Here is a 522,872-nt window from a genome sequence, read left to right as displayed (position 1 = left end):
GGGGAAACCGACGCTGCGCCATCATGGGAGCCGGAGAGGAGAGCGCTAACTGTGCGGAGCCCCTACAGACTGCTCAGATCAGTGTTTCCTAACCTTCTCCAGTCAATGACAGAATCTGCGAATTTGCTGCGGAGGTCGACGGGAGAGCAATGCAGGCAGTGTGGGCCAGTGGAAAAAACCCAGGCCTTGTGGAGTCAGACCTGGGACGGAAGACCTGATTGATTGCTTTGTCTTGTGCCATTAGGGGAGTTGGTGAATAACTTGACCCTCGGTTCCCTTGTCTGTAAAGCAGGGGTCCTAACATCTCCCTCATCAAGTTGCTATGCGGGTTAAATAAAAGCAGGAACAAAGTTCTTGGCACGGAGTCAGTCTTCCCTCTCAGTGCTTGGAAGGTTCTCAGCAACTGTTGCTTCCCACTGGGTGGAGGCAAATGTGCATTATATTAAAACAGAGAAGGAACAAAAAACTAGGATTGTGTACCTTTTCACCAGCTACTTGTCTAACCGCTTCTCTTTTCTGGGCCCCTCCCCACAGCAGTTGCTATCTCTTTTATCTCCTTCCAACCTTCTAGCGCCAAACCAATCAATCGGCCAATCAATCAATTATAAAAAAAAAAAAAAAAAAGGAGGAAACTAAAGAACAACCTGGGAACTCGTCCACTATTGGAGCTTACCCAGTGCTGGTAGGTTTCACTGGAAAACTTGCCTTTTTAAAATTATTTTTAAGGCAGAGAGACAGAGAGTGAGTAGAAACCAACGTCTTAGTGGCCTTCCTTCTGTTTCTTCTTTCCTTCCTCATTGTTGCCGCCCTCCGCCCTCCTTGCAGTAGACTTTGCTCCCTTCTTCCTTCCCCCTGTCTCCCCAGATTGTGGAGGGAAGCCAGAGGTCACTACCTAGAGGTCCAGCAGAAGAAAATGGCTCCAACCTCAGAAGACATTGTTTCTGGGGTCCAGTGCTGCTAACAGTTGGGGCAGGAGTTTCTGGAACTCCCTCTGGTCCTCCTCCCAGTGAAGGACAGGGGGGATGTCAGGGTTGAAATGGTGGGTGGCATGGGAATGAGGTCTGGAAAGCCAGGAAGATCTATTTATGTCCTTCCCACTGTCCTGTGCCCCTCTCACTCCATTTGACTTTGGTTTGTCTGTAGGTGGGCCGTGGGGCCCCTCCACCACTGCTCACCTGGGATGCTAGGCTAGAGGACACCAGGGCTGAGGGTGCCACCGAGGTACCCGACCGAGGCAGAGCTCTGGCCTCTCTCCTTTTTAGGTCTCAGTCGAAAGAGCTGGGTTCCAATCGTGGCACTGCTGCTCCCCGTGTGACGGTGACTTCGGGCAAGTCACTTAGCCCTTCTGAGCTGCATTGAGTTCCAGCACAGGGTCTGGAGCCTGATAGATCCTTGAAAGTGTGCTTGAGTGAGTGAATGAATGAACAAATGAATGGTTTCCCTGACTACGGTAGGGATACTCGTACTTGCTCCAAGGATGTTTTGGGGGTGCAGAACCCAAAGAAGGTGCTGGTTGTGGCAGAACTTTGTAAACGCAAGCCTTCTGCAGTTACACAAAATAAAGATGCCGGGCGGAAGAAAATGGCTATGGAGCTGCTGGGGCTGGGCTTCCCGCCTGAGGAGAGCAGAGCCCAAGACTGTGGACTCAGGAGAGGAACGGCAGCGGGGAGGGTGACTGGTCTAGTCTCTGCTTGCTGAGGAATTCTGCAGGAAATGCCGGGTTGTTCTTCAAACCCCCTCCTCGGTGCTTTATTTCAATCCCAAACATGCTCGGGATTATCTCTTGAATAGTAAACACAAAGACAGTTGGATCCTGGGCTTTATCACCCGCTTCCCTTGGCTCCTGCCAGGTGAGGTGAACCGGCCCTGCTCTATCTCAGCAGCAGAGGGTCACGGCCCCCCTGCCCTGCTGGAATTCATCCCTTCTTCCGGCCTGGCCCCCTGCTGGGAACCACGTTCCCCTGCCCTGGCATATATGTCACTTTGGCTCCTCGGGGCTTCCAGCCCCTTAAAGGTATAACTCAAGGGCCGATGGGCTTGTGTTACCACTTCTGCCGCAGCCCTGAGCTGACTCAGCGCCGGCAGGGTCTCCCTTTTCAGGCTGGGAAAGCGTGGGCTCAGTGCCTGGCTCACCTCAGTGAGCATGCATGAGCCTCGGCTCCTGGTTTCCGGGTCCAGCCACACTGCCGGGGCCCCTGAGGTGAGAGCAAGAGGCAGCCAGCTTAATCCCAGAAAGTTTCCAACCGAAATCCTAAGAAGGCAAAGCTGGTCTTCGGCCACCCTGCCCCATCCCTAACTTTCCTACTTTTGGTTGTGAGAGAAGAAAAACGGGCCGTGGGAGACAAGCCAGAAGAGTAGGAGGGGTCGGGTAATCTGAACTGCAGGCAGGTAGAGGGTACCAGAATGTTCCACGGTCCTGCTGCAGTCCAGCCCTGTTTCTCCTGGCCTTCTCCAATGCCGCGTGTTCTCAAGGTTGGAGCTGTTTATTCCTTCCCTTTTGATTATTGATCGACACACCTACTGTGGCTTTTTGAAAAGAGCCACTTTGAATACCTGTAAAAGTCAAAAAGGTCAAATTTAGGAAAGTCTCAAAGAAGGACTTAGTTCCCCCATGCAGTTGTCTTATAATTAATAACTATGTTATAATATTATTATAATAGAGTTGATTATAGTTGTTATATAATAATATTAATGAAGTTAATTAATATTATAATTAATGTCAGTGGAAGATAGATGACAGATACTTGTGGCTCAACTGACACACACCTTGCCAGGCCTCTAAGGGGTTACTTTAAGGCATAAAGGACCTGAACGTACTTTACTGTCGTGTTGAGAATAGAGCTTTCAGGTATAATCAAGATTTCTTATATATGAGAACCCAGTGACCCGTAGGCAATGTCTGCCTTAAAAAAAAAAAAAAAAAAAGAACCGAGTGTGCCTCCATTGTTAACTGACACTGAAAAATAGCTCCTTCAGCCCACAACTGAGGCAGGAGATGGCATGGGACAGCAGCCGGGGACCTGGATGGGACTCCTGGAGACCCCAGGCCGGCCCCAACTCATCCCACTCATTGGCCATGTGAGTTTGGAAAGTCATTCAACCTTTTTGGCCGTTTGTAAAATAAGGAGGTTGAAGTACAAGGCCTTGGAAGCCCTGATCGTTGGGTCTGTGGGTCCAAGAAGAGTTGCAGTGGGAGAGAAGGCGCCTCCCAAGACTTCAACTCTTGCCGCCTTAAAACTTTGATGGTGGAAACACTTATGACAGTAGAGAGAATGGTATAATCCTCCATATGTTCATCATGTAGACGTAACTATTATTAATATTTTTTTTCTATTTGCTCTCTCGATCTTTTCCAAAGATTTTGCTTATCCATATATTTCTTATATTTTATATTATTTTTATTTTTTTAATTTATTAAAAAAAATTTTTTTTATGTTTGTTTATTTTTTTTTAATTTTTTTTTTTTCAACGTTTTTTATTTATTTTTGGGACAGAGAGAGACAGAGCATGAACGGGGGAGGGGCAGAGAGAGAGGGAGACACAGAATCGGAAACAGGCTCCAGGCTCCGAGCCATCAGCCCAGAGCCCGACGCGGGGCTCGAACTCACAGACCGCGAGATCGTGACCTGGCTGAAGTCGGACGCTTAACCGACTGCGCCACCCAGGCGCCCCATGTTTGTTTATTTTTGAGACGGAAACAGCACAAGCCGGGGAGGGGCAGAGAGCGAGGGAGACACAGAATCCGAAGCAGGCTCCAGGCTCCGAGCGGTCGGCACAGAGCTCAACGCGGGGCTCAAACCCACCAATGTGAGATCATAACCTGAGCCCAAGCCGGACGCCCAACTGACCGAACCACCCAGGCGCCCCTATTTTTTTAATTTTTTAATGTTTATTCATTTTTGAGAGACAGAGACAGAGTGCGAGCGGGGGAGAGGCAGAGAGAGAGGGAGACACAGAATACAGAATACACAGAAGCAGGCTCCAGGCTCTGAGCTGTCAGCACAGAGCCCGATATGGGGCTTGAACTCATGAACCGTGAGATCATGACCTGAGCTGAAGTCAGATGCTTAACCGACTGAGCCACCTAGGTGCCCAAGTTTTCTATTTTATTTTGAGAGAGAGAGAGAGAGAGCACATGTGAGTGGGGGAGAGGGGCAGAGGGGGAGAGAGAGAGAGAGAGAGAGAGAGAGAGAGAGAATCCCAAGCAGGCTCCATGCTCCGCAGTGGAGCCCGATGTGGGGCTTGATCCCACAACCCTGGGATCATGACCTGAGCCAAAATCAAGAGTCTGAGCCACCCAGGCGCCCCATCTATATTTTAAAGCAAGTCCAGACATAACCTCTCTCACTCAAGGCTTCAGCTTGCTTCTCTGAAAAATGAGACCTTTTCTTACATCAAGACCATTACCATTATGAAGCCCGACAAAATGGTAATTAACAGTAATTTTGTAATGTTACCTAATCGTCAGTCCATATTCAAATTTCCTCACAGTGCCCTGAACAGGCTCTCTGCCTCCTCCTACCTCAGCCTGTCCCTGGGGCCAACCAGGGTTAACTATTTTCAGTTTGGGTGCTTCTGGTGATTATCTTCGCACGTCAGTTTATACCCCCTACTGCAGCCAGTGTGTCCTCGCTTTCTGCCATGATGGAGGAAGGTGAGGCGAGTTAGATTCTCTCTTCCTTCCACTGTGGTATTTCCCCCCTTTAGTTCCTCTGTTATTCACACCTATTAAGGTTCTGTTTGGAGTTGAACTGTGTACTCCCTTCCCCCTCAAAAAGATACGTTGAAGTCCAAGCTGCTGATACCTGCGAGTGTGACCTTATTTGGCATTAGGGTCTTTGCAGATGTAATCGAGTAAAGATGAGGTCGTGGTGGAGTAGAGCAGGCCCTAAACCCAGTGACTGGCATCCTTGTAAGGAGAGAGAGCTTTGGAAACAGACACTCACAAAGCGGGAAGACAGCCTTGTGGAGACGAAGACAGAGATTGGAGTGGTGCAGCCACGAGCCAAGGAGGACGGGGGGTTGCTAGCCACGATTTTGGGGGAGGGGGGAGCTGGGAGAGCGAGGCAGGAATCTCTCTGGAGCCTCCAGAGGGAGCACGGCCCTGCTGACATCTTGATTTCAGACTCCTGACCTCCAGACTGTGCGAGAGAAATTACTGTTGTGTTAAGCCACTCCATTTGTGGCGATTAGTTCTGGCAACCCCCGGAAACTAACACGGTTCCTCTACTTTTGGAACATTTCCGTAAGGGAAAACTTGGTTTTCCACCTTCCTGTGCAGGGAAAACCCTCCTCCCTACTGTGTTCCTTCCCATGACCCTCCTTTACCACCCACATAAAACACTTTATTTCTGATCACCAAATGTGGCGGGGCGAGGGTGGGGGCAGGTGTTGTCCCCTCAACAAGCAATTGTCTGCTACACCAGCTTGGTGGCTTACAATTTCCTTTCATTCTAACACTACCCAGACGTGGTGTCAGATCCCACAGGTTAAGGGCTCAATCCCACAAAACTGCCCCTCAACCCACATACACACACACACACACATGCACACGCACTTCTGATGCCAGTTGAAAGTCTAGGTTATCACCTACACTTCTCACCAACCGGCTACCGATTGCATGTTCCAACGACCTTCTCCTTGGGTTCGATTGATTTGTTAGAGCAGCTGCATCAGGGAAACACATTTACCAGTTTATTAAAGGATAGGACGCTGGACACAGCTGAATGTCCACACGGAAGAGATGCATGGGACAGGTATGGGGGAAGGGGTGCGGAGCCCCGATGCCCTTGCCCCCTCTGGTTGCGCCACGTTCCCAGCGCCTCCCTCCACGTGTCCACCAACCTGGAGGCTCTCAGAACCCTGTGCTTTTGGGATTTTAAGGAGGCTTCATCACGCAGGCGTGATTGATCACTGACGCCACTTCTCAAGAGAATGGGAGGCAGGGCTGAAAATTCCAAGCTTCTAATTTCGGCTTGGGCTTTCCAGCGACCAGCCCTCATCCAGGAGCCACGCAGAGTCACCTCATTAGAACAAAAGACACTCCTGTCCACGCAGGAAATTACAAGGGTTTCAGGAGCTCTGTGTTAGGAGCTGGGGGCAGAGACCAGTATGCACGTCTTTTTACAAATCACAATATTATAATCACGTAAAGTACTTACGCTTCTATTTCTTGTTCCATCTACTACCTCTTGACTCCCTACTTTGTACGATGAGGGTAAAAACCAAAGGTTTAAACACAGCTGGATGGACCCAGGGTGTGAGAAGTCAGAGTGATCGCCAGCAACACTAGGCAAAGGGTGGATGCCTTCTGGTCCCGGGGCCGGGACCTTCTCAGCCTGCAGAGACGCTGGCCGCCTGGATGCCGTGTCCACAGCAACGTGTCCCAGCAAGAGGAGCAGACGTTTGAGGGAGAGAACTGCCCAGAGTTGAGGTTATTTCCTTCCCCTCCAGGGGGATGCCTTCTAGGGTCTGCCTGCTTCCCTGCTGCTTCACCCAGGCCTGTTGCTCTGGAAATGTCCCAGACGCTGGCAATAGAGAGGGGCCCTCATACGGCAGCTCTTTCTGAGTCTCGCCCTCACGTGAAGCCATTGGCATGCGTTGGGGGACGCTAGAAAATGGCTGTGTGATGCCCCTTCCTCCCCTTTTATTTCTGTAGGAATGTTGTTACTAATCATCTTTTCCACTGTGGTGACGCATGGACGAAATTCCTGTTACATCTTGATTCAGAGGAACCCCGTGTTGCTTCTGAACTACGGGGGTAGTTTATTGCCGTGGTCTCTGCCAATCTGGCACCTTAGGGTCCCTCCTAGTTCTGGCTGTGAGTCAATTCAGAGCTGAATTGACGGTCACATGCAGCTCACAGTCGCATAGGAACTTATGATGACTGTGTTTTGATAATTATGAAATAGATCAGGCGTACAAAAATGACAGGGAATACGTGACAAATGTCCCGCCACCCAGCTTCAGACGTAGAACTTAGCAAAGACAAACGCAGGCCTCTGAGCACCTGGTCCTGACCCCGTTCCCCCTCCTCCCAGCCCTGTGGGAGGGCTCTTCCTGGACTTGCTTTTTCCTTTCCTCTTTAAGAAAGAATAATTTTTCTCCAAACATATGCCTCTGTAACAAACATATGGTATTGTTTTCCATATTTAAAGACATTCTATAAGTGGTTTCATATTATATGTATTGCTCTGTAATTTTTTGTTTTACTCGAGGAGTATGCTTTTGTTTTTAAGGTTTTAATTTATTTTGAGAGAGAGAGAGTACGAGGGGAGGGGCAGACAGAGAGAGAGAGAGAGAGAGGAGAATCCCAAGCAGGCTCAGCGCTGTCAGAGCAGAGCCCAGTGTGGGGCTGGAACTCACAAACCATGAGATCACGGCCTGACCTGAAGTCACGAGTTGGACGCTTCACCCACAGAGGCAGCCAGGAGCCCCAAGGCTTATGTTTTGAAACTTACCTGTGCTGACACGTGTAGCTCTAGTCAATTCATTTTTCGCTACTGTGTAGTATTCCACCTGGAAGAGAAGACAAATGATTACCTGGTGTCTCAGAGCTTGGCCCCGGGACAGAATGCCAGGGTTCAAATCCTAGCTCTGCCACTTACTAGTTCTGCGACCTTCGGCAAATTAACCTCTCTATGCGTCAGTTCCCTCGGCTATAAAATGGGCAAATGATAGCACCTACCTCAGAGAATTGATGTGAAGATTACATGATATCACAGATGTGAAACATTTAAAACATGCCTGGCACACAGCATGCACTATGTAAGAGCTGGCTAGTACCGTTACATATTTCTTTTCCTATTGGTGGGCGTTTCCAGTTTTTTCCCTGTCTCCAGGGTGGTGCAGGGAACGTTGTTACATCGGTTCCTTTGTGCATGGGTGCAAGACAGAGTTCCTCTGAGCTGGGGCACACACCTGGGAGTGGATTGCTGGGCTGTAGGGTGTGCCCAGCTTTACTTTTCTGGGCAATGCCAGTGTGCTCCCCAGAATGGCTGTGCCAAATCTCACTTTTGCCTGAGTGTGTGAGTGTGCCCGTTGCTCGTTCCCGGCTCGTTCTCAGTGTCATTTTGGTGCACCATTTTTGCCTAAATTTTGCTAAATCTTTCTTTCCCTGAATGTCCCTATCTACATTTTTTTTTTAAGTTTATTTTGAGAGACACAGAGACAGTGCGAGTAGGGGAGGGGCAGAGAGAGGAAGATGGAGAATCCCAACGAGGCTCCGTGCTGTCAGCATAGAACCCAACGCGGGGCTTGAACTCATGAAACTATGAGATCAGGCCCTGAACTGAAACCAAGAGTCAGATGCTTAACCGAGCCGCCCAGGCACTCTCCCTCCACCCCATCTACTTATTTTTATCGTAGTATGTATTTCTGTAAGCATTCTCTTGCCCAAAGGGAAGAATTGGCCCTTTTTCTTTTGAGTGATGCGGGATATAAATACATACCAATGAAACAAGACCCCACAGAATGAAGAGCACAATACCCAGGGGCTGCCTGCTGCCCCAGCCTTGACCTACAGGCTTCCTGGCTCTCAGGATTCATTAAGGTTGCTACCAGTCGTGCTAATGTTGGCTGAGTGCTTCCTATGTCATAGGGCTCTGCATACATTATCCTGTTCAATCTCATAGCAACCCCATGAGTAGGACCAGAACCTTGACTCAGATGAGGCCGTCTGATGCCAGAATCTATGCTCTTAATCAGGACCTCCTACAGGGCGGTCGTGTGAGGTGGCTCGGGCTGCACATTGCACAACTCTAGGGGGCACCATTTGCACAGATTGCGATGTGAATGGCGCCCTTTGGATTTGTGTAGTGCAGTGGTCCTGGCCTTCCAAGTAAGAGCTTAAAGAAAATGCTTTCTACCTACTTGACAGGCTTAGAAGGGTAGCCCCCACTGCCCACTGAGGGGCTTTTCTGCTCAGGATTTATAAGACTTTCTTAAGGTCATGGTTCTTCATGTTTTAAAAACCTATCGGCACAAGAGCCCTCCCGCCTACATAAACATTTGTTGAGGAAGGGGGAGCCCAGCATGGGCCCCGCACGCTGACACCAACCATGTAAGGTCACGGACTTGGCCGCTGTTCGTGGCTTTCCCCCTTGGCTACCGCAGACTTATTGAGCAATATATTATGAGTGTGGCTCACTCTGATGATGTGTTATGGATAAATCATTAAGGAGGCAGCTCACCGCGGTGATGTATTGGTGTAATAGATCATCAGAGTGAAGTCTTCTGCCGACATACGGGCTGGCTCAAAGGGTGGTGTCATTCAGGGAAGAATTAGCCCAGCAGCAGATCTGGCTTAATTACAGGATAAAAGGTTTGTGAATGATAGGCTGAAGTCTGCGGCACTGGCATTTTGATTCTTGATGTAAAAATATAATTGGGCTTCCTGAGAGAATTTTTGATTATTTTCAAACAGCCTTCTGCTTTATCACAACAGCACAACCTGCCACGTGGTTGTAGGGGTACCTTTCATCGGGGGGTCTCCAGGCCCTTTCCACATCTGAATTATTGTCGTCCTTTCAATTTGTAGGTCACAGAATGAGTTAAGGGAGATAAAATCCAGGAGGCCTGCCTTTAAGGCCTCCAGAATGATGTCCTTAGCAACCAGACCGCTGGAATTGACTGATTTATTCAAATCATCATTAACTAAGGCAGTGGTTCTTGACTGGATCTACGTGCACGTGTGAGGAATATGGGGCAGCCCGGGGAGGGTGTGTGTGCGTGTGTGTCTGAGGGCATCAGCGTCTTAGGGATAATAATAATCATCATGTTTATCAGACACTTAACATTGTGCTAAAGGCTTTGCATGTATTATTTAATCTCGTTTAGTCCATACGACAACGTTGTCAGATAGACATTCTTCTTCTTCTTCTTCTCATTTTCCAGTTGAGAAAACCAGCTAAGACAGGCGCCACTGGCCAAGGTTGCACAGTGGCTCAGTGGCAGACCCAGTGAACCTGATGTTGTGGGGACTCCTACAGTCTTCCCTTCCCACCTCCAGACCCCCTTCCTTTGAGGACCCTAAACCAGTGCGGCTGTGAACTGCAGGCCTCAGTGAGCACAATTAAAGATGCTTTGTTGAAAATTTGATTATTTTGTTTTAAGACACACAAATCAAACCTCAGGTATTCATAGGGTCCCAAATTTGTTCTGAGTTGGTTATTTTGCTTTTATTATTTATTTATTATTATTATTGTTTTCAATGTTTATTTTTGAGACAGAGAGAGAGAGAGACAGAGCATGAGTGGGGGAGGGGTCGAGAGAGAGATGGAGACAGTATCTGAAGCAGGCTCCAGGCTCGGAGCTGTCAGCACAGAGACCGACACGGGGCTTGAACCCATGCACAGCAAGATCATGACCTGAGCTGAACTCAGTTGCCTAACCAACTGAGCCACCCAGGTGCTGACTTTTATTATTATTATTATTATTTTTTTTTTTTTTTTGAGAGAGAGAGAGACCACGCACGTGTGCTCATGTGCACAAGTAGGGGAGAGAACAGAGGGAGAAAGAGAATCTCAAGCAGGCTCCACGCCCAGCCCAGAGCCCAACACGGGGCTGGATCCCATGACCATGAGATCATGACCTGAGCTGAAATCAAGAGTTGGACGCTTAACTGACTGAGCCTCCCAGGCACGCTGAGTTGGTTATTTCTTGAGAAACTTGTGGGATGAACCTTCCTAGCAATGGCAAGGTAAATTACCTGGACCAACTCTCCCACTACATAAAATAACTTCTGAAATCTTCTTAAATAGTATTGCTGACAAACGGTAAGAAATGACTAGGTCAATAGACAGAAGAGTAGGAATAAAGAGGTGAGTGGGCACAGAGGCTGATTTTGCCCTGAGGGTTACTGATCCTGGGTGGCCTTGTAGCCTAATGGGAAGAGAGGGCCAGGAGATGGTCCAAGGAGGTGGGTGGATGAGGGAGATCTGGAAATGGAGCACCTGCCACACAGAATTACAACACAAGGTTCCAATTACCAGATTGTCCTGGCCCAGGAAATTTCAGGCCTTGCACTTGGTTTAATTTGGGCCCAGACTGGTATGGCTCTCATGCATTAGAGAAGCAGATTTTGGGGCATAGGTACTTTTCCATTATGTCTTATATTATTCCTATCAATTATTTTTAAGATATTGGACTGCAGTCAGTGACAACCAGACACACAAGGAAACATGACTCCATGAGTGAGAACCAGCAAAAAAAGACAATAGAAGCAGATTTATAAAGACTTTCAATATGAAGCCATCAGACTACAGACAATAAATGACTTTTCCTTCTTACTATGTTTAAACAAATAACGTAAGTTTGAAGATATCTTTGGAGAGCAGAGAAAAATAAAGAAGAAGTTGTTACAGAACAAATATGCAGCTATCTATCCACTGTTCTTCCTTCCCACTCCTCATGTCAGACATAGAACTTCCTTTTGGCCTTTATTTGTGACTTTAAAAAATTATAATTTGAAAAGTGTCATTAATATGGAAGCAAGAAACACCTATAGACGAATTGACTGAAAAATCTGGAAAACAGACAACAGACAATATACCACACCCTTATTTTGAAAAAAAAAAAAAAAGTATACAGCCTCACATTTTTAAATTGTCATAGAAAATATAATATTACATTTGATATGTAAGTGTTAAAATCTGAAATGTAAGCAGCATGATGCTATGGCTATGATGCTATACGACATTGCTAAACATCTGTAGGATATCAGACTAAAACATCACAGTTAAAAATACGGGCTCTACCTCAGGTGGGTTGGTTGGGGTTCCAGCTCTCCCATATACATTTCATAATCTTGGGCAAATTACTTAACTTCTCAGAGCCCCAGTTTGCTCATCAACAAAATGGGGATAATAATAGCATTGCACCTGATTCCAACGGTTGAAGGAGCCAAAAAAGATCCCGAATGGAAAAAGCTTTCATTGTGCTGACACATGAAACATGCCACAGTGACTTTGGCTCCTTAGAACCGCATTTCCACATCCAGGTGAAGTTGGCATTTGCATTTTGCTTGTATTTAAGTCCAGAAGGATTTACGTAAAAAAGATTGATTCCCTATGTGTAACTAGTCAGAAAAACTCTTTTACCGTGAAAAGGTGATGAGATTTGGCTCCTGGGGGTTGGCTCAGAGCTGCTCAGGCTTGGCCATTTACTGTGAACCTTTTGATAAAGAAGCCACTTATTCTGGCCTCTAAAATCAAGGGCATCTCCTTGCGAAAGTAGAAATCCAGGTAAGATAAGATTGATAATCCTGCATTGCAGAATTTATTAAAGATGTCCAGATTAAAAATTGGGTTGTCTGTCAATCAATCAGCCTGTTTTCTACGTTTTTCTCTGTCATTTACTAAAAATATTCCTGTATAACACTGAACCCCCTGTAGACATCATAATTGCTAATCTCTCTTCCCTTCCTTTCAGAAGGACAAGCTTGGTTGTGTTCCCTAGCAGATGTCCCTGGGTTCGTCCTTGTCTTGCTGAAGGCTTTACTATTAATACTTAAAGTTTTCTTGAGTCATATGATTCAAAGTGAGGAAAAAGGGCATGTGAGTGAAATTCACCAATGAAGTGTGGTTTAGGCTGCATTCTCCTTTCTTTGGGTAGTTTCCTTGAACCCCGGTGAGAGGGGACAGTTTGGGAACAGCCAACCTGAAAATTGATCTAAGGCTTAACTGTCGATCAATGGGTTGCTGTACAACTGTTGGGGTTCCTTGTGTCAGGGAACCAAGTCCGCATTGTTGGAGTTTCCTAATATCTCAGCTTGAGTCTGGGGATGTTTCTCTGGAAGCGGACTCTGAGATGAAAAGCCACATGTAAACCCTTAATTAGGGTTGTTCTCTGGAGATACACCTGGAAGGGGGCAGGGAAGGCAGGATCAGACAGAGGGAGAAGATGTCCCCCAGTGTGGTTGCCATGGAGACCTCAGCTAATTGTACAAAGACTCTGCAAGTGGGGTGGCCCTTCAAAGTTTTCCCCAGGTAATGGGGATGGGCCTTTGTATCCCCATCCCCCATCAATTAGTCATTGCTAGGGCCATCCCCGGGGCGGGGGTGCACCTCGGGTAAAGCAGTTTCCAGCATGAAGCTCTGAGCCATCAGTAGCCCATGTTTTCAACAACTTGAGGATGGATGGGTGGCCCTGAACAGGGGCAATCTCAGCAGACAGAACCCATGGCAGACTGTTCTTTGAGCTGTTCAGATTCACTTGCTTCATACAGTAAGTTAGCTCCATCTCTATGGAGATGTCCAAAGCGTGGACCTTGGAACCTCCAGGATCTGATGGGGCCTACCAGGCATTGTGCTGCCTTTTTTTCCCCCTTGCCACTGTGCTTCCTTCCTTCCTCCCTACCTCCCTCCCTTCCTTTCTTCTTTCTTTTATTTATTTTGAGAGAGAGAGAGAACAGGAGAGGGGCAGAGAGAGAGGGAGAGGGAGAGAGAGAGAATCCCAAGCAGGCTCCGCACTCACAGTGCGGCATCGTGCTTCTTGACTGGTGGCAGGAGCTGAGGTCCTGGCACTCTGGAGCTGGGACAGCTCTTCAGAACTCTTCCAATTGAGAAAAGGAGGCCATTGGGTGGCTCAATCAGTTAAGTGTCCGGCTTCGGCTCGGGTCATAATCTCACAGTTTGTGAGTTCAAGCCCCACACCGGGCTCTGCGCTGACAGTGCAGAGATTCTCTGCTTGGGATTCTCTCTCTCCCTCTCTCTCTGCCCCTCCCCTGCTCTCTCTGTCAAAATAAATAAATAAACCTAAAAAAAAAAAAAGGAGGCCGAGTGTTTGCACCCCCACCTTAGTCAGTCCTTGGCCATAGGCTGCCCCCTGGAAGGGGTGTGATTTGGGGCAAGGCAGTTCCCTGGGCTAGAGTGACCCCCAGTGAGGGATGTTAGCCACAAGCCATCATCAGCTGATAGTCTCAGTAGCTAGAACGGGTGCAGAGAGGGTCTGGACAGAGACCACAGTATCCACACAAAGGATCAAACTCCAGGGCTGGGCCAGAGTAAGTCCCAAACTCAAGGAGTCACTCATTCTCAAGGTCATACAAATGTACTTTTGGCACCTGCCTCACCTTAGTCCTGGCCCCGTCAGACACTCATGGGAATCTGATATCAAAAATGGTAGAAATTTCAGGTTGACCAGGATAAACATCCCAGTTACCATGAAGGCAGCCTCTTTCTGGAACTGGTGGAATCTTGGGCAACACAGTCTTAGAATATTTCCTTTCTATTTATTTCTCTTCAGGGAATGGAAAGGTGGACACCAGAGAAAGGTGTTACTTGTTACTACTGTTAAAAAAATTTTTTTAAATACTTTTCCTAACCAGCCACTTCTGTAACTTTGTCTAAGCACATGGTCATTTCCCCATGATCTCTGTGCTACGGCAATGAAGTCAGAGGAGGAAGTTTGAGCTAGAAGATTCATGTTTCCTCCTGCTACCATGACATTGAAGATATTGTCCAATCCTGACCCTACTGGCCAGCTTCGGTGGGTGAGACCACTCTCCTGCATGAGGGGGCATACTGGAGAATAGTCAGCCATGCCATGCTAGGAGAATAAGAGGCGTTTGAAAGGCCAGAGAAACACATAACTCATATGCAAGTAGGAATCAAAGTTGGAGCCCAATAGGAAGAAAACACAGGAACTGACTACTGAGCAGGCTGAGTGGAGGGTGACATTCCAGAACTGGATCGGGAGCAGGATCATTCCAGAACTGATTCGGAGCCTGTTGGATTCTGGCCATGGCATCCTGGGTAGGTGAGAAATCCATGCATAGTTTTTGTTTTTCCCTTTCACATAAAGAGTCTTGGACCATCCTTCCCAACTTAATATATACAGATAGGGCAATTCCAATCAGGTCCTATTGAGGTGTTCAATTTTTAACTTCACAAGTTGATAATAAAGTTCACCTGCAAGGAGAAATGCATGAGAATGGCTAATCAAATTTTGAAATATCAAAACATAGCATTAACTACTCACTGTCAAAGGTATTACAAAGCGACAATGATTAAGACAGCATGATATAGGTATAGGAACAGGCAGTTAGACCAGGGGAATACAACGAAGAATCTAGAAAAAAGTTGGTACATATATGGGCATTAAGTATATGACAAAGATAGCATTTCACATCAGTGAGAACAGGATAGGTTGTGAAATAAACTGTTGGGAATGGGTTGTGAATTGCAGGGAACATTTAAGTTTAATTCTCTATCTGGTACCATGCCCCAAATAAACCGCAAGTGAACTAAAGATCTAAAAACATAAAGTAGGGGTGCCTGGGTGGCTCAGTCGGTTAAGCATCTGACTTCAGCTCAGGTCGTGATCTCACAGTCTGTGACTGCGAGCCCCGTGTTGGGCTTGGTGCTGACAGCTGAGAGCCTGGAGCCTGCTTCGGATTCTGTGTCTCCCTCTCTCTCTGCCCCTCCTCCACTCGCGCTGTCTCTCTCTTTCTCTCTCTCTCAAAAATAAATAAACATTAAAAAAATTTTTTTAGAAAAGCTTAGATTCATTCTTTAAAAAATAAATAAAAATAAAAAGTAAAACTATGAAAGTACTAGAAGAAAATATAGGGCCTTTTTGAGCATGACACAAAATGCAGAAGATAGCAAGGAAAGAGTGACTACATGAACAAACAACAACTTCTGTATGATGACAAATACCACAAACAACACTTAAAGAATGGAAGAAAATGTGTTTTTTTAAGTTTATTTATTCATTTTGAGAGAAAGAGCGAGAGCAAGAGAGCGCAGAAGCAGGGGAGGGGCGGAAAGAAAGGGATAGAGAGGATTCCAAGCAGGCTCTGTGTTTTCAGCATGGAGTCCGACATGGGGTTCGAACCCATGAACTGAGATCATGACCTAAGCTGAAATCAAGAGTTGGGCACCTAACCAACTGAGTCACCCAGGCGCCCCTGGAAGAAAACATTTTAAACATATATACAAAAGACTAATGTTGATAACATACAGAGGGCTGCTACAAAGCAGTAAGAAAGAGAAATCCCATAGACAAATGAGCGAGGGTGATGAACAGGTAATTCGCTGAGGAAGAAACGCACATGGCAGACAAAGCATGAAAAGGTGAGCAAACTGAACAACAATTAAAACAACACACGTGAACACAAGGAGGGGTATTCTGCCTGTCAAAGCTGGCAAAGGTTAACCAGACTGGTACAATCTAGAGTTTGGAAGAATACAGATAAAAGCTATACGTAGTTGAAACTGAAACTTGCACTAATGTTTTTGAAGAATAATTCGGCAATACCAGTCAAATTTAAAACACATCTGCCCAAGGGGCGCCTGTGTGGCTCAGTCAGTTGAGTGACCAACTCTTGATATCGGCTCAGGTCACGATTCCAGGGTCATGGGATCGAGCCCTGCGTCAAGCTCCGTGCTGAGCATGGAGACTACTCAAAATTCTCTCTCTTTCCCTCTGCCCCTTGCCCCCACTCGTGCTCTCTTTTTCTAAAAAATAAAATATAAACAACAAAAAACCACATTTAAAACACATTCGCCCTTTGACCCAGAAATTGTACTTTTAGGAATTTATCATTTAGAAACCTACTGTCAAGAGAGAAGAGATGCACGGTTCCTGAGATCAAGCCCTGGGTTGGGATTCTCTCTCTCTGTCTCTCTCTGCCCCTCCCCTCCCCTCCCTCAAAATAAATAAATAAATATTTAAAAAAAAGAGAGCGAGAGAAGAGATGTATGCCCAAGTATATTTACTTAGCATCATTTGTTACAGCAAAACATTGCAAACAATCCATCAAGGTAAGAGAGGTTGGATAAATTATGGGATATCCATACAATAGAAAGCCATTAGAAAGGACAGGGCTGATCTATGTTGCACAGATTTGGAATAAGGTCCACAAGAAGCTGTTAGTTAAAGCAAAAAGCAAATTGACTATTACATGAAATATCTGAAGCAAATCCCAGATAACCTATCATTGTATCCATAAACGCTCAGGTCCACTTTCAGACTCAGAGGACGGTGCGGGAAGGGAAGCAAGGCCCAAGGAAATCACACCGAGTTGATGTCAGTGGTCATTGTAGGCAAATGGGATTGATGGGGGTCGATTTTTATTATAAACATTTCAGTATTATATGATTTGTTTTCGCACTATTTATTTTTGAAATAAGCTCAGTAAAGTTTTGAAGACAAAGAGAGAAACCTCAATCATCCCTTTTATCTCTACAGAACCTCTTTCTAAATTTTATTTTATTTTAATTTTTAAAATTATATATACAGAGAGAGCATGAGTGGGGGAGGGGGGCAGAGTGAGAGAGAGAGAGAGAGAGAGAGAGAGAGAGAGAGAGAGAATCTCAAGCAGGCTCCAGGCTCAGCACAGAGCTGGACACTAAGCCCAGTCCCATGACCTGAGCTGAAATCAAGAGTCAGACGCTGAACGGACTGAGCCACCCTGGTGCCCCCCACCTTCTAAATTAAAAAAATAAATAAATAAATAATTGTTACTTGATATTTTTTTACAGTAAACTCTAGGCCAAACGTGGGGCTTGAACTTACAATCCCAAGATCAAGCATGCTCTACCAACTGAGCCAGCCAGGCTCAATTACCTGATTTTTAAAAGCCACCTCAAATCGTTTATGAACTTGGCTTGGTATTAATGCATCAATAAAGATATTAAAGCTTGAGTACATGATTAATACTTATTATTAGTGGAATATCCAATTTAGGTCACATTTTTGATAGTTGAGTTGTAGCCCTTTTTGTGCTGTGTGTTTAGTGTGTATGTTATAATACAGAGAAGCTCTTTTATTTATTTTTTATTTTTTTTAATGTTTTTATTTATTTTTGAGACAGAGTGAGAAACAGAGTGTGGGTGGGGCAGGGGGAGAGAGAGAGGGAGACACAGAATCCCAAGCAGCCTCCAGGCGCTGAGCTGTCCGCACAGAGCCCGACCTGCGACTTGAACTCACGAGCAGTGAGATCATGACCCGTGCGGAAGTCAGGTGCTTAACTAACTGAGCCACCCAGGCGCCCCAGAGAAGCTCCTTTAAAATCAATGCTGCTGTGGACTGAAAGTTTGCGTACCTCGCACATTCATCTATCGAAATCCTAATCCCCAGTGAGATGGTACGTGGAGGTGGGGGCCTTTGGGAGCTGATTAGGTCATGAGGGTGGAGCCCTCATGAACCAGATTAGTGCCCTCATACAAGAGACCCCAGAGCACTGCCCTTTGTCCCATCCACCATGTGAGGACCTGGTGAGGACACAGCTGTCTATGAACAGGGAAGGGGTTCTCACCAGGCACTGAAATCTACAAGCACCTTGATCTTGGGCTTCCCAGACTTCCCAGACCAGCAGCCCGGTCTATGGTGTCCTGCTGGAGCAGCTCAAACAGATCGAGACACACGTGCACATTCACTACCGTGTTATGGAACTGCAGTCACTCCGTTGAAAAGTTCCCAGAGGGAGAATCTGATAGGCTCCCATTGGGTCAGCTGTCCCCTCCCGGCCCAGTCAGCTGTGAGGCGGGGAGGGTGGTGTGACCTCGGCGGACATTTTGCCTCAGCTGGGCCTGCTTCTCCGGTTCTCTCCCGTGTTTCCTTCCCTGTGTGTATTGACAAACTACCTCATCCAGCCAGGAAGAACATCACGGAGACAGGGGAAGTGGCTTTGAAGGCGGACGATCCGGGTTTGAACTGACTGTGATTTTGAGGAGGTCCCTCATCTCTGAGGCTGGTTCCTCACTTTAGTAAAGGGATGTGAGGAGAAGATCCCTTATGGACGAAGAGTACCAGATCTATGCCTGGCACGAAGTAGGCCTTCGATGCACCTTTATCGTGAAGCATGAGCCTGGGCTTCTCATTCGAGGATGTGCCCGCTCCCGGAACGTTCTGGTGTGGAGCCTTTGGAGTCGCCACAGCACGAGCCCTGTTCCCGCAGAAGCCATTGGCAAAGGCCTCCTCCCTTCCTTCCCAAGCTGCGCTGACAGGACCAGGCACGTCCCCAGCCCGTGAAGCACCGTCTTCACATCCAGGGGCTCCTTGGCTCTTCCCCCACGACCTTGGAGTTCAGCCCCCAGGGCATTTCCTCACAGGCCTGGTGTTCCCACTCAGGCCCATCTCCCTCGCCACAGGCCTCTCCACAAGCCCACTTGGCTATGCACTAATGCCATTATCTTCCCGAAATTAAAATCAAGCCTCAACCTATAATGTTTCACGGAGAGGGAATTGGGGTTATATATTCCTGCGTCGAGCGGTATTCTATTTCAGTCATAGCATTTAATTATGATTGGTATGTTAGTGCCCACCGGAGCATAACAAATTGTCATTATGTTATTCTGCTGAGTCTAATTTAATTGGCAAGTTGTCACAAAAGCAATTATCCATCATTTATTTTGTTGCCATAACCACATCTAGAAGAGCACCCGCTGTCTGTGAAGAGAAATGCGCCACAGTCTCTCAGCCCTGGATCCAGGCCACTTATCTGACACAAAGACATTGCTTCCCCTTCTGATTTAAAACTCTGTTCCTCATTTCCTGCTGCGGTCTCATGAATCCTCCTGGGGGAGCCTCGAAGTGCCAAAGGAAATTCACGGGCTGGGAAGTCGCCTGGGGCCCCACCGAGAGGCTGGAGGTCAGCCCTGCTCTGTCAGGGTGTGGGTGGGAGGCAGCAGGAAGAAACAGGCCCTGTGGAGGTCCGGGGCCTGACTGGGCTGGGCTGTGCTCTGTCAGCTGTTTCAGCTGCCACCTCGGTGATGGATTTATAAATATTTGTTGCTCTTTTCTCCCAAGGCACACTGTGTGCTCGCTCCCTGGGAAGCGAGATTGTTTGGCCATTTCACAGAGAGGGACCCTGAGGCCCTGGTGACTGGAGACTGAAAGTCATGAGGGAAGTCTGAGAAGGAGCAGGACAACAGTGAAGATCTCTAGAGTCCAAAGGCTTTTTTCCTTTTTCAGATCAGGCTCGCGCAGGCAAAACCAAGGTACCTTTGGGCCTGACGGAGTCCCAGAATGTGCCTCTGGTGCGGCAGGACATTCCTCTGGCCTCCTAAAGGCTAGGCTTCACTGGCTTTGTATCATATGGACATATTAGAGGTAGAGGCTGGCCGGTGGGAAAAGAACAGAGGCCAAAGAGAAAAGGGAGGGAAGAGCCAGCCGACTGCCTGCCCACTCAGAGAGCCTGAGACCCGAACTGCCCATTTTCCCCGGGAGCCTCTGATTCCCAACGCTTTGCAAGGTCCTGTTAGCCCCATCCCCGCCTGGTTGCCTCCCCATGCTTTGAACAGCATCCCCCATACCCAAGCACAGTAAGACTTTTGTGAGTGACAAAGTGATTTTTTTTCTCCTCAAGTGGGAAGACAGTCATTCCTAAGGGAAGATGAAGCCTGCAGGTCTGTGCCCTATGGGCTGAAAGCAGATGGAAAATGACTAAATATTGTTCTTGCTTCCATGATGCTCTTATTAGCATAGTAAACAAAAGATTCCATTAAAAACAAAAGCAAAACCAAAACAAACAAACAAACAAACCAAAACAAAACAAACCATCCCACCCACCGTGTTGCAAAGGGGAGAAAAGGATCAGACCTTTAAAGCAACCAGCTTTTCCCTCTGGGGCCAGTCAGCTCCAATTCTCAGGCCCCGTCTTTGGGGACACTGGAAAATTACCAGCTTCCTGAACATAGGCAGATCAGTTCTTGCAACTCTTAAAAAAAAAAAAGTCTCATTGTAATTGCTGACTAAAAATAAACTAGGGATCTGTCAGGTTCCTCCCTCCCAGACCAGCATTATCCCTAAGGAATGTTCCTCACGGCTGTGGAGAAGTCGCTCTTGCCACCAGGAAGGCCACCACAGCAAAATGTCCAGGGTGTCTGCTCAGGGTGGGAGGCCCCCAGTGAGTCCCGGGACCAAAGCTTGTACAGCTGATATCAAAGCAGAAAAAACTTTAATGTGCAGGGAGGAGGCTGTGCCTGAGGGCCCTGCTGGGCCCAGTGGTGGGTACACGGTGGTGCTTGATTACAAGCAAGGGCGCCGATTAGCTCTAACTCTCTGAAAAGTAAGTTGGGTTAAATGGGTCAAGAGCCGTAATAATTGTCCATCATCTTTGACCCAGGAAATCTGCTTAGGATAAGCAAATTGTTTCAAAAACAGAAGGATGATACTTGCTCTGATGTTATTTTATAATAGCAAAAACAAAATCTGTGCCGAGAGCAAACTGACCCGAAGCACGTGGCTCTACGCCCATGGATGTTGGTAGAGTTTGCTTGATGTTCTCGGGGAGGGATGTTGAGTCAGTGGTTCTTTACACAGTTGCATTAAGGAAGCATTTACTGAGCACCGGAATAGAGGCAGCTGAGTTATGTGTGGACGCAAATTCGACCGAGACATGGTCCGTCCTGTGTCCGTTTTCCTATTGCTGCTGTAACAAAGTACATCGAACTTAGTGGCTTAAACAATACATGTTTATTATCTTACAGTCCTGTACATCAGAAGTCTGAAACGGGTCTCCCTGGGGTAAAATCAATATGCCTGCATGGCTGTTTTCCTCTCCGGAGGCTTTAAGGGAGAATCTGTGTCCTTGCCCTTTCCAGCACTTAGAGCCTGCCCGTGATCCTAGGCTTGTTGGCTCCCTCCTTCACTCCCTCCTTCACTCCACAGCCAGCAACCGTGAGCTGAATCCTCCTCACATTGTGTCACTCTGACCTTCCCCAGCGGTCACAGCTCCCTCCGACTCACTCCCTTCTGCCTCTCTGTTCCATTTGTAAGGACCCATGTGATTATGTTGGACCACCCAGATAATCCAGGATAATCTGGTTTTAGGTCAGCTGACTAGCAGCCTTAATTCCCCTTTGCCACATAATGCAGAATAGTTACAGGTTCTGGAGATTCGGATACGGACATCTTTGTGTGTGTGTGTGTGTGTGTGTGTGTGTGTGTGTGTGTGTGTGTATGTGTGTGTATGTGTGGAGGACATTATTCTGCAACCCACACTCCAGACTAGGAGCTCACAACTTAGTGATAGAGACATGTGAACCTGTCTTTAGAGTATATGGCAGAGTGCCATAATCAGTCCACAAGATCTGGGGAGGCAGGACGCACATTCCTAAGTAATCCAGAAATTCCTTGCCGAAGCCAGATGCTGTCCAACACGGATTTCCTCCTCCTCCTTGGAAAAGCTCTCTGCTCCGGTCACTCGAACCTCCCTGCTGTCACATGAGGACCACATGCTCTTTCCCAGTCCCACACCTTTGCCCATTGCTGCCCCTACGTGGCTGCCCTGGTTTCTTCTGACTCCCCGCCCAAATCCTACCCACCCTCACAGTCCAGATCAAATTCCACGTCCTCCGTGACTTCCACGTACGCCCTCACCCAGGGCTTCTATCGCATTTGTATTCTCAATTACATGATATGCTCCTGAAGTGTAATTGCTCTCAGGCACAACTATCTCCATTTTAGCGTGTCATTATGCCTCAGCTAGATTTTAATCACTCTGATATCAGGGGTCATGTGTTATAATTCTTCCGTCACCCCCACGGCACCTGACATTGTGGTGCCAAGGAAAAGTTTGCCAAATTGGTTCAAGCTAGCTGAACAAACCGAGAACTCACGAAGGTGCTGAACCCTGGGAATGGACATGTGCTCCAAAGGGAGTCCTGCTCTATTTTTTTTTTCTTAATGTTTATTTATTTTTGACACATAGAGAGAGCATGAGCAAGGAAGGGGGAGAGAGAGAGAGGAAAACAGAAAATCCAAAGCAGGCTCTGCACTGTCAGTGTAGAGCCCAATGAGGTCTCAAACTCACGAACTACAAGATCATGACCTGAGCCGAAGTCAAGAGTCAGACGCTTAGCCCACTGAGCCCCCAGGCAGCCCTGGGAGTCCTGCTCTAATACTATCAGTCTGGAGGCGGGGGACTGACAAGCTGATGAGTGGGTTATGATATGATGTGACAAGAGCTAGAATAGAACTACACATAGGAGGGGCATCTAGGTCAGCTGGTGGGTGGATCAAGGAAGGCTTTTCAGAGGAGGTGATGTTTGAGGTGAGTTTTGAGAAATGAGTAGGAGTGAGCTAGATAAAGGATGTGGGAGAAGGACTCTATTCCAAGAGGGAATTAAAAACAGAACAAAGAGGGGCACCTCACCCGCCTGGCTCAGTTGGTAGCACATGCGACTCTTGATCTCAGGGTTGTAAGTTTGAGCCCCACATTGGGTACAGAGATTATTTAAAAATAAAATCTTAAAGAAAAGCAGAACAAAGAGATTGACTGAATTCTGGAAAAGCTACTCACCTCTCTCTGCCTGATATAAGATGCTAAATTCTGTTAATTTGGTTTTCCCATCCTCCTAGTTTTCCCAGCCATCCTGATTAAGGATCACTTGAACCTCCTCTCTGTTATGTTCTATAGTCATGGCATGATTTTCCCCAGACCTTCACCCTTGTCCATTAAACCTGGAAAAAACAGTGAAAGCTGGTATTCACAAGTGAAATCGACAGAAATGATGGAGTCCTACTGAGTCAAAAAACTAACAATGATAATACCTGTGACAGACAATAAATAATATTGTGAAAGTATAACCTGATAAGGAAAAGGCAAAACTTAAAAAAAATGGACAAAGGATATGAACAGGTATTCAACAGATGAGAGAATACAGATGATCCACCAGCATATGAAAAGACATGCAACTCTATTTGTAGTCAGGGAAACGCAAAACAAAACAACAATTAGTACCAGTTTCACTCATCAGATTGGCAGAAATTAAAGATTGATAACATTCTATGTTGTCAAGTGCGTGGGTAAACAGACTGCAATGTGAATTGTTAAACCTTTTTGAAAAAGTAATCTCAAGGTGACTTTTAGAAGTAAAAATGAGCACATCATTTGGCTCCAATTTTGAGAATGTATTTTACAGAAATAATAGCATCAGTGTGAAGAAATAAAAGATATATACAACATATAATAAGACATAAATATGTATATATACAATAAGATATATATACATGCACACAAAAGATTGACCCTATTTATAGTAGCAAAAGCTGTGTATAATCAGAATTGTCCATCAAACAGAGGCATCATTTACATGAATTAATTTCTCATGTCTTTTTTTGAATGCCATGATCATGATCGTAGAACAGTTGCAATATAGATACTGATTTATGTAAAAGAAAAAAAAAGTATTGTCCATCAATAGCAGAATGTTGGAGAAATTATTGTATTTATTTATTTATTTACTTACTTATTTACTTGAGAGAGAGAGGGCGCGAGTGAGCAAGGAGAAGAGAGAAAGGGAGAGAGAAAGAATCCCAGGCAGGCTCCATCCTGTCCTCATGGAGCCCGAAGCGGGACTTGGGCTTACGAACAGCAAGATCAAGACCTGAGCCCAAGTCGGATGCTTAACCAACTGAGCTACCCAGGCGCCCCTGTTTTATACTTTTTATCTCGGAGGGCAGACTCTCATGCAATTAGCTCAATGACCTCCAATCCCCTATTTGTTCACTTTGGTATTTTCCCTTTCCTGGTGAGGGAAGGAGGTGAATCTTGAAAGATGGGGTAGCAAACATGGAGAAAAATTAGATAAAATTATATCAACAATCATTACATAAGTTGTAGTACTTATAGACTATTATGGAGGCACTGAAGAGTTAATTAGATCCGTATATGTTGATGTGGAGAAATCTCCAGGATGCCATGAGATCACCTTAGTGAGAGCAATGCAGCAGCAGGTAGGCAGAGGGGGAGGCCATCACGGGGAGTGGTTATGCACGCTGAAGTGATCCCAAAGAAAGCTATGGAAGACTATATATACTCCTGGATGTTAACACTGATTACCTCCACTGACTGCAATCGGAGGGGAGACGGTAACTTACAATAAATTTTGTATTGACTTGTGACGGTGAGCACCAACTATTTTTATAATTGCAAACATTAATGACATTTTTTTAAAAAGTACTGTGGAAGGAGCTCAGCGGGGGGCCTACCAGTGAAGGGGGTGAGGAATGATTCGCCAGGGCAAGTTCCTGAGTTCAGGCCTTTTGTCCCTCCCTGGCCTCTCTTCTATTCAAATGAGCTAATTAAACAAATGTGAGATAGCTTTCATTTCCTTGGTTAAGTGCCTTAGATCCTGGGATAAAAACAGCGTCATTTACATTTGTAGTGACCCTCTCTTTATATCCGTGAACTCCAATAATAAATTAATTAGAGCCATTCAGCCCGAACCCGCCTCCCTGAGGAAGGCCTTTCTTTGCGTGCGGGCGTCTGCCTGAATGGGGCTCAGGGCGAGGTGTTTTGTTAACGCTTCTACTCGGGAGCAGCAGGGGGAGCCCCGTGTCAGCTCCCCCGCATCTGAAGTTGTTTGGGTACTTTGCTCAAGGCTCCGAGCCTAAACTAGTCGAATATCTGCCCATCTGCCCGATTGACCAAGGAGAATACCATTTCCATCTCGGTTCCCCGCTTCCAGGCCCCGCAGGCCGGAGGAAACCCTTTCTTCGGAGTCTGAGCTACTCCAGAGGTCAACGTCCCACGGTCACCATGGCAACTCCCTGCAGGGGATGAGGGAGGGAGCGGGGGAGAAGAGTCAGAAACTTACCAGGGGGCCCCTGGAGAAAGCCACTTTCCCCCCGCCGAGAGGGATTTCAAAGCCTCAATTATTGGGCTGCTATACAGGGCACTGCTTTATATAGGATAATTATTTCTGGAAAAGTTGCTCTGGGTCAAGTTTTTGGGTAACATTTTGTAATTTTATTTTGAGCGCGCAAGTGGAGTTCCCTGTATTTAGAACCCTATTGTGAAGTCTTTTGTAAGGTGAATAAAAACACCTATTATTCTTTTAGTGCAAGCATAGATGTTCAGATGTCAGGTTGTTTTGAAGTTAGACACACCACTTTCCTTGCATTTTTGGATCGTGTGGGTGAGAGTTGGGGAGAAGCCTCCTCTGATTGATGCCTCAGGTGGTGTTTGGATGCTGTCTTAAGGTGACGTTCTAGCAAAAGAAGAGCCTGGGTCAAAGATGCGGGTGCCAGTGATTTTAAGTCCACTGTCAGAAGAAATCTGTAGGGGAATGGGAGAGGCAGGATGGGGAAGAGAAGAAACCAAGCAAAGGTGAGATTTCCCATCCCAGACTCAGCCCGAGCTGTGGAGCGCAGATTACTCTTCAGAGCTTTACCACCTGGAATCAAAACTGCCAGGTGTTTATGCTCTCAAACCAGTCAGTTATTGGGTATAGGCTGCTGAGGGGAAAGTGTGAAATTCCCAGAGTGAAGCAGCTTTGGTGCCCAAGGTCAATTCTCTGAAAGTCATCAGTGGAAGCTGTTAGTAGCAGGTACCCAGAATGGGCAGTGGGCATGGGGAGCTGGTGAAAGGGATCCCAGAGGAGCCAGGAGGGGTTTCAATGGAGTGCATTGCAAATACGAAGTGTGGTGTACAAACGGCTCTCTAAGGGCTCAACCTTAACAAGAAATCAGGGAAATGAATTAGCTTCCCACAACAACGTATTTAGAATGGTGTTGGAGAGGAAAGATGATAGTACACTTAGGTGGACCAAAGTGTGTTGAACAAACATTTCAGGAGAACATGGAAAGGATGGCTGTTATTTGGAGGAATAGCTCCAGGGGCAGACCACAGGGCTCCACCTGGGGACTGTATTAGGAAAGGTTTACCCTAAACTGAGAGGAAAGGTACTAGAACACAGGGAAAAAGTTGAAAAGGAAGATTCCAATGAATGGATAGCTCTAAGATTAAAACTTAAAAAAGAGAAATGTAAATGTGATGTGAAGTTAATTTTATTATGGTTATTCATACAGTGGAATATTACATGGCCACTAAAAATAATGTTGAATAATAATAATGACATAAAAATGTTTGTGATTATTCGGTTATAAAAGGATGTTACAACATTCATGGAAAGCATTTTGAAAGATGCATGGAAAAAGCATGCAAAAGCATGGGAAGCTTTTGAAAGCATTCTACAATGGCGATGCTGCTTATCTCTCTAGAGGTAGCACTGTGCTTGATTTTTATTCTTCTGTTTTTGTTCATCTCTATTACTACTTATTTAAAAATTGGAATTTATGAAAAAAAGCAGTCACAGGTATTTTTGGTTGGTGTCTTTGGTTTTTTGCTTCAGCCATATGGGGTAAACATAGCTTAAATACAGATGGCATTAACAACTCTAAATCTGAATGCATCTAGTTAACAGAGTTCCGAAATACATGAATCAAAAACTTATAGAACTGATGAATGGCAATGATCAGTAGTTGATAGAAAAAACACAGAAAATCAGTAAGGCTCTAGAAATCTGAAGAACACCGGCAACCAAATCAACCTAATTGGTATTTGTAGAACATTATCCTGAACAATGGCAGAACAGATCTTCTTTTCAACTGCACAGGGATCTTCACAGAGATAGACCATATACTAAGCAATAAAACAAGAATCAATAACTAAAGGAATTGACATAATATAGAATATGTCCTCTGAGCACAGTAGGATTAACATAGATTTCGATAATAAGGAAGTATCTAAAATATCGCCCTAGGGGAGGCTGGCTGGCTCAATTCGTGGAGCGTGTGACTCTTGATCTCAGTGTTGTGACTTCAAGCCCCATGTTAGGTGTTGAGATTACTTAAAGAAGAAAAATCTTAAAATAAAGTAAAATAAAATAAAATATCATCCTAATGTCTGATAATTAAGCAAGAACGAACGATATAATCCTTGAGTCAAAGAAGAAATCACAAATATTTTGAAGTGGGTGATAATGAAAGCAACATATCAGACTATCAGAGATGCAGCTAAAACAAAGCTTAGAGAAACATTTAGAGCTTTAAATGCTTACATTAGAAAAGTAGAAAGATTTAAAATGAATGACTTAAGTCTCCACTTTAGGAAGAAACAGAAAAGTGAAATATACTCAAAATAATAAAAGGAAGAGATTATAAAGATTAGTGCAGAAATAAATGCAATAGAAAACAAACAGTAGAGAGAATTAGTGGAAACAAAAGCTGTTTTAAAAAATAATGAATAGGGGCGCCTGGGTGGCTCAGTCGGTTAAGCGGCCGACTTCGGCTCAGGTCACGATCTCGCGGTCCGTGAGTTCGAGCCCCGTGTCAGGGTCTGTGCTGCCAGCTCAGAGCCTGGAGCCTGTTTCAGATTCTGTGTCTCCCTCTCTCTGACCCTCCCCCATTCATGCTCTGTCTCCCTCTGTCTCAAAAATAAATAAACATTAAAAAAAAAATTTAAAAAAAAATGAATAAAAGTGACAAACCCATAGTTAGGATGATCAAGAAAAAAATGAAGAACCAAATTACCAATATCAAGAATAAAAGAGGAGATACCACTATATAGCCTGCAGACATTAAAGAAATATTAAGGAAATAATATAAACAACTTTATGCCAGTGAATTCAACAACTTAAGAGATTTACAAATATCCCCAGAGGCAAATTACCAGACCTGACTCAAAAAGAAATAGAAAACCCAAATAACCTTATTTTTATTCAAGAAGTTAAATTCATAATTTGAAAAGCCTTCTTATAAAGAAAACTCAAGGGGGTGCTTGGGTCACTCAGTCAGTTAAGTATCCAACTTTTGATTTCGTCTCAGGTCCTCAGGTCGTGATCTCATGGTCATTAATTAAGCCCCATATCAGGCTCTGCACTGAGCATGGGGCCTGATTGGTATTCTCTTTCCCCTCCCCTCTCAAAATAAATAAATAAACATTAAAAAAAAAAAAACAAAAAAAACCTCAAGGCCCACATGACATCATTGGTGAATTATATCAAACAGTAAGGAAGAAATAATGCCAATCTTACACAAATGGTTTCCAAAAATAGAGAAGACTTCACAACTCACTTTACGAAGACAGTATTACCTGATACCCAAACCAAAGACATTATAAGGAAAGAAAACCATAGAATAGCATTCCTCATGAACACAAATGCAAAAATTCTTAACAAAACTTTAAGAAATCAAATCCAGAAATATGTAAAAAGATAATGCCTCATGTCCTAGTGGGGCTAACTCCAGGAAAGCACGGTTGGTTTCATATTCAAAAATCAATCAGCATAATCAATTTTACAAATAGAGTGAAGAAAAAAAGCTACATGGTCATCTTAATAGAGAAATGTATTTGACAGAATTTCCCTCTTTATGATAGGTACTCTCAGGAGGAAATGAATAGAAGGAAACTTCCTCAGCTTGACCAAAGTCACCTAAGAAAAGCCTACAGCTGGGGCACCTGGATGGCTTAGTTGGTTAAGCGTCTGACTCTTGATTTCTGCTCAGGTCATGGTCTCATGGTGTGTGGGATGGAGCCCTGCCTTGAGCTCTTCACTGGAGGCACAGAGCTGGCTTGGGATTCTCTGTCTCCCTCTCTCTCTGCACCTCCCCAGCTTGCCCGCACACACTCTCTCACTCGCTCTCTGTCTCTAAATAAATAAATAAATCTTTAAAAAAAAAAGAAAGAAAAACCCAATAGCTAACACATTATTTAATGGTGAAATTTGAATATTTCTTCCCCAAGACTGGGGAAAAAAGGCAAGTGAATGCTCTCACCACATCACAACTGGAGATTCTAGCAGGCACAATAAGGCAAAACCAACCAACAAACAAAAGGAAAAACATGTAAACAGAAAAGTAGAAACAAAGCCATCTTTGTTCACGGATGACATGTTTTTTTTTTTAAGTAGAAAATCCTAAGGAAAGCTATGAGAACTGAGAAGTGTGTTTAGAAAAGTTTCAGGATACAAGGCCTATTATGACCAAAAATCAATTCTGTTTCTCTACACTAGCAATAAACAACTGGAAACTGAAATCCTTAAAAACATCACCAATAATAGCATTAAAATATTAAATATATGGAGGTATATTTGATGAAACCATGCAACACACAGAAAAGATTTTTAAATGGTTGAGATCAAAGAAGACTTAAATTATGGAAGGCATATGATGTTTGCTATGGACTGAATTGTGTACTTCACCCCCCACCCCCCATTCGTGTGTTGAAGCCCTAACTCTCAATGCGGCTGTATTTGTGGGTGGGGCCTCCTAGGAAGCAGCTAAAATTAAATGAGGTCAAGAGGGTGGAGACCTGATCTGATAGGATTAGTGTCCCTATGTGCAGAGACACCAGAGAGCTCTCTTTCTGTGTCTCCCTCTTACCTTCTCTCCTGTGTGCACACAAAGAAGTCACGTGAGCACAGGGAGACGTAGCAGCTTACAAGCTAAGAGAAGAAGCCTCAGAATGAAACCTGCTTTGCCGGCACCTTGATTTGGGGCTTTGCAGCCTCCAGAACTGTGAGAAATAAATTTCTGTTGTTTAAGCCACCCCATCTGTGGTATTTTGTTATGGCAGCCTGAGCACACTAACACAATGTTCATGGATCAGAAGACTCAATAGTGTTAAGATGTCAGTTTGGTGCGCCTGGCTGGCTCAGTCAGCAGAGCATGCGACTCTCGATTACCGGGTCGTAAGTTCAAGCCCCGTGTCGGGTGTGGAGCCTACTTAAAAAAAAAAAAAAAAAAAAGATGTCCGTTCAACCTAGACTGACCCAGAGATTCAACACAATTCCAATTAAAATACCAGAAGACATTTTTATTGAAACAAGCAAGCCATTTCTCAAATTTACATGAAAATCCAAATGACCTAGCAGAGCCAAAACAACAGGGGAAAAGAGCGAAATTGGAAAACTTATACTACCTGATTTCAAGACCTTATTAGACAGCTACAGTAATCAAGACAGTGTGGTACTGGTGTGAAGGTAACTATATAGATCAGTGGAACAAAAGAGAAAGCTCAGAACCAGACCAACACATATTGGACCAATTGATTCTCAGCGAAGCTGTCAAAGCATGTTAAGAATTAGCACTTTCTTTCCACTAACTGCCACTATCAAGAGAGTGTAAGTCAGAACCCAGTCAGGAGACAGAAATTATACCAATAATATGAGCAGGGACATTTAAGATAAAGAAATACAATATAAAGAAAAGGAAGGTGACTTAGTGTTTAAAAAGGTAAAGAAAAGTGCCAAGATATAATAAAGGTGGTAATTGCAGAAAAGTGAACAAGGAAGGAGCTTAAAAACCTAGGGGCACCAAGCTGGCCTAGTCAGGCCAGTGTGTGACTCTTGGTGTTGGGGTTGTGGGTTCAAGCCCTACACTGGGTATAGAGATTATTTAAAAATAAAGCCTCAAAAAAAAAAAACCCCACAAAACTTAGAAGGAGAGCCCTGTAAGGCTAAGATTCAGATCTCTGGAGGCGGGGGGCTGGGGGTGGGGTGGTGAGGCATGGCTGCTTCGAGAACACCCTGTCCGCTACTGCAGTAATGAAGGGAATGGCTGGAAAGTACTCGTCACTGTGGTAAACAAGCCAGGGCCTCTGCACGCTGCTCCCTTTGGCGTTCCATGCAAAACTGTAACAGCAGAAGAAAAAAAGCAACTCTTCGTCTTCCAGCCTTGCAGTGAGCCTCCGGTATCTCCTGCTGACAAACCATATCATTAAGCCAGCTGGCAAAGGAGAAATACCATCTTCAGAGTCCGGTTGCAGAATCACAAAGCAGAGCAAAGCAATCACAAAGGTAGTAAATTTACAACTGGAACAAAAGTGAAAAGGCAAGCCACAGACAGTGGAAGAGAGTATTTGTCATAGGTAAGCTGTCAAAGGAGTCATATACAGAATATATAAGGCACTCCTACAAATCAGTACAGGAAACGGGCAGACAACCCAATAGAAAAATAAGCAAAAGACTTGTACCGATACATTACAAAAGAAAATTGCAATAGTCACTAAGTATATTAAGATGTCGTCCTGGAAATATAAATTAAACTACAATGTGATATTGCTACACACCCACCAGAATGGCTAAAATGGAAGAGATCCTTTATTGACTATATAGCCAGCGACTTTGGTAAATTACTTATTCATGCTAATAGTTCTTCTCTACATGTTTGGGGTTTCTATGTACCCAATTATGTTGTCTGTCAATAATGGCAGGATGGTCTGTGTATCTTGAAGCTCTGTTGTTAGCTGTGCCACTATTTATGATTATGCATTTACCCCTTTATTATGATGAAATGCCCCTTACCCCTGGTAACATTCCTGCTCTAAAATTTGTCTGACATTTTAGAGCAACTCCCGCGTTCTTTTGCTTAGCGTTGCTAAGATATATCTTTTTCCATGCTTTTACTTCTGACCCATTTGTTCTTTAAAGAATGCTTAACGTTTATTTATTTTTGAGAGAGGGAGAGAGAGCACCAGTGGGGGAGGGGCACAGAGAGAGAGAGAGAGAGAGAGAGAGAGACAGAGGATCTGAAGTGGGCCCTGCGCTGACAGCAGAGAGCCCAATGCAAGGTTCAAACTCATGAAACGCGAGATCATGACCTGAGCTCAAGTCAGATGTTCAACCAACTGAGCCACCCAGGTGTGCTAACCCATTCGTTTTATTTATTTATTTATTTATTTATTTATTTATTTATTTAATTTTGAGAGAGGGAGAGCACACATGAGTGGGGGAGGGGCAGAGAGAGGGAGAGACAGAATCCCTGTGCAGCCAGCACAGAGCCCGACACGGGGCTCAAACTCACAAACCATGAGATCACAACCGGAGCCAAGATCAAGAGTTGGACGCTTAACCGACCAAGCCACCCAGGCATCCCATGTTCTTCACATTTAACGTGGATTCCTTGTAGAGAGCATTCTGCTGTGTCTTGCTTTCTTCTCCAATCTGACCATCTCTGCCTTTTGGTTGGGGTACCTATTCATGCGGTTAGATTTCAAACTACCATTTTGCTATTTGTTTTGTATTTGTGCCTTCTGTTCTTTGTTCCTTTGCCCCTCCTCTTTTTTCTTTTGTATTCTTTTTATGATTTCATTTTATCACCTTTATTTACTTATTAGCTGAACTTCTTTGTTCTTTTAGTGGTTGCGTTAGGATTTATAGTGTAGACATGTAACTTATCACAGTCTGTCTCCAAGAAATATTGTTCTACTTCACATATGGTGTGAGAACCTTATACCACAAGCCTTCCGTTTCTCCCCTCCTGGCCTTTGTGCTATTGTTGTCATACATTTTAACTTCTATACATTTACTTTAAACTATCAATTACATTTTAAGGAGATTTAAATAATTTAATAAGACTTTTATGTTTACCCATTTATTTACTATTTCTGGGGCTCTTCCTTTATGTAAATCCAAATTTTCTTTTCTTTTCTTTCTCTCTCTCTCTCTCTTTTTTTTAAAGTAGGCTTCATACCCAGCATGGAGCCCAAGATGGGGATTGAACTCACGACCCCGAAATCATGAGCTGAGCTGAGATCAAGAGTCAGATGCTTAACCAACTGAGCCACCAGCCACGCCTCCAAATTGTCTTTTGATGTAATTTTCATTCTGCCTGAAAAACCTACTTGAAGATTTCATCGTACAAGTGGTTTGCTGGTGATGACTTCTCTCAGCTTGCACGTGTCTGAAAGGGTCCTTATTTTGTTTTCATTTTTGAGAGAGATTCTCTCCATGTGTAGACATTTAGGCTGCTAGTTTTTTTCCCTAACAAAGATGCCACTCCACTATCTTCTCATTTGCATTGCTTACGATGAAAAGTCTGCTGTCATTCTTATCATCAGTCTTCTGTATGTAACATGTCTTTTTTTCCTCTGGCTGCTTTTAAGATTTTTCTTTATTGTTGGTTTTAAGTATTGTGATTATGCTATGGCCTAATGTAGTTTTCTTCAAGTTTCTTGTTCTTGGGTTTGTATCTTATCTGTGGATTTATAAGTTTCATCAAAATTTGGAAAAATCTTAACTATTATTTCTTCAAACCGTTTTGTCCCTCTCTTTCTCCTCGTCTTGAATTCCAGTTAAACATATGTTTGATGTTATGTCACAGAGCACCGAGACTGTTTTTGTTATTATATCATCAAGTTCACTTCTTTTCTTCTGCAGTAAGCCCACCCAGATTTATTTTTCATGTCTAGAAGTTCAGCTTGGGTTGAACTTGTCATGTCCATCCTTACCATGATCACATTTTCTTTTACCTTCTTGGACATATGAAGTGATAGTTATTTTAACACTCTGTCCACTAATTCTATCAGTTGTGTCATTTATGGATCTGTTTCTCGTAGTTGGTGTTTCTCTTGGTGATGGATCATATGTTCCTGCTTCTTTTCATATTTGGTTATTTTTGAGTTCTTCCCTCTACGATGCCCAAATTTGACTTCCCAACACCTCAACCTGTTGATGCTGATTCTGTTTCTTAGAGTTATGTAAACTCCATATTATTGCACTTCTCAACCTTTCAAATGCCACATTCATTTCTGTGATCATTTGATCAATGTCTGCCATCCTCACCAGACTCCCTCTATGATATAATCCCAGCCACCAGTATATCTCAGTGCAGAACACAGGCCTTGTGCACCAGAGGTCCTCAGTAAATATTTGTTGATGAATCAGTGAATGAATTCGTGGGTTTCATGACTGGCACCCGTTAAGACTGACACTCTGCTAACCTGCCGTAAATTTGGATTTTGTAAGTTTTAGAATTTAGCTCTTTGTCCTGAGACACGACAGTCAGTCACAAGTACAAGAACCTTATTTGGATCCTGATTCTAGTGAACAAACAAAAATTTATGAGATAATCTGGAAAAGTTAAACCTTGCCTGAATATTTGACCATACTGAGGAGTTATTATTAGCTTTTTTCACGTTGAGCATGGAATAGTGACAACGTTTTGTTTTGTTTTGCTTCTTTAGAGAGAGAGAGAGAGTGAGAGTGAGTGGGGGAAGGGTGGAGGGCGAGGGAGAGATGGTCTTAAGCAGGCTCCACACTCAGTGCAGACCACAGTATGAGGCTCAATCCCATGATTCTGGGATCATGATCTGAGCAGAAATTGAGAGTTGGATGCTTAAGCGACTGTGCCATCCAGGCCCCCTATAGTGACAATGATTTTAAAAGGATATATCATATATATATATCATATATTTTATCATACACACACACACACACACACACACACACACACACACACATATATACATGTGGGAGAAATTATGTAATGTTTGGATTTGCTCCATATAATTGATGGGGAAGGAGAAAATGATGGGAGTGCAGATGAAACAAGACTGGCCATGAGTTGATAGTTATTGAATCTAGGAAAAGGATATATAGGGTTTATTATACTCTAAAATGTTTCCTTATAAAAGTTTATTTAAAAAAATCCAGGGTTGCCTGAGTGGCTCAGTTGTTGAGCCAACTCTTGATTTTGGCTCAGGTCATGATCTCACGGTTGGTAGGATCCAGCTCCACAATGGGCTCTGTGTTGACATCGTGGGGCCTGCTTGGGATTCTCTCTCACTCTCTCTGTCCCTCCCTTGCTCACACTTGCTGTCTCTCTCAAAATAATAAATAAACTTAAAAAAAAATCCAGCTGTTTGATTGGCTGAACAAAAGGTGCATGGACAGAGGTGGGATGGGTATTCAGGATGGGAGGGCTTTGGGGTTGGGAGAAAGTCAGAGGGCTCAATGACCCAGGAACCTTCCAAGTCACCTAGAGGCTACCAAACCAGGGGTGTCTCTGACAAAGTGAGTGGCTTTTGAAGACAGCCCGCTTTCTGTTTGCTTCCTTATGTATTTGTTAACTAGTCCCTTTCATTTTCCCAAACAGAGCTGCCATACTTATAGGCCAACTCAAACAGGCTGCCAACAGGTGTCCTTTAGCAATAATCCTCACCGCCTGGGGCTTACTCACCCAGGCTCCCAGATGACTCGTGGATTCTTCTTTGACAGAGGGCGCCAGCAATTTGAAACAGGAGCTCAGAGCAGGCGCTCAGGTGGCACCATTGGAGCCTCTGGTCTCTTACCTAGTTACTCCCTGACAGTTTTTAGGATTCAAGATGTGAGCGCCAGTCCTTTCTGAGGGGTGTTTCTCCTTTTTGAAGGGGCTGCTGGGAGGAGACTTCTCAGGCCCCACCCAGGCCCCCCTCCCACCGAGGCCCCACCCAGGCCCCTCCCACTGAGGCCCCAGCCAGGCCTACTGTTCTCAGCTCATCGGCCTCTGAGGCAGACCTGGGAGAGTGATTTCTCAGGCTCAGACTCTCCCTCTTCTCTATTTCTGCAGTACCCACGTATCACTTTTCTGCGGGCTGCTGGCCCAGAGCACAGAAGGCCGGTGCTTCTGTAAGATCTGACCAGGACAACTCAGTGTTTTAGGCAAATGAGGTCATCCAGTGGAAAATTTTATCTTAACTTCCTCTGGGTCCTCCTGTGTAAACAGCAGTCTATATTTAGCTGTGGATATCATAATTGCTTCTGTTCCCCCCCACCCCTCCCCATAGCCTCCTTGTATGGAGGTGAAAGCTAAGAGAATGTGGGCATTTTGTGGGAGCAAAGATGTGTTAATATGCTTGGAGTAGCAGAATTTTAACACCACTAGACCAATGATACAATGAAATAAAATTCTGGAAAAATGATTTCCACGTAAAACTTTTCATGTAGATGTTAAAACAAAAACTCATGATGGGTTTTCTAATTTGAAGGCCAATAATTATTTTCCATTTTAAAAATGAAACACTCCATTTACAAACTCTTGGAAAATACACACACACACACACACACACACACAACCAAAAACCAAAAAACCTAGCCACGACGTTTTTAGATCCCATCAACCCAAACACAAGCATAAATACATTTTGTCTGTTTTATTCCACTAGTTTTTAAAGAAAAAATTTTTAATGTTTATTTATTTTTGAGAGAGAGAGAGAGAGACACGGAGCACAAGTGGGGGAGGGGCAGAGAGAGAGGGAGACACAGCATCCGAAGCAGGCTCCAGGCTCTGAGCTGTCAGCCAGAGCCCAATGTGGGGTTCGAACTCAGGAACCATGAGATCATGACTTGAGCGGAAGTCGGACAGTTAACTCACTCACTGAGCCACCCAGGAGCCCAATATTCCACTAGTTTTTTTAACTCACGGTCCTCATCGTCTTGTGCTGGTGGTTGAAAGCCTAGTGTATATACATTTCTATGTAACTACCATTTCCAGCCTTGTTGTAAATGCTTCCATGTTATCCTGTGCTCTTCGTAAGAGGCACACTGCCAGATGGGTCTTAGAAGATGTGCCTGATTGCTCTCTCTCGTCCCCTATAAATGGGCAGACGGGATGTCTCCATTTCACTGTTTTATTTTTGCTATTGTAAATAACACCACAGCAAACATCTTTTTCTGTATTTGGAGCAATTGTTTTAGGCTCCAACCCCAGAAGTGAGATTTCTGAGTCAAAGATGATGGATATTTTTATGGCTCTTGACTCACTGAGCCAATTTGCTTTTCAAAGATTTTGCATGAATTTACACTCCCACAGGAGTCCTGATTGAGTCTTTAAATTTTGAGTGACATTGTCCCATGCACCACACTTTCTAGAGTAAATATTTTCCTGCCCAGATATAAACTTTAAATGTTCTGACGCCTGCGACAATATCCCCTCTTATTTCAAACGTCCTGGTTCTTTCTGAAAGACGCAAAGCAGTAAATGTTTGCAGTCTGCCCTTGTTCTTCTCCCAATCTCATCTAAGGCCATCAGTTGTAATTCCTGCCTTTCTTCCTGGGGACCTGTCTAAAGGTCTTACAACAATTCAGAAACCAGCTGCCCATGTTGGTCCCCACTTTAGACTGTGGCCACATTCAAGTTCCTTCTAATGCTTGTCAGAGTCTGGTGGACCTGGGGGAATTAGCACTAAGGGGTTAAGAGCTCGCTCTAGTTCCCAGGGTGGCTAATTCACCATCCCTATCCCCCTAGGAGAGGAAATGAAGTTGTTTTCAGGTTTGGCCAAGTTCAACTCCACCTGGAAGGAGGAAAACACCCTCTCACCCACCCCCTGCTTCTTTTGATACTGAGAGAGAAAGAAAAAAGAGAGATTAAAATATTTACAAGTATCTGATCTTCCCTCTTCTCTGAGAGGCACATCATAGAGAAAAGGCACATCACAGACAGACATCTGTGAGCATTTAGGGACAGGAAAAAGAAACAAGCAGGTTTCAGCCGGAGCCCGTCAGGTGGTCGGCAGGAACCGAGGGGGATGGAGTTTCTGTCCTGATTGTATTGTGAGTTCTGGCCTCGGGAGAGGGACAGGGGCTGTGGATGCATTTCTGATGTGGGGCTGAGGGAGGGATCCTCAATTTTAATTCGATTTACTTTGAGAGTAAGTTAAAGTCTTGTGGCAAAAAGTTTTTCTGGGGCAGTAATGTGGGGTGGTCTTGAAAACAGTAGAAAAATGAAGCTGGGAAAGACAAGGGTGCACTCGGGCCTAGGGAAGGAGGCCCCACAACACAGCGATAGCTTCATGAGGTAGAAAGGAGCACAGTGGGCCAGGATAGGAGGCTGGGAAATAAATGACACTGATGATGACGATGGCAATGATAGCCGTGATGATAATGACCACGGCCAACATTTCTCGAGTGATTTTTATGTCCCGGACATCGTCCAAAATGCTTTATATGGATTACCTGTTTAGTCCTCACTATAGGCCTATGCAGAAATGACTACTTTTGCCCCAATTTATGGAAAACTGAGGCACAGAGAGAATATGTGATGAGGTTGATAGATTGGGTCTCTGAATAAACCGGGGGGGGGCGGTAAGGGGGGGCGCAATCAGATGAATCGGAGCCTGAAGGCATGGAAGAAAAAGAAGGAAGGGATGTGAGGATCTTTCTGGGCATCCAGTCATCCAGGCCTCAAATCTGGGAGTCTTCCTGGACCTCACCTCTCCTTCCCCTCCCATTATCCTTCGGATCTCCCTGCTGTCCAGTCCATCACATGGCAACATCCACCATCGCGCTACCTGTGTGTTGCCTGGATTGTTGCATTAACCTCCCCACTGAGGAGCCACCTTCAGATTACTTACACAGAGAGTGGTCAAGAAAGGGTCTGTCTTATCCAGAGTGGTCAGGAAAGACTTCTCTGCTAAGATAAGCCAAGGCAGACTGAAGTGAGGGTAAGAGCTCTGTGATGGCCTGGGGTCAGAGCACTCCAGGAAGGGAGAACAGTGAGTGCAAAGACCCTGGGGCCGTATCATGCTCAGTGCGCTGCAGCAATGGCAAGGAGGCCAGGTGGCCTGAGTGAAGTGAATGTGGGGGTAGGAGATAAAGTTGGAGGAGAAGCTTGGGGTAAGATTGTGTAAGGCCCTGTTGACCATTCTAGTCTATTCTGTTCTTTTTTTTAAGAGAAAAATCTTTTTTGAAATTAATTAATTAATTTTTGAGAGAGAGAGAGAGAGAGAGAGCAAACATGAGTGGAGGAGGGGCAGAGGGAGAGAGAGAGAATCTTAAGCAGGCTCCATGCTCAGCTCGGAGCCCGATGTTGGGCTTGATCTCACGACTGTGAGATCATGACCTGACCTGAAATCAAGAGTTGATCAACCCACTGAGCCACCCATGCACCCCTCATTGTATCCTAGTCTTAGTGAGGAGGGAAACCTTTGCAGGGTTTTCAGCAAAGGAGTGACATGATTTGGTTTTTGTTATAAAATATTCTCTCTGCTTCTTTGTGGAAATTTCTGCAGGGGAACATGGGTAGAAGCTGGGAGACCAGCCAGGGGGTGATCATGGCCTGGACTAGAGGTGCTAGTGGAGAATTCAAGAAGTGGCCAGATCCTGGATCTGGAAGGGAAAGCTGACTGGATCTGCTGATGGACTGATGTAGAGTGTGAAAGAAAGAGAGGCAAAGGCGTATAAAGTTTCCATTTATTTGATGAGAAAGAGGGAGAAGAGGAAAGCAGGGGCTCCATTCGGACATGTCAAGTTGGATGATGAGAGGATCTCCAAGTGGGGTCATTGAGGTGACTGCTGGATGTGCGAGTCTGGAGTTCAGGGAGAGGGGAGGTTGAGACAAACGTGGGCTTCATAAGTGGAGGGACAGCAGTGAAAGCGTGGGGCTGGCTGGAGTCACTTGGAGAGGAAGCAGAAAGAAAGAGGCCTGGACACAGAGCTTAGGATGTCCCGACATGCAGAGGCTGAGATGGGCATCCAGCCAAAGGTGACTGACAAGGACTGGCCAGAAAGGAAGGACGAGAACCAGGGCCAAGTGGAAGGAAGACCACAGTTCCAAGGGGCAAGGAGTACTCCATCAATGATGTCACCACTGCCAGTGAGCAGGGTCATGAGGCCTGAGAGAATGAAGCACTGTGTGGAGGCCACTGGCGACCAAGACAAGGGCAGTACGGTGGCCTAAGTTGTTGGCACAAACACCGAGTGAGTGGGTTCAAGAGATCACAGAAGCAGAGGAAGCAGAGTTGCTGAGCATAGTTAGAGAAATTTTAGGTGGGGGGCCATGTGGGGTCAAGTTGGCTTTTTCAAACAATTTTTTAAAATTTATTTATTTATTTTGAGAGAGAGAGAGAGAGAGAGAGAACAACACAAGGAGGGGAGGGGCAGAGAGAGGGAGAAAGAGAGAATCCCGAAGCTAGGCCTGAGCTCACCCAAAGCGGGGCATGATGTGGGCCCGATCCCACAAACTACAAGATTATGACCTGAGCTGAGATCAAGAGTTGGACGATTAACGGACTGAGCCACCCAGGCGCCCCTGGTTTTTTAAAATATATATGGGAGATGTTTCAGCATGTTTGTGGTTAATGGATATAATCCAGCAAAATGGTAAAAATTGATAATGCAGGTCAGACTCTCCCCAAACATAACTTTTCTCCCCCTTTCTTTATTGCACAGCTTGGAGCATTGATCGATGTGTTTAGTAATTGTTTGTGGTTGATGCTTCTGTGAATGTCTCTGGCATTTATTTCCCCTTTAGGCAAAGTTGTTTCCCTCAAATATGCCCATGGAACTAGATCAGATCCATTCCATTTAATGATGAAAAATGCTTTGAAAAAACAAATCCCTGACTTTGGTCCATGAAATCTTGCCTGCTGTTGTCTTATCCCTGACTTGTGGAGGTGTCTGCCAGATCAATAATAATAGTTACTATTATTGAAAGCTTACTGTGTGTTTTACACGAATTCTCTCCTTAAAGCATCCCTGTGATATACATAATGTCGATTATCTCAGTAAAGTGATGAGGGAACTGGAGCTGCAGAATTTAAACCCAAGCTGTATGCCCAGGGCATTGTGGAGCTGGGTTCTGAACCAGATCCCTATTCTTTTTTTTTTTTTTTTTTTTAAGATTTTACTTTAAGGTAATCTCTATACCAAGTGTGGGGCCCGAACTTACAACCGGGAGGTCAAGAGTCGCGTGCTCTACCTACTGAGCCAGACAAGCACCCCCAGATCCCATATTCTTAAACACAGCACCCTAGAGAACTGCCCTCCAAGACTGACTGGTCCAGGCCCCTGGCGGCCGGAGGCAGACGGCGGTACAGAGGGGTGGCATCCTCTTTCGTCCAGGCTGAGCCGCGAGGTGGGTCCCGCCAGGCGGCAGCGCGGCTCCCCTTGACCTGCTCGCCAGACGCAGCCCTTCTCCGTGCGGATGAGCTCCCAGCCTCGGGGCTGGGCGACACCGGCGCATCTCGGGCAGCAGGGGGCGCTCTCCTGTCACGAGAGGCAGACAGACCGGGCCACAGCTCCAGGCTGCGGGGGAAGCGGAGAGCAAAACAGGGCCCCCTCGCTCCAGCGCCCCCAAGCAGCAGGGCTTTCCCCCCTCCGGGGCTCATTCCTCATCAGAACTTACTGCTGCTGCTGTTGGCCAGGCTATTTCACAGGAGCAGAAAGAACCTCTCCTTGGAGATTCGTGAAAAACCTCTGCTCTGATGAATGGTCCTGGGTGGAGGTGGGATAGAGGTGGGAGGTAGCGGCCCTTGGCTAGGGGGTGTTGTGAAGATAGCGGGGGCAGAGCAGGGGGACCAGCAGGCTGTGGCCCTTAGGTCTGCCCCGGAGTCCAGTGATAGGTGTCTAGCCCAGCGCCTGGGACGGTCTGCATGTGACGCTTAGCAGGCCCTCAGCAAAGGCTGGCTTTCTTCCCCAAGTTCCTTTTTGAGATCCCAACCACCAGAACCGCTGAAATATGAATTCCCAGTTGGGCAAAACAGATTCCCTTATCTGCAGGGATGCGGCCAAGAAAGGGAAGCACCGTCCTGTGACTTTGAAATGAATGTCACAGGAAGAAGGGCTAGAGGGAGCAGGTGCTCACCATTGTCCCCTACCCCTTCTCCGAGGACCCCACCGGCCATGTGCTGCCCTGCTGGCAGGGGAGGAGCGCAGCCAGCCCAGGGGAGGGCCAGAATCAAAACGGAAGCCATGTGGTGGGCGCCTGAGCCCTGGCGCCACCACAGCTGTCAGCTGCTTGTGACGGCTCCCGCCCCTGCCCAGAGGCACCCCAGGCCCGCAGAGGGAGGGCTGGGGCACAGCTGCTCCCGCTGGGAGCAGGCACTTCTTAGTCCTGTCTGGGACCCACGGCCTCAGACCAAGGAGCAGAGATGAGAGGGAGGAGGGGAGGAACCGGATGCTCCCCTTTCTAAATGATTCCAGATTTGGCTTGGCCGTGCGTCCCCTTGGCTTCCATGCTCACTGATGAGGTCCGGCTTCTCCGGGACTCCCAGAAGCGGCTGTGGGTGGCAGGGAGCAACCAGTGTCCTGGCATTGCCCCAGACACACATCTAGCCCTTGGTCTGGCCGCAGGGGCTTTGCCTTCCCCGCCCCAATCTGCTCAGCATCAGAGGAGCCACACCCTGAGGGGTATAGAAAACCCCTCCTGCTGGAAATTCTTTGCCTTGCCCCTTTGGAACTAGCCCGTCCCAGAGCTCTTCTGATGTGTGCAGAGCTACAAGTATTCCACCCCTCACCGGCCAAGCATGGCTGTACTGTCTGTGGGCTAGACCTAAAGAAACACAAAAATCCAATGTGCGACAAGTAAGGATCAATCGCACACTGAAGAGAGAAATAGAGCAAGAAATAGAGGAAACAGCTTCCCCCTCCGGGGCCTTGTAATCTAGTTGAAGAGATGAGATGCAAACATGGGAAGTGCGGTGCCAGGGACCGTGTAACAGTTTCAACCACAGCAGAAGGGATGTCACAGGTCCCTACGTGACTAATTACCAAATGAATGGCTCCTACAGAAATTGCTCTCCTGGCCAGGGGAGAGAGGGGGTGCTCCAAGGCCCATGAGCTCAGGAAGGGTGTGGCCACTGGGGCGGGGTTGAGCGGGGAGGGGGTGACAAGTGGGGAGTGAAGGGGAGGGGCCTGGATCTGAGTTGCTTCTGGAAGGCTGACATCAGATAATATGAAAATGATTCGTAATTCTTGTTTGCTTTTTTCACTGTGGAAAAGGACTAACCATCCTTTCTAGATTCATGCCTGATTCCAGGGCACTGCCCCTCACATCTTCAGGGTCCCCAGGAAATGGAATTTGATAAATAAGGACCTTTTATGAGCACCTGCTATGTGCCAATCATTGCATGGGGCACAGTAACAAGTTATTTCTGATATTTATGACAATTATTGGAAGATCAACCCCTACCCTAATCTACAGATGAAGCAAATGGGGCTCAGAGAGTGTAGATATCGTGCCCAAGGTCAAGGAGCTAAGTGAGAATGCAGCCAGGATTTGAGGACTGTTCTGATTCCAAAGCCAAGGGGCTTTGGATTTGAAAGGACCTGGTCAGTAGCTGTTTCCTGAGCATTTTCCCATGAGTGTCTAATTGCCTGCCTTCAAGAAGATCCGATCTCTTGGAGCCGCCCTAAAACACTTCATGAATTGAGGATGAAACTTTGGTATTATTTTCTTGTCTTTTTTGGGGGGTAGGGGAAGAGAAGTCCAAACGGATATTGTTACTGCAAAGAGAAAACACAACACTGGGGAGGAGAGTGCCTAGAGGTTTCGGAACTGGGCAGAGGGTCTGAGCCAAGGGAAAACTTGCAGAGGGCAAGGATCTCTGTGACTCAGAAGCCCTCGAGGGAAAATGAATGGACTCACCCCACCCCCATCCCAGGCTTCTTGTCCATCGTTTATACTCTCTTCCCCCCCTTCCTGCTGATACCCACAGAGGTGATGCTGACGAGCTTGGCTCCAGCTCCTGGAGGAAACGGAAACCTCGGCCCTTTAAAGTGACCCCCCCCCCCCCCGCCCCACCCATCCCATCCCCAGTCTTTAGCAGCAGAAGATAGGGCAGGGGAAGGTGACGCTTGGTCCAGCTTCGTACACAGGGCATGCCCTGACCCGCTAGTTTGACGAGTAGTGTATAAATCTCTCCCTTCCCTCTGCTTTGCTCTCCTGACTCTACAGGAATGAAGTGAACTCCCGTCTCCTATGCCCTGCGGCCATGGAATCTGATCCACTTGGCTCTCGATGAACCTTCTCGAAACTTGTATGGTTTAAGATGATATCCATGTTTCCCATGATGAAAATAAAACCAACATGTTCCAGGAAAAAAACCCATATATATAGGCATGAATCATCCACTCCTCCAAAGGTAACACTGTGACATTTGGGTATGCCCAGGTGGTAATGTTAATTTTTTTTTTTTTAAATACAGCTTTGATGAAACAACACTCAACTTTGTTTATTCGTTCCCTTAAATTTTCTCCAAATTATTTATAAAGTTTTTTGAGCATCATTTTAATTACTATATAAGATTCTATCATATGGCTGTATCATAATTTATTTAGCTCTGATATGACTAACTATCTGAGCGGTTCTAGCTTTTCGCTACTATAAGTCATATCACAGTGGACGTATTTGTGCCTAAATATTTTTGACATTTTAGTTGATAGCCTTAGGATGAATTCCCAGAAGTGGAATTATGAGGCCAGGAGTACGAACATGTTTAAGGCTCTTGATATATTTTCCAAATTGCTTTCCAAAAGGGTCATATTAATTTACACTTTATTAGGAGTCTATAAAAGTCTTAAACATGTCACACTTTCCAGCAATCAATATACTCTGTTAAAAATTAGGTTTTAACCACCCAAGTCTTTTCTTGTAAAACCAAATGTTACAGAGAAGGCTAATATCCTGATCGTATCCTTGTCTGCTCTTCTCCTCATTTCCATGGAGGAACCCCGGGCTTTCTGTGGGCTGGAAGTTCTCCTGGGCCCTTTTCTGTATCTTTACACACACCGACTCAGTGTCCTATTGGATTATGTATACTTGTTGGTATCATCAAAAATACATTCCTTTTCACCACCTACAGTGGAGGTTGGCACACTTTTTCCGTAAAGGGCCACATAGTATTTTAGGCTTATGGGTCAGAGTGTGTCCGTTGTAGCTACTCTGCTTTGTCAAGAGCAGCCACAGACAATGTGTAAGCAAATGACTGTTGGCTCTGTGCCAATAAAACTGTTTACCTAAATAGCCAGTGGGCTGGATTTGTCTTGCAGGCTGTAGTTTGCTGACCCCTGTTCTAGACCATAAATTTCTTGGAGCAGGCGTCAAGTGGGTGCCCCGGGCCCCTGGAACGGGGTTATTAGGGGCTTGAGGATGACTAGGGGGAGGGCTGACATTTTCAACATTGAACTTAGGGCTGGAGAGGGTAGACAGGATGGGGATGCGTCATTCTGCATGACCTCCCCTGTACTCCCTGTGCCTTGGCCCTTCTTGGGGAAAGAGAGAGAGGAAAACGAAGGGACATTCTCAAGTGACTTGAGTTCCTTTGGCCCCGGGGACTGGGACATTACAGAGATGCCCTGCAACCTTTCTCCACCCTCTTCTCCCTCAGCTGGCACCAAGCCCGGTTCTCCCTCTATGGTCAGACGGGAAAGGTGCCTACCAGGCAGGGGTAATAGTTAGGGCATCAATAATGTGACTTTAGGCAGAAGAATAGCAACAACCAGCATTTGACAAGCATTTGCCATGCACAAGAGCACTGTAGATTCTCAGTAATCAAACAATAATAGTATTCAATGATGAGGTCAGTGCTATGGCTATTCCCATCATATAGATGAGAACGGAGAGAGATTAGGTAACTCGCCAAGCCTCTTCCAGATGGTGATGAGTGGAGCAAAGCATTTGAACCCATGCATCTGATGTCAGTGCCTCATTTAAAAAAAATTTTTTTTTTGAATGTTTATTTTTCAGAGAGAGAGAGAGAGAGAGAGGCAGAGCGTGAGCAGGGGAGGGACAGAGAGAGGGAGACACAGAATCCGATGCAGGCCCCAGACTCCGAGCTGTCAGCACAGAGCCCGACGTGGGGCTTGAACTCATGAACTGTGACATCATGAACTGAGCCGAAGTTGGGTGATCAACGACCTGAGCCACCCAGGCACCCCAGGGCTTCATCTTTTTTTTTTTTTTTTTTTTAAATTTTTTTTTTCAACATTTTTTTAAATTTATTTTTGGGACAGAGAGAGACAGAGCATGAACGGGGGAGGGGCAGAGAGAGAGAGGGAGACACAGAATCGGAAACAGGCTCCAGGCTCCGAGCCATCAGCCCAGAGCCTGACGCGGGGCTCGAACTCACGGACCGCGAGATCGTGACCTGGCTGAAGTCGGATGCTTAACCGACTGCGCCACCCAGGCGCCCCAGGGCTTCATCTTTTAACCATTGCTCTGACTGCCTCTGTGGAAGACCTTCCCATTTGCCTGTTCAATATCCATTCTATTCTTTTTGCCTTCGTGCCAGGACTGTGGTAACATGTCCAACTGACAAGCTAGTTTCCAGTCTCCCATGCAGCTGCATATGGTCAATGAGACGAAAGTGAAAGCTCTTTGGTTGTTTCTCTTTCCTGCTGCTTGGGAGGAGACGGGGGGGGAGGGGTGTGGGGGGGGGGTGTGGGGGGTACTGCAGCTCCAGCGGCCACAATGAAGGCACCCATGGGGGGAAGCCACATGCTGAGGGTGCTGGAACAGAAGCATGGAAGCAGCCTGGGAACTACCAGGTCAGCTCTGGGCTGCCTTATTCTGTCTTCTTCTTCTTCTTCTTCTTTCCCCCCTGTAGCATGAGAGAGATAAATCTCTATCTTGTTTAGGCTACATTGATCAGGTCTCTCTTACAGGAAGATAAATGCAATCCCTAAGTGTTAAAGCCTCCGAGAAGGTCTGTAGCTTGCAGGTCTTATAACACACAAGGGCTTTGCTAATCTCTCCATCTGGCAGGCTCCAGACACCAGTCTCTTACCCCAATTCCAGAGTCATCACATGCATTGGAACAAAAGGATAAAAATGTGTGTCAGGGATTGAGCGGTAATGGAACCCGGGGTAGGGAAGAAAAGGGGCGACGAGGAGAAGACAGAACCCGGAGGACGAGGGAAGGGTTTTCCTTCCCGGCTTTCAGGGGGTAGCCACACAAGGCCAAGAGTTGAGGTTGAAGGCCTTGTGTCCTTTGAGGAGCAGGAACCCAAATTATCTGTGGATGCTGAACAGATGTGATGAGACACCAGGACCCTGGGACAAAGGACCGTTGTTTATGTGTTCCCCGTCCATGTGGGTTGACTGACCATCAGAAAGACTGTTGAACAATGACCTGCCCCTCCCTCCCCTCCTGTCCAGTGCGTTAACAGTGAAGCTTCTGTCTGGTCCATCTGTCACCAAGCCTGGGAGCTTAGGGTTATTCAGTGAGGCCTGTGAGATCTAGTTCTCACCTTTAAACGCAATAGATTTGCATCTGTTTTCATCTCCGTGCTCTGGTCTGCACGAGGCAAGACAACACAGTCAAAGGAGAGACTCCCCGGTTCAAGATCCTCAGCATTCCAGAGAGTAAAGATAGAACTCTCCTCTCAAATTGTGGTTTTAGGATTCCACTGGCAGATATGGACTCATCTCCCATTAACCTGAAAATGGCATGTAGGTGTCGTAAGTAGGAAGTCTGGGGCTCAGGTACTCAGTGGTCAAGGCCATCTGAGGCCAGGCCGGGGTGGTGGGGGGTGAGGTTATTGGTAAACCCATCCCACAGGAAGATGAGGACACCATGGAAGGTTTGGTTCTCAGCACAAAGAGGAGAATCCTTACAAACGCCCGTGGAAGAGGCCGCCCTGTGTGGTTCACCTTGAAAGAAAGTTGCTGCTGAGGTCATACACTTCACCTTGTCCTCTGACGAGTGAGCACAGCCCTTCCCGGTTTTCCCTCAGACGTCTCCCTATCAAGACAATCTGTAGATTTCCCTCCAGTCGGCATATTGGCTGCAAAGATAATGTAGGTATTTTCAGTCAGCCCCGAGCAGGAAAGATAAGGGGGGAGAGCCGGGGAAAACTTGATTGAGTGACCGAGATAAATGGACTGTACCACAGGAAATCGAAATGCGAAAATAAGGATTGGGAGCGACTGAAATATTTAAAAAGATAGAGAAGGACGGGCATGTTAAAGGAGCGGCCTTACCCCTTCCTTGTGCCTGAGCTCCTAAATATTGCAAAAGATAATAGGGTGGAGAGAATCTCAGAATAGAAACTAGCCATTAAGGGAGACAGAATGACAGGGTTTGGCTTACAAATGGGATTATAATTAAGAAAGGAGGAGAAATAAGAGGGGCTTGGGGTTTGATTCCTTGCCTCTGGTCTCGCTTAGGTTACGTCTCAGAAAGAACGCTTCCCTGGGTTATGGTTGAGACTTCAAGCTGCCTTTCTCTGGCCCTCCTTCTCAGAAGGTTCTAGAAGGAAGTGAGTGCTGGGCGTTCTTGGTAGAGAGGCATGAGGAGTGTATGGGCAAGAGGTGAGGCTCTGTAGCCAAGAGGGCCAGTGGTACTTGAGTAGCTTATATAAAATAGGCATTTACTTCACTCTTACATCACAGTTCGAGGCGAGCCTTCCATGCAGTCAGAAGGACCCGGGTTCCTGCCACCGGGCCTTGGTTGTGTCCACAGCGGTGAGGCTGGGCTGCCACGGTTCCAGCCACAGGGAGAGGGAAAGGGAATATAGAGGAGGCACATCCACGTGTCCCAAGGCTCAGGCTGGGATGTGGCACCCCTCAAGAGCGGCTGGGTGCTGGTGGGCAGCGGTCTGGTGAAGGCAGACCATCGGCCTGGGGCCTGGACTTCCTCCCTCAGGCAGCCGTGCCTGGCTGGACAAGCTTAGTCTATTCCTCATTGGAACAAGCCAGGTCTGGCGGCACAGGCACCAGGTGAGGGTGTGGCAGCACCTTCCCCCGTCTCCTTGCAAACGATCAGCCCCCACCCACCCCATCCTTGCACCAGCCTGGGCTGCAGGAGGCCGGAACCCTCCTTTCCACTTATTGGGAGGGGGAAGCCTTTCTGCAGAGAGTCTCCCTCCTTTGTCCTCCAACACTGAGAGCGAAACCCAGCACTGAAGCGTGCCAGACTAGACCACGGGCACCGAATAGGGCGAGCTGTACCTCTGGACTGGGCTTTTCACAGAGCAGGGGAGTGAAGGCCACAGAGCGCGGACCGCCCCTTGCGGTCAGTGGTGAGGGGAGGCCTCTGGCACTGGCAGGAGGAGAGTGGCTGGGTGATTCCATCTGCCAGCCTGCTCTTCCTCAGGGCGGTCCCCTCAGGTTCCACGGGAGCCGATGGTCAGGCCCCGGCGGCTGCTGCAGAGCCGGGGGACCAGTCTTCCCAGTGTCTGTCCCCCAGCACTGCCACCTCGTCCATCAATACACGTACCGCTGGGCAAGCCAGATGTGGCTTTCAGCCCTCTCAAACGTAACCTAATTCCCGTCTCTGTTTTTAAGGCTAAAAATCGATGCATCAAATGCCTGAATGATTCGGAGGGCATGATATAGCTTATCTACTTTTTCCTTCATATCCTCCACTTGGCATGTCTCGAAACAATGAAACTGTTTTCTTTCTTTAGACATGTTTAGAAACACGGCCTCGGAGACCTCGCCTGGCAATCAGAAGATCCAGGGCTCCCTCGGGGTCTCCACAAAGAAGCATCCTGGCTGCCAACAGTTCTCTCCTCAAGGTGTTTCTCCTGTGCCACCTGGGAGCAGACTGAGCGTGCATTTCTCAGGAATCTGCGAGAAAGAATGGGTTTATGCTGATCTTGAATACTCTCACATTCTAAAGATGCCAGCTACCCTGATACGCACCTGGATCCCATGGTTCAGGTGGCACATGTATGCCCAGAGCCTGCCGCCTAACTTGTTTTTGCTGAAATCTGTAGTCTCATTTAGACACAAAGCCTTGAAGAAAACTACATCCCTGGTCCCAAGAATACACCTCATCTCCTTCCTCTCCTGGTCAGTCTAGGGTCTTGTCAGGACACTTTCTATCACTCTGAACACTTTGCAGTTCAGAGAACAATGCTCTTTTCTTTCTTTTTAAAAGATAGAGTTCATTTGCCATTCTGTACATAAATCGCACGGTTGAGTATAAAAAGGGGACAATGTGGAGTGACCGGCTGATTGAATGAGCTGGGCTTGGTAAGTAGGTGAGCAGAAAGCAATGTCCTTCCCACCGTTGAAACTGCACACTGGGTGAGGATTCATTTCCCCTTTCTCTTGCTTTGTGGATACCCCCAGGTGTTAATGAAGAGTGTCATCTCTTCAGGTAATAAAATGTCAACGCAGTCCTGTCTCTTGTCAGGCCCTTGTGCAATGCATCGCTTCTCCCCTCCGTGAGCTTGGCCTGTGGGTGTAGGGTGTGGTCAGCTCCTTCTCTGTTTTCTCCCTCCTCTTCCCTCCTTCCCCGACTTGGAGGGCTGCCTCTGTCTTGGCCAGTGTGGAAGAAGAACGGGCCAGAGGGTTAAGGGACTGGCCAGGTCTTGGTTGACTGGAACAGTTGTCACCTGGTGGCTTCTGGGTTGTGATTCTCTTTCAGGTTCTTTGGAGACACCAGCTCCCCAGAGACCAGAGTCTCAGAGCAGTTGTCAAACGATGCTAAGAAAGCACCCCAAGGGTCGAAGCTGGCAGTCGTGTGCAGGAATGATCATCCAAAAAGCAAGTCTTAGGGAGGGAGACAAGGTGATTGGCAAGTTACAGAAGGTGGAAACAGGCAAAGGAGCGGGGGCGTCTAGGTCAACATGGAAGATTGTTTCTGGTGAGCCTGGGTGAGAGGTGGGTTAAGTGGACAGCACAGTGTCTTTTTAAAGGAGCCAGGCTGGGAAGGATAGCATGTTGTCGATCTTGTCAAAGTCATTTCCTTCTTTGCTGCCAAGACTGTCATCATCAACAACAACCTAAGAGGTGGGGAAGGATGAGTTTCTTTGTGGGATTAGGAGACCCCTAGGGGGGCCACCAGGATTACATGCGACTATTTCTTAACCTCTTCCTCTACCTGCTAAGGAAAAGAACATTCTGGGACCCCACTACTCTGCAGTGTGTTCTCCTTAGAGGACCGTGTGGTAGGAGGCCTCTTTCCTGTTAGTCCCCAGGATGGGACTTACCTCATACCTCTTCTCCACCCCCTTCTCCCTGTAAACAAGGGAGAAAATCAACACACGAACTCAACATGGCATCCGTTGATGAACCTATGTCACATTTTGCTCGTTGTTGAAAAGGCGGGAATGCATCTCATATTGCATTGTCTTCTCGAAACTTCCAACTCCCTTGATCAAGTCTTTCAGGACTCTTCCCAAAGCTTTGAGCCTCGGATAGCAAGAAAACCCCAGCTTTCCAGAGATATTCACTGCTCTCAATTCAGATTTTTTTCTTTCTCTTTCTCACCCAAATTATCCAGGGGTGAGTTAGGAAAGAGAGAGATCAATCTAAAATGTTGAGGCTGATGGCTAATGGCCTTTAGATTGCAAAGATTGAGTAAACAGATTTAGCACACTGATTCAACATATTAATTGTTTGTTAACCTTTGCATAACCTTTAGGAAGCCTCTGAATGTGTGGATTTAAAACCCAGAGTACACCCGAAGTATTCCCGTGGCACAGCCCACTTTTGCAAGGTGTTAAAACTCATTAATTTTCTGTTGAAGCTGGACAGGAAAGGGGAGTTTGGAGGAACAAAGCATACCAAACAGAGAACTAATCAAGCAAATTAATGTATGCAGAAGGCTCTCTCCTCGGCTTGCAGAAATATCCATTTGTTACCTATATAAGCTATAATTACATAAAATGTGAGCCATCGCGAGATGGAGTGTGATTTAAGGGTTGAGAGAGCAAACATAATAACAATAGTGTAATACTAATAGCCCTCATTGCTCTAATGATGTCAGCCCTTGGCTACCGCCCCCGTTTAGGGCTCTCTGAGCATGTGGGCCACGTTCATTAATCCTCTCGCCGTAAGGGGCTGAGGGTTGCTCAGAAGCGTCACACCAGAGCTGGGAAGAGGTCGTGGAATCCCACCGCCCTGCCTCCTGCGCCCAGGCAAGCTCCCAGTTGGGAGGGACCTGCCAGCCCAGGGACAGGCCGTGCCGGGTTCTGTGATGCTAAGGAGGTGGTCTTCTAGTAACTGCATTGGTCAGCGGTTCCACACACACCCTTCAGGGTTGGAGAAACCCTAAGAGGCCCCCAGACCTAGCTCTTGGTCTGTATTCTCCAAACTTTCAATGAAGACAGTGGCCTGCCCTGTCCCTCAAGCCCTGGAGAAACACGCCTCTGATTGTTTGCGTCCTCTGGCCTCTTCAGTGTGATATCTGAGCCTGTCTTCGTTTCTAATCAAGTCCCACCAACTGCAACCTCATTTGGTCTCAGTCCCTCCTCCTCACTGACTTGGGCTGTAAGTCATTCGCCAGGAAAGGGTGTGGTGTTCACCCTGCATTTCCCCAAAGTTACCGGCTTATAGTCGGCAACTGTAGGATTGCTTTTATTGAAGGTGGTCCTTTGGGGTCTCCCAGGGTGACTGTCCCGTGTCAGATCTGCTCCATATCCCTCCGGCCGTCATTCATCCTGACGACAACCCAGCTTTTCTGAGCGAGCCAGGCAAGGGCTTGGGCCACTTCCTCTGTGCAGATGGCACGAGCGGGCCGTGCAGCCCCTTCCTCTGCAGAAGCATTTTCTTCCCACCCTTTCTGCCCTCGGCCTTGGGCCCAGCCCCACCCTGCATGCCCGTCCACCCACCATCCCCCACCTCCTGGAACCAGTTGCATATAACCTGGCTCAGTCACTCTTGGAGCATATTTCCTATCCTCTTCTTTTCAGTTTTTTTCTCCTGCAAAACAGAGTGTTTGGACAAGCTGACTTCCAAGGTGGCCTCCAGGACACAGATTAAGAGGGAAGATAACCCAAGGGCCCCACAAGGGTCTACCGTGGTGGCCTCACTCCCTGTGGCCTGCCTGCTCCCTGCCCTGGAAAAGGGGAGCTGGACAGGGTGGCACGAGGAGGCAGGGCTTCTGGACTCACACAGGGTCCTCCCCTTGGGGACCTGGGGTCATGAGCCCAGCCCCGCCCAGCGAGTATCCCACAGACATCCCGTCTTTCTCCCTCGCTCGCCACCTACCTGAGCCCCACCATCCTGTACCTCTTTGTACAGTCCTGGCTTTTGAGCTGCTCGGGCAGCACCCTCAGATCTCCTTCTACAGTCTGGGTCCTGCTGAGGATGACCTCGACCAACGGAAGTGATGGAGAGACATCAGCTTCTTAAAGCTCTGCCCTACCTCTTGTGAGAAGCAAAACACAAACAGCAACAACCAAGACTAAAAAAACCAAAGAGAAAGCAAAAGGAGTCCCACCTTTCACACTAAACAGAAACAGCATGGAAAGAGCAGGGGGGAGGAGTCACGAAGCCAGGTATGGGCTGTGGGACCTTGGGTAAGTCATCGGGCTCCCTTCTTCCTGTTTCTCAGTCAGATGACCGCAAAGGCTGCCTGCAGTCCCAAGGTCAAGTGAGATAATGCAGGAAATTGTGGATCGCCTGCGTGGAGCAGCCGTTAGGGGGAGACGTCCTGTGTGACGGGTACTTTGTGGAGGGCTTGGCATGCACCCCTTCGGCTCTGCTCCCAGCTGCCCTATGAGGTCGGCAGTAGTGTTGACATGACCGGCACCCTCAGTTTATAGCTAGGGAAGGGGAGGCCCAGAAAGTCACTTTCCCTGAGTACATGCTAGTAAGGGGTGGGGCAGGCAGGGATCTGTACCCAGGCTCCCTGATGCCAAAGCCCGAGCCGGTGGCCGGTTCCTAAATGCGGTTACATTTTGCATCACTGTCTCAAGCTTGCATTGTTCGCTCTGGCTTGGAATGAACAAATAAAGGCTGGTGCAGTGGGTGGTGGCCTAGACATAGGAAAAGCAGCAAATGCAGTGGTGTCCTTCTCTGGCAACCCGGACCTCGCAGGGTGGGGGCCTGCGATTTAAGGAAGAGGCCCTTCGCTGGTGTCTGGAAGCTGGGTGGGCTGGCCAGGCCAGGCCAGGCCTTCTTCAGGGCTCAGGCAGCTTCAACCCGCCCTGGGTTGTTTCTCTGCTCAGCCCCTGGGTTCTCTCCGTCCGGTGGTGGGGCTGCAGCTCTTAGTGGCTTATTTGCACCAGTTTCTAAAGCTGCAGCCACACCCCTTGGCCGGCCCGGCCTGCGGCTGGCGGCGGTTTGGGGATGCACCCTCCACACATCCAGTCACGGATTTCCTTTCAGGGCCCCCCCAAGCCACCCCAACACACGTGCACTGGGATTGCAGTCGGGCCCTTGGAGGAAACGGAGCTGACCCGAATTCTAGAGCTGCCCTGTCCAAGGTGGTAGCCTCCAGCCACTTAGCTACGGGGCACTTGCAGGGTGCCTAGTCCTGGGAGAGATGCACAGCGGACCTTTCAAGACTCGGTATGAAAAATAAGACTATAAAATATCACAATAATGAAAAAAGATTTTTTTAATTTAATTTTTAAAATCGAGATATCACTGACATAAAACCTGGTATTAGTTGTAGGTGTACAACCTAACGATTCAATATTCATATATATCGTGAAATGATGGCCACAATAAGTTCATTTAATGTCCGTCACCACACAGAGTTACAATTTTTTTTTTTCTGGTGATGGGAACTTTTAAGATCTACTCTCTTAGGGGAGCGCCTGGGTGGCTCAGTCAGTCAAGTGTCCAGCTCTTGGTTTTGGCTCGGGTCATGATCTCACGGTTTATGGGTTTGAGCCCTGCATCGGGCTCTGTGTTGGCAGTGTGGAGCCTGCTTGGGATTCTGTCTCTCCCTCTCTCTCTGCCCCTCCCCCGTGCGTGTGGGCGCTCTTTCTCTCTCTCAAAATAAATAAGATTTTTAAAAAGATTAAAACTTCCATTAAAAAAAAAAAAACTTTCTTAGCAACTTTCAAATATACCATACAGTATTGTTAACTAGAGTCACCATATATAGATAATATGTCGAAATAATATTTTAGATATATTGAGCTAAATAAAATATATTATTAGAACTAATTCCACCTGTATCATTTCCTTTTTTTTTTTTAAATATTTTTACTGATTTATTTTAAGATAGAGCACAAGTAGGGAAGGGGCAGAGAGAGAGAGGGAGAGAGAATCCCAAGTAGGCTCTGAGCTGTCAGCACAGAACCTGATGTGGGGATCGAACTCATGAGCCATGAGATCATTAGCTGAGTCGAAGTCTGACACTTAACTGACTGGGCCACCCAGGCACCCCTCATTTCTCTTTTTAAATTATTTTTTTTAAAGTTTGTTTTTGAGAGAGAGACAGAGACAGAGAGAGAGAGAGAGAGCGCGTGCGTGCACAAGTGGGGAAGGGGCAGAGAGAGAGGGAGACACAGAATCCGAAGCAGGCTCCAGGTTCTGAGCTGTCAGCACAGAGCCCTACCTGGGGCTTTGAACCAACGATCCATGAGATTATGACCTGAGCGGAAGTCCGACATAACTGACTGAGCCACCCAGGTGCCCCCTTTTTAAGTGATTTTAAATTACATACATGGTTCTCATTATACTTCTCTTGCACAGCCCTGGTCTAGAGACTCAGAATCATCTTCTTCCTGGGCTACCCACTTGCTGTGCATCTCTAGAAGAATGATTGCCTTTTCTGGGGTCAGTTTCCTCTGCACTGACAACATGGAGCCTGCTTGGGATTCTCTCTCCCTCTCTCTGCCCCTCCCCCACTCATGCTAGCTCGCTCTCTCTCTCTCTCAAAATAAATAAAAAACATTAAAAAAGCCTTTTAAAAACATTGACATTTGTCAAATGTATATTTAAAATTTTTAATTGTGTGATGCACAGGTATTTACATTATAAAATTAAACATAAAACGTTAATGGAGCACCTGGGTGGCTTGGTCAGTTAAGTGTCTGACTTTGGTTCAGGTTATGATCTCACGGTTCGTGGGTTCGAGCCCCACATCGGGCTGTGCTGACAGCTCGGAGCCTGGAGCCTGCTTCCGATTCTGTGTCTCCTTCTCTCTCTCTGCACCTCCCTAGCTCATGCTCACACTCTGTCTCTGTCAAAAATAAGTAAACTTAAAATAAACAAACATAAAACATTAAAGAGGTCCTTCACAACCTTTCCCCCCACTGTTCCTTTTGCCTAAACCCTCCAAAGGTAACCACTGTCGTGCGTTTATGTACATATATTTTCTCAGGCACCCATATAGAGGTATTTAGGTTTTTTTTTTTTTTTTTTTAACATACATGCTATCATGCTGTATGTATTGTTTTTGGACCAGTTATTATCTTTCCTCTTAATGATATGTCTTCAAAGTCTTTCCACATTAGTAGGTGTAGATTGCCCTCATTATTGTTTTAATAAGTGCAGAGTAGTCCATTGTGTGGATATACCACCGGTGTCCCTAATGATGGATATTTAAGATTGTTTCCTCTTTTTTTAGAATTGTGACCGGGTTGCTGTGAACACCCTGTGCCTGCTGCCTTGCCGGCATCCATCATACAGCCGTAGGGTGGATTTGTGGGCTTGCCGGGTCACAGGGTGTGGACACACTGTTTTTGAAAAAGCCTTTACTCCTCCTCTGTCCATGTGGGCGTATCTGTTTCCTTGCATCTTCACTAGAACTATGCACCTTCCAACTTTATCATTTCATCTCGCCCATGGGTTCTTGCTAATGGCCACTAACCCTCCTGCCCCATTTTCCTGCCTCAGAATCCTTAAAACGTCACACCTTAAATTGCCTGTTATGCAGCCATGGTGACCATGCCACGGTCCTACAATGGGAGCTGCTCCCTGGAGAAGTTGTCCTCTTCAATGAAATCTGGAGACATCACCTACATCCATTGTTTAATATTTATCGGGAGCCTGCGGTGTGCTGGGTCCACACAGCAACCAAGACTTTTGGAAAGAAAACATGCCGTGATTTGAAAGGCAGAGATTACTTAATAAAAATCGACAGCTCCATCAGAGGCCACAGAGGTGCCACTGTTTCCCTGGGCGTCTGCATGTTCCGGGTGAAGCAGGTGGGGGTGTGTCCCCCTCTGAGAAGACACATTAATACGGCATCTGGTCTCCTACAGGACGTCTGCACAGTATGACAGAGCTCATCACTTTCCCGTCTATGAGCAATTAAATTGCACCAGGAAGCCCTGTATCTTTATATCATCCCCTAATGACTTAGGGGGGTGGTGTGGATACAAAGAGCCCACACCGTGGTTAATTGGCAAAGTTATCACCTTTCTTCAGGGGCCAAATGTCCGGTGCATTTCCCATCCGTCTCCCCTTGCCAAGACCAGAAAACAACTGGCTTTGTCCCCGGAGTGCACCTCTGGAATTAAATGTCATCTGCAAAGCCTATAATTGCTCCAAGAGACAGTGGCTTCTTTTTGTCTTTCTCAGACTCGCTACCTTTAACGCTGCCCAATCCCACTCCTGCTCCCCCGCCCCGCAGACTTTTGTTTCCCGAGCCCCATCCCGGGGCCTGTCAGATTACATTTTTTATTGCATCGAGACAAAAAGCCATCTGGAGCTCCTGGTCTCCACTGTCAGTGGGCTGCCGTTCCCAGGGTCTCCTGCCAGGCCCCCCGATGAAGAGGCACCCCCCACCGGCCCTCTCTCTTTATTTTTCACCCCCTGCCTCCACCCCTCCTCAGCTCCTGTGCCTTTGTCCCTCTGCCCCCCTCACCCTATCACTGGGAGACGGCTACCTTGTCTTGGCAGAACAATGCGGGCTGTCAGCTTGTATTAAGCATGTGGGGGGCGGTGATGGGGGAAGCGCCACAATTTCAGGAGGCTGAACACTTACAGATTCTTCACTTGGTTCCATGAGCCCGGAGTTTCTCTCCTGGTCACTAATATATTTATTTTAGGCCACAGCTGGTCCTCTTTTCCTTTCTTCTTGGCCCCAAACCTGAGCAGCACGTAAAGGAAGAGCCTTTGCAAGGACACGGAAAGGCAGGAGAGGAAAGGACACGGCACAGAAGCAAATGGGAAGTGAACTTGGCTCTTCTTGGCTCTAACAGCCCAGCAGGGGGCAGATCTGGGCAGGTGTGTGGTGGCGGGATAGGAAGAGAGGCCACCACCCCTTCCTCTGATGGGGCAGGGCAGGGCACTGGGAATTACGCCTGTGCTTCAGGATGGGTATACCTGTGGGCAGTGCAGGGTTCAGACCGAGGCGCAGGTGACCTCTAACATCCCAATGTACGGAGAAGGGGTGCGGAGGCCTCTGCTTAGAGGGGTGTCTGTGCCAGGAAGAAGGTAGGTTTTGCCCTAAGATGGGACCCGGTGCAGGCATGACTCCTGACGCACCTGTCAGGGCACTGAAGGTATCCCATGTGCCTAGGGAAGCCGTGTAGCCACAGGTGAGGGTTGGGTGCCATGCTTTCACATCTGGGGCTCGCCTCGGGGGAGCCTTGGGCAAGAGGCCTAACTTCTCAATGTTCTCAGCCATGATGGTCATCGTTACTACCTCCTGAGACTGCTGTGGGATTGAAGAAGATGCTGATGTGACGCATTAAGCGTTGCGCTTAGCTCATAGTAAATGTTCGACACACGCTGGCTGTCCTGATTATCTCTCGTCCTGGCTGCAGACTCGAGGCCCATCCTATCTCGGTTCCTACGTGGCAGTGGAATCATTCATCTTCGTACTCCTTGGGTAGACAGTCGCTCGTGGGGGCCCTTCCTCAGAGCAGGAAGCACCTGGCTGCAGGTGACATCCCCTCCGGAATGCCCTAAGGGCCAGCACCTCCCCCTAGGCCAGGTGCTTACGGAGGCTCCTCATGCTCCTTCCGCTCTGCAGATTGCTCCTGGCTGGTGGAAGGTTGTAGAAAGGTCAACGCATTGGAAATAGCCTGCCCAACCCGAAACTCAACCAGGTCTCGAGCTTCAGATTCCAGATCAGCTCTGAGGAGGGTGTAAACTCTTATTTAAACCAGTCAACAAATGGCTTTTAGATCAGAAGCCTAAACAGAAGCATAAAGCATGAATGTGTCCATTGTTCCCTCCTCCCTTTGACATTAACCTGAATTTGGCTCCGGGCTGACTCATCCCAGCACTTAACAAGGGTCTCCGAATGAGAGTCACGAGTCACACAAGTGAACGCCTGTCCACGGATAACACCCGCCTTGTCTTCCTGTGAGCCGAGGTTTCTAGCTCTCAAGGGAATGCAGGGTGATGGAAGGGAGCTCACAGCTCCCGAGTGCACACATTTTCTGTTGGAGTCTCACAAAGTCCTGTGAAGTAGGTTTTATTTCCTTCGTTTCACACACGAGTGACTGGAGACTCACAGAGTTTAAGAAACTAGCTCACGGCCTTAGAGCCAAGTGAGAAGCCAAGATCTGATCTATCCAGCACCGACTCCATACCGGACCCCCCCACCCCCACCAGAAGTCTTTATGTAATCACCTAATAAAGACAGACAGATACCTGTTAAGTGTTGTCGACCGTTAACACGTGCATGTGGTCAATTGTCACAAAAGATGGACCGACTAGACCACAAGACCACAAAACTACAGCGTCTCTCCCTGAACACCAAAATTACTTTGAGGCTCAGCCTCCCCCTAATGATCACAAACCGCCCTGGAGAACAATCCTTTTTAAAAATGAAGCTGGTCACATACTTGCAGTGGACAAATGCGACCCCGAGTTGTCTCACAAATCTTTCCGTAACGAGCACTGGAGTGGAGACATCATGTGGTGTTGACTGGGCTGACGTTGATGAAATATTTGGGAGCCTGAAGGCTTGCATGGCTTTGCTTTAAACCCATTTATAGTAGAAAGTTTCTTATTTCCAATGAGGTCACAGTAGAAAAACAAAATGGTTGACACAGGCCTATGGACATGGTCAAAAAATGAACCGTGTCTGTAGGAATGCATAGGTTTTCGAATGAGCCCATTGCAGAAAATAAACTCTTTTCCATCTGTGTGCCACTGTTGTTTTCTAAGATTAGACAGTCGCACTAGAATGGTTTCTAAGTTTCCTTCCAGATGCAACATCCTATGATGTTGTGTCTCAATATCAGGCACCACTGATATTGAGGGTGAAATAAATTGTGATTACGTGTTATAACAACAACAACGATTTAGTGAGCACTTCTCATGTGGCAGCCTCCGTTCTGTGCCACTTTTAACCTTCACAACAATCTCCTGAGGCAGATATTATCATCATTTATTTGTTTTGATATTATTTATTTATTTTTAAATTTATTTATTTAGTTACGATATTATTTATTTAAAGTTTATGTATTTATTTTGAGAGAGACAAATAGAGCTGTGGCGGGGGGTGGGGGGGGAGGATCAGAGAGAGAGAGAGAGGAAGAATCCCAAGCAGAGCCTTACATGGGGCTCGAACCCACAAAACCATGAGATCATGACCTGAGCTGAAGTCAGGAGTTGGGTGCTTAACTGATTGAGCCACCCAGGAGCCCCCATTCCCATTTTTTAAAATGAGGAAACGGAGGGGCACCTGGCTGGCTCAGTCAGTAGAGCATGTGATTCTTGATCTCAGGGTTGTGAGTTCAAGCCCCATGTTGGGGGTAGAGTTTACTTTAAACAAACAAAAAAGGAACTTTAAAAAGTAAATAAATAAAACGATGAAACTGAGGACCAGAGAAATTGAGTTACTTGCCGGAGGTCACACAGCTAGTGAGCGGCAGAACCAGGATTTGAACTGGGTAGTTTGGCTCCCGAGCTCCAGCTTTGTGCTGCGGTCAAGGGGCTAATATCCCCACACGGTGCTTGTAGCTTTCCCTGGCCTCCTGCCCCAGACCTCTACAGCACCCACACAGAGAATCACTCAAAGCTAATTTGTCAGGTAAAAAAAAAAAAGTTTTAATGTTTATTTACATCTGAGAGAGAGAGAGAGAGAGAGAGAGAGAGAGAGAACACATGGGGGGAGGGGCAGAGAGAGAGGGAGACACAGAATCCGAAGCAGCTCCAGGCTCTGAGCTGTCAGCACAAAGTCCGACGCCGGACTCAAACCCATGAACAGGGAGATCATGATCTGAGCTGAAGTCAGACCCTTAACCAACTGAGCTACCCAGGTGCCCCCTGTCAGGTAGAAAAATTAAAAGAAGGCGATATAAAAGGTACGACAGTCACTTGAAACTTGTCTAACTCAGTCCCTTCTCTTATTTTAAGGCAAAGTTGTGGGATCTAGGCTCTCCTCTTAATCCTATCACTTTTATTGCACTTAGATGACTGTACCCAGGAACTGGTCACTTACATGTTCACGTACTCAGTTCTGGAGCAGAGAGCACTGGTCTGGGAGTCTGAAGAACCAGGGTCTCGAACGGGCTCTGCTTCTGACCTGCTGTGTTACCTCCTCAGCTTCCAGCCTCTCTGGGCCCCACAGTCCTTATTTGTACCAAGGCAGGTAGATTAGATCAGTTTCACAAATCCCAGGTGTGGGGGCCAAAGTGTACCCCCCGACAGGTTTTGCTTAGTATGCACAGTGATTTTCTTTTTGTTTCGGTAAATCACCAACACTTAAAATAGGGAGTGTTCCCATCAAAACCTGCGTCTCCCGAATCTCATGAAAACCTGGAAGATCTGATGGAATTGAACTCCCCTTCCCACAGCATGACCGTGAGTATAGGACCGGGCCTCACACCCTCTGGGCAGGCCTGCGTGCCCCGGGTTAACCTTGGATTCACACGAAGCCCACCTCCCTGTTCATCTTGCGGTTGGCCCCTCCAGGCCTCCCGCTTTGTAGACCCTGGGTTCCATGTCACCGAGGCGATTCCCATCTAACCGATTTAGGTGTCACACGTGCTCACCTGATCTCAGCGCTTCGAAAGAGCTGGAAAGTGCCCCCTTCCTGCATGACCCCATACAGCGGCCACTAGGGTGGGCTCGGAGGTTACCGGGGGACTGAGACTGTCACTGCACTGGGAGAGACGGGGGGCTGTGTGCTCTGTGTTGCCGTGTCCTGAGTGCTGCGTATTGTCTCATTGCTGCTGTTGTAGCCGGTAGGCATAAAGTCAGGAGAAAACATGCAGGACGTTCTTTCTCGTTCTTTTTCAGCACCAGGTCTCACCTTGACCCCGCTCTGGAAGAGGCAATGGATAGACTCCAGGGTGGGTCTCCACAATCCCTTCTGGACACATCTGCCTGTTTGTTTTTTCACAAAGCCCCTGCTTTTCAGAGATTAATTGTTGTCAAATGCAACTTACTTTCTAATCCTTTCAGGCCCCATTTAAAACCTTCTGCTTTATTTTACCTTTTTTGATAAAGTCGCTGAGGGTTTTTTTTTTTCTTCTTTATGGGTTTGCCAATGATTGTCCAGTTTGACAAATTGGATTCTTAAAGCTGATTCTTTGAAGAAAAGGAGGCCGTGTGACAAGACAAGAAACAGCTCATCCTCCAATCAGGAGGATAAATAAAAAAATAAAAGCAACCTCATTCTCTGGCTTCCCTGTGACTCAAAGGGTGTCTCAGTTGTCACTGATAATCTAATCTTCCTATGATAGGTGAGGAACAGGACAATGGCGACCCAGCCAGGCTGTGGGTGTGATAGGCCTCTGATTAATAGGACTGTCCAATGAGCCCCCAGCCCCCGGGAAGATGATTAATGATATTTGATGTGAACTCTGACCTTCCCCGGCAAGAACAGAGGGAGAAAAGGCTGCTGTTCAGACAGGATGTGCGTCCTGCAGAAGGTGATTGATTCCTGAAGGCTTTGTTACTCGGAGGGTGTGTGGGGGGCCCTCTCAGCCCATTTCTGGGCTCCAGCAAGCACTCTAGCCTAGCGGGGTTTTGTAGTTAGCACCTCTCCGAGGGAGCAGCCTTTTAAATTGTGCCCGGAACACTGTGTCTCAGAAGCAACTCCCTCTAAAGGCTTGGCCAACCTCTGCTGAGCTGTCTTCCCCAACCTGTGAGATCATCCTGACCCCGCCCCAACCCGAGTGCCATGAATCACATCAAAGGGGGTTTAAAAGCCAGGCCTGGAAGGCTTCTTCAGGGTTTTCTACTCTGTTCCCTGGACGGGCAGTGGGTGGCTTAGAGCTACCAGGCTTTTGGCAAAGAAGTGTTTCTGTAGCTGGTGGGGAGGGGAGCAGCTGAGATGCCCTGGGATAGCAAGCAGACAGAAAGGGGGCGCTGTAGGAAGGGGGCTTCTACTTCCTGTCAGTTGGCACAGGGTGTGGGAGGAGACAGCCTGCTTGACACGGAGGGCTTGGCTGCAAAGACAGCCTCAGATCTGGCGTTTGAGAGTCTTCTTTGCTTTAGCTGTGCAGGCTCACATTCCGAATCGTCTCCCCTTAGCAGGAGGGCCCTGAGATAGCCTGAAATGCTCCTTTCAGGGAGGCCATCGGCCTTTTCTGGCTTTCCCGCTTATGCCGACTGTCACGTCCTTAGTAGCAGCCATGTCATTGTCCTACTGAGACGGGCCATTGGGCATCCAGGTCTCGGTTGTAATAATGACCAATTACAGCCAATTGGTCAAAGACTGTTAATCGTGAGACCAGCTGAGGACGGGTCAGGCCAGTGGCCACTGTGAGATGGATGCGTGTCTGCTTGTGGGTGTGAACGGGACCCGAACGCCAATAGAGCCCCACTCTTCCCGGGAAGTGTCCTTAGTTGTTGGTAGCCTGAAAATGGTGGTTGGCTGGGGGCTGGGGGAGCCCGACACAAGAACAATGGGGGTGGGAGCCAGAGACACCAGGACCCATGACCAGAGACCAGCCAGGCGAGACTTGGCACATCCCTCACTTTCTGACCACACATTTCAGGACCACTGGATGCCTTCCACGTGCTGGATATAGTTCTTATTTTTATTTTTTAATTTCTTTTAAAGTTTATGTACTGGGAGAGAGAGAGAGAGTGAGAGAGCGAGCAGGGGAGGGGCAGAGACAGAGGGAGAGAGAGAATCCCAAGCAGGCTCCACACTGTCAACACAGAGCCTGACAGGGGGCTCGATCCCATGAGCCGTGACATCGTGACCGGAGCCGAGATCAGGAGTCAGACACTTAACCGACGGAGCCACCCAGGCGCCCCTGGTTTTGGTTTTTAGAACCTCAGTTGATGACTGCCGTTCTCGCCATCCCAGGGGGGCTGATGGCTGGCAGGTCAATGTCGGCAGCGCGGCCAGCCCAGCCCCTCCCGTGGAAGCGGTGCAAATGTTTACATATTTTATGGCATTTCAGCCTTATTTGGTAAATGTGAGCGGAAGCTGGACAAAAGGAAGCTACTGCTGTAGGACTCACACTTAACTCAACCGGGACGAAGATGAGCCTTGGGTAACATTGCTGGGCAGGTGGCTGTTCGACCTCAAGGGATAGTGCCTGAGAGGGCCCTGGGCCTGGCCCGCGGCAAGCACCAGATTAGTGGTAGGGATTATGATTTTTTTTATTCTTAGTAAATTGTCATTAATGACGTAATGCTTACAGGAGAATCATTCGACAGGGTACTCGGTCACGAAGAAGAATAACAAAATTCAGGAGCACACGTGAAATGCTGAGAAAAAAGCATTGTAATGAGGAAGTGCAATTAGGGATTTTCTCATTTCTTTTTTCACTGAGAATGGATTCCCCTCACAATGTGAAGTCTATTGATCAGTTTCTGCCTGTTGGGCTCTCGCTGGGGTTTGAGTAACTCATGATGTGGAGAAGTGGGGGACGCCCTGGTATATAGAAGGCCGGCTGAAGCAGGCCTCCCTGGGGAAGGAGGAGACTGTAGCACTGCTGGGCCACCCTTCCTCCTCACCTCCTGGGCCACCGCTGTGCAATGCCACGACTGATGAGTGGGCGTTCATGGTGGGTGGACACGCTCAGCTGGGATCGCGGGGTCAGGGACACTGACGGCCACTCTCCCTCAGGAAGCTGGGCCTACTGCGTTCACTCCCGCCCTGGCCGGCTCTGACCACAAAGACCTCCCTCCCACTCCTACCACCACATGGCTAATAACATAGGTCAGTAAATCTGAACCAAACCATTCAACTGGTGCAAGATTTTGGAGAAGGGACTAGGGAGGGAGGGGGAGGGGAAAAACCACAGAAAGCTCTTGAGAAGACACATGGCTTTATTTTACAAATAAGGAAGCAGGTGGGACCTGGGTTAAGTTTAAAAGCCTCGGCCAGGGGTGCCTGGGTGGCTCAGTCGGTTAAGCGTCCGACTTCAGCTCAGGTCACGATCTCGCGGTCCGTGAGTTTGAGCCCCGAGTCGGGCTCTGGGCTGATGGCTCGGAGCCTGGAGCCTGCTTCCGATTCTGTGTCTCCCTCTCTCTCTGCCCCTCCCCCGTTCATGCTCTGTCTCTCTCTGTCTCAAAAATAAATAAAACGTTAAAAAAAAAAAAATTAAAAAAAAAATAAATAAATAAAAGCCTCAGCCAGAAGTTTTGGGGGGGTCTAGTATTGTAGAGTCTCAGGTATCGATTAGCTCAATGATTTTTAAACTAGCAATTGTCAGAATCCTCTGGAGGCCTTGTTAAAAACACAGACTTCTGGGCCCCACCTCCCAGAGTGTCTGATTCTGAAGGTCTGGGTTGGGCCTGAGAATTTGCATTGCCAGCAAGCTCCCAGGTGCTGATAGAAAGACCACACTTTGAGAACCACTGGATTAACTAGATTGATGGAGAGCATCAGAATGATTTGGGGGCTCTTGTTAAAAACATTCATTTCGAGGCCCTCTGTAACAGTCATGATGTGTTTGGCTGCAACGAACACAATGCCAGATGACCGCTGTTTGAGCAAGACATTTAATCACATATCAACTAGACTGGAGGTAGACAATTTGAGGTTTGGTGTTTTATGTCATAAGAAATAGGGGGTCTTTCTTATCTACTTGCTCATCCTTAGGTTTGTTGTCTCCTGACTGCAAAATAGCTGCCACAGTTCCAGCCATCGTGTTCTCATACAACTTCATCCAAGGAAGAAAAAGGGGCAGGACCCCCTCCGCCACTCTCCGCGTCTCACTCTTTTACATCAGATATGATACTTTCTATAAGTCTTCTCTTTACAACTCATTGGTATGAAGTGGATCAGAGGCAGTAGCAAAGGGGAATGGAATTATTGAATGAGTCCTGGTTCACCACCTGGGGCTGAGTGATGGCTCACCTTCCCCGAGTATATGACTGCCTATCAAAATAAAATTCTGTGGGGGCATCTGGGTGGCTCAGTCGGTTAAGCGTCCGACTTCAGCTCAGGTCATGATCTCACAGTTTGTGGGTTTGAGCCCTGCAGCAGGCCTTCTGCTGTCAGTGCAGAGCCTGCTTCAGATCCTCTGTTCCTCCTCTCTCTGCCCCTCCCCCGCTCTTGTGCACTCTCTGTCTCTCTCTCGATAATTAAATTAAATTAAATTAAGAAATTAAATTAAAAATAAATAAAATTCTGTGACCCAAGGAACAAAGGAATGTTATTGGGCAGAGACTAACAGGGTCTGCCCCAGCTAGCATGATTTGTCTCAGATTTACTGGGACCATCCTGGTTTTATTATTATTATTATTTTATTTTTTAAGCTTTTTGAGTGTTTTTGAATTTTTATTTTATTGAGAGAGAGAGACAGAGACAGAGACAGAGACAGAGTGGAGGAGCAACAGAGAGAGGGGGAGACACAGAATCCGAAGCAGGCTCTAGGCTATGCACCATCAGCACAGAGCCCAACACAGGGCTCGAACCCACAAACCTCGAGATCGTGACCTGAGCCGAAGTTGGATGCTCAACTGACTGTGCCACCCAGGTGCCCTCCATCCTGGTTTTAAAATGGAAAGTCTTACAACCCAGGAACCCCCCCTGGCTCAGGGCAAATCAAATGGGTTGGTCATCCTAATTCTAGTCTCCCAAGACCTCCTGAATTAGAATTTCTTAAGGGTAAAATCCAGACCCAAAAAATGACTTTTAGCGCTTTCCCCCAAAGACTATACTGTATGCCAAAGTTTGAGAATCACTGGGCTTAAGTTTCTAAGTCAAAACAGAGGACTCATGGTTGACCTATTCCCTGCCAACCTCAGAACTGGAGGAAGTCCCAGTTGCAGGAATGTGGGTAAAACTTGGGGCTGGGGACTCTCACAGGATCAAACTGAACCCGAACCCTAGAGGGGCCTGGGATCTTCAAACTCCATCCTCAGCCGGCTCCTTGTCCCTAGGAGAAGGAGCAGTCTAACTTAGAGTCCCCTGCTCTTGGTGGTCTTGAGCCCTGAAGTCCCTCTGTCAGGCCCTTTGTCACCAAGCCTGTGATGCTGGATTTGCTAGGCCGCCTCCACGGCAGGTCCCAAGTTCTTTCAGGAAGAATCCCCATCTTAGCCATCTTCTGCCTGATCAGCTAGCACCTGCCTGGCTCATCTTAGTAAAGTGTGCTGAATATGTGAGTGAATGAATGAATGAATGAGGAGGCTGCCCTGTTTTTTGTTTTTTGTTTTTTGTTTTTTGTTTTTAGAGAGAGAGAGATTGAGGATGCAAGCAGGGGAGAGGAGGGCCAGAGGGAGAGAGAGAGAAAGAATCCCAAACAGGTTCCATGTTCAGCTCGAAGCCTGACGTGGGGCTCCATCCCACAACCGTGAGATCATGACCTGAGCCCAAATCAAGAGTGCTCAGCCGGGTGAGCCGCCCAGGTGCCACAAGGAGGCTGCACTCTTGACCTAAAGACAAACTCTGGCCCGAACCAAGCCTTGCGGCAGCCAAGTGCCCAGAGCCAGAAATACCCTGCCTCATCTGTGAGCTGGCAGGACCCTGGGTGGGGTGGGAGTGGGGTCCAACTCTTCCCCAGGACACAGAATGACTGCACCCTGTCTCTGTGGCCCAGGCTTCCACGGGAAGCGGTGTGTCCCCCCTCGCCCCCCGTATGGTATGCTGGGTAACTTTCCGATGGTTTGAGATCATTACTCATCATTAGGAGTCTTGGTGTCTGGAGTTTTCCAGGTGATCAAAGCTTCTCTGTCTGGAGCAGCCAGGCAGGCCTGGTGTCTGTCACCACTAATCCCCTGGCCTCGCCAGGCAGACAGTTAAGTAACCCAGGAAGGAGGGGATTTGGTTTTTAAGCTCATATAATTCAGCTTGGCATCCCAGCATGCAGGCAGTGACTGTAGCCCCTCATTGAGGACGTCAGGCTGGCTAGAGGGGTGTGGGCTGCAGGGAGCCTCAGCTCGGCTTAGTGCAGGGTTATTTTAGAGCCCCTGGGCCCCTCCCGCTCTGCTCTCCTCAGGAGGGCTGCAGGTGGGAAGGAGAATCTGCTGACACAACACCGTACCCCCATCACCCCTCCTGGGCATCCGTTGACCCTCCCCACAGACTCCCCTCCAGGCCCCATCCTGCCCCTTGCTTCCCCAGAACAGGAGCTCCCAGAGGGCCCGTTTTTGCTTGCTAGTCTCTCCGTCTGGGGTCAGGGTCCAATTTGCCTCCCCCAAGCCCTCAACATTCCCCACGATCTGTGTCATTGCACAGGAAACGTATTGCAATATTTGTGCAGGTTCTAACGTTTCAGTAACAATCGCAAATGCCTTCAGTGATGGGGGAAAGGAAGGATGCCTAACACAATGGTGTTTGCTCATTTTAAGAAAAGATTGGAATGAAACATTTTGGCCTATTATTTTCCGATTTGATCTTTATGCAAAAGAGCTTGCTCGTGCCTAAATCGCACAGCCCATGACTCCTGTCGACATAGAAGGCCATCTGAGTGAAGAGTAAACCCGAGGAGTTTATTAGTCTAGGAAATAGAAATGGCTTTGCTAAATAGTTTATATAAATGTCCAGGTACTGGCTTCGTGACGGGTCATTTAAGGAAATTCATGTTGAGGGCGGGGATAGGATATTTCAACTGGGGTGATATCAGGCCCTTCCTGGCATGCTCTCAGGGCCACCGTGCTGGCCTGCCGACTCTGCGGGACTCTCTTTCTCGAGGATGCTCTGTCCCAGCTGAGTTCTGTGCCCGGTGGAGCGGTGGACGGTGCGAGGCAGACGTTACCACACCCCAGCATGCTTTGGGAGCCCTCTTGGCGCAGGCCGAGGCCTCTGGGGCTGGAGAAGGGCCAGCTCCGCCAGGGTGCTGGGGGGGCGCCTGCATTTCTCCTGTCCAAGGACCACTCCTGCATCTTTAGATCCACTCCCACCAAGATGTTTTACATATTTTAATTAAAGTGCCGCCCTGGGCTGGCAGGACCTCTGATAGATGGCTCCGATCCGAGTTGCAGGGCGGCAGTGGTGTGAAACATGGCATCCCACCATACGCTGCTGCTCTAGAGAGTGCTTTTGGCTCCCACCCCTGGAGGCGGGTCCACTCAGGTTCCAGGAGGGGAAGGGAGCTCGGCGGGCGGTGGGCAGGTGGTAGGCGCCTGCGGGGGTGGCCGAGGCGGGGCTCAGGGATGGGAGAAGAGTTCAGGTAGGAAATGCCATGGGCAGTGTCTGAGGGCCAGCTGGCTGGTGGGCTGTGGGTGAGTCCGACTCTTGCAGACACACAGCCCCGTGGACACTCCTTATCAGTGTCAAATTATGACAAATGGCGATGGGTAACAGTTGCTGGGTGGCAGCTGCCACGTCTCAGAGGGAAGCAGGTATTTTTAGCACTGTGCCTTGGGGCTCTGGCTCCAGGTTAATTAATCATGGTGAACAGCCCTGAGTTTGGTTCTTGATCCTGGTCCCTGCCCCCATCCCAGCTTTGTCCCCATTCCTCAGACTGGAATACCAGCTCCCAGGCTGGAAGGCGCACACAGCCCACCCTCGATAGCCCTCACGCTGCATGGGGATACACTGGGGATACCACCCTATATGTCCCCACAGTGGGGGCCTTCCTTTCTCCTCCTCATTGTGCCCACTCACCTGGGCCTCTTAAGTTCCTCCAGCCCGTTCCTGCCTCAACGCCTTTCCACCCGTGCTTCCATTTTGACCATCCCTGGCAGGCATTCTCCCCGTCCTGCCTCACCCCACGTGCCCTCCCTCACAAAAGCCCTCCCTGAGCGCCCCCGCCCCAGGCCCTCTGTCACTTTGCCCTGTTTACTTCCTTCGGAGCACTTAGCACCAGCCCAAATCACCTTATTTATTGATTGCTTCACTTTATTGTCTGTCTCCTTCCATTGAAATGCCAGTGACTTGAGAACAGGGGTCTTCTCTATCTTATTTGTTGGCTTAGTGTACGTAGGACAGGTACTCAGCGAATGTCCCCGAATACGCGCCCAGGTGGCTGGATGAGTGGAAGGCTGGCCAGGTGGATGGCCACAGGGAAGAGCCTCTATGGGATTTTATGATCCACTGTGTTAAGATTATTATTCTCGGTAGGAGCGCATCTGGGGAGACACTGGCTGTGTAGCCCACATCCTCACCCAGGCCAGCAGCCACCAAGGGAGGCATAGGCCCAGGGAATTCTGGGAAAAGAATATTCTAGATAGGACCAACCGCTGTTCTCTCTGCTATAGAAATGTCCAACCACATGCTCTTTGGTATTTGTGAGAGATTGCTCTAATTCTGTTTTCTTTTTTTCATATTTTTTTTCTTGGGGTGGGGACAGATAGACCAGTTTTCAGGAACTCCTAGAACACTGTTTCTCCATTTTACCTGAAAGCTGACATGAGTAGTTCATTTGGGGGAATTATGCATGGTCCTTTCTCTGTTTTCTCTTCAGAAGTTGTATGTAAAAAACTTTTTTCTATAAATTTTTTTTAATGTTTATTTTTGAGAGAGAGCGAGAGAGAAAGAGAGCGAGCAGGGAAGGGGCAGAGAGAGAGGGAGAGGGACACAGAAACCAAAGCAGGCCCCAAGCTCTGAGCCATCAGCACAGAGCCTGACGCGGAGCTTGAACTCACAAACCGTGAGATCATGACCTGAGTTGAAGTCGGAGTCTTCACTGACTGAGCCACCCAGGTGCCCCTCACTGTTTTCTCTTCAAATATAAGCATTCTCTGTGGAAGCCACAGTTGGTCACCTATCTTCCCCATCCCACTGGGGAACAGAACCCCAATGTAGTCCTTGTATTGGGACACCCGTGCTTCAGGGAGGCCAGGCTCAGCCCCCACCCAGCAGGGGACCCGTGATTAGTCTGAGCCATCTGCAAGCACTCCATTCCCCAGCCAATGCTTGGGTTAGAAACAGGGCTGTGAATGTGACCCTAGCTGATGACTAATGGGGATGTGAGGAGCTTCAGAGGGTTCCCTCACTTTGAAGGGCGTACATGAAGGAGTGCACCTGTGTCGTGTCCCTTTTCCCAGTCTTCAAAAGGATCCAGGTTTAGGGGCATCTGGGTGGTTCGGTCGGCTGGACGGCCAACTCTCGATTGTGGCTCAGGGCACAACCTCACAGTTTGTGAGTTCTAGCCCCACATCGGGCTCTGCGCTAACAGTGAAAAGCCTGCTCTGGATTCTCTCTCTCCCTGTCTCTTCTCTGTTTATGCGCATGCATGCTCTTTCTCAAAAGAAATAAATAAACATGAAAAAAAGAGAGAATCGAGTTTATTTCACACGCAGAGGCAGAGGCATGGGGTGGGGACACATGGCAGAGGCTGGGGAAGGCTGATGGTCCATGAGATTTCCACTCTCAAGAGGCGGGCAGGGCCCAGCAGGAATGTGCTCTGACCCCGTGGTGCCCAACCCTGGACCTCTTGAAACACGCCCACTCCTGAGCCCCTACGCATTTGGGTTGTCTTATTCTCAGGGGATGGGTCTCTGTGGGGCTGATACCCCACCTGCCTGTCCTCCATTATTCTGAGACTTGGGAGCCTATGAACTGCAACAGACCAGGGGCAGGGAAACCCTCCTGACAGTGGTCAAGAAATGCCTTCCAGGAGATGCTAGAAGCCCTTGCCCTTGACATCTTGAAGGGAGCAGATAGATTTGCCTTCTTCCTTTCGTCTGACTGGAAGGAAACTCGTGAGGAAGGCACAGGCCTAGACCTTCGGGGAGGAGAACATTCAGAGCGTATGCACATCGACTCGTCCCTGCTGAGGATGCTCCGAAGGTTCAGGAGGCCACCAAGCCTGGGGTCTTCATTTGTCCTCAACCTCTGCTGAGGCTCATGTGAAGCAGTCCTCCCTGGTCGGTGCTGAGAAGCAATGAACTGAAAGCTCATTATAAAGCACCAGGGAAATCGAGAAATTGCCATGTCTTCTTAACTTTTGCTACTTTTCGTTCGTAGTTCTGGTTAGGGCTTCCACCATTCCCTGTGGGAGACAAAGATAAAGAGGCAGAGAATCAAAATCAGAGAGAGAGAGAGACAGGCACAAACAGGAAAAAAAAAAAAAAAAACCAAACCAGTAAAAAAATAACAAAAACAAGAAGACACACGTTCTTCCTTTTTTCTGATTACAAAAATTTTCATTGAGAACCTACTATGTGCCCGACCTGTGCACACACGCCTAATGAATACACCACAAGAGAGCAGCCTGTTTTTATCTCCCCAGCCCCCAGCTGGATTTTAGGTAGGGGAATAAAAGCATGCTGTTCCTGCGCAGGCCAGTAGGTGCCGCCATATCAGAGGGAAAGCTAGGGGAGTCGTGGGATTCCAAGGCCACCTCTGAACATAAATCCCATTTCATCTAGTTTTCTGAGTGCCATTATGTGCAGGGCACCAGGCGGGACATTTGAGGGTGTGTAGGATGAGAAATGCACGCTCCCGGTCCTCAGGGAATTCAGGGTGCCATTGGAGGCTGGAAGGACAAAGTCCTAGGTCACAAAAAAAGGGAGAAGGTGGTAAATGCCTCAGGACTGGCTTAAAGGAAAGGGCTGTGTGCCTCTGAGAACCAAAGACTGCAGAGGAGCACTTACTCACACTATCCCAGAGGGAACAGGCTCAGAGAAGGGAGGCAGGTGATTGCCCTGTGGTCACCCAGCAGTTTCAGACTCTGATCTCCTGACTGCTAACGATACGGTGCTCTTTTCACCAAATATTCTGTCTCAATAATTGTAGCTGCTGCCCTATCCTGAGGTCCAAAATTCTACCCTAGTGTAGCCATAAACCTCCCTGCAAAATGCCCTCTCCGGCACCTACGTCTTGGGGATGGCAGCCACCCCCAACATGGGTCCTGTGGTGCTCATGAGAGCTGACAGTGTGCACCTCTACCCAGCGAGATCGTGTTGGTAGCTGGAAAGCAGCCATCGTGGGAGTAGTCACACCATTGGCAACAGTTGTAAATCGGAGCCTCCCCTCCACTACCCCTCTGCCCAGGGAGCTGCACACTACTGAAGTGTATCCCTACTTTGTAGATAAGAAAAATGAGGTTCAGGGAAGTGAGGTCATCTGCCAAAGAGACACAGCTTATAGGTGGTGGCCCGCCAGAGGTCTGGCGGGTTCTAGGGTGCTCAGAGATGATAACGTCAAGAGGACCCAAAGCCACTTGGATGCGGAGGGGTCTAGTCTGATCCCTGGTTTCTCGTGTGGGTGCTACCCCATGGTGGTGTCATTAACTTGATGGCAGCCGAGCTTTGGACAGATTGGATCTGAGGCACGCTGCTGGAGACATGTTCTGACTTGGAGGCCAGGAGAGAAGTCTGGGAAAGACATCAAGATACACAGGATGGAGTCTGTTCTTGACCAAACTGGCACATGCTAGTTAGGAGCATTTTCCCTTCTTATAGGATTCAGGTAAGACGTGTGAGATTCACCCTTCTGTATGCGTTTTCTCATCTGTGTCAACGTTTCAGGCATCATCCGGCAGCGCAGGGAGTGGGGCCCCCCGGACTCTTCTCACACTTGTTCCCTGGTAAGCACTCAATAAGCACTTGTCAAATAAATGAATGAGTGACCCGATTTCACCCTGCACATAACTGAATCAGCACTGCTGTGGACCACACATCAAAACCTCTTAAGTACATGCCTCACAACTTTTAAGATTATCTAGAATTCTGGCATCGTTATAGCAGTATGGATTTGGGATCGGAAATTACTTTTTCTTTCTTTCTTTCTTTCTTTCTTTCTATTTATTTATTTTTAGCATTTTAGAGGTAGAAGTGGGCATATTTCTTACAACGTCTTTCTGGAATTTACTGTGCCATTGAGACCTGGAAGGACAAGGTGCTAGGTCAGAAAAAGAGGGTGAAGGTAGTGAGTGCCTCAGGAGAGGTTTAAAGGCAGGGCTGTGCAGATCTGAGAACCTTGGCGATGTCAGAGAAGCCGGTTTCCCTGCGAGGTACTGAAGTCCAGAGACCGATGTGTGGGAGGGAGAGAACCCATACCTGGCAGCCCCCCGGGGCCTGGCCTGGTCTGCCTGGCTCTGGCCTGTTTACTGCCCTGCTCTGGGCCTCGGTTTGTCCCTCGGGTACACGGAGAGATCGAGCTCAGGTTTTGGAAGGGTGATTGAAGAGTTGATGAAAATCCATGTAACAGGAAGACAATTTGGGTAGACGAGCAGACAAAGCCCTGGATAACCAACCAAGGAAGCTACAATATGCAAATGAATGGATCGTGGCTCTCCTCCTGGTTGGCTGGAGAGGCCCCGATGTCACAATGCATGGGGTTTCTCCACTCCAAATGATTGTGTCTCTAGCCCCCCAAAATTCCCTGACCAGACGGGTCTCTTAGCTCCCTCTCTTTGTCCCCACGGGAAGAGAGACCATGGAACCACTCTATCGGGCTGGGTCCATCCTCATGAAGGTGAACACTTTACAAGGGAAGAAGATGGTGGAGAGCGGCCTCCAGTCCGGAGACTTTTCCCTCCCTCAGTCGTGGCCTTCCTGCTTCCCGCCGCCAGCGGATCTGGAGATCCTGCAGCAGAAGGTGGCCGGGGTGCAGCGGGAGCTGGCGGACTTCAAGAAGGAGGCGCTGCAGGCCATCCGTGACCTGGAGGTCGCCTTCTGCGAGCTGAACGCGGCGCTGGCGCAGCAGGAGGAGCAGGCGGCCCGGGTGAAGCAGCGGCTCAGGGAGGAGGAGGACCGCGGCGTCGTGCGGAATAAGGTCCTCACCTTCCTGCTGCCCCGCGAGAAGCAGCTCCGGGAGCACTGCAGGCGGCTGGAGCGCATGCTGCTGGGCTCCAACCGCGACGCGCTGGCCAGTCCCAGGAAGATCCAGGCAAACTGAGGCCTCCTTGCGGCCGAGCGGCCAAGTGGAAGATTTTTTTTTCTTTTTTTTTTTTTTAATGGAGGGGCCAACCTAACTCCCTCTCCATTTGCTACCCTTTCCCCATTCCCATTGCTTTCCTTCCACCTCAATAACACCTTGCTGAGAGGCGAAAAGACCCCAGTATGTTCTTTAGGTGAAGCTCCCGTTCGCCCAGCATCACAGGAGGCACCCAATCCTCAGTCTTTCAGACACCTGTAACTTTCACCGTTAACTGTTTTCCTGTTTGTCATGGTAATATTGCTCAAATGTATAACATGATTTTTTTTTTTTTTTAATCTTCTTAAACCGATGTGTTGAACAGATTTACCTTTCTTTTAATGACTCAAGGCTCTCCTGGTCGTTACTTGCTGCATGGTCTACCGAGTGGGGTGGATCGTTCTCCCGTGCACTGATTGGCCTCCGATTACTTTTGTAGTTCTTATCCTCGTCCAGTGGGCTCTTCTGCCCGCTTTCCTCGTTAGACTGCCATAACTCGCTTTTCTTTGCTGCCTGTGCCCACCTGTCCCTCCTCTGCGCTTCCTCTGCCGTCTGGCCAATCAGATCGACAGAGCTTATTGGGCTCAAATGGGCGGGGTCCTAAGGGCTTAGTGCGCAGATGCACAAAGACGTGCTAAGACTCCACCCCCACGAAGTGGGTTATAAAGCAGTGCCGCTGGCTTTCACATTTGACCCACGGAGCAAGAATTGTTAAGGCCCCCCGGGCGCGTGTCAGGCGGTGTGCGCACCCCACCCCACCTACTTCTACAGGCACCCTTGGAAGCAAGTGTCACTTCCCCACTGTGCACAGGGGGAGGCGGAGCTCAGGAAGGGGAGTCCTTCACCCCAGGTCTCCATGCTAGCAAGGGGCAGGACTACAGTTCACCTCCTGTCGTCCGTGGCAGTCATCATCCCGCTCCCCTTTGGAACCACATCAGGCTCTTCATGAACCTGTTCTGGAGGATCCAGATTGTCACAGAGGTGACGTGGGGGTCCCTTAGCTGTCACCGTGCCTTTCGTTTCCAATGAGACTTTGTTTCAGTGAGTCACATAGGTTCTCTCTGGTCCCGCCCCCCCCCCCCCAAATGCTGCCATGCAATGGGGATTCTCCCCTATGCAGCGGAAGCCGGGTGCCTGGAGGCCAGAGTCAGCACCTGAGCGCAGCCAGGCCACTGTCCTCCTGGCTTGAGGCCCTGTCTGTCCTCCTGTGTCATAAAATCTCTCCCAACAAGATTTGCACATCTGCAACCCCCACTGCTGGATGGTCCATCTGTCACCGTCCACCCTGAAGGGCTGTACCCCTATTTTAGCTTCAGGCCGTTTCTCCCTTGGAAGGTTTAGCTGAAGTAATAATAATGTAAATACTACAAATAACGTAATGTAATAAAGTAAATAATAATGTAAATAATGTAAAAGCTACTGCCACTAGCTTACAGTTATCAAGAATATGATGTATTCCAGGCACCAGGCTGGGCCCTTTGAAGGCAAGTACTAACTATAACCTTCACTTTGGGATTCTGAGGAAACCGAAGCTCACAGAGGAGAAGTAGGCCAAGGTCACACAGCTGATTAGTGGTAGAGCTGAGATCTGAGCCTGGGGACATCTAACTTCAGAGGCTGTATTCATTTTTTTTTTTTAATGTTTTTAATAGTTATTTTTTTGAGACAGAGAGAGACAGAGCATGAGTGGGGGAGGGGCAGAGAGAAAAGGGAGACACAGAATCCAAAGCAGGCACCTGGCTCCGAGCTGTCAGCACAGAGCCCCATGTGGGGCTCGAACTCTCGAACCGTGAGATCATGACCCGAGCTGAAGTTGGACGCTTAATTGTTTGAGCCACCCAAGTGCCCCAAGGCTGTGCTCATTTTAAACAATTTGTAGTATATGAGGAGCTTTATGTGCTAAGGACTTGCTTCTTAAGTAGATGAAATGGGCATACTGAACTTGGTGAGGTGAGCTCTGTTTTGTGTGTGTGTGTGGGGGGGGCGACTCCTATGCCTTTAAATCTTCTGAGGGACGGCTGTTTGGGGGTGCGTACAAATGTATCTGAGAAGGACTTGATTGGCCAAATATAAGAAGAGTTTAAAAAATCAACTGCTGGGTCACCTGGCTGGCTCAGTCAGTAGAGTATGGGGCTCTTGATCTCTGGGTCGTGAGTCCAAGCCCCACACTGGGCGTAGAACCCACTTAAACAAAATCCACTGTTTTGTACAAGAAAACTGGCCCCGATGCTAACTCATGTGGAAAAGGTTTGCGTTTACTGCAGGTTCAGTGTGTTAATCGGGCTGCTCAGAAACGACGGCGTTCGTGTGAATTCTGAGAAGAGATGGGGAGATGCTGTCCTGTGATGGCACCCCCAAGTCCACGCGTGGAAGGCTCTGTGCTTAGTTCTGGCCCAGCACTTTTCAGAGGGTCCTGGGCAGCCTGGAGTGTGCAAGGCAGGGAATCCCTAGGAGGGGGCATGGTAAAGGGCCTGGGGACCTGGGTGGCAGATGTTTGAGGGGGACCTGGTCATGACCTTCTCAACGCTAGGTGTGGGGTTTGTGGAAGCTAATCAAGGTCACCCCTCTTTTCTCTGCCTCCATCAGGAACCAGTTGAGGGATTGACACAGGAGCACGGGCGAATGGAGACAGAATCACTTCTATCACTTTTTTTTTTTACTGATAAAGCTGATGGAGAAAGTGGTTTGGGGTCTGTGAGCCACATGGGCTTGCTAGGACCTCATCCCTGAACATGATGCTGCCTCCGAGCACAGGTGCTGGCAGGGACGGACAGCTGCTTGTGTGTGTGTCACTGTGTGACCTCTCCACAGAGGGACAGCTGGAGAGAGAGGGAGGGCTGAGCTGTCCAAAGCCACCAATTGGAAAGTCCCCGCCTTTCCTGGGGAGAGGAGTCAGGGAGGGGAAGAGCCCAGGAACGCCACTTGAGTGGTAGTCTTTCTGTAATGAAAGAGGAATGGGGAGTAAGGGTGCCCTCCAACTAGTAAGAGAAGGGTTGGAATGGAAAGTTCTCTGGGACAGTACTAGCCACCAAAGATAGATGCTAGTCTGAAGCTAGCTGGTTTCAGTCCCACATAAGAAAAAAACCACATTGGGTGCTGTTTGTGTGCCTGTGCAGTAAAGGGTGTCTCAGCAGGTGCGGGATGTTGAAATCTCTCATGTTAAAAGAAAGGTCTGGCCCCTGACCGGCTCCTGGCAGATAACCTCTAAGTCCTTGCAATATGCTGTCTGATAAGACTGTCTTTGTTTATCTGGGGCCTTGGGCCGAGTCAGATAGTTCACGCTAGCAAGATGATCCATGGCGGGGCCGCTGGGCCAGGCTGTATCAGCTTGACCTCTGGAGGGGCTAGAGACTCAGTGAGGTCAGCCATGGAGGTGCTCCGGGCCAGGTGATAAACCACCAGTAAAGACCCTGGGCACCAAGACTGGGGTGAACCTCCGTGGCTGACAGTCGTTCATATGTGTTGTCACACGTTGCTGCTGGACAATTGCGTTGTCCCTACAGCCCCACTGGGAGGAGACAACTGGAAGCTTATGCCTGGTCTCTCCTGGACTCTGCCCTGTGCTCCTTTTACCTCTGCCAGTCTTTAATTGCATCCAGTGGTTGTAATAAACTGTAATCATGTGTATAACGGCTTTCTTACTCTGCGAGTAGTTCTAGTGAATCACCGAACTTGAAGGTGGTCTCAGGGACCCATGACACCATGTCAGATGCACTTGACATTTCATCCACAATAACCTTGCAATCTAGGCACTATTATCCCTATGGCAGATGAAGAAACTGAGGCATAGAAAGGTTAAGTAACTAGTCTAGGATATAGAACAGGACTCTAGGGCTCCCTCTCTTGACCACCATCCCACACCAAAGGAAGGGACTTGCGGTGACAGGCTGGCCCCCTTTGCTGGAAGGTCCCATGGGGGTGGCCCCAAGGTCCTCCAGCTGCAAGATGAGTCATCCTGCAGTGATGATGAGGAAGAAGTGCTAGATAGAGGAAGAGGCAGGAAGCTCGTGAATTTCCTGTGTTGGAGAGCTCAGATGCACATACGTCCAGGTTAGGTTAAACAGGCATCCTGCCTGAAGACAGGGTGAAAGTCTAAATGTCCTCTCACAGTTTTCTCTGCTGCCGGGTTTCAAGCTTGCTTCTTTATCGGGAGCTTTCAGCTACAGGCCACGGGATGCCCGTTATGCTAACTTCTTTGAGGAGCCTATTTTTTCCCCTGTAACGAGACATCTGAAACAGATGATTGGTGTAGTAATTCGACCATGACAGGTCTGAGTTGGTATCTCTGTATCCTCTTTTCCTCCTTCCTCACCACCCACTCCCAGCCCATGGTCACGTGATGATGGCTGCAGGAGTCCCAGAATTGTGTCATCGCTCAATGGCTTCCAATGCAGGAAAGAAGAGGCAGAACTCTCCTCGCAAGCAAGCCTCCTGCTTATAAGAGAGGAAACCATTTTGCCGAATCCACCCCCTTTCCCCTCCACCCTCTGCAAATTTTCTCCACCATTTCGTTGGCCAGAGCTGGGTCGCTTGCCTATCCGAAACCAATTGCGGACAAGAAGCAAGAAGCAAGCAGTTGCCACTGGGGCTGGGCACCTCAGTTACCCAAGATCTGAGTTTCTTTTGGGGGCGGGGCTGTGGGATGGCCACCAGCCCCACCTGCCCCAACCTCAGTCTTCCCTTCTCTACTTACTAGATACCGAGGATCAGGAAGAAGAGTGCTCTGGGGAATGGCATGGCTGGGCAGAGCTGGGCGGTGGGAGTGGCTGTCACATGGCGGGAGAAGCATGGACTTAGGTGGTCCAGAGACTGAGGATATGGGCTACATGGAGGTGTGGAGCGACATTTCAATGCTGTGCATGTCAGTCCACTGCCTTCGCTTGCTTTGCCCTTTGCTTACCCCCTACCCAGCCTTCATCCTTGAAGCCAGAGGCTTGAGATGACCCAAAGGGCGCTAGGGAGGCTTTGCACTCTTCAGTCCTTAAAACAGGCAGTCACTCTTAGAAATGTAATCCATGCGTCACTATCTGTGGTGACTGGTCCTTATTTAACTGAAATTGTCTCTGGAAACCGGAAGTCCTATATGCCAGGAACCCTCTTAGTCCTGGGAAAATTGGAATGGTTGGTCAGCTTGCATTAGACAGAGACTGTGTTGGGATGGTCCAGGTGAGGCTGCGGGTAGCACCAGTCACAGGAGGCCAGCCAGGAAACAAGGGAGGTGGTGGCCGTCTCTGCCAGGTCAGTGCATCTTTGCTGTCATTAAAAAAAATTTTTTTAATGTTTATTTATTTTTGACAGAGAGAGAGAGACACAGAGCATGAGCAGGGGAGAGCAGAGAGAGAGAGGGAGACACAGAATCAGAAGTGGGCTCCAGGCTCCGAGCTGGCAGCACAGAGCCCGACACGGAGCTCGAACTCACAGACCGCGAGATCATGACCTGAGCCGAAGTCGGACGCTCAACCGACTGAGCCACCCAGGCGCCCCTCTTTGCTGTCATTTTTAACCACAGGTGGCAGGAGGGGCTTATCCTTGACTTCATTTCTCTTCCCCACTGTCAGACCTCAAGTTGGTAAGGAGATTTGAGAGCCAGGCCTTTTCTGAGTGACTTTTGAGATCTTTGTGTGGACAGTTGGGATTCCCGATTAGGCCACACGTCACCCCGGTCCCAAAAGGCAGAGGGCTCTGTGGTAGATGAAAGAGCCTGGAGTCTGAGTGGGGCCAAGAAGAGCCCGCTTTGTGCAGCTGTGGAAGATGGAGTTCTTCGCGCCAGCTCTTTTCCTCCGACCGTGGCAAGAAAGCTGAGCAGCCCCCTGCTACTTGCTTTGATATTCCAAAACGCGTAGAAGACAGATGGTTTCTTCCCTGCCAATAGCTACGGTTCTCAGAGGTTTTGTACGAGCTGCGATGCTCTGCTTGCTCCTCCTGGGCAGTCCTAGCTGTCAGGGCTGCCGAGATGTTAAGACACGTGGCTCCATCTTAGGAAGACCCGTGGCAGCCAAGGGAGCCCTCCTGGGACCCCCAGCCGTGTCTGCTGCAGGGTGGGAACTCGGGCGAGCGGCAAGATGGTTGAGTGCAGGAGAGCCAGACACGTGGCCCCACGCTTCACACGGGGAGGTAACGAACCTCAGTTGCCACAACTTCAGTCTCATCATTTCTACTAACCTGACAACCAGTCCCAGGATGAAGAGAGCTCTGAGGAACAGCAGGGCTGGGCAGAACTGGGGGTTGTGGGTGGGAAGCAAGGGCGTGGGTCCGGGCGAGGACGTCATTCCACACGCAGAATGTGGCCTCCTGATGGGATCCAATCCATTTAGTAAATCCTGGAGTGCTAAGAGCAGTAGGCCTGGGGCATCCTTCCTGCCCATTCGATGTTCATCAGGTATGGATCTTTCCTTGTTTGGCCGCGTCTCAACGTGTTGGACATAGAGTTATCATGTGACCCTACAATTCCACTCTGAGGTATGTACCCGGCAGAAATGAACACGTATGTCCACGCAAACCTTATATATGAATATTCATAGTATTAGTCATAAGCGCCCTAACATGGAACAACCCAAGTGTCTATGAACGGATAAACAAAACGTGGTATATCCGTATGCCGGAATATTATTTGGTAATAAAAAGAATGACCTACTAATCATGTTACAATATTGTGTTAAGTGAAAGAAGCCATATATTGTATGATAGCATTTATGTGAAATGTCTGCATGGGCAAATCTATAGAGACAGAAGGCAGATCAGTGGGTGCCTGGGGCTGGGGGGTTGGAGGCGTGGGAGAGTGACTGCTAATAGATGTGACATCATCGTGCACTTTAATAGGTGAATTGTATGGTGTGAGAATTTTATATCAATAAGGCTGTTTAAAAAATAAAGTGTAGGGGTGCCAGGGTGGCTCAGTCGGTTAAGCATCTGACCTTGGCTCAGGTCATGATCTCACAATCCGTGAGTTCTAGCCCTGCTTCAGGCTCCGCACTGACAGTGCAGAATTTTTGTGGGATTCTCTCTCTCTCTCCCTCTCTCTCTCCCCCTTTCTCTGTCCCTCACCCACTCATGCCCTCTCTCTCTCAAAAATAAATTTAACGGGGCGCCTGGGTGGCTCAGTCGGTTAGGCGTCCGGCTTCAGCTCAGGTCATGATCTCACAGTTTGTGAGTTCGAGCCCCGCATCGGGCTCTGTGCTGACAGCTCAGAGTCTGGAGCCCGCTTTGGATTCTGTGTCTCCCTCTCTCTCTGCCCTTCCCCCGCTCACGCTGTCTCTCTCTCTCTCTCAAAAATAAATAAACATTAAAAAAATTTTTAAGTAAATTTAACAGTCCCTATCAAAATAACACGATCATTCTTCACAGAGCTAGAACAAACAATCCTAAAATTTGTATGGAACCAGAAAGGACCCCAAATAGCCAAAGCAATTCTGAAAAAGAAAAACAAAGCAGGAGGCATCACAATCCCAGACTTCAAGATGTATTACAAAGGTGTAATCATCAAGACAGTATGGTACTGGCACAAGAACCCACACATAAATCAGTGGAACAGAACAGACAACCTAGAAGTGGACCCACAAACGTATAGCCAACTAATCCAATTGAAAGCAAGAAAGAATATCCAATTGAAAAAAGACAGTCTCTTCAGCAAATGGTGCTGGGACAACTGGACAGTGACATGCAGAAGAATAAACCTGGACCACTTTCGTACACCAGACACAAAAATAAACTCAATATGGATAAAAGACCTAAACGTAAGACAGGAAGCCATCAAAATCCTAGAGGAGGAAACACGCAACAACCTCTTTGACCTCGGCCACAGCAACATTTTGCCCAACACATCTCTGGAGGCAAAGGAAACAAAAGCAAAAATGAACTCTTGGGACCTCATCAAGATAAAAAAAGCTTCTGCGCAGCAAAGGAAACAATCAGCAAAACTAAAAAGCAACCGACGGAATGGGAGAAGATATTTGCAAACAACATATCAAGAAAGGGTTTGTATCCAACATCTAAAAAGAACTTCTCAAACTCAACATCCAAAAAACAAATAATCCAGTGAAGAAATGGGCAAATGACATGAATAGACAATTTTCCAAAGAAGACATCCAGATGGCTAACAGACACATGAAAAGATGCTCAACATCACTCATCACCAGGGAAATACGCATCAAAACCATAACAAGATACCACCTCACACCTGTCAGAATGGCTAACATTAACCACTCAGGCAACAACAGATGTTGGTGAAGGTGCGGAGAAAGGGGAACACTTTTGTACCACTGGTGGGAATGCAAACTGGTGCAGTCAGTCTGGAAAACAGCGTGGAGGTTCCTCAAAAAATGAAAAATAGAACTACCCTACGACCCAGCAATTGCACTAATAGGTATTTATCCAAGGGATACAGCTGTGCTGTTTCGAAGGGACGCATGCACCCCAATGTTTATAGCAGCACTATCCAAAGAGTCCAAATGTCCATTGACTGACAAATGGATAAAGAAGATGTCATATATATACACAATGGAATATTACTCAGCGATCAAAAAGAATGAAATCTTGCCATTTGCCACAATGTGTATGGAACTACAGTGTATTATGCTAGGTGAAATAAGTCAGTCAGAGAAAGACAAATATCATATGATTTCACTCATATGCGGAACTTAAGGTACAAAACAGATGAACATAAAGGAAGGGAAGCAAAAATAATATAAAAACAGAGAGACAAACCATAAGAGACTCTTAAATACAGAAACCAAACCAGGGGTTGCTGGTGGGGTGTTGGATGGAGGGGGAAAGGCTAAACGGGTGAGGGGCATTAAGGAGGACACTTGTTCAGATGAGTACTGGGTATTATAAGTGATGGTTCACTAAATTTTTTTTTAATGTTTATTTTTGAGAGAGAGAGAGAGAGACAGAGAGAGAGAGAGAGAGACAGAGCGCAAGTGAGGAAGGGGCAGAGAGGGAGACACAGAATCCAAAGCAGGCTCCAGGCTCTGAGCTGGCAGCACAGAGCTCGACGCGGGGCTCAAACCCATGAACTGCGAGATCATGACCTGAGCTGAAGTCAGACACTTAACTGACTAAGCCACCCAGGCGCCCATGAATCACTAAATTCTATTCCTGAAATCATTGCACTATATGTTAACTAACTTGGATTTAAATTTTTTTAAATAACAAAAATAAATAAATAAATTAATTAATTAAATTAAAAAATAAAGTGCAAGTACAAATACACAGTGAAAAAAATAGAAATCATGCCACGATGTACAATTCAAATCCCCTTTAATATTGAGAGACACAAATCAAGACTGGGATTATTTTCAATTGTTTTTACTTTATAGACATTCTGGAGCCACACAGGCTCCGGAATTTACTTGGATTGCATATGTGAAAAGTGCCTGATTCAGAGACTGGCACATAACAGGTGTCACAAATGATAATTGAATCAAAGCCGCAAGTAACAGGGCGCCTGGGTGGCTCAGTCGGTTAATCGTCTGACTTCAGCTCAGGTCATGATCTCATGGTTTGTGAGTTCGACTCTTGCATCAGGCTGTCTGCTGTCAGCACAGAGCCCACTTCAGATCCTCTGTCCCCCTCTCTCTCTGCTTCTCCCTCGCTCACGTTTTCTCTCTCTAGCTCAAAAATAAATAAGCATTAGAAAAAAAAAAAAAACTTGCAAGTAAGGCACAAAATGTTTTGATCAATGACCTTGATCGACCTTCACCATTTCCAAGAAATCTCAGGAGCGTGACAGTATGTATGTGTAAGACATTCTTTTGGGTCCAGCTGTGTACTTGACTCCCCTCCCCAGGGACATAAGAGATGGAAATGGAGATCAAGCCCCACCTCTCCCTTCAGCCCGGAAGATACCTTCGATGGGGAAAGACAGCATCAGGATCATGTTGCTCAAGCTATGTAGTGAGATCTCTTGGTTGACCTCTTGCTCATATCACCCTCCTTTGCACTTCCTTTCAACAGCAGGAAAGGGTACTGGATAGGCATTCCGGCTAAACAACAACCCTGCCCTCAGTTTCTGCACGGCATAGGGATGTTACTTCACCCCTGCAGTGCTGTCCGATAGCACTTACTGCCACGATGGAAATGTTCTATAATTCTGAGCTGTCATTATTGCCGTCACTAGCCACGTGCAGCTATCGAGCTCTTGAAACATGGCGAGTGAGATTTAGGAACTGAATTTTAAATTTTATTTAATTTTAACTAGCCATCTGTGGCTGGTGGCTGGAGCTTCAGAGCCTCGGTTTCCCCATATCTCCCAAGGGGATAACGATACTGCCTACCTAGCTGGGATGGTTGGGTGAATTAACAGAGGAAATACAGGTAGGGCAGGATCAGTGACTGAGATCCTAATTACAGTCTGATTCCCTCACCCACAGAAAGGCTGTGTTCCCTGCCGCAGGGACTCTTGTTTGTGGGGCCCCAAACAGATGTTTTGAGAAACCCAGAAGGGAATCTTGGCATTTGTGCTTGGAAGCGTAAGTTATGGAGAGAAATTATGCTGGATCAGCCCAGAGTGCAAGGTGATGGAAGCAGGTGTTCCGAGTGCAGAAGGTGGAGACCAGCTCCCAGGGAGAGGCCCGATCAGGGGGCTGGATCTTTGCAGCCGGCCTGGTGTGCCGGGCTGGCTGCACGCGAGCACGGGGCTCCTGTCCTCTGGCTGTGACAGGCCGAGTCTCCCTCTCTCTCTCTCTCTCTCTCTTCATTGGAGTCATACTACTAAGCACAAACAGGGGGTTCTTTTGGGAGATAGCCAGCGTGTTGTCATTTGGAAAGACAGTCAAGTCAAAGCTCATAGGGGCTGAGGTTTAAACCCAAGGTCCAAGTGGAAATGCCATCTTCCTGGGCCAGAATTGGGACTCGAGGGAGAGGGTGTTGAGTCTGAAGGTCAGAGCTTAGAGCAATAGTCCCAGAAACAGCACACTGGGAGCCAACAGAAGAGGTTTCTGCCACAGGCTGGCGGGGCTTGAGGCCCACCCGGCATGGGGAACCCAGCTGGCACAGAGTGGATGCCTTGACTCTCAGACTTCCATCCTCGTAGGAAAAGTTCTCAAAGACGCTCTGACACTCTGGGGTGCGAGAGAGACCAGGAAGGCAGGCCCTGCCCCTGACACTCAGAGACAGGAAAGAAGCTGGTTCCTGGTTCCGGTGTCCTTGGCTTGTCTGTCAACATCCTGAATGGTTATTGCTTCAGGAGGGGCATGGCCCCATTTCTGGGTTTGACAGTTCTGGTGAAGTCAAACCTGTCTCTACTAAATAAATTAGATCTCTCCAGGGCAGATCAATATTTAATGTGGGGTTTAAAAAGACCGACTCAGGAAATGAGTTTAAAAGTGGAAAATTTGCCTTAGGTAGCAATTTCTGAAATACAGTGGTATCAGGGGACAGATTATTCAAACCCAAGCCATGGATAATATAAAAACAGTTGAACAAGCCCAGTTCTGCTTCCTGTGCACCGGTGACTCTGAATCCCCAGGTCTCTGTGTGCTACTCGCAGAGCGTTCGTTGGCGTTACAGAAGAGGCCAGCTGCCACGAGTGTCTCCCCTAAGGATGGCGAACTCGCACACCGCTGCCCCCTCCCTCACCTGTGGCAGACATCACTAATCAACCCCGGCCTCTTTCCTCTGGAGTTGGAGGCAGACTCATTTTTTTTCAACACCACACTCCAGGCGGCCACCATCTATCAGGCAGCGTGCACGTGATGTGAAATTTATTTCCCATCCCCACCTGGTCCAGATTCCTCATTTAACAGAAGAGAAGCTCAAGGTTACAGAGTGAGTTAGTGACCTATCTAGGACCAGGGACCAAGTTTGCTTTTGAGCAGACTTTTCTGCCCCCGACATGAATTCATTAGAGGTTGGGGTTCCATCAGAGATCCTTTTACTGACCTCTCTGTGAGCAAGGCAGGGCTTTCCTGGAGGGCCATTGAGTACTTTGTTCTAGAGATAAAATGATAGAATCTCATAAGGAGAAAGCAGCTTAGTGATCATCTAATTCTACTTGTTCTATCATGGGAAAATTAAAAGTCAAGAGGTCAAGTGATTTGCCTAAAGACACATAGCTGGTTGCTCTCTTCTCTACATCAATAATATGCATTCTAATTCTACAGATCTCATTAAAAAAAAAAGTTTATTTATTTATTTGAGAGAGAGAGAGAGAGCTTGAGCAGGGGAGGGGCAGGGAGAGAGAGAGAGAGAGAGAGAGAGAGAGAATATCCCAAGCAGGCTCCGCACTGTCAGCGCAGAGTCCGATGTGGGGGCTCGAGCCAATGATCTCTGAGGTCATGACGTGAGCCGAAATCAAGACCCAGACGCTCAACCAACCGAGCCACCCAGGCGCCCCTAGAGCTCTCATTTTGAGGCCTTAGACAAATCACTCAAATGTTTGGACCTCCAACAGTTAGAATCTCAGTGCCTAAGAGTTGCAAAAGGTATGTGTATTAAGAAATGTATAGCATCCGGGGCACCTGGGGGGCTTAGTCGGTTAAGCCGACTTCGGCTCAGGTCATGATCTTGCAGTTTGTGAGTTCGAGCCCCCATCAGGCTCTGTGCGGACAGCTCGGAGCCTGGAACCTGCTTCAAGTTCTGTGTCTCCCTCTGTGTCTCTGCTCCTCCCCCGCTCATGCTCTGCGTGTGTGTCTCTCTCTCCCTCTCTCTCAAAAATAAATAAACATTAAAGAAATTAAAAAAAAAAGAAACGTACAGCATCTATTTTTGACATATTTTGATGTTTACATATACAGATTTAGCTTTCTAATAATATTCTGTTTGGCTGATGCAAAACTTGGTTTGTACTCTGTTAACAAGTAGTAACTGGGAACCCAGATTTGTGCCAGGCCATGGAGAGGTGTCTGTTTTGTGTCAACATCTCTTCAGTGATTTTTTTTTTTTTTTCGTATGCACGCATGAGCAGGAAAGGACAGTTCCTAAGAGAGAAAAGAAATGCTCTCGCCCCAGGGAGGGGCAGTGCTAGGTTCGGTGTGACTTTTGTGGCCTCTGTTTTCTCATCCATAAAATGGCAATGATACTTGCCCTCCCAACTTCAGAGGCGGGCTGTAAAGGTCAAATGGAATAACGTCTGGGAAGGAGTTCTGGAAAGTAAGGATTACCGTGACAGGCAAAGGGACAGAGCTGGCAGATTGAGGCGAGGTTCTCAGGAGTGAGGGGGCGGGCAGGGTAGAGGGGCATAAGATGTTGCCTTGGCATCAGAACACTGGCAAGAATTTCCATGCCCTCATTACCAGGGTGCTCCTGTCAGATTTAAACCAACTTCTGCTTTACTGCTCGAGACGCTGCGATATTTTAGGAATGGCAGCCCAAAGGAATGCCACGTTTGAAAAAGGTCGCTTTCCTGAATTTGCCACTGGGTATTATTTTTATGCCACTGTTTTGTTACCCAACTTCAAAATATACATCATATTTATATTGCCGCTGCTAAGCATATATTTTTATTTTATTGCTTACCATGTGGGTGACATTTGGTTATTGAATGTCTGGAGAATTGGACCCGGTTGTTGTTGTTTTTTTTATTCTTCCTTTCGTAAGTGCTTGCTCTGATGTATTAATCTTTACAAAAGCAATGAGACAGGGACACATAAGCATTCACGCTCACACACACACTAATCACATTGCCATTTTATCTCACTTTGCGGGTGTGTGGCTACATTTATAAGAGCCGACAGATCTGAAATAGGTGGTCTGAACTGATTCAGGTGGGGAGCGATGAAGCCAGCTGCCTCCTGGGGAATCGGCTAAGGGAGAGAGAGGGAAAGGGGGAGAGAGAGAGAGAGAGAGAGTGAGAGAGAGTGAGAGAGAGCGAGCACACACCTTTTGTCTTCCGTCTGTGAAGGACAAACCGGGCAAGAAGCAAGGATGAAGCCATTGTGTGTCTGGGCTGGAGGGGACCCTGGGGATATATTTATATGTCTATAAAAATATAGACATGTGTTTTATAGATATTTTATATCTTATATATTCATATATCTGTCCAGCACCTCACATAATTCCTGATCCTGGGCTCGATAAATGGCTATCGAATTAAGGAACAAAAGAATAGTTATATAAACTATTTACTGAGGTTGTACTCTGTGCCAGACATTTTACATGCACTCTCCCCAAGCCCTCCAGCATCCCCGCCAAGTAATTTCATTATCTCCATTTTAAAAAGGAAAGGAAACTAGGGTCCTTAAAAGGTGAACCGCTGAGTTGTCGGATAACCTGGCAGTTCTACTCCTTGTCAAAGGAACTGAAAGCAGGTACTCGAATACTTGTACGTGAACGCCACGGCAACAATACAACAAGCCAAAGGTGGAAACATCTCGTGTCCTTCAACAGACAAATGGCTAAGCAAATTGTGGTCTAGTCATACAACGGAATATTATCCGGTCATAAAAAAGAATGCATTGCTGATAACATGGATGAAACTTGAAAACATGTGAGTCAAAGAAGCCAGACATGAAAGGTCACGTAGTCCATTCGGACGAAATGTCCTGAATAGGGAAAGCCATGGAGAGAAAGCAGATTAGTGGCTGCTGGGGGCCGGGGGGGCAGGGGTGGCTTGGGAGTATCTCTTTAATGGATACGGGGTTTTATTTTGGGGTCATTAAAATGTCTGGAACTAGATAGGGCTGAGGGTTGCACAACACAGTGAATGTACTAAATGCCATGGAATTGTTCACTTTAAAATGGTTCGTTTTATTGTGTGAATTTCACCTTAGTTTCAAAAAGGGAAACTGAGTCTAGAGGGTGCAGTAGATTGATTACCCTGGCAGCCCGAACTACTCTCCTCCCTGTGTCCTCGCCATTTGCACTGTAATTTTATAGGCCCCTTCCGTTCTGACTCGGGACTCGGCCAAATGCCTCTCTCATCAATGGGACGGCAGCGGACTTAATGGAGAGGCTTGGAAAAGCCCACATGTGTTTCCACTCACTGTCCTGGACTTAAACACCGTCAGGAGAACAAGCCTGGGCTAGCCTTCTGGAGGGTAAGAGGCCACGTGGAGCAGAGCCAACTCATCCCAGCCAAGGCCATCCTGCACCAGCCGGCCCGCAGCTGACCTGCCCGCTGCCAGCTGATGCACCAGTGACCTCGGCCAGGATCAGCCAAGCCTGGCTCACATCAGCAGAAGTGCTCGGGCTACTGGTAGATTCACGAGAGATCATAACTGATTGTTGTTTTAAGCCATTAAGTCTGGAAGGGGCTGTTTTACAGCAATAGCTAACTGATAGGGAGAGGCTGCCGAACTTGCCTGGGGTCTCACATCTAGTAAGAAAAAGCAGAACTGGTTCCAAAGACTGGTTCCGAAGGCACTATTTTATTCAGTTGTCACCTTCAACTTTTATAGGGGAAGAAAATGAGATTCAGAAAGGTTGAGGGTGGGTGGAGAGAGTGGGAACAAGAGTATCACCCCGGAGCGGGGCGGAGGGGGGGGGTCAGTCATCCTCTGTGTCCCTGGAAATGAATGATGTCACATGCAAACCCTCCTTGCCCCCAGACCCCAACCCCACTTCACGGGAAGGTACTGAAACGCCAGTGTGGGTTTCCTACGTCAGTTTCAGGTGGGATCTCTCTGGCTTCCCATCAGGCTTTGGCAATAGCCCTGCCCCGCCCTGCCGGGGACACTGCCTTGCTGGCATAAAAGTAAGAAAGATAACTTGTCTACATACTACTCTTCTCTCCTAACGTATCACCTAGGTGTTACCATGGTTCTTTAGAAGGTTTAAATTTTGTGAAGTGGTGAGTTGCTAAGAGGGTTGTTGCCTGATCGGCTGTGGGAAGAGAGTCCCAAGGAGGACATGCAACTCACACAGGGCACTTTAGTGTGTCAGGATCAAGATGATTGAAGTGGTGCTATTTCCTGGCGTCCCTTTCTTATAAGGAGGGAGCTACAATGATCGGCTTACCCGTACCCCCTTGAAAAAAATGCTTCCTTCTCGTAGGAACAGAGGTCGCATTGATCCACATAATTCAGTAGGGCAGGGTGGGGAGTGCAGGGAGAAGGGAGGGGAGGCTTTCCAGGACCATGGGGTGAAGGGAGAGCTTTTTCAGGGGGTTGAGGAGAGGCACACCTGGGTTGCAGGGTAAGAAGGAAGTAGGTAGGAGAACAGATGGGATTTTGGTAAGTGCTGTTGGGGTCCACGGATGTGAGTCTCCTTTACTGAGTCGAGAAAGGCACTGGACTGTGCTCTTGGTCAGAAAGTGCCCTGAGACTGAGCCACAGGAACCCAAACTTTATAAGGGTTACCCTGGGCATGGGGCCGAGCCTATCGTGAACTGGAGGTGATAAGTGGGAATTCTCTCTCCAGTTCATATTCTGGCCCTCACCCTGGCCACCTGGACCTGGAAAGAGACTGAAGAATATGGGGTTTGGCACTCACAGTGAAGCCCGGCCCGTTCACAAGACTCTGTGGGGTGTCTCCTCACTGACATTCCTGAAGCCGAGATCCCAGGTCACAGGGCTCTGAGAAGCTCGGAAATCTGGGAGAGTCTGGCATTACCCCGATGGCTGCTGTGTCACTTCTAGGAGGGGGCTTCTCTGGCCCGAGTCTCTGAGCCTCACCAGCACGGGCAAAGGTTCACGCAGAAGCCAGGCCAGGCAGAGAGTTAGGACTGGGAACAGAAAGGGCTTCTCTTTCCCCACGATCATGTCACATATTGCCTACCTGTACCCAGCCCGGCGCTCACACGAGTCCCTACGTGTCACACCAGATCACCGTATCATTCTACATATCATATTATGGGCCACGCATGTACCATGTGCCACACAGATGCCACCAGTCATGGGCCACATCAAAGCACGAGCTATACAGACACACGACGCAACATGTATCAAATGCATATCACGTCCCTCACAAACCGCACACGCAGCACACCCTCACTTCAACACACTGCACACAAATCACCCCCATACGTGTACCACTGCGAGACCCACCCCCCACACCCCCGACACACATTGCAAGCCACGCACATACTCTTCACGCCTCCCACCCCGTGCCGCACACCCACACTCACGGATGTCCCCTCCGTGCCCCCATAGTGCACGTGCCCCACGCCACAGCCACCCACCCCACTTTCCTTCTCATCCTGGCCAGGGCAAAGGCATCAAGGCGTCTCTGTGATCGTCTTCAGGCAGGAAGCCCAGCAGATAAAGGGGAAAGGTGAGGGTGGGGTGAACGCCTGTAAGCAATTGCATGGTTTGGGCATCAAAGAGGCGCCTGGGTACAATGGAACATTTTATGAGCTGTTGGAGTTTTTGAAACTTGATTTAAATCAGGCGATCCTTCTTCCCTCCCTGAAAAGTAAGGCCATGGGTGTTGCCTTGAAGGGATGACAGGTGGACAGGTTATAACAAAGCCTTCCCCAAAGCTCTGGGGGCCCAGTGCTTGCCATGAGCATCAGTCTGGGCAGATCTGGGGGAGACCCGGGGGTCTGCAGACTAGCTCAGGGGCCTGGCTATAAAGACCGAGGGCACTGACAGATCGGCCGGCTAGGGAAGTGGCAGTCGAAGATGTGGGAGGTATGAGGTGGTGACAGACAGGTGGTCTCCATGACAGCTAAGAGCTCAGCTTCGGTGGCAGAGGGACCTGGGTGTGAGTCCTGGTCCTGCCTCTCGGTAGTGCTGGGGCCTCGGGCTTTCACTTAACCTCCCTGGGCTTCGGTTTCCTCATCTGAAAAGAGGGACAGTAACAGGCCTTACAGTAAAGGGCTGTTCTGAGGGTCAAATCTAAATGAGAACCCATATGGCTGGTACATATTAAGTAATCCATGAATACGAGTCGCTATTATTATGACTATTATTCTCACTTTCTTTGGGGTCTGATCCCCCAAGTGATGGGAGAAGATGAGACCCAAAGCTTAGCAGAGGGGTCAGCCTTGGAGAAGGACAGGACAAACAGGCAGGAGAAGAAAGCTGGGTGAGGACGGGGGCAGGTGAGGTGGAAGACAGGGAAGAGGCTGGAAGAAAACGGAACCTGAGGTGGCTGGTAGAGACTGGTGCTTCTCAGCCTTGGCTGCCTGTGGGTATGGCTTGGGGGACTTTAAAACAAATTTTTGTAAATTAACATTTATTTATTTTTTGAGAGTCAGAAAGAGACAGAGCACGAGCAGGGGAGGTGCAGAGAGAGAGAGAGAGGAGACACCGAATCTGAAGCAGGCTCCAGGCTCTGAGCTGTCAGTACAGAGCTCGACGCGGGGCTCGAACTCACAGACTGCGGGATCATGACCTGAGCCGAAGTCGGACACTCAACCGACCGAGCCACCCAGGCGCTCCATTGGGGGACTTTTTAATATACCCAGGCCCAGACCCCACCCTGAGAACCCATAACTGGTCTGGGGAGGGCCCAGGCATTGAGATTTGGGAGAGCAACCCTGATGACTATAGTGTGCACTCAGGGTCTAGAGTTCCTGGTGTAGACAAATGGCGCGAGCTGGTCAGCCCCATCAAGCCCCAGGTGGGCACCCTCCTTGCTATTTGTTTGGTCTAACGTTTGAGGGTGTCTGGCCCGCGCATCTCTCCACTGGATCCGATGGAACGGACGCAGCTGCAGACTCACCCCTCCCTGGGGGTCCCGTGTCCTCAAGTGAAGGGGACTTTGCAGTTGGTCTGGCTGCGGAGAGGTGGGTGGGAGCAGACAGCTATGTGGACACCGCCTCCTGGGCCTGAGGGTGACCCTGAGCAGGGCCACATGACAGCTCAAGCCCTGGGCCATTTTGGCAGCACGTGGCCAGGAAAGGACCAGAGAGGGCGGACCCAGTGGGTGCCACAGGCCCTGCTCAGCACCCAGCTTCGCCCAAGCTCCCCAGCCTCAGCCAGCCCACCTCCCGGCCTCGCCGTCTGGGCTTTGCACCCCCGAAGCCCCTCAGTTCCTCAGGCCCACCGTGCCGTTCCCTGCCTCTGTGCCTTTGCATGCTGCTTGCCCTGCCCAGCTGGGCTCCCCCGGCCCCTCTCACAGGTCACAGCCCTCCACCCACTTACTCCTACCTTCTCGGACTCGCTCTTGCGGGAGGCCCTCCCGGGCCACCTCTCCTCCCTGGCTCAGAGCTTCCATAACACCTTTGCTCCTGTGTGTCTCAGCCTTTTTGCAACACTGTATTGTGATCATCAGACTATAACTCCCGGGGAAGAAGTTTCTGGGTTATGTTTCTACCCTGGCATCCCTGGGCCAGGCCCGGCAGGCCCTCAGTTACATTTGTAAAGAGGCACACAAGCCACACACGACGGGATGGAAGATGGTGTCTGTGGCTGTCTCCTCTCCACCCTGTGCTTGCGTGTGTCCTGAGTGACGAAGGGGCCCGGCCCCAGGGGTGTCTCTGGGGGGTCTCGGGAGCAGCTATGGGGATCGCACGCGTCTGGGGCTGCTGGGTGCTGTGAGCCTCCCGCCTTCTGCTCGGGGCGGAGGAGACGCTGCAGCTCTGGGCCCCTGGGGACGCGCCCTGGAAAGCAGCGGGGCACGTCAGCGAGTCCAACCCTTCTAGCTCCACGCCGACTACAGAAATCTACCCTGCGTGCGCCACGTGAGAACGAGCCCGCTCCTCTATCCTCGCGGCCCTCCCCCGGCCCTCCCCTCCTCTTTCAAGCCCTGCAGTGTCCCTGTCTCCCAAACAGCAGTGGCCGGGTCTGGACCCACGCCACCCGAAACCCAGGCTTGACGCGAGGTGAGCTGAGAGGATGCGCTGTCAGAGGCCTCGGTCTCCCCAGGGTTGTTCCAGCTGCTCGTCCTGACAAGGGGACGATGTCTGTGTTCTCGCTGTCTGATGGCCAAGGACAGTGGCTGGTGCTTACCGCTCCCTCTTGCCAGCTTTCTTGGGGGTCAAGACGTGGGTTGGGTGTTGGCTCTCTTATTGTCATGTGTGCCTTCAGCAAGTCCCGTCTCCTTTGTCAAATGAAGGGATGGGACTCAGTGGCCTGCAATGCTGTGAGTGTCCCAGGAACCGGGATAAGCATAACCCCTCTCTCTGCAGGTGACATCGTGGCTGCCTGGCACAGGGTCTGAGCTCTACCCCTGCCGTGAGTCACATGGCAGAGGAACAGAGTGATGACACTCCATTCCCACACTGGGGACAGTCTTGATGCGGGGGGATGGGTGAGCCCCTCAGGTTGCCTCTCCCACACCACCCTCTGTCCCCCGGGATTCGCTCCGTTGCCTCTCGGGGTGGGAGGATTCTGCTCAGAGATGGACAAAGTTGCCCCCTTGCTTTGCCTCTGACCCTGAAGCCAGAGCAGCCCTGGTGAGCAGCCCCTGGTGAGCTGAATGCGCGTGGAAATTTCCCTGGGTCTCCCCTTCCCTCCGGACACTGATGGTTTCACACAACGGGCCACATCACTGTCCTAAGACCCCGGGCTCGGGCGACTGCTTTCCCAGCATTGTGACCCCCTCCCAGCCCCTCCCGGAGTCTCCTGATGCTCCTCGGAGAGCTCCTGTGTTGGGGAAAAAGAGCAGCAGTTCTCTTGGTCCCGCCGAGCCAAGGGTGGCCAGGCCGGGTCAGCCCCTTCCTGCCTCCCACAGATGCCATTAAGCCATCAGCCTTTTTCTTTTCTTTCCTTTCCTTTTCTTTTCTTTTCTTTTCTTTTCTTTTCTTTTCTTTTCTTTTCTTTTCTCTCTCTCTTTCTTTCTTTCTTTCTTGCTTCCTTTCTTTCTTAACCAACTCCCATGACAAATGGGTTTGTGAAGGAGGGCATTCTGCACTTCAGTCAGGACCACGGAAGGAGCTGGATTCTTGGAAGGATTGGAGCATATTCCCCAGTAGCTGGACGCTGCAGAGAGGGGCCCGCTGAGGCCTTCCCTCCGCTAGGGAGGGCCTACCCCTCACCCCGGGCACAGAGGGACTCGTCCCACAGCCTCCTCGTGCGGCCAGGAGCTCGGCTCATCGGGGGAGTTTGGGGGTGGCCGGGCTACAAGGGCGGGCAGCTGCACGCGGTCATTGTGGGAACACGTGGGCTTTGGCAAACCTTCGCCTCCAGCAGCTGTGCGGCCCAGCTTCTCTGGCCCTTAGCTTCCCTGTCCGGAGGAGGGAGTCTGTAACACCTCTCCTTCCGGGCCGTAAGGAATGAGCAAGATGAGGAACCAGAGCCTTTGAGGCGTGCGCCACGGAAGACGGAGTAAATTGGAGCCAACACATAGTACCAGGCTTTCTGCGCGCGTGGACTGAACAGGAGGTCGGCGGGGGCCCCTCCGTCCTAACGACAAGGGACGAAGTGAACAAACAGAAAATCCACAATCTTCTTTAGATCCCTGGCCAAACCGACGCCCCCCAAACTGGAAAGGGAGACAAGAGGATGCAAACAATCCCAACCTTCCTGAGCAGAAACCCCCAAGCGGACACCACCGCGGGGATCAGTGCTGGGGTAGGAAAACCGGAACGGTAATCGATGGGTTGCTGGATTGCCCGAGCTCGGCGTGGACAAACCAGACAGATAAAAACTCCAGAGGGACCCGGTCATCCGCAACGGTTGTGTGTTTTCCCTCCTGGAACGCTCCCAAGTTCTCATGGCAAAGACTGGAGAAAGATCCCGTCTTGTTTTCTGCACGGGGATGGGAAAGGGATCATTTTGAAATACTTTGGAACATACTGTTCCTGATATACCCTGCCCTCAGGAGCAACTAGGTGACCGGAGCCTAACCTGCTGGGGTTTTATTGGAGCCTGGCTGACCTGGGGGAAGGGAAAGGCCTGACCCTGGCCCCCTCGAGCCTTCCTGTCCCACTTAAGGGGAGCAGAAAAGCCAAGGAGCACTTGTGTCCAGGCTCACAGAACGAGGCCTAATCCCAGGGCTAGAGACTGCTCCTCCTCCCCCACCCCTCAGCACCACACCGTTGAGGGGCTAGGTGCACTATTGGCTCAGTCCTTGTCACCATCCTGAAGCAGGGGGCAGTCATCCCTGTGTACAGAGGAGGAAGCTGAGGCTCACGGCGGTTAAGGCACCTGGTAAGGACCCCGTAACTAGCAAAATGGGAGGCAAAAGTTGGATTAGCTCTTCTGAATCCTAGACTCTGGGCCAATGAGAACATCGCTGCAGTTCCCCTCCTCTTGCCCTGGGGGTGTCTTAGGGCTGAAACTCTGCTCTTTGCCCAAACCAGATGGACACCTTGGCCACACAGGTCATTCGAAGTGGCTTACCCCTGTGCTGCTCTGGGACACCTCCAGTGGGGAACCTAAGGGGCACGCTGGAAGAGGCTTGGGACGCAGGGCACAGCCTGTGCCCCTCCAGGTCGCTTCTGCCCCAGGGACCTGATGTCCCGTCCCAACCAAACCTCTTAAGGACCTAACCTTATTCTCAGCCCGAGCCCCAGAGGCTGAGGGATGTGAAGATACCCAGCGAGGGCACCAGGTCTCGGCTGAGCTGCCCAGAGCCCGGCCTGAGCCCGCAGCCCCCCTCCCTGCCTGCAGGACTTCATCTGGCCAACCTGGTGGGATGGATGCAAGGGCACCCCTTTCCCCGGGCCCTTTGGCTCACAGCTGACCCTGCTAGGTCTCAAGGACAGCCCGTCTCCATGCTGTGGGGGAATGCCCCTTGTTGAATGCTTCCAGAAACAATCTGTGTCTCCTGGCAGAGGCCTAGGGAAAGAACTCCAGGTCTTCCATGTCCTTATCCAGGGACAAGCTCAAGGAGAGAACATGGGGGTGAAGAGCTTAGGCTCTGCCGTTGGAAAGCCTGGTGTCGAGTCCTGGTTCCAGCTGTGTGACCTCGAACAAGCTCTCTAGCCTTGGTTTTTCCTTATGAACAGTGAAGGTAATTATAGGCAGTTTGTGGGGGCTGCCGTGAGGATTGTGGAGTGATTCGTACAGGGCCTTAGCTCCTGGCACCAGGCGGTGACAAACTGTTAGCATCGTTATGGCTGGGGGCCCTCCTTTCTGGGGCATCTTCAGAGAGACCAAGAGTCCGCCATAAAGCAATGCTCACAGGTCTCCCTGGCCCACCGACCCTCTGCTGGGTGACCTTGAGCCTGTCACTTTGCCTCACTGGGTCGAGTTTCTCGGTCTGTGAGCAGGAATGGCCTCTTGTGATGGGGGTCCCGCCCTGCCACAGGAATGAGCTCACGGCCACGGCCGGGGGGCCTGCAGGGGGCAGGGGAGCACGAGGAGCCCTCGGGAGGCGCCTCGCTGCCACAATCGCAGATACTATTGTTTGTGGGTTTGAAATTTCCTGACAGACAGAATGAGCCATCTGAAGCGAGAGTTTCATTTCCTTAGCCATCCGGCCGGCCATCTCCCGGGGAAGGCGCATGAGTGACAAGCTATAATTAAAGCCTCAGCTTAAGTCCGAGCCGGAGAAGGACGGTCTCTTAGTCAAGCACTCTGGTGAGGACAGACCTTTCCATCTGCGTGTCTTTGGGGGCCTTCTCCCCGGTTATTGTCTGTCTGCTGGAGCAGGCCGTCCCTGTCCCTGTGACCTTTACTGGCCTAGCAGGAGCTCCCATGCCTTCTCAGGCTCCGGTCCATCTGCCTGCTTCCCTGAGAACCCTGCTGTGTGGATGGGCCCCGGGGCCTGGCGGCCGTTGTGCTGGGGCCCCAGGAGGCCACCTGCCTGGGGGAGCCCCAGCAATTTGCAGTGGGGACGGTGAGGCCTGGGTCTGGGGACAGATTGCTCTCTCTGGTTCAGCCTGCCGGTTTCTCCAAGGTATGCCTGAGAAGGGTGGGGGTACCCACTGGACAGGGGGGGCCCTGGCTTCACAGAGAAGCCCCTGCAAACTGGGGCCTGCTGTGTGACCTGCCTCTGTCTACCCCTGGGTGATGTCTGTCCCCTCTGTCTATCCCTTCCTCAACCCTCTCCTCCCCCTCAGTGTTTCTCTCTCTCTCTCTCTCTCTTTCTCTCTCTCTGGGGTCTTACACTTTCATTTGTTCAACAAATATTTACGAGGGACCCGTGCTATGCCTCAGAAATACAGTGTGAACAAGACAGATGTTTCCCCTAGCTTCCAGAGCGGGAGTCAGCCGTTAGGGCACGGAGCAGGGCAGCTCAAGGCCCACACAGAAGCCCCGCACAAGCCCAGGCCTCCCCTGAGCCTGCTGGGTGAAGGGAGCAGCGTGGCCGCCTCCCCCACTGCTTCCTGCTCCACGCCCTACACACACACACACACACACACACACACACACACACACACAGAATTTTCTTCCTTCTCCAGCCTGGGCTGGACTGTCCAGGCCAACGGGTCCCAATCCCACCCATGTCTTCTTCCCCAGGCCTGTTTCTGACCTGCTGGAACCACAGCCTCCTATTTTATACTGGGGGCAACGGGGTATCAGCGGGGTCCCTGACCCCTGTGTGTTCAGCTAACTCCAAGCATGTGCTTCCCCGTGCACTTCTTTATGGCCTGTGTTAATACTCTTGCCATTTTTCATGCATTTATGGTCATCGTGAAGCCAGAGGGTCCCCAAAGAGCACAAGCAGTCCTTCCACTTCTTCAGGGACCCTTCCTGAGGGAGCACGTGGGTGGGAGGCAAGTGTCAGGGGAGGACTGGAGAGTTGTTCTTCCTGGTCCTCACCACACCTTCTGCCACCTTCTCTCAGACCCAGGGAGCTGATGGGGGCAAAAGTACAGCCCTGGTCTCCTGTCTGCCGGCTCCTCCCCAGGGGCTGAGGGGAGCCTGGAGGAAGGACGCTTGTCTGCCCGGCTCCTTCCTTGGGGGACAGTGAGGGGCAGTGGCTGGGTCACCGGTCCTGTCGGGCAGGCCCTATTCTGGGGGGTCCCGCCCTCCCCAGACTCCTATAACACGAACCCCTAGAGGCCTGGGGGTGGGGCAGTGTGGCCGACCTCAGGGAATTCCTTTCCCAGCGCTGCCATAACAAAACGGCACAAAGCAGGTGGCTTAGACAGCTGAAACGTATCCCCTCACAGTTCTGGGGGCTAGGAGGGCTGGCAGGGCCCTGCTCCCTCTTAGCCCTGCAGAGGAGAGCCCGTCCTTCCCTCCGGTGGTGTGCTGGGGGCCGTGGCGTTCCTCGCTGGCAGCACACCTCCTCAGTGTCTGCCTCCGTGGTCCCAGGGCGTGCTCCCCTCGCGTCTCTGTCTCTTCTCGTAAGGACACCGGTCATATTGGACACAGGCCCGCCCCCCCTCCAGCACGACGTTTTCTTTACTATTTACATCTGTGATGACCCCATTTCCAAATAAGGTCACATTCGGGAGTAGGGGCAGGGGGTGAGGGATTCAACATGTCATCTTTGGGGGGACACTCCTTAGCACACTTGGGGTGCTTCCTGGTTGTTTCCTCAGCCCCGCCCCTAGCTCTTTAAGGAATCCTTTCACGGAACCCTAATTATCCCCTTGAGTATGCTATTTGTTTCCAGCCCCGACATGGATCCCTGCTCTGACCCTTCTAGCTGTGTGACCTTGGGCGAGACACTTAGCCTCTCTGAGCCTTGGTTTCTTCACCTCTAAGGTGGAAATCATGTTCATACCTGCTCTACCTATGTTGCTGCTGCTGAAAGCTCTCTGTGAAGCAAAAAGGCCCATAGCACCGACTGGGGTCATTCTCCTCCTTTGCGTGCGTGCAAGGGTATAGTGGGAAAGGCCTGTGTCTACATTATTCTCTCTGATCTGAACTGAACCCAGCACCACAGGCCAATACATGCTGAATAAACTCTTCCTGACGTTGTTGATGACGTACCTCGTTCTTCTCGGCCCAGCCTTGGGAGGTTGAACCCCAAGCCGCTTTCGGAACACAACTCATCTGGGGCCGGTTTCTTAGGGTCCTTTTGGTTTGGACTTCGGCTGAACCCTGACATCACAGGCCACTCCATCACCAGTCCTGGGAGAAGCCAGCGTCCCCCCGAGTGGAGCCCTTACTTTTAGTGCGACAGCTATTTTATCTGGGCCGCAGGGAGACAGAGATATTTTAAGATGAGTGTGTCAGCTGGGGTCAGTTTCCGCTCAGCTATCACTCGCACTGTCAGGAGGAGAGAGGTTTCAGCTGTCCGACGGGAGCCCATCAATCACTCCCGGCAGCCCTTAATCAGACAAAGGGGCCCTCGCCATGGTGCTTCAGAGAGGGAGACTGTATTATTGTTCACACTCGACAAATAATTTTGGACAGGAGTTTTAAGCCCACAAATAAGATCCCTTGTATCTTTCAAGTGTTTAGATCCCTAAGGTAGCGGACGGCCTTCCCCTCAGGTTTGAGTGTCCTCCATCGCTCTTCCGGTACAACTCTCTTTCCCAAAGCTATTTTCATTCAGTCATTCAGCAAACATCCGCTGAGCCCCTGTGTATGTCAGGCCCTCTGCCAGGCGCTCGAGACAGTCCTGTAGAGCGGAGAGGCTTGTATGCGAAGAACGCCAGCGGCACGTGAGAAGCACTTGAGCGGAGGTAGGTACAAAGTGCCGGGGAGACCCAGAAGGAGGAGTGGCCAACTCTCCCAGGGGTAGGTGGGGGGCGGGGGGCGGGGCAAGGTTTCACAGGAGAAGCAGCCCAGCGGGGCTCCAAGGACTTCTGCAGGTGGACGAGGGACAGTAAGCACATTCCAGGAAGAGGTAGCAGCAAAGTCATAGAAGTCCGGAAGAACACTTGGGATTTTGAGTGGTTTCATAGGTGGGGAGTAGAAGGAAATGAGCCTGGGGAGGGAGGCTGGGGCTCGATGATAAAGAACCTTGTACACTCAGTAGAACAGAAGCTCCATGAAGGGCGAGCACCTTGCCTGCCTGCCTCACCGCCGTCTCCCTGCTCCTGGAACGGTGCCTGGACGAGGGAAGACATTCAATGAATATTCATTGAATGCATGTGCTTGCCTGGCAAGGAGGCCGATGCCCAACCCATCCCTCTGGCACTCGCCATTCTCCAGTGTAAACGTCTTCCAAGATTCCCATCAGCCACTCGGTAACATCTATTTTTCTCTGGCTGGTATTCAAGGCTTTACGGATCTATCTCCCATCACCTTCTCCAACTGTATGTCCTAAGTCAGAAGTTGGCAGACCACGGACAGCCGGCCAAATCTGGCCCACCAACTGCTTTCATAGATCATTTTTATGGGACCCCTGTCATGCCCCTTGGTCTAGATGTTGTCTGGGGTTGCTTTTCTATAGGGCAGAGCTGAGGCGTTGCAACAGAGACCTTAGGGCTTGCAAAGCTGAAAATAATTACTATTTGGCCCAGCTACAGAAAAGGTTTGCAGCCCCTGTGCTAAGTCTTTGGACGTAGCACCTTGAACATAGCAGACACTCAACCCGTAGCTGCTGAATGAATAAGTGAACTTCATGAGTGCACATACCCAGCACGGTGCTCCTGTCTTTGGCTCACACCCTGCCTTGCATGCTCTCCAGTCAGGCCAGGGCACAGCACCGCCTGGTGACCTGTCAGTAAGACAGAGCAGAAGAGCAGGGCTGAACACCCTTAGACACAGGGCCAGGACAGACAGAACCTGGAGACTCCATTTGGATGTGGCTGCTGATGGAAGGTTCTGGCACCGGGGCAGCTGTCAAGTGATGGAAAAGGCTAGGGTATGAGTCAGAGCTCTTTGGGGTTACAGAAACCCTAACAAACTGCAGAGGAAAACATGGGGTCTCACTGGGTGGGAAGCAGAGGCCAGTTTCCACTTCTGAGAAAGTGCAGGAAACCAGGCAAATGCAGGGACCAGAGTAGAGGAGGCCAGGTCCCCCTGTGGCCACGAGGCCTAATGCCAGCTCTCCTGTCTTGTGATCAAAGGAGCCAGGGCTCGCCAGCTAGAACAGACTTGGGGAAGGGCTCTGATCGGTATATCCAGTCTCTGAGCCGATCCCTGGAGTAAGGGGCTTGAGTACTCTGATTGCCCAGGCTTGGGTCACATGGTCACCGTTGACCTGTAGGTGGGGTCTATTACCCGAACACCGTGGGTGGGTCGGTGCAAGCAAGCTGGGGATCGGAACAAACGTCCGTCAGCAGGCAGCGCTGTCCCAGCTAAATGACACTGAGGCCCGCCTGCAGAGCTGAGGCCCCAAGGGAGCAAGGAAGTGTCTTCGGAACAACAGGAAGCCCTGCCAGCAAACTGGGGCACAGAGTCAGCATCATAGCAGCAGCACAGATGACATTGCTGAGTCCTAGAATCCAGAGTTAGGGCTACTCAAATTCCTCCTGCCTCCAGTGAAGACTGGTCCTGGGAATAGAGGTAGGTCTGACCCTGCAGGGCTGGAGGAATCAGCGAGCCCACCTGAATGCGCGTGTATGGGGACGTTGCAGGCGCTGGGAACAGCCGCATCCTGCCCAGTCACTAAGCCCTGCTCACATTGTTCCGAAGACACTTCCTTGCTCCCTTGGGGCCTCAGCTCTGCAGGCGGGCCTCAGCGTCATTTAGCTGGGACAGCGCTGCCTGCTGACGGACGTTTGTTCCGATCCCCAGCTTGCCTGCACCGACCCACCCACGGTGTTCCGGTAATAGACCCCACCTACAGGTCAACGGTGACCATGTGACCCAAGCCTGGCCAGAGTACTCAAGCTCACGTGTCTTTGCTCCAGACCTCCCTCTCTGACCTTTCCTCCTGGAAGGGCTCTCTCCACCTCTGACTTCTCACCGGACACTGGCTCTTTTTCCCTACTGGGCACTTACCACATCCCCTGCCCACAATTCTTCCCAGAACTGACTCTCAGTGGCAGGGTCTCACTCTAGCTGGAGAGAGGGAAGGTGGCAGACACTTGGTCTTCTACTTGATTCTTTGCCAGGAAGGCTCTAGTAGCATCCCATATGCCTAACACAGAATCCCAGAAACCTGGATTTGAAAACCACTTTCTGGTGTCCACTTTACTGCTATTGGGGCACCTCCGGCGATGCCAGACTCTCTCTTCTTTACCAGGCATGTATCCCGTGGAGGACAGCCCGATCCCGCGAAACCACTATCTGCTTCCTGGTAACCTCTTCTCAGTAGGTTCAGCTCTGCATCTGGAGGAGCTCAGAAAAAGTCGGGTCGCTCTTCTAAATTGCAGGCTTTTAAATATTTGAAGAATACCGTCATGGTATTTCCCTTCCATATCTTCTCTCCAGGCAAACTCCCCAAGTCATGGTAAGTGAGTGGTGGGTGGCCAGTGGGGGAGAGATGGAGTGGGGAATGGGGGCCGGGCTCCTCATCATCTCGGTCAGGTCTGACTTAGTTTGTAAGCATAGCCTCCAAATGTAATCTTGCCAAGGCCATTAAAGGGGGCTCCCTTGGCCTTGTGTGTTAGGATGCTTACAGGTAGAATACAATAGAAAACCCAAGCAAAAGGGGCTCAATTAGAAAAATGGCTTACCTCTCAAGGAGAAGTCTTAAGGTGGAGTGTGTGGGGTTAGTTCAGGGCCCCAATACAGCCGTCAATGACCTGGGGCATTTTCATTTGTCCACCCCATACACCCCTCACTTGGCTGGTCTGATCCTTCCAGATTCCTCAAGGTGCCCAGTTGGCTGCTGCAGTTCCAGACCTCACATGCTAACCAGGTGTAGAGGCCGAAGAGGGGCAGGGGCAGGTGTTTCTAGGCGTTCTTTTTAAGAAAGAAGAAAACTTTACCAAAAGCCCCCCAAGAGTCCCTGCTCCATGTCCCTTTGGCCAGAGTTGGACGGTGTGCGAAACTGTAAGTGGTGAGGAGAAAGGAATCATTGTGATTAGCTTCGATCAATCAAGATTTACCCGCTGAAGGAGGGGCACGATGAGCCCTGGAGACAAGACGACCTGAATTCAAATACTGTCTTCATCACTTTGTAGCTTAACTCCAATAGCTTGATGTGAATCACTAATAGTTCGATAGGAATCATTTAATCACTTAATGACAGTCACCGACCCTGTTTTCTCATCTGTGAAATGGGCTCAGCAATAGTGCCTGCCCATGGAAACGGGTTGCAATCACTTCAAGCATCCGGTACAGTTCCTGGTATACCTACTGAATGCCGTCTCTTCTTTCTTCCTTCCTCTGATCCGAGATGCTGAGCTCGCCATGCTGGCTCCTGCCTGCTTTCTTTTCTGCTTTAAACCCTGTTTCTCGCATCTGATGTTTATGAAACCTTTTTTTTTTTTTTTTTCTAAAACCTAAACGCGGGAATTTACATTTATCCCTTTTACCTGGTTTTGGCCCATTATTTCAACCTGTCAAGATATTTTTGAGTCTCGATCCTGCCATCCTTTCTATGAACAATCCCTCTGGCTTTGTGTCAACTCCAAATTTGATAAGCACGTCTTCTGTTCTGCTTCATCCAAGTCGTTGAGGAAAGGGTGGAGCAGACAAGGTCAAGGGCTGAGCCTCTGGTGGTGTTGGAGCTGCCTGCATTTGGGCCCCATCGCTGCTCCCCTGCCCCACCCCCACCCCCACCCCGTACCCGTGCCATTAGTCAGGCAACACTTTGCCTTCTTATTCAGGGCTCAGAGGCTTTGGGGAATGTGTTCCTTGAATCGTCACATCACCGCCCTTTGTCACAGGCACTCTCTTGTCCCTCCCGTTCTGGGTGTCCTTCAGGATAGGAATTCAGTCTGGCACGGCTCATCCTGGTGGACTCACGCTGCTCCCAGGGATTGTTGTTTCCTGTTCTGTAAGTCCTTAGACTCAGGAATTTGCCAAGGATTTTTATCAAAATTGCCAGGCTGCCCTTACTGGGATTTAATGTTTTGTTCTAAAACTCAGGACATAGGCTGTTAATAGTTCACCATTTCTGCATTCTCTGTAATCCCTCCAAGATGCCTGCCGACGCTTCTGTCCTGACCCCTGAGGTCTTGCCATGAGCTCCTCAAGAGACCAGAGTCACTCTATGTATGTTGAGTCTGATTTTCTCTCTTTCTTTTTCTTCTCTTCGTTTCCTTTCCCCTCTCCCTCCCTCTCTCTTTATTTCTCAAAATAAAAATGTTCAGATATTTTCCAATATAATAAATACATATTCTTTGTAGAAAGTTTGGAGAATACCCACCTTGAGACGTTACCCAATGACCATTCAGTGTACTGTCTTCCCATAGGCATGGCTCTCCCACAGGCAACAAACGGTTCCCGTGTTTGTTTTAAAACTTTTTAATGTTTACTTATTTTTGAGACAGAGACAGAGACAGAGTGGTGAGCAGGGGAGGGGCAGAGAGAGAGACACACACACACAGAATCTGAAACAGGCTCCAGGCTCCGAGCCGTCAGCACAGAGCCCGGCGCGGGGCTCGAACTCACGGACCGCGAGATCACGACCGGAGCCGAAGTCGGCTGCTTAACCGACTGAGTCACCCAGGTGCCCCAATTCTCTCTTTAATGTGTTTGTTTTAGTCCTTTGGGTTTGCATACGCTCCTCTTTGATGGAGACACACGGAGCAAAAGAAAGGGTTGAGGTGTTCTGCTTCGTCCCTACCAGCCAGACCCACGACACCATCTGCTCCAAGCCGTGCGTTCTTGCTCCCCACACAGCTCAGAGCCTGTTGAGCTGGGGACACGTGGTCAAGCATTCCCACCTTGAGTGTGGGTCCACCTTTGCCCTGCTGGTTTTATCCGAGAGCTGTCTTGTGAGGGCAGACTCCGTTCTTTCCCTGCTCGTTCTCAGAATCCCTTTGCCAAAGGAATGTCAAAGGAAATTTTCAAGGGAAAACAAAAATCTTGTGGAAGGAAACGAAGGAGATGAAAGAAAAAATTGGAGGCCTCTCCCGCCCTCTCTTCACTCACAGCGACCCTGTCACCTTAAGGTAACTGTATGCCTGTCTGTGACTCCAACTCCCTCCTCAGCTAGGCCCTGCCGTGGACAGCTTCACCAAGAAAGGAGTGAAGTTCTGCCGTTTCTATGACTTTGGCTTTTTTAGATTCTACATATGAGTGAGAGCATACGGTATTTGTCTTTCTTTGTCTGACTTAGCTCACTTAGCATAATGGCCTCAAGGTCCATCTATGTTGTCACAAAAATGGCAAGATTTCCTGCTTTCTCATGGCTGAATGATATTCCACTGTGTATAGAGCATATAACACATTTTCTTTATGGGGGGGTGGGGAACAGAGGGAGATGTTGGTCAAAAAATACAAACTTCAGTTGAAAGTTGAACACATTTTGGGGATCTAAGCATAGGGTGGTGATTATAGTTGACAATACTGTGCTGTATACTTGAAAGTTGCTGAGAGAGTAGGTCTTAAATCTCACTGCAAAAAAGAAATGGTAATTATGTGACGTTGGCTAACACTATGTGGGAATCATGTTGCAACATATAAGTGTCTCAAATCAATATACTATGTACCTTAAACCTTATATGATATGTTAATTATATCTCCATGAAGTGATGGGGGTGGGGTGGAAAGGGGGCTGAAATTATTTGCTTTTTAGACTCAGGGTAGAATTTTGGAATGGTGAAGAGTGGTGGGGAGAAGCCTTCTAAGCCGACCCAGAACCACCTTGACAGTGGGGAAGATGTGGCTCAGCTGGGGCACGTGCAGGTGGGGACAGAACAAGAGTTCTGACCGTAAGCCAGGACAACCTGTCTCAAATGCACTGGGCTCTCCCAGTGCTGACCTCCATCGGGGTTACGTTTGTGCTGTCCTCTGCCAGATGTCGGGTTCTGCCTGCCAGGCTGTTCTTCCTCTAATAGCACGTACGGTGGGCTTTGTCCTTCCAGCACTGGCTGCCTCCACGGGTCAGGTCCAGTCTATTCTCCGAAGGGTCCAAGCTCTGCTTCTGTTAGCTGTGCCAAGCTCATAGGTTCTAAGGAAAGGCACCTCCTAGACTGTCCCTTGTGAGGAGTGGTTGGGGGATTGGATGGGAAGAAGGGTGTTGGGGGGTCTCGAGTTAATTATTTGGAGAACTAGGGAGTCATCAAAGTTCCTGGACTTAGGTCAACATGTTGGTTGGCAAAGAGGGGACTCTTACCACGTACCCCTGTCTAAGGCAGTTTGGCATGGTGAAAGGAGCCCCCGGAAGCAGGCCCAAACATCTAGATGTTTGCCCTGAACTCAGCAGCTATGGTGACGTGAGGCAAATCACTTATTCTCCCTGGCCTTCAAAAAATGGACTTGGCCTAGATATGCGGCTCTCAGTCTTGCAGGGTTTCAACACTCCTAGTGATTACTCATTGTATTTTTATGATCTATTGCTTGAGACGAAATGACTGTGACTTTGGGAAGGTTATGCTGTGAGCTTTGCTGGAGGGTGTCATTCATGTCAATGCCCTAGAAGTATCTGAAGGAAAGAGTCAGCGTCCTAGGTCTGAGGGAACTCCAAAAAGCCTCTCCTCTCCTGCTTCCTTTTCCATTCTCTCCCAAAGGCCAAGAAAAGAGAATTGGGGGCTGAAGGAATAGGTGAAGATAGGGTTAGAAGGGTGAGGGGATGGGGATGGGGATGGGGGAAGGGATGGGGGAGGGGATGGGGATGAGAGATGGGGATGAGGGATGAGGGGGAGGGGATGGGGATGAGGGGGAGGGGAGGGGGATGAGGGATGGGGTAGGGATGAGGGGGAGGAGATGGGATGAGGGGGAAGGGATGAGGATGAGAGATAAGGGGAAGGGGTGGGAGATGGGGTGGGGATGAGGGGGAGGGGAGGGGGATGAGGGGAAGGGATGTGGATGAGGGGAGGGAATGGTGATGAGGGGGAGGGGATGGGGAAGAGGGATGGGGTAGGGATGAGGGAGAGGGGATGGGATGAGGGGGAAGGGATGAGGGGGAGGGGATGGAGAATGGGGGATGAGGACCTCAGCTCTGTATGTGGTAGAACGGTGTTGTCTGTCCTCATTACCCTCGTTAACCTCATGCCTGGGATGGGTTAGTTTTGGTCCAATCCATCAAAGGAATGCCATGTGAGTGGTCGGCGTTAGCACCAGAAAGGTGGCTGTCTTGTGGTTGCTCTTCTCTGAGGACGTGAGGGTCCCTGGAAGCCAGGAGAATATCTCCCCAGCTTCGACCTCAAGGAGCAAAGACCAGTTGGACTGTTTCCCCTGGGAAAGGCAGAAGAAAGAGAGGAAAGAGGGAAGGGGGAAGTGGAAAAGGCTCTCAGGCTCCCCGCGGGCCCCAGGGCTCAGGAAGCAGATCCTCTGCACCCTCCCGTCGACCCTCAGTGTGTGCATAGAGCTGTTACCAGTGAGACTGCCCATCCAGATGGGCTCCTGGGTGCGACAGAAGGGCGGCATTGCCTTGAAAAATGGAGAAGTGAGGAAGGCAAACAGGTCTCGGCGGGGCTGCGGTGTAGGGAAGAGGCAGGAAGGAGGGGCAGATTACAGGGAAGTGGGGGATACAGCAAAGGTCTGTGGTAGAAGGGAGTGGAAGGCCCCCGCCCGCGAGGACCGCCAGCAATGAGACAGTGGTGGTCGGGGAGCCACGGCTCCCATCTGATTTCTCACCTGGTTCTTCCAATCGCCCTCTGCGTGGCTTCAGGTACACCCTTCCTTTTCCCGAGCCTCAGTTTCCTCACCTGGGCAATGGGGTGGGGCCACGATGAGAGTGAAGTCTGCAAAGCTTCCTTCGGCTCCATTTTGGGGTCCTTACGCCTGACAACCCCCTCTCAGCCTGGTCCCTGGAGACGGCCTCCAGCCTCGCCAGGCCTGCGGTGGTAAGGTTGGGACAAGCGCCTCCTTCCCTAGAGGTAACTACCCATTACACGGAGCCGCTCTCTACCAAGCTGGGCCTCTGGCAGCTTTATTATAAGTTTATTACATGCTAATTCAAGCAAATAAATTTGCCCCAGCTGTGAAGCAGAGGAGATTAATAACCTCAAAGATTACTTTGCTGCTTTGATGAGTTTCTTGAGCAGAGTATATTTAGGAAGAGCAACTAGATTAGTCAAAAACCCCTTTAATTATTAGTGACACTGTGCAAACGACTCTATACGACTGGAATACCAACTACTTAACTCCCTGACCTTCTTATTCAAATAAACACATCTCATTATGGCAACGTGCCTTTCTGGTCCACACACCGTGGCAACTGCTGGCCTAGGACCTGGTAATGGGACAGCTGGCACGTGAACTCCGTGAAGGGTGGGACGACAGCCTTAAAGGCGTACGTCCCCCTTTCCCTGTCTTCACCCTTGGGTTGGATCAGGGCCCCAGGGAGGGCTCTGGATGTCCTAGAGTTAGAAGAAACAGTTCTCAAATGAGGGAAATGACTTGCCCAAAGTCATGCAGTGAATTAGCCATATGGTGTCTGTAGCCCTACCACCTAAATCTTCCACTCCAAAATCAGTTTTGCAGCAAGAGACTGGGGCTGTCCCCAGTGGAAACTGTGAAGGTGACCAAATCCAATTCCAGAACCACTCTTACTCCTCACTCCCAAGCAGGGATATGGGGCCTTTGCTTCCGTCCGTCTCAGAGCTCTTCTTCCGTGAAGACTTAGGCCGCTTGGAAAGGTCACCTCCCCGTGTTCAGAGAATGAAAGGTAGAGGAGTCACTCGAGCAGGAAGGTGGCATCTCCTGCCAGGGAAGGGAGAGAGTGCCCCTTACTGCCTCCTCTGCTGCACCACAAACCAAGCTTGAGGGCCCATCCCAGAAGTCCAGTAAGGAGCCCATGAAGGAGGCTCCACCCATTTGTTTTCTAGATGAAGAAACCAAGTCTTAGAGCATTTAAGCAACTTGCCCCGAAATGCCCTCCCCCCACTTGCCCACCTGGAAAATACCCCCTGGTCTTTTCTGCCTCAACGCAAGTGTTACCTCCATTGTGAAGCTTCTCTGCACGCTTTTCCTTCCACACTGTTCCCAGCACTGATCACACTCGGTGCTGATTTGCTCATGATTTGTCTGCCTTATTTGATTGAGCCTTAAGAGCAAGAACTGGGTCTCTTTATCTTCATGTCCTGTGATCCTGGCAGAGAGCCTGGTCTGTACTAAGTGCTCAACCAACTTTGACAAAGACTTGGAATTATTCTGGATGACAACCTTGGTCACATAGGCAATGTCTCACCCTACTGATTGGCAACTTGGAAAAAAATTGCTGTAGTTCCCAGACACCATTCAACAAAAAATTGCAGGTGTAAAAGAAAAAAAATAAATATATAGAAAAGAATTCTAGAAAAAAGGCAAACATGTATCTCAACTCAAGGGGAAAGTGTCTTTCTTGATGTAGAAACAAAGGCAGAATTCATAAAAGATAGATCTGACCATTTAAAAAGTCAGATTTTTTCCCCCATAGGTTAAATGTAGGTTCCTTTCCCATATTGTCTACATGTATTCCTGGTCAGCCACTTGATTTTATCCCAAATTTTAAAAAGTATCACCAGGATGAAAAATTTGCTGGTAGAAATGCTTGGACCAAATGATGCTTTGGCTTATTACCTGGAGAATGTAACTGAGACAGTTCCCCCAAGACTTTACTCCCTCCTTCCTTTTGTAAGGGAACCCCGAGATTTTAGTGGAGCAGCTGCATTCCAGCAAAATGTTACATTCCCTAGTTTTCCTTGCAGCTAGCTTGCCAATGAGATATCAATGGAAATTGTGTGTGCAACTTTCTGGGTTCTGCCCTTAAAGAGGATAGGCCTCCTTTTTCCCTTTGCTCTTCTTGCTGAGTCGTGCAAGATAGGATGTGGGGCAGCCACACAACAAGACGGAAGCTGTGTGCGGAGGGTAGCAGAGTGACAGACGAGGTGAAAGAGGGTTAGGTCCCCTGCACCATGATGCCATCACATCAGTCCTAGAGAGCTTACACTAGAAATGTTAGGTGAAAATTGTGTATTATTATTATTTTAGGTCTTTGTTTCCAGCATCAAATTTATATTCTAATTATAGGACATTCTGATACGAACAGCTGAGGACCGGCCAGCATGTTGGTACCGAAAAGTCTCAAGGCTGAGGCGTCTACACTGCTCTGAGCATGTTTAGGAGCTGCTCAAATTTTACTAGCTTGGAATTTGAAGACTTCTTTTAAAATACTTTGTTTTGAAGACATGACTTGAGAAACTTGTAAAACTTTTTACAACTCTAAAAAATTAAGAAAAACCCCATAAATCCATAGGGGTGCCTGGGTGGCTCAACCGGTTAAGTGTCTGACTCTTGACTTTGGCTCAGGTCATGATATTGGCTCGGTCTCTCAGGGTTGTGAGATCAAGCCCCACATCAGGCTCTGTGCTGGGCATAGAACCTGCTTAAGATTTTCTCTCTCCCTTTCCTTCTGCCTCTTCCTCACTCATGTGTGCACTCTCTCTCTCTCAAAAACAAACAAACAAACAAAACCCCACAACAACAGCAACAACAACAGAAAACAAACCCACAAAAAAATGAATCCATAAAAATTGAAAAAATGATCTAAATTGTGAACGCCAAATGAAGGAAAGAAACCCGTGTATTGAGTGGTATGGTAGCATAATTATACAGAAAGGAACTATTTCAAGTGACTTAATTAATTAAATCAGTTTGATTATCATCCCTACCCTAAATAAAATGGCTGCAGGGGTGCCAGGGTGGTTCAGTTGGTTAGGTGTCTGACTTTGGCTCAGGTCATGATCTCAAAGTCTGTGAGTTCGAGCTCCGCGTTGGGCTCTATGCCAACGGCTCGGAGCCTGGAGTCTGCTTTGGATTCTGTGTCTTCCTCTCTCTCTGCCCCTCCCCCACTCACACTCTGTCTTTCAAAAAAATAATAAAATAAAAACATTAAAAAAAGGCTGCAAAAATTTTTAACTGTTTATTGATATGCATATTATTAATGATAATGCTGGTATTGTTTATCTGAGACTGTTGGGTGTATACCGTGGGATAAGGAAGTGAGTAATTATGTTGGTTTTATTGGGAATTGGGATGTTCAATGTGAAAGAAAGGATTGTATGGATATAAGACTGATGAGGCTAAGTGAAAGCCCCAGAATCCTGAATCTGAATCAGAAGTGTCAATATGAATTTAGGAAGTACGTTGTTATTTTTAAAGCTCTGTCCATTTTCTATCCATTGCAAAAAACCTGGGAACAGTAGCCAACCCAGTACGTGTGAACACCCCTACAAACCAGATTATGGTCTCTAAATACTATTACTCAAAAAATGGGGATCGAAGTTTTTTTAAGAAATGATGGATTCCAGTTCTGGGCCACAAAATGTATATGATGACCTTGGGACATCTTATGTCAAAGATGGCAAATTGAGAAGTCTCCTACTGGCCAACGATGGGACAGTTTGATCATCAATAAAATAATAACTGCAATACATTGAAATATCATATTTGGTCACATGGACACTCTATGAAATGCCATCTGTCCCACATCTGACCTTACTTACTGGCAATTTGGAAACAATTTAAGATACTTTTCAATCCATGAGTTCATAATAAATTTTTTAAAGAAAAGAAAAAGGCCACTCAGTGATCACTTTTGGAGGATGTCATAGAACCTACTATTTAAAAAAAAAATTTTTTTAACGTTGGTTATTTTTGAGAAACAGAGACACAGCATGAGCAGGGGAGGGGTAGAGAGAGAGACACACACACACAGAATCCGAAGCAGGCTCCAGGCTCTTAGCTGTCAGCACAGAGCCCGATATGGGGCTCGAACCCACAAACTGTGAGAACATGACCTGAGCTGAAGTCAGATGCTTAACTGACTAAGCCACCCAGACACCCCAGAACCTACTATTTTGAAAACTGACAAGTGAAGAGAAGGAATCAAGCATTTACCGGCTTTTCCTACGTAAACCCCATAGAGTAAAGAAATGGTTGATAAGTAGCTCTTCATATGATGAGTGAGAAACAGAATTAGAATAACATCATTTTGCAATCCTTAATAAAATTGCGGACAACTCGATATCACGTGCTATGCGGCGGAAGAACACAGTACTATCTGTGAAGTGTTATTGTCAAAAAAACTGGACCTGAATTTTATCAAACCTCTACCAATTTCTTATGAAAGAGAAGGGAAAACATATTGAAAGACACTGGGGATGCAATCAGCGAATTCCCAGTTGTGAAAAGCCTATAGAACCACGATTCCAGTCTTGTCAATAAGCAATGTAGGTGTCTGGGTGGAGTTGGGGTCAATGCGTTGGTGGCATCAGTCCAGCACAGGATGTCAGAGGCAGGGTGGGTAAGGTGTCCCTGGGGCAGGCAGGGCAGGGGCCAGCAGCCCAGTGTGGGGTGTCAGAGCCTAATCAGGGTGAGAGAAAGTGTCCATGTAGAAGGGGCATCCTGGTGGGAGAGGTAGGTATGATGTATTGGAGCCTGAAGGCCCTGAAGAGGGCGTCTACATAGTGTGGGCAGAGGATGACAGTGGCCTCACGTGGGCTTTTAAAGCCAAAGCAGGGTAAGGAGGGTGCCTGTGTGGGTGTCCACAAAGGTGACGGGAGATTGGTTTCATTCAGTAAGAAAATATGTTGCGGGTAATAATGGGAGCCAGGTGTCTCACTGTCAGAAGGGAGTTACAAATATGGAAAAGGAGAACATGAGAATCACCTCTGTGGTATTGGATTGGAATTAGAGATGTTAGTGTGAATTCATGCTTTTCAATGTGTATCTAGATAGAGATGGATATAAATATAGACGTAAATGTGGGTATGAATGTATATAAATACATGTACATGTTGGGGTGTGTGTGTGTGTGTGTGTGTGTGTGTGTGTGTATTCTTTAGCTCTGTCCACTGAGAGGGCCTAAGAGAAGTGATATCATGATACCAGTGAGCAGACCCTTGTCCGTGGCACAGGAGCCAGAACTCCTTGGAGAAATGGGCGATTCTTGGGCTGGGGCAGAGACACTATAATAGGAGCTGAGAATATCTTGTGCCAGAAAATGAGAAAGTGCTCAAAAACTGATGAGGACGTGTCAAAGAGACACAGAAGCCAACACGAGGGGCTACCTACCCCTGGAGCTCAAATCAGGGAAATTAATACTCAAATCTTATGTTCAAAATTTTGAGTATAAAAATAAGCAATGATAATGATGAATTACAACGCTTTAAATAAGACTCTGTGAATCGGTACTGATATAAATAAATAAGTTTCCTTTAGAGTAAAATACCAACTAATAAATACGGAAGAAAAGGCGAGATTAGAAAATCACTATTTGGCTACCTTCGCAGTAATAATCACTTCAACCAGGAAGCGTTAGTTGATGTCAAGTTATGGAGTGGAAAGTTTGATGGGGAATGGGTACGTCCATAGTCTCAAACCAGCTTCCATCCAAAATACTGAGTAATTACAAAGAAAAATGAGTAAATTTACTGTGAAATATCCTGGCAGACCCAACTTAATCAAGTGATTAGAGCTAATATCACTGGTAATAGGACCAACAGAAATTGTGTACCACCTGATAGGATACAGAAGGACACAGAGCCGCTTAGTGTGACCCTCGTTAAAAGGCATCGCCTGAAACTAATCGTGAAGAAACGTTGGAAAACTCAAATGGAAGGACTCTGCAAAACAACTTGCCCATAATCTTCCTAAGTGTCAGGGTCACGAAAGTCAGCGTGAAGGACTGAGGAACTGTTCCAGTTTGAGGGGGACTAATGAGACGTGACAATTAAATGTAACGCATGATCCTAGATCGAAGCTTTTGTGATGAAGGACGTTATTGGGACAACCTAGATGTCCGGTAGGAATGAATCGATGCTAATTTCCCAACTGTGATGGTTGTATTGTGATTGTGTAGGAGGGTGTCACTGTTGTGGGAAATACACACTGAGGTATTGCCTGTATGTGTGTGTATACAGCGGGGCTGGTGGGGGTGCTGGGGCGTCAGTCAGCCAGTCATCCTTAGATGGCTGAATAAAAGAAGTTCTTCGTACTGCTCTTGCAAAGTGTTTTCGCGAGTTTGAAATTATTTTAAAATCAAAGTATCTTTAGCCTTCCAAAAAAAAAAAAAAAGCAAACTGCATATGCATGATTAACCAATGTATAAATCCCAGTGTAATCTTAATCTGGTAAAAATTTGCTTGGGGGAAAGAAATGAACCTTTTACCAAATTCCGTTAAATTCAACATGGATTTGGTGAGCACCGACTAAAAACTTCAAGTTTGAAAGGAAGCAAAGAGGGCCCAGGCTCTGTGCGAGGAGCCAGAGACTCAGGAATAGGACACGAGAGCGTCCATACCCCCCAGACGCTCAGACAGTAAGCAGTTCCACTACTGTTGGGTCACTGCTGTCACAGAAGAGGGCCCAGAGCCTGTGGGAGCCCAAGAGAGGGGCACTCCATCCATTCCTCCTGGAAGGCTTCCCTGGAGGCCGTGACCTAGAGCTGAGTGGGGCCAGCTGCGGAGGGGTGAGTCAGGTAGAAGAGCATAGTGCAGGGAAGGATACTGCAGGCAGAGGAAGCGACTCGAGCCGCAGGACAGAGAGGGCAGAAGCCACCTTGTGTGCAGAAAGACAACAACAGAAGGCCATTTGCGGCTTCCAGAAGGAGCAGGGAATCAGGCAATTGACAGTGCCCATTGGAGCAGGGGAGCAGAACACTGTCCCCTAGACTGTCTGTCCCTTTATGGGTTAACTGGTCCCCTGCTGGTCTCCCAGGCCCCGAGGCTTCTCTGTCACTATGGATCACTCCACAGAATTGGTCTCGCCAGCTCGGTTCCCTGGAGTCTGGCTGTCATTGGATTCCCCTGGAAGCCAGCTGCTGCGCGGGTGGGAGGGAGAGGGAGAGCAGGGTTGCAGGGACAGATCTCCTTTGTGCAGAGCTCACGTCTGCTCCCGGCTCCAGATGGAGGTGCCAGCCCCTCCCCGAACGGAAGACAAACTCCAAAGCTGTCGGGCCAAGTTGGCTCACCTTGGAGACTCCTGGGAGGCAGGAGGGGGAGAAGGGAAGCAAATAAAGGGCCCCTTTGATTCTTTGCACGAGCACGGCTCAAAGCGTCCTACATCGGGAGTGGGGACGGAGGCGAGGTGCGGCGGGGCAGGAGGGATTTGTATGTCGGGACCATTTAGGAGAAGATTGGGAAAAATGTTTGCCTGCCCCTGCCCCTTCCTCCTCACACCGAAGCCTGTGGTGCTACAGGAAACCTACCTCATCTCCAGCAGAGCTGGGGGCGTGATTCCCATTTCACAGAGGGAGCAGCTGAGGTGGCACACCGAGGCTAAGTAACCTGCCCAAGGTTGCAAAGCCGGCTCCCCAACCAGGAGCGGCTGGTTCCGAAGCCCGCCTGGCGCAGGATATAGAACAGGGCAGATGGGAAGACCCAAGCGACTCTGCAGAACCAAGAGGAGAGTCACAGGGATTCTGAAAGTCATCAGCAGACCCCAAAGGCCTCAGAAGGTGCTTCCGAGGGGTTGGGCCCGAGCTCCATCTCTAAAAGTAGCCAAATGGCCCATCTATCCATTCACTTCATACATTTTTGATTTAGCGCCTGTCATGGGCCAGGCACTATTCCCAGCTGAGTCACAGGCTTGCAGGGTTCCAGGTGCTGGGACACAAACACGAAGGAGTTGTGGCACTTGCCTGGAGGCTGGGCGGGAAACGGATGTGTAAGCCCCGAAACTCAGGGGTAGAGGTGAGCACCGCACTCCGTGAAAGGGTACGTGAGCGTGGGGCTTCCCCAGGGGGAGGCAGGCAGGCCCCTCCAGAGAGGCAGCTCGTTGACATCATCCAGGACTACCCCGGAGGCCAGATTAGAACAAGAAGGTTGCTCGGCACGTTTTCAATCAGAGCAAGGGGAGCTGGATGGAGCAAATGTGTAACTGCATCAATGAGAAAGGTTGATGCACCTGTCTCTCAGTAAGGAAGCTGTGGGCGTGGGACGAGAATACTAGAAATCCGTAGGCTCAGAGCCCAGCGTCCGCTGCTACCTTGCAGATGTCCTGCCCGTGGCTGCGACACTTGAAGTTTATTGCTTAAGACTTCCTCTTCCTACCAGAACTGTGGCCCCGAGACTCTCTTTGTTCTATGCTTTCATGCGTCTCTGTGCCCGTTTCGTTTCACTCCTCAAGAGAGATCCTGACTCCCTCACTTGCCGGCGCTTCAGGAAAGCCCTACGTGAGCTCATACCAACTCCCCCATAACCAATTCATCAAACGACCAACTTTGGCAAATTTCCTGAAGTTTCCCATTCACACACACCCCCTTGCTTCTGTCTTTACTGTAATTCTTGGTGACAGGAAATTGTTCCATACCTAGTCTCTGACGGACGGAGGACAGTTTTGCATGACATGATCTAAAGCCCCTTGGAGAAGCAGATAAATATCTGCTCAGCTTTCCCCGAGTCCATTCTTTCCCGTACCTGCTCTAACAGTGTGGCTTAGACACCTATCTGTTACCGGCTGTCCCCACCGCGGAAGAAATCTCCAACTGAATTTCACGGAAGGAGCTCCTTCGTCGCAACTTTGAAATAAAACTCTGACAAGTGGTTTCGACCAACTCACAGGTTCAAGAAATTGCTTTCTCATCCGACTGGGTGGATTAGCAGGTTCGGGAGGGCTGCGGGGAGCTGGGCTCCAGAGTCCTGGGTCCTTCAGACTCTTCTCTTGCCATCTTCTCCCCGCTCCCTTCCACAGCCTCCCCGCCGGCCCCCGCCGCCCCAGTCTGCCCTGGTTTGCCAATCTTCACCACGCTGGACCACCAGGCTGAGCTGAGCTGTCTTTCCCAGTCCAGCCCCCGCTGCCTGCCCAGCAACCCTCCATCAGTTGTTGCGGCAAGGTGGGTGACCACCCACGGAGGTCTTCTTCTTTTTTTTTTAAATTTTTTTTTTAACTTTTATTTATTTTTCAGACAGAGAGAGATACAGCATGAACAGGGGAGGGGCAGAGAGAGAGGGAAACACAGAATCGGAAGCAGGCTCCAGGCTCTGAGCCATCAGCCCAGAGCCCGACGCGGGGCTCAAACCCGCGGACCGTGAGATCGTGACCTGAGCCGAAGTCGGACGCTTAACCGACTGAGCCACCCAGGCGCCCCGATCCCACGGAGGTCTTCAAAGCTAATGAAATGGCTTCATTTGACCCAGATCTCTGAACACTCTCTAAGTAGTTAAGAGAAGCACATTTTTAGTAAATGTGTTAAACTCGGCAGACCGGACCCTTGGGCAATTGGACCTTCGGCATAGCGGTCTGCTTGCACACCGAGTTGATGAACCTGGGTGGACACAGGGAGTGGATGTGGGCAAGTGGGGGAGGCAGCCCAGAGCCGAAGGAGGAGGGGTTCCTCTATCCTGAGCACCGCCCTCCCCGCCCCCCGGGACTCAACCTGAAGGTGTCACTCTGGTATCACTCCGGTTGTAAGACAACTTGTTATTGAGAAGAGTTCAGGCACCAAACTGTATCACGTACATTAGACATCCCACACATTCAAGATCTTGCTGGATGGCACTGTCATTCACTCGTTCCCCCATCTGCTTTCCTGGGAGAACCGGCGGTGGAGTTACAGCTCCCAGGGAGGAGAGAGTCAGGTGTGTGGGTGCCTATCTGTCCTTCTGTAGTGGGTGCTATACGGGAGGCATAAGAAGAGGTGGGTACGGTGGCTTTGGGCAGTGTGGGATGGGGTGTCCAATCCGTTGCAGGCACAGCGAGTGGGACCCGTGCTGTTTCCGTGGCACTGTTTATGTTATGGTAACTGCAGTCCAGGGTCCCAGGCTGGAGGGATGGTAGGTGATGAGGCTGGAGCTGCAGAAATGGGTTGCATCAGAAGAGTCTAGAAGCCTTCCTGGGAGGTTTGAGTAGTAGCCTGTTTCTCAGCTCTATCAGGCCCAACCCTCCTTTCTGTAAAACCATGTTGTAATGTCCCCCTTTACTAGCCCCAAAGAAAATCTACAAACAATAGAACGTACTTCAGTACATAAAAACTTCAGTAGAATGCCCAGTCTATAATATAAAGGAGTAATATAATGTAAGTGATTTATAATAAAATACTATGTATCTGCGTCTGTAAACATCTGGGAATGGCTGTTTTCGAGGGCATAATGAAGGGGTCAGATGCTCCTGCTTGTTCAGTCACTGTGAATGTGACACTGTGGGTGCAGACTGGCCGAGGGCCATTGCCATCGATGACTTCATTCTCTGAATTAGTGAAGAACAGATAATGTTCTGAATGAAACAAAAGCATGTCCTTCTCTTCATTTACATGGTCGTTACACCCCCACATGAGTTATTACGTGTTGAAATTGTGCAAAAACTACTTTGAGTTGACTGTTAAATGAGACAAAAGGCCCAGATAAATATAAGCTGGTTTCATAATAATCTGTGTGAACATCATGTGGGACGTCTCAGGCCTCTTGGGACCCAGGATGAGTCGTCCTCATGCAAGATTGCCCCACACATCACAGCACCCACAGCTCTGGCCCCGTCTGCTAAGTGCCCACCTTGAGAACCCCTCTGTGGGTCTGGAGGGCCAATAGAGGTCTACGGGATAGTGACATGGTCAGGCTTGGGGTACGGCATGCCCACCCTGGCAGGTGCTGAGAGCCGGGTGGGGCCGGGGAGGGCATTGGCGGCTACTGGAGTAGTCCAGAGGAGAAGTCCACGGCGGAGGGCATTGGGGGCGGGTCCCCAACTGCAGCACAGTCTGGTACACACTGTGGGCTCAACTCCTCGGACACATGGACCATTGACAGGTATTGTGGGGGTCAGGCAGCAGGGGGAGCAGGGGTACGATTTGGGCTCCGGCAAAAACATGGCCAATTGCTTTTGTCTGCCAATCCACAGAGCCCTTCTTCTCCTGACCCTAGATCCCCACACTGGCTGTGTGTGTTACAGCCCTGATCTCGGCTTGCCCCCCCGTCCCATGTCTAGGCGCCCAGCTCCACTGCCCGGGCCTGGTTCCTGGGGAAGTAAATGCAGCTGCCTCTATAACTCAGACTCAGAGCACTTTGTTTTTTATTCCTTAGGGCTGCCGGAACTGCCCCATCGCCCTGTCCCTGCCCCAACCATTGAGTGCCTGTGTTTCCTCTAGGGCTGGGGTTAGTGAGGGGCGAGGGCAGAGGTGGTCCCAGGGGTTCTCCAGCCGACTTTCTGAGCACGTAGTGCTGGGTCCTGCTGCTGGGTATCATTTCCAGGGGGATGTAGAAGACGGTCTCTGGCCCTAAATGGCACTGTTATAAACCCTTACAAAGCCAGGCCTTCTTTCTCCTGACATTTTGCCCCTGTTTCCACGTGGCAGACAGCTGTAGCCAAAAGTTATTGAAAAGCAATTTAACTCTTTCCAAAAGTATTCCAAAAAATTCCAAATAGGGATTCTATTTTAATTTTCTTTTACCAGAAGGAGAGAGAGCATGGTGGGCTCCTGAGACTTTTAACGACTGAATGGGGGGGGGGGTTGTCCTCGTTTCACACATACATACGTGTGCAGAGACACACGCACACGTACACACACACCGCCCCATGCACACACTTCACGGTCATGGCAGTTGGCTCTGGACATTCCCTACGTTCCCCTTCGCTACCCAGCTCCTGAGGTGTCCTGCCTCTCTCCCGCCCTGCTCACCTAACATACCTGCTCATTTCTCTTTTTCCCAGTAAAGGGGATCCTGGTTTTGGACAGGACATTTCCTTCCCCCTGCCCCCGCCCCCCGCTCCAAATCTACATGACGGAGACCCAAACCAGGAAAGACCAAATTCTTCTTGGAAGGTGTGGGAGCAGAGGGGACCAGGGAGAAAGGCTGACTTTTTCACAGGTCATTCATTGAACATGGGGACATCAACATTAGCCCACGTTAGACTTCTTATCACACCATGGTTACATGTCCCCCCGCCCCCGCCCCCTCCCCACGCACATAGCTCTCACAGAAACAGCCACATGGGCTGTTTTCCATAATCCCCTCACCTAATTCTTTTATGGATACTCTCACACTTCTTCAATATCAAGTTCTGATATTCATAACCATGACTCTGATTAGTGCAAGACTTCAAAGCGCCTTCTGAATCATTAAAGAAAGATTAAATTACTTTCAGGATAGTTTCAGCATTAAGTGTAGCTGAGCTAATTCAGATTCTCTGAAAATTGGCAATATGATACATCGCAACTTCACACAAGCCAGAGTATTCGGATTAGACCCACCCAAAAGCTCAGCAGAGCTAGGCCATGAGTCCACAGGAACCCATAAATACACAGGCACATCTGGGCAGGAAGCAGAGCCTGAATCCCATCCAGCCAAATGCTGTCACTACCCTGTAAATCTTCCGGAAATTCAAACAGCCGTTAACGTTTGCCGACGTTGTAAGTGATGCTCTCATAATCACTGCCATCTATCTGGGCTTGGCCATGGACAGGGTCATTTGGTTAATGCAGGATTCCATCTTCATTGCTTTGTAACTAGTTTTTAATCAGCGATGATTGCTGAGCTGGGATGCTGTGGGCCAGCTCGCCTGCTCTTTCCTCAGAGAGTGCCCATAAATATGTCACAGCAATTAACCAGAGACCCGCGGGAGGGTGCCGAGGGCGGCAGGAGAGCCAGGCTGCTTGGTGCAGCCACCAGCCTCTTCCCCTCCTCAAGAGGGGCGCCCCGGCCCTCATCCACCTTTGGAGGGTTGGTGAAGGGTATCAGCAGACAAGGGATGCCCTCAAAGAAGCATCTACTCCAATTACTGCTTTTGACTTGCCCAACAGTTTAATTTCCCACAGGGTGGAGGAAATGACCAGTGGTCTGGCCACTCTGAAATCAATTCTGACCATGAAAGAAAAATGGACTGGCAAACTGGAAATGATAAGAATCCCGCGGGAAGCGTCTTTATAATATTGTAGGCTGTGCATAAAACGAGGCAGAGAAGGCTTAGCACGTGGAAGCATCCCTTAGAGTTGAGGGAGGCAGAGCACAAAACATTCAAAAAATAATACAAAGTCATTTCTTTATATTACATCCTCTAAAGGAGAGGATGATGTGAGAAGGTGGGAGAACGATTACAATTGCACTTCTGTTTGGGCAATGTCAAATGATCCTGATGAAGAAAAGATGGGGACTGTCCCTCAAGATCCAGTGATGGCTGCACAAGCTTTCCAAAAGCACCCAAACACCACATTTTTAGCAGCAATATATAAGCGCCCTTTGCTCAGCGCAACAGGTAATGCAGCTCTCTTCATTTTCTGCCAGACTGATGAATGCAGCTTTAATTTTTATTTCCTATTTTGTGATTTTGAGCATATTTTCGTATGTTGAGCCATTTGGATTGGCCCTTCCATAAATCACCTATTCCTGTCTTTTACCCATTTATCTATTGGGTTGCCTTTGCCTTGTCAATTCACAAGAGCTCTGTATACACCATGACCATCATCCTCTGCGTTACAAGTAATTTCCCCCCAAATCTATCATTGGTCCTACTTAAGTTTAAATTTTTTGCCATGTGAAAACTTTAAGTATTTTTTGTGTTAAAATATTTTTATAATGTTGGATTTTCTTTTTATGGCTTCTGGGTTTTTCATTTTAGCTTTTAAAAAGCTGCTAGATTGTACATGAAAGGTGTAGATTTTCTTGCAATAATTTTATTGTTTTACATTTAAATCCTTAATCCATCTGGGATTTATTTTTATGAATAACATAGGTTGAAAGTCAACTTTTATTTTAATCTAGTTGAAAAGCCAGCTTTGCATGTACCACATATTAAGTAATCCATCGTTTTCCCACAGAATTAAACTACTCATTACATTTATCAGACAGTATTAATTCTAATATATACCAGGATCTATTTCAAATCATTTATTCTACTCCACTGATCTATCTGACACTCTTTTTTGTTAAGTTTATTTATTTATTTTTAGTAATCTCTACACCCAACATGAGGTTCAAACTCATGCCCCCCAGATCAAGAGTCGCATGCTCTTCTGACTGAGCCAGCCAGGCACCCACTATTTGACTCTTTCTATATACTTCTGCTGCACTGAGGAGAGCAAAGTGACTTAGGGTAAGTCTTGAGATTTGGTAATACAGATACGCTTAATGATCCTCTTTAATACTTTTCTTGCTACTTTGGGAGCATTTATTCTTTTATATAACTTGAAGATTTATTTAAACAATTAAGAAAATCCATGAGAGTTTTTATTGGAATTGTGTTTCTATGTTCTGTATGTTTTACAGTGCGTATAAAATTTGGGAGCACTGACATTTTATGATTAGATCTTTCCATTCAAGAATGGGATCTTTTCTTTTTCTTCAGATCTTATTTTATGGTAATATATTTTTAGTAATATATTTTTTTAATGTTTAGTAATATATTTTTTTAATGTTTATTTATTTTTGAGAGAGACAGAGAAAGAGGACAAGTGGGGGAGGGACAGAGAGAGAGGGAGACAGAGGATCCAAAACCGGCTCTGTGCTGACAGTGGAGAGCCCAATGTGGGGCTTGAACCCATGAACCATGAGATCATGGCCTGAGCTGAAGTCAGATGCTTAATTGACTGAGCCACCCAGGCACCTTGGCCTTTAGTAATATTTTATAATTTGATTACTATAGATCCTATGCCTTTCTTATAAACTTATCCCTAAGTGTTTCCCCCCACCCCCCCCACCCAATTTCATTACTGGGTGTTTATCGCTGAATAGGAGGAGGTCTACTGGTTTGGGTATATTTATCTTATATCCGGCCACCTTATCAAAGTTTTATATCCATTCCAGTAGCAATTTTATGTATTTGTTTTTTGTTTTGTTTTACTGAAATCTCTTGAAATTTCTAGGACTATAATCCTATCTTTGTCTTTTCCTTTCAATGTTTATATTACTTCATTATCTTTTTGCTTTCTCTAACCTCTAAGACAATATTAAGTATCAAGTCATAGCAGCACCCCTACCCATTCCTTATTTTAATTGAAATAGATTTTGTGTTTCACCATTTAAGATAATTGCCATTGGATTTGGTAGATAGTCTTTATAATATTGTGCATAATTGCTGTCTGTTTGACAAATATTAGCAGATTATGTTGATAGATTTCTTGATATTGGAATATCTTACATTTTTGGAATAAGTCTGCTTGGTCATCATATGCTATACTCTTGATATATCAGTGGATTCTCTTTGCTACAGTTGTAGAATTGTAGAATTTTTGCATCTGAGCAAAGTCTGTGGATGTATTTTTGTTTTATTTCTGTATTGGGTTTTGACATCAAAGCTATGCTAGCATTATAAAATAGTGGAGCTTTCCATATTTTTCTATCATCTGGAATAGTTTAACTAGCATTGGAATTGTCAGTTAAATAAAACTCATTTGTAAACCCGTTTGTACCAAATCCATTTTTCAGTATTAGACCTTTAATTACCCTTTCAATAGCTGTTGTGGTAATAACTTTATTCTGTTTTTCTACTTCTGATCAGTTTTGGTAATTTATATTTGCTAGGAAATTTTTTGCTTTTTCTTAATTTTTAGATTTGTTGCTCTTGGTATTCTTTTCTCATTGCTATCTGGTTTTGTCTCTTTTCTTTCTCGTGGGATTGCATATTTTTGCTCTTTCTTTTTTTATTCAGGGTGACTTGCCTATTTTATAAAAATAGTCTTTGTAAAAATTCAGCTCTTAGATCCCTTCAATGACTTTGTTGTTTTCTATTTTATAGCTTTTAGCTTCTATCAACTTCTTATCTCTATTTTTTTTAGGTGCTGTTTACCACCTTAAGATGAATAATAGATTCCTTCACTGAAAAATATTTTTTCCCATTGAAGTCATCCCATTGAATTTTTGAGCAAAGCTTTTGCTGTATGTTACAGATTCAGATACAATGTGTGATTTTGTTGCTTTCTAACTTTCCTCTTTGATCCAAGGATGTCCAGAATTAGGTTTCTTAATTTCTGTGCAGTTATAATGGTTATGATCACATTTTAATTATTTCTAATTTTATTGGATTATGATCATGGAATGTGGACTACAAAACTGCCAGTTGTTTAAATAGATATTATTAATTTTATCGGGGCGCCTGGGTGGTTCTGTTGGTTAAGTGTCCAACTCTTGATTTGGTCATGATCTCACGGTTTGTGAGTTTGAGCCCCTTGTTGGGCTCTCTGTTGGCAGTGCAGAGCCTGCTTGGGATTCTCTCTTTCTCTGCCTCTCCCCTGCTTGTGCACGCTGTATCTCTCTCTCTCTCTCTCTCTCAAAATAAATAAAAACTTAAAAAATACTAATTTTAGCTATCATTTAATTATTAATTACATGATTAATATTTTATTAGTTAATAAGTAAAATAAAAATTAGTTAATAGTTAATTATTTATTAGTTAATAAGGAATTAATATTATTTTGCCACACAATGGGTTGATTTTTGTATATATTCCATGGATAAATGACAAAAAATATACATTATTTAAAGATTCTATAGTCTGATGATCATTTACTAACTGCATTATACAATTCCTCTGTCTTTGTTTTTGTCTATTATACATGTCTAGTTCTGAGAGAGGTGCATCAAAGTCTGTAATTGTATTTTAGGGTGCCTGGGTGGCTCAAGTCAGTTGAGCATCTGACTTCAGCTCAGGCCATGATCTCACAGCTCATGGGTTCGAGCCCCGCATCATCCGGCTCTGTGCTGACAGCTCATAGACTGGAGCCTGCTTCGGATTCTGTGTCTCCCTCTCTGCCCCTCCCCCACTCATGCTCTGTCTCTCTCTCTCTCTCTCTCAAAAATAAACATTACAAAAAATTTTAAGACATTGTATTTTAATTTTTATCAAGTTCTCTTTGCACTAGTAGTTTCTGATTTGTTTAGTTCTTCTGATAATTGAAGCATCGGGTTTATCACCTCTATATCCTCTTAATTGTGTCTTTTGTCATTACGAAATATCCTGTTGAGTGCTTTAAATTCCACCCTGACCCTATTTCAATTCTTGCCCTTTTTTGTTTGTGTTTGCCTGTCTTCTCTTGCCACCCCTTTATTTGCAGCCATGTTTATCATCTGTTTCTATAATAGCGGATAATTGGGTCTTGTTTTCCTAAACACACCTGTTTTGTAATGGTAGAAAATTCAATCCATTCATATTTAGATAATGATGGATTACCTTGCTAGCTTTCCCCCTGTCCTACTTATTATGCTTGCGTTGATCTTAACATTGTTGTTTCTTGGTTTTCCTTTTCCTGGTTTTTTGCTTTGTTTTCTACTTAGTGTTTCTCCCTGAAAGTTTAGTTTTCTCTAGATTCATATTTTTCCGCCTCTTTTTGGGCACGTTTAGGCCTTTAGGTTAGAGCTCTTTCCCCCAACCCCAACCAGGCACACAACACTGATGCTGACATCGGTCGGTCACCGGGCTTGAACCCAGCAGGAAGTCCCGGAGATGTCACCGCAATTCTGCCGCTGAGCACTCGTAGGACTACGGGCAAATTACGTACCCTCTCTGAACGTTAAAATGCAGTCACGCAACACGTGTGGGACTAACCAGACCATTGTGTGGCTCAGCTAGCATACAGTTGACGCCTCTATTCCCTCCTCTTTCCTTGGGCTTTTGGGATGGAGCTGAGGCATGAGGATGAAGACAAACTTTTCCATGTCAGAATTCCTAAAAGGAATTTCTCGACGGAGCTTCCAGTGGGCTTTCATTTCTGTGGGGCAGCAGGGCTTGTACTCTTCCGTCCGCAAACTTAAGATACTGCAGAGGGCTGACGCTTTGCCCGTGGACCTAAGAGGTGGGCCTGGAGCCTAATTCTCTTGTCTCTAGCCTCAGGAAGGGACACCTTCCATCTTCTCTTCTTGGCGCTTTGTCTACGTAGCAGCAACGTCCATAAAATAAAACTGGAATAAAGCAGGACACAGGAAATTGGAGGAGGGGCCCGAGAAGGCCATCCCCTGGGGACCAAGGTTTTACCCACGGCTCTGAGGAAGCAGTTACAGGAAGCTTCATCCCTGACAGACCTCTAGGCCTGGTTCTTTACCTCCAGAGCTTAAAGGCCAAGGAAACCCTCTGGTCAGGCCCTGTCTGGACTGCTACCACCAATCTTGGGACTTGCCCTCAACGAACCGTGTCTCAATTCTTTTCTCTTCTCTCCTCTGATAGCCAGAAGGCAGAAGTATCATAGATGATCTAGTTCTTTCTACACCTTGGATTCCCTTCATTAAGCAAGACTTCGAACTTGGGGGCAAAGGCCGGGCTTCCTAATACCCTTTCAGACTCCTACCGAGGGTCATGGAATTGGTCTTACACCCTCTCCTGTAAGTTGTTAACTAGCTGAGGCCTGCAACCCGGAGAGCCACTTAGCTCCTTTGACACACATCTAGCATCTGGGTCCTATGATCTCGCTGGACATTTGTGTTTGCTCCCCGCCCACCCAAGGGTCCCGAGGTGCTCTGCAATCTGCTCTTCCGCAGCAATGCTCTCTTGTCACTTCTTAAAAATAGTTCCACCAGCTCTCTGGGGCCGGGGGAAGGGCTTCTTCATGCTTCCCTTCTAGAGGGAAGGTGTGATTATGGTGCTACCCTTCTCCCCAAACCAAACAACAGCTCTCCCCCACCCCAGCTCTCTTCTGCAAGTGAAAGAACACCAAACAACTCTGTTCAAAACAGTTTATTGTATTTTATTATTTTTTTTTTTTTGTCAGACAAACACATTGATTTCTGGACCACAGTAGAGGATGGAAACCTTTCACAAACTTATTTATTTGAAAATACAAATATAAAATTATACTTTCCACATCTGTGATGTGAGAGACTGCCATCCACATAGTAATTTTTTACAACAGGGCTTTAAGAAAGCCACACACAAAGACCTGAAAGATGCTTGAGATATATATATATATAGATACATATATATGTATATATATAAAAAAAATACTCACTACCAAAGTTGTCATCAGTTTCATACTAAAGTATAAAAGTAAGGGTGAGGTCAGCCACAGTGCTAGGGAAAGTTTTATTTAGATACATTTATGTCCACATGAAACGCTTAGACTTGCATCCTATTACATATGGAATTCTGAGTTTACAATACACCATGAACGGCCGATCGGCTAGCCCACGCTACTCAAGAGGACACTCACAGATTCCACACAGGATGGTACAGTATGTACAGAATACAGCAGAGAGCCTTCTAGGGAGGCTCCGGAACGTCTGTCTCCCAGGCCCCCTCCCCCTCCCCCCTTGTGCCCCTGCCTCCCGGAAATGAAAGCCTGTCTGAGACAATACATTCTGATTATTTGATAGCCAAGTGTTTGAATTAAGCTTGCTTCCCCCAGAGGGGTGGGTTTTATTTATATGTTTTTGTTTGAGTTTACTTACTTTTTTTTTTTTTTTTGGTTTAAAAAAAAAAAAAAGAAAAGAAAACAAACATATTACAGTATTAAAGTATTGCTTAACGTACAGCGTCTCCTTGTGTAGTGTCTGTGCCCAGGACTGGGCTGAGCTGATGATTCTGCTTTTCTGTTTAGGGTGAGGGCAGGGGGAGCCCACCAGGGTCTCTCTTCAATGTGCTTGCCAGCCTCCGTCCCTCTGCTCACTCCTGCCCCAACCTCCTTGCTTTTGTCTTCCTTGGAAGACAGCCCGGCTGGTGAAGCACATTCAAGAAAGAAAATTCTCCCCTCCCTTCCCCGCCACCCCTTCCCCCCCAGTCTCCCTCTGTCCCTGTGTGCCACTCCCAACGGATAAAGAGAAGTATGAGTTAGTGTTTCTTTTGTAAACAATTTCATATGCAATATAATACAGAAAGCATGGCTGACCTTCAATAAAAAAATGTAGTAAACTATATTGCTTTATTCTTGATTATGCTGCAGTGAGTGAATGGCAGAATGAAACAGTGTGGTGGTGGTGGTGGCTAAGTCCCTAGCCCTCGTTTGCACTAAAGATCAAAATAGGTTTTGTTTTTCTATTTGGAACCAAAAAAAAAAAAAAAAAAAAAAGGCCACCCCGCCCCCCCCCCCAAAAAACAAAACAAAACAAAAAAACCCAAAATCAAAAACAACAAACTGAAAACAAAAACTGAACACCTTTCAGGTCATTAGAACCAACAATTACCCAATGATTTTTATACTAGTCTAGCAAGATGTGTGTAACATTCACTGGCTGTGAATTGCTGTGCAGCGAAACATCAGATTGACAGCAACAGAGCCATGCTACCTTAAAGTCCAAGCTACGAGTTCAAATTAAGATGAAGGGTATGAAGGATAGAAACGCAAAGGCCTGTCGGGGCTTCGTTCGAATCAAGCCAATGAGCGACTGGGATAGAACACAAGGCTGTTTGGTTTTCCCGATGGGTGTGAGGAAGGCCACAGACCAGGGCTGAGAAAGCTCCTGGGAAGGGGACCGAAGGCTTGGTCATCCCCGTCAGCCCCATGTCCAGGTAGAACCAGGAATGGGTCCGGGAGCTAATGCCACTCCCTCCCCTCTGCTTGGGAGGAGAGGAGCTCGGGGGTCCCAGGCAGATGGATCTGGAAGCCAGAAAGTCACCCGGTGGCTATTTTATGATTCCGGGGAAAAGCCATCAGCCAAGAGGGGTGCTCCCCCAGGGAAGGCGAAAGGTGGTTCCCATGTTCGCCATTGAGCTTAACGGAAACAAAGACAAGGCTGAACATCAGTGCTAAAATAATTTACAAAAATCTTCCAAAATGGACTTCTAGATGAGTGGGGGGACGAACGTGAACCTTAACCTAGGTAGCCACATTAAAACATATCAGATTTCCACGAGATTTGTGCTATGGGCTACTGGGTCTCTTCAAAAGGTATTATAAACATCTAAAACATATTCACACAGATTATCAATTTCTTCTGAGCATTCTTAAAAAAATATTTTTTTCTCTTAGTAAAATCATTTTAATATACCATGCCTCCCTCTTTTAAAAAATAAATTAAAAAAATCCAGTTTTGCATATCTAGCATTAGCATTTAAGGTAGTATGGCACACCCCTTCACAGTTGGGGGGGGGGTGGGTATCTACAAAACGCCGTAGAGTCTGCCGGCATTTGAACATCATGAGACCTTGGGTTCGTTGAAACCACATCAGATCAGCAAAAATAAAATAAAAAGTTGAAATTGGAAAAAAAAAATCGAAAGGAAAAAACTGCCCCAAAATTATTAGCATTTTTTTTTTCATAAATAAGAGAAAGTTCTATCCTTACTGGTCCTAAATCTGAGTAACTATGTCTAATTTTTTTTAAACCTTAATTACGTTATATCTATCAATATGTACTAGAAGAAAGAGAAGAAAAAAGGTCACTACACTAGTACCAGGACAGGACGTTTACAAGATAGCCATTTTTATACATTATTAACAGACAGTGATCAACAAAGAGTCTTCTATGAGGTGATGGGGGTTGCAGAGAAAGGAAGGGTAGTACAGTACATCACCAACATGGACAAAATAGTAATTAAATTCCCTAGTCTAGACACTGAATTTCTGGGAATTTATTGTCTTTTTTCTTGTGTGTGTGTGTGTGTGTGTGTGTGTGTTTTAATAAAACTTCTATTTTTTTTTTAATTTTATTACTTGAACAAGTTTTGATATTTTAAAAGCGCCCAGCATTTTACTTAACGTGGTTGTTTGGAAACAAAAAAAAGAAAGAAAGAAAAACAAAACCAAAACAAACCCTCACCAAACAACCTAACATTTAATTGGAGAAACAAGATTTTTTTTTTAAAAAAATGTCATTGCTGTTTAATTAGAATTGAAAAAGGCTTTTTTTCTTTCCTTCCGAGTTCGCATTTTGGAGCCTTTTGTTTGAGGATGCTTTTGCCCTACCATGTCTGTGAATGTCTACATTAGTCTACTTTGTTAGTAAAATTTATAAAAATAGGAGTGCAGCAGCTCTTTATAATAAACGTCGCATTCAGTGTCTCATACTGGCTGTGCCTTAAGTACCAAATTTATAAACGTAACAATTTAAAAAATATTAATAAAACGTCAATATCACATTTTAAAAAAGAAAAAAATATATATCCACACTACAATATGTTTTAATGCCATCTATTGAGTTGTACTTCTATAGTTGCTGTTGCCGACCTATTACCAATATTAAAAAAAAGTTAAATTAAAAAATATCCTTCATCATAAGTATCTTTCCCCAACCGAGGACCATATATTATAACAGCCAAATGTCAAACATGTGCAAACAGGAAACTGTCAGTTTTTCCCACCAGTCACAGTGCAGCGATGTTTATACTTTTTATTTTTAAAATTCTGTTTACATCTACAATAAATTAAAAAAAAAAATTCTTCCATAGCCTCTCTGGTGATACTTGCAGCACTGAGGTATTAAAAAAAAATATATAAACCAAAAGGTTGCTTTCCTAATTTGGAAATAGAAAGTGAATGGAGAAAAGGTTTCGTTAATGCAGGCTTCTCCGCTCCTGGCCCAGGGGGGTGGGGCCCCCCCAGAGCTGGGGGCCGGGGGGGGGGGGGGGGGGGGAAGGGAGGGGCAAAGAGAGGCAAAGTGTCCTAGGGACCTTTGGAGGTGCTGAAATGGTTGGACGATAGAAAATGATCAAATATTTAAAAATTAAGACTGAAAAAGAATGTCCCCCCACCCCTCCCCACCCAAGCCAAACAGGTGTGCTTTGAAACTTTAAATATGTTAAATATTAAAATTGTAGCTTTGTTTTTAAAAAACGTCTTGGGAAAAGCAGTTTTTCATATTTTAAATAAAAATCTAACTAGACGGTAACATTTGAAGCTGTGCACAGACGAGAGGTTAATATGCTGGTATGACACGAATACAGTTCTTAGGTCTATCACACAGACAGAAGGAGCTGAACAGTGTTCGAACTTTCCCCCGGGGTCGTCCCGGCAGCGGGGTGTCCTTCCGCCTCCGAACTGACTTGGTTACCATTCCTTCCCCTCCTTCCCACAGAGCATCGAACTGCCTGGGACCGACTCCCTCACAAAAATATTTTTGATTCTCTTTCTTAATAGTTTCTATGTAGTTAATGGAATTGTATTTACAACGTTTCTTTTTTTTTAGAATTCACAATTTCAAAAAACCTTATAATATCACCTCTTTCAACAGAAAAAAAGCACTTATAGAAAAGAAGGACACTCAAAACATCGTCGTCCTTACCTTATTGCCGAAAATAGATATACTTAGGTTAACAAAGAGACGTCACAAAAAAGAACCGCTAGAGAGTCTGTTAATTAGCTTACTACATCTCACTTCTTAGACAACGCAAAGTAGAAAGCTTATGCCCATCTCCTACTCCACACTTCACAACTTTGCTTCCGCCGGTGCACAAGCCGCACCAGAAAATCCATACAGTCTCAGAATTGGTACCAAAATATTGAGAGTCATATTACCATCTCAGCATCCTTTAAAAGTGAGAACAGAATCAAAACAAGCCAAAAAAAAATTTTTTTTAAGAAAAAATAATACCTTAATATAACAATTATACTATGGTTAGCTTTTAACTAGATATTAAAGCTATATGACTACCGGACTAAGTCAAAATCACTACCAAATGTGATTCAAAGAGATTTAAAAGGAGAACGGGGAAGAGGGAAGAGGAAGGGGGAAACCATCAAGAAAAACAAAACAAAACAAAACAAAACCAAAATCATGGGTTATATACACATTTAAAAGCTGTTGTCATATATTACAGCAGATTCGTGAGATGATGAGATGTAGTCAACCCTCGATCCGAAGTGAGCCATCTCTGGTTGCGATGGGGAGTGAGGCTGGTGGGGGTCCAGGTCTGATGACATCACCTAAACAAAGGGCCACTCAGAAACTTCGCCCAGTCTTGCCTGGACATCCAGGTATGCTCTGCAGGGTACGCAAGGTCGGGGGCGCCCAGAGGAGAACATGAAGTGGGAAGACAGAGAAGACGTGTCAGGCAAACGTACTGTTGACCCCGACTTTTTAACTAGAGCTTTCCAAGTATGACTACATTGGGCTACCAGGTAGGTTTGAAAATGTTTCAGGCTAACAGCTTCCCGGGGTCACAGCTTGGGAAATCTGACACCTTCGCCCCGCCTGACGCTGGCGAGCGGAAGGCTTTGCCACTCATGTTGCTGGTTTGCTATTTTGCCGATTTGATACGGCGCTGTTGCATTCTTGGGGTCATGGCAGGAAACGTGGTCAGCAAATGTGGCCGCGCCGGCTGGTCAGCTACACTGGTGAATTGCAAACTGACCAGTGATGCTTTTTTTTTTTTCCTGGTTAAACTTCTGGTTTTTCAAAGCTAAATGTTTAAACACCTGCAACTTTATTAGATACAGTCAGTGCCAACTAAAGATGCAAATTACAAAAAAAAAATCTTAAAAAAATTATATTTCATATCAAGGACTCGAGGTCAGGAAAAACACACACAACAAATACCCAGCTTTGGTTATAGGCCATAAAGACAGGCCCGGGACTCACAGACCTCCTGAGTCTCCCTGAACTGACTGTGAGCCTGGACCAGTCCTTTGCGGGTGGCACTCAAGGTCAGAGAACGAAACCTCCGTTAGGGACAAAGTGTGTGCTTTGGTTCAAACATGTGACTCAGTTGGCTGGCTTCATCCATTTCGGAGGGGGTGGGTTTTCCCTCCACTCTCCTGGCTATGTCATCCTTCTGTGGGAAGCGGGTCCCAGAGCCGGAGGAGGGGAGGATGGGCTAGAAGCCTTGCCCTCCCCCTATTCCGACAGAAGCTTAGAGGCCCCTGGAGGGCGGGCTGTGCTGGGAAGCCCTTTGCCACCCTCATTTCCAGGAGAGGGACAGGGCAGGGCAGCCCCAGTGTGTGACCTTGCAGGGACCTGCTGTGCCCGGGGAGGGGGGGTGGGGGTGGGTGGGGGGGGTGGTTTAACCCCTCTGTCACCTGACTCCACAAAGGGCGGGAGCCACCTCCAACCCCCAGGGTCCACTTTGCTCTCAGAGGAACCTTACTTCCCCTGGGCCCCCAAACCCAGCTTAATTAGTAGTGAGTAGCTCTCCTTCAAACTGTTAGTGGCCTCTGGCTCTGGCCAGCATTGGCCGGGTCAGTGCTGGAAGGGAAGTGGAGGGAGGGGCGGGGAGAATTCACACACGGGGTTTATTTGGTTAAGAGAGGCAGTTGCATTAGTTGAGGTGATTCCTTAGCAGCAACATTAGAGAAATCCAAAAGAGATCTGTGGAGCTCAACTCAACCTGGTCCCCCCACTGAGCCCACCCTAGAGGGTCCTGGCTGACTTGGGGGCCTAGAGGGACCCTTTCTACGAGAGAGGCGTCCTACTAACTGCAAACCCATCTCCAGCCTTGTTTCTCTTATGTCCCAACTTAAGAGGCACTCTTACCCCAGCTGGGACCCATCCCCGGCCTCAGCTGTCCCCCTCCCTCTTCCAGAGAGACAGACCCATGCTTCAAGCCCCCCAGCTAACATGCTAACACAGTACCCATTTAGCGCTCATAAGAGAACCCCTCTTCTTTCTCGGTGTCCTTCCCAAGAGCAACAGATACTCCCTTTCCAGTGAGACTGTGGCAAGAGGCTCCCTCACTGACTGCCCCAACCTCCCCTTCTCCTCCACTCCGCCCCTTCCATATCCCCATCAAAGTGATTTAAAAAATGTTTAATTAACTTGAGCTCAGTTTAAAAGGTTAGGAAACTGGCAGGGATCCAAATCCACGTTACGCAGGTGATGTCGTTAATTTAATTTGCTTTTCGTGCGGTAATCTGGATAATTACTCAGTAGTTACTGGCAAAAATGTTTTCTTTTCACTAAAAGATGGAGTCTGGCTGTTTTGACTGCAGGAACCCCATTGGCTGAAGCCAGCGAGCTCCGGGATACCGAAAGGGCCCAGGGACCTAAAAGGCCATCTCGCAGGACCCTGGAGGGGTGGGACCCTGGCCCACTGGCCCCCCGGGGGGCCTGGCCGAAGCCCAGGGTTCTCCTGCCTCTGTCCCCTTGGGACAGGCACAGCCCCAGATCACCTTCCAGTTTCCTACACTCTTGATCGTATTTCAAGACGGAGAAAGATGAGGGGTGGGGAAGATAAAGAAAAGGAACCGAAAGAACCAAATCAAGAAGAAAAAAAAAAAAAAGTAAAAAAAAAAAAAAAAAAAGGTGGGGGCCACGATTAAAGCTGGAGAAAGGGATGAGAGAGTAAAAGACTGGAGTTTTTGCCCCCACCCCCCTGAAAAGGGGTCGGGGAAGAGGAGAGAAAGGTGCGGGCGCGATGAGACCAGGCGCGCGCGTACTTGCACGCCCGTGCGCGTACACGTACGCCACGCCCGGCGGGGCGGAGACACATGGCAGGGAAGGTAATACCTCAGAGTGGGATGGCAACAGAAGCACCTGCTCAATGGTATCCATTTGTAAAGGCCGTTGCAATCAAAGGTCCCTAAAATTGCACAATTGTTAAGGTCATCAGCACGCTATACACGGGAACAGATTGTCATATTCGGGGAAAGGAAATTATCTCTAGGACTAGACTGTGGTTGCCAGCATGAATATGTAATTCTGAGACACCGCGCCACCAGGGGCCGGGAGGCCATCCTTCCCCGCTCCAAGCCCTCCGGCCCCCACTCCCCACCCCCAGCCTGTGTGCTCACCCCAGGGGGGAAATCGAGAGCCAGATTCACGGGGGCTGCGTGGGTGATGGGGAAGGGAAGTCTGTGCCCGAAATGACGGGCGCTGCTGCCCTGAACCCCAGAGAGCAAAGATAACAGTGTCTCTGCCCCGCGGTCCCAACAGCTCCAGCTGGGGAGAGAGCAAGCCCTGCGCAGACACAACGTGATGCCACACGTGGTTATTTCCGAGAAGCATCAACAGGACACAGGTCAAAAGACCCAGGTTTTCCAGAACAAATAGGGTCTGTGTTTCTGTGCGCTGAAAACGGAAATGAGTTGTGCTCTACACATGGTGGCAGGCGGTCTCCCGAATTGATGCGGCTCTACCCCGAATAATCATACTCGCGAGTTGGTGCCTGGGCTCATCCGGGGGGGCTGACCCTTGGGGCCGCTGACTTATGTGATACTGGCTTGGGAAGAAAGGGACAAGGACCCAAACTGCATGGGCCAGGGGTGGTGGCAAAGGGCGTGTGTGTGTGTGTGTGTGTGTGTGTGTGTGTATGTGAGACAGTATGTATGAGAGGAAGAGAGAGAGAAGGGCATGTGTGTGTGAGAGAGAGAATGTGACAGAGTATGTGTGAGGGTATGTGTAAGAGAGACAGAGGAAGAGAGAGTTTCTATGAGAGAGAGGAAGAGAGAGAGGGTGAGTGTGTGTGTGTGTGTGTGTGTGTGTGTGTGTGAGACAGAGTATGTGTAAAAGACAGTGAGAAAGAGAGAGTATGTATGAGAGAGAGAGAAAGAGAGAGAGACAGAGAGAGGGCGAGTATGTGTGTGAGAGAGAAAGAGAGAGGGGGGAGAGTGTGTGTGTGAGTGTGTGCATGGGAGAGAGAGGGAGAGGGAGTGTGTATGTGTGAGAGTGTGTGTGCATGTGTAAGACAGCTTGTGAGACGAAGTGTGTGTGTATGCATGCGTTAAGAGTGTGTGTGTGCACCCGGGCGTGTGCCCGTGTGTGTAGGTGTGTGTGGTTTCCAGTGCCGTGGTGGGATGCAGGGAACGGTGGTGACCTGGTGCCCCAGACTGTCTGCACTTGCTGTGTTCTCTCCAGCTCGGCCCTGAGGCTGGGTTCTCCTGACAGGGACAGGACCTGGCACAGCAGACACTCCCATCTTAGCCCCAAACCAAAATGCCTCCAAAATGCTGAAGTTGGCTAGGACGGAGGGTGGCCGAATTTCTGTTTCCCCAATGGAAGGGACAGCGAGCGAGTGGGCTCAGGCACATTCATGCTCACACACACCGGGAGGGGGAAGAACAATACAAATCTGAAAACAGCATGCAAATCTGTTAAGCAAATTTCCATTGCCTGGATTAGTTAGATTATAGAACCACAGAGCATTACAAATATCAAATGCATTTGGCCTTTGCGGGGCTGCAGCTAAGGAACGCAATTGGGAACTTACTTGGAACCTGGAAACTGTAAGAAACATTAGCCAAGGAGACCACCTGGGAGGGAGCCTGAACCCCACACTGTGTCCCAGGGCCAAGCGCTGCCTCTGGACCTCAGGCCCGGGGGACTCTGCCCACCAAGGCTGCTGTCCTGAGGTGGGGGGGGTGGTCCCCAAGCTCTGAAGTCCCACGGCCTTCATGGCAGTCTCCAGAAGGCAGGGATCAAGCAGGGGGCTGATACCGAGGACCTGTTATGTGCTAGCAGGTGACACATCCTATTTCCGTGAATTCTCACACAATCTTTTGAGGGAGGCGTACTTATTGTCATTTTGTAGCCAGGGACGTGAAGTTTATATATGGACTGGAGGTGACGGAGTGGGGATCTGAACCTGACCTTGCCCGTGTGCTCCTTCCGTGCCATCATCGCATGGCCGCATGCCGGCTGCTCAGGAAAAAGCTAAACGGAGGAGCTTCAGCCCTAGGTGGCTGGCGCAATGTGGACGGGACCCGCTGCCCTCTCCTCAGCCCCCAACCCTGGGCTCTTCTGGTACACTCTCCCATGGGAGACGGGTGGGAAGGAGGAGGCAGGAGGGCAGGGGAGGCGGGGTACTTACAGCTATGCCGTGGCCGAAGCCCGAGCCCGGCTGTGGGCTGGCCGCGCTTATGTAATTCCCCACTCCGGAGTCCTGGCTGGCAGGGCCGTACAGATCGGCGACAGGTCCTGGGCTGTTGGCCCCCGGGAAGCCTCCGGGCCGCGCGGGGTTGGAGCCTGCCGGGGAAGCGGGCGCGCCAAAATTCGGTTGAGCACTGTAGCTATTCAGGACTGGTGTGCAGAGAATAGAGCTGGGTATGAGGCCAGAAGCCAGGCATGCACCGGTCATTACAAGCCAAACACTCGAGAAAAACAGCTGAGGCCCAACTTCTAACACTCAACCAAGGCCATGCGAAAACATTAGCAGGGACTCAAGAATACTCAGCCCAGGCTACTACTAAGAAGCTCGGAGCTCCAAAAATAGAGAGAATAAAAAAACAATCATTCAACACACTACGGCAACCAACCCGAGGTGCTTCACTGCCCACCAAATTATCACAATAGAAATAGAGATATATATGGAAGAGAGAGAGGAAAAGAGAGAGAGAGATTTTTTTTTTTTTTTTCACATCTGAATTGGTGCTCATGCAGTCTTGTCTAGATCTGGGCACGTTGAGACAGCATTCACATCCCATGCAAACTACAAAGGAACTAGTTTTAGACTACACATTGTGTTAATATTGATATTAAAACGTGACAGGAAACAAAGCAATTTGTGTCCAGGAAAAAAAAAATCATTGGGGAAGGGATTTAAAATTTTTGTTTGTTTGTTTTACTTTTTCTTATTTGTTTGTTTTTGGATCCATTAAATGACAAATTTGTATTTTTTTTTTTTTAAAGACAAAAGAAGATCTCCATTCTCCAGCCCCCCCAACCACTTCCCCCCTCCCCACTGGCTACCTCCTCCCCCCCACCCCCCATTCATAGCCCGGTATGAAAGTCGTCAATACTGAACGTGGTCGGAGGATGGGGTATGTCATGGAAAATTTGGGCATCTTGACATAACCGTAATGATGGTGGCAGGGGTCCCCTTCGGGGGTGGAGAGCAGGGGATGGAGGGAGGGGGTGGGGTGGGGGGTGGCGAAATCTGGAGGCTGGGGCCGAAGCTGGGTGAATGCCAATGGTTCTACAGGACACCCACACACTCACCTCCTGCAGTAGAAGGAAAGGGGGGGTTTAAACTTTTTTTTCCTTTTGTTTAAAAAAAAAAAAAAGACAAAGAAGTATGAATGCAGAGCATACTGACTGAACCAATTCACAGCTAGAGCACATCGGACCGAAATGCCTGCTTTGTTCGTTATCCTCATATAAACTCAGACTGAGACCAAGAGCTAGGAATGCCCCTGTGCTACGGAGAGACTTCACAGCCATAGATCCTGACCATGGTGGTGAGGAGGGGCCGCGGGAGGAGACACTACTGGGCCCCGATCTTCAGCCCCGCCCCCCTCCCCCAATTCCATCATTCCTTCAGTGAGGGCCTGTCAACCAGGTTAATTTTGTCTCATTTTTTCATTTCCCCTTAGTAGCTTAAACTTTTTCTTTCCAAAACGGGGGGGAAAACCTTTTTTTTCAAATCGCCAAGAATAAGTTCTCATTGATTTTGAAAACTGAAGGTGAGTCTGGGGCCAGCCAGTTCTGGGCTACAGCTCACCCAGGTGGAAGAACCAGACGATCTGGACTGAACACATTTCCACGACTTTGGCTCCAAGGGGCTGCTTCTCACTACGATCTTCTCCCCTTGCTTCCCCTGGCATTTCCCTCTCTGCCCCATGACCAGCTGCCTTCAACCTCTGCAGCCCCACCTGGGCCGCAGCCTTGCCCCAGAGATGGGAAGACACTGACCACACGCCCAAGCCAGGCTGGCTGGAGATACAGCCAGATGGGCAGCCGAGATGGGGCACGAAGATACAAAGGAGATGCAACCAGCCGCGTCTGGCTCCTGACTGAGCGGAGAAAAGGGAAACTGATACCTCCAGGTGCCCTGAGGCCCCTTGGAAGCTGGAGCAGAGAAATGGGTAAACTGGCCAATGGAGAAAACAGGTTGAAGAGAAAAAAATCACGGAGGCTTAGAGTAAGTGAATGGCTGATTTGAGAACGCACCCACAGACAAAGGGGACAGGAATTTTGAATACATAAGTTTAAACTTGCAGATAACATTTGGCCTTTCTCACCCATGGAGGCAAATATCAAGCCCAGATATTTAAAGGCGGTATTATCTTGGTCTAACACTTTTTTTTTCCTCTGGGCTAAGGAAAATGGAGAGCTCAGACAGTGGACTCCTGGTTTACCCAGGCAGCTGACCCTTGCTATGTAAAATAACAAGCTAATTCTGTCTCGGGGTAAAGAGAGGCTAGGGGAGGGGGCCCGCAGTGAAAGATGGAAAGATTTTTTGGCTTCTTACTTCTCTGGCCAGAGGCAGATGTAGGAAGACTGTGGGCAGGACCACCTACCTAGGGGCTGAGGAGAAGGGGGGTTTTGGTCTCGTACCTCTCCATCAGGGAGAGCCACCCAGAGACTAATCCAATCAGCAGAAGCAGCCTCGGAGACAGGAAGTAGCATGCCCATGGAAGGATGCTGTCCAGAAACAGCCTCCTCCGTGCGCTTAGAAGATGAGAGGGCTAGTGGTAACCGCCCATCCCGCTACCTCTCCCAGTCCTGTGTGCCCAGGGGGACAATAGCTCACCAGCCGGCCTGAAGGGATTTCACAATACACAGCTCCTCTTAGCCAACAACACCCCTCCCGGCTCAGTCACCTGCCAGCGAATGACACTGTGAAGAAGGCACCCTATTAGAATGCAGCTCTAAACCTCAACTCCCATATCCTCATAGCGCCCGATCCCTGCTCAAAGTCACCTTGCGGCTCTCCTCCCAGCCAGGGGTGAGAGATCGGTCTGTGGGTCCCCGCCAGAGGGCGCAGCTGGCAGGCAGTAAGCACCCAGTTCTGGGCCTGTTCCTGTTCTCTAGGCTTCTGGGCTGGGGGGGGGGGGGGGGGGAGCGGTGGAGGAGCCACACCTCTGTGCTGTGTGGCCAACAATCTCTCCTTATCTCTCTGTAGGCAGAAGAACCAGGCTCCAGAGAGCAGGTTAAAGTCCCCAAACAAGCCATCCGGACACCCGTGCATCTCTGGGCAGGCTCCTAGCAAGCAAACGGCACTGCCTGCTCAGGAGGGAGTGGGGAGTGCCACTTTGCACTCAGACCTGCCAGCAGCTGCACCTGGGAAGGCATTAGGGACAAAATAGGGTTCTTCTTTTGGGACGTTCATACTGATCACTGGCTGGCTACATAGGAAGGGGAGTCATGTGAGGACGTCTCTCCCTCTGAGCTGTGACCTGAGAGGAGAGGCAGGCGGAGAAAGCAAGACGCTGAGTCCCTGACCCGAGGGTGCATCCTATGGCAATCAGCCTTCAGGCAATGCTCAATGACGTATCTTGGTGGAGGGAGCCTTTGCTCAGACGCTGAGCCTCATTTTGAGAGGCCAGAAACAGTCCCACAAGCCAGGCTGGGTCAGGAAGAGGGGATGGGACATCGCTCTCAATGGGCAAGGGTACCCCATCTACTGCTCAGCTATGGGGGCGTGTGTGTCCGTGTGTGTCGGGAGGGAGGGGTCTCAGTATGTGCTGCTGAATAAACACTGCTGAGTTTTATGAATTGGGACATTATGCCTCCTATCCCAGGAGAGGACACTGTCTTGCAAACACCTAGGCATTTTTGCAGCAGGAGCTATAAGTATTAAGTGGCATGGGGCGAGCCCTGCACCGGGCTGGCAGTTTGGGGGCTCACTGTGGGGAGCAGGGCTACTTCTCCATCAGCTGCTCTGGGCAGAATCCACAGCAGCAGTTTAATCCCAGACAGGTTCTTCCTCACCCCTCACCCTTCACCCCCAGTCCCAGCATCCTCTGGGCTTTCCGGGTCCAGGCAGCCCGTATGCTCAGGGAGGCAGCTGTGGTGTAAAGGAGCACTGGACTTGGAGTCAGAAGACCTGAGTGTGACCCTGGCCCTGACCTTAGGGCTGTATGCCTCGGGGTAAACACCTCACGGGCCTGAGTCCCCATCTGTACCGTGTGAGTGCCGCCTGCCTTAGTCTGCCTCTCAGTGGGCTGCGATGAGAAAGAAAATGGTTTGCAATCGGTCAAGTTGAAAACAAACTATTTTTAAAATGGTTGTGTATGCAGAGCCCAATAAGGCAGGTACCATAGGCAGATTTAGGAAAATCTGATATAGGAAAATACAATTCACTGGCCATACAAATCAGGAAGTGATTTACAACAGGGTCCGGTTCATCTACATTGGACCTGATGAAAGGACTCTGAGACAAGGGTCCGGTGGGGGGGGGGGGGAGGGAGGCGCGGGAGAAGCAAGGATGTGGAATCTCACTGAGGCCAGCAAGAGGTAACACATTTGACTTAAAGCTTAAAGTTGGACTTGGATAAAAGGAGGAACTTCTTGCCTATCAAGGGAATAAAACACCTTGATGGCTGACCCAGGAAACGCCAGGGATTCTTATTCCAGAGACCTTAGCAAAGGTCCATCCTGCAGGCTTAGATCCTCACCTGTAGGGGCTGGACGCAAAGCTCATGGGTACGTCAGGCTTTTAAAGCAAGCCCAGGGAGATGCCTGCCTTCCAGCGGGCACACAGTCTGCATGTGGCTCTGGCCAACCGTGGTCAGAAGGGGTTGGGTTGAGAGTGCAATTAGTCACTGGGGGTGGGGAAGTCGTAGGAGTGAGAATCAGAGCAGCCTCCTTGTAGGTCTAGGAAAAGTATGGAAGTCCAGCCATCCGCATGATTTCTAAGCATTGCCACTGGACCGGAGGCGGAAAGCAAGAGCCCAGAACTATGAGGGGGGAGCCCCTGGGAGGGCATCTCTGTCTGGCTCCAAGGCCTGAAAATTGGATTATTACTGATCCAGAGGAAGGAACTGTTGACAAAATCTTTTCTAGATGAGCTCAGCCCACATATCCAGGATAAGCCAGGCCTCCCCCCCATCCTCAGGTCCCCACATTAGACCTACGTTCTGGTTTAGTGGGTCTCACATTTTGCCCAAGGGCAGGGCCAGCCCTCAAGACATTTTCAATCATCTGCCTTGCAAATTATCTGCTGCTGCCAGGTTTCATCTCAGGGGGGAGGCCCTGGTGGCCCCTGGCACATTTCCAGAGCACGTGCTGCTTAGGGCCAGACGAACGCAATGGTGGGCCCATCCTCTCCTAGTCCAGTTCAGAAGGCAGCATGCTGCCGAAAGAGAACTCATGACACTATGCATTTCAGGGCCAAGGAGAAGGGAGTTTCACGGCTCTTGTTCCCAACCCCCAGCTCCTGACAGAATGGAGGGCTGGGGACAGAAGCCCCTGTGATATTCTTTGAGGGCAGGGCTGTGTTCATTCATTACACTGAGTTTTAGGGGTTTTGCTTGTTTTAAAGAATGTAAAGAAACTGAAAAAGGAATGAGTGGAGGGGCTGTGTTGCCAGGCGGATGCCGGAGAAGAGGTCGAGGTCGTTGCCCCTCCAGCTCTCCCCTCTCCTTCACCTCGTCCGTATTGTGCTTCTATCTGCCTTCATTAAAAACTCCATAGCAGCAGGGACTGTTTCCCACATTAGCGAGGGACTCCTTAAGGCGGGGTATGTGAACAGGTGGGGTGCCTTCAGGGTTCTCACGGGGCCCTATGTTCTCCAGAAGAAGAGAGACCTGCCTCTCTTCCCCTAGAACACTGGGTGCTCGGTGATGCCGGGTCCATAGTACCAACTGGCTGTCAACAGTGGAGACCTTCATGGGTCCCTCTTAACAGCCAGCCACTCCTTGCTCGTGGGCTCTGAAGAATGGCAGCTGGGCAGCCAAGGCCTTCCTGGGAACAGAGTTGAGGACCCCACTTCGAAGTCTCTGTGCCCCGCAGAAGTAGTGCCTGCTGTAAATTAAGGCCAATGGTCAAACGGGGAAGGTCCGCATGAAAAGATAATCCTGTTCCTGCTAACGGAAGGAGAAATACTCAGCTGTGAGTTATTACGGCATGTCTCCAGCAGAGCAAGGGGGGATTACAGTCCAGCAGTCTGCCGGGCCACTATGTCCCAGGGATCCTGGCTTAGACTTGCCTTCTAGAGCTTAGCCTAAAGGTGGGAGAGATAGATAGAGGGGACCAGCAATTACATCCAACCTGGGAAAACTGTATGACACAGTAAATTAGAATCAAATCAGTTCAGGGACCCAGATGCAGGGACAATCAATTTAATATACTATATATGTATATATATATACGTGTGTGTGTGTGTGTGTGTGTGTGTGTGTGTGTGTCTGTGTTTATGCTCTGCTAAAATTCAAGCTATTTCAGAAGGGAAGGAGAAAAAACACTTTAAAACTAGGGGAGGATTAAGAGAGTAACGTGATGATGTTTCCTTTTCCCTGGCTCAATATACAAACAAACATATTACCGGGAGGTACTAATTCAGCCTGATAGCAACAAGTCTGGACATATCCAGAGATGCCTGGCTCATCTTAAATACCACACAGGACCCATGGAGAGTGTCTGCTCATCCACCGGGGCTGACAGGAAAGTCAGTGTCACAAATACTCCAAATGTCGGTTACAGCAGTGCCACAGGCTTAGAAGATTGCTGTTTCTGCTTGATCTCTCAAAAGCGAACCTGCTTCAGACCAGGTGGATGCTGAGGCCTGCCGGTTAACGCTGGCATAGCTCAAGGAGGGAACAGACGGATGGGAGAACCGAGGACTTGGGACCGATACATTACGTAGAATGGTCTAGGCTTCAGGTCAAAGCACACCCCTCTTGAAGAGATAACTTCACTCCTTAGCTGGCTCTGAAGCCCTCACATCATGTGCTAGTCGTGAACCTGGAGATGGATTCTACCAATCAGATCATCCAAACACCCAGAATGAACCCATCTGAGAGCTTTGTGGCTAAAACTATGTACTTTATGTTGAGATACAATCTCGACAGAGAATAGCTCATTCACTCTCTATCTCGATGCTCTTATTACCAGCCCCGATTTGGGTCTATGGATGTGTCTCCTCCTCACAAAGGACCAGGCCAGGGTTAGTTGGGAAGGTGGGGGAGGGGAGGAGAGGGGTTAGTGGTTTATTGCCATCTGCTTATGGTGTAAATTCTGGGCATGGAGTAGCCTTGAGTGGGCCTGAGCCTGGTAGCCCAAGAAACCAGGCTTTGTCATGAGGGCAAATGGAGTCACTGTCAGGTTCCCGTTTCTCCCAGACCCTAAGGGTTCTGAGGGATAGACCTTGTTTGCATGTGTCTAAGGAAGAAAGGGGAGAGGGCTGTCAGGAAAGGAAAGGCCACGCCACGGGTCTCGGGCTTGCCCGGGGCTTGCTCTGCAACGGCTTCCCCACTGATGGGCCCTCAGCTAGCTGTCCCAGATCAGGACTCTGGTCTCAGATGCAAGGTGCGGTTCGTGATCTCTCTCCACAGCAAATGGCTGATTCAACAGTGCCTTGGCCCTGAACCTCGAAAGCACCTCGGAAAACAGGGGAAATCAACCTGAGAGACAGACGCTTATGGTTTGGCTGAAGCAAGCGGTTTTAACACTCACATCCTGCTGCCTCTTCTTTAAATTAACTAGTTCAGAATCCAGGCCCACATGGGTTAGAACTTGCAAGAGGCAAGATGGGGAGACGGTCCAGAAATCACCGGCACCCATGAAACACGGCACCGAGCCTGCCAGCCGCTGCGCACACGGCCCCGGGAAGACAGGCCGCGGCCTCCACGGCCACTTGGCTGGCCCCTGCTTCCCACCCAACCGTCCCTGACCTGAGCACTGAAAGGAAACAAAGACAGGGAGTATGGTGCCAGGAAGGACTCCCTCTCCATCTCTGTCGCATCTCTGTCTCTCTCCCCAACAGTCGGCTTGCTCCAAGCGTCTCCTAGTTTAATCCTGAGAATGTCCCTTGCTTTTGTTTTGAGCTGGGGACTGCATCCAGCGCTATCTTGTCAAAAGAGAAACCGGTCTGGCTTCTCCCCACGTGACCCCAGCCACCCTCGGTGCTGCTGGGCTGTGTGTGCTCACTCACTAATTCCCAGCCTGCCTGCCCTCAGCCAGAGGCGTCGGGTCCTAGCTTGTCTCTTGCAAGTGATTCCATTCACCGCAGGCTCAGTGTTCGCCCTCTGCGCGAGGCCCCAGAAATCCAAGGCCAGAACTACACTTGTAGCATCCTTAGTCATGATGAAAGCTTGGGAAGAATTTGATAACACCCTGGCCCAGTTGGGGAAGGTGCAGCAGGGGAAAACCTCATCCTATTGTGGGCACAATAGGGTCTGGAGGCATGAGGCACACAGTTCTAGAAGCTGTGGCTTCTGTGAGGCTGGAAAGGGAGCTAATATTTACTGAGCATCTGTGTGCCAGGTACACTGGTAGGTGCTTAGCACCATCGTTTTTCACGCTCCTAACAACTTCTAAGATCGGTCCTGTTAGCCTGGGCTACAGATGAGGAAACCGAGGGCTGGAGCAGTGAGGGAACGTGTCTCCGAAGCGTCTCTGACCAGACTAAACACAAGCTCGAACTTGGACATCCAGGCAACTCCCGGCAGCTCTTCAAACAGAATCTGCTGCTCAGCTGCCCTTCCCTGTAGTCTAAGACATCTTGTGTTTATTTGGATCTTTCTTTGCTTCAGACAGGCTGTAGGGACAAGGCTCCAGACCTCCCATGCTGGAGCTCCAGCTCCTGAAGAGTGTGGGCTCTGTTGCCCTTTCCAAATGGGAAGCTCCCTGGTGGCAGTGTCTCCCCCATCAGACTAGGGGCTGCCTGGGGTTGGGCCATGCCTGCCGTGTGAGGTAGGGGACTGCCTCTCTCCCCAAGGACTAGACCACCCTCCTCTGGGCCACACTGCGGAACAGGCTGGGCACAGAGCAGGCAGGCAGTATGGCTGCAGAATGCGTCACCAGAGGGCTGGTCGTCTCAGTCCCGGGAAGACCACGGAGCTCTGCTGAGGGCAGTCTTGTGGGGAGCTGGACTGCCCCAGGACCATCAGTATTTACTGCCCGGGGCTCCACAACCAGGGGGTAGGGTGGAGAGGATGCCCAAAGGGCAGCCCCTTGAGGACCTATACAAAAGGCTTTCCACTTGAGCAGCCTGTCTTTAATGATTATAAAGGCACAGGAGTTTAATCCATTTTTGATGTAAGCGCTAATAGCTCTGTGTCCTTGAAGTTCAAAGCGGGTGCATACATGTCACTAATTAGCCAAGCACGGAGCCATTCAGCTCCCTCTCATGTTTCTAATTAGGTCTTTAATAACAAACAAACTCCGACCTTACCAAAAGGCCCCCATTCATCAGACAGTCAAGGAGGGCGGCTGCTTCCGTGTTTATGGCTGTTCCGGGCCCTTGGTTCTATATGGACATGCTCTTAATCTCAGCCAGGACCGGCCTGTCCTAGAATGTGTTGCGGATGAAGACCCCTTCAGCCTGCCCTGGAGGGATGGACTTCCTGGCCCTGTTGGGAGGACCAGTGCCAGGCAGGACGGCCCTGGGCTCTAAGGCTGCATGCAGGCTGAGGATCCAGACCAGCTCTCCTGGTCATTAGAGGAGGTGGGGAGAGCTGCCTGGCGTGGCTCTTTGTATCCATTTCTGAGGTATGGATGCTGATAATAAAGTCACAGAGATGGTGTGAGACTCTACATCTGGCAAGAACCTGCTGGTACTTGAGTCCACGGTTATACATTGGACTTGACCAAGGGAGCTTTAATGGCCACTGAGGCCTGGGGTCGACGGTGGTAGCTTCTGATTTAATGGGCCTGCAGTGTGGCCTGGACCCCAGGACTTTCAAAAATTCTCCAGGTGATTCTAACATGCAGCAAAGTTCAAGAGCCACTGTGCCCCAGTCTTAGATTTGCTCACCGACCGTAGCTGTTAACAGGTTCACCTTTATTAATAAATGCCATCCGGACAGCCAAGACCTAAGAGTTTAACCAACCACGCCCAAGGATGGAAATCTGACAACAGATTTTTTCAGTGATACACAATTCTGGAAATATTTCTGTCCCTCTCACTTCAGGCCTTCACGCATGAAAAAAAAATGCAGTGCTGTTTTCAAATGCATTCTCATCACCTGGAAGCCCCTGGCTTTCTCTCCAGTCACTCTTCTCAGCTCTTAAGGCACTGTCACTGTCACCTCCCCATGACAAGGGATCGAGAGGTTTGGAAACTGTAGCAATATAGAGCTACAGAGTTGAAAGGTCCTTAATCACCCTCTAGTCTGAAACCCTTTGCCCCAAAATCACCTAGCCTATGGAAGCTAGACCAGAACCAAGATCCCATTCCACGCTCTGAACCTCTTAAAAAACAATTATCATTCTTATCTGATCAATCCACAAGGCAACCCCGTATCCTGGGAAGGTGAAGGGATAAAAGGGAAGCCTCTGAACTGTTTCTGTCCCCAAGGCCAGAGCACAGACTGCTGTGGGGCCAGTCCCTGGACACGATGTAACCCTCCAGCAAGTTATATCCAAGCCTGACTTGTTTCTCTTCAAGGCAGGTGATCTGGGAGACATTGAAATCTCAGGGCTGCCTCAGTGGGAGGTTTAAAGACTATTTCATGCACCTGGGGATAAACAATCTAGACCCAGAAAAGTCAAACAATGTGTCCAAGGATACACAGCAAAACCGGATCCTCCAACATCCCTCCACCTCTCCTGGTTTTGCTACTGTTTCTAGTCTTCTTCCCTGGGAGTGGGTTGACATTGCCAGACCTTTCCCTGGGTCAGTGCCTAACTGACCCCTGACTCCGGGGTATCCTGAGCATCCTGAGCGTGTCTGAAAGACAGCCTCTCTTTCCCCCAAGGCCCGGAAAGCCAACCCGCTGCAGGTTGCAGTCAGAAATAACTTCCAGAAAGAGAACGGAGAGTGGGGCTGGGCAGCCTTTGCCTCCCACAGTGCTCTACCACAGGCACACAGGTTTGCACTGATTGCTTACCACAGACCTGGACAGACCGTTTTATTAATATTAATAAGTAACCAGGAACAAAGGGCCCCTTTATTTTTAGCTTTCTCTAATTGCGTAGTAATTACTCATCTACAAAACAAATGAGCCCCTGCTCGCGGTTGCCATAGTACCGGGAGCCCAGCCTCACTGCAGGACGATTGGCCAAGGATCCTGCTGCTCCCGCCTCAGGCCCCGCCCCTCCACAGCATTGGCCCAAAGCAAAGCCCCAGCAACTGGTCGGCCAATCGTCGGCTTCCCAGCGACCTTCCAGATTCAGCCCTCACCGCTCACAGGAAGGGTTGTTGACTCATCCCAACGGAGAAAGAGAACGGGAGAAGGTCTGTCTGGCTCAAAGAGGCCCTCCCTTGCTCCATCGCCTAGTTTCTTTTGGGCAGTGGCTAACTTCCTTCAGGCTTGTTTTAGCTAAAGTCTCCTTTCAAATAATAACAATTACCTTCAGGCTGGCTCCCTCTTACCCGACCACGCCTCCTCTGGGCCTCCTTTGTCTGCCTGTGGTCTGAAAAGGATGCAGGGACTTGAAAGCCGGATCAGAAATGTCAGCCAAAGCCAGACAGAACCATGACCTTAAGTCTGCAACAGCAGAAGCTGCGGCATATATGCATTATATGTGCATATAATGTTTCCTGAGGCCTCTTATAAACGGGCTTGGGTTCTCTCTCCCCGCAAGGATACGGAGAATTAAGTTGATGGGCAGCGGCGGTTTTCCGTTGAGTATGTGTTAAGAATGCGGACCTCCACTCAGGAATCCAAGGGGCTGGGGCGACGGGGCATCTGCTGACATGGTTGAGAGCACAGATGTGATGAGACAGACCCAGGTTCCAAACCTGTCTCCACCACCTCTACAAGCTGTCTAAGCCACAGTTTTAAAATGTTCAAAACGGGAATGAGAATGATAGTGCCCTCTTCATAGGATTATGAGAATGAAATGGGGGTAGGGCAGGTGGGCCTAGCCCCGTGCTTGGCTCACTCATGCAGGAGTTATTATTAACATGTTCTATTAGCATCTCGTATTAAACTTGGCTGGGAAGTGACTCTAGCAGTCTATCAATCACCTGGAACATATCCCTCCCTTAAGGGACCTCCAGATGGGGGTGAACGTTGAGATGCTGGCTGGAACCCTCCTATCCATGCCACAGAGTGGATTTCATCGTGGCTCTCTCATCCTGACAGATCTAATTCCAACAGCCAGTCATAGCTGTTCAAAAGCATTATTTGCCCACCTCCTGTGCTGCAGGATCCCAAGCTGGCAAGGGGAGACCTTTTTATTAATATTAATAAGCATCCAGGAACAAAGGGCCCCTTTATTTTCTGCTTTCTCCGACTGCATAATAATTACTCATCTACACTAAGAATGAGGCTGACTTTGTCTCCTGGAGGCAAATATAAACTGATGGTTTATATTGTTGGAGAAGGCAGGCACCACTCTGGGATACATGCAAAACATGTTCCATAGAGTCAGAATCCCGGCTTTCATCCAGAAGACCTCACCAATCAGGAAGAAGGCTGAGGACACAGTAATGTGTTGAGGAGGGGCACCCCAGCTAGGGTTAATCAGGTGTGGCTTCCTGGCAGTCTGAGCCAATTGTAATGGAGGGAGCAGAGATAAGGACAGACAGAGGCTGCCATGAGGGCACAGGAGTGGGAACCAACAGTCCCAAGCAGGGAATGAATAATAACTTGTTGGCAGAAGCAAAGAAGAGTCACAGGAAACTAAGGCGGAGTACTGTGACCAAATGCTCCCCCCTCTCCCCGCCGTGTCTGCCTTGCTCCCCTAACCTGGCTCCAGATCACAAACCCAGCCCCAGCCAGGGGGATTAGGGAGGGGTCGAGCTGTGTTCTGTGGGACCGCTGCCAGGCTGATCTTCCTTAGCTGGTTCTGTCCTTACCAAGTTCCACCGCCATAAAGCGTATGAACCTCTCTCTCCCACCAGTAGGACTGTATCAATCTGGGTTTCAAGGTCTCCCAGAATCTAGCCTGCCTCTACTTCAGCAAGCCTGTACCCCCAGTGCCCATCAGGCAGCCTGCCACTGTCCCCCGGGGAACTGGCTGCTTATCCCATGCTCATCATGACCTTTTATCCAAGTTCTCCCACCTGAAATGTCCTCTTACCTCTCACTCCACACCCTTCAGTGTCTACTTTGAGTCTTGCCTCCTATCTGAGCTTCCCTGCCTGCTGAGTGCTCTCCGATCAGGCGGGAACGTAGGCTCACTGAAGACCAGCTCTTGTAACAACTGTGTGCTGTGTCCACCCCCAAAGACTGGGAGCTTGTTGAAGGCAAGGACCTGCCCTGAAATTCTGCATCCCACCCCAGACCCCAGTGTGATGCTGAGCCCAGAGTTAATCAGCTAATGGGTAAGAGCAAAAGACCCGAAGCCTCTCTTTTACTGGGCAGTGATAACATGAACATTCGTGGAGCGTTTACTCTCCATGATCTGTCACTCGTCCTCCTGCTTTTTTAGTCTCAAATCTAATCTAGCCTGCTGTCAAGGCTTGTCTGACATCCAGATCTGATGTCACTTCCTTGGTTCAGGCCTCTCCGAGGCTCCGAGGTGTGTGAATCCAGGCTCTTTAACATGTCACCAAAGGCCCTCTGCTCTGGCTATGCCAGCCCTCCGGCTTTATCGGCGGCTGCTTCCCATGCCCCATCCCCACCCTGCTGCATTTTATTCTCCAGCCAGAGTGAACCGTTTGCGGGGCTTCAGATTTACTCTACTGTTCTGGGCTCTGGTGGCTTTGCACATGCTGTTCCCCTGGCTCTTGGGGAGCTCCTGTTTGTCCTTTCAAAGTGGAGACACTCACTCCCCTGTGAAACCTTCCCTGACTTCCCAAAGCCAATCACTTCCTCCTCTGTGCCCCTTCTGTTGCCGGACTTATGGCATCATATTATAAGTACCTGTTAGCCTCCACACGAGGCTGGGAGATACCCGAGGGCAGAGACTGTGCTCTGCCTTCATCTAGGAGATTCCACGGCTGTGGTGGGCTTCATGCTTGACTACCCAGCCACACGCTCCCTTACCCTTTACCTTACCTTACCTTTATCCGCACCCAGACTGTCCTTTGGAAATCCATCCTTCTTGGGCTCCTCAGTTTGAGGGTGGGGGTATGGATCCCACTCTCAGCGATTGGCTCTCACCAGCCAGGCGTTAGTCAAACGGCACAAAGCTCTGGGGTCTGCTAGAATTTGGGACCATCTGACCCCCTCTTCTTCTAGACTGGTTGGTATGAAGCAGGAAACTGTTGTAGCCGTTTGGCACCACAGGAAAGCCAACATAAAGACGATATTGAAGCCAAAAGGAAGACCGAGCTAAGAGAAGTGCCGACTCCCCGGAGCAGTCTACACATGAAGCCCACTCTTCCATGGAGCTTCCAGAATGTTAGCTGGTAAAGTCCCTATAACACTTAACCAGGCTGAGTTGGGTTTTCTGATACGCCCCAAAGCCCCCCGACTCAAGGCCGAGGACAGTGCCTGCCACGTGTAATAATAATTACTGTTGTTACACACTTAATAAATATCTGCTGAATTCGACTCCGTGGCAGATGTGCCCTGGGCCCAGCTCAGCAATCTATACCTGAAAAGGTGAGACTGTGAGGTCCTGGGGCCTGAGTCCTCAGAGGACACAGCACCGGTTCCAAGGCTGCTGGGCTCTCCCAGCGCGTCCCGCATGTCGGGGACATCTGGGCAGCAGGTGAGTTCTTCAGAAACAAACATGGTTTTTCTGCAGGGCTCCTTAAAGGAGGTGAAGTTCAGGGTTCTTCACCCTTGACCAAAGCCTTGCTCTCCACGTGACTAGCTGTGTGACTTTGGGTAAGTCACACAGCCAATCTGCACATCAGCTTTCTCTTAAAAACAAACATGTAAAGCCAGGCCCAAACCTTCTGCCTTCCTGCCTGTCTCATGGGCTAGCTCTGGTCACGGCAGTCGAACCTCTGCAGAAACATGAGGGACCACGAGGCACCCTCGCCTGTGTTCTTTTGAGGATTCTCACCAACATATGGGGTCAGCAGCTTTTGGGGCTCCTCACACCCTGCAGTGGCCCCACCCAGCCCAGGGGGCAAATAAGGGGTCCCTCTGCCCATCTCCAGTGTGCTTTACACGCTCTTATGGAGCCTCCAAGGGCCCTGTCACACATTCGACCCCTCCTGCACACAGCAGGGCCTGGGCTCCCGAGCCAGCATGAGAGAGAGGGCCAACCAGCTCAGGGGACAGGCACGGATGTGTCACCCTCTGAAAATGATTCCACTGATTTAAAAGACCATTAACATTCCCCCACTCCATTCACTTCAGGATTAACTTATACTCAGGTCTGGGCTTCAAGGCTAGTCACTAATTGCACTAGAGTTGATTTATCAAGTGCATGGTGTTTCTATTACAAAATTATTGATTACAGCTGATGTATTTTATCCTCAACAGGGTTGGTCCCAAAGCCCTCGGAAAATGAATGAAGCTGAGGTCAGCAGCGGGCAGCTCAGCACATTATTATAAATTCACTGGGGTTACTGAAATCCAATGCTGGACTCTTTCTGGTGAAAGACCCGGCTCTCCCAGGAATGAAGATTTTAATGACAAACTGAGAAACGAGGTGCCCATGCCCAGAACGCAAGGCCATGGACTGGGAGGCATGTGTTCGGGCAGGGTCTTTTGGGTAAGTCTGGCTGGTTGCAGCAGCTGGTCATAACAGGTCACGGATTTGCTCTCCCTCTGGGCCAGTGTGCTGGCTCTATTCCATGGACGCAGATGTGGCTCTATCCCAGCGAGAGAGCGTCCCCAGGACCCTACCCCCAGCTTTGGCCATCTTGAGGCCCCAGAGGATGCTTGCCGCTAGCACAAGGGAGGCTGGGTGGGAAAGAAGAGATGATTGCCCTGCAGCCCCCTTTCCCGGACACTGGATCCTGCTGATGGAAGCGCAGGAAAGCCGACCTCAGAAATGGAGGCAGCACATTGATCCACTTTCCTTTTTTAAATGAAGCTGATGAGAAGTAATGCATCGTGGGAAATAAGGACTCTCAGCAGGAGGGATCTAGATTCTCAAACCACTGCAGGCAAGAAATGTTATCTGCCTTTATATTCCTTCCTGCCAGCCGTGGAGCAAACCTTCAAGGAACGCGTTGCTTGTTGAAAGCAACACCTGGGAACCCTAAAGCTTAAGACACAAATGACACAAACGATTCCCGGCTCCCTCCAGCGGCCGGAAGAGTGTGTGTGGGCCGCTACCGTTCACGCCCCTCAGCCCCGAACACAAATAAGGCGAAGGCTGCCACGGGGAAATGGAAAATACCCCGGGAGGGGTGGGACAGGCAAGCCTGCTTCATGAGCACCTGCACCTACCCTCCTCCCCAAAGCATTTTCTCTATGGTTCAAGTTCAACTAGTTCTTCTATGTCTTGACTTGAATTTTGCTTTTGTTCACTTTGCCTACTGGAACTGAAACTCTTAGGATGTCTGGTCACAGGCTAGCGAAGCCGTCTTCCTGGCAGAGCCAGACTTAGGATTTAGGCCACTAAGGGGGATTTTTGTCCTCTCTGCCTTCTGCCCCACCACCCCCTGCAGAACGGCTCTTCCCAGATTTGCCTTCCCGGACCTCGTTCCGTCCTGTGACTGACTGGCCTGCTCGCAGGCAATCCTTGTTCGTGCTGACGGTGCCACGGACTTCCACGGCGCCACTCCTCCCCGTTGAGCTGCCATTCTACTCTGTCACCTCGCGCTCTTTCGGGAACTTCATGAACTCTGTGACTTCCTGGGCTTCAGTCTCCCATAACAGATAACTTCTGCCCTGAAGGTTCAGATTCCACCGGCGTCTTCCCGTGGCATTAGTTCAGAGCCACCGACTGGCCCGACTTAAAGAGCAGGTCCCAGGTGGCAGCTGTGACTTCATGTGCCAGCAACTTGTAAAGATTAGGGCCATCTCCCAAAGCTCTAAGAGACCTCTGGCACTCCCTTACAGTGCGTCATCACAAATGTAGGGGAGATGGTGTGTCCAGAGACACTGACCGCACACGTCCCTGAGCCTCCGCAGAGACTGCAGGACTGCGAAGTCTTCTGGGAAGATGGAGGGAAACTGTGGTCTCCTCTTTGCACGTCACAGGGTCCCCTTCCCACCTGTCCCCTCCCTTCCTCCTCCCCACGAAGCTGTGCCAGTAGTCTCTATACTAGGAATGTTGCCACTCTGACCCTACTTGCCCCCACCCTGCCCCCTGGAGACCTCAGGTAAAGGCTTCTCCCTTAACTTCACCCACAGTGAGAAGAAACGCTAACCTTCACTAGGACCCAGTGCATTTCCTGTCTGCAGACCGAGCATCTTAAGATCTGAATCCCTTTCCCCGCAGCGTCTCACTTTCCCTCCACCCTGGGGACTAGACTGCACAGACAGGACTGCCACACGGACCTGTCTCCTTGAAGGGCCGGATGTGAGCTGGCAAAGGACTCAACGGAGAAAAGGGCTCGGGGGAGCCTTGATGGTAGGCCTTAAGAAATAAGAGAAGACCTGCTCTGTTCAAGAACCATACGAGGAAGACAAGAACAAGGAAGAACTTTCAGACTCCCTGCAATCCTGGTTCTGCTCTCTTTCGCAAGAGTCGGTCACTATCAACAGAGATCTCAGGAAGGCTAGAGCCGAGGGTGGTGACCCAGCGCTGGACCGGGGGAGCGGGGAGTGTGAGGGGAGGTGGTGGTGGCTGATGGCGAGAACATGGATCCGAGCCCCTTGGCAACGTTGACAATATGGAGCCCCCTCTCTTCCTGGTCCCCCACGCTATCCTTCAGACAGCCGTGCCGTGCCGGGCTGTCGCGGACCCTGTAATATCAACTCAACAATGCATGTTCTACAACTACGGCTACAGCTACCAGGACATCTACTACAGTGCATGCATTTAGTTCAGTCCCACAGATACATACACTCTAAGAACAGGCAGGGGAGGTGTGAAATGTTTTACTGGACAACAGGTGTGTTGGAGTTGTAACTAATAAAAAAAAAAATCGAAAACGAAAGTGTACAAAAAAAGACATTTCTTGAGAGTTGGATATGAGTTTGTTTCTTGAACTGTTTCATCTGAACAAGCAAAAACATGCAAACCAGCTGGTACTAACAGGAAGCTGGACACTGAGAGAGGATTAATAGGTGTGGACAAACCTTCCCGCTGAGCGTGCTCAGAAGAGTGTTTGAGAGGAGGTGTGCAGATCCTAGTGTAAGAGAGGCGGGAAAGTATGCCTCAGAGACACTCTCTCACCGCAGCCCCAACCAAGCAAGAGAAAAGACAACAGAAACATGACTCTCGCACTCACCACCACCGTCAGGAACTCATGTTACTAGATTGGAATAAAGCTGGCAAGTATAAAGTACAGTAAGGGGTCCTGGCTGGGGCCGGAGATGGGCTGGGGGTGGGCAGGGGGCTCAGAAGCTCTTCGGCTGATACACAGACCCACCCGTAATGTCACCCAGAAATAAAATAGCCTGAAAATCCAAACCACTGCCCTCACCTGTGTGTGTGTAGGGGGTGGGGTGGGGTCGTTTACCAAAGTGGATTCAGGTTTGGGTGGGACATGATGAGGCCATTGGAACTGAATGAATACGATCAAAATAAACAAACAAACTCTCGACTGAGCACAAGGAAAGATGACATTTCGGACTACCAGGTGAAGGTAAAAGAAAAGTGACCCACTGCTAGTGAAGTTATCTAGGAGTCGGCAGGGACCTCCCCTGGGGGGGTCACCTGAGCCCTGCTCACCTCAGACCCAGGGCGAATTAAGGCAAAGGCGGGCAGGCTGGCCCCGAGGAGTTGGCTGAGGTGGGTGCAGAGCTCACGGCCCCCCCGGACCTCCTACCCTGACACCATAGCCCTGACAGATGCGAGTTGCCAACCTGAGCAAAATCGAAGCTGTTTCCCACCCCCACGGCCCTCAGCAGGTGCTTCCGCCTCAGGAAGCTCCCCCAGTACGTCATAACATGGAAGGGAAAAAAGAAAAAACAAAGCTGTGAAGCTAGACCAAAATGAAAGGCAAAATAGGGCCTTCCATAGGATGCCTAATCCCTGGACCAAGCCTGACAGCCAGCCTCTGGGGAGCAGAGGCCTCGTTTCCTACCCTTTTCCAACCACCTGCCAGGGGCAGCAGAGTACCAAGCTCAAGGTCGGTACTCCGCAGACCCCCTGAGCCAGCTTCTTCCTATAAGAGAATGCGCCTGAACTTGTGACGCCCTCCAACAGCTGAGGCTGCTTGCTCGGGAGGCTGAAGGAGCATCCCTGTCCCGCTGGAAGGAGCTGGCATGGGTGGGGCAGGGTTGCAGGAGCAGGTGAAGGTAGAACAGGGCGGTCAGCCGTCCGTGATCATCTGCTGGCCTAGGCTGATGCGCAAACCCAGAAGAGTCTGGGCAGCCCCTTTCCCATATCTGCCAAAATGCCACCGAGGGCCACTACAACAGGTAAATAATTGGCCATCCCACCAGGCTCGGAGTCCAGATTATCTTCTAGGAGGAGGGAGGGGACAGTCCTTACAGGCCAAACCACACTGAAAGAAAGAGAGGTAGAGATCCTCCTTCCCCCATCTTGTAACCCTGCTCCAGGTCCAAAGGGGGGATGGAGGTGAGGGGCTGGGCTACCCTGTCTACACGGGGGCAGGTGTCTTCCAGCCCAGGTGGTGGTCTGACTTTAGCAGGCACGGGCTGGTCGTCGCCCTGGGGCTTACCCCAGGCCCCTGACCCCCAGGCAGCACTGTGGGGTGCCCTGTATCTTCCTGGCTGAGCCTGCACCCTTGGGGGCAGGCACCTCGGAGTTGAGGATTTACTCCTTGCACTAACCTAGGCTGGTGTGGGGCAGGTGGTCTGGGAGCACACTCCTGAATAGAATTCACTAACAGTGCAGCGATGAGCATGGCTGACCTCGAATGGCCCCTGGGAGACTTGGCTCCCGATGGAAATGGCTACAAATAAAACACCACTGATCCTGGAAAAAAAAGTGTGGTTGGAGATGGCTCTGGAATTTGGGGTTAGGAGTTAGGGGGAGGATGGATGGGACTCCTGCCTGGCTCTCGGGGGTGGGAGGGGGGGCGCGTGAGAGGGTGGGGGTGGCAGGGGGGGCAGAGACCATGGGGAGACCGCTCTCAGACTCACAAAGAACCCCATGCTGCCCTTTAAACTTGCCATGACGTCAAGGAGAATGGGGGTGGGGAGAGAGGCAGGGTTAATTTCGGGTTAAAGTTTAGTTTCATAATCCAAGTTATAATAAAGAAAGAAACTGAACGGAGAAAACAACCAACAACACTCAAAAATCTCGAGGTTTCTTTTTGTGGTTCCCCCCGCCCCCCACTAGGCACAGGTAGGACAGAGGCTCATTTGTAATGATACCAAAAAGCACTCAAGTTAAAAAACCAAACAGAACAGGGAGACGCGAGGCAGCGGCGCGCCCCGCCCCCAGGGCAGGGGGCACCAAGGAACGCGGGCCAGAGGGCAGGTGGGGCTGCTGGAGGCCCGCTAGGGCAGGCAGAGGCTGAGGACGGGCGCCCAGCTCTCCGGCTAACTGACCCTCAGCAGCCCCCAGACAATTCCCGGCCCCTCCAAACAAATCTCCAATGGGTGATTTCAGGGAGTGGATCCTTTGTAGCTCGAGGCAGTGCCAGTTTGCATGGAACGGATTTGTACTGATGTTCCTAAAGGGCCTCCATGTGCCAGTCTCTTATCACTGAGGGTTTGGGTTTTTGGCATTTGCCCTCTGGGCTTTTAACGCCCCACTTCCTGGCACCCCACCAGCACCTCCCTCCCCCCACCCTCCTCAGAGCCCGGTCAAATAATTGCTTCCCTGGGTGCTCCAGTGCCCTGTCCAAGGGGTGTTGGGCTGGGGGGTGGGGGTGGGGCCGCAAACCATGGCTACTGAGTCCAGGAGGAGCAAGGGCCTCTCAGTGGCTGGGGAGTGGAGGCCAGGAGGCCGAGGCCAGGAGGCCTTGCCCGGGGCCCAGCACACAGCAGAAGCCCCATGTGCTTAGGAAGGTGGGGGGGCATCTGGGGGAGAGGGCATCCTTGACACACCCCAGCTCCAGCCTGACCCACCGTGCTGCTGGGAAAACGTTCTCACCTCACTTGAGGGGCTCTAAGACCTCCTCAAAGTTTGGGCTTGGAGACTAAAGGACCGGGGCAATTTTATGCAAGAGACAATCCCATTGCCCTCGGCAGGTAGGGTCTAGGAGCTCTCTGGTCTCTGCTACGAGGAGAGTCCGGGATGCGATAGGGGGCTTCAGGAAATCGCTTCATTCCACTGAGGTCAGCCCCACTTCCAGGCTTCGGGGACTCGGGCTTTAGCCCAATCAAGCAAGGCCATCTGCCAGGTGCAGCAGGGGCCCCGAGGCCAGGAGCACGCCCGTGGGCCCTGAGCTTCCCTCTCACAAGCTAGAGCTTCTCTGGCGGGGTCAGAGGCTCCTGGAAGGGAGCCCCTGTGAAGCAGCAGTGAAAGCTGAGGAGGGAAATGACCAACAGGTGCCCTGAAGCCGGCTGTCAGGGGAACGGGCCGTCCAAAGTCAAAAAGAAGTTCACTGGTCTTTTTTCAAAGAGCAAATCACGGTCCACCTTTGGTGTGCAGTCCTGAGACTGACCCCCACGGGGAGCTGCCCTGGGTGGCAGGGCCTGGCCCGCGCCCCCCTGTCCCCACCCTCCGGGCTGTGGTGACAGTAGTGGACAGACGCAGCCACACAGATCCAACAGGGCCTTTACCTTCCCCCGCACACTGGGGCATGCCTGGGAGCGCCTGTCCCACACACCTCCCTACCTGATCCTCTTGCCGCTGCCACGGCCGCCGCCGCCACTGGTCCGTAAGCCGCTGCCGGGAAGCCTGGCGGGGAGAGAGGAGCCGGAGTAAAGGAGAGACCTCGGAAAGGGCCCTGCACAGACCGGGCTCACAGGCCGCGCTCACCCCCCCTTCCCGAAGACGGGAGTGCAAAGGGATCTCCTCGGGACAGCTCTCAGGAGGGACCCGGGTCAGTGGCTCTCGGGCTTCTGGCAGGCACAGTGCCTTTAGGTGTTTTTGATTCCTACACACTTGGCACCCCAGAAACCAGTTCTAAAAGGAACACGGAAATAATTGGAGAGGATTGGGAGGAACTTCTCTTGCGAGTGGGGTGGGGTCCCTGCTGCCCCCCGCACCGATCGAGGGGAGTCTCCCAGGGTGTGTCCAGAGCAGGGCCACGCATGGCCCGGGGATCCCGGGAGTGGTTGGGACCGAGCCTCTTGGCAGAACAGGCACCTGGGCCAGGAGGTCGCTGAACCCATCTGCTCTCCTAAGGCTCTGCCTGCCTGCTGGGCTTAGTTCCGGACTAGCTCACGCTAGCAGGCCAGGGGGCCAGGTGTGCTGGGAGTCCCAGCTGACTGTGTACACAGGAAGGCAGCTGTAGGAGGGAGTCGGGGGCTGCAGGGACCTACGTGGGGTGAGCCCTGCGGCTCTGTCTCTCAATTTCAACCTCCTGAGGCACATTATGGGGATTTCAATCCGGCTCTTCTGCCTGAGCTCTGTGTCCCGATCAAGTCAGCAGTGAAGGGTCTCCTCGGGAACTCCAACAAGTGTGTGAAGTGTGTGTGCAATCTAGTAACACCCCCGGGAGCAAGGGTGTCGCAGAATGGGACTAAAGGTGAGAAGGGACGAGGTGACCCAGTGGGGCCGCAGAAGGCCCAGGGGAAGGAAGAGGTGGGTGAGGCCCCTCCCCTGGGCCTCTCTTGGCCATGAGCACAGACACACACAGCCACACACGGGGACACACACAGATACACTTACGCGCACATGAAACAAACACCCTCTGCCGTCCAGGCAGACTTATGGAGGCCCCATTTCAACTTTTGGAGGCCTGATTTCAAGACCCACTGCCAATGATGGTGGTTTTAAATGATGCGCCAAGAGCCAGCAGCAAACAACACACAGCCCGACAGCGGCTCTGCTTTAGCCACAGCAGCTTCCAGACATGGAATCGCTACGGGACAGAGTGGGGGACACATGCACCACGGAGGGCGGGGAGCCGGGGAGGAAAGAAAGGAAAGAAACAGAGCCGTCCCCCAAACACAGCGAACTAGAAGCCCACTAAACTCTAAGACTATTGTCCTAGCTACACGGAACTACTGGGGAGGAAAGAAGTTCAAAAGGGAACAAGCTAGTCTAAAAAGGTCAGGCTAAGCTACTCAAAACGTCAATGAAAAAAGACATACTTGCATTTAAATATGGTAATAGGGCTGTTGAGGGGGGAAAAAGAAAGATCCAGGTGAAATAAAGGTACGAGGTCATCTGGAATGGGTCTGCTGGAATGGGTCTCCCAGCTCCCCTGAAGGCCACATGTGTGCCTGGAGGCTGCCCCCCACCCTCTGCCCACGGAGGGTGGCACTGACCCCTGCCACCTGAGACCAACGAAGGGACTCCCCCACCAAGTCCTCTCCCCATTTCTTCCAAGCAGGATCTAGATTTCTCGAAATGTGGGTGGTGGCGCAAAGTGCTGAGGGAAAATAAGGAAGAGGTCAAGTTATTTCTCCCTATCCCAACCTCCGCACACCAGGCCCTGGCTGCAGGCACACAGCAGGAGTCAGGGGACCCTGAAGGAGAAGGAAGCCGGCCGTGGAGAGAAGGAAGGTCAAGTTATTCTTTTGCACTCCTCACCCGTACTTGAAACGGAAGGTTTCCCTGGAAGCATGAAAAGGTGCGGTGGGGGGAAGGGCGGGGGACAGAACTGGGGGAGGCGAGTTTAGTCAATAAAAAGACATTTAACAAAAGGTCTATTTTCTGGAGTCGAGCGCATTTTTGACCAAAAAAAAAAAAAGACTCAGAGAAAAAGGAAGGAAAAAAAAAAACTTATCCAAGAAAGGAAATCCATTATCCTTAATCTCAGATAAAGGTTTCTGCTGGAGACTGAGCACCAGACACCGCTAAGGGCTGGAATTTAATCTCAACCATCAAACGGGGTAGGCAGACTGACAGGTGTGAGAAGAGGGGCAGGGGAGGAGAGCTGCCCAGGCCACCCCCCACTCCGGAGAGGCCTGCAGCTCTCACAGCACCCCCACCCCCACACGGCACCTGGGACCCCAGGGCCACAGCCCCACCACCCAGACCTGCCTCCTTGGGAATCTGTCCCGGACCACTTCCCCAGCTCCCTGCCATCCCCCTCCTGTCCTGTTAAGCTGTTCAGCCTCACTGGTCACCCCGAATATATTCTTCAGATGACCTGGCAGATAAGCCCCTGATGCTATTACCAGGGAACGGGGTACAACGGGCTCTCCTTGTGGCTGGGCTTTGTGGGGGATGGGCAAACACGGATCTAAGAAAAGGTGTGTGTGTGTGTGTTGGGATGGGGCTGCCCCAGCCAGGGGCCGTCAGAGGCCAAAGAAGCATGGGGACCCTGGCCTAAAGCTGTCCCTGTGGAGGACAGCCTGTCTCTAGACAGCAAGATGTGCCTGAGGACCAGGAGGCCGTAGCACGGACCCGGGTGGGAATGAGCTCTCCTGGGCTGGGCTTGGAAGAGCTGGGGGTGCAGGGCCTCGCAGACTTGCCTTGTGATCCTGTTTTCAGCATTTCCCCCAAGGCCCTGAGGAGCCAGAGGTCACCTGTGGCAGCCTACGTGCCTGGGAAACCTCTCATTTTATTTCTGAAGGGATAGGAGTTCTGTGCTGTCAAGCAGAGAACTGCTCCCGTGGCGGGTACTTGGGATAAGACCTTGGGGAATTAGGCAGCAGGTCTGACGGGGCTCAGGCTTCTTGGGGGGGCCGAGGCCCAAGCAAAGATATGGCACAGCCCCCGGTCCATGAGCGCCCATGGCTGCCCTAGCACCCCACTCACCGCCCAGAATGGGAGATGACCATCCCTTCTCTGCTGCTGGGAATGTGGGGAGGGGCTTCCTCCTCAGCAGAGCCTACCTGGCCAATGCACGAAGGGAGCAACCAGGCTTCTTGTGAAGCAGGTTAGCACAAGTCTTGGATTCAAATCCTGACTCAGCCATTTACTAGCGTAACCTCTTGGCAACCTTTGACTTTGGGCAAGTTGCTTAACCCTTCTGTGCCTTGATGTCCCCATCTGTAAAGGGGACGATGATGTCAGTGCAGGATTAACATACACAAAATGTTCAGATGAATGCCTGCAGGGAGTCAGTTCAAATGAATGTTAGCTGCCATGTTGCTGAGGCCTGTCCAGCCATCAGCCCTGCCTCTAAGGCAGACTGCCTCTCCCCCTGCCACCGCCCGGAGGGCTCTGCCACTTTCTCCATGACGAGCCACATGGTTAGATGGTCAGATGCACACAGGAGGCTGGAATTCTTCATACTGTCCCAGCTTCATAATGCCATTTCAGTGGAGCTAACCTTCCCTAGTTCAAAATCAGAGTATGCATTACTGTTCAGCTCTGACAAGGACTGGGCCAAAGAGGGCAGCCGGGACCCTCCTGCTCGAATACTTCCCACTTCTTAGTAGTGAATCAGGCAGAAAAGAGAAAAATGTTTTGTTGATAAAATCTCAGGGCCTGCGAGCTTAGGCGGCCCATCTGGGTGAACTTGGGTATCAGGAATGTGGTCTGCTCCTCCTGATGGTACAAAAGAATAAAATGTTAATGGTGGAACTCAGGGCTGGGCAGGTGCCACGCCTTAGTTAACGACAGTCACACCCAAAGACCCAAGGTTGCTAGTCTGGAGTTCCTCGGCCCCTCTAACGGGGTAACAGAAGGATCACGGTGCTTGGTGTCAACGCCTCCGACCCCCCCTGGCCTTGCCTTGCTGTTGTAACTTGGGGACGGTGCTTCACTTCTCTGGGCCCGAAGTAATCAATTCGTGTCTACTGCAAGGAGGGGAGACCAGAATGGCCTGTAACGTTCCCTCACCTCCGACCCCGCATGGACCTGTCTTCTGATGTAAGAGGATGACGAACCTGGAAAGCGGTGGCCCTGGGGCTGGCGCGAACACACCTCTGAGGTTACTAACTCATCTAAGTAAAAGCTGTCGCCATCCCGCTGACAGTGAACAAGACGCTTTTCTGGACGTTTCAGAGCCGTGAGAAACTTTATGGCAAATTAGAAGCGAATGGCGCTTCTGACTTTTTTTTGAGAATTATGTGACGCCACGCCGACTTTTTACTGCTTCTGTGGCACTTACCGGGTTCTGCCTTACCTAAGCAGTTATTTTTACGTGCACGCCCCATTTCTCTCGCTGGGTGACAAATTCTTCTAGGGTGGGAACTGAGTCACATGTCCCACTTAAGACCTAGCCCAGAGTCTGCCCCAGAGAAGGTTCTTGTGGAACAGCAGTTGCTGATGGTCAGGAAGGATGCTCTGAAGTGGTGAATGAGAGCCAGGGCTGGGAGTCACTGCCCTGGGGAAACTACAACCGCAAGGCAGTGCCACCTGAACATTTAGTGGCCTCTCCTCACGTGATCCTCCACCCCAGGGGTGGCTAACTCAGATGCCCACAGGAGTGGGGGCCAGGAGCAGAATTAACCAGCGGAAGGTGCCGGACTGCAGCCACCGGGAGAGAGGACCCTGCTCTCTCACGTGCGGACCCTCACCCCTGTTGCCCACTGGACCACCTGGGGAGCCTTAACAAATGCTGAGTCCCGGGCCCCACCTCCGGAGATTCTGATCTATCTGGTTTAGGGGTACAGCCCGGACAGTGGACCTTTAAGTGCTTCCCAGGTGATCCCAGTATACAGCCAAGGGCAAGAACCTTCCGTTTAAAGGCTTTCAAAAATTTCAAAAAGTGAGGGGTGCCTGGGTGGCTCAGTCGGTAGAGCATCTGACTCTTGATTTCAGCTCAGGCCATGATCCCAGGGTTGTGGGGTCGAGCCTCACGTCCGGCTCTGCGTGGAGACTGCTTAAGATCTTCTCTCTCTCTCTCTCTCTCTCTCTCTCTCTCTCTGTCTCTCTCCTGCCCTTCTCCCCTGCTCACGCTCTCTAAAATTAAAAAAAAACAAAAAAACAAAAAAGCAAAACTCCAAAAGTTAAATTGTGGTGCACATCTGCACAGTCCATCACTCCGCTTCCTTGTGGAAGGAAAGGTTCTCCTGACAATACAATGAATCTAACTCTTGTGACCCTCTCTTGTGAGACCCACCGCGGGGCCTCCATTCAGAGCAGTGGGGCTCTGGCCTGGCTGCGGGAGCCTGCACGACACGCGGAGAATCAGGTGCAACCCACATCTCTAGCCTTCCAGGGGCTTCCAGGGGCTTCTGACGCACGGGGGAGGCAGAGAATCCCTGATTTAGAGGAAGCCTTGGAGTGTCCTTGGCTTTTAGTAAACACTGAAAGGGGGCCGCTGTTGTCGGCCACAGGGTATCAGGGAATGCATGTCTTTCTTTGCATCCTCTCCCCTGCCCGGTACGAAAAGGTGCCAGCCTGGGTGTGGACTGCCGGCGATATGGTCCTGGCACAGTCACTCCTTATTTCTGTGACCTTGGATGAGTCAGTGGGCCTCTGTGCCTCTCACAGAAAGAGGAGCTGAGAAAATTCGGAGTTTCCTTATGGCTCCAACAGGCTGTGATTTCATGAAACACTCTCTTGCGATGCACATAGCCATCCCGAATTGTCCATCATGAGATGAATTTTCCCTGTGCTGTGTTGGCTTAAAGCACTCTCCACCCCTTCCCCAGCATGTCCTGTACCTCCAACCACCAGTATTTTCTAGAGATGGTTCAAACATTCCTGGCCAAACCCAGTGTTGCTTGATAGAATCCAAACACTCAAAAATAAGCAACCCAAAGAAGAAATTGTCACCCAGAATGTCGGAAACACGTCCTAAAACAGTTTAGAAAACCATCTGTCATCTGACTGGCCCAGGGCCCTCCCCACCTCCCGGGCAGGCCTGTCTGGTGAGTGACAGGGCTGGTTCATTTAAAGGAAATCCAGAGCTTTGTGCAGAGAGAGAGAGACAGAGTGGCGGCTGCGAGGGGGCGAGGGTGGAAAAGGGATGGAAAAAGGGTGGATGGTGTACTTTTGGAGGAGGACGACTCTGGGAATTCAGATCGGAACAGAGGGTCTGAAAAAGAGGGGGCAACTGATATCCAAAGGGACACATTTACATGATCAAACTGTAAAATTTTGCTTTGAAGAAAGCTTATGATACGTGTCCATTGAAAAACAGAAAAAAACAAAACCCCGAGTTCCTGGCATTTAAAATAGGAATCTGATTTCCACATACCTTTTTAGGAGCGAGACTGACATTCCCCAAGGACACCGACAGTGCCATTCTCCTGAGACAACCCCACCCCCCATGCCAGGAGAGGGGTGGAGTGCCTACTGGGGCAGAGGTGCTGGAGACGGTGTGGGGTCTCATCCTCAGTCAGGAAAATGACCGTCATTTGGGACCTGGCTAAGGTCCCTCTGGAGAGGAAGGCAGAGGGGCCGATGAGAAGGCCAGGCCTGCCTGCCTGGCTGTAGGGAGGGGAAGGGTGTGTGGCCTGGGCTCGGGCCTAAAGGAAGTGAAAGGCTCTGGGGTCGAGCCCCAAAGGCGTTGGCACCTATGGCAGGGGGTGGCACAAAAATAGTCCCAAATAACTTTTAATGCAACTGCTGTGTCGCTTAATTTTCTCTTTAGATGTTTCAACGCGGATGAAGGGGAGGAACGCTGCACGTCAAACCTTTACGAGGTTTTATGGTCTGGTTGTCAGAGAGCCTCTGTTTGGATGAAAGGGTTTGGGGAAGCATAAAAACTGAAGTCAGGGAGCATCCTTTGGAAACGACATGAAAATTCCCAGAAGAGGCAAGCACAGACCCGGGGCGCCCGGCCAGAAGGGAAAGGTAGTGTGCCTGCGGATTCCTTCCAAATCAGAGGCGCTCAGCGGGCAAAGCAGACAGCCCGCCGTCCTCATGCCCCTGAGAACCGGCAGTGGGGCGAGGCCTGCCCCCCACCCCCCCGTGGAGCTTTGTGGCTTCTGATCTCCTTGGTGACTGATAATGGGCCCTAGTCTCAACCAAGCTCCCAGCCTGGAGTGTGGGGTGGAGGACTGTGGGAGGAGAACTGAGAACATACTTCAGGTGCTGCTTCCTTGCTGGGAGCCAGGAAGCTGAGAGCTCTATGTGGGGACTCTGGCCCAGCATCCTTCTTCCTGGGCCCTCCTACCCTCCAACAGAGAGCTGGGGCCCACAGTACCCTCACTCACCCTGAACTTCTGCAGGCAGCTATGTTAGAGCCCTCCCAGTCTCCAGACGCTTACCCTCTCCGTAAATACTTACTGAGCACCTATTACATGCCAGAAACCGTTCTAAGCCCTGGGATCATAGCAGTGAACGAAACTCACGTGTTCTCTGCCCTCATGGAGCCTACAGTCACTAGCCTCTGACAAGAAAGGGGGGGGCGGGGCTCCATCTGTGGGACCACACTGCACACAAACCAGCTCCCTGGGAAGGAGAGGAAACTGGCCGATAATAAGCAGGGCCTTAGATAAAGGCTCACTCTGCCAGGGAGAAGGGAGGGATCTCTCATGGACCCGTCCAGTCTGCAGCCAGGCCCCTGTGTCCCCTTTAGGGTCTCCTCCTAGCTGAGCTCAAGCCCTGGGTGTGGCTACCCCAAATTCTGCTCGAAGAGGCGGGCAGCAATCAGAAGCGCTGGTCAGAGGCCTGCATCCAGAGTGGCTGACACATTCCACGTGCTCTGGTTCCTGGCCATACGAGGACACTCTGTTCAACATCAGCTTACGCTCTGGCGAGACCTCAAGAGCAAGGATGGCCGCAGGGAGTTCATGCCGAAAGCAGCCCTCGCTGCTCTGTGCCAGCAGCTTGTGGTCCTGGATAACCCAGGGCTCCCCGCTTGCCCACAGAAGGAACACCTGCCTGTCTCTCTCAGACCGAGACCAAGATCTTCAGGTGAAGGGATTCTGGACCGTGGCCTCTAAGGACACATCGGCAACTATTCTGAGTTTCTCCTTTCACGAGGGAGAGTTCTCTCTCCCCCCACTCCTTGTAAACACTGCAATTTCTGCTTAGGAGATGCTCCCCCACCTACCCCCAATGGGTGTCGGGACAAACCACTGGTCTCACTATTGATCCTTCTAGAGCTGGCTATTCAGATGGCTTTTCACACTTCTTCTTGTTCCCCAAATTTCAGATGCTGAGCCAAAAAAATCCTGCTTCCTCCCCACAGGGTCTCTCACTGATCCATTTATATCTAAATGGCCTGGAGTCTCTATGGGCCTCCTCACCACGTTTACCTTCCCCCGCCCTCCGCCTCCAGCTTCATTCTATATGGGCCTTTGCAATGGCTCTGCCACAGCACGGTTCCAAACACCCACGCCGATGGCACCCACCTCTCTGGACCAGGGCAGGAAACACTCAAGCCTTGAGCACCCCAAGACTTTGGGCTGGAAGACCCCAGGTCCCCATCCTGGCACCATCGGTTGCTCAGTGAGAGCACTAACATCTGTGATCTCAACTCCGCCTGCCCCCCCATGTAAAATGTAGACACCCCCCCCCGCCCCCCACTTTTTGGTCTCCTGAGATATGAGACTTTCTGCCATCAAGTGGCAGAGCACCGCTGCATCTGGCATCACTGATGGGCGGACCATGGACGGTCAGGGAGTCTTGGGGGAAAGCCAGGGTGGTGAGGGAGGCACTCCGGGGGGCTCAGGGCAGCTGTTATTTACCAACAGGTACAGAAATATTTCACATTTTTAACAGTCAGTATGGCCTACCACTGCATCCCAGCCCAACCCGCAAGGGCGAATGGCAGAACCTTCCCTCCGCCTGTTTCCTCGCCGATACGTGAGAGAGTCTGGTCTAAATGATGAGAAAGTAAGCGGAACACCAATGGCAAAACGGCAGCTACCACTGTAGCACTTTCCACGGCCAAGACCCCAGAAAGTCTCCCCTGGCCAGGCCCTTCCTAGAGGACCCGGGATCATCCCAATGAGCCTGACCCCCGCCCCCCTGCCAGGAAGACATCGCCAGCCCCATTTAACAGAGGAAGGGCTCCGGGGTCGGAGAGCTTAAAGGAAACCGTGCAGAGTGATCAAAGCAAGGTGGCAAAGTCCCATCTCCCACACTCACCGGTTGTGACCCAAGAAAAGTTTCCTAACTGCTGTCCCGGGTCCCTTCTGCTCTGCTGTCAAGGAGGCTAACGGTGCCTCCGTGCAGGGCCTGCTGGGAAATTCAGGGAGATGATGGCACTGGGTGCTCAGCACCGTCCTCCAGCATGTGGCAAGCCATCAGCAAGCGGAATAATAATAACTTTTATTTCTATTTTTATTATTATTGCCCAAGGTAATAACAGTAGCGGAGCTGAGAACTCCCTCTGGAACCTTCCTGTTCTAAAATCCTATTAATTTACATGACATTTCACATCCAAAGGGCTTTCATAGATAACATTTATAATTTGCTCGTGAGTGATAAAGGGGTGTTTTATCGGAAGCGTGAGCGCGAACTTTGGCGGGGTAATGTGGCGGCAGGAGGCAAAGGGCTCGCAGGGGCTTAGGGAGAGACGGGGCCCAGCGACGTCGTGACCACAGGTGTGGACGTGGATCCCAGAGCTCTGTTGCCCTTGTCATCAGCCGGACTGGCTGCCCTCTTGCCCTCGGGCTTGTCCAGCCCCTCCCACCTCCTCTAGGAAAGGTGGTCTAGAGGAGCCTCTCTGGGTCATTCCATCTGACTGGAACCCTGCCTGCTTCTCTGCCCCCAACAAGTGCCGTACAGAGGCAACAGCACGTCTCTCTGGTTCACCACCACGTCCCAGGCATCTAGGGCAGGGCCTGTGACTTGACATGTGTTAAGAGCTATGTGATGAATACGCAAAAGATGGGTAGGTGGAGGAGGGGCGGATAGGCGCAAGGGGGCTGGGGAAGGGCTGCTCCTAGCCCTGCCTGAACCCCAGCCTGTTCAAGACTGGTATCAGAGGTCAGAGGAAGAAAGCCTGGAGTGGCCTCAAACATGTACCATTAAGAGAGCTGCAAGGCTGGAAAACCAGGGCTGCCCTGGGGCCAGCGAGACACCTCCTGAGGCTCAGAGCAGGGCAGTGGGTGGAGGGGCGGAGGGGCGGGGGAAGCGGGAGGTGTTAGCAGGCTGTGTTCTCCTCAGAAGTAGCCAGCCCTAGTGTGCCCAGGCCCACTAGGTGGGTTCAACGGTACCCACAAAGGCCTTGACCGGGAACAGCCTCCTAAGACAAGGGCAGGGACTGCATCCCTGGCCCTCAAATTCATTCCCTGGATCTGGGAAGAAGTGGCATCAGCTTCCCAATGACAGTCTTTTGTCCAGCGGGCCTGGCCAGGTAATGGCACAGCCTCGACCCAGATGGGGCCCACAGAATGAACAGAGGCAGGAATGCAAGGAAGGAACACGTATGATGCTTTGGTGCCTTTACACCTGCTGGATGTGGAAAACCCTTCCCTCAGCTGCCTGCTGAAATTCTATTTGACTTCAAAACGCAGTTCAGATATCACCCCTTCCTGAGAGCCTCCAAGCCAAGCCAAGGACTCCGTCCCCTGTACTCACTCTGCACACCAGTCAGACTGCACTGGAACACACCTGGCCCCATGTGGGATGTCCTCCAGGCTTGGCCCTCCTTGCTCGCTTACTTAACATCCCTGTGCCCGGAGAGGACCCAGCCCGGGGCAGGCTCTGATGACCCTTTCCAGAACACTGCAGAAAACGTGCTCTTGTCCTGCCCTCACACCTGAAGGCACAGGGAGGAGAGGTAGTGACCCCATGGGCTGGGATCCCTCAGGGGCAGGGGATCCAGGTTGACCCGCATTCTGGGGAAACATCTCTGGGCAGGGCTCCCCTCCATTTCTTCGGCCTGGGGAGGAGGAGGGCATGGGGGCCACACTTCTGCCTTCTGGTCTGTCCTTGGCTGTCCTCGGGAGGACATGTACTGTCCATCCCTCAGGCCGGGCACTGCCACCTGCCAATAATTTCACACTCAATATTTTTTTTGTGCGGGCACCTGGGTGGCTCAGTCAGTTAAGTGTCCGACTTCAGCTCAGGTCATGGAGTCCGAGCCCTGCATTGGGGTCTGTGCTGACAGCTCAGAGCCTGGAGCCTGCTTCGGATTCTGTGACTCCCTCTCTCTCTGCCCCTCCCCTGCTCATGCTCTGTCTCTCTCTCTCAAAAGTATACATTAAATAAAATACTTTGTTGTTCTTTTGCAGGCTTTACACATGCTTTAGCTGATAGAAATTTAAGTGGCAGGCTTTCACATGCTTTAGCTGATAGAAATTAAAACCGAAGGGCTTGAAGAAAGGTGACTACGGTCCTGCTGACAGGCTGACCGGGGACTTTGTGAGCCTGGTGGTACAGGTGCTCCAGGAGGCGGGAGAGGGGAGCGAGGATGGCCATCGGGGGTAGATAGCATCAGATAGGCATGGCGCTCAACCCCCGGGAGGAGGAGGTCCGAAGCCACATCCGCAGCCTCCCTCACGCTGCCCCAGCCTCTGGCAGGGTCCCCTCCTTGGATATGACCCTACCCTCTTCCCAAGCGCTAGATCATGCCTGATCCCAGTGCCCCTCTTAGCAACTTGCGAGGAAAGGGAGCAGGGCAAGGATCAAGAGACCCATTTGACAGATGGGGAAACTGAGGCCGAGAGGAGGCCTTACTCTCCCAGCAGGCCTGGAGTGAGCACGGCGCCCCGGGCTTTCGCATGGGGAGCTCAGCGCTCGAGTAGTTGTATTTCCCTTCATTTATGCAGAAGAGCGTCAAGAGGAACGGAAAGCTGATCGAAAGTGAAACCCGCAATTCCCGTCAATTCAGATCGCTCCAATTCATTTCTGCAAACATTTATTAAGTGCCTATTAGGCACTGCGCTCTGCTTTCATCTGGGAATAGCGTCAGCAACCGGTTCTCCATGCGGAGGGCGGGGTGCGTGCCGGTAAGGCCCACACACGGCCCCGACGGCCCTCACGCCAGGATTTGGGGTGTGCGCTGGCACTTGACCTCTCCGTCTTTCAGAGCAGCAGACAGGCCTTCCTGACTACGCCTGCCCTCCACTGTCAAACAAGAGGGTAAGGGCCACGTGGTGCAGGAGGTGCTGGCTTGTGATTTAAGATGGGCCCGGGGATCCAGGCTGGGAAGGGGGGAATCCCTGGAGGCGATGCGTGAGGGCCGCAGGGCTGTGCAGATCGGGGTGGGTGATGAACAGACGTGCGCGGGCTGCTGTGTCAGGAGGGGCCTTCTTGACAAGGGAGCGTTTGTCTACAGAACTGCGGGTGCCCGGGTGCACGGGTCCGAGGTTACGTCCGCGTACCTGGGCGGCCAATCATCTCGTCTTAGCGTTTCAAGATCGGCTCCCAGCAGCGAGGAGCCAGCCGTGGCTCACCGGGTGGGCCCCGTTCTGGAACCCAACGGGAAGCCACGAGCCAGGCAGTGCTGGCGGAGCCTGGGGACCCACCAGATCGGGGGTCCACCAGGGTTCCCTTGCTGGGGGCACGAGAGCCTTACTGGGGCAGAGGTGTGAAGAGAGAGGCCCTGCCACACGTCAGTGGGAGAACAGCGCTGAGGTTTAAATGGACACCCAGGTGAGGGGTCCTCCGAGCCTCTGGTTCTACAATTCCAGCACAGCAAGCCAGGAGCTGCCTCCCCCCGCAAGGTGGCAGAGGCCGGGGAGGAGGGCCTTGCTCTTTCCCCTTGAAAAACCTGAACTCGGCAGAGACCAAGGCAGGATTGCAAGTGCAGGTTATCACCTCTCCCCAGTGGGGTCAGAAGGAAGGGGTGGACAGAAGGGAGCACTTGCTCCCCGCACTGGCCCAGGCTACCAATCGAGGCACGATCCTAGGCCTTTGACGGGGCAGCCACGGGCACTTCTGAACACTTGACGAAACGTCCTAAACCAGACAGAAGCGACAAGGTTGGGTGTGAGCCGCTTTAGGAAGCGGCCCGTTCCCCACGGTCAAGGCCCGCTCTCCTCAGTCATCCGGCTTATGGCAAACTCCTTCCCCTCCCGAGCACTTGGGCTCTCTTCACTCTGCTTTCTACCACCAGGCCACGCCCTTCCGGACAAGACAGACCACTCAGCCTTTGTCTTCGCTCAGACTAGCCAAACCTGACCGAAGCTTACCTGGCAGCTGCCCCTACTGACCGTGGGCTACAGAGGCTTGTCCTCCAGAAGGGACATGATGTCCTGGAGCTCCCGCACCTCTCCTCGGACCACACCCACCTCCCTCTGTGTGAAACAGAACAGCCATCTTCCAGAGTGACCGAAAATCACCCAGCACCCGAGAACCATCATTAGAGAAATAAGGAAGGCAAAATGCGTGGCGAGTGGGCATGGGTCCCAGATCCAGCAACCGCGCAGGCATCACTAATCAGTCATAGCCCCTCTTTCTTTCTGTTGAGCTAGGACTTGTCCTCAACATCACTCTTAGGCCGGTGTTCCAGGAGGCCGGTACCCATCAGTCAACATCGGCACGCGAGAGGAATCCTGTTTTCTGTTGCTGGAGAGATCCAAGCACAAGCTGGGACTTCCAGAACCAGAGTCCCAGGGTGACCCCATGCACTGCCTGGCTGCTCCCACTGAGCCTGGCCGGTCCTCCCCACCCCGCCCCCCCCCATTGCTGATGGACCCCTGCAGGGCCACCAGCCGGCCTGAGGCAGGGAAAGGAACGGAGCCAAGAGATAGTGAGGCAGAGGGGAGGAAAGAAGAGAGGAAGTGAAGGTGCAGGAGGAAGGGAACAGAACTGACCCTTGTGGTTTCTCCACGGGCCCCCCACCTCTCTGATTCACCTTGGAAATCTAATCACATTACTCCTCTACTTAAAATCCTGTAAGCGTTTTCACTTGCTTTCGGGATCAAATCTAAATTCCTGAATCTGACTCACAAACCTACCGTGACTCAATCCTGCCTCTCTCTTTAGTCTTGTCTCCCCTCCCCCACCCAAGATACCCCCTACAAGCTGCTCATACACCGAAATCTGTATAATCTGTGGGACCTGAACTGCTTCCTCTTTCAGGTTTGTGGCAGAGATTGCTAAGTATTCTGTATTATTCCATTATTATTATTATTATTATTATTATTATCCTGTATGTATTCCACTTTTCTTCCTCAGTACCCTGTTTTTAGCTGGCATGTGGTTACCTGAAATAAAGGCATTTCTGAGGTTCCCTTGCAGCTAAAACTAGTCATATGAATGAAATCTGATCAGTGGGATCTAAGCGGAGCGCCGCACTTAACTTCTGAGAAATATTAAAGGGAAGAGATGTGCTCTTCTGGGACAAGTATATAATGGCTGGAGCTTGGGCAACCTTCTTAGACTATGAGGTAGAGTTTTATGTTGAAGAGAATAGAACGTGAAGAGTGGCCTCTAATACTGTGAAGCCACATCCAGGCTTCTTTTACATGGGAGAAACAAATTCTTACTTTGTTTCGGTCATTATTACTTTGTGTTTTCATTCTTTCTTAAAACTACCTGGTTCAGTGTCTAAGCATGTCATTTCTCTGCCCGGGATATACTTCCTTTCCTTCTCTCCCTAGTGAATTTTGTGTGACTTTGTGAGACGACCCAGTTCGGACGTCATCTTCTCTAAAGGGCCTTTCCTGACAGTCCCCTAGGCTGGACAAGCAGCCACCCATTGTCTCCTTGTAGCAAAGAGAGATTCCCTCTTTATAGCTAAGCACCTGTGTCATGATGTCCAATGGCCCTGACGACTGGTTCTCTCTCCATCAGCGGGACTATGAGCATTTTCAAGGAGTGAGCCTCATTCACGTCCAGACCTGGTACCTAATCTAGTACCTGCCAATGTGCAGATGGGGAGGAACTGAAACTGCAGGGTTGGGGTGTGAGGGTGGGCAAGAAGTCCCAGAAATTCTCTGGCTTTACTCAGGGATCTTATATCATTTCTTTCACTGACAAGCAGATCCACCAATGGGCAGCTCCACTGAGGTTGACAAGGAAGACAAAACCACTCTGGAGAGTGACAAAAGAACACGATTTCTAAACCTTCTAACTGCACAGCATTTACCACTTTACAGGGCACGTTCCCAGATACACGTTATCCTACTTCATTCTAACAACCTAACTAGGCTCTGTTATCATCCCGGGGGCTTAAAGGGCTAAATCACTTGCTTAAGGTCACATGGCAACCACATGGCCAAGTAGGACCTGGAAATGAGGTCCCTGTAGCGTCACGTCTCCAACCCACACTGTCCAGGGGAGTTAGGAGAGCAAACCATGTGCAAAGCACACATAGGCCGGTGTGCACGAGCATGTGCACGAGCTTACACACACCTGGGGCACAGATGGGAGGGGCTCCAGATGTTCCAGTGACATTTTCTCTCGAGGGCAGGAGTGATGGCAGAGGAAGGGCCGCGGGGGCTAACCGTGCAGCTGCTGCATGCAGAGTGCGTGCACATGGTCTGCCACTCCGCTCAAGGACAGGACCGCCTCGAACAAATGCAGGGGACGTGGGGAAGCAGGGAGGGCTGGCGACAGGCAGCAGCCAGGGGGGAGTCCACATGCTCTCAGAAACTGCACTGGGCTGTCATTGGTACCAGTTATTCCGTGCATTCACCTCCCCCGGAGCGAGAACAGGACACTGTCAGGCTAAGAGACAGCAGCACACAGCACGTCCGTGATAAACAATTTATTTTTCTACCTCAGTTGCTTACAGGGGGAGAAAAATAAAACGTCATTAGGGAGAAGCACAGATGAACTATTTACAGAGATGAAGAAAATTCACAATGGCCGTAACGTCTGCGAGGCAAGCATACTAGGACAAGTTCACCAAAGCAAAGCAATTCATAGCAAAACAAAATAAGGGGGGGGGGGGGAGGGGGAGGAGCCGTACAGCTATGTTTAAAAAAAAAATAGCACTCGTGAAAAAGCCTGCAGGAAAATCAAAGGAGGCTAACCAATTATTACATCAAGCATCTTTAATGAGACGAGCAAAACCACACAGGTTGGGTCTCAAGGACAGTGACATTCAAACAGATGGATCTGCTCACATCAAAAACATCCAGTGGAAACACGTGGGTGGGTCACTTCTCACAAACTATGCGCATAAACAAAGGGGTGGCTCTTGAGGGTCCTGCTGCGCTGTACTTCATCAGTCCAAGAGAGTGGGGGCATTTTAGTTCAAATGCAGAGGTGGAGGGGATCAGGATCACAGGAAAAGCAAGCCCTTCTTGGTGGGGGGGGGTGACCATCAGGGGTGCCAGTCAGATCAGGGAGACCCTCTGTGTTCTGTCCCCACCTACATCAGTGGGCCAAAGGGCCGTGATGCCACCAGGGAATTCAAAGCCAGGGTGGGCAGGGAGGTGAGGGTGGGGGTGCTGGGGAAGGTCCCTCCTTCCTGTGCCCACGGTGCCCGAGACACGGCAGCGCCCAGGTGACTCTGCTGTCCCTTCTCAGGGACAGGTGTACTTATGTTATTGGCAATAGCCACTGATGGACTGGCCCCCAAAGACAAAAACAACCAGATAATGCTGGTTTTTCAGATACAGTTTTCCTTCCAGATTCAGTTTTCTACACATTAGTATTTACAGGAACAGGGTGTGTGTGTGTGTGTGTGTGTGTGTGTGTGTGTGCGCTCACTTTTGGCACTGTCCACTATAGGACATAGGTGCTCCAAGTCACATATCCCCAACTCCTGTGGGCCATCCGCACTAAAAGCCCACCCCGTGGAATGTCCCAAGAAGCCTATTTGGTCAATATTTAAAGTAATTTGATGCCTGTTTCCTGGACTCCCCTGAGGAGGCTCTACAAAGTTTGTGAGAAGCTTCCTTCTGGTCCCGTTACGTAAATTCCAGGTGAGGGTGGGAGGTTGGGGTAGGTGGGGAGAATGTTCACACTGGGTACAAGAAGCAAAATGCCAGGGGACCGCGCAAGAAAAAAAAATTTTCTTTTTAAACTGAGTGAGGCAGTGAGGACATGAGTCTTTTCCAAGAATTAAAAAAGAGAAAAAGAACATTGGTTCAAGCGGGCAGCTAGGACAGTCTCGGCAGGCACGGACCGTGGCTGGGCTGGCCCCGGCCGGGACTGTGTCCTCTGTCTAGTAATGGTAGCAAACCCCGCTTTGTTATGCCTCTCTTAAGAGCTAGTTGATAAAAATTATGTCTTGTGAAATCGGCAAATAGTCTGCAAAGTGAAATAAGAACAGAAATTAACAGATTACATGGAAACCAGAGTCCAGGGGGCGGGGGGAAAGAGAGGAAACGAGGGAGGTCGCCGATGAGGACCATCATTCTTTGAGCCCCAGTACTGATCCTCAGGGGACGGGGACGGGGTGCACGCGGTGGACACTGGGCCTGGGAAGAGGGAGCCGCTTCCACAGTGGTTGGTCACCACTTGATCTTTCTAGAGAACTCCTCCTCACTCTAACAATTACCCGTACGTGTCCAGCCCTCTTTGCCAGCATTTCACTCACTTTCACAGAATCCTGAGGGTGGGCAGAGGCAGGCGCCGCTCAACGCCAACCATGCGGCCCCGGACGGTGTGCTGCCACCCCAGGTCACAGAGGCAGAACGGGGCTCCGCTGAGGGACACGGGCAGCCAAGCACAGGACAGGAGGTGGGTATTCACAGACAGGGCCTGCCCAGGTGAAAAGCAGGGCCCTCTGTCCTGAGAGGGGACCCAGGGCACACGGTTGTGAACAACCTCAGGGGCTCTCTGGGACCTGGGTGTCCCTTCATCTCTCCTGGTAAGCCCTCGCACGGCCCCACAAGGATGGGTCCAGAAAGGGGCTCGGAAGGGTGCGGCGCCCCCACACATCGTGAGAGAGACTCGGGGCGGCAAACGGGGGAAGTGGCGCTTGGCAAGGACACGGACAAGAAAGATCACGAAGCAAAAACCTCAGGGCCGTCTGGTGGGGAGGGCAGTGCTGCTGTCACCGACTCACAGAGCCCCAGGGTGCGGGGAGGGGTCAACGGAGTCCACCGGAGAAGGGTGAGCGGAGGGCAGATTTGGGCTGCCCTCCTCCGGGCCGTCCCTCTGCACCCAGCCCACTCGCCAGGCCCAGTAGAACACTCCTCACAGGCACGGGGCAAGAGGCAGATGTCAGGGCATTCCAAAGCTCCCAACTCACAGACCCTGTCCCGGGGCAGAGGCTCCAGGAGGGGTCAAATTTGGTTCTCGAGGGGAGCCACCACAGGGGACTACCTAGGCTGCTGGGGAACAGCAGACGGGGCGTCTGCCCCGCGAGAGGCAGCGACTCCAGGGGGCGAGGGCAGCGGGGGCTGGACTCTGAAACCGGCCTGCCTCCTCCCAGGGTGATGTGGGCGGCCAGGCCCCGCCACGGGGTCATCTCGTCCCAGCCCGGGGCCACTCCACACACCGACCCTCCCTGACAGCAGGTGGCCTCACTCTTCATGGCCATCGGTGAGGGCACACAAGAGACTTCACACCCAGGTGTGAGCTGCAAGGGTGGGGACTGGAGAGTCTCATGGCTGGGAGACAAGAGGACAGCCAAGTCCCACGGGTCAGGGAGCCTCTGGCCAGACAGATTCCTGTCCTCATCAAGTCCAGCCAACTGGGTTAAGCTACAGGAACCAGTGACTGTGACACACAGACCCTGGACAGGGTCAGTCCTAGCCCACTCCAGGTCCCTCACACCTCTGCTCTGTTCCCGAAGCCTTGGCTTCCAGTGAAGGGCTGGGCAGCTGGAAGACTATGTCATCCTACCCAGCCTTGGTCGGTCACTCTCGCCTCTCTGTGTGGCATACATGTCCGTTGAGGGCAGATCCAAGGACACAAGTCCTTTAGACAGAGGTTTACCAGACTTTTCCTGGGATGGCTCGTGAGGCAAGGGCAAGCTCTTAGACGAGACAGGGCCCTTAGCATGGGATCCACGGTCACCCCCCAAATCATTCCATGTTAGGATCCCCCAACTCTGCCTGCCTGGGACTAGGACCTCACCGAGGGGCAATGGCAACCTGCGTATGAAGGGAGGCAGGCTGAGCTAGGTGTGCAGAGCGGCACGGTGCTCCCAGTGAGTCAGGATGGGAGCCTATATGTTCCCTGGTGAGGAAGCCAGGGGAGGGAGAGGGGCATGAAAGGCTTTCCTAAAACTGCCACCAGCTTCTGGGCTGAGGAGGATGGGCAAGCAGTGAATAGGGACGTTGACCCGCCAGCTCTCCCTGGGAGGGGCAGTGAGCACATGCACATACGTGTGTGGACCATGCACCCCCCACCTGTTTCTTTATGCTCCAGAATGGCGCCATCCAGCCCAACTTTCTACGTGCTGTGCTAACGGCAGCCACCAGCCACATGTGCCTGCTGAGTAACTGAAGTGTGGCCAGGGTGACTGAGAAACTGGAGTTTTCATTTTATTTCATTTTAATTTCAATCTAAATTACAGTAGCTGCGTGTGGTTAGTGCGATTGTACTGGACAGATGGACGCTAGAGAGAGTGTAATGCAGCAATTAAGACCCAGACCACTTGGGTCTAAATCCTAGCCCTGCTCCTTGCTGCTTATGACCCCTCTGAACAGGGTTTCCTGCCTCTCCAGGCCTCAGGGTCCCCATCTGTAGATGGGGAAAGTCTAATGGAGGTGCAGACTGGCTGTGGTGCCCACTGCCCCGCTTCAAGGGGCCCACAGGCACCCCAAAGCAGCCATCTGCTGTAGACGAGCGGGGGGGGTGGGGAGGCTTCCTTAGAGCCACCCTGTGGAGGGCCCCGGCCTGATGGCCCCAGGGGACACGCTCACGGGGAAGTCTCTCCTACTCATACTCTTCCATACGGAACTTCTGCCGCTGTGTCTGCCGCCCCTGCCCCTCTCAACCCTACAATCGGAAAGATGCACAGACCCCGGGGACTATCCTGCCCAAACTCCTTGTTTACAGAAGACAGAGATGAGGCCCAGAGATGTCAGGTGATCCGCCTGTGACCAGGCAAGAGCCTAGGGCTTCTGTCGCTGAGTGAGGATCTATTACCCGTAGGGCATGGCTCCAAGTGCCCCAAATGCTTCTTGACCTCCTCTGGAGCACCCTTCCCTGCTCCAAAGCTCACTCAGAGACGTGCAAATACTGGGTGAGACCCTCACGAACCTCTCCCCTGCCTTCCTCCCTGGCTTCCGGATGTGATCCTCTAAGGACTGTGTCCGAGCTCCCTGGGCCTCTCAGAGCTCTGGGTCCAGGCAGGATGATCAACCAGGAGTGAAACTGCTGGAAGCCCAGCCCCTGAGGGAGCCTCCCCCACCCTGGCAGAGGACCCAAGAAGACAAAGCTTGTTGTTAATGCCTTCTCTAGAAACTCTGGCTGTCCAGCTCTGCACACAGACACCCCAGGTGCCCCTATATACCGTCTGTACTCCAGGTCAGGGAAAGGCTGGCTCACCCCCTCAAGGGACAAGTAAAGCCCCATAAACACTGCTTCCTTCAGCACCCTTTCCCTCACCCCTGCAAGACCGTGCCTGTCCGGGCTGCCTGCCTCAGGTGGGGGTCCCAGGTCTCCCAGCTGCATGGGAGCTGGGGAACCCTGGGCACGTGAACGGGCACCACCGTGGGCTCTGCCTCGAGTCTCTGACACCCACATGCAGGGGAGGGACCATCTACACACCCCCACTCACGACAGCGAACCCAAACCCCAACGGCACACCACAGTTACACACAGAAGGGCACAGAAGTCAGGGTCGCCAGGAAAAGCTCAAGGAAGCGGGAGTGAGGAGGAATGGAGGGAGGAAGGAAGGAAGGAAGGACGGATGTGGGTGGGTGGGAGGGAGGGAGGAAGGAGATAGGAGAGGCAGAGGATGAGTCCAGTCCAGTGAGCGAGAACTTGTAACCGGCTCCAGACAAAAGAGAGTGGGTAGAGAGAGGGAGGGCTCCTGCCTCAGCTCTTTCCCCTTCCCCTAAAAGCTGTTGCTTTCAAATACCTGGCACCGAGGACACACTTTGGTTAATCAGACATCGAGCTGCATCCTGACCCTGGAGTTCAGAGCATTTGAACCTCAGCTCCTATAGGTCATTTCTTGAATGGACAGGTGTATGAGTTGTGTTCTCTCTAGGGATCCTCCCGCCTCCCCTCAAATGCAGCCCCCCCAAAGCTCTGGGAGACAAAGACACTCACCTGGGAACTGATAGCCATAGCTAGGAGCAAATCCAGGGTAGCCGCGCCCATAGGTTGCCACAAAGTTGGGATAGCCTTGAACACAGAGAGAAAGATCAGTCGTGTTAGTACAGCTGCCTCAGGTCTGGGGTGAAATCCCAGAAAGGGCCAGAATGAGGACAGCCTGAGTTATTTTCCTGCACAAAATGATTTGTCTCCCGTGAGGGTCTTTACCCAGCCAGGGCTTGGGTCACCTCTCTACTGTGGCTGGGGGCACCGCTGTCAGCCTGCTGGTAATTAACCTGTATTTGGGCAGAGAGACCCCCAAAGCCCACGCACTTTCTGGAACCTGCAGAGTAAATGCCACGCGTTAGCACCAAACACGGGGCCTACGCCTGGCTCTGACATTTGGAGAGCTTACCCTGAATGTACTTTACCTTAAAGCTATTGACAGTAGGAGATTAAAGTCCTTGTAATGCCTCCTCCCAAGGCAGCGGGCAGCAGTTCCAGCACCAGACAAAGCAGGAGTACTTGGGGGGTGAGAGTTTAGGGGCAAAACTCAGGGCTGACCCTGTGCCTCTGGAAAAACACTGGGCTTAAGAAGCCATGGCCCAAGGGAGGCAGGGTCCCAGGGGCTTATGTCCAGGCACGGACACTCCAAAGGGTGTCACAGCATCTTCCCAAGGCCCTCCGAGAACGGTGAGGTTCTGGCTGGGTTAAAACGTGCACCAGAAGCGTGGCCCGCACCCCGAAGCCTCGTGCCACATGTTTTCACGGGCATTTCACAGAAAGCGTATTTTCCACATGATCTTAGCAGGTCACCCCGGGGGTGGCCAGTAACCGTGGGGTGCTTGCTTGTGGAAACTGCTGCCAGGCTGGGTGTGGGGTGCAGAGGAAACTAATGGAACGTTCTGGTGTTGGTGTGGTCCTCTGTGATATATTATGAAACTCCCAGTGAGCAGCCACTCGGCTCTCGACCCTGCATCGTGCTTGCTCGGGCCACTTCACGGTTTATGTCCCTGCCTCTTGACCCAGGCTACAGAGAAGGCTGGTGTGTGGCCTGCTTGGACGGATTCTACCGGCCACCGGAGACCCGTGGCTACCCCCCTGTTCCCTTCCCGTCAGGCCCACTCTGCCTCCCTCCACTCAATGGATCGGACTCTTACTACACTCATGCTCTTCAGCAGTTGACTTTTGCTTTGACCTCTGAGGTGGGGGTCTATGATTGTTTTCGGCTGCCCAGCACCTGAACCCCATTTCTGTGTTTGAGTCTTAGAGAGAGGCCTGCCTCCCATCACAGAAGCAGAAAAGGGCCCTTGCTCTCTCTGAGCTAGGCAGCTGGGAAGTAGGTCATGAGCCTGTGCTCACCCAACGGAAGTCTTCCTTGGATCCATTTCTGGGGCTAGTGGGGCGGAGGAGGGGGCGGTAATGCAGAATTTATTCTGATGACATCAGCGTGAGCCCAGCACCCGGCGGCGGCAACGGTGGCCTCCTGACCAGGTCGTTCCTGGGTTGTGCCTGGGTTGTGGCTGTGGCTGACCGCCCAGCTCCCCGGTTCCTGTCTATTCTCCAGCCTTCCTGGCAATTCTGTGTGTTGATGAGCCCCTGCCAACAACCTCCTTTTTTTGCTTCCAGCAGCCAGAGTTGTTTCTGTTCCTTGCCACCAAAATGCTGGTAGGAAGTTGCTCTGATGGGTGGGGTTTATGATAGTCTCCATGCCCTCCAGCCACGAGGGCAGCAGTGTCTCTGCGGTTTTGTACAGCAACTTAAACACCCGCAGACACAGGCTCTGGGGTCTCACCATCCGTGTCCCAAGTGCATCTGGACACGTTACCAGCATCTTCTGACCTGCGGCGCAGGCTAAAGGAACAGGATCATTCCTGAGGTTTCATCTGGAGGGGACTCCGGCAGTGTTGAGTTACAGTCTGCTGGTCTTCCTGCTGCCTGTTCATAGAGCTTTGATGCCTTAGAGGTCCAGAGGTGGGACCCGCCCTTCCTCACGTCTCCATGCCTGCTGGTGTCATAACTCCTGCTCCACCAGAGGAACTGTCATCAGACCCAGAAGGGGGGCTCGCCCTTGTGGGCATCAGGACACTTGGGTTCCACGCTTGCCTCTGGTCCAAGGCCATGCCCTTGGCAGGGAGGGTCTTCCTTGTCCTCTGTCAGCTTGAGTCTTGCCAGCCGTACAAAGCTCTGCAGGACGGGCCCAAACTCTCAACTGAGGCCAGCCGTGGCTCCCTTCCCTTCCCTTATTTTAGCCAGAGCCTTTCCAAATTTGCAGTCGCAACTCACTGGCCAACTGACCTGTTTCCACCCCAAAAAGGGCCTCGTCGCCTGCTCTTTCCCTGGGTGTATATTGCTCGGCGCTCGGTGTCTCCCCGGCAGAAGGCTGCCCAGACAAGACAGGATGACCTGGCGGTTCTGCACCGACTGCTGAGGAGCAGGGTATCCAAGTGTAACGCTAAGCTCTGGCACCCGGTGCGGAAAGGAACACGGGGACAGAGAAGAAGGGATAGAGGCTAAGACTCGATGCCTTAAGCAGACGCACGCTCAGCGGCTTCTTCCCTGGTATTTATTTCATGGCTGGCCAGCTCAGTTCTCCTCCGAATTAATCACCTGCTATCAAATCAGATCTTTCATGACTAGATTTCTTAAACCATTATTTCAACAATATTGATAAACGGATTATATGCAAACAGCCAAATCACTGCTGCCTAGGGGCTTTCCTGGTGAAAAATGACTCCTTTGCCTCTAACTTCGTGGCACTAGGGGTCTGAAATATTTTAATCTGACAGCAGAAGTGTAGACCCATGTGTCATCTTCAAGACTCCTTCAGGGTGTGTGTGTGTGGGGTGACGGTGGGGGGGAGGGCGGCACGTCCAGCCCCTCCCTGACTCGGAAGGGAGTCAGATCTCCCAGATCTGCTTTCTTCCGGGCACATGTGACCGTCTTCAACAAGAAGGAAGACAAGCACGGTCAAGCTCACCCCAATTTTTGGCCTCACCCCAATCTTCCTGGACACGTCAATACTGTCTCCTGCACCACCAAGATGAGAATTTGGCACCTGCCAGAGTGGTGGGGGGAATCTTATCTCCGCCCCCCCATCGTGAACATCCTCTGGGTCAGGCAGATGAAATCATAAATTTATAATACAACATTACTTCAATTTTCCTCTTCATTTACTGCTGTGCAGCCCAGCTCTGCTCCAACGGCTCAGCGCCCCGGCCTCACGGGGAAATTGGCTGGCTGCATATGAACACCACATTAGAGCACACCGACGTGGACGCTCCATCAAGCCATATTATAGCGAGATGACCCGGCCACCCCTTCCATGAGTAGCGGGGCCCCTCCCGCACCGGCCACTGCACCATTTATTTGCTCAGTACTCTGGATGCCTGATCAATCCCGCAGTAATTATCTCTTGTCACTAAAGGAAAAACTAAGCCTGCTGCCTGGATGGCCACCTTTCTGGAGGACAGGCTCTCCATTGTGGGGAAAAACAAAAAAAAGAAAGCAAGTCAGAAATCAACAACAGCATTTGAATCTGCCAGTCAGATCACTTCAGGGCCTCCTTTCGGGGATGCCGGCAGAGTTCTCTGAACTGTGGTTCTCGATCTTTGCTCCAACTCTAGAAGATGTTCGCTCCAACCCTGGAATATGTTTGCATTCTAGGCTGGGCATATGACTCATCCTCTCCCGGGCTCTGTGACTCAGCTACTCAGTCACGGAAAATTGCTCCCATCAGGCCCCTGACTTGAAAGAGACAAGAAAAGGGCTGCTTATCCAGGGACCTGCCCGAGCATGACATATGTGCCAAGTGGGCTGCAGAGCACTGCCCAGGGCACCGCGTTGGCTCAGTGAGGTATGCATCCAGATGCAACACCTAGGGCCTGAGCCCTTCCCAGGCCAGGACGTGAAGGCCAAGGTCTACCGAGATGCCCAGACCCCGAAGCCCAGGAGCATCTTTAGGCCTACACTGTCCAATTCAAATTTAAGTCTAAATTATGATGAAAAACTCCAGCTTCTCGGTCGTAGGAGCCACATCTTCAATGCTCAGTAGCCACATAGGGCTAGCGGCTACCATCTTGGGCAGTGCAAATATAGGCCCTTTCCACCATCACAGAAAGTTCTGGTGCACTGTGTTGTGCTAGAAGGAAAAGGAAGGGCTAGATTTTGAGTTTCCTGCCCACCAGGAAACAGCTGAACAAATGGAGACCTCCTCGGGAAGCACCTCAGCAGATATTCTGGGGAAAGACAAATGGGTCTAGACAAGCGGCTCTAAATTCCAGCCAATCTCCTTTTGATCTGTGAGTGAACACCCGCGGATTACAGCTCGTCTCTTCTAGATGATGATTTTTTTTCCCCCTTTCATTTCAGAGGGGCTTAATGTCGGGGAACAATGGGTCAAGACTTCACAGGGACGTCTCAGGATGAGCATTGTTAAGAATGCCTTAGGCTTTCTTCAGCTGGTCTACAGGGTCTATTTCCGGGCCTGCAGATTGAAGCTTCTGCAAGGCCTCAGCAACGAGGTAGCACTCTACCAGTGGCATCACACATGTTAAATAGAGTGTGCCCAGCGAGGCCAAGATAGTTAAAGGCAGTAGGACTATATCGGCTGAGGGTAGAGAAGGCCAAAAAGAAAAAAATATATCAGCAATAATCATGTTTGCTTTTATGAAGTCGATTTTTGTTAAGAAAACCCAGAGGGGCGCCTGGGTGGCTCAGTCGGTTAAGCTTCCGGCTTCAGCTCAGGTCATGATCTCACGGTTCGTGGGTTCAAGCCCCGCATCGGGCTCTGTGCTGACAGCTCGGAGCCTGGAGCCTGCTTCCGATTCGGTGTCTCTCTTTCTCTCTGCCCCTCCCCTGCTTGCACTCTTGTCTCTCTTTCTCCTCTCAAAAATAAAAATAGACATTAAAAAAAATTTAAAAAGAAAAACCAGAGATTCCAGTGCACCGAGCTGGATAATTGTGGGCACCTCTTGGCCGCCGCAAGGCCATGGAACCAAGTCTGAAGGCTGCTAAAAGGCTTTTCCAAGGGCCTCAGTTGATTTTGGTTTTGTCCGGCTCAAAGGCAGGGAGAGCTGGCCTCAGAACGACCCCTCCACCGCTCTCCTGCATTCTTTTAAAGCAATTCCCATCGGGCTGATTATTCTAAGATTCTGTCAAAGGCTCTGAAAGCTAAAAACCAAAACAGCTGTAGGTTTCCTCCCAAGGACGTAGGCAGAGCCACATCAAGAGAGATCAAGAAAGAATGAAGTGCAACTACACGCTCATCAGCCTCCCTTTGATGCAATCTCCCCAAGCACGGAGGAAACCTTAAAGGGCGTTTAAAAATTAGCTTCACAGTTCCCGAGTCATTTACAGACCAGTGTATCTGTTGTCTCCCTAGAATGTCTGCTCCCTGATGCATTCTAAGCACCTAGAACAGTGCCTGCCCTTCGTAGGTGCTCAATAAATATTTGCTGAGCGAATGGATTTAAAAGCTTTCATGGTTTAATAGTCTCACTTCTAAAAATCTGTACAAGGGTTACAGATTTTTTCTGCTCTTCTAACAACAAAAATGTCAATCACTGAATCCTCATTTCATTAAAGAGCTCTTAAAAAATGTTTTTCTGTCTGCACCGAGTTCATCAGCCAAACTGTCATAGTGATGGCATTGACATGTTATGGGTGATGGTAGTGATTCCAAGGACAGATGAACGCCATGGGGGGTGGGAGGAGACCCAGGTGACTTGTGGGGACATGTCAGGCCATCCCACCTTAGCGAAGGATCAGACTCCGCCTGATGCCACCGTGGTAAGAGAGAAGAAGCGAAACAGCAGATGGCACTCTCCTTGCCCAGAGAGTCCAGAGGCCTGGGATGCCAGGCTATGCCAATGCGAGCGAAGGGCAGCTCCGGGAGTCTCCAGCAAGTGCATCAGAGGCTCGGCAGACACTCCAGCCTGGCCGAGGAGGCAAGAGGCCAACCAGGCCGTGAGACTGTGAGCGTGTTCCCTGGCACTGTGCGTGCTTCACCCCTTCCACCTGGACCTTGGGCTGAGCTGGTTCCTGGCTGGGGGAACATTCTGGCAGCTCTCAGGAAGCCCATCTCAGCGAATGTCTGGAGGCCTTCACCATAGTGGCTGGGGCCTCAGGAGGACTGGGGTCTGATGAGGCCTGGAGCCCTGTGCACGGATCTTTGTTGGGAGGCAGAAACTCAAAGATAATCCAACTCCTTGGGCTGAGGGTCTGAATGGAGCAGGAGACTACAGGTGCCACAGCACAAGTCACACCTGCTGCTTTGTGTTCCCAGTCACTGGCAGGAAGGGTGTTGGGCAATGTGGAAGGGTGCTGGGCACCTGCTTGGGTGGGAAGGCCTGGGGCTCCCCACTACTTTACTAATAACACCTACTGCTGTATTTTGTTGACTGGAAGACACGCATTTTTTTATCTTTTCACATTTTCACATCTCGGAAAGTAGGCTCTATCTCACGGTCATTGTGATAAGAAAGCATTGGTGCAGGTTAATTAACAGCATATTTATTTTTCTTTCTGAATGTTTGTACAAAGATGAATTTCACCACCTACGACACCTTGGATTTGATGAAATGTAGCACTGGCTGGACACGATATGGTTTCATTTATCATCAACAACCCTATGAAGTGAGAGTTTCCCATATTCCTATCTAAGGATGGGGTAAACCGAAGGACAGAGATGTTGTCACTTGTCCCAAGTCACACAGCTCATGGGGTGAGGAGTCCAGACTTCCTGGTTCTCAAGTCCAAGGCTCTCCCCACTGGCTTACCCAGCCCCCACGTCCCAATTGGTGGAGGCTAGGCTAACACCACCAATTCCATCCAAAGGGCTCTATGCTTGACTGGAGAAGGAGGAAAATCTCTGTGACAGGAGGTGGGGCTGGCTGAGGCCTGGGGGCTCTGCCTGGTAACAGCCTCAACAGACCTCCATGGGCAAAAGGCAAAAGCCTTAAGTGGCAGGGATGTCGATTGGTGGTGGTGGGGGGGGGGGGCCCGTGGGAGGTCATAACTCAAGGACGAATAGATTCAACCACGACAACATTTTTAACCAACAATTACTTCTTTACTGCAGCTCAGGGAAGGCATAACTTCAACCATGAGAGATGGGAAAATAAGTGGGGCAGGGGAGTGAGTTCCTGCCATTCATCACTCATCACACATCCCTCCCTCAAGAAGCAGAAGCCAATCACAGACCACGAGGGTTTGCCCATCACCAGCTGAGTCAAAGCTAATCCTGGAGGCACCGAGCCTGGCACTCCTCCTCGCACATGTCCCGCGTGGACGTGACCCCTCTGCCAGGCTAGTGGGCTCTCAGGTTTCCATACAGGGACCCTGACCTTCTAAGGCTATTCCTGTCTGGATCACCCTTCGCTTGCTCACCTTCTCAGCTCCGCTAACAGGTCACCTCCACAAGGAGGTATTCCCTGATTCCTCAGACTGATTTCCATTCTCTATTATGTGCTCCTAAAGCACCCCATAACTCTATGAGGATAACTATCTGTAGGATTAGCTGTTAACTGTTGTCATGTTCACCGGACCACGAGCTTCAGAGGGCAGGGACCACATCCACCTTGTTAATAAGCACTGTCTCCCAGCACCAGCCCGGGGCAAGGCACGCAGCAGGTGCTCAAAGCCTACTCGCCCCTGAACACCTCCCAGGTTCAACAAAGCCTCCCTGCCTTGGCTCCCATCTTTTTTTTTTTTTTTTTTTTTTAAATTTTTTTTTTAACGTTTATTTATTTTTGAGACAGGGAGAGACAGCATGAATGGGGGAGGGTCAGAGAGAGAGGGAGACACAGAATCCGAAACAGGATCCAGGCTCCGAGCTGTCAGCACAGAGCCCGACGTGGGGCTCGAACTCACGGACCGCAAGATCATGACCTAAGCCAAAGTCAGATGCTTAACCGACTGAGCCATCCAGGAGCCCCTTGGCTCCCATCTTAAAACCACTGGATGCCCTCTGTTCAGGGATCCGAGCTTGGGTGTCCATGGAGACATCGGTCCCCAGCCCTTGCCTACACAGTCTGGGGCGAACGTTGACCTTTGCACCTTTGCTCTGTGGCAACTGACAAGAGTGAGCTGGCTTCGCCTCACGCCTCTGCACCTGAAGAAAACAGTCCATTTTCCTCAGCATGTCAAGGGCATCAAGTTAGACTCAGAAAGATAGGGCACTTCTGAAGATCTGATCCTAAAAAGGTTTTATGCCCCAGGGCCTTTATACTCAACCTTTAAAATTCAAGACTCCCCATGCCAGCAGGCGGCAACTCTTTTAAGATGTGATTTTAAAATTTAAAACTATTAATCCATTCAGACCTTCTTTTGGTATACAACATAAAGTAAAAACCACATAAAAATGACTTTTTAAGCAAGAGCTAGCCAAGTGTCTCCTAGCCAACCAGGAGATAATTCCCACTGATTTTTAAAAGTCATTTCTGTATAATAATGATACTCATACACAGAAATACATTTAGTTCAGGTGCTTTAACTTTCTATCAACAGGCACGTCCCTATACACCACACCACTTAATTACCGTAGCTTTGTGCTATGTTCTGCTATTTGGTCAAACTGGCCTTTTCTCACTACTCTTTTGAAAACATTTCCTTATTCAGTCTCATGTGTTTCTTCTTCTAGATCAGCATTAGAATCGTTTGGCCAATTTTTAAAGAAGTACATAGGAATTTCCATCGAAACTTGGTTAAACCGAAAGAATTCCTTCCAGAAGAAGTACCATTGCAGCCAGTTTCAGGAATTCTCATGGCATCTCTTTCCATTTCTTAAAGTTCCACAAAATAACTTTACCTCCCCTTGTTATTTCCTCAGACAAGATAGATACAATTCTTTTTAAGAATTTATAACGCCAAGAAAAGTTTTATACATTTAAAATTGAGCCAGGAATGATTCAAAGAGCTGCAAATCTGAAAACACACAAAGAACCGATCAAACAATATAGAAGGAGGACTCAGCCAAACCAAATGAAAATCCATTAAAACTAGACAGATCCTGTGCCTGAATGGAATTTTACCATTAACTACCATTTATCCCATTTAATTAGTATTTTCCCGACACACAATAACTTGCACTAAAATACCGTTCTCTCGCCTTGAAATTTCTAATTATTGTTGCGACCCACACCATTACGCTCCTCCACTGCTTTCTCCATTTTTCATGCCATTTAAGCGGTAAGATTTTCAATTATCTGCGCGGGACGGACAGAGATACCTTTAAGGAAGGGGCATAATATGCAACTTAATTTCTCTAAAAGCCAGGAGAGATCATTTTTTGTCGGAACAAACACACTTTGTCTTTCATCTTTTTTTTTTTTTTTTTTGGCAAATAAAGAGTAAAACAGGCCATTTAAAACATCCATTTAAATGCAAATTCTGATATCCCAAGAGAAAAAATGTTAATCATTTAAATAGACAGGATTATAGCCCACCTTCATCACTCCCCCTCCTCTCCCAAGTTTTAGAAAATGTAGCCCCAGCTCACACAGGTGAAGCCGTGAGGCGTCCTTAGGTCTTTAAGAACGCCCAGTTAGTAGAGGAGTGAGGACCCGGGGGTGGCTCTTCTCCTTTTGAAAAGGGAGCGGAAAGGTGATAAAATAGTATCAAGCAGCTCTTATGAGCCAGGCATGGGACAAGATGATCTATCTATCTATCTATCATCTATCACCTATCTACCTACCTACTTCCCTATTTACCTATTATCCATCTATTGTCTATGTATCTATCTCTCTTCATTTAATGGTTACAAATGTCTTGCAAAGGGGCCTGTCACCTTTGTTTACAGATGAGGAAACTGAGGCTCAGAGAGGTAAGGCAGCTTGCCCAACTGGTAGATGACCCGGCTGGGTGTATAGTCCGTGATGGCTCTGCTGTGTCCCCAGGGTCCCGCCCAGACTCACCTAGCATTCCCATGCCAAGCATGAACGCGTCCATGGTGTAAGGCAGTCCCCGGGCCCGGCCTCTTGTCCCCGGTGGGAACATGACTTCCTTAGGCTGAGCTTTCTTACATTCTACCTGTTAAACAGAAAGGCGAACAAATGAGATGCAAATGAATTCCACGTAAATGTCAAATGCAGAACGGATCTGGTTACCAGCTAAGGTATTTTTAGCCTTGCTCCTTATTCACTGTAAAAATAGCCAAGCCGAGTAAATGGCCTGCAAAACAAATATTTAAGAAAACACGCCACTTGTTGCAAATCCTGCTTTGGAGAAACCTACAAGGATGAAATTGGGTTTGGAGGGGTGGCAGGGACGCGGGCTGAAGACACACGTGCTGGCGCCGAGTGCTCAGACTGGGACGTGTGCAGACGATGGCTGCTGGGTGTATCTGTGAAGAAAAACAATAGCAGTAGTAAAAGTCCCTCACGACTGTTTGGCCCTTCACATGCTTGCAAATTCCTTCAGGCCGGTGACCCTTCACATCAGGCCACCTGATTCTCTCTCTTATTAAAGACACAGGCCAGTTAGTTTCAGCTCCATTTCACAGATGACAAAACTGAACACCAGCAGGCTTGCGTGATGTGCCGTAAGCCATATCCTGGCAGGTGCAGGTCTGGAAGCTGGAGTTTTAAAATTTCTAGGTCAGCGATGCCACCGTCTCCATAAAACCTGCCCCAGCATGCTCCTGGGAGAAGTAATGACATTAAACACCGCTTCTGTCCATCTGGATTACCGGTTTCTCATTCTGCAGCTACGTCTTCGAGTGGTTGCTAATCTTTCCTATTTCCCTTCTGCCTCCAAAATTTCTTAATCCTATTCTGCTCACACAACACAGAAGTCACTTACTTAACCACCTTAATGATGTAGAATACAAACTCCAGGGGAGAGGTAAAACCGTTGCCTGCTGAAGTAGCTGCACTATTTTTAAGAGCATGTTTCAGATGCCTGCTCTGTGCTTACTTCTTTGAGTTTACAGACAAACTTAACAAACATCGTTAACTGGTAATCAGCCCCGTCACTGATGAAGATGGGATGCTGTAGGGCAGGGCTGTTATGGAAGCAAAAAGAATCAGCATGACAGTCTGATAGCGAGGGAGAGAAGAGAAGAATCAGGTACCATATTTAAAAGGGGGCCAGATGGCATAGGAGCCCAAACTCCACGTGGCTCAACAGCTGCTGAGGGTCTCACTATCACACAGAAAATTACTATCGTTGCCAGGGTATCTGAGATATAAAGAAGTTCCATTATGTGCCTTATACTTTGCTTTAAAGGGACCTATACGGGCTATCCACTTTGGAGATATGGATAGCTCTCAAATCTTCTCATCCCAAATATTTCAATTAAAAACATATTTCATTGGGGTGCCTGGGTGGCTCAGTCGGTTAAGAGTCTGACTCTTGATTTTGGCTCAGGTCATGATTTCACGGTCTGTGAGAATGAGCCTTGGGCCAGGCTCTGTGCTGACAGTGTGGAGCCTGCTTGGGATTCACTCTCTCCCTCATTCTCTGCCCGTCCCCTGCATGCTCTCTCTCTCTCTCTCAAAATAAATAAACATTAAGAAAATATTTTAGTGCTTAAGGCTTGGGGGAAGCTTTAATTACCTAAAATATTAACTGGTCTTTCAGAGATACCAGATAACAGGTATTACTCACTCTTGCTCTTTAAAGAGTGATAACCACACAGTCTTTAAAACCATGGACAAAATGGCTCAATACTCAGGCTCAATATGCCTGATAAGCTTCACGCAAAGAGTTTTTATAGATTAAAAAGAAAGAGATGAGCATCCCGAAATGGAAATGGGTGAACGACATGAACAAGCAATTCACAAATGACTAGTAATTAGACATATCTTTCATATCACACATCACAAATGATACTCCTAAACAAGATACCTTCTCATCTATCAGATTGGCTGCGATGACAGGATTCCTTGATGTCAGAGCCCCAGAGAGTATGGGGAGGAGGGGTAGGAATTAGCACGTATCTTTTTGGAGGGCAACAAGACAAAATATCGAAAGCCATACAAGTATGCGTTCTTTGACCTAATAATCCTACTTGCAGGATAAAATCCTACTTTATAAGAATAAACTTATATGGATAAGGCTACTGTGGTGACAAGCACTGATTATAATACTTTTCTAAAGGAAATACCCTAAATGTCCAAGAACAGGGAATCAGTTAGCCAATTTTGGTTCATCCAAGCTGACTGAAAGCTATGAAGCCACAGAAAAGTATGCTGATAATAACATGCAACAGTATTGGGAAACCCTCAGTCCAGGATGGTTGGTCACCCTAAATGTAAGGGGTGGGGGGAAGATAAGTAAGTGTAGATGCATATCATATATGGGGATAGGATCTTTGTGGAAGATAAATAAGTGTATATACGTATCCTATATGGGGAAAATATTACAAAGACATACCAAAGTTGCCTTAGAGCGACTTTGTTCTTTCACTTCCGCGGTGCATTTTGTTATTGCTGTTTATTTGCCAAGTTTTCTGCTTTGAGTGTTACTGTTGCAAGTAGTGGTAAGGAGAGGTGATTAAAACGAAATACATTCATCAGAATTGGTCTTTCAGATTTCTCTCATAAGCCCAGGGTGACAATTTGCTCCTACGCTCCATCCCTGGGACTCCGAAGCAGGCTGAGAAAGCTCATTTGCAAGAGTCTGCCCGAGCCCAGGAAGATGGGTGTGCTCTGCAGAGGCAGACAGATAATTACCTGACGCCAGCACCGGGATCCGGAATAATACCGCTAACCAGCTCACTTCCTAATGGCCCTATCGGTGACAATCTATTGCATTGTCTTATGAAAACCTGCTGCCTGTTCCTAGGCAACCTGATCAACGAAAATTTCAGGTTTATACAGTTTTCATTTAGGGAACATAAAGGTTAACTGACTGTAATGGGAGTATTTTAAACAAACCCACCTACTCTCCCTCTCACTGAATAGGGCTGGCAGCTCCATTTAATTCTGCTCTGTCTTTGCTGGTGCTGTTTTGGGCAGCGGCGGCTGTGTGGGTTCAGTCGACCACCCGCTATGTCAGCTGTGAGTGCTCCCCGAGGCCAGGAGCCATGGCACACGCACTCTCTGGGGGATCCCGGCACGTCCTGGGCACTTGAGTGACAGGGAAAGGTAGCTGCCGCACCAGGGAGCCTGGCCTGGCCTGCGCTGAAGGTTTCTCAAAAGATCTCTCTGGACCAGGAGGCCTGCCCACCCAGCCCCCAGCTCCTTTGAAAACATACAAGAGGAAAGAGGGAATAGCTATTCTCTGCCTGCATTCTGAGTCCCTGCAGTGTGGGTCAGGGGCTTGCTGAAGATGAAAACTATGTCCTTTCCCCATCGGACTGGCAGAAGCCTCACCTCCTCCATCAGACTGTGAGTTCTCAGGGAGCAGGGATCCAGGGTCTGCCCCTATTTCCCTGGTCCCTTGTGATGTCCTGTTCAGAGCACGCACTGACTCACATGCTCGTTAGGGTCATGGAAACCCAGTCCTCTCAATTCAACCACGCTGAGGGACTCAATGTGCCTGACAAGTGCTAGGCTGTGGGCGAAGCAGACATAAATAAGGCAGGCCTCCACCTTGAGAGCTCTCATTCTGTTGAAGAGAACAGGTTCTGACTGTCTTGTTCTCCTAACATTAAAGCAAATACTCATAGGTCAACCTGCCTCCCTGTCATTTTCGGGCCTGCCAGCCTCTGGAGCGTCTTGAGTTAGACCACATTTGGGTCACCCTCCCCCACCCCCACTACCCTCCCACTGGGCCCCGTGCAAGCTAGAGAACCGGGCACGAATACCCCGAGTTACAGTCAGAACCCAAGGGGGGAACACCAGCCTGTCTCCCCAGCTCCAGTCACACACTCAGGTCATCTGGCCACACACGACATCCCTGGGATCTACTGCTGTGTACCTAACAACTTCCAAACTTCGTGGCCTTGAGTAACAACCGAGTTAACAGTGGATCGTGCTTTCTTGTGGTTCTGTGAGCAGACTGGGCCCAGGGGGGCTCTTGCTGTCGTCTCTCATGTAGCTGTGGTCAGATGGTGGCTGGGGCTGGAGCCAAAGCCTGGACTCAGCTGGAGGTTCACTCAGGGGCTTCTTCACTCACACGGCAGGTGACGTCTAGGTTCGGCTGGGACCGTCCATGGGAGGCACCCACCTCTGGCTTCCCCGCGGCTCTCCATCTTCTCACAGCGTGGTGGCTGAGTCCCAGAGAGGGGCTGTCCTGGCATGAGAATCCCGAGAGACCAAGGCAGAGTCTGCAAGGCTTCTTATAACCTAGGCCTGAGAGCCACACTGCCACTTCCGTCATGTTCTTGGTTACACCTGGTCGGCCCAGATTGGTGTGGGAGGGGTCCACACAGGGTGTGCATACTGGGAGTTTAGACCACAGGGCTGTCTTCGGAGACTAACTACCACGCAAGATCCGTGAAGAGCAGAGAGCAGACGGGACAGCGGGAGGCCCTCCTCCCAGCCGTGGCTCTGTCTGGCTGGGTTCTTGGGCTAGTGGGTGCTGAGGCCCGCTTCCACCATGGGGCACGAGGCAGGCATGGGAGCTCCCGGAGGGGGCAGCCTGGAAGGAAGTGCCTGACCTCCCATGGTCAACAGAAGCAAGGGTCCTCGTGCTGACCAGGCCTCTCGTCCCAGCGATTTCAGCCCTGCCCCCAACAGAACCCCACTTATGGTACGTGCTTTCTCTGGGGTAGCCCTGGGCGGGGGCAGATTCTGTGGAAGGAACATCTATCTCCAAGTCTTGGTCCTCAGAACCCACTTCGGCAGCTTCTCACAACGGCTACAGCTCCAAAACACGACTGGAAAAAAGCAGTGTGGTCGGAGGGGCAAGAGATTTTGCAGGAAATTCTATTTGAATCCGTGCTTGTAAGGAGCCTCAGAGGCCACTTGTGACCGACAGCTCACATTAGCAAGACGAAGTCTCCGCTTTCCAGTTTCACGGCTGGTACAGCCACGAAGCAACCCTATGCCAGGGGCCGGATGCCAAGGGCATGCCAACCCCTCCAAAGGTAGGTGGGGTTTGCTTTAAATTTTCGATCTTCAAATAGGCTGCTTTGTTTGGCAAACTGGCCTTGGAGGAGTGGGTGTGGTCTGGACAGTTACCGGATAAGAAGAGTGATTTAGCTGATCTAGCTGGACCCTTTAACGACAGGACAGTTAGGGCAGCGGCAGGACAGTTAGGGCAGCGGCATGTTCCTCTAGAGGATGAATCAGAGGCCGGACGTGGGCCTGCGTGTGTGGTTTCTGACGTTCTGTGCCGGCTGCTTGCCAAGGTGGGGCGCCTCTGCCCATCGGGGCCCAACACAGCAAGGAGGTCTGTTTCTAACTCTATGTAGAAATAATTTCGCACTCGCAGAAGAAGTGTGAGGACAGTACAAAGGACAGTTGTAGGCGTGTCTCTACCCACATCTATACCTGTGAATGTCTTTCCCTGAACCTTACGAGAGTCAAGTGTGTACGTGATGATATGCGTTTCCTAAACGTAAACCTATGTTTTTACATAACCATGGTACAGTTACCCACCTCAGGACGGACACACGGACACGATGCTTCTATCTAATATAACTTCCATGGTCTTATTCTGTCCGGGGACCCCATGATGTCCTTTATAGGTATAAATGCATCTTACAGAACAGGAAGCTGAGGTCCAGGGACCTTAGACACCTCAGCTGTGGTTGCAGACCCAGACCACGTGTGGTAAGGCCGGGTTGGAAGCCAGGTCCGCCTGATGCCATGGCCCATGCCCAGGGAGCCGGTCCCATGCCACACCCTCTCCTCAGGGGGACCACTTAGCATCGGCTTTTGAAGAAGGTAGTGGGGCTTTCGTGGGGACGGCTTCCCTGTAGCTACTCTGAGTGGCCGCCTCGCCCAACTGGCCTGCAGCCCTTGCTGAGGCAAGCTCCCTGCCGGGCACCTTTTGGAAGAGGCTGGCAGTCTGAGGACGATGCCAAGGTCTGGGAAGTGAAAAGGTTTTTGTTTTTTCCCTGGTTTCTACATACACAGCCCCAGTCAGCACATGGCCCTGGGGCTGGGAGGGAAACCAGCCGGGGGCCTTGGTCTGGGGAAACCCGAGCCCTGTGGCTGTGGCCTTGATTTACTACCCAGGACAAGGCAACCCTGTGTGGCCTAGAGGCTAGTGTTTGCAGCTTCACTTCTCACCCCAAACTGGGCACGTCAGAAACGATGTACTCCTCCAGGGGGAGAGGAGCCCGTGTCAGAGGATAAAATTCACTAGTGTCCAGAGAGACCAACCTGGACTGACTGTGTGGTCGGTGGAAGGGAAGGGAACAAAGGGCAGGCCTTCCGGGCGGGTGAGTGCTTGGCAGGGGAGGGGGTGGTGGTACCCGTGCGCAGCACCTTCTGTGGAACTTCCTGAAAGACAGGGGCCTGACCTGCCAGCTTCTCCTCCAACTCAGGCTGCACCTCTCCAGTCAGGTTCCAGAGGATTCCAGCCCGACGCTGCTTCTCCGAAGCCCCAAGCTGACCACCTCTTCTGGGAGATAGGCCCCAAGCGTGTTCCAGGGAAGCACAGGGCAGGGGGGATGTCACTCCAGTGTAAAGATCTGGGGTCCTGCCTGGACCCCAGCTCTCTCTGGTGAGGCCGGAGGACTGAGCCGTACCCCCAGAGACCACACACGGTTCGGCGCACGGCCTGTGCTGTCCCATGGCCAGGCTTTCTCTGTCCTACCCACTGTTCTCTGTTGACCTCTCTGCCAGTCAGAAGCCTTTCTGGAGAGTGTAGGAGGGCAAGACCTTTCATGGGGCTTCTATAGATTCATAACCAAGATTCGGGGCAGGGGCGGGGGGTGCTGCTCTCAAGGAAACTACAGAACAAAGAAGACACAAGGTGAGAGACTCAGGCGAAGAACAGAGTCTCTACTGTCCTGCCCTCTGCACCGTACCGGGAGTTAGCCTCAAGAGCATGGCAGCGACGGAATGTGCTAGAAACTGTTCAGGTCACTAGGAAATGAAGAGGAGAGGCCCTTTGTTCAGTCATTACAGGAGCTGGTGGTGGCAGTAGTGAAACCGGCAAGGCCCTTCTGGACACAGGGTCTCGTAGCTGCTCAGGCCTCATATTCAGGAAGCTGGCCCTGCTCAAGGCAGCTGCCGAATGAGTTGTGGAAGGAGGCTGATGGTGTAGCAAGGTGCGAGCAACAAGCATAGAAAGGGCCCAGTGAGGAGGCGGGGAGGGCTTGGGAGGGCAGGCAGGGCCATGGTCCTCCTCAGTGTGGAGCTCGAGATGGACCCACTGGGCATCTCCCTCTGAGTGACCTTCAGAGAGTCAGGCTGCCTTGTCTGCTCCAGGGTTCCCATTCCCTCCAGCCGCTGTACTCGTCCATGGCTAGAGGCAGAATGGAGTCACGACCGGCAGGAGCGTGTGGCTGCATGAGGACGAGGCCCGAGACACCATCATGGGAAGTGCAGCAGTCACACCCAGAGATCCTGGCGGCTGCCCTGGGAAGACCCCGCCTGTGACTCCAGCAAGGGGAGGGTGCTTCTCTATCCTGCCATGCCTACCACCCCACCCCCCAGCGGACTCAGGGAAGCCTCTCAGCTGGGCACTTCCGGTAGCAGCAAGCGAGTTCTATGTTCTGTCCCCTCACTTCCCCCTCCCAGACATCTCCATCAGGCACTGTCCTTGTAGACGGGGCACAGCCTGTGGCCAAGTACCAGAGAACCCATATGTACAGGATGACTTGTCTTGCCCTACCGGAAGAGGGTCCTCCTGCCAAGAGACCCTCACGAAAGGGCCTACTGTGCAAACCAGACGGACGTGCCAGCTTAGACGGGTAAAAGCCTCGGGCAGAAACATCCACCTTACAAAGGGCACACGCTTGCTATGAACGACCCAGACCCATTTGTGAGAAGCCCTGAGAGGCCCACAGGACATGAGATCTGGACTCTATCTCCCCGGTCAGTCAGCAGGATTACTGTAGGGAGGAAGGAACACATTGTTTACGGAGCACTCTTTATATGCTCGGCCCGGCCACGAGATCCTCGTGAGCGTGCACGTGTGTGTATACACACATCATCTCACGTACAGCATGCACACAGAGTGACAGGAACACGTAACACATACAAGGCACAGTGCAGGGCACACACGTTCTCAGAGAACACCCACTGTTCTCAGTACCCTCGTTGATCAACTCATTTCCTCTGAGTTGGCTTTATCAGCCCGAAGTGACAACAGAAAAGGAAACTGAGGCCCTGAGGAATGGATTTGCCCAAGGTGATGAGGCTGGGAATGACACAGCTACGACTCGATCCTAGGTGCCCGACTTCCAAACCCGTCCCCACCTCTGGGCCACCGGCTACCCAGGCCCTGCCCGCACAGCCCTTCCCTACCACCCTCTAGCCAGCCTTCAAGGCCCGTTTGCACGCGACTCCTTCTACAAGGCCAACCCCCGTCCTCGTTCCAGAATTAATTTCATCCACTGTTTCCTCTGTTTTATTAAACTCAGCGATGACAAAGCCAAGGAGGTTATAAACCAATACTATTAACACCTCCCATTTAGCAGGCAGGGGCCGGGGGTGGACACAGAAATGAATTCAGTAGGATGTGGCTCACAAGGGCTCAGAGTCTGGGCAGGGAGAGGAGCGGGTCCCCAGCACCCTCGGGGACACACACCCCTGTGACTGCAACCTCCGCTCCATCTGGACCTGAGGGCGGGGGCCTGTCCTTTCCACCAGTCTAGTTTAGAGGCTTAGGCTCCTGGCTCTAAATCTCTGCTCTGTTCGAGAGCTCTGAGCAGGAACCAGCTGCCTGACATCTCTGTGCCTCAATTTTCTCATCTATAAAACAGAGTAACAGTAGTGCCCACTGCCCCACAGGGCTGCAGTGAGCGAAGAAATTAAAGCAGCTAATCCTGTAAGTGTTGGCGCCGGATCAAGGTTGGGGCATGCCTTAATCTCCGCCACGGGAGCCTAGGTGAGCATCTCTGAAGGTGATAAAGCCAGTTCACATCTGTGCTGAAGTCGCAAAGCCCAGGGAGCAGAGAGGCAGAAAGTGGCCGTCGCCCCCCAGCCCGGCAGGCTCTTGGCACCCCGCCATCGATTTTCTCCCTACCTTCCCCCCCCCGCCCCCCTACTGGCCAGGTAGGGCCCGGTCTTCCTGCTTTCGTCAGCAAGGTGTGCAAAAGGCGCTTCACAGACTGCACTATTTGGGGAAAAAGCTGATGGTGGCAGCAGCAGCTGTTGTTTTTATTTCTGGGAACCTGCAAGGGCATTTCAAAGTGACAAGACACCTCTGCCTCCAGCAGGTGCCCAAAGGCAGCCGCGAGGCTGGCTGCGCGCCCCCAGCCCTTGGGGGGCGTTGCCAGAGACCCTGCAAAAGCCTTAATTTCTATATTTATAGGATTCAAAAAAATTTTTTTTTCTTAATGTTTATTCTTGAGAGACCGAGAGAGAGAGAGAGAGACAGGGTGTGAGCAGGGGAGGGACAGAGAGAGAAGGAGACACAGAATCCAAAGCAGGCTTCAGGCTGAGCTGTCAGCACAGAGCCCGATGTGGGGCTCGAACTCACAAACTGTGAGATCATGACCTGAGCCGAAGTTGGATGCTTAACTGACTGAGCCACCCAGGCGACCCTAATTTCTCTATTTGAGAGAGAGAGAGAGAGAGAGAGAGAGAGAGAGAGAGAGAGAGAGAGAGAGAGGTGGCTGAGCATTAGCTTGCACCTGCCTGGGAAGTTGGGCAGAGCAGCTGGGTGAAGTGAAAAGAAGAGCAGGCCCCAGAGAAGGGGTGCAGGGAAAGGGAAACAGCTTTTCCCAGTGGTCTCCATGCCCCCTGCTGACCCCACACGCTGTGGATGGTGTGCAGAGAGCAGCACACGTGGGAAAGTCCAGAGGGGCTGGGCCACCAAGAGAGGCAGAAGGACCCCACCTTCCCCAGGCCCCCTGCAGTGACCTTCCCAGACGACGGGTGAAGGAGCCAGAACTTGGGTGACTGGGAGGCCGCCTCCCCGCAGGCCCAATTGCTTCTGCCTGAAGAGCAGCAAACATTTACCACCCCGGCCTCCCCACCCTCTCCTCCCTCAACAGGCAAACCCCTCCACCCGCAGGGACAGAGCCGGTACACAAACATGTGCTTGCGTGATGTGGGGGTGGGGGGGCACAGGACCTCCCTCTCGCTCGTAAACACGAGGTTCATTTATTAAGTGCCTCTCTGGCATTTCCTGTTTTTGCCTTCATCCTGCTTGTTTAATATTGCATTTGACATTCTCATTTTATAAATGGTAACAGAAGCAGAATGGATGGCTAAAATTAGCTTACGAGCGAGGAGGATGCGGCCAATAGGGTGGTGAACACACAAGCCTAGTTAATTCCACCCACATTACCCGCCCCGCCCCCCACTCTGGGGCTGGTTCCCGATCAGCTCTGTGGTGGCAGTGTTCGGGCAGAGGAGGAGTGGCCTCAGGGAAGGGATGGGTGCCCACTCACCGGGACACCCCATCCAGGTGGCAGCGCCCCCAGGCCAACCCTAGCTGGCTTCTGTGGACCACCTGGCCCGGCACTACACCCCGAGAGGCCCAGCCAGGACTGTCCTGCTCTCTGGTCCTCTTGCCCACCCCAAGTGTGCCCTGGGCTGAAGGTGGCAGGCGTGAGAGCTCGCCAGGCTTTGTTTTTGAAGTGGGGTTTTCGGAACCTCCCCCAACAGAAGATTCAGCGGAAGGGCCTGAATGGGCCTCCCTGGGACCTAAGAAATCCCTGCAGTGGCCCCTTCTCTTCTGCAGGATGTACACCTTCTCTCTTCAGGACCGCCTCCCAGCCAAGGCGAGGCGAGTACCTGCCTCACACCCTCCTCCCTGCCCAGGTCTGCACCTCTGTCTGGGACCACCTTACTTTATGATTATACGTTCGTTCAGTACTATGATTCTAAGAACAATGATAGTGATGATGAGGCCTACTGGGTTGATAAGAGCATGCTACGGCCGATAAAGCCCAGTCACAAAGCCCAGCAATCTCTGGAGGGGGGTGCCATCCCGGTCTTACCGAGGCGGGATCAAAACACAGACCACGAGTAACTGGCCCAAGGTCACAAAGTCTAGCAATGAGTAGTGAACTGTACTGTGGGGCATTCAGCAGTGGGGGATTTGTGGCACTTTCTTCTGGAAAGGCCTCTTGGATTGACAGAACCCTGTTCTGACTGTTCCTCTACTCCCCACCTATTCAGTGCTTGGGGTCCCCCTAAGAATGAAGGCACTGATGCTTTCTGTAGGCTACTATCCCAAACCCCAGCATCTGTTTGGGGCACCTCTGACCCTCTGCCTTGGGCTAGTGGACCAGGGTGACTTCTTGGCTAAAAGCCCTTCCTTGGCCCCTTTGAGATAAGCAGACTTTACCTGCTCTGAGCTACATTAGTAGAGGCCGGAGCTGAAACTATGGCCCACAGGGCAAATCCAGCTGCTGCTTGTTTTTATAAATAACATTTTATGTGAACACAGCTGTGCCCACTCACATATCATCAGTGGCTGCATTCTACTCTACGATGGCAGAGTAGCTGTGACAGAGACCTAGGGCCTCAAAAGCCTAAAATATGACCTGGCCCTTTACAAAGCTTTTTGGCCCTTGGTTTAGGCCAAACGGAAGAAACTTGCAGTTACCGATGGAATTTTCGGGAAGGTGATTCCTTCAAGGTTATCAGATTCTAGACCCTACAACAGTCCAAGAGCTCCCAGGGCCAGGAACCAAACGGGGCCTTCAATAAGCTGCAAAGGGCAGTGGTCGCCATCCTTCCCTTCTTAGAGGAGGAAACAGGTGCAGACAGGTGGGGTGTCCGCTTGGTCACAGGACAACCAGCAGTGGATATGGGATTCAGGCTCAGGCCCACGTGTTCTAAAGCCCTGAGTGCCTCTAAGTGACCCAGGAGGTCCTGTCTTGGGCACCAGGACATGTGCATGCTACTTGGGAGGATCCAACCCATCACCCCAGAGGATGTGCCTCAAACATCTATGTTCCAAGACCCTTGTCAAGAGGGGAGGGATGCCAGCACCGGGGGTCTGGCGGGGGGGTGGTCCCGGGCATGGACAGCTTTCCGTGGCAGGAGTGCAGGAGGGGAGACCTGGTGTCCGTGCACACAAAGAGAGTGTGGGGCGGTGCTGAGAGCGGCAGACTGGCCTGGGGATCCCACGCCAGGCTGGCTCATCCAGCTCCGTGCTCCAGGGGCCTCAGCCCTCACTCCGGGTCCCTTCCTTCTGACACACACTATCTCCTTAGCAGCGATCCTCGCCTGGGCCTTCTCAGACTTTAAATGTGCACACACATCACTAGGCACTTGTCAAAATGCAGATTCTGATTCACTAGCTCTGGGGGTGGGGCCCGGTAGGTCTGTATTCCTACTGAGGTTACAAACTACTCAGCAAATTTCAAAAATCAGATCACCTTCAAGGAACAAGGAAGAGAACTATTTAAAGGAATCCTGTAGGAACCCTTGTACAAAGCAAATAACTCTTCCTCATTTTCACCAGTCTAACCAACCCAGATTTTTCAATTAATGAGGTTTTGCCTATGTTGGCAGGGGGAAGGACACAGGGCTGGAGCCAGAGGACAACACTGGTTCAAATGCTAGCCCTGCAGCTTAGAACCACAGGCTATTTCGGTGGGGGGGGGGGGGGGGGGGCGGTGCACCTGGGTGGCTTAGTCGGTTAAGTGTCCGACTTTGGCTCAGGTCATGATCTCACGGTTCGTGGGTTTGAGCCCCGCATCTGGCTCTGTGCTGACAGCTTGGAGCCTGGAGCCTGCTTTGGATTCTGGGCCTCTCTCTCTCTCTCTCTCACTCCCTCCCCTGTTAGCGCTCTGTATCTCTGTCTCTCAAAAATGAATAAAAGTATTTTAAAAAATTAAAAAAAAAAAAAAAAAAAAAAGAACCATGAGTTATTGGAAGTCCCTTCACTACCCTGAGCTCTATCTAGTGTCCGGTCTGTAAAACGGGACAGTGACCAAGTGTGCGTAAAATGCTGTTACAGTGCCCAGCAGATGCCAATGTGCTGCTGTTGAATCAGGTGTCAGAAGAGGAGCCCTTGCATCCCTCATACTGGACCCCACGTTCTCACCCAGCGAGGCCCTCTTGACCCCTCTGGGGTGGGATTGAGCCGGGCCTCCAGGGAAGCCTGGAGCAGGTCTCTGTCAACCCCTGCCTCCTTCCCCACGGCTGAGGCACTCGCCAGGAGGCCTCTGGGAGGCTGTGCTGGCTGGTGACCAATCGAGCAAGTGTCCCTGCTGCTGGGGGGGGGGGGCTGCTTCAATCAGGGGCACGTGGCGGGAAGCACTGTTAGCTGTACCCGCGCTGGGGCTCGGCGGAGCGGCCAGAGAGGAAGCCCTCTCCGGAGGGTCACCAGGTGGCTCCGCAGGTGCATGTGTGTGTTTATTGATAAAGAGCCATGTTTGCGCTTCGCTCTGATCCGTGCCAAGAGGGGGAAGGGGCTGAGTCTTGGCTTTCCTAGGCTGGGCCTTGAGCTCAGGTGGCGGCCAGCTGCCTCCCCCCCGCACCATGCCGCCACCAGACCCGTGGCTCACCTGCCTCTGGGGCACTGGGGGAAGAGGCGTGGAAATCTGTCGTGGTCGACAGGGACCCCTCATGCCCAAGCCTGGTCCTTCACCCCAGACAGGAATCTGGCCCTGGGTGAGCCCATCATCTTCGCCCTTCTCTTAGAAGAACATGGGAGTCCCGTGGGCTATGACCCGGCTGACTGGGAGGGGTGGTCAGGGGTCTTGGAAGGCTGTAACCCAGCTAGAGGGCCTTTAAAGTCCCATTATGCCTGGAAGGGGTACTAGCCTACTGGGTGCAAATGTGAGCTTTGGACTTTAGCTCTCTGGGTTTGAACTCTGGTGCCGCCACTTGCTGGGTGTTTGGCGCTGGGAAAATCGCTCACCTTTTCTCTTTGCCTCACTGCTCACTTACAGTAAAATGGGGATAATAATCAGTACCTATAGCAGAATGCATGTGAGAGAAGAGGTGCCTAAAGCAAGCTCTCAGCAGAGTGTGTATGTAGGTAGCACTAAAAAATGTTGGCTGTTTGCGGGATCTCAGTGCAGGAGGGTCGTGCCCTGCCACCACCACCATGGAGGTGACCTCCTTAAGGGAGGGTCTCTCCGGGAATGGGGGCAAATTCCTGTGATCCCAGCTTCCCGATGGCTGGCTCTCAGATGCCAGGGAAGGGCCCTCATTTTTTAAAAATGCCCAAGAGACTCGCCAACCAAATCAGATGGGAAATGGCTTTGGGAATTATGCCGTGCCTCCCTGTCACATGGTTCCTCTTGTAATCCTTTCTTCATTCCACAATTACTGACACAGGGCCCACTGAGTGCCAGCCATAGGGGTATTGGGTTAAGAAGGAGCAGATGGGGACTCAAGTCCTATCTCTGTGACTCATCCGAGGTGAGACCTTTCTTATCTGTGAACATGAGAAAATGGTAGCTCCAGGCACACTCTGGGTTGGCGTGGTAACCTGTCCCTGCAGAATTCACAGAGACGGCCAGGGTTCCAGGAGCTGGGTCTTTACAGCGTCACACACAGTCCGGCTGACAAAACACTCCTGTGGACCTTCTAACAACTGTCTGCGTCTCTGCTTGGCAGTCTGAGCTCTCAGGGTCTTTCCAGTCCGTCATCTGAATTCTGTCCATAGCACGGTTTACATTCATTTCCTTTTCCGTGGGCCTCAGGAGTAGAAACCGGTATCACGGAACCCAGAGCAATTCAGGATTCAGGCTTCTTCAGAGAAGGACGGCTTGCTGGAGAGGTCCTTTCAGCGACTAGCACGTGGCTGGTGGCAAGAGCTCAAGTTTATCAAGCCCGAGCCTGTGCGGCACCGTGCTCGGACCTCTCCCAGGCCCGGAGACCCCACCAGGCGGTCACCACAGGCCCCGTTGCCCTGGAGCTCGGCGAGGCCTCCTGATCTATCAAAGCCTCCTCCAGCACCTCAAAATCCCCCCTGAGAGCCGGTGACTGGTGTGGAGCAGGGCTGGGCAACTGCAGGGACACCTCCAAGCCTGTGTGTGACCCTCACCACTCGCACCCACCCCCTCCTCTTATCTACTTCCGTTTTTGCTTATCCCCGTAAAGAATGAGTACGAGCCCCAGATTCAAGAGAAAACAGAAACCCTCACACAATGAACACAACTCCCTGTACCTACCACAGTCAGCCTCTAGCTGGGTGGAAAAGAGGGTGACAGATGCAAAACGACTGGGGACAATGGCCACAAACATCTCCTGCTTCAAGCCAGGCCAGGGGTTATCTCGCTGGGACTGAAACTCTACCTTCTGACCATCCCCCTGTGTCATCTGGGACTTTGTCCTCACACCCCCAAGCTCAAAACAACTATCTGTGTAGTTCATCTGGCAGCCAGTAAGCTCAAGACCTATGCTCCTTTACTGCCTGGGGAGCCCTGGGGCAGATCCCCCGGCCCTCATTCTCCCCACTGGAACAGTGAGGAGAATAAATCCCTTTCTCACTTGTGTTTCAGGCTTGTTTCAAAAGTAATCTATAGGGAAGGGCCTCACATATGCATTCAAGGCAGCACATAGCAGAGTCTCTCGCCAGTCTACACTGGGCCTTCCCGATGCGCCGTTAAATCCTGGCAGGATGGGAAGGTGCCTGCCAGTGCTCTCGGATGCCTCTTTCGCTCTCCGCTGCCCAAGCAGCCCTCGGCAGAGCCTGTCAACAGTGAGCCTGACTAGGAGAAACGAGGCCTCTGGGTACCAGAGTTAGGTTTCCTTTTAAGCCCCGTCTCTGTAGTTTTAAAAACAGCAAGTAGCAACCTACCAAAAGAGAGAGGTACCAACTGGAAGGCGCCGAGTTTGCGGGGAGGGGGTACAGAGAACATCTATGAAGGGTCCTGTGTTATTCCTACACACTTATCTCCCCAGTACCATTTTAATGCCTGAGCTGACACCTCCAACCTACAGTATGCAAAAAAACCCAGTGTTTTCATTTCAGATGCATACGATGGCTAGGAACAATATGAACAATATTATTTTAGTGCCCTGGGAAAAAATTAGCAAGTCAAATATTGAATCAGGCCTGTAGCACCACATGCTAAGCAGACTGCTTTGATCTTATCCCCACTAAAAGCTCTATTATTGAATTTAAAGTCAGCGAACACATATCAGACCAATATACAATGCATATCTGAATGCATGTTTCAGAAGCAAGGAATGTTTTGACTAAAGGAAGAAAATATCAAAGTCACAGCTGCAAGTGAAACAAATTTGCCCTCCCTCTTCTCTTGGGGCTGGAGGCTTTGCTGGCCAACCAAAATATTTTGGCTCCAAAGGTCCTGCTGATGGCTCCAGAAACACCTGCTGAGCTCCCAGATTTCTGGAACCAACAACAAGGGGGGTTCGCACCCACCTACTCGATTTGAAGGAATTTGAGACTTGGAGCCAGCCAATGTGCACATTCAGTACATGGTATGGCACCCTCTGGTGGCCATTCCTCTTGGAGGCCTATCAGGCTCCCCAAACTCAGCCATGGTTGTCACCTCCTCCCTGCTGAGGGTGCCTTCCCAGGAAAAGAAGCTTTAAAGGGCCAAATGGAGGTATGGAAGAAGGCACTCATGAGGGTAAAACCAGCCAGTTGATCAGAAAGGGAGAATGTTAATTGCCCAGCAGGGCCCAAAGAGAGAACAAATTTGGGTGGTAAACTTCCTACCCAGGATACGCCCCCTCAAAAAGCCACGCCAAACAGCCAACACATATCCTAAGCCACGAGTTGGCAAATTATAACGTACAGGCCAAATGTGGTCCCCCACCCACCCACCGCGGGCTTTTGTACAGCCCAAGAGTCGAGAATGGTTTTGTACTTTTAAATGGTGAAAATATAATCACATAACTAAATATTTTGTGACACGTGAGAACTGCATGAGATTTTAGTGTCGGTGTCCAGAAACAAAGCTTTACTGATACACAGCCTTATTCATGCGGTACTGTCTGCACACGCTTTTGCGTTTCAACAGTGGACCTGAGAGGCTGTGGCAGTCAGCCGCGTGGCCTGCAAAGCTGAAAATATTTATCCCTCGGCCCTTCGCTGAAAGTTCGCCAACTCTTGCCGTTCCCAGAGCTGAGCCGTCAGAGTCTTAGAAGGTGCCCGCCCTGCCCACCCTCCAGCACGATGATGTGGGCTACAGGAGCGTGCAAGACAAAGGTGTGTACGTGGGGGAAAGGGGGACATCGCATGCATGGTAGCCTCACCCCTGCAAACTTACCATTTTATTATTGATTTCATGGAAATGGATCTCACAGACTTTCTCCACAACATCTTCATTCTCAAACGTGACAAAGCCAAACCCTAAAGGAAAAAGGAAAAACAAAAACACAAAAACAGAGGGGGTGGTGAGTTCAGTTCTGGCCGGCTACATGTTTTCCTTTGATGTCCTGTAGCAGTGACAGGCTCCTGATCTGAGGGTAGGGGGCCGGATCCCTGGGAAGGGCCTCCAGGTTGAGGAAATGACTTCTCATTTGTAGCGAGCACCCTTCTGACAGTGAGGAAAAGTTAATGATTTCACCCCCGTGCGGCGGGCGCTGTGTGGTTTACATTTGCCCGGAAGCAAACAAGAAATTTACTCGTCTGTTATTTACAAGGGTCAGAGCCCCTGTGGCTCTGTGCGTGTGGAGGCGGGTGGGTGGGCTACCCAGAGTGGGGGCGGGGCCACGCTTGCCCTTTCCGTGCTGGAATGGCCAGCCCTCGGGTCGGCCTCCAGACGGAGGTGGTTATTTGTCCTTTTCTTCCTGAATTACTTCCTCTAATACCTCATCAGGACATCCTGAGGCCTGGAAGAAACTATTAAAAGTTTCAGGCCTCTGTTCTGCGCAGGCATCCTTTTTCTACCGCTGCTTCCAAAGCGCTGCGGATCTGGGGCAGTTTAAGACTGTTTGATGCCTGCTGTCAGCCCGTCAGCTATCCACTGTATTTACTCGGCTGGAGACCGGCTTTGCTAGACAAGCTGTACTGAAGAATTTTGGCAGGCGACCGCTGCTCAGCATCCTGAGTCGCTCTCGACTGCCCCTCCCGCCCTTCCAGCACGCTGCCCCATCTGTGACCCCACTCGGAAAGCACTGCTTTAACACATGGACCCACTCACAGGATGGCGCCCCGCCTCAGATGAAACGCGGCTATAGTGTGAGCACTAACACTGGGGGGAATGCATGCAACAGGTGTAGACATCCTAATGCGGGGGGCGGGGGGTCGCAGCAGACCTGACCTTGCACGTATGAACTTATGTGTCATCCCGGGAAGCCCCTTCCCCACTCTGCGCCTTGAGCTTTGCGCACCTGCAGATGAAGGTGGTGAGACCGACCACCCCTCAGGTCACAGCCCCCACGCCCATCAGGATTTGCAAGGCTCTCTGCTATGGACTGAAGGTTGTGCCCGCCCCCCCCCCCCCCCCCCAATTCATGTGTTGAAATCCTAACCCAAGGTGACGGTGTTAGGAGGCAGGGCCTCTGGGAGGCACGTAGGTCATGAGGGTGGAGGCCTCACGAATGGGATTAGTGCCCCCATAAACGATGTGAGAGACCCTGCTTTATCTGTCTGCTTTCTGCTGTGTGAGGACAGTGAAAAGACAGCCGTTCTATACCGGGAAGGGGGACTTCACCAAAACCCTGCTCATGCTGGCTCCCTGATCTCAGACCTCCAGCCTCCAGAATGGTGAGAAATACATTTCTGTTGTTTATAAGCCTCCCAGGCTATTGTACTTTGCAATAGCAGCTCAAATTGGCCAAGACACTGCCATCCCCAAAGATAGGAGCCTGGCCAAACACAAACCTGGACCCACCAACCAGGAACATGAAAATCAAAATGGCTACTTTTATATCAGGACTGTGTTTCCTTTTCAAGCTTGTGTGTTGACTTTGGGTCCTGGAAACCCAGGGTGGAGAGGGAATCTCTCCGGTCCTTTCTATGTCTCTCCTCTCCGGCTCCATCACCACATTCTCTAAGGAACAGCAGAGGACAGGCAGATGAAACACTGAGCTCCTACATCATTGCTGTAGGATCTAGAAAATTCCTAGGGAGAGGAATGGAAACAGCCACTGTCTACTCTGAAACAATTTCCAGCAAAACAGGGAGCTGGGACTACCACACAAATGGCAGTCACAGTCTTCATTAGGATATATATTTTATTACTATGCACCGAATACCAGGCCAGTGTTTCCACAGCACACATCCCAGCCTGTTGTAGACACGAATGGCTGAGGGTCAGATGTACCATCAGGGGGACATAAGTATGTGCTGCAGAGGCTCAAAGTTGGCACGTTTTCCCCAGCATCATCCTGGAGAGGCTGGGTCCTCAGGCACAATGACGTTTTGTTGGAAATGAGGCCCAACAAAAAAACCTTTCACCAGGTGTACAACCCTGAGCCCCAAACCAGGTCCCCGTAGAGACAGGGACAACGCCGTTCTCTGGGTTCCCTCATTTGGGCGTCTCCTCCTCTCTGGCCCCTGGGGTCCATCTGTTGTTCACAGAGCAGGATGAGAGCCACGCCCAGAGGCAGCCTTCACGTAATTTCTCTTCAGGCTTTGGTGTGTTGGCTCCCTATGCCCCCTTCAAAGGAGTGTGAAAACCATCAGGTAAGCCTGTCACCCAGGCAGGGACCCCTTCAGCACACGGGGGACCGGCATCATTTTGGTTAACCCCCTCTCTTCTGCCCACCCTCCTAGACCCAGATGCTAGGGGCCTCTCAAGAAGGGTTAAGATACAGTGCCCTTCAAAAGGTGCTCAGGGGAGGGAAGGGTGCACGGCAGAGGATGGGGGAATCTGCTAGCGGGGCTTCAAGAACGATGACGGGGCTGGGGCTTCATTCACTCTGGGTCCCTGGGACACACGGAGCCCCTCACACGCAGAGTGCTGAGGAGCTGGTGGCTGGATGAACGAACCATTTCTGCATCACTGCCTCCCTTCGAGACGGACTCAGCCCTTCCTTCTGCATTTGCAGGCTCCCACCTGTGCTCCATAGTGGAGTATGCAGAGGTCAGCAAGGCAACGTCCTTCTTCTACAGCAATTTGTTCCCTAAGTGACACAAGTCTGAGGTTCCCACTCAAGGAGAACGTCTCTGCCGAACGGATCTTGCCCCTCCCTCACGACCCTCACTTGTAGCCTGCGGGTCACCTCAACATTCATGTGTCTCTGAAGGTCACCTCTCTAGCCTGTATCTAAACCCCGCCAACACGTGAATGCCTACGCAAGCCAGGACGGGCTGGTACTCAGGGGAAACCTCCCTGCAAATGAGGATGAACGTAATGGTTTGAACAGTGACTCCCAGAAGATGAGTCCCCGTCTTAACCCCTGGAACCTATGAATGGGACCTTGTTTGGAAGAAAGGATTTTGCAAACATAACTAAGTTAAGGATCTCAAGAATGAAGGCAGGCCCTAACCCAGTGACAGGTGTTCTTAGGAGAGAAAGGAGGGGGGGAATTTGAGACCTAGAAGGCAGAGAGGGGAGAAACCCATGTGAAGACGGAGGCAGACACTGGAGTGATGCAGTCACTAGTCAAGGAACACCTGAGCCACCAGAAGCTGCGAGTGACAAGGGAAGTGTCCCTGAGAGCCTTCAGAGGGAGCGTGGCCCTGCTGACACCTCATATTTGGACATCCGGCCTCCAGAACTGTGAGAGCACAAGTTTCTGTCGCTGTAAGCCACCCAGTTTTTGGAAATTTGTAACAGCAGCCTCAAGAAGCTAGTACAGCCAGGTTACAGGTTTCGCCGCCCCCACACAGGTGGGTCACATGTGACCTCCCCCTGCAGGGCCAAGCATGTGCTCTGGATAGAAGGTAACAGAGTGTGGACAAATGAACCGAACCCATCCATGCCACTGGGAAATAACACGAAGCCAGTGCCAGTCAAGGGCACCCCTCCACAAGCCAGAGGACAGCCTGCTTTGCAGCCAGACTGCTGCTGAGCACAGGTACTTGATCCTGGAACAGTGCCCAGGGTAAGTCAAGTCACCGTTGGGGTGATGATGGCGAGATGACCACCACTGAAGCTGCTTTTCTGCTGCAACCCATGCCTTCCTGGTCCGCTGTGCAAACCACGGTCTGAACTCCAGGCCCAGTATCATTCGGGGCTGCCTGTATCGCCAGTCTCCCACTCTGTGCCACCACTCAAGAGCCGGGGAGAGGTGTGACAGAGGTAGGAGACAGGAATTAAAATGCAGACTGCATCAGGAAGGGTGGGGGCAGGACTCACTGCATCATTTCAAATTCTGACTCTGATATTCTCCCTGCTGGTCCCTTCCCTAACCCCACAGGACTCAAAACTCGAGTATCACAAAAATGATTTTCCTGATCAAAGGAGAGAGTCTGGATTTCAAGCCTATGTACCTTGGATGCATAACAATTCAGTGATGTCAAGACTCATTTGCAGTATTTTAAAGATCTATATCGTTTCGACAACCTTGTTTGGCCCGGATAGAGAAAACAAAGTTGATTGTGTCTAAAATATTTATTTATTCCATTTGAGAAAGCAGAGAAACCAGTAAACACTTAATTATCAATAAATGTTATTCCTTAACATATAATCATTTTTTTTCTCAGAGGTGCATTACCATTTACGATGAATTAGTAACTCAGTGGAGAACAGCCCCCAAATAAATTAAACAGAGTGAAAAGACAGCAGGGTTAGAAATTTGGGAAGGATCGGGTGGTGGGTGGGAAAAATCCTTTTTTTGACATCCAAGACTTTTTCTTTCTTGAAATCAAATTTTTTTATTGGGTAAAAATTTACATAATATATAATTCACCATTGTAACCATTTTTTAAGTGTATGCTACGGTGGCCGTAAGTATATCCATGATGTTGTGCAACTGTCACAACTATCCATTTCCAGAACGTTTTTTTTTTTAACCATCCTGAGCTGAGACTCTGTACCCAGCAAGCAATAGCTCCCCATTTGTCCCTCCCCCAGTCCCTGGCAACCTCATTCTCCTCTAGGTACCTCTGTAAGTAGAATCATACAGTATTTGTCCTTTTGTGTCTGGTTTATTTCACTCAGCATAAATATTTTCAAGGCATCATAGTCTTTTGAACAGTCTGTCAGATGTACAGATCCTACCTGAAACTCAGGAAGTCTGATTCTTCCTGAGAAGGGGCAGGAAGGACTGATTACTTTCCTCCCATTTTTTCCAAAAGAGAGCCCCACAGAGAATCAGAAATGGTGGCTCATGAAAGCCTACCAGGTAGAGGCAAAACAGCCAGGTAAAGGAGACACGGAATTATCCTTGCTCAAAAAAGGAAGGACCAAATAATGAGCTGTGTATTCCTGGAGAGTCCCTTCACCTCTCTGGGCTTCTAAAAGAAGCAGACAGATGCATGGGGTGGGGTGGGGGGAGGGCACAGGGCATCTTACTCTGGTCCCAGCCAAGGCAAGGACTTTGATCCATGGTGAGTCTACGAGGGCTCACACTCCATCAGGGCCCTCTGGGGATGTCCCTGTGATCCCCCCTGCTCGGTTTCCCATCTCCCTTGATCCTAAGGGGAGGCACCACCCTGAAGCCAGAGAAGTCTGTAGGTATTTAAAGTCACTCAAGCTGCCATTCAGAACAAAGAGGAACCGTAGGGATTGACAACCGTGTGGGGGACAGTGTCGAAGCGTCAAAATTTGGGGGACAGCAGGCTAGTTCACCAAAGGGACCCTCTCACCTGTCATCAGCAAAATGACACCTGCCCAACCTCTCACGAAGCACCCCCATATCTGAGGGCCCCCAGGAGTCAGCAAAACTGGCACGAAGAAAGGGTCGGGAGGATGAAACTCCAAACAAAAAGGGTTTAAAATGGACATAAATAGGGTAGGAGTCGACAGGGCGCATTTGAAAATGAAATTCTCCAGCATTCTCCTGAATGAAGCTATTATTGGAAAGTAACAAGTAAAGCTCTATTTAAGAGATAAGCATTTAACAGTCAAACCTTTTTTCCCCCTCTCTTATTCAAATGAACAAAACTGAATATTCATTTGAATAATACAAAGCTATAGCACACACACACACACACACACACACACACACACACACACAGAAAGAGAGAATAGAAATCTGAAAACGAGATACCTCACAATGAAAATGACCTGCTACAGATGGGGGTACTGGGGAACATCTGACAGTTAACCTACAAAGAATTCCTTTTTAGGTCAGGGAGGGAAAGATGGGACTGGCCTCCTCCTCGCCCCCAAAATAATTTTCTTCTCTTATCAGATAGGTCAATGAACACTAATAGGCAATCGTGTGGTGCCTAATGCATCTTCAGCGGAAATCAATGCAAGTCTCGAGTTAACGCACTTGGTTAATGGGGAAAAAAATGAGGGAGGAAAAAAAAAAACCCAGACTGTCAAATTTATTCAGAATATCCCATGAGGAATTTGAGGTATGTGTACGCAAGTATATTTATAACTCACGCAACCTCCCTCTCTCGCTAATAACCTGGTGTTGGAGGAAGTGGCAGGACCCGTGGGCTGCTTTCAGTATAAATACAAGTCTCTTGGGTTTGGGCGTGGGGAGCACTTTCTGGTTTCAAAATGCTTCTCATACATCATCCTACCTGGTCTCCATGGCAACCCCGCAAGAGGTGGGGCACGCTCTGCCATCGTCATTTTGCTCAACTGCTTGGCATTGTTTTAAATGACCCATCCCTGGTGACACGTGGCTACTAAGCCAGAGCAGGACGTCAGGGACTTCCTTGGGTCAGTAAGTGTTCAAGAGGGATTTGGTGGCCCTAGGGCTCGAGAGGGCAAGAGCCTAGGCTACGAGGCATGGTGCCTCACATGCTCTGTGGGTCAACCACCACTTAGCTATGTGTCAGTTAGCGACCTGTCATCTCGGGCTGTGCTCCCCATCCCCAGCTCAGAACATTTCTAGGTCACCAGAAGAGCATGGGCTACAGCAGGTTTGGCAAATCAGTTTCATCTGCCTCCAGGGGTTTTCCCGGAACCCTGGATGGAGAAAGTCTGAGCCCCCCTCCCCACGCGTCCATCGGGCAAGAGGAGCAGAGATGAGCTGCCGTGGCAGGGTGGGTGGCTTCACGTGCCCTGGCTTCGCCCTGGAAACATAGAACTTGGAAGATGGATCTGTTCCAAGAGAAAAACAAGCTGCCTTTCCAAAAGAAGCGCCTTGTTTCCGACTGCCACTCTGGGACACTGGCTGCACGTTACCCGGATGTTAGAGAAATCCACTCGGAGTTGTCATTAGAGTTTCCTGAGCGTTTCAGACATGAGGTATTTGGCAAAAGGTGGGGTGACAGTACCAGCTGCGTCCGCTCTCACACCCGAGCGGTAATCTGGACTTTTGTAACATAAGAATGTCATTTCCCACCAAGCCAGGGATGGGACTCGTTCAATTATTAACGTCTGGTATCCCAAAGGTGGTTACTTATTTCCAGCCCATACTCTTCATGATAATTTGAGAAAGAGAAAGCTTGCCTGCGTTTATTGGGTGGCCGTTAACTCAGTCCTCACAGCTCCCTCCTGTGAGACAGGAACGTCCCTACTTTACAGATGAAGGACTTCCTCGTATGAAGGCGGGCCCGCTCTACATCAGGAGTCTGACCTTGTCCCGCAACCTGGCTCTTAGGAGCCTGCCCTGTCACACTTCCCTGCAAGAACGTCTACCCAATGGGCAACGGCACCTCATCCTAACAACCCAGCAGAAGGAGCCTAAGGGGGGAGGCGGGGAAGATGTGCTCGTCCATTCCAGTTACCTGCCTGCTTCCTCTGCTGCCTGAGCCGGCTGCAGCCGTCAACAGAAAGGCAGGGAAGGGAAAACTGAGGTTTTTCAGATGCACACGACGAAGGTGACTCTTATACAGACAACTCGGCGTGCTCCTAAGCCAGTGTAGGATGGACACAGGGTGAGTGACTTCTCTGAACGTTTCCAGCCCCTGCCCACAGACCTGCCTGAAACAGGGTTTGGTTGTCAGGCTGGAGACTTCGTGCAGCAAACTGCCTCCCTAATGAGTCAGCCGCCCTGGAGGGATAAACAGCGTGGCACTCCCTTCTCTGGACTGATTAAGAACAAAGAACAGGGGCAGGCACACTGACCCGTGATGGAGGCAGGATGCAGCCTTGGGGCTGGTCAGAACAAAGACTTTCAGGGCCAAAAGGCCACCGGAGGCAGATGGCTGAATTCAAGAGGTCTGCTGACGTCCCTCTCACCTGCCCCGTACCCTTCTTCCTCCACACAAGCCAACAGGCTGCCTCTCTGGGGCCCTTTCTAAGCCGGCCTTTCCTTCCCGCCATGTCCCCTTCAGGGTGGCACCACAGCCCTTCCGCTGTGGCATCATTCGTGCACCTGCTTCCTCGTTTACACCAGTAGTTTGGCAGCTGGTTGCTGTAAACTATAATAAAATGCCTTTCCAAAAAATGAAGGAATGTGACCAGACACGCCAGACATCATGATATTAAAGCCGTGTCAATTAATTTCTCCCCCTGCTTGATAAACGAGCCCCATTCCATCTCTTAATAATGAGGAGAGAAACAAGAAAAGTTGACACTTAGTTTAATTTATTTTCTCAACTTGCCTGGTCATATTTCTTTCTGCCTTGCAGAGCCTGGCTGGGGCTGTGGGGAATTACAAGTGGCTCGAGCGCGGGCAAGGCATAGATCGGTGAGAATCGACACGGGCCTCCAGTATTCCCACACACCACTTAATCAGGAGGGGAAAGGGACCTGGAGAGCCAGCTCGCACCTGCGCCTCTCCAGCCACCTTTGGGGGCTGGGGGCAGGGGAACTCGGGGCCGGCGAGGGAAGCGATCTCAGGTGTGTGGGAAGTCAGATGACAAAAACGGCACTATCAGGTTTCCAATCTACTGCGCAGAAACTGCACACGACTGAATTCCCTAAATTAATATTAAGCTAGGTCGGTGGCATTTGCCAGAGGGGAGCCAATTTCTCCATTGGAAAGGTACTTTCCTTTCCTTTTCAGCCCAAGGGTGTCGGAGCCAACACCCGACCTTGAAATGTGAGCGTCAACTTTCTAAAATTCAGATGCCAACCATGAACCAGCACGCATCTCACGAAGGCTTTAGTTACAAGTAACCTCAGGACTGTTTATGGAGGCCTCCAGACCATAAACCAAGCCAGTAGTGAAAAGTGACGTGCTCTCCCACACCAGTGTTTGCTGATGTGGTCCTATGCCGGCCTTCTGATGGGCGAGGGGCTTATTAAAAATGCGGCCTCCGGGGCTCTCCTGCCTCCTAAATGTGGGCTTTGTGGACATGGCCCAGGAATCTGCATTTTAACCAGTTCTCTGGTGATTCTGATAGCCACCCAAGCCCGACTCTGCTCCATGTTTCCCAATTCAGGATGAGTCGAGTAGGGATCACTTGGTAAAAAAAGAATCCAGAACTTTTCAAAAGAAGAGAGAATCTCTAGGCTTCCCTCTAACATAAAGGGAGAGACAAAAGCTGTTTTAAGAAGTCTCTGACATCCCTTTCATGGAGAGCTGGACCTCTAAGCCCCATGGCCAGCCCTTATCCAAGGTAGGGGGAGATTGGGGCAAAGAAGCAGCATCTGTGTCGCAGACTCAAGAAGGGATGGAGACCAGTTCATACTAGAGTGTAAATGACTGATCTTGCTCCTACCCCCAGGGGTGTTAGCGGTTTACCAAATCCTTATACAAAAGCAACTAAGTTCTACGTTAGAATTCCAAACGGGTACTCAGGGGGTGGGAGGTACATATATCTATATATCTACTTTACTGATGGGGAGCACCTCCTGGAGTCTGGGAAATTATATGCATGTCTAGAGAACGTTACAATGGGGTGGTGGTGAGGTGAAAAAACACCCTGGAAGGAAGAGAGGGAGGGGAGGGGAGATAAAATGGGGTGGAGGGAGAGAGACCCCTCCCACCATCCCTAAACCATTTTTCTTCGAGAGAACCTGCCGTGAGTACTGATCGTGTGGTCTGAAAGTGCCTGCGGCTGCAGGGGAGGGGTGCCTCGTCCCAGACTCTTGTTAACCCAGGGGGAAAATGCACCTGTGATCCAGGCCAGACAACCCCCACCTCATTTCATTCTGAGTGCGCTCCGTAGCAGTGATTCTGTGAATGACACTTGTCAGGACAGCAGATTAGTTCACAAACCTATTTTTTTGTGCGTGGTGTTCCATCTTGGTTGGGAAAATAGTCAGTTCTTGGCGAGAGAGACACATATTACTGCTGTTAAGTGCCAATATAAACTCTGGGACGCAGTGGTAAATTCACCAAATTAAATTGCGAGACAACTGGCTCGGATCAGGACCCCGGCAGAAGGTGCCAGGGCTGCAGGGCGCGCCCAGCGGGGTGGAGGAGGCTGAGGTCGTGCGCGCAGCTGGAGCAAGGGCACGAGGACGCGCTGCCTCCGCGTCTGTTCTGGAAACTGCAGAGCCTCGGGTGGCTTCGATGGGCTACCCGTAAGAACGTGTCCTTCAAGGCTTCTGAGTCCCTGGGCTTTCTGAGCTCAGGAGAGATGGGGCACCGGCTGGAAGCTCTTCTCCACGGAGGCATTTCGGTTGCTAGCCCCAGGCTCTCCCCAAAAGAGTGGGTTTCAAACCTGTCACCTTTCCTGATACCCTGTGGCCCCACCCATGCAGTGAGCTCACTGGAAGGTAAGGTGAGTTTCAACTACCTTCATGTGCCCCCTGAGGAGGGTGGGTGTGTGTGTGTAAATGGGCTTGGTCTTTGGATCTAGGTAGATTTGGGCTCAAATCCTGGCTCCAGCAATAACTGGCTGTGTGAGTTTGAGCAGGTTAGTTAACCACTCTGACCCTCAGTATCCTTCGTGAGACAAATAATAAATCTACCTCACCAGCCAGGAGGATTGCTTGGAAACACTTGTGAGAGGTTAGCTGTCCTCACCCGCCAATCAAACGAGACTTCTTACGGCTTCTTCCCTATCCCAGCCTCTGTCTCCATGTGTATTTACTGGCCCTCTGCCTTGAGCCTCATTTATTAAAATTCATCTGAGAGGGGTGTCAGAGAGACGTCCGTGGTGCTTCACGAACTCTCACAGTGGGAACAGAGATTCAGGACAGAGGGAGGTCAAACAAATCATGTGACAAATTCCCAGTCTTCTTACTTAAGAAGACCCTACAGTGCATCCTTTTGGGTAAAAACAAAAATCACGTCCTGAGTGTGATGACGCTGGCCCTCGCCCTGACCGCTGCTCCTGCCTTTGCTCTAAGAGGGAGCCTGCAGTCTGGCTGCTGTGGAACAAGCAGAGGGGGCTTCTCTGGTGTCCTCTGAAGAGGGAGCATGAAGGAGACGAGGGGAAGGTGGGGCGGACCCAGACCACAACACCTGCTCTGAAAAAGGAAGGGTCGGAGGTAGCCCTGCCCCAACTCACCCCACTAGGGACGCAGGGCCCCTCAGAAAAGCCTCAGCCTCCCCAGGGGCCTCCCCAAGATGCCCACCTGCCTCCCTTCCGACACGTCCTCGGGGAATGGTCACTGGCCTCAGAGAAGGTTCCAGAACTCCATCAAAACACCACCACTTGGAAGCAGGTTTTCAATGCCACCACAAATTATAGGACTTTTATTATGAGGTATGGTTTCAGAATAGTCCCAACTGACAGAGAGCCCTGGCTCGGCGCCCGCCGTGCCACCCCTCTGCTCCCCCTGCAGTGTGTGTGGGGGGGGGTCATCTCTGCCCGAATCTCCATGACTCCAGCTGGTCGTGCCACCGGCAAGCCTGCCTGCAGTTTGGGGGCGGGCAGCTGCCCATCACGGTGCCTCTGCACGAGACACACGCGCTTATTCACCGTGGAGCAGGGGCTGGCCTAGTTTATTTTTTTGGCCGTTAAAAGAACTGTTCTTAACATCTGGAGGCCAGATCTCTCCGAGAAGCTGAGAGCAGCCATCCAGGCGGCCTGGCTGGGGCGGCAGATCTGCTCCTCGGCTGTCCAGACAACGGTCCCGGGTGGGCGGAGGGGGGAAGGGGGCCGAGAAGCAGGGGGCAGGGGGCGGCTATCCACGGTGACCCACACCAACCAGCGGCATCGGCGCCTGCGAACTTGCCGGAAATGCAGTCTCAGACCCCACCCTGGACCTCCTAAACCTGAACCTGCATTTTAACAAATTCTCCAGGTGACTTTTATGCAAATTAAAATCTGAGAGGCACTGGCCTGGAACAATGACTCTCAGCTGTGATTCCTGATTCCTACATCAGAACCTCTTAGGAGAATTTTAAAAAATAACTGCTGCCTGGGCCCCTCCCTCAGAATTGAGTTAGGTCTGGGGTAGCCCCCGAGCATCTGTGTGTTTTTAAGTTGCCCCAGGTGATTCAGATGTCCAGTTAGGGTCCAGAGACATTGGGAAAAGGGAAAAAGCACAGTGCCTAATCTTTATTTTTCATCTAAAAATAATTTCAGCTTGGGGCGCCTGGGTGGCTCAGTCAATTAAGCGGCTGACTTCATCTCAGGTCAAGATCTTGTGGTTCGTGAATTCGAGCCCCGCATCAGGCTCTGTGCTGACAGCTCAGAGCCTGGAGCCCGCTTTGGGTTCTGTGTCTCCCTCTCTCTCTGCCCCTCCCCTACTTGTGCTCCGTTTCTCTCTCTCTCTCTCTCTCTCTCTCTCTCTCTCTCTCTCTCTCTCTCTCTCTCTCCCCCTCTCTCTCTCTCTCAAAAATAGACATTAAAAAAATTAAAAATACTTTCATCCTCACTGATTTTAGTAAATGGACACAATCAATGGTCTTAGTGCCCATGGAGCCACGCAGCCATGTATCACAGACTTGGGTCTTGGTATTTTACAGAGCACCGAATATACTTGGTATACTACGGTATATCCAAATACTTGGACGGTATTTTACAGAGCACTGAAGGAAAAAGAAAATGCTTCGAAGGGGGTGAGGTCAGAGTGGCGCTTCATTTACTCACCTGCTGTAGGCATGGCTGGCACCTGATGCCCCTCAGGTGTGCCCAGTCAAGGGCTGTATAGATGGTGAGATCTGGCTTTCAGGAGCAAAATAGGCACTGCACACACACCCCGACTGTAGGGAATGCCGAGAACACAAGCACATGCCACGGACAGAAAGTGGCGAGCTGACCCTTCTCTGCCAGCAAGACTCCTCAGCAGCCACACCAAGCCCCCAAAGGCGTTCTGATCAGATGGGACAAGGGGCAGCCCAGCGGGTGAGAAGGAACCTGCCTGTCAACAGAAACTTGTGCTGTAGAGAAAGCACCAGGAAAACAAATGTTTGCAAACTATTTGTATCCTTCTGTGATTTCGTTGCTAAAAAGGATATAACTGGGTCAGCCTACGAAGGCTCTCATCCTCCAGAGGCTTTTAAAACTTGGAAACAGAAATGTAAAACTGTTTTTTTTTTTTAATGAAGATTTTAGTGGATTTTGAACCCATTTCTTAAAAATATAAAAAATGCAACACTTGATTAGCGTGCGTGAAAAACTGATTGACATCAGGGAAGATGGAAATTTACAAGCTGAATTTCAACAAAATCCTTTGCATAATTGGAGGATGGGATTGAAAAATTAGTATCATGATTTAGTCAGCACAGCAAATGTACTTCTTCCACTGGGATCTGTTTATCTTGTGGGGTGTATTTTTCAGTTATGACAGGCATTAAGTCCAAGTACCAAAATAAGCTACCCTTAGAATTCTTCCTTTAGAGCTGGATCACAGTGTTAAAGCAAGAATTTTTTAAAAAAGAAAACACCTATTCAATCACATTACTCTGAAAATATCTTAATAATAAACTTCTAGGCAGGACTTATTTCAAATATATCCTATCATATTATTTTCACATAGGTTTGTAACACACATATTAACATAGTAGTACATGTAAAGAAATTAAAAATTAAGTAAGATATACCGGGGGTGTGTGCTAATTTTTTTTTCTGCACGATTAGAAAATTTTGAAGACATCTGTTCTAGAAGGAAAGGTGGGGACCCATATCCTGAACTCTGGTTCTGAAGCCATCCCTTGGTTTCAGAAGGACTAAAAGTCAGAGGATGGGGTGGAGGTAAGTAAGTACCTCCCATGACTGCCAGCCGGTGTGGACCCTCAAGGATGGCCTTCAGGTGAGATATTTATGGGAGTCAAGAACCAGCCAATTCCAGGATCCCCTGAGTCCTCCTGGCTCAGCCCACAGAGCGCTCAGAAGGCACTGGGTTGGGGGTGGGAGTGGGGGTTCACCCTTCAAACCGAGACCCCTGCTCCCCACACGTTAATGGCAGCAATACCTGAACTCTTCTCGATACATTTTTCATAGCATCGTATCTTCATTAAAATTTTATTCTATTAGCATTCTGAATCCAAACCACTAAGTACATAATTGCTAAAACATGTGTTAAGCGATGACTTAGGAAATGCTGGTTTTATCATATTGTTAATTAACAGAAAGTAGGATTAATACATTCACAGATCATTAGGAGCCTTCAGTACAGTCTCGCCCGCTCTGCAGTGGGTAGGGTGGGTGTGGGTGGGAACCCTGGGCAGTACAGCAAGGGCATCTCCTCGTCGTTCGCCCTCGGCCCCTCTGCAGGTTCTGCGAGGGTGTCGGGGAGAAACTCAAGAAACAGAGACTCACGGTCTCTCTTGCCCAAAGGAAACTCTTCTGAGATCTGGGGGTGGCTGGCTCACGGTAGCCTACTCAAAAGGCCGGACATGGAAGGATTTGGGTGAGAGGAAGGGAAAGAGAAACACGTCCTCGTAAGTCAGCCCAGTGAGGCTCCGTGGACCGCGGGGAAGTTTCCAGTCCTGAAGCAGAGGATGTGGCTGAAATCCTGGCCGTGCTGCATTACTGGCTGGGCAAGCCATTAACCTGCCTGACCCCGTGTCTCCACCTGTAAAGCAGGAATAAAGATGCCGACCTCACAGGGCTGGCCTGTGGACTGAATGAGAGCACGCACACTGCTGCCATCATCCCTGTACAAGCTTGTAGTTTTTATGTAAGGATATCCTCACCCAATACTGCTTGGAATAAGTGGGCCACCAGCTGAGACCTGAAAATTATTTAGCTATCCATAAATGTGGACTGCATAAATGTGGGATCGGCTCTACTGCGGTCTATCCCGAGGTGCCAAAACCAAGAGATTTGGAGGTGGATTTGAACTCGCCTTGTGGTCACCTCCAGTGGAAATCGGGGCCTAAGATCTCTGGGCCCAAGGGGTTTATTCAAACCTCTGCCCGCCCCGTCTTGGGAGTTAGAGAGGTATTCAGGCAAGAAATAGACTAAATGTCTTCTCCTTCCCCAGCCACCCAAAATTCTTCAGACCGGCCCAATGGTGGGACTCCCAATTCTTCACGTTTAATAATGAAACAGTCTGCCTGGCCGGGCAGCACACAAGACCAGTACTGGAAGGTAGGACTGGAAAAGTCCCCATAGACGCAGGAGTAGGAAGGGGCCAGGTATGGTGGTGAGGCCCCCACCTAGGGTTTCCTGGAAGCTGGGGGTCAAGGTAAGTCCTGAAGTCAGAAGCTGGGGTCAAGGTGAAGCCCTGGGTCAGAAATATGAAAAGAGTTAGGAAAAGCAAACAAACTCTGCCTCAACCTTCATCAATAAGCTTTAGCTGGGACAGGAGCCCTTCCCAGAGGAAGACAACGGCAGGGCCAAGGCCACCTGCTAGGGTGATGATGAATTACCTCACCTAGCTGGAGCCTGGATGCAAAAATCAAAGCTAAGGTAAAATTAAAAAAAAAAAAAAAATGCAGACCAGCTTCTGCCAGACACAAGTGGGAACAGAGAAATCACCTGGTTGCACTTTTTTTTTTTTTCCTGGAACATTCTTTCAAATGTTTCCTTTCAAAGGAAAGAGGTCCCTTATTTGTAGGAAAGGTTAAGAGTGGAAAGAGCCTCCTCCTTATTTGTGGGTTGTACGTGAGTGGAGTCTGGGCTGTGGGTTCAGACATGGGCTGTAATCCTAGTTCCACAATCAGCTGTGTGAGCTCTCTCTCCGTGCCTCAGTGTGCTCATCTCGTAAAATGGGGATATTAGTATTTTAGGGTAGGGGAGCATTTAAACAGGACAATACCCATGAAGCTTAGCACAGTTCCTTGTCCTGGTCAAACGCTGGAGTACTTGAGCCCCTCTGCAGATCTGGTTTCCTTACTTATATTGACTCGCTCTATCGACTTAGTAACGTGACCCTGTGGGGTGTGGGCTCCTGCAAGTGGCTGCCTCTGAGAAGAAGCTGCACAGGACCTCTTGTGCTTGGACCATCACCTTCCCCATTGACCAAGAGGAGGCAGAGGGAGCTGGAGACTGGCTTTGACTCTCCCAGGGGAGAAGGAGCCTCTTGACAGTTGGGTCTGAGACGCCTGGTACAATGCCACACTTGATCAGGGATGGACCTTCCAGTGCCCTGCAGGCCAGGGGAGAAGGCAAGGCCTCAGTCTCCACCAGAAGCCACCACCTGCTCCTGTCATCAAACCCAGGAGCCAGAACCTCCGTATTCTCCAGAGAAGGCAACTGAGAGACAGCGGAGCAGTACCTGACTTGAAAATCATGGCACACCCAGAGCCATGTTGTGGCCATCCTGCTGCCTGGCTGCAGAGACCAGGAACTTCAATTTATTTGTGTCTGGGGCCTTAAAGAACCTCAGCTGTCATCCCTTCCTTAGTTTATTACCAAATTTCTAAAATATTACATTCTTTATTATATCCAAATTCACTTTATTGCACTTGACAATACAGATAATCACATACCATATGCTCTAATGTTTTGAAACCAATGCATGTTGACAGCGGTTTTTATTCATGATGCATAATTCCATCCCGAGCTCACAATGAGGCCTCTGAGCACCCAGCCTGGTGTTAAGACTTTTGCCTAATAACAGATTAACAATACAGCGAGTTGCAGCGACACAACCCGTCCCTTGCCATTCCCTATTTACAACGGGAAAAAATGTACCTGAGCTGAAAAGATGGATTTATTGGAGAGAAGGCAGGGAGGGGGGGGGGGATCCCTACCACCACCCACCCATCATTCCCAGAGGGTTCATAATGATTTGTTATTGTTCCACGCTTATGAAACTTGATATTGAAAAGAGGGATTGGTCTTGCGCCAAGTATCAAGGCAACTAATCACACCAACCCACACTGCTGGCCCCTGAGAACCGCCAGCACAAAAATGCCCCAAAGCTCTCATTAGCCATCTCTCTTGTTTCCACTCTTGTTTTGCTACAAGCAAATATTTGTCACTCCTCTACCTTGGTGAGACCCTCCCCCTCCCTCTCATCCCCTCTCCTCCTCCCCTGGGCATCCCTTCTGTTCCCAATTAGCCCCAAGCTTCCTGGCAAAATGAACACAGCCGGGGAGGATCCGTACCCCCAGCCTCCTGTCACCTCTCAGGCAGAAAAGGCCCGCACGGCGGGAACAGTCTTCATGGCTCCTTCGGCAGAGAGCCCCCTCGTCCTAGGGTGGCTGAAGCAGAGGGTGGGTAATTTGAAGATGATCCTCCAGCTTGGCGGTGGTGCCCGGAACAAACAATGCCATTTCACGCCTCCCCTAACTAAGCGCTTGCTTTCATTTGCGCCGGAGAAGCACTCAAACCGCTGTAAACCCATTAGATCACGTCAAGCCGTCGTGGCAAAGAGTTCGGGCTGTCACCAGCAGAGAATCAACTCAGATTTATAGATCCTTAAAGCCTGAATATATAGATATTCGTCTTCCCCCTGCAGATAGACAAGGGGACCGGGGTGGCAGCAGAGGAGGGGAACGGCAGTCCACAGCTCGGCTGCAGACAGATTGGAGTTTTACAATCATTCTCCCGGATAATGGGATTTCTCAACAAGGGGAGGAGTGGGGAGGAAGGAAGGAGAGCCAGGCCTGTACTCTGCCGAACACTTGGCTGTTTGTCCAAAGCTTTGCTGGGAGACGGGGGGTGGCAGGAAAGAGAGGTTACCAGCAACGATGCCTCTGGGGGACCCAGTGACCTGCCGCAAGCAGAAGCCATACTACAGACCAAGGAAGGGACCGGAGTTGGAAGACGCAGACTCACTTACTTAGCCACCTACCAGAGAGGCCAAATGAATTAAGAGGCATCTATCTTACCCCACGTAATTGCTGTGCTCCTGAACAGCCTAAGTTAGAACTCTTTTCCATAAATAAAAACCTACCTTCTCTTTCGGCTTACAGCACAACCCCAAGAAGGCTTTCTTTTTGTTTCTTTCTTTGTCATCTTTAGCACAGGCCGGGGCTCCTCCTACCATCTCAAAGAGCGTGGGGGTGTTCCTTGTTTTGTCCCTTTTCCCTTGCTCATCTAGCAAGTAGGGGAGTTAACTGGTCACCAAACCAATACCTCCTATAGAGACCAGAGCGTAAAGACCTAGTTTCCTGACCTATTATCGGTTGATCTCTGAGGGTCTGGTAGGGAGAGGTTTTGGACCATTTCATAATTGAGCAACATCCACGAGTGATTTGCAACGTACGGAACACACTGGTGTCTGGGCTCTTCATGCCCCCCATTAATTCTCTTTTCTGTTTGAACACTGGCGGGGAGAGGACATCACCCCTCACCACTTCATAAAGATGGCTTGTTTAAGAGGGGATCTTGAGGGACTGCTAAGTTCTTCATCCTAAGGATCAACATTTCACCTGGGAGCTTCAAGCATACCGTCTATAGGCGGGGAGTCAGCCCATCCCAGTTCAAGGCCTTCGGATCCAACACAGCCACCTGTTCCTTCCTACGCTCGTCTCCTCTGGTTTCTCTGAAATTTCTCTCACGATACTGTGTTCAGTCCCCATCAGACCCCCTCAGACATGGTCTACCTTGTCCACGTCTCTCCTACAACAGGAGGTGAACGGAACACAATACTCCCCACTGTGGGAAGCATACTGGAAAGCACCAACCCCTGCACTGAACTCGTCTTTTCGCAGCTTCTCGTGGCTTCCATAGCGGTTCCATCATCCCACTAGCTAAAAAAAAAAAAAAAAAGCCCTTACGTGGTCAATGAAAACCCAGGGCTTCCTATAAACCTTTATCAAAATCCCCTCCTTCCCACCTCCAATTTGCTTTCCTTTCCTTGGGCTCTAAACTTTGTTACCTTCTGATTATACAAGTATTATACATCTTTGAGTCTTAGAAAATACAGAAAGCGCTTATTCCTCCAATAAACATTACCCAGACACCTCCTACACGGAGGAATCTTAGCTGAGCCTTTAGGATACTGTGGAGAGTAAGCCCCAGGCTTTGCCTTAAGGTTGGAAGAGGCACCCAACTCATGTCGTGCAAAGAATGCAGTTATTCGGGCTGGAGCTCCAGGACTAATATCGGTCTCACTCACCCCTATGCCCCTATCCCCTTGACGAGTGACCACTGCAGAGTGTGTGCTTAGCAAATTAACTGGGACATGGTGAGTGGCTCTGGAAGACGGCCCTCCAGCTGATCAGCCTGTACATACGGATGCTTTTTTTCCCCAAAGACCGAATCTGTTATGGCCAGATGCGGTCAGTACCGGGTGAAATTTTAGGATAAGGGATCTCGGACCCCTGCCTCAATCCATCAGAGCTGCCTCTACCAGTTTCCACCCAGAGCCTAGTCCCGAGAGCAGAGCCTGCTTAGCTGAAGGTTTCAGGTGCGGGTCAATCCCAGGCCCCCCCCCCCCCCCCCCCCCGGCCCTGGCCAGACAAAGCCATCTCCCTTCTCCGAGAAGCGCAATTGCAAAGGCTTAGGTAAAAGTTCACATTTGTCCGGGCGGCTGCGAAGAACTGTGCGGTGATTGAAAGATGCGTCTGGAGAGGTCTAGCCTGCTCTGTTCCTGATGATTCACCACACGGAGCCAACTCAAAGTCAGTTATGCCGCTTCTGCCAGGACCAGATGTTTAAGCATCTGGGGTCAGTGGTGCCACAGAGACCACAAGCCAGACAAAACCCTGGACCGTATCCTCCAGTCACTGTCTGCCACGAGATGAGCTGCCATGGAGGCGAGGGCACCGGCCAGCAGGCAGCCAGGACAGAAATCTATTCCTGTTGGGATTTTTTTTTTTTTTTTTAATGCAGCATTTCTCTCTCTTTGAAGGCCGGGAGAGCTGTCGGTCCCGCTACCCCAAGACGGATCAACCAGAAGTTCTGCTATACTTGGTAGAAGACAGAAGGCAGGAGCTAGGACAGGCCCCATGTTCAGAGAGAGACCCTCACCCTGCCCAGTGTCCTCTGTCACCGCTGCACCTAGAACCCTGTGCCCTACACGGTGCATCCAGCCTTTCCTTCCACGAGGGCAGCCTTCCAGGAGAGGCTGGGGATGGCGACCGGAGGCTCAAGTGTGGAGGAGAGGCCCCGGAACAGCCTCCTCCACCTGCGATCTGTGGATTAGTCCACTGGCTGGCCTCTCTGCCCTGCCCCAGCCCAAAGCCAGCACCCCTTTCCCCACTCCCATCCCTCTGAAGGACGACGGTCCCTACCCAACTACTGTGCTGCGGACTCACGAGGTCCCTGCTTTCTGGTTCTTCGTTCCTGGTTTCCTGCCTGCCAGAAGGTATAATGGACTCGCTTATTTTGTTTCATTGGCTTGTAAAGTAACATAACCGAATCATGATGGGGAAAGAAGCTGGCGGTGGCGGAGGCCTCAGCAAAGGCTGGAGAGAGGCCAGTAGTTAAGTAATGCCTTGGCCATTCACTCTCCCTGAGGACCAGCAGCACCACTGGGCAGGGATGGAGGCTATGAGGGCAGAGACTGGAGATACACTTCCCAACCTGGGACCGAAAGATCCTGGCCCACTGAGGCAAGGGCAGAGCTACCTCTGGACTTGTTCTCTTCCAGGATTAGCTGCATTCCTTGGGTGGTCCTCATTATCATCACGACCATCACTATTCAGCACATAAGTGTTACTCAACCCTTTGAAACATACTCTTCTCTAATCCTTCCAACCTGCCCTCAAGGCAGGTAATGTTATCCCAATTTGACAGATGAGAAATCTGATGCTCAATGAAGTCACTTGCCATGGTTTCTCCGTGAGTAGCTGAGCTGGGATGCAAGCACAGGTCCGACGGTCCCCTAAGCCTGGGCTTTCCTCTCCATCGGCCCCTGGGAGGGCAAGCAGAATAAATAGAAGGTCTAGCACTGACACAGCCTTAGATAAGCCACCGAACTACGGAGGCCAAATGCTCGATCAGTTATCCTTGCTGATAAGTACAGTGGCCTGGGATGCCCAGGGGATCTGCGGTGATGGGGGACGGATCTGCAGCCCCACCCTCATGGCCTGTGTCGCCCCGAGCAACTCACATGACCTACAGGCTCAGCTCTCTCATCGAGGCCTGAGATTTCTCTCAGTCTGTGTTGGTCAGCACCAAATTTCCTGTGCTTAGAACTCACACTCGATAAAGATTTATCTAGTGAATGAATAAATCTGAAAAAAAAAAAAAAAAAAAAAAAAGAAAGAAATCCCAGGAACATCCTCCCTACTTGTCTTATTAATTACATAAACACAGAGTATTTTGCACAGAGCACGACACATACCCAGGGATCAACAAGCAGAAGTTTCTGGTTGTTATTAACATTATTATTACATACTCTTATCATGCCATTACTGCTTCTGAAGGTTATTAGAAGGATCAATGCATCTGTGAATGATAAATGCGTGCCAGTATTTCTACAATAAAACCAGTAACCAACACTGGACGATAAAGGCAGACCCTGACAAGTGTCATGGGTAACACAGTAGAGGCCAGCACACCGGTGTCCCCGGAGGCTGCGTGCATTGGGGGCGCCCAGTGGGGGAAGCTCCCGCCCTGCTCTGTCCCAGGGCACGGAGCCGAGCTTCCGGGCACGTCCACATTTGCACGGCGATGCCATGGACTCCACCTCCTGTCACCATTGTGCAGGTAACCTAATGCTCGTACATCACAGGCACCCCGGCCAGGTCTCTGCTCAGCTCTGTTAAAAATAGAGTTTACAACAGAAACCTGAATCCAGACTCCTCTAAATCAGGGCGGCGGCGGAGCAGGTGCTACCCGCATGTGGCGCCCTGCTGACTTGCAGAGGAAGGCAGCCTCCATGGCGGAGGCGCCTGCTCTGGGGGAAGGAGGGCTCCTCACCCAGAAGGTACCGCACTCCCTCCAAAGCGCCAGCCAACTTTGGTCCAGTCAGGATCGGTCCAGCACCCACTTATGGGCCAGGAGGGACTGGAGGTTGAATCAGCCACGGCCCAATGGTGACAAAATGGGACGGGGACTCGCGAGTACAGAAGAACTCTAGTTCAGGAGATTTTCTTCAGGAAAAAGGGGAGCAGGTTGGCCTTTTAAAAGACAGCTCCTCCAAAGCTAGAGTTCTGAGACCGTGCCCCACAAAAACCGCTGGTAGCCTGCCTTGGGCTCCGGAGCTCTGGAAATTCCTCTAATCCTGGAGGCTTCGATGGCAAGTCCTTACGCTTTTCCAGGTTGCTGGTGCCAAATACCATCTTGCTTAGCAAACCCAACATTTCCAGAACAGGGTGAAGCTCAAAATAATTCTCACAGTTAGGCTCACTGGGACCTAAATAGCTTTGCTGATTAAACCTCGGAGTCCTTACCCGAACCTGTGACATTCCTCCTCAGTGATGCCAAGTGCTTTACGGAGCCCCGGCAAGCGGAGGCCCCAGGGTTCGATTCTGCCGCATGCCTGTTCGAGTCGCCTGCCCTTCACCAGTCATGATCTTTGCAATGGCTGATCAGCTTTCCACCTCCCCCCACTGCACCCAGCAAAGCAGAAAGGGCCAGTTAGTTGCCCTGCTTCATATAGCACCCTTCTTTCAGGATCTGGAAAATAGGAGCAGTTGTGGATAGGCTGAGATGATACAGGGAAAACGGGGGGGACCCTCTCCTGATTTCGGGGTGGGGGGACTATGGTCCCACGGTTGGCTGTAGGAGGTACTGACTCTCCCATCTGGTGTGAGTGGCTCACCTGCCCAGCTGGAAACAGAAACAAAAAGAACTGACAAGTGTCTGAATCTGCTCTTGATGTGTCATTGTTATAATTACTGTTATTTTACCACTGTCTTTTTAAAACCATTCCCATAGGTTATTTCAATTTATCCTCACACTCATCCAATGAGGTTATCTCGAAAGAATTGTTATCCCCATTTGGACCCACGAAGAAGCCAAGGCATAAACTGGGGGGACCCTTGATCTTGGCCACACCGTGAGATCAAATGACCAGGGCAAGAGGAGGTGTCCCTGGTCTGGCCTCTGGCCACATAGCCGGAGGAACCTAAGGTAAAACACATAGGCCTCCTGGACAAGGCAGGCCGCAGAGGCAGGCTGTGGGGTCCTGGGTGGCAGGGCCCCATCCCCTCTGGGCGGGAGCACTCTTTTCCTCAACCTGTGTTCTCTTCTCTCCAGTATGGAGGTCAGGCCCCTGGGCCTGTAATCCGAAGGGGAAGATTTAACAAGCCACAAAAGCTAGTGGCAGATTGATTCTCCTGTTGCCGGGGCGGCCTGTCCCTCCTCCTCAACAGTGACAGGCAGTAAAAGGTTAGTGGCGCACTCCCTGTGCTGGTTCCTTGGAGCTAAATGATAAAATGATGTCAGGCCTGGGCAAAAGCTCGATTCCTAGTTAGAACCACCACCGCTCCAGAAATGAAACACTGTTCAACATTCTGTCCTGCTCAAAGGCTCTGAGGCAGACCCGATAACGTCAATGAGGCAGCCAATTACTGCTGATTGCATGCTCCTGCCCTGGTCTTCGCCAGCGTGACAGCAGACACAGCCACCGGCCACGGCAGGTCAAAGGCCCCGAACCTACCCCGCGGCTCGTGCTTCACCCCAACGTGCAGGGGAGAGGCTGTGATCGCTGCCCTGACGGCCTGTCCCACGCTGGTCCTTCTCCCAGAAGCCCCGGGGAGCTGAGCCAGGCAAGCTTCAGCCACCTGCCCCCCGCACCAGGTTGTGGGAACCCCCACCTTACACAGAGCTTGCACCCCAAGCTGCCCCACTGTGGTGACCTGGGCACGTCCATCTGAGTGAAGGCAGTGAGACCATGCTGGGATTTCTCCCCTTGCCTCAAACAGGTTCGCTTAAACATTCTGAACAGGGGAGTGGGGGGCAGAGTGGGTGCCTGGGGGGCTCAGTTAGTTAAGCGTCCATCTCCGGATCTCGGCTCAGGTCACGATCTCACAGTTTGTGAGATTGAGTCCCAAGTTGGGCTCTGCTCGGAGCCTGCTTGGGATTCTCTCTCTCTCTCTCTCTCTCTCTCTCTCTCTCTGCCCCTCCCCCCAGGTGCTTGCTTGCTGTCTTCCTCTCTGTCAAAATTAATAAATAAACTAAAAGAAAAAAAAAAAACCCAACCCATTCTGAATAGGCATTATGGCCTCATCACAGACCACCAAAAGAAATGCCCAAATGCCTGGTGACAGAAGGGGGGGAAGGGGGTTGCAGAGAGAGGATGGGTCTCCGGCACTATTCACTTCTCCAGCTGGCAAGGGCCTCCCTTTCCTTCAGGGCTACCAAGCTGCCTGCAAAACCTTGGAAAATGCAGAAATGATTAAGGCACAGACTCAGAACCCACCCACCCACAACTCTTCTCCACCAGGGAAACCACTGGTAACGGTTTGGAGAAGCTCCCTCCTTTCCCCAAATACTGCTCTACCAAAGCGATCCTCAGCCAAGGCAGCGAACAACTCTGATGGGCTTGGTCCGAGGTGGAGCCTGGAAAGTGGGATGCTCTCAGATCTCCCCAGCTGACTCGAATTCTAGCCCGATTCACGGCATATATGTATTTTATAGCTTTTTGTGCAATATTATGTCATTCCACACGTCATCTAAAAATTCCCTGTAAACATTGCTTTAACGGGCGTGTGATAATCCATCACATAATTTCCTTTCAGTTTGCTTTTGTAAGTGCTCTCCTGAGAATGTGAAGGAAATAGCTTGGGTCCCGACGGAAGAGCCCCCCCCCCCCCTCCCCAGCCACTTCTTCTTGCAAGGCAGGGCCATTTCACTACCCACTCCCCGCCTGGCTCTGGCCCCCCAGAGAGAGGCCGGTCAGCCTGGCCGCTGGCACATACACTCAGGGAGAGGGGCCAGCCTCCTGCACTGCCATCTTGGGATCCCGTACCACACCCCAGAATTCTTTCCCAACCGGCAGCTGGTTGTCTCTGCCAGGAGGGTCCTCTCGGTTCCGTGGGGGAAGATATGCCCAGAAGGCCCTGGATGAAGGTCTGCAGGGCAGCCCCCTTCAAAGGCATTTTGAATCTTTCCGTTTTGGCCCAGAAATTAGGTCAGGAACGGATTCTTCATCTCCCTACACCCGTTTCTCTCGCTTTTTCCTCTGAGCAACTTGGAAAACCTGTATCTCTCCAGAAATAGGCAGCTTGCTGACCCAGGCACGCAAGATGCCTCGTTCTGGGGTCTCAGAAGTGTGAACCTTAAGGTGGATCAGGTCCTGTGCAAGGAGGGGTCATTTCAGAGGATTCTCACAGCTCTTTATAGCCAGAATGTCCAGCTTTCAGAGGCTCCCCCAGAGCGACAGCTGACCCCAAGGGTCCAGGCCGGGGCGGAGAGGCCTCCACCATCCCCCCTCCAGATGTTCTGCGAAGGAGAAACACCTGGCAAGCAAACTGGGGCCCATTTCTAATTCCAAGCTACTTGCTCCCCATCAGGGAGCTCTCAGGGAAGGCACCCTCCACTTCCCGCTCCGGGAACATCTGGCAAGTAGATGATTAGAAGCACATGCTAGCAGTTACTAACATGCTTCCCGGCGAAACCGAAGCTTGGTCTCAGGAGCCCTATCTTCCCTCCTCTCTCTAATCCACCGCCCCACCCCGTTCACCTCCCCATCCTGGCTTTGCCGAGCTGTTCTGCAAAACACATGTTGCACCTGACCCAAGATCTCCCAGGCACGTGGCCAAAAATGGTTTAGAAAGAGGCTGCAACATGAAGCGGTCTTCCCAAGTCTGGGATGGCTCAGAAAATATCGCCCCCTGCCCCCTTCTGCCTCCAGGAAGGGCCAGGCCCCAGTTGGGTTCCCCTCTAGCTCCCAACCTCTCTCTGCTCTTGGCCTCCCTTCTCAGAAGGCATCACGCTCACTGGGACACAGGCACTGCCCTTCAGTTCCATGTCTATGTCAAGTTTCACAGGAAGAAATATGCTGAAAAAGACCTTCCAGGAGTTTAACATCACTTGTTCCCAGTAACCCAGGGTTAGTTCCAAGGCCTCCACCAGGGCCAAGAATTGACAGGGAAGAGAGACTAGAGCCTGGAGCTAGGTGTTAACTGTTAAGAGGTGAGCCATTAAAAGCCTCTAAGAAACTTTTAGAATTAGAATGGTTTAAGCACCTCCTGCTGTGAGGCCCCTGGGAACCTGCTTCCTCTCCTGAGTCACCAAAGGCAAGGGAATCTTCCCTACTGAGGGGGCAAGATTTGGAAAAGGTCCTTGTGGACGGACACACTGCATTATCCCAACACTGGGTCACCATCAGGGATTCCATACCCCCGTTACAGCTCACTCCGACACACTCAAAACTCCTAAGGAGTAGGAAAGTGGTTAGTGAACTGGTGGGGGCTGAGGGGAATCTAGCACATGCTTTTCCACACCACGTCCATCCCTCTGTGAACTCACAGACATCCTCCCAGAATAAGAGAGCAGGGACCTCACACCACACTCTTGCGCCCAGCACCCATACCAGCTTCCCCGCCTTTATTTCAGTTTGTCCTCCAGGCGCAGAAACGCTGAAAGGGCACAGGCTTTGGTGTTAGTTAAACGCAGGTCCTAACCCCAGAGCTTCTGCTCACCGGAAGCTCTAGAATCTCATCATGCCTCACTCAGCACCTTCATCAACGAAGCCGGGGCGATACATCTCTCCCGGGGCCCTCGTCAGGATTCAGTAAAGGTATGTGTTGTAACGCTAGGCACACAGCAAGGTGTCCAAGACTTCTATCTCCTGCCCCTCCCCTCCCACAGGCTAACTGTTGACAGAGATGACCAGAGCCACACAAAACAAAGAGAGACAAATTCACCCCACCCTGTCCTGGGCACAGGTAAGCAGATCATCGCAGAGGCATCGGTCTCCTCCATCGGGAAGGCACCTGACTGTCCAATGCCTCAATAAGCCTCAAGAGGAGCCCCATCATTCTGCCATCTCCGTGGCACGGCCCTGTCGCAGGAGGCACGCACGCACACCCCGCTCGAGAGAGGGGACTGGCGGTTGCTGGTTAACTGCCGGTTAAGGCAGCTGCACCTTACAGTAACCCAGCATGGACAATATTATGAATGACACTCGCAAGCTGCCAGCCTGGGGACTCATTACAGTCAAGGTACAACGCGGCAGCCTGCCAAGCCCCCGGCTTTCACACTCGCTATGCCAGAACATCCACACACAATTTAATTGCATTATAATTTCAAAAGTGCTTTTCAAACTGGAAAAAGGCATTCACTGATTAACCAGCGAAGAGCAAAATTGTTTATGAAATTGAATACAAAAAGCTACAGAAATGTAATTGGGTCGTTCTAGCACCTAATTTTCAAGCCATTTTCCCCACTTATTTAATCACGAGATACAAAAGGAGCGACTGAATTGACTTCATACTAATTAGATTACTCCCTGCGATCCTCCGGGCCTATATTCCAACTGGTTGATAGCAATGTTTTAAATGGAAACAAAAATGCGGCAGCAGCTTGTCGGCGGGACAGAACGGATCGTGTTCGAACAGACCCTTCCGGCATTCGAGCCCCCAAATCTCCCCTAGCTCCCTGCTCCGCCTAAGTGTCCTCGGAGGAACATCGCCCTCCAGGGTGTCGGCAGGAAGAATCCTCAGGAAGAATCCAGCGCTCCCTGGAAGAATGGGTTCGAGCATGTCCCTTCTATTAGACCCCGCCACCTCCCCGGCAGGGCGCGGCTGCCGCCGAGCCAGGCGGAGAGACCCGCACAGCGACTCTCCTAATTGGCTGTACGATGCCCTTGGTGTGCCTCTGAACACTTCTCCCCTCATTGCTTCGTAAACCGACTGGTGCCCCCCTCCCCCCGGCCCCCGATCGGCAAGCCCAGTTCTGCCGAGTTATTTTCACACTTCTGCCCTGAGCTTCCAGCGCTGGGCCAAATCTTCACTGCCTCAATTACCGAGTGAATGAAACCACTTTCCTCTTGGAAAGCAATACCGTGCTTTATCTTCCATGCGCGCCTGCCCTCTGAAAACACAGGTGCAGTGAAGGACGCTGACTTTTGTACAGGTGAACACGGGGGCTACCCTGCTGGTCGCCCCAGACACGGACATCTGGCTCACAGAGGACAGGGCCTCCTTATGCTGCTTTGGAGACCTTCTTTTGATATACGGCCCAGCCCTCTCATGGCTTTCTAGCTCCTTTTACATTTTATTAGGAGCAACGTAATTGATTATATAATCAAATGTAAAACGTACATTATCAAGATATCTCAGCACTTCACAGGCCATTTAATCAAGCTATCTGGGGCCGGGCCAAAAAAAAATTAATTTACATGAAGCCTCCAGTACGTATGATTCTGCTCTCAGTTTCCACACTGAAGACGGGAGGAGCGGGAGTTCATCCTTCCAGAACCGAGCCGTACGCAAGCTCTGGGTCTGGAGGTCCTCCGGCCACTTCTCTAAACGAGGAGAAAACCCCAAAGGCCTCTCTACCACGAACCCTCCCTGCTGGATGTTACATCTTCACACAGACCCCAATTTTTCTAGTCCATGCAGATGTCTTTAGGGGCCTGCTCAGGTGCCCCAGCAACAGGCAGGCGGCTGAAAGGAGTTTTCACGTCTATTTGTGCATCATAAACTGCTACTTTCCCTGGGAAAGTAAACGGGTTCTTTAGAAGACCACAGAGGGGTCTCGTGACTACAGCTAATTTTCACCAAACCCAGGGAGCCTGGGGGTGAGGAGAGTGGCAAGAAGGAGACACCTGTCTGCAATGGCTCCCCCTCCTCCGCTTCTGAGGTCTAGCTGGGTGCAGCGTCAACGCCACGAAGCTGCTCAAACTAATCCATGCAACCAGTAACCGTGTGCTGAGCCAGGCAGGGTGCTGGCTCCGGGGGTATGAAATAAAACACGTCCCTGTCTTCAGAGAGATCCCCATCCTTAGCAGGAGAGGGAGGGGCAGACATCCAAGCACAAAACGCCAAGGCTGTGACGGGGTGGGGCAAAAGGAAGGTGACTGCCTGCGAGAACCAGAGGGCCTTCCAGGCAGGTGATGCTATCTGTCCATCTGTCCCACTGGAGTCCTACATGGCAGAGGAGGCTTCCACGCACCAAAGGGGCAGAGAAGTGGATTCCAGGTCAAGATACAAAGTCAGGGAGGTCTGCAGGAGCATGGCGTGTTGGGAAGCAGCAGGCAGGATACCATGGTTCAAGATCCAGGGAGGGAATAGCACAAGGTGAGGCTGGGAAGGCTGGTGGGAATCAGGAGAAGCCTCAAATGCCAAGCTAAAACATTCAGCCCTTACCCTACAGAAAATGGGAAATCCATCGTGAGTTCTTCCTTCTCCGGAGATGCTATCCTGGCACGGTGCCAGGCACTGTGGCTCCCACAAGAAATCCTAAGACGTGGGGTAGGGCGGCACGGCCCTGGCCCTCGAGTCAGATCCCCCTGGTGCATACTGTGTGGTGTCTCTGGCATGTAACCACCTGTTGGGAGTCTCAGTGTCCTCATCTATCAAAGAGGAGCCCTCCAGGAGTAAGGCAGCACAGGTAAGGCACTTCGGGCGTCACCGAAGGTGTTCTGTGAGCGCTGGTTGTCAGTGAAGGTGGAGACACAAGACACACACGTGGAGCGGAGGCCAGCAACCCACTGGGAATGACTGGCACCGGGAGGGATCTTCTCACAGGAGGCAAGGCTGCGTGTAAGTGCTGGTGACTGGACAAGGCAGCGCAGCAGGGACGCAGGCTAGCGTCACTCCCTCTACGCCACGTGCTCACACCAGGTATTGAATGAGCAAATACAAAATGGCCTGCAACTTAGCAATGATCACATACTTAACGAGACCCCTAGATCTCCAGGTGAGGCTCACACTTTATACCCCCATACGTCTCACTGGGCACAGGCTATGCGTCCCAATTGGCAGAGGGTCCCGGCAGCACGGTCTCCAGAATCCCTCCCGGGACGGGGTGTGACACAGACTTTTCGGTGTCCATGAGCTGAGTGAAGATGGCCCCCGAGGGGCTCTAACCCCAGGCCTCCGTCACCATCATCAACACAACTACTGGAAGTTTCCAGGCCACCTTGCTTGGACCTACTGAGGCCCAGAAATACCACCCAAGCAGTGGAAGGACCCACGCATTCAGAAATTCCACAGGCAAAAGAAAGACATGACAGAGGGCCCCAGGGGGGGGGGGGGGCGGTGCAAAGGATGCACACCAAAGCCACGATCAACCAACCACAAGCTTGTAGGAGTCACATGATCCCTGTCGCAGGTGACCTTCTGGGCTGCCCCTGGCCAATTCCCACAGCTAGGTTAGCTCCTGGGCAAATATGTTAGCTCTTCAATTACTGCTCTGCTCAAACCCAGCAAGAGACCCAGAAACACACAGCACATGCCCTGCACAGTGCGGGAGCGGGGCCGCCAGGGACGCAGGGTGTCTGTGTCTCGAACACAACATATCAACGGTACAGTGAGAAAAACGCACAGAGGACCTGGCCATAAAAGACATCCTATTCTTTGGGCTATGCTTGGGCAAGGTGACAGGCATTAGAGGAGGTACCCGTTCTGGCTCAGGTGGGCTATTCCTCACAGCAGGTTACCAGGCCAGACAATGAGATCTTTGCAAACGCCTCAACCACAGCCTCCCCGGGGAGGCGGCAGGCCTGGGGCACTAGGAGGGGGGCGGGTGAAAGGAAAACCCAAAATCTCCCTTTTGGGGATGTGGCCATCTGCACACAGAGCGGGGTCTGTGTGCGTGTCTGTCTGTCCCACCAACACGTCGCCGCTACTGATCCGGTACGTTCTGGAGGAGCACAGTCCACATTAGGAAGGAGAGGACATCGCCTTGACACGGTTGAGCCTTATTCAACGTCACGCTATTTATGAAAGCAGGGTGGTGCAGTGGGAGGGAAATACAAAAAGCGGGTGGTACTTCAGGGATCCGGAGCCATGAGCTCACTTCCTAGCTGACTGGCCGGAGATCTTGGGCACGTGGCCTAACTGCTCTCGGCTTTTTCCATCTGTAAAAAGGGTTCCCGTCTCCTAGGGCTGTGGGGAAGCCCAACCAGCTAATGTCTGTGAAGCGTCCAGCACAGCGTAAATGGTCCCCAGGGTAGGGCTGGAAAGGCACAGAACTTTCCACGGGAACCAGCAGGAGGAACAACGAACTCACTAAACGGAACGAGCCTCCGAGGCTTGCAGCCGTTGGTATGAAAATATTGAACGCACAATTCACACAGCAAGACTTACCTATACATTAGTGCAGGCCCTGAGGGGCGGGCCTGTCAGCATCCAAAGTGACTACGCTTCCTCGTGCTGGTGAAGTCAGAACAAGTGTATTTCCCCCACCTCCCCTCACCCCCGGTGTACTTTTTAAAGATGGCGGTCCTCCCCTCCTCTGAAAAGCTGACTAACATTTATAGCAGTGGGTGCATCCTACTGGAAAGCTGGTGTCACTGATACCTGCCGTGACAGCACAGATCAAAGGAAGGGCTACGTCACCGGCCCTGTCCTTCCCCTCACTCAGTAGAAAGAGATCTCTGATTCCAGGCCACGGGCAAAGCCCCGTGAGGACATGGCATCCCACGGGCCAGAGTCCAGGGCGGGCTGACTTGGGAGCAGCTAGCGCTGCCTTCTGCCAGTGGAAGGATAATCCCTCTGTATACAAAGGACCCATGAGAAGAGAAATCTACAGGCGTGGGGCGTGTGACCTCAGACCACATTAGCTCCTAGAACAGGATCCATTTCTGAACAAGTTGGGATGCCACAGCGCTTGGCTTACAATAGGGGCTCAAGCACTAGTTACTGGAGGCGTGGGTGGGAAACAACACTACCATCTGTTGGCTACTCCTCTAGATGAAGCTTTTTATATACGGTTCCGCATTTAATCTATAGCAATCACCCCCTGAAGTGGCAGAGAAGGAATCAGGCTCCGAGAGCTAAGCAGCTTACCGACAGTGAGTGGAAAGAGCCAGAATTCGAAGCCAGGCCTGTTGGACTCTGAAGCTGCAAATTCAAGCAATGAATAAACCAAGGCCATCAGTTTCCTCTTCTAGGAAATGAGAGTACTGCCATCAGCCGGCGCCTAGGAGGGCAGCTCCCAGGCCCCTGAGATTCTGATGAAACAGGCCGACCCCTCTCTGGAAAACGGGACGCTGCTCTGTGTGTCCATATGCTCACAGCTATCACTTTTTTCAAGAGTCAGGCTGTGGACTTCCCACCTTGCTGTCCTCCCCACAGCCTCCTGCCTCCTGCCAGCACAGCCTCCTTCCCAGACAGGGGCCCACGAAGCGGGAAGCGGCAAGTGGACAAACGGCTCAGCCCGCTTGTCTGCAGCTTGGACGGGAGGCCAGGTGGGGAGCAGGCGCGTCTCTGATCCACGGCTTCCAGCACAGCGCGAGCGGGAACAGACAAGAGCAAGCCTGGCGAGCAAGAGAGCTGAGACTGGTGTGCCATCTGGGACCTGTCCAGGGCTGACTGCAGATGTAGATCCTCCTCCAGTGACAACGGGGTTGCGTCCCTCTGTAAGCTGGAAGTGCATTTAGCCGAGCCTAGCCGACCTTAACCGTGCTCAGAACACTCACATCGGCCTACAGTTGGGTACAATCATCTAACGCAGAGCCTATTCTGTACCAAAGCGTTGACTAGCTCGTGTCATTTACTGACTATTGTACCGACACTGAAATGCAGGCTGGCTGCACGGATACAGGACGGTCGCAGGTTATGGGCCGCTCACCCTCGTGATCGCGGGGCTGACTGGGAGCCGCGTCCCACTGCCCCCCGTCGAGAGAGTGCACTGTCCTGCACGTCGCTAGCCTGGGAAAAGGTCCAAACTCACGATTCGCATTCTACTGAGTGCCTATGGTTTTCGCACTGTTGTGAAGTCAAAAAATTGTAAGTCAGGGACCATCTGTATCATGTTTGAGGCAGATGGGCAAGAACATCAAACGCTCCGCCCACTGCTTCGGCGGAGCCCTCTCCAAAGCGCCCAGCCCCACCCCTGCTGGCATCTTCCCATGTCGGGGCTGTGGTTTCTTCTGGGTCCTGGGGGTCTCTGCATCACCACTCAAGAACAGTGTCAGAATAAGCACTTTCCACACTTGACTCCCGAGACCTGCAGATCGGCCTGGGCAGAGGGTTCTCACTGGGGACCAAGGCACTGACCTCACCGCCAGTGGCGTGGGCCCTGGAAAGCCACGGTCCCTACCCGCCAGGGCAGTGGCTGCTGCACGGCCCAGGAGGGCAGTGGTAGGCTTTCTATCCCCCACATCTTTGCTCCTACCACACTTCCACCGGGATGAAACTGGTTTGCCTCCTTCCCCGGGTGCCCACAAAATAGAACCCCACAATCTGTCACTTGGCAAGTAATCAAAAACACACCTGGAGGCATGCCTGTGCCAGGGACTACCACCTCCTCTACTGAGCTCTGCACAGGCCGGCTAAGAACCGTAGAAGGAACGTCTGAATGACCCCTCTCACAACCCTAGGGAGCAGGTATTCCTGTTATCCCACTTGGCAGAGGAAGAGTCCGAGGCTCAGAGAGGTCATGTCACTTGCCTAAGGTCGCTCAGCAGGCACATGGTTAGAAGATGGGATTAGTGAAGTCAGGCAGTCTGCTATCAGAGTCTCTGCTTCCCAATCACTCTTCTCCCCAAACACAGTGGTTTGGAGGGGGTGGGAGGAAGCAGTAGAGGGAGAAGAGCTCTGGACACCATCCATGAGGCAGACTGTGTAAATCCCCGGAAATCCCCACGGAGTCTGGGGCAAGTCTTCCCTCCACCTCCCCGCAGGATCCCCTGGAGGGGCCTGGAACATTACAAGTCCCTCCACCCCTGGAGTTTCAGCAGAGGGGCTCAGGACACGTGAAGTCTCCTCCCACTACCCCCGCCCCCCCCAAAATATTTTAAAAGAGCAAAATTCCCCCCAAAGACTCTTAGGAGAAGCCAGCTGGCAAGGCAAGTTATAAAGATGTCATTATGCAACGAACCGCTTCCGTGTACTGTAATAGCTTTTCACGTTTGCTACTGTACCGGGAGATACCAAGCTGCAATTTTAAACTGTCTCCTCCACTGCCCCACTTCTAGTCTTCCAGAATCACACGTGTTTCTACTTTGAAACCCGTCAACATGGATGTTCAGAGCACAAATCCAGATGGCTGGGGGCCCTCCGAAAACCCACTTGGCACTCTGCAGGATCCATTTTACGACCCTGCCTTCTCGCCTTCCCAGCGACCGATCATGGCCAAGGGGCCACACTGAAAAGGTGGACCCGCCCAGATCGGAGACCCTGCTCCTGCTTTACAAAGCCTCTGCAGGGACCCGGGACAGAGCATGCAAATGATCACTGGGGCACTGCAGCCGAGCTTGCTCCAGACACCCCTGGGCGGACAGGCGCTGGCACCACGCAGAAGCTGGGGGAGTGTTGCTCGAGGCATGGAAATGGGGGCAGGCATTCTTCGGCTGCAGGCTGTCTTCAGCACAGTTGGTCCCACATGGTCCCTTCAGTTCCCCTCAGCCCCGGGCCTGCCCTTGGGATTTTCCGTATTTAACCACTAGGGTCTATGCGGTTACGGGCAGGGCCGAGGCAAGCCCTGGGACGCAGGGGCCAGACCGCCCTGCTTTGAATGCCTCATCTTTCACCAAGGCCCTCCCACTTGCAGCGGTCCCCAACCACGGAAGCTTGCATTGCAACGGGTCTGCTGGTCTGGACAGAGGAGTTGGGGGGAACCACCTCGTCATCAAAGGAGGGGCGGGGGAGGGGCACCTGTTATGTGCTCCTCATTTCCTTAGCTTTAACTTTCCGAACACTGTCCTCCCATGGGTGTCTTTCAGCCCAAACTTTCTCTCCAAGGTAGATGGAGCAGATATCATCCCATTTTGTGGTTCCGTTGATGTAAGCGCCTGTCTGGACAGTAAGTGATGTTCCTTCTGTGGTACTGACGTAGACTGTAGGGAATAACATGGCATCAAAGAGCCTGTACGTTCTTGATGCGTGCGAGCCAAACCAAAAGGTTCTGGAAGGTTCTGTGACTCAGGAACTCCACAAAGAGACGACAGAATCCTGCCTTTGCTCTGGGCCGAGCCAGTGGTTTAGAATTGGCAGAAGGGTGGGCCCCAGGACGGGGCAAGTGACTTACAGTGGTGGCTTTCTGTTCTGCCACCAGGAAAGACGCATCTCCAAAAGCAGACAGTGGGTAGGCAACTCACGCCGGCCAGGGCCTTGTGCCCACTGTCTCGAGACAGGATGGGTCTCACCCAAACGCTGGGGGTCTCCAAGACCCAAAGTCTGGGGGAGGCGCCAATGCCTCTGCCCCCCACCCACCGACTCCAGGACGTGGAGCCCCGACAGCAGAGCCCAAAGGGGGAACCAGCCATCTTTGCTCGTTGTTGGAAAGACACTATTTACAGCTCCGGATGGTTAACTGTCTTTTTAAAAAGACTGCTCTCGGGCCATTTTTAGAGCACCCGTCTTCCCTCAGCCGGCTGCACAGTGACCAGGAAGCGCAGAGCTGAATCGGTGTAATTAGAGGCGCCTAATACGCCAAGACCAGAGCTGCAAGGAGTTTCTCTCCGTAATCTAAGTCCGTTCTTCTCCTCAGAGCCTTTATTTCAATATTTTGTCAGTTCTCCACGCCAGCAGCAGGCGAGCTCCACCCGGGCATCTGGGAAAATGGGCGGGGGGTTATTACGAGAAATGGCCCTCCTGTCCCCGCATTCTTCTTAGCAAAATAAGTTGTGAAAACCAAAAACGGGGGTGGGTGGGTGTGGGAGGGCTAAGGCAGCTGCGGTCCGGGGGGCAGCACAGCGCCCAGGGAGACAGCACTTTCTGGAACGCTGACAATCCGCTGACTTAGCTGCCTTGGTTATGGACCTGAACATTTAGAAGAAATATTTGGTGCCCAGGAAAATGGCTCTGTTTCACCCCATTAACTCCAACCCACACTGGGGCTGCTTCTTGCTCACCAACAGCTCTTCACAATCAGGGGCTCTGTACTCCCAAGAGACACTCTGCGTCCCCCCCTTTCGCCATCTCAAACGGGGAGTGGCTGCAGACAGACTTATGCACAGACAGCCTTGCCTTGCGGTGGGCAGGCGGCGGGGAGAGGGGACACCCCTACCCAGGGCTGCAGGGACCAGCCAACACCCGCCGAGCCTGTCCTTGGCCCCACGCCCTCCCAGGCAGGGTTCTCTTTGCCAAACTAGACCTCATGGAGTCCACAGGGACAGAAAGTGACTTGGAAGTGAGCTGGGTGGTGCTGGCATTACTGAATTCATTCCAAACACATTATGCATTAGAGTCAGGAGGGAAATGGGGCTTGGCCCGAAGGCAGAGTCTTAAGACTCCATCACGATGTCCCGTGAGAAGCCTCCGGCTCCCAAGTGATTCCTTGCTTTTTTCGGGGACACTCCTGGTCTCATCCTATTTGGAAGAAGGAGGCATGGCCCAGTTCACATTAAGCAGGGAGGAATACTACTACGGGCAGAGCACAGAGCACAAGTCCCCCGCGCTCGCCGGGTTCTGGGCCGGCCCACCCCACACGTGACGGCCTTGCCCATGATGAGGGAGGCTCTCCACTACTGGGGTCCAGCAGGATGCCCCTCCACTTAGTAAGATATCGGGTGGGGAGATGATCTGGTGTGTCACCTACCAATCCTCTGGCTTACTTCTTAATCGGTTCGTTCCTCGGGCAGGGACAAGGGATGCTATCTAATTATGGGGCGCCCTCCCAATCCTAAATTGTGGGGTACATACTCCACCCACAGCACCATCTCAGAAAGCGTCTCCATCTGTGCCACAGAGAAGTCCTGAAACTCATACGCACGCTCGAGAAGGTGGCCAGGACAATGAACGTTACTGAACCACAACGAAGGGCTAGACGCTGTGCATCTATTAATCTGGAAAGGTTAATGTTGAAGCTATTTCTCTTTGCCATCACAGTACTGTTCGAAGGATCCTAAGCTCTCAACACTGGACAAGTAAAAGTACCTTGTAGATGGCAAAACACTTTGAAGACAGGAGCTAACGAAACAAAAGGGAAGCTCAGGAGACAAGGGCATGAACCACTCAGTGACACACACCTCGAGTACCTCGGCTCCCAAGAGTGAGACAACTGGTCCCCCTGGGAGATCAATCACATGACCTTTGCCCCCAGAGGGCCACATGGGCACTGAGTCCCGGGACCGGGGGGCTGTGCTGTTGCAGGACATCTTGACCTCCTTGCCAATACCCCAGAGACTGATGTGTTGGGACAGACACGTTCTGCTTCACAGCCTCACAGTCCTGGTCTGTCCACCTCAAGGAAGATGTATTCTTACATTGCTAACTCATGTCTCAGGGAAATAATTAGATGTCACTACACCCACATTACATTACAACTTCCCTGCAGATCCTGGAGGAAGGGGAAATGAGTTACGGTGAGCAAACTAAGCTAAATACAGTTGGTAATTGAAAAAGTGGCCAAGAAAATCAGGAGGGGAAAAGCAAGCAACTCAGACCTAAACGGATTATCAATCATTTCCTTTTAGGGCAAGCTCCACTGCAACTTAATCAATTGCTATTGCTTCCCAAATTCAATAAGAAAACTGATACTGTGGGGAAGGAGGAGAAAAGAGAAAAAAGTTAAATGTTTACCATCACGTTCTTGATGGATACTGGACATCTCGTGTTCAATTTCAATCCAGTTCCAAGTTGATCAGCATAAGAGAAATTTACAAGCAACAAAGCTCAGATAATGTGTTACCATTACGACCAAGGGTGTGAAGTGTCTAAGGCAGGGTCTCCAGGCACCACTGGGACACGGGATTTAACAACCACACCAGGAAGTATGTGGTCGCAGGTCCTGAGACTGGGCACCCTGCCGGTGTGGAGGGAGGACTCCATGTGGGGCTGGAGGAGGATTGCTTTCTGACCTTGGGACCTCTAATTTCCCAACTCACCTGACCTCCAAGGGCTGTGGAGTCTGTTGCCATAGCAACCTGGCGAGGCTAAACACTCTTGCTCCTCTGTTATGTCCCAGGTACTGGGGACATCAAGAAGAACAGAACTTGGGCTCCTACTAGCAAGGTCCTTACAGTTACTGGGGTGGGGGATGCAGCATAAGCAAACACTAACAGACAAATGGTCAGAAGGATCTGGAAGGAAGGAGGAGCATCCATCTAGAGAGCAGGGGGCCCAGGCTGAGTCCTGGAGACCCTCAGGAGTTTGTCAGAGGAAAGGCGGGTGGGGATTAATATGTGCAAAGGCAGAGAGGCCCTGGGGGGGGCAAGGAACTGCAGGGACACGGGACATACCAAGCAGGTAGCCCAGGCCCATAGGGAGCAGAGAGGTAGGCAAGGCTTATTCAGGCAGCTATAAGTTGCTTGTTTGGGAAGCCACCAAAACTTGGCATGATCAGAATCATAGTTCAGAAAGACCCCTCTGAATGGATCGGGGGGTGGGGGGCGGCCTGGAGACAGGAGTCCCCTGAGAGTGCTGCAGGTACCAGGGAAAGAGGGGGTGGGTGCCTGCAGCAGGCATGGTGGTGAGTCCAGGATGAAGCTTCAGATCTGGCTTGAGCAGCTGGGCACCGCTATCCAGGAGGGGGGCCGATGGGGCAGGTGGGTAGCCCAGGCTAGCGACCCCGCCTTCCCACCACTGCCCTACTTCTTACCCATGGTCCCTAGAACTTTAAAACACGCACCAGAAGCATAAGCTTCTCCAAGTTCAGCACGGTGCTTAAATATCCTGGAGGCAAGAAACATGAGAACAGGTTCCTAGCTTCCCTGGGAAGTCTCAGCATGTCTGGGCAAAAGCTCCCAGCAGGGCTGCGGGAGCTGCTCAGGCCTCAGGAATGAAAACTTCAGCAGCAGGTGTGGGTGACTGTGAGTTGGGCTATGAAGATACAGTCCAGGGGCCGAAAGCCCAGGCTTTATAGCCATTCCTGGGTTCGAATCTCAGCTCAGCTCCAGGCTGGCTGCATCCCCATGGGCCAGTTCCTTAATCCCTCTGTTCCTTCATCTGAAAAATGGGCACAATAACAGCTATACTGCACAAGGCAGCGGAAGGAGCAGGGAGATAAAGTGAGCGAAGCGCTCAGCCCGTGGCCAGGAACAGGGAACGCTTTCTGATAAGAGTCAGCTCTCATCTATCATCGGTGTTAATAATGATAACATCCCAGATGTAAGGCAGGTGCAGAACATTCCCTCATACCTCTCAACACCAAGGAGCCAGGAAACAGCTTTTTAAACCCTTCGCAGGCCAGGGAACACACACAGTGACCCCTTGCTGAGGCTGAGGAGCAGGAGGAGGGGGAGGAGGAGGAGGAGGAGGAGGAGGAGGAGGAGGAGGAAGGGGAGGAGGGGAGGGAAGGGGGTCTCACACACTGGCCCCAGCGTCACCAGAGCAACTGGCAGCAGATGCTGGCAGCTCTTCATGGTGATGCTGCTCCTGGTACTTGATGGAGGGTGACTTTGCAAGCAACCAGGCACTCTAGTAATGCTCTGTAAAACTATAAATTTACTTTGAGAGCACCAGTCTAATTACCTCGCCAAGACTCTCTGCATTTTTAAGAACCCCTTTTTTTTTTCTCCTTAAACTCTTGATCATAAGGACTCTTGTTAGCAATACTCCGTGTCGTTCTTGTTTCGCCTGTTGCCATAGCAACAGAGCAGTGTTTACCAGCCTTTCCAAGCTGGTACATCTTTATTAGCACCCGGATCCCATGAGGGGCAGGAAGCAGTGCAGAGGTTTAAAGAGCATTAATCCCCTTAAGCTTTGCAAACCTCTCTAGTTAGGGAGCCCATAAGGGGGGGAAATTGGGGTCTCTGCCATTTTCAGGGCCCTACTAGAATCGTTAAGCCTCCATGAAGCACCAGACCGAAAAAAACTTATCTCTCTGGAGCTTCGCTTTAAATTTCTTCCCCTCTTGAAAAAGACAAACTTGTGGGCTGCCTGCCTGTGCTTCACAAGAAAAGTTTGCTCCCCGACCATCAGACAAGGGCCGCCTCTCTGGCCACGCTGCTCTCTTGTGATAAAAGCAGGCTTTCAAACAGGTTATCTCCCGGCCAGGAGGAGGGAGGGCCACAAAGGCTCACCAACCGGGCCACTGGTGCACCCTCCTCTCTGCCCCTTGGCGATGAGAACCAACAGATGATTCCGAGGCAAGATAGATTTCCAGTGTATTTCAAAAAAAAAAAAAAAATCCTACCTCCAAAACAGCTCTAGAAAGCTCCATCTCTCAGCCTCTCTAGGAAGGTTTTTCAAAGTCAGCACCAGAGCAGACGTGGGAAAGGAGGGAGAAGAAAGGGTTTCTTTACATCATTTAAAAAGCAGTTCAGTGTCCCAATCGCCCTCCTACCATATAAATGTCTCTTTCATACTTCATCCCAGCTTAGAAAAAGCAAACCCCAGCTAGGGCTCCAGGAAAACCTGTGGCTGAATTTTGAAAAATTGCACAAGTGAAAGATGATACCAACATTCATCCTGGCTTCCCAAACAGCTTTCAAATGGGTAATTTTGAGCTGGCCAAGCCTCCACAGCCCCCCAGTTCTGTGTTCTGTGCCCATCAGTCCTGTTCAATCAGGGCTGCCCAAGTGAAACACAGGGGCTGTTAAGAGCTTGGCCTTGGGGGGAACGTGCTGCCTGGCGGACGGACAAAAGGCTGCGTTTCCAACCCAGCAATTTCTGATCCCACTTTTGAATCTACCAGGCATCCCCCATTGTTCCCAGGGGTGTTCAAAATTCTTAAAGCCAAAAACTAAGTCATTCGGATCATTTTTCTTGTTTCGGTGGGATAAGGAGTTCATTCACAGACCGGTATCATCTCCTCAAAAGACTCTCCAGCCCAAGCTGCATCAGCACTAAAAACTCGGGACAGCTTGGTTCCCAGACTCCACCAATTCTAGGTGGTCCCAAGGTCATGTGATTACAGAGTTATAGATCTGTGACATCCCCGTGGGTCTTCTAAAAGTACTTAAGGTGCCTTTAAATGCTGAAGCGCATACAACACCGGACAATAAAAACATGAATCAAAGCTGTAAAAAGGGGAATGGTCAGCCACGTCGGGGCTCAAAGCAGGCAGGCTGAGGCCCAGGGCTGGAGGAGCCAAAGGAAAACTTCTGATTATGGAAAAGCTGGCAACACCACGTTTGTCTATGAACCCAAGGAAACACGTGAGACCATCTCTAACCTAGATAGCTGCTACTGGACAGCAGGGTTTAAAACAGACAAACAGAGCTCAGGAAAGCCCATCAGCCAAGACCTCCCGAGATAGAGTCAGGACCAGAATGGCGACACCTAGCGTCCGGTCTGATCACTTCAGGCTTGGGGTACAGAGCACCCTGGAGGCGGAGATCCAGGGCCTGGAGGCACAAGGAAGGTCATGTTAGGGCGACAGGAAGGGGGTGGGTGGGAATCTGGCTGGTTTCCACGTTCAGAGACACGAAGCCGGCAGAAAGCCAAGCCGGGCTTCCTAGGACCCTCTCAGAAAGAGAGTTAGGAGTTGCAGGCCAGCGAACAGGACTCTGAACTTCATTTAAACCTCAGAAGCTCCCCCATGGGTTACGTGGGTTATTCTGCGGCACTAGAATAACCCACGCTTCCAGTGAGGAAGCGGGAAGAGAGCACCCCAGTGTGTAACCAATCCTGCAAGGAGACACCTACTGAAGGTCACATGGCCTGGGTCCAGAGCACTCTGGACAAAGCACAGCTTCTCTGTGCAGCAAGAAGTCGATCCTTCCAGAAGCTGAAAGATCTAAGGAAAGTCAGGCTAGCCGGCCCAGTGTGGGTGCTCCAGCCAAATGGCCAGAGAAGGCTGGGATGGGCAGAAGTCCTGCTTGAACTTCTGTAAAACCACCTCCCAGCCAACACTTGTCCCCAGCAGTGGACACCACCGAGTCCAGCTTTGATGACTGTGGTCCCTTTAAATCCTTTCCTTTCCTTCGGAGCCTAGTGAGAAGGCTCTCAAGCAAAGGGCCAACTGGGAAATGTCTTGTTATTAACCTCAACACCTGCACTTGAAAGTGGTGTTCAGATTCAGCAGCGGGTGGGGGAGGGGCGGTGGGCTAGCGGGGGAGGGGAGGGTTTGAGAATGTGCTTGTGTGCACACGTGTGACCCCTGGGTGCATTCGGGGACCGACAGCCTTAACGCAGCAGCCAGTCCGCTTCACGCACCTGATTTCTACCCTTGGCTGAACACCAATTTCCAATCCAATTGCCAGTTCGTCCCAGGCTGCGGCCAATATGCCTTCTCCGCCCACCCGCACTGGCTCGCTGCTCTTCACACAGGCCCCGCCCTCCAGGAGCAAGTGCAAGGCTCAGGCCAGGAGAAGTCTGTGGCCCACTGGGTTCTTGAGCCCAGGCGAGTTTGAGGACGGCCTCTCCCTATCACCGGGCAGGGAAGTCAGCAGGAGGAATTCGAACGTAGCTGGGACAAGAAAGGGACCCCCCCCCCCGGGAACCCCCAACTCTGCCCCCGTACACTCTGCTTCAGCCTCAGAGGAGGCTTTGTTTAGTTGAGATACTACTACTCCTTCTGTCCCATCACCGTTTATCTACAGACACTGGAAGAAGAGAACTTCATGCAGAAGCCCTCAGTGCCCCACAGAAGTTAAGCTTTTACGCGAGTTCTAAATCACTTTGAAAAACTCCAAAAGATCCTTTAAAACAAATAACAAGCCACTGGGAGGGGGTCACTCTTGTGACTAATAACCACTCTCTTTCCTCTGTATGACAAACAGTATTTACACCCTTCTGAGGCCACCTTCTTTCCCATCAATTCCCACATTTTGGTTTAAAAGAAAAATGGCTTCTGAAACATTCTGTGAGGTCAGGCCAGTGGTGGAAGACGTCTGCCCCATGGATTTAATCAGGAAAGAGACCAAGGGGTGTGTGTGTGTGCACGCATGTAGATCTTGGATGTGCGAACTTTCTGATTCTGCCCTGAGTTTTCCTAAAAAGAAAAAAAAAGAGAGAGAGAGAGAAGTCTCAAGTCTCCTCTCTTCCTCAGGCTGAAAAATTCCCAAGTTTTCCAGCCAGGCTTCAAATATATAGACAAAGATGAAAACAAGAGGAGAAGGGAATTAAGAAGGACAGAGAATGAATTTGGATTTCTGCTTAACTTTCAATTCGGTCTCCAAAATTCCTTTTGGACGAGAAATGGTAAAAAGAGGGGGGAAAAAAATAGAGAGAATAAGAGACATCGTGTTCTTTCCTTATGACCCAAAAAAACCCAAACCTTGCTATTTTAAACAAAGAAAAGCACAGTGTGTGAGGAACAGCTTGCGTATAGCTGAAGCCGGCATTGTTTACCTCAGCTTTCCTAGACTAACTCAACTTTTACTTCTTAAGCACTTTTGCAACAAATCAGAAGAAAGAGGTAAAGGCCCAAACAGGTGCATGACACCGAGCTCTGTCGATGGATCCCGAAGGTGGCCCAGGGCTCTCTCCTGCCCAGGCTGGCCGTGGGGCCTTGCCAGCTCTTGCTTCCAGCTGCCAGCCAAAGTCCCCAGCCCGCCTCTGACGACAGTCTGCAAGCCCCCCTCCCCGGCACCAGTCACATTCACAAGAGGCATTTGTCTGTGGCGTTTATTCTCAATCCTGTTGAGGTTTCTCCTAATTGGCTTAGAAAAGGTGGTGTTTGCAGACAGCTGGGGCTAGGGGTGGGGTGTGGGGAGGCAGGCCGGTTTCCACCTCGTTCGGGGGTGACCAGTGCCAGTGAAGCTGCCCCGGCATCAACCAGACGCTTTGATGCCAGTCCCAGGTCTCAACTGAGCCGCTACAAGGACGGTCTCTAACCCGCTCTTTAACTTTCTCCACTCAGCACCTCGAGCATCAGCTAAAATATCTTTGCCAACTGCACAGGCCTTGCTCCTGAACACCAATGCAGGAGGGTGGGTCAAGGAGTTACCATCCAACAGGTTTCCAGGTATCAAACCCCATTCTCCACCTCGCACTAGCTGTGTGTGTGACCTCAGTCAAGTTACTTCACCTCTCTGATTAATCACCCATCAGGTAAATGGAGTGGCTAGGTGGTAAATAAATGCAAGAACACATGAAGCCTCAGCAGTGCCTGATAACGACTTGTTCATTCATTTACTCAATTAAAAAATATTCACCTAGGGGCACCTGGCTGGCTCAGTCGGTAGACCAGGAGACTTGATCTTGGGGTCATGAGTTCGATCCCCACGTTGGGCTTGGTGCTTGCTTAAAAAAAAAAAAAAAATCACCTAGCCCTTAATTCTTAAAGGTGATTGGTTTCACAGCTGGGGATGGTGGGGGGAGGTGAAGCGGAAAAGGAGGGCAAAAAGCTAACAGTAGGAAAGCCACAGTGGAGAGGACAGAAACGAAGAGGGCAAAGAGAAAACAGGATTCCTCATCCACACCCTGAACCCACACTTTATTAGCTGATGAAAGCCCGTGTCGGGCACCGTGCAACTAGGCTAAATCCAGAGCTTGGGGTCTATGGGTGGGCAGGGAACTTGTAAGGGCTGAGGATAATAACGGCTGTGCCTTCCTCACATGGTCCTCGATTATTACTTTTTTTTAAAGGCACAACGAGAAGGAAGAGGTGTGAAGCGGCAAACACACAAAATCTGCCAGTGCCTACGAGCCGCGGATCCTTTTAAAAGCACCTCTTCCCCCTGGGTCGTCCTGGATGATGCCTCCAGGCAAAGCGAATGGTCCCTGACCCAGGGAGCTTAGCCCTTTGCTTGGTGCTGAAGTGGAGTTTGAGAGCCATCACCCTCCCTCCCCACCCCCTCCCCAAACTTCTTTGGCCCTACTGTTTACAGCTCACAGCACTACAAATCTTTATTTCTTGTCACCCACTGGCCCGAGCTGTCCCCACTCCCTGTTTCTTCCAGACAAGTTAATAAGATGGAGGGCTCCCTAGAGGCCTGGAGCCGGCGAACATTATCACTTGGAAGCAAGGCAGAAATCCTGACACATCGGAAAGGACTTCCAGCCTATTAATTACCCTTTCTTCTTTGGCAGATCTTTTGAAAGAAAGCTTGACAAATTGAAAGGAAGGCTGCCATTGCCTCTCCGCCCCAATTAAGCCCCCGTTCCCACCCCAATAAAAAATAAAAAGGCCGATATCAGAGCTGTGTTAACAATTCGTGAGAACGGTACCCACCTCAAGGAGCCCCACCTATGGTCTGCATGGTCAGGGCCGCAATAGGGGAGCCCCTCTTGATGGGCTAAGTCTTTGAAATCTAAGAGATCTGGGCAGCTGAAAGAAGTAGGAGGTAGGGCAGGGCTTAGGACCCCAGGCTCTGTCTTCTGAGGACATTCGCAGGGAACCCAGACCCCTCGGCACACATTCAGGGGAGAGGGATGCTGCGGAACCGATGAGCGTCCGTAGGGTCTCTTGTCTCTCTTGTGACAGATGCAACGATGCTTTCTTCGATTCTTGGATGCTGCACCTTTCCCGAAATGCTCTCGATGAATCTCGCCAACAGAGAAGCACAGGGAGACCTCTAATGCTAGAAAACCTGGTGTGCTGAGGGACCAAACAATCATCGCAACTCCACGCTTCATCGTCTACCGCACTGACACCTACCCGGGGGCTCCCCTGAACGATCCCTTCCTTAGTGAGGTTTCTGCAGAAATGACTCGGTAGATTATTGTAGTTCTCTAGATCCCAGTTCTTTGGTGCACATTTTTACATATCCATCTATTCAAATCACCAAATGGATTCCTACGGGAATTGCAAACACAGCTGTTGCTTTTCTTCCTGAAATGGGTTCCTTCTACCAAAGCAGTCCCCATATGAGGACAGAACCACCATTCCCTTAGCTCCTTTGCCCAGAATCTAGAGTCAGCCCTAATTGTTTCTCTCCTCATAACCAGCATCCAACTGAGAACATCTTATGTCTCATCTCCAAAAGTGTTCCGAATCTCACTGCCTCTCCCCATCCCCACTGCTACAGCCAAAGACCTTGGCAGCTCTCCCTCCACTTCTGCGATGAGTTCCAACTGGTCTTCCTACTGCCCAACATGCAGCCCTGTCACCTTTCTTCAACTCAGGAGCCAGTGGGATCTTTCTAGAGCAGAACCCTATGCCTCTGCCGTTCTTACCTCCTTCCAACGGCTGCGCCCTGGCTCAAACTTTTCATGGCCCAGCCCCTATCCACCTCCCTCACTCATTGCCTTCCACTCTCCCTCTCAGCCATGGTCTTCTGTCATTCAAACACATCATGTTCATGCCCACCCCAGGGCCTTTGCACTCACTGTTGCCTTCTCCTTGGAATGCCTTTGCCTCTCAATTCAAATGCTTGCTCCATGGGGGAGGCCACAGCCACCTACCTACCTAAATAGGCCCTAGGCCCCCTCACCAGGATGTTCCTACTTTATCTTTTTCAGAGCATTTAGCAGTACCTGAAGTAACCTATGCTCTCTCTCCTCCTGAGCTCAGGAGGGCTAGGATTTGGCCTGCTTTGTTCCTACAGTGTTGCTAGAACTAGAACAGAGGGTGCCCCAACACACAGCAGAGCCCCGAGCACAGGATGAGCCTCTGTTGGTACTGTGGGGACCCCCCCCCCCGACCCTGGCCAAGCCAAGGAACCCCAGAATGAACACATGACTGATCAGCGCAACCTAGCCCCTACCCCGGCTCTGGAAATACCAAGGACTTGGAGCTGGAATGACCCATTACCTGACCCCCACCCCCCCACCAGCTGGGAGAGGTCCCTATCGCCATCATCTTACAGGTCCCACGCAGCCTTCCAAGGGCATTCCGGATCTGAATCTCTGTGCCTGGGTCTGCTAAAGGGGAGGCCACCCACCCGGGGCCCCATTTTTCTGGTGCACTTCCCCCGTATCTCATTTTAAACTCAAACAAAAAATTTTAAACCATTACCGGGGAAATCGTCAAATCATTTGTTCACTTTTATTAGTGCCGCTGTAATTAAAGAGAATCACATTTCTGAAATCTTAAGCTGCACTTAACAAAACCCACCCTCCAACCAATCAATTAGTATTACAATAACCACGTTCCCTTGTTGCCGCCGCTATTAGCATTTTGATTGAATGTCTGTTGAAAAGTGACTGGTAACAGAAGATTGTGTTCAGAAAGTAATGTTTCTTTATTCGTCACCACCGAACCTTGTCTGGTTGTCTCCAGTCTCAGCTCAAAAGAGACAAGACAGTTTCCAAAAGCAGTCACTTTGGTGGCGGATTATATTTTCAGGAGGTGGGTGATGAATTAGGCATCCTGGCTCCAGCACTGCCAGCTAACACACAGGGGCCTCCCGCTGGCTGGAGCCTTGGCACAGCTGCACCCCGACGATCAGAGCCCTCACGGGGTGACATGTGTCCCTGCTGCCGCTGCGCCCGCCCCCACCCCAATAATCTGGGGCGGTAAATGCCAGGTCTTGTCTTCACACGCGGCACTTTGGAAAACTCAGATATAATAATGCCTCTGCCAGATAAGCTAGTGACCGCCGTGGTTCGTAAAGAAGACGATCATTACTCACTTCTCTGCCAGGCACTTGGGAAACCTGTTATTCTAACATAATACGGTCTCCAGTCGTCATAATAATAAAAGCACCAGTCAGTACAGAGATGGGTTAACAAGCTTCATTACGGGCAGAGAACGCCTGTCTTCTCCACGTCACAGGAATTAAAGACAAGAGTTCATTAAATCGCTGTATTAGAATTTAAACGACCTGCTGGTTCAGACAGCTCTATTTACTGATGTGCACCCCCATCATCGAGGCCTTGTGTGGCTAAATGGAGAGCTCCAGAAACAACGCAACCGAAGTTTCCATTAAGCACACACTCACTCCAGGCAAGTCTGCTGCTCCTTTAAAGGAGACGCTGCTTTGGGTGGCCTTAGAGTAGCAAAGGGCGCAGGACCGGGGATGCTGGGCGTCAGGAAGGCCAGGTGTTCCAAGATATAAATGTGGAGATGGTTACATGCCGTCCATCTGTCTGTCCATCCAAAGTCTCAACCCACAGCAAAGGACACGCATGAGTTTCCCCCGTCCCGCAGCTCATAACACAATAGCAAGGGGCATCGGCAGACCGTATTAATGAGCTGTTAAAAAACTAAAACCAAACAAAAAACCCCAAAACAAAAACAAAAAACCTTTCGGCACTGGGGCGGGGGGTGGGGAGTGTGATACGGTTCCTTTAAAAATCTTCCCTTTCTCCAAGCTCTGTCTCCTTTTCCTCCCCCCAACTCTGGCTTCTTCCCTGGCTGCCAGACAGGATTTTATAAGTGTCAGGTAGCAATTTCATTTTTAAAATGCTCTTATCAAGGATTTAGGGTGAAAGATAAAATCAACACAGTAAATCATCATAAAGGAGTGTGGTGTGAGGCATAGTATTTGACAAATCAAAACAGTTAACAAAATGAAAAGGCAAGGACAGGGAAACAAAGTAAGTTTAAGCATCCTCTGAAGGGGGGGAGAGCAGAGGCCAAATTAAATAGAAAGAACGCCCTCCAGATTTCCAAGCTCCCTTTAGTAACGGGCTTGGCCTATTTGCTAAGAACTGCATGAACAGTCCAATTTCCACTTTAAAACAGGATGTTTTTAGAAGGCATATATATTGTCAAACTAGTACACACACTTAACGAGGGGCTTTCATCGAAGTCATCTGACCCGCAAGCATGTGTTGCTAATATCTCTGCTTTATTATTTATCAAATCAATTTCTTCATGGAATGACTAATAAGGCAGACACAGCTGCTCTCTTCTTCCCACCCAGCTGCTACCGCCCTGGCAGCAGCAAGATTTGCTAGGCTACCTGCGGTTTCTTACCCCCCACATTTTGCTAAAGAAACTTACCAGAAAAAAAAAAAAAAAAAGAAAGAAAGAAAGAAAAAAGAGAGAGAGAGAGAAAAGGAGGGATGGAACCAGGAGGTGCCAATTTAGGATTCAAGCCACTTTGTGGCAGCTGTTTATACTCCCCAGGAAAAGTTAAGACTGCTAATTGACCAGGTCTGGGCACGAGTCTTTGTTTTACCAGGGGATTTTATTAGTCCTACAGTAAACCAACCACAAATGTAAAATAAAGTAAAAATAGAGATACAGGTACCTACTTTCCTATTTTGATCCTCTGCGAGCAACGTCATCGATTGCAGCATTTTTAAAACCAACCAAGGGCCACCTCCTCTTCAGACGTGCACCATAGGCCCACCCCTGCCCCACGACACACACAAAGCTGAGATGTAACCCACGAGCAGCAACTCCGAAAAATAAAGTCATAAAGATGCTGTTTATTCTAACTTTTTAATGTATGCTCGCCAATCTCTTTGGAGGCCTACCTGAAAATTCACAATAAATAAGAACATGCAATTAGATGATTTCCCATCTGCCAAGGAATGGTTCAATTGTCCATTAAAAGCTAGAGTTCTAAAAATACATAAAGGGAAATTATTAGGTATTGTTGATTCACATTTCTGTTGTAAAACAGGATCACTACTATGGGCAAAATACAAAGCTCCTTTTGTAAATCTTACTCTTTTTTTTAAAGGTAAGACAGCATGGGGGAGGGAGCAAATTAAACCATAATTTTCAGGCAATGTTTCCTTATTGTCACTCAGAAAAATTGCCAGGTGTTTCCAGAGCAGTTTATACATAAATATACTAGCTGAATCAGGAAATCTTCTCAGGGCAAATGAATCAACTTAATTAAAAGAAGACTAAGATGCCAAGCCTGGGGATTTTGGAAGTGGGGAGGAAATTCAGAAATTTGTAAGTACACACCTTTCTACCTGGCCTTCGAGAGCAAAGCGCATACGTGTTTTAAATCCCGGTACGGGGCGCCTGGGTGGCTCAGTCAGCTGAGCGTCCGACTTCGACTCAGGTCACGATCTCATGGTTCGTGGGTTTGAGCCCAGCTGTCGGGCTCTGTGCTATCAGCTAGGGCCCTGAAGCCTGCTTCGGATTCTGTGTGTGTGTATGTCTCCCTCTCTCTGCCCCCTTCCCTGCTGGCACTCTGTCTCTCAAAAATAAATAAACGTTACAAAAAAAATCCTGGGGCACCTGGGTGGCTCAGTCGGTTGAGCGTCCGACTTCGGCTCAGGTCATGAGCTCACGGTTGATGAGTTCGAGCCCCGCGTCGGGCTCTGTGCTGACAGCTCAGAGCCTGGAGCCTGCTTCGTATTCTGTGTCTCCCTCTCTCTCTGCCCCTCCCCCGCTCATGCTCTGTCTCTGTCTCAAAAATAAATAAACATTAAAAAAAAATTAAAAAAAAAAATCCTGGTACAGACCCCTGACTGAAGCACATCTACACCCCCCCAGCCCACCAGGCTGCACCAGGTATCAATATCAAGTGTTGGAGGAAGCCTTTTTTTTTTTAATTGAACCAGTGTTTTTAGCCTTTCTTCCAGGTCACCTGTGAAGGGCAACTATGACTCCACCAAAGACATTTTTTTCCCTTTTAGGAAAGAACCCCGTTAGTTTCCTGGGTAATCGTTCTTCCCTTAGGCTCTGGAAAACCAGCAGTGTCCTGAACCACCCTCAGTTCTCCAAAGCCCTCTCCCGAAAACACCTGCACCTCTTACACCGTCCTCTAGACAAGACCACTGCACCTCCGTTTCGCTAGCGTAGGTCTCTGCAGGGGGAAGGTGTAGAAAGGAGGTGGAAATGGCAAGAGTGAGCAGGAACCTGTTTCCAGGCAAATGAGCACAGAGACCACAGTGAGGAGGGCCCGCCCATTTTCCGCCCACCCTCTTGTCCTATATGTTAATTAATACAGTGCCAAATACTGGGGCTATCAGGGGTGGGAGGTGGAGAAGGCACAGGTAAGAAACAAATCATCACTAAGAACTGAGAAGTGCCATAAAGGAAAAGGACAAGGTGCCAGGAGCAGACAACCGATGGGGCTCAGCCAGTCTGGGGGTTCAGAAAGATTTCCCCGAGGAAAGGATATTTACAACTCGTTCTGTAAGGGGAGTAAGAACTGGCCAGGAGTGTGACACAGACGGTTCCTGGCAGCCCAAGGAACAGCCTGTGAGGGCAGCCCTGCTAAGGAAACGTGCAGGACGTCAGTGTGGCTGCAGGGAGCATGGTGACGGGTCAAGCTGGACAAGCGGAAAGGGCCGGGCACCAAAGACTGCAGACCAGGGTCAACGGTGTAGGTCTTATCCTAATAGCGATGGGAAGCTGGCAAAGTATTTTCGGTAGGACGGTAACTAGATTCAAAACTGGCACAACAGAATGGTAGTTATTCACACTTCCTCCCTCCCCCCATGGATCACTGAGGGCCACTCACCTGAAGAAGACACTGCCTCCTTCCCAGGGCTTACACACCGCAGCACATACCAAGGACGGCCCTCCACCCCACTGTCCAGACACAGGTCAAGGTCAAAGACCTGGTCAGTGGTACCATCTTGGTGAATTTTAAAGCTGGAGGTCCTTGGAGATCATCTGACCCAGGGGGTCCCTGCCCTGACTGCACATTAGCTTTGTGGTGAACGTTGAAATCTGTGAACGCCAGGGCCCCAACCTCGGGTCTTGCTGAATTGATCTGGAGTGGGCCCCCGGTATCGGTACGCTTTAAAAGCTCCCCAGGTGATTCTAATGTGCAACCAGGGCTGAAAACCGCTGATACAGTCCAAACCTCTGATGTGACTGCAATCATTTATCATATGGGCGTCTGATGCTGGGCTGTTGGATGCCTTAAGTCACCCTGGTCTTCCCAGCCAACCCTGTCTCTAAGTGAGGAAGCCAAAGATAGCCACAGGAGTTAGGCAACTCTTTGTGAGTTATGAGTAGAATCTAAATTCCAAGTCAAGGAACCTAAGCGGAAGAGGTGAACTTTGGGGAAGCTCCCTTCCCTGCGTTACCGTGCAGACTACAACAACATCAAAACACATCAGCGGCCTTCTACTTAAAGTGATGTTTCTAACGGGCTCCCCGGCCATTGGTGCCCGGTGAACACACAGCGGCTGGGTGTGAGGCAGGAGGGAGCCCAGGGCTGGCAAGAGATACACAAAACAGGGGCCACCGTCGCTTCTGTGTCTATTCTGGGCCCCGAATGGGTGATGTCACCTCCAGCGGCAGTGGAAAGCGGGAGTCATGAATCATCCATGAACCGGCCCAGCCTCCGAGATAATAAATCGGATGTCAGCATTGCGTACTTTGCAGATCTGGTGCGGGGGTGCCGGCTTCGCCTAGGGTGCCGGAACACAGGCACCGGCGCTGGAAATATTCAGAGAAGCAGGATGTGCTTTCAATTATTTCCTGATATCAAGACGGGGTGGCAAGTTGAGGAAGAAATTTTCGAACCTGCAGGGAGCGCTCAAAGGTGTGCAACTTTGATCACTGTAAAATCACGGCAGTTATTTTTCTGTTCCGCCAGGTTCGCCGACCAAACCTGAGGGTTAAGAGAAGCACATCCACGTGGGCGCTCACACTGTTAATTACTGCTGTGCCCAGTGGTGTCCTGGGACCGGGGACCTGTGGGGGTTGCCATCTTGACCCTCAATTGCATTAATTTAGCTCAGAAACTCACTCTGGGATCGAATTTGGCAAATGTTCCTGCCTGGAAGGGTTCTGAGACAACATAAAGAAATCAAGAAGTCTGTCTGGCAGGTTTTGAAGTTCAGCGTTGTCTCGCTGTGTTTTCTCCAGGATGGAAGCTGGAACAGGTATGTAAGGACGGTGGGGGTCTGTGTTGTCTCACACGAGCTCTCCTGATCTCCTTCCCTCTCTCTCTCTTATTTCCCTAAGCAGCCAAACGGAACGAACCGAGCTGGAAACACCTATGGAACGGGTGTGGTTTGCATTCTTGAGAGCTGGGGGTTCGGACAACCCCTCGGTGTACTGGCGTTATCGACAACTCTTCAGTGTATTCCTCGGCTTCTAAAGAAGTGACTGAGCTCTGAAGGCTACTACGTTAAAATGAAATCTCAGAATTCCTCAAGGGTCTCTACTGGAAAATATATTTAACACCGCAAGGGCATCTGCACGGTGTTTGGTTAACTTCGACCTGGGGAAGCCATGAACTATGTCAGGAGTTGGGGGTCGTGTTCTCACGTAAAAGGTCTCTTCTCTGACCAAGCTTTGCTGCAAGAGCGGCATGACGTGACAGGGATGTGCAGAGAGAGGGGCTTGCCCGCCCGCTGCGACGGGAGCCCCAACATCAGGGGCACGCGCCCCACAGAAAGCGCTGCTCTGCCCTCTGCGCGGCCCCCAGGGCCTGCTGGAACAGCCTACTACCAACTGGGGGCGCTGAAAACGACAAAGGGATTCTCTCACACTTCCGGAAGCCAGAAGCCGGAAACCAAGGTGCCTTCCGCAGGCTCAAGAGAAAATCTGTCCCGTGCTGGCCCCCTTAGCTTTGGGCGTGGCCGGCAATCCTCATCTTCCAGCTGCCTCACCCCAGTCCTGCCTCCGTGGTCACCTGTCTGTCCTCACACGCCCTCCCTCTTAGCATCCCAGTCCTATGGGATGAACCTGAGCCAGCCTGGCCTCATCTTGATTACATCTGCAAAGACCCTTTTTCCAAATAAGGTCACATTCTGAGATAAGAGGGGTTAAGGCTTCAATATACCTTTTGAGGCAGGATACAATTCAACCCACAATACTTTCGCCTCTCGGCAAACTTGACAAGCAAACAGCACCCTGGAGTGTTAAACGTTTCCTCCGTTCACCAAGTCTTGGCCTTTATTCCCCAAGCAACAGTAACACTATTACCAGTAAAATAACATGAGCTATTACACTAATAAAGCTAATATAGATATAGTCTCCTAAGCGTTAGATATTTCAGACAGATGAATACCTCACTTAAGCCTCCCAAGTCCGTGAGTAAGAACATTCCCCATTTAACAGATGAGAAAACTGAGGTTCAGAGAAGCTTAATAACTTGCCCAGGGTCACACAGCTGATCGGTGGTAGTGCTGGAACTTGAACCCAGTAGTGTGACTTTAGACCTAACCTCTCACCCCTTTGTCACATGACCCAGACACCTCACTACCTTCATTAACGGGGTACTTGCTGTGACTTTTCAGCTACAGCAACAGGGACACAGAGGAGGAGTCTGCGTTTGCCATATTATGTAAGGTTCCCACGTGTTTATTAATCACGACTTGGTTAGGAAAATGCTTTTAACTTTCTTCTTTAATTAAGACCCATTTTGAACTTCTGGAATGGAGGGTCTCCCCTTTGACTTCTCTCCCCTCCGGTCTGGGATAAACTCAAGCAAACCATGTTTCTTTCCAGACGGGGAGCAGTCTGGCTATTCTATTAATAGCACATTGTCTGGGAGGACCAGAAACTACTAAGAGAATCCTCATCTATCTATCTGACTCTGTGTTTATGGAAACTAAAAAAGAGGCGACTCAGAGTTGTAAAGAATTTTTGGGTGCATTTAATCAAATTTTGTTCTTTTGGATCAGCTTGGTCCCTCTCCCTGGCAGGAGACAAAACTCTAAAGAGACGGGGCCCACACCCCGTTCAACTAAGCATGAGATGCCACATGTTGTCCCAACCCCATAATTACAACCAAGTTTTAAAATACTGACGCAAATGTCAGGAACAAGGTAGAAGTGACAACAGTTACTGTGTAAGGGAGCTGGGATGAGGTGAATGTTTTTCTTTCGAAAACTCTCCCTCATGTTGTTATATCACTGCATTTACAATTCAAATTGGAATGAGTTTGAAAAGCTTAAACGCTAAAAAAGTAAATGTTTGAATAGGTAATAAATGCACATGGTACAAAAATTCAAAAGGTAAATAAGTATACGATAAGATGTTTTTCCATATCTTTGTACCACTGGTCACTCAGTCCTCTTCCTGGAAGCAAACGCTGTTTCTTATTTATGTAAACTTGTATCTGTGAGTATATGCACATGCCCCTAAAACACATTCAGGTGCTAACTATTTATGGCCAGAGACTGTTCCAAGCCCTTTATGCTTATTAACCACTGCAAGACTCAGGCTGACCCGATGTCATCGTTTCTATTTCATAAATGAGGAATCTGAATCCCAAAGAGGGTAAGTGACTTGCCCAAGGTCACACAGCTATTACATCGCAGAGCTCAGATTCAAACACCAGCTGCCTGACTCCAGAGCATGTGCTCTTTTTCTTCCTCTACGTTTATTTATTTTGAGAGAGAGAGAGAGAGAGCAACAGAGGAGGGACAGAGAGAGAGGGAGAGAGAGAGAGAATCCCAAGCAGGCTCCGTGCAGTCAGTCCCAGAGCCTGATGTGGGGGTCAAACTCACAAACCATGAGATCATGACCTGAGCCGAAACCAAGAGTTGGACGCTTAACCAACTGCGCCACCCTGGGGCCCCCGGAACATGTGCTCTTAACCACTATGCCATTCTAACGCTTTGTGACCAGTTTTGTGGGTAGCCTTTCAGAAATATTCCACGCATCTGCAAACGTATGCTTTGTGCGTGAAGGAGAGGGAAAGGTTGTTTTAAAGATCAGGGTCTTCAAAGACTCAAACACAGACTGTAGTTTGTTTGCTAAAAGAAGTTAAACCGACGGTCTTCCTTAAGGGGGAGAGTAAAGAAATGAGGTACGCTTATCGTGGGCATGTTATAAGCCAACTCACTTCACTCATTACAGAGCAGGTGTATCACCTCCACGAGTGAGCCAAACGGGGCTCAAAGCTCTTCAGCAACTTGCCCGAGATGACACCTGTGGGGAGCTGGGAGGGCCCGCAAAGCTTGGGTCCCGCAGTACACCATTGCCCGCACAGAGATGTGGACGGGCTAACGCACATCTGTTGAGCAGCAAAGCTCTGAACAGAAGCTCAAGTCCACAGCTGCACAGCAACGAGGCTCCCCTGGGAAGCTCCAGTCCCCGAGGGAGGTGCCCGTCCAGGGTGCTGGTTCCTGGGCCCCTAGCAGTGCCAGGGCGCTAAGAAAGGGGGTGCTTTTAATCAAGTGGCCGCGCTGGAGGCTCCTTTCCCCTCAGGCCTCCACCCCCTGCCCTCACCGAGATCTTAAAACACGTCGTGAGAGTCAGAGCCTGGGCCTCTATGGGAACAGGGCCCAACAAAAGCCTCATTGTCCCTCTCTACAAAAAAACCGTTTCTGGGTCAATGAAGTTGCTGACCCTGGGCCCACTCCCTTTCTGCTTCCGTGGGGCCGCAGCCAGGAGGGAGGCAGGAAGACCTATTAGCTCACCACCGTTTCGGTGCCAGGGCTTTTATTCCAAAGGAAAGAAGTTTAAGATTTATACTTCAGCTCCAGAAAATGCGGGGCACCCAGGGTGCCAAATTCCCCCGGCTATGCAGGCTCCCCCTTGCGCTGGGCGCCCCTGTCCCCCGGCCCCGTTGCTAGGGAGTTGAGAGCTTTGTATTCCTCCGCGTCTACAAAGAAAAGCAGGTGAACAGAAACCCAGCTACTGTGTTGATTAATATCTCAAGAGACAGTGCCGGAATGGGCGCTTCCGGAATTTAGTTAGCTCGGGGAAAAAAAAATTAAAGCGCTCCCCTTGCTTCCTGTCAGAAATAAAATTAAGGTCTCAGATCGATGTTGGCGGGGCTGGGGTAATCCGGGAATCTTTAACGGCCTCCTCTCTACATGTTTTCAAACGCACATTCCCCTTCAACCCTGCCCTTTTAATTGGTTATTTGCGAGGTCATGTTTGCACCAATTTCTCGGGAAGGCTAATGGTGTTTATTTAAAGGGAAAATAAAATGTGCAGACAGCTCTGGGGGCTGGTCTCTGAGAGACGGCTCAGGGTGGGGGCTGCAGCTCTGGACCCCTCTCCCCTCCTTCCACCCTCCATTGCTGCATATTCCTGGCAGACCGGAGGAGGTCCCGAGATGCGTCAGGTGACAGGTCAGGCCTTGGGGGAAATGTGCTCTGGGTGGAGGGACAAAGGCGCACTGTCCCAGGGCCAGGCCCCACAAGGGAGTGAGGAGGCTGGGGTACACCCATCGTGGTGGGCACACACAAGCACGCTCACCCCCCTTACACAGCCCTGCCTTTAGAATGAGCCCAGGCAGGAGCACAGAACCCTGGGTCCTGACCATCTAGGGGAGAGGTACTGGCTGTCCTCTTCCCTGTTCTAACTAGAGCGTGCCCAACTTCAAGAATGCACGTGTTTTCCAAAAGAATCTCTCCAAGCACCCAAAGGCAGCCATTAACGTCACCGCCAGCCACCCTCGCCCCGCTCCCCATGTCCCTTCTAACCAGGGTGGACCGAAGGAGACTCAGTCATATTGAGTTTCTACCCTATTCTGAACATCTTCTCCTAGACGCCTGGCTTATCAGTAATTTTCCTAAGCAGTTGCCTCACACTCACTTATATGGGCTATTCTGGGGAGAGAAGATTCTCTGTCACCTGACCCGATCGAGACCCTTTACTTGCAGTAAAGAGCCCAAGTGGCACGCGTGGTGGCCACATCATCCTAAGACTAGACTGAAAGTCCTGTGCGGCCAAGACCCTTGGTTGGTGTTCGTGGCCTAGAGCAGACCGGCTGCGGGTACAGAATTGGGATCGATACTAATAATGATCAAGCTCCTGGTTTACAGGCTTCCAATAAACCCTTTGATATACCTCAGACTTGGGGCGGGGCGCGATGGGTGCCCAACACCATCGGCAGCTCGCACAGCAGATGAGAGGCAGATGTAAGAGGTGGGGACCCTGCAGAGGCATGACTCCAGCGGGTGGACATCACGTTGGCGTGGGCACTGAGGCCCTCGTGTCACATTGCCAAGTGTCATCACTAGCTGTGATTCCAGGCATCCCTGCCACCCCTCCTGCCCCCTCCAACAACCCTCTCCCACCCAGAGGGACTTCTTCCTCCATCCCATAACGTGCCATCTACGGGCTGTAGAGTCCCAACCCCCTTTCCTAAGTAAGGTCAGAATGTTAGACTGTCACTAGGAAAAACACATGCATACATTATCTTTGACACCCTACACCCTCGAAGAAAGCAATGCCTTTGAATTTTTCATTTAGTTTACACCTGTGTGAAGCTCCTTTTACATCCCCTTCCTCAACTTCGGGAAACAGGCAGCAGTGAACAAATAATTACAGCACGATCCTGAATCATCTTTAGCGTCTATAAAACAGTCTGGACGTCAGAGGTCAATTTCAAAAAGTGCGTGTCTGGCAGGTAGTCAGGACATTAAGGGCTGTTTTTCCTCCTTAGAAAGGCATTATCTTCTATCACAGTTTCAGCTACCTCTTACTGGCACCATTTTAATAAATAAACCGATTACGCAAATTACGGAGACCTTCAACGGCAGCCAACCGCTTTTCGGGATGGAGATGCCGTGCAAGCTTCGAGGGAGAGGGGGAGCTCAGCCCCGCAGCCCAGAGAGCTTCTCCCTCTTCTCCCACATGGGGCCCACGAGGATGCCCTTCCGGCCCGGCAGCTCCTGATAGGGCACAGCCACCCTGGAAAAGGACCCTCCAAGCAGCGGGCCTGCCGTTGATGGTGCTCTTGGAGGGTCACAAAACCGCCTCGGCTGAGGTCAGTGCCGCGGAGCGGCCTGCTGGGGAGCCTGTGAGTTCTCAGAGCTGTTGATCCTCTCCAAAGCCATTAGCATTGCACTTAATGAGCAACCGTTAACAGCGGTGAGGGGAGTCTTCCAGCATACTGAGCTTCATTTTCCTCTCAGTGTATCCGGCCCTTTGCCTCTGGCAACGTTCTGGAGCAAACAGGCCTGCTGGGTAATGGAAGCCGCAGGGAGTGAGAAGGCCTGTCTCCAAGCCTCTCCTCTGTACTCCTTCCCTCTCCAGCTGACCCTCACCAGGCAATCCCATAAGCTTCAAAGACACCCGACTTGTTTTCCACTGGGCCCCCAACCACCCAGCTCTCCCTGATGGGCCAGACATGGTTCAGCCTGGAAGGCTGGGTTCGGAGGGAAGACGAGTGGAGGCCGCCCCTAGAAGGACATTCACGGCGGGGGCTCCCTTCCCCGGCAAGGAGGTGAATGTGAGATGTGTTTCAGCAACCAACATCCCCGCGTTCCTCCGCTTGCTCAAACGGGGCTGATGACAGTGGGGACAGATCCAAACCACTCCACCCTCCCTCGGTCCCTCTGGCTCACCCCTCAGCCTTGTGCCTCCCAAAGGGCAAATCGGGAAGGACACTGTGCTGTATCTTCCCTCCAGACCCTCCCCGCCAGCCCCTCTCTGGGATCAATACCTAATGCTGAATTCAAGATCTTATCTGAGTTTTGCAAGGAGAAAGCAACAAACTTTCCCCCAACGATTAAACCCTTTGATGATCAGCCCCATATTTCTCAGACCGCCTCCAAAGGCTTTGAGAGAGCAAATGAAAGGACTCTGCAAAAACTGGAAAGCCACCTTCTTTTTCTCCCCTTGTGCACAAAGAAACTCGTGGAAGGCTTCAGAAGCTCAGCTCCCACCTGGCCGCAGACACCTGCGTGCGGCCGGCCCTCCAACGCTCTACATGCCTCAGTTTTCCCACCTGAAATGGTCCAGCAAGAAGGGCAGGTGGAGAAGGACCAGTAACGAGGAGGTACTTGAGACTTAAAACCACCAGTCTCCCTGCTTTCAACCACTGCCTAGCACCATGCTTGCGAAGCAGCCAAGAGCAAGGACTCCGGGTCAGACAGGCTGGGTTTACGTCCAACTGGGGACTCCGGGCAGCTGGGTTCACCAGTGACCGTCGTAAAGATTCAACAGTACGTGCAGGCGCTGCGCTAAGCACGTGGGATATAACTGCTCGGGAAGGGCTGGCGGTTTCTACCAAGAGGGTTAGCATGGCCTGGTTAGCACAGAACCCACTGTACCACCGTGGCATGTGCTGTCATGGGATACCCAGACCCCCCCGCCCTTCAGGATCTGCTGGCAGGACTGCTGGAAGAGGGCCCCCAGCTGTCTGTCTCCTCTAGGATGTCCTCAGTGCAAGCCCAAGGTCACACGTGCTTCCCAGGGTGGGCTGCATCCTGTGACAGGTCAGCATATAAGGTCAGCCCTCTCACTGCAGCTGTGCAAGGGCCTAGCTTCAGAATTCCCCGGGGCCTCACAGATCAGCCCCTCCGCTGCCCCGAGAGGGCACTCCTGCGTGCTAATCCCCATCTCCAGGGATGCAGATACAGCCCCTTACCTCCCTCTCCGAGCTAAAACAAGAAGAATGACAAAGGACTTAATCTTGGACATTCTCTCAGTTAAAAGGCTAAAAAGCCAGAAAACATACTTCAGGTCTCAGAGCTTGTCCCGGCTCCCCCACCTTCCCGAGGAGGACCCGGAGGTGTCCCGAGAGGTTAGGAAAGGTGCCCTAACTCGGCATCAAGGGAGCAGCAGGAGCCAGAAGGAGGTCTGCTCGAAGGAGAAAGTGGGAGAAGACTGCACACCTCCTGTGGGAGTCACGTGCTGAATGACCTTCTTCCTGCTTCCAGGGGGGAGGACTTACATCCCCGGAGGGCTTGTTGTCTCCTGTCCCCTGGATTCTTTCCCAGGGTGCTAGGGAGGTCCAAGGACAGATGTAAGAGGGGAAGAAACACAGGCTGTCGCTTCTGTGAACAGATGTAACGGAGGGCCACCCTGTCCCTGGGGGAACAAATGAGGGACAGGGGCAGGGGGGGAGCCACTGTGCGGCGGGAAGTGGAAACTCCGCCCCGAGCTCTGGCTCACAGCGGCAAGAGTATTCGGAGAGGGTCCCGCGAGCCTGGCGGACCCGACTCCCGGGACCCCAGGCCCAACCAAACGTGCAGCCTTCCTGGAAGGCAGCAGTCTCAGCTCCAAGGGCGCACAGGTGCGCTAGCCCCAGGCTGCGCAGCGGGGCGGTGTTGGGAGCTGCGAGGGGGGGAAAGGGAAGGTGCCGTGCGTGCTGTGTGGCCACCCGCGGGGTGAACAGTGTGGACCTCTTTAAGAGGAGAGCTGGAGGCTGTGCCAGCCCGAGAGGTGTCCTTAACTTCTGCTACGGCAGCACTTTCTTCTTGATAAGATAATGGGAAACAGGAAGCTGAGGAGGTGAAGGTAAGGTTGGGCCAAGGTGGCTGCAGGAGGATTTTATGTTCTTGGGCTTATCACCTGATTCCAAATGTACATTCCATCAGGGATGTGGGGCCCACTTGTCCCACACGCAGGACTCGTGTCTCTGTTGTGATATGTGCCTTTTTTTTTTTTTTTAATTCTTTCCTCTCCGAAATGCTCTGAACCACTTAAGTATTAACCCAGCTTTAGCACCCAGTTCAAAGAGAAACTCCTCAGCTATTCAGAGGTGCTGGAAAGTGTGTAGGGGCCAAAGCCCTACACAGAAAGAACCCCAGGGAGCAGACTTCTGTACAGGAGGAAAGGGGACGCAGGATGTTGGGGCCTCCTTCCCTCCTGCCTTCTCTTTCCCCACCCTGCCAGCGGGGGCCCCCAGGACCACATCCACTCTGGCTGGCCCCCTGGGTGTGCAGCCACCCACAGCCGGCCCCACGCTCAGAAGGGCTTTGTCCTGGATTGAATGCTCTGTCACCTTGAAATTCTTAATAACTTTTGAGTAAGAGGCCCCGTCTTTCACCTTGTTCTGGCTCCACGAATTATGCAAAGAGTCCTACATCCACTGCAGGAATCTCACCTCTGGCAGGGCAGAAGGATGCTTGGGCAGGCCCTGCCGTGGCTGGGGTGCACTGAGCATGTGCTCGGGGCTGTGCCCACCCTTCTTCCTGCCAGTGGCCCCAGGAGTCATGAGAGAGCGATCAATGCCATCCCTGGAGCCTCTCTGAGCAGGGGGCCATAAAACGGACCTCCCTCCAGCTCAAGACAGGAATCACAGAGGGGCCACCACCCCATCACGGCACCCAGCGCCTGGGAGCAAGGAAAGAGGCTCCACCCACAGCAGGAGGCGTCTGGGTCAGAAATAAGGGAGAATCTTGCCTGGCACTTCCTCAGGGGCCCGGTGCCCGCAGGGTGAACCTGCCTCTGTCTGCTATTAGCCGAGTAACGTAACACGGAGAGTCACCGGCCCTCTCACGTCCCCCAGATGACACAGCTCTTTCCCCAGCACAGCTGTGAAGTTTGCACAAGATGATTTACTCTCCTCTCCAACACGGCCTGACCCAGAGCAGGAGCTCAGAAATACCTTTATTCGTGGATATTCAACACTACTGCCTATAGACGCCACTCAGGAATCTCCCAGGAGCGTGAATTCTAGCACTGAACTCTAGTGCCACATTCAGACGGGCCTCGCCCACCCTGAAAGTAAATAGATGAAAACATTCTTCTTAACACACCCGTCCCCATGTGGAGACCACAGAGAAAGGGCCGAATCTGAAATCAGCAGTCCTAGAGAGGAGTCCCTGCTCTGACCTTGGGTGGATCCCCTACCTCCTCTGAGTTTCGGTCACCTCACACACCACGCGGAGGTGATGATGGTGAAAACAATCATAATAACCTGCGCACAGGTGATGTGCGTGGCACTCCAACTCTCCAAACAACCCTATAGGGAAATACTAATATTATCCCCACTTTACAGATGAATAAACTGAGGTAAAGAAGATAAAGGAGTGAAGTGATTTTCCCAAAGTCACGGCGCTGCGGTGGAGATGAGAATACACGATGCCTGTGAAAACAGTGCTCAGATAACCCCCTGTACCTCCCCTAAGGATGATGGTGGAGAATAATCATGAATTGTCCGTCTCCGCACCCCCGGCCCCTTGCTCTCTCGTCCCTCGTGATGCTGGGCAAGGCAGAGGACAAAGCAATCATTCCACACTTGTAAGCTCTTCTTTTCCTCCCTTGCCTCCCCCCCACCCCGCCTCTTCATCCTCCACCCCTCCCCATTCCTTCCCCACATACACCATCGAAGACCCAGTTTTCCACCCGATTTTCTACTTTCCCTTCTGAGGCTGCTGTCAATGGATGCACAGGAAGCCGGACTGCCAGGCACACTGAGGACAGCCCCTCCTTCTCCCACCCTCCTTCCTCCCTTTCACTCAGCCTGCCTGCTCCCAACAGGAGAGACATACAGTCGGCGCTGGGTAACTGCTTCTAATCACAGGTGACAGCAAGAATGTAAACAACACGAGAAACATCCAAATGCAATCCGAGTGGCAAGGAAACACTGCTCACTCCGGCTTCTCTCAAGAACGCTGCTTCCTGCCACCTCCTTTCTGAGGCTCTGCCCATTAACGCCCTGATTCTAGGAGCCCCAGATACCAGGGGTTTCCGGAGAGCAGGAGAATGGAACGCTAAGCCATAAGCTTGGACTCTACTTCCTCTGGGAGGATTTTCTAGATTCGTCCAATTTTCTGTTTAAAGCAGTCATTTCAACGTGTTCCTTTTTGGGGAACGGGAGGCATGGAGGTCAGAGACCACTTTGAGAATCTGTTCAAAGCTACGCATCGCTTCCCAAGAAAAGCGCAAACATAAAACATTCCGTGTGCCATTTCGGAGGCTCACAGACCCCAAGTTGAGACCCGTTTTCTAGAACATGGATAGGACAATAAGAGCACAGGGGAAAATACGAGGAGGCGCAGTGCCCTCTAAACATTCCAGATGTGCACAGGGCACTGCCAATCCTGCAATCGCAGGTTGAATAAACCTTCTTTTCTGGCTCTTCAGGTTGCCGGTGTGCTTCTAAACCACCTCCTCCAATGCAAATCGAGAACTCAACTGAGTAATTGCTGTGAATAATTTCCACTCGGATCACTTAGTGTTCAGGTCTAGCAAAGACCAAGAAAGCCAGGGTTAGAAAGGTGTGTCGGAACACGGGTTGGGCGTGGCCGATTTTTAACTGTCCGGTATCTGGATTCTGTGCTGTGGTGTCCCTCCATGAATACAGACCTTCAACAGACGGCCAACTGACAGAAGGGAAGCCTTCCTCCACGGGGGCTCTTACCTCTGTGCCTGTTGGTCGTCTTATCAAACATCAGCATTGCATCCTCCACCTGCAAAACAAATACACAATGGGGTCTGCTTTAGGAATTTTAACAACACATTTGAAATGTGATATATTGGGGGGGGGAAGGGTGGTTTCCATTATCAAAGCCATAGGTGCTCATTAAAATTTATGTGAAGGGGCGCCTGGGTGGCTCAGTCGGTTGGGCGTCTGACTTCGGCTCAGGTCATGATCTTGTGGTCTGTGAATTTGAGCCCCGCATCGGGCTCTGTGCTGACAGCTCAGAGCCTGGAGCCTGCTTCAGATTCTGTGTCTCCCTCTCTCTCTGCTCCTCCCCTGCTCGCACTTTGTCTCTCTCTCTCTCTCAAAAATAAACATAAATTTTAAAACATTTAAAAAAAATTACGTGAAAACACAAAAAATTGGAAAAAAAAGATCACTGCCTTTCCTATCTTTCTGCCTAGTACAACCACAGTTAACATCTGGTGTATTTCCCTTCAGTTTTTGCCTTTAAAAAAACCTTATGCCTATTTTAATATAGTTTAAATCATACTGTATATGGAATTTTCCCCTAGTTCTTTTTTTAATATACTATTACAATATTGCAAACACTTCCCAGATTCACACTGTGAATATTATCTGTTTTGTTCCCCAATTTTTTTGATCATGGTAAAATACACATAACATAAAAGTTGCCATCTTAACTGTTCTTAAGCGCACAGTTCAGTGGTATTAAATGCATTCATAACGTTGAACTATCATCCCCACCGTCCATCTCCGGAAGTCTTCATTTTGTAAAACTGACACTCTACCCCCATCAAATAATAACTCCCCACCCCCTCATCCCCCTCGGTCCCCCTCGGCCCCCCGGCAACCACCCTTCTGTCTGCTGTCTCTGACTGTGACTACTCCAAGTACAGAGGTCCCCCCGTGTCCAAGGGCATACATTCCAAGGCACCCAGTGGATGCCCGAAACTGTGGCCAGTACCCAACCCAAGATACACGATGTTTTTTCCTGTCCATACACACCTATGATAAAGTTCAATTTATACGTTAGGCACGGTAATGGATTTAACAATAGTAACTAATAATAACAGAGAACAATTACAATATGCTGTAATATAAGTGGCGTGAATGTGGTCTTTCTCTTTCAAAACATCTTATTGTACTGTCACTGATGAAGAGAGAGGATAAGATGCCACGTGATGAGAGGAAGTGAGATGAATGACGGAGGCATGTGACGTAGCGTTAGGCTGCTACTGACCTTCTGATGATCCGTCAGGAGGATCATCAGCTTTAGGACCACAGTTGATTGGGGGTAATGGACACCACGAATAAGGGGGGGGGGCTACTATGTTTCATGGAAGTAGAAACACACAGTATTTGTTTTTTTGTGACTGGCTTATTCCACTGAGCATAATGTCGTCAAGGTTCAGCCATATTCCATTGTATGTGAATACCACATTTGGCTTATTCATTCGTCTGTCGATGGATGGATACTCGGTCTTAGCTATTGTAAATAGTGCCGCTATACAGCATGAGTGTACAAATACCTCCTTGAGTCCCTGTTTTCAATTCTTTTGGGTATGTATACCCAGAAATGAAATTGCTAGATCATATGGTAACTTGGTTTTTAATTTTCTGAGGAACTGACATACCGTTTTGCCACAGTGGCCGTTCCATTTTACATCCCCGCCAACAGGGCACGAAGGTTCCAATTGCTCCACACCCTGGCTAACACTTGTTATTTTCTGGGAGTTTTTTGGTAGTAGTCATCCTGATGGGTGTGAGGTATTATCAATACGACCTTGACTGCTGCATAATATTTCACGGAGTGAGAAACTATAGCTTACTCAATTAATCCTTCTGTGGATATTTAAATTGTTTCTGGTTATAGACAATGGAAATTTAACATCTTGATTATCATGGGCTGAATTGTGCCCCCTTCCAAACTCTGACGTTGGAGTCGTGACCCCCGGTACCTCAGAATGTGACTGTATTTGGAGATAGGGTTTTTAAAGAGGTTATGGAGTTAAAGTGAGGTCATTAGGGCGGGTCCTGATCCAGTACTGACTGGGGTCCTTATAAGGAGAGGAAATCTGGACACGGGTACAGAGGAAAGCCTACCTGAGGACACAGAGAGAAGGGGGCTGTCTGCAAGCCAAGGAGAGAGGGCTCAGAAGAAACCAAGTCTGCCAAGGCTGGACTTCAGCCTCCAGAAGAGTGAGAAAATAAATTTTTGTTGTTTGACCACCCAGTCTGTGGTACTTTGTTGTGGCTGCCCCGGCAGACTAATACCTTTATGCTAGGGCCTTTTCAAAAATATCAAAGAGAAGAAAACACCAAAGGCATCCTCTGTCTCTCTTCCTATCCCTCCCTCGGTCTTTCCAGGCATCCTGCAACCCTTTTGGATATTTCCAGCAATAAGATTTCAGGATCCACACTCCATTCCCATGTAGACCTCAAGAAAGTCACCCTCACTGAACCAGATTTGGCTTTTGAATTCCACTCCTTGTACTTATGATCTAATTCTTTATTCTTCCACAAAATGCACACCTTTAGTACAGGTGCGGTCCGAGCCAATCAGCTACTCACCTGGGGACTGTACCTGGTTTGGCCAGGTAAGCAGCCTGGTCTCCTCATTCATTTTGTGCCCAAGATTGGCACTAAAACTACAACTCAACCCATGTGGTCCTGGGCAAAGCCCTAGCCAAAGGGCTCTGTGCTTGGGGCAATGTCGGCATGTGTGTGGTTGGGAAGGACTGAGCACTGCTCACTGGAGCTCAAAGGCTCACAAATGAGTTTGGGGGCCAGAGCTAAGCCAACCGAGAAAGGGAATCACAGGCCATTCATTCGTCACTCCTCCCAGACTACAATCTCTGATGGAGGGGAAGACACTGGGCAAAGCAATAAAACCAGGCTTAAAATGCTGCCTCCAGACAAATCAAATCTATTTTTCCAGATGCTATCAAATAGAATGGGGGGGGGGGGAGGCGGGAAGCAGAGTCAAGGTAAGAATGGAAGAGGGGGTAGGCCAGCCAGACATAACCCTCGAAGGGACTGGCCTAGCTTAAAAATCCCTTCCGGAGTCAGCCCCCCCCCCCCTTTGTTGCTAAGCAACCGAGTCTGAACAAACAGGCTCCTGGGGCCTTCCCCTTCTGGTCCCCGTTTTCAAAGTCAGTTACTGGGAGGACAATGGCCTTGCACGGTGACTGCCGTGCCAGCAAGGAGCTACTCTGTCTCCACCGGGCAGCAGGCCGAGGGGGGTAAGTGATGCTAGGCTGGAGATGGGGTGCCTTCACCAGACCCCTCCACGGCCGGGCAGGCTTGATGGCCCCCCAGGCACCTGCTGAGGCCACACACACCACAGCCGTCTGCCTCCGTGCACCACTCAAGCAAAACCACCAGAAGATCAACTGGTTTGTTTGTACACAGAGCAGTCACACTTGAGCATATGGTATTGCAGATTCAGACCCCAGGGCCTCGGTAAGAATTCCAATGCCTGGGGTGCGGGTGGGTGGGGGGTGATGCCTGCTGGGTGTCGCGCAGGTAAACGTGACATCTGTTTCACACCCATCTCCACATTTTCTGAGATGCTTGCCAAGCCCTTATTTTGAGCTAAAAATGCCTAACAGTAAGGAAAACAGCTTCCCTTCTGTGTTGGCCATGTTTTGGTCCTGACACTCAGATCCCCTTAGGAAATAAATATTTTGAATTAAAAAAAAAAGTATTTTCAACGCCCTCCGCCCCCTTCAACAGTGCGTAGTTGGCTCCCTCTTTTCCTTCCAAAGTTTGGGTGTTTTCTGACGCTACCCTCCCAACATATGCTCCACCCTGGGGAGCGAGGGGGAGGATCTGTGTATGTTTTTTAGGGCAACCATTGTCGTAGAGAATAGAGCTGTTTCCTCTATAGTCCAGTTGCACAATGGGACTCGCAAAGACCTCCTGAATAGATAAAATGTCACAGCGAAAGAAAAATTCTATTAACACTTTACAGAATAAAACATCTGAGAAATAGCTAGAGAGGAAAGAGAAAGAAAAAAAAAAATCAATATGGATAAGACCCGGTGCTTGGGGAAGGGGCCGGGGGGAGAGAAAACTTTTCAGCGATTGCAAAACACTTATTAATTCAGAGAAGCCATCAATGCAATGGAAATCTGGCAGAACAGCAAGAGCTGAAACTGGGAGAATTTGAATATACAAAGACTGAATAGAATGAAAAACACGGCCTCACATACGGGGCTGTTTCTCACGGTTCTATGTGAATCAAACAGAAGCAGCTTGTGTGAGTCTGCATCACGGGGGAATGAGGAGCAAAGTCAAGGTAACTGGTAGTCAACCCTAGAAAAAAGCAGACTGAGAACTGTGTCTCTGTCTGTCTTTCTCTCTGTTTCTGTCTCTGTCTCTGTGCGTGTGTCTCTCTCTCTCTCTCACACATACACACACACGCGCGCGCGCGCGCACGAAACCCAGGTAGATCAGTTGGCTGTACAGAGTCATCAACTTCAACATAAAGACCAGACCTCATTTGGTGTTCTAGAACACAGAGAGTTGGGGACTGGACACAGGAGTTTTTCCGACCTCAAGTAGAAAACACCATGAACTCTTGTTAGACTAGCACTGGTATTTATTTTGTGGTGATGGTGCCCTCACCAGGCTTACATATTTCTTTATACCAGAGGTGGGGGTCCATGGGCCTAGTGGTCAGGGGTTGGGGTTGTCCCTGGAGGGATCGAGAAGGGGAGGAGATATCTGAACCTCACCATACTTTGTCCCACATCCTGGCCCACGCTTGGTCCGGTTTGAGAGAAGGAGCTTGCTCCAACCTTGACAGTACTCTTTAATAACTTAGGACAGGCTCCCAATGCAGCCTGGCACTGGAAGCATATTGAGCGAACAAGCAAGGTCAAGTAACTTTAAAAACTTTTTGTAATGTTTTATTTATTTTTGAGAGAAAAAGAGAGAGACAGCACAAGCAGGGGAGGGGCAGGGAGGGAAGGAGACACAGAATCCGAAGCAGGCTCCAGACTGAGCTGTCAGCACAGAGCCCGACGTGGGGCTCGAACCCACAAACGGTGAGATCATGACCTGAGCCGAAGTTGGACGCTTAACCGACGGCGCCACCCAGGCGCCCCTAAAGTAACTTTTAAATAAGATGGCTGGGGATGTCTCCCTGTTTGTTTCAACACCAGAAAGTCCTAAACATGTATTTCTGCCTTCACCCGGTTCGGACCACACTGTAACATCCTCAGAGGCGAGTAGCACCACACACCACAGCTGAGGGTCATCGGTGGGGAGCTATGCCTTGACCTCTACGGCCCATGGGGGCTGGGGCAGAACTCCCCAAACTTCATCCGTGTCAGAATCACCTGGCTTGTTTAAAACGCAGATCTCCCGGGCCTCACCCCTAGAGTGTCTGATTCCATGGCAATGCTCAGTACATGGGACAAAATTTCTCTTCCAGAGGCAGCTGACACACGTTGGTGTGGAAACTGTCTTCCCCCTCTGTTCCTTGTCTCTCATACATTTACATCCTAAGATAGATCCTGAAAACAATGACAGTAGATTCGACCATGGAAAAGATGACAAAAAGAGAAACTTCTTAGTGACAACCAAGCTGTCCCTGAACCTAACGCAAGAGACATCTGGATTCTACCAGGATGACGGAAACTTTCCTTCTAACAGATAAACTAGCAAATGCCTACATCATGCAGCCAACTCAATCTTGATTAGAAGATTGAGCTAATGTCAACTTTATTTACTTATATGCGACATGTATTTATTAAGCACTCCCTACTTGCAGAGAGCACTGGCCTAAGTACAAGTAAGAGGCAAATTACATCGGACCATGGCAGACTGTTTGCATTGATGGCCCCAAACCTTGAGTTCTGTAATTCTGCAGTTCCTCTCCCCAAAGAGGCAGGGTCTCTCTCTCCATCCCATGTGTCTGAACTTGACTTCTTATGGTCAGCAAAATGAGATGGAGGTATGCCCACGTTGGGTCTGGCCTGGGGAAGGTTTTCACGATTCTGCTTGTTCTCTCTCTGCCATCACCATGAGAAGGGCATGCCCAGTCTAGCTGGCTAGTGGGTGAGAGGCATGTGGAGCTGGGCCAAGTCCCCTCAGTCAATCCTAAAACAGGCACGTGACCCAAAACATGCAAGTGAGCCCAGCCAAGATCAGCAGAACCATTCCAGTGGACTCCAGGCAGGTGACATGAACAGCTATTGTCTGCTGCTGAGGTTTTGTGACTGTTTGTTTCCCGGCATTCCTGTGGCAATGGGTAACTTGTACATGGTCCCTGTTTAAAAAAAAATTTTTTTTTTCATCTACTGGAAGATACACAGTCTCAAATAATACTAGACAATGAACAAAGGCAAGACAAAAATTGGAAGGAGGTAAAATGTGGCACGTGGGCTGAGTATGAAACTGTCATGTTACACATTCCAAGTGGAATACAGGTATTAGGGTGGGAAGGGACTACTTCTAAATGTCACCCTCGCAACAAGGTTGCAGACAGAGATCCTAGAAGCGCCAGGGGAAATTGGCAACATGTTCCTCACTAAATGAGCACCGTGAAAATCAGCAATAATTAGCACTCAAGTCAGTGGGTGATGCCTCTCTAATCCTAATTCATTTAATGAATGAATGAACCCTCCGTATAGTGAGGCAAAAGGTTTACTGTGAGCCAGACATTCTTGCTGGGTGAATTTGGAAGTCGCCATTCGGTATTGATCACATCCAGAGGTGAGGCTTTAGCCAGCCCAACTCACGCGACAGCCGAAGAGGAAACCTTTGAAGTCACAAAGCAAAGAAACTCCTAGAAAGAGATGCCGTAAATTCTGTTGGTCAAGGTGGTTGGCCAAAGGTTGGGACCCTGGAGTGTGCCATCAGACCACTGTTTCTTCTGCCTGCAGTTTTGGCTCCCCAAGTACACAGGAGGCGAGAGAGGCTGATTTGGGATGCAGAAAACTTGTCCCCAGGAGGCACCTGAAGGGGATTCAGTTGCTGGTACTAACTCCACAGGTGCTGAGAGGCAGTGGAGGGGGGCAGGCAGCGTTGCACAAAGCACGGGCAGGATCCAGGTTCTAATCCAGCTCCACTGGGATCTCATGGACATAAGTCACCTCCCTTCTCTGTCCTTAGTTTCTCATCTACGAAAGGAGGAAACTATGAAGCGGGCCACCTAAGATCCACTCACAAGGAATCTGCACCTAGAACGCTAAACCGGACCACGGAGTCCACTTGGACGACATCTAGGAGCATCCAATTCACCACGGGTCCTTCCAAACTCTGTTCTGTCAGGACGTTCCAGAGCTCTGCTGTGGCCAACACATGCTGAGAAATTTCCCACTCCTTTTGGGATACAAATATGCACACCCACACGCCATACGTACCAAGAACAGAGCAGGAAATGGCACTTCAAATGATCCTTAAATTATCTGGTCAGACACACAGGAGAGAGAGGAAAGGGAAAAAAAGAAACCCAGCTCTTCAAACTCCCCCAGAACACATGCCCTTGAATTTCGCTTCCTGCTCCCACTCAAACACTTCAAGAGTTAGTTTAAATAAACGCCCATAAAGGCGATACCATACTGTAAGGCGTAGGGCTTAACAGACCTTATTATGTTCCATAAACTCAAGGCACTAAAGTCACAAGAGTGGAGACTCGTATACGAGGCAGGACTGCCCAGGACAGAGGCTCCTGGTGTTGGTGCCCGAGAGGGAGGCTGTCTTACCCGGAGCTGTTTCAGAATATTGGGTGGCACTGCTCTCTGCTGCTCCTTCCAACCAGCCCGGAGAGAAACCTGTTCCTGCCCCAAAGCTCAGCAGCGGTGCCTTATTTTTCTGAAATGAGACTTTTCAGTGTGCTTCGGCCTTGCGAAGAGTGAGGTTGATCTACCGTTCGTCACTGCCCAGAAGGGAGGCTAGAAGGGGAAAGGACGCAGGCTGGAAGATGCTTAGCTCACACTGAAATCCAGGTGGGTGGTTTCCAACCTCGACTGCTCACCAGGATCACCCAAAGAACTTTTAAAATCCCCGCTGCGGCGGCCACACCCGGACCTGTTAAATCAGATCCGTGTCGAAAGCTCCCCAGTGATCCCAAGGTGGAGCCAAGGCTGAGAATCCCTGTTCTAAATGGCTAAATACAGCTGAGTCGAGGCTTAATCACAGCCTGTGTGTGTCACGGAGCAAGCCGGAGGCAGAGTTGGGATGGGCAGAGGGGTCCCAGAAATAAACAGGCCCCAAGGAAAAGGGGTAAATACTGGACAGGCCTTCGGCTGCCTAAACATTGGCTCTTTATCTCCTGCCAGAGAAGTCAGGAGCACGCTGGTCCTTTGTCACATGCCGCTTTTGGGGCGCTCTCCCTGCCTTGTCTTGGTCTCTGACTTTAGAAAACCTAAGGAAGCCACTGCTTTCCTCCCACCGTCACCAATATTTTCACATATACTGTTACCGCTTTGGTTGTCACAACAACCCGCAGAGACAGGGCTGATCACAAACTCTCCAAGCCTCAGCTGCCTCACTGGCTGTCTTGGAACTGGCAGGGGCTGAGACCAGGGCTCAGCCACTGGTCTTATGAGTCCAAATCTCACCCCACCAGCCTCTGCCTGGAGGCCCGTCTCAGATTCTGTTATTTTTAATGTTTATTTATTTGGGGGGGGGAGGGAGAGAGAGAGAGAGAGAGAGAGAGAGAGAGAGAGAGAGAATCCCAAGCAGGTTCCACGCTCAACGTGGAGCCAGACGCGGGACTTGATCCCATGACCCGAGATCACAAGCTGAACCAAATCATGAGTCGGACCCTTAACCAGCTGAGCCACCCAGGCACCCCCCACCTCAGATTCTTGTATCCCCCTTGCTGTGGGCATGCAAGCTTCTCAGCCAGCCCCAAGCTCTGTGTGTTTCCCCTACAGGACTGCTGGGCATGGAGGCACCCAGGGTTTTGGAGCTGCTGCCCTCTGCACTTTTCCCTTCACTCCAAGACTCAACACCTTCTAGACTGCGTCCACCTGAAATGTCTTAACTCACACCCCTGCCTTTAACTGAATAACAAGAAAAATCGTCGGCTGAGTTTCTCCTAAACTTTTTTTTTTCCTAGTAAAATACACCTAACATAAAATTTGCCATTTTAGCCATGTTTTTTAATTGGTACACAATTCAGTGCACCAAGTACATTTCCTAAACTCTTCATAGAAGGCTCCCAAATCTTAGCATGGCCAGAATGTTCCATCCCCGTGGGCAAGGCCCTTCTTTACCAGCCCTATTTTTCCCTACTTTTACTTCTTTTTATTCTTGTGGGGTCATTCCATTTTCTCATTTAACTTAGCAAACAAACACCCACTGGTGTTGATTAGGCAGCAGTTACAAATTTAGTAAACGGACACTTGTCCTTGGGAACTGAAGAGTGTGGGGTCTCCAAACAGCTCTATCCTGGAGATGAGACATTTTGTTTACCTAAAGGCAAGGCCTCTTGCTCGGAGACTGACTGCACAAGTTGTATCAGACTCTTAAGAAACAAGAAACAAGGATTATTGCAATAGCTACCATTTACTGGTGCTTAATAGGCAAATGCAAAGCTCACTGAATTATGAAAAGCTCTCAGGGAGATATTATCGTACCCATTATACAGGTGAGGAAGTTATGATAAGTGACTGGCCTGGAATCATACATGCAGTAAATGGTAGAGCCAGGATTTAAAACCAGAGGCCACCCTACCTCTTCCCACTGGTCTCCCTTAACGGTGTTCTAGTTTTTGAGTCCCTAGGGCTCAGTGTAGTGTCACTGCCTCCTGAAAAAACATATAAACCTGCCTTAAAACTGTACCAGAGGGGTGCCTGGGTGGCTCAGTCGGTTGAGCGTCCGACTCTTGATTTCACTCAGGTCATGATCCCAGGGTTGTGGGATCAAGCCCTGTGTCAGGCTCTGTGCTGAGCGTGGAGGCAGATCCTCTCTCTTTCCCTCTGCCCCTCTCCCCTGCTCGTGTGCACTCTCTCTCTAAACAACAACAACAGCAACAAAAACAACAAAACTCTACCAGAAAGTTAAGAGAATTGATGAGATAAACCAAGAAGACAGACACGTGTTGCCTTTGGCGGCCTCAGAAGAGGAGGGAGTGATTCGAGAAGCAAAGGAAAAGGGGGGAGGGGGAGGGGTCTCTTCCTTTAGGATTGGCAAACTCGGAAAACCCACAGGTCGCTTGGCTGTTCCGAAGTCACAGAGCAAGCTGGTGGCAGTGCTGGAACCGGCAGAGGGGTCCCAGAACTCAGTTTGGGGCTCAGCCCCTGTGACTCCCTCCTATACCTGAGTCCTGAGAATGCCACGCGTCCCACTTCCTGGGACTGTTATGAAAGCTCCAGCGGTGGCTAGTGAGTCCCTAACACGCAGAACACTGTCATCATGACCGTCGCGGTCACTACCCCACCCTGGCAACCTCCTTGCAGAGCCGGCTCAGCGTGCCCTAATGCCCACGTGCAAGTGCACGCCCGCGGACACACTCGGCGCACCCAACTCTGCGCGTCTTCCCGCTGCAAACGGGCCATGCCAAGGGACAGCCGAGAACGGAACCATGCGTCCTCAGGAGCACAATCCTGGGAGACTCCATCTCAAAACTGGACGGGAAAAGCAAGAGTCTACGCAAAGCGTGGCTGGGATGGGGGCTCTGTCTGGGCTGAGCGGGCGAAGCCTGGAGGCCAGCACCACCTGGAGGGTGGGACAGGAGGCTCTCTCGGGACCTGTGCGAGCCAGGGCTCAGAGAGGAGACGGCACAGGGAGGGAGGTGGTGGGAGAGGGATACCAAGAGAGGCCGGGCACGAGCGGTTGGAGGAGACGCAGTGGGTTCCGGCAGGCTTGACAGCTGTCACACGGAAATGGCATCTGGCCTAACGGCCTCTTGTGAGAGGTACCTTCGAGTGGCGGCTGCCGTGCTCTGGAAATCCACGGCCTGTTTACAACGCCGGTCGTGCGTGCGTGTGTGCGTGCAAGTGCGCGCTGGGAGCGGAGGGGAGAGGCAGGCAGGCTGCCTAATGCTCCTGTCTCCCCCCTCCAGCCTCTCTCCCCATCAGGCCTCACCTACCGTGAAAAAGGCCCAAACCTGCCAGCTCCGGAGGAGACAGGCAAATCATTAGTGGAGCACTGATGTGCCGTAACACTCTCTTGCATTCCCATTAAACAAATACTAAACTGCTAATTGCCAAAATAGATCTCCACGACTCTGACCGAACAGGGGAAGGGTTTATAATTACCAAGTGTGAAAATGCACAGCCTGTAAATAACCACCTCATCTGTCCTAATATGGGCTGATATTGATGGGCATGAAATAAACATCAGGACCAAATGGAAAAATCACCCACATCTCCTGTGGCCAATGTAATCTCGAATGGTGACAAGCGTGGCTGTAGCCGTGCGCTCGGGGAGGGGCGAGGGGAAAATGAAGTTCTGCAGTCTTGGAACGCCTAGGTCCCAATCCTGATTTCAACCCCTTGGGCCATGTGCATCTCTTTCTGCCTGGAAGACACGAAGGGTCAGTGGCACGGTTCGATGATGCGATGCAGGGCCTGTCTGTACCCGGGAAAGGCCAGGGTCTGAGGCAGGAAAGTCATCGGTGTGTGACTCTACCTGTGCCCTTTAACAGCCTGGCTGGTGAGGGCAGAGGACTAGGGAGAGGGAGAGGTTTGCCGAGGTGACACGCTTACTCATCAAGCCAGTATCTCCTAAGGCTCTACGGTCAGTCCAACACAAAGAGCTGCAGAGGACAGGCGAAAAAAGAATGTGGTTTAGAGTGACCCCTGGGCTTTCAGACTAACCCACGCCTCAGTGGCTCCTATCCTCCGCTGTCCCCGGCCACTGGGAGGGGAGGCAGACGGGTCCAGCAGATTTCACAGCCCCAGCTCTCTCCCCGACTGCACCTGAGGAGGGGCGAGGTGACGAGCCGGAGGTCACAGGGACATTGCCGTGGCATCGAGAGCCCCAGACCCTTCCTCTCCACCAGCCTGCGATTCTGAGGAATTCAGCCAACCTCGCAGTGAACGTGGGTAACTGGGGGAGGCTCTTTTCCTCCTCAAGTCACAGACTTGGGAGTTAGAGGGGACCCTGAGGTCACCTCTCTACTTCCCGCCCGATACAGGAATCTCTTCTCCGAGGCTCTTTTGAACCCTTTCTGGAGCTTCAAAGGCTCAGGGCGTCTCTGCCCCACCCCCTCGGTCGGCTGCTCAGGCCTGAATTCAGTGCACTAGCACTTAGATCCCCAAAATAGCAACTTCCTCTGATCTAAAGCCTGATTTTGGCAGACGGCAGAATCCTGTGAACTGCATGGCACCAGGCGCCTGAATCTGAGCTGCAAGGACCACCAGCCCCACAGTTTCCTAACGGGGCTTTAAGGGGCATCTCAAGAAGCCCCTGCTCCTTCCCCACTGGGCAGCCTGAGAGCCGATCTCTTCGGGCCCCCAGGTCGCTGAAGTCACCCCTGGGATGCTGGGTCAAAGTCCCAGTTCTAACCCTGACCCAAAGACTTTATGAAACACAAGCAAATTAAGGAAAGGCTGCACTACATATGCTATTTTTAAAGGAACCCTGCTTTGTTACTTTTAAGTTCCCAAAGCATCTTCAAATAACGGCTAACAAAATGCCCCCGAGAACAAAGTTCAGTAACAGTGCAGTAACAGGCCACAGGATTTAGTTACTTGGCAAAGCCACCTCTTGTTCAGAGAAGATCATAAAATCTTTGTGCTGAAAAAACCCCCAAAAAACATAGAGGAGTCCAGCTCGAGTGGTGGAGTAAATGAAAGGACCCTGGCGTGGCATCCAAAGTCCTGTGTTCAAATCCCGCCCCTCCATTTCCAACTACACACAATCTCGGGCAAGGCTCTCCAGGGCGGCTCGGTTTCCTTGTGTGTAAAAGGAGTCATGATCATTATTAACCTTCACCCTAGCTTAGGAAGTCGAAATTATTAACGCAACATATAGGTAGGCACTTGGTCAGCGGTAAATGACTGCCCTTTGCTATTGGCAATACTCAGCATGCAGTGGGGCTCAACAAATGTCTGTTAGATGAGGGCTGGCTGACAGGATAACAGACTTTGTTGTGACTACCACAAACTCTGATTTAGAGAAATTGGTACAAAGGAGCGAGGTTTACCCCCAGAAGGGTGCCCCGTACTGTGCTGGCACGAGTTGTAAGCCAACAAAGCCTATTTTGGAGAGCGAGGGGAAGGGAAGAACCAGCCGTGGTGCACAGTGGAGTCGTCCTCGAAATAAAAAGCAACAAACTACGGGTACACAGCTTGGATGGAACTCAAGGGAATTATGCTGACTGAAAAAAGTCAGTCTCAGAGCTTATTCCATATCGTATGATTCCATTTCTGTAACATCCTTAAAATGACAAAATTACAGTGATGGAGAAGAGAGTGGTGGTTGCCAGGGGTTAGGGTGCGGGAATTTCTTCGTGATGATGGAACACTTCCGCACCCTGATTGTGGTGACAGTCACTCCAATCCACACACGCGATCAAATTCCAAACAACCGTGCGTGTGTGCACGTGCACACACACACACACACACACACACACACACACACAGGAGTGGCTGTTAACACCGATGATGTACCAGCGTCAGTTTCCTGGTTTTAACAATGTACGATGGCTGGGGGAGATATTATCATCGTGGGAAGCGGCGGGAAGGGTACACAAGAGCCCTTTGTACTGTTTCTACAACTTTCTAGGAGTCCTACGCTATTTAAAAATAAAAGTTCATAATAAGTTTTTTAAAAACCACAAGGGGGCTCATTATTTCAAGAAATTCAGTAGCAGATCAGTTTATAATGCAAACAATGATGCCCTAATTTCTCTTAATTTGGATCCACTAGGCATACAGAAGGTACACTTACAGTAGAGAGACGGATCCCTTAACCTGTATCTTGTACTGGGCACTGGCACATGGCACTCCGGAATATTATTTTGTCACACGAGCACCTGTGTTGGTTGATAGTCCCCACTACCCCTGTCTCATCATCTTTCCTGGTACCCAGCATACTTCATGCACAGCTCTGCAAACCCGCAGCGCCTACTCGAGTAACTAATACAAAAATGAGTGCACAGTAAGGGCTTGCTGATTGAGTTTCAGAAAGATCTTGCAGGATAGAGAAGAAAACTTCAGACAGAAAAGAGTCTCAAGTCTAGAGGTTTCCAAAGTTTGTTTGTTTGTTTGTTTGTTTTAAGCCATTTACGACGCTCTCCTTCATTTTTGCAACACGGATATTATGGGTCTCGTGATATTTTGTACACCAACAAATTATACTTATTATTATGTTTGAGGTGTGGGAATGCATTTATCAACACTCACCGTAAGTGTAAGTTAGGGCTGTCGGCAGCATGAGGTGACCAGGGACCTAGTGGGCTGGGGTACATTGTCTAAAACAAGCACACCCAAGGGGCGCCTGGGTGGTTGAGTCGGTTAAGCATCGGACTTCAGGTCATGATCTCATGGCTCGTGAGTTCGAGCCCCGCGGCGGACTCTGTGCTGACAGCTCAGAGCCCGGAGCCGGCTTCGGATTCTGTGTCTCCCTCTCTCTGCCCCTACCCTGCTCACACTCTGTCTCTGTCTCTCTCTCAAAAATAAATAAACATTAAAAAACGTTTTAATAAAAAAATAAAACAAAACAAGCACACCCGGCATTTCAGTTGGCCAGCATGCTGTTTGTGATGGGGTAACCGCGATGCCTGATAGATTTTGCTTTCTTTGCTCTTTTTTTCCTTTTTCTTTTCTTTCCTTTTTGTTTCTTTTTTTTTTTTTTAATTTTTTTTTTAACGTTTATTTATTTTTGAGACAGAGAGAGACAGAGCATGAACGGGGGAGGGGCAGAGAGAGGGGGAGACACAGAACCGGAAGCAGGCTCCAGGCTCTGAGCCATCAGCCCAGAGCCCGATGCGGGGCTCGAACTCACGGACGGTGAGATCGTGACCCGAGCTGAAGTTGGACGCTTAACCGACTGAGCCACCCAGGCACCCCTCCTTTTTGTTTCTTTTTCCTTTCCTTTCTTTTCTTTTTCTTTCCTTCCCTTTTCCCCTCCCTTCCTTTCCCCTCTTCTTAGGTCCTGGTAGAATTTTGAAGTGCAGGCACACCTCCTCTTCCTGCGCTCCACTTTTACTGTACTGTACATTTACAAATGGGTTCGTGGCAACACTGTGTAGAGCAAATTCTATCGGTGTCATTTTCCCAACAGCATTTGCTCACTTCGTGCGTCTGTGTCACATTTTGGTAATTTTCACAATGTTTCAAACTTCTCCATTATCATCAGGCTTGTTATGGTGATCTATCATTAGCGATCCTGACTCACTGAAAGTCCAGATGACGGGTTTCCATGTTTTAGCTAGTATTTCTAAATATTATATTCTTATATTTTATAAATTTTATTTATCTACTAAGTATTAAGTACATGTAGCTTATTAACTTATTAAATAAACTTTATTTATTTTGTGTAATTAATTTATAGGTTTTGAATAAAAAAGTATTTTAATCTTTTTGTTGGTTTATTTTATTTTTAAGAGAGAGAGAGACAGCATGAGTGGGGTAGGGGCAGAAAGAGAGAGAGAGAGAGAGGGAGAGAGAGAATCCCAAGCAGGCTCCACACTGTCAGTGCAGAGCCTGCTGTAAGGCTCAAACTCATGAACTGTGAGATCACGACCTGAGCCGAAATCAAGAGTTGGACACTTAACCGACTGAGCCACCCAGGTCCCCCCAGAAAAGTATTTTTTTAAGGTAGATACAGTTTTTGTTTGGATGCAATGTTACTGCACACTTAAAAGACTGCACGATAGTGTAAGCGTAACTTTTCTATGCACCAAAAAACCCAAAAGTTCATTTGGCTTGCTTTCCTGTGACCCACAATGTCTCTGAAGTGTGCCTCCGATGAGGTGAACACGAGGACCCCACGTTCCCGCCGCTGACCCCTTCTGGCCTGCTCCTGAGGTCCAAACGATAACTCAGATCTCTGCAAACGAGTGCGGACAGAAAAACCTTCCCCCTTAATCCCTGAGCCACACACCTCCCTAAAGGGGGCGGGGGGGAAGAAGGGAGAATGAAAACCCTCATCTAAAAAAAAAGAAAGAAAGAAAGAAAAGGAAAGGAAAGGTACCAATTCAGGCTGCTTCAAGACCCAACAAGCATTTTTTTCTTTCATTTATTTCTACATCAACACTCTGAAGGATAAAGATCTTTCTAATTTCAAGAGCTGTCAATTTGCTTCAGTGCCATGTGTTTCTCATCTGTTTGAGGTAAAGAGGAATTACAAAGCAGGCAAATGAAATAATGCACTGCAATCGAACATATTTTGGCAACTCAGATTGGGAGCAGGGAAGGAGGAAATTAAGCGGGGGTGACGGGCTACCCGGCGCACCTGTGTCGTGCCCCCACCCAGGCCCACGCTGCCTCTTCCCTCTACTTGCGAACTTTGCCATTTGATGAAGTCTTCAGTTCTTTGCGGAAAACTGTACTATTTGCTGCACCCCTAATTCTTCCAATCATTTCTACATGTTGCACAACTCGTACAATATTTTGCTTTCTGAAGCAGAAAAACCTCTTAGCTGCTGGAAAACTGTCAGGTGCTGTTACTTTAAATACCCCTGTGAAACAGCACAGAAGCCAGAAGCACGTTCGGCAGATTTACTGCCCTTCCCCATATAAATTAACAAAGACAAATGCTTGCCACACACCAGACTGTGAGAAATCCTTACGCCATCAAGCCCGAGGGTTCCATTACAACGAACTTCATAAATAAAAGGAAGCCTTAATCTCTTCTTGTGGTCCTCCTCTGCCGCCGATGACGGCCCGTGAAGATTTTTGGCTAATTTATTTACAGTTCTTTTTGTTTTTAATTAAATTGCTCCTCACCTGCTCAGATCTGTAATTTTGCCCTCTTTAGCACAGGGCTGGGGGATTTTTGAAAGAATGACAGGAATTTCCAGGGCCAAGATGCCTCAGCAGACCTCAGGGTGCTCTGTGACACTCAGGAACCTGCCCTTGACCATCGTACGTGAACCCTAAGGAGTCGGTCAGAGGTTGTGAGAGCCCAGGGATTGGACTCCTTTGAGATCCCAGAGTAAAAGGATCTGCCCCACCCCACCCCCTGCCCCCAACCCCACCTACCGAAGTGAAATCAAATGGTAAACGAGACAGTGGGCCTGTGGCACTGTCTTTGGCAGAACCCCATCTCACTCTAGGTTCATAAAAGGCATTACCATTTTTCTGCCAACAGTGCAGGTATCCACAAACCGTTTGCTGAGGCACCAGGACCTGGGTCCCAGCTCCGTCAACAGGACGCCTCTCAGCGGGGACGGACTAGTGGGAGGGGCCAGAAGCCCCGGGCTGAGATTCCGGCTCCCCCATTCACTAGCTGCGTGACCTTGGGCAGGTTCCTCAACCTTTCTGCGCCTCTGTCTTCACCTCTGAGTTGCTGCCCACCTCACAGTGCTATTCTGAGCATCAAGAGAAGTTCATTCACGTGTGGCCTTCTGGCACGCACGAAGAGCTAAACGGCCAGCCTCCGTCACTATTACCGCCTCAGTGAGCCGCTCAGCAGAAATGTCTAATGTTCCTTTGTACCTAAGGCACCTCCCATCGCAACCGCTGGGACGCTGACGCCAAGCGAAATGAAAACCAGTGCAGAGGGTGGCTTTACCTGAGCATTCTAGGCAAAGAGGCAGCCAGGATAAAAGGGCGTGCTTGGGCTGTCCAGGCCTCCCGCCCCCACCCGCACGGGACACCCCGTGTCCTGTGTCCCGTGTCCACGGGGACTCACAAGTGTGGAAAACCCGCTGAGAGAAACACACAGGCGCGGGCCAGCAGGCTCAGGCATGGCCTCCACCATTTGCAACCAAGTCCTGACGAATCCTCCTCAGCTTCCACGCTCCGTGGTGAGGAAATGAACTCACGGAGCCGCTCACCCTCCGGACCTGAACATGATGAGCCTCTGTGCCATCCTGCACGCACCTGAGGGGCTCTCTTTGCCAGGTGCCCACAGGTCACGGGGGCTTCAGAGGCCCAGTCTTTCACCCTACCCCAGTGACGGCCCTGCGCCTGGGCTGGATGAGTGCCCTTCATTCAGCGGATGGGCAGCCCCTGACTCAGAAAGAAAGCAGTCTGTCGGGGGTTGTGGTGCCACCTTTAAAATTCATTCGTTCTTTAAAAACAAACAAACGAAAAATCGTTCCGTCAACACAGATGTACCCCACGTCTACCACGTGAAGCACAAAGACTGTACAATGAGGAAGATCCGACTCCCGCCCCTGAGATCCAGGGGGACAGACGATCGCTGGGAGATTGGTGACAAATGGTGTAAGAGCCGCATAGGCCCTCTGCAGGGTGCGCACAGACATTCTGTAGTCTTTAATAGTTCATTCGTGCCCTCTGGGGCTCTGGAAACTCAAAGTAAAAATGACACCAACTTAGCCAGAAGAGGTAGTTTGTTACCGAGATGGCAGGAGGCGTTCTAGGCAAAGAGGCACCATGGGGCTGGGGCAGCGGGTCTGGAGGGACATTGAAGCCAAGGGAGCAGGGCAGGGAAGGAAAGCCCAGGCCGCCATCGGTTTGGGCCTGGCCCACAGGAGCCACGAGGCGGTAGGGGGTGGGAAGAGTGGAGGGGGGGCGGGTACCAGGCCTCCATCCTCAGGGTGTGGTCCTGGCTTTTCAGAAAGGAGCCAGAGGGCACACAAGGAAGTCAGAGAGCCCCCACACAGTCTTTGCCAAAACCAACCTCCCCAAACGGACTGGGGGGACATCCAACAGGGCCAGTTGAGGCTGAGGGGGTCAGGGGCTGTGTCCTCTGCTGCCCACAGCTACACACTGGGGCAGGGGCAGAGCCTGGGGTTACAGACTGCATCACCCCAGGAAACGGCACCGCTGTGAACAACAGAACAAGGCAGAAAGGAAACGGCTTCCTCAAGGCAACACAAGATGGTGGAATAAATGCTGGCATTCGGAGCTGACAGCACGAGGGCCCCAGGGCCTGGAATGCTGAGGAGGCCCCATCCCCTGCAGGCCTCATCGAAGGCAGTCTGGAAGGAGAGAGGACTATTCTGGCTCAGTGAGCCCCTCCTCGGTCTCTGGGTGTGCAGGGGTGGGGCGGGGAGGTCTACTTAATGTGTTTGAGTGAGCGGACCACCACTCTACTTTTTATTAAATTCATTTCTCGTTCAAAGCGTGTTCACGTGCATTCCTTTCTCCCGCGGATCAGTATCCTCGTGTCCGTGCTCCTCCTGGAGCGGGAGCTCCTGTGAGCAGGGCCCTTCTGGATCCTTCCCAGGACTCCTCTGGGGATTCCACGTGCCATGCTGGCTGACCCAGTTCTGGTGCCGGACCAGGAATCAATGTAAATCACCAGTGGCTCCCCCACTGCCTGTTTGTGGTGGTGACATCCTCCAAAGGGTCAAGGCTGAGCAACATCCCTGAGTTTCTCATCACCGAGAAAAAAAAAAAAAGGATTCCAGGGACAAAAGCATCTGTTTGCTGGGCACAGTGGCAGGCACACCTCCACCCCACCTCCAGGAGAGTGAGGTGGAGAGCAGCCAAAGCAGGATGAGGGCTGACCCTGGGGATTTAAACCGCCTGTTCCTAATCCCAGTTTATGTGCTGAGGCTAAAGCCAGGGAAAAACGCAATGTACCATAAACCTATTTTTTTAAAGGTACTTCCGGATGCACGTACCTGCCTCAGCCAGTTCTCCTGCATCAGAGCTTGCATGACTTTTAAAACTGAGAAAGGGGTGGGGATGCTCAGCATTATTTATGACCTCGGGCCAGTGGAGCCAGAGCCCGTGAGCATCTTGCTATAAAGCTTCAGGGTGGGGAGAAACGGGAGGGCTACGTGGGGGCGAGCCACCACTCCCAACACTGCCCCACGCCGCCTCATCAAGAAGGCTCCGGGGGCCCAAGCACACTCCTCACCCAGGACCATCCACACCAGCCCCCAAGGAGGCCTGCAGAAAACCCCGCCACCCAAGAGGCTGCAAGTCCCAGGGGACTGACACAGAGGCGAGAAGAGACGCCTCAGTTCGAGAATGGATGGACAGTCAACAAACATGTGGCAGCCCCGGTACATGTCACCGAGGCACCTTTTCTGCCTCCCTCACCCTGGCTGGAGAGGCAGATCGAAACAGACATTTAAAATCAAAGCACAAAAACAGTAGCTTATGGTGGCAAAACGAGGTGCTGGAACAAGAGGAAGAGGGAAGTCACCATTTGGCCGAGTCTTCAGGCATGGCTTCCCAGCAGAGGATGGAATGGAGCCAGATCTTGAAAGACGGGAAAGTTCCAAAAAGCCAGAGATTTTGGGGAAGTGTTTGCACGAAGGGGAAGGTGGGAGTGGGGGGGGGGGCGGGCAGGGGGAGGATAACTGAGTTCATATCAGTGGATTTCATCTGGTTGGAAGTGCCCTGGGTCTGGAGTTCAAGGAGGAGCCAAAGAAAGCAGGGTATCCCCAGGGTGTCAAGGCTTCCAGGCCTCACCTCCTGTTACTCAATATCGTTCCCTCTGTGGGCGGGATAATGGGGGGGGGCGGGGCGCGCGGGGCGGGGAGTGCTCCCGGAGCACTCTGTTCCGCTCAGGAGAAAAATATTTAAGAGAAACACTCTAGAAAGCTGAAATTTCTCCCTCGCCAGCCCGATTCAGTTATTTATCAGAACGCTTCAGTGAGGTTATTTTCAGCCTTCCACATGAAATAGTAATACTTAGCACTTCCAATTCGTCTCCCGAGCAGTGTGCGAATGTCGGCTCATTAACGCTACACACCCTCAAGGAACAGCGCGGTACCCCATCTCTCAGACCGGAAGACAGAGGCAGGGCTGCCCAGGATCCCCATGGATTTCTGCAGCGAATGACTCCGTGCCGCTCTGACCCAGGTGTACTCAGACCTGGCCCCTGCGTTTCCAATGGCGCGGGCACTGCGCTTCCGTGCAGGTCTCTGTTTTAAAGGGCCTGGGGACAGCCCTGTGGCCTGTGAGTGCAGCTGCATTTGCAAGAACAAATGTCCCTTAGCCAGCCAGGTGCATGCCCCCTTTCACGGGGCGTTGCTGCCATGGACAGGTGCCTGCCTCCCCACCCCCCGCCCCGGGGCCTATCTGCCCCCCTCACCAGCCCTGCTGTATAGCACTAGTGTCTCTATGTGAGTTGTACTCTCCTTTCCCACGTGACATCAATTCTGCACATCTGATACCATCTAGGGTTGAAGTATCACTTGCCGGGACAAGGGACAGGCTTGCGGAGGAGGCTTTCTGAGGAGGATTTACATCCTATGGTGTGGCTCTTCTTCTCTCCCTAAAGGAAACGCCCCCAGACTTCTCCACAGCAAGCATCACGCCCTTCAAGTCCTATGGAGGGCCGTGAACTTTAGCCCTCAGGTGGATTTTGCATCCATCGCTTCAAAATGGGATTTAAGGTTCCTGTCGTTGGAGTCCTGGCTTTATTAGTCATTCACGTAGCACATGGGTTGATGTTCCCAGGGGGCAGGAAGAGATAGAATGGGCCGTCGGTGTAGACACCTCACCTTCTGTGCACCGCAGGGGCCAGAAGTCTGGGAAGTCCATGGGGGCGAAGGCAGCCGATGAAGGGACAGAGTGGTCACGGCGTGTGGCCTCAGGTGGTGGGAGACTCCCAATCAATGCAGAACTGTGTGTCCAGCCCACTGGGGTGGCTTTCCCAGAGCTGCCAGCTGCCCACTGCCCCCAGGGGACGGAGTGAGTAAGGATGTACCCAGGGTGACTCCCCCTCAGTCCTGGCCCCTGATGCTCCCAAGGACAGCCACTGCGAATGTACAGCAGGAGCTCTGAAAGGACACTGGATCTTCATCTATAACCCTGGCCTTTTACCTGACGTCAGCTGGCTTGGTCCAATGTCTAATGTGCGGCAAAGATGAAATAAAATACGACCTCCATCTTGTTGCTTAATAAACAAATACATCAGGTTGGACACTGACTGGTCATTGCTCCCTGTCAGAGAACTCACAGTGAAAGGCTTGTCTTCATTCACTAAGACTTCAAATACTTTTTGGGGTGGGGGTGGGGGATTCCCTTCTAGTCAGTTCCCAAGTCATGCAAGACAACTAGTCTTATTATTTTATAGTCCTGCTGCATTTCAGTCCAAAACCAGCATAATCAATCTTGGCCACAAGTCATTTGGAGCTCAGGCTGGTGATGGTTTCCAAAAATCACATCCACTTTCAAAGGCTAAAGATTTATCACCAGCGAGGATATTCAGAAGAAAATGCCACAGAGTCTGAATATGACTTCACAGTGAAAGCTTTGAAAACGCTCAGAGCAAAGGCGAGATCTTTGGAATAAGTACACAGACTCCCACTTTGAAGGGGACACCATTGCATTTGTAGCAAAAAGCCCTGGTCTTAATGCTTCTAGTCATTGTGGGCTGGGGGGGGGGGGCGGAGAGGGAGGGGTAAGAAAGGCGGGGGGCAGGGGTGGGAGGGAGAGAGAGAGAAATACAGATAGAGAGAGGCAGAAACTGACACAGAGAGATAGACTCACACAGAGAAATACAGATAGGAGAGACAGACAGAGAGACAAAGACTGTATCATCAGAAAAGGATCTTGGGGGTGAAATAAAAGGAAGAGAAATAAGAAAGGATGTTCCATAGCCTCATACCAAATGAATTATGGATTCAGCTGTAAGAAAACATTCACCATTTCAATGTACGACAACGTTAGCATCCTCAGGACGTGTTTACAAAGCACCAGGAGGTTTGTGAGTCTGGATTGGGCCCACACTTGCTTGCAAATCACTCCCCTCCCCCGCCCCCTGGCTGCAACACACATCATTGCCATGCATTTCTCAGCTGTCAGAGACCTGCCCTCCCCGCCCAGTGGCCCAGGCTAAGCCCCCTGCCCTGTACCCTGTACACCAAAGAGGGCACAGGAAGGTTTCCCCTCAACGCGCGTGAGAAACAAGGTCCAGTTTTGCTCAATGCTCATCAGACAGACTGTTCCAGATGTTCCTGCAACTCGGGAGAGCACGGCAGAGCCTCTCAGACCACGGCCTGGTCCAGTGGGCAGCCTTCTCCCCATGCCCCCCGGGGCCAGAGGGGATCTTCATCCAGAACGGCTACTCCTCGGGGTGAGGGAGGGGGACAGGGGGCTCCCAGGGGACGGGGCACTATGTGCAAACCAGAGAGACGGGACCCGCAACCAACAGAAGCAGAGTTGTTGATCCGCTCTTGAGACATCTGGAAAATGAAACAGGCCACAAGCCATCTTTATCACATCTCTGCATACGAATACATAACGGAAAATTACGGAGTCCTCTCCTCTACCAGATGAGCCATAACAACCCCATAGGTCTTCCCCAAGTCCTCGGGACACTCTGCCTCGTGCCGCTCATCCTGAGAAAGGCTTTCAAAGGGAAGGCGTCGGAGTGCCAGAGCTCCGGATGAGGCTAATTGCACTGCCAGGGTCTCACCTCAGACATACCCAGGTGAGGACGTCGCAAAAGAAAATGTCCAACCTTCCCTGGCTGCGGAGATATCTAAGGCTCGCCCACTGCCCCTTCTGTATGTGCCTGCTGGGTCCGTGCAATGATAAGATGGGTATTACATTAGGATGCTTCCTCATGCATGCAAGTCTATTTTAAAGAGAGTCTGGAGGAGGGGGACCAGGCCTGAGGAGGAGAAGTTAAAAGGACGGCTGCTTTATTTTAGAAAAGTCTCAGGGACAGAATAAAACTGTGCTTTACCTGCAAAGGCAAACTCATGCAAGTTTCTCTCTGGTTCCAGAGAAAGAGACCTACACCCACAGAATGCCAGGTGCTTTTATTTCCTTATCTTCTTTTCATCTTGTGCCCCCCCACCCTGATTTACACACTAATTCTTTAAAAAAACATTTTTTTTTAATGTTTATTTATTTTTGAGAGACAGAGAGAGACAGCATCAGCAGGGGAGGGGCAGAGAGAGAGGGAGACCTAGAACATGAAGCGGGCTCCAGGCTCTGAGCTGTCAGCACAGAGCCCGACGCGGGGCTCGAACTCACAGACCGTGAGATCATGACCTGAGCCGAAGCCAGACGCTCAACCGACTGAGCCACCCAGGCGCCCCCACACTAATTCTTGAATAAATATATGACACCACCCCCCTGCCCCCAAGCCAAGACGCCGCCCGACCCCACCAAATAAGTAGGAACACAGCCTAATCGTAAGTTTCATTCTCTTTGGGCTTGACTTCCCCATGCAAAATAGTACAAGCCCAGAGAGTACAACCCTCATTCCCTTGTTCACCTTTCCCTTGTCCAAGCTACCTGCCCCATTCTGTCATTTCCTCCCTTGATATGACCTCTGCCTCACCCTTCGCCTGCTTTCTCTATACCCTTCCTGGATGCAGGATGTTGCTGCCATAGGTCTGGACTTAACGCAAAATGACCGACTTCCTGGGACCCCTGACCACCCTTGCTCCTCCCTAATTGATTCCATTCAGTATGGCCTGGTTCCTTTTCCTGAAAGACCACGTCAAGTCCTCCATGTGTCTGGGTGCCCACAGGGAAATGTCCAAACACTCCTGGCCCAGCTGGCTTCAACCCCACCGTCCAGCCTCAGGTCTCTCTGTCCCCAACAGACGCCAGTCCCCTGGCTCAACACTCTCTCCTGAGTCTCCTCCAGCCGCCTTCATCCACACACCATGGTGTGGAGAACAGAAGAAAGACAATGAGGAAATCCATGAGGAGACCCCCAGGGAGGCCAGTTTTGGGAGCTGTGTTCTAAGGCCATAATGGCTGGACACACGGGCTTGGCAGCTTTCAACGAGGAGGCTGGTCCTGAGGTCATGGGAGGGGAGGCGGCGATTACAGGAAGAAGGCCTGAGAGGGTGGCCACCTGCACCTGTTACCTTTCTAACATCATGCAAAAGAGACCAAAGTCTGGGGACTTTGCAGAGGTCTGAGTTATGGTCAAGGGAACAGGAAGTTTCAAGAGAAACCTCTCTCCTGAACCGTAAGTACCTCGTGACCAGGGACTCACCCCAGAGCAAGGGCTCGTGACTATTTTTTGGCTGACTGACAGACGAAGAGCAGCTCTGGGGACTGAGCAATGGCTCTGGGACCTTCCAGACCTGGACCCTTGCTGATGTGTGAAGTGACCTTGGACTAGTTGACAAATGTACCATGCCTAATTCGTTATAAAGGAAGGCTCGCAAAACATTAATTTTTTAATACATGTATTACATACACATAACAGAAACTGCCAATGAGCAAAGCAGAAGAAAATACAAATCACCATCGGTAACATTTTGGCGTTTATCTTTCCGGACCTTTTCCGAGCTATATGTATGTGTGTCTGTGTGTGACTACGTTTTTAATTAAAACCAAAAAAAGTGGGGGGGGGGGAGGAATTAATGGGGAAATAGAGCAAAGAATACTTCTTAAAATTATTTGCTAACTCCTCGTTTCCTGAATGATGAAGATTTCATCTCCAAGCGTGTATCACTGTTTGGTAGGGTAATAGAACAAAACCAGTCAGCTCCTTTGATCCCTTAGACTCACATCAGTCTCTAAGCCACCCCTGAACTGTGATTTATATGACAGCTTGGGAAAAGCCAACCGGGGACAATCAATGGAACAGACGGGAGACAGGCCTGGTGAATGTGCATGAATTAAAAGGAAAACTCTATTGTAATAGGAACAAGATTCTAATCACTACACCTAATTACAAAGAGGAGTAAATCACTGAAAAAAAAAATTAAGTGTCTCACACAGAACAAACAAAGCAATTAGTCACGAACAGAAGCTCAGGGTTTGGTGAGCAAGCTGGAGCCCAGACCCAAGCCACCAGCGGCACATCTGTTCCTAAGGCCACAGCAGGGCGGAGGCTGGGCTGGAAGGTCAGAGCTGGGGAAGGGCAGGTGACAGGGCTCCCCGGTCACGTGTGCCCACACATGCGCACACACACGGCCTCCTCAGAACCTTCTGACCACAGCAGTGGCCCACCGTTACATCCTGGAAGAGGCCTAAACCCGGAGCCCAGACTCTCCTGGATGGCAGAATAATGACTGGGGACTTCATGTATGACAGAGCCACCTCCTTCATTCTCTGTCCCCCATCCCTCAGGTCGGTGAAAAGAACAGCAGTTAGTCCTTAGTACCTAATTTATTACCCAATTGCCACACCCAACACCACACTACGCATTTTACACCGTGGTCTGCCCGAATTCTCTCACTCACCCTCTCAGGGAGGTATTGTTATCATCTCCACTGATCAGTGCCGAAGCTGACGGCTAGGGGACTGAGCTGCTTGGTGGACGCAGAAGCTTTGGCAAATGCTAACTGTTGATTCTTAGCTGTTCTTCTCTTCACTGCTCTCCCTGGCCTTTCCCCTGGGGTTCCTCCCAGAGGGTCCCTGGACAGTTCCTACCCGATGGCAGACTCGTGCATGCCCCGTGCTCTGCAATGGCCGTCACTTGGAAGGGTAGGCTTTCTCGAGGGTGCTGTAGACGAAAGACCCCCAGGCGTCGTGGCCGTCCTCGAACTCGGGCCCACGCAGACAGTGACAGAGGGGAGTGAATCAGCAAACGCACACGCGTTACGGGTTCACCCGGTCCCTCTAAGGAACTTTTCTGAGCATGCCAGAATCTGTCTGAGGCACTGAGAGGCAGGGAGGACTTTGAAAGACCAACATCCCAGCCGTGAGCACGGCTGAGGAGGGCACGGCAGGGCAGCCTGGAGGCAGAACCACCATGAGGGACCGACACAGCCCCTCAAACCCCCCCCACCCCCCCGGAGCCAAGGAGGAGCCTGGCCTACAGCAGGGGGAGGGACGGAGGCAGATGGAGAGCAAGTCGGGTCCTTGTTGATGGAGCTTCCTCCTCTCTCTCTAAACTAGATGATAACACAAGAGCTTCTGGCTGAGCATGAGTGGCAGTAAACACATAAAACCATGTTTGTTTTTGACAAATCTGGCAAAGATGCTCAGCTCAGCTCAGCCCAGCAAACGCTCCCATGGAGGTCCTCAGCCAGTCCTCTAGACTACGGCTCCGCACCGGCCAACACAGACACGAGCAGAGTGGTCAAGGGCTCGGGCCCAGGGTCACAGAGACTTGGCTTCACATCTGACACGCAGGAGCCACACAGTGACCTTAGGCAAGCAACAGAATACATTACTTAACTCACTGACCCCCAGTTAGTGCAATGTGCTTAAAAGGGGAAATGAAAGGATATTAAATGAGATGGTGCATTCACACCCGTGGAAACATACAAAAGGGGGTGGCTTCTGATGCTGCGATTATTATTATTATTGGTTAGTCTTTTTATATAAAGGCCACAGCCGAGCGTGTCCTTAACTGAGTGCACTTGTCACCCTGAGGCCGCCATGATGTGAGGAAGCTCAAACTAGCTCGCGAAGAGAGACCATATGGAGAAGTCCTGAGACCACATGAAGAGAGAGACGGACCTTCTGTTGTGCCAGCCACGGTCTGACTGCCACCTCACGAGATAACCCTGCTCAGAACCACCCAGATGAACTCCTCCCAGATTCCTGATCCACAGAAACCATGAGAGATAATATAATGATTGTTGTTTTAAACCAGGAGGCTTAGAGGTGATTTGTTATACACCAACAGGTAACCGGGACACCCTACATATGAAAACATACTGGAACCTGATGGGTAAACACTAAGAGCTACTAATGCTATAATAACTTTTATCACCATTTCCTGTTCAAATCTGCCCTTGATTGTGTCTTTGGAAAAACATGTACGTCAGGGTGGGGCAGATGCATACAGATTTCTTTTCAGCCTCTGAGGAAAAAAAGGCCCACTGTCACCCAATGAATAGCGTCAATATGCGAAATGATATGTCAATTCACCCGGTAGCATACTTCTAGAAACAAGATTCCCTGAACTAATTAAACAGTGACTTGCAACGGGAGACTCTTCCCCCAGCAAAGCCAAGCTAATGCTCTGCAAAGACCCTCAAGCCCGTGAGTCCTGCGTCGTGTAGGGCAGCCGAGTCCCCCTGTATGGTGTAAGGGCCCACCTCATCCACCCACAGGCAAAGCCGAGAATCGCTGCCACACCGCTTAAGAACGTCGAGTGTGGCCTTCCGCCCACACTCAGTACTGGCTGGGGGAGATCTCTCCACCAACCGCAGAACGAGCAGGCCCGGGTGCCTCACCGCTCAAAACCACGGCTCTCCTGTTCCCATCACCGTGCTTCCTAGGAGCAAATTGAGATCGTAAGGCCGTCAGCGGCCTAGGCGCTCATCATCTTGACAGATACTTAGCCATTCATTTAAAAACAAGCAAGAGAACAAGCGTCAGCTGTATTTTTTAATTACTCCTGGATAGAACTGGGAATGCTTTGGCATAATTGGGGTATTGAGATTTTTTTTTTCCCTCTTTGAAGGCCTTTTTGCAGCAAGAAAAATACTGTGTTTATTCTAATTAAAACCAAACCTTCTTTTAAATTACCTTAGCAATGAAAAGGCAAAGGGCAATGGCCGTGTATTTTTCATCAGGTGCAGGGGTCATAGTTACCAGGGCTGGTTCTGCCACGAAGGTGTGCACAGATCTCTGTGGAGCCTCTTCTCTTGTTTATAAAATGGGGGATGTTCCCTTTGGCTCCAGTGGAATGCACGGCCGTCACTCTCACCTCCTGTCACCCCAGCCCGGTGGGGTATAAGGCACCATGGCCTGGCACCCCTAGAATGGAGACTACTTCAGGGCACCTGGTGTCCAAACTCATAGGTGGCTTCCATGAGAACCTGTCCGACGGAGCAACAGTCTTCAACCATCTGTGTGTACATGGATCACCCGGTGACCCTGTTAAGTGCACAGTCCCAAGCCACTCCTCTGAGAGGATGACTCAGTAGTTCTAGAAAGGGGCCCAGGAATCTGCATTTTAGATGAATGCAGGTCTAGTTGGAAAGCAGGGCCTGCAGGGGCAGGAAGGCTAGTCTTGAATCCTGTTCACTTGACCTTGAGCAAGGTCCTTCACCTCCCTGACCCTCTCCGTTCCGAGGAAGCACAGCCTCCCCCTCCACTTCCGGCCACACTCAGCTGCCCAGCGCGGCCCCGTTCCTTTCTCGCTCCACAAGTCGGGTACCGAGGAGCGGCTCTTCCAAAAGCACCAGGGCAACAACCTTTCCGCAGACCGGCCGGGCAGGAAGAGCCACGCTGACTGCAAAGGGCCGATGACAGCGCCTCGGCCACGTGATGTGGCCGCATGGCCCTTAGCCGACAGTAAAGGTGGAGGCGAGGGCTGAACCTGCCACCAGCACAAGCGGTAACCGTACCTGGCAGCTGGAGAATACAAAAAACAAAAAAAACACACCAAAACAGGAGGATTATGGTCCTTATAAGCAGCATTTCGAAAGCCTCTGGGTGCCCTGCTCCGTTCAGGGCAGAGCTGCCCTGGTCCCACCTCGCACCCCCCAGACCTGACTTCACCCCAGAGGAGGACGAATGCCCCGACGAGGCACCAAAGCCGGGGGAGAGGGCTGCCTGGGGCACCACTATTGCCCCCCACCGCCCGCCCTGCCCCCGGGAGCAGGCGGGGAACCAGTGTGCCCACACGCGCCCATTTGCGGCCAGGCACCCGGGCTAGCCACAGCCGGGCTTTGCCACCAAATGGCTGACAGAGCACATTAGCTCACCTCCTCCACTGTCAAAACAATTAGGCTCCGGAAGGTGGTGGCGGCACCGCAGCCGAGAAAACGGAATCCGCGTGTGAAGCCTGTTCATCAGCTTTGTGGATAGTGCGACAGGGTCGGGAGGGCCGGGGCCCTAAACGGGGGGACCGGGGACTGGACTGTTCACCTGGGGACAGCGGGGAGTCATTAAAGCCACCTGGCAGAAACCTAAAACCTGGAAGCGTCACACAGCCAACAGATGACCAAAGGTCCTGATGTCTGTGGATCCGAAGGACAAATGGCCAGCCCGGCTCAGGGGGAGGGGACGGGGTCCGGGCAGTCACTGGTGATTGACAAGCTGGTCCTCCTGCACTCCTACTCTGCTCCAGTAACTACCCGTATTATGCCGAAATGACACAAGTGACAATAATTAAGCCCGGATCTCTGTGGATCGTTCGCCGTGATAATTCTACCTTTGTAATTCAGCTTCAGATAAACCCCTTTTGTTCTGCCTTATAACACAGATTCTAGTATCATTCAAGTATATTAACTGTAGCCTATTACTGTCACAAAAAATGCTCCCTGAGCCATAGCAAAAGACTCCCCAGACAAAACTTTATGTCATGTTAATCCAAGCTTTAATAACTATGAGGATATATAACTGTATTCTAATTGTGCTCTGCGCTCCCGCATACAAAAACAGAAGATATCAAAAATGACAGCAGCAGATCTCTTCAAGTAAAAAAGCATCAATTCCCCACTCAGGGCGCCGGGAGGCTGGGGTGGAGGGATGTGTGTTTATATGGGGGAAGAAGCAATCTGGGGCTTCTGAGGGTAGGGGAGACTTTGGGGCTCGTGTGGGACCACCAGAAGTCAATGTCACCCAAGGCTGAAAAGCAAGGCCTTCAGAGGCCGGGCTGCAGAAGACCGGTGGAAACCAATCATGGCAGCTTGGGGGTGGAGACGGGAGGCTGGTCAGGAGGACAAAGTCAGAGATGCGCAGGGGAAGCAAAGAAGCAGAGGGGGACTTTCCAACGGAGCTGTGGGAATCCCATATTCTCGACGTGGTTTAGACACTGACTCAGTGGGGGACCCTGGCCAAGCCATCCCCGCTGTGAGCCTCCCACTCTTTCTCAAAGGAAGGCATCGGGTCAGACACACGAGTAAATCTGGTATGGCCCACTCCCTTGCCTCCTTCAAGCCCTCTCCCTGGGCTCAGCCTGACCTACTGACATACAACTGCAACCCACCCCAGTGCTCCCAGTCTGCTCCCCATCCCCCTCACCCTGCTCTGCCACTGTTCTTTCTAAATGGTTTTTTCCATTTTCTATCACGCTATGTGATTTATTTCCTTGTTCTATTTGCTGTTTACCGTCATGGCTCCCTCCGCTTGAATTCAGCTCTACACGGACCAGGATCTGTGTCTGTTCTGCTCACTGCTGTGTCCCTGGTGTCCAGGGACAGGACCTGGCACACAGCATGTGTCCAAAGAACGCTGGTGAATGACTGGGTGGCACTGGGCATGTGGCCCAGGACAAGCTCCTTCAACCCACTGAGCCTCAGTTTCCCCAACGGCAGAGAGAGAAGCAGATGGTTACTTCTCAGTGCTGCTGGGAGGACTAAAGGGCAGGTGCCATCATGGCGACTGGCACAGCAGGGGCACTCAAGGTACGATATTTCCTGGAGAAAAGCAACATTCCCAGTAAGGCTAAAGATGCAATTTTCACTTCTCGGGCCAAAGGCAAGTCCTTATTCAGCCACTGGTCTTGTTACCATCGCGACATCCCTCCTTCTAGAACATCTACCTCCTCCACTTATCTGGCCCCAAACCCTACCCCTAGGCCTGGTCTGGCACCTGAAAAGGACCAAAACAGCCCTGGGCTCTCGCGAGGCGTTGTTGCTGCATCAAGGAGACTTCTGGACACAGGAGTCCAGACGGCCAAGAAAAATTAGGCAAATCATAAACCTCTTGGCCTTGGAGTGACCTTCTCTATAAAGTCAGGAGACTTTATAGATGTGTCTTAATGCCCCTTCTCCTTACTGCGGATGTTGTGCAGCAAACAGAAAAATTACTGAACCTCTCTGATCCTCGGTTTCCTTATCTGTAAAAACGGGTATTATAATAACCCTGACGGCCATATCTCATGAGTTGGTTGTGAAAACCAGATGTGCTCCCGGAAGCCACAGAGAGTGACCAGAGGCAAATGGCAATGCGTCAAAAGCACACAACTTGCGGCGAGGGGCTTGGCCCGGCGCACCAGCTCCCGGACACGTGCAAACCGCCTATCTTCTCCAAAAGGCTTGTTGCTCTGTCTGCACAGGGGGATACAATTTCTGCTGCTCCGCCTGTGTCGCGGTGCTAGGTAACGCTGGGACGGGCCCTGCACAGCCTGCCAATCACTTTCACACCCACACATACAGGGCACGAAAATGCCCCCAAGGGTAGGAACAGCGGGGGCCTCTGCTGGCTGTGGTTTGCGCAGCTGACAAAGGTTTCACAAATACCAATGGGCGGACTAGAAGATCCGATCGCTAAGACTTGTCTGTCCCCCATAAGGAGACAGATCTTCAGTCTGCTGAAGACTATTTCCCGCCTAACTTGGGATCTCGCATGCTCAGAGGGCAAAGGAACAGAAATCTTATCAAACGTGGCATGTCTCAAAATGCAGGCAGAGCGACAATGCCCATCTGGGCCAGAGCTCTACTGAGAAGGTGTCACTGTGTCCCCAGCGTGCATTCCTTGACTCCAGCAGAGGTCCGAACGGCCAGCCTCTTTATTGATATTTTTGCTGCACTTAACAATGAAAGAATACAAGAATCAGGAGGCGGCAGGTGAGGACAGCAATTTCATTCACCTCTCCTTTCTGTTTTGTCGTAGATCAACTATGCAACCAGACTTTACCGTGAGACAAATCAGAAATCCCCAGGGAAACGGCACTCACTCCTCTCCCCTCTCGTCTTTGCAGATGACACCGTGGCCCCCAAAACCCTGAGAGAAGACATCTTGACAGGCAGGGTGTGCAGGAAAAATGGCTGTTCCTCACGTCTCCACAGCACCCACCCGGGGTTCCCAACCTGTCGGCTGGCGCTTGGAATTTTGGTGGCGTGGCCGGGACAAGAGTCCAGGATTGCACCTGACATCTCCCCCTTGGACACGGGACTCTGGGTCTCCTCTGCATCAACAGGGTCCACAGCGGGCTTCATTTCTCAGCCCCGCCGACGCTAGTGAACCCCATTCTACCTAACGTGTAGCTCCCCAAAGTAGAAAAGTGAGAGAAAGCAGAAGAATAACAAAGATACTGCAAAAAAAGACTGGGGATCCAAATGGGCTGCCCCTCCCACCCAGGGCCTGGCCCCGGGGCATGTCCCACGCGTGGGAAAGAGGTGTTGCTTCCTCAGCTGATGCTGTGGTCTCTCCCGTGTCTATCAGAAAGCAGTTTTTCCCTTGCCCATCCAGCGCCGGCTGCCAAAGACTCAGATATCTATTTGAAAACCCTCTGTTATCGATTAGGTCAAATGCTAAAAGGTTTTTATTTCCTGATTTCTTGACCTTAGAGGGCCCCAGAGGGCCCACCTGCGGATAGTAACACTACAGTGAAAAAAAAAAATAGCTGTGGGAAGAAAGCCACTCCATCATGTACATTGTCCTGATTTCACGTGTCCGTCACTTTCAGGGCTCATGTAGAATGTCTCACAAATCCTTTCCCCGTTCTTCATGGGGATTACCGAGACCCCGACAACAGAGCAGGCGCCTCGCTTTACTAGACAAATGCTGTCGAGAAATACAAATGAAGGACGGAAGCAGTTCGGAACATTATAAATCAGAAACTATCTTTTCATCTCCGTTAATGTGTGAACTCCAGGTGGCAAGCCCGGCTTAAAAAAAAAAAAAAAGAAGAAGAAGAAGAAGGAAAAGAAAAAGCTTTAATCACAACTGGTTTAGGTGGTATCAGGAGCAAATTACAACACTAATACAGTTCTCAGAGAAGGAAAAAGAAGTTTTAGAAGAGCCAAATGATGATTTTCAGACCAACGTTCATCCTCCTTCTGGCCGGTATTATGAATTCATCATCGAGGGAGAAGAAACGAGGCAAAGCCGCCAAGCTAAAAGGGCGGCAGGAAGAAGGCTTCGTATTCCTATCATTAGATCATCGGTCCTGTGGAAAAAAGGCCTCCTCCTCATCACTATGGTGTTGGCCTTCCTCCCCCAGAAGGCTCGGTGACTCCTGAATGGGAAGGGAGGCTTGGCAGGCACTGGTCTCCCATTCATCCCCTCTTTGCAAGAGCAAGAACCACGATCTCAATCCCTCTCTCCCTTCCCCACACATACACCTTCTCTGATAATCTCATACCCAAGTACGCCCCAGCCGATCCCCGGGCTCTCCCGAAGAGCCCCCCAGGAGGTCAAGATCCCCCCCGGCTGCCGGAGTTCCGCATCAGGAGACATGCCATGCCTACATTCAAATTTATCCAGAGTCAATGATCGGCCACAAACATTTAACCCCAGGCTGGCTGCCTCTGCCCCAGGGGTTCTCCTGGGCTGCTTTCCAGCACCTCGACTAATCTGGAAGTTACTTCTGATGCCAGGGTCAACGTTCCGCTGAATTGCGGCTACGTAGGATGTGCTATTCTAAGAGCTAACTCTCTAGAATCTCAGGGTTCGTTCACTCATTCACTCCACGCCCTGTCTTTCCAACTGCCCTGCATAGCTCTGTGCTCTGAGAGAGGCCCCTGGCCAGGTCTTGTGATAGAGAAAGGAAATAGGAAGAAGCGGGTTATTCCCCTCCATGGTAGAATCAAAATAAACTGACTGATGTGGGTGCTTGGCAGGAACACCGCTGAGGTCTGATAAAGGGCAAGCCCTTTATCCTGGCACCGAGGCCACCGTGAGCTGTGAGCAAAAAGGCCCACGAGGGGCAGAGCGGCAACCCCGCCTCCCATCTGCCCACGCTCCCACCCTGGCACCCTGGACGGGTGCTCTGCGGATGCTGTCGGTATGCACCTTGGCTCCGCGGAGTCTGAGCCATCCTGGGTTACTGGTTCCAAGTACTAAAGCTGCTGCCGCTGGCTAAGGAGAAGACCGAGGAGAGGGGGTGGGGGACGGGGTGGTAATGGGGTAGCAGAACGCGCAAAGAAAACATCCCCCAGGGGGCATTTCAGCCACTCGCAACAACTCGGAAGACCCGGAGCTGGGAGATGGGGCAGACCAAAACGTTTACCCAAAGTTCTTTCCTAATGTGCCCCACCTTCACTATGGAAACAAAACATCAAGGCATCTCACAAAGATCACGGTCACTTCTGGGCCTATGATATCTTGAAATAAGAGCCTTGAATTCCAAACGTATCCCCCACAGAAAAGATAATCCACCTGCTTTGGAATCAGGACACACATGTGAACCCAACGGAGCCACTGCTCCGTCTGTCCTCCCTGGCCTGTCCTAAAGGTAACCACAAGCCCCTCCTGGGTGACTGAGGAATGACGTTTTCAAAGGCAGAGCACTACTTTCACTGTGAGAAAAGTTTTAAATAGCCCCCAATTCTCCGGGCTCTAATTAGAGGGTGCCTGCAGGACTCTTGCCAGAGGAGATCTGAGAAGCTGAAAACGGGATATATGCCAAGGACAAGCATTTTGGCATGGTGGCCACCCCAAGACACCTGGCAAGCTTCATCAGGTTTCAACAAGAGATCTAAACATATCAGGCTTAAGAGAACAAAAGGGAGGTCCCTATGGTGCCTGAGAGGAAAGCCTGTTACGAACCATTCTAAGCGAAAGAAAGAAGTAAGAGTTTATCGAGTGCTACGCATTTCGGGCACACTTTTTCATTCACGTGTCTACTGCCACCATTCCCAAGACAATGTGGATGAGTCCCATTTTGCAGACGAGGAAAGTGAGGCTCGGGGCAGTTAAACAGCTTGCCCCGGGAGAGCTCCAAGGTCCACGATCTTTCTGCCACAGCCTGCTACCATTAAGTACGTTCTCGTTGGCGAGAAGTGGAAGAAGGCTTTTTTTTCCCGAAGACTGTCTTCTGTCTTTGAGTCTCCCATGAGATAAACATGGGGGAATTTAAAGTAAACACAACTCATTTCTAAGGTTCCATCATCTGAACATTCGAACTACCATCTCTGCAGCCCCCTACTCACCCCGATTCCTTGTCCTTCAAATAAGGGTCCTTCAATAAAGGGTACAGTCTACAACCCACCTGGGCTGCCACCCCAGAGATATTTGGATTTATAAGCAGACGCATTTGTTGCTTTTGTCCTTCTTCCCGGAGTCCTGTTTCTTGGCAAATGTTTTACCATCTACAGAATGGAGCTTCACAGGGCAGAGGTCAACTGCCTTTGGGGGTCCCGCTCCAGCTGGGTTGATCGCCCCCAAAGGTAATCACACAATTAGAATGGCAGGTGTGGGCAGTAAGCGGGATAAGGACCACACGATGGCTGCAGTCACATGCCCAGTCCTGCTCTGGGCACACAGTGGGCTCTTTATTGACGCTGCTGCTGATCAATAAATGAGAAGGAATTACACGCTTCATGCTCAGGAAGAGTTCCTGGAAAGAAAGTCTGGAGGATGGAGGAGAAGAGACCAGAAGAAGAGGGCTGACTGAGTACTGCCAGGTACTCGAACCACAGTACTTCTGGGAAAGCCGCTGGGGGGGTGGGGGTGGAGGTCCCAGCTGGCCACAGAGGACGGGCAAGTCCGGGGGCTCTGTCCACTGACACCTGGCTACACAGGAGCCTCCCTGGCCAATCAGGAATCCCAAAGCTCGTGCTCAGAACCCCAGAGTCACTTGGCTCAAGTTCAGGGGCCGCTTCATCTCTGCCCCACAGACCTGCCCTTCTTTTGCACACTTCTCTCTTTTCCTCTCCTTCCACACGCACCTGAGAGCCTCTATTTCCAGACTCCCATAAACTCCCATCCTTCCCCCTTGCTGCTGCTCACCTCTCCCGGGGGCACCTTCTCCGTCAAGAAGTGCCATCAGGCCAGTCCCACACCCTGGCTTTTTCACTGACTCGTGGAGCTGGGAACCTGGAAGGGCCCTCAGAGGTCTCATCCAAATCCCTCCTTTGACAGATGAGGGCTACCTGGGACCCAGAAGCCATGTGGCTTGCCCAAGGCCACTCAGCCAGCTGGCCGCAGAGCAGAGACACAAACCCAAGGCTCTTAATGACCCTTAATGACTCTGATGACGCATAAATGGGCACGAGGGGGCTGCATCTCCAGGCAAGAACTGAGAGTGAGAGCCTCGGGCCGCTGCCTGGCTCCTGGCAGCCTGTTCCTTCTCAGACAGAGCTGCACGCGTGGGAGGGCACTTTGGAGCTCTCTGCCAGGATGTCCAATTTTCTCTCTTGCCGTGTTTGCACACCGCCAGCTCTAATGTGCCGTCACTGTGCAGGATCTGAGCACATTTCTAAGCTCCATTTCTGGCTCTGAAAGGTACGAGGTCCGTACATACCACCGCACCCCAGAAAACCGAAGGGAAGGACAAGAAAGCCCTCGGCCCACAAACATAAGGTCCAAAGGCCCCAAAGGGCAGGTGGAGAGAGTTAAATATGACAGCAGGAAAGAAGGATCTGCCCAAGGAGAGGAAACTTCAACCCATCGCTGATCGTCTTTCATCATTCCACTGAGCTTTCACAGATGCCGGAGGAGGCGGATGTTTAAGATGTATGAAAATATCCTTTCCTCCTGGGACAAGGAGGAGGGAGACGGTGTCGTTATATGAGGGAGTTTTCCCCGGCTTGTTTTCTCCAGTAATCCTACTACCACCCTCAGGAGAAATGAGGCAAACAGACCAGCACGACTGTCCTGGGCTCGAACGGGTCTTCCCTCCCTCACTCTCTTAACCCCTCCTGCACACGCTTCATGGGGCCTGACCATGGGCCCAGGCCACAGCTAGGCACAGGGAGGAGCTCACAGTCTAGAGACGTCATGGACAGGCAGCAAAGGACGACAGCACACTGGGCCGTGTGCACACAAGGGCACAGAACGCTATGGGGACAGAGGGAGGGTGACACAACCCGAGGCCCAGGGTTGGGGAGGGAAGGAGACAGGCGTGGCCTACGGGTGTCTGTTGGCTGAAAGGTGGATAAATGGGGGCGCAGAGAAGGAGGCGAGTTCCAAGCAGAGGATGCACCCAGTTACAGAGACAGAGGAGACAGAATGTGCAGCTGGTTTGGTGTGGCTCAAGCTGAGCTCCAAGGACGGTGGGCGCAGGGCCCCAGGGCCTCGGACGGCCTCATCTGCCACACCCAGGTGCTTGGTCTTTGCTTGGGGGACACTGAAGGGCGCGGAGCAGAGGGAGGATGTGCCTTACAGAACCTTCATCCAGCAGCACGTGAAGGATGGACCAGAGGCCCAAGCGGAGAGTTGTGGCACTTGAATTGCAGAGCGATCCAACGGCAGAGCCTCTGAAGGCAGGCACCGGTTTGAGCTCTTTGTACGATGGCAGATGTGGGGGAGAGGGAAGAGAGACGTGGAGACAACCCCCCGGGCCCTAGCACCGCTGAGATGGAACCCATGGGAACAGGATGTGGCCACGCCCCTCGCCTGCTTAGAGCACCCGGTGACGTCCAAAGGTGCCAACGGAGCTGTCCAATTTGGCACCAAAGTCCACCACTGCCTGGCTCCGCAGTCTGGTGAGCTGGCACCCCAGAGCAGGGTCCTGTTGGCCATGCACACCGCACCTCCTCACACGCCCTGTGAGCCGGCCTTCCGCACAGGCCCCCTTGCACTTCCCGCATCTGTACTTTGGGCCACGTCCCCCCTGTCACAGCCTACCCTTCACGTCCCGCTCCCCTCCCCGCCCTCCGGCCTTCTCTCCTGCTCTTTTACCTGATACGCACCCTGACTCTCCACAGAGTATGGTGTCTGTCACTGTCCCACACGCTAGACTCTAAGTTCCCCGCAGGCAAGCATGTGGCTCAGTTTATTTTCACAGGCTCCATGGAGTAGGGACACACTAAATACTCAGTAAGTCTGGCAATACACTGAAATATCAGTAGCCAATAAAAAGTCCAGGTAGCAGAGATAAGGGAGCCCTTTCCAACTGATTCTCATTTCCACACTCAGGATGGGCCACCACTTCTATCCTCCCGACTCCCAATGAACCGCAGAGCTTGGAATTTACTGCCTAAAAGACAACTTCCCGAGAGGAAAAACAAGAAGCCTGTTCACCTGCAAATAAGCTCTCCAAATGCACGTACGTGAAGATGGGTTTGACAAAAGTGGGTGATATAAAGTGCAAAACTTATCTGCAAATAATGTAAGGAAATCGCTTTCAAGTTCTCTGCTAGAGAGAGGTTATGTAAACACCATTTCTTTCATGATTCCAGTGACCCCAACTATTTTCGCTGCCCGATTCGGGCAGCAAGAAAGCCTGGCTTTTGCTGGGATGGGTTTTTGTCTTATTTTGCCCTTCCCTATAGAAAGGAGACTCAGCTCATTTGGATTAACTGAAGTGAAAAGAAAGCAATATCTCTGCTCTAATTCCACAAGGCTAGGAGAGCCCCTTATAAATTCATTTCTGGTTCTCAGACATATGCTTGTGAACCTGTTGATTAGAGGAAGGGTATTATCTGCATTTGCTAGGAGAAAATAGAGCGCTGTGATGTTCCTCCTTCACTGACGGGGCAGTGAGAACGCTGTCCTCAGCCACAAGAGTGTTTAAGTCAGAGAGTAATTTGCATGAGTGGAGAAAGCTCATCTCAGAGGCAGGAGAAGCTGTCCTTCTGGCACAGCATCCTGGGGAAGGGACGGAGGGAATGAGTCTGGTCAGAGAAACAGACCTCCAGAGGTCTTCCGGAACTCTGACTGAGGGAAGCCAAGCCTGGCGCGTTGGCGTGGCCCAAGCCGTCTCGGTCCGTACGCACGGAGGGGGCTTAAAACACGGGTACAGGCTTCGGTGTCATGGCCCCTGTGAGTGTCGCCCACCTTGTGATACTGGCTGCCTTCCACAGCCGGGGGAGGAGGGCTCCGTAGAGCAGGCAGCATTAGAATGGGTCTCCAAGTAAGGGCGAGAGCTCGCATGGGGTGGAAATGGAGTGGCAGGGACAACCACAGCGATCCAGAAGAACCTGGACCAAGTCAGAGGAACCATCAGCAGCCCCCACGTGCTGGAGAAGCCGCAACCATGATCGGGCAGGAGACGGGGTCCTACTACCCGCCAGGAAAGACGCCCTGCTCTCTGGGAGGCTGGGGCTTTGTTCAGGAGGCTCTGTTTGGGCAACCGGCAAGTGTTCTCAAGCAGAGGAAAGGCATGAACAAAGTTGTTTTGAAAGCACATTTCTCCCAGCAGTTTACTGGAGAAACCGGGTGGGGGAGCAGGATAGAAAGACGGCAGTAAAGAGTCTACGGAGCCAACCTAAGTGAAAACCATACTTAGAACGTGAAAGCAGGAGAGGGAGCTTTCAAAGCCGATGGCATCGAAGTTAGAGAGAGAACTGGACCGTGCGGGGGGAGGTGATCGCATTTTTTATCGTTTGGGAAGGAGGATGAGAGAAAACGGAAAGGAACGGGGTGGGGTTTCCGTAGGACATCCCAGAGATGTCCAGCAGATCTCTGGACTCCCAGGCTTGGCACCCCAAAACACAGGCCAGGGTGGAGGTACAGACGTGGACGCGTCCACACAATGGTGATGCTGGAGGTGGAGGGGCAGGGGTGGAGCCCCGAGGATGTCCTCCTTAGGGGCAGGAGAAGAGAAGCAACCACACAAGTAAACAGGCTGGCGACAGAGAGACCAGCATCCTGCCAGACAAACGGGTGCGGGGACGGGTGTGGCTTCTGGAGCCAGACTCCAATCCTGGCTCTCCCACCTACTAGCTGGGAGACCTTGGGAGAGTTTGTTAATGTCTCAGGGCCCCGGTTTCCCCATCTGTCAAACTGGCTCTCCGCTCCAAACCCACCTGTTCATCATACTCGGGTTGTGCGGCTAAAGCTGGGACCCTGAAAACCACAGCTCGGCCACCGGGTCCCTGCAAGGCTGTGCCAAAAGGGGGCGCTAGAGTGAGAGCCTCTATGGGTGGAGGAGGAAGAGGGGACTTGCCCTTTCCCTTCTGCTTCCTGGGGGCTTCCTGTGGGCTTCCTGTCAGCTTGCGGTTCCTGTGAGCATCACCCCGGCAAGGCTTCTTCATCCTGGCAGCAGAAGCGCCTTCCTGTTCTAGCAGCTGAGTCTGCAGTTTCTCCCAACACCCGCAGAACCAGCAACACGGAGCCCCCTCCCCTCCCTCAGAGACATCAGCACTGGAGGCCGAGAGACCCCCTCCTCAGAGGTCTGGGGCCCTCATCCTGCAAACATCCAAGTTTTAATACTTCCGACCTTCCGACCTGGTAGGGGTGATGGCTGCTTCCTGAAGTTGTTATGTCTGTGGTACCTCAGAACATTGGTTCTCAAAGTGTGGCTCCCCACAACCCGCATCCGTATCACTTGAATACTTGTTAGAAGCACAAATTTGGGGGCCCTACTCCAGACTTACCGGACCAGAAACTCGGAAGCGCGGCCCAGTAATCTGTGTTTTAATAGGCCCTATAGGTATCTGATGCACCCCAATGTCTGAGAAAACATGCCTCCATATTTTCTTTTTACCTTTTCAGTGAACTTAACTTTATATCCCAGTAACAACTTAAAAAATTAAAAAAAAAATGTTTATTCATTTTTGAGAGAGAGAGAAAAAGAGACAGCGTGAGCGGGGGAGACACAGAATCCGAAGCAGGCTCCAGGCTCCGAGCTGTCAGCACAGAGCCCAAAGCGGGGCTCGAACCCACAAACCGCGAGATCGTGACCTGAGCCCAAGTCGGACGTTTAACCGACTCAGCCACCAGACATCCCAACAATTCTTTATTTTAACCCTTTCTGCACAGGTAACTGGTGTGGTTTCTGTCCCCTGGCTGGACCTTAGCTCATGGAATAGGAATCACAGTAATAGCCTCATAAGACTAATACTTATTATCATTAGTATATTAGGTCACAGAAGCCAAAAGCAGAATTAAGAGACATTATGGTCAATAGAATCAATAAAATATTGGATTAAGTTATTATTTCTGCCCTTTCAGAGCAAAGTTATAAAATTTGGTTGGGGGGGGGTGGAAAGAAACCCTAACATACACACATAGCCAGACTCTCTTGGAAAATACTTCCTTCTTAGTCCATTCCTACATGGATGCCATGCAAAACCATTCCATCTCTCAAGCTGTCAGAATGAACTACAGAATTCTTAACAGTCTCTTTCATACAGAACGTCCACAGAATCCAATGCATGTGGGTGGGGGGGGGGTCCAGCCCTAACTTTTCTAAATGCAGGCACGTTGAGAAGGCCTTAAGAAGTCCTCATAAAAGCCTGCTATTCACCAACAGGGAACCAATATGAGTTGTAGGCACAGAGTCTTGGGATGATAAGGAGGAAGGGACCACCCAAACAGACCAGCCCAGACCCCTCACGCCACCGAGAACCCAGAGATGAACGGACTTGTCCCAGGTCAAACGGCCGCCCGGCCGACACCGGGACCAAGCTTCCCAACTCCCTCCAACGCCATTGAAGATGAGTGACAGGCTTGGCCAAAGCATTCGATTTCCTAAGTACAATAACTTAACAAGCAGCAAGAAACCAAATTGCAAATGGGGAGGGGGGTTAGAAAAGCGAGGCTGGAAAGAGCTTAAGAGGGAGCGGGACTGTCAGCACGCAGTTTTCTTTGCCCATCAAAATAACAAATGAAGTCAGGCATTTACTGTAGCGTGGCCGCCAAAGCAACTGGGAACCCACGGTGTTTTCAACATCTCGGGAGACGGGCAAGTCACTGCAAGACAATGCGTTCTTAATGCGTTCTTAAACAGATTCTGACTCAGACCCTGAGACGGTTGGGCCTCTTCCAAGAAACGTTAGCCACTGTGAGATATCTCTTTCAGTTCTCTCCAGTAGATCTCCTTGGAATTTGCCAGATAAAGAGGCAATTTATCATGTGGCCGAAGGTTGTATGTAATGCATTATCTGCCTTCCGCCAGGATTTGTGCATCTGTGTACCACCCCTGGTTGGACCGGACGACTGATTCGCCTCCATCTTGAGGTGCCATAGCAACATGAAATCAACAAGGAGAGGACCGTTAAATGAATAATTTACTGATTTCATAAGAACCTGTCTTGCAATTTATAGTTCTATTATCTTCCCTACCCGTGTCTTCACTGCTTTGTATAAAAGCTGCAATCAGGCTGAATAACATCTGAGAATCTAATAAGCCCGTTCAACCACGTACTCAAGCTGACGGGCATGGGTTGGTCCTGGTGGCCTCCTTGGAGGCCAGGTCCTCCCACGGCCACCTCTTCGTCGCCCCTTCTGCAAAGGGGGTAAAAGTTAGGGAGCAGATGACCTCCGTAAGCTTTACATTTTCAAATGAAGCATCTTCCTTCCTTGGGACATTTGGAGCCAATCATGACAGAGCTGAGTGGCATTCAGAAGTATTATGTGGAAGAAATATCGCCAGCTACAATCTACCAATTGTCACTTAAAAAATTCCCCAAAGAGACCTAGTTACTAGCAGAGGGGAGGGAGAAGGGGGGAGGGGGAAGCAAAGTATAGTTTCAGTGACAATTGTGGTATTTTAAAAGCTCTTTCAGTATTATTGGTGATAGCATTTTAGCGACAGAAGCACATCTTGTCACTCAGGCTCAATTTAAAGGGTATTTATGAAGAAAACAATACAATGAAAGCAGACCTATCTGCTGACTTATTTATTTGGGTGGAATAGGTGACAGATTATTTTGGTTCTGGGCTTTTCAGCAGAACGGATATACGCTTTTGAGATGCCTTACCTGCTGCCTGCTTCTCCCCAGTCCCCTCAAGAAAATCAAGAGGGAACCAGTAACTACAGGGAAATGCAGACTGCAACAGCTCGTCACTGAGAACCAAGCGCTCCTTTCATCCAGAATAGTGACCAGCCCTGGGGAGGGCCCGGCAGACGTGCAGAATTATCACGAACCCAGAGGAAATGGGCCTCTCGCCCTCCGGGGCCCCATGCGCGTTACCCGCCTTTGCAATGAGCCACCAAGGGTCTGCGCCACCATTGGGTAGCTAGCCTCCCCGCCGGGGCCACACCAGCCTTCAAACCCTAACGGTCACCGGCAGTACAAACCACCCGACTCTCCCAGCGCACTGCTTAGCAAGAAGTTCCGTAACGTCTCCAGGACGCTGAGGGCAGGGGCTGAAGTCACCTCCTTGCTGACTGTCACCTACTGTTCAGAGGGAGGCACGGTTCCGTGACGGGAGCGTGGGCTGGCATGGAAATGAACTCAGGCGCGTTACTTTTGTAAACTTCCTGGCCCCGGGACTAGGACAGCTTGGCCCAAAAGGTAGACCGTGGCAGTTCTGAGAACGTGGGATTTTTGGGCTAAATCTCTTCCCCTCGTCTATTTATAGTGTACTGTCTCTACGGCTGAGGTCTGAAACCCAGCCAAGCGCAGGCAGAGGTAGGCCTGTTAAGTCCTGCTCACGTGATTCAATCTCAGAATTCTGAATATATGACTCAAGGGCTTAGCGTAAGGCAGACGCTCTGATGAAGGTGACAAGACATCTCTTCTCCGGCTTCAAAACTCTCAGGTTGCTGGCTGCAGCCTCCACTGTGGCTCATGTCAACATGGGTCCTGTTCACTGGCTTCAGAAACACTGAGGAAGTTAATAGCGCTTTTCAGTTACTTTCTGATTTCAGTTTTTACCAATTTCATTGACAGGTGCTTTAACAGTAATGCGGGATATCTTGCCTTTACCAGGCTGACACTTAAAATAGCTCTTTCGCCCGGCGACTGGACCGGGGCGACTTGGAACAGAAGAATTCCTGTCATTTCACTTATCTGGCCTGGGTTGAAATGTTGGCAGGAACTCGAACACCTTCCTTGCCTCTATAAGCCTCCGTTTCCCCATCTGTGAAAAGTAGAGTCCCACTCCTCACACCCATCGAGGAGGATCAGTGGGTCACGTCTCCAAAAGGACGCAGACCTCAGCCCTGCCCGGCACTGCTGTGCCTTCCCTGCGGTGCCTTTCCCCATATTGCCCCCGCTCCACCCCGCCAAGCACACAAGGTCTCCTACTTGCCTGGCTGACAGCCCTTCACCATGGAGCCTCCACGCGGCCTGGAGTTTCATCTGTTTTGTTTAGTGACATGTCCCGGGCCCTAAGACACTAGCGCCCAGCGGGCACTCAATAACTATTCGAACGTACAGATGAACAAACGCGGTAGCAAAGGCACCAAGTGGCAGCTCTTTGAAAGTTCGATTAAATGGCTCAGTCCTTGCTTGTTTTCTAAAGAGGGAGAAAAATCTGTATTTCAGTGGTAGGAACAGGGAACAAAGCAACAAACGGCTGGGCCTCCTGCCCAAGGTCAAAACGGGCTGGCTCACACCAGAACCTAACACAGGATCCCTGAATTCCTTCTGACTCTGAGAACCACTCTGTGCTTCTCCAAGGCAGTTCCGGGGCCTCACGGTGGCCTTCCTCACCATCTCTGGCTCCACAACATGAGAATTCAGAAACCCAGTGACCTAAGTGCCGGCCTTGAAACAACACACAGACGTCAGTAGAAATCGATCTATCTCACTTGGTTCTGGAGGCAGATAGTATTATAACACATGCTTCAGAGGCCCGGGGCCTCTTCTTTCTTGAGAAAAGACACTAAAATATTTGGCAGCCCATGCTACAAGCTTCACGTCCTGTAATCTGAAACAAGACACAAGAATTAAGTAACAAAGGCTCCTCCATCAGAGGCCGAACCTGTGCTTTGTACCGGGAAAACTTCTTGAAGGACGTAGGTAGAAGCCAACAGGGTACTGAGGATTCTAGACGCGGGGGTCCACTAGGCACCTTTGGTTCTACTTACTGATTCTGATAAATGGCTCCCTCTCTTCAACAGAGGCCAACCTCCCCAGAGCTAAAGAGGGGGCCATGTGCACGGACCCTTTGCCGGCTTCTGGCCTGCAGCCAACGGCCCCACCATGGACGCACCCTGCACGGTGGGCCCCCCGTTAGAAGGCTACAGAGACAGTAAGGAGATGCCAGTGAAAGCATCTGGGTGGTGGGTCCTCCCAGGACCGGGCTCGACAGAGGGTCTGGGGCCCCATGTTCTCTACACACTAAACCTCCCCTATGAGCTGCAGCCAGCGTCCCCTGCCGGGAGGAGAAGACGGCATGGCTGTGGCTGCCTCCACGCTCCAGGCTCCCGCAGGAGAGCTTCATTAGATGCGCTAACCCAGGGCCATCAGTCCGACAGTCTCTTACTTTCAAAGCTTTCATATGCCCCCCACTTGTAATTGCCACACGCTTGTGACCTTTCCACCAGGAATTGCCCAGCAGGGACAGGGACAACAAGGTCCCCAACAGCTATGAAGAGAAAGCTTTCTCCAAGAGCCCTAACAACTTGGGGGGCTGTTCTTTCACACAGCCCCCCTCCCCCAGCACACAAAGCCGAGCCTCCCGCTGGGGCTCTCCCTGACGAAGCCAACGCCCCTCGGCTGCATTTAAACCGGCGAGCAAGCAAAGCCACACACAGAGGTGTTCGTGGGAATGTGGACAGCCTTGCAGAGCGAGGGGCGGGGTCTGGCAGGTACGGGGCGGGGCGGGGGGGGGGTCCTAGGAGATGGGTGGTGGTTGACCGCATCTCTGTCTGGTCAAGGCCACCCCCCTGCAGAAGGGCAGAGCTCGAAAGGAAACCCATTTCTGATCAGCGCTGTCAGGCGCTCGCAGCAGCCCGGCTCATTGGCAGTCGGCTTCGCGCAGAACTGCCAAACTCTGAATCCATTAACGGCCAGGGGTGTCAGGAGAAAGCTCGGCTTGTCAACAGAAACTCCTTCCGCGGAGCCCACATGCTGTGTTTACCTCTCCAGGGTTCAAATGAGCAGCTCCCCTCTTCCTCACCACCCTCGAACACACACACACGCGCGCACACGCACGCAAGCACACACACACCCCCCTAGCTGAGCCCATGTGAGGCCGACCTCTGCCCCAGAACGTGGGAGGACCTGGCAGCCTTCTCCACACTCTACCCAAGCTAGGCCAGCCTCCACTTGGTGGGACTCCTCTGCCTCTTCCCTCTGAGCAAAGCCCCCACACCGAAGACCTGCCTTCCCAGTCACAAGAGCCACAGGGACAGCCACATGGGGATGAGGCCCTGGGAAAAGAACGTGTTTTTCAGGTGTTAAATGGGGACGAGAACAGCTAAGTCTACCAAAGGGCCTCGTGGGGGGCCTGGGGGGGGGCGGGTAGAGCCAGGGTTTTCTTTACTTGGCTCTAGAGCCCCTATGCTGCCCCACGGGATCCCAGAAAAATGACTTCATCTCTCTGAACCTCAGTTTTCTCACCTGTGAAATGAGATCACTGTCGACGTGTAGAAGCTGTTGTGAGCATTACAGGAGACACTACAGCCTAACGACTTAGTTCCTCGCCGCAACGGCTCTGAGGCCCCAAGGGATGGATGGCGAAGCCTTAAGATGGCGGGAACCTGGATCCCTGGATCACCACGTGGAAGGAAAGCCAACCACCAACCTCTGTACTGAACTGCTAAGTGAGCAAGAAAGAACCTTCCGTTGTGTTAAGCACCAAAATCTGGGGGTTTAGTTACTTCAGCAGCTAGTGTTACCCTAACTAATAACACTACTTGCCCAGTAGCAAGAAGGACTGCATCTCATTTGGGATTTGCACTCAGGTAGGTGGCTCCCGGTCCTTTGCTCTCGACTCCTACAATACAGTTGAATGATGGAAGCCTTCCACCTACATGAGGGACCCATCCTGCACCCCTCCACCGCCCCTGGGCTCAGAGGGAGACGCCTGGAGGTCCTGAAGGCTTGCCTGTGATGCGGCGCAGACGTCGAGGAGGGGAGCCTCATCTCCCCATGGCTTCTGCTCAGGGTCCCCGGGAAACACAGAAACCCATTAACCAAGGGAGCTGCCGATGCAAATCAACCTGGAGAGCCCTATATGTTGTGAGTGGCAGGCACTAACCGTTTGCGTGACAAACCTCCTAGAAGATGCCGGCTAAACTGCCCTTTTGTGCCAATTAAAGATTCTCCAGAACACAAAGATTACACACCATTCTGCAGCACTGACAACAATAAAACAATTTTAAAGGCTATTCAGATCTTCGGTTCACAGCTGACACTGTCGGGAGGGGAGATGGGCTGTGGCTTTGTTCTTTGTTGTTGTTGAGTCTTAAGACTTAACCAAGGATATTTGGGGGAGGAGTGGAGACTGGCAGGCAGGAGGAGTCTGAAATGCATTCTTGGAGTTTTTAAAGAAAAAAAGTGAACAACCTGATATTCTTTTCTTGTGCGTGTGTGTACAGAACCTTGTGCGTGCAAACGCGCACACACACACGCACACACACTCCCTTTCTTACTAACTCCTCTCTGGGGGTCCTCAGAAATGTCTCCCAAGGAATCCTGGTCCCTCTAGGGGTCTGATATACCCGGAGATATGAGGTTATAGGTGGCACTAAGCTGATATTTTTGGCACCAATTAATTGAAACTACAAGGGCAGAGGCCTGGGAGCTTGTTCCCATGTGTTTGTTTTAAAGGCAAATTTCCAAATCAGTAAGAGATTCAGAAAAAAGAGTCTTGGGGCGCCTGGGTGGCTCAGTTGGTGAAGCGTCCGACCATGATCTCATGGTTCGTGAGTTTGAACTCCTCGCCGGGCTCTCTGCTATCAGTGCAGAGCCCATTTCAGATTCTCTCTCTCTCTCTCTCTCTCTCTCTCTCTCTCTCTCTCTTTCTCTCTCTGCCCTTCCCCCTACTCACACTTGTGCACGCTCTCTCGCTCTCTCTCAAAAATGAATAAACATTTAAAAAAAGCCTCTGGGTTTTCAGAAGGAAATGCATTCAGGTCCTCAGACAAAGCAAAAGGGGGAGTTTACTTTAAGCGACAGTATATTGCCTATCAGGTCCTGATGAGGGATGACCAGAAGCCCCATAGATATCACGTGTGTTTTATTCTTTCTGCTCCTGTATGTGTGCCTGTGTCTTCAGGGTTCCCCCAGCACTCACCCCTGGTTCTCAACGTCGCCCCTCCAAGAACTAGAAATCGACATCTGCTACCCAACAAACCTGTGAGTGTCCCACTCAAATGGACCCTCTGTGAGGACAAGAGTGTCTCCTAGTCTTTTTGATGAATGCTTCGGCTCCGGGGCAGTCAGGAGCTCTGGCCTCTGGCTTCCCCAGTACCTTACAGTGCCTACAGATGCTCAATGAGCAGTTACTGTATATTTGCTGAGTATGTGTAGGCAAATGTACATCAGGCACCTCCGATGTCCGCTGGTCACTTTAGGTTCATAAGTACATACAGCCATGTTCCCACACAACGCAGCAGGCAATGAGCAGAAGAAAGAACATGGTTTTCAAACAGTGGTTTTCAACCCAGTGGCAGTTTTGCTTCCCAGGGAACTTTGCACTATTGGGAGACATTTTTTTTAAGGTTTATTTGGTGGGGGTGGGCAGAGAAAGAGGGAAAGAGAGAATCCCAAGCAGACTCTGCACTGTCAGTGCAGAGCCCGATGTGGGGCTCAGACCCACGAATCGTGAGATCATAACCTGAGCCAAAGTTAAGAATCAGGCGTTTGCTTTGCCGCTTTGGGCAGGCTACCTGACCACACTGAGACTTGGCTTCCTGGCACGTCTCATGGGGACCCTTGCAACTGCCCTGCAGAAGGGTGAAGTAAGATGCCAAATAAATGAACGTGTCTATAGCACCAACGCGCTGACTGCCGTTATTACCAGTACGCGCCCAGAGGCCTGGGGAAACGCCACCGTGGGCCCACCCCCCAGGGGCAGGAGGGGAAAGAGCGGTGCCCTGATGGTACTGACTAGCAAATACCCCCGACTTTGCGTGACAGTCCCTGTGTCTCATCATCTGCCTCCATCCCGAACTGTCCCCTGAAGCAAATTCCCTCCTAAGAGAAACATCTTCCCCCTAAGGGAAGAAGAGGAAGAAGGAAAAAACAAAACCAAAAAAACCAGCCAAATGGTAATAAGTCTGGGGCAGCTCCCTTCAGCTGGTTGTGATTAAAACTGCATTTCCATTCTGTCTGCTGGGGCTACGCAGAAGGCTTGAGACCTTCTGAGGAATGTGAGCTCCCGGCACCCCCACCCTCCCAACTTGAACAAAGAGTTGCTTCCAGAGGGCCAGGGAAAGGCGCTGCCCGGGCGTGAGGGGAGGAGCTGGACTCCAGGAGCACCCAGCCATTCTCCAGTCTCAGGCGGCCCCTTCCGCCTGGACGGCAATGGTGAGAGGAAGGTTCTGGAAGAGAGGCCAGGGCACGGCTTCTGCCCGTGCCCTCCCCACAGAAACAATTAAAGTGCTCAGGCCGTGGCTGCCAAGTTCCTCCATCCAATTTGGTAGATATTTTAATAGAAGAGAAGAATTCCCAGAGGCCCCCCCCAACGGAAATGCCCCATGTCAGGGAGTGTTTGTTTTCATTTCCTTTAGCCGTCAATGAATTCTACTCATGGCAACGGCTTGGGGCTGGATCCGATCCACACAGAAGCTAACCAGAAGCATTTGTTCCCTGAAATAAATCTCTCTTTGGGGAATGAGTTATATATACATCTGTGGGGGGGGGGGGGGGGGCGCTACACACACACACTCACACACGCACATATATTATGCATTACAGACAAAATACACGGGGCAAATCCCCAGACAGGCAGCCTGAGCCTCTGGGAAGAGAGGGCGATGTGCTGGGGAGCTTCAAAGGACATTTAGACAAAAGTGGCTTGGTGGTAAAACTCAGCGATGCACGGTGCCCTGTGAGCGGGAAGAAGGTTCATGAAAGCGGAGTCCTGTAAGGTACACGGCAGGATCCGGTAACAGGACAAATCGCGACAGGAACCCTGGGCACATGGCGTGCTCTATATACCAAGAACCATGCGTACTTCACACGCGTTAGCTCATGTCAGGCTCACAACAACCCAGAGGAGAATAAGTAGCATTATTATCACAGTTGTGGTTTCCATTTCACAGATGAGCAGAAAAAGGCTTAGAAAATTCAGGCACTTGCTCAAGGTCCTAAGACCTGCCAGGCGGGTGGCAGGGCTAAGACACAAGCCCTCGGATGTGGCTGGTTCCAAATCCAGTTCCCAAACTCTGCGACACAGCGATCCCCGGCCCACCACCACTCCAGGAGACGTCAGAAGACCTCCTCGTCCCCAATGCCTACTGCGCGTGGCTGGGCCATTTGACTCGTGGGGCCCCCCAGGGTCTCTCCTGGATCAGCCATCAGAGAAAGCAAGCAGCCACATTCGCTGTGTGCTTCCTACCTGCTCCACAAGGAGGCGCCCTCCCAGAAAAAAAAGCAGGTGCTCCCGCCAACCTGCACACACCTACCCCTACTGGGGACCCTGGTGGGTGTGGTTTAAGAGGCTTCTCCTGTGAGAGTAATGCCCACCTAATGTCTTCTGTGGGATTCCACGACTTCAGCTTTCCATGGGGCTTAAAGCAAAGTCCACTCACTGGCAGGAACAAGGAGGAATCCTGCCCTGAGGGTCTCACACATCCCGCCCTGGCTCTCTCTCGGGCTTCACGCGGCTGCCTTCAGTAAGTGGGGGCGGGCCCACCCAAACACCCAAACTGAGGGAAGCTGCGTGTCAGCTCCCCCGTTCCCTTCCCTCATCTTCTCAAGATCAGCCGATCAGGCCCCTGGGGGTCTGTGAGAAAAGGACCAAGGGGTAAGGGCTCAGACATCCCCCCCCCTCCCCGTCCTGCCCTGCCCTGCCCTCAGGATGCTGATGACTCTCTTGGAAGTCCATGCTCTTGGGTATGAGAGGACCTTGCAACTTCCTGCAGAGTCAAAGGCTGAGAGGGTACGTGCCCATCTGGACCACATAAGCAAGAACACTCGACGGCAAACAGGCCTGGGGGGTGGGGGGAAGGAGGGGTGCACAGCTGCGCGCCTCGAGCTACTCCCTAGAGAATTCCAGCCTGCCCCATCTCATAGGATCAGGGAACAGAGCAATGTGCCCTTTTGGGCATCTGTGGCAAACAGGTCTGCTGTGAGTCCAGGGCTATAGACAAGGTGCTCCATGAATGACTCAGATGGACCAGAGTCAGCTCGACCTGAGAAGCCTTGGCCGACCTCGAGGTCAGCACAGAGGTCACAAACTCCGGGGCCTTAGGGACCAGACAGGTGGCACAGATGAGAAAGCGGGATGGCAGGGGTGTGGGGCGACCTGCCCGAAGGGGCAGCCACCACCCAGAGGGTCAACTGTGTGGCCAAGGCTGTTTGCAAACACAGCCCATGTAGGTCCCTGACCTCTGCTCCAAGCAAGGCCTTGAGAAGGGGCAGAACCACCCGAGCAGAAGCCCAACGAAGAAGGACAACGGCCCTCACTTCCACGGAGGCGGCTCTGTGCCTCCCACGGACAGTCGTAATGCGTTTCATCACCACTCATGGCCCCATGAACCTGGTACTTCTATTAGCCCCGTTTTGTAGGTAAGGAAACTGAGGCACAGGCAGTTTAAGTAACTTGAAGTAACCTGCCCAAGTCACGGTGGTGGGACCTAGATTTGAACCCAGACAGTCTGGCTCCAGCCCCCACAGGCTTCACCATGCTGCTCTACTGCCTTCCACCTGGAGCTGCCGGCTGCCAGGCACACCTCTGTCCCCATCCTTGCTGCAGCCACAGGGCCGACACCGCCGTGGCGCACAGCACGTGTGACCCGCAGTCAGGTGCCCTCTCAGCCCCCTCTCCCAGGCCGGTTTGGGGATTCATTGGTTCGTTCCACAAATACTCGCTGAGAGGGTCCCACCTGCCAAGAGCCGTGCCAGGCACTGGGCTACACAGGAGACAGTGGCTGCCCTCAAGGAGTGTCCGTTCTACTGAACAAGAGGGACCAAGGGTTACTACACAGAGTGGTGGGTGGTAGAAGGGAGGAAGCCCGGGGCAACGCAGGACGTGCACGCACCAGCCTTAGCGTGAAGGTGGGCTTCCTGGAGAAGGTAGCTTTTGAGCTGGGTCCTGGAGGATGAAAAGGCATGAGGCTGGAGGAAGGAGGGACATGGGAAGAATGGGAAGAATGTTCTGGGCAGAGGGCGCGATGCAGCACACGAGATCAGGGAACTGTAAGAGGGTTGGTGCTGGAGGGACAAAGAGGTCCAAGTGGCCACTGCAGGACAGGAGCCCGCGGGCCACGCAGGCTGTCTAGATTTTATCCCAGGACTTCAAGCGTCAGAAGGCAACATCAGATGTGCACTTTAGAAAGATCCCTGGGGCGCCTGGGTGGCTCAGGTCAGTTGAGTGTCCAACTCTTGATTTCAGTTCAGGTCATGATCTCATGAGTTCGAGCCCCAAGTTGGACTCCGTGCTGATAGCACAGAACCTGCTTGGGATTCTCTCTCTTCCTCTCTCTCTGCCCCTCCCCTGCTCGCACATGCAGGCACACTGTCTCTCTCTCTCTCTCAAAATAAATTAATAAACTTAAAATAGAAAGAAAAGAAGGAAGGAAGGAAGGAAGGAAGGAAGGAAGGAAGGAAGGAAGGAAGGTCCTCAAGCAGAACCGTCTGGAAGATGGGGCAGGTTGGAGATGGGGAGGCTGGAATTGTCCTGGGTCCTACTGGTTGCAAGAAAATTTTGAGCTCTTGCCCCTCCCCCACCACTCCCATCCCATCTTCTCTTCCAGACCCGCCTCCCAGCCCCGGACACAGGAGGGTCACAAGCCAGGGCCTAAAGACTACAACTCTGCAGCTGAAGAGGTGACCCCTGGGTGGGAACCAAAATCCCCTACAAGCCTTACCCCCTTTCCTCACCTCTGACCGTGGTCACACGCTCCCCACCAACCAAGCCTGGCTCAGGGAGCCCACGGACTGGGCACCCTCGTCATCTGTATCTAAATGTAATGAAAAAAATTGACTGTGTGTTTGGTGCAATAAGGCATGACACTGTTTACACAGAAATAATAGCCCAACTGTGATGGATTCTAAATCTCCATTACAGTGAAAGATTTGAAGGAGTAAAGCAGTTAGAAAAATAATTGGTTTTCTTGTTTAGCTTAAAAATCCTTTATGCTTACAGACCATGGACTTCGCCCCTCCCTTCTTAGGGGCTTTAAGATAGAAAAGAACGGGAGCAAGAGGGGTGAGGCAGAAAAGTTCAGAACTTCTGTTTTTCCAGAAGGCTCCTTGGAGCCTGGATCTCAGGGCACAACGGCCCCAGCCTCCTGTGGCTGCTACTCTCCGCAAAGCTACCTCCCCGTAAGGCGGAAATGGAGACAGGAGCTGGTATCAGCTGCCCGTGTTGGGGTTGGGGGGTGGGGGGCTCAGCCCCAGTGGGAGGAGCAAACCAACCACTGGGGGGAGCATTTAGGGCTTTTGATTTCAAGGGAGGAGTAGCTGTCCTATAAAAGAACAAAAGGAGAAGCAAAGATTCGGACCTCGGGGAGAGGCAGCTAAGGGCTCCTCTTGGGCCACCTCACTGTATCTTCCCAGGGCTCTCGAGCTTCAGCTGTTTACAGAGCTGGGAAGACGTCCAGACGAGGCGTGAGAGGCCATGTTGTCAGTATGCGCGTGCCAAACAGATCGCGTGCCCCCCGCCCCCAGCACTGGGGGACGCTCCCCAAGGCCCTCGGTAAGCTGTGTGCCTGAACACGACGCGAGGGGCTGACTGTTGGCACCACCACCTCAGTGGTGCAGGCTTCTTGCTGTCCCCTCCTCGGGAGGTGGCAGTCCCTCCCCATAATAACGACAGTACACGAGACACGTGTTATGCGGTGCAGGTGCTGGGTGCCAGGCACGGCTTGCTTAAGCACTTTGTGTGTGTCACCTCATCTAATCCTCACAACGCTCTTGGGGAGACACAACTTCCCCCACTGTACAGATGAGGAAACCGAGGCTCCCAGAGGTTACAGAACTCACCTAAGGTGGCCCCGGGGATTCAAACCCACTCCATCTGCCTCTAGAGCCTGAGCTCCCGTCCGCTATGACTTACACTCTTGGGTTTGAAGCACCCACTTCAGAGAACAGATCACGGTGCTGAGGGGGCGACGTTTGTTGGCTGGACCTAGAGAGGACACATCTGGCTCTTTGGTGGGACACTGCCAGACACCCCAGCCATGAGCCAGAGAGTGTTATTGTGCAGGTCCTGCGGCCAAGGGGTAACACAGGACGGGGTGGGTGGAGTGTACGTATAACTCCGCCCTTTTAAAGGGAAAGAAACTCTATGGGAATGGCCTTGGAGGATCAGTAGCAGCGGCACTGATGAGTATTACAGGAAGACAGCACATTGTAAGGATTCCCTGGCACCAGTGTTCTAGGTCGCCTCTCCGCAGTTTCTAGAAACAGGCCTGAGGAATGTCTTCTGGTTGAGTACAGCACGAGAGAACAAACACTAAAGGGGAAACCCTATATCCTTCCTTCCATCTATCCATCCTTCATCTGTCCTTCCATCCGTCCGTCCATCCATCCATCCATCCATCCATCCATCTGTCCTATTCATGCATGTCTTTCCTTCCATCCATCCTCGTTTGCCTTCCTTCCATTCAACCATCCATTGTCTTCTTCCTTCCTTCCATCCCTCCAGTACTGATTTTCCAGAGGTACAGTAATCTCCTGGGCACAAACTCTCTACCTGGCCAGCCAGACTCTTGGCTTCAGGACTTCTGGGAGCCCCGGAAATGCAAACCTACTTGAGAGTTCTTCCAGGAGGAGCACTGCCTGCTTTCAGCGGGCTGACGACTGGATGGATTTGAAGTTTTTCCAACTTGCGCACTCTCACCCCCATCCACGCTTCTGGCTAGCTGGAGGCCTGACCCCCTTTCTCCCTTCTCAACGTGAACAAGTAGGGACTGAAGATCCGGTCCTGGGTGACTCAGTTTCTGGATGATGATGTGTAGCGACTTCCTCCCTTGTGCTCACAAGATGAGGGACCCCTTTGAAAAGCATTCAGAGGATGAAAAATCACAGCAGCCAAGATTCGCTCCGTCCTCTGGTTAAACTAAAGCGCAGAGGACATAGAACTCAGATGGATGAAACAGACCTTAGGTCGGTCTGACTTAAGACCAGTAGCTTAAATATGATTTTCATTTGCAAATTGTACCTAAATGCTGCCGACAGCTACCTTAAGAAAAAAAATTCAATAAAGAAAAGAGGAGATGAGTGTATAGTGAGGAAAACGCAGACACTTATGAGTTCAAGACCCCGTGGGACACTCCTGAATATTTTAAATATCTTGGGGGAAGAAAATGAAAACAGTTTCTCCCAACTTAAACCAGAGAAGGGAGTCTCTTTCTAGTCTGAAAATCCTTTGAGGCAATTCTTTAAATTATTTACTAGCTTTTTGATTATATTTTATGGTGGGGTGGGTGGCAGGGGAGGAAGAGAGGAAAAAGAGAGACGGGCAAGAAGTAAGTGGGAGAAACCTGCTGCTGACATTTTCAATATCTGTCTGGAATATTTTAAAAGCCGAGTGTCTGTTTGAAATCGCACAGTCTCGGGCAACAATGGCCTGCTGCCTCCGTACTTCTTTAGGTCATATTTGCATACAAAAGACCAGCTGCTGAGCTGAGCCTCAGAGCCACAGTGGGCCTGGGAGAGGCGAGGTTACCAGCAAGTGTAAAGAACCCACAGAGACCCCATTAATTTTTCAGGAATTCTCAGGCGCTGGCCTTTGAAAGGCCACTGGGAGAAATTCCAGTCGGTCTCCCCACAGTCACTGCCACTAAATGTTGGAGGGCAGGGCCTCTCCCCTAAAATGAGGGGAGGCGCCCCTTCTCACTGGCTGCGGGGAGCCAGGCGTGCAGAGCCGGGGAGAGGCTGCTGTGCATGCACCCAAGCCTCCCTCCGAGGTCCAATTTCAGGAAATTTATTCCAGTCGTAAGCTATTAGGTGCCAATTTTTCAAATCAGCCTTATGATTCCAAAGCGGGTGCTGCCTAACAGACCGTCCACGGGACTCAGCTGAGCAAAGTTCCCTACAAGCATCACGAGAAAGCCTCATGTTCTTCCATGTTCTCAGGTTTTAAAAGACACTGATACGTTGCTAAATACAGTTTGGATTTTTGGGCCACTCCAACCCCACAAAGGTAGAGAGAAGAGAGGCAGAGGGGGAAAGAGGAGACTAGAACTCAGGAAAGGATGGCCACTGGGGGTGAAGAAGAATATGGCACAGCCCCACCTCCACCAAGACATTCCTAGTGTCCTAGCCTGTTGGCCCCTGTAAAAGGCCACAGACAACACTCCCCCCTGGCCCCGTGGGCCTGGCATAAGGTTTCAGTTACGCATGGAGAACTCTTAGCCTAACAGCCTGGCATAGAACAGACCCTCCCAACACACTGGCTCCTTTTGCCCTTCCGCTGCCCTCCACCCCACCCCAGGACCCCTGGGTGCAGCAGTCCTTGGGATCAAGAGGACTCATTTCTTGGGAAAGAATCAAAGCAGCTTCAAAAGGAATGGGGACAGGGATCCACCTGCTAAGTACCAGGAACCCAGGAAGATGGCTGTCACTAGAAGGGGTGTCTGCAGGTGGCTCGGGGCTGGCTCCAGTCTGAGCAGAATACCCACTCCATGCTTCGATTTAGGTTCCCAGGAATAGCCATCAAATTGTGTTAAACAGAAATATGACAGTAATGAAAAAGATAATCACAATGTCACACACTTAAAACTGTGCTAGGTGGTTCCATCAAAAAAAAAAATTTTCCCCCATCTGTGAAAAACATTCCCACGGTCAAGAAGGGTGTTATTTCCCAGGGAAGGTAGAACATGGATATCGTCAGCAGGAAGCAAAGCCACACCACCAGCTAACGGGGAGGCTGCACACACTTTTACCCCCATGCCAGGTGGGCACTGTTCACGGGGCTCCATCACATCTGATGAGAGAGACTGTTTTCACCTGAGGACTTTCATCAAGGTCAGTTGTCCCCCCACCCCCGCCCCCACCAAGCTGAAGCAGGAGGCCCTGCAGCCTGCCTGCTTGACCAACCCCAGGAAAAGAGGGAGGGATGGGAAGAGGCAGTGGCCTACTGGGATCACTCAGGGCTCCGAAGGGTATGTCAATGGGCACCAGTGTGGGAGGAGAGCCCGCCTGTTCCCATCTCCTTCCAGCTCCAGAGGTGGGCCCATACCCAGTCGATGGATGGGCCGTCCTCTTTCTTGCTTCCCTCCTCAGGCAAACGGATGTCACCATGTTCTATGCCTCTCTGACTAAGGTCTTGCGACCTGACCACTCCTGGGAAGATCGCCCGTTTCTCAACTCCGCTTCTACTTCCAAGACGACTCTGCTCTGCTACCTCAAGGTCACTTCTTTCCTCCCTTCCTCACTCAACCACCCACCCTATCCCCAAAAATATCAGCCGAAGAGTTACAATCATTTGGAGTCCAGAAAATATTTATTGAACACTGAGTTTCTGAAGCTGAACCAAATTAAACATGCCAGGAGACAAGATGGCAACGTCTTGGGGGTGACAAAAATTGAAGATATTCAGGACATAATCCATTCTAGGTACTATTCTATCCTAAGAATCCATTAAGTATCAAAAAAAAAAAAAAAAAAAAAAGCCAAAGGAAAAAGGCATCGTGTTTGGATAATATGGCTCATGAGTGAACAGAACTAGCTTTGAAGGATGGGTCAAGTGTGACCAGATGGAGAGGGGGAGGGGCCCTCCAAACTGGGCACATCAGATGCATCCTGACACAGGGGCTAGAGCAGTGAGTTCACTCTGTGAAACCCAAGGGGAAGAGAATGGATAAGTAGTTGGACTGGCCCAGGAGTAAAAGAATATACTGGAAATCCTATGGAGGTCGTGTTGGTGGAGAGGCAGAGAATCCGCAAGGGGAAGAGACCAACCTGGCCCAGAGGCTCCTAGGTGACAAGGGTCTCCACTAGAGGCAGCTTCAGCAGGAAGGAAGAGATCTGGCCTGAGGGGAGGGAGATGTCACAGACAGGAACCTGAGACGGCTTGACAACCGTGGCTTTCTCAAAACCTTGACAATCCTCTAGGTTTTACTCATGTTGGAAATTCCCCAAGACCAAGTTTTTCCAAGTCATTTCAAAACTATTGGTGCTCCTCCGACAAAGGTCCTCTCCACTGCGCCTGCCACCTCCACCCCTACATACACGATGCTGGGGGGTGGTCCAGCCCCACCCCCTCTCAATGTGAGCCTGACACCCTAGACAGAAAACAACCCATCCTGGGGAACTGAGCAGGCTAGGGTTCCAGCAGAAGGGAGAGACCAGGTCTGTCTGCATCCTTCCCACAGCACGAGGTCTAGGGGCCACCAAAATCCAAGTAGAGCAAGGGGGTACTCACTGCTGTGAAATCGCAGCTCCCCTATCCTGAGACCCACGGTAGGAGGGACCTGATGGCACCCACTGAGACGCAGGCAGAGAACAATCTAAGAGGGGGTTACCCAGCTACCCTCCATCCCCGCCATCCACATGGGTACAACACAGAACGGCAGCAACACGGGAGGGGTGGGGGGGGGAACATGTGTGTGCTGGTGGGTATGACATTGGATGTAGCAGGATAAGAGTGTGACATCCCCATCATCAAAAGGAAGGAAGGAACTCCAGCTACCCAGAGGCCTCTGCTACATTACAGACTTAATGGCCCATAATGCTTTGGGGGCCAACATGCCCCTCTTGTTGAATTTCAACACGACTAGCTCTGCACTTTGCCTAAATTGATCGCCCTGGAGGAGGAAATGCTTTACATGATAAGGCTCATTCAGGGGATGTCCCCTGCCTTGTGCTGGAATATTTTTTGATCAACAGAAGGAAATTCTCTCTCAAATGCAGGCTCACAAGTGTTTTTCCTCCTGCCCCCACCCACATAACACCCTGCTTGGAACGGCACCCTGGACAGGGGACTTCTTCAACCTCCTGGAAGAAAACATGTCTCAGAATGGCAGGGGGACCTGGTGGCCGCAGGCTATGATGTTCTGGGCTCATGTGGGCACAATACCCACCCTTGCAGGTGCCAGGGAAGGGAGTCCTGGCAGAGGCAGGCACACCGGAGGGCATCCATTTGCCCCTAGTGGATGTCTGTGGCCTAAATAATAAGGTGAATCATAAGGAGCTAAGGTGGGGGGGGGGGGGGAGGAGTGGCAGAGCAACAGAAAGGTCAAGGGAGCAGAAAGATCAGGAAAACAAGAGGGTGTGGGGCAGAAAGAAGAAGGGTAAGAGAGAGGAGACGGAAAGAACGTGTTATACGCTGAATCGTGTCCCCCTAGAGTTGGGTGTGTTGAAGTCCCAACCCCAGCACCTCAGAATGTGACCTTATTTGGAAGCAGGGTCTTTGCAGATGTAATTAGTTAAGAGGAAGTCATACGGGAGGAGGGTGGGCCCCTAATCTAAGGAGCATCCTTACAAAAAGGGGAAATCTGGACCCAGACCTGCACGAGGCCAGGACGCCCTGTGGGACATAAAGGCAGGTACAGGGTGATGTGTCTACAAGCCAAGGAATGCCAGGGATTGCCAGCAGACCTCCCGAAGCTGGCGGAGAGGCGACAACCTCCTTCCCACGCACCCGCAGGCTGAGCTGAGCCTACCGACACCACGGCCCTGGGCCTCCAGAACCGTGAGGCAATAGATGTCTATTGGTGAGGCTGCTCAGTGTGTGGACTTAGCTGCAGGCCTAGGAAGCCAGAACCTGGGGAAGAAAAGAAGGAAAGGAGGAAAGGAGGAAATCTGTGAGATGCTACCACTTCTTCAAATCACGTGGGACGGCGTGTGGGGGGCTCAGGCTGTGCCCCCGTTGTTCTGGCACAGCAGCAGCGGGCCGAGAGGGAGAGGGTCCCGGCCTCCTGGCCCGCTCCCTCCAAGTCCTCCAAGTGCCACAAGCCCCTCTGCTTTGGCTCGGCTGCAGCTACCTCTTAGGAGGATTAATTTTTAATAAATCAGCACTCTTGTTTTTCTGTACTTATTAAAATTTAAGACAATGAGTCATGGAACCTGCAAGGCTTGGGTTGACTAATTACCGCCGAACAGCTGCCTGGGATGACCGTGCGGCCCTCAGGGAGCGGGCGGGATGCTGTCGCGTGTGGCTCGGAGAGAAGGCTGGGCTACTACGGCTCTGCGTCTGAGGGATGTGTGCCCTGCCCTGTGCGGCCCCGTCAAGGGGAGGGCTATCAGCTTCCGAGGGGATGGGGCACAGAGACAAGGGGAGGCTTCAGGCTTGACACTGACCCACAGGATGTGCGGATCTAGCTTCCCACTGAAGTGCTCCAGAGGGGGATGCAGCCTCTGCAGCCAGCCAGAGGCAGAAGACACAGAGTTTCCACCTTGCTCTGTCGTCCCATTCAGCCTACCGGCAAAGGTCACCCTCCCTGGGACCGCCCCCCGCCAGCCCCACCCTCAGCCCCAAAGGCCCTTCTCTCTTCCCAGCAGCTTCAAACCTCTTCCCCTCCCCCCACTCCTCAGCTCCCCTTCCCTACTGGAGGAAGGACAAGTGGCAGCCTCCAAGGGCATCCCTGTGACCTGGCCCCCTCCGGCCCCAGGGCCGTGGTTCTTACTTCCCTTCTGTGGGTACGCAGGCTCTCCTTCCACCTGGAGTTCTCATCAGTGCACCCTTCCCCCTCGGCGAACCCGATTTGTCCTTCCAACCCCGCTGCTCAGGCCTCATGCCCCTCAGTGCTCTGTCCAGATGAGCCCCTGGTCCTGTGCCTGATTGGCTGCCTAGCACACTTCATGCTGTGGTTTGCTTACCTGTTAGTTACCAGAGGTCCCCAGGACTATGGACCGTGTCCGGTCTCCAGTACCTAGCACTATGTCTGACCCCTGTGTCCAGACCTGACGGGATACAGGAATAAACACACACTCTCTCTCACGCATGCGCTCACAACTGCATTTGCTAAAAACTGTTCTAATCAAGTCTTAGGGTTCCAGCCTAACTAGCCGGGAACGTGGGAGCTTTATGAGCAAGGGTCAAAGGTTCAGGGCCTCACATTCTGAGAAGCAGAAGCCACAGAGGATGATTCAAATCTCTCCCTTCCTCTCACTAGTCCACTTGGTGCCCTTTTCTGGGTAAGTCTGACCAGGGACACAAGTCCTGCACCGGGCCCGGCAGCCTGCCCGGTCTTCGCTCAACTCACGCCCTTCCCCACTCCCACCCCTACCCCCGCCCCCCCCCCCCCCCCAGAATAAAGCAGGGAGCGCTTCAAAAGAAAGTTGACAAAGACCAAGTTCAACACAAAGGCAATCTTTAAAAAATGTCACAAGGATGTTTGTGAGAAACATTGAGCCCAAGTCCCCAAACACTGCAGACAGTTTAACTTCTGTGCCACAGAGATACTCTGAAATTCAAGTTTTCCTCATTGCTTGTTAAATGGGAAGAAAACCGTTAAGTAGCGGGGCCTGTCTCCGATAAGCTTCTACCCAGCTCTTACAAAGACGTAGGCATTCTTCCGAGCGACGCGGCCGAGCCACCAGTACTGAGACCGGGCTGAAGTTATCTGGTGGCAATTAGGAGCTGCCATAGCTACCCAGAGCAAACAGCCCAACACTCCTGGCAGGTGCCCGGCAACCGCAAGGCCGGCGTGGGCAAGGGAATTCTCAAATTATCCTCCGTGGCCTGCAAGGGCGCCCTCCCCACACACCATGCCTGCTTTGAGACATGGGATTAGGAGTAATTAAGGGCCCAATTATTTTCTGGAGATACACAGTGGCCCGCCTGAGATATGGGCTGGGCAGCCAGGCTCCTCACTGATCCCTCACAGGCAAAAGGAACACAATATCAGGGCCAAGGTCAGGTTCCCCAGCCACTTATCCAGGGGCTCCCAGAGTCCTTGTATTTCTAGAGACGATACTGATAGTGAAGCTTTGCCCACTTCGAACAGTCAGCCAGAAATTGCGCACCGACCCAAAGTTCTTCTGACTAAAGCATCGAAACAGTAGTTGACCTGCAGCTCTGATGGCCACTGGGAGGTTATATTTATACGTGTATATATATTATATTTGTATATGTTTACGTGTATTATGCTCGTATGTTACAAATTATAACAAAGCATTATTATATATAACATTATATATAATAAATCATAAGCTCACTATATAATATACAACATATAACAATATACATCATAGAATATGTATCACATCCTATAAAACTATAAAATTATATGTATACATGAATATGTGCACATATACATGTCTATGTATACAGAAAATATATTAAGCTGATACATTTCTATTTAACTATTTTTTTATGTAGTTTATCCTTGAACAATGTGGTCATTAGGCATGCTAACCCCTGCACAGTCATAAATCCGAATATAACTTTTCATTCTCAAAAAAACCTAACTACTAAGCTCATGTTGGCCAGAAGCCCTACCAATAACATAAACGGTCAATTTTATATGTTACATGTATTTTTAAATTTTATTTATTTATTTTGAGAGAGACAGAGAGGAACAGGGGCAGAGAGAGAGGGAGATAGAGAATCCCAAGCAGGCTCCACACTGTCAGCACAGAGCCCAACGTGGGGCTCGAATTCATGAACCGTGAGATCATGACCTGAGCCAAAGTCGGATGCTTAACCAAGTGAGTCACTCAGGTGCCCTTGTTATATGTATTATATACTATACTCTCACAATAAAATAAGCCGGAGAAAGAAAATCATAAGAGAATCACAAGGAAGAGAAAATACATTTATAGTACTGGGCTGTCTTTATGGAAAAAAGTTCTGCAGAGTAGAGGATCCGTGCAGTTCAAACCTGTGTTGTTCATCAGGCCAACTGTTTATGCAATATATCTGATAGCTATATTGATATCAACTTGATATATGAATTTATATCTGACTTGAATTATTAAGTCAAAATTCATCTTACTCCCCAATATTTATTAATTCATTTTTAAGAGAGAAAAATATTCTTTCAGAACACCGGATCAACAGGAGAAAAAATATTTAAAGAAGCAAAGATGTCACAGAACACTCTATTAACTCCCATCATTTCACAGCTCAGGAATCCACAACCTTAAAGGAGGAAGTGACTTAAGAAAGTTTCTCAAGGAATGCTCCAAGAGACATTAGTCTCATGAGATCCTCCTTAAAATAACTTCAGCGGCCAAATAGGTTCCGGAAACACTGTCTACCTCAACCTGCTCTTAGAAAATGAGAATACTCATTAGCAGAGTAAAGGCACTGAAAAGTCCTGTAATTTGAGGGGGAGAGAATGTTTATTCAGCATTTGCTAAATTTATTTATAAATAAATTTATTTGGCCACAGAGTCCTTGTGTTTCCCAACGTTTTACAATGCCTTGGGGAAAATGTCCAGTCTTCCATCTAGGGTCCAATTCTGTCCAGAGAAGTGGTGAACTTGGCAGGGGTGATAACTCTGACCACACATTAAAACTTTAGGCCCTGGAACATGACACTGCCAAACCTCTCATTCCCCTCCCCTCCCCTCCCCTCCCCTCCCCTTCCCCTCTCCTCCCAATAGCCAGCAACTTTCCAAATGAGATGCCAATAAAAACACAGGACTCAGGGGGCATGGAGATTGGGTAGAGATTACCATGCTCGCATCTCAAAGAGCCTTGGAAGGTTCAGGTGAGTCTCCTGCCAAGGATACTCAAATGGTTAAGAATGACCTAGAAGGCAATCATCTGCCTAAAATAAACTCTAAGAGGATGCAGCCCTGGGAACACATCAACATTTTGCAGTAAAGATTTGCTGACCCACAGGCAGCAGGCCCGGGATTTAGCCCCAGTTCTGCTCCTGACCGTGGCCCTTGAGCAAGACTGTGACTCTGCATACCCATCTCCAAAGCAGAAGAAGTCAGGTCTGGTGACTTTCACCCCCTCTTGGAGACACTGTGAGGCAGGCGGGGAAGTAGAACTATAAAGTGCCCTGGAGTCGCCCCTCCCGGTCTGTCTTTCCCCAGGCACCATGAGCTCCGGCCAAGGGCAGGAATCGCTCTTCAACACCCTCCTGTCCCCAGGGATGAGCTCAGAGATGCCGACTGTTGCTACAGTGAAATGGTGGTGGCCGATGGGTTTATTCTTCTGCCTAGAATCCCCTCGCTTCTTCGCATCTGTTTTGGGGGAGTCCTAGCAAGGCAGGTGGTCCATCTTCACATGTGATGACAAGGCACATCCTACTTCTTCCACGTCTCTCCCCCCAGTTAACCTTTAGAGTTTTGTGCAAGGAGCCCAGAGCCTTTGCAGACATCAGCTTGTGCACAACACCCGCAAACGTGCACGGGTTGGGATGGGCTGAATGTGTGCACGTCCACATGAGCAAACGAGGGTGCGTGTGTTTGGAAGCGCCGGGAGGGGGGCAAATCCAAAGTCTGCTCAAGGTCACACGGCACACCAGCATGTGGCGGCTCTGCTGAGCACTCCACGATGCCCTGTCTCTCAGAATACACACGGGAGGCCAACAGTGCAGCACCCCTGCCCGGGCTGCCCCCACTGCTCCCTGGTTCTCCCGCCCCCTCGGGCCCCGCTCACCACATCCCTCAAGTACATCTCTGTTGGTTTTGGACTCACACTACACAAAAACTTCAACACTCCGGGGGCATGGGGAGAGGGGACTGTGCTTGTTTGAAGACGATCTCTTTCTAACGGCTGTAATCTTTAATTCATAACCGTCCCATGAACCAGGCAAACAGTGCATGTGGGCTGAGGGCCACCCCCCTCCTTCCTAGGGGTTTTAAACGCAAGCGGCTGTACAGGAAGTTGGTTTTCACAAAAGCAAAAGAGAGAAAAACATGCTAATTTACAAGCAATGGCTTCAAGCCCCCCGTTTCAAGTCTCGTTTTTATTGCCAAGTGGTCCGACCGCGACCACAGCTCCCTGTGTGTGAGCCAAGGGGCAGGGGCTTCGCTGCATTATTCAGGGGTGACCGCAAAACCATCTTTTGCACCAAGTTACCCGAGAGAGAGACAGTTTCCTATACGAAGGGCAACAGACAGCTGGCTATACTCTAAAGGAAAAGGAACTTCTAACGCAGGCCTCGGAGCCACATGAAGAGGCACGAAGAGGGAACTCACGGCGACCAAGCTCTGATGCGCCTGAACACGTGCTAGGCGCTTTGCAGGACCTTATAAGGTAGGCGGGGAAACCCAGGCTCTCAGAAGTTACTTAACAGTCTCAAAGTCCTGAAACTAACGACGGCAGGGTGCCAGCCGGGCCTTCTGATCCTACACCGCAGGGGCCGGGGCAGACAGGGCCAGTCCAGAGAGATGGGTTGCGAGCCCGGGGGTGGAGCCACGCTAGGTGGCGGCCCTGCTTCCGCGGCAGGGGGCTGAACTAGTAACTCTGCCGGGTTAAGCTGGTGAAGAGTTCCAGCACCACGTGGCGATGACAAACTATTCTCCTCCATGGCCACGGCCCAGCGTCAGGACGAAGCAGGTCTCAAAAACATGTGCCACTGGCAGCCATAGGGAGAAGGAGAGGCAGGACACAAGCACCCGTGACTGCCCTTGAGAGCAGCACGCGGAAACACGTGGCCTCCACACACCAGCGGCAGCATCTTGACGCTCCGAAGCTCCTGGTTGTCTCAGGGGCCGACAAAGATGTATTAATCATCGCTCGGCTGGAGGCTCCTTCGGCTCAATAACACACTCAGGGAACGTGCTCAAGATCCGCACAGGACTGCTAGGGGGAGGCGCCCCTTTCCACGCGGCCCTCGGGGGGCTGCTCCTCTCACTGAGGGTTATATGTCCTATGACTGACGCGCTCCCCTCTGGGCGCTGGCCTCGCTGGCCAACTGGAGAACAGAACACAGCCCTTTCCGCCCGGCACGGACTCGCCGACCGGTGGTGTTTGACGAGGAAGGTACAGACGGGAGCCCCGGGGGCTCACAGTTGGACGCTGGCTCTGCCAACTCCCAGCTGTGTGACCTCGACCAAGTCGCTCAACCTCTCTGGCCTCCATTTCCTGATGTATAAAGTGGGAATAATAAGCAGTAGCTACCACAAAGGCTGTGGTGACGATTAAGTAAGTGAATCCAGAGGGGGATCTGGCACAGGGCGCGTGCTCTGCCCAGGTGAATGCTCGCTTTTGCTCTTCTGATGCTGGTATTGCATTTCCTGCCCTGCCCCCCTCCAACATGGAGTGAGCAAATGAAATCAGTGACCCCGTGACACCACTGACTACCCGCCCACAGCACGTTCCAGAGACGTGGCTGAACCCCAAATTATCAGGTTGCAAATGGAGCCTTGGTGTCCCTCACCTAGACAGCCAGAAAAGGGACAGCAAGCCTCACGCATGGTCACAAGTCTCCCTGAAAATGAGGAAGGCGCCATCACAGTGATGATGCGCATGGCTGAGAACCCCCTTGGACAAACACGGCCCCTCGCCCAGGTGTGGCCAGGCGGCTCCAGTCTGCATCCGCCACGTGGAAGCCCCTCCTGGCTGAGGTTAGACCCCGCATCCAAATCCCAGCCCCCACCCCCTCTCGGCTGTATCGCCTGGGGCAGGACGTGAACCTGTCTCCAGGTTCTCATCCGTAACGCGGGGATGGTGGCAGGACCGCCTACGGGTTGGGTAGGTACAGCAGTAAGATGATGCCACGCAGTGCGGCACTCAGTGGCCGGCACGTTGTAGGTGATGAATAAACGGTAGCTATTCCAACCGCAAAAATGAAAGAAATCAAGCCTCTCTCTGCAGATTAGAACCCTCTTGGAGACCAGCCTTTTCAGGGACGGTGTCCTTCTCCCTGTTTTAATCTAAGTCCGGAAAAGACAGTCCACGTTTAAGGGTCCTAATCTACTAGAACAAAAGGGAGTAGATGGACTGGGAAAGACTGCTGCGCAAGGGGCCTGTCCCTCAAAAAGTTTGGGGTCTCTGGCCTCGAGGGGGGCACAGACAACCAGGAGGCAGAGGTCTGGCTTCCAGTCTTGGTTCTGGTGCTGGTGGCGGAGTCCTGGGCCAGCCGCTACCCCTCTGCGAGGATGGACACGGGTCCCCGGGGGCCCTTCCAGCTGACAGTGTGCCCCCTGCTTCCCCCCCTGGAGGAGAGGGTCCCTCCCCTCCCAGGAAGTAGGAGGGGAGAGCTGCATGGTCCTTTGTCAAGGTGAGGATGGCTGGAAACTCCTAGCCACATCTGTCCTGGACACCAGCTGGACAAACCACCGAGCACCCGGTCGCCAAACTGGCTTACAAGGTACTGAAGATAAAGCCCTTACCATGTCGTCTAAGTGGAGCCTGATGACTAAGGGTATGGTCAGAGGTGCCCACCTTCAGGTCAGGTGGATGTGAGCACACGGGAGGGCTATTCTTCAGGAAAGAAAGAAAAGGGGCATCATTCATGGTCACGGTCGGCAAAGCCTGGAGGGGTCAAGGCTTCTCGTTTTCATAATCCCCTGATCCGCTGATGCTCCCCTTCCACCAGGCTTCACTGTAGGGACCAGAGCCGGCTGACAGAGGTGACAGGTCGTAACCTGTCCCTTCCCCCCTTTCTGAAAAGCCCACGGTGCCCCTGCCGGGCAGCCGTTGTGAAGTTTTAAACACCAGCTCGGCCAGGAGGTGAGGAGGAAAGCGAGCCGGCTGCACAGCTGTGCCAATGTCACCGTCATTCCCAAATCACACATCTGCCTTCCTAAGTCTCTGCATCTTCAGCTTCCCACCTTAAATCTCAGAGAGCAGCAAAGCACCAGAGCAATTTTCTCTGCTGGCCTCAGAGCAGAGGTACAAGCAGGCGAGAATGAGATTAGGGACACACTCTCTGTGACGATGCAGCAACAGCTACGGGGCCTCTGCTCTTGGAAAAAGGGCGAAGCGTCTCACTGTCCAGAGACGCGAAGGCCCCAGGCTGGTGCCTCTGCTGCAGAAATGTCACAGGAAGGACAGGATGGGGGGAACTACTTTCAGAAGGTTTTCTGAAGCCTGCTATGGGCACATCAGACCAGTGTTTCAGAAACAGCAATTAGGTCTTTGATGGTGCCTTCCCCAAACACCATCGCTGTACCTGGGGACTTATCTAGCTAAGGATCTCATTTGTGCGTTCCAGGACAAGATTAAGGCGATGGGGGCCTCTCCACCAGAGTCCCCACCTTAAACGTGTACCCACACACACACAACACCCACACTCTCACGCGCTTATATGCTCAAAACCACACAATGGGGGCGCCTGGGTGGCTCAGTCGGTTAAGTGGCCGACTTCGGCTCAGGTCATGATCTCACAGTCCGTGAGTTCGAGCCCCGCGTCGGGCTCTGTGCTGACAGCTCAGAGCCTGGAGCCTGTTTCAGATTCTGTGTCTCCCTCTCTCTGACCCTCCCCTGTTCATGCTCTGTCTCTCCCTGTCTCAAAAATAAATAAAAACGTTAAAAAATTTAAAAAAAAAAAACAAAACAAAACAAAACCACACAATGGACCCTAGTGTCGGGCCGGCAACTTCCGGGTTCAGAGGAGTGGCAGGCTGTAGATAAAGGCGAAGGATGCTGAAGCCTAACCACCTGGCCCAGCACTTTGGTCCTTCTGGACACCCCCAAACATCCATCTTCTCGACCTTAACCCAGATGATTAACAACTGGGGAAACGTCACGGAGCCCAAAGGGAACTAACAAAGTAGAAATCCCACCACTACCCACCAGGTCAACCAGCCCCTACACTGACTCATCCAACCTCGCTCTTCTCCCAGATAACTCTCAGGAAAGGATAAAGAAAATGGTGAGAAGTTTTGAGAAAGTGGAAATCCTGCACAGACAAAACAATACTCGATTATTTCCTCTGAGTACGTACAAAAGTATATAAACGCACAGAAAAGGCACTATATGAATATTCACCAGTGATAAGAGCAAGTTCTGAGGGGTAGAAGACAGGAGGAAGAGAGATTTGTCCGAAGGGACTTTGCCTTTTCTACAGCTTTTCATTTTTTCCAAGGAGATGCTCTTCCTGTATTACTTTATGTAATTTAACAAAGCTTTTTTTCTTTTCTTTTTTTTTTTAAAGTGGGGAATGCCATTTCAGTCGCTGCTCTAGCCACAGAAGGAAATAAATCTTTTTCCTCCCTCTCATTTTTCGTTTTGAAGAAGGCAAAGAAAACCATGTTCCCCTCCAATGTTGAATTTGCTGAAGGTCAAATTCTAGTGCCTATAAACTTTGATAATGTCTCCATAATTTACTGTTTTTTACAGGCTCTATAGCTTTTAATAGCAAGAGCGAGTAATTTTTCACTGTTCATTTGCAGCACGGGGAAGGGAAAAAAGTCTGTCGCGTCTGACGTGTCTGAGCTAAACCACTTCGTTTTCCTTTCTAGTTAGTAAGTGAACTAAAAATTACTTCTTGCAGATAGATGCATATGTCTATAATGGACGCACAACGTATGTGTCTAAAATCAAGGCTGGGAAATACAGAGTAAGACAAGAATAGCTACCCCAACAGTGGTCAGCACCATCCATTAACAGAGGTTTTGCTTTATTAAGTGTATCTATCTGTGTTTGAGAAATTGCTGGTCTACAAGGTCAAAGATTTCCTGGGTCATCAGCCAATTAAAAAAAAATCTTAGCAAATCCAGTCCCTCATCTATATGTGAAACCGTGCCAAGATGGGGACTATCTTATTACTCTGGGGCTATTATATAAAGCAGGATGTGGATGGAGAAGAGTAGGTACGAGGCCAAGAGGAAGAGAAGCATGGCAGCCCCATCATTCTGAGTAGGCATCTGAGTGAGGGCATCTCGGGGCTCATGGAGGCTGTTATGTGCGTATTCCGGTCACTCAAGACCCGTGATGGGGGATGCATAGGGTGGGCCTGTTGATGTTGCCACATCACAAAAAGGGTGATGGGAATTGAATCTGGGCTTTGCCCCTATCTTGGCCTTCAGTCAACGCAACAATGAAGCCCTCCATGATGACAAAGACTCGTTAACACTTACTAAGCACTTACTACCTAAGAGTCAGAGATCTGCAAAGCACTCTGCATGCATGATCTTGGGGGACCCCCACTCCAATTCCCTACCCATTCTTATCCATCATCCCCATTTTGCAGATGAGGAAGCTTGAGGCTCAGGGTAGTTACACAGAGGCCAGCCCCAAAGTCTAAGCTAATAAATGGCTAATGACACCACGACAGTGCCACCTTGACCTCCCTAGGCTTCCTTTTTTGCCCCCTCCCTGCTTCTGAGGCTCCCAGAGCCAATCCAAATGAAAGTCCTTATAAAAACAGCCAAGTGTTACACAGGAGGGAGGGAACTCCCTTCCTCGAGCCAGGAACCCTTGGAGGTGAGGTCCAGGAGCAAGCACACCTCTGTCCTAAAGATGTCAAAGCCAAACAGGTCCCAGACAGCTTTCCGGGACTTCACAGATCCGCCCTTCACACCTCCACGTGCTCTGCCGCCATCCTGACTTCCTGAAACCGGGGATCCACACGGAATTCGTCCTTAACAGTTTCCCCGGCTGAAATCCACACTCCCTGCCGTTGTGTCGTTCTAGCGGGGGTGAGGGATCTGGGAGGAGAAACCCGCTCCACACACCCACGGGCAGGCTCCCTGCCAAAATCCGCCATACACCGTCTTCCTGTTCACTTTGCCCCATGGATGATTTTTAAAGCTTTTTAATTGTCCTTAATAAATTACCTACATGTGCATGGTTGTTACAGTAGTTTCATTAATTTTTCTCGGTGCATCTAAGCTGTTTATCACAGAAGTGTTAATAGAAAAGAAAAACATGTCAGGCAGGCTCTTTCTCACACACTCTGGGCTTGGGCAAATTAATGCTTATGGGATTGCTTTCCTGCACCACAAACAATTAGGGGCGTATTTATTTCATCCTAGCAAATCGTCTTTCAGCAAGGCCAGAAAGAGCGTGCCCACCAGAGAGCCCTGCAACGGGCCCGCTGTGGATCCGCACACAGATGCCTGCCTCGTATTCGGTAACTTGTAACTTTATCTCCACTCCCCTTCGGCGGAAATCTAAACTGATCGTCTTCGGTGCTCACAACTTGCCCCGCGCCGACGGGGAGAGACATGTCAGTGATATTTCAGATGACGTGCTTCTTGGTATTTGAGGCTTTCGACCAGAAGTAAATTACTGAGGGCTGGGAAAGAGCGCAATGGTGGCCAAAAGTGACATTGTGAGAGCCAAGCACATGGTTCCACAGCAGGGAATGCAGGCGATCGACAGGGGATCGATTGTCTGGTTTCCAGGGATCTGGAGGAAAAGGGTAAAGGGGCTGCTGGGAGCGTGGCTATAAAACTTGAGCCTGTCGGTGGTTCCACATACTTGCCATCTGACCCAGAGCTTGACGCAACAGCAGGGTCAGCTGGGCCTTACTCGTGTGACGGTAAGAGCCCTGGGCCGAGACAAAACGTACACAGGGCCGTCCACAACCAGGCCATCTGTCCAGGGTCCCCCCCCCTCCCTGAGCAGGGGTCTGAAAATTTAAAACTAACTGTTGCAAGCTAGCTTCAGACTTCTTAAGGGTGATGGTCTTATCTTCTAAGGCAAATGGATTTTTTAGATTCGGCATTTATGAAATCAACCTGGCATCAAAACATACATGGGTACAGCTATCCACATAGAGTACTGTCCTTCCAAGGCCTGTCCCAAACTGACCCCAGCCCTTCTTCCCAAAAGGCTCATATCTTGCCACACAGGATTATTTGATGTTCCTCTAACATGTTTGACCAAGTGGGTTCCCTTTGCCATAAAAGTTCTTTTCATCTATCCTATCAAACTCCTACGCCTCCTTTAGGGCCCGTGCTTTGTTCCCCCCAGAAGGAGCCTTCAGCACCAATGACGCTCCCACTGCACATGGATACGTCTCTTACATAGCCTAGTGGTCACTATAAGAATATCCCCTGAGCTGAATGGTCGGTCAACCTCTTTTCTAACTCATGTTCTTCATGGCTCTGATGCTCCACTAACTGCCCGGATCCCCAAGGAGGAGCCCATCTGAGAGCACCTCTTCTGAGGCCGAAAAGACTCACTTCCAGCGAAAAGCCCTAATCTATGTGCTTATCACCTTTGATGCTGAGACCACGTGGCAGAGTCCCAAACTGGGGCATCCGGGCAGGTACAGAACACACACGGCAAGTCCCTTCGCTTCTACCTTGCAGCATGCTGAGGACGTGTCCAAACCCCCAATGGTGCTCCACCCTCCTCTGCAACACCTCTCCCATCCCTGGCTCTCCTGCTCACCACCCTCCTGCTCCAGCACCCCTCCCCCTGTTCCCTGAACTCACAAAGCTCATCTTACCTTGGACACTACACGGGCTCCTCCATCTGCCCGGAAACCCCCAGCCTTGGATCATCCCATGACCTCAGAGAAGCGTCTCTGCCCGCCCTGCCTAAAGGAGCGACCTCACACCCCTACCCCACTCGCCAGTCCCTCCCCGGCCGAATGCTCTGTTGCACTTCCTCTTTGCACCGATCCGTGTCTGTAAGCAGCAGGCTCCCTTACTCACTTTCTCATCCACAGTCTGGCTCCCCATCAGATGACAACGTCACGAGAGCAAAGAGCCTGCTGTCTCTCTTGTGCCTGTACCCCCGGTGCCCAGGACAGCGCCTGGCACTTGGTAGGGGTTCCTAAACGTCTGTCTCATGAATGAGTGAAACTCATCGTGTTGTTGAACCAAGTTTGCTCTCCAAAGCCCCTCACGGAAAGACTTCGTATTCGGGAAAGTGGCTGGGTTCGACAATGACAAACAGTCCAGGAAGCACAGAGGGACTAGGAATACTGTGGAATTCGGGGACACACCTCGGGGCGCCCTGGTAAACACCCAGCATGAATTAACAAAACTAGTCGCACGTTAATATAGGCTGCCTCCTCCTTAAACAGCTTATGAACACTGTAATTTTCCTCACTAAAACACTGTCTAACAGAACCACCTCCCTTAATTACAGACGTTTGTATGCATTATAATCTTTATACAATTAAACCTACTTAAAGGAATAAACAATTAAATGCCCCCCTCGCCCTGTCACGAACCCACCCCTCCTCGAACCACCACCACCCCCCAAAACCAAACAAGGCACAAACCACACAACAACAAAAAACAGAGGTGCTGAGAACACCAAGTCGAGTTGTAGACAGACAAAAATCCCAGGAAATTGAAATTCGGGCTGACACAGAACTTTGTAGCTGCAGGGGGGAAAGTCAACTTTCAACTTCAGACCCGGCACCTGACGGCTCAGCATCTGACTGCGACGTCAAATTAAAGGCTTGTGCCTATTGTACAAAATGTCTTGTTTCAGGAGCAAACATCTTCCCTTGCACAATTCACCTCCAGACACAAACACATGGTTTGGTGACTAGCAGAGGCTTTTCTGGGATCATCTCTTAAAAATTTCACAAACGCATTCCTGGCCCGCGGGTATTTACCAGGAAGTCGGTGGGTGACTCCTCTGGAGTCAGGCAGGTTTAACTGATAAGTCTCTCTTTGGGACACGGCTGTGCATCCTGGGGAAAACATCCATCGTGGAATTTCTATGAAAAAGGCCCAGATGTCAGCTACTTGTCCGACGCTAACACCCTACTTTTGTAAAATTCAGCATCGTGGGGAGAAAAAGAGGCATCCTGAGAGTGGAAACAGATCCCCTTTCAAGTACTGAAAGGGCCCTGAGCACAAAGCCGTGTTATCTGAACCCCTGAAAAGCTGCTGCTTGAAAAGATCAGGCAGGGAGGTTTAATTACAGCCATGGAGGGGACCTGGCCCTGCAGGGCCTTCTCATCACTCCAGACATGCCTTGAAAAGCTCTCTTTTCTGCCTGGGCCATGTTCAACACCGGGCTACCCAGATGTGGAATCCGGAGGGTAAGCCAAGCCTCGAGGTCTTGGGAACAATCAGAATCATTTTCCTGTTCTTCCGGGGGGACAAAATCCCTAGCACAGAAGCAGGACAGCAGGATAGCCTAGTGGAAAGATCTAGGTCATCTCATGGCTCTGCAGCGACTGCCACTGGGCAAGATGCACTTGTCCACTCCGAGCCTCTGTGTCCTTGGCTGTAAACTGGAGGCGTTAGCAGAATCTGCCTCCTAAGGCTGTTGGCGGTATCCTGGAGAGGCTCCGTGAGTGGTGGTTACGGTGAGAAGGCAAAGGATGCCTGGCCATTTATCAGGAACTCTGTACAGTCACTCGTGCCCTTCTAGTCTCTTCTATGGCTTGAAAGTGAAGAGGCTTGGGGTGTGCAGAAAGGAGCAGGAATCAGCAAGCACTCAGGTTCTCCTGCCCCGCCCCCCCCCCCCCCACCCTGCCTGCCCCGTCTCCTTCCCTGGGTCCCCATGCCTTCCCCTTCCTCCCCCAAGACTAAGTGGGTGGCAGCCGCAGTTCCGGAACACCCACCAAGGCACCACTGGATTTACCGACAGACACGCATCAGCCCAGTTTTTCAGTACAGCAGAACTGCATTGGGACCCTGGGCTCGCGTTCTGCCCTCACAACAAGCCTCTGAGGTGCAGACGACCATGATCTCATTTGGCCTCTGAGGAAACTGAAGCTCAGAGGGGTGACGTGATTGGCTCAAGGACACACAGCGAGTGAGCACACGTCCAGGCCGGGACACAGAGCGAAACAAACCCCGTGACAGGGCTGCCTCACAAAGGCAGAGTGGCCTAATGCGGAGGGCAGAAAGGAGGCATGGTTTCAAGGGTCAGGTCAGCCCCTAGCTTGCCCTTTGACCTTGCACACCCTCCCAGCGCCATGTTCTCTGCTCTGAACGAGGGAGGTCGGCCCTTCCGACATTGTTGTGTGGATCCATGAGTCACGGGGTTCCAGGCCCTTCCTCACACAAGCAGCCTCTCTCTGCAGTGCAGCCCGCAGGCACCTTTCTCAGGCCTTCCTCGGGTGCTTGGGGCAGGGTGGGCGGTGAGGAGAGGCGGTCCCTCCCGGAGCCAGGTGTGCCCAACACAGCTGCCAGGAAGTCCCATTAGTCAGCACCAACAGCTGCTGCCCCAGAACACGTGGCACTGATGGGACCCACCCGAGACTCTGTTAAACCTTGGGGGTGGCTGGAGAGCAGGAAAAGTGGGATTCCAGAACCTCCCAGGGGCTCTGTGTGGTGTGGGCTCTTTCCTCATCCCCCAAAGCTCGTCCCCACCCCTCACCCCCACAAGCACACACTTCTCTCAGCCCCAGCTATAGGCCTGGTTGGATTTTCTAGTCAGAAATGGCCCCTGGCTTCGTCAGCCAAGAGGACAGAGAGGGCACTGGAGGTAGGCAAAGCGTTTCTCAAGGCTTTGAAATCCCAGCCACCAGGTTCTGTTTCCTAGAGCTGGGAAAGAGCCAGTCGGGTGGGAGGCGACTCCTCGCGCTCCGCCATTGATCTGAAAGACTATGAGTCTGCCATCACTGTCTTCTTCACCCCCTCAAATCTTGACCTGGGCAATTTCTGTCCGCATTCCGGCACTCTCCTGTCCCCAGGAAGAGTCCGAGCATCAAATTTCCAGCACCGTCTGCCAGAGATATCCCAGGCCCACTGATTGCCGGCAGGAGATGCCATTCTATACACCTGTCAGGAAGAAAGGAAGGGCAAGATGGCCCCGGGCCAGCGCCACCTTCCCGGGCCCCATCTCATCCTGTGCCCTGGGCCTTCCAAAGTCTTTTCAACATCCTCTCTCCATTTTCATCCACGCTCATCTTAGGCATGTGGGTTGTTTCCCACAAGAAGGAGCACACTGAGAGGCCAGTGGAGAACAAAACACTGGATTCTTCCGGGGAGAAGGGGGCTGACTAAGTGGACGGGCTGCATAAAACCCTACAGAAGTCAACAAGCCCCATGTTATTTAAGGAAAATAAACACTCGAGCAAAAACCTCTCCAAGGACTGAATCTTATAGCAACTCCTCTTTAGGGAAGTGAAATTATTCTTGATTGAAAACCAAGAGGGCTCATCCAAATCGGCGGTGTGGATGTACAAGACCACGAATGTGACACGGATCCCAGCTTAAAAGCGGAGACTTCCAGGCGACACACTGGGGTGGAGGGAGGAAATGTCCCACTTAGATGCCTCTGGCCTGGTGTTCTCCCCGCTGACGTTGACAGGCAACAGTGAAACAGCAATAAAAGAGACCCTGCAGTCATCCGCTTTCCCCAGGCAGTAACGGAAACGACGATTACCGCCACCTGTAGACCTACTGTGTGCCAGGCAACCTGCTGAGTCCTTCTCAGATCCCAATGAACCAACATAATGTCCCTGACGGAAGTGAAGTGACATGACTAAGCTTAAATAACAGCAAAAACCAAAGAAAATAATAGGATCAGGCTGAGATAAGGAGAAAGAGCAATCCTGAGTAGACACGCCCTCTGTGTGTCACATAGGGACTATTTTACAGGATCCCCCCCCCCACCCCGGCCCTTTACTGAAGAGGAAACAGGCTCTGAGAGGTCCACAGACGTACGAGATTGAATCCTGAAGCTGAGATTCAAACTCAGCTCCAAAGGATGGCAGAGGTCTGTCTACGTGGTGATGATACCTCTATGCTTCTCTTAAAAAAAAAAAAAAAAAAAAAAAACAACTAAAAAAACCACCCAACCACCCAACTAAAACCACCCCGCTGCACCATCCAGTGCAGGCTGCAGGGTGAGTGACAACCGTTACAGGCTTAGGCAGGGTGGGGGGACACTTCCAAATGGGGTTTGGGCTCTAGGTGAGGCTGCTAGGCCAGGTTTTACTCACACTCAAGAGCCACAGGGCTGGAAGTTAGTGCCCAATGTCTTAAGAAGTGTCAGCCTTGGGCCTCGGAAGGGGTGGGGAGCTCTGATTTAATGCAGACCCACTGGGTGAGAAGTTCTTGCATGAGCACCCATCCTCTGCGAGTCGCAAGAGGCCTCCCTGGGGCCACGGGACCCCCTCTCTCTCCTTGGTCGGCCATCTTGTGCACATAAATCACCAGGACGGGGCATGGGTGTGGCTGGTTCTGCAAACCCGTCCCTGTCACTGGAAACAAAATACACAGACTCCATCTTCCCATTAGGGAACGACCAGCGTCAGGGCCTCCCACAAAGGGCCACACCGCCTGAGATGAGCCTGCGCAGTCCTCGGGGCTGTGAGGTCTCCGCAGCCCTGGTAGAACAGCAGGGGGCAGTGTTGTCGGGAGCAAGCCGGTCACAGCGGCAGTCCCCACCCCAGGTGGCCCCTGACCTGAGCCCGATCTGAGCCCTGGGCACCTCAGCAGTAGAGCGAGATGGCCCAGGCCCACTGTTGAGAAACCCTCCAAGGCTTCTCCAGCTCCCTCAAACTTGCAGGCATCAGCTGTGGTCTCCTTCCTGCAAAGCCTGAGCCTCCTAGACCCTCAGTACTCACCCTGGGCGGCTGGGAAATCACATCCACACCCACGGCACAGAGGCACATAAATGAACAAACACACACTGAGATTCAGAACACAAAGTGTGTGCACCCGCACAGACTGCCATTCATTAAAGGCCTGTGGCAGCCAGCCAAATTATAAATAGACCGGCTCATGTTTAAGATGACCAGCTCTTCAGCAAAGTTTTCTGGCCTTTCGCAGTGCCGTGAGCCTTGCCTCCTCTTAACCCCTTTCAGCTAACGCTCGACAGAGAGCCCAGCTCTGACCTAGCCAAGCTAGCAAAGCAGAGTCACGTGGGCACGCGTGCGCACGCACACACACACACGCAAACACACACACACACAACAAACCCCCGGGTCATGACTGTCTGCTAAGCAGGATCTGATTGATGCCAGGCCCAGAGATGCAGGGTCCAGAGAGGTCTCCGAGTCACAGGGATGACAAACACAAAGCTGTTTAAAAAGGAACGAGGGGCACGGCTTCTCACGCCCCGGCAAATGCTCCGCAGCGAGACTCCGCTGGCTATCAGGCTCACTTCCCAGACCTCCGTTAGCGCACCGCGTACCCACCACCACCTCTTGAGCTCACAGTTCAGAACCACCCCTGCCTCCCCACCCTTCCAAACACAGTTCAGACTGCCTTGCGTGACATCTAGGTCAAGAACGCCAAGGGGTGACACGAGGTTGAAATAACCACCCAGCCCTGGGGAGACCAGAGCTATCTGCACATAGCTCACCCACAGCACAAGCCATTACCCGCAAGATCCTACTGGTGTTGTGTCTTTGCCAGAACAGACCCCGACCCTCCCCTCTGCCAAGCATCGCAGACACGGGTTTGCAAAGTGGCTCTAATCGCAGGAGACGGATATATGTTTTCATTCGGTGATCTTCGTTCAACCACATTTATATGGCCAACATTCATATTCCAGGGAACCAGGCATGCTACGGTCCCTTCACCTGCTGGGTTACTATCATGGACTGAAAGTATACGTCCCCTGCAAAGTCTTATGTTGAAGCCCTAACCCCCGGTGTGGCGCCATCTGGAGGTGGGACCTCAGCAGGTAGTGGGGTTTAGATGAGGCCATGAGGGGGGAGCTCCTCCGCACGAGGATACCAGTCCCATATTCTGGGACTAGTAAGAACAGTTAGAGACTGCAGCTGGAGCTCTCCCACCACTGTGTGAGGACACATCGAGAAGGTGGCCATCCGCAAGCCAACAAGAGGTTTCTCACCAGAACCCAACTATGCACCCTGATCTCAAAACTTCCAGTCTTCAGAACTGTAAGAAATACATTTCCGTTGGTAAAGCCACCAGTCTATGGTATTTTGTTATGGCAACAAAATGCCAAGCTACTAAGACAGTTAGAGGCCTCCAATTTTTCTTCATTGTTTCAAATTCTCTCTCTGGCCCCCAGACGCTAAGCCAGACTTCGGCCATCCCCTAAGAATCCTGGAAAGTTACTGCCTCATCAGATCCTTAGGAAATGCCCCAAGTCTGGGCCTTCTCCTATGCGGTGAACCCCTTCAGGAAACAGACCATCTCCCCAGTGCCTGGTACACAACCTGGAATCGTCCACCTCAATTTATGGATGAAAGTCACCTTGGGGTAGGTCTCTGAGGGCCCGACGAGAAAGGCTTAGGTTGCCTTAACTCTTTCCCCCCAAACATCCAATCTGTATCATCATCCCAGAAGGTGCTTCTGCCGCACCCCCCGCCCCCTCCCCACCCCCCCCACCCCCACCCCGTGTCCTGAGTCAAGCCAGGCCACAGGCGGACTACACATCCCACGATCCACACTGGGTGCTAAGCCTCACCCAGACCTACCAACACCTCTTGCCTCCACTCTGAAAAATCCCATAAATCACACAGGTTTGGTCAGAGCGACCGCACATTGTGGGAAAAGTCAGGACCTCCCCAGCATCAGCAGCAGGACAAGGACTGGGCCTCAAATCATGTGTCAGGAGACCGACTAATGTCGGTCAACTCAATGTCAACTCAATGTCAACTCAAGGACACTGACAACCAACGGACGCTAACGTCGACTTCAACAAGCCTCGAATGGCTTGGCTGCCCGGACCTACAACCCAATTCTCTCTAACGGACAAGCTAAAATTCTCAGGCCCCAGGGTCTGCGTCAGACTGGGCTTTCACGGCGATGACTTTCCTCTGTTGTTCCCACCCTGTGATTAAACCCCTTCAGCTCAACCCACCTCCATTCCCCCTCTCTTTAAAATACTGTCATTTTTAATTCCTTAAGGGGAGCGTTTTGTTTTCTTAACTGAACTGTAGCTTTCAAAATAGTCCTGACCTTCCTGTTCCCCAACCCCACCCCCCACCCCATCACAGAGCAACAGAAATTAAATTGATTCCCACTATCAGCGCTCTGCATCTCGGTGATTATGCCCAACCACCAGAAAAGTCCGCTTTCTGCTCCATCCCACGAACAGGAACCCTGTTGCTAAATCCAACCCCACAGGCTCAGGAAGGAGGTGATGGAGGAAGAGGGGGTAACCAAGTGGCACAGGTAACAATTTATGGCCCCCTTGTCGCTGTGGTCTTATCTCTGCGGCCAGCCCCTTCTGAGAAATGGCGCCCGTTACTAACCCCCCACCCCCAGAGGGCTGCCTCCCCACCGCCCCCCACCCGAGACTCAGCCGTTTGGGACAGGTGGCCCGGCCGGGGAGCAGGGAGCGGAAACACTGCCATGGACCCTCCTCTCCTCAGCGTGGCGCCACCCAGGCATCCGGGCTCCAACTGCCTCTACTGGCAAACAAGTAGGGCAAGTAGAGGCTGCAAGGGAAGAAGTGGAGGCCCACACCCTCAGAGAGGGCCTTTTATGACCACCCAATCCAGATTAAATCCCCCTCTCTCTCAGAGAACACACCGTACTTTCCCGGCAAAGTACCCACGGCAATTCATAATTTGTGTGTGTATCTGGTTAATGTCAGCGTGCCCCACTGGACTGGCCCCATGAGGGCCAGACCATGACTGTCGTCTTCCCCGCAGTAGCAAGCACTCAATAAATATTTATTGAATAAATAAGTAGAAACAATAAGAACCCCACTTGACTGCAGGCAACTCGAAACAGGATACTAACTTATTTTTGGTCGGGCCTCTTTGGGAGTTGTTTTGTCCACACTGCAATGCAGAGGATAGACTAGACGAACTTACGGGGTTCTTTTTTTTTTTTTTTTTCCTTTCCTCATACCTCTCATTATTTTTGACTAGGTCTCATGCCAGAAAAATGTTTCCTTGCCCCATACCGAAGAGAAGACAGAGCCAAGGACAAAAGTTTCAAAGCTTCATTGCGGCGAACACTGGAATTCTACCTGGCAGCCGTGAAAACAGCCTCTCCTTCTTCTCCCCAGTCCCTTGGGCACGTCCCCCCCCCGACCCCTCCCCCCCGGTTCAATTCCCAGTATGTTCCACTGCCGGATCATGGTCACCAGGGATGGCAGTCCCACCGCTGAGCCCCTCCCGGAGCTGGCATTGCAGACTCAAGTCCGTCATTGGCGTCCAATGGGTTCGGCTCATCAAAGTCATCTTTCTGATGTCCCGGGAGCAAAAGCCAAGAAACTTCGTTTATTTATTTCTACCTCACTTTGTTCCAAAAGGGACTGGAGGTGTCCTACCAAAAATATCTACAGCACAATCAAAATAAATGAAGCACTGAGTTAAGATGGGAAATGCAATAAATCTGGAAGTAAGATTACTGCCCAACAGTATGCATCATAATCGATCAAGGCATTCCCGAGACCAGAGACGTGAAAGCCTCCTTTCCCGAGTCCCCTCCTCAATGGGAAGATGGGAAATATCTGAGCTGATATTCAACAGACACTTCATCTACCCCGCGAGTGTCTGGCTCGGCCTTGGGGACTCGTCAACAATGCACACGCCAGGCTCCAGGCTGCAAGTGTCTCTCATGTCCTTGAGTCCCGTGTCAAGCGCTCTCCGCTGGGGACAGGCGACTTGCTGGAGTCAACCCAGGAGAAGGGGCAGTTTCTAAAACCTGGGCGTGTCAGCGCTCCTCTCTACTTGCAAAATAAACCTTCTCTGACCTTGGGCAGGGCTGGATGCTCTCTTTTGGCCCTTCCAATTCTAAAACTTTTACGATCTTATGATTCACGGTTGTCATACTCCGAAAAGTGGTTTTGTTGAACACCCGAGGCACTCGGTAATGTTTCACTTCCATGCAAGCCTGGGCTCAGCTCCGCAATCCTGCGTGCCCTCACCCCCATGCCTCCTGGTTACAGACGTGGGGCTCCTCTGCCCCAGCCTCTTGAGTCTCTTGCTCTCCATTCCCATGCGTGCCGGCCCCCATCTTAGCAGGGCAAGGTGCACGTTGGAACCCCCTTGCACCTCCCACAGGGGGGCATCAGCTTTCTCTCGTCCATCTGTTTCAGAGAACCCAATACCCAGAACACAAGTGCAGCGGTTTTTCCCAGATAATCTGTGAACGTACATTCCTCCTTCTATAATCTGCTCCTAGTCTCTGTCATAACAGGAAATATTTACTGAGTGCATATTCTGTGCTGAGCCCTCTCGTGAATTCTCTCATTTAATCCTTACCACACCCTAGCAAGGCAGTTAACTATTATTCTTCCCATCTCCCGTACAGATCGGCACGCTGAGACTCCAGTGAGGTCAAGCTGCCTGCTCGAGGCCACGCCAGGATTCCATCCCAGGTTCATCTCATTCCAAAGCCCTTAACCACCACACTGCAGAGCAGTACCTGCTTTTAGAATCCATTGGGAATTTTCCCAAGTTTAAATTGCTTCATCACTCGGTTACACATTTCTCAGACACGCATTCCGTCCAAGAGCGAAGCGTGCACTTGCTGCTCTGTGGTGCAGGAGAGCGGATGTGGGGTTCGTGGTCCGGCAGACCTGGGCTCCCACCCTTGTTCAAGGTCCCACAACCCTCCCAGAGCTCCAGTCTGCCAGATGTATGGTACAGCTAATAATCCCCCAGGTCTCCTCAGGTCACAACCTGGTTATCATGTGAGTGTGACAATTCCTGGGCAGATACACATTTTTCTAAGAGGAATGAATGTACCCCCCCTACACTTCGGAAAATCCACAGAAAACTTGAATCCATCACTCCGTCCCATCTGACGGGCAATGAATCCGTCACCAATGCCACAGGGCATTCCAAGAGAGCTGTAGGGGAGACAGCACAGCCCTTAGGCTGTCCCTGGCTGGGGAGTCCCCTTCGACACATGGAAATGATTTTCTAATTAAGTGGTATATTGACTTCAAGTGCAAGAATAGCTCAGGTGACGAAGGCCGTAAATTCGAGGTCCACAAAGAAAGAATTGCACTGAGCCATCAAGGCCAGATCACCTTCGGTGCCCCCCGGGTCCCCACGATCTATCCAGTCTCTACAGAAGAGTCTGAGTGACATTTAGAAACGCTGATCGTGTCATTTGTCTGCTTAAAACCTTTCAAAGGCTTTCTGTGGCGCTTGGAATGACACGCTAACTTCTTTACATGGTTCCCAGGCTCTCTGTCACCGGTCTGCCTCTTCTCCCACTCGCCAAGCCCCCTCCCACCTCAGCCCTGTCACAGGGCCTTTGCCCTGCTGCTTCCCTCTGCCAGGACAAACATCCCCCAGATCCGTACCCATGTGGCTCCTTCTTTCCGTGCAGGTCTCAGCTTCCAAGCCAGCTTCTGGGAGAAGCCTTCCCTGACCGCTCCACCAAAAGCAACCCCAAGCACTCTCTCTTCCGTGATCCGATATTATTTTCCTCACAGCGACGGGCACTACCTGATCATTCTGTTGTTCGCCTGCCTTCCCCTCAACCTTCCACCGAAACGTATGTTCTACGAAAGCAGGAACCGCGTCCGTCTTGCAAGCGCGAGTGCCGTACGCAGCACCAGGCACGCTGCAAGCCCTCAATAAAATTTGGCTCGGAGAGGAGGGGGCAGGGAAAGCAGGCACGAACGCATGAAGTAGGCATGCTCCTTTGTGGCCGATCAGCTCCGAAGGCCGACGCTGGGGAATCGTGGCCGGGAAGACTTCCGGGGAGAGTCCGCATCGGGGAAGTCCGTGAGGCCAGGCCAGCCAGGGCGGCGGATGTATACAGCGAAAAATCCCTGCGCGCAGCACTGGGGACCTGCCTTCAAAACCCAGTTTCCCCGCTGTATCAGTTTCCGGGGGCTGCCATAGCAAAGCCCTGCGAACTCTGCAGTTTGCAAAGTGAATTCAAGGCCCAATTCAAGGGCAGGGGCAGCGCTTTAAACCCAAGAAAGGTATTCTCTCACAGCTCTGGAGACTGGAAGTCTAAGATCACAATGGCCGCGGGTTGGTTCCTTCCGAGGCTCTGAGGGAGAATCTGTCCCATGCCCCACCCCCCCCCCCTAGCTGCTGGGGTGCCTGCCATCAATCCTTGGTGTTGGCTTAGAGACACATCATGCCAATCTCTCTCTCTGCTTTCCCATGGTGTTCTCCAGGTGTGTATCCTCTGTGTCTAAATCCCCCTCTTCATATAAGGCCATCGGTCATTGCATTAGGAACCACTCGAATCCAGTAGGCCCTCATATTAACTAATTACATCTGCAAAGACCTGGTTTCCAAATAAGGTCGCATTCTGAGGTTCCAGGTGGACACGAATTCTGAGGGAGACACTATTCAACTCAGCACAGCCACCAACTCAGTGTGTGACTTTGGAGAAGCCACGGAAGCATCTGAGTCTCCCTAACCTCCCCCCCCCATCATTCCCCCACGGGTCTCAGATCCACCCTGAAGGGAGGTGGGTGCCTCGGTCACAATGCGGGTCCATCGGAAGACCCCGTCCATGTGAGCCGAATAGAGGGGACTGCAGATGGCTGTGGCCGGAAGCAGGGGGCCACTGCAAGCTGGGGAGCAGAAGTCTGTCCAGTAAAAACAGGATTTAAGGAAGGCGAGCGCCAGACAGATTAGAGCAGGAAAGAGCGAGGCGACAAGAAGCAGAAGTGGTTTGGCCTTGGTCTGGACGGGGACAGAAGGCAGGGGAGACGAGGGGTGGACACAGAGCCACTTAGCAGATAAACATCAGCCTTAGGAATGAGTCAGGAAGAGTCGTCAGTAACACCACTGTTCTCCCAGACAGGAATTCAGAGCAGGAGGCCAGATTGGAGTGGGTGAGGTCAGCCTGAGTGGGGTGGAGCGTGAGATGGAACTGGAACATTCGAATGGGGGTGTCTGACAGGGGGGCTGTGGGGCGTCAGGTGGGGAGAGGGCCAGGCTGCAGCTGCAGGTACAAACTGTGGAAGGAGAGGGATGGCGGCCGAGGCCCTGGGTACGCAGGGGGCCAGGGGGAAAGAATGAGGCCCAGCAAGCATCTCATCCCGACGACAGACTGCCTGATTCCAGACAGGAGTGGTGCTCCCAATGACCGGATGTGCCCATCTCCATCTAAACCAGACTCCAACGCTAGGAACAACTGGGAAAACACATACGGCAACTGGAGAAGGGCTACATCCCGGAAACAGAGCGGTGAAGAGGGGCCGAGCCTAGTGCCACCCCCGGGCCCCACACACCCCTCTCTGTCCCCTATGAGGAAACTAAGATCCCTTTTGATGATGAAACTCCATGATTCTCATCCACCAGAGCCACATGAAGTGCCTGGTAATTCAATAATTCAATTAAGAAAGCTCAAATTAAAAAAAAAAAAAAAACTTACTATTTAATAGAAGGGTTAAGTAATACAGCACAACTCAGGGTGATTAATAGTTACAATTAAAGGCTGAACGTGTTCAGGGGAGAAAGGCACGGCTTAGTGGAAACATAGGTGCACGCCAAGGGACACAGCAACTCATTCCCATGGACTGGAGGAAGTCTTCTCCCCACATTCCACGCCCTAGCCCAGTGCCCGGCAGAGACTGTGCTCCAAGGGAGGGCCATGTATACAGAATTCCCCAGCAAATTCACCCAGGTGCAGCAGGACACTACGAGGGGCAGAACGCCAAGTGGGGTCCCTCCCAGACGCCCCAACAAATCAGAGGTTGTTTGCCACAGAGCCAGAATGAGGCCCATGCTGACCTGTGGTCCCATCCTCTTCCCACTGCAATCAAGTCTTCCAGAAGGTAGTAAAAGTCAGAGGAGGAATGAGATTGGTCAGCCAGGGAGAGGGGACGGCTGAGCTCTGAAAAACTGCTCCACAGGTGCCCGAGTAGCGCAGGTGGTTAAGGATCCAACTCTTTGTTTTAGCTCCGGTTATGATCTCGCAGTTCGTGAGTTCGAGCCCCAAGTAGGGCTCTGCTCTGACAGCGTGGAGCCTGCTTGGGATTGATTCTCAAACACACACACACACACACACACACACACACACACACACACACACAAAACACTGCTCCAGAAACAGCAAGGGGTTGTTTTGGCATCTCTGCCTTCTCAATCAGTCAGACACAGCCTCACTCCGGGGCCACAGGTGCCTCTGGCCTCCAGCAGCCCAGCAGAGGGTGCATGAGAGATGGGCCACACTGATGCTGCTGCAACACACCTGGCCTCAGGTCCCCCAAGCCCGGCCTCCTGCCCCCGCAGCTGTCTCTACCTGTCAGTTCAAAGGCAGATGTGACACCCACAATGTAGAACACAGGGGACGAGGCCACCTGTGACCCACTTCAATAGAAGCCGCCCTGGCCAGGCTGCCGGCTCAGCCCTACATAGCAGGTGCCAGGCCACGGCCTATCTGGTCAAACCACAGAGCTCTGATTTCTGTGCTCAGGAGGGGCCTGGCTTTGAGGGTCGGGAGGGAAAAAGGGCTGACCCCTAAAAGTGCAACCTGGGCTGCCAGGCCATGGGTCTGGGCCAGGTTTAGAAAGGCCAGGCCTTGGAGGGATTAATTCTTTAAGGCAGGTGAGTCACAGTGAAGAAATGGGTCGGAGACACTTTAACTAGGAAGAGATAACGAGCTGCTTATGTAAGTCCTAGTACGAACATGTCTTCCCCTTCTGACTGTTCATTGGTGCACCCACCTTGGGCCCGCTCGGGACAACCTGCTGATGAGAAACAAAGCCCTGTAGGTGCAAGATGCCCACAGTCACGGAGGAGGCCGGTGGAAAACAGCGTGGGCAAGAGGAAATGTCACCTGGAGCTTGTACGCTCATGGATTTCAATCCTTTGCCCTTCCATTAATGAAGGGTGGTCAATTAACATTCTGGTATCGGAGAGCAATTCTATTGGGGAAGGGAATAAAGTCTTCGTGCTATAGTTGAACCAAAGTTGCCTGGAACTTTCCAGTTATAAAGGTATGATCTTTCCATAAAGATATCAAGCATGCTTAAGTACTCCCATGTGGGCTTGATGAAAAGTCACCATTTACTAAGCATCTACTATGTCCCAAGGGCTACGACAGGGATTTTGTATATATTCTCTTTTCTGAGCCTGACCCCTGTCATGGGAGGTAGGGGACTATTAGCCTCACTTTTCAAAGGGAGGCAACTAAGTCAGAAGGAGTCAAGTAACTCGGTCCCACATGCCACAAGTCTTGGGTCCCAATCCCGGTCTGTTGACCTTGGTGAGGGTTCTAACACGGCTGAGACAGAGTATAAAGCGACCTAGGCCCAGGACAGCCAAAAGTGATGTGCTCGTGTTGTCACACCCCCCTCCCACCCTCTTGGTGGGACAGGCCTTCAAGCTTACCATCCTCCAGTTAACCAACAGGGGAGGGGACAGATATCAGTTACCATTTGATGCTGAACTGCTTTCAGCAACTGGGAGTCTTTTTATCTCTAATAGTAGAATGACACGCACGGTTTTCAGTTAAAGGCTTTACCCACAAAGGCACAGCGAATGGAGTTTCCTTTTGCTCATGGTTCGTGGAGGAGTGCTCTCCATGCTCTTGAAAACACAACTGTGGCCAAGTTCAGGAAGGAGAGGGAGGCAGGACAGCCAACCCAGACCCTCACACAGCTAATGGCCCCTTCACCTTCGTGACCAGAGAACCAGAGCTGCCTCCCGCTCTCCACTCTGACCCCTCCATCCAACCACCACCGGGGCCCCTGCCCCACGTCCTCCAACTGCCCCTTGGGTGAAGGGATGGGCCACAGTCTTGACCTTCAGGGCTGTCAGCACACAGGCCAAGGTAAGGAGGTGAGTGGGTGCTCAGAGCCCTTCAGCCTGGAGGAGTAGACAGACAGATTGACGTGGCTGAGTGCAGCCCCAGGGTCTTTCACATGGCTAGACTAGGATGGGGGTGGGGGTGGGGAGAGCTGGAATGAGAAATATAAAGCCAATGGAAACAATGACGCTGCCTTCAGGGGTATATGTATCTGGGCGAATGAATGCGCAAATGGACAGTTGTCCTGGATCACTAACATATTTTCAACCCCAGTGTGCCAGAGAGGTGGGGCCCAAAGAAGAAACCACCATTCCCGCCCTCGAGGCACATGCCCACAGGGGCAGCATCAACAGTCATTACTCAGACTATGGAGAACCACAGTGAGAAGACAGTGAGCTTAGATTTGGCTGAAAAAATATTTAAAAGCAACACTCATTAATTATAGTCACTGATGTGAACTGCTTGCCATTCATGCCTAATCACTTGTGCCGCAAAACGATGGTGTTTACCATTAAAAGCGCCATCACGTTAACTTTGGGGTGAGTTTTCTTCGGCGGCAATGGAATTTCCAATGAATGGGCAAATGTGTAGACACTTTTATTCATGGGCATCTGCTAAGAACCTCCAGACATTGGAGAGAGTTCCATTCTTATAAATAATAATGCAAGTATGATTTAAGTTAACATTGTACTGAGCACTCCACGTGTGAGGTCCTCTGTCAAAGACGTACATGGAGCTCTCTCCTTGACGGCTCCCAATCCCATAAGGTATGAGTTCTGCTATGTGTATCTCCATTTTACAGAGAAATCCACGTGCCCAAGGCCGCAGAGCTGGGAAGTGATGGGGCCGAGAACCAGCAGCCAGGTCCGCCTGCCCCCAGTACCCACGTTCATCACCCACGTGAAAACCGCAGAGCAAATGCACAGAACACCAGTCTGGAAGAGCACAGGCCAAAATGCTGAAGGTGGCTAGCTCTCAGTGACGAGACTATAAATGCTTCCTTTTGCTTAGCTGTAGTTGCGTAATTAAAAAAAAATTGATAATGATTTACCTACTGGGGGGCTTGTTAAGGCCCCACTAGCTACATCCCCCCCACATCGTCCCCCACCCCCCCACATCCCCACTAGCTACAACTTTCCCTATTCGGGAGCCCAATCAGTGGTGGGGAGGTGAGAGTCCCGGCACGCAGGGGATGAAAAACCCTTGCTGGTCAGCTAGACCAACCTTCCGTGTGCTGCTGACGTCCTTGCTATCTGGCCCTAACAGATGGTCCTCACTTCATCACAGCCTCCCCGGATGCCGGGTGAGTGGATGGAAGCTCCAGAAACATCCAGCCGGGAAGGACAGTGGCAGCAGGAGCCACTTACAATTGGCACAAAGAACGCCCTGCGAGAATGCCTTTCTCAGAGTCTGACAACACACTATCAGCTCTTCTTCCTCTTACGAGGAGGACACAACCGTTGAAGTTAATCTCTTAGACACAAAAAGGCAAAGACCTTCCAAAACTGGGGCCTCTTTCCCCAGTGATCTTACAGCAATACTGTGTATTTAGTGACAGTGGAGTAAGGCTGAAATGCAGGGCTAATTCCGAACAGCCCAGGTGCCATCTAGAAGGTCCCACCCGACCTTGGCCAGGTCTGTCGGGTCGGCCCTGGTTACACTTAAGACCTTTCTCAGATGCAGGAAGGACTGCTCCTCACCTTAGGAAGAGCCAGATATGCTAAGAAAGATCTGGATGACACCACAGACAAGAGTTACATCTAAGGCATTGTGTTTAGGTTGAGAGTGTCCTCTCCTGGACACTGGGTCTCCAATGGCAGCTCTGTGTCTGGCCCACAGAATGCACCACGACTGACTAACAAACACATACTGATTGGCAAATACGTTCTGACCCGGAGAGTGGAGGACACTCAAAATCATAGAGCAGGAAGTATTAGGGATGTTCACCTTGGAAACAGGTGCTGTCGCGGGGGTGGGGGACAGGGGATCTCATAATTGTGCTGACAAAATTAAGCGTCATGATAAGACAGAACATGAGATTCGAAATTAGGAGGTCTTGGTTTGAGACCTGCTGTTGGCTACTCAATTAATTTTTGTGTGCCCCTAGAAGAGTGATTGCCTTATTCCAAATATGGAAACCGGTAACCATGGTTCCAACCCTAGCTGCACATTAGGGCATTTAAAAATAGATGTCCAGTCCCCACCCCAGTCCTATCACCTAATTCCCAGAGATGGGCCCATGAATTCGCAATTTTTAAAAGCTCTTAAAGTAATTCTGATACATAGTCAAATCTGAAAACCACTGACATACGAATAGCAAATACATAATATATATATATACATTTCTACATATACATAAAAACATAGCTATATTTGTAACTGTATCTCTCTCTATATATATGCTAAGACACTGTTCAAAATACATTAAATGCACAGTTTTTTCTGATGCAGAGCTCAAAACACCAAAATAAGGAAGCAGATTTTTACTCCAGGAAAGGAGTAAAATTTTACTCCTTACTCTTAAGGAGTAAGATTTTTACTCCTTAAAACAGAAAAAACCAGTCAGAAATAGAAGTTGATGCCTTGAGAGGCTGCAAGAGATACCTAACAAATTTGCCAGGAAAACTGCAGAAGAGATTCCTATAGGGACTGAATGGACAGGTGGGACCAAGCAACTTTTTGATTCAGAGTATCAATAATTAATAATACCATAATAAACAGTGATACCCCACTTTGTGTTGGGCACTTTACATATGATGCCTCGCTTAATCCTTAGCACCACACGATGAGGAAGGCGGTCTTGTACCTTTTGTTCATCAGTGGAAGAGAAGCCGGGTCCCCATCATACCCTCTACCCGAGCCAGCCTGGGCTCCTCCCATCAGCGAGGCCCTCGTACCCAGTCCCGTCTTATTCACACCAGTCCCGCCGAAGAGAAGAAAACCCAAGCTTCTCTCAATCAGAATCCTGCAAAGCAATCACAGCGCCTTTCCTGGATCCCCAGCCCTGCCCGGGGTTGAGCTGTGGAAGCACAGACTTCAGAATTCAGGAGCCCTGGGCCCTGGGGGACATTTGGCACTGCCTGCTTTCCCGCTGGATGGGAAGAGTCGGCTTCCTCTTAATCCCTTCCCCAAACACTTCTCCACCAGGCCATGCTTAACGAAACCTTTACTCCGGGACAGAACAGCACAGATGTCTATTGAAATAAGTGTTCTGTGGACTCTGTGCCTTTCTCTGCAGTTTTTTTTTTTTTTTTTTAATCAAATGCAGATGTAAAAGGTGACAAGATGAGAAAGGCAGCATGTTGGGGCGCCTGGGTGGCTCGGTCGGTTAACTGGCCGACTTCGGCTCAGGTCATGATCTCGCGGTCCGTGAGTTCGAGCCCTGCGTCGGGCTCTGTGCTGACAGCTCAGAGCCTGGAGCCTGTTTCAGATTCTGTGTCTCCCTCTCTCTGACCCTCCCCCGTTCATGCTCTGTCTCTCTCTGTGTCAAAAATAAATAAACGTTTAAAAAAAAAAAAAAAAGAGAAAGGCAGCATGCACCCCAGGCCTGCGCTCCTCGGCCCCTGTATGGCCCTTTTGAGGCCGTCTTGAACCCCATTCTGCTCAGTCTACACATCCCATGAGGGCGGGGACCCTGTCACAGAGCAGTCACCTCGGCACCTGGTATGTCAAAGGATCTCACCACTATTTACTGAACAAAAGAAATCAATTAAAATAGGCAATAGATCAAAAACACGTCTACAATGGGGGAAAACTGGACTCTCAGAGACCTGCCAATGTCAAAACTCCGTGATTCAAGTAAAGTCACAAAACACCCACTGGGCGTCTACTGAGTGCAAGGCACTGTACCCAGGCCATGGGGACGCACACAAAAGCAGCAGTCTGCAGTCCCCACTGAGCTGGAAGGAAAAGATAAACACAGGTAACAAGCTGAATCTTTATCTTAAAGACCAATGCAGCATTTAAATAACAATGGGAATGCTTTCACAAGGCAGGATGTAATTGCCAAATGTATTATGCGAAGGAAAAAAGTCCCCATTTGTCTTCAGTTACATCCTTTCTAGGACAAAACAGGTATGAGGCTAGGAACAATGATCAAAAATCCACTGAAAGTCACAACTGAACATACCCACTTGAAAACGTTTTATCTGCCGCCATTTTTGTTTCAGGATAACAGCCTGAAAACACAAACTCCACGCCGGCTCTGTCCTGAAACACTCTCAATGTGTCACCCTTGGTCGAAGTAATGCAAGACTTCCCCGATCAGCCGGAAACAGACAAGCAGTTGTAAAGCATCTAAAAGTCACAGTGAAACAGACGGCTCTTCGGTATATATATTTTTTAATGTTCCAAATGAGAAATTTCAGAGATATGCAAATTTGGGGCACAAAATTTGGAGCGCTGAAGCCTGGGATCACACTTACACCACCTTTCCCTGATAGAAATGCAAATTAGGACAACCTCCCTGGGTGGGGGGCAGTTTGGTAGCAAAGAGCAAATCGTAAAACGTACTATTATCTCCCTACTGCCAATTCCTAACAGTGGAATGGCTGGATCAAGAGTATAGTGCACACAGCAGAGAAATGCATTCACGAGGGCAGTCCAGACAGCACTGGTTAGAAGACCCAATAAAGACATGATAAAGGGGCACCTGGGTGGCTCAGTCAGCGTCTGACTCTTGGTTTCACTCAGGTCATGATCTCACAGTTCGTGAGTTTGAGCCCCGTGCTGGGCTCTGCACTGACAGCTCAGAGCCTGCTTGGGATTCTCTCTCGTCTCTCCCTTTCTCTGCCCCTCCCCCACTCTCTCTCAAAAATAAAGATTAAAAAAAAAAAGACAATGAGACAGAAAGCAACCTGCAATGTTCCTAAGGGTTTGAGTAAATCAATCACAGCAGGCATCGAATATGATCACACAGAATACAGTGACACAGAAAGGTGGCCCTGCATGTGGTTGAACGGTAAAAGCAGTCCAGCAACTAACACATTCTACCCCATGTATATAAACGTGCACACACCACATTTATGCTTGTGCAGACAGACCTCTGGAAAGTTGTACCAATACATTACTATGAGTTATTGCGGGTCAGTGAAATATGAAAGGCATCTTTAGTTCTTTGCTTATTCCTGTGTTTAATTTTTTCTAGCGTGCCTTTTGTTTTTAAACAAAATCATAACAGTGTTAAAAATATATTTCCTTCTGGGGCTCCTGGGCGGCTCAGTCAGTTCAGTGTCCGACTTCAGCTCAAGGTCATGATCTCAGGTATCGGGGGTTCAAGCCCCACACTGGGCTCTGTGCCGACAGTATGGAGCCTGTTTGGGATTCTCTCTCTCCCTCTCTCTGCCCCACCCTTGCTCATTTTCTCATTCTCTCTCTCTCTCTCTCTTAAAAATAAATACAAGTTTAAAATTAAAAAAAAAGTTTCCTTCATTTACACATCACCCAATTCTGTGCAAAGTGTTGTACTTGCCTCACTACTGATCCCAGCAGCTGATCCCCAACTTTTGTTCTGGAATATTCCAGAACCCCTCCTTATGATCCAACTATAACCCTAGCTCTCCCGTCTTCAGGATGCTGAATGGGATTGGATGTCAGGGTAATGCAACTCTGCTGCCCTGGGAAGAGATGCTTGCAGAAGCCAGCAGTGATTTCAAACCTCTGCAAGTGCTTTCTTGCCCCACCTCCTACAGGGCGGGATCGGGATCCGGGTGCATGACTAACCCTGCCCCAGGAAGGAAATGGGCCTAGCTAAAGATCAGAAGTTGGGCCTCATTAAATTGCAAAGAGCAGGTGTCAGTTTCCAGATGCAGCTGCAAACACATCACAGAGGCTCCCTGGAGGGGGCGGGGGCAGCCAGGCAGCCCCACCCTCTTGGTTCTCAGCCTCCTCACCTCTAAGCACAGGACTCTACCGCTGACCTTGGAGTCACTGGGCACAGACAGGGGCCAGAGGCAGGGCCGGCTGTCTACCACTGTCCCCAAGGAAAGCACTTCCATCCACGTGACAGGGTAACCCTTGCAAAATAACACGGAAGCCCCGACCTCTAGAGCATATCAGGAGACCCAGAACCTGGAGGCGGTAACCCTCCTTCAAGTGATTGTGTTAACAGATCCCAAGCCTCACACCATATGGACTCCAGGAAGCCAGGAGGCAGCTCTGCCTTCCCACTTGTGGAGTCATGAAAAAGTTTCAAAGGATGCTCAGAAGCAGAACGCAGACGGAAAGGAGAAACTACAAGCCAGAGCTCCAAGGCACACCGAGCTATCTATCATCCCTCAGATAGGAAACAAATGCCCAGAGAAGCTAAGAGACCAGCTCAAGAGCATGGAGCCACGGAGTAGAAGAACTTCAAATGTATGTCTGACTTTGATCTTCATCTCACAAAGCTACCAGCCGCACTGGAGGGATGCGATTTTTCTCCTCCTGAATCACTTAGTCCTCATTTTTTGGTCTGAAGAGTTTCACAGAAGACGGCTACCACACATGGTTTCATTCCATGGAAAAACGAGCTTTGAGAACATTCCAGATAGTTCAGGGTTCACATTGCCCCGAAGGATCTGCGAGAAGAACTGGCCCTCGACACAACCAGCTGGAACATCACAATGATTGCCCCTGCAGGAGATGTATATAATAAAAATTGAATGCTGCTGCATGAACTTCATACATACTTGTCCTCTTGGTTTATTCATCAGAAATAATTATCTGTGCTTGCTTTCACAAGAGCACATATTTTATAGGGTACATTAAAATTTAATGGATTTTTAATAATATTGTAACTACCGCAAGAGAGAAAAAACTGGAAAAAGCCATACTACATGCCTTTGCTGCAGTTTAGTGGTTTGGCTCTAGCATTGCAGAGGAGGAGCAAATTTGGGGTGGCAGGACAGGCAGGAGAGGACAGAGACCACCGGATGGGTATGAAAAATTTGACGCCTGGGCACAGGTGAGCAGTGCTGAGAGAGGGAAGTCGAGGAAGAAAGGGTGCCAAGTTAACAAACTACCCTCAATGGTCAGTTCTGCTTGATCTGACCTGACTTCGGACAACGTGGATCTAGATTAGACACAGAAGGAAGCCAGTAATGGTCACGCATAAAACAGATACTTCAACTGTGGGGAATCACGGGTAGGTCCCAGCCAACGGAACACGACTCTAGGGCTGGAACAGATTCAAAATGTCATTCGGTACAAACTTTATAGAAGAGACAGCCAAGGCCCAGAGAAGGTAAATGCCACCCAAGATCACAGAAAGGACTAGTAGGTAGGTTTTTCAAATTTCTGCACGGAGCTTTTTCTATTACCTTGCATGGCCCAGGTTAAAAAGCATATACTTAAGAAGCCAACTCTGATGGCAAAGACAATGTCCTCAAGTCTTCAGTAATCTGCTGGATTTCAAGTTCCACGCTATTAGCCATTTCTGGGAGCCATTATTTTCCATGAGTCACCCAATGGTTTTTATTTCGGTATACATCGCAAAAGATCAGTCTATTTTAATTTTTCAGGGTAAGTCTTCCCTCTCTCCCTATTGGACTCAAACCCACACAGTTAAAGAACTGTTTACAGAACAGTGTCCCGTCCAGAGGTGCCTCATAGAAAGCTCCTACACAAATGCCCAGTGCAGGTGTCATCGGCACAGACACCAATATCTATTTCTGGCCGAGGACACAAACACGTGGTGTCCTGCCACCAATGATACGTCCACAGCCAGGCTGACTCACCCATTGTAAGCCCAAGGCCAAAAATAACACCTTGCCAAATTTATGTTTCCTAATCTTTGACAAAGTGATACCCAAATTAAAACGAAAAAAGGCTTGAATGTCAAGAGATGATGGTGATTTATCCTGTACCCATTTATACAATGCACTGCCTCTCAGATGGGCAGATCTTCCCACGACATCAATTCAGGCAGCAAGCAACTTTAATGATGACAGTGACCACAGGAGAATGAGCATGGGCCTGGAGTGGGCTGGCCCTAGACCAGGAGCTTCCTTTGTCCCCTGGCCTCTTTGTGCTATTGAGCATGGACCCTCATGCCGCTGAGCCTCATTTTCCTCATTTGTGACAGTGGAAGTAAGAACGCCTGTGTGGCAGGAGTAGTGTAGGAATTATATATTTATGTATTAATAAAAGCAATCAGCGTAGCGACTAGAACACAGCCAAGACCCAATTAATGATAGCCGTTAATAAAAATCCGTAGTATCTGCTATCACTAAATCTGACCTTGGTTGTTCCTTCCGGCTTTCGTATACAGAGCTCTAGTAGTAAATACGTCTAATATTAAATCATATTAATTATTAAGCCAAGCCATTGTGTGTGTAACAGTAAAGCCCAAAATCTGGAACACCGCAGCGGTAACTGCCCAACAGGCCTCCAAACGCCATTTCGCCAACTTGTGATTTTTTATTTGTTGTATTTATTTCGTGAATTGCTTGCTTTAGTAAAAGCGCATTGTACCTTCCGACAGGGAGGAGGAGGAGGGACAGAAGAGGAGTGAATGCGGAAGGAGAGGCGAGAGGAAAGCCAACAAGAATCTAGAAGGTTCTATGTGTCCGGGCCTTGTCTCCCACTGCAGCCTCTCCTTCACGTCCATTCACTGTCCTGTGTGTGCACCAAGCCTCCCACGTGACCCACGTCCACGCCCCACGTAGACACGTGAGTGGAGATAACAAGTCAAAGCAATCACGCGTCCACATGCCCTCCGACAGAAGGTGAGAAGGGCCGCCTCGGGGCCATTAAAGCGCGGACATTAGAAGCGCGGATGTAACGAAAACACATTAACCTGTAGAGGAAGCCAGGCTATAAGCTGCAGCCCCACCGACATCATAAAAAGTAAAGAGGCCTCAGTAATGGAACCAATATTACAGCCACCGATATAAATTATACCTCAGAACAGGGGAGAGGGGGGGTGGGATGTAAAAATGGAACAAGTTCAAACTTCTTTTATTGTAATAGTCTCCAGTTGAGCATAATCACCAAAGCTATAGTGCGATACGATTGCCAAAACTAGACAAACATCTGTGAGGTGGATTCATCTCAGAGGGGAGGCCGACAGCTTGTTATCATTAAAGCCGTGCCGCTCGCTCCTGCGACTGAACTGCAGGCCGCCTTGTTACTGCGTTTGCGGAGGCAATTGTACCAGATGTTGGCAACTATCTTCAGATAGATGACAGGCACCTGCTGTGGAGGAAATTTAGCTCCTCGTTGGCCTCTCTGATTTGGGGGCAGGGTGGCAGGGAGGGGCAAGAAGAAGTGGCCCTTCCAGATACCCCACGGACAGGCGCCAACCCAACGTGACCAGGAGGGTAGGTTCAGCAAACCGGCCGGGGGCCCGCCCGCCCCGCTCCCACTCTCGGCTCCTTGCGCCCAAGACCCAAGAAGGGTCCACGAGGTGCTGCAGGGAAGAAGGAGAACTCGAGGAGGCTTCTAACCCAGGCAGAATTACCGCGCTCTGCACATTCAACTCCCTCAGCAGGTTGCTCTTGGTAACGGTCTCGGAGACTCTTCAAGAGATCCTAAATTTGAAACATGGCTATGGACATTAATCATCATTAAAAGGCAAACAGGCAATTTTCAAACCATGTCATGCTGACTCAGATGGAGACAAAGGCTCTGGAAGCGGGGGGGAGAGCGGGGACAAGAGAGATAAATACCACCCATGCCACCATGGACAAATAAAAATCATGAGAGCCCATAATTCATTTTCCGGAGTGCCCCGAGCATCAGCCACTAGTTATTTGGCAGAAATGATTCACTCCAAAGTCAGCAGGGCCGACCCCGGTCTACCTTGCTGAGGGCTACTCTTCCAGCAGAAAGCAAGCACAGACATCCTAGACCCTTGTCAGCCGAGGGTGGTCAACAGAACCACCCAGAGACTTCGCAGGCGGGCTCAGTCCTGGAGGGCCGACGTGCTGCTGTGGAGGTAAAGCCAAATCATTCTGGCCTTTGTTCAAATGTTCTAATGAGGCCCCTCAGCTGGCCTCGGGGATTACTTCTGAACACATGGCGATTCTCCTTCCTCTTGGTCAAAGTTGAACCAGACACCTCATACCTGACTCATTCTTGCTGCCGAGGCAAGAACACCGAATACTGACAATTGCCCCACGAAGAGGGGCAGCAGCTGGGCCTCAGTGGCACAAGGCAGGCCAGCCAGGACCCAGGGTGCCCCGGGGTGACATGACCAAGGTCCCAATGTTACTCTGGAGCTTTAGTTTTCTCATCCGTTAAAGGGTCTCCAACACCCCTTCCACATCCACATGGCTTAGAGCAAACTAGTCTAGTCACAGTGAAAGAAATTCAATGGATTGTTCGAGGTAGTTGAAAAATGTAACAGGCATGTTAAATCTGAGCTCTCTACATCTATTAGTAGCCCAATTTGGGCTTACTCTAATATTTAGCCACAAAACAAAATGAAACATGCCTCTCTACCCTGTAATTAAGGTTGTTTCATGTCCTTGGCCAATAAGAACTTCTTTGCTCTGTTAAAAAAACAACAACCCATACTTCAAAGTTCCTAGGACAGAAACGACAAATTTTCAGAGAAACACTTACGAGAGAATACAGAAATCAAGGCATCAATTTAATTTCACACTCTACCTGCCTTGGACTAATTTGTGTAAATTACATTTCATACCAAGAACCTCAGCCCACGTGACCACAATGGAGAAAGAAGCAGCTTGCATCAAATTGAGTTTTTCAGGTATAAATATATAGCTCTTTTTAGTGCCCGAATGTTTAGCTGAAATTTCAAAGCAGGTCTTATATAAAAATTTCCAAGTGTTAATTTCCACATTTTCATCGACATGTCCGTGTCGCGGGGTTTTTACAGAGCTAAGGAGGGCAAATAAATCCACGTGGGTGCAGGTTTTTTCTTCTCTTAGAGAAATGATTATGGCCAAATTCTCGGCTCACGGACGTGAGTTAGCAGAGTAAAGGATCTGCACCGTGAAGCTGAAGGCAAGTTTCCATTTTGACCTTCCACATTCAGGAATGTGGTCGGACAAGCGGTGCGAGACGAGCAGGCCTTTGCACACGCAGATGGAATCCTCCAGCCTGCGGCTGTCACAGCCACACAGAGCACTGAGCAGCAACACTCACCACCCAAGAAAAAGCGAGACCCCAGGATCACTCCTTGCCTGTCCACCATAACGTTCCTGGTGTGTCGACCCTCTTTGATTGGCCATATGTTTGCGGCTACTTCCTTTGAAGAACTTTTCTAAATGGACAGGAGGGCGGGCATGACACCACACCATATACCTTTCTGATGCACGTCTACACTGAAAGGGCCGTTCTTCCGAAGGACTATCTAAATCAGTTTATGACTGACCCTAAACATATCCACAGTCATATGGAATCCTCACTTTCTGTGAGATTCAAGCTAGAGCCTGGGAATGTGTACAGCGGGAGACAGCGACTTACGGCCCACGAGCCAAACCCAGCCCCCCTGCCTGTTTTTGTAAATAAAGTTTTATTGGAACACAGCCAACACTCCCTCATTTACATGTTGTCTGTGGCTGCTTCTGCGCTACAATGGCAGAACTGAGTAGTTGGGACAGAGGCCATATGGCCCACAGATTCTAAAATATTTACTATCTGGCCCTTACAATTTGTCAACCCCTCTTCTGCATAAGCGTGGTACCAGGAATGAGAATATGAATAAGAAACTGTGACTATGATCTCTTGAGACCGAAGGACTCGTATAAAAATGACATAGCAAGACACATATAAAAATGGTCTTTCTTTTTGGTGCCTTAAAAAAAAAAAAAAAGGTATCTGGAATGAACACTCTTGATTTAGAGCACTTTATACAAACTTTCCCTCCCGAGGTTACAAGCTCTGGGTTTTGCAGAAAACCACCAACTTCAACCATCATTTTGTCCTAGGTGCATCTGAGGAGTCATCTTTGTCAATTTCCTCGGGCTGCCAAATCCATTCACCAGCAGGGCCCGGGTTAAATGCATCTGGGAAGCAATAATGAGACTGAATATAACTGAGACAGCCTGACTAATGTTCTCTGGAGTACTCCAGCACTGAAAAAATAGTGTCCACTGCCCCACCCATGGGTCAAACAAACTATCTTGGCTTGTAGTTTCTGGTGGGGTTGAGGGAATAAGATATCAGAGAGAAACTGCGAACTTGGCAAAAAGAGGAGAGTCTTTAAAATCCCAGGGCATGTCCTCACCAGTTAATATATTTGGGCAAGGAGAATGCAGACATCTGATTTGAACTCTGCCTCCCTCTCTGCTCTCCAGCTGATGACAAAGTCAAACTCACTATTTCAAGGTCTAGTGACATGAGCATTTGCCATTTGTTTCCTTCCAAAGTGGACCCGGTTAGGGCTGCCGTATCTGGGGTAAGACACGCTGTGGGCAACTCCCTCCCCTCCATGCCAACTCGGATGGAACCCGGAATGTCGGTCAAGCACCTTTTCAAGGTCAACACTCAGGTTGGTGTCGAGGCAAATGAAGACATGACCCACCTTCAAAGGCCGTTGTCGGGGAACGGGCAAGATGGCCGCTGTCAAGCATGGGAGGCACAGAGTAGCGCAACGGCGGCCATCACCATCCCTACACGTCAGTGATGGTTGGCAGGCTCCCGGCCTCCCCTCACCGCATCACCACCGCCTCAGGTGGACAAGCAGGGATGACCTCAGGACTTTTCAGTAACAGCTGATGGAGCCCTCTTTCCTCCCCCCCCTCCAGCTGGCTCCACGGTCCCCAGCCCGCCCTGCCTCTGCATCCTTAGCGCTCCTGAATGTACTGTTCAGCCATCCAGGAAGCCCCGGCCCCAAAACACGAAGGTCTCTCTGAGCACAGGCCTACAAGGCAGACCAGTTACCACGAAGAGACGAAGAGGAATCAGCATAAAGCACCCCTCACAAGGCAACCAAAAAGTGAGAAGCCCTTCAAGGGAGCGGCGTTCCATTAAATACGACCAGACTTGCCCTTGTGGAGAAGGGATGTTACAGACAGACAGCGCGAGAAAAAATCCCAGTTCACGAGAAGGCAGAAATTTCTATCAAACAGGCCTTTTGAAATAACTTGCAAGTGAATTACGGCGGCTACTTCCTATGGGAGGGGAAATTATTTTAGGCGGCTTTCCAGTCCCATGTGCTCCTTTAATCTGAGTCATATGCAAGAAATATTTATTGAGGGTGGAAGTCTCCCCATAGGTGTGTTTTAAGTGCAGGCCGCACCGGAGCGCTCCAGTTAGCTCCATAAAGCTGCCTTAAAAGAACACGTGTAATGCGCTGTCTCATTTGCTTTAAACTGATTTCTCATTGCAAACAAACAAACCCCCTACAAATATCTGCTCTCCTGCATCACCAGCCTCTGTTGCCAGGCATGCTCCGAGTACTTGGGGACGCCACCATTAAGGTGGTGGTTTTCAATAGAAACTTGGCATTTATCATAGTGAGAGCATTATCTTCTCAACAGAAGCTGACAATTTGTCCTATTCCTCCCTTGAGAGAATCCAGGAAGATCGCATTTGCTTCCCCGGCCTGCTGTTTCTCCTACAACAACATTTCTTTGCCTGGAAAGAAAATATTGTGACTCCTTGCCATATTCACTTCATTAGCATAAGAGGAAAAAAAGCCAAATCCTCCCATTGGCCTCCCCCGACAGTAGCTCCAGCTGGGCTAAATCTAGCAAGATCTTAGAGGCAGGACTTCTTTGGTTCAGGATTTGTCACAGAACTGATGGTTACAGAGGCATGGGGCAGACACTGGGAGGAGCCAGAAACAAGTCCTTGAGAAACTCAAAACCAGGGGCACCTGGGTGGCTCTGTCAGTTAAGCATACAACTCTTGGTTTTGGCTCAGGTCATGATCTCAACGGTTCGTGAGTCTGAGCACCACATTGGGCTCTGTGCTGACAGTAACGAGCCTGCTTGGGATTCTCTCTCTCTCTTTCTCTCTCCCTTTCTTTCTGCCCTTCCCTTCTCTCTCTCTCTCTCTCAAAATAAACTTATAACAAATAAAAGAAACTCAAAACCATCCATTGAGCACATTAGGAAGGGCATCATACAGATTACCGTAGGGAATTTATAGGAGGACGAATCTGGCGTAAGTTAGCAGTTTCGGACTTCAGATACACAGGGTGTGTGTGTGTGTGTGTGTGTGTGTGTGTGTGTAGGGGAGGGATGCACGCAGGGAGGGGACACTATTACTGAGCACCCACGTGACAGACACTGGGCAAACCTGTCTCTTTTTATTCTCACGGCGCCCCTGTAAATAAAATTGTATGCCCGCTTCACAGACAAGAAATGAGGCTCCACAGAGCAAAATCACTAGCCCAAGGCTAACAGCCAGTGGTGGCCTCCAGAATCAAGTTCAGGTCTACCTGAGTCCAAAGTCCAGAATCACTCAACTCCATCCCACATGACCCAGACAATTTCCAAGAGCCTGGCAATAAATGCCAATGGCATCCCCCTGTTCTTTCGAGAGGGGGGGAAAAAAGGTACCCACAAACGAGTTCTCTCTGTCCACAGCCAGATTTCCCAACATCAGAGATGTCTGTGCTTCGGCTTAACAGTGATGGAGCTGTTTTTACCGTCCAGCCTGGATGATCACAAAACGACAAGTTGGGGAAGAAACTGCCCAGCGCTGACCTAACGCCCCAACCCCAGGAAGCCCTACGCATCTAAGAGCCAACAGGTCCCACCGCAGACCCGACCTGATACCTCCCGCTCAGCAGCTCCACTGCTTGTCTAAGACCAAAGATAGAAGAACAGGGGAGACGGTGAGACACGAAAAGATACATCCCATTCCTACCCTTCTCTCATCCATCCCTTTCCCAGGGCAGCTGGGTGTCTACCCTCTACACCAAGATCCACCTGAAAAGCTACCTGCTCAGTGAAAGGCCACGCTGGCCAGGTCTGCCCTGCCCGGAAAGCCCCTTCAGTTCTATTAAACTTTTACTGCAGGGTAGACATAGATCATTTAGGGGCCTGGCTGGCTCAGTCAATACAGCATGCTGCCCTTTATCTTGGGGCTGTGCATTCCAGCCTCACGTTGGGTGGAGCGATTACTTAAAACTAAAATATTTTTAAGGGGCACCTGCCTGGCCGGCTTGGTCGGTGAAGTGTGCGACTCTTGATCTCAGGGTTGTAGGTTCGGGCCCCATGTTGAATGCAGAGATTGCTTAAAAATAAAATCTTTAAAAAATAAATAAATAAAATCTTGTAAATAAATAAATAAATAAATATATAGCTCCTTTATTCCGGGTTCAGGGGAGTGATGGATTCCACATAAAGAAATGTTCCAGATAACAGAATATATTCTGTATATACTCAGATAACAGGATATATTCTATATCCCTTAAAGCCTCGTTTTTAAAAAGAAAAACTAATTCCACCATGTGAAACTCCTTCTCTCATGAGTGGCACAGCTCTGCCCTCTGATACAGAGGGCCCATTCATTCTGCCACTGTTTGCTGAGCACTAACTACCCCCCAGGCACCGGGCCAGTCCTGGGGCTACACGGCGAGTCAACAGATCCAGCTCTACCCTGGTGCAATGGACCGTCTACTCGGGGCAAAGAGGGTACACGTGTTTGACTCTTGTCTTGATAAACCAAGATTCCCATTATGGGTTCGCTCAGTTGTTGGTTTGTTTTCCTTAAGAGACAATCTGTCATTATTTTTATTATTTACTTGTTTGCTCTTGGCTGGTCCTCCCCGACCCCATCCTAAAACTTCAGTGACACGTGAGCAGGGAATCTTGTCTGTTTCGTTCACCGATGCGCCCTTGGCTCCTAGCTCAGTGCCTGCAATTCGGAAGATAATCAAGATCCGGTGAATGAATCAATGAACAGTGAATGATGCACGAGGCTCCAGACAAGATGCCTTCTGGACCTAATGAGGAAGGATGGCTATTTCCATGCACTAAATGGTCCCACAACGTGGTATTTTTAAAGATCGAAGTCTTGTTTGTTTTTATAGGGTTTTTTTCCCCTCCTCTTTACACTGAGTTTATTAACATCTTCCTACCCTTTAATAATTGCGATAAATTCAAAACCAGAAAACCAAGCTTATTAGAATCACATGTAAAGGAAAAGGAAAGAAAACTTAAATGAGGATGTGAAAAGCTCTCTCAAGAGGCTAAATAAACTCAATAAACAGATTAGCGAATCAATATATATAAATATATTCTCAACAAACATCAGCCAAATGACATTGGGACAATTTCCAGACAGTATCTCCTACCCCCACCACGAGTTTAATTCTTCAAACAAGTTTAAAGAGTTCATCAGCAGGGTCCAACCAGAAGAACTCTCTTTTGGCCCAAATCAGTTCAACGTGTTTTCCATCAAGGCCAGAACAACTCGAAGTCAATTCCACAAACTGGAAGCATCAGGGTAGCCGGACCAAAGTGGAGGCGCACGCCGCAGAAAACGACAAGACACTGAATCTCCACCTTTAGGCTGGGAGGACCCAGGAAAGACTCCTCAATCTGTGTGACCCATAAGGAGGGGGGACGAACTGAGTGGTAGGCCCACCCAGAGAAAAAGATGGAAGAGCCCGTGGAGTGCGCAGGCGCGTGCGTGCGCATGTGTGTGTGTGCGCGTGCGTGTGTGTGTACACACGCGCATGTGTGCACACACGCGTGTGTGTGTGCATGCAGGCCCACGCGCATGTGTGTGTGCGCGCACACGCACGCCAAGTCGGGGCTACTGCAGGATAGAACAGGAAAGGCAATTCCAGAGGCTGAATCTGGGTCTCGGAGGATAAAATTTACAGCAGCCAGGGGTGCCTAGGTGGCTCAGTTGGTTAAGCACCCGACTTCGGTTAAGCACGCGACGTGAGGTCGTGATCTCACTGTTCGTGAGTTCGAGCCCCACATCAGGCTCTGCACTGTCAGCTCACAGCCTGCTTTGGATCCTCTGTCTCCCTCTCTCTGCCCCTCCCCAGCTTGTGTGCACTTGCTTGCTCTCTCTCTCGCTTGCTCTCTCTCAAAACTAAATAAACATTAAAAAAGAAGTAGAACACATCTTTCTACATTTATTTATTTTTGATAGACAGAAAGAGACAGAGCACAAGTGGGGGAGGGGCAGAGATAGAAGGAGACACAGAATCCAAAGCAGGCTCCAGGCTCCGAGCTGTCAGCACAGAGCCCGACGGGGGGCTCAAACCTACAAACCGCAAGATCATGACCTGAGCTGAAGTCAGACGCTCAACCGACTGAGCCACCCAGGTGCCCCAGAACACATCTTTCTATAAAAAACAAAACAAAACAAAACAAAAAAAACCTTACAGCAGCTACTACTTCTAACATTTATTAAGCACTTAGGTCTGTTTCTGGCAGAATGCTAAGAACTTAGAATACAGGTATTAGTGCATTTAATCATCATGACAGGCATATAGGGTAAGTCCCATCCTGATTTCCATTCTACAGATAAAGAAATTGAGGAAGAAAGAAATTAAATGACCTGCCCAAGGTTACAGAGCTAATAAATGGGTGAGTTGAGTTTTATATCGGACAGTCTGAGTATAAAAATTCCCCGCCCTTATTACCAGGCAATAAGCTAAACAAGGGGGTCAGCAAACTATGGCCGAGAGCCAAACCCAGCAGCCTTGTGGTTTTGTAAATAAAGTTTTATTGGAACACAGCCACAGCCATTTGTTTTCATACTGTCTATGGCTGCTGTCATTCACGCTACAGTGGCAGAGCTGAATGGCTGTGAGAGACCATCTGGGCCACAAAACCGAAAATAGTTATTATCCGGCCCTCCACAGAAAAAGTATGCCAACCCCTATGCTGAACAGAAGTAATTCTCAATGTTTCTACCCAAGTATTCCTAATGGTCAAGTAAATTAGGGGACAGCCCAAATGACTGGGGACAGAGGCTAATGAAGCCAGCAGCTATCCTGAAATGTCTCCAAGTCTCACGGGTTTTCAAAAACAATTATGCAAATTTTGCATTCTGTGCCATAATATTTCTTCTAATATAATATGTTTAAAGCAAAACAACCATAAAGTCCTAGTTTCCTGGAAGGTGTGCCACAGTAATCCTACGGCACTGCACACTGCTGCTCGTGGGCACTGCATATGCCTGAGGCAGGCGGCCCAGCGTGAGTGGCTCAGGTGGAACAGCAAACCCAGGTGGAACAGCAAACCCAGGACCTCTGCACCCTGGGCCTACTGCAATCCAGCTGAGGTGTCCCGAGCAGGTCATTTACACCCTCCCAACCTTCCTTTCCTAAGTTTAATTTTTTTTTAAATGTTTGTTTATTTTTGAGAGACACACACACGGAGCGTGAGCAGGGGAGGGGCAGAGAGAGAGGAGACACAGAATCCGAAGCAGGCTCCAGGCTCCAAGCTGTCAGCACAGAGCCCGACACGGGGCTCGAACCCACGAGCTGTGAGATCATGACCTGAGCCGAAGTCGGACACCCAACCGACTGAGCCACCCAGGCGCCCCATTCCTTTCTTAACTTTAAAACGATGAAATCGTCCTACCTCATGGGGCTGTCTGGACAGATAGAAGTCAAAAGACACATGAAAGCTGTCAACAAACAGGAATCTCGGGATCTGAGCACAGCTGCCAACTTCGCTGGAACGAAGAAAAGCTACGACACCAAGAGATCCTCCTTTTTTTGCTACAAAAACACATATATCAAGGAAGGAAATGGGGGTGGTCTTTTTAAAAGACAAAAATCAAAAAAAATCTCTTCCCTATCAGCGAATCGGTCAAGTCTCTCTCAAACTCCTCCAGCAGGTGTCTGGCCGGTGCTCACCCTGCCCTCCACCCCTCCCTAAGAAAGCTGAGAAGCAGACCAGGAAGGCCACCTCTGGTCATCCCATAATCTTATGTAGATTTCCTGAAGTGAAAAGCCCCCTAAACCGTTTTATTTCTTTCCAAATACTAACACTCTACAAACAATAAGCAAGTCTGAAGATATTTATCTCCGCTGCCAATTATAAAAGACAGTCGGGGAGGGCGGGGCTGGGGGCTGGGTGGTTCAGTCGGTTAAGCGTCCAACTTCAGCTCAGGTCACGATCTCACTGTTCCCCAGTTCGAGCCCCGCTTTGGGCTCTGTGCTAACAGCTCAGAGCCTGGAGCCTGTTTCAGATTCTGTGTCTCCCTTTCTGTCTGTCTCTTCCGGACTTGCACCATGTCTCTCTCTGTCTCAAAAATAAATAAACGTTAAAAAAAAAATTTTTTTTTTTTAACGTTTATTTATTTTTGAGACAGAGAGAGACAGAGCTTGAACGGAGGAGGGGCAGAGAGAGACGGAGACACAGAATCAGAAGCAGGCTCCAGGCTCTGAGCCATCAGCCCAGAGCCCGACGCGGGGCTCGAACTCACGGACCGCGAGATCGTGACCGGAGCCGAAGTCGGACGCCCAACCAACTGAGCCACCCTCAGGCGCCCCTAAAAAATTTTTTAATAAATAAAATAAAAGACCATGAGCAAGCTCAACAACCAAAAATCTCTAATTCACAGCTAATCCGATGGCACAAATTGCATCTTCTGCTACAGACCACCTGAAAACTGACTTCCTGTAAACAAACCACTCTGCTGGGTTTTTTAATCGAATGAATGCCTTATTTTGCTCTTTAACTACAAGGAACTCACTTTTCCCTACACGGGGCAGAATTTTTTACTTTCAAGAGACGGAGAAATAATCCCCAAGTAGGAGCCTAAAGGGTCCTAAGCTCCAAGTCAACGAGGAGCGAGCGCTTGCCCCAGGCCTCGGGTCTGTCGGGGGTGGGTTTGGCGGGGGGGGGGAGGGGGGGGGGGGCGGGGGGGGGGTAGTCCTGCCTTCCACAGGCCAACAGCTTGTTTAACAACTTGCAGATCCTGTGCTGGCTCCTGCCCACAGTGGCCTAGTGAAATCAGAAAGGCAGACTGTAAAAGGGTCTGAAGTAAGCGTTCTGGAACACACAGGAAGGAATATTTAAATCTGCCTGCAGGTGGTCAAAGAAGGCTTCAGCCCCTTTAAGAGTTTCAGGACAAGTGTCTCCCCTTTTCTCGCCTCCCGTTTATTCAGTGCGACCAACTCATTCTGGTCTGTATGTCCTAGGTTCCTGGAAACTCGTGTCCTAGGCAAATCAGGACAGTTGGTCACCCTACTTTAATCCAGCTCTGCTCTTCTCCCTACCACCAGGAATAGGTCAACAATATTCATTGTTTGCCTGCAGCGTGTTGTGTTGCCTTCCATCTGCCTCGGGCCTCCCACCCCCCCCCCCCACTCGCAACAAGTAATCACCAACCCTCCCCAGTCACCGCCCCTCCATCCAGATTCTTCCATCCTGGAAACGTTCCCTGTCACACAAATGCCCCACGAAGAAGAAAGAAAGAACCGTCACCCAGGCTGCGGAAGGTATGTGGGCTCATGGCGAAACAAATCCCACTTTGCCAGGAACTCCACTCTAGGAGGACAACACCAAGTGGAGAAAAATGGAGACAAGGATATACAAATTCAATCTATCAAATCTATTTATTTTATGCAAAGTTTTCCCGGTGCTTATTAATGCCAGCTTTCCCTCTACCATTTAATCTCTGCTTCCATTTCATTCTTGGAGGCCTGTGATTATTCTAATTCAGCATTTGGATGACTTCATTTCCGCTCAAGTACACCCAGGTCAACTTGGATAGAAAAGAAAGAGGAGGAGAAGAAAAATAATCAGCTAAAAGCTATTAAATATCAGCCGTGTGCCTCATGATTGGTTTTAAAGGCAGTGGTGAGGTTAGCAACAGTCAGAAACTCAACCCTTCTGCCTCTTTCTGCATATTAACATTTTTCTGGGGCTCTCACTCCTATGGCTTCGAATGTAAATAAAGTGCCGATTGGCAGCCCGCTTTTAGCTAATTCACAAACACCAAGTCTGAATATACAGAGCTGTAAAAATTTAGAGGGTGGTAACTTGACAGATCCGGCCGTTCTACAGAGAGACTAATTCTCAGAGGACAAAAGAAGGGGGAAAAAAAGGAGAAGAGAAAGAAAGAGAAAAGAAAAGCATACGCGACCCATGTAATGGGGTATCCAATTGACGGGGTGGGGGGTAGGCAGGAATCTCCATATCAATGTTCACTCCGCCAGACAATGGAATGCGGTTTCTATGCCAAGTCTAAATGAACTGAGCGTTCTCTCCCATAAGAACCACTCCTTGCACCCACTGGCACAAGCTTGAACCACGGTTTCTCAGACACTTGCCATTCCCACTGAAGTGCGTCCAGGGGGAGAAAGGCTTGCTTTCTCATGCTAACAACTCCATTGTAAGTGACGTCTTCAGAGGCTGCCAGGAGGGCTCCGGGAAGGTGAGCTGCTGGAGGTGCTTGAGACCCCTTCCCCTTTCACAGCCCCCCACCCCCATCCAGGGCTCATTAACCCCTTCCTGCCTGGGGCCTCCCCTGGCACCTGGCCTTCCCCTTCTCCGGCCCCCTAGAAAAATTCAGTAAGGATGAACCAAGCGGGGAAGCACAGTTAAACAGCCAAGCCGGAAAGTTCGGGCCTTGTTGCTCTACCTAACTACGCACATGAACCATGGAATTTGATTAGCATAATCTCAAAGTTTTCCCAGCTTGCTACCCAGAAGGCATCCTGTTTTTCTATTTGTGTATTTTAAAACACTGTTAACACAGCAATAATAATGTCTGTCTGATGCATTTGCCCAACAACGGCTGGCTATATTTTATACACTAAAAAGGAAATGTGAAGTTTTCCTAGAAACCTACTATTTCAGGAGCCCCTTTTTAAGAGAGAGAAAAAGAGAGAGAGGGAGGGAGGGAAGGAGGAAAGGAGGAGGGAGGGAAGGAAGGAAGGGAGGGAGGGACAGAGGGAGGGAGGAAGGAAAAAAGAATTTAGAAGTCAGATCGCAAGGTTGGAGTGCCCAATCGATTTCTAACTCAACTCCTGCCACTGGCTGCAGCAGCAATCTAGCCACAGAGGAAAAAGTTCATCAGGAAAACACAAAGTTGTTTGTGTGGTAGGAGGGTTTACCTGCACAGCCCAAGGATCACATTACTTGTGGCTACTGCCTGTTTTCTTGCAGGCACCTGGCCTAGGAAGCCGAGGCAGGCAGACGAAGGCGGTTCTCCTGTTTGCTCACTTCGACTTTTTGCACTCAGCAGCTCTGCCAGGGGTCAGAGGGCAAATAAAGTCCCCTCCCCCATATGACACACTTCCGAAGGGAGAGACTGACACAAACCAGACAGAGAATTAATAAAACATGAGGACAGTGTTGGCCTTGTTCTGGGTTATTACAGGAAGAAAATTTAACACAAAAGTAGCCTTCAGCACGGCCGGCCAGGGAGGGGAGAGCAAACGGGGCCCTTCCTGGTCCGCTCCACGGCCATAATTCAAGAAGGCCTGAGCAACCTCAGGGCTCTCCAGAGCAAGGACGAGCAGAGGACAGGCGAGGCTGGGACGTGCCGGCCACTTTCCAGTGAGTCCACCCGGACAAACCACTTCAGAAAACAAACACCTCCTGGGAGCTTTGGTGCCCACAAAGGACACACGGGGACTTTTGTTTTCCAGGCATGGTCTGAGAGAACCGCATGCCGCACGGAGCTCCATTTATCCACAACACACATTTGGAAGTGATAAAACATTACCTCAGAATCACAGTCCACCGTCAGGAATATGGTAAAGTTGCTTATTTATTTTCTCACAAATCTCTTGCCTTTCAAATTTCAAAGGCCTTATAATATTTTTATGCTAGATCTTAACTCTCCTCACACATACTGTATCAAAAGGACTATCTGAGCAGCGGCCGTGAACATCCCACCTGCACGTAAAACCCAGAGCTAGAAAATAATAGGTGTCAAACCCTTCCTTAGAGCTCACTCTCCGACGATGCCACACACAAGCGGGATAAACGAAAAGATCTCATCATATTAAAAAGCCAATTCATTCTTGCTTTCAATTTTTTTTTTTTTCTCCAAAAGCTTTCAAGCACTGTTCTCTGTTCACTCTTATAGGCCCACACACAACCCCGATCCAATAAAAGGACACCGAAGGCCCCATTCCACCTCGCTTCCACGGGGCTCCCCTCGGACGGGGCCTGGAGGGCTCTAGGTCTCAGCGCCGTTTCCTTGAAGGCCTCTCCTGGCCATCCACCACAACAAGGGGCTGGCCCAGGAAGGGGTTAAAGCCCTCATGTCAAACCGCAAACTCGGGCACTGGCCCAGAAGGGACATGGGAACCGGGGCCTCCGAGTGATAAAGGCCGGATTGTAGCAGCCCACTGAATTGGAAATGACTTGTAGGCCTAATGAAACAGAACTTTGGCAGTAAAACAGAATGAAAGGAACCAGACAATAAAAGGCTGGAACAAAGGGTGCAGAGTCGCTTCGGCTTAGCAAAATAAGCTCACTTTGTTGGTGGGGAAAGCCAAAGCCGATTAGGATAAACCAACGACTGAGCGTAAGTCTTCCAAACTAATTACACAGTTCACCATGTGAAGTATAATTGGAAGCCTCCAGATGCGGGCTGCTTGGCTTTCACAGGAGTTACATAAAGTGAGAATTACCTAGCGAGCCCGGCACCGAGCAGCCCTATCATCGAGGTGAGCAGCTGAAAGGTGCAGATCTGCTCCATCCGGGACGAAGCTGAGAATTCATTAAGTTTAAAGGCCTCTTTTTGATCTCCAAAATCCTATAAGTGAGAATTTAAGAAACCGGTACTTGAAGGAGGGGCCGAAAGGGTTGAGAAGGAGGAAGCCCGCACACTCGAGGCTTCTTTGATCCCAGTGCTTTTTAATTACCAAGCCGGGCTCTTCCGGACGGCTATGCAAGCAGAATGGCGGAGAACCCTGCGATCGACTGTCTGGGTCTGTACGTGCACAGCGAGAGCACCATTCATGTGCCACTTTCCGGAATAGTCTGTGTGCATCATGCCTGTACATATGAAATCGTGAGCACAGATAACGTCCACCAGGAAACCTGAAGCAGTGAAATAAATTGCTGCACATCAACATTCTTGACCAATGGACAAAACCCGCTCCCTCCGAGTACAGGCTGCTTCGTGGTGAAGCAGGAGACGGGGGCTTACAAACAGCAAAGAAGAGGCTAGGTTGTACAAAAGTGACTGTCTGGGCTCTCCCCAGCATGGACCGTGTGATCTCAGACAACTCCCTGACCTTTCTCAACACCAGTGTGGCCATCTGCGTGATAGATATTCCACCTTTCTTGCTTGGACAGCCTTGAGAATCGAATTTTAGAAGGCATCAAACAGCTTAGCACAAAGCACACATCCCCTGAAGTCAGAAACATCAACTGGTAGCAAAAGAAGCTCTTGTAGTAAAATCTGAACTTCACAAATTCTGAGTCTTCGTTTAATTTAGATCAAGCACATGTAAAAAGGAGTTGGAAATACTCTACGGATCCCTAGATCTTACTCATAGGATGAAGATTCCGGTTTATAAATAGCAGCTTTTTCCAAATAGAGAATCCCTTCACTGTTCCTGCAACTTGAAGTCCAGAAATTAGCTCCACCACAGTTACGACTGTTTCACTTACTGTATCATGCTTGGTACTATTGAGAATCTCTTGCTTTAGTTACGGTCTACAGATGCCTTATCTATCTATCCAGCCACATACCCTCCTACGTATGTTTATTGAAACACATTTTCCAGATTATTAAATTTGCAAGCTTGAAACCAACCTTAGGAATAACCTAGTTCAGGAGTTGGCAAATCATGACCCACGAGACCAATGCGGCCCACTGCCTGTATTTATAAATAAAGTTTTACTGGAACACAGCCACATCCAATTATGGATTGGCTATGGCTGCTTTCTCCACACAAGAGCAGAAGTAAATGTTTGTAACAGAGACCCTATGCTCTGCAAAAGCCAAAAATATCTACTATCTGACCCTTCCCAAGTTTTCCAATCCCTTCCCTTCGAGAAGAAACTGAGGCCAGGAGAGAAATGGTCTGTTAAGGTGTCACAGTGGGGTCACTGCACAGTCAGGCCCACCATGAGCACTTTGGCTAGCTTACCTTTCTCTAAGCTAGATGATGATGACCGCATCAGAACAGCTACCCAGGGGGCGAGGATGGCCATCCAAGGTAGCAGAATCCTTATGCCAATGGCCACCCTTCATAATCTCATCTTAAATATAAACAAGTAATGACATCCCTAACCAGGGGGGTGGGGGTAAATTTCTGGGAGGAGGGTGGGAGAAAAGCACAAAAGGGTTTACAAACCTCCAATTTGAGTTATTTAAAGCTCCCGGTGTGGTGTTCTGCACCCACTCTACTTACAGTAATGACATATTTAAACTCCCTGAGCTCAGCCCCATGATAGCAGTCTCACCCATCTTGATTGCCACCTGAAATAAACAGTTGAAGCAGCTGCCACCTCAGGCACGATGGGAAGGGTGACAGGAGTGAGGAATGACAGTGAGGGAAACCTAAAACGCGGGTGGCAAATCCTGAACGGAGGTCTGGGAGGATGGAAAGTTCTGGACATGGAAGAAGAGGAAGTAGGGTGTTTGGGATTTTTTTTTTTTTCTTCTGGCTGCTATCCTGCCTTACCTGGGCGACCTTTATTGAGACCCGACCTCCCTGACCCTTATTGTTCACCTTCATCAAAGGACTGGACGACACCAAAATCCACCACGCTGGTAAAAGCAGGCGACGAATGTCCAGTTGCCAGCACTGTCCCGGGACCACAGGGGGTCATGGTCTTTTCCTTTCTTTTGCATCCTCCCCACCCCAAGTCCATCCTGCGGATTGATCCGAGGTTGGAACAGGACCCAAAGTTCAGGTTCTGCTATCGGACAGGCCTGGAGGAGAAGTCTGCGTCCCACACTACCTTTCAAGGGTGACCACGGTAGCCTCCCAGAGAAGAATTCAACGAGATAATATAAGTCAACGGCCTGACCCAGCACCCAACACTTAGTACGGAATCACTAACACCACACCTCGCAGTTAACCAACTAAAAAGAGCCCCAAACCCCTTTACGGCCGGGAATGTGCACAAGTGTGTGAGTCTACTTCACACAGGCGTGTGTGTGTGTTCTGTTTTCTTCACCCAGAACATAAACCACCAAAGGGTAGAGTCACTTTGTCACTTTGCCACTGGATTTACTTAGCGCCTTAAGGCCCAGTGGCGGGGTCTCTTCTCTTTGGATCAGTCTGGATTCAAGTGAATTACACTGGAATCCTGAGAGGTGGTGGGTGGGCCCTGCCCAAGGGGCCACAAACATAACACCGGCCACCAGCAAGAGGAGGAATAAACCCCTCTGAAGACAGACCCAGATAATACACAGAGCACGTGCATGAAAGAAGCTACTAAAATAGGAGCACAGACAACGTTACGGTTCTGAGACATTCAAAAGTCTCCTTAGTCCTTTAATGACACACCTGATAAGTTTACACAGCTTGCTGGACTCTACAAATGTTACTGCTAAAATGAACTGAGCAGCTCCAGACCCAGTGCGGGCCACGCCAGGGAAGACGGTCTGTGAACGCCTCCGTGACAACTGACAACCGTTCTCAGGGCAGGGATGGTCGCTGCCCTGGGCCCGGCCAAAGCTCACAGAGCTTCCCACTGCTGGCAAACTGGTCCCAACCGGTAAGTGTTAATGAAAAAAGGCACAGAGTCAGAAGAGAAAGGGGGAAGCGAGGGAGAAGCCAGAGGCGGGAACGTGCGGAGAGGTGTTGCAGGTACCGGCCTGTTTGGGAAACTCTCAAAGCCCATCTGGGCAGCACTGGCTTCCCTGACACCCACCAACAGGCCCACAAGATTCCAACGCAGGTTATGGCTCAAGCAAGAAACCCCGCCTGCAAACACTACCCGCCCCCCCACCCCCACCCCCCCACCCCCCACCCCGGGCCTGGTTGTAGGGGCAGAACTGGAGCGAAGGGGCTCACTCTCCCGAGCCTTCCATTACCCAAGCTGGACCTGTCTCATTTAATTACTTCCAACCTCTCTCCAGAGGCAGGGTGGGGCTGGGCGAGGCACAAATTCCACCCCCCCCCCCCCCCCCCCCGGCGCTTTAAATATGTCTTGAAGAGAAAGTACACGGTCACCACCACACTCAGCTATTCTCTGAAACCGGCCAGAATGAATCAGCCCCCAACGGGCAAGGCGAGGCAGGGCCACGGGGACGGCGTCTTTCACAACCGACCTGGAAGGGCAGTTAAGTGCCATTCTGAATGCAAGGCCGGCCCGGAGGAGGCTGCTTTCTCTTTGTTGCGTGTCTCCCATCAGTGCAGAAATTGACTATTACCAAAGACAGGAAAATCTCCTTTTGGAGGCTAAATAGCAGTCACGGCACTCCTCCAAGACGAGAGCTCACAACAGGACACGCCTGGGGACAGGGTCACAGCGGCCCATCGCCTTGGACAAATAAATAAAAGCACAGAACCTTCGGACCAGTCGGCAGTCAGCAGTGCCTTCTACCACCTAGGGCAAGCACAACAGCCGCACAGGGGGAACTGAGCGACAACGCTTAGGACAGGCGCACAGTGTCTTCTCGGGACGCAGTCCTCTGGGGACACAGGCCTGTGCAGACCACCCCACACCCGGGCTCCCAGGACAACATCCACGACTGCTCAAAGATGAGGGAAGCAGAGGGCCGGCCCAGCCACTGCCAGCCTCCTGGGACACAGCAGCCAGAGGACGGGTGTCACTCAAAGCCAGCAGGGCCAGTCTCCCCACAGGCTGCCATGCTGGAGCCCTGGAACAACGTTACTTTCCAAAGCCCCAGCTCTCCCGCCAACCAAAAAGAGGCTGAATTAAGCACATCACCCATGGTTACATGTCCCGTCTGTCTGTCTGTCTGACTCTGTATAACCCGCACACTCTCACCCTCCGTTTCCTGACTGACTGGGAGGATTGTGTGTTGCTCCCAGCCTGTTCCAGCAGCAGAGCCCAGGGGATAATTTTACTTCTGTCTCACATACATTCTGACAGGTACAGTCCCAAGCATCTTTCCCGAGTCTCCGTGGGCATCTGACAGGGGAAGGTTCAGCCACCAAAGGCCCGCGGGAGCTTCCTCTCTTAATGCATCTTCCAGAAAGGCACAGAAGGAAGCCCAGCATCGACTCACAGGCCTCTAGCAGCTTCCGTGGCAGCTCCTGTCCTGTGAGTCACGGCCCCACATCCCTCCCCAGCCGCTGCCACCACCAGCTCCCAGCCCAGGCCCCACGTGGTCACCAAATGGCAGCAGAACCCCACTGAAAGGCTGCTCTGTCTGTCTGCTCCTGCAGGCACGCAGGGCACCGTGCCGACCACAAGCCGGACTCCTCCATGGCAGCTCCTGACAGATTTCACTTAAATCTTGACAACCAAGTTCAAGGACAAGGTTCTCGAGGACGCAGCTGCGGCAAAAGGGGGGGGGGGGAGGGCACGGCAGCCAGCCCCACGCACCACTTACCTTGCCAAACTGCTCAAAGTACTGTTTTACATCCTCCACCACCGTGTTCGCAGATAATCCGCCTACGAATATTTTCTTTGTTCTTGTGACCATCTGCAAGAAACGACACGAGGAGGGCATGGGTTAACCAGGTTATCTGAAGCAACGCTCGCCAAGATGCTGAAACAAGCCGCTTTCCACGTTTCTCTAGGAAGGCAATTCTAGATAAATTTGAGCCACGCGGAGCGGGCCCTGCAGACATCTCAGAATGCTGGAGACAGCCACTCTGGATTTCTCAGGCCTTCAGCCCACAATCTACGAGCTTGAGTTGCACACAGACACAGAGTGGACTTTGCTACCTCTTCGGCCATGACACGAAGCTTCATTCTGATTTCCAGCGCAAAGAGAAAAGCGGCACGTTCAAAGCTATTTCGAACCTGAGACATGTGAACAGAATTACGTGCATAAAAACCTGTGGCCCAGAAAGTGCCGTAAACTTTGTCAAGAAGAAACTGACACGTCATTCAAACGTACGGGCGGGCTGTCTACGTGGAGCCGTCCCAGGTGCTGGTTTGTGTGCGCCAACAAGACGGAGGCTGACCTCCCACTCAAGGGTCACTCTCCAAGTGACCTCATTGGGCCATTGGGCCTCATTCTCCTTTCCCCTCTCGATTCCGCCATTATCCACCCTGATTCACCCTACACTCAGTCAAGGCCAGCCAATCCCCAGGTATCCAACCCTTTGTCCACACCAATCCTTCTCCCTGGAATGCTTCCCCATGCCTAAGTCTCCCATGGCAAATTGTCACCATCCCACAAGACCCAACGACCTTCTCCAAAATGCAAGCTATCTATATAGTCGCCACATCCAGAAGCTGTCCCTATCTCTTCCAGAACCCTGACACTGCACCCGCCAGTCCCAGCACCCACTTCTTCCCACCTAGAGCAGAAATCATTGATAATCCTGGCTTTGTTACTTTTTCCCCCAGACTGGGAATTCCCGATTCTTCTCGGTACCCTCCATGATGCCAAGTCCACGGCCAGGCCCACACCAAAATGGTGGACGCGAAAACAAACGAATGTGGTCATGTTTCAGAATTCCACCAGTTCCAATGCAAAGGGAAAAACTTCAGAATACAAACGGTTCAGAGAAGGAGCCAGATATAGGTAAGCGCCAAAAGTGAGACAAGAAAATAAATGTTATTCTGAACACAGAGCTTACACTGTATGTGTGTGTGTGTGTGTGTGTGTTTTAATGTGACATAAAACATTTTTTATTTAAATGTTCAATAAAAAAATGTTCAACCTCAGTGGGTACAGGGTCTCACCAATTTGGCTGCGTATGGTAAAAGCCCAACGTCTTAACCTGATGGGAGAAATTCTATCACAATGCACATGTGTAACAAATCATAATGTTTGCACACTTTTGTCAGGGACACCTCGATAAAGCTGAGGGAAAAATGTTTGATGAGACCATTCAAATAAAAGCATGACAGGGGCGCCTGGGTGGCTCAGTCGGTTAAGTGGCCGACTTCGGCTCAGGTCATGATCTCGAGGTCCGTGGGTTCGAGCCCCGCGTCGGGCTCTGTGCTGACAGCTCAGGGCCTAGAGCCTGTTTCAGATTCTGTGTCTCCCTCTTTCTCTGACCCTCCCCTGTTCATGCTCTCTCTCTCTCTCTGTCTCAAAAATAAATAAATGTTAAAAAAAAAAAATTAAAAAAAAAAAAAAAAAGCATGACTGAAGGGGCACCTAGGTGGCTTAGTCAGCTGAGCGTCCAACTCCTGATTTCGGCTCAGGTCATGATCCCAGGGTCATGCGATCAAGCCCTGCTCCAGACTCCATGCTAAGCAGGGAGCCTGCTTGGGATTCTCTCCCTCTCTCTCTCTCTCCTTCTGCCTCTCCTCCACGTGCCTTTTTTCTCTATCTCAAATAAATATTCAAAAGTGAATAAAAGCATGACTGAAAACCCAAAATAAGTGAACAAGACAAAGCTCAGAATGGTTTTTAAAAATTCACAGTGGCATGTATGTTTATTACAATTCCATGGAGAGTGCCTAAATACGGGGGCCACGGCTGCCAGGATTGCCACTGTCCCCAAGGCAGAGACACACTGGCCGAGGGAATGTACCAACCAAACGGTTTCCTACAAGAGTGCCCTGGCTGGAGCACCTGGGTGGCTCAGAGCGGGTTGAGCACCTGACTTCGGCCCAGGTCACGATGTAGCAGCTCGTGAGTTCGAGCTCCACATCGGGCTCGCTGCCGTCAGCCTGTCAGCGCAGAGCCCACTTCAGAGCCTCTGTCCCCCTCTCTCTGCCTCTCCCCTACCTGTGCCATCCCCAAAATAAATGTAATAAATAAATAAACAAAGAAATAAGAGTGCCGTGGCCGAGTGGTTAGTGGCAGGCTGTGTGCTGAGGAGCGCCCCCCAGAGGTCTCGGCCCCACGCTCTGCACTGTGAAGTCCTTGACCACCAGGCCCACCTAACCCCAAACTCCCATCAATCAGGAAGCACGATGGCCACGAAAGGAGACTCTCAGACTTCAAGGAGCTCACACTTTGGCTTAGAGGCTTCCGGAAGGGATGTGTGCCACCACAGCCCGTTGACCGAGCCCCATCTGGAACGTCCTTGTAGTGGACATGCTGCACTATTTTAAGAGGACATTGTCCTAGCAATGCCACGCACTTCCTGTTGGCTGTGAGAGCCAGGCGGTGGTTGCATGTGCGTTCAAAGCTGTGATTTATCGCTTTTCGGCTCTCTTCAGATGAACGGGAGACGAGAGAAGATAAGGCACACGAGACGTTCTATGAAGATCCCACCCGCACCCAGTACCAACTCCAAGAACCTCTCGTTAACGGCCGGACACCTTATTCTGCTCCCTCCGGTGGAGCAGGTCACCTCCCCGTGACACTCTCAGTCCCTCTCCAGATGGACATCTCTCCCTACACTCACTGACTGCCAGCTTTTGCCATCTACCTTTCCTAACGTGTGCACTCAACAGATACATGAAGTGCTAGGTGTGGGAGCCCACGTTCCAATACAACGTGTGATTTAATCCACTATAAAATGGAGATATAATAATTAGCCTACCACGCGAGGTTCCTATTAGGACTAAATTAAATAACATATGCCAAAGTGTCTAGCAGGACACCAGGCAGATGCTAGATAAGTGGTCACCGTAACTGAATCCAAAGTCAATTACTAAATTCATCCTTCAAGCTCAGAATAGATGTGCGGCAGAAAGACACCTTGCACAAAGATCTTTGATAAATCCACTCTTGGTGCCCCCGTTCTCTTCCACTATAATTTCAAAACCGTTTTCCTGCATCTCTACGTGATTTCGGATGGGCAGGGACTCCCAATAGTTTCACTTCAGATTTTTCATTCTTTTTTTTTTTTTTCCACCCAGCCAAGTAATTAAATATCTATAAAAAACACTAATCTGACCCACAAACATGCACTCATGGTGTTCTGAACTTGAAGAAACTCTGGAGAAGCATTCCATAAAATGAACCCTATGGTCCCATTTACACGTTGTTTAGAGCCAGGTGGGTACAGAGCAGGCCCTATTTATATTCTAAGTGTTCACATGGACCCAGATAATTAAACGAGTAACATGTCTTCATTCCAAATAACAGAAGTCAACAGAATGTTCATTCCCCAGTAACCGGTTGAGTGAAAAGGTCCCCTCTTACACCCTCTACTGCTGCTCAACAGCAGTAAACCTATCAAGCCAGAGCCCTAAACACTGGGGCAGACACCCAGCTATAAATCTGCACGGTCCAAAAAAAGTCTTTAAAATACTTTTTTTTTTAGAAGGATGAGAAATCCCAGGCCCCAGACACTGCGCCAAAGTGCCCGAAGTTACTAAAACATCCTCTCCAGGAACAGCTCAGATACAGTGATGGATCCCACTCTTCAGCAAACGCTAAAAGGAAACTGGTTTAATCAAAACCTTCCAGACGTGAAAAGGCCAGTGGGAAGATGTGTAACACTCGGTTAGCTGCTCACCAATGGCTTGGCTTCAGGAGAGGAGGGCATGGCTTGGTGGGGGGGCGGGGGGGGGGTGCTGGCAGGGGACGACAGGGCTCTGCACGGTGACCTCTCCCGCTAGGGGCACACTGGGAGAAATAGGAGTGATTTACTTTGGGAATCCTGATGGCATCACTGCTAAATGTACTGTGCACTGCTCGATGATTTGCATTCTGAAAAGGGACACTGGAGCCAGGCAGAGGACTCTAGAATCACACATTCTTCCCTCTGTTTCCCTTCTACCTACTGAGGAGGGCTGCACGGGGATGTGGCTGCATGTTGTGCCTGGGCTCTCAGTGGGACTAAACGGAGGTCCTCAAATTCCCATCGATTATCAAAGTTTCTGTGTCCGAGTGTGCACGCGGGCGTGCCTGTGTGCGTGTATGCATCTGGGGGAACTCTCTAGTCCCGAGACCCTTAGTCTTGGCTTCTACTCGCCCCAGGAACCAATCAGCATCCCCAGAAATTTAACCCTCTTCTGCAACAGCCAGCAGGACAAGTTACCCACTAGTCTCCCTGACTCTATAATCCTTTGCATTAGAAAAAGTCCTCTCTGCCCGTAGTGGAGAGAGCCACCTGTGTTTTCTTCCTGTGCCAGGCCCTTCGGGTAACTGTTTCCTAACCCACAGCCTTCACACCAAGACAGTACTTAACCACACAAAGCAAAGGAAGATGGCCCCGCATACCGAAATGCTGAGGCGGCCCCGGGCGGCCCCCACAGCACACCCAAATGGAACGAGCCACTCATCTGTTCCAGAGAGGGCTCACTCCAAAATCCACTAGGCAAGTGATCTTAAGTGTCCTTTCCATGGAGCTTTTGGTGGAAGGGTTGCAGAAAACACTTTGTATGCGAATGCTTTCCACTCTTTGAGACACTAGAAACCCACCAAGAGCCCTGCACCCCTTGTTGACAGCCACCTCCCTCAACAGATGCCCTTAATTTTATAATCTAGGGCAGCACTCTGGGAAATGGGGTGTGTGTGTGTGTGTGTGTGTGTGTGTGTGTGTGTGTGTGTGTAGCAAGAGGTGGGGGGAGTATTCAGGCTCTCACAAATCATTGCTGCACATTCTGCATCTAGACCCGTAATTTAACTAAACACCACTGCTCTCCACACCTCTTGGCTCCACAAAGAAAACCCCAGCACCCATTCCAGTTTGGAAAATTGCTGTTTACACATCAGAACTGGCCAAAGCCAGCTGCTAACCAGAGCTGCAAAGAACACTCCACCTTCCTGCTTCTAACCAGAGAGCTCCTTTTTTTTTTTAAGTTTCAAAAAATCCCTTTAAAAAACTAGGTTTGCATCTGAAATGGTCACTCAGAGTGGGGCCAGTGGTTGTATTTTTAAAAAAATTTTTAACGTTTATTTATTATTGGGAGACAGAGAGACACAGAGAGTGAGCAGGGGAGGGGCAGAGAGAGGGGGAGACACAGAATCCGAAGCAGGCTCCAGACTCCGAGCTGTCAGCACAGAGCCCGACATGGGGCTCGAACTCACAAACTGTGAGATCGTGACCTGAGCTGAAGTTGGTCGCCCAACCAACTCAACTGAGCCACCCAGGCGCCCAACCCACTGGTTGTATTTTTGTAAAAGAGGATAAAGTAGATGAGTGAGAGAGAGAGGTGAAAGAGAGAGAGAGAGAGAGAGAGAGAGGGAGAGAGAGAGAGTGTGTGTGTGTGTGTGTTAAAAGCAGAAGGTGGGGGTACTAGAAAAATTACTTTGAAGAATAAGATTGACGGGGAACACTTAGCTCCAAGAGCTTTGCCTCAAAGATATTTATTAGTTGTCACACAGGAAAACAACAATAATTGCAAATGTTTCTCATCCGGACAGATGCATGGAAAGGCAGGAAGTGGCTCTGGAGAGGCTTGAATGGGTAGGAGAGAAGCCCAAGGAAATTAAGTCAGCTCTTGCCATCGCCACGTTCCTGCAAAGAGCTCAAATTCCCTCTTTGGTTAAAAACATGAGCCATCTTCACTGCCCAAGAGCGCAGGCTGGTTCACAAAAGCTCTCTCATCTGTGGGAGTCCCAAGGGGGAGACAGCCCAGGGAAGATGAGAGAACAGTGGTGCCAGGCAGGATTTTGCAAACCTGTCACCCCCGTTGTGCAGATGGGAAAACCAAGTCCCAGCAAGGTGGCCCAGGTGTTGGTTAAAGGGAAGGCGAAGTGACACGGGAGAACGGACATGCCGCCAGATACTATTCAATTCCATCCCAGCGTCGGAAACTGGTGAGCACTTTGTTCTTCAGATTCTAGGATAAAACTGTGCGTCATAATCAATTGCGTGTCAGTTCTCTGCATCTGAGAATTAAGCTCAATCTCTGTACGGCAAAGAAGCTATCGAAGGGCTAACTGGGGTCCCCGAAGTCCCGAACTCCACATCCCCACTCCACAGGGAGTTTCCTCCGAGGAACGTGCCCTCTAAAATCCCCAAGTTCCCCCAGTATTTTTTTCCATCCTTCCCTCCTCCCTCTAACACTCCTGCTACCAGCCCCATCCTATCTGAATCCGGTGGCAAAACTCACTTAGCAGACAAAACCAGAACCCAGGTCAGGTACCAGTATCTTCTCCAAATGATTCTCCAATCACATGTGGGGAAAGACCATAGTGGGCTGACCACTAGGCCCACCTAGCTCTTCAGAAACAGAGCTTTTTCAGATGTAATCGGTTAAGGATCTTGAAAGGAAATCGTCGTGGGAATAGGGTGGGCCCCAAATCCAATGACTGGGGTCCTGACACAGAAAGGCCATGAGAAGATGGAGCCAGAGAATAAAGTGGCATGCCTACAAACCAAGGGACACCAAGAGTTGCCGGCAGCTACCGGAACGTAGAAGAGAGGCACGGACGGTGCCTCAGAGTCTCCAGAAGGAACGAGCCCTGCCGAGCCCTGATTAAAGATGTCTAGACTCCCGAACTGGGAGGAGAAGACACTTCTTTCGCTTCAATCCACCCAGGCTGTGTTAGTCTGTTCCGGAAGCTCCAAGAAATGGATATGAAGGACACTACAGCCCTGGTCTTGCCTTTTCTTGGTGACCGTGGAGCCGGAGTCCACATGGAAGCTCCGCCATCATGGAGGACGAGGACGCTGCACCGACAGGTGTGACAGTCTACACCTGCCCTCCCACGGAAGGCAGGCCACACTCATCACGCTCAGCGTGGAGCCCGCTGGGGACTCCCTCCCTGCCCCTCTCTCTGCCCCTCCCCTGATCGCACTCTCTGGCGTGTGCGTGCTCACTCACTCTCTCTCAAAATAAATATTGTTAAAAAACAAAAAAGTAAAATAAAATAAAGTTTTAAAAGGATGAATGGATGAATTAAGTTGTGATATATCTGTGTAACGGAATATTATTCGGCCACCAAAAGGAACGAAATACTGGCACACGCTACAACGTGGATGAGCCTTGAAAAGCTCAAGCTAAGCGAGAGGGGCCAGTCATGAAAGGCCACACATAGTGTAGGATTCCGTTCGCATGAAGGTTCATGACAGGGGTCGCTACAGAGACAGAAGTACATTAGTGGTTGCTCAGGGCTACGGGAGAGGGGGCAATGATGGCTATCAAGAGTATGGGGTTTCTTTCTGCGGTGATGATAAGGTCCCAAAATTGATTGTGGAGATTGCACACGTATCTGTGCTACACTAACAACCACTGAACTGCCTCTTAAATGGGTGAATCGTACGCATATGAATTATATCTCAATAAAGCTGTTCTTTTTTTTTTTTCTTGTCCAAGACAGGCCAAAAAGATCGCTAAATCAAGAGCCTGACTGCAAAAAGAGCTTAAAATAAACCCAAGTGCCGAAGAAAGTATGCTCTCCCCGGCTGCTTCATCCACCAGCCAATTCCACATGCTTTGATTTACCCCTGGTTGACCACTGGACAAAGGTGTAACAATATTTGATGTTGCCAACTGCAGAAATTAATTGAACTTCAGAGGAAACTAATTATAAATATAACCCCAAATGTTTCTCAGAGCTCTCTCTCGAGCTCTCTCTCCCCATCTACAGCTATTAGCCGGAGACCAGTAGGGTTCACGCTACCATTTGGCACTCCCCCTAAATAGCTTTAAAATTGGAAGGAAAAAAAAAAATAGCCTTCATCTATATGGGGCCGGAATATAATTTACACGCAATTATCCAACATAGTCAGGTTACAACATTACCTCTGATTAAAACAACAGTAACTCACCTAAAGGAGAACGTGATCTTGTATGCCTGCTCCAGCGGCCTCCCCACCTCCAGCTCGGGGTGTTCTGCCTGGCTCCCTCCGAGGCTAATTTAAAAATACTACTTCCTCTTACCCTTAGGGGGAAAAGCTTCAGCCCGCTTGGGTGACCTGTCTACAGATTGGTATCAGAGAGTAATATCCTAGACGGAGCACTCCGACCGGGGGCTCCGGGAGGTAAGAGAAAAAGGTGCAGAGATGGAGTGTTGCCTGGGAAGTGACAGGAAATTAAGGATCACGAGCCACACGTCAACTGCTGCTGAGCGAGGTGGCTGGCTGGCCATCACCCCAATCCCAGGCACCCAAGCTGTTCCGCATCCACAGGTAGTTTCTCGGTCACTCGGTCCTTCTTGGAGCCCCCACCCCCGAATACTAGCCACAGAGTGAGTCACGGGAGACCCCGACAACACTCTCCAGTGTTGTAATGATTGCCGATACGTAGATGCAATTAAAACCCATAATCTTTTACAGCAGCGGTATTAAGCGAAATTAAGTAAGTACCCTTTACTGTTACTGAATTTGCAAGGAAGCCATGCATTTCTGCATACCAAAGAGGCGCCTCCAAAGTCCCGGCAAGGCAGCCAATGCAGATTCTTAATAAACCTCAGAAAGAGGTGGGGAAGAAGGGCCAGCCAGGATGGCTGGTGTGAACGCGGTTCCTTCCACAGGTGCCTGTCACTCCCACCGTGGAGTCTGGCGGAATTCTCCTGAAGACCTGGAGGATGCCTCACTGAGGGGCAGGGCCCTGGAAAAGCTGACGCCGATGGTCAGGGGGCCCCACGGCTAAAGCAGAGGTCCAAGGTGATCCGGCCTACGGCAGTGCTCCAAACGAAACAATGACAATAACTTTGAAACATGTTCTCTCTGTCCACCTGCTTGCATTTTCAGGCAGCACGCCTGTGTAGACAGAGGCAGACTAAATAACCACCCTGGTGGGTGAGATGAGATTAGGTCAACTCTCTTAACAGTTCTGGTCCTCACATATCGCCCTGAAAAATGGGCCTAAAAGCCTGGCCTGGGTAACATAAACTGAGGCAGCAAATGTGGAATTAGAACTCCAAGAAGGCCGCCCACAGGAGTTCCTCCACCCTCCAAGAAGGGCAGGAAGGAAAGCCTGGCCTCGGAGCCCAGGCCTCTAACACCAACCCTTCTGGGGGATTCTCTCCAGCTCCAGCCTCCCCGGTGCCTACGTGCAGGCCAAGAGGCGCCCGAGGCCCGTCTCGAGGCCCCGGGGGGATGTGCTCGGCGCACCCCTTCCTACTTCCCAAACTGCTCCCTCCCTAAAACATCTCAGGTCACCCGGGTAGCAACCACCAGAGAGACGTTTTTTTCTCCACAGAAGTTCGGTGCTTCCAAGTTTGCTGGAACCAGAAGTAAACACCCACTCCTCGCCCGGCCGCCTCAGGGAGCCCTGCCTCCTCCACAGGGCGCTTCGGAAACCTCTAGGGACAGGCTGAAGAGCCACGTCAGAAAGCACGGTCAGATGCTTGATTGAGGAAAAGCAAGCTTCGGAGGGTACTCTGCATTCTGCATTCTGGGAAAGACTGCCCGAGACAGAGAAACTTCTAGAACCCACCCCAGTGAGACATGACAGCAACAACTACACGGCTCTTCTTAGGAGGGAAAGCATTAAAAACTTTGCTGGCAGGCAGGCTCTGAAGCCAAGGCAGCCCATCCCCCAAACCCTCCAGTTGATTTCTTGAAAGGAACAAATGGCAGCCTTAACCCTTAGCCTTGATTACCTTCATTAGCATATTTTAGATGCACGGCAATCAGTTCTTGATGAGCAAGTTTCACCTAATCCACGGAGCTGGGCCAGGCTGCAGGTAGCACCGGGTGCTCGACCCAGCAGCGCCTCAGAATCTCCCGGGGTGTCTTGTAAACCTAGGGATACCGGCCCCGCCCTCGGGATGCCGATCTCATTGGTCCGCGGTGAGGCCTGGGTAGTTTTTAAACATTCTCCAGAAGATTCTACTGTGCCGGCAGGGCTCTAAGGAGAAGCCGCTGGAAGCTGGGAGCACTGGCTTGAGTCCCAACTCAGCCACTTCCTTAGTGTAATTGTAGGCAAGCCATGTGTAAAGCGGGGCAATAGCTACATGCCCCAGAGCCGCGATAGGCCCCGCAAGACGGAAGTGTGTGAACTTCCTGGCGCATAGTAGGTTCTCAAAAGATGACTGCTGAATTACAGGAGAGGGACGCTGGAGACTAAAGGGTGTAAGAAGACGCTGTAGAGAACAGTCTCTGGTGGCAAGACATCCTCATTCATTCATTCTGTCATCAAAGGTGTTTTGAGGACCTACTGTGTGCCAATCATTGTGCCAGGCTCTGTGCATGTGAAGTCTGCTCTGAAGATGCTTCCTGTCAAGTAAGAGGCTGTGTTACAGTAGCAAGGTGGGGCTTTGGGAGCACAGCGCCGGGCAGGACTTGAGGCCTGAAGGTCAGCAGCGGGGAGCCAGGAAAGAAAGGGGAGAAGGACCTGCCCGGCGGGAGCAGCAACATCTTTAACACTCACCACAGGGCTGCAAGCAGACCTGAGCGACTATGGCTAAGGTGGCAACGGAATACAGAGAGGAGAGGGGCCAGGCCGGGCAGGGAAGGCCCCACAGGCCAGGGGCTGAAACAGGGAAGCCACTCTTCGCTCAGGCTGCGAAAGAGAAAAGCAGGGTCATTGTGGGGGTTGAGTCATTTAATGCTAGGTGTTGGCAAGGAGGCCTGGGCAAGAGTGAGAAGAAAAGCAAGCACCAGAATAAAGGCACCGAGACACCAGTCCTAGTGCCCAGGGTGGGCCTGGGGTCAGTTTCCCACCAGAAGGTCCCTCCCTGCTCCACCATTACACTATTCCGGAGACAACGGGGCTGGGGCAGGTGGGGGGTGGGGGTGGGGGGCTGGGGGCAGGTAGGGGGGTGGGTGGAGGCAGGTGGGGGAGGCATCAGGAGAGATAAGCACATTGCACCCTTGGCATGGTCGTCTTTGGAAACACACTTTGCCATCTGTTAGGTCATAAATTTTACTTGTCAAGAAAAAGAAAGTCAAATCTTCCCCCTCCCCCAGGATGTGCTGATCTGGCCCCTGCCAGTTGCCACAAGTAACTTCCTTTGAGGGCAAAGGGGGAGCCAAGGAGCGTTTGCAGTGAAAAGAGAGAAGTGGAGATAATTATGAGCAAGGCTTTCGGCCATTTATTAAATGTTACCCCTAAGGGATGGAAGGGGATCTTTCCAAATCCAACAGGGTTTTGGTGGCTGAAAAGAGCATCAGATGTGGAAATTCTGGAGATGGGAGGGCCAGGTTCCAACCCCAGCACCCTGAGCCGGCCACGTGATACTGTCGAAAGAAAAGCAATCCAGGAAGCTCAATCACATGTGTACTATGTGGCCCCGACCCTGACTGAGCTTCTTTGAACCTGGGTTTCTCCTTCTACAAAATGAGATTAAAAGAGTTAACAGGTGGGCCCCTGCGTGGCTCAGCCGGTTAAACTTCCGACTTCGGCTCAGGTCACGATCTCACAGCTCACTGGTTCGAGCCCCGAGTCGGGCTCTGTGCTGACAGCTCAGAGCCTGGAGCCTGCTTCGGATTCTGTGTCTCCCTCTCTCTCTGCCCCTTCCCTGCTTGTGCTCTGTCTCCTCTCTCTCTCTCTTTCTCAAAAATAAATAAACATTAAAAAAATTTTTTTGTTTAAAAAGAGTTAACACGTGAAACGTGTTTAGCATGGGACAGAATGATAGGCACATAAAAGTTCCTCTTCCCCTCCCCGCCTGTCACTTCACCTTTATCTGTGCGGCTATGAGTGGGGATCAAACCTTCCCTGACTGTCCCTAGAGACTACACAACAGAAAAGCACTTGCAAAAGGCATGACGCATACTCTGCAAACCTAATGACTAATTACGATCGATTCTTTATCTCTCTGATTCCGCCCACCTCCAGCGCTGACCCTGGGCAACCACGGTTCTCCAAGGGCTGATGATGCTCCAGCAAAAAGGATGCCATCTCAATGCAAAGCAATGTCTTTATCTGCCTTGCCCCAGACAGCCCCTTACCCTACCAAGAGTAACAGACTATTCCACACAGGAAGGTCATTCTCTGTAAGAGATAAAACTGACCATGCCTCAGAGGTAATATTTCTCTGCTACACCCATATCCTAATATGCCTGTGCTCTCCTCCTGCCAGGAACATATTTCTATAAATCCTCACATAACAGAAAACTTTATTTTCCAGAGGGACAAGCGAGGGGGGGAAAGGAAACAACATTCGCAGCAAAAACATCACCAGTCAAACTGAACGCAGTCTGCCAGGAACTTTACTAAATGTGTAGTGTTACAGATGTTTTATAGTCATGTTGTCTGTTCTATTTAAAACCCTTGCGCTAGGCCAACCAAACAATGGAAAAGAGAGAAAGAAAAAGATATGTTCCCCAGCGTGCCCAACCCAGCTAACTGGTCTGGGCTGGATGTTTATTGAGGCAAAGAGGTAACTGGGGACCTGTAGCTGTCAGCCAAAACGTGGAGGGCTCATTTCGTAGTTCACTCTGGAGAGCTGTCAAATCAGCCACACGGCCCAGCAAATGGCACACGGTCTCTCGGAAGGGCACTTCATCCTGGAAGACCAGGGTCTTCTATGGGAAAATTGCTCTGCACCTGGCAAGCGCTTAATAAAATCTAGTTCCCTTCCCTCAAGGAAGAACAATCTGTCCAGTTAAACCTCATTTGTCCAACAACACTCATTCATTCCCCTCCACAAACATTTGTTCAGTGCCTGCTATGAAAAAGGTACTGAGCTAGCCAATCCCCTGTGGTCAGGATGACTCCCCAACCCCCTCCCCTCAAGCCGGAATGGAAGCCTTATATCGGAGGACCATGGTCCATCAACCCCCAGAATGGAAGCTTCCTGAAGTTAAGGACTTTTGTCTGTTTTGTTCACCAGCGTATACCTAGCACCTAGAAGACTGCCTGGCATACAGTAGGCACACAATAAATATGGGCTAAATAAAGGAGGGAATGAATATTTCCTGCCCTCAATTTCCCAGCCTGTGGATGATTCCAGGTCCCCGAGCACCACCTGGTCTCCCTTCTTTCCCCGTGGGTAATTCCGAGCACTTCTTGTGGCACAATGAGATCAAAGGCTTCATTCCTAAGAAGAGCTGGCCAAAGTTCTCTTCAAGAGCAGACATTCAAGAACAGACAGATTGCCGCACTGGAGGGTCCTGCTGGACTGGGGCAGAGAAGCCTTCCCCTTACTACTGAGACACACAGAGCTGGTGATCTGTTAGAGGCATCTTTATATATAAGAAGGACAATCAATGACTCTGCATATGAAACCATTCAAAAAGCCATGCCAAATTGGGAAGGGCCTGGAACACCCAGCAATCACAGATTCAATGACAACATCCAGGGTCTGTATCACCAGCCCCTGATTAATTCCATTCGACACCGGACATTGATGACCACCTAGCTCCCACCAGCCCAACCTCAACGATTTCACTTAGAGCTGTCACGGGGGCCTGACAAAAACACACAACGGCAGATGTAAGCAAAAAAGACAAGAGGGATCAACGGCAAACTCTGTCAGGAGAGTCAGAGAAGGCTTCAGAGAGGAAATGCCTAACTAGGGTTTCAAAGGATGAGCAGGAGTGTTCCAAGAAGACGGGAGAAAAGCAGGCAGAGTCACAGCAGCATGAAATATCACTGTTTCAGGCACTAAAAGTTTGGCATTACCAGAAATCAAGTGGAAAAGAGAGTCTGATGGGAGATAAGGACAGAGGCAAGGGTTAGATCACAAAGAGTCTTGTAGACAACAATCGAGGAGACTAACCTTCGTCCTTTAGACAAAGGGTCAACGATTTTAAGCCAAGGAATAACATGGCCAGCTTTGTGTTTTAGATAAGTCACCCTGTAGAAGACAGACTGGAGCATTTGCAAATAGAGACTATAAGAACGGTTAGAAGCTTATCGTAATAGCCCGAGCTGAAGGGACCTTGAACTAAAGCAAGGATCTTTTGCATAACAAAGCAGGAAGAGATTTAAGAGAGAGAAGGAGACAAAATTATCAGCCCTGGGTAAAGGGCCAGATGCAGAGATGGGGAAGAGGAAGTCACCAACTGAGATAAGAGATGCAGGAGAGGCAAGTTTGCAGGGGAAGGATAAATGCGTTCAGTTTGGGCACATTAAATTTACGGTGCCCAGAAGACAATTTTGTGTATCTGTCCTGGAGTTCAGGAGAAAATCAGGGCAGATGACCCAGAGTGAATGCACTAGGTGGAATCCCAACATCTTTTGGAAACCCGAAGAACCAGTAGAGAAGCAAGGGAAAACGGTCTCACCAACTATGGCATATGACCCCTTGGGCTATGCCCCTTCCCTTGACTATGAGTCAGCCTGTGACTGTTCCAGCCAGTAGAATACAGCCGAATAGATGGTGTGTACCTCCAGAGCTGGGAGACAAAAGGTGCTGCAGCTTCCGGCTTGTTCGCTGGACGATGCACACTTGGAGTCCTGAGTCATGGAGTAAGATGTCCAGCTACCCCAAAGCTGCCATGTTGTAAGGAAGCCCAGTCACACAGACAGACCACATTGTTGGAACTCCATTCTTGGAGCCATCCCTGCCCAGGCCCCAGACACATGAGTGAATAAGCCTTCAGATAATTCCAGCCCATTGCTAACAGACCACCATCAACATTTAAGTCTTCCCAGCTGAGGTCCTAAACACGGCAAACCAGAAACCAACGATCCTGCTGTGCCCTGTCCAAATTCCTGACCCAGTTAACTCCCTGAGCATTGATAAAATAGCTGCTCGAGGCTGCTAAATTCAGGGGTAATTTGATACAGAGCAATAATGACCATTACACCAAAGTTAGGGCGTTTCAAATGGAAGGGAATGGTCAACGGTGTCCAACAACATAAAGAGGTTTCATAGAGATGTTTAGGAAGGTAAGGAGGAATCCACTCTCAAGTTTCACCAGATCCAGACCTCCTCCAGGCACACACCGTCCATGACCAATGTCAGTACGTGCAGGACCAGCGGTATGTGTAGCCCAACAGCAAACTCCACGCTGCCCCGTGAGCAGCTCCCACGGGGGCCCAAGGGTGTGCCAAGCCCCGGAGTGACTTGGCAGTCTGTCGTTAGTTTTGACTATTCACCTGGGGGAAAACCTTACTGCAGATGGCAACTGGCACTGAAGATTTACCCACGAACGGGAGAACTGCCCCAAGGCACACCGCCATACGCTTGCTGGGGTCAGCTTTGCCTTTAGAAAGGTAGAAGCCTCAAGAAGGCAGGGTTTTTTTCTAGAGAGAAACGGTTTTTATATTTGCTACCATTGTAAATATCAGTAGTTCCAAGAGGCCATCTTACAACAGCCATCTGTTTTAAAAAGCCCTTTCTTGCCCTCACCAAAGGCCCTCTCTCTTGTCTTCCTGTGCAGAACCTGGATTTAATACTCAGGATACATTTGAAAACTATGATCATCTTGCACACTCATTCTCCAAGCCGCCCTGCAGCTCAGGATAGCTCACTTCCCATCCAGCCGGCCAGTCTGGACACCCAGAGACAAGTCAAGTCATTGCTGGAAAATGTGGCCTACCTCTCCCGGGCCACAAACCCTCTTCCTCTAAAGGCCCGCTTGGTCGTCCACTCTTTCCCCGCTGCTCATAGGCCCTGGCTCCCCCAAACCTTCTCCGTGTCCCAAAGATGGTCGAGGCCAAAGGAATGTGTCAAAACAAAGGGCCTGGGCCACCTGCAGGGACCCTGCAGAAGACTCCGTCTGCACAAAGATAGACCTAGAGACACAATAAGAGTCTGCTGTACAATTAACCCAGAGGAAAGACCTGATCTTATCAGGCCCTTCCTTTTGCAAAATCTCATCGCAGGAGATTTGCCTTAGTTTTCACTGTCCCTTAACACAATTTCTGAGCAGCTACTTGGAATGAAACCTTGTGGGAAGAGAAATTAAAAGAACTTGAGCCACTGTCCTTGCGGGGCTGGGGGGTGGGGGGGGGTGCGGTCTGATATTTTAATCAGGGAGACAGGACATCTGCAGAGACGATGAAGATCGTCAGCACAGTCTTCAAGGTTTCAACCTTTTTCCCAGGTTCTAAACTACCCTGGCAGCCCCGCCTCCCACGCTCTCCCCACACCACCCTGCAGCCACATAGCTCTGAGCAGGGTACACCTCCACGTCCTCAGGCCTTCATTCGAGCCGCCCAGCACCCAGGACTCCCTTCACACCTCAGCCCAAATGTCTTTGCTCAAATGCCACCTTCTCCACTAGGCCTTCCTTGCCCAACCTATTTAAGAACTGCGACAATCCCCCCGCCCCCACACACACCCCAGCACCCCCAGACCTCCTCCCAGCTTATACTCTAACACACCCTCTGATTTACTTATGTTATTTACAGTCCGTCTCCCTCCCGCTGGAATGCAAGCTTCATGAGGTCAGGGATTTTGTCTGTTTTGTTCGCTGACACTTTCCCAGTGCCTGGGTCACATGGGACATTCAGTAAGTACTTGTTGAATGAATGAATGAATGAATGAACACCCTAAAGTGTCCTGTCTCCCTTCAGTCACCACGAACGACTTCTTTCTCTACACCTGCAGAGGATGTAAACTGCTCCCAAACAGTGGCACTCTATGTCATTCTGCTTCCCATTCTCACTAGATATTTACCCATGAGGTTCAAGTTCCTTGCAGGAAGAGACCATATTTATTCATCTTTGTATCCCCCAAAGCATCAGTGGTGCTCAAGTGTGTAATCTATTGAATCTAACTTAAAAATCAAATTGCATGGAAAACAGGCAAAACACACAGCGCACATAGCTATGTACCTATGCATGGGGCTAGAGCCTCTGGAAATACCAAGATATGCAAGATACACACGTGTAAGGTCCAACATGATAGCCACTAGTCACGTGTGGCTACTTAAATTTAATTAAAATGAAGTGTCATTAACAATTCAGCTCCTCAGTTACACGAGCCCCATTTCCAATGCTCAGTGGCCAGAGGCACTGGATAGTGCAGAATGTGTATCTCCTTCGTTCTACTGGACAGCAGTGACATAGACAGTCCTTGCCCTCGACGTCTAACCCTCTAGTGGGGCCCAGGGGACAAGAACAGGAGAAAAGATACGCTAACCGGTCTAAGGGAACTAAAGACGGCTACAGGTTTGAAAGGGGACAGAGGTCACTGCCTGGGGGGAAAGCAACAGCAGGAGAGGCTTCAAGGCAGGGACAGAGATACTTGAGAGGACCTTGAAAACCGAGTCGGGTTTTCTACTCAAAAGGGGGAAGTTGTTCCAGAAGCCTAGAGAGAGAAGGTCTGCATGCAGAGGGGCTCCAGGGGCACGGTGCCTGGAGCACAGGTGCGTGGGGACCTGTGTGACACGAGGCTAGAAGGGCCCAGGTGAGGCTGGAATCCCAGGCAGACGGCTGGGCTGGGCCGGGGACAGTGGGAAACTGGATACGTGCAAGTACAGAGCAGGGAGGACAGCAGGGAGGCACCGCCAGAGACAAAGCCACAATGAAACCAGATGAGAGGCCCTGGTGGAAGGTGGCGGCAGAGAGAGAAACAAAGGGACAGACGTGTGGCAGCGGCAGGTACACGGCTAGGCAACCGATGACCCTCAGGGGTGACAGAACATTCAAATTCAAAGCATCTAGGGTGCTCACAGAAGCATAACGCCCCTTAGAGTGCAAGCAACTAGAAGGCAAGACCCCCGTTCGTTTGGTGTTCGTGAGAGGGGGCTCATACACCACCCTCCGCGGCCACCGTGTTTTGCCCAAAGTCTGAAACCTCCACGTTGACTAGATCCTGCACCCATCAGCCTGGTGGATGCCTGTGCGCTCCTCAGCTTGCTCCCACTTCACGCTCACTGCCATCGGGCCAGAAAGAGGGGGGCCCTTCCAAGTTCCTGCCCTGCGGGCACTGGCACACCACTCCCAACCGAAATTCAAGCCTGGCCTCAGAAGCAGCCGCTTTCAAAGCAAGGGGTCCACAGCCTGTTCAAGTTCAGCAGGCCAGCTTTCCTGGCCCCTCCCAGGCCACCCACTGTGGGTTAAAGACTTATTTATGCACACTCTGGGGGCTCGGCGTGGAACAGTTCCAGACACAGAATGAGGCCTTAACCAGGTGCTTAGGATTCAGGGCACAACTTGGTTAATGCTATTGTAAGGCTCCACAAAGGCTCGGATGCATTTCGGCAAACAGCTAATAATAAAAGCAGGAGGAGGGGAGAGGTGGAAAAAGTCAACCTGGCATTTTTACAGGGGATCGTCCTCCTCCCCACCCCCCACCACGGGCACCTTTGTGACAACTTGCTTCTATCTCCAATTAGCCTATTTTCAGCAGCCAATATCCAATATGCTAGGCCCGCTATTCAAGAGCCTTTTATCTAGCATGCACATACTTTACAGAAAAGAAAAAGGAAAGGATTTCTAAAGTGGCCAGGCCAAAAAAGACTAAGAGGATTGGGGGTGCTGTATTCAAGAACAAAGAAACTTCTGGAAACCTCCTGAAAGGACCCTGCCTGCCTCTTCCTATTAAGCAATCAAGAGCTGACAGAGCGCTGGACACCGAGCCGCTGAGGAGCGTGGGAGGCCGAGGGCCACACGGGGGGCCACGCTCCTCTCCCCGCAGCGTCCAGCCGTCCCCTTATCGCCAGCATGCAGGACGGAGCAGGGCCTCTGCCTGCGTACAGTGGGGACTGTGGCAAGAAGTAAAAGGAGGGAGAACCCAATCCGAGAAGTAACTTCCTGACAGGCCGACAGCTGACATTCTGAAGTGAACACAGGATGTGCCAAGAAATTATCAGGCCTGGCTTTTTTCTCCCTGATAGATGACAAAGCAGAAAAAAAAAAGAAGAAAAAGTAGAAGAGAAGGAGGAGGAAGAAGAAAGAAAGAAAATGAATAAACAACCATAGCCACACACATCTCATAAATCACGACATTTATTGAATGCGCCACCACATAATAGTAACAGTCAAATTGAATAAAGACACCCTTCTGTAAAGTAACAGCTGAAACATCATCTCCCCCAGCCCAGGATGGGCGGAGGGAGGACTGAACTTGGAGACAGAGGAAGGTTTGGGGAAGCCAGAGTTAGGAGTAGACACAGGCGGTGGTTTTCCTACTTTATTCTCAAAACACGGGCACCCAGAAGCCAGGAGAAGTGGGGCGACAGGGGGGCGACGCCGTCCAGCAGAACAAACGCATGAGTGAGGGCGGCAGGGTTTCGTGCTGAAGGGGGTGGGGGTGGGTATGTCCGTTGAGGGGCTCAAGAGTCAAGGAACCACTCGGGACGGGTGTGCAGAAAGCAAGATGAAAAGTCTGTGGCTGAAACCCACCGGAGGAATGTCAGACTGTGGGCCCGCGGCTCATCACGGGGACATGCAACCCATCATATGGGGCCAGCCACTGGCACAGGTAACATGGCGGGCCCCAGTGGTGACGGGAGAAGGCAGCTTCCTCTCATTTTACATCCCCACTTACTCCAAGTCCACGGCACAGTCAGGGAGAGGGGCATTCGGTGTGCGGTATGGCCATCCATCCTCACGGAAAGGCCGGCTCACTCTGGAACCTTCTCTCCAAAGGACCCGTCCTCAAAGCTTGACACACCAACACCCCTACACCTGGGAGGCTAAAGTAAGAAGCTAAGAAAGGACCTACGTAAGGTATTCCTTTGATGCCTCAGCCCGTGGGGCAGGATCAGTGACAGGACAAGGGCTCTTTATGTAGAGCGAGGCTCTTCTCTGCCCTCCTCATCTAAACAAATCAGCTTTGCAGTGTTTTTGAGTGATGGAAAGCAGGAAGAGAAATGAATGCATTTCTCTCCAAATTCTGCCATTTGCAGAAGCCAGAGAACCAGAGGTGTGGTAAAAAGATGACTTTCAAGTCCTGCCATGACGAAGGGCCTAATGCTTGAGCACAGTCGGTCCTCCACAAGTACTGGCTGGGCTGAACTGCACGGGATCCTCGGCCAGTCACCGCCCCAGAGGCCTGCCCTTTCGCAGATACAGAATTCCAACTCGGGAGCCGGCCACAGTGATGCAACACCAGGGGGTGATGTAACAGACCAGGAGCATTTCTAAGCAAGCGCCATGGAGAACAGGGCTCCCTGATTCAAGTCAAAGACTGTCAGGCTAATTCCTGAGATCGGGCTTGGCCAATTCCTTCCTCTCTGACTCTATCCCAAGCACCTTCAGGAAGGCACTTATGGGTCAAAACGATACCTAGAATGACCATGCATGCACTTTCCCTCCCTTGGGAGAGAGGAAGGGGAGTTGAAGGGAAAGCAGCCTCTCATTCACATGTAGGTTTTAGCAGCCAACGTGTCATAAGGCAAAAGGCAGAAATTCTTGATTGTGGTAAGCAGACGAGAGGCCACCATTTGCCCAAAAGGTTAGGACACTATTTCTGAAATGTTAATGCTTCACCAACCGGCTGCTCATAAACAGACCGCTCTTCAAGGGGTTTAGGAAAACAAAGATGGGCCTCAGTGGTCTGCTTTCTGTCGCCTGAAACTTACGTGGAATGAAAAATCACATACTAAAATCTGGACCATAGGTGAATTCACCGGCTGGAGGTTTCTTTATCTCCAGAACACAGGGTCACAGAGAGGTCAAGATCTCACATGCCCATTCTTGATGCATTTGACTATGTGTGCCTTTCAGTGACTCCCTACCTAGGGGAAGGGACCTGAGCGCTGGCTGGTGGAAAAAGTGGTATTTTGCGGTCGGGTGGCACCGAAGAGGCCGACTCGTCATGTCAGAGCACATTTGTTGCACCGAACGGAAGCAACAGTAGAGCCTTATTGATAAACAAGTCTAAGGGGGCTCTTGCCTGACCCAGACGACACAGCAATGAACTGGGTCCAGACCTGCATTTGGCTCCCAGCTCCGCTGCCTGCTGGCTGTTTGACCCCGACCCGGACACTCTGGCTCTTTGAGCCTCAGTTTCCCGATCTATGAAATGGGGTAACATCCCCGATATTTACGGCACCACTGTAAAAGTGACTACATGTAAAAGTGCTCTGCCCACCTGAAAATGCGGCGGACGTACCAGTCCCACAGACTCACCAAGCAACTCACCCGGCAGTTGCACAAACATGTGATTTCTCTATCTCAGACATCCTATACCAGGGCCCGAGGCGGGGAATGGGAGGAAGAACGCTAATCCCACACTGGCGTCAAGGGCCGACCACCAAAAGAGAAATCTTCTCTGGAGAAGATAAGGGAACCACGTACCGTCTAATTAAAGCAGGCAGGTGAGGGCAGGCTTCAGGGCAGGTCAGCCTGGCTCAGTCTGTCGCTCTTGGGCAGGCAGGGCAAGAAGCGGCAAACGGGGCTTGGCCCTTGAACTCTAAGGGCCACCCGCACGGAAGGGAGAAAGAAGGAGGAAGGGGAACGTGGCCACCCCCACCTCTACATTCATCCCCTCTTCGTTCCCTACACCAGCTCCCCATTCCCGCCAGGCTCCCTAGTCCCACCGGGCTGCTGTACCCAGGGGCCCCCAAGCACACTTGCTTGGAGTGGCCTTGGTGGCTTTTTTCTTGCTCCAGAGCACTGCCTTCGCTCCTCATGGAAGTCCCATGCAGGAGGATGGGACAAAGTCACGCTGACACACCTTCATCATCGCCAGTATGACTGGCTCATCGCTGCGTGTCAGGCACTGCGTGTCAGAAGCACCTGACACACAGCGACATATCTAATGCCCGTCACAACTCTACAAGGTGGGAACCATCGTTACCTCCCTGTTGCGGATGAAAGAGACTGAGGTCCAGAGTAAAGGGAAGAACTAGAATATGAGTCCCAGCAACGTGTTTCCACAGTCAACACCCCTCACCCATTCGTCTACACACCCTCTTTTGGACACTGTTGGCGGTGTGTCCCATCTTCTCTGCCAAGAACGCAATGACTGGGTGCCATTTTTTATCAAGCAGACTACAAACTCTGGAAAAACAGAGACGGAGGAAGGACGGGAAAGGAATGGAATAAGGGATGCAGGCAAGACGAAGAAAAGCAGAGTGGAAAGGGAAGGAGCCAGCAGAGGGAAGGGGTATCACGTCCAGGCGGTGGATCCCAGCGTCAAGAATCCAGAGCTGGATTCCTGTTTACTCTGGTGCCAAGAGTGGTTGAGAGTCCCCGCCCTTCCCCAAAGCAGTGGAGTCGGAGGGAGCACGTGACACCTTGCCTTTCCCCCCACAAGCCAACTCTGGGCTAAGCATTTTAAGGGCATTACTCCATGTAATTCTCCCAGCAATTCAATGAACGAAGGTTCCTCATCATCCCCATCTCACAGCTGAGGACACTGAGGTTTCCAGGTGTTAAATCACATGCCCAAAGCCACATGCCTAACAGAGCTAAAAACCACCCAGTCCAGTCCAAAAACCGTGCTGACGTGTGTGTGACTCTCCCCAGCTGCAAGCTCCCCACAGTCCCCCAGCCCCACGTACGGACGAACACAGCGCAGAACGCCTTTAACACCAAGCCATCCATCCTTAGAAGACACAGGGCAAGGAGGGCCCGTGCCCGGGAAGTTGAGAAATGCAAGGAGAAAACTGAAAACAGCAAGGTGCCCGCATAACATTCCTGATGAGGAAGAGGCCTGTCTGGAAGATGTCAGTCATGGTCAGCAGAGGCTTCCACTGCCACCCAAGGAAAGGCCACCTGAAAAGCGCTTACCTACCTGCATAGAAAAGTAAGGTCCTCTGGAGACAGTATTATATCTCTCCTAGGTTTCCTCTCCTTGCCCCTTGCTCTACACCACCAAGCAGAATGTTCAGTAAGAGTGGCTGAGCCGCCTGACCAGCTCAAGGCCTGAGAAGGTTGCTGATCACCTGTTGCCAGGGACTTAAATCTTCTGATGGCTATATAGTGCATATCATTACTCTCTGAATTCTGACCCTCTATCCATTACTCCCTTCCTTCCTCTCCCACGTGCCTCATTTCCAATTTCATCATGCTGGATGTCCTTGAGTCAGGGCTGTAAACACGAGGCACTCAGCTGTCACACCAGAAGCAGACAATGGCCAACAACAGCAAAGAATGATGTCCCATCTGTATGAGGGATTTCCAGGAGCGACACGAAGTCCCAGCAGAGACACTGAAGACATGGAAACCAAGATGACTGTTCCAGTAGCATGTAGGACCCGTGTTCTGTTTGCCATCTTGCCTAAAGCATTTCCCAAATGTCAACAGTGTATACAGTAAATGTTAAGTGGTCTCCTTGATACATCAGAGACTAAACACCTTTCTAAATTTTGGATTTTGAGAGGGAATGCAGGGTTTCCTCAATAGGACAAAGAAAATCTCAGAAAAAGCTCAGGGAAAAAAAATATTTAGTAAGTTAAAGGCTTCGTGACAAATACTGCAATACAAGTTCAAGGGCTGGATCTGGGCCTGAACTGACTGTCTGGTCAAGTCCTAATTACCACTTATGCCTACTGTTGCAAAAATGCAACAGAACTTCAAATGATATATCCTAAAACAACATGAGGTAGTACTGTCATCCCATGACAGTGCTTCTGTGTATGGCTGTTCCTTTCTTCTTCTTCTTTTTTTTTTTTATCTCTTTTATATTTTGTTCCATCCTCTAATTTTTTGTTTTCTCCTACTCTGCTAGTCTACCTTCCATGACTATAACACAGAACTTAAGTGCATCTGATCTGTTTATGAAATTGACGAGTACTCGTGGTAAACTGACGTCCATCATCCATTCCAACATCCTCCCTCAAGTCTTTCTGCTCCGCGGGAACTGAAAAAGTGAGCATTTCAGACTCCCCTGCAGCTGGCTGGAAAAGATAAGTGTGGATTCTGAGCTTCAGTTACTTGCTCTGGCAGCACATCCAGGGAAGTGTTCGGCTCTCCCGCAGCAACAACCTGGATGTTGGCTGACTCTTCTCGGAGAATCTATTTTGCTGTAGGAGACCGAGGCAAGGCAGCCGCCGCCATGGCGCTTCTGACGAAGGCAGTGCGGCTCCGCTTCCAAACCTCAACGCTGCAGCATCGCTTCCCAATTTGCCAAGTGTCTTTCAGGTGACAGAAGAGGCAGCAGCTACTCGGGAGACCTAGATCTGCTGTGAGGCTCCAAGAGTTGTTTCCCAAAGCGCAACCTAGAGGTTTTTCTGGATCACCTGAGGATTTCTGCAAGTAGTTCAGTGCCCTCTAACAAGTTCTTTTCTGCTGAAACTAGAGAGGAGTGGATTCAGCTCTCTGCAACTGAAACCAGACCCAAACTTGGCCTTTGTTCTTGTTTTTAAAAGTAGATCAACATCTTCATTTAAAAAGAAGAAAGGCAGGCACAGGGGCGCCTGGCTGGCTGAGTCGGTTAAGCGTCTGACTCTTGGTTTTGGCTCAGGTCGTGATCTCACAGTTTGAGAGTTCAAGCCCCACAACAGGCTCTGTGCTGACATCACCGGGCCTGCTCGGGATTCTCTTTCTCTCCTTCTCTCTCTGCCCCTCCCCTGCTCACGCTCTCTCTCTCAAAGTAAATAAATTAAAGTAATAATAATAATAATAAACGTAAAAACCAGAACCCCGAAATTTCAGTAATGTTTCTAACCGGCTGGATGACATGAGACAAGGTACTTACTAATGTTCACTGGGCCTCAGTTTTCTCATCCAGAAAATAAGAGGGTGAAACCAATGGTCTCCAAGGTGCCTAACATGCTTAACCTGGAGGGGTTCTAAATTCAGATGCCCTTTACTTTCCTAATCTGAATTTATTTTTGTAATCAATAAGATCAGTGCCCCTCAAGTGGGGGGGGGGAATGTCCTCATTCTTAATAAGAGTGATGTCTTTCCACCCCCCAAAAAAACCCAGATCCCTATGTTGACCATGATCATCTCTGTGCGGTGAGATTTCAGGGATGTTTATTTTCATTTGCATACTTTAGTCTTCCAAATTAGTCACATTTATTAACCGGCAAGTCAAAAGGACAGTGAAGAGCCCCCTCGCGTCTGTGCAGGTGGCTTCATGGGACGGTTACACCCAAAGTTCTGATTCAAAGGAAAGCTATTTCCACCCTCAAACTTGGATAAATGTTAACCAAGTAAGACAGACAGGTGGGCTGGTCAGCCTGCTGAAGATAAGCAGGTAGGTAAACAAATAAACTCTACAGAGACAGATGTGCCAAACTGCCCTGAGGAAGGGGGGAGCTTAAAGAATAAACAGAGTGTAGGTTGAGCAGAGGAACACCGGTCTTTTCAAAATTAAGCCTTACGAGGCAGCAGAAATAAGATGTTTACCATAAACATGCATCTATTTTTATAAAAACTAGTTAGTTTTTTAAAATTCATTTCTCAAGCTTCTGGCAAGGGTACCATAAAGTAGTACCGTCCTCTTTATAGAGTCAATTAAGATAAAAATATATTTTATAAGAAGATTATAAATATGCAAGTACATATAATACATTATGTATATTTTTAAAACATACATTATGTATATTTTAATACATTATGGATGTATATTTTTTCCAGATACGTATATACATAAATTCTCCTTTGAAATATCTATAGCCTTTTAACCCAAACATTCCACTTCTAGGTATATGTTGTAAAAAGGCAATCAGAGACATTGATAGGGGGTCAGGTACAAGCATGTTCACCAGTGTTATTTGTTAACTATGATAAATCTACTAACAAGCTATTCAACAGTAGGCTTTGGTAAAGTAAACTTGTAAGTCATAGTACAATGCAGACAATAAAAACCATACCATAAAAAACAATTAATTATAAGGGGAAAGTATTCAGGATATAGACATAAAACAAGGTTAGTAAATAACTTATGTGTGTATAAAGTGTCTATTTTTTCCCATAATTTTTGCCATGAGAAAAGGATGGAAGAAAACACACCAAAATGTTAACAATGGTCATCTCTAAATGGTACAGTTAGGGAGAGTTTTGCTTAATTCTTGTGGTTTTCCACAATTTCCCCAAGTTTTTGTCATTGGAGTAGAGCAGAAGCTGTAATAAATGTTCTAAATCAACAAACTACCGAGCTTTCTTTTCTGTAAAAGCCCAAGTTGGAATCAAAAGCGTCTTCTTATCACAGACCAATCTCGTAATTTTACCCCATCAACTGTCTGAATGGAACAAACACTACGCATTTGCCATGTTTGTGGCTGGGGTAGTGTTTTACGCGGTTTTTAAATTAATTAATTTGAGTCACAAGCATTTGAAATGAGACTATTTTATGGGCCTGAAATTTACATTTATCTCCCTTTTTAAAGCCCATTTAGCAAATTAACAAGAAAACAGCAACACTCAAGGAAGTTACTGCACCCACCCACGTATGTCATATACGAGATAGTAGCTACGAGATTCTCATGAGGGTCAAATGAGATGGTCTTATAAAGAACCCTGGAAAAAAAATAAAACACTTAAGTAAGTAGTAGTGAAATACTATCACTATCCTTAGAGTCCAGCTGCTTCGTGACTTTGTTCTTAACTCTTTGTAAAGTCATGTCTGAGCAGCGAGGGAAAACTCCCAGCGATGGTGGGAGCTCTAGGTAAACACCCCTAATAGTCCCCATGTGATCCGTGACCCCAAATAGGTCAGAAATACAGCTCACACAAGGAAAATCGATGCAGCTAGTTGCTGATGAGTTTTATCTATAATCAAAGCAGGTCCAGCAGGGGTCTCTACTTAAAACAAAACCTAACAGAAACATCCTGTGGTCAATTAGCCATCAATGAATATCCCAGAGGTCTCAATGCTGAGCTGATTGTCTTAGGGCTAAATTCCAACGACACACATCCCAGGACCTTGGTCTCTCTGGGCAGAAAGGAATACCAAAGAGCAACAGACGGGACAGGTGGAAGGAACATCAGCCTCGGATCAAACACTGGAAGCCAAAAGGACTTTTAAAGAGGCCCTTCCTCCCATCGGGGCTCCATTTTATTACAAAACAGAATGGCATTTCTTCCATTTGGAAAGATGTATGTAATCCAACTCCTTCCTGATTCAAGCTGTCCTTTCCCACAATCTATCTGAATTTGTGAGGTCTGTCTAAATGTTTAAGATAGTTCGATTAAAAACGAAAACAGCAGCAACAATAACAAGACCTTGGGCGCCAGGCAGGCCCGAGCAGGAATGGCCCACGAATTCCCCTTCTTTGAGGGTGGCTTTCACAGCTACCCAAACCGATGGCTTGAAATTAACTTGCTCGGTTAATAATTCAAACCCATTGGCTGGGCAAGTTTGAACGTTTCAATGCTGGTTTACAATTAACCCAGCAACAGTGTTTTAAGGTGTTTGATTTTTAATTAGTCTATTGATTTACCAGTCTGGTTAAGGAGACTTTATTCCTGTGCCCTTTATTCTGTCTTCCGGCTACTCTGTGGTGGTCACTCTGCCTGTTTTCTCCTCTGAACAGCTCCAGACTATAGCCCCTCCCTTCCCCAGGGCCGCAGGAGATGATATCCAGAATAGAAGGCATAAAGCCTGAACACCTGGATCCTGTGTGGCCTTGGGCAAATTCAGGTAGCCTGCCTGTGCCTCCGTTTCTTCATCTATAAAATGGAATAGTATGATGGTAAAATTAATGGTAAAATTAAATGGTCACAGGAATAGTGTGACCAATTAATGAGATGACACACACACACAAAAACCCCTCAGATCAACGTCTGACTCAGAGTAAGCACCCGGGAGCCCTGGTCTCCTCTTTTCCCTTCTTCGGTGGTTCAGAAGCCGTCTACATCGTTAATCTGAACATTTCGGTATCTTCCTTTGCAAAACCCAGATAGCTGAGAAGGTGGTATGCCCCATGGAATACTTTCTAAGAACAAATCCAGAATGAATTATTCATCAACAAACAGGAAGGTCCCTCTCACTGGCAGATTTAGGCATGTCTGTTAAATAAGGTCTGTCCAACATGCTTTATTCCCAGGGGAACAGACAGGCTCAGAGACGTCAAAGCCTTCTCAAGGTCACACCGCTCAGCACCAAGAGGTAAACGGGTCTCAGAACACGTGGTCCCTGAACTACAACACATCGCCCCTCTCATTACACTTCGTTCTCATCTGTTTCCCGGATGCAGGTGGATAGGTGAGGTGAGGAGGGAACGCGTGTATCCGGTGATACCCGCTGCAATTCTGTGACAGAGCCAAAAATGTGGCATGTCCTAGGCTTGTTTGGGGGGACCGCCGTGATGTCATTGTCCACAAAATAACTAAAAATGATACAGAGAGCTCCGGGTCATTCCCACCCTCAGCTAAAAGGGCCGCCATCAACAGATCCAAAGCAGGCCTGAGAACTAGCTCCACCAGTATTTCCATAAAGCTTGCTGAGTGATTCTGAGATGCAGCCTTGGAAATCACGGGTAGAAAAAAATCCCCTGGTGAGGCCAATATGAAACGGTTTCTGCCCCCAAAGACTGGTGAGCAAAGGCCAACACACTATGCTGTTTTCTATCCCCGTTCCTTCAGACATGCTGTTCCTTCTTTGTAGAATGCTTTTCCCTGCCTTGTCCCTCTGGTAAACTCCTATTCATCCTTCAAATACCCCAGTAACTCCTCTTGAAAGCCTTCCCTGACCCTCCTCTCCCTGGCTCACCTACCAGAATCTGCCACCCTACCCAATACCTGTGTTACCTCGGTACCTAGTACATAACTTCAACTTGCCACTCACCTGCCTACATTCTAATTGTGTGGTTCTCAAACTCTGCGGTTTCATGACCCCTTTATACTCTTAAAAAGCAAGGACCACCCAAGAGCTTTTGTTCATAGGTCAACGCTTACTGTATTAGAAATTAAAACTGAGACACTTTTAAACAGGAATATACACACATCCCATTAGCCATCAGAACAATGACATCAACATAGGTCATGAGGCCTCCGGAAAATTCCGCTGTACATTCATGAGAGAACGAGAGTAAAAAAGGCAAACGAAGTCTCGGAGTTATTATGAAAAACAGTTTTGCCACCACAGAATCCTTGAAATGGTCTCAGGGATGGCCAGGTGTCCCTGAACCATAATTTGAGAGCACGGTTCTAGTTCGCTCATTTGCATGTCTGTGTTTTCTGTATTCTGGGAGCAGCCTGAGGGCAGGGTCTGTAGCTTACGTCTTTTCTGTGTTCACCTCTCCCTCCCTGGACCCTATCAGAGGTCCGGGAAGCCCGCAAAACCAACTGTGGCTTCCCCTCATTGGAGGAGAACTTGCGGGACACTCCATCTCCCACCAAGACACCACATGGCTGGAAGGAAAGCGGGGGATGGGGAGCGGGGGCCGTGAGCACGGGCGCCTCGGTGCACAGGCCTATGCTATGGTGACCCCCAACCCGCTCCCAGAGTCATGCCTCTCCGCAGATGGGGAGACGGGCACTCACGGCACTCATTTATAAAAGGCCATTCCCTGGGGAACTCAGAGATTGAAAATCTTCTGATCTGCTTTCCACCGATCCCCTTAACAAGCCTCCGGGGAAGGACCCAGGAACTAGATTCATGGTTCCCAGGTTACAGGCAGTGCTGAGGAAAGGGGCCGCTGTGGGCCCGGTGGGAAAGCCACAGAAACAAGGACCCCTCCAAGGCCCGAGACTCCCTGAAATCCCCAGCCAGGGCAACACCATCACGGTGACCAGTCGTTCTTGCAATGCCTCCAGCTGCGTACCGTCCCGTCTTCCTCTTCCAGCCACACCCCCACCTCCCCTACTACACACACAGAGTATTTTCCACCAGCCGCCAGTTTCTCTCCTCAGAGAACTTAAAAAAAAAAAAAAAAAAATCACGATTCAGGAAAACACACCCACGCATCTTGCTCACCGAGCGTGAAGCCATTCCCCACGCGTGGCTCTGTCTCTGCTCTACAACTGGTAGCGGAGGAGAAGGAAATGCCTTTTCAATACCAAAATGCTGCCTCATCCTTACCCTACATCAAGGCCCCTACCTGGGTGCGCGTTTGCAAGTCTAATGTTGATATCAGTCTTTGAATACACGTCCAAGCTTGGAAAACAAGCCAATAGCTCAGAGGATCCAAGGCAAACTCAATCTGACAACCACAATCCTGAGGGCTGCCAAGTCTGATTGACTAGCTGGATATATTTAGATGTGGGGGAAGCGGGGGATAAAGCAGTGTCGTGCCACTGAACTCAAGAATACTGTGTTGGTAACGACAGACTAGCAAATAAGCAGCCAAGAGCCATTCAGCTACATCATCTGGCATCCCAGGCACAGAACCTGCACCTCCACAAACTACACAGAATTTCAAAAGCCACCCACGCTAGGGTCCCCCGCCCCCCAAAAAAAGGTAATTAGGGTTCTGCCACGGCATTCCCCACAAACAAATAAGTAAATATATCTCTGTTCCTTTGCTTTCCCCGCCCCTCCCCCCACATACCCCAACCTCCCCCCCTTGTCCTTCTCGGCTATCCCCTTCTAGGACAAACCAAACATGGGGCAACGTTGCTCAGTTAAAAGACTTGGACCCTGTGCTTCCGTTTTCGCAAAGGTTCTGTTTTAAGTACGGCCTCTCTAGACCACTAACTACTACATATGTGGACATAAAAGTTAGAGGCTTCTCTTATTTCTCCTTTCTTTCGAGAGATGGAAACATGTAGAGTGGGGGGTGGTTAGGGCTATTAATTAGAGACCCCCTCGCTAAGTGGTTCACACACCTCGTCCCTTTTGGGGAGTCAGACTCCAGCACGGAGACCAGACCTACCAGAGGCTGTGGAGTCAGGCAAACAAATTTGCACCCCAGTGGCCTCAGTTTCCCAACTACAAGGTCAGGAAAATAATGCCCATCGTCGGGAGGATTCATTCATTCGTTCGTTCATTCACTCAACATTTACTGAGGCTCTACGCTATGCCAGGCACTACAAAAGATACTGAGATACAGCCACAGATAAAATTAAGGGTTAGATAAGATGTAAAAAAGAGCAGAACTCTGGACAACACCAGGACCACGCTAAGTGCCCAGTATATGGGAGCTGCCGTGCAGCCATGACACCCTCCCCCACCCCTCACGGGATTCCTTCCCTCACATGGCCTCTCCCGGCTCTTCTAGCACACTGAGCTTTTGAGAAGGCTATCCCCCCCCCCCCCCGCCCCTGCCTGGCGCCTTCTACCCTTTCTGACCTAACTCCATTTATCCATAACGTCACTCCTGGATGTCTCCCAACAGATGCCCTTGTACTATGCTCTCAAGTCACCCTCTACTCTTCCTCCATAGAACTGAGATCAAAGTTGCACTGACGCATCTATCTGTGAGATCCTTTTAGTGTCTGTCCCCCACCATTTCCTGTAGGTTTCATACAGGTGTCTTCCTTCACCACTGAATTTCCCCTTAGCATCTAGAAAAGAAACAGTAGGTACCTAATGCATATCAGTTAGTGGAATGAATGAATGAATGAATGAATGAACGAACGAACCACTTAATGGAGTGGTCTCCTTCCATCTCTACAAACACAATTTCATGGAACTAGTCCCAAGGCACGTAAAACCTCAGGGCCTCAATTTTCTCATCTGCAAAATGAAGTTCTGGTAAACACTCAAGACCTCCAGATTTTTTAAAAATTAAGTCTCAGTACAGGATACATTTCTCTGAACAGGGTTGGATCTTTAGAGACAGCAAATATTTTCTTATGGAATAAAAATAAGTTGGGTGTCTGCTGTTAACAGACAGGAAGTGCCACAGGTCTTAAAAACAGGTTCTTTTTTTGTGTGTGTAAGGAATAAATAAATTGAGACTTCTGTTTTGGGCAAAATCCTGTGCTATGAAGGATAAAAGCCGGTGCTATGCTAAAAAGGAAAAAGGAAAGAAAAAAAAAAACAGCCCATCTCTGAGCAACACATCCGGGTTAGTGGAGCAGAAAGGACACAGAGGCCCAAAGAAATCCAAGGGTTTCAGTTTTTAGGACAAGACTCGATCCCAAATGGAGGCTTGGGGACCACAATGAAAGGAGCCAGAGGCCTTTCACACCAAATCTTCAAGACCCAATCCTACAGTTGTTTGGGGGCATGATGTGGGCTTTTCCCCCCTCACAGGGGTGAGGGAGGCGAGGGTTATTGTATGGGTGGAAAACGGGCTTAAATGCAAGCCCATTAGAGAAGCAGAGCCTTAATTTATCAATTAGACGCCATCTGTGGATTGTGTTCCTTGAAATAATTGTTGAATCTGACAATGCACTGCAGCTTTACAAAGTTTCTGCCATCCTTGATGCCGTTTAATTAAATTTCTGCACTTAACTTTGATTGCGCGGAAAGCGCTGATGCCTTCCACAGATTGAGTTCCCCGACCACCTGCTGTGATGGAGCCAAGCGCCCGTTCCAGAGAAAGGGGAAAATATGTATTTTCTTTTCTTTTCAGCCTCGCCTCTTCTCAGTCTTCATCCAAAGGGAATCCAGTCTCCCGCGGCACAGGAGGGAACTGTGTCTCTAAACCCAGCAAGCAGAGCCCACGGCCCCTCGCCACCTACAAGAGGTGTTTCTGCTCTTTTACTGTGTCTCGCGGACAGAGTTAACAAAACAGGATCCCAGACGGTTACCAAATGCAGAGAAGCAGCTTAAAATAGAACACAATAATTATCACAGAGAGCAACCAAGAACACGGGTTTCAGGTGGAAACTGCTTCTGTTCCAAACTCCCTGCCTGGAGGGAAAATACAGGTCAGCACAGGGATGGACCCCCCCACACCGGGAGGAGGCTTGGGACCCGGGGTCCACGTTAGCTTACGGATCTTGATATAGATGAGCCTGGGCGATGCCATATTTTCCAAGGACATCTGGAAGGTAGTTCCTCACCTGTCTGGTTTCAGAGAGACAACCCCTATCCACAAAGGGCTTCTGATCGGCCTTCATTTATGTGTGTGTGTGTGTGTGTGTGTGTGTGTGTGTGCGTGCATGTGTGTGTGTGTGTGTTAAAATAAACAACATAAAACCACCAGTCCTTCCGTCTCCATGGATTTGACAACTCTAGGAACCTCATATAAGAAGAATCATACATGGCGCCTGGGTGGTTCCGTTGGTTATGAGTCCAACTACGGCTCAGGTCATGATCTCAACGGTTTGGGAGTTCGAGGCCCACATCAGGCTCCGCGCTAACAGCACGGAGCCCACTTGGGATTCTGTTCTCTCTCTCCCTCTGCCCCTCCTCTGCTCATGCTCTCTCTTTCTCTCTCTCTCAAAAATAAATAAACTTAAAAAAATTTATTTCTTATAAAAAAAAAAAGAATCATACAATGTTTCTCCTTTTGTGCCTGGCTTATTTCACTTCGCATACTGTCCTGAAGGTCCATCCATACTGTAGCATGTGTTAGAATCTCCTCCCTTTTTAAGGCCGAATAATATTCCAATGTATGTATATACACATTTTGTTTATCCATTCATCTGTCGGTAGACATTTGGGCTGTTTCCACCTTCTGGCTATTTTGAATAACGCTGCTATGAACACTGGTGTATAAATATCAACTCAAGCCCTCACTTTCTGTTCTTTTGGGTATATAACCAGATGTGGAATTTCTGGATCATATAGTGATTCTGTGTTTGATTTTTTTTTTTTTTTTGAGGATCTGACATACCATTCTTCACGGCGGCTGCACCATTTCAGAACCCCACTAGCAATACACAAGAGCTCCAAGAGACTTCATTTTCAAATAGAAACTTCACAATTATGAACGCATGCACTTGTGCTGAACATTGCCTTGTCTCCATGTTTTCTTTTAATACAAATATTCTACAAGTGGTAGCCCATGAAGACCAACACTTTACTGTGTTGTGGGGTTTTTTTTTTTCCCCCGAAGAGTAAATACCAGAGGGGTGGCAGGTAAACAAAGAAAAGAATGTGGGAAAGGCAGAGCTAACAGGTGTGAAAAATAAACTTGGCTCTTTCTATTTTCCTAGAACCACATGGCTCCTCTAACTCAAAACCTCAAGTTCAAAAGATTTATGGACTACAACTTCAGAACTATAAAATACAATTCTCAGGAAACACAGCCAATAGATCATTACAACAGCCACTTATGCAAGCCATAAACTCACGGGGCAAACAGAATTGGGTCACATATTAATTTTCCACAACGGGCAGGGTAACCAGAGACAGGTTACTTCATCTCCCTTTTCAGATCAGCCAGTGAGTTTTCATGTCAAGAGAGCCACAGAATCCTTGGTTTGGGGAACGAAGGCTGCTGTTCCCCCCCAAGTCACAAGCAAAGTCCAGACTTCCATTAGAATGCCCTATCATACTGCGATAAGGCAGTATTGATATGGAAATGGAGACGTACGTTTAATTTAAATGTCTGAGTCCAACTCTGCTTCTACAAACTGCAATTTAGTTTCTACATTCCTTCTCTTGACTGCTGAAGAGCAGTCAACCTCACTTTGTTCATAAACACCCCGGACCAGCCACACAGATGTGGGGCCCAGGCAGAGGTAAGGGTTTGCTCAGTTTCAGAGGGGAAAGTCGGGATCCCAGGTCACCAAGGGATACCCCCTTCCTAACAGCCAATCATCCCCAACACCAGAGAGAAATCTGGGCTTTTGCAGGAGAGCTCAGATTTTATACATCTTATTGGCAGCAAAGACTATCTGTGAACCATGTAAGAAAACAGAATTTCATTGTTCTACCTTTGTGAGGCTGACCAAAGATACATATAAATAGATTGACACGGGAAACGGATCTGGTGGCAGGCCATGTGTTCCAATTTTGTGTTCAGAAAGTTCATGAACCACTCACAACAGACACCCCGTTCAGTGCCACTGAGCTCCCTTCAGAAGGAAGCGATATGGGAGATACTTCTGGACCCCCCCCCCCCCCACCACCACACGGAGTCAATATTCCTTAGCAAATTTTACGGACAAGTTATAAACCACCGGAATGAAGTAGTTCACGCAGATATCTGTATCTTCACCTTAACCGTGCGGCACCCTCACACCCTGCAATTAGCCTCTGTTGAATGATTAAGTCCCGTGGAGGTATGAAGGGTCAATTATACCACCGAATGAAGAAAAGACAAGACACTTGTCTTGGACTCGTTTCCGTCTTAAATTAACTTTTAATAGGGAACAAAATGTTACATGCGCTTTCCCTATATCCTAAATTTTTTCTTCTGTGGAAGCAGTAAGACATATTAAACATTTAAGAGAACCGAGAAACCAGAGAAGATCACTCCGCGGGCGCACAGCTTTGTTTTAACGTTTTCTCTTCGTGAGTTCGCAAAAGCGTCCGGAAACCGGCACCCAGCTAAGCGCTACCGGATTCAATGAGGTGGAGTCCTGCGGTCTTCGCAGGCCGAGGGAGATCTGGAGGCGAGGGGCAGGCACGCGGAACTCAAGAGCTGCTGTACAAGTATTCCTCTCGCTGACCCCCAAGCCACCGTCGCTCTGCCCTCCACAGTGTCCCAATGCAGCCAAACCCAGCCCGTAACCTCCCGCTGAACGGCCTCTCCTAGAGATGAGAGGCTCAGAGATAAGTCCGGGAAAGGCAGAATTGTCAAAGAGGAAAAGTTTCAACTATTGCACCCCTGGGCCTCAGTCCCTTCCGACGCGAGGCAGGGTATAAATCCCACTGAAATATGATGTAAATGCATAAGCACCGGCATGGGACAGCTCCCTGGGCCCTGAAGCCTCAGTGTTTCTGGAAGACCCAGGGCTGGCCCCACATGGCCGCAGGCGTCTGGCTTCTGAAGCCCCATCCTGACAAAACAAGGGTCCAACCTCCGGTGCCTCTTCACTTGTTTCGGGTATCCACTGCTTCGCCGTGCATGAGGATAAAGAACATTCTAGAAAACCATGTCTATGCCACTTCTCTGGCGTTGAACCCGACGACACCCCAAGGGGACTTCCTATGCAAGAAGACAGAGGGCCAGGCTCCCTGAGTTGCTAGAGAGGAATTTCCCAAATACCCTGAAGTCACAAATAAAATGCTGTGTGACATCTCACGGGCTCGGGAGCTCAGCAGAGGGGCCGACAGACTAAGTCAATGACCAGAGGAAAATAATAAGGGGACTGAGAACTATCTTCACTGCAGAAGAGACGAGGGTAGGTCAACTATAGAGGAAATGGTAGCAGTGGTCCCCGTGGGGCCCTGCAGGGCTTCGACAACAGGGATTTCCCGGGGGTGGGGCCCTGTGGCCTGGGGAGTTACTGGCTGACCACAGACGGCAGATACAATCCCCCCACCCACCCTGCCATCAATTAGCAGGAATAATGCCACCACAGGCTGTTCCTGATGGTTCCACTCACAGTACCTTAGGGTATTCTGAGAGGTCCATTTCACAGATGAAGAAACTGAGGCTCAGGCAGGTAAGCAGTAGCTGGTGGTGGTAGCTGGATTGGGAACCCTGGTCTTTCTGACTTCAAGGTCCACCCTTTTTTTTTTGTTTTTAACGTTTATTTTTGAGAAAGAGAGAGAGACAGAGTTCGAGTGGGAGACGGGCAGAGAGGAAGGGAGACACGGAATTGGAAGCAGACTCCAGGCTCTGAGCTGTCAGCACAGAGTCCGACGTGGAATTCGAACCCACGAACCGTGAGATCACGACCTGAGCTGAAGTCGGATGCTTCACCGACTGAACCTCCCAGGTGCCCCTGGTCCATGCTTTTAATTATCAACCCATTTTCTCTCCCTTACACCTAGATTCACAATAACACTGACAAACACAAACACAACAAAGACTTGCCACAGTGGGGGCCTGCACAGTTTGTGAGCCAGAGGCTCTCAGCAGAGATTCTCCCCACCTCTCACCCCAGTGGGATCTCAGGGGTTCAGGGACCTGGCAGGACCAGCCATTAACCTGTCTGAAGAGCAGTTCCCAGAGAGCAGCATTCAGGGACGTTTGGGGGTGAACGTAGTTGCCCTCCATAAAACCAATCTCGAAGTATCAGGAACATCCCTCAAAGGATCCCAGTGGCATATCACCTTTGAATTTACCTACACCCTTACATTTCATCACTTCAGGTGTGATAACGGCTACACAGCCATTAGAAGTGCTATGAAAATCAGTACTTCCTTGATTTGTCCTAAAATTGTTTTCCTCAGGCCTCGTACTTCTTGTATTCACAGAATCACCATGTGACCTTTAAGTCTTCAACTTCCCTGGGCCCGTTTGTTCACACAATGAAAGTTCTGACCTAATCAATCTCTGAGGTCCCCTCCAAACTCTATCAATCAGGATCCCAAATCCCGTATTTGCCTTCTGATATACCATGGGGATGCTCAACCCAACCCAATCTCACCTTTCCAAAGGATCTTTGTACTTAAGTGATGCCTCTCCAGGGTGACCACTAACCCATAGAACACCTTTGTGTGAATTAGAAAAAGATGCTACTATGGACACAGCCCTGCCTCAGGGCAAAACTTGGCTTTCAGCCCACAGTCAATCAGAAGCCTTGTTCAGTGGACCACCTGAACAACCATGCATGGCAGCCTTGTACCTTTTCATTTAAGGTTACTGGTGCCTTACTACTCAATTCTGCCTCCACCACCAACAAAAATAGCAATTAATATTCATTGATTGTATTATATGCACCAGGCACTGTGAAAACTTTGGTTTTAAATGCTACTGAACAGACATAAAAAACATTAACAGCATACGTGTACAATGTACACCATACAGGCAACACAATCAACACCCACATGCCTATCAGCCAGTTTAAGAAACAAAAAAACATTAGCTTTGCCTTTTCCTAACCCCATCCCCTTCCCTCCTGACTCAGAGATAACCATCATGCTGAATTTTGGGTGTACCGCTCTCCCGCTTTTCCTTATAGTTTTGCCACTGTGAATGTGCGTATTTTTGAACACACATAAGAGGAATCACAGTTTAAGTATTCCTCCATGCTTGCCTGTCTCTTTCGATACACGTCTGTAAATCATCGGTGTTGTAAAAGGCAACGGCAGTAATAAGGCAAGTGCCAGGTACCATGGAAGACTCACAACAGTGGCAGCATGGGTACCAACAGCCCCATCCTGCAGATGAGGAAACTGAAGCTTCAGGTGGTTAAATGACTTGCCCAAGGCCACACAGACGGTTAGTGGTGCAGCTGGCATTCAAACTCAGTGATGCACAACGGTAATAGTGATAATAATGGAATTCAAATTCAGCGATGCAAAATAAAAGATAGTAATAATAATAATAATGATAATAATAATAATAATAACGCAACCAGTATTAACCAGGCAGTGCAGCTAAAGGAAGAGGCAGACACAACCCTGCCCTCAAGGCACTTACAGTCAGGCCTGACTCTATACAGAGTTCTGTCTGAACGCAGACCCCTGGTTCTTTACTAAGTGATGCTCCCTCCCCACCTGTTTAAGAAGCTCTGCTCAGAACCGCACCTAAGGATTCTGCAGCAGAAACACCTTCATCTGTCAGGGCAGACCACTTCTAAATTCTAAAAGTGATCCTCACCATTACATTCTTATTCCAACGCTCCAAAAAAAAAAAAAAAAAAAAAAAAATCAGAAAAACAAACACCCACATACAGAGAATAGCTCTAAATTTCCAAGAAAAGGCAGACTGTAGCTGATGAGGTTCCAACTATAGACTTGAGTCATTAAACGTGTTACCTGGCAAACGCTTAACCTTAAACATCACTGCAGTCTGCAGAAAAGCCAACTTCAGCCCATGACTGGAACCAGCCTAGCGAAAAATGCCCAAAGGAGTCATTCTGGTTTTACAGGTACAAAATGCTGTCCAGAAAAAAAAAGGGGAGGGGGGAGAGACAGAGAGAGGAAAAACCCACAAAGGCTTTCTCTCTTTCTCCCTTTGCCCTCAACTCGATTTCTTACTGATGCTTTACTTCAGGTGCAAACAGTTGCCAATGTCTGTAACTGGGAGCCTTGTGACTGCCTCTGACGCCAAACCCGCCAAGTTGTGGGTCCCCGGAACAGCAGCCCCCATGAGCTACCTCCTGTGGAGTACGCAGAAATGCCATTCAAGGGAGTGACAAGAAAGCACCCGTGTGACCGGCTGAGCCCGGATAGGAGATGGGCACGGGCAGGAATCCTGGCTGAGTTATCGCGCCAGCCAGGGTGAAAGGTAAAGCCAAAGCACAGACTTGGTCAAGAGAAAGAGCAAAGTGCCTTCGGCTCTTCTAAATAAATAAATAAATAAATAAATAAATAAATAAATAAATAAGCGTTAATTTATTAATCCGGACAGCAAGCATTTCTGCATAAGCATTTTCTCTCCATATTTACTGATCACATCTTTGCGAATGAGAGCACAGCCCTCTTACTGGAGCACGAAAGACACACACAGGAGCCCCTCAACTGAAAAATCCAGTCCAGCAGGTCGTGATTTCACCTCTGAGTGAACAGGAGGCACAGCCACAAAGGGCTGGAAAGGGAGCTGGTGGCGCGGCTCCCGCTGGCGTCATCGTTAATAAGTAAGCGGCAGCGGCCTGTGCAAAGCTCTCCTCGCCCTGGCAAGCACGCTGGCGGGGCCGAGCGAATGCAACCCACCGGTGCCAAGGCAGCACGGTATGCGGGGCTGAGCGGAGAGCGCCGAGGCCCTGCTGAGCTGCCCAAGTGACACTGGCTCACTGGGCCCAGCAACGCAGCCCCACATCCTTAACTGGCCCCTGCCGAGCCACCCACCTCCCACGGCTTTTCCCACCAGGCACAGACCCCGACTCTGGTGGCTTTGGAGGGTCCCGGCGCTCAAAGCCGTCTAGAAGCTGTCACTCGGGAGACCAGAAGTTCAGAACCCTAAAGAGGCCGTAGCAGTGCCCAGTCTGTGGTTCTTGGCCGCCGTAGGAGGCCACTCCTCTGTAAGGGGGCCCGAGGGGGTAGGAGGCCACTCCTCTGTAAGGGGGCCGAGGGGGCCCTTTGTGGCAATGAATGAGGCTGTCCTCAAGGAGAAACAGGGCCAGGCCTGCTTTGTTTTCTCAGGAAGGACTGAATCACTAGGGAGAGAGCAAGGGCTGTGCACGCTAGCGGGGGAACAAATCAGCCTGCAGAACTGGGGCAGGGTCCGCTGAATGGGGCGGGCAGCTGGCCGGGGAGGTGCGCCCTTGGCGCGCATCTCACCCGCTCCAAAATAACCACACCAATTTGCACACGAATAAGCAAACACAAAACCCCAAAGCGAAGACATTCAAAACCGAAAGCAGCTGCTAATCACCTGTTTAATTTTTTTTTTTCTTAAATTAGCTGCAACTAAGAATTTTCAAACTCTCAAGTACAATACACAGCTTAACATTTTCATACACCTGTAAAACCACTAAGTTAAATCCCATTACAAAAGACTCCCAACTTAGAAAGGAGCAGTTCAAATACAGTTCTTATCAACTACAAACAATGGAAAATGATTTAGGCAGAGAACATCAGTCACTGGAAATTAACATTTGAAAAAATTTTTTTACATAAAAACCATCTGTGTATTGAGAGGGTGCACTCTGCTAAACCACAGGCCTAATTAAGGAACTAGGAATCAAGGCATTACATAGTAATGCATTAAGTTTTGTGTGTTTTCTTTTCTTTCTTTCTTTTCTTTTCTTTTCTTTTTTTTTTTTTTTTTTTTTTGAGTCCTGCTGAAATCTTATCAATACGGAACGTGTTGTCCTTTCTTCTCCGTAAATCTAAAATGATGTCTGTGTCAAATTGCTAAGTGTGCTTCAGGCTGACAGACAAAACACAACTTGTCTTAATCTGGGTGGTTCTCCCTTGCCAGCATCCCCACCCAAGGATATCTGTTAAAAAAAAAGTCCAGCCAGGGCAGAAACGTACCAAGGAGATAAAAATGAAGAGGCATGCCCCCTGGGAGAGAAGTTACACAAAGGGAGGAGAGCCGGTGTGGACGGGTAACAAGGTCCAGAATGAAAATGTTACATCTTTCCCCCAGCCATGTTCTCTCCTGAGCAAAGGATTAAAAAAAAAAAAAAAAAAAAAAAAAGACCAATTAACAGTTATCATCCAAATGGCACTTTACATCTTACGAAGCACTTGGTGGATATCTTAGCTGATGTACAAGGCAACTCGGTGACCTGAAGATAAGGAAACAAAGTCTCAGAAAGGTTAAATGCCCTATCCGGGGTCACGGAGCTAGTTAGGAAGAGACAGACCAGAGCCTGGAACCCAGCCAGGCCACGTCTCAAAATAGCACTGCCAGAATAAGGGAGGGGTTTGGGCCCAGCCCACAGAGCAAGAAAATCATGCTGTCTGAGCAACGGTGATCGCGAAGCAGCACGTGATGGTACCTCTCCGTGAGTCTGTGCCTGGAGGGTAACGACACGGAGCTCATTTGAGCTCTGGCATGATCCCCAACACAGAGGCCCCAGGGAGAGAAAGGTAAGGGGGACCAAAGGTGGGCAGACCGCTGTGTCACCGACATACAATGTTTTTGTCTGCTCGGCACACCTACCTTTGGGGAAGCAGCCCTCCCTCACCCCATGCAGTTCTCATGGGACTGTAGATCAGAGACGGCGCAGGGGCTAGGTCTGTGACCCAAGCAAGGGCCAAGAGGGAACTTCCCTGAAAGTGATATGCAGATGCTAAAAGAAAGCAGTAATATTTCCACTGGAGCTGCCAAGCTAATACGTGAACCCAGGATTCCGGTGGCCATCTTATCCAACTCATGGAAAACATTTATCTACAAAAGGAGTGAATGAGGCCAACCCACAGAGGGAAGGAAGGAACAGGGATTGATGAGGGTCAGAGAGAGCCACGATGACATCATCTGAGTCCTTTGGAACCGATAAAGGCAAGAAAACTCCTGGATGCTACGGTTACATGGGCCAACATATCCCTTTTCTCCTTGGGATCACTGGAGTTGGGTCATTTGTAACCCGAAGGATGCAGACTTAGGAAACATCGTAAGACACAGTTAAATATACACTGACTACACATACCACATTTTTCAGACTATCTCCACTTTCAATGCCCAGTTTTGTGGCCCCATAAAACCACTTCCATTCTTGCCTTCTGGAATCTTCTGTCAGCCTAGCAGCTGGAGCACTGCTCTTCAACAGTTAATCCTATTACATCATTCTCTGGCTCAGATCCCTCCCACGACGTCCCTTCACAATCTCCTTTTTATGGGCTTCAAGGTTCCTCTTATCTGGCTGGCCCCTGCCTTCCTCTCCAAACTCCCCTCCTATCTTCCCCACCCAAAGCCCACCCCTCTGACCTCCCTGCCGGTGCCCACCCACAGGCTTCTCCTGCCTCAAGGCTCCCATACTGGCTGCTGCCTCACCCAGAGCTTTGGTGGCTCCTTCCCTCCCTTAACTCAGGTCTCAATCACCTCCTAGAGAGGTGTCCCTGAAACACCTTTCTGGCATTACTTACATCCTCTTCTTCCACTTCTTCAACAACCTCTACCTAGAATCATAGTTTATACTTATTTATTGGCTTATCGTCTCTCCAACTGGAATGAATGTCAGCTCCTCAGGGCAGTGACTTGAATCATCTTATTCACATCTGTATCCCCAGTGCCTACCCTCTCTGATGCTACTTACTGAACAAATAAACAAAATTCCAGTATAATGGCATCCACACGTCCATCATGGAATGGAATCCTGGGCCATTCCAGATCCCGAGTCTTTCTGTCCCAAAACAAAGATTGCCAGAGTTTATGCTACTGACCGGGGGTTGACAAACTGCAGCCTGTGAGCCCAGCCGTCTGTTTTTATACAATCTGTAAACTAAGAATGGTTTTTACAGATGAACACTGTGATTGATTGGATACTAGAAAAAAAACACTTCAAACTCCAATTCAGCAAAATGTTATCCAGCCCCCCCAAAATAAGAATATCCACTCTTCTCGTTACTGAAATAGTATTACAAAATATTGCACTCAATGTTATTACGTTTTGTCTTTCATCAGTAAAAAAAATTGTATAAATTTGTTTTCTCTCTTGTTATATAAGTACTTACATAATAGCCTCAATATTGCCTCTTGATCCACAAAGCCTAAAATATTTACTATCTGGCCCCTTTACCAAAAAAAAAAAAAAAAAAAAGTTTGCCAACCCCTGCTATAATCTTACTATTTATCAAGGGAAGAAAGGAGATTTAATAGGTCAGTCCAACCCCTGGCACTGTCCAGAAGGACTAAGAAAACAAGACCGAGTCATAAATTGTCCTTAATGTCTTGGGACCCAGAAAAAAAAAATCATCAGATTAAGTCCTCTACTGAAAGCACTTAAATTTAAAGACCGTCAGTAGGAAACAGATACTCTGGTTCAGCAAAGGCCCCTATAGGAGAAAGGACCACATCCCATGCCCCACCCTCCGTCTCCACTCACCTCCTAAATCAATAAGGAAAGAGCCATCTTTCACCCTAGAATCTCTGAGAGGCTCCTCTGTGAGTTCCTAACTGAACTACACAGCGGTGCGTGGGTTTGCCATTGGCCCGACGGTCCTTAGGATAACCCCAAGAAAACCCCGCACTTCAGAACCCCATCAAATCAACCAACACACCTCCATCCAATGTGGAAGGCACAGGGTTCCTGCTCCACCCCGCAGTTGGTCCAAGGATGATTCAAACAGGAGCAGCAGTCAAAGGCTAAAGCCACTCCTGTCTTAGCCAACAAAAGTCTACTAATGGTTTGGGAAACACGGGAGCCCGACTCTACTTGAGTTGCCAGAATATGAAAGGAAAGAAACAAGTCCTTCCCTGGAAGGGAACACACTGACAGGAGCTGTCTGGGGAAAGATGGGCCAGCGGGCTGTTGATATTCAAATCATCATTAAATGACTCAAATTTCCAGAAATAAAAGGCGTCACAGTGGGAAATTCTCCATCTTGACTTTTCTTTCTGGCTTCCGCAGAATAAAGCTGCGGAGCAGAGAACCAATTAATTTTTTAAGCATTTCTTTAAAATTACAAGAATCACCCTCACCCAGTCCAGTCATTACTCATTTCCGGCTTTCCACAGCCCGATCCTTAACACCGCCCTGCAAAACTGCGATGTGCCCACGACCACATAGGAGGTACCGGAGGAGCCCTCTTGGCCAGAGCAAACTGCTAGCCTCAGGGACCCCATCCAAATTAAATCCACGTGGCAAGAGACCCAGAGGCTTAAACACACGAAAACAGCTCCTTCAAGACCTAAAACCTAGCCCGGGGAACAGCCCTAGCAAGGTAACAGTGACTCAGGAATGAGCTGACATTTATTCCACTGACCTTGCCCTTTTCCTCTTGTCCAGGGTCCCCTCAATACTTCTTCCTAAAATTACACACCCAGGGGCGCCTGGCTGGCTCGGTCGGTTAAGCGTCCGACTTCAGCTCAGGTCACGATCTCACAGTTCACAAATTCGAGCCCCACGTCAGGCTCTTGTGCTGACAGCTCAGAGCCCGGAGCCTGCTTCGGATTCTGTGTCTCCCTCTCTCTCTGCCCCTCCCCCACTCATGCTCTCTCTCTCTCTCAAAAATAAATAAAAACATTAAAACTACATAATTTTACGCGTAACTTTTTTTTCATAAAATTACATAGAAAACATGAGGAGCAAATTTAGAGTCCTCTAAATTCTAGAAATCCAAAGGACAAATCAGAGGGGCAGCCACAGATTTCTTCAGTTTGGAAAAATACCAAAGTGGCCCTAGGTCCCAAGACTCACTCACAGGCTGATGAACCTCAGGGGACAGTCTGTTTCACCAAGAAACCAGCCAGGTTTGTGACTTAATGTCCAGATTCACTCGTCTGACAAATACGTGTTGAGGCGGTGCGGGGGACAAGACAGCACACAAAACACAAGAAATCCCTGCCTTCCTGGGACCACATCGAGCCTCCTGCACCACCTAGATTTGAAAGGGATGCAAAGACAGGCCAGCCCACATCACACCTTCCCCAGGTAAACACCTGGAACCCAGCCAGCAGAGCTGGCACACAGCAGAGCTTTTTCTTCATTTACTGTCTCACTCACTCACTCACTCACTCACTCACTCACTCCATCAACAAGTACGTGCTGAACACAAACCTGGGGTCGGGCACGAAGCCAGGTCAGCGGGGGCTCCAGGATTTACAGGCAGTGGAGACTTCTGAGCAGCATCGTCTTGAGTGGGAAGGGGGATTTGTCTGGAAGCTACACAAGCACTCGGGTGTCTGCTCCGATAGTGTCCTTAGCTGCGGTGGCCGGGTGGCGCTGAGGGAAACTGGGGAAAACAGCAAAGCCCCGGTCCCAGCAGTCCACGCAAACAGGCCCTGGCAATATGCAAATGAGGACCATGTGGCCGACGCCCTTACTGAGATACCCCTACACAGAACAGAGGGGTGTGCTGGTTATCTGCGTCTGACCCTCCAGAACCATTATCTGCTCTCTTCCTCTCCGCTTGGTGCCTGGCAAGACTGATCTCTGCAGAATAGGTCTCTCCTGGTCTCCCTTGCCCTCTGGCTTCCAGTTGGGTTTGGTCAATAGCCGACACTGTCAGAAGATGGGAAGAGAGCAAAGAGGGGGATGGTCCCACCCCTGCCTGCTGGGCCGCCTTCCTCTTCCTCTTCCTCTTCCTCTTCCTCTGCCACGGCTCCTGTCGGGAGCCTCTTCCTAAAGCTTCATTCCAGGAACTGTGCCCTGCTCTCGCCCCTTGAGACTGAGGAGTGGTAACTGCTCAGCGCTGCTGACAATCCCTGGTGCCTCATCATTCCTCACTGCACCCTGAACTCTGTCTACACCTCTGTAAGTAGTCTTCTCATTCCATCTTTTCAATTACCCCCTTCCATGAAGCATGTGTTTCCTACAGGGACCCTGACTAATCCGCTATAGTGGGTGAACAAAGAGTCTCAAGAATGTTGTGGGTATTTGGTAGAGAGGCCTTCCAGGCACAGGAGGACAAAGGAAGAGAGGTTAAGAGAAGCTCGCAGACAAGGTGATGCTTCAACCAAATAAGCAACATGGAGGCAAGACCATTCCAGGCCAAAGAGCCCCATCAACAAAGGCACAGAAGCATCAAAGCCAACGGGACCAGGGAACCTCCAGCGGCTCCTCGTGGAGGGGGTGTGGGCAAGACAGGCGATGATGCTCGAGTGGAGGGGACCATAATGGCATGCCTTATTAGCAATGCTAAGGCATTTGGACTTCATCCTGAAGCAATGGGCAGTCTCCCATGCCAATCACATGGTGACTCCATCCAACACTCTGTGTGTTTCCAGACACATCCTTCCTTGGACAAACTGAAAACTGGCATTCGTTTAGGACAAATAAACATAATCCCTAAAACGGCTATTTCAGAGCACTGTGTCTGGAACCTAAAGCCAAAAACAAAAAACAAAAAACAAAAAACAAAAAACTAATAATAAATAAATGATCAGACCATGAAATATGGTTCACTGTAATATCGCTCCATCAACACACACACACACACACACACACACACACACACACACACACACTTAGCACTGTTAACAACAGGCTTCGGAGCATTAACAACCTCAGGTGAAAACACACCAGTCATTAACAACAGATTTTGAGAAGATTACAACCTGAATAACTATCATTGGAACGCGTAAGTTACTTAATATAAAGTGGTTCCATATGGTTCATTTATAATTCACATGGCATCAGTCAGCAAGAATCCGTTCAGATGACATCTACTAGAATCACTAGATGTGCTTTTATTCTTCCAGAAGGGCAGCAGAGAAGGGCATAGTCAAGAGATTTTCAGGTACTACTGGATTCTAGAATATTCTTGGATGTAGACATTATTTCTTGGCTTCCCACTCTTCTTTTGGATTTTGAGGTACATATATCTGAAATTGACTTTAATAGACTTCAAGTAGAATAATTTTTAAAGTCATCTGCTTGATAAGTTCACTGCAACCAGCATTTTCACTTTTCTCGTTGCTCCTGGGTTGCAAGCAGACAGGCTGGGAAGTAAGCACACATGTGAACCAAACTGACTACTGTAGTAAAACTAGTCTGTGGAAGCATCCGTGCCCCTGTTGTTGGTTACCTGATACTTAGACACAAACATACACAGTTCACGTTTCCATAGCAAGTTATTCACACACTTCGTTTTTCCTCTCCCGCCTTCTTTCTTCTTTCCCCAGGATATATGATGGACTCGAAAGCTGACAGCTCTCCCGTATTTCTTTAATCACTGTCAGGATTGCTCATAAATGTTAATTAAGAAGAAGATTTAAATGTTACTCCCCAACTGTGCCAAATGGAGAATCTCTGAGTTTCTTATGTTCTTCCCATGAGCTTTCCTTCTCCAGGTCGGCTCCTTTACCCTCTCCAGTGGCGCGCACGCACGCGCATGCCAGCCAAGCACACGCACGCGCACGCACACGCACACGCACACGCACGCATGCACACGCACACCCTGACTCAGCTGCATACAAGCCAGGCAGCAGTGGTCATCACAGGAGAGAGGATGGTGGAGGAGGAGAAGACAGCAGGTGGGGGTGGTTCAGAGACAACCGCCTGGCCCCCTCAGCTGAGACCTCTCAACCCGGGACAGGGGAAAGCGTGACCAGCCAGGAACCCGGATGGAGGGCCAGTCCGTGACTTCTCTTCAGAAACATCAAGAAGGCTTCTCTGTACTTCCAGTATCTCCTTGGCCTGCTGGCCAAGACTCCAAGCCTTCAAACTAAAGACAAAGCCTCTCGGTCGGTAATTTGAGATAAAAGGCTTACCTGGGAGAGCTAACATGCAAGAGTGTGAACAGTATCAGACTCTTCCGAGATGATGTGTAGCAGAAAACCGAGACACCAGAATACCCTAGGAGGGGCTGTGGTTTGGGGGTGAGGGGGACACCAACTTAGGCATGTTACCATTCCCCAACAGGTCACCTTCTCTGGGTACAAAAGTGACCTGAACACCGAACAGTGGCCTAGAGTCCAATGCAGGCACTCAGGGGTCTGTCACTGCCTGCCCATCTCCCCATACCCCCGTCCCAGCCCCCTCGCCCAACAGTCCTCACCCTGGGCAGCACAGCCGTGTCCCAGCCACTGTTGAGATGTACTCCAAGTCACCCGTGCTGCAACTCCCGAAACACACTTAGCATTGAAGAAGTCAGAGTCTGGATTCTTCCTAGAGCGTCATCTGCTTCGACTGCAATGTGAGTGTCCGTGAATAGGACAGAAAGGGCCAGACGTGCAGCATGCATAGGGAACTGTGCCCACATCCTGCAAATGACCCGTGAGCTCCAGGAAGGCAGAAACCAAGCACATTTGCTTCACTCAGCGCTGACTCCTCACAGCTAGTCCGGGGCCTGGCAGAGGGCACAGGCATTGAGTGTGGCCTCAGTGAAAGAAGGAAGGAAGGAACAGTCAGACATGTGTCACCCCACAGTCCTAAAAAAGACTGAGGATCACTGAGACAATGTGAGGAGGAACTGGTAACATCCATTCCAGCAAGTTCCATCAGAGCAGGTGATGTGGGAACCCTAGACACAAACCTATTCTGTTGAGAGAGACCCCAAGACGAAATTCCACTTCTCTGCTTCCCAGGGGGTACAGGGTGCTCTGGGTATAAACCCTGGGAGGTGACTTCACTGGACATCCCATTCACAAATGTAGAGACAGAACAAACCCCAAAAAAGACCAATGGGGTAGAGCATGTGAGATGTTAGGTGGACAGATGGGGACAGCGGACTATGCATCTACATTACAAGAACACCCACACAGACGGGCTTGTGCACACGGGACAGCCCTGAAAAGCAAGGAGACCCACGGAGAAGACAGTGGCAAACACTCCCTCTTTCTTCCCTTAGTGTTTGAAAAGTGCTGTTACCATGTTGCATCCATTATGAAAACGTAAGAACGGCTGAGATCATTTTTCAAGAGCTATTCTGGAATAAAAGTCTCATGCTTCAAATCCGGAGTCTGGATAACCGGGGACACCGTGGAGTGCTCCATTAATTACCGCTTCCTTTCTAGAACGCAAGCCCAGGACGCATCACGTCACTACTATCTACGGCACCATGAGAACGAGTAGGAAGGGCCAGGGCTGTTGTTATTCATTTCCAGGAACCACAGTGAACAGGAATATTGACTATTGGCTGCTTCACTGAGAAATCTGCTACTGTAAATGCTGGCAAATTCCCTGGTGGAGCTCCATGACAAAAACAGGGGCAGAACTGGTAAGCGACGCGGCTCCCATGTGACCCTCAGAATCTCCGTAAGGCACTACCGTAAAGATAACCAGAGGAAATTTACAATGCACACACACACAAACATACATATATTCTGCACCCCCCTGTGCAGTCTGTTCAAATTTTACTATAAATGCGATGCTTTGTATTTAGTTAGTGGTTTGAACAACAACAAAGAAAGAAGGAAGACTTTGTTTTACTGTCACACTTTCTTGCACATATTAGATCAGTGGGTCAGATCAATGAACTCAATGGGTCTGCATGTTCATTAAGAAAAAATTATGCCAGAAAAATGTTTACTATTATCTGCGTGTTTTCAAGTCTTGCTAAGAATGAACATTAGAAGGGGTTACTTTACATGTGTAAGTTTTTAAACTTCAAAAGGTTGTTTGTTTTTTTTGAGAGAGAGAGAGAGAGAGAGAGAGAGAGAGAGAAAGCCAGCTCCCGCAAGCAGGAGAAGGGGAAGTAGAGAGGGAGAGAGAGAATCCCAAGCAGGCTCCACATTCAATGTGGAGCCTGATTCGGGGCTCGATCCCATGAACCGTGAGATCACGACCTGAGCTGAAATCAAGAATCAGATGTTTAGCCGACTGAGCCACGAGGCACCCCAAAAGGTTGTGATTTTTTATGCAAGTCTCAGAAAATACAAGAAGACGGTGCTTTTTCATTTGCGGTAGTGACATCAAATTTTCTTATAAAGTGTCCTATGGCCAAAAGTGAATCAATATAAAGAAAAATATTAAGTAAGTAATAATACATGTAGCATGAGAATATGGTAAAAATCATGAAGGTGATAACTAAAATTTGGGGGACACGTACCTAACGTTTTTCATCTCTCATCTTTGACCTTCCTCTTTCTCCTCCATCCACCACCACCTTTCTATCTCGAAAAATAAGATGCAGCTGTCACAGCCAAGGGGAACCTGGGAGCCGGGTCTACTGAATGTCATGTGATGTCACAGATCAGATCTTGGAACAGAAAAAGGGCAATAAAGAAAAACTGAGGAAACTGGAATAGAGTATGGACTTTCGTTGGTTCTTAAAACTAATTAGACGCCTTTAAGAATATATGCTTTGCTACCTTTTCTACGAGAAAAAGGAGGAAATAAAACATACTAATATCTGTTTATCTTTACAAAATAAAGCCAAGAAGGACAAAGTAATCCCTGGCTACCTCTCAGGGGTAGGGAGACAGGGGCAGGACAGATATGATACGGGAGTAGCAGGTCTCTAAGTGACCTTCTAAATACGTACGAATGTCCCATATAGTAAATAAAAGTCAATTAAACAAGGTTGGGAAGAGGAAAACAAATCATCAAAAAAACAGAAAAAAGCATTACCATGATGAAAGGCAGGTGCCTCAGCTTTTAGCCGGGGTGGGTGGGGGACGGAGATAAGAGCGAACTGTTAACAAATCCTGAACTCTTTCTAATAGAAACCTGTCTTCCAGTAAGGAGTAGAATGGACAAGTAATTCTGGTACTATTGGGAGATGTATTTCAGGACGGAGCTACGTAGTTAACCGTGCTGATGCTGAGCGCCTGCATTCTCGTCTGTAGGAGAAGGACACACAAAGATGCAGTGGGGGAGCCAGGTAAGAAACCTGTTCCAGGGGGAATGGAAATGGAGGTATGGCATGAAGTCCAGATTTCTCAAACAGCCATGCGTATGGTGCAGGTAACACACACATAATGTACACGCGGGCGTGTCAGTTATGTTCACACTCCTCTGTCTCCGAGCTCTCTCCACCGACATGACCTAGAAGCACAGACATCCAGTAACAACGAGCAAAGACATCCAGGAGCCATAAGCATACCTTGCACTCAAACCGTGCTCTCTAAATCCCCGGTAAAAGAAACCGTATCTTTGCAGAAATGACCAACTCCAGGGCTGGGGCACGGTGGACACAAGATAAGCCTGAATGTCTTGTTATGCCAGAAAGTCATGTTCAAAAAAAAACGTTGGTGGGATGTGTTCTCAGGGAGCAGAATGAAAGGCCCTCCCACTGGCCAAATCTGAGATAATTTTAGCACCAAAATAATGAAGTACGGTAATGAATTATAAGCTATTGAAAGAAGCCCCTACCTACACACGTGGATCAACAGATGAACGGAAGAGAAGGGAGGCCTCTTACTCACAGCAGAATGCCAAGTGCCAACTGGTAAACATGGATGGGGGGTAGGAGTTGAACCGATCATTTGGCAACCATGGCAGTAAAGACCAGATCAGGCAAACGTCATCAGTGAATGCTATTAAGCGGAAATTTTGATGGGTCTACCCACAGACTACATGTCAAGGAAAACATAATGACTGCATAGGGGAGAAAAACGAACAGCTAGACCAAGTGATCAAAATTAACATCATTAAAAGACGGGAAGACGGACATCCAGCGCCCCCAGATGTGATCCCCTGAGGACATAAAAACATTTATGTAGCATCCTGGCCAGGAAAGCATAACTTGAATCTAATCATGAAGAAATATTAGACAAGAATGTTCTCCTGGACAAAATGGGATTACAGTTGACCCTTCAACAACGTGGGAGTTAGGAGCGCTGCACCCATGTGAAGTCAAAAATCCACATATAACTTTCCACAAAACTTAACTACTCACGGCCTACTGTTGACCAGAAGCCTTCCTTATGACATAAACAGTAGATTAACACATCTTTTGTATGTTATATGTATTATAGGCTGTATTCTTCACAATAAAGCAAGCTAGAGAAAAGAAATTGTAAACAAAACCACAGGGAAGAGACTATATATTCACACAGGAGTGTATTTATAGAAAAAAACCAACATACAAGTGGGACCATCCAGCTCAAACCCGTGCTGTTTCAAGGGCCAACTGTATATTCTTTATAAATGTCCTAAAAGACAAAGAAAGCCTGTGGAAATGTTTCAGATTAGAGCGGACCAAAGAGGCATGTAGCAACTAAGTGTAACACCTGATTCTGCGTAACATCCTGTGCTTGAGGGAGAAAGAATTCTGTGTAAGCAACAGATTGGGTCCACTGACAAAACTGGAGTAAAGACAGTAGGTAGATCACACAAAAAGCCCTGTGTCCGTGTTGAATTTCCTGAAGTCCGTAACTGGACTGGAGTTGTGTAAGGGAAGCTCCCCATTCTTAGCATAACTGATGCATTTAGGAGTGAAGGGTCAAAGGGTACACGTTTATTTCCAAAGGATTCAGGGAGGGGGGAAACGTCTATATAGAGACAGGAGAGCACCTAACAGAGCATGGGGGGAGGAGGGGTACAGGCAGACAGCTGACAAAAGGTTGAGTGGAGGATATGTAAGTATTCTTCCTACTTACTTTGAAATTCTTTGCTTTAAATTTTAAGTTATTTCCTAATAAAAAGGAGGGGGAGGGGAGAGGAGGGAAAAGGGAGTAAGGAGGAGAAAGGAAGGGAGAGGGGGAGGAGGAAGGAGGGAAAGGGAGGCAGGAGGGAGAAGGGGGAAGGAGGGAAAAAGGCAAGGAGAGGATCCAGGGACTAAACCCAGGACTAGGACTAGCTAGGAGCTTAGCACCCCATGGTTCACTCCCCGCCATCCAAGATGCATTTCCTCATCTATAAAGTGGAACAAGACGGTTTAACCCCTACCTCGCAGGTTTTGCAGAGATAAAATAATAAGCACACAAAGACACAAGAATTTATTTTAGTCATATTTTCTGAGGGAGAGCGTTAAGACCTGTATCTTTCTTATTTGGCATCACAGTTTGCAAGATTCAATACTGAACTCTTGGCAAATGTGGGTGACTTCAAAAAGGGAATCAAGGTCACAGAACTCTTTCATTATTAAATAAATATTTGCCCGAACGCAATCCCCAGAGAATTCAATGGCGCCTACGTTCATTTCGAGATGCGCGTGCGTGCATCGGCGCGTCGGTGCGCGATACGTGCAGCGTAGGCAACGCGCCCAAATTAAAAACAGTTGTTGTTTAGAGTGACGTCATTATAGCTCATTCTCCCCTTCTATTCTCCAAAGTGTTTACAGTGTTATGTATTTCCCTTTTTTAATTTTTAGAGAGATTTTTGTGCTCACTCAAACATGACTGAACGTCTTCTAAAATGCACCCCGTTTTCACCTAACCGTAGGGCACCACCGACGCTGGTAAATTTGGGGGTGGGGGAGAGACCACTGTGCAATCTCCGCATAGGAAGGAAGCAGGGGCAATCTGGAGATTTTCCCCTAACACGCTGCCGATTTCCCAATCCAGGTTTAGATCTTCTGCCTCTGACCAAGAGAAGAAGTCATCTGCCAACTTCACAACCTCGCTCAAATACTGCAAATCAGCGACTGGGCATTTCTTCACGAGAAGCCAAACAAGGAGGTCTCCACTGAACTCTGCCCCCCAGAGCCCCACGGATGGTACCCAGAGGACAGAGGCCCAACCCAGAGGTCTGGAGAAAGATCAAAATCTCAGCGGGGTCATTCCCTTCAGAAGGTAAACTGAGTTTCAACAGCACCCCTTTCCTCCAGCTGATGCCAGCGGGGATAGGATGTCCGCGTCCCGAAGAGGTGTTTTGCCAACATCCCTCAGATCCACATCAAATATAATTTTCAAACCAATTAGCTGGAAAAGCATCACAACCAAAGCAGTATCTCCCACATCCTCATTATGGGGCCATCCTATTCAATTCCTAATGAGAGGAAAGACAAAGGCAGTAGATGTGATAGGGTCTACTTCAAAAATTCTTTTTCTTTTAGAAAACAGATCCTCTTTTGTTCTGGTTAAACACCAATTACTCTGCTCTCTCTAACATGCAAATCAGCCGAAAATAGGGCAATATGTAGCTCACTCGGGGTTCCACCGGGCAAGTTTGAATGAAGAAAGGGAAAGGGGACAGAGAGGGAGAGGGTAGGAAGAGAGGGGAGAGGAAGGAAAGAAAGGGGAAGAAGAGAGAGAAAAGATGAGCAACTGAGGCCGATCCCTGGGGGTCTTCAATTCCAAGTACTTTGTGCTCAGATAAAGCTCTTTTCAAAAGGCTTTTTTGTGTTTTCTGTGGCAGTGCCCACAAGCGGTGATTCTGCCATTATCCAAGAAAAGCAGCAGCACGTTAAGGTCTATAATAATATAAGCAAGAAAAGCAAAAGTGGCCAGCAAAGCAACTTACCCACAGCCCCCACTCACTACAGACACTCTCCCGTGTACCAGGGGAAGAGAACAGAGGACAGGACAGACGGCATCCTGGTCTTAGACGGTGCAGGTTCCCGGACAGGTGCGTGTGCGAGGACCGTGCCAGGAGCTCCACCTTGACTCCATCTTCCGCCCAGGCCCCAGGTGGTGCTTTGTTTCGTTTGATTCCCTTCATTCTAGTTACGCTGAACTGATTTCAGTCTTCTAAAAACATTATTACTTTTTAAAAAATGTTTGTAATGTTGGGGCGCCTGAGTGGCTCAGTTGGTTAAGCGTCCAACTTCAGCTCAGGTCATGATCTCACGGTTTGTGAGTTCAAGCCCCACATTGGGCTCTGTGCTGACAGCTCAGAGCCTGAAGCCTGCTTCGGGTTCTGTGTCTCCCTCTCTCTGTTCCTTCCCTGCTCGCTCTCTCTCTCTCTCTCTCTCTCTCTCAAAAATAAATAAAGATTAAAAAAAATTTTTTTTAATGTCTGTAATGTTTATTATTTATTTTTGAGAGAGAAAGAGAGAGTGTAAGCGGGGGGTGGGGGGGGGTTGGGGGTGGGCAGAGGGAGAGGGAGACAGTATCTGAAGCAGGTTCCAGGCTCCGAGCTGTCAGCGCAGAGCCCGATGTGGGGCTCAAACCCACAAACAGCAAGATCACGACCTGAGCTGAAGTCAGAAGCTTAACCGACTGAGCCACCCAGGCGCCCCCAAAACATTACTACTTTTTATTTATTTATTTTTTAATGCAGGTGTGTGGGAGGGTATAATCCTAGTTCCCAACAGCTCCAGAGAAAGCCTGAGGCGACGCTTCTCAGACCTTCCTTTGCAGTCACCTGGGGAGCTTGAGAAAGATGCAGATTCTAGGGATCTGGGCTGGGGTCTGAGTTTCTGTGTTTCTAACAGGCTCCCAGGTCAGGCTGGGACCCCACAGGGCCAAGGGTCACCCTCCCAGCTTCTCCCCCTGGTTTAACTGTCCTTCCAGACTCTCCAACTTGACCTCTTTCCCTGGCCCACCCCAGTCCCAGTTCTGAGTGGGGAGCCCCTACCCATGCTTCCTGTAATATCTATGTTCTAGAAGAACAGCCTTCTCACGCCAGGCCTGGAACTTCCTGCTTCCCACCCACACCCCCTAGCAGCACCGAATCTCGAATCTCGCTTCAATGGACCAGAGAACCGGATATTTTGAGAGCACTGCAAATCCAGGTTCAAAGGAAAAGCCCGACTCCTGCTGAGGCTCCCTCCTGGGGCCACGGCAGGGACAACTACAGAGGACAAGCAGCCCGAGATGGCAGTAGTGACCAGAGACCAGCCTCCTGCACCCATGACAGTGTCCAGGACACTGGAACTCTCGACAGACAGGCGCACGCTGGGTCTCCAGGGCCCAACGCCAAGCCCGGTTGAGTCAGGACAAGCACTCAATCTCCATGCCAGTTAAGTCCCCAGTGTCTACCTGCCAACGCTTCCTACTACACGTTCCTGCAGAGAGAAGTTTCTGGCCGACCATCCCAGGCCCCAGAACACCACAGGCCAGTGCTCAGAAGGCTTCTATGGTGAAATGAGGGGCTGCAATGATGGGGGTCCCCCATGCTCTCCCCTTCTGGTCCTGCCCTCCTAACGACCAAAGCTGCCAAGCAGGACATGAATGTCCCTTTGTTTCCCATGCCTCGCCCCCTTGTCCCTGAGGAACAAAAGAAAGGAACTAACATTTGCTGGACTCCTCCTCTGTGCCAAGTACTGAGCCATGACATTTTATCTTATTTTGTCCTCAAAAGAACCCCGCAGAACGTGGAGAACTGTGTCTCCATTCTGCAGATGGGAAACAGAGGCCCCCTCGGGAGCGTCGGTAAGTCACAGCACAGGGTTGGGACGACGGTGCAGTGGCTGGTTGCCAGGGTGGGGGATCCGGACAGCAGCCCACCTTCGGGCCGTGTGAATCTGGGCCCCGTTAAGCCAAATAAAAGGGAAAAGGGCATAAGGAACAAAACCTTTCCCACAGGCTTGTTGTGAGGACTAAATCAGACAACATCAAGTTAAGGTGAGCCTGCCTATGGCAAATGGTCAAGAAATGTTCATTATCACACACACTCAACAGTGAGGAAGGGCTGGAACCCACACCGGGACCTAGGGGGCTGGACTCCAACACTCTAGTTGTCCATCACGTGACTACTCAGTTTCCCGCAGGCCCACGACTTTTTTTTTTACTTCTTTAAAAAAAATAAAAATAAAAAGTTTATTTAATTATGTATTTTGAGAGACGGGGTGGGCAGGGAGAGGAGAGAGAGAGAATCCCAAGCAAGCTCCACGCTATCAGTGCGGAGCCCGATGCGGGGCTGGAACCCGTGACCCATGAGAGTGTGACCTGAGCCGAAGTCAAGAGCTGGTTGCTTAACCAACTGAGCCACCCAGGCACCCCAGGCCCACAAGTCTACTTTAAAGCGGCAGACTCGGATCCTGTCTACGGAAGGGCTCTTGGAGGACCACCACACAGGGGCAGGGGCCCGTGGGGAACCACTTTCGAGAAGACCACGGTCCAAAACACACTGAGCACAGACGATGGGAAGGAAAAGGCTCCAGGAGTGACAGGTCCAAAGGTCCTCCCTGGCGACGGAGACCCCACTGGCGGAACAGAGAAGCAGCTCCAGCTAAACACGGGTCACATCCTCAGACACTTACACGAAGGATCTTTCCTGGGAGGGAAAAATGGACACGCCGGCCTCCTGGTTGCAAAGGAGAAAGGCTGGGAAACCGCGCTCCAGCGCTCTCCGCCGCGGACCGGAATCCACGAGAGCAGAGCCCAATGCAAAACGGCCACCGAACACCGAAGGAGGAGGGAGCCGAGCACACCAGCTCTACCAGATCTGCCGGTCCCTCAGCCAGTGAAGAAGTAACCGCGCAGGTGGAGGCAGAAGCTGAAGGCTAGTCAGTGCAGATCAAACACGGGAAAATGGAAATGGCTTTTACTTTTTCACATGTGCATGGAAGATGAAGCGCTTGGAAACCCGGTTGGCTTTGAAGACAATCCCGAATCAAGCCATGAGACAATGACCTAAATAGGCCGCCCCCCTGGAGGCTGCCCCAGAGCAAAGCCAGGGCTCCACAGAACCTCTGTGCCTGCCTCCCTCTCCCAGGAGCACCGCGTGATGGACAGTTCTAAGGAATACCCTATAATCTGCATTTGTGCCATTTGTCTCTTTGATACATAAAATACAGATATTTGCATCATTTATTTTAACATGCGTGATTTTCTTCTGAAAGCCACAAAGAGAAGGAAAGTCTGATCCCCAGCGCCCCACCCCCCACCCCCTGCCATCCCCCTCTTCTTTAGAAGACTCAGAACTTAAGCCTGGCACCCCTGACAAGCCAAATCGATCTGGAAAGAATTTTCACAGGCCAGGTGCATTAAAAGAACAGATAAAGGGCTTTCCTTGCAAAGGCGACAAGGAAGACAAAGGGAAGTGCGTCTCCTTCCCCGACGGTCGGCCCTCCTAGAGGCTGGCCCTCGTAGAGGCCATGGCAGGGAGGTCTGAGGGAGGGCAGGAAGTCGCCTCACGAACTGCTCATCCCCACATTATCTGCCTTTGTGGTGGAACTCAATTACGCTCCCTAAAACCACAGCCTTGAACAAAAAGCCATAGCGGGGGTCGAAATGAGGAAGAGCCGTTTCCACACCACGAAGACGGAGAGGCCTACAGGCGGGGATGGCTTCCCTGGATCAGTGAATCGACAACAGCGGGCTCCTCACGGCAGAAGCCCCGCTCGGAGTTACGCAGTTACGCAGACCCTACCGGATAGGGTCCCCAGCCACGGGAACGCAACAAGTGTTCCAAGGACCTGCCAAGCCGTTTAGTCCTTACTCATGCTCCCACGGACACCTGAACACAAGTGTGGGCACAGAATGGCCACGCGCCCCATATCGCGCCACCAATGAGCTCCAGAGGCGCCAACGTGGCCATGCGGCCACATCATCTCTGCCTTCCCCACGGCTCCTGTTTGCCCAATAATAAGGGCTCCCGAGATTCCTTGGGGACAGAATGTGGCATACACGTTCTTGCCACCCCTCACCCCTGCCGGGCAGGTTTATCATCCCCACTCGTCCGAGGAGCAAACGGAGTCCAGGGTGACTGCCCAGGATCCCGCCCAGCCCCTCCCGCCACCTGGATCTATACTCTAAAAACTTTTTGGCAACACGCTTCAATTGTCCCTGGTTGGGCTGGTCACCTTTACTTGGGACATTTTCCTTTCCTCGGCCACTCATCCAACACGCATCTGTTGAACACCTGCCCTACGGAGAACAGAGTCCTAGGTGCTGAGAATGCAGTGCAATCAAGACGGGGTGGGAGGGGAGCTCCCTTCCAGGAAACCTACCTGCAACGTAGACAGACAAACAAAATTGGTCCAGCGTCTCCACTCGTGAGTCCACAAATGCCGACGTGTGTTCCCCTAACAGCCACAGGGAACCCACGCAGGTTCTAATTTCCCCCTCCTTTCTCTTAACTCAAGACCCATCTAAGCCTGGCCCCTGCCACTGTCCCTTCTAGAGAAGCCCCAGCACAGTACACAGGTGATGCACAGTCACAGGATGCTCCTAGCTGTAGAAAGCAGCCCTCACACGACCACCGCCTGGGGTCCCTGCAGTCCTGCCAGGAAAGGGCTCTCTCTCCCATTCCCCCCATTCCTATGAGAGGCATGTTCAGGAAGATGATTCTCCCATTTGCCTATCTGACTACAGATAGTGTTGACCCCCATATCAAACAAACCCCAAAGCACGGACAGGGTCAGGTTCAGCTTGGACACCTCTTCCAGCACCAGCCCCCCCCAGTGACTCCCTACTCCAGCCCCAAGCTCCCCTCCATCATCAAAACTTCCTGCGGCTACCTGCTTACCTAAGGGACATCATCGACTCTAATCAGACATCCTCCTGACCACCCCTCCGTAACATAAACACAACCTCCTCCTCTGGACAGGATACCAGAGCAAACATTCAAAAGCCTTGACTCCAAAGCCGTGAGTGCGGGACGGCCAGGAGACTGACATGGGAGTAATGGAACCAGGGTCTTTAACAAAAATAACACAACTTGCAGTTTGTGAAAGACTGGTAGAGGAATTCTCTCGTGGACTCTGTACATTATAAGGTACATAGTGTCACCCATGTGTGACAGATTAGGAAACTCAGAATTTAATTATCTATTAAATAAGGAGACTCGTTAAATAAAGGAGTTTCAGAATTTAAATAACTTGTCAAAGGGGCAAGATTGAGACTCAGATCCAAGACCTCTAAGTTCCAACCTGTAGCCTTTTTCTGCTCTACTCTGTGCTCTACTGTGTGTTATGAAATTAAATCCATACACATTTTGTCCGCGGCAGTACGGCATCTTTAAAATACAGACGTGTAGGGGCACCTGGGTGGCTCCGTCAGTTAAGCGTCCCAGCTCTTGATTTCGGCTCAGGTTATGATCTCACGGTTCTGGAGATCAAGCCCCACGTCTTCGGGCTCTGTGCTGACAATGTGGAGCCTGCTTGGGATTTCTCTCTCCTTCTCTCTCTGCCCCTCCCCTGCGTGCACACACACATGCTACACACTCTCTCAAAATAAATAAATAAATAAACATGAAAAAATAAAATATATCCGCATGTTTCATGGAGATGATTGAGTGGTATGCAGCAATTAAAACTGTGGTTTTACAGCCATCAAACGACACATTGAAATTATCATAACGCACTACTAAATGAGAAAACCGAATACACACACACACACACACACACACACACACACACACACACACACACATCATGGTATAATTCCAATTCTGGTTTTTTCCAATTCTGTTTCTAAACGGACATGTACACACAAAAATGATAATATACCACGATACATTAAATGGTTGTTATCTCTAACTAGTGGATTATGGACTCTTTTCTTGATGCTTTCTATATACAGTAAATCTTCTGTAAGGAGCAGGCGTTCATTCTCTCATTTGAAAAAAAAATATTAATAACCATTACTTCTGGAAAAGACAGAAGAAGCCACGGTTTGGGCCTGGCAGCAGACCAGCCCATGATGTGAAGTAGGACCCCAGGACCCAAGTGACCACCCAGCCAAGGACCCAGCGGTGGGGCCAACACCAGCTGCTTGGTGCCACGGGGGGCAAGAGCCACAGAACAGCAGCCAGAGAGGCTCGCCACGCCAGAGCATCACGGCTAGCCAGTGACACGGGGGGCAAGTGCCTTCCCGGGGGGACAGCACAACTCAGCCCCTGAGACACCCCAGCCACAAGGGCTGGAGACTGAGGAAAGAGAGTGAAGAATGTGGGGTGGGGGTGGGGGCTGAAGACAAAATGACCCTCCAAAACAACAAGGTGATTTCTAAGCTCTGCTTCTGTTAGTATAGACCCCACCAACACCACCAAACAGCTGAAGCTGGACCCCAAAGTGGTTCCTGGTGCCAATGAAGGACACGAGCAACACGGTGGGGCCTTAAAAAAAAAACAAACAAAAAAAACAAGGTCCCTCTTACCAAGGATGGTGTCCTAGTCTAATTAGCTGGCTTGTGTGTGGCCAACGCCCCTGAGCTTCAGTTTCCTCATCTGGAAACCTAGGCTAAAATGTTGAGACAAGAAGAGAATTTTAACAGCTGAAAGAAAACTGTGGTTCTAAAGCTGGGGGGGGAGGGGCAGCTGCAGGGCTGTGAGAGCCTTCAGGCACTCTGCAGAGGTCCACATGCGGAGGAACCAAGGCCTCCAGCCAAAAACCCTGGCAGTGAACTTGGAAGCAAACCATCCAGCCCCAGGCGAGCCTCCAGATGACTGCAGCCCTGAACCATTGCTGACTTCAACTGTCTGAGTGACCTTGAACCAGAACCGTCCCTCTAAACCCACTCCAGATTCCTGACCCTTAGATGCTCTGTGAGGTAACAAATGTTTACTTTTTTAAGCTGCTAAATTCTAGGGTCATTTGCTACACAGCAACACGTAACTGATTCAGATTTTGGTTCCTGGCACAGCAGAGCTCCATAGATGGTTCCTACAGTATTTCTTCAATCCCTGCATGTCCAAACCACCATAAGATGCAACACTGATCACTAACAGCTTTCTCAAAACAAAAGAAATGCCACTGTATTAATTGCAAGATGCATCCATTTTTTTTTATTATTTTTAATATGAAATTTATTGTCAAATTGGTTTCCATACAATACCCAGTGCTCATCCCAACAGGTGCCCTCCTCAATACCCCTCACCCACCCTCCCCGCCCTCCCACCCCACATCAACCCTCAGTTTATTCTCAGTTTTTAAGAGTCTCTTATGGTTTGGCTCCCTCCCTCTCTTTTTTTTTCCTTCCCCTTCTCCATGGTCTTCTGTTAAGTTTCTCAGGATCCACATAAGAGTGAAAACATATGGAATCTGTCTTTCTCTGTACGACTTATTTCACTTAGCATAACACTCTCCAGTTCCATCCACGTTGCTACAAAAGGCCATATTTCATTCTTTCTCATTGCCAAGTAGTATTCCATTGTGTATATAAACCACAATTTCTTTATCCATTCATCAGTTGATGGACATTTAGGCTCTTTGCATAGTCTGGCTATTGTTGAAAGGGCTGCTATAAACATTGGGGTACGAGTGCCCTTACGCATCAACACTCCTGTATCCCTTGGGTCAATTCTCAGCAGTGCTATTGCTGGGTCATAGGGTAGATCTATTTTTAGCTTTTTGAGGAACCTCCACACTCTTTTCCAGAGCGGCTGCACCAGTTTGCATTCCCACCGACGGGACAAGAGGGTTCCCATTTCTCCACATCCTCTCCAGCATCTATAGTCTCCTGATGTGTTCATTTTAGCCACTCTGACTGGCGGGAGGTGGTATGTGAGTGTGGTTTTGATTTGTAGTTCTCTGGTGAGGAGCGACGTTGAGCATTTTTTGTCACGTGCCTGTTGGCCATCTGGATGTCTTCTTTAGAGAAGTGTCTATTCATGTCTTCTGCCCATTTCTTCACTGGATTATTTGTTTTTCGGGTGTGGAGTTTGGTGAATTCTTTATAGATTTTGGATACTAGCCCTTTGTCTGATAGGTCATTTGCAAATATTTTCCCATTCTGTCGGTTGCCTTTCAGATTTGTTGATTGCCTCCTTTGCAAAGGAGACAATCAACAAAACTGAAAGGCACTGCAAGATGCATCTAAAGCAAAAAGGTTTTCGAACGCGGAGCTTCACCTCCACAGCTGCTCCTGCCAGTCGTCCCCATCAGCGGAACAGGCTACTAGTTGCTCAGGAGTCAAAACCCTCGGCCTTACTCTTGATTCTCCCTTTCCCACACTTGCCACATCCCAGTGGTCAACGGATCCCACACGCCCTCCCTTCAAGACATATCTGGGGTCGAACTACTTCTCGCCACCTCCTCCCACCACCACCCGGTCCCTGGACAACTACAGCAGCCTCCGAGCTGGCCTCCTTGCTTTCACCTTTGCCCCTCTGCAGTCTTCAGGCCACGTAGCAGGTGCAAGTCCTTCTGAAGTATCAGCCATCGCTTGTCAATCATCTGCTCAAATCCTACTGTGGCTTCCCCCTACATGCAGAATAAATGCCCGTGTCCTTCCCAGGGTTTTAGTGATCTGGTCTTTCTGCCTGTCCACGCCTGCCTCCTTCCACTAGCCCCTAACCCAGTCCACACAGACCCTCCTGCTATTCCTCACCCAAGCAAGCCTCTGCCTCCAGGGCTTTGCCATCCTTATGCCCTGCACCTGGACTGCTGTCCCCAGAGAGCACTCCTAAGCATCCACACAAATAGCACCTCCCAATAAAGGTCCTGCCTGATGATCCTACGGACAATAACACTCTCCTCCCCGCGTCAGTCTCGATGTCCTTACTTACTTTATTTTTTCATAGCCCTGATCGCTAACTGACATACTGCAATCATTCGTCCGGATATTTCATTGTCAAGACTTTGTTAAGCTCCCAGCTGCATTGCCAGTGCCTAAAACAGCTCCTGGCACATAGTAGGTGCTTCTTATATATGCCAACAGGCAGCAGACGTTTTCATAAAGGACCAGACAGCAAATTCCTTACAATCTCTGCTGCAACTACTCAACTCTGCTGCTGTAGCACGAAATCAGCTGCAGATGATACATAAACAAGTGAGCGTGGCTGAGTTCCAATAAAACTTTATTTATGAAAACCGGTGGTGGGCCAGATGTGACCCAGGGGCTGTCGTGTGCCAACGCTGACATACCTGATTAATTAGTTAATTAAAAATATATGCCTCTCCAATGTAACTGTTTTCCATCTCCATGCTGGATGACACAAGGAAGGATGGATGGAAAACATGTCAGGGCTCTGGGCGGAATTCAACAAGAACCCTCCCATAGTGAAATGGTTAGTCAAAACCCAAATGAACAACAAGCCATCTCATCATTTTTTGGGGTCTTCCAGCACAGATTAGATGCTCTCATCCAGTTTAAGAAGTGGCTGATCTAAATAAAGGTAGAGTGGTGGGGGCGGGGCAGGGGGGGTGCGCCTGGGTAGCTCCATCAGTTAGGCATCTGATTCTTGATTTCTTTTGGCTCAGGTCATGACCTCACGGTTTACAGGATCGAGCCCCACATCAGGATGTGTGCTGACAGCGCTGAGCCTGCTTGGGATTCTCTTTCCCTCTCTCTCTGCCCCTCCCCTATTCATTTTCTCTCTCTCTAAGTACATAAACACTTAAAATAAATAAATGAATAAATAAATAAATAAATAAATAAATAAATAAATAAATGTAGGGCGGTGAGCCAGCTCACTTCTTTGTAGTCTCTTGACTGCAAAGCAGGTACAGGTCTAAGGTTCTACCATGTCCCACCCTTGTTTAAACATTAGCCACTTCAGAAAAAAATCTACAGTTCATGCTTGCTAACTTCTCAAGGATGGGGTGTGTGTGTGGGGGGGGTGCTCGGGAGGACATCAACACAGTCAAAATATGTCCAGAGGACAACAACCCTGGCACTGATGGGTTCCTGTGCAATGCAAAAGAATGGTCCCGAAAAGGGGCACCTGGGTGATTCAGTCGGTTGAGCGTCCGACTTCCGCTCAGGTCATGATCTCACAGTTCGTGGGTTCGAGCCCCGCATCGGGCTCTGTGCCGACAGCTCGGAACCTGGAGCCTGCTTTGGATTCTGTGTCTCCCTCTCTCTCTGCCCCTCCCCTCGTGCTCTGTCTCAAATAAATAAACATTTTAAAAATTAAAAAAAAAAAAAAAAAAGAATAGCCATGAAAATAAACATGCAACCCTGGCGGCCAGGCTACTAGACAAAGATTATGCTTATTTGAAATTAACCACCAAGAAGGAAGGGGGATAACTACAGGACATTGTTTAAAAAATTTTTTTAAAAATGCACAATGTGCTCAAGTCTTTCTGCTTTAATTGTTGCTGAATTCGTCATACAGTGTCTCCTACTAGCCTTAGCTTGTTTCTCTTCCCTTTTGCTTCAGCTCAATCCATTGGAGGAAACATTTTAATGAGATCTTGGGGAGTGCTGCTTTCAAAGGTGCTCCCCAGCTGCCCTACCAGTCCTCAGGCAGCCCCTAGAGCCGAGCCCCTGTGCACATTCACCTTCAGTGGCCGCCCAGACGGCCCCACCGGGGAAGCTGTGAGGCTTGCCATTTTTAATCACCACCTACCCAGATGGCAGGGGACCCTGATGGGCTGTTTCATTTCATCCCACTCTCAGATTTTATCAGCATTTTGCCACTGTCAAAGAGTAGGGAAGAAATACGAATCAAAAACCCTTTCATTCAAGGGTACTTCTGACTTTCTAAACCCACTCTCAACTTTGCTTATCTTACTGCAAACTCAGAAGAAACACACAAGGCAGCGGAGCAGAGGCTTAAATCTCCATCCATCCATGTGTTCCGCAAATATCTACTGAGTGGCCACTGAGTATGTGTAGGGGTGAGGGAAGACAGAGCTCTCACTTTCCTGGAGGTAACAGGGGGGTGGAACAGATCTCTGTGATGTCATAAGGAAACTAAGGCACAGAGAAGCGAAGTGACCTTCTAAGGTGACAGATCGGAGTGAAGCCCTCACGGCTGGTCAAACAGATAAACAGGGGCCGGGGAAGGCATACAGTAGCAGAGGACAAGAGAAAGTACTTCATCATTTTCTTGATCTTCTGGAGAAGTATGTCAAACATAGAAGACACATTTTTTTTTCTTTATTTAAAAAAATTGTTTTTAAAGTACAACCACACCTTGGCTAATGACGCCAGGATTAAGTTGGCTGGGTAAATCAAGGATCAGCCTAAGAAAAATCAGAGTTGGAAAAAAAAAAAAAAAAGAAGCGGAAAGAGATCAAATGTTATTGTGAAATTTCCAAGGAAATGGAAAAAATAATGCCAGACAGTAGTAATTTGCTAGTAGTAGGTAAAACTCAGGGGCTGTTCATATGTGCTAAGGCACAGTTCTTAGGGTCTTAGGTGTTACCCAACTCATTAACCCTCACTGCAATCTTATGAGAAGGAAATATTATCATCCCTATTTTGCAGGTAGGAAACCGGGGAATAGGGAAGTTAAATAATTTGCCCAGGATCACACAGCCAATAAAGTGATAGAGCCAGGATTTGAGCCTCCGCTGTCTGGTTCCTGAATCCATGCACTTACAGACTACACTAATCAGAATTAGTCTCAGTCTCTCTCAGAAAGTTTTTGCATTTTTCTAGCAGCATGAAATCTTTGCCGTCTCTTTTTTATTTTTTTGTGTGTTCGTTTTTAAAGTATTTTTACCCCATTGTTTTGCACAAGTGCCCTGAGATGACTAACAAAAAGAGACATGAAACCAGCAATAAAATTTAAAATTTTTAAAAATCATGCACATCGCCAGGTATATGATTAATACACCACTAATGAGGCCGATGACTGTTCACATCTGGCTCTACGCTTCCTGGCAGCCCAGGTAAAAAGGGCAACGTGATCATTTATAGAACCATCTTTATCAAAAGGAGCAAAGCTTATCAGCTTCTCTAAGAGAACCAAACTTTTCTTATTACTAAATTTCCACAGAATTTCTCACTTAGTAATAAGAACAGAATACAATGAGGTGGTAGACAAATGTCCTCGCTGACATTTTCTTTAGGAGGATTTTAAAAGCAAGGTTGTAACACTACAAGCAACTCAGGAGAAGGCAAATCTATAAACAGCCGGGGTAAGAGTCTGAGTGTGTAGCTCTCTGTGAGACACTATCACCCTAGACGCTTTAGTAAAGTTACAAAACAGAAAGAATTACAAAAAAAAACCTTTCTCTGTAAATAAGCAGATCCTTGGGGGTGGTTGATATATGCCTTCAGTGCTCCAAGACAGCCTCTGGGGAACACAGGACATGGAGGGAGGTTCACAGAAAGGAGGGTTAAACACCAGCAGTCACGTGATACGGGGCTTCAGGAGTCACTAGGGGGTTCACGCTCACATCCCTCCTGCACAGATGTATGTCTTAGGGTTCTCAGGTCTTGTTTGGAGGTGGCAGAACTAAAGCTAAGCCCCCGCATGGCTTACCCATGGTAAAGTGACGGTCTACTCGTGTCCCATATTTCCTTCTGTGACATCTCAACTCTCCTACTGGAGAAGCTACTGGAAACCCAACTTCCTATCCCACATCCGTGCCCCTTCCCGGCTTCAGAGAACTGGAAGAAACAAAGTGTCTTTGTTTAACAGTTTGATTTGGTTGAGGGTTCATCAAGAAACCTTTTGGAAACATAGACAGGGAAAAGACAGGACAGTGTGTCCTGGGTCAGTACTTCCAGAAGTTTCATTTTATTTAGTTTAAAGAGCTTTGAGACACAAAGACACAAAACCTTTTGGAGTCAGGAAAGGAACGTAATCCAATTCTCCATTTCACCGAGAAAAGACATCAAAGTCTTCTTCGAGTCACATGCACTGGAGACTTGAACTCCAGGGTCCCACCCCTGGCCAGTGCTCCTTCGACTACATTAATGATGCTCCCCGGAAAGAGACAGAATGAAGCCCAAGTGTTTTCAGCTCCCGTCCTCTTCAATACCGTGAGGATACAGACCAAGGACCCCCAGGGCCCAAGGATGAGGAACACTGAGACCAAAGTTTTACCAGGCTCCGAATCATGCAGGTGTCCTTTACCTACTTAGAAGGCAGAATAAGTTGAAGCTTTTGGAGTACAAGCGGGGAGCAGAGGACATTCAAGAGACACAGACACGCTGTGTGCAACGCCCACAAAACCCAGAGCCACGGCAAACCACAGCGGTGCCGAACGCTCAAGCCTACAGCCTTCCTTTGCGCTGGCCGCCCTCTGTCCAGTTTGCTGACTGAAAGAAGTTGGAAACTACCATCCAGCCTCCCGAGTCATTATTCAACAACAAACAGGAGCTATTTTTAGAACTTTTTCCATGAAGGCGCCATAGGCAAAGGCCACCAACCTCTGAGACGCAAGAAGGTTAAATAAGGCTATCAGACCCAAAAAAAAAAAAAAAAAAAAAAAAAATTTAATAGGCAAGTTCCATTTCATATTGGAAATGGAACACAGCTTCTGCTCAACACAGCTTCTGATTTTATAAACGGACCTTAAAATTAACAAGAGGACAGGCAGCTTTTCCCAGGAGCCTCTGTGTCCATTCTGCAAAATTACGTAAGTCAGAAAACGAAGGTTCTGATTTGATTATGCTTTTAACAGCCTGCTGGCTGAGCCAAACTCACTGTGCACATCAGCGCCCCGAAAGGGACTCACACACGGAGAAGCAAAGCAGGAGAGAGAGGCAGGACAAACCCTTTTTCACTAACTCAGGTAAATAAATACATCTTTCAGAGACCTCTTTACACCCTCAGTGACCACCCCCCCAAACACCCAGTCTTACTCCCCAGTAAAACCCCACTATGGGTTTCTGGCCCACCCACACTGGGTAAGAAATTACACATTTTTTTTTAATTTTTTTTTTTAACGTTTTATTTATTTTTGAGACAGGGAGAGACAGAGCATGAACGGGGGAGGGGCAGAGAGAGAGGGAGACACAGAATCGGAAGCAGGCTCCAGGCTCTGAGCCATCAGCCCAGAGCCTGACACGGGGCTTGAACTCACGAACCGCGAGATCGTGACCCGAGCCCAAGTCGGACGCTCAACCGACTGAGCCACCCAGGCGCCCCAAGAAATTACACATTTTGCAGCTTGGGTTTACCACGTTGTCCACCCTTAATGGAGGTTTATACATGCCTCCCACATAGGGGCATCGTTAGAAAGAATCAAATAATTTACTGTTGCACACTCCGGGTTTAAAGGACAGAACATGGTCTTGGGAATGCAAAATATTACCGTTTACCTTTTTGAAAAAAAGTTTATTTACTTGTCTTTTACAACCACGCCAAAGGAAATACAACTTTTTCCAAATGTAGCTGGAGGTGCTGAAAACCTCTTTAATAATCCCATTTCTCCAAAATGTAGAGCTGTTTTGCAGGAAGAAATTCAAATAAGCCCCTGGAACCATTTTCCTCTCCAGGTGAGGTAACACACGTTCCCAGCATCCTCCAGGTATCTCATTACGCGGGGTACCACCCACTTGCATAATTTCTGGGCACACACTAGCTGCTGTCTCCCCTCTCCTCCTGCCCAGGACAGATCTACTTTCTAAATCATTCACAAATATTGAAATGAGCTTATATTCCTATCAGAGGGCCCCGAAGCCAGCTGAGTGAGGAAGTACCAGCAAGGTAACTACAACGCACTCACATAACTTGGCAGAATGTATCCAAAGCCCTCACTCCCCCCTCCAAAACACACAAACTTTGACCCAGCAATTCCACATAGAGGAATGTCTCCTCAGGCAATAATCAAACAAGTGGTTTTTTTTTTTTTTTTTAAAGGGCTATTCAAGGATGTTCACTGTCACACTGTTTATACAGGCAAAGCTGAGCCACCCAGCTGTCCAACCACAGAGGATTAGTTAAATGAGGTTATATCCATACAATGGAGCATTCTGCGGCCACTGAAAATGTTGATGTTGAGGTGTGTACACAGGGTGAAAACTGCAGGCAGGGAGAGCCAAAAACCGTGTATAATGTGATTGAATTTTTTTTTTTAATTTTTTTTTAAGTTTATTTATTTTTGAGACAGAGAGAGACAGAGCATGAACGGCGGAGGGGCAGAGAGAGAGGGAGACACAGAATCGGAAGCAGGCTCCAGGCTCCGAGCCATCAGCCCAGAGCCCGACGCGGGGCTCGAACTCACGGACCGCGAGATCGTGGCCTGAGCTGAAGTCGGACGCTCAACCGACTGAGCCACCCAGGCGCCCCTTAAGAGAAACAGATACATAGTAATGAGTTAAGAGAAGCCAATGTGACAACAACTATGCACTGTACGAGTCCTACCATATGACATTCTGGAAAAGGAAAAACTAGGGAGACAATAAAAAGAGGAGTAGCCGTCAGGGAGGGCAGGTGGGGATGCACTTTTACAGCAGTGAAAACGCTGTATGATATTTTAATGATGGCTACACATGTCATCAGACATTTGTCCAAACCGATGGAATGTACACCACCAAGAGGGAACCTATGCACTCTGGGTGACTTACCATGTGTCACTGTGGGTCTGTCAGTAGTGACAAATGTACCACTCTGGTGGGGGGTATGGACGACGGGGCAATCTACGGGAAATCCCTGAGTCTTCCTTTCAGTTTTATTATAAACCTGAAACCACTCGGAAAAAATTAAGTCTAAAATTTTTTTAATTTTTAAAGAAAAGAAATATATACAAAGTTGTGTCTATATTTACATTGGAGAGCCCAGAAGGAGAGAAAAAAACAGAAGACAGCTAGCTAGATGAAAGGACTAGATAGACAGGTAAGAGTCGAGGCTGGTCTTCTGGGAGATTTTATCAAAAATCTTCTACGTTGGAGCGCCTGGGTGGCTCAGTCGGTTAGGCATCCAACTCTTGGTTTCGGCTCAGGTCATGATCTCACAGTGGTTGGAGAGTTCCAGCCCCGTGTCTGCGCTGTCAGCATAGAGCCTGCTCAGAATTCTCTCTCTCTCCCTCTCTCTGTCCCTCCCTTGCTCGATTGATCGATCAATCTCTCTCTCTCTCTCTCGCTCTCTCTCTCAATAAGTAAACATTTAAAAAATCTTTTACGTTGTTACTTTTGAGCCCAGTATAATTTTTAGAACATGAGCGTTGCTGAGGACAACAGGCAGTTAAAAAATATTAATAAAGATGGGGTGCCTGGCTGGCTTAGTGGGTAGAGCATGTGACTCTTGACCTCGGGGGGTTGTGAGTTTGCGCCCCACCTTGGGTGTAGAGATTACTTAAAAATAAAGTCTCTTAAACATATATATTAATAAAGAAAATTAGCAAAAAAAAAAAAAAAAAAAAAAAAAATCTGTGCCCTCTCTTCCCCCCACCAACAGCCAAGCCTTTGCATACTGAATTCTAAGGGCGGGGAGGAGGAAAGTTCTGACCCATTCCTGGGGAAGGCAGTTCGTCTCTCCCTGTGGAGACTGAAAGAACTATCTATTTGCAGTCAAGGGCAAATTTCTCATCCTGAACAGAATGAGGAGCCTGTGCTACAGGTCCCTCTCACCTGGCTCTACTCACAAACCAGGGCCTCCCCAGCACAACCCAATCAGCCAGTGACCTCGGGGGCATCTTGGAGAGGCTCCATTTTTGTGACATGATTGTAAAAGCAGCTGCCACTATAACTGTTGGAATAGACACAAATCAATCCTCAGTTTTGTCTGCATGAAACTCAGAGAATGTCGCCCCCCAACACACAACACACACACACACACACACACACACACACACACACACACCCCGCACTCCTCCTTGTTGCTGCAGAGAAGGCAGTGTTGAGTGGAGCGCTTCTTGTGTGCTCAAAGTCTGACACCTATTCCCAAGCCAGGTGGTCAGCCACCACACTAACCAACCAAGGTAGCATTTCCACAGTCGGGGCTGAAAAGCACACAATCCAGCCCTCATCCCCAGAGCCTTCCCTGAGACAAGAGCAAAAACAGCCACTGAGGGGTATCAGAGTTGGGTCCCTGAAGTGCACACCGGCTGTGCAACCTCAGGCCAGTCACTTTACCTCTCTGGGCTTCGGGTCTGTCATCCTTCTAGATACCGGACAAGGTGATCACAAAGACAGTTGTTACTTTAGATGGTCTGTTTCCGAAAGTGCTGAGGTCCGTTTCGCACTCAGGAAAACACCCAATGACCACTGAGATGGTTGTTGTTTGTTTTTGTTTTTGTTTTTAATTCCCACACCTAATCACTTTATTACCCTACCAGAAATGCTCCGGGGATGAGCATACTGTTCCAACTCAGTGACAAGAAACTGCACAAGGAAGAGTCCTTCCAATTGCTTCCACGTTCTCCTACAGTTTCACCTGAACCACTAAGCCCAATACCCCAAGCCTCCACGGAGGCAGCAGAAGCTAGTGGTTCACAATCAGGCTTCCTGGGAGCGCCCGGGTGGCTCAGTCGCTTGAGCGGCCCACTTTGGCTCAGGTCACGATCTTGCAGTTTGTGACTGTGAGCTCCACGTGGGGCTCTCTGTTGACGGTACAGAGCCCGCTTCAGATCCTCTGTCTCCCTCTCTGTCTCCCCCTCTCCTACCCCCCTCAAAAATAAATAAACACTAAAAAAAAAAAAATCACAGAAAAATCTATTTAAAAAGGATCAGGCTGCCTGGATTTAAATCCCAGCTCTCCACTTCCTGGCCATGAGATCCTGCCCAAGGCACCTAACCAGCAGCTGCCTCAATTTTCCCATCTATAAAACAGGGGTAAAATCAGTACCTTCTTACAGGACTGCTGGGAAAATTAAATGAGCAGAAATAAGGAAGCACTGCGAACGAAGCCTGGCACACAGTGGGCACTTAATAAATGTTAATAAATGCTAGCTATTATTATCCATTCACCCAGTGGACTCTTACTGGGTATTTATTCTAACGGTGCCAGTCACTCTTGAAGACTCTAGTGAAACACAAAAGTGTTGAACAGGACACAGTCCAAGACCTTTCGTGTCTAGTGGGAAAAGGCCAACTTGAGCCAGTAAATAAAGGCCCATGCTCCCTTAGCCAAAGCCCTTGGGCCAGATAGGTTTGAGATGACAGGTAACAGGTGCATGTACCATATACGTCATGTATCACACAGCGTTCATTGCCCCCTCTCCTCTTCCCCACCCCCAACTCCCCACCTCCGGAGTGGGGGGTGGGGGTGGAGATCAGCACCTGTGATCAAACACACTGGGATTTCTTCAGCAAAACACGTATATAGACACTCTAAGCCTAGGTCAAGAAATACTGCAGAGTCACAAGTCCGTTCAGGTGAGAGCTTCTACGGCCAAGTGAGTTACCAAAGAAGTTCTGGTTTCAGGACTTCGTGGGTATCAGAATTGCGGATAAGCGTCTGCAGACCTACGTCATACAGTAACGAGGTGTGGAGGGTCTTCAAGTAAAGCAATAGCAAACAACCAAATGGGGGTGGCAGAAAAGCCTTCGCCAAAAAGGCACCCTTTAAGATGAAATCTGAATGGGAAACAAGAGCCCCAGCGAACGAGGTGGGTGAATATTCCTGGCAGAGGAACCAGCAGGTGCGTAAGTGGGGAGGTCGGAACCAGCGGAGAACGTTCAGAAATAGCAACAGGTCGTAGGGTGCAACCTTAGATGTGTGTGCAGGAGCGACAAGAGCAAGATGCTGAAAGAGGAGGGCAGAGTCAGATCCCGAAAGGCATGTGAGCCCAGGAGAACTCGCAGCAGTGCCCACAGGCCACAGGGAGAGCAGTTTCAGCATCTGAAGCAGGGAGAACAGGATCCAATTTGCATTTTTGTAAAATGCCTGTGGGTGGCCGCCCAGTAAACAGACAGGAAGAGGAAGAGAGGGAGGAGGTGCCCAGCCAGGGAGACGGTGCCAGTGGTCAGGGAAGACACGATGATGCCAACTCAGGCAACGCAGGGGGTGAAAAAGAGGGACAGCCACCTCAAGCCTGCAAGGTGCACACGCTCACCCCTGACTGTGCTGAGGAGGGTAATTAGTGCCAGACAGCCCGCACCCGTCACAGGCAAGGTCTCACCGAGGCCCTCTTTCCGGAGGCCGCTTTCTGATATACCAAGTGACAAAGTGACAATTTTAACAGCACCAGAATCTGAACTGCAGCAGCCCAAATCCTCACTCCCCTTCCCCTCCCTCCTCCACGTTCCATCCAGCTGGTTGGCAAAGTACACGGGTCAGGTGCACGTGATCCCGGTCTGTCCTGGCCCCTGTGGCTCAGAAGTCTGAGAAAACCCAGCAGTGGGTCACAGAGGTGGGGACAGCGTCTGCCACCCATCCTTCTGAGCCACAGGGCTGACACTACATTTGCCAAGCAGAGCAAGGAGGAGATCCTGGAGGTGAAGGTCCAGGCTGGGACGCAGCTGGCCTGTGCTGACTATGAGAATGACCCACAGCCATCCACCCGGACATGGTCTCTCTCCCCCAATTAAAAGCAAAACCAACTAAAACAGAACACTGGCCTGAAGCCAGGGAAGGAGGTAAATTTTTCAGGGAGATGGGATAGATCCGATCCCCCACTTACCTGCCGGTTCCTTCCAGGTACGGAAAAGCTGAGGGCTGAGGACAGAGGGGATGTGATGGACCAAACCGAGGGGCTCTCGAAGGTACCACTTAGTGATGCAAAAGATTCCCCCCCACCACCACCCCCACCCCAGGCTTCGGGCTCCACGCACAAAACCTCAAGACCCTTTACAGGGACTACCTGTTCGTTCTTTTACGGTTCCCTGTAATACCCCTAACGTAACAGCGCAAAATCATCACCTGCAAAATGGAGCCACCCCGCAAAAGAAAACCATTTCATGAGCACCTTGCAGAGCAGGAACCGGACCAGCGATGAGTAAATGGTGAACGCACGCACCACACAGGCACGAATTGTTTCCCATTAGCAAGCATTTGTGCAGACAACAGCCGGTGTGTGGTCGACCTGGGAGGCCTCTCCTGACCCCTGCAGTGGCAGAAGGTTCGCCGGCTCCCAGCCCTCTTGCCCTACCCACCCTGGCAACCAGGAGAAGTCCCTCCTGCTGAGGCCACAAGGTGCCAGAGGGGACCACTGCGCCTCCACGTGACCACGGTAGCCCCTGTGGGAGCCCACGCCCCAGCACTGCCAGGGAAGAAGGGGTGCCCGTCAGAGGAAGGGCACGCCCCCCAAGGGGCCACTGGGCCAACGGCAAAGGCCTCCTCGGGAACCGGGAACTTGGATCTCAGGCAGTATCTACCCAGTGTCCAGCGGGCCTCCCGATCTCCCTGGACGGTTATGGAGTTCCATCAACCCTGCAGGCAGGGAAAACCCAAAGTGCTTCTCCAAGAGCGTGGATCTCTCAAAGTTCACGGGACAAAGCAAAGCTCTCGGTCAAAACCCTGATAGAAGTCTGTCTCACGTTTTCTTCTTTCCCACTTCCCTACAGGATTCGGGACCTGCATCTTTGAAGAATCCCTCTGTGTAGAAGAGATGAGAAAACAGACTTATACCTGACACAAGGGGGTGATGTCTGGGACCGGGTGGCGGGGGGCGGGGGGGGCGGATTCTCCAGGTCAGCTGCTTCTTTTATTTTATGACCTTTCATTATGGGCATTTGCAAACATTCACAAAAGTAAAGGGATTAAGGTGCTAAACCCCCTGTACTCACCACCCAGCGTCAACCATTATCAATGCACGCACACTCCACCTTGCCTCCCCTACTCCCCTCCTCCAGGTCATTCGAATCAACGGCTTCTTTCTCAAGCTGCTTTTGACCAACAGGACACACAACTCCCGTATGGGTTCTGCTCGCTGCCACGTGTCCCTCACATCGTCACCTGTGACGGATCCAGCGTGCCGTGCCCGTGTTCCGTTTTAGTTGGTTTTGTCCAACTAATCCAGAGACCCACAAACTCTACAACCAGCTTTTCCAGTTTAGAACCCCGGTGGAGGTCGGAAGGAGCCAGGGTGCAGTGCGGAAGCCGGCTGCTGTCAACAGCTCCCTGGCCCGGGGGAGGGGGGGGAGGAGGAAAGCCCAGGACTGCCCCGAGCACCCAGAGCCCTTCTGGGTGGCACCTCACTCCCACAGCCGAGCTCAAACCCCACTGCCGCCGATGCGAGTGCGTCCTACGTGGTTTGCTGTTTATGTCTGATTAAGGGCTGGTTTGTGTTTCCTCGGGGAGTTTTTATTTCTATGCTGTTATTTCACCCCTAAAATTTACAGTGCCTGAATTCCTCCGCCCTGTTTGACTCAACCCCACTCCCTCCCCTTCCTAGGCTGTGAATGGCCAGAAATAGTTTCCATTGTCATTGACTTAAATTTCCCCTTTGATGATGGAAACAAATATTTTTCTTGCCCTTTCCTGAAACAGGAATGAATTTTTCCATTCAAGTTCTTCTCATCAGACTCTGCGGGCTAAACCCGGTGCAGAGGACACCCGGACAGACCAGACCCAGACAAGGCACGAGGCCTCCTGCCCTGGAGCTGGCACCAGCACCACCCCCCACCCCCCCACCCACCCCCAGCTTCGCTGCCACGGCACACTGACCTGCTCTGGAATCCTGCTGGGAGCTCTGGACTAGGCCCTGCAGGTACAGCTTGTGAACAAGACAGAACCCGCCCTACCCTCACTGAGCTTACAATTTAAAACTCAGGGCAAAGCTTCCCACAGCCCAACACAAGAGTCCCGTTTCCCAGGACTGACAAATCACAGCCAACAGCACCACACCTCCCTGCCCAGAGCACCTCCTTCCACGCCCCGAGCCTGCTTCTTTAGCACAAATGCGAGGGGTCCCCGAGGGGGCAGACCAGACGCAAGCCAGAAGACTGAAACCAGGCCCTCTCCCTCCACCGCGGGGAAACCCGCGAGCCTCATCCAGGAGAAAGCCCAGAATGAATTCTGTTGTGACAGAGCTCCTGGCCTCCAGAGAAGCTGGCTCCAGTTCCACTGATATTTTGGACACAGTGCTGGAGAGCGGGGACATGACAAGAGGGTGGGGTGGGGGGCTTCCTTGGATCGCCTTTTCTCCTTCTCTAATTCTGATCTAATGTTCTGAGTCACCTTGCCAAGTGAGGCGAATGGCGGCTCTCAAAGTGTTTATAATTACCGTTGCTATCTGCTCGGTGGTGCACAGTAATAACAGAGATTAGGCCTGGAAGCCACAGGCGCGAGCTCCACGAGAACCTGGCTTTCTCAGGAGCCACAATGAAGAGGCTCCTGCATGGTCACTCTCCGCAGCCCGTCTAGCCAAGCCACGCTCGGAGCGTTCAGGGGTACTCAAGAGCCCACGGGAAGCAGCTAGTGCCCCCCAGACTCCAAATCTACGGCTCCCCATTAGAGCCCAGAGTACGAGAGTGGAATGCCCTGGCACCCTCCTCCCCTTGGTCCAGGCGGGCTGGTTGCAGGGCAGGAGGGAGGAAAGGGGACCCCAATGGAAAGAGGGCAGTGTGGCAGGGAACGGGCTAGCGGGGAGACTTAGATGCCCCTTTTCCATCTCTGGGGAGTGACCATAGGGCTCCGGCAGCTGCCAAAACCCTTTACGGCTCATGTCTCTTCCTGTTCCCTTCCGGAGCCACCCTGTGCAGGGTCCCTGCCTACTTACAAAGACAGAGTCTGCTTCGTATTTCTTTCTCCCCGCACCTTACAACGGGGGTTAGGGGCATCCCTCTACACGATCGCCTATTTTAACAAGAAGAAAGCAAAGGAAGCTTGGGACTCAGAATTCTGGAAGAATTATTCATCCCCTTTGGGTGTCACTTAGCTCTTTGATGAGACTCTAAGAGTAGGAACCTCTGACCCTCCCCAGCTGTCTTAAAATATTACCTCCAAGCACTGTGCAAACCGGCAAGAAACATCTGACAGTGCCTCCCCCCTCCGGTCTTCTCCCCTGAGGGCTCTCCAAACAGCCCCGGCATACCTAACAATCCCCTCTGCTACCTTCCTACAAATTGCCTTGCACCTGAAAGAGGCGAGATATCACCTCTGCCCCGGATTCAGGTCCCCACATTAACGCCTAAATAAAAATAACTCTCTCCCCTCCCCCTGGAGAGGCACAAAGCTGACCATCCTGGTCCCGAGATAGAGCCAAAGGCCATATAGATCATTCTCCACCCAAAGATGGCTTTCCATTCCTCTCAAGAGAAGACACTCCAAGAAGTATTGAACAAGAAGGCAGATTGCAAGTGTTCACAATTGCCCTCAAGTCTCCGAGTAATTGTGTTTCTTTCGATCGGAACACAGTTCAGCAGTGAGTGTCCTGAAAGCTAGCAGGCGGCAGCCTGGTGACCACTCGAAGGAAGAAAGCATTCTCATTCCGGAGAAGCTGAGAGCAAGACGAAGGAGAGGGAGGGGCAGGGACGGGCTGGAGGAGTCACACCGTCGACACATCCATCGCCCGTCCATCGGAGGCCGGCCTCCAGGAGCAGTGGGGTCGGAGGGCTGCAGGGAGCCCGTCCCTCTGAAAGGCAGCACCGGTGTGAGGCCCCACTCCAGGCAGCCTCCCCACTCTGCCACCGACCATCAGCGGGGCTGGAAAGAGGGGCCGAGGCTACCCTGTCAGAAATGGGCTGCGAGGGGTGCCTGGACGGTTCAGTCAGCTGAGCATCCAACTCCTGATTTCAGCCCAGGTTATGATCCCAACGTTGTGGGATCGAGCCCCGCATCAGGCTCCACCCTGAGCACGGAGCCTGCTTAAGATTCTCTCTCTCTGGGGCGCCTGCGTGGCTCAGTCAGTGGATCAGGTTGTGATCTTGCAGCTGGTGAGTTCAAGCCCCACGTCGGGCTCTGTGCTGACAGCTCAGAGCCTGGAGCCTGTTTTGGATTCTTTGTCTCTGTCTCTCTCTGCCCCTCCACTCCTCGCATGCGCTCTCTCTCTCAAAACTAAATAGTCATTTAAAAAAAAAAAAAAGATTCTCTCTCTCTGCCCCTCTGCCAGCTCATGCTCTCTCTCTCTCTCTCTCTCTCAAATTAAAAAAAAAAAGAAAGAAAGAAAGAAAGAAAGAAAGAAAGAAAGAAAGAAAGAAAGAAATGGGCCTTAAAACCCCTACTCAACAGGGCTTGGGTTTTGTTGAGGGCTGAATTGAGCAGATGCGTCCAAAGCACTGTGCCCAATACTAGTCATAAAGCGAGCTGACGATAAACATATCTGGTTGAATCTAGGGCCCCATGGAATGTCAGACTGAGCATCCTGACACAGTGCCATTCATTTTTAAGATGCCTCTTGATTTTCAAACGCAGATGTAAATGAAAATGCCTCTCGCACCGAGGTAGCACGGTATTTCCAACAGGAATCTGGACTTTCAAGTTCCTGTCCTGGCTGTGCCACCAAAGCACCGGTGTGATCCTGAGAAGGTCACTTCACCTCGAGTCCCAGTTTCTCCAGCATGAGGGGAGAGAATAACCATTTAAAAACTCTGACAAAAGGGGTGCCTGGGTGGCACAGTAGGTTGAGTGTCCAACTCTTGATCTTGGCTTAGGTCATGATCTCACGATTCAAGAGTTCGAGCCCTGTGTCAGGCTCTGTGTTGACAGTGTGGAGCCTGCTTGGAATTCTCTCTCTCTCTCTCTCTCTCTCTCTCTCTCTCTCTGCCCCTCTCCCACTCATGCTCGTGCTCTCTCTTGCTCTCTCTCTCTCAAAATAAATAAACTTTTTTTCTTATTCTAACAAAAGTACCCAGTCACCAGTGACAGCCCAGGCTTTGCCTGTTTCTCGACGCCTTCTTCACAACCCTCGAAAGGCTGATCTCAACCACCCAGCCAGAAGGCACTGTTCGGCGTCATCACCGGCTGCTCTCAACAGCTTGCAAGATGGCGCGACCGAGGCCGCAGCTCCCACGCCCTCTTGTCCCTTCAGGGCCCACACACCGCACCGGCGAGGGCCAAGGCTAGGATAAGAAGGCATGGGGGCCGGTGGCCTTGGTCCTGCCCTTCCTCAAGGCTGGCCCTGGAGCCGCACGCACCACATGAAGCTGGGCGGAGAGAGCTGTTTCGCGGCCAGCTCCCCTGTTTCTCTTCTCCGCCAGCTCTATAACCTACATGAGGACATTTACATTTAACAAATCCGCCACAGAATCCTAAGGAGCACAGATGTTCCTGCTGTGCAGCATCTTCTTTGCACTTAAAAGGCAAAACAACACAAGAAAACACAAAAGGGGATCCTTGCAACTCAGACACTCCCTTTTCGCCCAGACCTGGATTCGGGGACAAGCTTTCAGTGCTTTCATGTCTGGCTACTTTGTCTCCCCAGGCTCCTGCAACCCAAGACCCTCCCCCCCCACCAGGCACCTGTTTCCCACCTGGGTTTCGGACAGGAGGTCCCCACGGCCTTTCTGTTCAAGCTACTCAAGAACAATGCCAGCACCCTAACTGCCGTCCACCCCCCAAGGTTACTGGCCCCCCAGGTCCTCCGTGACAAAGTGGCTGCCCTCACAGAGCACGGGAAGAAGAAGACACTGGAGAAGCCCCCCAAGGCCTGAGCTAGGGGTGACTTCCGAAGGAAAGCCAAGAGCCCCAGACTGCCATTCAGAACACTGTCACGAGAAAGACGCAGATAAAACCAGTCCAGAACGGAAGAAAGCCTCCGGGAGAAGAACACCTAGAGGTGCCCACCCACCAGTAATGAAAACCCTCATTGGACCTCCTACCTCCCCTTCGGGGTCCTCCTCGCCCACCTGCAATCCCGCTTTACACGCTACCTCGGTGCACCTATCCCAAGAGGCACGGCAGAGGCCAGGCCTCCACGGCCCCGCACGCCTTGGGCTCCGCGTTCGCCAGCTGCGTGGCCTCAGGAACTAAGTGCCCATCTCAGAGTCCTGACTTCTTTGTCTGCCATCTCAGTCCATTTCTGTCCTATCCACTCCCCGTGTCAAAATTACAAAATGTGATCCAGTGTTAGAGGGCGGTTATTACTAAATTATGCTAATAGTGCTAATTGAGATTGTTGAAATTCTTCACGCATTAAGGCCTCTTTGTGCATATATTCTGCCTCCCTGATGGGACTGTAATTTCCCCCAAGGACAGAGGTTATGGCTCTTTCTTTTTTCAAAATGCCACACATCACGGTCTCATTTGGTGATGCGGACTGAAGAGCTGGCCAGGGAGAGCACGCCTGGCCGCTGCCCCACCCCCTGTCCTTGACAGGCATGACTAATCGAGTGCACGCTCCCTCCACTGATCAGAAGCTCTCCGGTAGGCAAGCCACTTCCAACGGATCAGACATGGCAGGGGGGGAAGCGAAGGAATCTAAGCCCCCAGTCTAGATGGTACCTGTGACCTCTGACCTGCACAAGTCCCAGCTGGTGATAGGCACTCCAAAAACACAGCCCACCTACACAGAGGGCCTCAGGGCACGCCTATGAACACTGGAGACGAACAGCCTGATTCTATCTACCTCTCTTTTCTGCTGCCTCAAAGCCTTTTGAGAAGATCAGCAGGATGTAAATTATTAAATTATGATGCCCGGTGTCATATCACTAACAAGCAGCCTATAATCTCTGACACAGGAGAAAGGGAACAAAGGACAGAATTTGTGATGAATCCATAAAACCGGACCCCACGCTGTCACTCTGAAACTACAGCTGCCTCTCAAATATCCACACAGTCAGATAAACCTCCCTCCCCGGCTTCATGTCCATCCAAAGACAAGGGGGGCAGGGCAAGAGAGGCGAGCGCAAACGGAAAAGGAAGAGAAGCGTGCGCCTGGCCAAAGCCAAGAGTAGGAATGACCCCAGGTCTCCTTTGCCTGGGCTTGCGAAGGAGAGAGTGGCAGAGATCTCGCTTGGAAGGTTCCCCTCCGTTCCAGGGGGGTGAAGGATTGTACATTTACTACTTTGTGTGATCTCCCACTTTGTCCTCTCCAAATGGGTTTCTCTTGTCATTAATGTTGCAACCTTGGGTTGACAATACAGCAGGACATGGGCTGTATTTCAAGAGGCACGTAACAAGGCCGCCGTGCAGTCAGGTGGTGCCCTTCTCTGAAGAAAACCTCCATCCACTGGCGGACCCTCAGAAACCCCGTAATAACAGTGATGATGACAAATGGCGATTTCCAAGCCCTCTCCTCTTTACCGTCTAGAGGCCTCTCAATACCCCTGTGTGAGTCTATATTCACATATCCGTGTACACCCTCCACCATGGCAAAGACCTAATTTAGACGGAGGCAAATTAGCTCCGTGGGGTGAAATGCATTAACCAAGTCTCCCAAACAGCACAAATCTAATTAACTGAAAATCAAAATTGCAAAGCTGCCGAAAAAGATTTCCACGGAAGAAGTCTCCTAAGGATTGAAGAAAAGTTGTGGGCCATGTGACCTGCCTAATCCAAGTATCACCACTAAACTGGGATAAACGCTGTTTGGGTGTTTGGGTCTGTTTGCTTTTTCACTCATGTTTGTTTTCTCTAGATCACCTTTATCACCAGTGGGCTTTAGAGAGCTTATCTGGTGCATGCAACAGCCATAAAAAGCATCCTTTCCGAGGAGTGGGCTCAGCCTTCGAGAACCTTCGGTGCTATGGGAAATAAGAATACCATTTCCGGAAAACCCAGCTGGGAATTTCTCTCCTACCCCTGCACAGCTGCCCCACCTCCCCCCGTTAGAGGCTCACCTCCGCCGGACCTCCAAGACCCTGAGGGTGTGGGCAGCAGTGGGGCCAGAAGCCACCCCCTGGGGTCCTTGAGATCAAGGAGTCAGGGTCAAGTCAGCCCCTCCCCTGCCCCCACCCCTGAGATAGGCAGGTGAGAGCAGGGCCTGGGGTATGTCCTTCACTCTTCTGACCTGCCCCAGGCAAAAGACGGCAGGACAGTTACTGGGGTAGGAGGGGGTTCCTTTTGACTCCAAAGCCTAGAAGTTCCTGCTCTTAGGGGAAAGAGTGGACAGAAGCAGTTTCTGTGCCTTCTACCCCACCCCACACCCTGCCATGGCTCCCCACTGCCCAAAACAGCAATTCTCAATCCGGGCTGCAATTTGAATCACTTGGGAGATTTAAAAAGAAAACAAAGACAAGAACCGACACAAAAACAAAAAAAACAAAGCCCAGGCCACACCCCAAACCAAGTACATCAGAATCCTGGAGGGGAAGCCCTCGGGGGCAACCAAGGCCAGGAACCACTGGTCTAGAATGCCCGTGTGAATTTCCTGGGGCTCCTACTAGAACACAGAGGCTGACTGGGCAGGTCTAGGGTAGGGCTCAGATGCCGCGGCTCCCAGACACTCCCGCCGCTGTCACCCGTTCAGAGACGGCTTTCGGAGCTACAAGGTGCTAGAATGAGAGTCTAAACTCTTTAGCTCAAGACACACTGTGACCTGACCTCTCTATTTTCCCTCTTCCATCTCTTGCCCGATTCACACCCCAAAATGCATACAGCTCCCAAAATACACGTTGCTAGTTCTCTCCTGGGCAGCTATCCCCCGTTAGTGGGAAAGCCCTGCCCACAACTACTCCGTCTCCTGGAAAACTCGACCATCTGTCATAGGCTGGATACTGTCCCCATCCCCAAACTTCACAGGCTGAATCCTAACCCCCTAGCACCTCAAAACGTAACTGTTGAGAGGTGGAGATTTAAAGAGAGGTGGAGTGTTTAAAGAGGTAATTCGGTTAAAATGGCACATCGGGGTGGTCCCCAATCAACAGGACTGATGTCCTTCTAAGAAGAGGAGGTCTGGACACAGGCACAGGCACGTGTCCACGTACAGGGGGAAGACAACACGAGGACACAGAAAGAAGGCTACCACCTACAAGCCGAGGAGAGAGACCCGAACGGACCCTTCCCTCCCGGCCTTCAGGAGGAACTAACCCTACCTACCACACCTTGAACTTGGACTTCTGGCCTCCAGAACTGTGAGACTAGAACATTCCATTGTTTAAACCATCCAGTGTGGGTACTCTGTCACAACAGCCCTGGGAAACTAATCCACCTTCTTTCAAGACCCACCTTCTTTTCAAGACTTCTTTCAATCTGGCACCGCCTCCTTCGGGAAGGCTGCCCTGACTGGCCCCAGCGGGCCCATCCCTGGGGCCACCCTTTGTGCCTCCAGGCAATTACTGGCTCTTCAGACTCCCCACTACATGCGAGCTCTCTGAGGGCTGAGACCCTGCCTCCCCTGCATCTGGGGCTCCAGGACCTCGCACCGCGATGGGCACCGGGAAGGTGCCCACAGATGTGAACCGGACTGGACTCAGGAAAGCGGCCCTCACCTCCCACAGGCTCCCCTGCCTGCGGGGCCCTCTGCTGTCTCCCCAGCTCTTGTTTCCCTGTAGGCAGCCAAGAAGGATCACTGTTTTGAGCAGGGTTTTGTTTTTATTGTGTGTGGTTTTTAAGCCACCATATTGAAATGCAAACCTCCAGGTGTTCAAAATACTGCCGCCAGCCATAAGGGCAGCTGGTTTCTACCACTAGCATTTACCACATTTGCAGTAAATACACAAAAGGTCCTGATTCAAAACCAGGAAGAGAAAGTAATTCTTTTGTCGAAGGCAGTGGTAACTGAACCCGGGGCAGGGAGTGATCTGAACTGGCCCCGGGGTTATGCTGGGAGAGGAGAGCAAAGAAACTCAGCTGGACACATTTTAAACGTGTGATATGTGACCAAGCACTTTCCTAAACCCACTGCACTTGAACTTTTCGCTGCAGTCCCAGAGAAGGAGATAGGAAATCTTAACACTTCTTTGGAACGAAGATGGTGTCCTGGAAACCAGTGCTCTGAAGAAGGATCCAAAACAGGTCCATTAATTCATACGAATATAAAATACCAAAACCCCTTCAAGTTCAAAGAGCAAAGAGGAGAGTCGAGTTAAAAGTTACGGTGCCCTCCAAACCTGTAAAGAACAGCCCAAGCATCTTCACAGAATTTTTGTTTTCCTTTTTCGCACAGAATCTGAAATATGAAAGGGCCACTCTCTATTTGGGGTCGATTTATACTCCGAAGACTGCAGGGTTTGCGCTTTTGAAGGTTATGAGGCTGGCCGGCCTTGAAACTCCAGCACAGCGGCCTTTCATCACCCGCCCCCCCCCCGCCCCCCCCCCCCCGCCCCCCGCTGGCACCTCCTGAGGAAGCCCTTCCCCTAACCCCTGGGGCCTGTGGCCTTGCATCTGGAGGTCTGCACCCACCCAGAGCCCCTCAGACACCACGAGAGCAGGTCTCCTCCACTTGGTGGTTTGAAAACAAGAATGTGGGCAGAGGATGCAGAGGGCAGGTGGCCACTGCTACACAGCCTGACACGGGCTTCAGAGTCAAGGCACTTCCCTTCCTGCAAACTTGCCTTCAGGCACCAACAAACCACAAATGAATGCAGGTCGGTTCTCCCAGGCGTGGTGCTGTCTGGGGGGACTCCGACAGCAAAGCCAGGGGCCCTCCGGCAGCACGCTCCCGGGCCTGGCTGAGGGAGTGGCTGCCACGACCATATGCTCTGCGCCCACCTGAACTCAACAGTTGCCCTTCCGGACGTGAGTGTGGTGACTCATCTCGCAAGCGAGCCGGTGTCAAAGATACTACCACGTCTCGAACTTTCCCCTCCACCTCTCTTGAGCCAAGGGCATCATACCACCCATCCCCAGTAGGAAGGGACCTCTGGAAACCTCCTAGAACAGCAGTGAGTCTCTTACTGTATAGGGAACTAGAATCTCTGCCTTCTCTCTTCTCCTTTGCAAGGTGGGATTGCAAAATCCAGGGAAACGTGCTCCTTAGCAAAGAAGCATTCCGTCCCCGGTCTCGATGGCCAGCGCTCTCCTAGTCCCAGTGAGCACCAGCCGCCAGCGGGATGGGCCTGCAAGCCCGACTTTCTACAGACCACCACCCACCACCACAGTAGCGGGAGTACGAACAAGGGCCACCACTTATGGAGCACATACCGGGTGCTGGGCACCGTGGGAATCTGACATCCGTTACACAGAAACTTACGGAACCCTCACGGCCTTGAGAGGCAGGTCGCACCAGTCCACTCAGAAAAGTTTGTTACTCCTTTCATTTTTATTTTCTTTTTTTGCCTGGATGCTATTCCTTTTATACTGATAAGGAAACGGCAGCCGAGAGAGCACACGCAACTGGCCGCTTTGGTGCCGCAAAGGCTTCTGGGCCTCTCCCCGTCCAGCCTTAAAGTGCACAGGATCCAGGAGGGGGACAGAGGCAGGTGGGGCATTCGCTAGTATCTCCACTGCACTGCTGAGGGCCTAATGAAGAAGCAGAGTATCCCCAACCCACACCTGGGAGGAGAAGACAAGTCCCTTCCCGTGCCTCAAACCCAGGAGGACAGGGTCTGCGAGGCCTCGCCTCTCTGCCGAGCTCTGCTCTCAGGCCCGCGGGCGGTGGCTTGCAGGTGCGCTGCTCCAGCTCCCTCCAGGATTACAAGCGACGCGACAGCTGCCCCTGGGCCACCCTGGGCCACCCCCGCTGCAGCTCCTCAGGAGGCAGCACGTGATGATGAGTGATCGTGATGGGAAGCCCACAGCGCAGAAGCAGGATACAGGTCTAGGCAGGCCTGCTGGACCGGGAAGGAGGACAGAAGCGGTCCCATAAAGGGGCTGCCATGTCCTTTCCCACCCCGACTTCCAGGCCAGCCCGGTCTGAACCGACACACGCATGCCAGCGCGTTCCCTCACGGAAGCCAACCCTCCACCTCCCGCCCTTCCACCCCCGTCACCACGTGTGCCAGAGGAGAGGCTGACGCCAGTGGACAGAGACCGCCCACCCGTGTCTCACGGCAGGCCTAGGCCGTGCCTGCGTCTATTGATTACTAATAGCACTTTACTCTGGCCTCAAGAACCCTTCTGCCACAGAGTCGTGACTTCTCCCTCCTCCGCTCCGGCTGCCATCCAGTGAGCCTCCCCAGGCAGGGCCTGCCCTGCCTCCCCTTCCCCAGTGCTCCTTGCCGAGCTGCTCAGATCGCAGGGAACCGACACGTGACCATCTGGAGCCGACACCTGCTTTTCTGAGAAGGAATTCCCCTCAAGGACGATCAAGTCACAGAGACTAAATCCACTTTTATTTGTGCAAATATTTCCTGATGCTTATGGCATACACCTTCCTTGCAACGCCATACACATACAGACACAGGCAACACACCGACACGTACGAGTTCACGTGCGAGTACACACACGCACACGCGCGCGCGCACACACACACACACACACACAAGGCTCTATTATGTACTTCTCCCCATGGTAGGGACCTGTAACAAGTGACCGATATAGGTTTGAAGCCACCTAGTCTGCAAGCCCATCTTGGAAGCTGACTGCTGGCAGAGGGGAAGATGAGCTGTCACAAGGCCCAAAGCCATTTCAGGATAAACTGGCACGAGGGGGCATGATCCAAGTCACAGGCAGAGCTTGCTCTGAATGCAGCTTCCAGCCCCTTGGAAAGAGAGAAGCACTTACAAGCTCCTTAGCCCCAAACTTGAAGCGAAAATTCCCTAGGATGATTAAGCCCAGTAGGATAGATGATCTATAGACTTGCTCATGTTCAAAGAGTCTCTGTGCAGTACATTTTAACTTATTAAAGAGCATTAACATTTCTTTCCAAAGGCCTTCTCCAATCCACAGAAAACCTGGGGTGCCATTCCCCAGAAGACTCAGTCTAGCCTGTAGGATCACACAGGCTAACAGCTGAGGACATGATATCCGCCCACCGCGACAAAAATACAGGCGAGCCCTCAATTTGGGAAACCTGCCAGATGATAGGAGGTGACCTTGGACAAGTCACTTACCCCAGCTCTAGGCCTCAGTTTCTTCATCATTAACATGGGGCAACTGCAGCTGCTTCACTGCATTTAAACAGAAATTAATGAAAAGACGCCTATGAAAGAGCTTGGTACTTAGGAGGGAACCTGCAATTCTGACCCTCCTGTTGTGTGCTAGGAATGTTATATTCGTTACCTCGCTGAATCCCTGAAATAACCATGGAAAATGATGGTGGCACCGCTCGGTGGAGGTGGTGGTGGCAGTGGTGCTAACAGGGGTAGCCATCATCACTGTTTGGTTCACTCTGGCTTACAACCCCCAAGTGCCCAACAACACATCGTCTCATTTCATCCTTACAACCGCTGGGGGACAGATATCATCCCCCCTCTGTTACACATGAGGAATGTGCCATCCAACAGCTAATAAATGATAGAGCCAGGACTGCGAGTCGGGTCTGTCTGACCACAGAGAGGCCAAATTCCACTGCCTCTCGGTGAACAGATGCCTTCACTCGCTCTTCATATATTTACTAACCATCTTCCGTGTGTCAGGCTGTAGGTAAGGCACCTGAAGTAGAGCAGGGGACAAGACAGACACTGTCCCTACTCTCATGGAGTGTACCGTCCAACAGGGAGAAAATTAAACAAGCAATTATTGTGATAGGCGGTGGATTAGTCTGGCTTCTCCAGAGAAACAGAATGCACGGGAGATTTATATTATGTTATGTTATATCATATTGTATTATATATTATATGTTACACTATACGTGTGGTATACGTACCATGTTATATTACATGGAATAAATAAAAGGTTATTTATTTCAAAGAATTGGCTCACAGTTATGGGAACAGTCAAGAAATCCATGACAGGCTAGCAGAATGAAAAATTCACAGTTTTCTATGATCCAGTTTGAGAGGGAGACCTGCTTCTTGCTCCAGAAACTTCAGTCTTTGCTCTTAAGGTCTTCAGCTGATTAGATGAGGCCCCCCGCCCACATTATTGAGGGTAATCTGCGTTACTGAAAGTCAACTGATTGAAACTGCTAACCACATCTACAAATCCCTTCATAGCGGTATCTAGACCAGCGTTTGACCAAACCACTGCGCATCATGGCCTAGTCAGGCTGACACATAAAATTAACCATCAAGGGGTATATGAAGTGTTAAAACACAGAGAAGAAACTTGAGGATTTAGGAAAATGCCTCAAGAATAAGCAGGCACTGGAGCTCAAAACTGTTCCTCAAAAATTATGGAAACGTACTTACCAAAGAACAAGTCTTCATATAACTGTACCAGGGACTCCCCAGTGAACCCTTCCAAACACCAAATAATTACTTAGTTCCTCACTTTTCTTTTCCATAGGATATGGGAGGTACTCTTACACCGTATTTCCATAATAAGTCACAGTTGAGCGTCCAACTTTGGCTAAGGTCATGACCTCCCAGTTCATAGGTTGGAGCCCTGCATCGGGAGCCTGGAGCCCACTTTGGATTTTGTGTCTCCCTCTCTCTCTCTGCCCCTCTCCGCTAGCGCTCTCTCCCTCTCTCTCCCTCTCTCAAAAACACATAAACATTAAAGAAGGGCATGCATGTGCATCTATCAGCAGGTACTCCCAATGCTGGGGGCATGAGGGGCCCACAGAGTCTCCCTCCCGCCCATCCACTCAGGACAAACAGCAGTGTCCTGCTTGACCCATCGAACCTCATCCTCATCTGACCAACTGCAGACCCTAGACCGGAAAACTCTAGGGCCTGTGGCTGAGGAGTAAGAGAACAACAGGGAAGGGGAAGATGTCCCCAAAGGAGACATAAAGAAGTGGACAACAGTCCATCTGGTTCTTCAGTCACGGTAAGGTCATCCGTTCAGCGAAACTGCAGAGGAGTCTAACTTTTTAACAAGCAGATCTCAGTGGGACTCACTCTCTCCCTCATTAGCAAGCAGAAAAGGTTCTTCTCTACAGGCACCAGTGAACTCCAAGCCCCAGAAGGCCTGCAGGTGGTAAGGGACAAGGAGACTGAAACACGAGAGGCAGCCAGGTAGCCAGATAAGCTCTTCCTCATCAAACTGAGGAATGGGTGGGGCCTGGCTCAGTCTCCCCAGCATCCCCCCTCCCAACCCTGGAAGGCAGGAGCCAGGCTTCCCTCTACCCTGTGGGGAAGGACCCAAGGAGAGGCTCACCACGTTGGGATCCTTGTTGGTTTTACTCACACAACAGACACTCAGTAAATATCTGGTGAATGAATGTGTGTACCTTGACTTTAATACAGTACGGGCGTCATATCCTCTTTCAATAGAGAGAGAGCAGATGTTTGGAAATGCTTTTCCAGTTGGAAGTGACGGTTCACGCAGAGCCTTTCACGCTACCGTGTGGATCACGCTACCTGTTTATAAACAGCTTAGAAGAAGGGGGATCATGGGAAGGCCATCTAAATGATGGAAAAGGAACAGCATATATGACCCTGGTCTCCATGGAACCACAGCTACTACTTAGTGAGCGAGCCTTAACCTGTGTGTCAGATTCCCCCTCTGTAAAATGGGATTGCGTCCTCACACGACTGCCATGAGAGCAAGCTTTAACGCTAGTAACACCCACGGGCTGCCTCTCCCCTTCGTGAACCGAGCTGCGCGCTCACAACGAGGCGGGCGCCTGATGTCCGAGGCCAGGACCCAGCTGGCCCAAACCTTGTCAGCAACTACATGCAGTTATCAACGTGTGTTTGACTACACTAGCCAAGTCCCGGCCCGGGCTGCTGAAGCAGATTCTTTTCCCAGAAGATTAATTTATTAATTCTTCCCGAAAGCCGTTTGCTGGGAAGGAGAACGCACCACCGGCTCTAGGTAAGCGGGTGTTGCTAAGGAAAAAGGGCCCAGGAAACCAGAGTGTTCCTAACCCTCATCCTCAACATCCCCGGAGATGCCTGGCTTCCTCTGAGACCCTGGCAGAGCGGTTCACCCTCCCGGAACGATGAGCCATGACAAACACCGGACACACCCGCACCACTGAACCCCACGTAGCTGGCCCTGAATCCTGAGGGCACCTGCCCCTGAAGACAGAGACTTGGCCCATCTATTTCTGCCGTATACCCAAAGCCTCACAAAACATCGGAACACAGTAGGTGCCCAATACACGTTTGTTCCACTGACTCGGGCGCCCCAAGGATGGGGAGTCCTCGGACGCTGTAGGCAGAGCCCCCTGTGTGGGGGTCTCTTGTGGTTCTAAGTGCATGTGTACGTAACCATTCTTCTCAGGAGAGGGTCCGAAGGCTTCAGCGTAGGCTCAAAGACCACCTAGCCAAAAATAGCCTAAGACTGCCGACAGAGGGTGAGCTCCCAGGCGGGAGTAGTGGGTGAACTCGTATCAGTTACTCCTTATCCCAGCAGTCAAGGAGTCCTTAAGGGCCGCTTCCCTTCGGAAGAAGCTCCCCCTCCCTCCCGACGACCTTTCCTCCTCCATTTATCAGATCCTCAGGTGCACCAGGGGCTCCCTCAAGACCACCTCCTCTGAGAAGTCCTCCCCAAAGCCTCCAACAACAGCCTGCGCCTTCATTCACCTGCACGGGCAGTGAGCTGGGTGCCACCTTGCATGACCCCCATTACCCTACTGGTAAAGTATCGCTTACATCCTGGGTGTTTACATTCTAGTACCCCACAGCGGTCTGTAAGCTTCTTCTCGCCGCTCAAAGTGCCCATCACATTAGGAACTCAATAAACCAACATGCTGGCAGGATTCAGAGTGGTGTAATAAAATAACAGGCTGCAGGGTCCAGGTTCAGTTAAGGCTTTTTCTTATACAATAATAATACAAGAGCTTTTAAAACATTCACTATCCCACCACACACACAAAACCCACTATCCCGGTTCCCTCCCAGACCTTGTCCATTATCCCGGTTCCCTCCCAGACCTTGTCCATAGCACAGGTAAGACTTATAAACATAGTTGTGTCCGTAATACAAATACCACGTCAGCCTCTGATACTCCCCCCTTAGCCCTGTATCTCTCAACCTGCTTTCACTTGGGACTGAAAGCCTGGATTTTGTCTTGCGATGCTCCTCGTGGGGTTTACTAGAACAACCAACCCAGCATATGTTAAGTTGTGCAATACCATTCTTTCCTAACAGAACTCTTTTTTTTTTTTCCACAGGCAGCTTCTCTTCCCCAGGTGTTAAAGCTGATTTTCTTTCTCGTTTTCCAGAACATCAAAGGTCTATTTTCACATGAAAGCACTCATCTGAACATGTAGTAAAACAGACTGCCCTCCCCCAGAAGCCTCATCCACGGCAGGATCCTTGCTGGCCAACAGGTTCCTAGTACGCATGTGGGAACCACCCCATGAATACCCAACTCCTGTACCCCAACAATCCTGCCCAACCCCTGCATGGACCTCTGACCCTCCCCCCACCCCCCACCGGGAGTCGGGTCCCGTTCTCTCTTCTATTCACATACAAGTGCATTACTTCTCCCTCTCACCTCTTCCTCACTAGACAGCCAGTCAGTCACCACCACTGTCCCTGATGTTTGCCTGGGACCATCTCCAGGGCCTCCTAAAAGCCACTCCCTTGCCTGCCACCAAACACCCCGGGGGGACTCTGCCTGGACTCTCATCTATTTGCGAATTTACATGGAAGGGACAGCATGCTCCCATCAGACAAGGAAAAGGACGCCTTGCTGTCATTCAGGAGCCTTTCCTAAAATCAAAGGGCCAACCAGACCGGGCATCCGCTGTGTTCCCCAAAGACAGCACACAGAACCCAACTGTCACCAGCTAACAGATGCTCCCCCAAATTCTCCCACCAAATGAAACGAATCCATCTGATTCTGTCCCAAGGCAGGAAAACAGCATTAGGGAAGACGGGCCTACCAAAGCAGCCGGTTTTGTAGCACCGGAGAAGAAGTATGTTATAGAGGGGCCCGCGGGTGGCTCGGTCGGTTGGGTGTCCGACTTCGGCTCAGGTCACAATCTCGCGTCGTGGGTTCGAGCCCTGTGTCGGGCTCTGTGCTGACAGCTCAGAGCCTGGAGCCTGCTTCGGATTCTGTGTCTCCCTCGCTCTCTGCCCCTCCCCCACTCGTGCTCTGTCTCTGTCTCTCAAAAAAGGAATAAACATTAAAAAAAAAAAAAAGGAAGTATGTTATAGCGTGCCCATTCTTTTCCCTAAAACAAAACAAAACACAAAACAACAACAACAAAAACAAGTATGCCGTTCAACCTCATTACCGATTGGGGAAGCGCAAATTAAAACCACAAGGAGATACCACACGATTGGCAAAAATTAAGAAGTCTGATGATACCAGCTGTTGGTGAGAGTCCGGAGCCATGACAGGGGTACAGGGTTGCCACAGGGGGTCCTGAGAACATGAGTTCCGGTAAACTAGAGTTATATACCTCCCGACTCCGCAGCCCCACGCCTGCCCGTATGTTCTGGGGACCTGCGGCATACAGACGCCAGGAGATGCGTACAAGCAACACCGAGTGGACGAAAGGAAACACCCTCAAGAATTCGAATGTCCATTAAAAGGAGAAAAGAATGGTTGTCACCCGTTCCTACGGCGAGCCCCATCTAGCACTGAAAGCAAATGACCGCAGCCACGCGCATCAACAGGAATGAAGGCACAGACATTCCCCCCAAACGAGACAAAGTATTCTTATAAGGGTGGAAAGCAGGCAAACTTACACATGGTGGGTGGCAGGGGCGCTTGAACTGGGGAAGACACACACAGAAGGGGTGTGAACTCCTGGAAATACTCCACTTCCAAGCAACGTGGAGAGTACGTGGGTATCTGTTGTAGTGTCGTTCATACTTCACACGTGCATTTCACGTTCGTGTGTACAAGCGGTATGTTACACGTGGAGGAAAAAACAACAACGAAACGCAGGGTAAACGCCTCTCATCTTCCCTACCACCATTTTTCCCTCTGGGACCTCTCATTCTCTCCAAAGGAATTTACTTGTTAAGGGCTCTCAGTACGTACTACCACTCTTTTCCCTTGAGTTAAGTCAAAATTCTATCAGGGAGACGCAAAACCAAAAGAGAAATGAATCTATTCAAACCGCAAAGCAAAATCTACTCTAGAAAAATCTCCGCATCCACAGTGCATCGCTAACCGGGGGTTGTATCAGCAGAGATAGGGCTTCTGGGATTTCTCCAAACAAGGATTCCCACCCCTGGGCACTCCACAGTGCCACGCCTCTTCCCGAGAAGAAACAGGACTTTCCAAGACTTCTGAGGACCCAGCAGGTCAGAGACAGACTTTGTCCCCCATTCCGCAAGCACCCTGCAGGCAGCTCTCAGAGCCTCCTTCAACAAGCTTCTGTCATGGAGCACTGCCAGCAGAGATGGGTTTCCTCATCAAGAAACTCTCCAAAGAGCTCGCCCTCTTAATGCCTACAAATTCCTAGTCATTTTCTGCTCAATTCCCCTTCAACCTAGCAAAAGCTTCTCTGTATCACTATTGTCCCCTTCGCTCCAGGAAGCCCCAAAAGCTACTGGGGGCCAAATGTCCACCCCCTGCACTTCAACTTATCATGAACTGCCAAGAATGGACCCCTACTCCGCCATCCGTGCTGCAACCCACAACGCCAAGGGATCCGCGACTTGGTTAGTCGTCTTCCCTTTCCCAAATCACCCTCCTACCACTTGTCACGATTCCAGCTCCTGAAATTCTAACGCTGTATCTGTTCGAGGAAGCTGATCCCAGGTACTGAGCAGATAAATATGTGTCTCTCCCAGCAAAACCAAGGCTGTATCGTAAACCACTCCCACATCGACCTGCGCCTCCTCATCCGAGCACACGTTTACCATGTGTTCTCAGTCAAGTCACCTGACTGAATACAATAACAATAACTGTAACAGTCCATACCTACTGCATGTTCACGGTGCGCCTGGCAACGGTGCCGGTCAATATATGGCGGGACACCCCAAAGGGAGAGACAAGGTGCCCAGAGGCACAGCCGTTCAAAGGGATTTTGTTAACTGAGAAAAGCAGACCGCAAAGTGGGATGTATAACAGGATCTCATACTTGGAAGCCATAATATACATTTGTAATTTACACAGGGGAAAAAAAAAAGTATGAAAGAATGTATTCTAATTCATTAATGGCAGTAGAGAAGGGAGGGAGCCCTCTGGGGAACTTTTACTTTGGATGCTACAAATCCTCTAATGTTTAATTTTTTTTATCATGAATATGCATTATCCATATAATGGAGAAACTTTGAAAACTAAATTTTAAAAGAGGGCAAAACAAAATTGCAACTCTCAGGAAGCTTCCAATCTGGCTGCTAAAGTAAAAGTTAACATCTGTGGGGAAAAAGCAAACAAGACAAGAAATCCGATCGCAGCCTCCTTCCAGGAGAAGGACAGGGTATCGCAGGGTGACAGTTGCTCACGTCAGGCGATGGAAGGCCACGCAAGCGATAAGAAGGTCGGCCAGCCACAAGTTTTCAGAAGGGTGTGGGTGTGCAGGCAGGGAGGGATCTGCCATCCGTTTGATGGAGAAAGGGGGGAATGAATGGGATGAGAAGGGGGACAAGCCAGGAGTGAGGGGCTCCCTGGGTCCCCTGAGGTCTTCACTTCCCAGTTTCCAAAGCAGGAATGGAATAATTTCCCCTGCCTCCAGGCAGATCGTTTTGAATGCATGTGAGACCAATAAAATCCCAAACAAGCCAAAAGGAATACCCCCAATATACCTTTTCTTTAGAGCTTATCATTCTGAAATGGTTGTAGAATGACAGGAGAAAGGCAAAGAGAGAGTCCCTCTATACCCTTCACCCAGCTTCCCCTAATGTTACTATCTTCCCTTAACCACGATACATTTATCAAACTAAGAAATTAACTTTGATTCAATACTATTAACTGCAGACATTTTTTGGATTCTATCAGTTTTTCCACAGATACCCTTTTTCTGTTCCAGGATCCAAACGAGGATATCCACACTGCATTTAACAGAACTTGTTTTTAAACCAGAAAAACATTTTATGATTATTTATTCTCCTTTGGTAAGAAAATGTCCTGGCAGTCAGGGCAAAGACTTAGCCCTTCTCCTCACCATCAAAGAAAGCAATCTTTGACACGATCTGCCAGCCTCCAAAGGGAACAGAATTTGATCTACAGTGAGATTAAAACCCAGACAATGACCAAACCTCTTAACCCTCCATAAGCAGCCACAACCCTGGCCTCTCTCCACGGCAACTAACTGGTATTTAAAAGTAATTTATGTTAATTGCAATCGGGCATATATGAACATTACAAAGCAAGCTGGCTTCAAACAAAAAGGCTCAAGAGAGGAGCCTAACAAAAAATTAATTTTGTAAAAGACCTATTTCTTATTCCAACTTGTTTTTAAATATATGTTCTGAGTCACACACCATTAACTGTCTCAATTTATTAATAATCTCAGGGCAACCAACTATCTCAGATCATGCAAAGATGAAATCTTGCATAAAGAAGAAAATGAAATATCTACACACCAACATTAGGCAGGTACTCAGCTGTGATGACCAGAGAGGATTATTAGTATTTTTTTTTTTAACCAGAATTCGTGGTAGGGCAAAAAGAGGACGTGAACCAGTAACTCCAACTCCGAAAAGAAAATTTTTCTCCTCTGAGCACGCGAATATTTTAGAAACGACTGGTTCAAAGAAAGTTCTTTGGAATTCTGCTTCCTCTTTCCATAAGAGAGGTCTGTGATGGGAAAAGGCCCCCATATTCTCAAAGACCCCTCTTTTAGCCGAGGAAATGACAGTGCTGTTTTGGCATTTTAAAGCAAGAACAAATACTTTAGCTATAAAATCCACTTTGTAGATTGAATCAGCAACACAGCTGTTTATACAGAAACCCTTTCCTCTCTCCCTCCGAGCCCCTCAGTGATTCATATCAGTAATAAAACACTGGCTGGAACGAAGAAAAACAGAGTTTGAAACAGAGAGAGATGCACCCATAGCACAGTCCAGCATCTGAACACCAACCTAGCCCACCTGTCTGAATGATGCCTTCTGAAGCTACCCGACTTGTGAAACACACACACACACACACACACACACACACACACACACACTCTCTCTCTCTCCCCAAAGCAGACCAACTTTTTGTTGCCGAGCCAGAAACTGGGCTCTTGTGTAAAACACCCAGTGGGTGTGACACAATTCATCTTTGATATGCCCTAGGCTTTGAAGTGTGCTCTCGTTCTAGCCACGGGGAACCTGGATGAGTCATCAGCACCCTTGTCTCTCCCTTCCTCCCTCACTGCGAGCAGGACCACCAGATTGATTCCCCTCAGTGACATGGGCTCCAGGGGGGAAGGAGGACAGGAAGGCACGTGACCATCCATCAGGGCGGAAACAACAAAACCCCAAGAACCATGTTTGCCCTGGGGGTGGGGGGGGAGGGAATGCTCACTGCACCCCCCCCCCCACTGTAATTCTTGCCTGTTCACTCCCCAAGGCCAAAGTCAAGTGTCACTTCCTCTGTGAAGCCCTCCCTCCCTCTCCCCAACACTGACGCCCCCTGGGCCTGTAACACCATTAGCAACCTCTGTTGAGTTAGCACCTCCGCCCCTGGGTTACCTGCACACTCAAGAGCACAGGAGGCCCCTTCCTCTTCTCTGTAACCCTAGCACCATGCCCCGCACCCAGCCCAGAGGAGGGGATCAACAAATGTTTGTTCAATGAATGAACACAACTCAACTACCCCCAGAAACCACATTCCTAAATGCTAATGACCACTAGCTGCATGAATAATGAATGAAGAGACGAACTAACAAACGTGTCCTTGTTAGCCAACTTGCCAAGTCCTTCGGGAGCACAAAGAATGCATCAACTGGCCTGTGGCTGTGGTCGGAAGGTTCAAAGACAAGACGAGTCCTCTTGACGGGGTGTGTGAGATGCAGGGGGGAGGGGGACCACCCCCGTCCTGCAGCTGGCATCGCCTTGGGACTTTACCAGTCAAGTTCACTTCCCCACGGCAACGAGCCTCCTGCAGCTGGGGTTGGTGTGGCACACTCAGGAGAACCCACCAAGTCGCCCAAGGACAGACCCAACTTGGTCCTCTCCCCCCACACCCACCCCGGTGGTGCCCACGCCTTGACTCGCTCATGGGCCACAGCCTCCTGCACCTGCCGGTACTTAAACCCCAGAGCCAGATGCTCAAACAGCACCCAACTGGAGTGCTGTATCAGAGCAAACAGCCAGGCAAGATTTATGATAATGGAAGCACGGATCTCTTCCCACTCACTGGAATAAAAAGGTCAGGCGAATATTCGATTTGGTGCCGGTCAGAGCTGGATGCTCTCGAGTCTGGGATTCATTCTACCCATCAAAAGTAAACAAGCCCACCTCGGGAAGCCTTCATTTGGGCCATCTGTAGGGCTGATCTCCTCCCCAGTCCCACACCACCAGGAGAGACAGAAGCAGAGATGCACACACCCACTTAAGAGAGACACAGGAGCTTTGTTCAGTGTCTCTGGACCGATCCTCAAAAAAGGTAAACACGGATCACCTATCCATCTGTGACATCTAAATCCCGTATTCCTTTAAAAACAAAAAACAGAAGCGTTGACTATATATTCACAGGATGTGCTATAGATCCAGGAAAAAATTATGATCAGATACTTAAGTCTTTTCTAACTCTACAAATAATCAAGTAATGACAAGGTAGAGCCAAGCACTGTCCCGCCTGGGGGAGGAGGGGTGACGGGGGGGGGGGGGTGCAGGAGGGCTGGAGGTGGAAAGGAGGGCTTCATAGCCACGAGCTCACAACAGGCTTCAGCCCAACAGCCCTGCAGGGTAAGGAGCCCCCGAACTCTGCACGTGCCCCTTGGTGGTTCCATACTCCACCTTGGTGGTTCCGTACTCCATGCTAGAAGCAGGACGTGCCATGTGAAAGTGCTTCCAACAGTGAGGCCCTGTCCCTCTCCCCAGCCTCAGCTGCAGCCCCAGGCTCCAGAGAAAATACCACTCCACATTCACCCAGGGGCGGCTCTGAAAACCTCGGGCACTCCAAAGACTGCTGGCCAAGTAGATGGACTTGTTTTACTTTGTTTTTTTAACCTGTTGAACATAAGCAGTAAACTCCCCAAATGTCTTTGGTTTTGTGATAGAGGCCCTCCCGAGGGAAAACGAAATCTTACGTTTTGGGTTGAAAGATCAGCTCATTACCGAAAAGGATCTTCTTCTAAAACCTTTGCTACCAGCAAGAATTCTCTTTCACTTTGCTTGTTCCAGAAGGCAAGGTGTTTCTATAACGGGTTTTCTTAAAGTGGGGCACACCTGTGCAGTCAGGGTACATTCACACTTCCTTCAGCTCCCTAAAGTCTGAAGCCCCTAAGGCACTTGGAAAAGTTGTAGATATTCTTCCACTCTTCCTGGCCCCAAACACTCTCCGTGGAATAACCCATTTGATCCCAAGGGAACCTCGGAGCCACCTCTCCAGATGGCATCTCTGGGGGCCCTGGTGACTGCAGGCACCGGGGATCTCAGCAGCTGGAGATCCCGGGGGAGGGCCTCCCACCTCGGCTTCTAACAAGCACCCACGGGAAGTTCTTACACCAGTACTGGCTCGGCACGGATTCACCCTCCCTCGGAGCACCCTGGCCCCATACGCCTGGAGTCCTCAGGTCTTGGGCACATGGGGCATCTTAACCCTCGCCCCCCTGCTCTCATACCCACTGGTCCCTGCTCTTGAGCAGGCCCTGCCCTCTTAACCAACTGGACCGCTCTCAATCCCCACAATGCTGCCACAAATTCTCTAAGATGTGCATTTGGTCCTGCTGTTGCTCGCAAACCTCCGTGGTTCCAGAACCTCCTTTAGGGGCAGGCTCTGTATCTTGGCTTGAAATGCAAAATCCTGCCCCAAGCCACCGTCCAGCCTCCTCTCCCACCTAAACCCTGACCCCACCAACCTCCAACCCCCCTCCCCTGGGGCCGCTGTCCCACTTCTCTGGCCGGCACTCACGGTACCCCCCAAAGGCCTTCCCTGCCCCCAATCTCCCCCCACAAACGCACCTTCCCCATGAATTCTCCCCTCGCTCCCCTATTCTCCAGCCTCTGCCTTGATTACAGCATCCTCCTCCCTTGAGAAGGGGGCTGTTTTACTCCTGTTTACAGTCCTGTCTCCCCATCTCCAGCAAAATGCTCAGCCCTGGTGAGGCTCAGTCAGTCAATTTACTCCAGGATCGGTGGGTTAGCTAGAATGGGATGCTAATGAGGCCAGGGTCATTGAGTTCCACACCCCTTGGCAACCTTGCCTTTCACCTGCAAAAAGCCCGTTCCCTGGCTAGCCACCTGACTTTTGGTCACAGGAGGGGCAAGGTCACAGTGCAGGGAAAACAACTCCAGTGCGGCCCTGCTGGTACCGGGTCACACGTGTCACCTCCGCACATAAGAAAAAGCAGCAAAGTCAACCCAGCCTCTGATGGTACTAAGCAGCATGTTTAGCTGTTATTTCAATCAGCCTTATTAAGACCCAATTTTCTTGGGTCTTCTTTCAGATTCTGCAGCATTAAAAGCCTCGCTGCTTAATTACATTAGGAGCACCTGTATATATTATGTGCAATAAATCAACTTTAATTTACCACCACACAAGGCTATTCATCTTCTCTGGGTTATTTATTGCTCAGTATTATTGGTGCTGAATTGTATCCTCTCCACCGTAAGAAAGAACAGTTGGGGTAAGAAAAGCCAAAGCTGTATTTCAGAATGCTCCGGGATTCTGATCACACATATACACAGCAAAAAGGAAAGAAAGAAACATATAAGCGAGTCTTGGCAATCTGCTCCTTGGTATTTTCCTAAAACACTCCCCAAACATTTTGATGTTTTCTTTTACACGCGTGCGCGCATGCACACACACACACACACACACACACACACACACACACACAACCAGTTACCCACTGAAACAACACAACCTACAAACAGGCCCTCTGCTCTCGCCGGCAAAGTGAGAGCCAGGTGTGGGACGCTAGCTTAGCCAGAGACAGGGACGCACCGTGGGCCGGAGCAGGTGATCCTCCGTCGCCCCCACGGCTGCCCCCAGGCGGGACCTGACCCCGGTGGAGGTAAGCAGCCGGCAGCCACCCACACCCAGCACGCCCAGCAGCGGCCCAGATCAGACCCGTGTCCACACCCCCAGGGGTGAAGGAAGGCCCTGTGATGACCCTGGGGATCCTCATTCCTCGAGGATCTGAGAAATGCTGCCCTTCAAGAGTCACAGACTTCTCTGAAGATGCCCGCAGCGGGGCCGCCTGAGGCATCAAATGCAGATTCCGGGCCCCTCCGCTGGGACCACCGATTCCGCATGTCCAGGGAAGGGCCCACGTGCATTTTCTGCAGCGAAGGGGAAGCACCACTGGCATGAAACCGGAGAAGCAGAGGTCACCGTGCATTCCAGAATAATATAGCTCCTAACGGTGTAACTAAGAGGGTCTCTCAATCCCTGCCGGGCTCTCGGCTCAGCCCTCCATTGCCATGAATTCTCCACCGCCAGCCCGAAGGAGGCACTATGACCCTCGTCCCCATTTTGCAGATGCACAAATGGAGGCACAAAGGGATTAGGGTAAATGTGCCCAGAGTGCCATCTTCATACTTGGTCCCTGCACCTGTGCTCTCGACCCCTAGGCTGGCCTGCCTCTCCACTCCCAAGTGTCTTTTGTTCTAAATAAAAGTCACAGAGATCTCCTCAGCGGACTTCCAGCTCGTAAGGCCATCCGGGTCCCCCAAGTTTAAGATCTAGAGCTCCTGCTTGGCAACTTGCTGGCAAGATCCCAGTCCCATCTCCAAGCTCCCCACCAACCAGAGGAAGCAAGCCTCTCACTCGCTCGCTTGCCAGACAAAAGTTAAGAAAACAAGACCCCGAGACACCGGGCCGACAGGCTGCCTTCCTCCAGCGTGGGAGCCAAACCACTGGAAACCAAACTAAGATCACTAAATATTTCCCGGCCCTCTTCCCTCTCACCAAGGGAGCCGTGATGCGTTTTATGGCACACAACTGACTGTTTTACAAGCACAGCAACCACAGGCAACTTCCACTTGATAATTTGTCTTTAATCAGGGTCTAGGGAAATCCCCGGCCGGCCAGTCTCACCAGACAGCCCCTTCAAGGCTCGCCTCGACAGAAGGCAGAGAAGGAAGAAAAGGAGGGAAAGAGGACAGCAGAGTCCTGGCAAGCGAAACTTTTTCTTTTTTTTCTTCAACTGGATTCATTTCAAATAAAACTCTGTTTTGTACGCACAGAGGAACCTGTGCCTCGGAGCCCCTCCGAACTCGTGTGTGCAGAAGATGACAGGGCAGATCAACTCACGAGTAGCCCCTCGCCTGCCAGAGGCCCTGGGACACGGGACTGCCAGGAGCTCCTGAGCAGGAGGAAGGCTCACTCTGCAGAGCAGCTGGCCCACGGAAATATCTTCTCCCTGCCCTTCACTTGGCCACAGAGAGGACTGTCAGGGCCCACAGCCTGGCCCAGGCCACTTCTCTGGCTGCCTTCCAGCTCTCGAAATCCATGAGTATTTCATTGTCCAGGTTCCAACCCACGCAGAACAGAACCTCAGAACATCTACAAACCTCTCCCCTTCCTCCTGTCCAGAAGCCACCTGTGAGGCTACATCAATGATTCTCAACCACAGGTGACTGTGCACCCCAGGAGACGTTTTTAATTGTCACGACTGGGGAGGGGGTCCCAGTGGCATCCGGTGGGTAGAAGCCACGGATGCTGTTAAGCACCTTACGATACGCACAACACACCCCGCTGCTCCCCTCTCCCCAACTCCAGCAACAAAGAATTATCCAGCCCAAAATGTCAACAGTGCTGAGGTTGAGAAACCCCGGGCTACAGCACTGCGAGTAATTAAATGTTTGCACTCACGCAATCTTCCCATGGCCTCTGCCCCTTCCACCACCAGCCTCTCCACAACCCCGCTAAATCAAGAGGAGTCAGAAACCAGGCCGGAGTGAGCTGTCATCTACATGCGGAGCCCTAACCTCCCTCGGTCACTAGTGCAAGCCGAGAAAAGGAGGGCGAGCCAGAAGCTGGGACTGTCTCCGAGTGACTGGGAGGGGAACCTTCATGTCAGCAGACCCCGAGGGGCTGGGGGGGCGGGGGTGCGAGCAGATTCTGCAGAGATGAGAAGAGGGCACAACTAACCTTCCAGGGCCTGGAAGCCTATACAGCACACTGTGGCCCCTCGGCCCAAAATGATCAGAATTAAGCAGTGGGCGTACAGCTGATACCCACATACCCTCCTGCTTTTCCCAACAACAGCTGGATCCAGCCCGGCTGAACAACTGGCACTGAGTAAGCACCTACTGAATGCCAGGCATTGTGCTAGGTGCTCTACAGAAGATGTACCTGTCACCGCAGCCACCAAGCCAGTCTTATTACCCTCATTTTACATATGTCACACACGTGGCTCAGAGAGGTTACATATTTTGGCCAGGTCACACAGCCAGGATTCAATCCCAGAACTGTCTTCAAGAACAGGCCCCATCTGGGTGCCTGGGTGGCTCAGTCGGCTGAGCGTCCGACTTCGGCTCAGGTCATGATCTCCCCGTTCGTGGGTTCGAGCCCCACGTCAGGCTCTGTGCTGACAGCTCAGAGCCTGGAGCCTATTTTGGATTCTGTGTCTCCCTCTCTCTCTGCCCCTCTCCCCCTCAACTTCCGTCTCTCTCTCTCTCAAAAGTAAACATTAAAAAAAAAATTTTTTTTTAATTAAAAAAAAGAAAGAAAGAAGTTCCGAGGAAGCCCCAAATCCCCTGAGCTCCTAGTACCGCCCTGGGCCTGCTCTCCCACACCTAGCCCTACTGCTGTTCTCAGAAGGGGAGAGTCTGACTGCCTCCGTCTCATCTGTGAAGTCCCTTTAGAAACGGGCCCAGTGCAGTCCTCCAGCCCTTTGACACAAAGCACTGTCAGCAGATGGTCTCTCTAACCCGCCACAAGGCAGGGGTGAGCAAAGGACTGATTTCACTCACAAGCCACCAAACCCACCTCCTGCCTCCCCGAGGCAGGGCCTGTGGAGGGAACCCATTTGACTACTTGTAACTCACAGGAGAGCCTAGGAACTTGGCTGGCCATGGGTGCAACTCGGAGGCTTCAAGGAGGCAGAGAAAGGGCCTTCTAATGCCCCAGGTACGAACAGAAAGGACTTAGAAGCCCAGCGAGCCTCTTCCAGGAGCTGAAGCCCCAGCTCCCACCCATATCTGGACGCCCAGACCAAAGCAGAACATCAAACACCAAACACGAACCAACCACTACTGAAGCGTGCGGCCAACCGAGTCACGGAGAATGGGCGCTCTCAGGGCGCCAGGGCTAAAGAAGCAAATTAGGACTGGACCGTCTACGCTGGTGGTCTTCGATCCGAAACCCATCCCTGACGCGCTCTCCTTTCCTCGCTGCACGTCCCCAAGGCTGGCCACAAGGCATTTTGTGGAAGAGACGAAAAGTCATCAAGTCGTACGGTACCCAAACTCAGGTACAACAGGGCCTCCAAACTCCCTAGCTCCCAAGTCACCCAGGGTGGCCCCCACTGGGCTGGGTGTTTGCGGGGGGCAGCAGGCTGTGCCCCCTTGTCTCCGGGCTGCGCTGCTCTCCCACACCCACACTACAAGGAGGCCCTCCTGGGCTCCTCAGGAGGCCTAGGGAAGGGCCTTTTTATGAAGGGTTAGCCAGGAGAAAAATAAAAGGAAAGACAAGAAAAGAGCTTTCTGAGACCACTAATTTGCAGAGGACCATAGAGACCATGAATATGGAGTAAACGGGGTTGCTTTTTCTTTTTAAATTCCCAGCGCCCAGAGAAATGTTCCTTCAGAAATCTCCGCACCGTTTCGCCGCAGGCCGGCCCTCTGTTGGCCTCCGCTTTGTCCCCAGGCATTTTGTCCTAACTAGCAGGGCCCAGCACTTCACATTCAGCCTAACCCTACCTTGGCATTTTAATGAGCGGCTACTGGTATCTCCCAAGGCTGCCTGCTTTCTGCTAGAACACATCTTTCCCAATTCTGGTTGTTCACTTTAAAAAAGGGGGGGGGGGCAGGTTTACTGCGAGGTCATTTTGCCCCAGGAAAAGAACAAATTAAGCTGGGGCCCACGGTGGGCTGGGGAATACACTCTCCCTCAGACAAGCGACCTTGGGAAAAGGGTCACTGGCGGCCCCTTGTTCCCGGAGCCCGGATACCGGTGGCGTGGTCACCTCTGAGAGCACAGCTAGCAACAGTGGCCCGCCAAACTCTTTTATGGGGTACCTCTTAAACACTCCAGAAATCCGTCCAGTTCCCTGCAGAAGGGCAGAACACAAAAGTGCTCTCAGCAGGAGGGGGAAGCCAGGACTCGATTATGAGCAATTAGTTGAATCAGTGATTCTCAGAGACACTGATTTAGGCCAGCAGTTATTAGCGACCCTCGAGGAAAATGCAAGGGCCCCACAGCTTCAAGGAGAGGGGGCAAAAAATCGCCAAAAACCACCTTCTGAATTTTCTCCCTCGGACGTGTAAAGCCTGTGCTCAGCCTTTAAAGAAAAAGCTTTTGTAATTTGCTTCCTTAATGCCAAAAAAACAGGCGAAACTACAGCCACCAGTTCTGTTGGCCAACATGAAATTACTCTCCCCAAATCCTGGAAACGGGACAAGGAGTTAGGTATCGGTCAAAAGAGAGAAAGAAAAGAAGGGGAGGGAGGGAGGGAGAGAGAGAAGCTGGCTGGCTCATATGAGCAGTATGACCCTTTTCTTGCCCTCATCAGGGAGGCAGGGACAGAAAACAGATTGGGTCCCCACTCTCACTGCATCCACGTAGGACGGTATTGATTCCTGTGACATAAAGTATCCTTCAGTATTTTTTTCTTTTTTAACTTTAAATATAACCCCTCACCCATAGAAACACCTGTTCAGGAAGGCAGGAGGACATGGCAGAAAGCGCTCGGAGCCTTGCTAACTGACGGGTAACGAGAAAAGGAAACACTTCTAAAAATATATTGGTGCTTGCCGGGAGAACAGGGTTCCGTTTACACTGAAATTCGCAGGAATACCTCTTTGCCGAGACGTTCCTGTAACCGTTTTCAAAAGTTCAGTTCTATACCACAGAATTCAAAACAAGTACTGAGAACACAGCATGCTTCCAGACACACCCGTGGCCCCCCCCCCCCGTCCTCCACACCCGACTTGACTTGAAGGTGGCCAGCGAATACCCGCTAGATAGGCCTACCCCCACCCCCGACCCTGCCCCACCAGCGGGGCTGCGGTCCTGAAAAGTGTTGGACCCACTTTTTTTTTTTTTTTCTGATTTGTGAGTACTAGGAGGAAGCATAAGGGCCAAGGGGAAACTGCAGAGATGCAAACCAGCCCCCTCAACACAGCACTGCAAACTTTTTTATTCCTTCAGTTCTAGCCCCCTTGCTAATCTATTTAAGCAGTTGGAAGAAGACAGCAAAAGAAAACAAAACCAGGCGTTCTTCCTTAGGAGGGGGAACCGGTCTCCTTGAACCTAAAGAACTCTCCCTCCCTCACGGACACTCACCTCCCCCGAAAGCTTGTCGCTCCCTAACCTTGACAAAAGAGCCTGTCCGCAACCCTCTGTGCTTGGCTCCGCCCACCAAGTTGAGGAATCCTTATCTGAAAAGGCGGGTCGACTGAGGGATGCAAACCATTTTGCAAAAGTTGGAAAGAAGAAACTTCTGAGAAACCAAAGCTAACTCTATGCACAGAAACTTCCCTTCCTCCTAACGAGGCTTCTAGAAAGGGGAGGGGTTCAGGCAAACACAGATCCAGAAACTGATCACTGCTCAGTCAGGTAGCTTCAATAAATTGTTACCAATTGGCCTCCTCAAGATGAAAAGAGGCAGTTTTTCTGTTCGTTTGTTTTCCTTTTTTTTTTTTAAGTTTATTTACTTGGAGAGAGAGGGAGAGTGGGCAGGGAAGAGGCAGAGAGAGAGAGAGAGAGAGAGAGAGAGAGAGAGAGAATCCCAAGCAGGCTCCACGCTGTCAGCTCAGAGCCCAATGCAGGGCTGGAACCCACAAACCGTGAGATTATGACCTGAGCTGAAACCCAAGAGTTATACGCTTAACCTACTGAGCCATCCAGGCGCCCCAAAAAGGGCAGTTTTAATTCTAGCTAACAGAGCACGGGAGAGAGAACCATCCAAACCTCTCTGCTGGTCCCCACAGATGCTGCTGAGCTCAGCTCAGGCCTTCCCCCTGCCACACACTCCCCGTAGGGGAAGAAGATGGACCCACTGAATCCCACGCTTCTCGTCTCTACAGCAACCAGACAACAACCACCACCACCAACTCTATACCAGGATAAACAGAAATCCCAAAACAAAACCTTTCTTCTTCTCAATAACTGTCTTTTACAATATTTTAATTAAATCCTTTCTTAAAAAATTGGGGTCAGGGTGTTTTATGTGTGATTACAGTCAAACCACCCCACCCCATCTCCTCCTCCTTCCAGCCTCACTCCCCAACTTAAAAGTTTTGTTTTTTTTGGTTTTTTTTTTACCAAATTTCAAAGCCAGCTGTGGCTGCACAGCTGTAGGCAACAAACTTGTCAAGAGAAAACACACACACACACACACATGCACACACCTCTAAAATACATACACAGAGAGCACACGGGTTTATTTTTTGTTTGGAGTGAGAGACACAAGCACCAGTTTGGGGCCAGCAGCTGCGCTGCAAATGTGGTGGGGGGGGGGGGTGGAGGGACACCCAACACGGGTGGGAGCCTTAAGGACACCAAAATGTCCTACCTGGGAACCTCCTCGGCCAGATGTCACCAGGACAACCACGCCGGGAGCAGAGGGCCAGCGAGGTCCAACTGAGCACTTTCATTAAACAGAAAAAAATCGACAAGGATGAAAAGAAACCAATACTCGGACATTGCTCAACTCCGCAGGCCCCTTTTTAGAATTAAAAAGGAAAATAAAATCTGGGGCCTGTGCTGATCCAGAACATCAGAGCAATGGGCTTCCCTGTTGAGAGCCTCCCCTAACACACTTTAATCGCCCGAAGTTGGCTATTTTGGTTGGCACCACGTCCCTTTAAAGATTGTTTACAAATACAGAGCGATCGATATTTCCTAACTCAAGGGTATCCTGAACAGAAACAGAGCTCCTGCTGGGCACCACATGAATGCTCGCACTGTGTCCCCACCAACTTGCCACCTGTGCTGGGAGCCTGGGGCGCGGGTGGCCCCCAGACTCCGGGAAAGCACCCCCCCCCCAAGACCACGCTTCCCGGGCGGCCACGAGTGTTCTCCACCCTGCTAACATCGTGCACCAACTCTGCGGGCCCTGAAGCCAAACTTTCTCTTCCTATGCTTTACTGGGGCCTGGATGGAGGCCTCTCTGTTGTTATATGTTGTCATTTTGGGATTTTTTGTTTGTCGGTTTGGTTCGGTTTGGGGGAATTTGGAAGAGGCTCTTCCTTTCCCTTCTTCTTTTTTTCCTTTTGTATCTAAATATGTTTTCACATGTCCTTTACGTGGCTTAAGGTTTGGCATCCATCTCCAACACATCTATAATGGACCAGGAGCCAAAATCTGTTTCTGATTATCACAAACAAATCAAGGATCCCTGAAGCTGGGTGGGAGGAGGGGGGGGGGGGGGCGGCAGCAGCAGGGAGAACCAGATATGGGCATCTGAGAGGGCCGGGGACCCAGAAGCGACTTCTGGGTTCTGCCCGCAGAGGAAGAAGCACTTCGGCCCCGGGGGCTGACGTTACCGACTGATTCCATTCCAGCAGCCTCTGCTTATGAACTTCCCAGCCGCTCACTTTGGACAGCGTATGGGTGGGGACTCCACACCTAGTGGAATAGTGCTTTCTAGAAATCCTGGTGACTTTGAAAGGGAAAAGACGGGGAGCGGAGAGGGACACATGAGCTCCCTCTCCACCCCCCCCCCCCCGCCCCCAAAACACGGCCAAGCCCCCACACAGAGAACACAGCTGCAGGAAGATGAAAAACACTTTATTGTTTAAAGAGTAGCAGAGGGTTTCTGGACATGGGCAATTTAAAATTAAATACCACTCTGTCACAGCCGTTAGCAGTTAAAGGTGAATGCGTTACTTTAAAAGCAAAATCATCTGTGCCAGAAGGGCTGCCTTCCACCGAGGGACCCAGATGCCTCCTCCATTATTCAAACTTTAATAGCTGGCCACCCAACTGCCCTGGATGGCAAGCCTCTCCCAAAGACAGATTTTTTTCCCGGGTGTGAGGGGGAGTCCTGCTCTCTCCCTCCCTCCACAGAGCATAAAGTAAACACTTTAGAGAAAGTGAGTAATACCTTGCAGCGGAGGTAAAAGACTCAATTACAAAACCTTCAGAGGGATTCTCAAGGAACATCTACCCACTGCGACAGCAACTGACACAAGACCAAAAGCGGAGCTAAAATATTTCCCTCCATCCACCCCCGACCTCCTCCCACCCCTGCGAAGCACGAGAGGAGGCAGAGGCAGGGAAATAGGGGAGACGCGGCCGTAATAAATCGATTGCGAGGCCTGGACGCTCATCCGACATAAAGCAACAGCCCCCAATCCTGAAAGACAAGCTGGCCACACACACACGCTTCTTTATCACCTCAGCAAGAATTACGGCTCAGGAGGCAGGCACTAATCTTAGTATCAGATTTATTATGCAGCAGGGGGCAGGAATTCTTTAGGCCCGTCCCTTGCCTCTGTGCAGAACTGAACTGCCTTCAGGACGGCCCCTCAGAGGAGCAACATGGCTACCACACAGAACCTTCCAGACTCCTGATATCCGGGAATCCTTGGGAAACTCAGGACTGGCCCTCCAGGGTGCTTCCCCGTCCTCTCCAAGGCCTTTCTGGGTGTTCCTCAGAGCTCCCTCTGACTACCAGACTGCAACATACCTCCTACTCTGGGTTTGCAACAAAGTCACCCCAAGCAAAGACACCCAACCCCAAGGTCACAAAGCAAGGGACACCAACGTCGACTGAAACGCGGCCCAGGACTGGCAACTCCAGTCTCCGTGCTTTGATCTCAAAGGAAATAAAGCCAGAGAAGTCAAAGCGGGGACAAATAGTAAATGTTGACGCCCTCGGTCGGCAGCTTCAACCTGGCTCCATGAAACCTGCGAACTGAAAGGCAGACTTTCGGGTTGTTTTATCTCCATCAGGCTTTTCCACCTCGGGTTCTGGGCATCCTTTTGTCTGCCCTTGGCCCGGGCTTCTCTCTGAGTTCTCCCACGGAGCAGGTCTGTTGCTGGGGAGCTCTGGCGGTTGTCAGTCATCCTGACTGCTTTACTCCGGAAGGTCCTTTTTACACAAAAGGCCTCACTGAGGCAGAACGGGCTCACCTTTGATTTGCTCACCTCTCACATGTAGAAACAGCTCGCAGGCCTCTGCTGAGCACGGCTGCACTCAGGGAAAGACTGAAATTCAGTCGGTGGAGAAACAAGGGTTTTTTTAAAGCACTCTCTGGAAAGTGAGATCCTCGCTTGGGTTCTGCTCGAAGGAATGGAGCGGGCTGGAACGGAATTAGCCTCCGAGAACCCAGCCATACCCTCGGAGGAGCAATACCAATTTGCTGGAAGCGACTGGGAGAGGAGACTCAGAGGTACGTTTGAATTGCAAAGATAGAAACAATTCACCTTAAATCATTTTCAGCCTTCGGAGTTCGATAGGAAGTATCATAATCGACCCAGCAGACGAAAGGAAGAGAGAGGCCCAGAAGGACTCAGAATTGGCTGCGGTCGCACTGTAGGCAGAAAAAGTGCCGGGGCCAGAATCTATATTCCTCACTTATGCCAAGCTCTCTGTATAAGATCTGCTCTTCGTGGCCAAGTGCGGCCTTGGCCCTCTGGACTGAACCAACACCGGGACCGGAAGGGAATGTGCCTCCCTGGGTATTCCACGGGTTGAGCACACCCAGACTAGCAAACACAAGCCCCAGGCGCTCACCTCCCGTGACATTGCCAAGGCCACCTCTGGGGGCTATTACTGTGCAATCTCGTGCCCGATTCAGCGGGCCACATGCGGTGATGGGACGGTGCGGGGACCTCCCCGTGGACCTCCAGCGTGCACAGAACTCATCCAAGAGCCCCTGAATTGCAGAATACTCTTTCCCCAACACCCACCTACCCAGGCCACCCCCACCGTAACTCGTCCAATGGTTCCCCCATGGCCTAAGGCTACAGTCCCCAAAGTAAAATTTGGGGGAAAAAGACTAGAACTTTCATTTGCCTTTAGCTTTTCTTCTCATCCTTTTTTTATTTTTAATTATTAGTTTATAACTTACGAGGAGCATACGATTTTAACACACTGGCACAAGTATGTCACTTATAAATGAGCAAACACACAAGCATACACTCAAAAGGTCTACCGATACATGTACATCACCAAGAGCGTGCAGAATTCCCACCAAGGGGTTATATTCACCCCGAGCCAGGCACATGTGCCCTGCCCGTCTGCCATGGACACCAACGTTCCCAATCCCAGCAAAGGGGGAGGGATGGGGGGGGGGGTGTCTCTGTCCACAGAGACCGGCACCTCCCACTCAGCTACCAAACCTCCCAGCTCCTGCCCTAATTCACAAACACACCTCGATCGGTCGATCGGTCCATGGGCCTCCACCTCCACTCCCAGAACTCAGCCAGACCACCATCTTCCCTCGTAATTCACCATCCTCCCTCACGCAAGTCAGACACGGGTCCCCCCACATCAACCTGGGGCTCTCACAAGCCCTTCTCCACACAGACTTCCAGAGAGATCCTTCCCCAGATCAAAAGTGATCATTTCCCACCCCTCCTAAACCCTAAGTAGGCCTCCCCTCCGGCCCCCTTGGGGTAAGACCCAACCCCACACACACGGCCCAGCCTAACTGCTCGGCTCTCTCCTCCCTGCCCTCTGCCCTCCAGCACACAAAATGCACCCTGATCCTCCCTCCTGAGGTCATGCTTACATTCACCCTTCTAGCTAGGCTTCTATGTACTTTTCCAGGAAGCCTTCCCGAAACCCTACAGGAGATCCGGTTTCTCCGGTACGCCCCCTGAAACGGCCTACGCGTTTCTGTAGCATTCGTTGTAATTATACTCCAATAACGGACCCTGCCATAGGTTAACAAACATGTCCCTGCCAGATACAAATGTAGGGACGGGGCCATCGTCCTCACAGCTGGACCCCACTCCCCAGCTCTGGGCCTGGCTCAGGATAGGGCTCCAGACATTTGCTGCGTGGTGAGTAAACCGATCTCTCAGCCTGCCCTCCCCCGCACAGTACGCTCTGGCCTATACGGAACAGTCTGTGGCAGCAACCCCCGCCCCCCCAAAAGCCAAGCTTCCTAACGCTCCTACAGGTCCCTTGACTGGAGGCTCTTCCCACCGTCAAGATTCAACGCACAGGGGAGCGGCTCCGTGAGGCCTGCCCTGCCTGTTCCCTCCTCTGTGTCCCCACCGTGTGCCGTTCAGACACACGGCCGCCGTCCCCACACTAGTACATCGTCCTATTGATATACCGCCTCCCTGGGAGCGGCTGGAGGGCAGGGTCAGCGTCTGAGGCTCGGGTTCATCAGGGCCTGGGGGCACCCCAAGCAACTCTATCTGTCCAGTACACGGCCTGCTTTGCGCTCATTTGCAACTATATCTTTTCTCCTGTCACGCAAAACGCTCTCTGCCACAGTCCCTCTTTCCACCCTCCCTTCAAGGGAGTAACAATAACAGTCTAACAACACCTCCTGGGATTTTCCCATCTATAGCCCCTACCCAGGCCCGCCCCCGAAAAGGAGACTGACAAGCAGCTGAGGGGACCCGGCTGTCCACCCCGAGCTGGTGTCCGCAGCTCCACATCGGCAGCGGCCGCAAAGGGCACAGACCTGCCCCCGCTTCAGCATTCCTGATGCACACACAGGCGTGAGAAGCAGGTGCCAGTGCCGACTCAGAGCCACCTCACCAAAGTGGGGGAGTACAGTGGGAGAGGAAGCGATCAAAACACAGGACTCTGTCTGCCAAACACACTTGAGAACATTCTGAAATCGCAAATGGCCTTTGATCAGTCCTGCCTCAGTCACGCAAGGCTTCCATATTTCAGACAGTAACAGACGTGGGTTTCCAGAAACAAATGTGGGTCTCCACGTCACCTGGTGATCGGTTCCCCTCCGCTTCTCCCCCCTCCCCTTCCCCTGCAGCGGGGTGGCTAAGATGTCGAGCGAGGGCGGCCCCGATGCCCGAGCCCACGGCGCTGTCTGGTGCCAGGGGACTCTAGCTGGGGACTGCAGCCAGGCCTCCCCCACACTTCCCTCCGCTCCGCTGGGCTCACGGGGCAGTCAGGGAGCACACCTGATGCATCGCTGAGACCCTCTCCATGTGCAGTGCTGGGTCCCCGCCATAGGCGCCCCGTCACCTACAGCTCCGGACCAGGCATTTCAGGGAGGCTTTGCCTCCTTGACCGCAAACCTCCCTGTGTGTGGGAACCTCCATCCAGATCAGAAAGTCCGTCTTCGCAGCTCAACCGTGCTCTTGGTGTGGCCCCGTCTGCCCCACACCTTCACATCTCGGAATCTTCGGCCAGACCACCACGTAGCTGTTAACAGTAAAAGCAGCCCCCACATACAAAGTGCCAACTAAGCACCCTTCGGGCGCTGTGATAAGCACTGCGTGAACACTGTGGCGTGCGGTCCTTACGACGACCCTGGCCGGTGGATACTCACATCCTACTACCCCACTTTACAGGTCAGGAAATTGAGGGCTAGCCAAATGAAGTGAACTTCCCGAGGTCATACACCTAAGAAACGATTAGGCTAGAAACAAATCCCTAACGCTGCCTGATCTTGAGCTCATTCTCTTAAACCCTAAGCGCCGCTGATTCCCACCACCCATCCCCTCATTCTCCCTCAGTCCGCAGATGGGGAAACTGAGGCACAGAGCTGCAAGGCAACGGGGCCGAGGTCACATTCAGCTATCTGGCACCGAGGGAAGAACCAGAAGCCGGGTCTCTCCCACTACACCTGGAACATTCACACCCAACAGTCAGCCATCCTCCTGACCCGACCACCCCGTCAAAAAAGAGAACAAACCCAAACCCACAGTCCAGAGAAGACAGATCCCTAACGTGATCCAACCTAAAGAGAGCAGGTCCCTTCCTCTCTAGGTCTCTTGTCCCCTAACCGTACAGCGGAGCTCACTGGCTCTCTGCGTCCTTGTCCTCTGCACCACCACCCGCCCTGCAAAGACCCAGTCAGCACCGGAGAAGCTTCGACACAAAGACCTGGAGCCTCAGCACAAACCGAAGCGCCTCCCCGAGACCCGGCACGGAAGGGGGACTGCCTCAGAGAAATCCAAGCATCATCCGATTTAGGAACTCAGGAAATGAGTCCTGTCTCTTTCTGGAAGCCAAAGAAACGCACCCGCAGGGAAGGAAACTGAGGCAGAGCGCAGCGGCGGCCAGCAGGGCAAGGCCCAGAGGCAGAACCTCCCCGGGCCCCGGACTCCCCCACAGGCCCGTCATGCTCCTCTCCGAAGACCAGGGAGGGTCTGCCACATTTCCCTGGGAGCAGCCCCTCATCTCCACTTCCTCTGTGTTGACCCCTTTGGCTCTGACACCCAGGAACTTCCACAGGCAGCAGGCACGCGCCTGCGAGAAAGAGCGAGAAAAAACTACCACCGGCACAACGGTCGCGGCCCGCTCATCAAGCAAGCGAGGTCTAAACTGGCTCCTAATTAATATTAACCCTCCAAATCAGAGTCGTGCTCAGAAAACCCTGGATGAAGAGACACGGGGCGGGAGGGGAGTCTCCAATTTTCTTTTTACTTCATCTGGAAAATTAAGAGCACCGCTGATTTGAACAAGAAATCATCAAGGAAAGCAATCACAACTCCACACGGCCCGTAACTCGACGGACTTGGATGTGTAACCCGCCACTTTCGTGAGCTGAAATTAAAACGAGAGTGGCAAGAATAGCAATGACGGCATGGGTCTGTCCCTCCTTCTCCATCCTCAGAAAACACAAAAACCCCTACAGACGATTCCAAAGGAGTCAGGCAAGACATCCTCCTTGTTTCACAAAACAAGGCAGCAGAAAACTGGTCAAAGTCGCCATCTCAGTCCTTCGGATGAGGGTGTCCCCGAGACTATTCCCCTCCAAGGATAATGAAGGGGGGCAGTGGGCGCAAAGGAGCGAAGGGGGCAGGGGCGCCTGGAGACCCTCTGCTCCAAACTTAACACTTATTTGCTGTTTCTGCATTAATTACAATAAACTGCTTCATAGCCTAGCGATCACTTAATGGAGCAGCAAATATGGCTTTTTCCCTATAATTAGTCAATGTAATCTACCACTCTTCCCCTCCTCCCGGCCACCCACCCCCTTCCATCCTCTCGCACACACCCCAGCCCCTGCCCAGCATCAACTCATAATCATCATCTTGCTCCTCGTTCCTGACAACATCTGGAAAATTCCACCTGATGGGCGTGAGGTGAAGGGAGCTAATCTGGAAATGGGCCCAGAGATCTGGACACATAGATGCTCCTAAGTCATCTGGGGGCTTTCCCTGATGACTTGAGCCCTGATGGCACAACCGGAGGGTCAGGCTTCTCCAGGCCGATGGCTGGGCACTGGACGAATTTCCTGGGGCTCTGGTACCCACATGTTTGTAGAGCAAAACCTACTGGGCTGTGTCCCCAAGTAAAAGGTTCTGTGAAAAGACACCTTCCTCCAGCCCGAGGTTCTCCCTCCCTCCCACTGTCCTCAGTCACAGCCGGAAATCTGAGCATCCCCCAAACCTCTTCAACCATCCAGCCCTGTGCTTCTGGTTACCAAGTGTCAAAGGAACAAACAAACTTACCTTCAGAGGCTTGCGGAAACCATCTAAGGTTGCTGACCAAATAAAATCATTGGAAATTTGGCTTTTGTGAAATGAAGCCCCTAAAACAGCCCGTTTGCCTGTAGACTGAAGATAAGAGCACCCCCTCTCCTGGCTAGCTTTTCTCTACTCAGCCTTCTAAGGACTCATCCTGTAACTCCACAGTCTCCAGGAAGAGCAGTATACTTTATATCTTTCCCATTTTTCAAGATACCCCCAAAACACACATGCGCACGCACACACACACAGGAAAGGAAAGGAAAGGAAAGGAAAGGAAAGGAAAGGAAAGGAAAGGAAAGGAAAGGAAAGGAAAAGAAAGGAAAAGAAAGAGAAAAAGAAGAAAAAGAAAAGGAAAAGGAAAAGGAAAAAGAAGAAAGAGAAAAAGAAAGAGAAAAAGAAAAGAAAAAGAAAAAAGCCCCTGCCCTTACAGAGGAAGGAACTGACACATTCTAAGCATCAACCATACACGAGGTGCCCGATTTACAGTGTCTCATTTCATCCCATGACTCTATTATCCCCATTTTTTAGGTACAGAATGGAAGCTCAGGAAAGTTTAGACACCTTCCCAAGGTCACAGGGTGAGTGGCAGCACCAAATTCCAACCAGAGGCCTGAGCGCCAGGGCCACGTGCCTACCAACCTACATGCCTCATTTGTTACAGCAAAGACCGTGTTTGAATCCGAATTACACCGCGATCCCACCCAATCATATCTATTCACACACACATGTCCACACATGTATATACGCGCTCTTTTGTATTTCTCAACTGCTTAGGGAACAAATACGTCAGGCAGGAGCACTGTAGTGCTGAACAACAATTCCCCAACTATCAAGCAAGCACAGTCCGCATTTTGCCAGGTTCTTCCTCACGATACCGTAACTCACACACCCAAAGCGCCTACTATGTGCCAGACACCGGCACTTTATACGTCAACTCATGGAATCCTTAGAGCATTCCACGAAGGAGAGACTATTATTGGGTCCATTTCACAGACAACAAAACTAAGGCATGGAGCATTTAGACACCTTGCTCAAGCTCACACAGCTGGTTAGTGGCAGAGCACGGACTCAAACTCAGCCTGCTCCCAGAGTCCAGGCTCTTACACCCTAAGCTACAGCACTTCAACAGAAAGCAGTTAAGAATAAAAATGTCGATGAGTAAATGTGGGGTGGGGCACGGGGTGGGACCAGGTCTGCATCTGGAGACCTGGATGGCACCACCTCATTCACAAGCTGCTGCCACGATTTCTCTTCCGTGAACAACTGTTCTACTCAAGCTCTCCTGCTGACATCTGAGACAAGGGCCCAGAAAGCCCGAGGAGCCGGTCTCCAGGCACCTTTTAAAGCCCCTGCACAGGCGGGGGAGACGTCTGAGGATGCTTGAGTTCTAGCCTACAAAGCACTTCTCTGCTGCCTGGGGGCGTTGTCTGGATAGCCCCAAGAAACGGTCATTGCCCATTAACACAATCAGCCCTTCTCCTGGATGCCCAGGGGGTCTGCTCACCCTCTCTGCATCATCTCTGGGCGGCTCAGGGAGGAGCTCAGGGGCCACTCCCGCGGTGGCTTCTGCTCTCATCCACTGGGGTCCTGCTGAAGAGGGGCAGCGAGAAGAGCTAACACTGCAAACGCACAGGCTCTGAGCAAACAGGGCGATGGGTGATAAAGGCAATCACGACATGCTAACGTGGCAGTGTGCCAAACACAAGCTGCCCAGGCAGGACTTGAGCTCGAAAGAACTTTAATTGAATTCTTTCAGCAAGTGCAGCAGAAAAATTCATAATGAGGTACCCCCCCCACACACACACTATGTCACTCACTTCTACACTTGCGTGGATCCAGTGAAAAATCACTTTTAACAAGGATACAGGAACATGTGTGGACGTTAACCCGAACGTCGTGTACTGCAGGGAAAAACAACGATCCGACCCGTGGATTTTTATTTTCAAAGCGATTTAAGTGAGGCATTCTGCCATAATCAGCTTTACTACCCCTGTTAGTATAGGAAAACAAGTTCTGAACCTAGCTCCCTCGTGGAAAACGCAAAATTTGTATAATTAAAATTATACTTGTGAAATTCAAACACACTTTAATTTCCTAAGGGTCCCCTAATCAAGTCAGAAGTTCTTACTAAAACCAATTATCCGTTTTGAAAACAGAAGAGGAAACATACGCACGGAGCAGTCTTGTGGAGATTCACAGCCCAATTTTTTTCCTGGGCTCAAGCGCCCCTGATTCGATCCTCTCTCCCCGGGTGCAAGGGAAAGTGAACCTAGCTCACTGGTTTTGATGAAGGGTTATGTGCCTGGGTTTAAACATTTTCTGTTTGTTTGTTTGCCCTCAGCTACAAAAGCGACCCACCTGAGAGACATCCCAGAGGGAATGGAGTTGAAGGGATAAAAGAAAGAAACCAGGCGAGCATCAATAAATACACAGTTTCCCCCCACCCCTCCCCACTCCGGGCCCCATCGGGTTTTTTGGCTTAGGATCTCCCAGCAGTTTTCAAACACCTGCCCAGTACTGTGCAGGATACTCCGAATGCTCCCTCCGCTGCCGGGCTGAGGCACGAGACGGAAGATGCCAGCTTCACTCTTGGAAAGGGCAGACAAGGCACCAAGAACCCCAAGGCCCCACTGGATGAGGCTGCGACACCCTGGGATCTCACCTCCTCGCCAGGTAATCTACCTGAGATGTTCCTGCTCTTCCTGGGCAACTGGAAATTCTTGCACAAGAACAACGTGGAAATACAGAATACACTCCAAGGCACTAAAATATTTAAAAGCAGCAGTTGTGACGTTCCATTTATACCATCAATATGAAATGTTATCACGATGGCCAGGGCTTGAAAAAAAAGGAGGGAGACGGGGCGCCTGGGTGGCTCAGTCGGTTGAGCGTCCAACTTTGGCTCAGGTCATGATCTCACTGTTTGTGGGTTCAAGCCCCGCGCTGGGATCTGTGCTGACATCTCCGAGCCCGGAGCCTGCTTCGGATTCTGTGTCTCCCTCTCTCTGCCCCTCCCCCACTCATGCTCTGTCTCTGTCTCTCTCCCTCTCTTTCTCTCTCTCTCAAATATATATAAACATAAAAAAAAGGGGGGGGAGAGGAAAAAAAATACAAGCGAACAGGTTTTCTCCTCCTGGTTCCCTAGGACCCATTTCGGGGATGAGAATGTTGACCTTTCACACTCTTGGCTTCAGTGTTCCAGCAGCGCCCAGGGCTGTGGCGACCACCTCCAGCGCCACCCGCCCAGGCTCCCGCAGGGACCCGGAAGATAAAACAAAATGCTTCCAGGTTTCAAACTTTACTTTGCAGTGGGTGGAAATGGAGAAGCCGCCACACGTGGCCTCTCTAGGAGGGAGAATACTGCAGCAGGCCGAGCGGGGTCTGGTGTTACAACTTCCATCGGAAGGCCCTGGGAAACACGGTGCGTGCGTGCACACACACACACACACACACACACACACACACAGGCGCCCACGCAGGCATGCAGAAGGGGACACACTCAGCCGAGAGCAAGTCATGGGAACTGCAGCTTTGCTGGTTCCTTGCCTCCCTCCCACCAGAGCGGTCACCTCATTAATGTCACTCAGCATCACATTTTGCTACACTCCGTTCCCGCAGGCAGCCCAAAGCCGGCTTCCATTGTAAACTTCTGTTCCTCGGGAAACTATCAAAAGCTTTGACTGGAGAGGAGAAAAAGAAAAACTTCCAGAAGGCCTCTCTGCTCACTCGTCCCACTCCTCCAAGTTTTTCTCTGTGGTGCTTTATTCAAACTCACTACACACACAAACCACGCTCTGAAAGTCATTTACAACATGCCAGCTTTAAAAAAAAAAAAAAAGAAGAAGAAGAAGAGGGAAAAAAGAAAAGAAAAAAAGAGCTAGTGATTGCTGTGGCCCGTCTACCTGCAATTGCCCAAAGAGAATAATTCATTTCGGTGGAGGATATGGATGAAGCCCTGAATACATTCTAACACCGTTTTCTGCCCTTCAAAACAATAAAAATGTAAAAACCCAGACGAAAGAAGGCCTGAGAGAATCTCTTGACCCCAAGGAATTTATTCTCTTGGATCTTCTAAAGCACTCTCTCCCCAGAATGCATCATCAAGACCATTTTATTAGATTTTTCTAAACCCTTGAAATTGTCACATAATTGAAACAGAAACAGCAATTTAGAGCTCCGAATGGATTTCTTAAAAAGAAGAGTCTGGGCTGGCCCAACATCCCCTCCTTGGCTGCTCTCGCCCCTAACCTAAATTTAAGACCCTTGCACACAAAACCCTATTTATCTTTTAAATCCTCCCTTGCCATAAAAGTTATACATTCCCCTAATGCCTTAGATTTCAGGACATTTGGGAGAAACTCATCCCAGACAACAGGCTAAAAAAAGAATCCATTAGCATTAACTTGCCTGTCACAGTCAGTGACAAATAAATGAATGTGATGCTTTCAGATCAGTCATTGGTGGAACTACCCCCAGGCAGATAAAGACCAGGCCTGGGAGAGAGAAGGCTCACGGAGAGACCTCTCACACAGCGGTGTCTGAGCTGTCCCCCAGCTGCTCCCCAGGACTTCGCTCTCAAAGGCAGCAAAAACACAGGCATCAGACACAGAAAAGGAAACGCATTCCCAATGCCCACCGGGCAACCCCAAGAGGAAGGATGGTTGCTATCTCCCCTCCGAGAGCGAGCACCCCCAGGAGCAGACCAAGCCACTGGACACGCAGTTCCCTGACTCTCAACGTGCTGTGCTATCTGTCACCCCCAGACACGACGACGGTACCCACAAGCTGCTGCATAAGGTCCTCCTATGATCCAGCCAGGGCCATCTTGGGAAACAGGAACAGATGACCGATGCTCACACTGGGTGCCCCATGTACAGATACCATCCTAGGCCCTTCGTATGCATGAACCCATTTAATCTCCTAAACGAACCTAGGATGTAGGTACTGTCGACCCCGCCCCCCCCCGCCGTTTTACGGATGAAGAAATGGAAGCACACACCACACTCCTTAGCTCGTGAGTGGCATTCAGCTGTGCTGACGAGGTGTGTAGAAAACAAGCAGTAGACACGAACCTGACTGCCATCGATGAACCTGACTTCATTGGCCAGACTGCCACGAAATCTGTTCCTCAGCCTGAGCACTTTACAAGCAGTCAGGCAAAGCACGAGAACCTAAAATCTACCCGCTCGTGCTGGATGCGGCAGGGCTTAGCGGTTAAGAGATCAAGGACCTGGGGGCGCCTGGGGGGCTCAGTCGGTTAAGCGTCTGACTTCGGCTCACGTCATGATCTCGTGGTTTGCGAGTTCAAGCCCCACGTCGAGCTCTGTGCTGACAGCTCAGAGCCTGGAGCCTGATTTGGATTCCGTGTCTCCCTCTCTCGCTGCCCTTTCCCTGCTCGTGCTCTGTCTCTCTTTCTCTCTCAAAAATAAACATTAAAAACATTTTTTTTTTAATTAAAAAAAGAGAGAGAGAGCAAGGACTTGGAACCCGGACAGACGGTGGTCCAAAGGCCAACAGTGATCGACCCTTACTAGTATTGTGGCACTAGGAAAGCCACTCGCCCTGCCTGGGTCTCAGTTTACCAGTCTGTCAAGTGGAGAGAATACCCACTACTGCAAAGGACTGTCGTCAGGATTAAATTAAAGGAAATTAATTACACAGAGGCTTAATATAATGCCTTGAACATACTGACTCACAATGTAAGTAACAGCCCTTATTTTGAGTTGGGATTTTTTTTTATTATTATTATTATTCAAGGTCTCAGATAAAATAAAAAAGTACAGCAGGCAGACACACACCCTTGAGAAACTTTCCAGATCGTTGGGAGCTTGATGCTATCTACCCTTGAAAGAGAGAGAGAATAGAGATAACGCGGTCATGTATGTGGGGCCCAGTGGGAGTCCTGCCCCAAGGCTGCTTCTACAATGTACCACGGGGTGCTCGGTCCCAAGACCACCCTTGCTCACAGCTCTCACATCACAAGAGGCACAGGTCACACGACTCCAAAATCTCACGTTCTTCACACCAGGCAGCCACTCTGAGTGAAAGGTGACCCCGAGCAGACCTAGGAAGTCACAGGTGAGGCTGCTCAGAGCCACAGGGCCCACACCCCAGTGACATACAGACAATCTGCGACTTCCATCCCGAGAGATGCCATCTCATTGTCTATGCACAGTAAGGTCAAGATCACGGCTCGGACGAGGCCAGAGTAGAAAACCCCGGGGATTTTGTCTAGATCATGGCCCCCTGTTCAGCACATAAAGGGGAGAGGAAGGGAGACGATGGAAACAGGAGAATGACGGCGCTCCTTCCAGTTGCCACACACCCCAAAGAGTGGGCGTGGCAACTGCCAAGAACATCGCTCCTGAAGAAGGGCCTGCAGCCAGAGAGAACGCAGTACGAATGACGCTGAAGGCACAAGTCCGGGGTGGGAAGATCCCCATGAAACCGCATCAGCCACCGTCCCACTAGCGACCCCGGCTTCTATACTGACCCCCAAAAGCTCAGAACGTCGTACAGAGCATCCCCGGGATCCTGCACGCGCAAAACAGGCTCCCCAGCGCATGCCAAAGGAAGCACTCTTGTCTGCCCTGCCTGGCATGCGAGGCAACCCAGCCCGGCCCCGGCTCGTCTCCAGGCCTGAATCCCCAGTGCCGGGCGTGTGCACCACACACCCTTGGAGGCACACCGACCTCTCCGAGCCCCCCCGTACCAAGAACTGCATGCCTGCCATTCTTCCCTCCTTCCTGCTCCTCAGGATCTAGGGCAAAGACCACCTCCTCCGAGAAGCGATCTTAGCTCTTCCTTCCTCTGGAGACCATGCCCGCCTCTCTGCTGTGCTTCCCACACCCTGTCCTGTACCACGGGGTAGCACCCTCCTCCCACCCGGGACCTAAGGCCCTTGAAGACGAGAGCCGTGTCACCTTTGCGTTCTGCATTCATTCCACCTGGACAGAGACGGACACTATGCCAAGGAGCAACAATCAACGCTGAGGTTTGTTTTTTTGCAATTACTAAAAGCTACTTGTGCCCTTTGAGTTCACTGTCCAATAGTGGAAGCAATAAGGCACACACTTAAATAACCGTGAAACTCAGAACAAAGCGCCTAATGTAGTCCCCAGTGCCGAGCAGAAAACTTGGTAACTGCCGAAGACTGAGAGTGGCCGCTAAATGCACTGAAGATACAGTCTGTCCCCACCCCACCCCCCACTCCTGCGTGTTACGTTTCTGTCCACCTGCTCTCTACTAATCTGCCCCACTAGAGTGAAAGCCCCATGAGGGCAGGGACTTTTTGGTCTTGTTCTCCACACTATCCCCTGAAACGCACACATTCTCTGGCACATAACAGGTGCTTGGTAACGTCTGGTGAATAAATAAACGAACACGTGCCCAGCACAGTGCCTAATGAACGCATCCGTGAGTCTCTGCTAACTTATTATTGCCTATTTTTTGCTCACTTATTTTACTGTGATTATTACCGTAGCTTGCCCTAACCAAAAGAGAAGATAAGGCGCTATGGAAATCCAGAGAAAGAAATATCACATGGAAGAGAGAGCAGAAACAGCTCCGTGGAAAAGGTAACCCAAATCGGGCTTTGAAAGAGAGGTCTGTTTCGCACAGGAGGGAGAAGAAAGGGCGGTTCGGGTGGGGATACGCCAAAGGGTAGCTATTCAGAGAAGGGGGACCGGTAGAAGAGAAGGAACCTGGAAGAAGACCGCCCCCCATCCCCCCGCCGTACAGATCTTGAAGGGCATGTACCACCAGGCTAAGAAGTTCAGACTTTGTTCGGTGGGCATTGAGGGTTTCCTGAATCCCCCCAAAGTGGGTGCACAGAGTCAGCAATTAAACACACTTAAGCAAGCCCTTGTTCGATGAACACATCAGATCGAACATGAGATCAGAGGAGGTGAACTGCATCTCCCTTTTGCGTTCTTGGGACTTTCGGCCAGAGAACATTCAGGTTTAAAAACACAAAAGGACAAGAAGATGGATATGTCATCTCAAGGGGCACCCACGAGGGTCAGCTGGTTCCTCAGACAGTGCCCCCCTCTTCTTCTGTTCTTGGGGGGCAGAGGGTTCTCACCTGCCTGCCAAAAACGTGACACAGAACACATGAGCTCCAGCTTCCCGGCAGACTGACCTTAACACTGAAACGAAAGCATGCAAACGAAAGGCAAAATTCTCGGGAAAGGACATTTGGAGGACGAAGTGCCCCTCCTCTTGAGCTGACACCTGCTGCTGACTGAACACAGGAAGGAGCCACGCTCCCCGACGAGAAAGCAGCTAAGCCACTAATCCCCCAGGGTCCTTGCGGCCGTGGACAAGGCTGCAGACGCACCACCACGTCCCCGCCGGGAGCCAGAAACCCACCGGCAGGCCGGTTAACGGTGGCCAGCGAGGTGACAGCTGCAGATCGTCCAAGATGGCAGAACGCTAGAACGACCCGACCCACAGCAGCAGGGGAAGGCCAGCTGCCGAAAACTCGCCCCTCGCCCGCCCTTGAGAAGCTGCCAAGAAACCACTGCCCCAGAACAGGAGGTGCGTGGCTAAGACGTTCGCGCTGTGCTGCACCCATCTGGACGGACGGATGCTTAACAGAGAACCTTCCAGGCCCTGGAGCCTCATCAGCGGATGAGACGGGAGCAGGAAAGCCCGGCCTTGGCTCAACCTTGCCACAACTTAGCTGTGTGACCTGGAGCAGCCGACCTGACTTCCCTGGACGTCAGCTGCCTCCGCTGTGAAAAAGGCAGGCTGGATTCATCTCGAGCATTTAAGTTATGCCATGTCAACCATCAACAGCTCCCTGCCGGCAGGGGGCTTACATTCCAATCAGGATTTTTCTTAGGTCATTTTCCATTATTCTAACTTTCCTTCTTCTGCACAAATAATTCTATAACGGGGCGCCTGGCTGGCTCGGTCTTGATCTCGGGGTCGTGAATTCCAGGCCCACGTTGGGCGTAGAGATTACTTAAAAACAATAGTAAATAATTCTATAACACTGATACCAGCAGACGATTGTAGGCACTACTTTGCATCAGGCTCCCAGCAAAGAACTCTGCATACACGCTGAAAATCACTCCACGCTGGGCACTACACCCGTTTTAAAGAGGAGGAAACCGAGGCCTGGAGGGGCTCATGTGATGTGCCCACCGGTCACCCAGCTGCGACTGAAGGCAACTGGAAAGAGGATGAAGAAATGAGATCTCCGTTGATCAACAGATAAGGTTCTGGCCTCTAAAACCTAAGACGGTAAACGGCAACTCGGGGGGGAGTGGAGAATGCTTTATTCCACACAAGGAGAATCAGGGCAGACGGGGAGTTACGCCCAGACTCACTCAGGCCAGAAGATGTTCGGCAGCCTCCTGGTTTTTCCGCACGAGAAAAAGAACCCACAGGCTTGAGCAAAAGTCTTCTAGGCAGCCAACGCTTCTGCCCAAAGGGACTGACAAAATGATATGACATGATTGATCCCAATCAGCCCCGTTTCTCCAACGGCTTTAAATTAAGTCATCTTTTTAGAACAGCACGACCATTTTAATTTTTTAAAAGACAGAGAGGAGGAACCTCTTCCATTTTTTACAAAATGAAATAATCATCCAGAGAAATAGGAAGATACAGAACGGACCTATCGTCTTCTGATCAAAATGTACTTCACTAATTAACGGCCACTGGTCTCCAAAGAGTCGCCCCTCGACTAGTTAATAAAGCCCCATTATACTTCACTTGAGATGTGAGCATTTACGTCGCAAAGGGGGGATAATGAACTGCAGGATTCAAAACCCTTCCTTCGGGTCGCTCATTAAAATTCTGGTCAAAACGGATTTTTATTTATATGATACATTAAAGAATATTATGACAGTACTAATGTGAAATCTGTTCTTCACTGCCACGGATTTTCTTTCGTATTAAGTTACAGTTTCTTTCCACTAGTCTTGTTTTAACACCTCCACGACTATTTCTCTGGCGGGTGCTAGCAAAAAGGGACAGCCAGAAAGCAGAGAAATGCATGTTAACTGAAACGCTGGCTGACGTATCATTTACAAGCTCCTCGCCCAGCCCTCGACGGGGGATGGCGGGGGGGGGGGGGGTGGGGGGCACAGTTCACCTCACACTGGGACCCTAACACATACACACAGAAGTTTTATTGAAGGGGGATAAACAAAAACTAAATAAGGCTTGACTTAAAGTTCTATACTCCTGCCAGCCGGGTTTTGGCTTCTCCAACACTAACTTCGGTCTGAAATCCCCATGGTTGGGCTCAAATTCTATCGGAAAATAACCGTTGACAAGGAAGGCACTTTCTCCCCACCCTGCCCCAACTCCCAACCAGCGCAGGCCTCTTTTGCCAAATCCCCAGCCGCTCCCCTGGAGTTGAGCAACCCCAGAACCGTGTGAAAGGATGCCCTCGGGGGTCGGATGGAGACACACTGCCAGACAGAGTCACACAATGGGATGACATCACAAGGGCTGGGTGAATCACCCAACCAGGGAACTTCAAAGGGCGCGCTGGCTGTCGTGCCCCTCGAAGCCCAATGACCTCTCTGAGCTGCCTCCTCTGCCGTAAGGGACAGGTGATACTCCTAGATGCCCTCCACGCCCCGCAGCACACAGGATCGCACACTGGGCGAGGGGCTAGGTTGCCTATACACCGCTTCTCAACCCACGTGTGCCTCAGTTTCCTCATCTACAAATTGGACATAACACTAATACCCACCCTCACAGGACATGGGTGAAGACGAAGTGAGTTCGCATACACACTGTCCCTACAACAGTACCTGGCACATAAATTCAGATGACACCAGCATTATTACGAGGCCTCTCGTGGGGACTGGGGTGACAGCCTAACAGAGCTAAGAGTCAAAACAGCAGGTAACACATACAGTATTACCACCACATTCCAGGTCTTCCTTTCTGGAAGCACCTGACCTTTATTAACTTATTTAATCCACGCAAAAACTTGATGAGACGGGGTACATGAGGTTCCAAGAAACCAAATGATTTGCCCAGATTCACACAGCTAATGAGCGGCATGGCCAGGATCCGAACCCCAGCTGTTGAGTCTGAAAACAGTAAGAATGACGATTAAACCGACAAAAACAACAGGAGTGGTGGAGATGAGGAGTTAGGAGGTCCTCACCCTGTGCCACACACCCTGTGTGTGTCCTCTTTTATTCCTCACAAAACCTGCTAAGGGAGCTACTCCCATCACTGCTATTATACAGAGGAGCAAACAGACTGGGGAAGGTGGTTTGCTCCGTGTCTCGGGACCTGGGGATTCAGATGGAGATGACGGACAGGAAAGTCCTTTGTAAACTGTGTCATAAAAAGCAAGGTATTGTTATGCAATCCCTAGAACGCCATGGAAAGATGTCTTCCCCCACCTGGTATAATGTTTGCTCACATCCAAAAGTCTGACAATCCGCCTAAAACATCCCAGACTCCAGGTTGGGGGCGGGGAAAGGTGCACACCTTGACAAGTTCGAGAAATAGTCTGTCTCGTTTTCAAGTTGAATGCCTCGCTGAAAAGCCAAATGCCAGAGTATGTTAAATTGAAATATAGCCTTCTTGGTTAAAAAAAAAAAAAAAAAAAAAAAAAGTGGCAGGGGGTGAGGGGCGGGGAAACAACAGGGAAGAGAAAACAGGTCAAACCCACGGTTTGACCAAGTCAGGGATTTTTCCAGTTTCCCTCTAGGGTAATCTGATCCTAGTTCTGGCTGATCAAATGACTAACCTGGAAATTTGAAGATTCACACTTATGGAAGAAACAGTAATTCTTCCAAACCCAAGAAATCCTGCTAGTTCTGGAAGCCTCTGAAATGTCAAGGATTGCATACAGTTTGAAAAGCAACCTTTAAACAGGTAACAGTTCCAAAGTTTGTGCTCTGTACGGAAAAAAAATCTAACCTCTTTGGTTCAGTAATTGCTATTCTTTGCTTACTTATTAGGAAAAAAACGTCTTAAGAAAGTATTTTGCCATATTTACTTAAGAGATTTGCGTTTCCTTCGAAAGACAAGAAAGGAAAAGAAAAATTATATGGAAAAAAAAAGGAAGGAAGAAAAAGGAAGGAAGGATCACATGGCAAGGTCTAAACCTGAAATTCTCAAAATCTCATCCACAAATGCTAACTTTTTCTTCATTAAAGTTCTTCATCCCTCCCTTGACACAATGAAAAGCTTGCACTTCTGGGAGACTATGCTTGAAGAAATAAACTGAATTTTCAAAAGCCACAGCCCTTTCCCTTTGTGACCTAGAATCAAGAAGTTTTGCCAGTTACCCTCTCCCTAGAAGAATGCCAAGGCCACAAGATACAGAAAAAGTCTCTCCTGAAATTATACAGGGAAGAAAAAAGTATAATTAAAACGTGCAATTGTAACACATAAGCCTGTACATTTCACCTCGGGTTCCATGCAGCTCAGCTCTGTTCTCAAAGCCAGAGCTGGCGAGCCCCGTGGAAACCACACACTTGTGAAAAAGTGAAGGCCTATCTCGATCCCTGAAGCAAATCCTGTAGTACCACTTCTCCAAGGTTCCGTCCTCAGGACTTGTCCCCCAGGCCCTGGCACTCGCAGAAAGAGTAGCACTGTTGGTTTCCAGTGGGCCCTGAGTGATCCCTCCCACCTGAAACCAGAACATCCACTGCCTCCTCTGTCAGATTTAGGGCTTCGTGGGTCTACGAAGTTGTTTCCAAGAAAAGACAAGCTGTTTACTCAAATTCTACTCCTCTCCATAAACTCCACGTTGCAAGTCCTCAAAAGAAGAACCCTCCAAAAAAGACTCACAAGCAAATGTCCAAGTTTTCCTGATATGATCTTGGCAATGCTCAAAAAATAAATAGAGGGTTCGCATAAATATTGCAACAGATGGAGCTCTGTCCTCCCACGAAGGATCAGGGTTGGCCCTGCCCCCTGTTGGATGCTCAGAACCCACCTCGGGACGGCTAGATTGCAGACGCACACGGTTATCTGGCGGAGAGCTCCTTGCCCGGGCCTGGACTCTCACAGCCACAGGCTGGTACCCTGAAGGAACTGAGGGCACCAGGTTTCAATGCTTCATTGCCAGTACTCTGAAATCTGAAATCCTTGGCGACCATCTCTGAGCGCTAAAATCCTACTACTGATTCTCCCACTTACCTTGGGTTGCGCCCGACGAGGAAATGCAACTTTGGGGTCGATCTGGGGGAATAAAAAGGGAAAAGTGAGAGTCAGTTCCAGTATTGGGAGACAGGGAAAAAAAATTATGATTAATCACCTAATTATTAATCACTCATTTCTCAGGCTTATAACCCAGCTTTTAGTAACCGTCTCAGGCCACTCAAAAGTTCCTTAAGCTTTGATCCAAACTTTACTCATCCCTCCCACAATGTAACAAACAAAGCTAGCCTTTCTAAATGCCCTACCACGTATTTCAATGTGTGATGCTCCTAATAAATTAGATCCCACATGTTCTTATTTAAGCAAACGCTGGTCTTCCGCAGGCACTGGACATTGAATGGTTACTTTCATCTAATTTGCATCTCCCAGCCACGGGAGAAGAGATGGGAACATCATCGTTGAAAAAAAAATTATAACCTGAAAAATTAAACGTAAGTTTCAGCAGTAGGTAACTGGATAGTACATCTTCTCCCGGGTGATAACTAAACAAGGCAGGTGGGAAAGGAGATTCCCAAAATTCTTTTAAATCATCAACATCCAAAAACTCTCCAAAGAGATCCAACACGATGCTCGACTTGAGTCCATTCATTCGTGTTGGCAAAAGCATGGTTACCTGAATTGACCAAAAAGATAGCTCATTCTGTATTAGACCTCGAGGGAAAGCAGGTGTCAAAAACTATTCGTTCTTAAGAAATAATAATAATAAGATAAAAAAAAATACATGAGCTAAAACCACCTGGATTTTAAAAACCACACAGGGTAAGACTCTATGAGCAACCAACCTCAAATTACAAAAGTAAGGAAGGCCATCATGGGGAGAGGGTAAAAAAAAATGACTGAAAAAAAGAAGTTAGAATCTAGTGTATCGATCAGGATATTCCTCTTACCCCAACCCCAATCGAAATGGAAAAACATTCTCTACCCCAGATCAAATGCAGAACCCATGATTCTCAATCAAGGAATGGCTTTAAAACTCAAAACAATTCCCACGGAAACACTTGAAATCTAATAGGCTGATTCCAGGTGGGGGGAGTTGTTGGATAGAAACTATGGGGAGGGAAAGAATAAAAAAATTCCCCATTACTGGTTTTCATTAGATTTCTAAATATCACAAATCTTTGGGTAAAACTCAACACAGAATATTGCTACAAGTTTATTTAGAGGCTCTGGCTTTCATAGTACAATTTGCCCCTTTTAAAATGTAAACCTGAACCTTGTTTTCAGTTCTGTCATTGAGGGGGTTGGAATAATGCTTTGGGGAAAAGCACAGAGAAGGGGGAAGGCACACCAGATAGTTCTTGCTCCCAGACTTATATCCCTTAGGACATCCCAGCAGTTAAGACATACAAAGATTTACTACTTTTATGAAGGTAGTTTACAGACCTAACAAAAATCCACAGCATGTTTTTTTACCTTTAAACATCACCTGAGAAATGAGAGATTACTTTTCAAAAACTAAAACAGACAAAAGTCTCTGATCTAGGAAACTACCCTTTCATCAAGATTAACATTACCGCATCTACAGGTGTATTCAGCACTGACTAGAGCTGTCTACAAGAGAAATACAACAGGTGTGGATTTTCCATTCTGTTGACCAAACATTAAGACAGATCCGTCTTTTTATAAACACTCCCCCAAACTACTGGGTTTTTGGGTTTTTTTTTTTGGCCGACCAGCACAAAATTGCAGTAAGAAGTCACCTTGTTTGCGCAGAAAAAGGTGAGGGACGTGTTGGGAGAGAGACCCGAAGCTGGGGGAATAGGGAACAGCGAAGAAAGTGAAACACTCAAGAAATATCTAGAATTACAAAAACCAAAGCCAATTCAGAATGCCCATATCGTGTGTTGTGAAAACAGCATGCTATACCACCGGGCAAGTTCGAGGTCTTCAGTGTGCAAAGTAGGCACTCTGAAATCTCTCAAGGAGGGCACAGGTCAAGACAGGTATGGCGAATCCCAACCTTTTGCACATCCCTGTCAACTATTTTCTTTTTTTTTTTTTAACGAACAACAAAAACAAAAACAAAAAAACTACCAAAAATTAAAACATTAGTTAGTTAGGTACAGCTCTACTTACTGTAGCTACAAATCCTCTAGGAAAAGACTAGGGTACTATTTTGGATGTGAATGGCCGTTACCTAAACAAAGCTTTTAAGGTAACGTAAACAAGATCCTCGTTTCCATGTCAATAAACCAACCGCTTCTGCCTCCTGCACTGAACGTTGAAACAAAGTCAAAATCTAGGTTATACTAAAGAATAGTGACCAAAACATATCCACAAACAATTAGGGAGGGAAAACCACAGGCTTTGCACCTGATACTGAGGGCTATGACCCACCAACCACCATAGAAACCAAATACTATTTCTCTTACCCGGGGTAGGGAGAGGGAGTGAATAATAAATTCCTGAATTTGCCTTCAAATATTTTCCTCTTTAATTCTGCTAGCTTTTTGAAACGTCTAGCCAAGAAGTTAAGGAGGAAAAAAAAAAATTTCTTCAGACACTCATTATCACCCTACAAATGACTGTCCCTAAAATTAAATTATCTAAAAGCACAAAAAGGCTGGGCTGCAAGTTATGACAAGTCCAGCACAATTAATAAAGCAACTTAAAATGTGTGGGGGTCCTGTCTTTGGGGGTAGGGACCTCTGATCAGAGAAAGAGGGTAAATTTGCAAATAAATTCACTTGCACCAAAGGTGGCCACGTTTCTTTTCTTTTTCTTTTTCTTTTTTTTTTTCCATTTCCCCTCAATGTAAAAGCCAAAAGGGACTTCAAAGATCACCCTGTTCCACTCCTGTATTTAACAGAAAAGGAAACTGAGGCCCTGGGGCAGGGAAAAACTTGCCCAAGTTCATAAAGGGCAGCTGGGACTAGAACTTGACCCCTTGCCTTGCCCCACTACCCACTACAGAGAAGAGTGGTCCCCAGCGGCCCAGCACTGCATTCCAGTGTCACCTCAGGGACCCTGCTTTGGCAGATGTATAAAAACTGTGGGGAAATTCTAATAGAGGTAAAGGGAAAGGGGAGAGCCACAAAGCCAACACAGGGGTCTAAATAGAACACCACGAGCTCCCCCCTGCATTATATTTACTGCTATATACTAGTATCTTTCTTCCCTTCCTCTTCTAATCTCTACCGAGAGACTTTTCCCCTCTCAACACTGGACTCTGAAACCTTCTAATGCTATAAAAGTATCCACGTTCAAAATAAAGGATCGGGGGGGGGGGGGGGGGGGGAGGAAGCAAAAACAAATCACTTGGAAACCCCAGGCCTTATCAGTCTTAGATTTCACTCCATCTGGAGTCACCCGCTGGACGCCCAGCTTGGCTCTGTGAGGTCTCTCCTCCTCAAACCACATTCCAAATCCGAAGTGCCCCAAGAGGAACCTGTTGCCTGAATCTGTGATTAGCGCCCCCTCGCCGTCTTCCCGTCCCCGGTCCCTCTCGGCTGGCCACGGAGCGGGCTGTGCCTTCTAAAAGCCAGTTCCCACAGCCACAGTTGGTAACGCGTGCTATGCTCGGCTGACAAAGAAAAGTTGCCTTTGCTCTGTGGTGTAGTTTCTCTGCAGGGTCCCTGGGCCCCGATAGATAGCCTCTCCCCAAGCCCACCCCTCCCCCAAGCCTTCACTCCGGAGCATCTGGAGCTGCAGTGGGACAGGCTCTAAAAAGAAAACCCCAAGCCCAGCCATTGCAGCAAACTTTAGAGCCAACTCGCAAGCCCTGCTTATAAGTACCCAGTTCTCAGCACAGAAGCAAAAGAAAGCACTGTCCCTTTAAATGGGGCTGTCAATGCCCAGATCGGTCCTGAGCAGGGGCAAACAACAACAACGACGACAGAAAGCAACCTACCGTCTTGGAATCTAACTCATGGTGGGGCTGACCTAATACTTTATCTACACTTGCTGGGTCTGCGAACGTGACGAAACCGAAGCCTCTGAAATGAGACAAAGAGGGAGAAAAACAAACAAGAAAATGTGACACCATTGAAAGCAACAAGGAGTGAGCCCTAATGCAGAATGGAGAGCAAAAGTTGCCCCCTCGGACCCCCACTTCCCACAGCCCTCCCCCAATTCCCCTCCACCCCGCAAGAAAACACATCAAGGTTAATGGGGGAAGTGGAACGGGGGCAGGGCGGGTGGAGGTAACTTGGAAAATGCTGGTGTCTCCACTCTTTCGCCACCTCAGTTTCCTCTCCTCCTCCCCTTCCCTTCTTAACGCTTTGTTTTATTCCCAAGAAAACCAGGCACTCGGCACTCGGAAGAGATTCATCCAGCTTTCTAAAAGGGGCTTAAGAGTTTGGGGAGCTGGGAGTGTGGGGAAAGCATACATTAAAAAAAAAAAAAAAAAAAAAACTATGTAGAAAGTGAATGAAGCTGAACGTCATCTTAAACAGGAGAAAAAAGAAGCGACGGGAAAATGACTTAAAGCGGAGAGATGGACATCTCTGTATCCAGAGTTCAACCCCAATTAACAATAACCTTTGGGGTTATGGGGGCGGGGGCGGGGGTGGAATAGAGCGACGTTCGAAACCAGCCACATGCCTGAGCCCCATTCTAAATCCGCTTAGCTACTTCCGAAGACACCTCCAAAAATAACACTTAAACTTTGTTCTAAAATAAAGACAAAATCCAGAAGGGAATGGTTTACCTGGAGCGTTTCGTAGTGGGATCTCTCATGACCATACATTCTCTAATTTCTCCAAATTTGCTAAAATAGTCTCTAAGGCTATCTGTAGAGAGAGAAAGAGAGAGATGGGGGGGGGGGGGAGAGAAGGTGTGGAAAAAAAAAGCAATGCAAATTTTGATCAAGGACAAAAACCAAAAGTAGTTTTCTGTTGTTATTCTGTTTTGTTTTTGCATTTTTTGCACACGCGGGGGAAATTCGGCAACAGAGGTCGCGTAGAGGGCTCGGAAAGGATTTGCTATTTAAAAAAATAACCTTGCACAGGAGAAGTGGGGAGCCAATGGCGGGGGGGGGGGGGGCTCTTACACCGGGATAACAAAGAGCAATAAAGAAGCCAAGAAGGGGGGGACCCAGACGTCCCCCCCTCCCTCCCTTACCTGGTGAGGTCTGCCAGCTCAGTCCACCGATAAACATTTTACTAGAGGGAGAAAACATAACAGAAGTGAGCACCGATGTCAGATCGGCCATTTTGACGTGTAACTTACAAAAGCTAAAAGGAAAGCGGGGGGGAGCGAGCGAGCGAGAGCCGGGAGGTGGGGTGGGGGAGAAGGTGACGGCGAAATGCAATCCAAAGGTGTGTAACTTCCACGGGGGGGGGCGCGCGGGAGGGGAGGGGGGGCGCGGGAGATGCCCGGCTCCGCGCACCGCCGTCCCCGCCGCTGCAAGGAGAGCGAGCCCGAGGCGGCGCGGTGGGCAGCGGCTGGAAACTTACCCGGGGTCGTGCTGGGAGTCGTTGGCGCTGCCCGAGGTGCCTTGGCTCCCATTTGCCTCCATATCTGAGCCCCCCCGCCCCCCCCACCCCCAAAAAACCGAGCCCCACAGCGATCCGAGCGGAGCGGCGGCCGGCTCCGAGCCCCGAGATCTCCCGCTCCCTCCTCCCCCTCCTCCTCCCCCCCGCCCGGGCTCCTCCGAATCTCTCAGCGAGCGGCGGAGCCGGGGCAGCGGCGAGAGCCGTCACACGTGGGCTCGGCTTAGCTCAGCCCCGCTGCTCGCACACCCCCCCCCCGTCCCCGCCCCCCCGGCCCATCCCCACCTCTCCCCCTCCTCCTCCCCACCCCCATCTCCTCCTCCTCCTCCTCCCCCTCCTCCCCGGCGCACGTGGGGCGGAGTTCTAGAACGTCGTGTAACCAATGCCGGTGACGTCACGCACCCCGGTGCGGCCCCCGCCTGCCCGCGCGCGCACACTCGGCCCCCCGCGGCCGGACCCACGGGGGCGGTGCGCGAACCCCGCGGCCGGAGGCGGCCCCGCCTCCAGCCGGGCAGGGCGCCGGGCGAGGGGGAGCGCACCCCGACTTCCCGGGATCACATGGGCTGCGGGGGGCGGGTGGATCGGGGGAGGGGGAGGCGCGGGGAACTCGCCGCCACTCCTCGCTCGGGCATGGGAGGAGACGCCCCCCACCCCCTCCAGTTCGGCCTCTTCATTCAAGTTCGCCGCCCCAGCCACCGGGATCCGGGGATGGCACCAGCCGCCCGGCCGGCTCTGCGCCCTTTTTCCAGCCACCGCGCAGAAATTTAGGTCAAGGACGTCGGGATCAAACCCGAACCCTGGCGCTCCTCGGCGGGCCCCGGAAACCCCCCAGGATCGGGCAGCTTCAGGATTGCGGAGACCCTCCCGCACAAACACCAGCCACAAGTTTTATTTTCCTTTCGCGCTGGAAGTTCTCTCTGGCTCTCGCTCCACACCGGCACGTCTTGCGCCGCTCCCCGCCCTTCCCCGGCAGAGGTACGAATCCGTGCCGGGGAAAGGTTATTTTGGAACTTTGAGAAACTGACGCGATTCCAGTGGTGAGAAAGTGCCGAAGGAGGGGTTTCCGCGTTAATCATACGGAGTTTAAAAAATATAATAAAATAGGTTTATAGGGGTCAAGGTCAAATGATTGGTGTTCAAAGCAAATTTTTGTATATAGTGAGAAATCGTTTTGAGGCATCTTTGGGATGGCTGGGAAGGGTGGTTATTTTCAGGAAACCCGTCTCCAAATGGTTCGTTATATATTTTCACTGTCTCTATGCCGTATGTGGTTGAAATAGCCCAGGACCCCCACCATCTGGGGAGGTAGCTAAGGGTAGCAGAAGGCTTCAGACACACACCCCCTAGCTACCACCTTGGTAGCAACGTGGTGTCGCACAGGTCCTGGTACACAGTAGGTGCTTAATAAATATTCGTTTCATCCCGCCCCGCCCCGAAAACCCCAAAAAGACGATGCCTGCAGCTTCCCAAAGGCATCACACACTTCTCCAGCAGATTCCAGGCTGGCCAGATTCAAGCTGGATTCAATTTATGAGGTCTTGAAAACAATAAGGATACAATTATCCTTATTGTTTTAAATTATTACAATAAATTGACTTAATATGGCATGAGGGGCAACATAAAGTTGTGGTTCATCAAATACGCAGATTAATGTTAAGTATGAATTGATGCCCAATTAACACGTTCCCATTAATTTTCATAGGATTAGGACACAATGGAATACACTCAACACCAAAACTGTACCAGATTCACTGTGGGTCATGGGAAAGTGGTATATGTGGAGCCTTGGATGATCAGATTCTTAATCTCCCTGTCCTAAATTTGGGATAATAATTCCTCACTGACAGGATTGATGGGGGTGAGAGGAGAGATTGGAGTAAAGAAATAGAAAAGTCCATTTTTTTATTGCAAACCTATATGGGTTGTGCTTATTATCAGTCATTACTTAACTATGGTT

The 522,872-nt window shown here is 50.2% G+C and overlaps 2 protein-coding genes and 4 long non-coding RNA genes across 16 annotated transcripts; 3 read left to right on the top strand and 3 right to left on the bottom strand.

The window, feature by feature from the left end:
• Positions 1-71,379: 71,379 nt before the first annotated feature.
• LOC109247221 (uncharacterized) lies at positions 71,380-75,516 on the bottom strand. Its single transcript, XR_002071637.2, has 2 exons — positions 75,303-75,516; positions 71,380-72,101 (listed from the first exon to the last, which is right to left on the bottom strand). It is a non-coding gene; the product is annotated as an uncharacterized LOC109247221 (long non-coding RNA).
• CCDC182 (coiled-coil domain containing 182) lies at positions 74,423-75,306 on the top strand. The gene has a single exon (XM_019415666.2). It carries the CDS (start codon positions 74,492-74,494, stop codon positions 74,951-74,953), a length of 462 nt encoding a protein of 153 aa, XP_019271211.2. The 5' UTR covers positions 74,423-74,491; the 3' UTR covers positions 74,954-75,306.
• A 25,429-nt stretch (positions 75,517-100,945) lies between the features above and the next one.
• LOC109247483 (uncharacterized) lies at positions 100,946-116,822 on the bottom strand. The gene is made up of 3 exons (XR_002071752.2): positions 116,723-116,822; positions 102,163-102,244; positions 100,946-101,633 (listed from the first exon to the last, which is right to left on the bottom strand). It is a non-coding gene; the product is annotated as an uncharacterized LOC109247483 (long non-coding RNA).
• An 11,353-nt stretch (positions 116,823-128,175) lies between these two features.
• Positions 128,176-520,993, bottom strand: MSI2 (musashi RNA binding protein 2). Of its 11 annotated transcripts, none has more exons than XM_053893325.1 (15): positions 520,880-520,992; positions 520,545-520,585; positions 520,132-520,213; positions 519,334-519,418; positions 515,463-515,504; positions 387,598-387,690; positions 271,503-271,551; positions 208,023-208,105; positions 190,771-190,885; positions 180,872-180,946; positions 161,143-161,166; positions 159,719-159,781; positions 156,100-156,149; positions 138,039-138,193; positions 128,176-133,279 (listed from the first exon to the last, which is right to left on the bottom strand). In XM_053893325.1, exons 1-14 carry the CDS (start codon positions 520,939-520,941, stop codon positions 138,086-138,088), a joined length of 972 nt encoding a protein of 323 aa, XP_053749300.1. In that variant the 5' UTR covers positions 520,942-520,992; the 3' UTR covers positions 128,176-133,279; positions 138,039-138,085. The 11 variants fall into 11 exon arrangements, with proteins under 11 accessions (XP_053749300.1, XP_053749295.1, XP_053749298.1 ...); XM_053893320.1 differs by lacking the exon at positions 156,100-156,149 and adding an exon at positions 135,740-135,812 and having other exon boundaries at positions 138,039-138,247; positions 520,880-520,991; XM_053893323.1 differs by lacking the exon at positions 156,100-156,149 and adding an exon at positions 135,740-135,812 and having other exon boundaries at positions 520,880-520,990.
• Positions 340,349-342,570, top strand: LOC128774302 (uncharacterized). The gene is made up of 2 exons (XR_008418878.1): positions 340,349-342,158; positions 342,197-342,570. It is a non-coding gene; the product is annotated as an uncharacterized LOC128774302 (long non-coding RNA).
• Positions 380,415-383,531, top strand: LOC109247224 (uncharacterized). Its single transcript, XR_002071643.2, has 2 exons — positions 380,415-380,529; positions 381,749-383,531. It is a non-coding gene; the product is annotated as an uncharacterized LOC109247224 (long non-coding RNA).
• Positions 520,994-522,872: the final 1,879 nt, after the last annotated feature.

The sequence above is a fragment of the Panthera pardus genome, unplaced genomic scaffold (assembly GCF_024362965.1).
Source record: "Panthera pardus isolate Hobbes unplaced genomic scaffold, ASM2436296v1 HiC_scaffold_3, whole genome shotgun sequence".
Lineage (NCBI taxonomy): Eukaryota > Metazoa > Chordata > Mammalia > Carnivora > Felidae > Panthera > Panthera pardus.
This window is presented reverse-complemented; position numbering and strand designations above follow the sequence as displayed.

What these genes read in the sequence shown, in the direction of transcription:
- CCDC182 (XM_019415666.2), top strand. Translation starts at nt 74,492, where the DNA reads ATGGAACCACTCTATCGGGCTGGGTCCATCCTCATGAAGGTGAACACT.
- MSI2 (XM_053893321.1), bottom strand. Translation starts at nt 520,941, where the DNA reads ATGGAGGCAAATGGGAGCCAAGGCACCTCGGGCAGCGCCAACGACTCC. An exon ending in GCTTGGCATGGGAATGCTAG is followed by an intron (nt 180,947 to 190,770) that starts GTGAGTCTGGGC and finishes TCTGTGTTCAAG; the next exon opens with GCTATCCCAACTTTGTGGCA. An exon ending in CTATGGCTATCAGTTCCCAG is followed by an intron (nt 161,167 to 180,871) that starts GTGAGTGTCTTT and finishes CCCCCTCAACAG; the next exon opens with CCCTATTACCATATTTAAAT.